This window comes from Macaca fascicularis, chromosome 15 (assembly GCF_037993035.2).
Source record: "Macaca fascicularis isolate 582-1 chromosome 15, T2T-MFA8v1.1".
Taxonomy (NCBI): Eukaryota; Metazoa; Chordata; class Mammalia; order Primates; family Cercopithecidae; genus Macaca; species Macaca fascicularis.
The window spans coordinates 24392797-24969512 of record NC_088389.1 but is presented as its reverse complement, the minus strand read 5'-3'; positions in this window follow the sequence as shown (position 1 = coordinate 24969512).

Here is a 576716-nt window from a genome sequence, read left to right as displayed (position 1 = left end):
GCTTCTTTATCTTTGTTATCGGAGGATATTTCCTTTGGCCCTATAGTCTTCAAAGGGATCCGAAATATCTGTTCTCAGATTCCACAGAAATAAGGCTAGCAAAGAGATCCACGAAATACAGACGTAACTCTGTGAGGTGAATTAACAGAACACTAAGCAGTTTCTCAGAAAGCTTCTTTCCAGATTTCATCTGAGGATATTTTGTTTTTTACCATAGCCCTCTATGGGCTTCCCAGTATCACTTTGCCAATTCCCCAAGAACTGTCTTAGCGAAATGCTTCTAGAGGGGAAAGCTGTAACTCTGTGAGATGATTTCACAGAACACAAAGAAGTTTCTCAGAAAGCTTCTTTCTCTTTGTTATCGGAGGATATTTCCTTTGGCCCTATAGTCTCCAAAGGGATCCGAAATATCTGTTCTCAGATTCCCCAGAAATAAGGCTAGCAAAGAGATCCACGAAATACAGATGTAACTCTGTGAGATGAATTAACAGAACACTAAGCAGTTTCTCAGAAAGTTTCTTTCCAGATTTCATCTGAGGATATTTCCTTTTTCACCATAGCTCTCTATGGGCTTCCAAATATCACTTTGCCAATTCCACAAGAACTGTCTTAGCGAAAGGCTTCTTGAGGGGAAAACTGTAACTCTGTGAGATGATTTCACAGAACACAAAGAAGTTTCTCAGAAAGCTTCTTTCTCTTTGTTATCAGAGGATATTTCCTTTGGCCCTATAGTCTTTAAAGGGATCCGAAATATCTGTTCTCAGATTCCACAGAAATAAGGCAAGCAAAGAGATCCACTAAATACAGATGTAACTCTGTGAGATGAATTAACAGAACACTAAGCAGTTTCTCAGAAAGCTTCTTTCCAGATTTCATCTCAGGATATTTCCTTTTTCACCATAGCACTCTATGGGCTTCCCAATATCACTTTGCCAATTCCACAAGAACTGTCTTAGTGAAAGGCTTCTTGAGGGAAAAGCTGTAATTCTGTGAGATGATTTCACAGAACACAAAGAAGTTTCTCAGAAAGCTTCTTTCTCTTTGTTATCGGAGGATATTTCCTTTGGCCCTATAGTCTTCAAAGGGATCCAAAATATCTGTTCTCAGATTCCACAGAAATAAGGCTAGCAAAGAGATCCACGAAATACAGATGTAACTCTGTGAGATGAATTAACAGAACACTAAGCAGTTTCTCAGAAAGCTTCTTTCCAGATTTCATCGGAGGATATTTGCTTTTTCACCATAGCCCTCTATGGGCTTCCAAATATCACTTTGCCAATTCCACAAGAACTGTCTTAGCGAAAGGCTTCTTCAGGGGAAAGCTGTAACTCTGTGAGATGATTTCACAGAACACAAAGAAGTTTCTCAGAAAGCTTCATTCTCTTTGTTATCGGAGGATATTTACTTTGGCCCTATAGTCTTCAAAGGGATCCGAAATATCTGTTCTCAGATTCCAAAGAAATAAGGCTAGCAAAGAGATCCACGAAATACACATGTAACTCTGTGAGGTGAATTTACAGAACAGTAAGCAGTTTCTCAGAAAGCTTCTTTCCAGATTTCATCTGAGGATATTTCCTTTTTCACCATAGCCCTCTTGGGGCTTCCAAATATCACTTTGCCAATTCCACAAGAACTGTCTTAGCGAAAGGCTTCATCTAGGGAAAGCTGTAACTCTGTGAGATGATTTCACAGAACACAAAGAAGTTTCTCAGAAAGCTTCTTACTCTTTGTTTTCGGAGGATATTTCCTTTGGCCCTATAGTCTTTAAAGGGATCCGAAATATATGTTCTCAGATTCCACAGAAATAAGGCTAGCAAATAGATCCACGAAATACAGATGTAACTCTGTGAGATGCATTAAGAGAACGCTAAGCAGTTTCTCAGAAAGCTTCTTTCCAGATTTCATCTGAAGATACTTCCTTTTTCACCATAGCCCTCTACGGGCTTCTCAATATCACTTTGCCAATTCCACAAGAACTGTCTTAGCGAAAGGCTTCTTCTACGGAAAGCTGTAACTCTGTGAGATGATTTCACAGAACACAAAGAATTTTCTGAGAAAGCTTCTTTATCTTTGTTATCGGAGGATATTTCCTTTGGCCCTATAGTCTTCAAAGGGATCCGAAATATCTGTTCTCAGATTCCACAGAAATAAGGCTAGCAAAGAGATCCACGAAATACAGATGTAACTCTGTGAGGTGAATTAACAGAACACTAAGCAGTTTCTCAGAAAGCTTCTTTCCAGATTTCATCTGAGGATATTTTGTTTTTTACCATAGCCCTCTATGGGCTTCCCAGTATCACTTTGCCAATTCCCCAAGAACTGTCTTAGCGAAATGCTTCTAGAGGGGAAAGCTGTAACTCTGTGAGATGATTTCACAGAACACAAAGAAGTTTCTCAGAAAGCTTCTTTCTCTTTGTTATCGGAGGATATTTCCTTTGGCCCTATAGTCTCCAAAGGGATCAGAAATATCTGTTCTCAGTTCCCCAGAAATAAGGCTAGCAAAGAGATCCACGAAATACAGATGTAACTCTGTGAGATGAATTAACAGAACACTAAGCAGTTTCTCAGAAAGCTTCTTTCCAGATTTCATCTGAGGATATTTCCTTTTTCACCATAGCTCTCTATGGGCTTCCAAATATCACTTTGCCAATTCCACAAGAACTGTCTTAGCGAAAGGCTTCTTGAGGGGAAAACTGTAACTCTGTGAGATGATTTCACAGAACACAAAGAAGTTTCTCAGAAAGCTTCTTTCTCTTTGTTATCGGAGGATATTTCCTTTGGCCCTATAGTCTTTAAAGGGATCCGAAATATCTGTTCTCAGATTCCACAGAAATAAGGCAAGCAAAGAGATCCACTAAATACAGATGTAACTCTGTGAGATGAATTAACAGAACACTAAGCAGTTTCTCAGAAAGCTTCTTTCCAGATTTCATCTCAGGATATTTCCTTTTTCACCATAGCACTCTATGGGCTTCCCAATATCACTTTGCCAATTCCACAAGAACTGTCTTAGCGAAAGGCTTCTTGAGGGGAAAGCTGTAACTCTGTGAGATGATTTCACAGAACACAAAGAAGTTTCTCAGAAAGCTTCTTTCTCTTTGTTATCGGAGGATATTTCCTTTGGCCCTATAGTCTTCAAAGGGATCCAAAATATCTGTTCTCAGATTCCACAGAAATAAGGCTAGCAAAGAGATCCACGAAATACAGATGTAACTCTGTGAGATGAATTAACAGAACACTAAGCAGTTTCTCAGAAAGCTTCTTTCCAGATTTCATCTGAGGATATTTCCTTTTTCACCTTAGCCCTCTATGGGCTACCAAATATCACTTTGCCAATTCCACAAGAACAGTCTTAGCGAAAGGCTTCTTCTAGTGAAAGCTGTAACTCTGTGAGATGATTTCACAGAACACTAAGAAGTTTCTCAGAAAGCTTCTTTCTCTTTGTTATCGGAGGATATTCCTTTGGCCCTATAGTCTTCAAAGGGATCCTAAATATCTGTTCTCAGATTCCACAGAAATAAGGCTAGCAAAGAGATCCACGAAATACAGATGTAACTCTGTGAGATGAATTAACAGAACACTAAGCAGTTTCTCAGAAAGCTTCTTTCCAGATTTCATCGGAGGATATTTCCTTTTTCACCATAGCCCTCTATGGGCTTCCTAATATCACTTTGCCAATTCCACAAGAACTGTCTTAGAGAAAGGCTTCTTCAGGGGAAAGCTGTAACTCTGTGAGATGATTTCGCAGAACACAAAGAGGTTTCTCAGAAAGCTTCTTTCTCTTTGTTATCGGAGGATATTTCCTTTGGCCCTATAGTCTTCAAAGGGATCCGAAATATCGGTTCTCACATTCCACAGAAATAAGGCTAGCAAAGACAAACACGAAATATAGATGTAACTCTGTGAGATGAATTAACAGAACACTAAGCAGTTTCTCAGAAAGCTTCTTTCCAGATTTCATTGGAGGATATTTCCTTTTTCACCATAGCCCTGAATGGGCTTCCAAATATCACTTTGCCAATTCCACAAGAACTGTCTTAGCGAAAGGCTCCTTCTAGGGAAAGCTGTAACTCTGTGAGATGATTTCACAGAACACAAAGAAGTTTCTCAGAAAGCTTCATTCTCTTTGTTATCGGAGGATATTTCCTTTGGCCCTATAGTCTTCAAAGGGATCCGAAATATCTGTTCTCAGATTCCACAGAAATAAGGCTAGCAAAGAGATCCACGAAATACACATGTAACTCTGTGAGGTGAATTTACAGAACACTAAGCAGTTTCTCAGAAAGCTTCTTTCCAGATTTCATCTGAGGATATTTCCTTTTTCACCATAGCCCTCTTGGGGCTTCCAAATATCACTTTGCCAATTCCACAAAAACTGTCTTAGCGAAAGGCTCCTTCTAGGGAAAGCTATAACTCTGTGAGATGATTTCACAGAACACAAAGAAGTTTCTCAGAAAGCTTCTTTCTGTTTGTTATCGGAGGATATTTCCTTTGGCCCTATAGTCTTCAAAGGGATCCGAAATATCTGTTCTCAGATGCCACAGAAATAAGGGTAGCAAAGAGATCCACGAAATACAGATGTAACTCTGTGAGATGAATTCACAGAACACTAAGCAGTTTCTCAGAAAGCTTCTTTCCAGATTTCATCTGAGGATATTTCCTTTTTCACCATACATCTCTAGGGGCTTCCAGATAGCACTTTGCCAATTCCACAAGAACTGTCTTAGCGAAAGGCTTCTTCTACGGAAAGCTGTAACTCTGTGAGATGATTTCACAGAACACAAAGAATTTTCTGAGAAAGCTTCTTTATCTTTGTTATCGGAGGATATTTCCTTTGGCCCTATAGTCTTCAAAGGGATCCGAAATATCTGTTCTCAGATTCCACAGAAATAAGGCTAGCAAAGAGATCCACGAAATACAGATGTAACTCTGTGAGGTGAATTAACAGAACACCAAGCAGTTTCTCAGAAAGCTTCTTTCCAGATTTCATCTGAGGATATTTTGTTTTTTACCATAGCCCTCTATGGGCTTCCCAGTATCACTTTGCCAATTCCCCAAGAACTGTCTTAGCGAAATGCTTCTAGAGGGGAAAGCTGTAACTCTGTGAGATGATTTCACAGAACACAAAGAAGTTTCTCAGAAAGCTTCTTTCTCTTTGTTATCGGAGGATATTTCCTTTGGCCCTATAGTCTCCAAAGGGATCCGAAATATCTGTTCTCAGATTCCCCAGAAATAAGGCTAGCAAAGAGATCCACGAAATACAGATGTAACTCTGTGAGATGAATTAACAGAACACTAAGCAGTTTCTCAGAAAGCTTCTTTCCAGATTTCATCTGAGGATATTTCCTTTTTCACCATAGCTCTCTATGGGCTTCCAAATATCACTTTGCCAATTCCACAAGAACTGTCTTATCGAAAGGCTTCTTGAGGGAAAACTGTAACTCTGTGAGATGATTTCACAGAACACAAAGAAGTTTCTCAGAAAGCTTCTTTCTCTTTGTTATCGGAGGATATTTCCTTTGGCCCTATAGTCTTTAAAGGGATCCGAAATATCTGTTCTCAGATTCCACAGAAATAAGGCAAGCAAAGAGATCCACTAAATACAGATGTAACTCTGTGAGATGAATTAACAGAACACTAAGCAGTTTCTCAGAAAGCTTCTTTCCAGATTTCATCTCAGGATATTTCCTTTTTCACCATAGCACTCTATGGGCTTCCCAATATCACTTTGCCAATTCCACAAGAACTGTCTTAGTGAAAGGCTTCTTGAGGGAAAAGCTGTAACTCTGTGAGATGATTTCACAGAACACAAAGAAGTTTCTCAGAAAGCTTCTTTCTCTTTGTTATCGGAGGATATTTCCTTTGGCCCTATAGTCTTCAAAGGGATCCAAAATATCTGTTCTCAGATTCCACAGAAATAAGGCTAGCAAAGAGATCCACGAAATACAGATGTAACTCTGTGAGATGAATTAACAGAACACTAAGCAGTTTCTCAGAAAGCTTCTTTCCAGATTTCATCTGAGGATATTTCCTTTTTCACCTTAGCCCTCTATGGGCTACCAAATATCACTTTGCCAATTCCACAAGAACAGTCTTAGCGAAAGGCTTCTTCTAGTGAAAGCTGTAACTCTGTGAGATGATTTCACAGAACACTAAGAAGTTTCTCAGAAAGCTTCTTTCTCTTTGTTATCGGAGGATATTCCTTTGGCCCTATAGTCTTCAAAGGGATCCTGAATATCTGTTCTCAGATTCCACAGAAATAAGGCTAGCAAAGAGATCCACGAAATACAGATGTAACTCTGTGAGATGAATTAACAGAACACTAAGCAGTTTCTCAGAAAGCTTCTTTCCAGATTTCATCGGAGGATATTTCCTTTTTCACCATAGCCCTCTATGGGCTTCCTAATATCACTTTGCCAATTCCACAAGAACTGTCTTAGAGAAAGGCTTCTTCAGGGGAAAGCTGTAACTCTGTGAGATGATTTCGCAGAACACAAAGAGGTTTCTCAGAAAGCTTCTTTCTCTTTGTTATCGGAGGATATTTCCTTTGGCCCTATAGTCTTCAAAGGGATCCGAAATATCGGTTCTCACATTCCACAGAAATAAGGCTAGCAAAGACAAACACGAAATACAGATGTAACTCTGTGAGATGAATTAACAGAACACTAAGCAGTTTCTCAGAAAGCTTCTTTCCAGATTTCATTGGAGGATATTTCCTTTTTCACCATAGCCCTGAATGGGCTTCCAAATATCACTTTGCTAATTCCACAAGAACTGTCTTAGCGAAAGGCTCCTTCTAGGGAAAGCTGTAACTCTGTGAGATGATTTCACAGAACACAAAGAAGTTTCTCAGAAAGCTTCATTCTCTTTGTTATCGGAGGATATTTCCTTTGGCCCTATAGTCTTCAAAGGGATCCGAAATATCTGTTCTCAGATTCCACAGAAATAAGGCTAGCAAAGAGATCCACGAAATACACATGTAACTCTGTGAGGTGAATTTACAGAACACTAAGCAGTTTCTCAGAAAGCTTCTTTCCAGATTTCATCTGAGGATATTTCCTTTTTCACCATAGCCCTCTTGGGGCTTCCAAATATCACTTTGCCAATTCCACAAAAACTGTCTTAGCGAAAGGCTCCTTCTAGGGAAAGCTATAACTCTGTGAGATGATTTCACAGAACACAAAGAAGTTTCTCAGAAAGCTTCTTTCTGTTTGTTATCGGAGGATATTTCCTTTGGCCCTATAGTCTTCAAAGGGATCCGAAATATCTGTTCTCAGATGCCACAGAAATAAGGGTAGCAAAGAGATCCACGAAATACAGATGTAACTCTGTGAGATGAATTCACAGAACACTAAGCAGTTTCTCAGAAAGCTTCTTTCCAGATTTCATCTGAGGATATTTCCTTTTTCACCATACATCTCTAGGGGCTTCCAGATAGCACTTTGCCAATTCCACAAGAACTGTCTTAGCGAAAGGCTTCTTCTACGGAAAGCTGTAACTCTGTGAGATGATTTCACAGAACACAAAGAATTTTCTGAGAAAGCTTCTTTATCTTTGTTATCGGAGGATATTTCCTTTGGCCCTATAGTCTTCAAAGGGATCCGAAATATCTGTTCTCAGATTCCACAGAAATAAGGCTAGCAAAGAGATCCACGAAATACAGATGTAACTCTGTGAGGTGAATTAACAGAACACTAAGCAGTTTCTCAGAAAGCTTCTTTCCAGATTTCATCTGAGGATATTTTGTTTTTTACCATAGCCCTCTATGGGCTTCCCAGTATCACTTTGCCAATTCCCCAAGAACTGTCTTAGCGAAATGCTTCTAGAGGGGAAAGCTGTAACTCTGTGAGATGATTTCACAGAACACAAAGAAGTTTCTCAGAAAGCTTCTTTCTCTTTGTTATCGGAGGATATTTCCTTTGGCCCTATAGTCTCCAAAGGGATCCGAAATATCTGTTCTCAGATTCCCCAGAAATAAGGCTAGCAAAGAGATCCACGAAATACAGATGTAACTCTGTGAGATGAATTAACAGAACACTAAGCAGTTTCTCAGAAAGCTTCTTTCCAGATTTCATCTGAGGATATTTCCTTTTTCACCATAGCTCTCTATGGGCTTCCAAATATCACTTTGCCAATTCCACAAGAACTGTCTTATCGAAAGGCTTCTTGAGGGAAAACTGTAACTCTGTGAGATGATTTCACAGAACACAAAGAAGTTTCTCAGAAAGCTTCTTTCTCTTTGTTATCGGAGGATATTTCCTTTGGCCCTATAGTCTTTAAAGGGATCCGAAATATCTGTTCTCAGATTCCACAGAAATAAGGCAAGCAAAGAGATCCACTAAATACAGATGTAACTCTGTGAGATGAATTAACAGAACACTAAGCAGTTTCTCAGAAAGCTTCTTTCCAGATTTCATCTCAGGATATTTCCTTTTTCACCATAGCACTCTATGGGCTTCCCAATATCACTTTGCCAATTCCACAAGAACAGTCTTAGCGAAAGGCTTCTTCTAGTGAAAGCTGTAACTCTGTGAGATGATTTCACAGAACACTAAGAAGTTTCTCAGAAAGCTTCTTTCTCTTTGTTATCGGAGGATATTCCTTTGGCCCTATAGTCTTCAAAGGGATCCTAAATATCTGTTCTCAGATTCCACAGAAATAAGGCTAGCAAAGAGATCCACGAAATACAGATGTAACTCTGTGAGATGAATTAACAGAACACTAAGCAGTTTCTCAGAAAGCTTCTTTCCAGATTTCATCGGAGGATATTTCCTTTTTCACCATAGCCCTCTATGGGCTTCCTAATATCACTTTGCCAATTCCACAAGAACTGTCTTAGAGAAAGGCTTCTTCAGGGGAAAGCTGTAACTCTGTGAGATGATTTCGCAGAACACAAAGAGGTTTCTCAGAAAGCTTCTTTCTCTTTGTTATCGGAGGATATTTCCTTTGGCCCTATAGTCTTCAAAGGGATCCGAAATATCGGTTCTCACATTCCACAGAAATAAGGCTAGCAAAGACAAACACGAAATATAGATGTAACTCTGTGAGATGAATTAACAGAACACTAAGCAGTTTCTCAGAAAGCTTCTTTCCAGATTTCATTGGAGGATATTTCCTTTTTCACCATAGCCCTGAATGGGCTTCCAAATATCACTTTGCCAATTCCACAAGAACTGTCTTAGCGAAAGGCTCCTTCTAGGGAAAGCTGTAACTCTGTGAGATGATTTCACAGAACACAAAGAAGTTTCTCAGAAAGCTTCATTCTCTTTGTTATCGGAGGATATTTCCTTTGGCCCTATAGTCTTCAAAGGGATCCGAAATATCTGTTCTCAGATTCCACAGAAATAAGGCTAGCAAAGAGATCCACGAAATACACATGTAACTCTGTGAGGTGAATTTACAGAACACTAAGCAGTTTCTCAGAAAGCTTCTTTCCAGATTTCATCTGAGGATATTTCCTTTTTCACCATAGCCCTCTTGGGGCTTCCAAATATCACTTTGCCAATTCCACAAAAACTGTCTTAGCGAAAGGCTCCTTCTAGGGAAAGCTATAACTCTGTGAGATGATTTCACAGAACACAAAGAAGTTTCTCAGAAAGCTTCTTTCTGTTTGTTATCGGAGGATATTTCCTTTGGCCCTATAGTCTTCAAAGGGATCCGAAATATCTGTTCTCAGATGCCACAGAAATAAGGGTAGCAAAGAGATCCACGAAATACAGATGTAACTCTGTGAGATGAATTCACAGAACACTAAGCAGTTTCTCAGAAAGCTTCTTTCCAGATTTCATCTGAGGATATTTCCTTTTTCACCATACATCTCTAGGGGCTTCCAGATAGCACTTTGCCAATTCCACAAGAACTGTCTTAGCGAAAGGCTTCTTCTACGGAAAGCTGTAACTCTGTGAGATGATTTCACAGAACACAAAGAATTTTCTGAGAAAGCTTCTTTATCTTTGTTATCGGAGGATATTTCCTTTGGCCCTATAGTCTTCAAAGGGATCCGAAATATCTGTTCTCAGATTCCACAGAAATAAGGCTAGCAAAGAGATCCACGAAATACAGATGTAACTCTGTGAGGTGAATTAACAGAACACTAAGCAGTTTCTCAGAAAGCTTCTTTCCAGATTTCATCTGAGGATATTTTGTTTTTTACCATAGCCCTCTATGGGCTTCCCAGTATCACTTTGCCAATTCCCCAAGAACTGTCTTAGCGAAATGCTTCTAGAGGGGAAAGCTGTAACTCTGTGAGATGATTTCACAGAACACAAAGAAGTTTCTCAGAAAGCTTCTTTCTCTTTGTTATCGGAGGATATTTCCTTTGGCCCTATAGTCTCCAAAGGGATCCGAAATATCTGTTCTCAGATTCCCCAGAAATAAGGCTAGCAAAGAGATCCACGAAATACAGATGTAACTCTGTGAGATGAATTAACAGAACACTAAGCAGTTTCTCAGAAAGCTTCTTTCCAGATTTCATCTGAGGATATTTCCTTTTTCACCATAGCTCTCTATGGGCTTCCAAATATCACTTTGCCAATTCCACAAGAACTGTCTTATCGAAAGGCTTCTTGAGGGAAAACTGTAACTCTGTGAGATGATTTCACAGAACACAAAGAAGTTTCTCAGAAAGCTTCTTTCTCTTTGTTATCGGAGGATATTTCCTTTGGCCCTATAGTCTTTAAAGGGATCCGAAATATCTGTTCTCAGATTCCACAGAAATAAGGCAAGCAAAGAGATCCACTAAATACAGATGTAACTCTGTGAGATGAATTAACAGAACACTAAGCAGTTTCTCAGAAAGCTTCTTTCCAGATTTCATCTCAGGATATTTCCTTTTTCACCATAGCACTCTATGGGCTTCCCAATATCACTTTGCCAATTCCACAAGAACAGTCTTAGCGAAAGGCTTCTTCTAGTGAAAGCTGTAACTCTGTGAGATGATTTCACAGAACACTAAGAAGTTTCTCAGAAAGCTTCTTTCTCTTTGTTATCGGAGGATATTCCTTTGGCCCTATAGTCTTCAAAGGGATCCTAAATATCTGTTCTCAGATTCCACAGAAATAAGGCTAGCAAAGAGATCCACGAAATACAGATGTAACTCTGTGAGATGAATTAACAGAACACTAAGCAGTTTCTCAGAAAGCTTCTTTCCAGATTTCATCGGAGGATATTTCCTTTTTCACCATAGCCCTCTATGGGCTTCCTAATATCACTTTGCCAATTCCACAAGAACTGTCTTAGAGAAAGGCTTCTTCAGGGGAAAGCTGTAACTCTGTGAGATGATTTCGCAGAACACAAAGAGGTTTCTCAGAAAGCTTCTTTCTCTTTGTTATCGGAGGATATTTCCTTTGGCCCTATAGTCTTCAAAGGGATCCGAAATATCGGTTCTCACATTCCACAGAAATAAGGCTAGCAAAGACAAACACGAAATATAGATGTAACTCTGTGAGATGAATTAACAGAACACTAAGCAGTTTCTCAGAAAGCTTCTTTCCAGATTTCATTGGAGGATATTTCCTTTTTCACCATAGCCCTGAATGGGCTTCCAAATATCACTTTGCCAATTCCACAAGAACTGTCTTAGCGAAAGGCTCCTTCTAGGGAAAGCTGTAACTCTGTGAGATGATTTCACAGAACACAAAGAAGTTTCTCAGAAAGCTTCATTCTCTTTGTTATCGGAGGATATTTCCTTTGGCCCTATAGTCTTCAAAGGGATCCGAAATATCTGTTCTCAGATTCCACAGAAATAAGGCTAGCAAAGAGATCCACGAAATACACATGTAACTCTGTGAGGTGAATTTACAGAACACTAAGCAGTTTCTCAGAAAGCTTCTTTCCAGATTTCATCTGAGGATATTTCCTTTTTCACCATAGCCCTCTTGGGGCTTCCAAATATCACTTTGCCAATTCCACAAAAACTGTCTTAGCGAAAGGCTCCTTCTAGGGAAAGCTATAACTCTGTGAGATGATTTCACAGAACACAAAGAAGTTTCTCAGAAAGCTTCTTTCTGTTTGTTATCGGAGGATATTTCCTTTGGCCCTATAGTCTTCAAAGGGATCCGAAATATCTGTTCTCAGATGCCACAGAAATAAGGGTAGCAAAGAGATCCACGAAATACAGATGTAACTCTGTGAGATGAATTCACAGAACACTAAGCAGTTTCTCAGAAAGCTTCTTTCCAGATTTCATCTGAGGATATTTCCTTTTTCACCATACATCTCTAGGGGCTTCCAGATAGCACTTTGCCAATTCCACAAGAACTGTCTTAGCGAAAGGCTTCTTCTACGGAAAGCTGTAACTCTGTGAGATGATTTCACAGAACACAAAGAATTTTCTGAGAAAGCTTCTTTATCTTTGTTATCGGAGGATATTTCCTTTGGCCCTATAGTCTTCAAAGGGATCCGAAATATCTGTTCTCAGATTCCACAGAAATAAGGCTAGCAAAGAGATCCACGAAATACAGATGTAACTCTGTGAGGTGAATTAACAGAACACCAAGCAGTTTCTCAGAAAGCTTCTTTCCAGATTTCATCTGAGGATATTTTGTTTTTTACCATAGCCCTCTATGGGCTTCCCAGTATCACTTTGCCAATTCCCCAAGAACTGTCTTAGCGAAATGCTTCTAGAGGGGAAAGCTGTAACTCTGTGAGATGATTTCACAGAACACAAAGAAGTTTCTCAGAAAGCTTCTTTCTCTTTGTTATCGGAGGATATTTCCTTTGGCCCTATAGTCTCCAAAGGGATCCGAAATATCTGTTCTCAGATTCCCCAGAAATAAGGCTAGCAAAGAGATCCACGAAATACAGATGTAACTCTGTGAGATGAATTAACAGAACACTAAGCAGTTTCTCAGAAAGCTTCTTTCCAGATTTCATCTGAGGATATTTCCTTTTTCACCATAGCTCTCTATGGGCTTCCAAATATCACTTTGCCAATTCCACAAGAACTGTCTTATCGAAAGGCTTCTTGAGGGAAAACTGTAACTCTGTGAGATGATTTCACAGAACACAAAGAAGTTTCTCAGAAAGCTTCTTTCTCTTTGTTATCGGAGGATATTTCCTTTGGCCCTATAGTCTTTAAAGGGATCCGAAATATCTGTTCTCAGATTCCACAGAAATAAGGCAAGCAAAGAGATCCACTAAATACAGATGTAACTCTGTGAGATGAATTAACAGAACACTAAGCAGTTTCTCAGAAAGCTTCTTTCCAGATTTCATCTCAGGATATTTCCTTTTTCACCATAGCACTCTATGGGCTTCCCAATATCACTTTGCCAATTCCACAAGAACTGTCTTAGTGAAAGGCTTCTTGAGGGAAAAGCTGTAACTCTGTGAGATGATTTCACAGAACACAAAGAAGTTTCTCAGAAAGCTTCTTTCTCTTTGTTATCGGAGGATATTTCCTTTGGCCCTATAGTCTTCAAAGGGATCCAAAATATCTGTTCTCAGATTCCACAGAAATAAGGCTAGCAAAGAGATCCACGAAATACAGATGTAACTCTGTGAGATGAATTAACAGAACACTAAGCAGTTTCTCAGAAAGCTTCTTTCCAGATTTCATCTGAGGATATTTCCTTTTTCACCTTAGCCCTCTATGGGCTACCAAATATCACTTTGCCAATTCCACAAGAACAGTCTTAGCGAAAGGCTTCTTCTAGTGAAAGCTGTAACTCTGTGAGATGATTTCACAGAACACTAAGAAGTTTCTCAGAAAGCTTCTTTCTCTTTGTTATCGGAGGATATTCCTTTGGCCCTATAGTCTTCAAAGGGATCCTGAATATCTGTTCTCAGATTCCACAGAAATAAGGCTAGCAAAGAGATCCACGAAATACAGATGTAACTCTGTGAGATGAATTAACAGAACACTAAGCAGTTTCTCAGAAAGCTTCTTTCCAGATTTCATCGGAGGATATTTCCTTTTTCACCATAGCCCTCTATGGGCTTCCTAATATCACTTTGCCAATTCCACAAGAACTGTCTTAGAGAAAGGCTTCTTCAGGGGAAAGCTGTAACTCTGTGAGATGATTTCGCAGAACACAAAGAGGTTTCTCAGAAAGCTTCTTTCTCTTTGTTATCGGAGGATATTTCCTTTGGCCCTATAGTCTTCAAAGGGATCCGAAATATCGGTTCTCACATTCCACAGAAATAAGGCTAGCAAAGACAAACACGAAATACAGATGTAACTCTGTGAGATGAATTAACAGAACACTAAGCAGTTTCTCAGAAAGCTTCTTTCCAGATTTCATTGGAGGATATTTCCTTTTTCACCATAGCCCTGAATGGGCTTCCAAATATCACTTTGCCAATTCCACAAGAACTGTCTTAGCGAAAGGCTCCTTCTAGGGAAAGCTGTAACTCTGTGAGATGATTTCACAGAACACAAAGAAGTTTCTCAGAAAGCTTCATTCTCTTTGTTATCGGAGGATATTTCCTTTGGCCCTATAGTCTTCAAAGGGATCCGAAATATCTGTTCTCAGATTCCACAGAAATAAGGCTAGCAAAGAGATCCACGAAATACACATGTAACTCTGTGAGGTGAATTTACAGAACACTAAGCAGTTTCTCAGAAAGCTTCTTTCCAGATTTCATCTGAGGATATTTCCTTTTTCACCATAGCCCTCTTGGGGCTTCCAAATATCACTTTGCCAATTCCACAAAAACTGTCTTAGCGAAAGGCTCCTTCTAGGGAAAGCTATAACTCTGTGAGATGATTTCACAGAACACAAAGAAGTTTCTCAGAAAGCTTCTTTCTGTTTGTTATCGGAGGATATTTCCTTTGGCCCTATAGTCTTCAAAGGGATCCGAAATATCTGTTCTCAGATGCCACAGAAATAAGGGTAGCAAAGAGATCCACGAAATACAGATGTAACTCTGTGAGATGAATTCACAGAACACTAAGCAGTTTCTCAGAAAGCTTCTTTCCAGATTTCATCTGAGGATATTTCCTTTTTCACCATACATCTCTAGGGGCTTCCAGATAGCACTTTGCCAATTCCACAAGAACTGTCTTAGCGAAAGGCTTCTTCTACGGAAAGCTGTAACTCTGTGAGATGATTTCACAGAACACAAAGAATTTTCTGAGAAAGCTTCTTTATCTTTGTTATCGGAGGATATTTCCTTTGGCCCTATAGTCTTCAAAGGGATCCGAAATATCTGTTCTCAGATTCCACAGAAATAAGGCTAGCAAAGAGATCCACGAAATACAGATGTAACTCTGTGAGGTGAATTAACAGAACACTAAGCAGTTTCTCAGAAAGCTTCTTTCCAGATTTCATCTGAGGATATTTTGTTTTTTACCATAGCCCTCTATGGGCTTCCCAGTATCACTTTGCCAATTCCCCAAGAACTGTCTTAGCGAAATGCTTCTAGAGGGGAAAGCTGTAACTCTGTGAGATGATTTCACAGAACACAAAGAAGTTTCTCAGAAAGCTTCTTTCTCTTTGTTATCGGAGGATATTTCCTTTGGCCCTATAGTCTCCAAAGGGATCCGAAATATCTGTTCTCAGATTCCCCAGAAATAAGGCTAGCAAAGAGATCCACGAAATACAGATGTAACTCTGTGAGATGAATTAACAGAACACTAAGCAGTTTCTCAGAAAGCTTCTTTCCAGATTTCATCTGAGGATATTTCCTTTTTCACCATAGCTCTCTATGGGCTTCCAAATATCACTTTGCCAATTCCACAAGAACTGTCTTATCGAAAGGCTTCTTGAGGGAAAACTGTAACTCTGTGAGATGATTTCACAGAACACAAAGAAGTTTCTCAGAAAGCTTCTTTCTCTTTGTTATCGGAGGATATTTCCTTTGGCCCTATAGTCTTTAAAGGGATCCGAAATATCTGTTCTCAGATTCCACAGAAATAAGGCAAGCAAAGAGATCCACTAAATACAGATGTAACTCTGTGAGATGAATTAACAGAACACTAAGCAGTTTCTCAGAAAGCTTCTTTCCAGATTTCATCTCAGGATATTTCCTTTTTCACCATAGCACTCTATGGGCTTCCCAATATCACTTTGCCAATTCCACAAGAACAGTCTTAGTGAAAGGCTTCTTGAGGGAAAAGCTGTAACTCTGTGAGATGATTTCACAGAACACAAAGAAGTTTCTCAGAAAGCTTCTTTCTCTTTGTTATCGGAGGATATTTCCTTTGGCCCTATAGTCCTCAAAGGGATCCAAAATATCTGTTCTCAGATTCCACAGAAATAAGGCTAGCAAAGAGATCCACGAAATACAGATGTAACTCTGTGAGATGAATTAACAGAACACTAAGCAGTTTCTCAGAAAGCTTCTTTCCAGATTTCATCTGAGGATATTTCCTTTTTCACCTTAGCCCTCTATGGGCTACCAAATATCACTTTGCCAATTCCACAAGAACAGTCTTAGCGAAAGGCTTCTTCTAGTGAAAGCTGTAACTCTGTGAGATGATTTCACAGAACACTAAGAAGTTTCTCAGAAAGCTTCTTTCTCTTTGTTATCGGAGGATATTCCTTTGGCCCTATAGTCTTCAAAGGGATCCTAAATATCTGTTCTCAGATTCCACAGAAATAAGGCTAGCAAAGAGATCCCCGAAATACAGATGTAACTCTGTGAGATGAATTAACAGAACACTAAGCAGTTTCTCAGAAAGCTTCTTTCCAGATTTCATCGGAGGATATTTCCTTTTTCACCATAGCCCTCTATGGGCTTCCTAATATCACTTTGCCAATTCCACAAGAACTGTCTTAGAGAAAGGCTTCTTCAGGGGAAAGCTGTAACTCTGTGAGATGATTTCGCAGAACACAAAGAGGTTTCTAGAAAGCTTCTTTCTCTTTGTTATCTGAGGATATTTCCTTTGGCCCTATAGTCTTCAAAGGGATCCGAAATATCGGTTCTCACATTCCACAGAAATAAAGCTAGCAAAGACAAACACGAAATACAGATGTAACTCTGTGAGATGAATTAACAGAACACTAAGCAGTTTCTCAGAAAGCTTCTTTCCAGATTTCATTGGAGGATATTTCCTTTTTCACCATAGCCCTGAAAGGGCTTCCAAATATCACTTTGCCAATTCCACAAGAACTGTCTTAGCGAAAGGCTCCTTCTAGGGAAAGCTGTAACTCTGTGAGATGATTTCACAGAACACAAAGAAGTTTCTCAGAAAGCTTCATTCTCTTTGTTATCGGAGGATATTTCCTTTGGCCCTATAGTCTTCAAATGGATCCGAAATATCTGTTCTCAGATTCCACAGAAATAAGGCTAGCAAAGAGATCCACGAAATACACATGTAACTCTGTGAGGTGAATTTACAGAACACTAAGCAGTTTCTCAGAAAGCTTCTTTCCAGATTTCATCTGAGGATATTTCCTTTTTCACCATAGCCCTCTTGGGGCTTCCAAATATCACTTTGCCAATTCCACAAGAACTGTCTTAGCGAAAGGCTTCATCTAGGGAAAGCTGTAACTCTGTGAGATGATTTCACAGAACACAAAGAAGTTTCTCAGAAAGCTTCTTACTCTTTGTTTTCGGAGGATATTTCCTTTGGCCCTATAGTCTTTAAAGGGATCCGAAATATATGTTCTCAGATTCCACAGAAATAAGGCTAGCAAATAGATCCACGAAATACAGATGTAACTCTGTGAGATGCATTAAGAGAACGCTAAGCAGTTTCTCAGAAAGCTTCTTTCCAGATTTCATCTGAAGGTACTTCCTTTTTCACCATAGCCCTCTATGGGCTTCTCAATATCACTTTGCCAATTCCACAAGAACTGTCTTAGCGAAAGGCTTGTTCTACGGAAAGCTGTAACTCTGTGAGATGATTTCACCGAACACAAAGAATTTTCTGAGAAAGCTTCTTTCTCTTTGTTATCGGAGGATATTTCCTTTGGCCCTATAGTCTCCAAAGGGATCCGAAATATCTGTTCTCAGATTCCCCAGAAATAAGGCTAGCAAAGAGATCCACGAAATACAGATGTAACTCTGTGAGATGAATTAACAGAACACTAAGCAGTTTCTCAGAAAGTTTCTTTCCAGATTTCATCTGAGGATATTTCCTTTTTCACCATAGCTCTCTATGGGCTTCCAAATATCACTTTGCCAATTCCACAAGAACTGTCTTAGCGAAAGGCTTCTTGAGGGGAAAACTGTAACTCTGTGAGATGATTTCACAGAACACAAAGAAGTTTCTCAGAAAGCTTCTTTCTCTTTGTTATCGGAGGATATTTCCTTTGGCCCTATAGTCTTTAAAGGGATCCGAAATATCTGTTCTCAGATTCCACAGAAATAAGGCAAGCAAAGAGATCCACTAAATACAGATGTAACTCTGTGAGATGAATTAACAGAACACTAAGCAGTTTCTCAGAAAGCTTCTTTCCAGATTTCATCTCAGGATATTTCCTTTTTCACCATAGCACTCTATGGGCTTCCCAATATCACTTTGCCAATTCCACAAGAACTGTCTTAGTGAAAGGCTTCTTGAGGGAAAAGCTGTAATTCTGTGAGATGATTTCACAGAACACAAAGAAGTTTCTCAGAAAGCTTCTTTCTCTTTGTTATCGGAGGATATTTCCTTTGGCCCTATAGTCTTCAAAGGGATCCAAAATATCTGTTCTCAGATTCCACAGAAATAAGGCTAGCAAAGAGATCCACGAAATACAGATGTAACTCTGTGAGATGAATTAACAGAACACTAAGCAGTTTCTCAGAAAGCTTCTTTCCAGATTTCATCGGAGGATATTTGCTTTTTCACCATAGCCCTCTATGGGCTTCCAAATATCACTTTGCCAATTCCACAAGAACTGTCTTAGCGAAAGGCTTCTTCAGGGGAAAGCTGTAACTCTGTGAGATGATTTCACAGAACACAAAGAAGTTTCTCAGAAAGCTTCATTCTCTTTGTTATCGGAGGATATTTACTTTGGCCCTATAGTCTTCAAAGGGATCCGAAATATCTGTTCTCAGATTCCAAAGAAATAAGGCTAGCAAAGAGATCCACGAAATACACATGTAACTCTGTGAGGTGAATTTACAGAACAGTAAGCAGTTTCTCAGAAAGCTTCTTTCCAGATTTCATCTGAGAATATTTCCTTTTTCACCATAGCCCTCTTGGGGCTTCCAAATATCACTTTGCCAATTCCACAAGAACTGTCTTAGCGAAAGGCTTCATCTAGGGAAAGCTGTAACTCTGTGAGATGATTTCACAGAACACAAAGAAGTTTCTCAGAAAGCTTCTTACTCTTTGTTTTCGGAGGATATTTCCTTTGGCCCTATAGTCTTTAAAGGGATCCGAAATATATGTTCTCAGATTCCACAGAAATAAGGCTAGCAAATAGATCCACGAAATACAGATGTAACTCTGTGAGATGCATTAAGAGAACGCTAAGCAGTTTCTCAGAAAGCTTCTTTCCAGATTTCATCTGAAGATACTTCCTTTTTCACCATAGCCCTCTATGGGCTTCTCAATATCACTTTGCCAATTCCACAAGAACTGTCTTAGCGAAAGGCTTCTTCTACGGAAAGCTGTAACTCTGTGAGATGATTTCACAGAACACAAAGAATTTTCTGAGAAAGCTTCTTTATCTTTGTTATCGGAGGATATTTCCTTTGGCCCTATAGTCTTCAAAGGGATCCGAAATATCTGTTCTCAGATTCCACAGAAATAAGGCTAGCAAAGAGATCCACGAAATACAGATGTAACTCTGTGAGGTGAATTAACAGAACACTAAGCAGTTTCTCAGAAAGCTTCTTTCCAGATTTCATCTGAGGATATTTTGTTTTTTACCATAGCCCTCTATGGGCTTCCCAGTATCACTTTGCCAATTCCCCAAGAACTGTCTTAGCGAAATGCTTCTAGAGGGGAAAGCTGTAACTCTGTGAGATGATTTCACAGAACACAAAGAAGTTTCTCAGAAAGCTTCTTTCTCTTTGTTATCGGAGGATATTCCTTTGGCCCTATAGTCTCCAAAGGGATCCGAAATATCTGTTCTCAGTTCCCCAGAAATAAGGCTAGCAAAGAGATCCACGAAATACAGATGTAACTCTGTGAGATGAATTAACAGAACACTAAGCAGTTTCTCAGAAAGCTTCTTTCCAGATTTCATCTGAGGATATTTCCTTTTTCACCATAGCTCTCTATGGGCTTCCAAATATCACTTTGCCAATTCCACAAGAACTGTCTTAGCGAAAGGCTTCTTGAGGGGAAAACTGTAACTCTGTGAGATGATTTCACAGAACACAAAGAAGTTTCTCAGAAAGCTTCTTTCTCTTTGTTATCGGAGGATATTTCCTTTGGCCCTATAGTCTTTAAAGGGATCCGAAATATCTGTTCTCAGATTCCACAGAAATAAGGCAAGCAAAGAGATCCACTAAATACAGATGTAACTCTGTGAGATGAATTAACAGAACACTAAGCAGTTTCTCAGAAAGCTTCTTTCCAGATTTCATCTCAGGATATTTCCTTTTTCACCATAGCACTCTATGGGCTTCCCAATATCACTTTGCCAATTCCACAAGAACTGTCTTAGTGAAAGGCTTCTTGAGGGAAAAGCTGTAACTCTGTGAGATGATTTCACAGAACACAAAGAAGTTTCTCAGAAAGCTTCTTTCTCTTTGTTATCGGAGGATATTTCCTTTGGCCCTATAGTCCTCAAAGGGATCCAAAATATCTGTTCTCAGATTCCACAGAAATAAGGCTAGCAAAGAGATCCACGAAATACAGATGTAACTCTGTGAGATGAATTAACAGAACACTAAGCAGTTTCTCAGAAAGCTTCTTTCCAGATTTCATCTGAGGATATTTCCTTTTTCACCTTAGCCCTCTATGGGCTACCAAATATCACTTTGCCAATTCCACAAGAACAGTCTTAGCGAAAGGCTTCTTCTAGTGAAAGCTGTAACTCTGTGAGATGATTTCACAGAACACTAAGAAGTTTCTCAGAAAGCTTCTTTCTCTTTGTTATCGGAGGATATTCCTTTGGCCCTATAGTCTTCAAAGGGATCCTAAATATCTGTTCTCAGATTCCACAGAAATAAGGCTAGCAAAGAGATCCACGAAATACAGATGTAACTCTGTGAGATGAATTAACAGAACACTAAGCAGTTTCTCAGAAAGCTTCTTTCCAGATTTCATCGGAGGATATTTCCTTTTTCACCATAGCCCTCTATGGGCTTCCTAATATCACTTTGCCAATTCCACAAGAACTGTCTTAGAGAAAGGCTTCTTCAGGGGAAAGCTGTAACTCTGTGAGATGATTTCGCAGAACACAAAGAGGTTTCTCAGAAAGCTTCTTTCTCTTTGTTATCGGAGGATATTTCCTTTGGCCCTATAGTCTTCAAAGGGATCCGAAATATCGGTTCTCACATTCCACAGAAATGAGGCTAGCAAAGACAAACACGAAATACAGATGTAACTCTGTGAGATGAATTAACAGAACACTAAGCAGTTTCTCAGAAAGCTTCTTTCCAGATTTCATTGGAGGATATTTCCTTTTTCACCATAGCCCTGAATGGGCTTCCAAATATCACTTTGTCAATTCCACAAGAACTGTCTTAGCGAAAGGCTCCTTCTAGGGAAAGCTGTAACTCTGTGAGATGATTTCACAGAACACAAAGAAGTTTCTCAGAAAGCTTCATTCTCTTTGTTATCGGAGGATATTTCCTTTGGCCCTATTATCTTCAAAGGGATCCGAAATATCTGTTCTCAGATTCCACAGAAATAAGGCTAGCAAAGAGATCCACGAAATACACATGTAACTCTGTGAGGTGAATTTACAGAACACTAAGCAGTTTCTCAGAAAGCTTCTTTCCAGATTTCATCTGAGGATATTTCCTTTTTCACCATAGCCCTCTTGGGGCTTCCAAATATCACTTTGCCAATTCCACAAAAACTGTCTTAGCGAAAGGCTCCTTCTAGGGAAAGCTATAACTCTGTGAGATGATTTCACAGAACACAAAGAAGTTTCTCAGAAAGCTTCTTTCTGTTTGTTATCGGAGGATATTTCCTTTGGCCCTATAGTCTTCAAAGGGATCCGAAATATCTGTTCTCAGATGCCACAGAAATAAGGGTAGCAAAGAGATCCACGAAATACAGATGTAACTCTGTGAGATGAATTCACAGAACACTAAGCAGTTTCTCAGAAAGCTTCTTTCCAGATTTCATCTGAGGATATTTCCTTTTTCACCATACATCTCTAGGGGCTTCCAGATAGCACTTTGCCAATTCCACAAAACTGTCTTAGCGAAAGGCTTCTTCTACGGAAAGCTGTAACTCTGTGAGATGATTTCACAGAACACAAAGAATTTTCTGAGAAAGCTTCTTTATCTTTGTTATCGGAGGATATTTCCTTTGGCCCTATAGTCTTCAAAGGGATCCGAAATATCTGTTCTCAGATTCCACAGAAATAAGGCTAGCAAAGAGATCCACGAAATACAGATGTAACTCTGTGAGGTGAATTAACAGAACACTAAGCAGTTTCTCAGAAAGCTTCTTTCCAGATTTCATCTGAGGATATTTTGTTTTTTACCATAGCCCTCTATGGGCTTCCCAGTATCACTTTGCCAATTCCCCAAGAACTGTCTTAGCGAAATGCTTCTAGAGGGGAAAGCTGTAACTCTGTGAGATGATTTCACAGAACACAAAGAAGTTTCTCAGAAAGCTTCTTTCTCTTTGTTATCGGAGGATATTTCCTTTGGCCCTATAGTCTCCAAAGGGATCCGAAATATCTGTTCTCAGATTCCCCAGAAATAAGGCTAGCAAAGAGATCCACGAAATACAGATGTAACTCTGTGAGATGAATTAACAGAACACTAAGCAGTTTCTCAGAAAGCTTCTTTCCAGATTTCATCTGAGGATATTTCCTTTTTCACCATAGCTCTCTATGGGCTTCCAAATATCACTTTGCCAATTCCACAAGAACTGTCTTAGCGAAAGGCTTCTTGAGGGGAAAACTGTAACTCTGTGAGATGATTTCACAGAACACAAAGAAGTTTCTCAGAAAGCTTCTTTCTCTTTGTTATCGGAGGATATTTCCTTTGGCCCTATAGTCTTTAAAGGGATCCGAAATATCTGTTCTCAGATTCCACAGAAATAAGGCAAGCAAAGAGATCCACTAAATACAGATGTAACTCTGTGAGATGAATTAACAGAACACTAAGCAGTTTCTCAGAAAGCTTCTTTCCAGATTTCATCTCAGGATATTTCCTTTTTCACCATAGCACTCTATGGGCTTCCCAATATCACTTTGCCAATTCCACAAGAACTGTCTTAGTGAAAGGCTTCTTGAGGGAAAAGCTGTAACTCTGTGAGATGATTTCGCAGAACACAAAGAAGTTTCTCAGAAAGCTTCGTTCTCTTTGTTATCGGAGGATATTTCCTTTGGCCCTTTAGTCTTCAAAGGGATCCAAAATATCTGTTCTCAGATTCCACAGAAATAAGGCTAGCAAAGAGATCCACGAAATACAGATGTAACTCTGTGAGATGAATTAACAGAACACTAAGCAGTTTCTCAGAAAGCTTCTTTCCAGATTTCATCTGAGGATATTTCCTTTTTCACCTTAGCCCTCTATGGGCTACCAAATATCACTTTGCCAATTCCACAAGAACAGTCTTAGCGAAAGGCTTCTTCTAGTGAAAACTGTAACTCTGTGAGATGATTTCACAGAACCCTAAGAAGTTTCTCAGAAAGCTTTTTTCTCTTTGTTATCGGAGGATATTCCTTTGGCCCTATAGTCTTCAAAGGGATCCTAAATATCTGTTCTCAGATTCCACAGAAATAAGGCTAGCAAAGAGATCCACGAAATACAGATGTAACTCTGTGAGATGAATTAACAGAACACTAAGCAGTTTCTCAGAAAGCTTCTTTCCAGATTTCATCGGAGGATATTTCCTTTTTCACCATAGCCCTCTATGGGCTTCCTAATATCACTTTGCCAATTCCACAAGAACTGTCTTAGAGAAAGGCTTCTTCAGGGGAAAGCTGTAACTCTGTGAGATGATTTCGCAGAACACAAAGAGGTTTCTCAGAAAGCTTCTTTCTCTTTGTTATCGGAGGATATTTCCTTTGGCCCTATAGTCTTCAAAGGGATCCGAAATATCGGTTCTCACATTCCACAGAAATAAGGCTAGCAAAGACAAACACGAAATACAGATGTAACTCTGTGAGATGAATTAACAGAACACTAAGCAGTTTCTCAGAAAGCTTCTTTCCAGATTTCATTGGAGGATATTTCCTTTTTCACCATAGCCCTGAATGGGCTTCCAAATATCACTTTGCAAATTCCACAAGAACTGTCTTAGCGAAAGGCTCCTTCTAGGGAAAGCTGTAACTCTGTGAGATGATTTCACAGAACACAAAGAAGTTTCTCAGAAAGCTTCATTCTCTTTGTTATCGGAGGATATTTCCTTTGGCCCTATAGTCTTCAAAGGGATCCGAAATATCTGTTCTCAGATTCCACAGAAATAAGGCTAGCAAAGAGATCCACGAAATACACATGTAACTCTGTGAGGTGAATTTACAGAACACTAAGCAGTTTCTCAGAAAGCTTCTTTCCAGATTTCATCTGAGGATATTTCCTTTTTCACCATAGCCCTCTTGGGGCTTCCAAATATCACTTTGCCAATTCCACAAAAACTGTCTTAGCGAAAGGCTCCTTCTAGGGAAAGCTATAACTCTGTGAGATGATTTCACAGAACACAAAGAAGTTTCTCAGAAAGCTTCTTTCTGTTTGTTATCGGAGGATATTTCCTTTGGCCCTATAGTCTTCAAAGGGATCCGAAATATCTGTTCTCAGATGCCACAGAAATAAGGGTAGCAAAGAGATCCACGAAATACAGATGTAACTCTGTGAGATGAATTCACAGAACACTAAGCAGTTTCTCAGAAAGCTTCTTTCCAGATTTCATCTGAGGATATTTCCTTTTTCACCATACATCTCTAGGGGCTTCCAGATAGCACTTTGCCAATTCCACAAGAACTGTCTTAGCGAAAGGCTTCTTCTACGGAAAGCTGTAACTCTGTGAGATGATTTCACAGAACACAAAGAATTTTCTGAGAAAGCTTCTTTATCTTTGTTATCGGAGGATATTTCCTTTGGCCCTATAGTCTTCAAAGGGATCCGAAATATCTGTTCTCAGATTCCACAGAAATAAGGCTAGCAAAGAGATCCACGAAATACAGATGTAACTCTGTGAGGTGAATTAACAGAACACTAAGCAGTTTCTCAGAAAGCTTCTTTCCAGATTTCATCTGAGGATATTTTGTTTTTTACCATAGCCCTCTATGGGCTTCCCAGTATCACTTTGCCAATTCCCCAAGAACTGTCTTAGCGAAATGCTTCTAGAGGGGAAAGCTGTAACTCTGTGAGATGATTTCACAGAACACAAAGAAGTTTCTCAGAAAGCTTCTTTCTCTTTGTTATCGGAGGATATTTCCTTTGGCCCTATAGTCTCCAAAGGGATCCGAAATATCTCTTCTCAGAATCCCCAGAAATAAGGCTAGCAAAGAGATCCACGAAATACAGATGTAACTCTGGGAGATGAATTAACAGAACACTAAGCAGTTTCTCAGAAAGCTTCTTTCCAGATTTCATCTGAGGATATTTCCTTTTTCACCATAGCTCTCTATGGGCTTCCAAATATCACTTTGCCAATTCCACAAGAACTGTCTTATCGAAAGGCTTCTTGAGGGGAAAACTGTAACTCTGTGAGATGATTTCACAGAACACAAAGAAGTTTCTCAGAAAGCTTCTTTCTCTTTGTTATCGGAGGATATTTCCTTTGGCCCTATAGTCTTTAAAGGGATCCGAAATATCTGTTCTCAGATTCCACAGAAATAAGGCAAGCAAAGAGATCCACGAAATACAGATGTAACTCTGTGAGATGAATTAACAGAACACTAAGCAGTTTCTCAGAAAGCTTCTTTCCAGATTTCATCTGAGGATATTTCCTTTTTCACCTTAGCCCTCTATGGGCTACCAAATATCACTTTGCCAATTCCACAAGAACAGTCTTAGCGAAAGGCTTCTTCTAGTGAAAGCTGTAACTCTGTGAGATGATTTCACAGAACACTAAGAAGTTTCTCAGAAAGCTTCTTTCTCTTTGTTATCGGAGGATATTCCTTTGGCCCTATAGTCTTCAAAGGGATCCTAAATATCTGTTCTCAGATTCCACAGAAATAAGGCTAGCAAAGAGATCCACGAAATACAGATGTAACTCTGTGAGATGAATTAACAGAACACTAAGCAGTTTCTCAGAAAGCTTCTTTCCAGATTTCATCGGAGGATATTTGCTTTTTCACCATAGCCCTCTATGGGCTTCCTAATATCACTTTGCCAATTCCACAAGAACTGTCTTAGAGAAAGGCTTCTTCAGGGGAAAGCTGTAACTCTGTGAGATGATTTCGCAGAACACAAAGAGGTTTCTAGAAAGCTTCTTTCTCTTTGTTATCGGAGGATATTTCCTTTGGCCCTATAGTCTTCAAAGGGATCCGAAATATCGGTTCTCACATTCCACAGAAATAAAGCTAGCAAAGACAAACACGAAATACAGATGTAACTCTGTGAGATGAATTAACAGAACACTAAGCAGTTTCTCAGAAAGCTTCTTTCCAGATTTCATTGGAGGATATTTCCTTTTTCACCATAGCCCTGAATGGGCTTCCAAATATCACTTTGCCAATTCCACAAGAACTGTCTTAGCGAAAGGCTCCTTCTAGGGAAAGCTGTAACTCTGTGAGATGATTTCACAGAACACAAAGAAGTTTCTCAGAAAGCTTCATTCTCTTTGTTATCGGAGGATATTTCCTTTGGCCCTATAGTCTTCAAAGGGATCCGAAATATCTGTTCTCAGATTCCACAGAAATAAGGCTAGCAAAGAGATCCACGAAATACACATGTAACTCTGTGAGATGAATTAACAGAACACTAAGCAGTTTCTCAGAAAGCTTCTTTCCAGATTTCATCTGAGGATATTTCCTTTTTCACCATAGCCCTCTTGGGGCTTCCAAATATCACTTTGCCAATTCCACAAGAACTGTCTTAGCGAAAGGCTTCATCTAGGGAAAGCTGTAACTCTGTGAGATGATTTCACAGAACACAAAGAAGTTTCTCAGAAAGCTTCTTACTCTTTGTTTTCGGAGGATATTTCCTTTGGCCCTATAGTCTTTAAAGGGATCCGAAATATATGTTCTCAGATTCCACAGAAATAAGGCTAGCAAATAGATCCACGAAATACAGATGTAACTCTGTGAGATGCATTAAGAGAACGCTAAGCAGTTTCTCAGAAAGCTTCTTTCCAGATTTCATCTGAAGATACTTCCTTTTTCACCATAGCCCTCTATGGGCTTCTCAATATCACTTTGCCAATTCCACAAGAACTGTCTTAGCGAAAGGCTTCTTCTACGGAAAGCTGTAACTCTGTGAGATGATTTCACAGAACACAAAGAATTTTCTGAGAAAGCTTCTTTATCTTTGTTATCGGAGGATATTTCCTTTGGCCCTATAGTCTTCAAAGGGATCCGAAATATCTGTTCTCAGATTCCACAGAAATAAGGCTAGCAAAGAGATCCACGAAATACAGACGTAACTCTGTGAGGTGAATTAACAGAACACTAAGCAGTTTCTCAGAAAGCTTCTTTCCAGATATCATCTGAGGATATTTTGTTTTTTACCATAGCCCTCTATGGGCTTCCCAGTATCACTTTGCCAATTCCCCAAGAACTGTCTTAGCGAAATGCTTCTAGAGGGGAAAGCTGTAACTCTGTGAGATGATTTCACAGAACACAAAGAAGTTTCTCAGAAAGCTTCTTTCTCTTTGTTATCGGAGGATATTTCCTTTGGCCCTATAGTCTCCAAAGGGATCCGAAATATCTGTTCTCAGATTCCCCAGAAATAAGGCTAGCAAAGAGATCCACGAAATACAGATGTAACTCTGTGAGATGAATTAACAGAACACTAAGCAGTTTCTCAGAAAGCTTCTTTCCAGATTTCATCTGAGGATATTTCCTTTTTCACCATAGCTCTCTATGGGCTTCCAAATATCACTTTGCCAATTCCACAAGAACTGTCTTAGCGAAAGGCTTCTTGAGGGAAAAGCTGTAACTCTGTGAGATGATTTCACAGAACACAAAGAAGTTTCTCAGAAAGCTTCTTTCTCTTTGTTATCGGAGGATATTTCCTTTGGCCCTATAGTCTTCAAAGGGATCCAAAATATCTGTTCTCAGATTCCACAGAAATAAGGCTAGCAAAGAGATCCACGAAATACAGATGTAACTCTGTGAGATAAATTAACAGAACACTAAGCAGTTTCTCAGAAAGCTTCTTTCCAGATTTCATCTGAGGATATTTCCTTTTTCACCTTAGCCCTCTATGGGCATCCATATATCTCTTTCCCAATTCCACAAGAACTGTCTTAGCGAAAGGCTTCTTGAGGGGAAAGCTGTAACTCTGTGAGATGATTTCACAGAACACAAAGAAGTTTCTCAGAAAGCTTCTTTCTCTTTGTTATCGGAGGATATTTCCTTTGGCCCTATAGTCTTCAAAGGGATCCGAAATATCTGTTCTCAGATTCCACAGAAATAAGGCTAGCAAAGACAACCACGAAATACAGATGTAACTCTGTGAGATGAATTAACACAACACTAAGCAGTTTCTCAGAAAGCTTCTTTCCAGATTTCATCGGAGGATATTACCTTTTTCACCATAGCCCTCTATGGGCTTCCATATATCACTTTGCCAATTCCACAAGAATTGTCTTAGCGAAAGACTTCTTGAGGGGAAAGCTGTAACTCTGTGAGATGATTTCCCAGAACACAAAGAAGTTTCTCAGAAAGCTTCTTTCTCTTTGTTATCGGAGGATCTTTCCTTTGGCCCTATAGTCTTCAAAGGGATCCTAAATACCTGTTCTCAGATACCACAGAAATAAGGCTAGCAAAGAGATCCACGAAATACAGATATAACTCTGTGAGATGAATTAAGAGAACACTTAGCAGTTTCTCAGAAAGCTTCTTTCCAGATTTCATCTGAGGATATTTCCTTTTTCACCATAGCCCTCTATGGGCTTTCCAGTATCACTTTGCCAATTCCACAAGAACTGTCTTAGCGAAAGGCTTCTAAAGGGGAAAGCTGTAACTCTGTGAGATGATTTCACAGAACACAAAGAAGTTTCTCAGAAAGCTTCTTTCTCTTTGTTATCGGAGGATATTTCCTTTGGCCCTATAGTCTTCAAAGGTATCCGAAATATCTGTTCGCAGATTCCACAGAAATAAGGCTAGCAAAGCGATCCACGAAATACAGATGTAACTCTGTGAGATGAATTAACAGAACACTAAGCAGTTTCTCCGAAACCTTCTTTCCAGATTTCTTCTGAGGATATTTCCTTTTTCACCATAGCCCTCTTGGCTTCCAAATATCACTTTGCCAATTCCACAAAAACTGTCTTAGCGAAAGTCTTCTTGAGGTGAAAGCTGGAACTCTGTGAGATGATTTCACAGAACACAAAGAAGTTTCTCAGAAAGCTTCTTTCTCTTTGTTATCGGAGGATATTTCCTTTGGCCCTATAGTCTTCAAAGGGATCCGAAATATCTGTTCTCAGATGCCACAGAAATAAGGGTAGCAAAGAGATCCACGAAATACAGATGTAACTCTGTGTGATGAATTCACAGAACACTAAGCAGTTTCTCAGAAAGCTTCTTTCCAGATTTCATCTGAGGATATTTCCTTTTTCACAATAGCCCTCTATGGGCTTCCCAATATCACTTTGCCAATTCCACAAGAACTGTCTTAGCGAAAGGCTTCTTGAGGGGAAAGCTGTAACTCTGTGAGATGATTTCGCAGAACACAAAGAAGTTTCTCAGAAAGCTTCTTTCTCTTTGTTATCGGAGGATATTTCCTTTGGCCCTATAGTCTTCAAAGGGATCCGAAATATCTGTTCTCAGATTCCACAGAAATAAGGCTAGCAAAGAGATCCACGAAATACAGATGTAACTCTGTGAGTTGAATTAACAGAACACTAAGCAATGTCTCAGAAAGCTTCTTTCTAGATTTCATCTGAGGATATTTCCTTTTTCACCATAGCCCTCTATGGGCTTCCAAATATCACTTTGCCAGTTCCACAAGAACTGTCTTAGCGAAAGTCTTCTAGAGGGAAAAGCTGTAACTCTGTGAGATGATTTCACAGAACACAAAGAAGTTTCTCAGAAAGCTTCTTTCTCTTTGTTATCAGAGGATATTTCCTTTGGCCCTATAGTCTTCAAAGGGATCCGAAATATCGGTTCTCACATTCCACAGAAATAAGGCTAGCAAAGACAAACACGAAATAGAGATGTAACTCTGTGAGATGAATTAACAGAACACTAAGCAGTTTCTCAGAAAGCTTCTTTCCAGATTTCATCGGAGGATATTTCCTTTTTCACCATAGCCCTGAATGGGCTTCCAAATATCACTTTGCCAATTCCACAAGAACTGTCTTAGCGAAAGGCTCCTTCAAGGGAAAGCTGTAACTCTGTGAGATGATTTCACAGAACACAAAGAAGTTTCTCAGAAAGCTTCATTCTCTTTGTTATCGGAGGATATTTCCTTTGGCCCTATAGTCTTCAAAGGGATCCGAAATATCTGTTCTCAGATTCCACAGAAATAAGGCAAGCAAAGAGATCCACGAAATACAGATGTAACTCTGTGAGGTGAATTAACAGAACACTAAGCAGGTTCTCAGAAAGCTTCTTTCCAGATTTCATCTGAGGATATTTCCTTTTACACTTAGCCCTCTACGGGCTTCCAAATATCACTTTGCCAATTCCACAAGAACTGTCTTAGCGAAAGGCTCCTTCTAGGGAAAGCTGTAACTCTGTGAGATGATTTCACAGAACACAAAGAAGTTTCTCAGAAAGCTTCTTTCTCTTTGTTATCGGAGGATATTTCCTTTGGCCCTATCGTCTTCAAAGGGATCCGAAATATCTGTTCTCAGATTCCACAGAAATAAGGCAAGCAAAGAGATGCACGAAATACAGATGTAACTCTATGAGGTGAATTAACAGAACACTAAGCAGTTTCTCAGAAAGCTTCTTTCCAGATTTCATCTGAGGATATTTCCTTTTTCACCATAGGCCTCCGAGCTTCCCAATATGACTTTGCCAATTCCACAAGAACTGCCTTTGCGAAAGGCTTCTTGAGGGGAAAGCTGTAACTCTGTGAGAAGATTTCACAGAACACAAACAAGTTTCTCAGAAAGCTTCTTTCTCTTTGTTATCGTAGGATGTTCCCTTTGGCCCTGTAGTCTTCAAAGGGATCCGAAATATCTGTTCTCAGATTCCACAGAAATAAGGCTAGCAAAGAGATCCACGAAATACAGATGTAAGTCTGTGAGATGAATTAACAGAACACTTAGTAGTTTCTCAGAAAGCTTCTTTCCAGATTTCATCTGAGGATATTTCCTTTTTCAACATAGCCCTCCATGGGATTCCAAATATCACTTTGCCAATTCCACAAGAACTGTCTTAGCGAAAGGCTTCTTGAGGGGAAAGCTGTAACTCTGTGAGATGATTTCACAGAACACAAAGAAGTTTCTCAGAAAGCTTCTTTCTCTTTGTTATCGGAGGATACTTCTTTTCGCCCAATAGTCTTCAAAGGGATCCGAAATATCTGTTCTCAGTTTTCACAGAAATAAGGCTAGCAAAGAGATCCACGAAATACAGATGTAACTCGGTGAGATGAATTAACAGAACACTAAGCAGTTTCTCACAAAGCTTCTTTCCAGATTTCTTCTGAGGATATTTTCTTTTTCACCATAGCCCTCTATGGGCTTCCCTATATCACTTTGCCAATTCCACAAGAACTGTCTTAGCGAAAGGCTTCTTGACGGGAAAGCTGTAACTCTGTGAGATGATTTCACAGAACACAAAGAAGTTTCTAAGAAAGCTTCTTTCTCTTTGTTATCGGAGGATATTTCCTTTGGCCCTATAGTCTTCAAAGGGATCCGAAATATCTGTTCTCAGATTCCACAGAAATAAGGCTAGCAAAGAGATCCACGAAATACACATGTAACTCTGTGAGATGAATTAACAGAACACTAAGCAGTTTCTCAGAAAGCTTCTTTCCAGATTTCATCTGAGGATATTTCCTTTTTCAACCTAGCCCTCTATGGGCTTCCAAATATCACTTTGCCAATTCCACAAGAACTGTCTTAGCGAAAGGCTTCTTGAGGGGAAAGCTGTAACTCTGTGAGATGATTTCACAGAACACAAAGAAGTTTCTCAGAAAGCTTCTTTATCTTTGTTATCGGAGGATATTTCCTTTGGCCCTATAGTCTTCAAAGGGATCCGAAATACCTGTTCTCACATTCCACAGAAATAAGGCTCTCAAAAACAAGCACGAAATACAGATGAAACTTTGTGAGATGAATTAACAGAAAACTAAGCAGTTTCTCAGAAAGCTTCTTTCCAGATTTCTTCGGAAGATATTTCCTTTTTCACCATAGCCCTGTATGGGCTTCCAAATATCACTTTGCCAATTCCACACGGAGTATCTTAGCGAAAGGCTTCTTGAGGGGAAAGCTGTAACTCTGTGAGATGATTTCACAGAACACAAAGAAGTTTCTCTTAAAGCTTCTTTCTCTTTGTTATCGGAGGATATTTCCTTTGGCCATATAGTCTTCAAAGGGATCCGAAATATCTGTTCTCAGATTCCACAGAAATAAGGCTAGCAAAGAGATCCACGAAATACAGATGTAACTCTGTGAGATGAATTAACAGAACACTAAGCAGTTTCTCAGAAAGCTTCTTTCCAGATTTCATCTGAGGATATTTCCTTTTTCACGATAGCCCTCTAGGGGCTTCCAGATAGCACTTTGCCAATTCCACAAGAACTGTCTTAGCGAAAGGCTTCTTGAGGGGAAAGCTGTAACTCTGTGAGATGATTTCACAGAACACAAAGAAGTTTCTCAGAAAGCTTCTTTCTCTTTGTTATCGGAGGATACTTCTTTTGGCCCAATAGTCTTCAAAGGGATCCCAAATATCTGTTCTCAGTTTCCACAGAAATAAGGCTAGCAAAGAGATCCACGAAATACAGATGTAACTCTGTGAGATTAATTAACAGAACACTAAGCAGTTTCTCAGAAAGCTTCTTTCCAGATTTCATCTGAGGATATTTCCTTTTTCACCTTAGCCCTCTATGGGCATCCATATATCTCTTAGCCAATTCCACAAGAACTGTCTTAGCGAAAGGCTTCTTGAGGGGAAAGCTGTAACTCTGTGAGATGATTTCACAGAACACAAAGAAGTTTCTCAGAAAGCTTCTTTCTCTTTGTTATCGGAGGATATTTCCTTTGGCCCTATAGTCTTCAAAGGGATCCGAAATATCTGTTATCAGATTCCACAGAAATAAGGCTAGCAAAGAGATCCACGAAATACAGATGTAACTCTGTGAGATGAATTCACAGAACACTAAGCAGTTTCTCAGAAAGCTTCTTTCCAGATTTCATCTGAGGATATTTTCTTTTTCACAATAGCCCTCTATGGGCTTCCAAATATCACTTTGCCAATTCCACAAGAACTGTCTTACCGAAAGGCTTCTTGACGGGAAAGCTGTAACTCTGTGAGATGATTTCACAGAACACAAAGAAGTTTCTAAGAAAGCTTCTTTCTCTTTGTTATCGGAGGATATTTCCTTTGGCCCTATAGTCTTCAAAGGGATCCGAAAAATCTGTTCTCAGATTCCACAGAAATAAGGCTAGCAAAGAGATCCACGGAATACAGATGTAACTCTGTGAGATGAATTTACAGAACACTAAGCAGATTCTCAGAAAGCTTCTTCCAAGATTTCATCTGAGGATATTTCCCTTTTCACCATAACCCTCTTTGGGCATCCATATATCTCTTTGCCAATTCCACAAGAACTGTCTTAGCGGAAGGCTTCTTGACGGGAAAGCTGTAACTCTGTGAGATGATTTCACAGAACACAAAGAAGTTTCTCTTAAAGCTTCTTTCTCTTTGTTATCGGAGGATATTTCCTTTGGCCGTATAGTCTTCAAAGGGATCCGAAATATCTGTTCTCAGATTCCACAGAAATAAGGCTAGCAAAGAGATCCACGAAATACAGATTTAACTCTGTGAGATGAATTAACAGAACACTAAGCAGTTTCTCAGAAAGCTTCTTTCCAGATTTCATCTGAGGATATTTCCTTTTTCACCATAGCCCTCAATGGGCTTCCAGATAGCACTTTGGCAATTCCACAAGAACTGTCTTAGCGAAAGGCTTCTTGAGGGGAAAGCTGTAACTCTGTGAGATGATTTCACAGAACACAAAGAAGTTTCTCAGAAAGCTTCTTTCTCTTTGTTATCGGAGGTTAGTTCTTTTCGCCCAATAGTCTTCAAAGGGATCCGAAATATCTGTTCTCAGATTCCACAGAAATAAGGCAAACAAAGAGATCCACGAAATACAGATGTAACTCTGTGAGGTGAATTAACAGAACACTAAGCAGTTTCTCAGAAAGCTTCTTTCCAGATTTCATCTGAGGATATTTCCTTTTACACTTAGCCCTCTACGGGCTTCCAAATATCACTTTGCCAATTCCACAAGAACTGTCTTAGCGAAAGGCTCCTTCTAGGGAAAGCTGTAACTCTGTGAGATGATTTCACAGAACACAAAGAAGTTTCTCAGAAAGCTTCTTTCTCTTTGTTATCGGAGGATATTTCCTTTGGCCCTATCGTCTTCAAAGGGATCCGAAATATCTGTTCTCAGATTCCACAGAAATAAGGCAAGCAAAGAGATGCACGAAATACAGATGTAACTCTATGAGGTGAATTAACAGAACACTAAGCAGTTTCTCAGAAAGCTTCTTTCCAGATTTCATCTGAGGATATTTCCTTTTTCACCATAGGCCTCCGAGCTTCCCAATATGACTTTGCCAATTCCACAAGAACTGCCTTTGCGAAAGGCTTCTTGAGGGGAAAGCTGTAACTCTGTGAGATGATTTCACAGAACACAAACAAGTTTCTCAGAAAGCTTCTTTCTCTTTGTTATCGGAGGATACTTCTTTTCGCCCAATAGTCTTCAAAGGGATCCGAAATATCTGTTCTCAGTTTTCACAGAAATAAGGCTAGCAAAGAGATCCACGAAATACAGATGTAACTCGGTGAGATGAATTAACAGAACACTAAGCAGTTTTTCACAAAGCTTCTTTCCAGATTTGTTCTGAGGATATTTTCTTTTTCACCATAGCCCTCTATGGGCTTCCCAATATCACTTTGCCAATTCCACAAGAAGTGTCTTAGCGAAAGGCTTCTTGACGGGAAAGCTGTAACTCTGTGAGATGATTTCACAGAACACAAAGAAGTTTCTAAGAAAGCTTCTTTCTCTTTGTTATCGGAGGATATTTCCTTTGGCCCTATAGTCTTCAAAGGGATCCGAAATATCTGTTCTCAGATTCCACAGAAATAAGGCTAGCAAAGAGATCCACGAAATACACATGTAACTCTGTGAGATGAATTAACAGAACACTAAGCAGTTTCTCAGAAAGCTTCTTTCCAGATTTCATCTGAGGATATTTCCTTTTTCACCATAGCGCTCTATGGGCTTCCAAATATCACTTTGCCAATTCTACAAGAACTGTCTTAGCGAAAGGATTCTTGAGGGGAAAGCTGTAACTCTGTGAGATGATTTCACAGAACACAAAGAAGTTTCTCAGAAAGCTTCTTTCTCTTTGTTATCGGAGGATATTTCCTTTGGCCCTATAGTCTTCAGAGGGATCCGAAATATCTGTTCTCAGTTTCCACAGAAATAAGGCTAGCAAAGAGATCCACGAAATACAGATGTAACTCTGTGAGATGAATTAACAGAACACTAAGCAGTTTCTCAGAAAGCTTCTTCCAAGATTTCATCTGAGGATATTTCCTATTTCACCATAGCCCTCTTTGGGCATCCATATATCTCTTGGCCAATTCCACAAGAACTGTCTTAGCGAAAGGCTTCTTGACGGGAAAACTGTAACTCTGTGAGATGATTTCACAGAACACAAAGAAGTTTCTCTTAAAGCTTCTTTCTCTTTGTTATCGGAGGATATTTCCTTTGGCCGTATAGTCTTCAAAGGGATCCGAAATATCTGTTCTCAGATTCCACAGAAATAAGGCAAGCAAAGAGATCCACGAAATACAGATGTAACTCTGTGAGATGAATTAACAGAACACTAAGCAGTTTCTCAGAAAGCTTCTTTCCAGATTTCATCTGAGGATATTTCCTTTTTCACCATAGCCCTCTAGGGGCTTCCAGGTAGCACTTTGCCAATTCCACAAGAACTGTCTTAGCGAAAGGCTTCTTGAGGGGAAAGCTGTAACTCTGTGAGATGATTTCACAGAACACAAAGAAGTTTCTCAGAAAGCTTCTTTCTCTTTGTTATCGGAGGATACTTCTTTTGGCCCAATAGTCTTCAAAGGGATCCGAAATATCTGTTCTCAGTTTCCACAGAAATAAGGCTAGCAAAGATATCCACGAAATACAGATGTAACTCTGTGAGATGAATTAACAGAACACTAAGCAGTTTCTCAGAAAGCTTCTTCCAAGATTTCATCTGAGGATATTTTCTTTTTCACAATAGCCCTCTATGGGCTTCCAAATATCACTTTGCCAATTCCACAAGAACTGTATTATCGAAAGGCTTCTTGACGGGAAAGCTGTAACTCTGTGAGATGATTTCACAGAACACAAAGAAGTTTCTAAGAAAGCTTCTTTCTCTTTGTTATCGGAGGATATTTCCTTTGGCCCTATAGTCTTCAAAGGGATCCGAAAAATCTGTTCTCAGATTCCACAGAAATAAGGCTAGCAAAGAGATGCACGAAATACACATGTAACTCTGTGAGATGAATTAACAGAACACTAAGCAGTTTCTCAGAAAGCTTCTTTCCAGATTTCATCTGAGGATATTTCCTTTTTCAACCTAGCCCTCTATGGGCTTCCAAATATCACTTTGCCAATTCCACAAGAACTGTCTTAGCGAAAGGCTTCTTGAGGGGAAAGCTGTAACTCTGTGAGATGATTTCAAAGAACACAAAGAAGTTTCTCAGAAAGCTTCTTTCTCTTTGTTATCGGAGGATATTTCCTTTGGCATTATAGTCTTCAAAGGGATCCGAAATATCTGTTCTCAGATTCCACAGAAATAAGACTAGCAAAGAGATTCACGAAATACAGATGTAACTCTGTGAGATGAATTCACGGAACACTAAGCAGTTTCTCAGAAAGCTTCTTTCCATATTTCATCTGAGGATATTTCCTTTTTCACCATAGCCCTCCATGGGCTTCCAAATATCACTTTGCCAATTCCACAAGAACTGTCTTAGCGAAAGGCTTCTTGACGGGAAAGCTGTAACTCTGTGAGATGATTTCACAGAACACAAAGAAGTTTCTCAGAAAGGTTCTTTCTCTTTGTTATCGGAGGATATTTCCTTTGGCCCTATAGTCTTCAAAGGGATCCGAAATATCTGTTCTCAGTTTCCACAGAAATAAGGCTAGCAAAGAGATCCACGAAATACAGATGTAACTCTGTGAGATGAATTAACAGGACACTAAGCAGTTTCTCAGAAAGCTTCTTCCAAGATTTCATCTGAGGATATTTCCCTTTTCACCATAACCCTCTTTGGGCATCCATATATCTCTTTGCCAATTCCACAAGAACTGTCTTAGCGGATGGCTTCTTGACGGGAAAGCTGTAACTCTGTGAGATGATTTAACAGAACACAAAGAAGTTTCTCTTAAAGCTTCTTTCTCTTTGTTATCGGAGGATATTTCCTTTGGCCGTATAGTCTTCAAAGGGATCCGAAATATCTGTTCTCAGATTCCACAGAAATAAGGCTAGCAAAGAGATCCACGAAACACAGATGTAACTCTGTGAAATGAATTAACAGAACACTAAGCAGTTTCTCAGAAAGCTTCTTTCCAGATTTCATCTGAGGATATTTCCTTTTTCACCATAGCCCTCTAGGGGCTTCCAGATAGCACTTTGCCAATTCCACAAGAACTGTCTTAGCGAAAGGCTTCTTGAGGGGAAAGCTGTAACTCTGTGAGATGATTTCACAGAACACAAAGAAGTTTCTCAGAAAGCTTCTTTCTCTTTGTCATCGGAGGATAGTTCTTTTCGCCCAATAGTCTTCAAAGGGATCCGAAATATCTGTTCTCAGATTCCACAGAAATAAGGCAAGCAAAGAGATCCACGAAATACAGATGTAACTCGGTGAGATGAATTAACAGAACACTAAGCAGTTTCTCACAAAGCTTCTTTCCACATTTCTTCTGAGGATATTTTCTTTTTCACCATAGCCCTCTATGGGCTTCCCAATATCACTTTGCCAATTCCACAAGAACTGTCTTAGCGAAAGGCTTCTTGACGGGAAAGCTGTAACTCTGTGAGATGATTTCACAGAACACAAAGAAGTTTCTAAGAAAGCTTCTTTCTCTTTGTTATCGGAGGATATTTCCTTTGGCCCTTTAGTCTTCAAAGGGATCCGAAATATCTGTTCTCAGATTCCACAGAAATAAGGCTAGCAAAGAGATCCACGAAATACACATGTAACTCTGTGAGATGAATTAACAGAACACTAAGCAGTTTCTCAGAAAGCTTCTTTCCAGATTTCATCTTAGGATATTTCCTTTTTCAACCTAGCCCTCTATGGGCTTCCAAATATCACTTTGCCAATTCCACAAGAACTGTCTTAGCGAAAGGCTTCTTGAGGGGAAAGCTGTAACTCTGTGAGATGATTTCACAGAACACAAAGAAGTTTCTCAGAAAGCTTCTTTATCTTTGTTATCGGAGGATATTTCCTTTGGCCCTATAGTCTTCAAAGGGATCCGAAATACCTGTTCTCACATTCCACAGAAATAAGGCTGGCAAAGACAAGCACGAAATACAGATGTAACTTTGTGAGATGAATTAACAGAACACTAAGCAGTTTCTCAGAAAGCTTCTTTCCAGATTTCTTCGGAGGATATTTCCTTTTTCACCATAGCCCTGTATGGGCTTCCAAATATCACTTTGCCAATTCCACACGGAGTGTCTTAGCGAAAGGCTTCTTGAGGGGAAAGCTGTACTCTGTGAGATGATTTCACAGAACACAAAGAAGTTTCTCAGAAAGCTTCTTTCTCTTTGTTATCGGAGGATACTTCTTTTGGCCCAATAGTCTTCAAAGGGATTCCAAATATCTGTTCTCAGTTTCCACAGAAATAAGGCTAACAAAGAGATCCACGAAATACAGATGTAACTCTGTGAGATTAATTAACAGAACACTAAGCAGTTTCTCATAAAGCTTCTTCCAAGATTTCATCTGAGGATATTTCCTTTTTCACCATAGCCCTCTTTTGGCATCCATATATCTCTTTGCCAATTCCACAATAACTGTCTTAGCGAAAGGCTTCTTGACGGGAAAGATGTAACTCTCTGAGATGATTTCACAGAACACAAAGAAGTTTCTCTTAAAGCTTCTTTCTCTTTGTTATCGGAGGATATTTCCTTTGGCCATATAGTCTTCAAAGGGATCCGAAATATCTGTTCTCAGATTCCACAGAAATAAGGCTAGCAAAGAGATCCACGAAATACAGATGTAACTCTGTGAGATGAATTAACAGAACACTAAGCAGTTTCTCAGAAAGCTTCTTTCCAGATTTCATCTGAGGATATTTCCTTTTTCACCATAGCCCTCTAGGGGCTTCCAGATAGCACTTTGCCAATTCCACAAGAACTGTCTTAGCGAAAGGCTTCTTGAGGGGAAAGCTGTAACTCTGTGAGATGATTTCACAGAACACAAAGAAGTTTCTCAGAAAGCTTCTTTCTCTTTGTTATCGGAGGATACTTCTTTTGGCCCAATAGTCTTCAAAGGGATCCCAAATATCTGTTCTCAGTTCCCACAGAAATAAGGCTAGCAAAGAGATCCACGAAATACAGATGTAACTCTGTGAGATTAATTAACAGAACACTAAGCAGTTTTTCAGAAAGCTTCTTTCCAGATTTCATCTGAGGATATTTCCTTTTTCACCTTAGCCCTCTATGGGCATCCATATATCTCTTTGCCAATACGACAAGAACTGTCTTAGCGAAAGGCTTCTTGAGGGGAAAGCTGTAACTCTGTGAGATGATTTCACAGAACACAAAGAAGTTTCTCAGAAAGCTTCTTTCTCTTTGTTATCGGAGGATATTTCCTTTGGCCCTATAGTCTTCAAAGGGATCCGAAATATCTGTTCTCAGATTCCACAGAAATAAGGCTAGCAAAGAGATCCATGAAATACAGATATAACTCTGTGAGATGAATTAACAGAACACTAACCAGTTTCTCAGAAAGCTTCTTTCCATATTTTATCTAGGGATAATTCCTTTTTCACCATAGCCCTCTAGGGGCTTCCCAATATCACTTTGCCAATTCCACAAGAACTGTCTTAGCGAAAGGCTTCTTGAGGGGAAAGCTGTAACTCTGTGAGATGATTTCACAGAACACAAAGAAGTTTCTCAGAAAGCTTCTTTCTCTTTGTTATCGGAGGATATTTCCTTTGGCCCTATAGTCTTCAAAGGGATCCGAAATATCTGTTCTCAGATTCCACAGAAATAATGCTAGCAAAGAGATCCACGAAACACAGATGTAACTCTGTGAAATGAATTAACAGAACACTAAGCAGTTTCTCAGAAAGCTTCTTTCCAGATTTCATCTGAGGATATTTCCTTTTTCACCATAGCCCTCTAGGGGCTTCCAGATAGCACTTTGCCAATTCCACAAGAACTGTCTTAGCGAAAGGCTTCTTGAGGGGAAAGCTGTAACTCTGTGAGATGATTTCACAGAACACAAAGAAGTTTCTCAGAAAGCTTCTTTCTCTTTGTTATCGGAGGATAGTTCTTTTCGCCCAATAGTCTTCAAAGGGATCCGAAATATCTGTTTTCAGATTCCACAGAAATAAGGCTAGCAAAGAGATCCACGAAATACAGATGTAACTCGGTGAGATGAATTAACAGAACACTAAGCAGTTTCTCACAAAGCTTCTTTCCACATTTCTTCTGAGGATATTTTCTTTTTCACCATAGCCCTCTATGGGCTTCCCAATATCACTTTGCCAATTCCACAAGAACTGTCTTAGCGAAAGGCTTCTTGACGGGAAAGCTGTAACTCTGTGAGATGATTTCACAGAACACAAAGAAGTTTCTAAGAAAGCTTCTTTCTGTTTGTTATCGGAGGATATTTCCTTTGGCCCTTTAGTCTTCAAAGGGATCCGAAATATCTGTTCTCAGATTCCACAGAAATAAGACTAGCAAAGAGATCCACGAAATACACATGTAACTCTGTGAGATGAATTAACAGAACACTAAGCAGTTTCTCAGAAAGCTTCTTTCCAGATTTCATCTGAGGATATTTCCTTTTTCAACCTAGCCCTCTATGGGCTTCCAAATATCACTTTGCCAATTCTACAAGAACTGTCTTAGCGAAAGGCTTCTTGAGGGGAAAGCTGTAACTCTGTGAGATGATTTCACAGAACACAAAGAAGTTTCTCAGAAAGCTTCTTTCTCTTTGTTATCGGAGGATATTTCCTTTGGCCCTGTAGTCTTCAAAGGGATCCGAAATACCTGTTCTCACATTCCACAGAAATAAGGCTCGCAAAGACAAGCACGAAATACAGATGTAACTTTGTGAGATGAATTAACAGAACACTAAGCAGTTTCTCAGAAAGCTTCTTTCCAGATTTCTTCGGAGGATATTTCCTTTTTCACCATAGCCCTGTATGGGCTTCCAAATTTCACTTTGCCAATTCCACGCGGAGTGTCTTAGCGAAAGGCTTCTTGAGGGGAAAGCTGTAACTCTGTGAGATGATTTCACAGAACACAAAGAAGTTTCTCAGAAAGCTTCTTTCTCTTTGTTATCGGAGGATACTTCTTTTGGCCCAATAGTCTTCAAAGGGATCCCAAATATCTGTTCTCAGTTTCCACCGAAATAAGGCTAACAAAGAGATCCACGAAATACAGATGTAACTCTGTGAGATTAATTAACAGAACACTAAGCAGTTTCTCATAAAGCTTCTTCCAAGATTTCATCTGAGGATATTTCCTTTTTCACCATAGCCCTCTTTTGGCATCCATATATCTCTTTGCCAATTCCACAAGAACTGTCTTAGCGAAAGGCTTCTTGACGGGAAAGCTGTAACTCTCTGAGATGATTTCACAGAACACAAAGAAGTTTCTCTTAAAGCTTCTTTCTCTTTGTTATCGGAGGATATTTCCTTTGGCCATATAGTCTTCAAAGGGATCCGAAATATCTGTTCTCAGATTCCACAGAAATAAGGCTAGCAAAGAGATCCACGAAATACAGATGTAACTCTGTGAGATGAATTAACAGAACACTAAGCAGTTTCTCAGAAAGCTTCTTTCCAGATTTCATCTGAGGATATTTCCTTTTTCACCATAGCCCTCTAGGGGCTTCCAGATAGCACTTTGCCAATTCCACAAGAACTGTCTTAGCGAAAGGCTTCTTGAGGGGAAAGCTGTAACTCTGTGAGATGATTTCACAGAACACAAAGAAGTTTCTCAGAAAGCTTCTTTCTCTTTGTTATCGGAGGATACTTCTTTTGGCCCAATAGTCTTCAAAGGGATCCCAAATATCTGTTCTCAGTTCCCACAGAAATAAGGCTAGCAAAGAGATCCACGAAATACAGATGTAACTCTGTGAGATTATTTAACAGAACACTAAGCAGTTTTTCAGAAAGCTTCTTTCCAGATTTCATCTGAGGATATTTCCTTTTTCACCTTAGCCCTCTATGGGCATCCATATATCTCTTTGCCAATTCGACAAGAACTGTCTTAGCGAAAGGCTTCTTGAGGGGAAAGCTGTAACTCTGTGAGATGATTTCACAGAACACAAAGAAGTTTCTCAGAAAGCTTCTTTCTCTTTGTTATCGGAGGATATTTCCTTTGGCCCTATAGTCTTCAAAGGGATCCGAAATATCTGTTCTCAGATTCCACAGAAATAAGGCTAGCAAAGAGATCCATGAAATACAGATATAACTCTGTGAGATGAATTAACAGAACACTAACCAGTTTCTCAGAAAGCTTCTTTCCATATTTTATCTAGGGATAATTCCTTTTTCACCATAGCCCTCTAGGGGCTTCCCAATATCACTTTGCCAATTCCACAAGAACTGTCTTAGCGAAAGGCTTCTTGAGGGGAAAGCTGTAACTCTGTGAGATGATTTCACAGAACACAAAGAAGTTTCTCAGAAAGCTTCTTTCTCTTTGTTATCGGAGGATATTTCCTTTGGCCCTATAGTCTTCAAAGGGATCCGAAATATCTGTTCTCAGATTCCACAGAAATAATGCTAGTAAAGAGATCCACGAAATACAGATGTAACTCTGTGAGATGAATTAACAGAACACTAAGCAGTTTCTCAGAAAGCTTCTTTCCAGATTTCATTTGAGGATATTTCCTTTTTCACCATAGCCCTCTAGGGGCTTCCAGATAGCACTTTGCCAATTCCACAAGAACTTTCTTAGCGAAAGGCTTCTTGAGGGGAAAGCTGTAACTCTGTGAGATGATTTCACCGAACACAAAGAAGTTTCTCAGAAAGCTTCTTTCTCTTTGCTATCGGAGGATACTTCTTTTGGCCCAATAGTCTTCAAAGGGATAAGAAATATCTGTTCTCAGTTTCCACAGAAATAAGGTTAGCAAAGAGATCCACGAAATACAGATGTAACTCTGTGAGATGAATTAACAGAACACTAAGTAGTTTCTCAGAAAGCTTCTTTCCAGATTTCATCTGAGGATATTTCCTTTTTCACCTTAGCCCTCTATGGGCATCCATATATCTCTTTGCCAATTCCACAAGAACTGTCTTAGCGAAAGGCTTCTTGAGGGGAAAGCTGTAACTCTGTGAGATGATTTCACAGAACACAAAGAAGTTTCTCAGAAAGCTTCTTTCTCTTTGTTATCGGAGGATATTTCCTTTGGCCCTATAGTCTTCAAAGGGATCCGAAATATCTGTTCTCAGATTCCACAGAAATAAGGCTAGCAAAGAGATCCACGAAATACAGATGTAACTCTGTGAGATGAATTCACAGAACACTAAGCAGTTTCTCAGAAAGCTTCTTTCCAGATTTCATCTGAGGATATTTTCTTTTTCACAATAGCCCTCTATGGGCTTCCAAATATCACTTTGCCAATTCCACAAGAACTGTCTTAGCGAAAGGCTTCTTGACGGGAAAGCTGTAACTCTGTGAGATGATTTCACAGAACACAAAGAAGTTTCTAAGAAAGCTTCTTTCTCTTTGTTATCGGAGGATATTTCCTTTGGCCCTATAGTCTTCAAAGGGATCCGAAAAATCTGTTCTCAGATTCCACAGAAATAAGGCTAGCAAAGAGATCCACGGAATACACATGTAACTCTGTGAGATGAATTAACAGAACACTAAGCAGTTTCTCAGAAAGCTTCTTCCAAGATTTCATCTGAGGATATTTCCCTTTTCACCATAACCCTCTTTGGGCATCCATATATCTCTTTGCCAATTCCACAAGAACTGTCTTAGCGGAAGGCTTCTTGACGGGAAAGCTGTAACTCTGTGAGATGATTTGACAAAACACAAAGAAGTTTCTCTTAAAGCTTCTTTCTCTTTGTTATCGGAGGATATTTCCTTTTGCCGTATAGTCTTCAAAGGGATCCGAAATATCTGTTCTCAGATTCCACAGAAATAAGGCTAGCAAAGAGATCCACGAAATACAGATTTAACTCTGTGAGATGAATTAACAGAACACTAAGCAGTTTCTCAGAAAGCTTCTTTCCAGATTTCATCTGAGGATATTTCCTTTTTCACCATAGCCCTCAATGGGCTTCCAGATAGCACTTTGCCAATTCCACAAGAACTGTCTTAGCGAAAGGCTTCTTGAGGGGAAAGCTGTAACTCTGTGAGATGATTTCACAGAACACAAAGAAGTTTCTCAGAAAGCTTCTTTCTCTTTGTTATCGGAGGATACTTCTTTTCGCCCAATAGTCTTCAAAGGGATCCGAAATATCTGTTCTCAGTTTCCACAGAAATAAGGCTAGCAAAGAGATCCACGAAATACAGATATAAGTCTGTGAGATGAATTAACAGAACACTAACCAGTTTCTCAGAAAGCTTCTTTCCATATTTTATCTAGGGAAAATTCCTTTTTCACCATAGCCCTCTAGGGGCTTCCAAATATCACTTTGCCAATTCCACAAGAACTGTTTTAGCGAAAGGCTTCTTGAGGGGAAAGCTGTAACTCTCTGAGATGATTTCACAGAACACAAAGAAGTTTCTCAGAAAGCTTCTTTCTCTTTGTTATCGGAGGATATTTCCTTTGGCCCTATAGTCTTCAATGGGATCCGAAATATTTGTTCTCAGATTCCACAGAAATAATGCTAGCAAAGAGATCCACGAAATACAGATGTAACTCTGTGAGATGAATTAACAGAACACTAAGCAGTTTCTCAGAAAGCTTTTTTCCAGATTTCATTTGAGGATATTTCCTTTTTCACCATAGCCCTCTAGGGGCTTCCAGATAGCACTTTGCCAATTCCACAAGAACTGTCTTAGCGAAAGGCTTCTTGAGGGGAAAGCTGTAACTCTGTGAGATGATTTCACAGAACACAAAGAAGTTTCTCAGAAAGCTTCTTTCTCTTTGTTATCGGAGGATATTTCCTTTGGCCCTATAGTCTTCAAATGGATCCGAAATATCTGTTCTCAGATTCCACAGAAATAAGGCTAGCAAAGAGATCCACGACATACACATGTAACTCTGTGAGATGAATTCACAGAACACTAAGCAGTTTCTCAGAAATCTTCTTTCCAGATTTCATCTGAGGATATTTTCTTTTTCACAACAGCCCTCTATGGGTTTCCAAATATCACTTTGCCAATTCCACAAGAACTGTCTTAGCGAACGGCTTCTTGAGGGGAAAGCTGTAACTCTGTGAGTTGATTTCACAGAACACAAAGAAGTTTCTCAGAAAGCTTCTTTCTCTTTGTTATCGGAGGATACTTCTTTTAGCCCAATAGTCTTCAAAGGGATCCGAAATATCTGTTCTCAGTTTCCACAGAAAGAAGGCTAGAAAAGAGATCCACGAAATACAGATGTAACACTGTGAGATGAATTAACAGAACACTAAGCAGTTTCTCAGAGAGCTTCTTTCCAGATTTCATCTGAGGATATTTCCTTTTTTACCTTAGCCCTCTATGGGCATCCATATATCTCTTTGCCAATTCCACAAGAACTGTCTTAGCGAAAGGCTTCTTGAGGGGAAAGCTGTAATTCTGTGAGATGATTTCACAGAACACAAAGAAGTTTCTCAGAAAGCTTCTTTCTCTTTGTTATCGGAGGATATTTCCTTTGGCATTATAGTCTTCAAAGGGATCCGAAATATCTGTTCTCAGATTCCACAGAAATAAGGCTAGCAAAGAGATTCACGAAATACAGATGTAACTCTGTGAGATGAATTCACAGAACACTAAGCAGTTTCTCGGAAAGCTTCTTTCCAGATTTCATCTGAGGATGTTTCCTTTTTCACCATAGCTCTCTATGGGCTTCCAAATATCACTTTGCCAATTCCACAAGAACTGTCTTAGCGAAAGGCTTCTTGAGGGGAAAGCTGTAACTCTGTGAGATGATTTCACAGAACACAAAGAAGTTTCTCAGAAAGGTTCTTTCTCTTTGTTATCGGAGGATATTTCCTTTGGCCCTATAGTCTTTAAAAGGATCCGAAATATCTGTTCTCAGTTTCCACAGAAATAAGGCTAGCAAAGAGATCCACGAAATACAGATGTAACTCTGTGAGATGAATTAACAGAACACTAAGCAGTTTCTCAGAAAGCTTCTTTCAAGATTTCATCTGAGGATATTTCCCTTTTCACCATAACCCTCTTTGGGCATCCATATATCTCTTTGCCAATTCCACAAGAACTGTCTTAGCGGAAGGCTTCTTGACGGGAAAGCTGTAACTCTGTGAGATGATTTCACAGAACACAAAGAAGTTTCTCTTAAAGCTTCTTTCTCTTTGTTATCGGAGGATACTTCTTTTCGCCCAATAGTCTTCAAAGGGATCCGAAGTATCTGTTCTCAGTTTCCACAGAAATAAGGCTAGCAAAGAGATCCACGAAATACAGATGTAACTCTGTGAGATGCATTAAGAGAACACTAAGCAGTTTCTCAGAAAGCTTCTTTCCAGATTTCATCTGAAGATACTTCCTTTTTCACCATAGCCCTCTATGGGCTTCTCAATATCACTTTGCCAATTCCACAAGAACTGTCTTAGCGAAAGGCTCCTTCTACGGAAAGCTGTAACTCTGTGAGATGATTTCACAGAACACAAAGAAGTTTCTCAGAAAGCTTCTTTATCTTTGTTATCGGAGGATATTTCCTTTGGCCCTATAGTCTTCAAAGGGATCCGAAATATCTGTTCTCAGATTCCACAGAAATAAGGCTAGCAAAGAGATCCACGAAATACAGATGTAACTCTGTGAGGTGAATTAACAGAACACTAAGCAGTTTCTCAGAAAGCTTCTTTCCAGATTTTATCTAGGGATATTTCCTTTTCACCATAGCCCTCTTGGGGCTTCCATATATCACTTTGCCAATTCCACAAGAACTGTCTTAGTGAAAGGCTTCTTGACGGGAAAGCTGTAACTCTGTGAGATGATTTCACAGAACACAAAGAAGTTTCTCAGAAAGCTTCTTTCTCTTTGTTATCGGAGGATATTTCCTTTGGCCCTATAGTCTTCAAAGGGATCCGAAATATCTGTTCTCAGATTCCACAGAAATAAGGCTAGCAAAGAGATCCACGAAATACAGATGTAACTATGTGAGATAAATTAACAGAACACTAAGCAGTTTCTTAGAAAGCTTCTTTCCAGATTTCATCTGAGGATATTTCGTTTTTCACCATAGCCCTCTAGGGGCTTCGAAATATCACTTTGCCAATTCCACAAGAACTGTCTTAGCGAAGGGCTTCTTGAGGGTAAGCTGTAACTCTGTGAGATGATTTCACAGAACACAAAGAAGTTTCTCAGAAAGCTTGTTTCTCTTTGTTTTCGGAGGATATTTCCTTTGGCCCTATAGTCTTCAAAGGGATCCGAAATATCTGTTCTCAGATTCCACAGAAATAAGGCTAGCTAGAGATCCACGAAATACAGATATAACTCTGTGAGATGAATTAACAGAACACTAATCAGTTCTTCAGAAATCTTCTTTCCAGATTTCATCTCAGGATATTTCCTTTTTCAACATAGCGCTCCATGGGCTTCCAAATATCACTCTGCCAATTCCACAAGAACTGTCTTAGCGAAAGGCTTCTTGAGGGGAAAGCTGTAACTCCTTGAGATGATTTCACAGAACACAAAGAAGTTTCTCAGAAAGCTTCTTTCTCTTTGTTATCGGATGAGATTTCCTATGGCCCTATACTCTTCAAAGGGATCCGAAATATCTGTTCTGAGATTCCACAGAAATAAGGCTAGCAAAGAGATCCACGAAATACAGATGTAACTCTGTGAGATGAATTAACAGAACACTAAGCAGTTCTTCAGAAAGCTTCTTTCCAGATTTCATCTGAGGATATTTCCTTTTTCACCCTAGCCCTCTAAGGGCTTCCCAATATCACTTTGCCAATTTCAAAAGAACTGTCTTAGCGAAAGGCTTCTTCTAGAGAAAGCTGTATCTCTGTGAGATGATTTCACAGAACACAAAGAAGTTTCTCAGAAAGCTTCTTTCTCTTTGTTATCGGAGGATATTTCCTTTGGCCCTATATTCTTCAAAGGGTTCTGAAATATCTGCTCTCAGATTCCACAGAAATAAGGCTAGCAAAGAGATCCACGAAATACAGATGTAACTCTGTGAGATGAATTAACAGAACACTAAGCAGTTTCTCAGAAAGCTTCTTTCCAGATTTCATCTGAGGATATTTCCTTTTCACCATAGCCCTCTATGGGCTTTCAAATATCACTTTGCCAATTCCACAAGAACTGTCTAAGCGAAGGGCTTCTTGAGGGTAAGCTGTAACTCTGTGAGATGATTTCACAGAACACAAAGGAGTTTCTCAGAAAGCTTGTTTCTCTTTTTTCTCGGAGGATATTTCCTTTGGCCCTATAGTCTTCAAAGGGATCCGAAATATCTGTTCTCAGATTCCACAGAAATAAGGCTAGCAAAGAGATCCACGAAATACAGATGTAACTCTGTGAGATGAATTAACAGAACACTAAGCTGTTCTTCAGAAATCTTCTTTCCAGATTTCATCTGAGGATATTTCCTTTTTCAACATAGCGCTCCATGGGCTTCCAAATATCACTCTGCCAATTCCACAAGAACTGTCTTAGCAAAAGGCTTCTTCTAGAGAAAGCTGTAACTCTGTGAGATGATTTCACAGAACACAAAGAAGTTTCTGAGAAAGCTTCTTTCTCTTTGTTATCGGAGGATATTTCATTTGGCCCTATAGTCTTCAAAGGGATCCGAAATATCTGTTCTCAGATTCCACAGAAATAAGGCTAGCAAAGAGATCCACGAAATACAGATGTAACTCTGTGAGATGAATTAACAGAACACTAAGCAGTTTCTCAGAAAGCTTCTTTCCAGATTTCATCTGAGGATATTTCCTTTTTCACCATAGCCCTCTATGGGCCTCCAAATATCACTTTGCCAATTACACAAGAACTGTCTTAACGAAAGGCTTCTTGAGGGGAAAGCTGTAACTCCTTGAGATGATTTCACAGAACACAAAGAAGTTTCTCAGAAAGCTTCTTTCTCTTTGTTATCAGAGGATATTTCCTATGGCCCTATAGTCTTCAAAGGGATCCGAAATATCTGTTCTCAGATTCCACAGAAATAAGGCTAGCAAAGAGATCCACAAAATACCGATGTAACTCTGTGAGATGAATTAACAGAACACTAAGCAGTTTCTCAGAAAGCTTCTTTCCAGATTTCATCTGAAGATATTACCTTTTTCACCATAGCCCTATATGGGCTTCCGAATATCACTTTGCCAATTCCACAAGAACTGTCTTAGCGAAAGGCTTCTTGAGGGGAAAGCTGTAACTCTGTGAGTGGATTTCACAGAACACAAAGAAGTTTCTCAAAAGCTTCTTTCTCTTTGTTATCGGAGGATATTTCCTTTGGCCCTATAGTCTTCAAAGGGATCCGAAATATCTGTTCTCAGATTCCACAGAAATAAGGCTAGCAAAGAGATCCACGAAATACAGATGTAACTATGTGAGATGAATTAACAGAACTCTAAGCAGTTTCTCAGAAAGATTCTTTCCAGATTTCATCAGAGGATATTTCCTTTTTCACCATAGCCCTCTATGGGCTTCCAAATATCACTCTGCCAATTCCTAAAGAACTGTCTTAGCGAAAGGCTTCTTGAGGGGAAAGCTGTAACTCTGTGAGATGATTTCACAGAACACAAAGAAGTTTCTCAGAAAGCTTCTTTCTCTTTGTTATCGGAGGATATTTCCTTTTGCCCTATATTCTTCAAAGGGATCCGAAATATCTGATCTCAGATTCCACAGAAATAAGGCTAGCAAAGAGATCCACGAAATACAGATGTAACTCTGTGAGATGAATTAACAGAACACTAAGCAGTTTCTCAGAAAGCTTCTTTCCAGATTTCAACTGAGGATATTTCCTTGTTCACCATAGCCCTCTATGGGCTTCCAAATATCACTTTGCCAATTGCACAAGAACTGTCTTAGCGAAAGGCTTCTTGAGGGGAAAGCTGTAACTCTGTGAGATGATTTCACAGAACACAGAGAGGTTTCTCAGAAAGCTTCTTTCTGTTTGTTATCGGAGGATATTTCCTTTGGCAATATAGTCTTCAAAGGGATCCGAAATATCTGTTCTCAGATTCCACAGAAATAAGGCTAGCAAAGAGATCCACGAAATACAGATGTAACTCTGTGAGATGAATTAACAGAACACTAAGCAGTTTCTCAGAAAGCTTCTTTCCAGATTTCATCTGAGGATATTTCCTTTTTCACCATAGAACTCTATGGTCTTCCAATTATCACTTTGCCAATTCCAAAAGAACTGTCTTAGCGAAAGTCTTCTTGAGGGGAAAGCTGTAACTCTGTGAGATGATTTCACAGAACACAAAGAAGTTTCTCAGAAAGCTTCTTTCTCTTTGTTATTGGAGGATATTTCCTTTGGCCCTATAGTCTTCAAAGGGATCCGAAATATCTGTTCTCAGATTCCACAGAAATAAGGCTAGCAAAGAGATCCACGAAATACAGATGTAACACTGTTAGATGAATTAACAGAACACTAAGCAGTTTTTCAGAAAGCTTCTTTCCAGATTTTATCTAGGGATATTTCCTTTTTCACCATAGCCCTCTAGGGGCTTCCATATATCACTTTGCCAATTCCACAAGAACTGTCTTAGGGAAAGGCTTCTTGAGGGGAAAGCTGTAACTCTGTGAGATGATTTCACAGAACACAAAGAAGTTTCTCAGAAAGCTTCTTTCTCTTTGTTATCGGAGGATATTTCCTTTGGCCCTATAGTCTTCAAAGGGATCCGAAATATCTGTTCTCAGATTCCACAGAAATAAGGCTAGCAAAGAGATCGACGAAATACAGATGTAACTCTGTGAGATGAATTAACAGAACACTAAGCAGTCTCTCAGAAAGCTTCTTTCCAGATTTCATCTGAGGATATTTCCTTTTTCACCATAGCCCTCTAGGGGCTTCCAAATATCACTTTGCCAATTCCACAAGAACTGTCTTAACGAAGGGCTTCTTGAGCGAAAGCTGTAATTCTGTGAGATGACTTCACAGAACACAAAGAAGTTTCTCAGAAAGTTTCTTTCTCTGTTATCGGAGGATAATTCCTTTGCCCCTATAGTCTTCAAAGTGATCCGAAATATCTGTTCTCAGATTCCACAGAAATAAGGCTAGCAAAGAGATCCACGAAATACAGATGTAACTCTGTGAGATGAATTAACAGAACACTAAGCAGTTCTTCAGAAATCTTCTTTCCAGATTTCATCTGAGGATATTTCCTTTTTCACCGTATCCCTCTATGGGCTTCCCAATATCACTTTGCCAATTCCACAAGAACTGTCTTAGCGAAAGGCTTCTTCTAGGGAAAGCTGTAACTCTGTGAGATGATTTCACAGAACACAAAGAAGTTTCTGAGAAAGCTTCTTTCTCTTTGTTATCGGAGGATATTTCCTTTCGGCCCTATAGTCTTCAAAAGGATCCGAAATATCTGTTCTGAGATTCCACAGAAATAAGGCTAGCAAAGAGATCCAAGAAATACAGATGTAACTCTGTGAGATGAATTCACAGATCACTAAGCAGTTCTTCAGAAATCTTCTTTCCAGATTTCATCTGAGGATATTTCCTACTTCAACATAGCGCTCCATGGGCTTCCAAATATCACTCTGCCAATTCCACAAGAACTGTCTTAGCGAAAGGCTTCTTCTAGAGAAAGCTGTAACTCTGTGAGATGATTTCACAGAACACAAAGAAGTTTCTCAGAAAGCTTCTTTCTCTTTGTTATTGGAGGATATTTCCTTTGTCCCTATAGTCTTCAAAGGGATCCGAAATATCTGTTCTGAGATTCCACAGAAATAAGGCTCGCAAAGAGATCCACGAAATACAGATATAACTATGTGAGATGAATTAACAGAACACTAAGCAGTTTCTCAGAAAGCTTCTTTCCGGATTTCATCAGAGGATATTTCCTTTTTCACCATAGCCCTCTATGGGCTTCCAAATCACTCTGCCAATTCCTAAAGAACTGTCTTAGCGAAAGGCTTCTTGAGGGGAAAGCTGTAACTCTGTGAGATGATTTCACAGAACACAAAGAAGTTTCTCAGAAAGCTTCTTTCTCTTTGTTATCGGAGGATATTTCCTTTGGCCCTATATTCTTCAAAGGGATCCGAAATATCTGTTCTCAGATTCCACAGAAATAAGGCTAGCAAAGAGATCCACGAAAGACACATGTAACTCTGTGAGATGAATTAACAGAACACTATGCAGTTTCTCAGAAAGCTTCTTTCCAGATTTCATCGGAGGATATTTCCTTTTTCACCAAAGCCCTCTATGGGCTTCCAAATATCACTCTGCCTATTCCACAAGAACTGTCTTAGCGAAAGGCTTCTTGAGGGGAAAGCTGTAACTCCTTGAGATGATTTCACAGAACGCAAAGAAGTTTCTCAGAAAGCTTCTTTCTCTTTGTTATCGGAGGATATTTCCTTTGGCCCTATAGTCTTCAAAGGGATCCGAAATATCTGTTCTCAGATTCCACAGAAATAAGGCTAGCAAAGAGATCCACGAAATACAGATGTAACTCTGTGAGATGAATTAACAGAACACTAAGCAGTTTCTCAGAAAGCTTCTTTCCAGATTTCATCTGAGGATATTTCCTTTTTCACCATAGCCCTCTATGGGCTTCCAAATATCACTCTGCCAATTCCACAAGAACTGTCTTAGCGAAAGGCTTCTTGAGGGGAAAGCTGTAACTGCTTGAGATGATTTCACAGAACACAAAGAAGTTTCTCAGAAAGCTTCTTTCTCTTTGTTATCGGAGGATATTTCCTATGGCCCTATAGTCTTCAAAGGGATCCGAAATATCTGTTCTCAGATTCCACAGAAATAAGGCTAGCAAAGAGATCCACAAAATACAGATGTAACTCTGTGAGATGAATTAACAGAACACTAAGCAGTTTCACAGAAAGCTTCTTTCCAGATTTCATCTGAAGATATTACCTTTTTCACCATAGCCCTATATGGGCTTCCCAATATCACTTTGCAAATTCCACAAGAACTATCTTAGCGAAAGGCTTCTTGAGGGGAAAGCTGTAACTCTGTGAGATGATTTCACAGAACACAAAGAAGTTTCTCAGAAAGCTTCTTGCTCTTTGTTATTGGAGGATATTTCCTTTGGCCCTATAGTCTTCAAAGGGATCCGAAATATCTGTTCTCAGATTCCACAGAAATAAGGCTAGCAAAGAGATCCAAGAAATACAGATGCAACTCTGTGAGATAAATTAACAGAACACTAAGCAGTTTCTCAGAAAGCTTCTTTCCAGATTTCATCTGAGGATATTTCCCTTTTCAACGTAGCCCTCTATGGGCTTCCAAATATCACTTTGCTAATTCCACAAGAAATGTCTTAGCGAAAGGCTTCTTGAGGTAAGCTGTAACTCTGTGAGATGATTTCACTGAACACAAAGAAGTTTCTCAGAAAGCTTCTTTCTCTTTGTTATCGGAGGATATTTCCTTTGGCCCTATAGTCTTCAAAGGGATCCGAAATATCTGTTCTCAGATTCCACAGAAATAAGGCTAGCATAGAGATCCACGAAGTAGAGATGTAACTCTGTGAGATGAATTAACAGAACACTAAGCAGTTCTTCAGAAATCTTCTTTCCAGATTTCATCTGAAGATATTACCTTTTTCACCATAGCGCTATATGGGCTTCCGAATATCACTTTGCCAATTCCACAAGAACTGTCTTAGCGAAAGGCTTCTTGAGGGGAAAGCTGTAACTCTGTGAGTGGATTTCACAGAACACAAAGAAGTTTCTCAAAAGCTTCTTTCTCTTTGTTATCGGAGGATATTTCCTTTGGCCCTATAGTCTTCAAAGGGATCCGAAATATCTGTTCTCAGATTCCACAGAAATAAGGCTAGCAAAGAGATCCACGAAATACAGATGTAACTATGTGAGATGAATTAACAGAACTCTAAGCAGTTTCTCAGAAAGCTTCTTTCGAGATTTAATCAGAGGATATTTCCTTTTTCACCATAGCCCTCTATGGGCTTCCAAATATCACTCTGCCAATTCCTAAAGAACTGTCTTAGCGAAAGGCTTCTTGAGGGGAAAGCTGTAACTCTGTGAGATGATTTCACAGAACACAGAGAGGTTTCTCAGAAAGCTTCTTTCTGTTTGTTATCGGAGGATATTTCCTTTGGCAATATAGTCTTCAAAGGGATCCGAAATATCTGTTCTCAGATTCCTCAGAAATAAGGCTAGCAAAGAGATCCACGAAATACAGATGTAACTCTGTGAGATGAATTAACAGAACACTAAGCAGTTTCTCAGAAAGCTTCTTTCCAGATTTCATCTGAGGATATTTCCTTTTTCACCATAGAACTCTATGGTCTTCCAATTATCACTTTGCCAATTCCAAAAGAACTGTCTTAGCGAAAGTCTTCTTGAGGGGAAAGTTGTAACTCTGTGAGATGATTTCACAGAACACAAAGAAGTTTCTCAGAAAGCTTCTTTCTCTTTGTTATTGGAGGATATTTCCTTTGGCCCTGTAGTCTTCAAAGGGATCCGAAATAACTGTTCTCAGATTCCACAGAAATAAGGCTAGCAAAGAGATCCACGAAATACAGATGTAACACTGTTAGATGAATTAACAGAACACTAAGCAGTTTTTCAGAAAGCTTCTTTCCAGATTTTATCTAGGGATATTTCCTTTTTCACCATAGCCCTCTATGGGCTTTCAAATATCACTTTGCCAATTCCACAAGAACTGTCTTAGCGAAAGTCTTCTTGAGGGGAAAGCTGTAACTCTGTGAGATGATTTCACAGAATACAAAGAAGTTTCTAAGAAAGCTTCCTTCTCTTTGTTATCGGAGGATATTTCCTTTGGCCCTATAGTCTTCAAAGGGATCCGAAATTTCTGTTCTCAGATTCCACAGAAATAAGGCTAGCAAAGAGATCCAAGAAATACAGATGTAACTCTGTGAGATGAATTAACAGAACACTAAGCAGTTTCTCAGAAAGCTTCTTTCCAGATTTCATCTGAGGATATTTCCTTTTTCACCATAGCCCTCTAAGGGCTTCCATATACCACTTTGCCTATTCCACAAGAACTGTCTTAGCGAAAGGCTTCTTGAGGGGAAAGCTGTAACTCTGTGAGATGATTTCACAGAGCACAAAGAAGTTTCTCAGAAGGCTTCTTTCTATTTGTTATCGGAGGATATTTCCTTTGGCCCTATAGTCTTCAAAGGGATCCGAAATATCTGTTCTCAGATTCCACAGAAATAAGGCTAGCAAAGAGATCCACGAAATAAAGATGTAACTCTGTGAGATGAATTAACAGAACACTAAGCAGTTTCTCAGAAAGTTTCCTTCCAGATTTCATCTGAGGATATTTCCTTTTTCACCACAGCCCTCTATGGGCTTCCAAATATCACTTTGCCAATTCCACAAGAACTGTCTTAGCGAAAGGCTTCTTGAGGGGAAAGCTGTAACTCTGTGAGATGATTTCACAGAACACAAAGAAGTTTCTCAGAAAGCTTCTTTCTCTTTGTTATCGGAGGATATTTCCTTTGGCCCTATAGTGTTCAAAGGGATCCAAAATATCTCTTCTCAGATTCCATAGAAATAAGGCTAGCAAAGAGATCCACGACATACAGATGTAACTCAGTGAGATGAATTAACAGAACACGAAGCAGTTTCTCAGAAAGCTTCTTTCCAGATTTCATCTAAGGATATTTTCTTTTTCACCGTTGCCCTCTATGGGCTTCCCAATATCACTTTGCCAATTCCACAAGAACTTCCTTATCGAAAAGCTTCTTGAGGGGAAAGCTGTAACTCTGTGAGATGATTTCACAGAACACAAAGAAGTTTCTCAGAAAGATTCTTTCTCTTTGTTATCGGAGGATATTTCCTTTGGCATTATAGTCTTCAAAGGGATCCGAAATATCTGTTCTCAGATTCCACAGAAATAAGGCTAGCAAAGAGATCCACGAAATACAGATGTAACTCTGTGAGATGAATTAACAGAACACTAAGCAGTTTCTCAGAAAGCTTCTTTCCAGACTTCATGTGAGGATATTTCCTTTTTCACCATAGCCCTCCAAGGGCTTCCAAATATCACTTTGCCAATTCCACAAGAACTGTCTTAGAGAAAGGCTTCTTGAGCGGAAACCTGTAACTCTGTGAGTTGATTTCACAGAACACAAAGAAGTTTCTCAGAAAGCTTCTTTCTCTTTATTATCGGAGGATATTTCCTTTGGCCCTATAGTCTTCAAGGAGATCCGAAATATCTGTTCTCAGATTCCACAGAAATAAGACTAGCAAAGAGATCCACGAAATACAGATGTAACTCTGTGAGATGAACTAACAGAACACTAAGCAGTTTCTCAGAAAGCTTCTTTCCAGATTTCATCTGAGGATATTTCCTTTTTCACCATAGCCCTCTGTGGGCTTCCAAATATCACTTTGCCAATTCCACAAGAATTGTCTTAGCGAAACTCTTCTTGACGGGAAAGCTGTAACTCTGTGAGAAGATTTCACAGAACACAAAGAAGTTTCTCAGAAAGCTTCTTTCTCTTTGTTATCGGAGAATATTTCCTTTGGCCCTATAGTCTTCAAAGGGATCCGAAATATCTGTTCTCAGATTCCACAGAAATAAGGCTAGCAAAGAGATCCACGAAATACAGATGTAACTCTGTGAGATGAATTAACAGAACACTAAGCAGTTTCTCAGAAAGCTTCTTTCCAGATTTCATCGGAGGATATTTCCTTTTTCACCATAGCCCTCTATGGGCTTACAAATATCACTCTGCCAATTCCTAAAGAACTGTCTTAGCGAACGGCTTCTTGAGGGGAAAGCTGTAACTCTGTGAGATGATTTCACAGAACACAAAGAAGTTTATCAGAAAGCTTCTTTCTCTTTGTTATCGGAGGATATTTCCTTTGGCCCTATAGTCTTCAAAGGGATCCGAAATGTCTGTTCCCAGATTCCACAGAAATAAGGCTATCAAAGAGATCTACAAAATACAGATGTAACTCTGTGAGATGAATTAACAGAACACTAAGCAGTTTCTCAGAAAGCTTCTTTCCAGATTTCATCTGAGGATATTTCCTTTTTCACCATAGCCCTATATGGGCTTCCAAATATCACTCTGCCAATTCCTAAAGAACTGTCTTAGCAAACGGTTTCTTGACGGGAAAGCTGTAACTCTGTGAGATGATTTCACAGAACACAAAGAAGTTTCTCAGAAAGCTTCTTTCTCTTTGTTATCGGAGGGTATTTCCTTTGACCCTGTAGTCTTCAAAGGGATCCGAAATATCTGTTCTCAGATTCCACAGAAATAAGGCTAGCAAAGAGATCCACGAAATACAGATGTAACACTGTGAGATGGATTAACAGAACACTAAGCAGTTTCTCAGAAAGCTTCTTTCCAGATTTTATCTGAGGATATTTCCTTTTTCACCATAGCCCTCTATGGACTTCCCAATATCACTTTGCCAATTCCACAAGAACGGTCTTAGCGAAAGGCTTATTGACGGGAAAGCTGTAACTCTGTGAGATGATTTCACAGAACACGAAGAAGTTTCTCACAAAGCTTCTTTCTCTTTATTATCGGAGGATATTTAATTTGGCCCTATAGTCTTCAAAGGGATCTGAAATATCTGTTCTCAGATTCCACTGAAATAAGGCTAGCAAAGAGATCCACGAAATACAGATGTAACTCTGCGTGATGAATTAACAAAACACTAAGCAGTTTCTCAGAAAGCTTCTTTCCAGATTTCATCTGAGGATATTTCCTTTTTCATCATTGTCCTCTATGGGCTTCCAAATATCACTTTGCTAATTCCACAAGAACTGTCTTAGCGAAAGGCTTCTTCTAGGAAAAGCTGAAACTCTGTGAGTGGATTTCACAGAACACAAAGAAGTTTCTCAAAAGCTTCTTTCTCTTTGTTATCGGAGGATATTTCCTTTGGCCCTATAGTCTTCAAAGGGATCCGAAATATCTGTTCTCAGATTCCACAGAAATAAGGCTAGCAAAGAGATCCACGAAATACAGATGTAACTATGTGAGATGAATTAACAGAACTCTAAGCAGTTTCTCAGAAAGCTTCTTTCGAGATTTCATCAGAGGATATTTCCTTTTTCACCATAGCCCTCTATGGGCTTCCAAATATCACTCTGCCAATTCCTAAAGAACTGTCTTAGCGAAAGGCTTCTTGAGGGGAAAGCTGTAACTCTGTGAGATGATTTCACAGAACACAGAGAGGTTTCTCAGAAAGCTTCTTTCTGTTTGTTATCGGAGGATATTTCCTTTGGCAATATAGTCTTCAAAGGGATCCGAAATATCTGTTCTCAGATTCCACAGAAATAAGGCTAGCAAAGAGATCCACGAAATACAGATGTAACTCTGTGAGATGAATTAACAGAACACTAAGCAGTTTCTCAGAAAGCTTCTTTCCAGATTTCATCTGAGGATATTTCCTTTTTCACCATAGAACTCTATGGTCTTCCAATTATCACTTTGCCAGTTTCAAAAGAACTGTCTTAGCGAAAGTCTTCTTGAGGGGAAAGCTGTAACTCTGTGAGATGATTTCACAGAACACAAAGAAGTTTCTCAGAAAGCTTCTTTCTCTTTGTTATTGGAGGATATTTCCTTTGGCCCTGTAGTCTTCAAAGGGATCCGAAATAACTGTTCTCAGATTCCACAGAAATAAGGCTAGCAAAGAGATCCACGAAATACAGATGTAACACTGTTAGATGAATGAACAGAACACTAAGCAGTTTTTCAGAAAGCTTCTTTCCAGATTTTATCTAGGGATATTTCCTTTTTCACCATAGCCCTCTAGGGACTTCCATATATCACTTTGCCAATTCCACAAGAACTGTCTTAGGGAAAGGCTTCTTGAGGGGAAAGCTGTAACTCTGTGAGATGATTTCACAGAACACAAAGAAGTTTCTCAGAAAGCTTCTTTCTCTTTGTTATCGGAGGATATTTCCTTTGGCCCTATAGTCTTCAAAGGGATCCGAAATATCTGTTCTCAGATTCCACAGAAATCAGGCTAGCAAAGAGATCGACGAAATACAGATGTAACTCTGTGAGATGAATTAACAGAACACTAAGCAGTCTCTCAGAAAGCTTCATTCAAGATTTCATCTGAGGATATTTCCTTTTTCACCATAGCCCTCTAGAGGCTTCCAAATATCACTTTGCCAATTCCACAAGAACTGTCTTAACGAAGGGCTTCTTGAGCGAAAGCTGTAATTCTGTGAGATGATTTCACAGAACACAAAGAAGTTTCTCAGAAAGTTTCTTTCTCTGTTATCGGAGGATATTTCCTTTGGCCCTATAGTCTTCAAAGTGATCCGAAATATCTGTTCTCAGATTCCACAGAAATAAGGCTAGCAAAGAGATCCACGAAATACAGATGTAACTCTGTGAGATGAATTAACAGAACACTAAGCAGTTCTTCAGAAATCTTCTTTCCAGATTTCATCTGAGGATATTTACTTTTTCACCATTGCCCTCTATAGGCTTCCCAATATCACTTTGCCAATTCCACAAGAACTGTCTTAGCGAAAGGCTTCTTGAGGGGAAAGCTGTAACTCTGTGAGATGATTTCAGAGAACACAAAGAAGTTTCTGAGAAAGCTTCTTTCTCTTTGTTATCGGAGGATATTTCCTTTGGCCCTATAGTCTTCAAAGGGATCCGAAATATCTGTTCTCAGATTCCACAGAAATAAGGCTAGCAAAGAGATCCACGAAATACAGATGTAACTCTGTGAGATGAATTCACAGAACACTAAGCAGTTCTTCAGAAATCTTCTTTCCAGATTTCATCTGAGGATATTTCCTACTTCAACATAGCGCTCCATGGGCTTCCAAATATCACTCTGCCAATTCCACAAGAACTGTCTTAGCGAAAGGCTTCTTCTAGAGAAAGCTGTAACTCTGTGAGATGATTTCACAGAACACAAAGAAGTTTCTCAGAAAGCTTCTTTCTCTTTGTTATTGGAGGATATTTCCTTTGTCCCTATAGTCTTCAAAGGGATCCGAAATATCTGTTCTCAGATTCCACAGAAATAAGGCTAGCAAAGAGATCCACGAAATACAGATGTAACTATGTGAGATGAATTAACAGAACACTAAGCAGTTTCTCAGAAAGCTTCTTTCCGGATTTCATCATAGGATATTTCCTTTTTCACCATAGCCCTCTATGGGCTTCCAAATCACTCTGCCAATTCCTAAAGAACTGTCTTAGCGAAAGGCTTCTTGAGGGGAAAGCTGTAACTCTGTGAGATGATTTCACAGAACACAAAGAAGTTTCTCAGAAAGCTTCTTTCTCTTTGTTATCGGAGGATATTTCCTTTGGCCCTATATTCTTCAAATGGATCCGAAATATCTGTTCTCAGATTCCACAGAAATAAGGCTAGCAAAGAGATCCACGAAAGACACATGTAACTCTGTGAGATGAATTAGCAGAACACTATGCAGTTTCTCAGAAAGCTTCTTTCCAGATTTCATCAGAGGATATTTCCTTTTTCACCAAAGCCCTCTATGGGCTTCCAAATATCACTCTGCCTATTCCACAAGAACTGTCTTAGCGAAAGGCTTCTTGAGGGGAAAGCTGTAACTCCTTGAGATGATTTCACAGAACGCAAATAAGTTTCTCAGAAAGCTTCTTTCTCTTTGTTATCAGAGGATATTTCCTTTGTCCCTATAGTCTTCAAAGGGATCCGAAATATCTGTTCTGAGATTCCACAGAAATAAGGCTAGCAAAGAGATCCACGAAATACAGATGTAACTATGTGAGATGAATTAACAGAACACTAAGCAGTTTCTCAGAAAGCTTCTTTCCGGATTTCATCAGAGGATATTTCCTTTTTCACCATATCCCTCTATGGGCTTCCAAATCACTCTGCCAATTCCTAAAGAACTGTCTTAGCGAAAGGCTTCTTGAGGGGAAAGCTGTAACTCTGTGAGATGATTTCACAGAACACAAAGAAGTTTCTCAGAAAGCTTCCTTCTCTTTGTTATCGGGGATATTTCCTTTGGCCCTATATTCTTCAAAGGGATCCGAAATATCTGTTCTCAGATTCCACAGAAATAAGGCTAGCAAAGAGATCCACGAAAGACACATGTAACTCTGTGAGATGAATTAACAGAACACTATGCAGTTTCTCAGAAAGCTTCTTTCCAGATTTCATCTGAGGATATTTCCTTTTTCACCAAAGCCCTCTATGGGCTTCCAAATATCACTCTGCCTATTCCACAAGAACTGTCTTAGCGAAAGGCTTCTTGAGGGGAAAGCTGTAACTCCTTGAGATGATTTCACAGAACGCAAATAAGTTTCTCAGAAAGCTTCTTTCTCTTTGTTATCAGAGGATATTTCCTTTGTCCCTATAGTCTTCAAAGGGATCCGAAATATCTCTTCTCAGATTCCACAGAAATAAGGCTAGCAAAGATCCACGAAATACAGATGTAACTCTGTGAGATGAATTAACAGAACACTAAGCAGTTTCTCAGAAAGCTTCTTTCCAGATTTCATCTGAGGATATTTCCTTTTTCACCATAGCCCTCTATGGGCTTTCAAATATCACTTTGCCAATTCCACAAGAACTGTCTTAGCGAAAGGCTTCTTGAGGAGAAAGCTGTAACTCTGTGAGATGATTTCACAGAATACAAAGAAGTTTCTAAGAAAGCTTCCTTCTCTTTGTTATCGGAGGATATTTCCTTTGGCCCTATAGTCTTCAAAGGGACCCGAAATTTCTGTTCTCAGATTCCACAGAAATAAGGCTAGCAAAGAGATCCACGAAATACAGATGTAACTCTGTGAGATGAATTAACAGAACACTAAGCAGTTTCTCAGAAAGCTTCTTTCCAGATTTCATCTGAGGATATTTCCTTTTTCACCATAGCCCTCTAAGGGTTCCATATACCACTTTGCCTATTCCACAAGAACTGTCTTAGCGAAAGGCTTCTTGAGGGGAAAGCTGTAACTCTGTGAGATGATTTCACAGAACACAAAGAAGTTTCTCAGAAGGCTTCTTTCTCTTTGTTATCGGACTATATTTCCTTTGGCCCTATAGTCTTCAAAGGGATCCGAAATATCTGTTCTCAAATTCCACAGAAATAAGGCTAGCAAAGAGATCCACGAAATAAAGATGTAACTCTGTGAGATGAATTAACAGAACACTAAGCAGTTTCTCAGAAAGTTTCCTTCCAGATTTCATCTGAGGATATTTCCTTTTTCACCACAGCCCTCTATGGGCTTCCAAATATCACTTTGCCAATTCCACAAGAACTGTCTTAGCGAAAGGCTTCTTGAGGGGAAAGCTGTAACTCTGTGAGATGATTTCACAGAACACAAAGAAGTTTCTCAGAAAGCTTCTTTCTCTTTGTTATCGGAGGATATTTCCTTTGGCCCTATAGTGTTCAAAGGGATCCGAAATATCTGTTCTCAGATTCCATAGAAATAAGGCTAGCAAAGAGATCCACGACATACAGATGTAACTCAGTGAGATGAATTAACAGAACACGAAGCAGTTTCTCAGAAAGCTTCTTTCCAGATTTCATCTAAGGATATTTTCTTTTTCACCGTTGCCCTCTATGGGCTTCCCAATATCACTTTGCCAATTCCACAAGAACTGTCTTAGAGAAAGGCTTCTTGAGCGGAAAGCTGTAAATCTGTGAGTTGATTTCACAGAACACAAACAAGTTTCTCAGAAAGCTTCTTTCTCTTTATTATCGGAGGATATTTCCTTTGGCCCTATAGTCTTCAAGGGGATCCGAAATATCTGTTCTCAGATTCCACAGAAATAAGGCTAGCAAAGAGATCCACGAAATACAGATGTAACTCTGTGAGATGAACTAACAGAACACTAAGCAGTTTCTCAGAAAGCTTCTTTCCAGATTTCATCTGAGGATATTTCCTTTTTCACCGTAGCCCTCTGTGGGCTTCCAAATATCACTTTGCCAATTCCACAAGAATTGTCTTAGCGAAACTCTTCTTGACGGGAAAGCTGTAACTCTGTGAGAAGATTTCACAGAACACAAAGAAGTTTCTCAGAAAGCTTCTTTCTCTTTGTTATCGGAGAATATTTCCTTTGGCCCTAGAGTCTTCAAAGGGATCCGAAATATCTGTTCTCAGATTCCACAGAAATAAGGCTAGCAAAGAGATCCACGAAATACAGATGTAACTCTGTGAGATGAATTAACAGAACACTAAGCAGTTTCTCAGAAAGCTTCTTTCCAGATTTCATCGGAGGATATTTCCTTTTTCACCATAGCCCTCTATGGGCTTACAAATATCACTCTGCCAATTCCTAAAGAACTGTCTTAGCGAACGGCTTCTTGAGGGGAAAGCTGTAACTCTGTGAGATGATTTCACAGAACACAAAGAAGTTTCTCAGAAAGCTTCTTTCTCTTTGTTATCGGAGGATATTTCCTTTGGCATTATAGTCTTCAAAGGGATCCGAAATGTCTGTTCTCAGATTCCACAGAAATAAGGCTAGCAAAGATTTCTACAAAATACAGATGTAACTCTGTGAGATGAATTAACAGAACACTAAGCAGTTTCTCAGAAAGCTTCTTTCCAGATTTCCTCTGAGGATATTTCCTTTTTCACCATAGCCCTATATGGGCTTCCAAATATCACTCTGCCAATTCCTAAAGAACTGTCTTAGCGAAAGGCTTCTTGACGGGAAAGCTGTAACTCTGTGAGATGATTTCACAGAACACAGAGAGGTTTCTCAGAAAGCTTCTTTCTGTTTGTTATCGGAGGATATTTCCTTTGGCAATATAGTCTTCAAAGGGATCCGAAATATCTGTTCTCAGATTCCACAGAAATAAGGCTAGCAAAGCGATCCACGAAATACAGATGTAACTCTGTGAGATGAATTAACAGAACACTAAGCAGTTTCTCAGAAAGCTTCTTTCCAGATTTCATCTGAGGATATTTCCTTTTTCACCATAGAACTCTATGGTCTTCCAATTATCACTTTGCCAGTTCCAAAAGAACTGTCTTAGCGAAAGTCTTCTTGAGGGGAAAGCTGTAACTCTGTGAGATGATTTCACAGAACACAAAGAAGTTTCTCAGAAAGCTTCTTTCTCTTTGTTATTGGAGGATATTTCCTTTGGCCCTGTAGTCTTCAAAGGGATCCGAAATAACTGTTCTCAGATTCCACAGAAATAAGGCTAGCAAAGAGATCCACGAAATACAGATGTAACACTGTTAGATGAATTAACAGAACACTAAGCAGTTTTTCAGAAAGCTTCTTTCCAGATTTTATCTAGCGATATTTCCTTTTTCACCATAGCCCTCTAGGGACTTCCATATATCACTTTGCCAATTCCACAAGAACTGTCTTAGGGAAAGGCTTCTTGAGGGGAAAGCTGTAACTCTGTGAGATGATTTCACAGAACACAAAGAAGTTTCTCAGAAAGCTTCTTTCTCTTTGTTATCGGAGGATATTTCCTTTGGCCCTATAGTCTTCAAAGGGATCCGAAATATCTGTTCTCAGATTCCACAGAAATCAGGCTAGCAAAGAGATCGACGAAATACAGATGTAACTCTGTGAGGTGAATTAACAGAACACTAAGCAGTCTCTCAGAAAGCTTCTTTCAAGATTTCATCTGAGGATATTTCCTTTTTCACCATAGCCCTCTAGGGGCTTCCAAATATCACTTTGCCAATTCCACAAGAACTGTCTTAACAAAGGGCTTCTTGAGCGAAAGCTGTAATTCTGTGAGATGATTTCACAGAACACAAAGAAGTTTCTCAGAAAGTTTCTTTCTCTGTTATCAGAGGATATTTCCTTTGGCCCTATAGTCTTCAAAGTGATCCGAAATATCTGTTCTCAGATTCCACAGAAATAAGGCTAGCAAAGAGATCCACGAAATACAGATGTAACTCTGTGAGATGAATTAACAGAACACTAAGCAGTTCTTCAGAAATCTTCTTTCCAGATTTCATCTGAGGATATTTACTTTTTCACCATTGCCCTCTATAGGCTTCCCAATATCACTTTGCCAATTCCACAAGAACTGTCTTAGCGAAAGGCTTCTTGAGGGGAAAGCTGTAACTCTGTGAGATGATTTCAGAGAACACAAAGAAGTTTCTGAGAAAGCTTCTTTCTCTTTGTTATCGGAGGATATTTCCTTTGTCCCTATAGTCTTCAAAGGGATCCGAAATATCTGTTCTGAGATTCCACAGAAATAAGGCTAGCAAAGAGATCCACGAAATACAGATGTAACTATGTGAGATGAATTAACAGAACACTAAGCAGTTTCTCAGAAAGCTTCTTTCCGGATTTCATCAGAGGATATTTCCTTTTTCACCATAGCCCTCTATGGGCTTCCAAATCACTCTGCCAATTCCTAAAGAACTGTCTTAGCGAAAGGCTTCTTGAGGGGAAAGCTGTAACTCTGTGAGATGATTTCACAGAACACAAAGAAGTTTCTCAGAAAGCTTCCTTCTCTTTGTTATCGGGGATATTTCCTTTGGCCCTATATTCTTCAAAGGGATCCGAAATATCTGTTCTCAGATTCCACAGAAATAAGGCTAGCAAAGAGATCCACGAAAGACACATGTAACTCTGTGAGATGAATTAACAGAACACTATGCAGTTTCTCAGAAAGCTTCTTTCCAGATTTCATCTGAGGATATTTCCTTTTTCACCAAAGCCCTCTATGGGCTTCCAAATATCACTCTGCCTATTCCACAAGAACTGTCTTAGCGAAAGGCTTCTTGAGGGGAAAGCTGTAACTCTGTGAGATGATTTCACAGAACACGAAGAAGTTTCTCACAAAGCTTCTTTCTCTTTGTTATCGGAGGATATTTATTTTGGCCCTATAGTCTTCAAAGGGATCCGAAATATCTGTTCTCAGATTCCACTGAAATAAGGCTAGCAAAGAGATCCACGAAATACAGATGTAACTCTGCGTGATGAATTAACAAAACACTAAGCAGTTTCTCAGAAAGCTTCTTTCCAGATTTCATCTGAGGATATTTCCTTTTTCATCATTGTCCTCTATGGGCTTCCAAATATCACTTTGCTAATTCCACAAGAACTGTCTTAGCGAAAGGCTTCTTCTAGGAAAACCTGAAACTCTGTGAGATGATTTCACAGAACACAATGAAGTCTCAGAAAGCTTTTTTCTCTTTGTTATCGGAGGATATTTCCTTTGGCCCTATAGTCTTCAAAGGGATCCGAAATATCTGTTCTCAGATTCCACAGAAATAAGGCTAGCAAAGAGATCCACGAAATACAGATGTAACTCTGTGAGATGAATTAACAGAACACTAAGCAGTTTCTCAGAAAGCTTCTTTCCAGATTTCATCTGAGGATATTTCCTTTTTCACCATAGTCCTATATGGGCTTCCAAATATCACTCTGCCAATTCCACAAGAACTGTCTTAGCGAAAGGCTTCTTGAGGGGAAAGCTGTAACTCTGTGAGATGATTTCACAGAACACAAAGAAGTTTCTCAGAAAGATTCTTTCTCTTTGTTATCGGAGGATATTTCCTTTGGCCCTATAGTCTTCAAAGGGATCCGAAATATCTGTTCTCAGATTCCACAGAAATAAGGCTAGCAAAGAGATTCAGGACATACAGATGTATCTCTGTGAGATGAAGTAACAGAACACGAAGCAGTTTCTCAGAAAGCTTCTTTCCAGATTTCATCTAAGGATATTTTCTTTTTCACCGTAGCCCTCTATGGGCTTCCCAATATCACTTTGCCAATTCCACAAGAACTGTCTTAGCAAAAGGCTTCTTGAGAGGAATGCTGTAATTCTGTGAGATGATTTCACAGAACACAAAGAAGTTTCTCAGAAAGCTTCTTTCTCTTTGTTATCGGAGGATATTTCCTTTGGCCCTATAGTCTTCAAGGGGATCCGAAATATCTGTTCTCAGATTCCACAGAAATAAGGCTAGCAAAGAGATCCACGAAATACAGATGTAACTCTGTGAGATGAACTAACAGAACACTAAGCAGTTTCTCAGAAAGCTTCTTTCCAGATTTCATCGGAGGATATTTCCTTTTTCACCATAGCCCTCTATGGGCTTCCAAATATCACTCTGCCAATTCCTAAAGAACTGTCTTAGCGAAAGGCTTCTTGAGGGGAAAGCTGTAACTCTGTGAGATGATTTCACAGAACACAAAGAAGTTTGTCAGAAAGCTTCTTTCTCTTTGTTATCGGAGGATGTTTACTTTGGTCTGTAGTCTTCAAAGGGATCCGAAATATCTGTTCTCAGATTCCACAGAAATAAGGCTAGCAAAGAGATCCACGAAATACAGATGTAACTCTGTGAGATGGATTAACAGAACACTAAGCAGTTTTTCAGAAAGCTTCTTTCCAGATTTCATCTGAGGATATTTCCTTTTTCATCATAGCCCTCTATGGGCTTCCATATATCACTTTGCCTATTCCACAAGAACTGTCTTAGCGAAAGGCTTCTTGATGGGAAAGCTGTAACTCTGTGAGATGATTTCACAGAACACAAAGAAGTTTCTCAGAAAACTTCTTTCTCTTTGTTATCGGAGGATATGTCCTTTGGCCCTATAGTGTTCAAAGGGATCCGAAATATCTCTTCTCAGATTCCACAGAAATAAGGCTAGCAAAGAGATCCACGACATACAGATGTATCTCTGTGAGATGAATTAACAGAACACGAAGCAGTTTCTCAGAAAGCTTCTTTCCAGATTTCATCTAAGGATATTTTCTTTTTCACCGTAGCCCTCTATCGGCTTCCCAATATCACTTTGCCAATTCCACAAGAACTGCCTTATCGAAAAGCTTCTTGAGGGGAAAGCTGTAACTCTGTGAGATGATTTCACAGAACACAAAGAAGTTTCTCAGAAAGATTCTTTCTCTTTGTTATCGGAGGATATTTCCTTTGGCATTTTAGTCTTCAAAGGGATCCGAAATATCTGTTCTCAGATTCCACAGAAATAAGGCTAGCAAAGAGATCCACGAAATACAGATGTAACTCTGTGAGATGAATTAACAGAACACTAAGCAGTTTCTCAGAAAGCTTCTTTCCAGACTTCATGTGAGGATATTTCCTTTTTCACCATAGCCCTCCAAGGGCTTCCAAATATCACTTTGCCAATTCCACAAGAACTGTCTTAGCGAAAGGCTTCTTGAGAGGAAAGCTGTAATTCTGTGAGATGATTTCACAGAACACAAAGAAGTTTCTCAGAAAGCTTCTTTCTCTTTGTTATCGGAGGATATTTCCTTTGGCCCTATAGTCTTCAAGGGGATCCGAAATATCTGTTCTCAGATTCCACAGAAATAAGGCTAGCAAAGAGATCCACGAAATACAGATGTAACTCTGTGAGATGAACTAACAGAACACTAAGCAGTTTCTCAGAAACCTTCTTTCCAGATTTCATCGGAGGATATTTCCTTTTTCATCATAGCCCTCTATGGGCTTCCAAATATCACTCTGCCAATTCCTAAAGAACTGTCTTAGCGAAAGGCTTCTTGAGGGGAAAGCTGTAACTCTGTGAGATGATTTCACAGAACACAAAGAAGTTTCTCAGAAAGCTTCTTTCTCTTTGTTATCGGAGGATGTTTACATTGGTCTGCATTCTTCAAAGGGATCCGAAATATCTGTTCTCAGATTCCACAGAAATAAGGCTAGCAAAGAGATCCACGAAATACAGATGTAACTCTGTGAGATGGATTAACAGAACACTAAGCAGTTTTTCAGAAAGCTTCTTTCCAGATTTCATCTGAGGATATTTCCTTTTTCATCATAGCCCTCTATGGGCTTCCAAATATTACTCTGATAATTCCACAAGAACTGTCTTAGCGAAAGGCTTCTTGAGGGGAAAGCTGTAACTCTGTGAGATGATTTCACAGAACACAAAGAAGTTTGTCAGAAAGCTTCCTTCTCTTTGTTATCGGAGGAGATTTCCTTTGACCCTGTAGTCTTCAAAGGGATCCGAAATATCTGTTCTCAGATTCCGCAGAAGTAAGGCTAGCAAAGAGATCCACGAAATACAGATGTAACTCTGTGAGATGGATTAACAGAACACTAAGCAGTTTCTCAGAAAGCTTCTTTCCAGATTTTATCTGAGGATATTTCCTTTTTCACCACAGCCCTCTATGGACTTCCCAATATCATTTTGCCAATTCCACAAGAACGGTCTTAGCGAAAGGCTTCTTGACGGGACAGCTGTAACTCTGTGAGATGATTTCACAGAACACGAAGAAGTTTCTCTGAAAGCTTCTTTCTCTTTGTTATCGGAGGATATTTCCTTTGGCCCTATAGTCTTCAAAGGGATCCGAAATATCTGTTCTCAGATTCCACAGAAATAAGGCTAGAAAACAGATCCACGAAAAAAAGATGTAACTCTGTGAGATGAATTAACAGAACACTAAGCAGTTTCTCAGAAAGCTTCTTTCCAGACTTCATGTGAGAATATTTCCTTTTTCACCATAGCCCTCCAAGGGCTTCCAAATATCACTTTGCCAATTCCACAAGAACTGTCTTAGCGAAAGGCTTCTTGAGGGGAAAACTGTAACTCTGTGAGATGATTTCACAGAACACAAAGAAGTTTCTCAGAAAGATTCTTTCTCTTTGTTATCGGAGGATATTTCCTTTGGCCCTATTGTCTTCAAGGGGATCCGCAGTATCTGTTCTCAGATTCCACAGAAATAAGGCTAGCAAAGACATCCACGAAATACAGATGTAACTCTGTGAGATGAATTAACAGAACACTAAGCAGTTTCTCAGAAAGCTTCTTTCCAGATTTCATCGGAGGATATTTCCTTTTTCACCATAGCCCTCTATGGGCTTCCAAATATCACTCTGCCAATTCCTAAAGAACTATCTTAGCGAACGGCTTCTTGAGGGGAAAGCTGTAACTCTCTGAGATGATTTCACAGAACACGAAGAAGTTTCTCAGAAAGCTTCTTTCTCTTTGTTATCGGAGGATATTTAATTTGGCCCTATAGTCTTCAAAGGGATCCGAAATATCTGTTCTCAGATTCCACTGAAATAAGGCTAGCAAAGAGATCCACGAAAAACAGATGTAACTGTGAGATGGATTAACAGAACACTAAGCAGTTTCTCAGAAAGCTTCTTTCCAGATTTCATCTGAGGATATTTCCTTTTTCACCATAGCCCTCTATGGACTTCCCAATATCACTTTGCCAATTCCACAAGAATTGTCTTAGCGAAAGACTTCTTGAGGGGAAAGCTGTAACTCTGTGAGATGATTTCCCAGAACACAAAGAAGTTTCTCAGAAAGCTTCTTTCTCTTTGTTATCGGAGGATATTTCCTTTGGCCCTATAGTCTTCAAAGGGATCCGAAATATCTGTTCTCAGATTCCACAGAAATAAGGCTAGCAAAGAGATCCACGACATACAGATGTATCTCTGTGAGATGAATTAACAGAACACGAAGCAGTTTCTCAGAAAGCTTCTTTCCAGATTTCATCTAAGGATATTATCTTTTTCACCGTAGCCCTCTATGGGCCTCCCAATATCACTTTGCCAATTCCACAAGAACTGCCTTATCGAAAAGCTTCTTGAGGGGAAAGCTGTAACTCGGTGAGATGATTTCACAGAACACAAAGAAGTTTCTCAGAAAGATTCTTTCTCTTTGTTATCGGAGGATATTTCCTTTGGTATTATAGTCTTCAAAGGGATCCGAAATATCTGTTCTCAGATTCCACAGAAATAAGGCTAGCAAAGAGATCCACGAAATACAGATGTAACTCTGTGAGATGAATTAACAGAACACTAAGCAGTTTCTCAGAAACTTCTTTCCAGATTTCATCTGAGGATATTTCCTTTTTCACCATAGCCCTCTATGGGCTTCCATATATCACTTTGCCTATTCCACAAGAACTGTCTTAGCGAAAGGCTTCTTGAGGGGAAAGCTGTAACTCTGTGAGATGATTTCACAGAAATCAAAGAGGTTTCTCAGAAAACTTCTTTCCCTTTGTTATTGGAGGATATTTCCTTTGGCCCTATAGTGTTCAAAGGGATCCGAAATATCTCTTCTCAGATTCCACAGAAATAAGGCTAGCAAAGAGATCCACGACATACAGATGTATCTCTGTGAGATGAATTAACAGAACACGAAGCAGTTTCTCAGAAAGCTTCTTTCCAGATTTCATCTAAGGATATTTTCTTTTTCACCGTAGCCCTCTATGGGCTTCCCAATATCACTTTGCCAATTCCACAAGAACTGCCTTATCGAAAACTTCTTGAGGGGAAAGCTGGAACTCTGTGAGATGATTTCACAGAACACAAAGAAGTTTCTCAGAAAGATTATTTCTCTTTGTTATCGGAGGATATTTCCTTTGGCATTATAGCCTTCAAAGGGATCCGAAATATCTGTTCTCAGATTCCACAGAAATAAGGCTAGCAAAGAGATCCACGAAATACAGATGTAACTCTGTGAGATGAATTAACAGAACACTAAGCAGTTTCTCAGAAAGCTTCTTTCCAGATTTCATCTGAGGATATTTCCTTTTTCACCATTGCCCTCTATGGGCTTCCATATATCACTTTGCCTATTCCACAAGAACTGTCTTAGCGAAAGGCTTCTTGAGAGGAAAGCTGTAACTCTGTGAGATGATTTCACAGAACACAAAGAAGTTTCTCAGAAAGCTTCTTTCTCTTTGTTATCGGAGGATATTTCCTTTGGCCCTATAGTCTTCAAAGGGATCCGAAATATCTGTTCTCAGATTCCACAGAAATAAGGCTAGCAAGGAGATCCACGAAATAAAGATGTAACTCTGTGAGATGAATTAACAGAACACTAAGCAGTTTCTCAGAAAGCTTCCTTCCAGATTTCATCGGAGGATATTTCCTTTTTCACCATAGCCCTCTATGGGCTTCCAAATATCACTCTGCCAATTCCTAAAGAACTGTCTTAGTGAAAGGCTTCTTGAGGGGAAAGCTGTAACTCTGTGAGATTATTTCACAGAACACAAAGAAGTTTGTCAGAAAGCTTCTTTCTCTTTGTAATCGGAGGATATTTATTTGGTCTGTAGTTTTCAAACGGATCCGAAATATCTGTTCTCAGATTCCACAGAAATAAGGCTAGCAAAGAGATCCACGAAATACAGATGTAACTCTGTGAGATGAATTAACAGAACACTAAGCAGTTTCTCAGAACGCTTCTTTCCAGATTTCATCGGAGGATATTTCCTTTTTCACCATAGCCCTCTATGGGCTTCCAAATATCACTCTGCCAATACCTAAAGAACTGTCTTAGCGAACGGCTTCTTGCGGGGAAAGCTGTAACTCTGTGAGATGATTTCACAGAACACAAAGAAGTTTCTCAGAAAGCTTCTTTCTTTTTGTTATCGGAGGATATTTCCTTTGGCCCTGTAGTCTTCAAAGGGATCCGAAATATCTGTTCTCAGATTCCACAGAAATAAGGCTAGCAAAGAGATCCACGAAATACAGATGTAACTCTGTGAGATGGATTAACAGAACACTAAGCAGTTCTTCAGAAAGCTTCTTTCCAGATTTCATCTGAGGATATTTCCCTTTTCATCCTAGCCCTCTATGGGCTTCCAAATATTACTCTGCCAATTCCACAAGAACTGTCTTAGCGAAAGGCTTCTTGAGGGGAAAGCTGTAACTCTGTGAGATGATTTCACAGAACACAAAAAAGTTTGTCAGAAAACTTCTTTCTCTTTGTTATCGGAGGATATTTTCTTTGACCCTGTAGTCTTCAAAGGGATCCGAAATATCTGTTCTCAGATTCCACAGAAATAAGGCTAGCAAAGAGATCCACGAAATACAGATGTAACTCTGTGAGATGAATTAACAGAACACTAAGCAGTTTCTCAGAAAGCTTCTTTCCAGATTTTATCTGAGGATATTTCCTTTTTCACCATAGCCCTCTATGGACTTCCCAATATCACTTTGCCAATTCCACAAGAACGGTCTTAGCGAAAGGCTTCTTGACGGGAAAGCTGTAATTCTGTGAGATGATTTCACAGAACACAAAGAAGTTTCTCAGAAAGCTTCTTTCTCTTTGTTATCGGAGGATATTTCCTTTGGCCCTATAGTCTTCAAAGGGATCCGAAATATCTGTTCTCAGATTCCACAGAAATAAGGCTAGAAAAGACAACCACGAAATACATATGTAACTCTGTGAGATGAATTAACAGAACACTAAGCAGTTTCTCAGAAAGCTTCTTTCCAGATTTCATCGGAGAATATTTCCTTTTTCACCATAGCCCTGTATGGGCTTCAAAATATCACTTTGCCAATTCCACAAGAACTGTCTTAGCGAAAGGCTCCTTCTAGGGAAAGCTGTAACTCTGTGAGATGATTTCACAGAACACAAAGAAGTTTCTCAAAAAGCTTCTTTCTCTTTGTTATCGGAGGATATTTCCTTTGGCCCTATAGTCTTGAAAGGGATCCGAAATATCTGTTCTCAGATTCCACAGAAATAAGGCTAGCAAAGAGATCCACGAAATACAGATGTAACTCTGTGAGATGAATTAACAGAACACTAAGCAGTTTCTCAGAAAGCTTCTTTCCAGATTTCTTCTGAGGATATTTCCTTTTTCACCATAGCCCTCTATAGGCTTCCAAATATCACTTTGCCAATTGAACAAGAACTGTCCTAGCGAAAGGCTTCTTGAGAGGAAAGCTGTAACTCTGTGAGATGATTTCACAGAACACAAAGAAGTTTCTCAGAAAGCTTCTTTCTCTTTGTTATCGGAGGATATTTCCTTTGGCCCTATAGTCTTCAAAGGGATCCGAAATATCTGTTCTCAGATTCTACAGAAAAAAGGCTAGCAACGAGATCCACGAAATACAGATGTAACTCTGTGAGATGAATTCACAGACCACTACGCAGTTTCTCAGAAAGCTTCTTTCCAGATTTCATCTGAGGATATTTCCTTTTTCACCATAGCCCTCTATGGGCTTCCCAATATCAATTTGCCATTTCCGCAAGAAGTGTCTTAGCGAAAAGTTTCTAGAGGGGAAAGCTGTAATTCTGTGAGATGATTTCACAGAACACAAAGAAGTTCCTCAGAAAGCTTCTTTCTCTTTGTTATCGGAGGATATTTCCTTTGGCCCTGTAGTGTTCAAAGGGATCCGAAATATCTGTTCTCAGATTCCACAGAAAAAAGGCTAGCAAAGAGATCCACGAAATACAGATGTAACTCTGTGAGATGAATTAACAGAACACTAAGCAGTTTCTCAGAAAGCTTCTTTCCAGATTTAATCTGAGGATATTTCCTTTTTCACCATAGCCCTCTAGGGTCTTCCAAATATCACTTTGCCAATTCCACAAGAACTGTCTTAGCGAAAGGCTTCTTGAGGCGAAAGCTGTAACTCTGTGAGATGATTTCACAGAACACAAAGAAGTTTTTCAGCAAGCTTCTTTCTCTTTGTTATCGGAGGATATTTCCTTTGGCCCTATGGTCTTCAAAGGGATCCGAAATATCTGTTCTCAGATTCCACAGAAATAAGGCAAGCAAAGAGATCCACGAAATACAGATGTAACTCTCTGAGATGAATTAACAGAACACTAAGCAGTTTCTCAGAAAGCTTCTTTCCAGATTTCATCTGAGGATATTTCCTTTTTCACCATATCCCTCTATGGGCTTCCAAATATCACTGTGCCAATTCCACGAGAACTGTCTTAGCGAAAGGCTTCTTCTAGGGAAAGCTGTAACTGTGTGAGATGATTTCACAGAACACAGAGAAGTTTCTCAGAAAGCTTCTTTCTCTTTGTTATCGGAGGATATTTACTTTGGCCCTATAGTCTTCAAAGGGATCCGAAATATCTGTTCTCAGATTCCACAGAAATAAGGCTAGCAAAGAGATCCAGGAAATACAGATGTAACTCTGTGAGATGAATTAACAGAACAGTAAGCAGTTTCTCAGAAAGCTTCTTTCCAGTTTTCATCTGAGGATATTTCCTTTTTCACCATAGCCCTCTATGGGCTTCCAAATATCACTTTGCCAATTCCACAAGAACTGTCTTAGCAAAAGGCTTCTTGAGGGGAAAGCTGCAAATCAGTGAGATGATTTCAGAGAACACAAAGAAGTTTCTCAGAAAGCTTCTTTCTCTTTGTTATCGGAGGATATTTCCTTTGGCCCTATAGTCTTCAAAGGGATCCGAAATATCGGTTCTCAGATTCCACAGAAATAAGGCTAGCAAAGAGATCCACGAAATACAGATGTAACTCTGTGAGATGAATTAACAGAACACTAAGCAGTTTTTAAGAAAGCTTCTTTCCAGATTTCATCTGAGGTTATTTCCTTTTTCACCATAGCCCTCTATGGGCTTCCCAATATCACTTTGCCAATTCCACAAGAACTGTCTTAGCGAAAGGCTTCTTGAGGGGAAAGCTGTCACTCTGTGAGATGATTTCACAGAACACAAAGAAGTTTCTCAGAAAGCTTCTTTCTTTTTGTTATCGGAGGATATTTCCTTTGCCCCTATAGTCTTCAAAGGGATCCGAAATATCTGTTCTTAGATTCCACAGAAATAAGGCTAGCAAAGAGATCCACGAAATACAGATGTAGCTCTGTGAGACGAATTAACAGAACACTAAACAGTTTCTCAGAAAGCTTCTTTCCAGATTTCATCTGAGGATATTTCCTTTTTCACCATAGGCCTCCGAGCTTCCCAATATCACTTTGCCAATTCCACAAGAACTGCCTTTGCGAAAGGCTTCTTGAGGGGAAAGCTGTAACTCTGTGAGATGATTTCACAGAACACAAACAAGTTTCTCAGAAAGCTTCTTTCTCTTTGTAATCGGAGGATATTTCCTTTGGCCCTGTAGTCTTCAAAGGGATCCGAAATATCTGTTCTCAGATTCCACAGAAATAAGTCTAGTAAAGAGATCCACGAAATACAGATGTAACTCTGTGAGATGAATTAACAGAACACCTAGTAGTTTCTCAGAAAGCTTCTTTCCAGATTTCATCTGAGGATATTTCCTTTTTCACCATAGCCCTATATGGGATTCCAAATATCACTTTGCCAATTCCACAAGAACTGTCTTAGCGAAAGGCTTCTTGAGAGGAAAGCTGTAATTCTGTGAGATGATTTCACAGAACACAAAGAAGTTTCTCAGAAAGCTTCTTTCTCTTTGTTATCGGAGTATATTTCCTTTGGCCCTATAGTCTTCAAGGGGATCCGAAATATCTGTTCTCAGATTCCACAGAAATAAGGCTAGCAAAGAGATCCACGAAATACAGATGTAACTCTGTGAGATGAACTAACAGAACACTAAGCAGTTTCTCAGAAACCTTCTTTCCAGATTTCATCGGAGGATATTTCCTTTTTCATCATAGCCCTCTATGGGCTTCCAAATATCACTCTGCCAATTCCTAAAGAACTGTCTTAGCGAAAGGCTTCTTGAGGGGAAAGCTGTAACTCTGTGAGATGATTTCACAGAACACAAAGAAGTTTCTCAGAAAGCTTCTTTCTCTTTGTTATCGGAGGATGTTTACATTGGTCTGCATTCTTCAAAGGGATCCGAAATATCTGTTCTCAGATTCCACAGAAATAAGGCTAGCAAAGAGATCCACGAAATACAGATGTAACTCTGTGAGATGGATTAACAGAACACTAAGCAGTTTTTCAGAAAGCTTCTTTCCAGATTTCATCTGAGGATATTTCCTTTTTCATCATAGCCCTCTATGGGCTTCCAAATATTACTCTGCCAATTCCACAAGAACTGTCTTAGCGAAAGGCTTCTTGAGGGGAAAGCTGTAACTCTGTGAGATGATTTTACAGAACACAAAGAAGTTTGTCAGAAAGCTTCCTTCTCTTTGTTATCGGAGGAGATTTCCTTTGACCCTGTAGTCTTCAAAGGGATCCGAAATATCTGTTCTCAGATTCCGCAGAAATAAGGCTAGCAAAGAGATCCACGAAATACAGATGTAACTCTGTGAGATGGATTAACAGAACACTAAGCAGTTTCTCAGAAAGCTTCTTTCCAGATTTTATCTGAGGATATTTCCTTTTTCACCATAGCCCTCTATGGACTTCCCAATATCATTTTGCCAATTCCACAAGAACGGTCTTAGCGAAAGGCTTCTTGACGGGACAGCTGTAACTCTGTGAGATGATTTCACAGAACACGAAGAAGTTTCTCAGAAAGCTTCTTTCTCTTTGTTATCGGAGGATATTTCCTTTGGCCCTATAGTCTTCAAAGGGATCCGAAATATCTGTTCTCAGATTCCACAGAAATAAGGCTAGAAAAGAGATCCACGAAAAAAAGATGTAACTCTGTGAGATGAATTAACAGAACACTAAGCAGTTTCTCAAAAAGCTTCTTTCCAGACTTCATGTGAGAATATTTCCTTTTTCACCATAGCCCTCCAAGGGCTTCCAAATATCACTTTGCCAATTCCACAAGAACTGTCTTAGCGAAAGGCTTCTTGAGGGGAAAGCTGTAACTCTGTGAGATGATTTCACAGAACACAAAGAAGTTTCTCAGAAAGATTCTTTCTCTTTGTTATCGGAGGATATTTCCTTTGGCCCTATTGTCTTCAAGGGGATCCGAAGTATCTGTTCTCAGATTCCACAGAAATAAGGCTAGCAAAGACATCCACGAAATACAGATGTAACTCTGTGAGATGAATTAACAGAACACTAAGCAGTTTCTCAGAAAGCTTCTTTCCAGATTTCATCGGAGGATATTTCCTTTTTCACCATAGCCCTCTATGGGCTTCCAAATATCACTCTGCCAATTCCTAAAGAACTATCTTAGCGAACGGCTTCTTGAGGGGAAAGCTGTAACTCTGTGAGATGATTTCACAGAACACGAAGAAGTTTCTCAGAAAGCTTCTTTCTCTTTGTTATCGGAGGATATTTAATTTGGCCCTATAGTCTTCAAAGGGATCCGAAATATCTGTTCTCAGATTCCACAGAAATAAGGCTAGCAAAGAGATCCACGAAAAACAGATGTAACTGTGAGATGGATTAACAGAACACTAAGCAGTTTCTCAGAAAGCTTCTTTCCAGATTTCATCTGAGGATATTTCCTTTTCACCATAGCCCTCTATGGACTTCCCAATATCACTTTGCCAATTCCACAAGAATTGTCTTAGCGAAAGACTTCTTGAGGGGAAAGCTGTAACTCTGTGAGATGATTTCCCAGAACACAAAGAAGTTTCTCAGAAAGCTTCTTTCTCTTTGTTATCGGAGGATATTTCCTTTGGCCCTATAGTCTTCAAAGGGATCCGAAATATCTGTTCTCAGATTCCACAGAAATAAGGCTAGCAAAGAGATCCACGACATACAGATGTATCTCTGTGAGATGAATTAACAGAACACGAAGCAGTTTCTCAGAAAGCTTCTTTCCAGATTTCATCTAAGGATATTATCTTTTTCACCGTAGCCCTCTATGGGCCTCCCAATATCACTTTGCCAATTCCACAAGAACTGCCTTATCGAAAAGCTTCTTGAGGGGAAAGCTGTAACTCGGTGAGATGATTTCACAGAACACAAAGAAGTTTCTCAGAAAGATTCTTTCTCTTTGTTATCGGAGGATATTTCCTTTGGTATTATAGTCTTCAAAGGGATCCGAAATATCTGTTCTCAGATTCCACAGAAATAAGGCTAGCAAAGAGATCCACGAAATACAGATGTAACTCTGTGAGATGAATTAACAGAACACTAAGCAGTTTCTCAGAAAGCTTCTTTCCAGATTTCATCTGAGGATATTTCCTTTTTCACCATAGCCCTCTATGGGCTTCCATATATCACTTTGCCTATTCCACAAGAACTGTCTTAGCGAAAGGCTTCTTGAGGGGAAAGCTGTAACTCTGTGAGATGATTTCACAGAAATCAAAGAGGTTTCTCAGAAAACTTCTTTCCCTTTGTTATTGGAGGATATTTCCTTTGGCCCTATAGTGTTCAAAGGGATCCGAAATATCTCTTCTCAGATTCCACAGAAATAAGGCTAGCAAAGAGATCCACGACATACAGATGTATCTCTGTGAGATGAATTAACAGAAGACGAAGCAGTTTCTCAGAAAGCTTCTTTCCAGATTTCATCTAAGGATATTTTCTTTTTCACCGTAGCCCTCTATGGGCTTCCCAATATCACTTTGCCAATTCCACAAGAACTGCCTTATCGAAAACTTCTTGAGGGGAAAGCTGGAACTCTGTGAGATGATTTCACAGAACACAAAGAAGTTTCTCAGAAAGCTTCTTTCTCTTTCTTATCAGAGGATATTTCCTTTGGCCCTGTAGTCTTCAAAGGGATCCGAAATATCTGTTCTCAGATTCCACAGAAATAAGGCTAGCAAAGAGATCCACGAAATACAGATGTAACTCTGTGAGATGGATTAACAGAACACTAAGCAGTACTTCAGAAAGCTTCTTTCCAGATTTCATCTGAGGATATTTCCCTTTTCATCCTAGCCCTCTATGGGCTTCCAAATATTACTCTGCCAATTCCACAAGAACTGTCTTAGCGAAAGGCTTCTTGAGGGGAAAGCTGTAACTCTGTGAGATGATTTCACAGAACACAAAAAAGTTTGTCAGAAAGCTTCTTTCTCTTTGTTATCGGAGGATATTTTCTTTGACCCTGCAGTCTTCAAAGGGATCCGAATTATCTGCTCTCAGATTCCACAGAAATAAGGCTAGCAAAGAGATCCACGAAATACAGATGTAACTCTGTGAGATGAATTAACAGAACACTAAGCAGTTTCTCAGAAAGCTTCTTTCCAGATTTTATCTGAGGATATTTCCTTTTTCACCATAGCCCTCTATGGACTTCCCAATATCACTTTGCCAATTCCACAAGAACGGTCTTAGCGAAAGGCTTCTTGACGGGAAAGCTGTAATTCTGCGAGATGATTTCACAGAACACAAAGAAGTTTCTCAGAAAGCTTCTTTCTCTTTGTTATCGGAGGATATTTCCTTTGGCCCTATAGTCTTCAAAGGGATCCGAAATATCTGTTCTCAGATTCCACAGAAATAAGGCTAGAAAAGACAACCACGAAATACATATGTAACTCTGTGAGATGAATTAACAGAACACTAAGCAGTTTCTCAGAAAGCTTCTTTCCAGATTTCATCGGAGGATATTTCCTTTTTCACCATAGCCCTGTATGGGCTTCAAAATATCACTTTGCCAATTCCACAAGAACTGTCTTAGCGAAAGGCTCCTTCTAGGGAAAGCTGTAACTCTGTGAGATGATTTCACAGAACACAAAGAAGTTTCTCAGAGAGGTTCTTTCTCTTTGTTATCGGAGGATATTTCCTTTGGCCCTATAGTCTTCAAAGGGATCCGAAATATCTGTTCTCAGATTCCACAGAAATAAGGCTAGCAAGGAGATCCACGAAATAAAGATGTAACTCTGTGAGATGAATTAACAGAACACTAAGCAGTTTCTCAGAAAGCTTCCTTCCAGATTTCATCGGAGGATATTTCCTTTTTCACCGTAGCCCTCTATGGGCTTCCAAATATCACTCTGCCAATTCCTAAAGAACTGTCTTAGTGAAAGGCTTCTTGAGGGGAAAGCTGTAACTCTGTGAGATGATTTCACAGAACACAAAGAAGTTTGTCAGAAAGCTTCTTTCTCTTTGTTATCGGAGGATATTTACTTTGGTCTGTAGTTTTCAAAGGGATCCGAAATATCTGTTCTCAGATTCCACAGAAATAAGGCTAGCAAAGAGATCCACGAAATACAGATGTAACTCTGTGAGATGAATTAACAGAACACTAAGCCGTTTCTCAGAACGCTTCTTTCCAGATTTCATCGGAGGATATTTCCTTTTTCACCATAGCCCTCTATGGGCTTCCAAATATCACTCTGCCAATTCCTAAAGAACTGTCTTAGCGAACGGCTTCTTGAGGGGAAAGCTGTAACTCTGTGAGATGATTTCACAGAACACAAAGAAGTTTCTCAGAAAGCTTCTTTCTCTTTGTTATCGGAGGATATTTCCTTTGGCCCTGTAGTCTTCAAAGGGATCCGAAATATCTGTTCTCAGATTCCACAGAAATAAGGCTAGCAAAGAGATCCACGAAATACAGATGTAACTCTGTGAGATGGATTAACAGAACACTAAGCAGTACTTCAGAAAGCTTCTTTCCAGATTTCATCAGAGGATATTTCCCTTTTCATCCTAGCCCTCTATGGGCTTCCAAATATTACTCTGCCAATTCCACAAGAACTGTCTTAGCGAAAGGCTTCTTGAGGGGAAAGCTGTAACTCTGTGAGATGATTTCACAGAACACAAAAAAGTTTGTCAGAAAGCTTCTTTCTCTTTGTTATCGGAGGATATTTTCTTTGACCCTGCAGTCTTCAAAGGGATCCGAATTATCTGTTCTCAGATTCCACAGAAATAAGGCTAGCAAAGAGATCCACGAAATACAGATGTAACTCTGTGAGATGAATTAACAGAACACTAAGCAGTTTCTCAGAAAGCTTCTTTCCAGATTTTATCTGAGGATATTTCCTTTTTCACCATAGCCCTCTATGGACTTCCCAATATCACTTTGCCAATTCCACAAGAACGGTCTTAGCGAAAGGCTTCTTGACGGGAAAGCTGTAATTCTGTGAGATGATTTCACAGAACACAAAGAAGTTTCTCAGAAAGCTTCTTTCTCTTTGTTATCGGAGGATATTTCCTTTGGCCCTATAGTCTTCAAAGGGATCCGAAATATCTGTTCTCAGATTCCACAGAAATAAGGCTAGAAAAGACAACCACGAAATACATATGTAACTCTGTGAGATGAATTAACAGAACACTAAGCAGTTTCTCAGAAAGCTTCTTTCCAGATTTCATCTGAGGATATTTCCTTTTTCACCATAGCCCTGTATGGGCTTCAAAATATCACTTTGCCAATTCCACAAGAACTGTCTTAGCGAAAGGCTCCTTCTAGGGAAAGCTGTAACTCTGTGAGATGATTTCACAGAACACAAAGAAGTTTCTCAAAAAGCTTCTTTCTCTTTGTTATCGGAGGATATTTCCTTTGGCCCTATAGTCTTCAAAGGGATCCGAAATATCTGTTCTCAGATTCCACAGAAATAAGGCTAGCAAAGAGATCCACGAAATACAGATGTAACTCTGTGAGATGAATTAACAGAACACTAAGAAGTTTCTCAGAAAGCTTCTTTCCAGATTTCTTCTGAGGATATTTCCTTTTTCACCATAGCCCTCTATGGGCTTCCAAATATCACTTTGCCAATTGAACAAGAACTGTCCTAGCGAAAGGCTTCTTGAGAGGAAAGCTGTAACTCTGTGAGATGATTTCACAGAACACAAAGAAGTTTCTCAGAAAGCTTCTTTCTCTTTGTTATCGGAGGATATTTCCTTTGGCCCTTTAGTGTTCAAAGGGATCCGAAATATCTGTTCTCAGATTCCACAGAAAAAAGGCTAGCAAAGAGATCCACGAAATACAGATGTAACTCTGTGAGATGAATTAGCAGAACACTAAGCAGTTTCTCAGAAAGCTTCTTTCCAGATTTAATCTGAGGATATTTCCTTTTTCACCATAGCCCTCTAGGGTCTTCCAAATATCACTTTGCCAATTATCACAAGAACTGTCTTAGCGAAAGGCTTCTTGAGGCGAAAGCTGTAACTCTGTGAGATGATTTCACAGAACACAAAGAAGTTTCTCAGAAAGCTTCTTTCTCTTTGTTATCGGAGGATATTTCCTTTGGCATTATAGTCTTCAAAGGGATCCGAAATATCTGTTCTCAGATTCCACAGAAATAAGGCTAGCAAAGAGATTCACGAAATACAGATGTAACTCTGTGAGATGAATTCACAGAACACTAAGCAGTTTCTCGGAAAGCTTCTTTCCAGATTTCATCTGAGGATGTTTCCTTTTTCACCATAGCTCTCTATGGGCTTCCAAATATCACTTTGCCAATTCCACAAGAACTGTCTTAGCGAAAGGCTTCTTGAGGGGAAAGCTGTAACTCTGTGAGATGATTTCACAGAACACAAAGAAGTTTCTCAGAAAGGTTCTTTCTCTTTGTTATCGGAGGATATTTCCTTTGGCCCTATAGTCTTTAAAAGGATCCGAAATATCTGTTCTCAGTTTCCACAGAAATAAGGCTAGCAAAGAGATCCACGAAATACAGATGTAACTCTGTGAGATGAATTAACAGAACACTAAGCAGTTTCTCAGAAAGCTTCTTTCAAGATTTCATCTGAGGATATTTCCCTTTTCACCATAACCCTCTTTGGGCATCCATATATCTCTTTGCCAATTCCACAAGAACTGTCTTAGCGGAAGGCTTCTTGACGGGAAAGCTGTAACTCTGTGAGATGATTTCACAGAACACAAAGAAGTTTCTCTTAAAGCTTCTTTCTCTTTGTTATCGGAGGATACTTCTTTTCGCCCAATAGTCTTCAAAGGGATCCGAAGTATCTGTTCTCAGTTTCCACAGAAATAAGGCTAGCAAAGAGATCCACGAAATACAGATGTAACTCTGTGAGATGCATTAAGAGAACACTAAGCAGTTTCTCAGAAAGCTTCTTTCCAGATTTCATCTGAAGATACTTCCTTTTTCACCATAGCCCTCTATGGGCTTCTCAATATCACTTTGCCAATTCCACAAGAACTGTCTTAGCGAAAGGCTCCTTCTACGGAAAGCTGTAACTCTGTGAGATGATTTCACAGAACACAAAGAAGTTTCTCAGAAAGCTTCTTTATCTTTGTTATCGGAGGATATTTCCTTTGGCCCTATAGTCTTCAAAGGGATCCGAAATATCTGTTCTCAGATTCCACAGAAATAAGGCTAGCAAAGAGATCCACGAAATACAGATGTAACTCTGTGAGGTGAATTAACAGAACACTAAGCAGTTTCTCAGAAAGCTTCTTTCCAGATTTTATCTAGGGATATTTCCTTTTCACCATAGCCCTCTTGGGGCTTCCATATATCACTTTGCCAATTCCACAAGAACTGTCTTAGTGAAAGGCTTCTTGACGGGAAAGCTGTAACTCTGTGAGATGATTTCACAGAACACAAAGAAGTTTCTCAGAAAGCTTCTTTCTCTTTGTTATCGGAGGATATTTCCTTTGGCCCTATAGTCTTCAAAGGGATCCGAAATATCTGTTCTCAGATTCCACAGAAATAAGGCTAGCAAAGAGATCCACGAAATACAGATGTAACTATGTGAGATAAATTAACAGAACACTAAGCAGTTTCTTAGAAAGCTTCTTTCCAGATTTCATCTGAGGATATTTCGTTTTTCACCATAGCCCTCTAGGGGCTTCGAAATATCACTTTGCCAATTCCACAAGAACTGTCTTAGCGAAGGGCTTCTTGAGGGTAAGCTGTAACTCTGTGAGATGATTTCACAGAACACAAAGAAGTTTCTCAGAAAGCTTGTTTCTCTTTGTTTTCGGAGGATATTTCCTTTGGCCCTATAGTCTTCAAAGGGATCCGAAATATCTGTTCTCAGATTCCACAGAAATAAGGCTAGCTAGAGATCCACGAAATACAGATATAACTCTGTGAGATGAATTAACAGAACACTAATCAGTTCTTCAGAATCTTCTTTCCAGATTTCATCTCAGGATATTTCCTTTTTCAACATAGCGCTCCATGGGCTTCCAAATATCACTCTGCCAATTCCACAAGAACTGTCTTAGCGAAAGGCTTCTTGAGGGGAAAGCTGTAACTCCTTGAGATGATTTCACAGAACACAAAGAAGTTTCTCAGAAAGCTTCTTTCTCTTTGTTATCGGATGAGATTTCCTATGGCCCTATACTCTTCAAAGGGATCCGAAATATCTGTTCTGAGATTCCACAGAAATAAGGCTAGCAAAGAGATCCACGAAATACAGATGTAACTCTGTGAGATGAATTAACAGAACACTAAGCAGTTCTTCAGAAAGCTTCTTTCCAGATTTCATCTGAGGATATTTCCTTTTTCACCCTAGCCCTCTAAGGGCTTCCCAATATCACTTTGCCAATTCCAAAAGAACTGTCTTAGCGAAAGGCTTCTTCTAGAGAAAGCTGTATCTCTGTGAGATGATTTCACAGAACACAAAGAAGTTTCTCAGAAAGCTTCTTTCTCTTTGTTATCGGAGGATATTTCCTTTGGCCCTATATTCTTCAAAGGGTTCTGAAATATCTGCTCTCAGATTCCACAGAAATAAGGCTAGCAAAGAGATCCACTAAATACAGATGTAACTCTGTGAGATGAATTAACAGAACACTAAGCAGTTTCTCAGAAAGCTTCTTTCCAGATTTCATCTGAGGATATTTCCTTTTCACCATAGCCCTCTATGGGCTTTCAAATATCACTTTGCCAATTCCACAAGAACTGTCTAAGCGAAGGGCTTCTTGAGGGTAAGCTGTAACTCTGTGAGATGATTTCACAGAACACAAAGGAGTTTCTCAGAAAGCTTGTTTCTCTTTTTTCTCGGAGGATATTTCCTTTGGCCCTATAGTCTTCAAAGGGATCCGAAATATCTGTTCTCAGATTCCACAGAAATAAGGCTAGCAAAGAGATCCACGAAATACAGATGTAACTCTGTGAGATGAATTAACAGAACACTAAGCTGTTCTTCAGAAATCTTCTTTCCAGATTTCATCTGAGGATATTTCCTTTTTCAACATAGCGCTCCATGGGCTTCCAAATATCACTCTGCCAATTCCACAAGAACTGTCTTAGCAAAAGGCTTCTTCTAGAGAAAGCTGTAACTCTGTGAGATGATTTCACAGAACACAAAGAAGTTTCTGAGAAAGCTTCTTTCTCTTTGTTATCGGAGGATATTTCATTTGGCCCTATAGTCTTCAAAGGGATCCGAAATATCTGTTCTCAGATTCCACAGAAATAAGGCTAGCAAAGAGATCCACGAAATACAGATGTAACTCTGTGAGATGAATTAACAGAACACTAAGCAGTTTCTCAGAAAGCTTCTTTCCAGATTTCATCTGAGGATATTTCCTTTTTCACCATAGCCCTCTATGGGCCTCCAAATATCACTTTGCCAATTACACAAGAACTGTCTTAACGAAAGGCTTCTTGAGGGGAAAGCTGTAACTCCTTGAGATGATTTCACAGAACACAAAGAAGTTTCTCAGAAAGCTTCTTTCTCTTTGTTATCAGAGGATATTTCCTATGGCCCTATAGTCTTCAAAGGGATCCGAAATATCTGTTCTCAGATTCCACAGAAATAAGGCTAGCAAAGAGATCCACAAAATACCGATGTAACTCTGTGAGATGAATTAACAGAACACTAAGCAGTTTCTCAGAAAGCTTCTTTCCAGATTTCATCTGAAGATATTACCTTTTTCACCATAGCCCTATATGGGCTTCCGAATATCACTTTGCCAATTCCACAAGAACTGTCTTAGCGAAAGGCTTCTTGAGGGGAAAGCTGTAACTCTGTGAGTGGATTTCACAGAACACAAAGAAGTTTCTCAAAAGCTTCTTTCTCTTTGTTATCGGAGGATATTTCCTTTGGCCCTATAGTCTTCAAAGGGATCCGAAATATCTGTTCTCAGATTCCACAGAAATAAGGCTAGCAAAGAGATCCACGAAATACAGATGTAACTATGTGAGATGAATTAACAGAACTCTAAGCAGTTTCTCAGAAAGCTTCTTTCCAGATTTCATCAGAGGATATTTCCTTTTTCACCATAGCCCTCTATGGGCTTCCAAATATCACTCTGCCAATTCCTAAAGAACTGTCTTAGCGAAAGGCTTCTTGAGGGGAAAGCTGTAACTCTGTGAGATGATTTCACAGAACACAAAGAAGTTTCTCAGAAAGCTTCTTTCTCTTTGTTATCGGAGGATATTTCCTTTTGCCCTATATTCTTCAAAGGGATCCGAAATATCTGATCTCAGATTCCACAGAAATAAGGCTAGCAAAGAGATCCACGAAATACAGATGTAACTCTGTGAGATGAATTAACAGAACACTAAGCAGTTTCTCAGAAAGCTTCTTTCCAGATTTCAACTGAGGATATTTCCTTGTTCACCATAGCCCTCTATGGGCTTCCAAATATCACTTTGCCAATTGCACAAGAACTGTCTTAGCGAAAGGCTTCTTGAGGGGAAAGCTGTAACTCTGTGAGATGATTTCACAGAACACAGAGAGGTTTCTCAGAAAGCTTCTTTCTGTTTGTTATCGGAGGATATTTCCTTTGGCAATATAGTCTTCAAAGGGATCCGAAATATCTGTTCTCAGATTCCACAGAAATAAGGCTAGCAAAGAGATCCACGAAATACAGATGTAACTCTGTGAGATGAATTAACAGAACACTAAGCAGTTTCTCAGAAAGCTTCTTTCCAGATTTCATCTGAGGATATTTCCTTTTTCACCATAGAACTCTATGGTCTTCCAATTATCACTTTGCCAATTCCAAAAGAACTGTCTTAGCGAAAGTCTTCTTGAGGGGAAAGCTGTAACTCTGTGAGATGATTTCACAGAACACAAAGAAGTTTCTCAGAAAGCTTCTTTCTCTTTGTTATTGGAGGATATTTCCTTTGGCCCTATAGTCTTCAAAGGGATCCGAAATATCTGTTCTCAGATTCCACAGAAATAAGGCTAGCAAAGAGATCCACGAAATACAGATGTAACACTGTTAGATGAATTAACAGAACACTAAGCAGTTTTTCAGAAAGCTTCTTTCCAGATTTTATCTAGGGATATTTCCTTTTTCACCATAGCCCTCTAGGGGCTTCCATATATCACTTTGCCAATTCCACAAGAACTGTCTTAGGGAAAGGCTTCTTGAGGGGAAAGCTGTAACTCTGTGAGATGATTTCACAGAACACAAAGAAGTTTCTCAGAAAGCTTCTTTCTCTTTGTTATCGGAGGATATTTCCTTTGGCCCTATAGTCTTCAAAGGGATCCGAAATATCTGTTCTCAGATTCCACAGAAATAAGGCTAGCAAAGAGATCGACGAAATACAGATGTAACTCTGTGAGATGAATTAACAGAACACTAAGCAGTCTCTCAGAAAGCTTCTTTCCAGATTTCATCTGAGGATATTTCCTTTTTCACCATAGCCCTCTAGGGGCTTCCAAATATCACTTTGCCAATTCCACAAGAACTGTCTTAACGAAGGGCTTCTTGAGCGAAAGCTGTAATTCTGTGAGATGACTTCACAGAACACAAAGAAGTTTCTCAGAAAGTTTCTTTCTCTGTTATCGGAGGATAATTCCTTTGGCCCTATAGTCTTCAAAGTGATCCGAAATATCTGTTCTCAGATTCCACAGAAATAAGGCTAGCAAAGAGATCCACGAAATACAGATGTAACTCTGTGAGATGAATTAACAGAACACTAAGCAGTTCTTCAGAAATCTTCTTTCCAGATTTCATCTGAGGATATTTCCTTTTTCACCGTATCCCTCTATGGGCTTCCCAATATCACTTTGCCAATTCCACAAGAACTGTCTTAGCGAAAGGCTTCTTCTAGGGAAAGCTGTAACTCTGTGAGATGATTTCACAGAACACAAAGAAGTTTCTAAGAAAGCTTCTTTCTCTTTGTTATCGGAGGATATTTCCTTTCGGCCCTATAGTCTTCAAAAGGATCCGAAATATCTGTTCTGAGATTCCACAGAAATAAGGCTAGCAAAGAGATCCAAGAAATACAGATGTAACTCTGTGAGATGAATTCACAGATCACTAAGCAGTTCTTCAGAAATCTTCTTTCCAGATTTCATCTGAGGATATTTCCTACTTCAACATAGCGCTCCATGGGCTTCCAAATATCACTCTGCCAATTCCACAAGAACTGTCTTAGCGAAAGGCTTCTTCTAGAGAAAGCTGTAACTCTGTGAGATGATTTCACAGAACACAAAGAAGTTTCTCAGAAAGCTTCTTTCTCTTTGTTATTGGAGGATATTTCCTTTGTCCCTATAGTCTTCAAAGGGATCCGAAATATCTGTTCTGAGATTCCACAGAAATAAGGCTCGCAAAGAGATCCACGAAATACAGATATAACTATGTGAGATGAATTAACAGAACACTAAGCAGTTTCCCAGAAAGCTTCTTTCCGGATTTCATCAGAGGATATTTCCTTTTTCACCATAGCCCTCTATGGGCTTCCAAATCACTCTGCCAATTCCTAAAGAACTGTCTTAGCGAAAGGCTTCTTGAGGGGAAAGCTGTAACTCTGTGAGATGATTTCACAGAACACAAAGAAGTTTCTCAGAAAGCTTCTTTCTCTTTGTTATCGGAGGATATTTCCTTTGGCCCTATATTCTTCAAAGGGATCCGAAATATCTGTTCTCAGATTCCACAGAAATAAGGCTAGCAAAGAGATCCACGAAAGACACATGTAACTCTGTGAGATGAATTAACAGAACACTATGCAGTTTCTCAGAAAGCTTCTTTCCAGATTTCATCGGAGGATATTTCCTTTTTCACCAAAGCCCTCTATGGGCTTCCAAATATCACTCTGCCTATTCCACAAGAACTGTCTTAGCGAAAGGCTTCTTGAGGGGAAAGCTGTAACTCCTTGAGATGATTTCACAGAACGCAAAGAAGTTTCTCAGAAAGCTTCTTTCTCTTTGTTATCGGAGGATATTTCCTTTGGCCCTATAGTCTTCAAAGGGATCCGAAATATCTGTTCTCAGATTCCACAGAAATAAGGCTAGCAAAGAGATCCACGAAATACAGATGTAACTCTGTGAGATGAATTAACAGAACACTAAGCAGTTTCTCAGAAAGCTTCTTTCCAGATTTCATCTGAGGATATTTCCTTTTTCACCATAGCCCTCTATGGGCTTCCAAATATCACTCTGCCAATTCCACAAGAACTGTCTTAGCGAAAGGCTTCTTGAGGGGAAAGCTGTAACTCCTTGAGATGATTTCACAGAACACAAAGAAGTTTCTCAGAAAGCTTCTTTCTCTTTGTTATCGGAGGATATTTCCTATGGCCCTATAGTCTTCAAAGGGATCCGAAATATCTGTTCTCAGATTCCACAGAAATAAGGCTAGCAAAGAGATCCACAAAATACAGATGTAACTCTGTGAGATGAATTAACAGAACACTAAGCAGTTTCACAGAAAGCTTCTTTCCAGATTTCATCTGAAGATATTACCTTTTTCACCATAGCCCTATATGGGCTTCCCAATATCACTTTGCAAATTCCACAAGAACTATCTTAGCGAAAGGCTTCTTGAGGGGAAAGCTGTAACTCTGTGAGATGATTTCACAGAACACAAAGAAGTTTCTCAGAAAGCTTCTTGCTCTTTGTTATTGGAGGATATTTCCTTTGGCCCTATAGTCTTCAAAGGGATCCGAAATATCTGTTCTCAGATTCCACAGAAATAAGGCTAGCAAAGAGATCCAAGAAATACAGATGCAACTCTGTGAGATAAATTAACAGAACACTAAGCAGTTTCTCAGAAAGCTTCTTTCCAGATTTCATCTGAGGATATTTCCCTTTTCAACGTAGCCCTCTATGGGCTTCCAAATATCACTTTGCTAATTCCACAAGAAATGTCTTAGCGAAAGGCTTCTTGAGGTAAGCTGTAACTCTGTGAGATGATTTCACTGAACACAAAGAAGTTTCTCAGAAAGCTTCTTTCTCTTTGTTATCGGAGGATATTTCCTTTGGCCCTATAGTCTTCAAAGGGATCCGAAATATCTGTTCTCAGATTCCACAGAAATAAGGCTAGCATAGAGATCCACGAAGTAGAGATGTAACTCTGTGAGATGAATTAACAGAACACTAAGCAGTTCTTCAGAAATCTTCTTTCCAGATTTCATCTGAAGATATTACCTTTTTCACCATAGCGCTATATGGGCTTCCGAATATCACTTTGCCAATTCCACAAGAACTGTCTTAGCGAAAGGCTTCTTGAGGGGAAAGCTGTAACTCTGTGAGTGGATTTCACAGAACACAAAGAAGTTTCTCAAAAGCTTCTTTCTCTTTGTTATCGGAGGATATTTCCTTTGGCCCTATAGTCTTCAAAGGGATCCGAAATATCTGTTCTCAGATTCCACAGAAATAAGGCTAGCAAAGAGATCCACGAAATACAGATGTAACTCTGTGAGATGAATTAACAGAACACTAAGCAGTTTCTCAGAAAGCTTCTTTCCAGATTTCATCTGAGGATATTTCCTTTTTCACCATAGAACTCTATGGTCTTCCAATTATCACTTTGCCAATTCCAAAAGAACTGTCTTAGCGAAAGTCTTCTTGAGGGGAAAGTTGTAACTCTGTGAGATGATTTCACAGAACACAAAGAAGTTTCTCAGAAAGCTTCTTTCTCTTTGTTATTGGAGGATATTTCCTTTGGCCCTGTAGTCTTCAAAGGGATCCGAAATAACTGTTCTCAGATTCCACAGAAATAAGGCTAGCAAAGAGATCCACGAAATACAGATGTAACACTGTTAGATGAATTAACAGAACACTAAGCAGTTTTTCAGAAAGCTTCTTTCCAGATTTTATCTAGGGATATTTCCTTTTTCACCATAGCCCTCTATGGGCTTTCAAATATCACTTTGCCAATTCCACAAGAACTGTCTTAGCGAAAGTCTTCTTGAGGGGAAAGCTGTAACTCTGTGAGATGATTTCACAGAATACAAAGAAGTTTCTAAGAAAGCTTCCTTCTCTTTGTTATCGGAGGATATTTCCTTTGGCCCTATAGTCTTCAAAGGGATCCGAAATTTCTGTTCTCAGATTCCACAGAAATAAGGCTAGCAAAGAGATCCACGAAATACAGATGTAACTCTGTGAGATGAATTAACAGAACACTAAGCAGTTTCTCAGAAAGCTTCTTTCCAGATTTCATCTGAGGATATTTCCTTTTTCACCATAGCCCTCTAAGGGCTTCCATATACCACTTTGCCTATTCCACAACAACTGTCTTAGCGAAAGGCTTCTTGAGGGGAAAGCTGTAACTCTGTGAGATGATTTCACAGAGCACAAAGAAGTTTCTCAGAAGGCTTCTTTCTATTTGTTATCGGAGGATATTTCCTTTGGCCCTATAGTCTTCAAAGGGATCCGAAATATCTGTTCTCAGATTCCACAGAAATAAGGCTAGCAAAGAGATCCACGAAATAAAGATGTAACTCTGTGAGATGAATTAACAGAACACTAAGCAGTTTCTCAGAAAGTTTCCTTCCAGATTTCATCTGAGGATATTTCCTTTTTCACCACAGCCCTCTATGGGCTTCCAAATATCACTTTGCCAATTCCACAAGAACTGTCTTAGCGAAAGGCTTCTTGAGGGGAAAGCTGTAACTCTGTGAGATGATTTCACAGAACACAAAGAAGTTTCTCAGAAAGCTTCTTTCTCTTTGTTATCGGAGGATATTTCCTTTGGCCCTATAGTGTTCAAAGGGATCCAAAATATCTCTTCTCAGATTCCATAGAAATAAGGCTAGCAAAGAGATCCACGACATACAGATGTAACTCAGTGAGATGAATTAACAGAACACGAAGCAGTTTCTCAGAAAGCTTCTTTCCAGATTTCATCTAAGGATATTTTCTTTTTCACCGTTGCCCTCTATGGGCTTCCCAATATCACTTTGCCAATTCCACAAGAACTTCCTTATCGAAAAGCTTCTTGAGGGGAAAGCTGTAACTCTGTGAGATGATTTCACAGAACACAAAGAAGTTTCTCAGAAAGATTCTTTCTCTTTGTTATCGGAGGATATTTCCTTTGGCATTATAGTCTTCAAAGGGATCCGAAATATCTGTTCTCAGATTCCACAGAAATAAGGCTAGCAAAGAGATCCACGAAATACAGATGTAACTCTGTGAGATGAATTAACAGAACACTAAGCAGTTTCTCAGAAAGCTTCTTTCCAGACTTCATGTGAGGATATTTCCTTTTTCACCATAGCCCTCCAAGGGCTTCCAAATATCACTTTGCCAATTCCACAAGAACTGTCTTAGAGAAAGGCTTCTTGAGCGGAAAGCTGTAACTCTGTGAGTTGATTTCACAGAACACAAAGAAGTTTCTCAGAAAGCTTCTTTCTCTTTATTATCGGAGGATATTTCCTTTGGCCCTATAGTCTTCAAGGAGATCCGAAATATCTGTTCTCAGATTCCACAGAAATAAGACTAGCAAAGAGATCCACGAAATACAGATGTAACTCTGTGAGATGAACTAACAGAACACTAAGCAGTTTCTCAGAAAGCTTCTTTCCAGATTTCATCTGAGGATATTTCCTTTTTCACCATAGCCCTCTGTGGGCTTCCAAATATCACTTTGCCAATTCCACAAGAATTGTCTTAGCGAAACTCTTCTTGACGGGAAAGCTGTAACTCTGTGAGAAGATTTCACAGAACACAAAGAAGTTTCTCAGAAAGCTTCTTTCTCTTTGTTATCGGAGAATATTTCCTTTGGCCCTATAGTCTTCAAAGGGATCCGAAATATCTGTTCTCAGATTCCACAGAAATAAGGCTAGCAAAGAGATCCACGAAATACAGATGTAACTCTGTGAGATGAATTAACAGAACACTAAGCAGTTTCTCAGAAAGCTTCTTTCCAGATTTCATCGGAGGATATTTCCTTTTTCACCATAGCCCTCTATGGGCTTACAAATATCACTCTGCCAATTCCTAAAGAACTGTCTTAGCGAACGGCTTCTTGAGGGGAAAGCTGTAACTCTGTGAGATGATTTCACAGAACACAAAGAAGTTTATCAGAAAGCTTCTTTCTCTTTGTTATCGGAGGATATTTCCTTTGGCCCTATAGTCTTCAAAGGGATCCGAAATGTCTGTTCCCAGATTCCACAGAAATAAGGCTATCAAAGAGATCTACAAAATACAGATGTAACTCTGTGAGATGAATTAACAGAACACTAAGCAGTTTCTCAGAAAGCTTCTTTCCAGATTTCATCTGAGGATATTTCCTTTTTCACCATAGCCCTATATGGGCTTCCAAATATCACTCTGCCAATTCCTAAAGAACTGTCTTAGCAAACGGTTTCTTGACGGGAAAGCTGTAACTCTGTGAGATGATTTCACAGAACACAAAGAAGTTTCTCAGAAAGCTTCTTTCTCTTTGTTATCGGAGGGTATTTCCTTTGACCCTGTAGTCTTCAAAGGGATCCGAAATATCTGTTCTCAGATTCCACAGAAATAAGGCTAGCAAAGAGATCCACGAAATACAGATGTAACACTGTGAGATGGATTAACAGAACACTAAGCAGTTTCTCAGAAAGCTTCTTTCCAGATTTTATCTGAGGATATTTCCTTTTTCACCATAGCCCTCTATGGACTTCCCAATATCACTTTGCCAATTCCACAAGAACGGTCTTAGCGAAAGGCTTATTGACGGGAAAGCTGTAACTCTGTGAGATGATTTCACAGAACACGAAGAAGTTTCTCACAAAGCTTCTTTCTCTTTATTATCGGAGGATATTTAATTTGGCCCTATAGTCTTCAAAGGGATCTGAAATATCTGTTCTCAGATTCCACTGAAATAAGGCTAGCAAAGAGATCCACGAAATACAGATGTAACTCTGCGTGATGAATTAACAAAACACTAAGCAGTTTCTCAGAAAGCTTCTTTCCAGATTTCATCTGAGGATATTTCCTTTTTCATCATTGTCCTCTATGGGCTTCCAAATATCACTTTGCTAATTCCACAAGAACTGTCTTAGCGAAAGGCTTCTTCTAGGAAAAGCTGAAACTCTGTGAGTGGATTTCACAGAACACAAAGAAGTTTCTCAAAAGCTTCTTTCTCTTTGTTATCGGAGGATATTTCCTTTGGCCCTATAGTCTTCAAAGGGATCCGAAATATCTGTTCTCAGATTCCACAGAAATAAGGCTAGCAAAGAGATCCACGAAATACAGATGTAACTATGTGAGATGAATTAACAGAACTCTAAGCAGTTTCTCAGAAAGCTTCTTTCGAGATTTCATCAGAGGATATTTCCTTTTTCACCATAGCCCTCTATGGGCTTCCAAATATCACTCTGCCAATTCCTAAAGAACTGTCTTAGCGAAAGGCTTCTTGAGGGGAAAGCTGTAACTCTGTGAGATGATTTCACAGAACACAGAGAGGTTTCTCAGAAAGCTTCTTTCTGTTTGTTATCGGAGGATATTTCCTTTGGCAATATAGTCTTCAAAGGGATCCGAAATATCTGTTCTCAGATTCCACAGAAATAAGGCTAGCAAAGAGATCCACGAAATACAGATGTAACTCTGTGAGATGAATTAACAGAACACTAAGCAGTTTCTCAGAAAGCTTCTTTCCAGATTTCATCTGAGGATATTTCCTTTTTCACCATAGAACTCTATGGTCTTCCAATTATCACTTTGCCAGTTCCAAAAGAACTGTCTTAGCGAAAGTCTTCTTGAGGGGAAAGCTGTAACTCTGTGAGATGATTTCACAGAACACAAAGAAGTTTCTCAGAAAGCTTCTTTCTCTTTGTTATTGGAGGATATTTCCTTTGGCCCTGTAGTCTTCAAAGGGATCCGAAATAACTGTTCTCAGATTCCACAGAAATAAGGCTAGCAAAGAGATCCACGAAATACAGATGTAACACTGTTAGATGAATGAACAGAACACTAAGCAGTTTTTCAGAAAGCTTCTTTCCAGATTTTATCTAGGGATATTTCCTTTTTCACCATAGCCCTCTAGGGACTTCCATATATCACTTTGCCAATTCCACAAGAACTGTCTTAGGGAAAGGCTTCTTGAGGGGAAAGCTGTAACTCTGTGAGATGATTTCACAGAACACAAAGAAGTTTCTCAGAAAGCTTCTTTCTCTTTGTTATCGGAGGATATTTCCTTTGGCCCTATAGTCTTCAAAGGGATCCGAAATATCTGTTCTCAGATTCCACAGAAATCAGGCTAGCAAAGAGATCGACGAAATACAGATGTAACTCTGTGAGATGAATTAACAGAACACTAAGCAGTCTCTCAGAAAGCTTCATTCAAGATTTCATCTGAGGATATTTCCTTTTTCACCATAGCCCTCTAGAGGCTTCCAAATATCACTTTGCCAATTCCACAAGAACTGTCTTAACGAAGGGCTTCTTGAGCGAAAGCTGTAATTCTGTGAGATGATTTCACAGAACACAAAGAAGTTTCTCAGAAAGTTTCTTTCTCTGTTATCGGAGGATATTTCCTTTGGCCCTATAGTCTTCAAAGTGATCCGAAATATCTGTTCTCAGATTCCACAGAAATAAGGCTAGCAAAGAGATCCACGAAATACAGATGTAACTCTGTGAGATGAATTAACAGAACACTAAGCAGTTCTTCAGAAATCTTCTTTCCAGATTTCATCTGAGGATATTTACTTTTTCACCATTGCCCTCTATAGGCTTCCCAATATCACTTTGCCAATTCCACAAGAACTGTCTTAGCGAAAGGCTTCTTGAGGGGAAAGCTGTAACTCTGTGAGATGATTTCAGAGAACACAAAGAAGTTTCTGAGAAAGCTTCTTTCTCTTTGTTATCGGAGGATATTTCCTTTGGCCCTATAGTCTTCAAAGGGATCCGAAATATCTGTTCTCAGATTCCACAGAAATAAGGCTAGCAAAGAGATCCACGAAATACAGATGTAACTCTGTGAGATGAATTCACAGAACACTAAGCAGTTCTTCAGAAATCTTCTTTCCAGATTTCATCTGAGGATATTTCCTACTTCAACATAGCGCTCCATGGGCTTCCAAATATCACTCTGCCAATTCCACAAGAACTGTCTTAGCGAAAGGCTTCTTCTAGAGAAAGCTGTAACTCTGTGAGATGATTTCACAGAACACAAAGAAGTTTCTCAGAAAGCTTCTTTCTCTTTGTTATTGGAGGATATTTCCTTTGTCCCTATAGTCTTCAAAGGGATCCGAAATATCTGTTCTCAGATTCCACAGAAATAAGGCTAGCAAAGAGATCCACGAAATACAGATGTAACTATGTGAGATGAATTAACAGAACACTAAGCAGTTTCTCAGAAAGCTTCTTTCCGGATTTCATCATAGGATATTTCCTTTTTCACCATAGCCCTCTATGGGCTTCCAAATCACTCTGCCAATTCCTAAAGAACTGTCTTAGCGAAAGGCTTCTTGAGGGGAAAGCTGTAACTCTGTGAGATGATTTCACAGAACACAAAGAAGTTTCTCAGAAAGCTTCTTTCTCTTTGTTATCGGAGGATATTTCCTTTGGCCCTATATTCTTCAAATGGATCCGAAATATCTGTTCTCAGATTCCACAGAAATAAGGCTAGCAAAGAGATCCACGAAAGACACATGTAACTCTGTGAGATGAATTAGCAGAACACTATGCAGTTTCTCAGAAAGCTTCTTTCCAGATTTCATCAGAGGATATTTCCTTTTTCACCAAAGCCCTCTATGGGCTTCCAAATATCACTCTGCCTATTCCACAAGAACTGTCTTAGCGAAAGGCTTCTTGAGGGGAAAGCTGTAACTCCTTGAGATGATTTCACAGAACGCAAATAAGTTTCTCAGAAAGCTTCTTTCTCTTTGTTATCAGAGGATATTTCCTTTGTCCCTATAGTCTTCAAAGGGATCCGAAATATCTGTTCTGAGATTCCACAGAAATAAGGCTAGCAAAGAGATCCACGAAATACAGATGTAACTATGTGAGATGAATTAACAGAACACTAAGCAGTTTCTCAGAAAGCTTCTTTCCGGATTTCATCAGAGGATATTTCCTTTTTCACCATATCCCTCTATGGGCTTCCAAATCACTCTGCCAATTCCTAAAGAACTGTCTTAGCGAAAGGCTTCTTGAGGGGAAAGCTGTAACTCTGTGAGATGATTTCACAGAACACAAAGAAGTTTCTCAGAAAGCTTCCTTCTCTTTGTTATCGGGGATATTTCCTTTGGCCCTATATTCTTCAAAGGGATCCGAAATATCTGTTCTCAGATTCCACAGAAATAAGGCTAGCAAAGAGATCCACGAAAGACACATGTAACTCTGTGAGATGAATTAACAGAACACTATGCAGTTTCTCAGAAAGCTTCTTTCCAGATTTCATCTGAGGATATTTCCTTTTTCACCAAAGCCCTCTATGGGCTTCCAAATATCACTCTGCCTATTCCACAAGAACTGTCTTAGCGAAAGGCTTCTTGAGGGGAAAGCTGTAACTCCTTGAGATGATTTCACAGAACGCAAATAAGTTTCTCAGAAAGCTTCTTTCTCTTTGTTATCAGAGGATATTTCCTTTGTCCCTATAGTCTTCAAAGGGATCCGAAATATCTCTTCTCAGATTCCACAGAAATAAGGCTAGCAAAGATCCACGAAATACAGATGTAACTCTGTGAGATGAATTAACAGAACACTAAGCAGTTTCTCAGAAAGCTTCTTTCCAGATTTCATCTGAGGATATTTCCTTTTTCACCATAGCCCTCTATGGGCTTTCAAATATCACTTTGCCAATTCCACAAGAACTGTCTTAGCGAAAGGCTTCTTGAGGAGAAAGCTGTAACTCTGTGAGATGATTTCACAGAATACAAAGAAGTTTCTAAGAAAGCTTCCTTCTCTTTGTTATCGGAGGATATTTCCTTTGGCCCTATAGTCTTCAAAGGGACCCGAAATTTCTGTTCTCAGATTCCACAGAAATAAGGCTAGCAAAGAGATCCACGAAATACAGATGTAACTCTGTGAGATGAATTAACAGAACACTAAGCAGTTTCTCAGAAAGCTTCTTTCCAGATTTCATCTGAGGATATTTCCTTTTTCACCATAGCCCTCTAAGGGCTTCCATATACCACTTTGCCTATTCCACAAGAACTGTCTTAGCGAAAGGCTTCTTGAGGGGAAAGCTGTAACTCTGTGAGATGATTTCACAGAACACAAAGAAGTTTCTCAGAAGGCTTCTTTCTCTTTGTTATCGGACTATATTTCCTTTGGCCCTATAGTCTTCAAAGGGATCCGAAATATCTGTTCTCAAATTCCACAGAAATAAGGCTAGCAAAGAGATCCACGAAATAAAGATGTAACTCTGTGAGATGAATTAACAGAACACTAAGCAGTTTCTCAGAAAGTTTCCTTCCAGATTTCATCTGAGGATATTTCCTTTTTCACCACAGCCCTCTATGGGCTTCCAAATATCACTTTGCCAATTCCACAAGAACTGTCTTAGCGAAAGGCTTCTTGAGGGGAAAGCTGTAACTCTGTGAGATGATTTCACAGAACACAAAGAAGTTTCTCAGAAAGCTTCTTTCTCTTTGTTATCGGAGGATATTTCCTTTGGCCCTATAGTGTTCAAAGGGATCCGAAATATCTGTTCTCAGATTCCATAGAAATAAGGCTAGCAAAGAGATCCACGACATACAGATGTAACTCAGTGAGATGAATTAACAGAACACGAAGCAGTTTCTCAGAAAGCTTCTTTCCAGATTTCATCTAAGGATATTTTCTTTTTCACCGTTGCCCTCTATGGGCTTCCCAATATCACTTTGCCAATTCCACAAGAACTGTCTTAGAGAAAGGCTTCTTGAGCGGAAAGCTGTAAATCTGTGAGTTGATTTCACAGAACACAAACAAGTTTCTCAGAAAGCTTCTTTCTCTTTATTATCGGAGGATATTTCCTTTGGCCCTATAGTCTTCAAGGGGATCCGAAATATCTGTTCTCAGATTCCACAGAAATAAGGCTAGCAAAGAGATCCACGAAATACAGATGTAACTCTGTGAGATGAACTAACAGAACACTAAGCAGTTTCTCAGAAAGCTTCTTTCCAGATTTCATCTGAGGATATTTCCTTTTTCACCGTAGCCCTCTGTGGGCTTCCAAATATCACTTTGCCAATTCCACAAGAATTGTCTTAGCGAAACTCTTCTTGACGGGAAAGCTGTAACTCTGTGAGAAGATTTCACAGAACACAAAGAAGTTTCTCAGAAAGCTTCTTTCTCTTTGTTATCGGAGAATATTTCCTTTGGCCCTAGAGTCTTCAAAGGGATCCGAAATATCTGTTCTCAGATTCCACAGAAATAAGGCTAGCAAAGAGATCCACGAAATACAGATGTAACTCTGTGAGATGAATTAACAGAACACTAAGCAGTTTCTCAGAAAGCTTCTTTCCAGATTTCATCGGAGGATATTTCCTTTTTCACCATAGCCCTCTATGGGCTTACAAATATCACTCTGCCAATTCCTAAAGAACTGTCTTAGCGAACGGCTTCTTGAGGGGAAAGCTGTAACTCTGTGAGATGATTTCACAGAACACAAAGAAGTTTCTCAGAAAGCTTCTTTCTCTTTGTTATCGGAGGATATTTCCTTTGGCATTATAGTCTTCAAAGGGATCCGAAATGTCTGTTCTCAGATTCCACAGAAATAAGGCTAGCAAAGATTTCTACAAAATACAGATGTAACTCTGTGAGATGAATTAACAGAACACTAAGCAGTTTCTCAGAAAGCTTCTTTCCAGATTTCCTCTGAGGATATTTCCTTTTTCACCATAGCCCTATATGGGCTTCCAAATATCACTCTGCCAATTCCTAAAGAACTGTCTTAGCGAAAGGCTTCTTGACGGGAAAGCTGTAACTCTGTGAGATGATTTCACAGAACACAGAGAGGTTTCTCAGAAAGCTTCTTTCTGTTTGTTATCGGAGGATATTTCCTTTGGCAATATAGTCTTCAAAGGGATCCGAAATATCTGTTCTCAGATTCCACAGAAATAAGGCTAGCAAAGCGATCCACGAAATACAGATGTAACTCTGTGAGATGAATTAACAGAACACTAAGCAGTTTCTCAGAAAGCTTCTTTCCAGATTTCATCTGAGGATATTTCCTTTTTCACCATAGAACTCTATGGTCTTCCAATTATCACTTTGCCAGTTCCAAAAGAACTGTCTTAGCGAAAGTCTTCTTGAGGGGAAAGCTGTAACTCTGTGAGATGATTTCACAGAACACAAAGAAGTTTCTCAGAAAGCTTCTTTCTCTTTGTTATTGGAGGATATTTCCTTTGGCCCTGTAGTCTTCAAAGGGATCCGAAATAACTGTTCTCAGATTCCACAGAAATAAGGCTAGCAAAGAGATCCACGAAATACAGATGTAACACTGTTAGATGAATTAACAGAACACTAAGCAGTTTTTCAGAAAGCTTCTTTCCAGATTTTATCTAGCGATATTTCCTTTTTCACCATAGCCCTCTAGGGACTTCCATATATCACTTTGCCAATTCCACAAGAACTGTCTTAGGGAAAGGCTTCTTGAGGGGAAAGCTGTAACTCTGTGAGATGATTTCACAGAACACAAAGAAGTTTCTCAGAAAGCTTCTTTCTCTTTGTTATCGGAGGATATTTCCTTTGGCCCTATAGTCTTCAAAGGGATCCGAAATATCTGTTCTCAGATTCCACAGAAATCAGGCTAGCAAAGAGATCGACGAAATACAGATGTAACTCTGTGAGATGAATTAACAGAACACTAAGCAGTCTCTCAGAAAGCTTCTTTCAAGATTTCATCTGAGGATATTTCCTTTTTCACCATAGCCCTCTAGGGGCTTCCAAATATCACTTTGCCAATTCCACAAGAACTGTCTTAACAAAGGGCTTCTTGAGCGAAAGCTGTAATTCTGTGAGATGATTTCACAGAACACAAAGAAGTTTCTCAGAAAGTTTCTTTCTCTGTTATCAGAGGATATTTCCTTTGGCCCTATAGTCTTCAAAGTGATCCGAAATATCTGTTCTCAGATTCCACAGAAATAAGGCTAGCAAAGAGATCCACGAAATACAGATGTAACTCTGTGAGATGAATTAACAGAACACTAAGCAGTTCTTCAGAAATCTTCTTTCCAGATTTCATCTGAGGATATTTACTTTTTCACCATTGCCCTCTATAGGCTTCCCAATATCACTTTGCCAATTCCACAAGAACTGTCTTAGCGAAAGGCTTCTTGAGGGGAAAGCTGTAACTCTGTGAGATGATTTCAGAGAACACAAAGAAGTTTCTGAGAAAGCTTCTTTCTCTTTGTTATCGGAGGATATTTCCTTTGTCCCTATAGTCTTCAAAGGGATCCGAAATATCTGTTCTGAGATTCCACAGAAATAAGGCTAGCAAAGAGATCCACGAAATACAGATGTAACTATGTGAGATGAATTAACAGAACACTAAGCAGTTTCTCAGAAAGCTTCTTTCCGGATTTCATCAGAGGATATTTCCTTTTTCACCATAGCCCTCTATGGGCTTCCAAATCACTCTGCCAATTCCTAAAGAACTGTCTTAGCGAAAGGCTTCTTGAGGGGAAAGCTGTAACTCTGTGAGATGATTTCACAGAACACAAAGAAGTTTCTCAGAAAGCTTCCTTCTCTTTGTTATCGGGGATATTTCCTTTGGCCCTATATTCTTCAAAGGGATCCGAAATATCTGTTCTCAGATTCCACAGAAATAAGGCTAGCAAAGAGATCCACGAAAGACACATGTAACTCTGTGAGATGAATTAACAGAACACTATGCAGTTTCTCAGAAAGCTTCTTTCCAGATTTCATCTGAGGATATTTCCTTTTTCACCAAAGCCCTCTATGGGCTTCCAAATATCACTCTGCCTATTCCACAAGAACTGTCTTAGCGAAAGGCTTCTTGAGGGGAAAGCTGTAACTCCTTGAGATGATTTCACAGAACGCAAATAAGTTTCTCAGAAAGCTTCTTTCTCTTTGTTATCAGAGGATATTTCCTTTGTCCCTATAGTCTTCAAAGGGATCCGAAATATCTCTTCTCAGATTCCACAGAAATAAGGCTAGCAAAGATCCACGAAATACAGATGTAACTCTGTGAGATGAATTAACAGAACACTAAGCAGTTTCTCAGAAAGCTTCTTTCCAGATTTCATCTGAGGATATTTCCTTTTTCACCATAGCCCTCTATGGGCTTTCAAATATCACTTTGCCAATTCCACAAGAACTGTCTTAGCGAAAGGCTTCTTGAGGAGAAAGCTGTAACTCTGTGAGATGATTTCACAGAATACAAAGAAGTTTCTAAGAAAGCTTCCTTCTCTTTGTTATCGGAGGATATTTCCTTTGGCCCTATAGTCTTCAAAGGGACCCGAAATTTCTGTTCTCAGATTCCACAGAAATAAGGCTAGCAAAGAGATCCACGAAATACAGATGTAACTCTGTGAGATGAATTAACAGAACACTAAGCAGTTTCTCAGAAAGCTTCTTTCCAGATTTCATCTGAGGATATTTCCTTTTTCACCATAGCCCTCTAAGGGCTTCCATATACCACTTTGCCTATTCCACAAGAACTGTCTTAGCGAAAGGCTTCTTGAGGGGAAAGCTGTAACTCTGTGAGATGATTTCACAGAACACAAAGAAGTTTCTCAGAAGGCTTCTTTCTCTTTGTTATCGGACTATATTTCCTTTGGCCCTACAGTCTTCAAAGGGATCCGAAATATCTGTTCTCAGATTCCACAGAAATAAGGCTAGCAAAGAGATCCACGAAATAAAGATGTAACTCTGTGAGATGAATTAACAGAACACTAAGCAGTTTCTCAGAAAGTTTCCTTCCAGATTTCATCTGAGGATATTTCCTTTTTCACCACAGCCCTCTATGGGCTTCCAAATATCACTTTGCCAATTCCACAAGAACTGTCTTAGCGAAAGGCTTCTTGAGGGGAAAGCTGTAACTCTGTGAGATGATTTCACAGAACACAAAGAAGTTTCTCAGAAAGCTTCTTTCTCTTTGTTATCGGAGGATATTTCCTTTGGCCCTATAGTGTTCAAAGGGATCCGAAATATCTGTTCTCAGATTCCATAGAAATAAGGCTAGCAAAGAGATCCACGACATACAGATGTAACTCAGTGAGATGAATTAACAGAACACGAAGCAGTTTCTCAGAAAGCTTCTTTCCAGATTTCATCTAAGGATATTTTCTTTTTCACCGTTGCCCTCTATGGGCTTCCCAATATCACTTTGCCAATTCCACAAGAACTTCCTTATCGAAAAGCTTCTTGAGGGGAAAGCTGTAACTCTGTCGATGATTTCAGAGAACACAAAGAAGTTTCTCAGAAAGATTCTTTCTCTTTGTTATCGGAGGATATTTCCTTTGGCATTATAGTCTTCAAAGGGATCCGAAATATCTGTTCTCAGATTCCACAGAAATAAGGCTAGCAAAGAGATCCACGAAATACAGATGTAACTCTGTGAGATGAATTAACAGAACACTAAGCAGTTTCTCAGAAAGCTTCTTTCCAGACTTCATGTGAGGATATTTCCTTTTTCACCATAGCCCTCCAAGGGCTTCCAAATATCACTTTGCCAATTCCACAAGAACTGTCTTAGAGAAAGGCTTCTTGAGCGGAAAGCTGTAACTCTGTGAGTTGATTTCACAGAACACAAAGAAGTTTCTCAGAAAGCTTCTTTCTCTTTGTTATCGGAGGATATTTCCTTTGGCATTATAGTCTTCAAAGGGATCCGAAATGTCTGTTCTCAGATTCCACAGAAATAAGGCTAGCAAAGAGATCTACAAAATACAGATGTAACTCTGTGAGATGAATTAACAGAACACTAAGCAGTTTCTCAGAAAGCTTCTTTCCATATTTCATCTGAGGATATTTCCTTTTTCACCATAGCCCTATATGGGCTTCCAAATATCACTCTGCCAATTCCTAAAGAACTGTCTTAGCAAACGGCTTCTTGACGGGAAAGCTGTAACTCTGTGAGATGATTTCACAGAACACAAAGAAGTTTCTCAGAAAGCTTCTTTCTCTTTGTTATCGGAGGGTATTTCCTTTGACCCTTTAGTCTTCAAAGGGATCCGAAATATCTGTTCTCAGATTCCACAGAAATAAGGCTAGCAAAGAGATCCACGAAATACAGATGTAACACTGTGAGATGGATTAACAGAACACTAAGCAGTTTCTCAGAAAGCTTCTTTCCAGATTTTATCTGAGGATATTTCCTTTTTCACCATAGCCCTCTATGGACTTCCCAATATCACTTTGCCAATTCCACAAGAACGGTCTTAGCGAAAGGCTTATTGACGGGAAAGCTGTAACTCTGTGAGATGATTTCACAGAACACGAAGAAGTTTCTCACAAAGCTTCTTTCTCTTTGTTATCGGAGGATATTTATTTTGGCCCTATAGTCTTCAAAGGGATCCGAAATATCTGTTCTCAGATTCCACTGAAATAAGGCTAGCAAAGAGATCCACGAAATACAGATGTAACTCTGCGTGATGAATTAACAAAACACTAAGCAGTTTCTCAGAAAGCTTCTTTCCAGATTTCATCTGAGGATATTTCCTTTTTCATCATTGTCCTCTATGGGCTTCCAAATATCACTTTGCTAATTCCACAAGAACTGTCTTAGCGAAAGGCTTCTTCTAGGAAAACCTGAAACTCTGTGAGATGATTTCACAGAACACAATGAAGTCTCAGAAAGCTTTTTTCTCTTTGTTATCGGAGGATATTTCCTTTGGCCCTATAGTCTTCAAAGGGATCCGAAATATCTGTTCTCAGATTCCACAGAAATAAGGCTAGCAAAGAGATCCACGAAATACAGATGTAACTCTGTGAGATGAATTAACAGAACACTAAGCAGTTTCTCAGAAAGCTTCTTTCCAGATTTCATCTGAGGATATTTCCTTTTTCACCATAGTCCTATATGGGCTTCCAAATATCACTCTGCCAATTCCACAAGAACTGTCTTAGCGAAAGGCTTCTTGAGGGGAAAGCTGTAACTCTGTGAGATGATTTCACAGAACACAAAGAAGTTTCTCAGAAAGATTCTTTCTCTTTGTTATCGGAGGATATTTCCTTTGGCCCTATAGTCTTCAAAGGGATCCGAAATATCTGTTCTCAGATTCCACAGAAATAAGGCTAGCAAAGAGATTCAGGACATACAGATGTATCTCTGTGAGATGAAGTAACAGAACACGAAGCAGTTTCTCAGAAAGCTTCTTTCCAGATTTCATCTAAGGATATTTTCTTTTTCACCGTAGCCCTCTATGGGCTTCCCAATATCACTTTGCCAATTCCACAAGAACTGCCTTATCGAAAAGCTTCTTGAGGGGAAAGCTGTAACTCTGTGAGATGATTTCACAGAACACAAAGAAGTTTCTCAGAAAGATTCTTTCTCTTTGTTATCGGAGGATATTTCCTTTGGTATTATAGTCTTCAAAGGGATCCGAAATATCTGTTCTCAGATTCCACAGAAATAAGGCTAGCAAAGAGATCCACGAAATACAGATGTAACTCTGTGAGATGAATTAACAGAACACTAAGCAGTTTCTCAGAAAGCTTCTTTCCAGATTTCATCTGAGGATATTTCCTTTTTCACCATAGCCCTCTATGGGCTTCCATATATCACTTTGCCTATTCCACAAGAACTGTCTTAGCGAAAGGCTTCTTGATGGGAAAGCTGTAACTCTGTGAGATGATTTCACCGAACACAAAGACGTTTCTCAGAAAACTTCTTTCTCTTTGTTATCGGAGGATATTTCCTTTGGCCCTATAGTGTTCAAAGGGATCCGAAATATCTCTTCTCAGATTCCACAGAAATAAGGCTAGCAAAGAGATCCACGACATACAGATGTATCTCTGTGAGATGAATTAACAGAACACGAAGCAGTTTCTCAGAAAGGTTCTTTCCAGATTTCATCTAAGGATATTTTCTTTTTCACCGTAGCCCTCTATGGGCTTCCCAATATCACTTTGCCAATTCCACAAGAACGGCCTTATCGAAAACTTCTTGAGGTGAAAGCTGGAACTCTGTGAGATGATTTCACAGAACACAAAGAAGTTTCTCAGAAAGATTCTTTCTCTTTGTTATCGGAGGATATTTCCTTTGGCATTATAGTCTTCAAAGGGATCCGAAATATCTGTTCTCAGATTCCACAGAAATAAGGCTAGCAAAGAGATCCACGAAATACAGATGTAACTCTGTGAGATGAATTAACAGAACACTAAGCAGTTTCTCAGAAAGCTTCTTTCCAGATTTCATCTAAGGATATTTTCTTTTTCACCGTAGCCCTCTATGGGCTTCCCAATATCACTTTGCCAATTCCACAAGAACTGCCTTATCGAAAAAGCTTCTTGAAGGGAAAGCTGTAACTCTGTGAGATGATTTCACAGAACACAAAGAAGTTTCTCAGAAAGATTCTTTCTCTTTGTTATCGGAGGATATTTCCTTTGGTATTATAGTCTTCAAAGGGATCCGAAATATCTGTTCTCAGATTCCACAGAAATAAGGCTAGCAAAGAGATCCACGAAATACAGATGTAACTCTGTGAGATGAATTAACAGAACACTAAGCAGTTTCTCAGAAAGCTTCTTTCCAGATTTCATCTGAGGATATTTCCTTTTTCACCATAGCCCTCTATGGGCTTCCATATATCACTTTGCCTATTCCACAAGAACTGTCTTAGCGAAAGGCTTCTTGATGGGAAAGCTGTAACTCTGTGTGATGATTTCATAGAACACAAAGAAGTTTCTCAGAAAACTTCTTTCTCTTTGTTATCAGAGGATATTTCCTTTGGCCCTATAGTGTTCAAAGGGATCCGAAATATCTCTTCTCAGATTCCACAGAAATAAGGCTAGCAAAGAGATCCACGAAATACAGATGTATCTCTGTGAGATGAATTAACAGAACACGAAGCAGTTTCTCAGAAAGCTTCTTTCCAGATTTCATCTGAGGATATTTCCTTTTTCACCATAGCCCTCAATGGGCTTCCATATATCACTTTGCCTATTCCACAAGAACTGTCTTAGCGAAAGGCTTCTTGAGGGGAAAGCTGTAACTCAGTGAGATGATATCACAGAACACAAAGAAGTTTCTCAGAAAGCTTCTTTATCTTTTTTATCGGAGGATATTTCCTTTGGCCCTATAGTCTTCAAAGGGATCCTAAATATCTGTTCTCAGATTCCACAGAAATAAGGCTAGCAAAGAGATCCACGAAATAAAGATATAACTCTGTGAAATGAATTAACAGAACACTAAGCAGTTTTTTCAGAAAGCTTCCTTCCAGATTTCATCTGAGGATATTTCCTTTTTCACCACAGCCCTCTATGGGCTTCCCAATATCACTTTGCCAATTCCACAAGAACTGCCTTATCGAAAAGCTTCTTGAGGTGAAAGCTGTAACTCTGTGAGATGATTTCACAGAACACAAAGAAGTTTCTCAGAAAGATTCTTTCTCTTTGTTATCGGAGGATATTTCCTTTGGCATTATAGTCTTCAAAGGGATCCGAAATATCTGTTCTCAGATTCCACAGAAATAAGGCTAGCAAAGAGATCCACGAAATACAGATTTAACTCTGTGAGATGAATTAACAGAACACTAAGCAGTTTCTCAGAAAGCTTCTTTCCAGACTTCATGTGAGGATATTTCCTTTTTCACCATAGCCCTCCAAGGGCTTCCAAATATCACTTTGCCAATTCCACAGGAACTGTCTTAGCGAAAGGCTTCTTGAGAGGAAAGCTGTAATTCTGTGAGATGATTTCACAGAACACAAAGAAGTTTCTCAGAAAGCTTCTTTCTCTTTGTTATCGGAGGATATTTCCTTTGGCCCTATAGTCTTCAAGGGGATCCGAAATATCTGTTCTCAGATTCCACAGAAATAAGGCTAGCAAAGAGATCCACGAAATACAGATGTAACTCTGTGAGATGAACTAAAAGAACACTAAGCAGTTTCTCAGAAAGCTTCTTTCCAGATTTCATCGGAGGATATTTCCTTTTTCACCATAGCCCTCTATGGGCTTCCAAATATCACTCTGCCAATTCCTAAAGAACTGTCTTAGCGAAAGGCTTCTTGAGGGGAAAGCTGTAACTCTGTGAGATGATTTCACAGAACACAAAGAAGTTTGTCAGAAAGCTTCTTTCTCATTGTTATCGGTGGATGTTTACTTTGGTCTGTAGTCTTCAAAGGGATCCGAAATATCTGTTCTCAGATTCCACAGAAATAAGGCTAGCAAAGAGATCCACGAAATACAGATGTAACTCTGTGAGATGGATTAACAGAACACTAAGCGGTTTTTCAGAAAGCTTCTTTCCAGATTTCATCTGAGGATATTTCCTTTTTCATCATAGCCCTCTATGGGCTTCCAAATATTACTCTGCCAATTCCACAAGAACTGTCTTAGCGAAAGGTTTCTTGAGGGGAAAGCTGTAACTCTGTGAGATGATTTCACAGAACACAAAGAAGTTTGTCAGAAAGCTTCCTTCTCTTTGTTATCGGAGGATATTTCCTTTGACCCTGTAGTCTTCAAAGGGATCCGAAATATCTGTTCTCAGATTCCACAGAAATAAGGCTAGCAAAGAGATCCACGAAATACAGATGTAACTCTGTGAGATGGATTAACAGAACACTAAGCAGTTTCTCAGAAAGCTTCTTTCCAGATTTTATCTGAGGATATTTCCTTTTTCACCATAGCCCTCTATGGACTTCCCAATATCATTTTGCCAATTCCACAAGAACGGTCTTAGCGAAAGGCTTCTTGACGGGACAGCTGTAACTCTGTGAGATGATTTCACAGAACACGAAGAAGTTTCTCAGAAAGCTTCTTTCTCTTTGTTATCGGAGGATATTTCCTTTGGCCCTATTGTCTTCAAAGGGATCCGAAATATCTGTTCTCAGATTCCACAGAAATAAGGCTAGAAAAGAGATCCACGAAAAAAAGATGTAACTCTGTGAGATGAATTAACAGAACACTAAGCAGTTTCTCAGAAAGCTTCTTTCCAGACTTCATGTGAGAATATTTCCTTTTTCACCATAGCCCTCCAAGGGCTTCCAAATATCACTTTGCCAATTCCACAAGAACTGTCTTAGCGAAAGGCTTCTTGAGGGGAAAGCTGTAACTCTGTGAGATGATTTCACAGAACACAAAGAAGTTTCTCAGAAAGATTCTTTCTCTTTGTTATCGGAGGATATTTCCTTTGGCCCTGTTGTCTTCAAGGGGATCCGAAATATCTGTTCTCAGATTCCACAGAAATAAGGCTAGCAAAGACATCCACGAAATACAGATGTAACTCTCTGAGATGAATTAACAGAACACTAAGCAGTTTCTCAGAAAGCTTCTTTCCAGATTTCATCGGAGGATATTTCCTTTTTCACCATAGCCCTCTATGGGCTTCCAAATATCACTCTGCCAATTCCTAAAGAACTGCCTTAGCGAACGGCTTCTTGAGGGGAAAGCTGTAACTCTGTGACATGATTTCACAGAACACGAAGAAGTTTCTCAGAAAGCTTCTTTCTCTTTGTTATCGGAGGATATTTAATTTGGCCCTATAGTCTTCAAAGGGATCCGAAATATCTGTTCTCAGATTCCACTGAAATAAGGCTAGCAAAGAGATCCACGAAATACAGATGTAACTCTGCGTGATGAATTAACAGAACACTAAGCAGTTTCTCAGAAAGCTTCTTTCCAGATTTCATCTGAGGATATTTCCTTTTTCATCATAGTCCTCTATGGGCTTCCAAATATCACTTTGCTAATTCCACAAGAACTGTCTTAGCGAAAGGCTTCTTCTAGGAAAAGCTGAAACTCTGTGAGATGATTTCACAGAACACAATGAAGTCTCAGAAAGCTTTTTTCTCTTTGTTATCGGAGGATATTTCCTTTGGCCCTATAGTCTTCAAAGGGATCCGAAATATCTGTTCTCAGATTCCACAGAAATAAGGCTAGCAAAGAGATCCACGAAATACAGATGTAACTCTGTGAGATGAATTAACAGAACACTAAGCAGTTTCTCAGAAAGCTTCTTTCCAGATTTCATCTGAGGATATTTCCTTTTTCACCATAGTCCTATATGGGCTTCCAAATATCACTCTGCCAATTCCACAAGAACTGTCTTAGCGAAAGGCTTCTTGAGGGGAAAGCTGTAACTCTGTGAGATGATTTCACAGAACACAAAGAAGTTTCTCAGAAAGATTCTTTCTCTTTGTTATCGGAGGATATTTCCTTTGGCCCTATAGTCTTCAAAGGGATCCGAAATATCTGTTCTCAGATTCCACAGAAATAAGGCTAGCAAAGAGATCCACGAAATACAGATGTAACTCTGTGAGATGAATTAACAGAACACGAAGCAGTTTCTCAGAAAGCTTCTTTCCAGATTTCATCTGAGGATATTTCCTTTTTCACCATAGCCCTCTATGGGCTTCCATATATCACTTTGCCTATTCCACAAGAACTGTCTTAGCGAAAGACTTCTTGAGGGGAAAGCTGTAACTCTGTGAGATGATTTCACAGAACACAAAGAAGTGTCTCAGAAAGCTTCTTTCTCTTTGTTATCGGAGGATATTTCCTTTGGCCCTATAGTCTTCAAAGGGATCCGAAATATCTGTTCTCAGATTCCACAGAAATAAGGCTAGCAAAGAGATACAGGAAATAAAGATGTAACTCTGTGAGATGAATTAACAGAACACTAAGCAGTTTCTCAGAAAGCTTCCTTCCAGATTTCATCTGACGATATTTCCTTTTTCACCACAGCCCTCTATGGGCTTCCAAATATCACTTTGCCAATTCCACAAGAACTGTCTTAGCGAAAGGCTTCTTGAGGGGCAAGCTGTAACTCTGTGAGATGATTTCACAGAACACAAAGAAGTTTCTCAGAAAACTTCTTTCTCTTTGTTATCGGAGGATATTTCCTTTGGCCCTATAGTGTTCAAGGGGATCCGAAATATCTCTTCTCAGATTCCACAGAAATAAGGCTAGCAAAGAGATCCAGGACATACAGATGTATCTCTGTGAGATGAAGTAACAGAACACGAAGCAGTTTCTCAGAAAGCTTCTTTCCAGATTTCATCTAAGGATATTTTCTTTTTCACCGTAGCCCTCTATGGGCTTCCCAATATCACTTTGCCAATTCCACAAGAACTGCCTTATCGAAAAGCTTCTTGAGGGGAAAGCTGTAACTCTGTGAGATGATTTCACAGAACACAAAGAAGTTTCTCAGAAAGATTCTTTCTCTTTGTTATCGGAGGATATTTCCTTTGGTATTATAGTCTTCAAAGGGATCCGAAATATCTGTTCTCAGATTCCACAGAAATAAGGCTAGCAAAGAGATCCACGAAATACAGATGTAACTCTGTGAGATGGATTAACAGAACACTAAGCAGTTTCTCAGAAAGCTTCTTTCCAGATTTCATCTGAGGATATTTCCTTTTTCACCATAGCCCTCTATGGGCTTCCATATATCACTTTGCCTATTCCACAAGAACTGTCTTAGCGAAAGGCTTCTTGATGGGAAAGCTGTAACTCTGTGAGATGATTTCACCGAACACAAAGAAGTTTCTCAGAAAACTTCTTTCTCTTTGTTATCGGAGGATATTTCCTTTGGCCCTATAGTGTTCAAAGGGATCCGAAATATCTCTTCTCAGATTCCACAGAAATAAGGCTAGCAAATAGATCCACGACATACAGATGTATCTCTGTGAGATGAATTAACAGAACACGAAGCAGTTTCTCAGAAAGGTTCTTTCCAGATTTCATCTAAGGATATTTTCTTTTTCACCGTAGCCCTCTATGGGCTTCCCAATATCACTTTGCCAATTACACAAGAACGGCCTTTCGAAAACTTCTTGAGGTGAAAGCTGGAACTCTGTGAGATGATTTCACAGAACACAAAGAAGTTTCTCAGAAAGATTCTTTCTCTTTGTTATCGGAGGATATTTCCTTTGGCATTATAGTCTTCAAAGGGATCCGAAATATCTGTTCTCAGATTCCAAGGAAATAAGGCTAGCAAAGAGATCCACGAAATACAGATGTAACTCTGTGAGATGAATTAACAGAACACTAAGCAGTTTCTCAGAAAGCTTCTTTCCAGATTTCATCTAAGGATATTTTCTTTTTCACCGTAGCCCTCTATGGGCTTCCCAATATCACTTTGCCAATTCCACAAGAACTGCCTTATCGAAAAAGCTTCTTGAAGGGAAAGCTGTAACTCTGTGAGATGATTTCACAGAACACAAAGAAGTTTCTCAGAAAGATTCTTTCTCTTTGTTATCGGAGGATATTTCCTTTGGTATTATAGTCTTCAAAGGGATCCGAAATATCTGTTCTGAGATTCCACAGAAATAAGGCTAGCAAAGAGATCCACGAAATACAGATGTAACTCTGTGAGATGAATTAACAGAACACTAAGCAGTTTCTCAGAAAGCTTCTTTCCAGATTTCATCTGAGGATATTTCCTTTTTCACCATAGCCCTCTATGGGCATCCATATATCACTTTGCCTATTCCACAAGAACTGTCTTAGCGAAAGGCTTCTTGATGGGAAAGCTGTAACTCTGTGTGATGATTTCATAGAACACAAAGAAGTTTCTCAGAAAACTTCTTTCTCTTTGTTATCAGAGGATATTTCCTTTGGCCCTATAGTGTTCAAAGGGATCCGAAATATCTCTTCTCAGATTCCACAGAAATAAGGCTACCAAAGAGATCCACGATATACAGATGTATCTCTGTGAGATGAATTAACAGAACACGAAGCAGTTTCTCAGAAAGCTTCTTTCCAGATTTCATCTGAGGATATTTCCTTTTTCACCATAGCCCTCAATGGGCTTCCATATATCACTTTGCCTATTCCACAAGAACTGTCTTAGCGAAAGGCTTCTTGAGGGGAAAGCTGTAACTCAGTGAGATGATTTCACAGAACACAAAGAAGTTTCTCAGAAAGCTTCTTTCTCTTTGTTATCGGAGGATATTTCCTTTGGCCCTATAGTCTTCAAAGGGATCGGAAATATCTGTTCTCAGATTCCACAGAAATAAGGCTAGCAAAGAGATCCACGACATACAGATGTAACTCTGTGAGATGAATTAACAGAACACGAAGCAGTTTCTCAGAAAGCTTCTTTCCAGATTTCATCTAAGGATATTTTATTTTTCACCGTAGCCCTCTATGGGCTTCCCAATATCACTTTGCCAATTCCACAAGAACTGCCTTATCGAAAACCTTCTTGAGGGGAAAGCTGTAACTCTGTGAGATGATTTCACAGAACACAAAGAAGTTTCTCAGAAAGATTCTTTCTCTTTGTTATCGGAGGATATTTCCTTTGGCATTATAGTCTTCAAAGGGATCCGAAATATCTGTTCTCAGATTCCACAGAAATAAGGCTAGCAAAGAGATCCACGAAATACATATGTAACTCTGTGACATGAATTAACAGAACACTAAGCAGTTTCTCAGAAAGCTTCTTTCCAGACTTCATGTGAGGATATTTCCTTTTTCACCATAGCCCTCCAAGGGCTTCCAAATATCACTTTGCCAATTCCACAAGAACTGTCTTAGCGAAAGGCTTCTTGAGAGGAAAGCTGTAATTCTGTGAGATGATTTCACAGAACACAAAGAAGTTTCTCAGAAAGCTTCTTTCTCTTTGTTATCGGAGGATGTTTACATTGGTCTGCATTCTTCAAAGGGATCCGAAATATCTGTTCTCAGATTCCACAGAAATAAGGCAAGCAAAGAGATCCACGAAATACAGATGTAACTCTGTGAGATGAATTAACAGAACACTAAGCAGTTTCTCAGAAAGCTTCTTTCCAGATTTCATCGGAGGATATTTCCTTTTTCACCATAGCCCTCTATGGGCTTCCATATATCACTTTGCCTATTCCACAAGAACTGTCTTAGCGAAAGGCTTCTTGATGGAAAAGCTGTAACTCTGTGAGATGATTTCACAGAACACAAAGAAGTTTCTCAGAAAACTTCTTTCTCTTTGTTATCGGAGGATATGTCCTTTGGCCCTATAGTGTTCAAAGGGATCCGAAATATCTCTTCTCAGATTCCACAGAAATAAGGCTAGCAAAGAGATCCACGACATACAGATGTATCTCTGTGAGATGAATTAACAGAACACGAAGCAGTTTCTCATAAAGCTTCTTTCCAGATTTCATCTAAGGATATTTTCTTTTTCACCGTAGCCCTCTATGGGCTTCCCAATATCACTTTGCCAATTCCACAAGAACTGCCTTATCGAAAAGCTTCTTGAGGGGAAAGCTGTAACTCTGTGAGATGATTTCACAGAACACAAAGAAGTTTCTCAGAAAGATTCTTTCTCTTTGTTATCGGAGGATATTTCCTTTGGCATTTTAGTCTTCAAAGGGATCCGAAATATCTGTTCTCAGATTCCACAGAAATAAGGCTAGCAAAGAGATCCACGAAATACAGATGTAACTCTGTGAGATGAATTAACAGAACACTAAGCAGTTTCTCAGAAAGCTTCTTTCCAGACTTCATGTGAGGATATTTCCTTTTTCACCATAGCCCTCCAAGGGCTTCCAAATATCACTTTGCCAATTCCACAAGAACTGTCTTAGCGAAAGGCTTCTTGAGAGGAAAGCTGTAATTCTGTGAGATGATTTCACAGAACACAAAGAAGTTTCTCAGAAAGCTTCTTTCTCTTTGTTATCGGAGGATATTTCCTTTGGCCCTATAGTCTTCAAGGGGATCCGAAATATCTGTTCTCAGATTCCACAGAAATAAGGCTAGCAAAGAGATCCACGAAATACAGATGTAACTCTGTGAGATGAACTAACAGAACACTAAGCAGTTTCTCAGAAACCTTCTTTCCAGATTTCATCGGAGGATATTTCCTTTATCATCATAGCCCTCTATGGGCTTCCAAATATCACTCTGCCAATTCCTAAAGAACTGTCTTAGCGAAAGGCTTCTTGAGGGGAAAGCTGTAACTCTGTGAGATGATTTCACAGAACACAAAGAAGTTTCTCAGAAAGCTTCTTTCTCTTTGTTATCGGAGGATGTTTACATTGGTCTGCATTCTTCAAAGGGATCCGAAATATCTGTTCTCAGATTCCACAGAAATAAGGCTAGCAAAGAGATCCACGAAATACAGATGTAACTCTGTGAGATGGATTAACAGAACACTAAGCAGTTTTTCAGAAAGCTTCTTTCCAGATTTCATCTGAGGATATTTCCTTTTTCATCATAGCCCTCTATGGGCTTCCAAATATTACTCTGCCAATTCCACAAGAACACTCTTAGCGAAAGGCTTCTTGAGGGGAAAGCTGTAACTCTGTGAGATGATTTCACAGAACACAAAGAAGTTTGTCAGAAAGCTTCCTTCTCTTTGTTATCGGAGGAGATTTCCTTTGACCCTGTAGTCTTCAAAGGGATCCGAAATATCTGTTCTCAGATTCCGCAGAAATAAGGCTAGCAAAGAGATCCACGAAATACAGATGTAACTCTGTGAGATGGATTAACAGAACACTAAGCAGTTTCTCAGAAAGCTTCTTTCCAGATTTTATCTGAGGATATTTCCTTTTTCACCATAGCCCTCTAAGGACTTCCCAATATCATTTTGCCAATTCCACAAGAACGGTCTTAGCGAAAGGCTTCTTGACGGGACAGCTGTAACTCTGTGAGATGATTTCACAGAACACGAAGAAGTTTCTCAGAAAGCTTCTTTCTCTTTGTTATCGGAGGATATTTCCTTTGGCCCTATAGTCTTCAAAGGGATCCGAAATATCTGTTCTCAGATTCCACAGAAATAAGGCTAGCAAAGAGATCCACGAAAAAAAGATGTAACTCTGTGAGATGAATTAACAGAACACTAAGCAGTTTCTCAGAAAGCTTCTTTCCAGACTTCATGTGAGAATATTTCCTTTTTCACCATAGCCCTCCAAGGGCTTCCAAATATCACTTTGCCAATTCCACAAGAACTGTCTTAGCGAAAGGCTTCTTGAGGGGAAAGCTGTAACTCTGTGAGATGATTTCACAGAACACAAAGAAGTTTCTCAGAAAGATTCTTTCTCTTTGTTATCGGAGGATATTTCCTTTGGCCCTATTGTCTTCAAGGGGATCCGAAGTATCTGTTCTCAGATTCCACAGAAATAAGGCTAGCAAAGACATCCACGAAATACAGATGTAACTCTGTGAGATGAATTAACAGAACACTAAGCAGTTTCTCAGAAAGCTTCTTTCCAGATTTCATCGGAGGATATTTCCTTTTTCACCATAGCCCTCTATGGGCTTCCAAATATCACTCTGCCAATTCCTAAAGAACTATCTTAGCGAACGGCTTCTTGAGGGGAAAGCTGTAACTCTGTGAGATGATTTCACAGAACACGAAGAAGTTTCACAGAAAGATTCTTTCTCTTTGTTATCATAGGATATTTACTTTGCCCCTATAGTCTTCAAAGGGATCCGAAATATCTGTTCTCAGATTCCACAGAAATAAGGCTAGCAAAGAGATCCACGAAATACAGATGTAACTCTGTGAGACGAATTAACAGAACACTAAACAGTTTCTCAGAAAGCTTCTTTCCAGATTTCATCTGAGGATATTTCCTTTTTCACCATAGGCCTCCGAGCTTCCCAATATCACTTTGCCAATTCCACAAGAACTGCCTTTGCGAAAGGCTTCTTGAGGGGAAAGCTGTAACTCTGTGAGATGATTTCACAGAACACAAACAAGTTTCTCAGAAAGCTTCCTTCTCTTTGTTATCGGAGGATATTTCCTTTGGCCCTGTAGTCTTCAAAAGGATCAGAAATATCTGTTCTCAGATTCCACAGATAAAAGGCTAGCAAAGAGATCCACGAAATACAGATGTAACTCTGTGAGATGAATTAACAGAACACCTAGTAGTTTCTCAGAAAGCTTCTTTCCAGATTTCATCTGAGGATATTTCCTTTTTCACCATAGCCCTCCATGGGATTCCAAATATCACTTTGCCAATTCCACAAGAACTGCCTTATCGAAAGGCTTCTTGAGGGGAAAGCTGTAACTCTGTGAGATGATTTCACCGAACACAAAGAAGTTTCTCAGAAAGCTTCTTTCTCTTTGTTATCGGAGGATATTTCCTTTGGTATTATAGTCTTCAAAGGGATCCGAAATATCTGTTCTCATATTCCACAGAAATAAGGCTAGCAAAGAGATCCACGAAATACAGATGTAACTCTGTGAGATGAATTAACAGAACACGAAGCAGTTTCTCATAAAGCTTCTTTCCAGATTTCATCTAAGGATATTTTCTTTTTCACCGTAGCCCTCTATGGGCTTCCCAATATCACTTTGCCAATTCCACAAGAACTGCCTTATCGAAAAGCTTCTTGAGGGGAAAGCTGTAACTCTGTGAGATGATTTCACAGAACACAAAGAAGTTTCTCAGAAAGATTCTTTCTCTTTGTTATCGGAGGATATTTCCTTTGGCATTTTAGTCTTCAAAGGGATCCGAAATATCTGTTCTCAGATTCCACAGAAATAAGGCTAGCAAAGAGATCCACGAAATACAGATGTAACTCTGTGAGATGAATTAACAGAACACTAAGCAGTTTCTCAGAAAGCTTCTTTCCAGACTTCATGTGAGGATATTTCCTTTTTCACCATAGCCCTCCAAGGGCTTCCAAATATCACTTTGCCAATTCCACAAGAACTGTCTTAGCGAAAGGCTTCTTGAGAGGAAAGCTGTAATTCTGTGAGATGATTTCACAGAACACAAAGAAGTTTCTCAGAAAGCTTCTTTCTCTTTGTTATCGGAGGATATTTCCTTTGGCCCTATAGTCTTCAAGGGGATCCGAAATATCTGTTCTCAGATTCCACAGAAATAAGGCTAGCAAAGAGATCCACGAAATACAGATGTAACTCTGTGAGATGAACTAACAGAACACTAAGCAGTTTCTCAGAAACCTTCTTTCCAGATTTCATCGGAGGATATTTCCTTTATCATCATAGCCCTCTATGGGCTTCCAAATATCACTCTGCCAATTCCTAAAGAACTGTCTTAGCGAAAGGCTTCTTGAGGGGAAAGCTGTAACTCTGTGAGATGATTTCACAGAACACAAAGAAGTTTCTCAGAAAGCTTCTTTCTCTTTGTTATCGGAGGATGTTTACATTGGTCTGCATTCTTCAAAGGGATCCGAAATATCTGTTCTCAGATTCCACAGAAATAAGGCTAGCAAAGAGATCCACGAAATACAGATGTAACTCTGTGAGATGGATTAACAGAACACTAAGCAGTTTTTCAGAAAGCTTCTTTCCAGATTTCATCTGAGGATATTTCCTTTTTCATCATAGCCCTCTATGGGCTTCCAAATATTACTCTGCCAATTCCACAAGAACACTCTTAGCGAAAGGCTTCTTGAGGGGAAAGCTGTAACTCTGTGAGATGATTTCACAGAACACAAAGAAGTTTGTCAGAAAGCTTCCTTCTCTTTGTTATCGGAGGAGATTTCCTTTGACCCTGTAGTCTTCAAAGGGATCCGAAATATCTGTTCTCAGATTCCGCAGAAATAAGGCTAGCAAAGAGATCCACGAAATACAGATGTAACTCTGTGAGATGGATTAACAGAACACTAAGCAGTTTCTCAGAAAGCTTCTTTCCAGATTTTATCTGAGGATATTTCCTTTTTCACCATAGCCCTCTAAGGACTTCCCAATATCATTTTGCCAATTCCACAAGAACGGTCTTAGCGAAAGGCTTCTTGACGGGACAGCTGTAACTCTGTGAGATGATTTCACAGAACACGAAGAAGTTTCTCAGAAAGCTTCTTTCTCTTTGTTATCGGAGGATATTTCATTTGGCCCTATAGTCTTCAAAGGGATCCGAAATATCTGTTCTCAGATTCCACAGAAATAAGGCTAGAAAAGAGATCCACGAAAAAAAGATGTAACTCTGTGAGATGAATTAACAGAACACTAAGCAGTTTCTCAGAAAGCTTCTTTCCAGACTTCATGTGAGAATATTTCCTTTTTCACCATAGCCCTCCAAGGGCTTCCAAATATCACTTTGCCAATTCCACAAGAACTGTCTTAGCGAAAGGCTTCTTGAGGGGAAAGCTGTAACTCTGTGAGATGATTTCACAGAACACAAAGAAGTTTCTCAGAAAGATTCTTTCTCTTTGTTATCGGAGGATATTTCCTTTGGCCCTATTGTCTTCAAGGGGATCCGAAGTATCTGTTCTCAGATTCCACAGAAATAAGGCTAGCAAAGACATCCACGAAATACAGATGTAACTCTGTGAGATGAATTAACAGAACACTAAGCAGTTTCTCAGAAAGCTTCTTTCCAGATTTCATCGGAGGATATTTCCTTTTTCACCATAGCCCTCTATGGGCTTCCAAATATCACTCTGCCAATTCCTAAAGAACTATCTTAGCGAACGGCTTCTTGAGGGGAAAGCTGTAACTCTGTGAGATGATTTCACAGAACACGAAGAAGTTTCTCAGAAAGATTCTTTCTCTTTGTTATCATAGGATATTTACTTTGCCCCTATAGTCTTCAAAGGGATCCGAAATATCTGTTCTCAGATTCCACAGAAATAAGGCTAGCAAAGAGATCCACGAAATACAGATGTAACTCTGTGAGACGAATTAACAGAACACTAAACAGTTTCTCAGAAAGCTTCTTTCCAGATTTCATCTGAGGATATTTCCTTTTTCACCATAGGCCTCCGAGCTTCCCAATATCACTTTGCCAATTCCACAAGAACTGCCTTTGCGAAAGGCTTCTTGAGGGGAAAGCTGTAACTCTGTGAGATGATTTCACAGAACACAAACAAGTTTCTCAGAAAGCTTCCTTCTCTTTGTTATCGGAGGATATTTCCTTTGGCCCTGTAGTCTTCAAAAGGATCAGAAATATCTGTTCTCAGATTCCACAGATAAAAGGCTAGCAAAGAGATCCACGAAATACAGATGTAACTCTGTGAGATGAATTAACAGAACACCTAGTAGTTTCTCAGAAAGCTTCTTTCCAGATTTCATCTGAGGATATTTCCTTTTTCACCATAGCCCTCCATGGGATTCCAAATATCACTTTGCCAATTCCACAAGAACTGCCTTATCGAAAGGCTTCTTGAGGGGAAAGCTGTAACTCTGTGAGATGATTTCACCGAACACAAAGAAGTTTCTCAGAAAGCTTCTTTCTCTTTGTTATCGGAGGATATTTCCTTTGGTATTATAGTCTCCAAAGGGATCCGAAATATCTGTTCTCATATTCCACAGAAATAAGGCTAGCAAAGAGATCCACGAAATACAGATGGAACTCTGTGAGATGAATTAACAGAACACGAAGCAGTTTCTCAGAAAGCTTCTTTCCAGATTTCATCTAAGGATATTTTATTTTTCACCGTAGCCCTCTATGGGCTTCCCAATATCACTTTGCCAATTCCACAAGAACTGCCTTATCGAAAAGCTTCTTGAGGGGAAAGCTGTAACTCTGTGAGATGATTTCACAGAACACAAAGAAGTTTCTCAGAAAGATTCTTTCTCTTTGTTATCGGAGGATATTTCCTTTGGCATTATAGTCTTCAAAGGGATCCGAAATATCTGTTCTCAGATTCCACAGAAATAAGGCTAGCAAAGAGATCCACGAAATACAGATGTAACTCTGTGAGATGAATTAACAGAACACTAAGCAGTTTCTCAGAAAGCTTCTTTCCAGACTTCATGTGAGGATATTTCCTTTTTCACCATAGCCCTCCAAGGGCTTCCAAATATCACTTTGCCAATTCCACAAGAACTGTCTTAGCGAAAGGCTTCTTGAGAGGAATGCTGTAATTCTGTGAGATGATTTCACAGAACACAAAGAAGTTTCTCAGAAAGCTTCTTTCTCTTTGTTATCGGAGGATATTTCCTTTGGCCCTATAGTCTTCAAGGGGATCCGAAATATCTGTTCTCAGATTCCACAGAAATAAGGCTAGCAAAGAGATCCACGAAATACAGATGTAACTCTGTGAGATGAACTAACAGAACACTAAGCAGTTTCTCAGAAAGCTTCTTTCCAGATTTCATCGGAGGATATTTCCTTTTTCACCATAGCCCTCTATGGGCTTCCAAATATCACTCTGCCAATTCCTAAAGAACTGTCTTAGCGAAAGGCTTCTTGAGGGGAAAGCTGTAACTCTGTGAGATGATTTCACAGAACACAAAGAAGTTTGTCAGAAAGCTTCTTTCTCTTTGTTATCGGAGGATGTTTACTTTGGTCTGTAGTCTTCAAAGGGATCCGAAATATCTGTTCTCAGATTCCACAGAAATAAGGCTAGCAAAGAGATCCACGAAATACAGATGTAACTCTGTGAGATGGATTAACAGAACACTAAGCAGTTTTTCAGAAAGCTTCTTTCCAGATTTCATCTGAGGATATTTCCTTTTTCATCATAGCCCTCTATGGGCTTCCATATATCACTTTGCCTATTCCACAAGAACTGTCTTAGCGAAAGGCTTCTTGATGGGAAAGCTGTAACTCTGTGAGATGATTTCACAGAACACAAAGAAGTTTCTCAGAAAACTTCTTTCTCTTTGTTATCGGAGGATATGTCCTTTGGCCCTATAGTGTTCAAAGGGATCCGAAATATCTCTTCTCAGATTCCACAGAAATAAGGCTAGCAAAGAGATCCACGACATACAGATGTATCTCTGTGAGATGAATTAACAGAACACGAAGCAGTTTCTCAGAAAGCTTCTTTCCAGATTTCATCTAAGGATATTTTCTTTTTCACCGTAGCCCTCTATCGGCTTCCCAATATCACTTTGCCAATTCCACAAGAACTGCCTTATCGAAAAGCTTCTTGAGGGGAAAGCTGTAACTCTGTGAGATGATTTCACAGAACACAAAGAAGTTTCTCAGAAAGATTCTTTCTCTTTGTTATCGGAGGATATTTCCTTTGGCATTTTAGTCTTCAAAGGGATCCGAAATATCTGTTCTCAGATTCCACAGAAATAAGGCTAGCAAAGAGATCCACGAAATACAGATGTAACTCTGTGAGATGAATTAACAGAACACTAAGCAGTTTCTCAGAAAGCTTCTTTCCAGACTTCATGTGAGGATATTTCCTTTTTCACCATAGCCCTCCAAGGGCTTCCAAATATCACTTTGCCAATTCCACAAGAACTGTCTTAGCGAAAGGCTTCTTGAGAGGAAAGCTGTAATTCTGTGAGATGATTTCACAGAACACAAAGAAGTTTCTCAGAAAGCTTCTTTCTCTTTGTTATCGGAGGATATTTCCTTTGGCCCTATAGTCTTCAAGGGGATCCGAAATATCTGTTCTCAGATTCCACAGAAATAAGGCTAGCAAAGAGATCCACGAAATACAGATGTAACTCTGTGAGATGAACTAACAGAACACTAAGCAGTTTCTCAGAAACCTTCTTTCCAGATTTCATCGGAGGATATTTCCTTTTTCATCATAGCCCTCTATGGGCTTCCAAATATCACTCTGCCAATTCCTAAAGAACTGTCTTAGCGAAAGGCTTCTTGAGGGGAAAGCTGTAACTCTGTGAGATGATTTCACAGAACACAAAGAAGTTTCTCAGAAAGCTTCTTTCTCTTTGTTATCGGAGGATGTTTACATTGGTCTGCATTCTTCAAAGGGATCCGAAATATCTGTTCTCAGATTCCACAGAAATAAGGCTAGCAAAGAGATCCACGAAATACAGATGTAACTCTGTGAGATGGATTAACAGAACACTAAGCAGTTTTTCAGAAAGCTTCTTTCCAGATTTCATCTGAGGATATTTCCTTTTTCATCATAGCCCTCTATGGGCTTCCAAATATTACTCTGATAATTCCACAAGAACTGTCTTAGCGAAAGGCTTCTTGAGGGGAAAGCTGTAACTCTGTGAGATGATTTCACAGAACACAAAGAAGTTTGTCAGAAAGCTTCCTTCTCTTTGTTATCGGAGGAGATTTCCTTTGACCCTGTAGTCTTCAAAGGGATCCGAAATATCTGTTCTCAGATTCCGCAGAAGTAAGGCTAGCAAAGAGATCCACGAAATACAGATGTAACTCTGTGAGATGGATTAACAGAACACTAAGCAGTTTCTCAGAAAGCTTCTTTCCAGATTTTATCTGAGGATATTTCCTTTTTCACCACAGCCCTCTATGGACTTCCCAATATCATTTTGCCAATTCCACAAGAACGGTCTTAGCGAAAGGCTTCTTGACGGGACAGCTGTAACTCTGTGAGATGATTTCACAGAACACGAAGAAGTTTCTCTGAAAGCTTCTTTCTCTTTGTTATCGGAGGATATTTCCTTTGGCCCTATAGTCTTCAAAGGGATCCGAAATATCTGTTCTCAGATTCCACAGAAATAAGGCTAGAAAACAGATCCACGAAAAAAAGATGTAACTCTGTGAGATGAATTAACAGAACACTAAGCAGTTTCTCAGAAAGCTTCTTTCCAGACTTCATGTGAGAATATTTCCTTTTTCACCATAGCCCTCCAAGGGCTTCCAAATATCACTTTGCCAATTCCACAAGAACTGTCTTAGCGAAAGGCTTCTTGAGGGGAAAACTGTAACTCTGTGAGATGATTTCACAGAACACAAAGAAGTTTCTCAGAAAGATTCTTTCTCTTTGTTATCGGAGGATATTTCCTTTGGCCCTATTGTCTTCAAGGGGATCCGCAGTATCTGTTCTCAGATTCCACAGAAATAAGGCTAGCAAAGACATCCACGAAATACAGATGTAACTCTGTGAGATGAATTAACAGAACACTAAGCAGTTTCTCAGAAAGCTTCTTTCCAGATTTCATCGGAGGATATTTCCTTTTTCACCATAGCCCTCTATGGGCTTCCAAATATCACTCTGCCAATTCCTAAAGAACTATCTTAGCGAACGGCTTCTTGAGGGGAAAGCTGTAACTCTCTGAGATGATTTCACAGAACACGAAGAAGTTTCTCAGAAAGCTTCTTTCTCTTTGTTATCGGAGGATATTTAATTTGGCCCTATAGTCTTCAAAGGGATCCGAAATATCTGTTCTCAGATTCCACTGAAATAAGGCTAGCAAAGAGATCCACGAAAAACAGATGTAACTGTGAGATGGATTAACAGAACACTAAGCAGTTTCTCAGAAAGCTTCTTTCCAGATTTCATCTGAGGATATTTCCTTTTTCACCATAGCCCTCTATGGACTTCCCAATATCACTTTGCCAATTCCACAAGAATTGTCTTAGCGAAAGACTTCTTGAGGGGAAAGCTGTAACTCTGTGAGATGATTTCCCAGAACACAAAGAAGTTTCTCAGAAAGCTTCTTTCTCTTTGTTATCGGAGGATATTTCCTTTGGCCCTATAGTCTTCAAAGGGATCCGAAATATCTGTTCTCAGATTCCACAGAAATAAGGCTAGCAAAGAGATCCACGACATACAGATGTATCTCTGTGAGATGAATTAACAGAACACGAAGCAGTTTCTCAGAAAGCTTCTTTCCAGATTTCATCTAAGGATATTATCTTTTTCACCGTAGCCCTCTATGGGCCTCCCAATATCACTTTGCCAATTCCACAAGAACTGCCTTATCGAAAAGCTTCTTGAGGGGAAAGCTGTAACTCGGTGAGATGATTTCACAGAACACAAAGAAGTTTCTCAGAAAGATTCTTTCTCTTTGTTATCGGAGGATATTTCCTTTGGTATTATAGTCTTCAAAGGGATCCGAAATATCTGTTCTCAGATTCCACAGAAATAAGGCTAGCAAAGAGATCCACGAAATACAGATGTAACTCTGTGAGATGAATTAACAGAACACTAAGCAGTTTCTCAGAAACTTCTTTCCAGATTTCATCTGAGGATATTTCCTTTTTCACCATAGCCCTCTATGGGCTTCCATATATCACTTTGCCTATTCCACAAGAACTGTCTTAGCGAAAGGCTTCTTGAGGGGAAAGCTGTAACTCTGTGAGATGATTTCACAGAAATCAAAGAGGTTTCTCAGAAAACTTCTTTCCCTTTGTTATTGGAGGATATTTCCTTTGGCCCTATAGTGTTCAAAGGGATCCGAAATATCTCTTCTCAGATTCCACAGAAATAAGGCTAGCAAAGAGATCCACGACATACAGATGTATCTCTGTGAGATGAATTAACAGAACACGAAGCAGTTTCTCAGAAAGCTTCTTTCCAGATTTCATCTAAGGATATTTTCTTTTTCACCGTAGCCCTCTATGGGCTTCCCAATATCACTTTGCCAATTCCACAAGAACTGCCTTATCGAAAACTTCTTGAGGGGAAAGCTGGAACTCTGTGAGATGATTTCACAGAACACAAAGAAGTTTCTCAGAAAGATTATTTCTCTTTGTTATCGGAGGATATTTCCTTTGGCATTATAGTCTTCAAAGGGATCCGAAATATCTGTTCTCAGATTCCACAGAAATAAGGCTAGCAAAGAGATCCACGAAATACAGATGTAACTCTGTGAGATGAATTAACAGAACACTAAGCAGTTTCTCAGAAAGCTTCTTTCCAGATTTCATCTGAGGATATTTCCTTTTTCACCATTGCCCTCTATGGGCTTCCATATATCACTTTGCCTATTCCACAAGAACTGTCTTAGCGAAAGGCTTCTTGAGAGGAAAGCTGTAACTCTGTGAGATGATTTCACAGAACACAAAGAAGTTTCTCAGAAAGCTTCTTTCTCTTTGTTATCGGAGGATATTTCCTTTGGCCCTATAGTCTTCAAAGGGATCCGAAATATCTGTTCTCAGATTCCACAGAAATAAGGCTAGCAAGGAGATCCACGAAATAAAGATGTAACTCTGTGAGATGAATTAACAGAACACTAAGCAGTTTCTCAGAAAGCTTCCTTCCAGATTTCATCGGAGGATATTTCCTTTTTCACCATAGCCCTCTATGGGCTTCCAAATATCACTCTGCCAATTCCTAAAGAACTGTCTTAGTGAAAGGCTTCTTGAGGGGAAAGCTGTAACTCTGTGAGATTATTTCACAGAACACAAAGAAGTTTGTCAGAAAGCTTCTTTCTCTTTGTAATCGGAGGATATTTATTTGGTCTGTAGTTTTCAAACGGATCCGAAATATCTGTTCTCAGATTCCACAGAAATAAGGCTAGCAAAGAGATCCACGAAATACAGATGTAACTCTGTGAGATGAATTAACAGAACACTAAGCAGTTTCTCAGAACGCTTCTTTCCAGATTTCATCGGAGGATATTTCCTTTTTCACCATAGCCCTCTATGGGCTTCCAAATATCACTCTGCCAATACCTAAAGAACTGTCTTAGCGAACGGCTTCTTGCGGGGAAAGCTGTAACTCTGTGAGATGATTTCACAGAACACAAAGAAGTTTCTCAGAAAGCTTCTTTCTTTTTGTTATCGGAGGATATTTCCTTTGGCCCTGTAGTCTTCAAAGGGATCCGAAATATCTGTTCTCAGATTCCACAGAAATAAGGCTAGCAAAGAGATCCACGAAATACAGATGTAACTCTGTGAGATGGATTAACAGAACACTAAGCAGTTCTTCAGAAAGCTTCTTTCCAGATTTCATCTGAGGATATTTCCCTTTTCATCCTAGCCCTCTATGGGCTTCCAAATATTACTCTGCCAATTCCACAAGAACTGTCTTAGCGAAAGGCTTCTTGAGGGGAAAGCTGTAACTCTGTGAGATGATTTCACAGAACACAAAAAAGTTTGTCAGAAAACTTCTTTCTCTTTGTTATCGGAGGATATTTTCTTTGACCCTGTAGTCTTCAAAGGGATCCGAAATATCTGTTCTCAGATTCCACAGAAATAAGGCTAGCAAAGAGATCCACGAAATACAGATGTAACTCTGTGAGATGAATTAACAGAACACTAAGCAGTTTCTCAGAAAGCTTCTTTCCAGATTTTATCTGAGGATATTTCCTTTTTCACCATAGCCCTCTATGGACTTCCCAATATCACTTTGCCAATTCCACAAGAACGGTCTTAGCGAAAGGCTTCTTGACGGGAAAGCTGTAATTCTGTGAGATGATTTCACAGAACACAAAGAAGTTTCTCAGAAAGCTTCTTTCTCTTTGTTATCGGAGGATATTTCCTTTGGCCCTATAGTCTTCAAAGGGATCCGAAATATCTGTTCTCAGATTCCACAGAAATAAGGCTAGAAAAGACAACCACGAAATACATATGTAACTCTGTGAGATGAATTAACAGAACACTAAGCAGTTTCTCAGAAAGCTTCTTTCCAGATTTCATCGGAGAATATTTCCTTTTTCACCATAGCCCTGTATGGGCTTCAAAATATCACTTTGCCAATTCCACAAGAACTGTCTTAGCGAAAGGCTCCTTCTAGGGAAAGCTGTAACTCTGTGAGATGATTTCACAGAACACAAAGAAGTTTCTCAAAAAGCTTCTTTCTCTTTGTTATCGGAGGATATTTCCTTTGGCCCTATAGTCTTGAAAGGGATCCGAAATATCTGTTCTCAGATTCCACAGAAATAAGGCTAGCAAAGAGATCCACGAAATACAGATGTAACTCTGTGAGATGAATTAACAGAACACTAAGCAGTTTCTCAGAAAGCTTCTTTCCAGATTTCTTCTGAGGATATTTCCTTTTTCACCATAGCCCTCTATAGGCTTCCAAATATCACTTTGCCAATTGAACAAGAACTGTCCTAGCGAAAGGCTTCTTGAGAGGAAAGCTGTAACTCTGTGAGATGATTTCACAGAACACAAAGAAGTTTCTCAGAAAGCTTCTTTCTCTTTGTTATCGGAGGATATTTCCTTTGGCCCTATAGTCTTCAAAGGGATCCGAAATATCTGTTCTCAGATTCTACAGAAAAAAGGCTAGCAACGAGATCCACGAAATACAGATGTAACTCTGTGAGATGAATTCACAGACCACTACGCAGTTTCTCAGAAAGCTTCTTTCCAGATTTCATCTGAGGATATTTCCTTTTTCACCATAGCCCTCTATGGGCTTCCCAATATCAATTTGCCATTTCCGCAAGAAGTGTCTTAGCGAAAAGTTTCTAGAGGGGAAAGCTGTAATTCTGTGAGATGATTTCACAGAACACAAAGAAGTTCCTCAGAAAGCTTCTTTCTCTTTGTTATCGGAGGATATTTCCTTTGGCCCTGTAGTGTTCAAAGGGATCCGAAATATCTGTTCTCAGATTCCACAGAAAAAAGGCTAGCAAAGAGATCCACGAAATACAGATGTAACTCTGTGAGATGAATTAACAGAACACTAAGCAGTTTCTCAGAAAGCTTCTTTCCAGATTTAATCTGAGGATATTTCCTTTTTCACCATAGCCCTCTAGGGTCTTCCAAATATCACTTTGCCAATTCCACAAGAACTGTCTTAGCGAAAGGCTTCTTGAGGCGAAAGCTGTAACTCTGTGAGATGATTTCACAGAACACAAAGAAGTTTTTCAGCAAGCTTCTTTCTCTTTGTTATCGGAGGATATTTCCTTTGGCCCTATGGTCTTCAAAGGGATCCGAAATATCTGTTCTCAGATTCCACAGAAATAAGGCAAGCAAAGAGATCCACGAAATACAGATGTAACTCTCTGAGATGAATTAACAGAACACTAAGCAGTTTCTCAGAAAGCTTCTTTCCAGATTTCATCTGAGGATATTTCCTTTTTCACCATATCCCTCTATGGGCTTCCAAATATCACTGTGCCAATTCCACGAGAACTGTCTTAGCGAAAGGCTTCTTCTAGGGAAAGCTGTAACTGTGTGAGATGATTTCACAGAACACAGAGAAGTTTCTCAGAAAGCTTCTTTCTCTTTGTTATCGGAGGATATTTACTTTGGCCCTATAGTCTTCAAAGGGATCCGAAATATCTGTTCTCAGATTCCACAGAAATAAGGCTAGCAAAGAGATCCAGGAAATACAGATGTAACTCTGTGAGATGAATTAACAGAACAGTAAGCAGTTTCTCAGAAAGCTTCTTTCCAGTTTTCATCTGAGGATATTTCCTTTTTCACCATAGCCCTCTATGGGCTTCCAAATATCACTTTGCCAATTCCACAAGAACTGTCTTAGCAAAAGGCTTGTTGAGGGGAAAGCTGCAAATCAGTGAGATGATTTCAGAGAACACAAAGAAGTTTCTCAGAAAGCTTCTTTCTCTTTGTTATCGGAGGATATTTCCTTTGGCCCTATAGTCTTCAAAGGGATCCGAAATATCGGTTCTCAGATTCCACAGAAATAAGGCTAGCAAAGAGATCCACGAAATACAGATGTAACTCTGTGAGATGAATTAACAGAACACTAAGCAGTTTTTAAGAAAGCTTCTTTCCAGATTTCATCTGAGGTTATTTCCTTTTTCACCATAGCCCTCTATGGGCTTCCCAATATCACTTTGCCAATTCCACAAGAACTGTCTTAGCGAAAGGCTTCTTGAGGGGAAAGCTGTCACTCTGTGAGATGATTTCACAGAACACAAAGAAGTTTCTCAGAAAGCTTCTTTCTTTTTGTTATCGGAGGATATTTCCTTTGCCCCTATAGTCTTCAAAGGGATCCGAAATATCTGTTCTTAGATTCCACAGAAATAAGGCTAGCAAAGAGATCCACGAAATACAGATGTAGCTCTGTGAGACGAATTAACAGAACACTAAACAGTTTCTCAGAAAGCTTCTTTCCAGATTTCATCTGAGGATATTTCCTTTTTCACCATAGGCCTCCGAGCTTCCCAATATCACTTTGCCAATTCCACAAGAACTGCCTTTGCGAAAGGCTTCTTGAGGGGAAAGCTGTAACTCTGTGAGATGATTTCAGAGAACACAAACAAGTTTCTCAGAAAGCTTCTTTCTCTTTGTAATCGGAGGATATTTCCTTTGGCCCTGTAGTCTTCAAAGGGATCCGAAATATCTGTTCTCAGATTCCACAGAAATAAGTCTAGTAAAGAGATCCACGAAATACAGATGTAACTCTGTGAGATGAATTAACAGAACACCTAGTAGTTTCTCAGAAAGCTTCTTTCCAGATTTCATCTGAGGATATTTCCTTTTTCACCATAGCCCTATATGGGATTCCAAATATCACTTTGCCAATTCCACAAGAACTGTCTTAGCGAAAGGCTTCTTGAGAGGAAAGCTGTAATTCTGTGAGATGATTTCACAGAACACAAAGAAGTTTCTCAGAAAGCTTCTTTCTCTTTGTTATCGGAGTATATTTCCTTTGGCCCTATAGTCTTCAAGGGGATCCGAAATATCTGTTCTCAGATTCCACAGAAATAAGGCTAGCAAAGAGATCCACGAAATACAGATGTAACTCTGTGAGATGAACTAACAGAACACTAAGCAGTTTCTCAGAAACCTTCTTTCCAGATTTCATCGGAGGATATTTCCTTTTTCATCATAGCCCTCTATGGGCTTCCAAATATCACTCTGCCAATTCCTAAAGAACTGTCTTAGCGAAAGGCTTCTTGAGGGGAAAGCTGTAACTCTGTGAGATGATTTCACAGAACACAAAGAAGTTTCTCAGAAAGCTTCTTTCTCTTTGTTATCGGAGGATGTTTACATTGGTCTGCATTCTTCAAAGGGATCCGAAATATCTGTTCTCAGATTCCACAGAAATAAGGCTAGCAAAGAGATCCACGAAATACAGATGTAACTCTGTGAGATGGATTAACAGAACACTAAGCAGTTTTTCAGAAAGCTTCTTTCCAGATTTCATCTGAGGATATTTCCTTTTTCATCATAGCCCTCTATGGGCTTCCAAATATTACTCTGCCAATTCCACAAGAACTGTCTTAGCGAAAGGCTTCTTGAGGGGAAAGCTGTAACTCTGTGAGATGATTTTACAGAACACAAAGAAGTTTGTCAGAAAGCTTCCTTCTCTTTGTTATCGGAGGAGATTTCCTTTGACCCTGTAGTCTTCAAAGGGATCCGAAATATCTGTTCTCAGATTCCGCAGAAATAAGGCTAGCAAAGAGATCCACGAAATACAGATGTAACTCTGTGAGATGGATTAACAGAACACTAAGCAGTTTCTCAGAAAGCTTCTTTCCAGATTTTATCTGAGGATATTTCCTTTTTCACCATAGCCCTCTATGGACTTCCCAATATCATTTTGCCAATTCCACAAGAACGGTCTTAGCGAAAGGCTTCTTGACGGGACAGCTGTAACTCTGTGAGATGATTTCACAGAACACGAAGAAGTTTCTCAGAAAGCTTCTTTCTCTTTGTTATCGGAGGATATTTCCTTTGGCCCTATAGTCTTCAAAGGGATCCGAAATATGTGTTCTCAGATTCCACAGAAATAAGGCTAGAAAAGAGATCCACGAAAAAAAGATGTAACTCTGTGAGATGAATTAACAGAACACTAAGCAGTTTCTCAAAAAGCTTCTTTCCAGACTTCATGTGAGAATATTTCCTTTTTCACCATAGCCCTCCAAGGGCTTCCAAATATCACTTTGCCAATTCCACAAGAACTGTCTTAGCGAAAGGCTTCTTGAGGGGAAAGCTGTAACTCTGTGAGATGATTTCACAGAACACAAAGAAGTTTCTCAGAAAGATTCTTTCTCTTTGTTATCGGAGGATATTTCCTTTGGCCCTATTGTCTTCAAGGGGATCCGAAGTATCTGTTCTCAGATTCCACAGAAATAAGGCTAGCAAAGACATCCACGAAATACAGATGTAACTCTGTGAGATGAATTAACAGAACACTAAGCAGTTTCTCAGAAAGCTTCTTTCCAGATTTCATCGGAGGATATTTCCTTTTTCACCATAGCCCTCTATGGGCTTCCAAATATCACTCTGCCAATTCCTAAAGAACTATCTTAGCGAACGGCTTCTTGAGGGGAAAGCTGTAACTCTGTGAGATGATTTCACAGAACACGAAGAAGTTTCTCAGAAAGCTTCTTTCTCTTTGTTATCGGAGGATATTTAATTTGGCCCTATAGTCTTCAAAGGGATCCGAAATATCTGTTCTCAGATTCCACAGAAATAAGGCTAGCAAAGAGATCCACGAAAAACAGATGTAACTGTGAGATGGATTAACAGAACACTAAGCAGTTTCTCAGAAAGCTTCTTTCCAGATTTCATCTGAGGATATTTCCTTTTTCACCATAGCCCTCTATGGACTTCCCAATATCACTTTGCCAATTCCACAAGAATTGTCTTAGCGAAAGACTTCTTGAGGGGAAAGCTGTAACTCTGTGAGATGATTTCCCAGAACACAAAGAAGTTTCTCAGAAAGCTTCTTTCTCTTTGTTATCGGAGGATATTTCCTTTGGCCCTATAGTCTTCAAAGGGATCCGAAATATCTGTTCTCAGATTCCACAGAAATAAGGCTAGCAAAGAGATCCACGACATACAGATGTATCTCTGTGAGATGAATTAACAGAACACGAAGCAGTTTCTCAGAAAGCTTCTTTCCAGATTTCATCTAAGGATATTATCGTTTTCACCGTAGCCCTCTATGGGCCTCCCAATATCACTTTGCCAATTCCACAAGAACTGCCTTATCGAAAAGCTTCTTGAGGGGAAAGCTGTAACTCGGTGAGATGATTTCACAGAACACAAAGAAGTTTCTCAGAAAGATTCTTTCTCTTTGTTATCGGAGGATATTTCCTTTGGTATTATAGTCTTCAAAGGGATCCGAAATATCTGTTCTCAGATTCCACAGAAATAAGGCTAGCAAAGAGATCCACGAAATACAGATGTAACTCTGTGAGATGAATTAACAGAACACTAAGCAGTTTCTCAGAAAGCTTCTTTCCAGATTTCATCTGAGGATATTTCCTTTTTCACCATAGCCCTCTATGGGCTTCCATATATCACTTTGCCTATTCCACAAGAACTGTCTTAGCGAAAGGCTTCTTGAGGGGAAAGCTGTAACTCTGTGAGATGATTTCACAGAAATCAAAGAGGTTTCTCAGAAAACTTCTTTCCCTTTGTTATTGGAGGATATTTCCTTTGGCCCTATAGTGTTCAAAGGGATCCGAAATATCTCTTCTCAGATTCCACAGAAATAAGGCTAGCAAAGAGATCCACGACATACAGATGTATCTCTGTGAGATGAATTAACAGAAGACGAAGCAGTTTCTCAGAAAGCTTCTTTCCAGATTTCATCTAAGGATATTTTCTTTTTCACCGTAGCCCTCTATGGGCTTCCCAATATCACTTTGCCAATTCCACAAGAACTGCCTTATCGAAAACTTCTTGAGGGGAAAGCTGGAACTCTGTGAGATGATTTCACAGAACACAAAGAAGTTTCTCAGAAAGCTTCTTTCTCTTTCTTATCAGAGGATATTTCCTTTGGCCCTGTAGTCTTCAAAGGGATCCGAAATATCTGTTCTCAGATTCCACAGAAATAAGGCTAGCAAAGAGATCCACGAAATACAGATGTAACTCTGTGAGATGGATTAACAGAACACTAAGCAGTACTTCAGAAAGCTTCTTTCCAGATTTCATCTGAGGATATTTCCCTTTTCATCCTAGCCCTCTATGGGCTTCCAAATATTACTCTGCCAATTCCACAAGAACTGTCTTAGCGAAAGGCTTCTTGAGGGGAAAGCTGTAACTCTGTGAGATGATTTCACAGAACACAAAAAAGTTTGTCAGAAAGCTTCTTTCTCTTTGTTATCGGAGGATATTTTCTTTGACCCTGCAGTCTTCAAAGGGATCCGAATTATCTGCTCTCAGATTCCACAGAAATAAGGCTAGCAAAGAGATCCACGAAATACAGATGTAACTCTGTGAGATGAATTAACAGAACACTAAGCAGTTTCTCAGAAAGCTTCTTTCCAGATTTTATCTGAGGATATTTCCTTTTTCACCATAGCCCTCTATGGACTTCCCAATATCACTTTGCCAATTCCACAAGAACGGTCTTAGCGAAAGGCTTCTTGACGGGAAAGCTGTAATTCTGCGAGATGATTTCACAGAACACAAAGAAGTTTCTCAGAAAGCTTCTTTCTCTTTGTTATCGGAGGATATTTCCTTTGGCCCTATAGTCTTCAAAGGGATCCGAAATATCTGTTCTCAGATTCCACAGAAATAAGGCTAGAAAAGACAACCACGAAATACATATGTAACTCTGTGAGATGAATTAACAGAACACTAAGCAGTTTCTCAGAAAGCTTCTTTCCAGATTTCATCGGAGGATATTTCCTTTTTCACCATAGCCCTGTATGGGCTTCAAAATATCACTTTGCCAATTCCACAAGAACTGTCTTAGCGAAAGGCTCCTTCTAGGGAAAGCTGTAACTCTGTGAGATGATTTCACAGAACACAAAGAAGTTTCTCAGAGAGGTTCTTTCTCTTTGTTATCGGAGGATATTTCCTTTGGCCCTATAGTCTTCAAAGGGATCCGAAATATCTGTTCTCAGATTCCACAGAAATAAGGCTAGCAAGGAGATCCACGAAATAAAGATGTAACTCTGTGAGATGAATTAACAGAACACTAAGCAGTTTCTCAGAAAGCTTCCTTCCAGATTTCATCGGAGGATATTTCCTTTTTCACCATAGCCCTCTATGGGCTTCCAAATATCACTCTGCCAATTCCTAAAGAACTGTCTTAGTGAAAGGCTTCTTGAGGGGAAAGCTGTAACTCTGTGAGATGATTTCACAGAACACAAAGAAGTTTGTCAGAAAGCTTCTTTCTCTTTGTTATCGGAGGATATTTACTTTGGTCTGTAGTTTTCAAAGGGATCCGAAATATCTGTTCTCAGATTCCACAGAAATAAGGCTAGCAAAGAGATCCACGAAATACAGATGTAACTCTGTGAGATGAATTAACAGAACACTAAGCCGTTTCTCAGAACGCTTCTTTCCAGATTTCATCGGAGGATATTTCCTTTTTCACCATAGCCCTCTATGGGCTTCCAAATATCACTCTGCCAATTCCTAAAGAACTGTCTTAGCGAACGGCTTCTTGAGGGGAAAGCTGTAACTCTGTGAGATGATTTCACAGAACACAAAGAAGTTTCTCAGAAAGCTTCTTTCTCTTTGTTATCGGAGGATATTTCCTTTGGCCCTGTAGTCTTCAAAGGGATCCGAAATATCTGTTCTCAGATTCCACAGAAATAAGGCTAGCAAAGAGATCCACGAAATACAGATGTAACTCTGTGAGATGGATTAACAGAACACTAAGCAGTACTTCAGAAAGCTTCTTTCCAGATTTCATCAGAGGATATTTCCCTTTTCATCCTAGCCCTCTATGGGCTTCCAAATATTACTCTGCCAATTCCACAAGAACTGTCTTAGCGAAAGGCTTCTTGAGGGGAAAGCTGTAACTCTGTGAGATGATTTCACAGAACACAAAAAAGTTTGTCAGAAACCTTCTTTCTCTTTGTTATCGGAGGATATTTTCTTTGACCCTGCAGTCTTCAAAGGGATCCGAATTATCTGTTCTCAGATTCCACAGAAATAAGGCTAGCAAAGAGATCCACGAAATACAGATGTAACTCTGTGAGATGAATTAACAGAACACTAAGCAGTTTCTCAGAAAGCTTCTTTCCAGATTTTATCTGAGGATATTTCCTTTTTCACCATAGCCCTCTATGGACTTCCCAATATCACTTTGCCAATTCCACAAGAACGGTCTTAGCGAAAGGCTTCTTGACGGGAAAGCTGTAATTCTGTGAGATGATTTCACAGAACACAAAGAAGTTTCTCAGAAAGCTTCTTTCTCTTTGTTATCGGAGGATATTTCCTTTGGCCCTATAGTCTTCAAAGGGATCCGAAATATCTGTTCTCAGATTCCACAGAAATAAGGCTAGAAAAGACAACCACGAAATACATATGTAACTCTGTGAGATGAATTAACAGAACACTAAGCAGTTTCTCAGAAAGCTTCTTTCCAGATTTCATCTGAGGATATTTCCTTTTTCACCATAGCCCTGTATGGGCTTCAAAATATCACTTTGCCAATTCCACAAGAACTGTCTTAGCGAAAGGCTCCTTCTAGGGAAAGCTGTAACTCTGTGAGATGATTTCACAGAACACAAAGAAGTTTCTCAAAAAGCTTCTTTCTCTTTGTTATCGGAGGATATTTCCTTTGGCCCTATAGTCTTGAAAGGGATCCGAAATATCTGTTCTCAGATTCCACAGAAATAAGGCTAGCAAAGAGATCCACGAAATACAGATGTAACTCTGTGAGATGAATTAACAGAACACTAAGAAGTTTCTCAGAAAGCTTCTTTCCAGATTTCTTCTGAGGATATTTCCTTTTTCACCATAGCCCTCTATGGGCTTCCAAATATCACTTTGCCAATTGAACAAGAACTGTCCTAGCGAAAGGCTTCTTGAGAGGAAAGCTGTAACTCTGTGAGATGATTTCACAGAACACAAAGAAGTTTCTCAGAAAGCTTCTTTCTCTTTGTTATCGGAGGATATTTCCTTTGGCCCTTTAGTGTTCAAAGGGATCCGAAATATCTGTTCTCAGATTCCACAGAAAAAAGGCTAGCAAAGAGATCCACGAAATACAGATGTAACTCTGTGAGATGAATTAGCAGAACACTAAGCAGTTTCTCAGAAAGCTTCTTTCCAGATTTAATCTGAGGATATTTCCTTTTTCACCATAGCCCTCTAGGGTCTTCCAAATATCACTTTGCCAATTATCACAAGAACTGTCTTAGCGAAAGGCTTCTTGAGGCGAAAGCTGTAACTCTGTGAGATGATTTCACAGAACACAAAGAAGTTTCTCAGCAAGCTTCTTTCTCTTTGTTATCGGAGGATATTTCCTTTGGCCCTGTGGTCTTCAAAGGGATCCGAAATATCTGTTCTCAGATTCCACAGAAATAAGGCAAGCAAAGAGATGCACGAAATACAGATGTAACTCTGTGAGATGAATTAACAGAACACTAAGCAGTTTCTCAGAAAGCTTCTTTCCAGATTTCATCTGAGGATATTTCCTTTTTCACCATATCCCTCTATGGGCTTCCAAATATCACTGTGCCAATTCCACGAGAACTGTCTTAGCGAAAGGCTTCTTCTAGGGAAAGCTGTAACTGTGTGAGATGATTTCACAGAACACAGAGAAGTTTCTCAGAAAGCTTCTTTCTCTTTGTTATCGGAGGATATTTACTTTGGCCCTATAGTCTTCAAAGGGATCCGAAATATCTGTTCTCAGATTCCACAGAAATAAGGCTAGCAAAGAGATCCAGGAAATACAGATGTAACTCTGTGAGATGAATTAACCGAACAGTAAGCAGTTTCTCAGAAAGCTTCTTTCCAGTTTTCATCTGAGGATATTTCCTTTTTCACCATAGCCCTCTATGGGCTTCCAAATATCACTTTGCCAATTCCACAAGAACTGTCTTAGCAAAAGGCTTCTTGAGGGGAAAGCTGCAAATCAGTGAGATGATTTCAGAGAACACAAAGAAGTTTCTCAGAAAGCTTCTTTCTCTTTGTTATCGGAGGATATTTCCTTTGGCCCTATAGTCTTCAAAGGGATCCGAAATATCGGTTCTCAGATTCCACAGAAATAAGGCTAGCAAAGAGATCCACGAAATACAGATGTAACTCTGTGAGATGAATTAACAGAACACTAAGCAGTTTTTAAGAAAGCTTCTTTCCAGATTTCATCTCAGGTTATTTCCTTTTTCACCATAGCCCTCTATGGGCTTCCCAATATCACTTTGCCAATTCCACAAGAACTGTCTTAGCGAAAGGCTTCTTGAGGGGAAAGCTGTCACTCTGTGAGATGATTTCACAGAACACAAAGAAGTTTCTCAGAAAGCTTCTTTCTTTTTGTTATCGGAGGATATTTCCTTTGCCCCTATAGTCTTCAAAGGGATCCGAAATATCTGTTCTTAGATTCCACAGAAATAAGGCTAGCAAAGAGATCCACGAAATACAGATGTAGCTCTGTGAGACGAATTAACAGAACACTAAACAGTTTCTCAGAAAGCTTCTTTCCAGATTTCATCTGAGGATATTTCCTTTTTCACCATAGGCCTCCGAGCTTCCCAATATCACTTTGCCAATTCCACAAGAACTGCCTTTGCGAAAGGCTTCTTGAGGGGAAAGCTGTAACTCTGTGAGATGATTTCACAGAACACAAACAAGTTTCTCAGAAAGCTTCTTTCTCTTTGTTATCGGAGGATATTTCCTTTGGCCCTGTAGTCTTCAAAGGGATCCGAAATATCTGTTCTCAGATTCCACAGAAATAAGGCTAGTAAAGAGATCCACGAAATACAGATGTAACTCTGTGAGATGAATTAACAGAACACCTAGTAGTTTCTCAGAAAGCTTCTTTCCAGATTTCATCTGAGGATATTTCCTTTTTCACCATAGCCCTCCATGGGATTCCAAATATCACTTTGCCAATTCCACAAGAACTGTCTTACCGAAAGGCTTCTTGAGGGGAAAGCTGTAACTCTGTGAGATGATTTCACAGAACACAAAGAAGTTTCTCAGAAAGCTTCTTTCTCTTTGTTATCGGAGGATATTTCCTTAGGTATTATAGTCTTCAAAGGGATCCGAAATATCTGTTCTCAGATTCCACAGAAATAAGGCTAGCAAAGAGATCCACGAAATACAGATGTAACTCTGTGAGATGAATTAAAAGAACACGAAGCAGTTTCTCAGAAAGCTTCTTTCCAGATTTCATCTAAGGATATTTTATTTTTCACCGTAGCCCTCTATGGGCTTCCAAATATCACTTTGCCAATTCCACAAGAACTGCCTTATCGAAAAGCTTCTTGAGGGGAAAGCTGTACCTCTGTGAGATGATTTCACAGAACACAAAGAAGTTTCTCAGAAAGATTCTTTCTCTTTATTATCGGAGGATATTTCCTTTGGCATTATAGTCTTCAAAGGGATCCGAAATATCTGTTCTCAGATTCCACAGAAATAAGGCTAGCAAAGAGATCCACGAAATACAGATGTAACTCTGTGAGATGAATTAACAGAACACTAAGCAGTTTCTCAGAAAGCTTCTTTCCAGACTTCATGTGAGGATATTTCCTTTTTCACCATAGCCCTCCAAGGGCTTCCAAATATCACTTTACCAATTCCACAAGAACTGTCTTAGCGAAAGGCTTCTTGAGAGGAAAGCTGTAATTCTGTGAGATGATTTCACAGAACACAAAGAAGTTTCTCAGAAAGCTTCTTTCTCTTTGTTATCGGAGGATATTTCCTTTGGCCCTATAGTCTTCAAGTGGATCCGAAATATCTGTTCTCAGATTCCACAGAAATAAGGCTAGCAAAGAGATCCACGAAATACAGATGTAACTCTGTGAGATGAACTAACAGAACACTAAGCAGTTTCTCAGAAAGCTTCTTTCCAGATTTCATCGGAGGATATTTCCTTTTTCACCATAGCCCTCTATGGTTTTCCAAATATCACTCTGCCAATTAATAAAGAACTGTCTTAGCGAAAGGCTTCTTGACGGGAAAGCTGTAACTCTGTGAGATGATTTCACAGAACACAAAGAAGTTTGTCAGAAAGCTTCTTTCTCTTTGTTATCGGAGGATGTTTACTTTGGTCTGTAGTTTTCAAAGGGATCCTAAATATCTGTTCTCAGATTCCACAGAAATAAGGCTAGCAAAGAGATCCACGAAATACAGATGTAACTCTGTGAGATGGATTAACAGAACACTAAGCAGTTTTTCATAAAGCTTCTTTCCAGATTTCATCTGAGGATATTTCCTTTTTCATCATAGCCCTCTATGGGCTTCCAAATATTACTCTGCCAATTCCACAAGGACTGTCTTAGCGAAAGGCTTCTTGAGGGGAAAGCTGTAACTCTGTGAGATGATTTCACAGAACACAAAGAAGTTTGTCAGAAAGCTTCCTTCTCTTTGTTATCGGAGGATATTTCCTTTGACCCTGTAGTCTTCAAAGGGATCCGAAATATCTGTTCTCAGATTCCACAGAAATAAGGCTAGCAAAGAGATCCACGAAATACAGATGTAACACTGTGAGATGGATTAACAGAACACTAAGCAGTTTCTCAGAAAGCTTCTTTCCAGATTTTATCTGAGGATATTTCCTTTTTCACCATAGCCCTCTATGGACTTCCCAATATCATTTTGCCAATTCCACAAGAACGGTCTTAGCGAAGGGCTTCTTAACGGGACAGCTGTAACTCTGTGAGATGATTTCACAGAACACGAAGAAGTTTCTCAGAAAGCTTCTTTCTCTTTGTTATCGGAGGATATTTAATTTGGCGCTATAGTCTTCAAAGGGATCCGAAATATCTGTTCTCAGATTCCACTGAAATAAGGCTAGCAAAGAGATCCACGAAATACAGATGTAACTCTGTGAGATGGATTAACAGAACACTAAGCAGTTTCTCAGAAAGCTTCTTTCCAGATTTCATCTGAAGATATTTCCTTTTTCATCATAGTCCTCTATGGGCTTCCAAATATGACTTTGCTAATTCCACAAGAACTGTCTTAGCGAAAGGCTTCTTCTAGGAAAAGCTGTAACTCTGTGAGATGATTTCACAGAACACAAAGAAGTTTCTCAGAAAGCTTTTTTCTCTTTGTTATCGGAGGATATTTCCTTTGGCCCTATAGTCTTCAAAGGGATCCGAAATATCTGTTCTCAGATTCCACAGAAATAAGGCTAGCAAAGAGATCCACGAAATACAGATGTAACTCTGTGAGATGAATTAACAGAACACTAAGCAGTTTCTCAGAAAGCTTCTTTCCAGATTTCATCTGAGGATATTTCCTTTTTCACCATAGTCCTATATGGGCTTCCAAATATCACTCTGCCAATTCCACAAGAACTGTCTTAGCGAACGGCTTCTTGAGGGGAAAGCTGTAACTCTGTGAGATGATTTCACAGAACACGAAGAAGTTTCTCAGAAAGATTCTTTCTCTTTGTTATCGGAGGATATTTCCTTTGGCCCTATAGTCTTCAAAGGGATCCGAAATATCTGTTCTCAGATTCCACAGAAATAAGGCTAGAAAAGAGATCCACGAAATACAGATGTAACTCTGTGAGATGAATTAACAGAACACGCAGCAGTTTCTCAGAAAGCTTCTTTCCAGATTTCATCTGAGGATATTTCCTTTTTCACCATAGCCCTCTATGGGCTTCCATATATCACTTTGTCTATTCCACAAGAACTGTCTTAGCGAAAGACTTCTTGAGGGGAAAGCTGTAACTCTGTGAGATGATTTCACAGAACACAAAGAAGTTTCTCAGAAAGCTTCTTTCTCTTTGTTATCGGAGGATATTTCCTTTGGCCCTATAGTCTTCAAAGGGATCCGAAATATCTGTTCTCAGATTCCACAGAAATAAGGCTAGCAAAGAGATACACGAAATAAAGATGTAACTCTGTGAGATGAATTAACAGAACACTAAGCGGTTTCTCAGAAAGCTTCCTTCCAGATTTCTTCTGAGGATATTTCCTTTTTCACCGCAGCCCTCTATGGGCTTCCAAATATCACTTTGCCAATTCCACAAGAACTGTCTTAGCGAAAGGCTTCTTGAGGGGCAAGCTGTAACTCTGTGAGATGATTTCACAGAACACAAAGAAGTTTCTCAGAAAACTTCTTTCTCTTTGTTATCGGAGGATATTTCCTTTGGCCCTATAGTGTTCAAAGGGATCCGAAATATCTCTTCTCAGATTCCACAGAAATAAGGCTAGCAAAGAGATCCAGGACATACAGATGTATCTCTGTGAGATGAATTAACAGAACACGAAGCAGTTTCTCAGAAAGCTTCTTTCCAGATTTCATCTAAGGATATTTTCTTTTTCACCGTAGCCCTCTATGGGCTTCCCAATATCACTTTGCCAATTCCACAAGAACTGCCTTATCGAAAAGCTTCTTGAGGGGAAAGCTGTAACTCTGTGAGATGATTTCACAGAAAACAAAGAAGTTTCTCAGAAAGATTCTTTCTCTTTGTTATCGGAGGATATTTCCTTTGGCATTATAGTCTTCAAAGGGATCCGAAATATCTGTTCTCAGATTCCACAGAAATAAGGCTAGCAAAGAGATCCGCGAAATACAGATGTAACTCTGTGAGATGAATTAACAGAACACTAAGCAGTTTGTCAGAAAGCTTCTTTCCAGACTTCATGTGAGGATATTTCCTTTTTCACCATAGCCCTCCAAGGGCTTCCAAATATCACTTTGCCAATTCCTCAAGAACTGTCTTAGCGAAAGGCTTCTTGAGAGGAAAGCTGTAACTCTGTGAGATGATTTCACAGAACACAAAGAAGTTTGACAGAAAGCTTCTTTCTCTTTGTTATCAGAGGATGTTTACTTTGGTCTGTAGTCTTCAAAGGGATCCGAAATATCTGTTCTCAGATTCCACAGAAATAAGGCTAGCAAAGAGATCCACGAAATACAGATGTAACTCTGTGAGATGAATTAACAGAACACTAAGCAGTTTCTCAGAAAGCTTCTTTCCAGATTTCATCTGAGGATATTTCCTTTTTCACCATAGCCCTCTAAGGGCTTCCATATATCACTTTGCCTATTCCACAAGAACTGTCTTAGCGAAAGGCTTCTTGAGGGGAAAGCTGTAACTCTGTGAGATGATTTCACAGAAATCAAAGAGGTTTCTCAGAAAACTTCTTTCCCTTTGTTATTGGAGGATATTTCCTTTGGCCCTATAGTGTTCAAAGGGATCCGAAATATCTCCTCTCAGATTCCACAGAAATAAGGCTAGCAAAGAGATCCACGACATACAGATGTATCTCTGTGAGATGAATTAACAGAACACGAAGCAGTTTCTCAGAAAGCTTCTTTCCAGATTTCATCTAAGGATATTTTCTTTTTCACCGTAGCCCTCTATGGGCTTCCCAATATCACTTTGCCAATTCCACAAGAACTGCCTTATCGAAAACTTCTTGAGGGGAAAGCTGGAACTCTGTGAGATGATTTCACAGAACACAAAGAAGTTTCTCAGAAAGATTCTTTCTCTTTCTTATCGGAGGATATTTCCTTTGGCATTATAGTCTTCAAAGGGATCCGAAATATCTGTTCTCAGATTCCACAGAAATAAGGCTAGCAAAGAGATCCACGAAATACAGATGTAACTCTGTGAGATGAATTAACAGAACACTAAGCAGTTTCTCAGAAAGCTTCTTTCCAGATTTCATCTGAGGATATTTCCTTTTTCACCATAGCCCTCTATGGGCTTCCATATATCACTTTGCCTATTCCACAAGAACTGTCTTAGCGAAAGGCTTCTTGAGGGGAAAGCTGTAACTCTTTGAGATGATTTCACAGAACATAAAGAAGTTTCTCAGAAAGCTTCTTTCTCTTTGTTATCGGAGGATATTTCCTTTGGCCCTATAGTCTTCAAAGGGATCCGAAATATCTGTTCTCAGATTCCACAGAAATAAGGCTAGCAAGGAGATCCACGAAATAAAGATGTAACTCTGTGAGATGAATTAACAGAACACTTAGCAGTTTCTCAGAAAGCTTCCTTCCAGATTTCATCGGAGGATATTTCCTTTTTCACCGTAGGCCTCTATGGGCTTCCAAATATCACTCTGCCAATTCCTAAAGAACTGTCTTAGTGAAAGGCTTCTTGAGGGGAAAGCTGTAACTCTGTGAGATGATTTCACAGAACACAAAGAAGTTTGTCAGAAAGCTTCTTTCTCTTTGTTATCGGAGGATATTTACTTTGGTCTGTAGTCTTCAAAGGGATCCGAAATATCTGTTCTCAGATTCCACAGAAATAAGGCTAGCAAAGAGATCCACGAAATACAGATGTAACTCTGTGAGATGAATTAAGAGAACACTAAGCAGTTTATCAGAACGCTTCTTTCCAGATTTCATCGGAGGATATTTCCTTTTTCACCATAGCCCTCTATGGGCTTCCAAGTATCACTCTGCCAATTCCTAAAGAACTGTCTTAGCGAACGGCTTCTTGAGGGGAAAGCTGTAACTCTGTGAGATGATTTCACAGAACACAAAGAAGTTTCTCAGAAAGCTTCTTTCTCTTTGTTATCGGAGGATATTTCCTTTGGCCCTGTAGTCTTCAAAGGGATCCGAAATATCTGTTCTCAGATTCCACAGAAATAAGGCTAGCAAAGAGATCCACGAAATACAGATGTAACTCTGTGAGATGGATTAACAGAACACTAAGCAGTTCTTCAGAAAGCTTCTTTCCAGATTTCATCTGAGGATATTTCCCTTTTCATCCTAGCCCTCTATGGGCTTCCAAATATTACTCTGCCAATTCCACAAGAACTGTCTTAGCGAAAGGCTTCTTGAGGGGAAAGCTGTAACTCTGTGAGATGATTTCACAGAACAGAAAAAAGTTTGTCAGAAAGCTTCTTTCTCTTTGTTATCGGAGGATATTTTCTTTGACCCTGTAGTCTTCAAAGGTATCCGAAATATCTGTTCTCAGATTCCACAGAAATAAGGCTAGCAAAGAGATCCACGAAATACAGATGTAACTCTGTGAGATGGATTAACAGAACACTAAGCAGTTTCTCAGAAAGCTTCTTTCCAGATTTTATCTGAGGATATTTCCTTTTTCACCATAGCCCTCTATGGACTTCCCAATATCACTTTGCCAATTCCACAAGAACGGTCTTAGCGAAAGGCTTTTTGACGGGAAAGCTGTAGTTCTGTGAGATGATTTCACAGAACACAAACAAGTTTCTCAGAAAGCTTCTTTCTCTTTGTTATCGGAGGATATTTCCTTTGGCCCTATAGTCTTCAAAGGGATCCGAAATATCTGTTCTCAGATTCCACAGAAATAAGGCTAGAAAAGACAACCACGAAATACATATGTAACTCTGTGAGATGAATTAACAGAACACTAAGCAGTTTCTCAGAAAGCTTCTTTCCAGATTTCATCGGAGGATATTTCCTTTTTCACCATAGCCCTGTATGGGCTTCCAAATATCACTTTGCCAATTCCACAAGAACTCTCTTAGCGAAAGGCTCCTTCTAGGGAAAGCTGTAACTCTGTGAGATGATTTCACAGAACACAAAGAAGTTTCTCAAAAAGCTTCTTTCTCTTTGTTATCGGAGGATATTTCCTTTGGCCCTATAGTCTTGAAAGGGATCCGAAATATCTGTTCTCATATTCCACAGAAATAAGGCTAGCAAAGAGATCCACGAAATACAGATGTAACTCTGTGAGATGAATTAACAGAACACTAAGCAGTTTCTCAGAAAGCTTCTTTCCAGATTTCTTCTGAGGATATTTCCTTTTTCACCATAGCCCTCTAGGGGCTTCCATATATCACTTTGCCAATTCCACAAGAATTGTCTTAGCGAAAGGCTTCTTCAGGGGAAAGCTGTAACTCTGTGAGATGATTTCACAGAACACAAAGAAGTTTCTCAAAAAGCTTCTTTCTCTTTGTTATCGGAGGATATTTCCATTGGCCCTATAATCTTCAAAGGGATCCGAAATATCTGTTCTCAGATTCCACAGAAATAAGGCTACCAAAGAGATACACGAAATACAGATGTAACTCTGTGAGATGAATTAACAGAACACTAAGCAGTTTCTCAGAAAGCTTCTTTCCAGATTTCATCTGAGGGTATTTCCTTTTTCACCATAGCCCTCTATGGGCTTCCAAATATCACTTTGCCAATTGAACAAGAACTGTCCTAGCGAAAGGCTTCTTGAAAGGAAAGCTGTAACTCTGTGAGATGATTTCACAGAACACAAAGAAGTTTCTCAGAAAGCTTCTTTCTCTTTGTTATCGGAGGATATTTCCTTTGGCCCTATAGTCTTCAAAGGGATCCGAAATATCTGTTCTCAGATTCTACAGAAAAAAGGCTAGCAAAGAGACCCACGAAATACAGATGTAACTCTGTGAGATGAATTCACAGAACACTACGCAGTTTCTCAGAAAGCTTCTTTCCAGATTTCATCTGAGGATATTTCCTTTTTCACCATAGCCCTCTATGGGCTTCCAAATATCACTTTGCCAATTCCACAGGAACTGTCTTACCGAAAGGCTTCTTGAGGGGAAAGCTGTAACTCTGTGAGATGATTTGACAGGACACAAAGAAGTTTCTCAGAAAGCTTCTTTCTCTTTGTTATCTGAGAATATTTCCTTTGGCCCTATAGTCTTCAAAAGGATCCGAAATATCTGTTCTCACATTTAACAGAAATAAGGCTAGCAAAGACATCCATGAAATACAGATGTAACTCTGTGAGATGAATTAACAGAACACTAAGCAGTTTCTCAGAAAGCTTCTTTCCAGATTTCATCTGAGGATATTTCCTTTTTCACCATAGCCCTCCAAGGGCTTCCAAATATCACTTTGCCAATTCCTCAAGAACTGTCTTAGCGAAAGGCTTCTTGAGAGGAAAGCTGTAACTCTGTGAGATGATTTCACAGAACACAAAGAAGTTTGACAGAAAGCTTCTTTCTCTTTGTTATCAGAGGATGTTTACTTTGGTCTGTAGTCTTCAAAGGGATCCGAAATATCTGTTCTCAGATTCCACAGAAATAAGGCTAGCAAAGAGATCCACGAAATACAGATGTAACTCTGTGAGATGAATTAACAGAACACTAAGCAGTTTCTCAGAAAGCTTCTTTCCAGATTTCATCTGAGGATATTTCCTTTTTCACCATAGCCCTCTAAGGGCTTCCATATATCACTTTGCCTATTCCACAAGAACTGTCTTAGCGAAAGGCTTCTTGAGGGGAAAGCTGTAACTCTGTGAGATGATTTCACAGAAATCAAAGAGGTTTCTCAGAAAACTTCTTTCCCTTTGTTATTTGAGGATATTTCCTTTGGCCCTATAGTGTTCAAAGGGATCCGAAATATCTCCTCTCAGATTCCACAGAAATAAGGCTAGCAAAGAGATCCACGACATACAGATGTATCTCTGTGAGATGAATTAACAGAACACTAAGCAGTTTCTCAGAAAGCTTCTTTCCAGATTTCATCTAAGGATATTTTCTTTTTCACCGTAGCCCTCTATGGGCTTCCCAATATCACTTTGCCAATTCCACAAGAACTGCCTTATCGAAAACTTCTTGAGGGGAAAGCTGGAACTCTGTGAGATGATTTCACAGAACACAAAGAAGTTTCTCAGAAAGATTCTTTCTCTTTCTTATCGGAGGATATTTCCTTTGGCATTATAGTCTTCAAAGGGATCCGAAATATCTGTTCTCAGATTCCACAGAAATAAGGCTAGCAAAGAGATCCACGAAATACAGATGTAACTCTGTGAGATGAATTAACAGAACACTAAGCAGTTTCTCAGAAAGCTTCTTTCCAGATTTCATCTGAGGATATTTCCTTTTTCACCATAGCCCTCTATGGGCTTCCATATATCACTTTGCCTATTCCACAAGAACTGTCTTAGCGAAAGGCTTCTTGAGGGGAAAGCTGTAACTCTGTGAGATGATTTCACAGAACATAAAGAAGTTTCTCAGAAAGCTTCTTTCTCTTTGTTATCGGAGGATATTTCCTTTGGCCCTATAGTCTTCAAAGGGATCCGAAATATCTGTTCTCAGATTCCACAGAAATAAGGCTAGCAAGGAGATCCACGAAATAAAGATGTAACTCTGTGAGATGAATTAACAGAACACTTAGCAGTTTCTCAGAAAGCTTCCTTCCAGATTTCATCGGAGGATATTTCCTTTTTCACCATAGGCCTCTATGGGCTTCCAAATATCACTCTGCCAATTCCTAAAGAACTGTCTTAGTGAAAGGCTTCTTGAGGGGAAAGCTGTAACTCTGTGAGATGATTTCACAGAACACAAAGAAGTTTGTCAGAAAGCTTCTTTCTCTTTGTTATCGGAGAATATTTACTTTGGTCTGTAGTCTTCAAAGGGATCCGAAATATCTGTTCTCAGATTCCACAGAAATAAGGCTAGCAAAGAGATCCACGAAATACAGATGTAACTCTGTGAGATGAATTAAGAGAACACTAAGCAGTTTATCAGAACGCTTCTTTCCAGATTTCATCGGAGGATATTTCCTTTTTCACCATAGCCCTCTATGGGCTTCCAAGTATCACTCTGCCAATTCCTAAAGAACTGTCTTAGCGAACGGCTTCTTGAGGGGAAAGCTGTAACTCTGTGAGATGATTTCACAGAACACAAAGAAGTTTCTCAGAAAGCTTCTTTCTCTTTGTTATCGGAGGATATTTCCTTTGGCCCTGTAGTCTTCAAAGGGATCCGAAATATCTGTTCTCAGATTCCACAGAAATAAGGCTAGCAAAGAGATCCACGAAATACAGATGTAACTCTGTGAGATGGATTAACAGAACACTAAGCAGTTCTTCAGAAAGCTTCTTTCCAGATTTCATCTGAGGATATTTCCCTTTTCATCCTAGCCCTCTATGGGCTTCCAAATATTACTCTGCCAATTCCACAAGAACTGTCTTAGCGAAAGGCTTCTTGAGGGGAAAGCTGTAACTCTGTGAGATGATTTCACAGAACAGAAAAAAGTTTGTCAGAAAGCTTCTTTCTCTTTGTTATCGGAGGATATTTTCTTTGACCCTGTAGTCTTCAAAGGTATCCGAAATATCTGTTCTCAGATTCCACAGAAATAAGGCTAGCAAAGAGATCCACGAAATACAGATGTAACTCTGTGAGATGGATTAACAGAACACTAAGCAGTTTCTCAGAAAGCTTCTTTCCAGATTTTATCTGAGGATATTTCCTTTTTCACCATAGCCCTCTATGGACTTCCCAATATCACTTTGCCAATTCCACAATAACGGTCTTAGCGAAAGGCTTTTTGACGGGAAAGCTGTAGTTCTGTGAGATGATTTCACAGAACACAAAGAAGTTTCTCAGAAAGCTTCTTTCTCTTTGTTATCGGAGGATATTTCCTTTGGCCCTATAGTCTTCAAAGGGATCCTAAATATCTGTTCTCAGATTCCACAGAAATAAGGCTAGAAAAGACAACCACGAAATACATATGTAACTCTGTGAGATGAATTAACAGAACACTCAGCAGTTTCTCAGAAAGCTTCTTTCCAGATTTCATCGGAGGATATTTCCTTTTTCACCATAGCCCTGTATGGGCTTCCAAATATCACTTTGCCAATTCCACAAGAACTCTCTTAGCGAAAGGCTCCTTCTAGGGAAAGCTGTAACTCTGTGAGATGATTTCACAGAACACAAAGAAGTTTCTCAAAAAGCTTCTTTCTCTTTGTTATCGGAGGATATTTCCTTTGGCCCTATAGTCTTGAAAGGGATCCGAAATATCTGTTCTCATATTCCACAGAAATAAGGCTAGCAAAGAGATCCACGAAATACAGATGTAACTCTGTGAGATGAATTAACAGAACACTAAGCAGTTTCTCAGAAAGCTTCTTTCCAGATTTCTTCTGAGGATATTTCCTTTTTCACCATAGCCCTCTAGGGGCTTCCATATATCACTTTGCCAATTCCACAAGAATTGTCTTAGCGAAAGGCTTCTTGAGGGGAAAGCTGTAACTCTGTGAGATGATTTCACAGAACACAAAGAAGTTTCTCAAAAAGCTTCTTTCTCTTTGTTATCAGAGGATATTTCCATTGGCCCTATAATCTTCAAAGGGATCCGAAATATCTGTTCTCAGATTCCACAGAAATAAGGCTACCAAAGAGATACACGAAATACAGATGTAACTCTGTGAGATGAATTAACAGAACACTAAGCAGTTTCTCAGAAAGCTTCTTTCCAGATTTCATCTGAGGGTATTTCCTTTTTCACCATAGCTCTCTATGGGCTTCCAAATATCACTTTGCCAATTGAACAAGAACTGTCCTAGCGAAAGGCTTCTTGAAAGGAAAGCTGTAACTCTGTGAGATGATTTCACAGAACACAAAGAAGTTTCTCAGAAAGATTCTTTCTCTTTGTTATCGGAGGATATTTCCTTTGGCCCTATAGTCTTCAAAGGGATCCGAAATATCTGTTCTCAGATTCTACAGAAAAAAGGCTAGCAAAGAGACCCACGAAATACAGATGTAACTCTGTGAGATGAATTCACAGAACACTACGGAGTTTCTCAGAAAGCTTCTTTCCAGATTTCATCTGAGGATATTTCCTTTTTCACCATAGCCCTCTATGGGCTTCCAAATATCACTTTGCCAATTCCACAGGAACTGTCTTACCGAAAGGCTTCTTGAGGGGAAAGATGTAACTCTGTGAGATGATTTCACAGGACACAAAGAAGTTTCTCAGAAAGCTTCTTTCTCTTTGTTATCTGAGAATATTTCCTTTGGCCCTATAGTCTTCAAAAGGATCCGAAATATCTGTTCTCACATTTAACAGAAATAAGGCTAGCAAAGACATCCATGAAATACAGATGTAACTCTGTGAGATGAATTAACAGAACACTAAGCAGTTTCTCAGAAAGCTTCTTTCCAGATTTCATCTGAGGATATTTCCTTTTTCACCATAGCCCTCTATGGGCTTCCCAATATCAATTTGCCATTTCCGCAAGAAGAGTCTTAGCGAAAAGTTTCTAGAGGGGAAAGCTGTAATTCTGTGAGATGATTTCACAGAACACAAAGAAGTTCCTCAGAAAGCTTCTTTCTCTTTGTTATCGGAGGATATTTCCTTTGGCCCTGTAGTGTTCAAAGGGATCCGAAATATCTGTTCTCAGATTCCACAGAAAAAAGGCTAGGAAAGAGATCCACGAAATACAGATGTAACTCTGTGAGATGAATTAAGAGAACACTAAGCAGTTTCTCAGAAAGCTTCTTTCCAGATTTAATCTGAGGATATTTCCTTTTTCACCATAGCCCTCTAGGGTCTTCCAAATATCACTGTGCCAATTCCACGAGAACTGTCTTAGCGAAAGGCTTCTTCTAGGGAAAGCTGTAACTGTGTGAGATGATTTCACAGAACACAGAGAAGTTTCTCAGAAAGCTTCTTTCTGTTTGTTATCGGAGGATATTTCCTTTGGCCCTATAGTCTTCAAAGGGATCCGAAATATCTGTTCTCAGATGCCACAGAAATAAGGGTAGCAAAGAGATCCACGAAATACAGATGTAACTCTGTGAGATGAATTCACAGAACACTAAGCAGTTTCTCAGAAAGCTTCTTTCCAGATTTCATCTGAAGATACTTCCTTTTTCACCATAGCCCTCTATGGGCTTCTCAATATCACTTTGGCAATTCCACAAGAACTGTCTTAGCGAAAGGCTTCTTCTACGGAAAGCTGTAACTCTGTGAGATGATGTCACAGAACACAAAGAATTTTCTGAGAAAGCTTCTTTATCTTTGTTTTCGGAGGATATTTCCTTTGGCCCTATAGTCTTCAAAGGGATCCGAAATATCTGTTCTCAGATTCCACAGAAATAAGGCTAGCAAAGAGATCCACGAAATACAGATGTAACTCTGTGAGGTGAATTAACAGAACACTAAGCAGTTTCTCAGAAAGCTTCTTTCCAGATTTCATCTGAGGATATTTTGTTTTTTACCATAGCCCTCTATGGGCTTCCCAGTATCACTTTGCCAATTCCACAAGAACTGTCTTAGTGAAAGGCTTCTTGAGGGAAAAGCTGTAACTCTGTGAGATGATTTCACAGAACACAAAGAAGTTTCTCAGAAAGCTTCTTTCTCTTTGTTATCGGAGGATATTTCCTTTGGCCCTATAGTCTTCAAAGGGATCCAAAATATCTGTTCTCAGATTCCACAGAAATAAGGCTAGCAAAGAGATCCACGAAATACAGATGTAAGTCTGTGAGATGAATTAACATAACACTAAGCAGTTTCTCAGAAAGCTTCTTTCCAGATTTCATCTGAGGATATTTCCTTTTTCACCGTGCCCTGTATGGGCTTCCCAATATCACTTTTCCAATTCCACAAGAACTGTCTTAGCGAAAGGCTTCTTGACGGGAAAGCTGTAACTCTGTGAGATGATTTCACAGAACACAAAGAAGTTTCTCAGAAAGCTTCATTCTCTTTGTTATCGGAGGATATTTCCTTTGGCCCTATAGTCTTCAAAGGGATCCGAAATATCTCTTCTCAGATTCCACAGAAATAAGGCTAGCAAAGAGATCCACGAAATACAGATGTAACTCTGTGAGGTGAATTAACAGAACACTAAGCAGTTTCTCAGAAAGCTTCTTTCCAGATTTCATCTGAGGATATTTCCTTTTACACTTAGCCCTCTACGGGCTTCCAAATATCACTTTGCCAATTCCACAAGAACTGTCTTAGCGAAAGGCTCCTTCTAGGGAAAGCTGTAACTCTGTGAGATGATTTCACAGAACACAAAGAAGTTTCTCAGAAAGCTTCTTTCTCTTTGTTATCGGAGGATATTTCCTTTGGCCCTATCGTCTTCAAAGGGATCCGAAATATCTGTTCTCAGATTCCACAGAAATAAGGCAAGCAAAGAGATGCACGAAATACAGATGTAACTCTGTGACGTGAATTAACAGAACACTAAGAAGTTTCTCAGAAAGCTTCTTTCCAGATTTCATCTGAGGATATTTCCTTTTTCACCATAGGCCTCCGAGCTTCCCAATATGACTTTGCCAATTCCACAAGAACTGCCTTTGCGAAAGGCTTCTTGAGGGGAAAGCTGTAACTCTGTGAGATGATTTCACAGAACACAAACAAGTTTCTCAGAAAGCTTCTTTCTCTTTGTTATCGTAGGATGTTCCCTTTGGCCCTGTAGTCTTCAAAGGGATCCGAAATATCTGTTCTCAGATTCCACAGAAATAAGGCTAGCAAAGAGATCCACGAAATACAGATGTAACTCTGTGAGATGAATTAACAGAACACTAAGCAGTTTCTCAGAAAGCTTCTTTCCAGATTTCATCTCAGGATATTTCCTTTTTCACCATAGCACTCTATGGGCTTCCCAATATCACTTTGCCAATTCCACAAGAACTGTCTTAGTGAAAGGCTTCTTGAGGGAAAAGCTGTAACTCTGTGAGATGATTTCACAGAATACAAAGAAGTTTCTCAGAAAGCTTCTTTCTCTTTGTTATCAGAGGATATTTCCTATCGCCCTATAGTCTTCAAAGGGATCCAAAATATCTGTTCTCAGATTCCACAGAAATAAGGCTAGCAAAGAGATCCATGAAATACAGATGTAACTCTGTGAGATGAATTAACAGAACACTAAGCAGTTTCTCAGAAAGCTTCTTTCCAGATTTCATCTGAGGATATTTCCTTTTTCACCTTAGCCCTCTATGGGCTACCAAATATCACTTTGCCAATTCCACAAGAACAGTCTTAGCGAAAGGCTTCTTCTAGTGAAAGCTGTAACTCTGTGAGATGATTTCACAGAACACTAAGAAGTTTCTCAGAAAGCTTCTTTCTCTTTGTTATCGGAGGATATTCCTTTGGCCCTATAGTCTTCAAAGGGATCCTAAATATCTGTTCTCAGATTCCACAGAAATAAGGCTAGCAAAGAGATCCACGAAATACAGATGTAAGTCTGTGAGATGAATTAACAGAACACTAAGCAGTTTCTCAGAAAGCTTCTTTCCAGATTTCATCTGAGGATATTTCCTTTTTCACCGTGCCCTGTATGGGCTTCCCAATATCACTTTTCCAATTCCACAAGAACTGTCTTAGCGAAAGGCTTCTTGACGGGAAAGCTGTAACTCTGTGAGATGATTTCACAGAACACAAAGAAGTTTCTCAGAAAGCTTCATTCTCTTTGTTATCGGAGGATATTTCCTTTGGCCCTATAGTCTTCAAAGGGATCCGAAATATCTGTTCTCAGATTCCACAGAAATAAGGCTAGCAAAGAGATCCACGAAATACAGATGTAACTCTGTGAGGTGAATTAACAGAACACTAAGCAGTTTCTCAGAAAGCTTCTTTCCAGATTTCATCTGAGGATATTTCCTTTTTCACCATAGGCCTCCGAGCTTCCCAATATGACTTTGCCAATTCCACAAGAACTGCCTTTGCGAAAGGCTTCTTGAGGGGAAAGCTGTAACTCTGTGAGATGATTTCACAGAACACAAACAAGTTTCTCAGAAAGCTTCTTTCTCTTTGTTATCGTAGGATGTTCCCTTTGGCCCTGTAGTCTTCAAAGGGATCCGAAATATCTGTTCTCAGATTCCACAGAAATAAGGCTAGCAAAGAGATCCACGAAATACAGATGTAACTCTGTGAGATGAATTAACAGAACACTTAGTAGTTTCTCAGAAAGCTTCTTACCAGATTTCATCTGAGGATATTTCCTTTTTCAACATAGCCCTCCATGGGATTCCAAATATCACTTTGCCAATTCCACAAGAACTGTCTTAGCGAAAGGCTTCTTGAGGGGAAAGCTGTAACTCTGTGAGATGATTTCACAGAACACAAAGAAGTTTCTCAGAAAGCTTCTTTCTCTTTGTTATCAGAGGATATTTCCTTTGGCCCTATAGTCTTCCAATGGATCCAAAATATCTGTTCTCAGATTCCACAGAAATAAGGCTAGCAAAGAGATCCACGAAATACTCATGTAACTCTGTGAGATGAATTAACAGAACACGAAGCAGTTGCTCTGAAAGCTTCTTTCCAGATTTCATCTGAGGATATTTCCTTTTTCACCATAGCGCTCTATGGGCTTCCCAATATCACTTTGCCAATTCCACAAGAACTGTCTTAGCGAAAGGCTTCTTGAGGGGAAAGCTGTAACTCTGTGAGATGATTTCACAGAACACAAAGAAATTTCTCGGAAAGCTTCTTTCTCTTTGTTATCGGAGGATATTTCCTTTGGCCCTATAGTCTTCAAAGGGATCCGAAATATCTGTTCTCAGATTCCACAGAAATAAGGCTAGCAAAGAGATCCACGAAATACAGATGTAACTCTGTGAGATGAATTAACAGAACACTAAGCAGTTTCTCAGAAAGCTTCTTCCAAGATTTCATCTGTGGATATTTCCTTTTTCACCATAGCCCTCTTTGGGCATCCATATATCTCTTTGCCAATTCCACAAGAACTGTCTTAGCGAAAGGCTTCTTGAGGGGAAAGCTGTAACTCTGTGAGATGATTTCACAGAACACAAAAAGTTTCTCTTAAAGCTTCTTTCTCTTTGTTATCGGAGGATATTTCCTTTGGCCGTATAGTCTTCAAAGGGATCCGAAATATCTGTTCTCAGATTCCACAGAAATAAGGCTAGCAAAGAGATCCACGAAATACAGATGTAACTCTGTGAGATGAATTAACAGAACACTAAGCAGTTTCTCACAAAGCTTCTTTCCAGATTTCATTTGAGGATATTTCCTTTTTCACCATAGCCCTTTAGGGGCTTCCAGATAGCACTTTGCCAATTCCACAACAACTGTCTTAGCGAAAGGCTTCTTGAGGGGAAAGCTGTAACTCTGTGAGATGATTTCACCGAACACAAAGAAGTTTCTCAGAAAGCTTCTTTCTCTTTGTTATCGGAGGATACCTCTTTTGGCCCAGTAGTCTTCAAAGGGATAAGAAATATCTGTTCTCAGTTTCCACAGAAATAAGGTTAGCAAAGAGATCCACGTAATACAGATGTAACTCTGTGAGATGAATTAACAGAACACTAAGCAGTTTCTCAGAAAGCTTCTTTCCAGATTTCATCTGAGGATATTACCTTTTTCACCTTAGCCCTCTATGGGCATCCACATATCTCTTTGCCAATTCCACAAGAACTGTCTTAGCGAAAGGCTTCTTGAGGGGAAAGCTGTAACTCTGTGAGATGATTTCACAGAACACAAAGAAGTTTCTCAGAAAGCTTCTTTCTCTTTGTTATCGGAGGATATTTCCTTTGGCCCTATAGTCTTCAAAGGGATCCGAAATATCTGTTCTCAGATTCCACAGAAATAAGGCTAGCAAGGAGATCCACGAAATAAAGATGTAACTCTGTGAGATGAATTAACAGAACACTTAGCAGTTTCTCAGAAAGCTTCCTTCCAGATTTCATTGGAGGATATTTCCTTTTTCACCTTAGGCCTCTATGGGCTTCCAAATATCACTCTGCCAATTCCTAAAGAACTGTCTTAGTGAAAGGCTTCTTGAGGGGAAAGCTGTAACTCTGTGAGATGATTTCACAGAACACAAAGAAGTTTGTCAGAAAGCTTCTTTCTCTTTGTTATCGGAGGATATTTACTTTGGTCTGTAGTCTTCAAAGGGATCCGAAATATCTGTTCTCAGATTCCACAGAAATAAGGCTAGCTAAGATATCCACGAAATACAGATGTAACTCTGTGAGATGAATTAAGAGAACACTAAGCAGTTTATCAGAACGCTTCTTTCCAGATTTCATCGTCGGATATTTCCTTTTTCACCATAGCCCTCTATGGGCTTCCAAATATCACTCTGCCAATTCCTTAAGAACTGTCTTAGCGAACGGCTTCTTGAGGGGAAAGCTGTAACTCTGTGAGATGATTTCACAGAACACAAAGAAGTTTCTCAGAAAGCTTCTTTCTCTTTGTTATCGGAGGATATTTCCTTTGGCCCTGTAGTCTTCAAAGGGATCCGAAATATCTGTTCTCAGATTCCACAGAAATAAGGCTAGCAAAGAGATCCACGAAATACAGATGTAACTCTGTGAGATGGATAAACAGAACACTAAGCAGTTCTTCAGAAAGCTTCTTTCCAGATTTCATCTGAGGATATTTCCCTTTCCATCCTAGCCCTCTATGGGCTTCCAAATATTACTCTGCCAATTCCACAAGAACTGTCTTAGCGAAAGGCTTCTTGAGGGGAAAGCTGTAACTCTGTGAGATGATTTCACAGAACACAAAAAAGTTTGTCAGAAAGCTTCTTTCTCTTTGTTATCGGAGGATATTTTCTTTGACCCTGTAGTCTTCAAAGGGATCCGAAATATCTGTTCTCAGATTCCACAGAAATAAGGCAAGCAAAGAGATGCACGAAATACAGATGTAACTCTGTGAGGTGAATTAACAGAACACTAAGCAGTTTCTCAGAAAGCTTCTTTCCAGATTTCATCTGAGGATATTTCCTTTTTCACCATAGGCCTCCGAGCTTCCCAATATGACTTTGCCAATTCCACAAGAACTGCCTTTGCGAAAGGCTTCTTGAGGGGAAAGCTGTAACTCTGTGAGATGATTTCACAGAACACAAACAAGTTTCTCAGAAAGCTTCTTTCTCTTTGTTATCGTAGGATGTTCCCTTTGGCCCTGTAGTCTTCAAAGGGATCCGAAATATCTGTTCTCAGATTCCACAGAAATAAGGCTAGCAAAGAGATCCACGAAATACAGATGTAACTCTGTGAGATGAATTAACAGAACACTTAGTAGTTTCTCAGAAAGCTTCTTACCAGATTTCATCTGAGGATATTTCCTTTTTCAACATAGCCCTCCATGGGATTCCAAATATCACTTTGCCAATTCCACAAGAACTGTCTTAGCGAAAGGCTTCTTGAGGGGAAAGCTGTAACTCTGTGAGATGATTTCACAGAACACAAAGAAGTTTCTCAGAAAGCTTCTTTCTCTTTGTTATCAGAGGATATTTCCTTTGGCCCTATAGTCTTCCAATGGATCCAAAATATCTGTTCTCAGATTCCACAGAAATAAGGCTAGCAAAGAGATCCACGAAATACAGATGTAACTCTGTGAGATGAATTAACAGAACACTAAGCAGTTTCTCAGAAAGCTTCTTTCCAGATTTCATGTGAGGGTATTTCCTTTTTCACCATAGCCCTCTATGGGCTTCCAAATATCACTTTGCCAATTGAACAAGAACTGTCCTAGCGAAAGGCTTCTTGAAAGGAGAGCTGTAACTCTGTGAGATGATTTCACAGAACACAAAGAAATTTCTCAGAAAGCTTCTTTCTCTTTGTTATCGGAGGATATTTCCTTTGGCCCTATAGTCTTCAAAGGGATCCGAAATATCTGTTCTCAGATTCTACAGAAAAAAGGCTAGCAAAGAGACCCACGAAATACAGATGTAACTCTGTGAGATGAATTCACAGAACACTACGCAGTTTCTCAGAAAGCTTCTTTCCAGATTTCATCTGAGGATATTTCCTTTTTCACCATAGCCCTCTATGGGCTTCCAAATATCACTTTGCCAATTCCACAGGAACTGTCTTAGCGAAAGGCTTCTTGAGGGGAAAGCTGTAACTCTGTGAGATGATTTCACAGGACACAAAGAAGTTTCTCAGAAAGCTTCTTTCTCTTTGTTATCTGAGAATATTTCCTTTGGCCCTATAGTCTTCAAAAGGATCCGAAATATCTGTTCTCACATTTAACAGAAATAAGGCTAGCAAAGACCTCCATGAAATACAGATGTAACTCTGTGAGATGAATTAACAGAACACTAAGCAGTTTCTCAGAAAGCTTCTTTCCAGATTTCATCTGAGGATATTTCCTTTTTCACCATAGCCCTCTATGGGCTTCCCAATATCAATTTGCCATTTCCGCAGGAAGTGTCTTAGCGAAAAGTTTCTAGAGGGGAAAGCTGTAATTCTGTGAGATGATTTCACAGAACACAAAGAAGTTCCTCAGAAAGCTTCTTTCTCTTTGTTATCGGAGGATATTTCCTTTGGCCCTGTAGTGTTCAAAGGGATCCGAAATATCTGTTCTCAGATTCCACAGAAAAAAGGCTAGGAAAGAGATCCACGAAATACAGATGTAACTCTGTGAGATGAATTAACAGAACACTAAGCAGTTTCTCAGAAAGCTTCTTTCCAGATTTAATCTGAGGATATTTCCTTTTTCACCATAGCACTCTAGGGTCTTCCAAATATCACTTTGCCAATTCCACAAGAACTGTCTTAGCGAAAGGCTTCTTGAGGCGAAAGCTGTAACTCTGTAAGATGATTTCACAGAACACAAAGAAGTTTCTCAGCAAGCTTCTTTCTCTTTGTTATCGGAGGATATTTCCTTTGGCCCTATGGTCTTCAAAGGGATCCGAAATATCTGTTCTCAGATTCCACAGAAATAAGGCAAGCAAAGAGATCCACGAAATACAGATGTAACTCTGTGAGATGAATTAACAGAACACTAAGCAGTTTCTCAGAAAGCTTCTTTCCAGATTTCATCTGAGGATATTTCCTTTTTCACCATATCCCTCTATGGGCTTCCAAATATCACTGTGCCAATTCCACGAGAACTGTCTTAGCGAAAGGCTTCTTCTAGGGAAAGCTGTAACTGTGTGAGATGATTTCACAGAACACAGAGAAGTTTCTCAGAAAGCTTCTTTCTGTTTGTTATCGGAGGATATTTTCTTTGGCCCTATAGTCTTCAAAGGGATCCGAAATATCTGTTCTCAGATTCCACAGAAATAAGGCTAGCAAAGAGATCCACGAAATACAGATGTAACTCTGTGAGATGAATTAACAGAACAGTAAGCAGTTTCTCAGAAAGCTTCTTTCCAGTTTTCATCTGAGGATATTTCCTTTTTCACCATAGCCCTCTATGGGCTTCCAAATATCACTTTGCCAATTCCACAAGGACTGTCTTAGCAAAAGGCTTCTTGAGGGGAAAGCTGCAAATCAGTGAGATGATTTCAGAGAACACAAAGAAGTTTCTCAGAAAGCTTCTTTCTCTTTGTTATCGGAGGATATTTCCTTTGGCCCTATAGTCTTCAAAGGGATCCGAAATATCGGTTCTCAGATTCCACAGAAATAAGGCTAGCAAAGAGATCCACGAAATACAGATGTAACTCTGTGAGATGAATTAACAGAACACTAAGCAGTTTTTAAGAAAGCTTCTTTCCAGATTTCATCTGTGGTTATTTCCTTTTTCACCATAGCCCTCCATGGGCTTCCCAATATCACTTTGCCAATTCCACAAGAACTGTCTTAGCGAAAGGCTTCTTGAGGGGAAAGCTGTCACTCTGTGAGATGATTTCACAGAACACAAAGAAGTTTCTCAGAAAGCTTCTTTCTCTTTGTTATCGGAGGATATTTCCTTTGGCCCTATAGTCTTCAAAGGGATCCGAAATATCTGTTCTCAGATTCCACAGAAATAAGGCTAGCAAAGAGATCCACGAAATACACATGTAACTCTGTGAGATGAATTAACAGAACACTAAGCAGTTTCTCAGAAAGCTTCCTTCCAGATTTCATCTGAGGATATTTCCTTTTTCACCATAGCCCTCTATGGGGTTCCAAATATCACTTTGCCAGTTCCACAAGAACTGTCTTAGCGAAAGTCTTCTAGAGGGGAAAGCTGTGACTCTGTGAGATGATTTCACAGAACACAAAGAAGTTTCTCAGAAAGCTTCATTCTCTTTGTTATCGGAGGATATTTCCTTTGGCCCTATAGTCTTCAAAGGGATCCGAAATATCGGTTCTCACATTCCACAGAAATAAGGCTAGCAAAGACAAACACGAAATACAGATGTAACTCTGTGAGATGAACTAACAGAACACTAAGCAGTTTCTCAGAAAGCTTCTTTCCAGATTTCATCTGAGGATATTTCCTTTTTCACCATAGCCCTCCATGGGCTTCCAAATATCACTTTACCAATTGAACAAGAACTGTCCTAGCGAAAGGCTTCTTGAAAGGAAAGCTGTAACTCTGTGAGATGATTTCACAGAACACAAAGAAGTTTCTCAGAAAGCTTCTTTCTCTTTGTTATCGGAGGATATTTCCTTTGGCCCTATAGTCTTCAAAGGGATCCGAAATATCTGTTCTCAGATTCTACAGAAAAAAGGCTAGCAAAGAGACCCACGAAATACAGATGTAACTCTGTGAGATGAATTCACAGAACACTACGCAGTTTCTCAGAAAGCTTCTTTCCAGATTTCATCTGAGGATATTTCCTTTTTCACCATAGCCCTCTATGGGCTTCCAAATATCACTTTGCCAATTCCACAGGAACTGTCTTAGCGAAAGGCTTCTTGAGGGGAAAGCTGTAACTCTGTGAGATGATTTCACAGGACACAAAGAAGTTTCTCAGAAAGCTTCTTTCTCTTTGTTATCTGAGAATATTTCCTTTGGCCCTATAGTCTTCAAAAGGATCCGAAATATCTGTTCTCACATTTAACAGAAATAAGGCTAGCAAAGACATCCATGAAATACAGATGTAACTCTGTGAGATGAATTAACAGAACACTAAGCAGTTTCTCAGAAAGCTTCTTTCCAGATTTCATCTGAGGATATTTCCTTTTTCACCATAGCCCTCTATGGGCTTCCCAATATCAATTTGCCATTTCCGCAGGAAGTGTCTTAGCGAAAAGTTTCTAGAGGGGAAAGCTGTAATTCTGTGAGATGATTTCACAGAACACAAAGAAGTTCCTCAGAAAGCTTCTTTCTCTTTGTTATCGGAGGATATTTCCTTTGGCCCTGTAGTATTCAAAGGGATCCGAAATATCTGTTCTCAGATTCCACAGAAAAAAGGCTAGGAAAGAGATCCACGAAATACAGATGTAACTCTGTGAGATGAATTAACAGAACACTAAGCAGTTTCTCAGAAAGCTTCTTTCCAGATTTAATCTGAGGATATTTCCTTTTTCACCATAGCCCTCTAGGGTCTTCCAAATATCACTTTGCCAATTCCACAAGAACTGTCTTAGCGAAAGGCTTCTTGAGGCGAAAGCTGTAACTCTGTAAGATGATTTCACAGAACACAAAGAAGTTTCTCAACAAGCATCTTTCTCTTTGTTATCGGAGGATATTTCCTTTGGCCCTATGGTCTTCAAAGGGATCCGAAATATCTGTTCTCAGATTCCACAGAAATAAGGCAAGCAAAGAGATCCACGAAACACAGATGTAACTCTGTGAGATGAATTAACAGAACACTAAGCAGTTTCTCAGAAAGCTTCTTTCCAGATTTCATCTGAGGATATTTCCTTTTTCACCATATCCCTCTATGGGCTTCCAAATATCACTGTGCCAATTCCACGAGAACTGTCTTAGCGAAAGGCTTCTTCTAGGGAAAGCTGTAACTGTGTGAGATGATTTCACAGAACACAGAGAAGTTTCTCAGAAAGCTTCTTTCTCTTTGTTATCGGAGGATATTTTCTTTGGCCCTATAGTCTTCAAAGGGATCCGAAATATCTGTTCTCAGATTCCACAGAAATAAGGCTAGCAAAGAGATCCACGAAATACAGATGTAACTCTGTGAGATGAATTAACAGAACAGTAAGCAGTTTCTCAGAAAGCTTCTTTCCAGTTTTCATCTGAGGATATTTCCTTTTTCACCATAGCCCTCTATGGGCTTCCAAATATCACTTTGCCAATTCCACAAGAACTGTCTTAGCAAAAGGCTTCTTGAGGGGAAAGCTGCAAATCAGTGAGATGATTTCAGAGAACACAAAGAAGTTTCTCAGAAAGCTTCTTTCTCTTTGTTATCGGAGGATATTTCCTTTGGCCCTATAGTCTTCAAAGGGATCCGAAATATCGGTTCTCAGATTCCACAGAAATAAGGCTAGCAAAGAGATCCACGAAATACAGATGTAACTCTGTGAGATGAATTAACAGAACACTAAGCAGTTTTTAAGAAAGCTTCTTTCCAGATTTCATCTGAGGTTATTTCCTTTTTCACCATAGCCCTCTATGGGCTTCCCAATATCACTTTGCCAATTCCACAAGAACTGTCTTAGCGAAAGGCTTCTTGAGGGGAAAGCTGTCACTCTGTGAGATGATTTCACAGAACACAAAGAAGTTTCTCAGAAAGCTTCTTTCTCTTTGTTATCGGAGGAAATTTCCTTTGGCCCTATAGTCTTCAAAGGGATCCGAAATATCTGTTCTCAGATTCCACAGAAATAAGGCTAGCAAAGAGATCCACGAAATACACATGTAACTCTGTGAGATGAATTCACAGAACACTAAGCAGTTTCTCCGAAAGCTTCCTTCCAGATTTCATCTGAGGATATTTCCTTTTTCACCATAGCCCTCTATGGGGTTCCAAATATAACTTTGCCAGTTCCACAAGAACTGTCTTAGCGAAAGTCTTCTAGAGGGGAAAGCTGTGACTCTGTGAGATGATTTCACAGAACACAAAGAAGTTTCGCAGAAAGCTTCTTTCTCTTTGTTATCGGAGGATATTTCCTTTGGCCCTATAGTCTTAAAAGGGATCTGAAATATCGGTTCTCACATTCCACAGAAATAAGGCTAGCAAAGAGATCCACGAAATACAGATGTAACTCTGTGAGATGAATTAACAGAACACTAAGCAGTTTCTCAGAAAGCTTCTTCCAAGATTTCATCTGAGGATATTTCCTTTTTCACCATAGCCCTCTTTGGGCATCCATATATCTCTTTGCCAATTCCACAAGAACTGTCTTAGCGAAAGGCTTCTTGACGGGAAAGCTGTAACTCTGTGAGATGATTTCACAGAACACAAAGAAGTTTCTCAGTAAGCTTCTTTCCCTTTGTTATCGGAGGATATTTCCTTTGGCCCTATAGTCTTCAAAGGGATCCGAAATACCTGTTCTCAGATTCCACAGAAATAAGGCTAGCAAAGAGATCCACGAAATACAGATGTAACTCTGTGAGATGAATTAACAGAACACTAAGCAGTTTCTCAGAAAGCTTCTTTCCAGATTTCATCTGAGGATATTTCCTTTTTCACCATAGCCCTCTATGGGCTTTCCAGTATCACTTTGCCAATTCCAAAAAAACTGTCTTAGCGAAAGGCTTCTAAAGGGGAAAGCTGTAACTCTGTGAGGTGATTTCACAGAACACAAAGAAGTTTCTCAGAAAGCTTCTTTCTCTTTGTTATCGGAGGATATTTCCTTTGGCCCTATAGTCTTCAAAGGGATCCGAAATATCTGTTCTCAGATTCCACAGAAATAAGGCTAGCAAAGAGATCCACGAAATACAGATGTAACTCTGTGAGATGAATTAACAGAACACTAAGCAGTTTCTCAGAAAGCTTCTTTCCAGATTTCATTTGAGGATATTTCCTATTTCACCATAGCCCTCTAGGGGCTTCCAGGTAGCACTTTGCCAATTCCACAAGAACTGTCTTAGCGAAAGGCTTCTTGAGGGGAAAGCTGTAACTCTGTGCGATGATTTCACAGAACACAAAGAAGTTTCTAAGAAAGCTTCTTTCTCTTTGTTATCGGAGGATACTTCTTTTGGCCCAGTAGTCTTCAAAGGGATCCGAAATATCTGTTCTCAGTTTCCACAGAAATAAGGCTAGCAAAGAGATCCACGAAATACAGATGTAACTCTGTGACATGAATTAACAGAACACTAAGCAGTTTCTCAGAAAGCTTCTTTCCAGATTTCATCTGAGGATATTTCCTTTTTCACCTTAGCCCTCTATGGGCATCCATATATCTCTTTGCCAATTCCACAAGAACTGTCTTAGCGAAAGGCTTCTTGAGGGGAAAGCTGTAACTCTTTGAGATGATTTCACAGAACACAAAGAAGTTTCTCAGAAAGCTTCTTTCTCTTTGTTATCGGAGGATATTTCCTTTGGCCCTATAGTCTTCAAAGGGATCCGAAATATCTGTTCTCAGATTCCACAGAAATAAGGCTAGCAAAGAGATCCACGAAATACAGATGTAACTCTGTGAGATGAATTAACAGAACACTAAGCAGTTTCTCAGAAAGCTTCTTTCCAGATTTCATCTGAGGATATTTTCTTTTTCACAATAGCCCTCTATGGGGTTCCAAATATCACTCTGCCAATTCCACAAGAACTGTCTTAGCGAAAGGCTTCTTGAGGGGAAAGCTGTAACTCTGTGAGATGATTTCACAGAACACAAAGAAGTTTCTCAGAAAGGTTCTTTCTCTTTGTTATCGGAGGATATTTCCTTTGGCCCTATAGTCTTCAAAGGGATCCGAAATATCTGTTTTCAGATTCCACAGAAATAAGGCTAGCAAAGAGATCCACGAAATACAGATGTAACTCTGTGAGATGAATTAACAGAACACTAAGCAGTTTCTCAGAAAGCTTCTTTCCAGATTTCATCTGAGGATATTTTCTTTTTCACAGTAGCCCTCTTTGGGTTTCAAAATATCACTTTGCCAATTCCACAAGAACTGTCTTAGCGAAAGGCTTCTTGACGGGAAAGCTGTAACTCTGTGAGATGATTTCACAGAACACAAAGAATTTTCTAAGAAAGCTTCTTTCTCTTTGTTATCGGAGGATACTTCTTTTGGCCCAGTAGTCTTCAAATGGATCCGAAATATCTGTTCTCAGTTTCTACAGAAATAAGGCTAGCAAAGAGATCCACGAAATACAGATGTAACTCTGAGACATGAATTAACAGAACACTAAGCAGTTTCTCAGAAAGCTTCTTTCCAGATTTCATCTGAGGATATTTCCTTTTTCACCATAGCCCTCTATGGGCATCCATATATCTCTTTGCCAATTCCACAAGAACTGTCTTAGCGAAAGGCTTCTTGAGGGGAAAGCTGTAACTCTGTGAGATGATTTCACAGAACACAAAGAAGTTTCTCAGAAAGCTTCTTTATCTTTGTTATCGGGGGATATTTCCTTTGGCCCTATAGTCTTCAAAGGGATCCGAAATATCTGTTCTCAGATTCCACAGAAATAAGGCTAGCAAAGAGATCCACGAAATACACATGTAACTCTGTGAGATGAATTAACAGAACACTAAGCAGTTGCTTAGAAAGCTTCTTTCCAGATTTCATCTGAGGATATTTCCTTTTTCACCATACCGCTCTATGGGCTTCCAAATATCACTTTGCCAGTTCCACAAGAACTGTCTTAGCGAAAGGCTTCTTGAGGGGAAAGCTGTAACTCTGTGAGATGATTTCACAGAACACAAAGAAGTTTCTCATAAAGGTTCTTTCTCTTTGTTATCGGAGGATATTTCCTTTGGCCCTATAGTCTTCAGAGGGATCCGAAATATCTGTTCTCAGTTTCCACAGAAATAAGGCTAGCAAAGAGGTCCACGAAATACAGATGTAACTCTGTGAGATGAATTAACAGAACACTAAGCAGTTTCTCAGAAAGCTTCTTCCAAGATTTCATCTGAGGATATTTCCTTTTTCACCATAGCCCTCTAGGGGCTTCCAGATAGCACTTTGCCAATTCCACAAGAACTGTCTTAGCGAAAGGCTTCTTGAGGGGAAAGCTGTAACTCTGTGAGATGATTTCACCGAACAGAAAGAAGTTTCTCAGAAAGCTTCTTTCTCTTTGTTATCGGAGGATACTTCTTTTGGCCCAATAGTCTTCAAAGCGATAAGAAATATCTGTTCTCAGTTTCCACAGAAATAAGGTTAGCAAAGAGATCCACGAAATACAGATGTAACTCTGTGAGATGAATTAACAGAACACTAAGCAGTTTCTCAGAAAGCTTCTTTCCAGATTTCATCTGAGGATATTTCCTTTTTCACAATAGCCCTCTATGGGCTTCCAAATATCACTTTGCCAATTCCACAAGAACTGTCTTACCGAAAGGCTTCTTGACGGGAAAGCTGTAACTCTGTGAGATGATTTCACAGAACACAAAGAAGTTTCTAAGAAAGCTTCTTTCTCTTTGTTATCGGAGGATATTTCCTTTGGCCCTATAGTCTTCAAAGGGATCCGAAAAATCTGTTCCCAGATTCCACAGAAATAAGACTAGCAAAGAGATCCACGGAATACACATGTAACTCTGTGAGATGAATTAACAGAACACTAAGCAGTTTCTCAGAAAGCTTCTTCCAAGATTTCATCTGAGGATATTTCCCTTTTCACCATAACCCTCTTTGGGCATCCATATATCTCTTTGCCCATTCCACAAGAACTGTCTTAGCGGAAGGCTTCTTGACGGGAAAGCTGTAACTCTGTGAGATGATTTCACAGAACACAAAGAAGTTTCTCTTAAAGCTCCTTTCTCTTTGTTATCGGAGGATATTTCCTTTGGCCGTATAGTGTTCTAAGGGATCCGAAATATCTGTTCTCAGATTCCACAGAAATAAGGCTAGCAAAGAGATCCATGAAATACAGATGTAACTCGGTGAGATGAATTAACAGAACACTAAGCAGTTTCTCAGAAAGCTTCTTTCCAGATTTCATCTGAGGATATTTCCTTTTTCACCATAGCCCTCAAGGGGCTTCCAGATAGCACTTTGCCAATTCCACAAGAACTGTCTTAGCGAAAGGCTTCTTGAGGGGAAAGCTGTAACTCTGTGAGATGATTTCACAGAACACAAAGAAGTTTCTCAGAAAGCTTCTTTCTCTTTGTAATCGGAGGATATTTCCTTTGGCCCTGTAGTCTTCAAAGGGATCCGAAATATCTGTTCTCAGTTTCCACAGAAATAAGGCTAGCAAAGAGATCCACGAAATACAGATATAACTCTGTGAGATGAATTAACAGAACACTAACCAGTTTCTCAGAAACCTTCTTTCCATATTTTATCTATCGATAATTCCTTTTTCACCATAGCCCTCTAGGGGCTTCCCAATATCACTTTGCCAATTCCACAAGAACTGTCTTAGCGAAAGGCTTCTTGAGGGGAAAGCTGTAACTCTGTGAGATGATTTCACAGAACACAAAGAAGTTTCTCAGAAAGCTTCTTTCTCTTTGTTATCGGAGGATATTTCCTTTGGCCCTATAGTCTTCAAAGGGATCCGAAATATCTGTTCTCAGATTCCACAGAAATAATGCTAGCAAAGAGATCCACGAAATACAGATGTAACTCTGTGAGATGAATTAACAGAACACTAAGCAGTTTCTCAGAAAGCTTCTTTCCAGATTTCATTTGAGGATATTTCCTTTTTCACCATAGCCCTCTAGGGGCTTCCAGATAGCACTTTGCCAATTCCACAAGAACTGTCTTAGCGAAAGGCTTCTTGAGGGGAAAGCTGTAACTCTGTGAGATGATTTCACAGAACACAAAGAAGTTTCTCAGAAAGCTTCTTTCTCTTTGTTATCGGAGGATACTTCTTTTGGCCCAATAGTCTTCAAAGGGATAAGAAATATCTGTTCTCAGTTTCCACAGAAATAAGGTTAGCAAAGAGATCCACGAAATACAGATGTAACTCTGTGAGATGAATTAACAGAACACTAAGCAGTTTCTCAGAAAGCTTCTTTCCAGATTTCATCTGAGGATATTTCCTTTTTCACCTTAGCCCTCTATGGGCATCCATATATCTCTTTGCCAATTCCACAAGAACTGTCTTAGCGAAAGGCTTCTTGAGGGGAAAGCTGTAACTCTGTGAGATGATTTCACAGAACACAAAGAATTTTCTCAGAAAGCTTCTTTCTCTTTGTTATCGGAGGATATTTCCTTTGGCCCTATAGTCTTCAAAGGGATCCGAAATATCTGTTCTCAGATTCCACAGAAATAAGGCTAGCAAAGAGATCCACGAAATACAGATGTAACTCTGTGAGATGAATTAACAGAACACTAAGCAGTTTCTCAGAAAGCTTCTTTCCAGATTTCATCTGAGGATATTTTCTTTTTCACAATAGCCCTCTATGGGCTTCCAAATATCACTTTGCCAATTCCACAAGAACTGTCTTAGCGAAAGGCTTCTTGAGGGGAAAGCTGTAACTCTGTGAGATGATTTCACAGAACACAAAGAAGTTTCTAAGAAAGCTTCTTTCTCTTTGTTATCGGAGGATATTTCCTTTGGCCCTATAGTCTTCAAAGGGATCCGAAAAATCTGTTCTCAGATTCCACAGAAATAAGGCTAGGAAAGAGATCCACGGAATACACATGTAACTCTGTGAGATGAATTAACAGAACACTAAGCAGTTGCTCAGAAAGCTTCTTTCCAGATTTCATCTGAGGATATTTCCTTTTTCACCATAGCGCTCTATGGGCTTCCAAATATCACATTGCCAATTCCACAAGAACTGTCTTAGCGAAAGGCTTCTTGAGGGGAAAGCTGTAACTCTGTGAGATGATTTCACAGAACACAAAGAAGTTTCTCAGAAAGGTTCTTTCTCTTTGTTATCGGAGGATATTTCCTTTGGCCCTATAGTCTTCAAAGGGATCCGAAATATCTGTTCTCAGTTTCCACAGAAATAAGGCTAGCAAAGAGATCCACGAAATACCGATGTAACACTGTGAGATGAATTAACAGAACACTAAGCAGTTTCTCAGAAAGCTTCTTCCAAGATTTCATCTGAGGATATTTCCTTTTTCACCATAGCCCTCTTTGAGCATCCATATATCTCTTTGCCAATTCCACAAGAACTGTCTTAGCGAAAGGCTTCTTGAGGGGAAAGCTGTAACTCTGTGAGATGATTTCACAGAACACAAAGAAGTTTCTCAGAAAGCTTCTTTCTCTTTGTTATCGGAGGATATTTCCTTTGGCCCTATAGTCTTCAAAGGGATCCGAAATATCGGTTCTCAGATTCCACAGAAATAAGGCTAGCAAAGAGATCCACGAAATACAGATGTAACTCTGTGAGATGAATTAACAGAACACTAAGCAGTTTTTAAGAAAGCTTCTTTCCAGATTTCATCTGAGGTTATTTCCTTTTTCACCATAGCCCTGAATGGGCTTCCAAATATCACTTTGCCAATTCCACAAGAACTGTCTTAGCGAAAGGCTCCTTCTAGGGAAAGCTGTAACTCTGTGAGATGATTTCACAGAACACAAAGAAGTTTCTCAGAAAGCTTCATTCTCTTTGTTATCGGAGGATATTTCCTTTGGCCCTATAGTCTTCAAAGTGATCCGAAATATCTGTTCTCAGATTCCACAGAAATAAGGCTAGCAAAGAGATCCACGAAATACAGATGTAACTCTGTGAGATGAATTAACAGAACACTAAGCAGTTCTTCAGAAATCTTCTTTCCAGATTTCATCTGAGGATATTTACTTTTTCACCATTGCCCTCTATAGGCTTCCCAATATCACTTTGCCAATTCCACAAGAACTGTCTTAGCGAAAGGATTCTTCTAGGGAAAGTTGTAACTCTGTGAGATGATTTCACAGAACACAAAGAAGTTTCTGAGAAAGCTTCTTTCTCTTTGTTATCGGAGGATATTTCCTTTGGCCCTATAGCCTTCAAAGGGATCCGAAATATCTGTTCTGAGATTCCACAGAAATTAGGCTAGCAAAGAGATCCACGAAATACAGATGTAACTCTGTGAGATGAATTCACAGAACACTAAGCAGTTCTTCAGAAATCTTCTTTCCAGATTTCATCTGAGGATATTTCCTACTTCAACATAGCGCTCCATGGGCTTCCAAATATCACTCTGCCAATTCCACAAGAACTGTCTTAGCGAAAGGCTTCTTCTAGAGAAAGCTGTAACTCTGTGAGATGATTTCACAGAACACAAAGAAGTTTCTCAGAAAGCTTCTTTCTCTTTGTTATTGGAGGATATTTCCTTTGTCCCTATATTCTTCAAAGGTATCCGAAATATCTGTTCTGAGATTCCACAGAAATAAGGCTAGCAAATAGATCCACGAAATACATATGTAACTATGTGAGATGAATTAACAGAACACTAAGCAGTTTCTCAGAAAGCTTCTTTCCAGATTTCATCAGAGGATATTTCCTTTTTCACCATAGCCCTCTATGGGCTTCCAAATCACTCTGCCAATTCCTAAAGAACTGTCTTAGCGAAAGGCTTCTTGAGGGGAAAGCTGTAACTCTGTGAGATGATTTCACAGAACACAAAGAAGTTTCTCAGAAAGCTTCTTTCTCTTTGTTATCGGAGGATATTTCCTTTGGCCCTATATTCTTCAAAGGGATCCGAAATATCTGTTCTCAGATTCCACAGAAATAAGGCTAGCAAAGAGATCCACGAAAGACAAATGTAACTCTGTGAGATGAATTAACAGAACACTATGCAGTTTCTCAGAAATCTTCTTTCCAGATTTCATCTGAGGATATTTCCTTTTTCACCAAAGCCCTCTATGGGCTTCCAAATATCACTCTGCCTATTCCACAAGAACTGTCTTAGCGAAAGGCTTCTTGAGGGGAAAACTGTAACTCCTTGAGATGATTTCACAGAACGCAAAGAAGTTTCTCAGAAAGCTTCTTTCTCTTTGTTATCAGAGGATATTTCCTTTGTCCCTATAGTCTTCAAAGGGATCCGAAATATCTGTTCTCAGATTCCACAGAAATAAGGCTAACAAAGATCCACGAAATACAGATGTGACTCTGTGAGATGAATTAACAGAACACTAAGCAGTTTCTCAGAAAGCTTCTTTCCAGATTTCATCTGAGGATATTTCCTTTTTCACCATAGCCCTCTAAGGGCTTTCAAATATCACTTTGCAAATTCCACAAGAACTGTCTTAGCGAAAGTCTTCTTGAGAGGAAAGCTGTAACTCTGTGAGATGATTTCACAGAATACAAAGAAGTTTCTAAGAAAGCTTCCTTCTCTTTGTTATCGGAGGATATTTCCTTTGGCCCTATAGTCTTCAGAGGGATCCGAAATTTCTGTTCTCAGATTCCACAGAAATAAGGCTAGCAAAGAGATCCACGAAATACAGATGTAACTCTGTGTGATGAATTAACAGAACACTAGGCAGTTTCTCAGAAAGCTTCTTTCGAAATTTCATCTGAGGATATTTCCTTTTTCACCATAGTCCTATATGGGCTTCCAAATATCACTCTGCCAATTCCACAAGAACTGTACTAGCGAAAGGCTTCTGGAGGGGAAAGCTGTAACTCTGTGAGATGATTTCACAGAACACAAAGAAGTTTCTCAGAAAGCTTCTTTCTCTTTGTTATCGGAGGATATTTCCTTTGGCCCTATAGTCTTCAAAGGGATCCGAAATATCTGTTCTCAGATTCCACAGAAATAAGGCTAGCAAAGAGATCCACGAAATACAGATGTAACTCTTTGAGATGAATTAACAGAACACTAAGCAGTTTCTCAGAAAGCTTCTTTCCAGATTTCATCTGAGGATATTTCCTTTTTCACCATAGTCCTATATGGGCTTCCAAATATCACTCTGCCAATTCCACAAGAACTGTCTTAGCGAAAGGCTTCTTGAGGGGAAAGCTGTAACTCTGTGAGATGATTTCACAGAACACAAAGAAGTTTCTCAGAAAGATTCTTTCTCTTTGTTATCGGAGGATATTTCCTTTGGCCCTATAGTCTTCAAAGGGATCCGAAATATCTGTTCTCAGATTCCACAGAAATAAGGCTAGCAAAGAGATACACGAAATAAAGATGTAACTCTGTGAGATGAATTAACAGAACACTAAGCAGTTTCTCAGAAAGCTTCCTTCCAGATTTCATCTGAGGATATTTCCTTTTTCACCACAGCCCTCTATGGGCTTCCAAATATCACTTTGCCAATTCCACAAGAACTGCCTTATCGAAAAGCTTCTTGAGGGGAAAGCTGTAACTCTGTGAGATGATTTCACAGAACACAAAGAAGTTTCTCAGAAAGATTCTTTCTCTTTGTTATCGGAGGATATTTCCTTTGGTATTATAGTCTTCAAAGGGATCCGAAATATCTGTTCTCAGATTCCACAGAAATAAGGCTAGCAAAGAGATCCACGAAATACAGATGTAACTCTGTGAGATGAATTAACAGAACACTAAGCAGTTTCTCAGAAAGCTTCTTTCCAGATTTCATCTGAGGATATTTCCTTTTTCACCATAGCCCTCTATGGGCTTCCATATATCACTTTGCCTATTCCACAAGAACTGTCTTAGCGAAAGGCTTCTTGAGGGGAAAGCTGTAACTCCGTGAGATGATTTCACAGAACACAAAGAAGTTTCTCAGAAAACTTCTTTCTCTTTGTTATTGGAGGATATGTCCTTTGGCCCTATAGTGTTCAAAGGGATCCGAAATATCTCTTCTCAGATTCCACAGAAATAAGGCTAGCAAAGAGATCCATGACATACAGATGTATCTCTGTGAGATGAATTAACAGAACACGAAGCAGTTTCTCAGAAAGCTTCTTTCCAGATTTCATCTAAGGATATTTTCTTTTTCACCGTAGCCCTCTATGGGCTTCCCAATATCACTTTGCCAATTCCACAAGAACGGCCTTATCGAAAACTTCTTGAGGTGAAAGCTGGAACTCTGTGAGATGATTTCACAGAATCCAAAGAAGTTTCTCAGAAAGATTCTTTCTCTTTGTTATCGGAGGATATTTCCTTTGGCATTATAGTCTTCAAAGGGATCCGAAATATCTGTTCTCAGATTCCACAGAAATAAGGCTAGCAAAGAGATCCACGAAATACAGATGTAACTGTGTGAGATGAATTAACAGAACACTAAGCAGTTTCTCAGAAAGCTTCTTTCCAGATTTCATCTAAGGATATTTTCTTTTTCACCGTAGCCCTCTATGGGCTTCCCAATATCACTTTGCCAATTCCACAAGAACTGCCTTATCGAAAAAGCTTCTTGAAGGGAAAGCTGTAACTCTGTGAGATGATTTCACAGAACACAAAGAAGTTTCTCAGAAAGATTCTTTCTCTTTGTTATCGGAGGATATTTCCTTTGGTATTATAGTCTTCAAAGGGATCCGAAATATCTGTTCTCATATTCCACAGAAATAAGGCTAGCAAAGAGATCCAAGAAATACAGATGTAACTCTGTGAGATGAATTAACAGAACACTAAGCAGTTTCTCAGAAAGCTTCTTTCCAGATTTCATCTGAGGATATTTCCTTTTTCACCATAGCCCTCTATGGGCTTCCATATATCACTTTGCCTATTCCACAAGAGCTGTCTTAGCGAAAGGCTTCTTGATGGGAAAGCTGTAACTCTGTGAGATGATTTCATAGAACACAAAGAAGTTTCTCAGAAAACTTCTTTCTCTTTGTTATCGGAGGATATTTCCTTTGGCCCTATAGTGTTCAAAGGGATCCGAAATATCTCTTCTCAGATTCCACAGAAATAAGGCTAGCAAAGATATCCACGACATACAGATGTATCTCTGTGAGATGAATTAACAGAACATGAAGCAGTTTCTCAGAAAACTTCTTTCCAGATTTCATCTAAGGATATTTTCTTTTTCACCGTAGCCCTCTATGGGCTTCCAAATATCACTCTGCCAATTCCGCAAGAACGGCCTTATCGAAAACTTCTTGCGGGGAAAGCTGGAACTCTGTGAGATGATTTCACAGAACACAAAGAAGTTTCTCAGAAAGATTCTTTCTCTTTGTTATCGGAGGATATTTCCTTTGGCATTATAGTCTTCAAAGGGATCCGAAATATCTGTTCTCAGATTCCACAGAAATAAGGCTAGCAAAGTGATCCACGAAATACAGATGTAACTCTGTGAGATGAATTAACAGAACACTAAGCAGTTTCTCAGAAAGCTTCTTTCCAGATTTCATCTGAGGATATTTCCTTTTTCACCATAGCCCTCTAAGGGCTTCCATATATCACTTTGCCTATTCCACAAGAACTGTCTTAGCGAAAGGCTTCTTGAGGGGAAAGCTGTAACTCAGTGAGATGATTTCACAGAACACAAAGAAGTTTCTCAGAAAGCTTCTTTCTCTTTGTTATCGGAGGATATTTCCTTTGGCCCTATAGTCTTCAAAGGGATCCTAAATATCTGTTCTCAGATTCCACAGAAATAAGGCTAGCAAAGAGATCCACGACATACAGATGTAACTCTGTGAGATGAATTAACAGAACACTAAGCAGTTTCTCAGAAAGCTTCTTTCCAGATTTCATCTAAGGATATTTTATTTTTCACCGTAGCCGTCTATGGGCTTCCCAATATCACTTTGCCAATTCCACAAGAACTGCCTTATCGAAAAGCTTCTTGAGGGGAAAGCTGTAACTCTGTGAGATCATTTCACAGAACACAAAGAAGTTTCTCAGAAAGATTCTTTCTCTTTGTTATCGGAGGATATTTCCTTTGGCATTATAGTCTTCAAAGGGATCCGAAATATCTGTTCTCAGATTCCACAGAAATAAGGCTAGCAAAGAGATCCACGAAATACAGATGTAACTCTGTGAGATGAATTAACAGAACACTAAGCAGTTTCTCAGAAAGCTTCTTTCCAGACTTCATGTGAGGATATTTCCTTTTTCACCATAGCCCTCCAAGGGCTTCCAAATATCACTTTGCCAATTCCACAAGAACTGTCTTAGCGAAAGGCTTCTTGAGAGGAAAGCTGTAATTCTGTGAGATGATTTCACAGAACACAAAGAAGTTTCTCAGAAAGATTCTTTCTCTTTGTTATCGGAGGATATTTCCTTTGGCCCTATAGGCTTCAAGGGGATCCGAAATATCTGTTCTCAGATTCCACAGAAATAAGGCTAGCAAAGAGATCCACGAAATACAGATGTAACTCTGTGGGATGAACTAACAGAACACTAAGCAGTTTCTCAGAAAGCTTCTTTCCAGATTTCATCGGAGGATATTTCCTTTTTCTCCATAGCCCTCTATGGGCTTCCAAATATCACTCTGCCAATTCCTAAAGAACTGTCTTAGCGAAAGGCTTCTTGAGGGGAAAGCTGTAACTCTGTGAGATGATTTCACAGAACACAAAGAAGTTTGTCAGAAAGCTTCTTTCTCTTTGTTATCGGAGGATGTTTACTTTGGTCTGTAGTCTTCAAAGGGATCCGAAATATCTGTTCTCAGATTCCACAGAAATAAGGCTAGCAAAGAGATCCACGAAATACAGATGTAACTCTGTGAGATGGATTAACAGAACACTAAGCAGTTTTTCAGAAAGCTTCTTTCCAGATTTCATCTGAGGATATTTCCTTTTTCATCATAGCCCTCTATGGGCTTCCAAATATTACTCTGCCAATTCCACAAGAACTGTCTTAGCGAAAGGCTTCTTGAGGGGAAAGCTGTAACTCTGTGAGATGATTTCACAGAACACAAAGAAGTTTGTCAGAAAGCTTCCTTCTCTTTGTTATCGGAGGATATTTCCTTTGACCCTGTAGTCTTCAAAGGGATCCGAAATATCTGTTCTCAGATTCCACAGAAATAAGGCTAGCAAAGAGATCCACGAAATACAGATGTAACTCTGTGAGATGGATTAACAGAACACTAAGCAGTTTCTCAGAAAGCTTCTTTCCAGATTTTATCTGAGGATATTTCCTTTTTCACCATAGCCCTCTATGGACTTCCCAATATCATTTTGCCAATTCCAGAAGAACGGTCTTAGCGAAAGGCTTCTTGACGGGACAGCTGTAACTCTGTGAGATGATTTCACAGAACACGAAGAAGTTTCTCAGAAAGCTTCTTTCTCTTTGTTATCGGAGGATATTTAATTTGGCGCTATAGTCTTCAAAGGGATCCGAAATATCTGTTCTCAGATTCCACTGAAATAAGGCTAGCAAAGAGATCCACGTAATACAGATGTAACTCTGTGAGATGGATTAACAGAACACTAAGCAGTTTCTCAGAAAGCTTCTTTCCAGATTTCATCTGAGGATATTTTATTTTTCACCAAAGCCATCTATGGACTTCCCAATATCACTTTGCCAATTCCACAAGAACGGTCTCAGCGAAAGGCTTCTTCTAGGGAAAGCTGTAACTCTGTGAGATGATTTCTCAGAACACAAAGAAATTTCTCAGAAAGCTTCTTTCTCTTTGTTATCGGAGGATATTTCCTTTGGTCCTATAGTCTTCAAAGGGATCCGAAATATCTGTTCTCAGATTCCACAGAAATAAGGCTAGAAAAGAGATCCATGAAATACCGATGTAACTCTGTGAGATGAATTAACAGAACACGAAGCAGTTTCTCAGAAAGCTTCTTTCCAGATTTCATCTGAGGATATTTCCTTTTTCACCATAGCCCTCTATGGGCTTCCATATATCACTTTGCCTATTCCACAAGAACTGTCTTAGCAAAAGACTTCTTGAGGGGAAAGCTGTAACTCTGTGAGATGATTTCACAGAACACAAAGAAGTTTCTCAGAAAGCTTCTTTCTCTTTGTTATCGGAGGATATTTCCTTTGGCCCTATAGTGTTCAAAGGGATCCGAAATATCTGTTCTCAGATTCCACAGAAATAAGGCTAGAAAAGAGATCCACGAAAAAAAGATGTAACTCTGTGAGATGAATTAACAGAACACTAAGCAGTTTCTCAGAAAGCTTCTTTCCAGACTTCATGTGAGGATATTTCCTTTTTCACCATAGCCCTCCAAGGGCTTCCAAATATCACTTTGCCAATTCCACAAGAACTGTCTTAGCGAAAGGCTTCTTGAGGGGAAAGCTGTAACTCTGTGAGATGATTTCACAGAACACAAAGAAGTTTCTCAGAAAGATTCTTTCTCTTTGTTATCGGAGGATATTTCCTTTGGCCCTATAGTCTTCAAAGGGATCCGAAATATCTGTTCTCAGATTCCACAGAAATAAGGCTAGCAAAGAGATCCACGACATACAGATGTATCTCTGTGAGATGAATTAACAGAACACGAAGCAGTTTCTCAGAAAGCTTCTTTCCAGATTTCATCTAAGGATATTATCTTTTTCACCATAGACCTCTATGGGCCTCCCAATATCACTTTGCCAATTCCACAAGAACTGCCTTATCGAAAAGCTTCTTGAGGGGAAAGCTGTAACTCTGTGAGATGATTTCACAGAACACAAAGAAGTTTCTCAGAAAGATTCTTTCTCTTTGTTATCGGAGGATATTTCCTTTGGTATTATAGTCTTCAAAGGGATCCGAAATATCTGTTCTCAGATTCCACAGAAATAAGGCTAGCAAAGAGATCCACGAAATACAGATGTAACTCTGTGAGATGAATTAACAGAACACTAAGCAGTTTCTCAGAAAGCTTCTTTCCAGATTTCATCTGAGGATATTTCCTTTTTCACCATAGCCCTCTATGGGCTTCCATATATCACTTTGCCTATTCCACAAGAACTGTCTTAGCGAAAGGCTTCTTGAGGGGAAAGCTGTAACTCTGTGACATGATTTCACAGAAATCAAAGAGGTTTCTCAGAAAACTTCTTTCCCTTTGTTATTGGAGGATATTTCCTTTGGCCCTATAGTGTTCAAAGGGATCCGAAATATCTCTTCTCAGATTCCACAGAAATAAGGCTAGCAAAGAGATCCACGACATACAGATGTATCTCTGTGAGATGAATTAACAGAACACGAAGCAGTTTCTCAGAAAGCTTCTTTCCAGATTTCATCTAAGGATATTTTCTTTTTCACCGTAGCCCTCTATGGGCTTCCAAATATCACTTTGCCAATTCCACAAGAACTGCCTTATCGAAAACTTCTTGAGGGGAAAGCTGGAACTCTGTGAGATGATTTCACAGAACACAAAGAAGTTTCTCAGAAAGATTCTTTCTCTTTGTTATCGGAGGATATTTCCTTTGGCATTATAGTCTTCAAAGGGATCCGAAATATCTGTTCTCAGATTCCACAGAAATAAGGCTAGCAAAGAGATCCACGAAATACAGATGTAACTCTGTGAGATGAATTAACAGAACACTAAGCAGTTTCTCAGAAAGCTTCTTTCCAGATTTCATCTGAGGATATTTCCTTTTTCACCATAGCCCTCTATGGGCTTCCATATATCACTTTGCCTATTCCACAAGAACTGTCTTAGCGAAAGGCTTCTTGAGGGGAAAGCTGTAACTCTGTGAGATGATTTCACAGAACATAAAGAAGTTTCTCAGAAAGCTTCTTTCTCTTTGTTATCGGAGGATATTTCCTTTGGCCCTATAGTCTTCAAAGGGATCCGAAATATCTGTTCTCAGATTCCACAGAAATAAGGCTAGCAAGGAGATCCACGAAATAAAGATGTAACTCTGTGAGACGAATTAACAGAACACTAAGCAGTTTCTCAGAAAGCTTCCTTCCAGATTTCATCGGAGGATATTTCCTTTTTCACCATAGCCCTCTATGGGCTTCCAAATATCACTCTGCCAATTCCTAAAGAACTGTCTTAGTGAAAGGCTTCTTGAGGGGAAAGCTGTAACTCTGTGAGATGATTTCACAGAACACAAAGAAGTTTGTCAGAAAGCTTCTTTCTCTTTGTTATCGGAGGATATTTACTTTGGTCTGTAGTCTTCAAAGGGATCCGAAATATCTGTTCTCAGATTCCACAGAAATAAGGCTAGCAAAGAGATCCACGAAATACAGATGTAACTCTGTGAGATGAATTAACAGAACACTAAGCAGTTTATCAGAACGCTTCTTTCCAGATTTCATCGGAGGATATTTCCTTTTTCACCATAGCCCTCTATGGGCTTCCAAATATCACTCTGCCAATTCCTAAAGAACTGTCTTAGCGAACGGCTTCTTGAGGGGAAAGCTGTAACTCTGTGAGATGATTTCACAGAACACAAAGAAGTTTCTCAGAAAGCTTCTTTCTCTTTGTTATCGGAGGATATTTCCTTTGGCCCTGTAGTCTTCAAAGGGATCCGAAATATCTGTTCTCAGATTCCACAGAAATAAGGCTAGCAAAGAGATCCACGAAATACAGATGTAACTCTGTGAGATGGATTAACAGAACACTAAGCAGTTCTTCAGAATGCTTCTTTCCAGATTTCATCTGAGGATATTTCCCTTTTCATCCTAGCCCTCTATGGGCTTCCAAATATTACTCTGCCAATTCCACAAGAACTGTCTTAGCGAAAGTCTTCTTGAGGGGAAAGCTGTAACTCTGTGAGATGATTTCACAGAACACAAAAAAGTTTGTCAGAAAGCTTCTGTCTCTTTGTTATCGGAGGATATTTTCTTTGACCCTGTAATCTTCAAAGGGATCCGAAATATCTGTTCTCAGATTCCACAGAAATAAGGCTAGCAAAGAGATCCACGAAATACAGATGTAACTCTGTGAGATGGATTAACAGAACACTAAGCAGTTTCTCAGAAAGCTTCTTTCCAGATTTTATCTGAGGATATTTCCTTTTTCACCATAGCCGTCTATGGACTTCCCAATATCACTTTGCCAATTCCACAAGAACGGTCTTAGCGAAAGGCTTCTTGACGGGAAAGCTGTAATTCTGTGAGATGATTTCACAGAACACAAAGAAGTTTCTCAGAAAGCTTCTTTCTCTTTGTTATCGGAGGATCTTTCCTTTGGCCCTATAGTTTCCAAAGGGATCCGAAATATCTGTTCTCAGATTCCACAGAAATAAGGCTAGCAAAGAGATACACGAAATAAAGATGTAACTCTGTGAGATGAATTAACAGAAAACTAAACAGTTTCTCAGAAAGCTTCCTTCCAGATTTCATCTGAGGATATTTCCTTTTTCACCACAGCCCTCTATGGGCTTCCAAATATCACTTTGCCAATTCCACAAGAACGGCCTTATCGAAAACTTCTTGGGGGGAAAGCTGGAACTCTGTGAGATGATTTCACAGAACACAAAGAAGTTTCTCAGAAAGATTCTTTCTCTTTGTTATCGGAGGATATTTCCTTTGGCATTATAGTCTTCAAAGGAATCCGAAATATCTTTTCTCAGATTCCACAGAAATAAGGCTAGCAAAGAGATCCACGAAATACAGATGTAACTCTGTGAGATGAATTAACAGAACACTAAGCAGTTTCTCAGAAAGCTTCTTTCCAGATTTCATCTGAGGATATTTCCTTTTTCACCATAGCCCTCTATGGGCTTCCATATATCACTTTGCCTATTCCACAAGAACTGTCTTAGCGAAAGAGTTCTTGAGGGGAAAGCTGTAACTCTGTGAGATGATTTCACAGAACACAAAGACGTTTCTCAGAAAGATTCTTTCTCTTTGTTATCGGAGGATATTTCCTTTGGCCCTATAGTCTTCAAAGGGATCCGAAATATCTGTTCTCAGATTCCACAGAAATAAGGCTAGCAAAGAGATCCACGAAATAAAGATGTAACTCTGTGAGATGAATTAACAGAACACTAAGCAGTTTCTCAGAAAGCTTCCTTCCAGATTTCATCGGAGGATATTTCCTTTTTCACCATAGCCCTCTATGGGCTTCCAAATATCACTCTGCCAATTCCACAAGAACTGTCTTAGCGAAAGGCTTCTTGAGGGGAAAGCTGTAACTCTGTGAGATGATTTCACAGAACACAAAGAAGTTTGTCAGAAAGCTTCTTTCTCTTTGTTATCGGAGGATATTTACTTTGGTCTGTAGTCTTCAAAGGGAACCGAAATATCTGTTCTCAGATTCCACAGAAATAAGGCTAGCAAAGAGATCCACGAAATACAGATGTAACTCTGTGAGATGAATTAACAGAACACTAAGCAGTTTATCAGAACGCTTCTTTCCAGATTTCATCGGAGGATATTTCCTTTTTCATCATAGCCCTCTCTGGGCTTCCAAATATCACTCTGCCAATTCCACAAGAACTGTCTTTGCGAAAGGCTTCTTGAGGGGAAAGCTGTAACTCTGTGAGATGATTTCACAGAACACAAAGAAGTTTGTCAGAAAGCTTCTTTCTCTTTGTTATCGGAGGATATTTTCTTTGACCCTGTAGTCTTCAACGGGATCCGAAATATCTGTTCTCAGATTCCACAGAAATAAGGCTAGCAAAGAGATCCACGAAATACAGATGTAACTCTGTGAGATGAATTAACAGAACACTAAGCAGTTTATCAGAACGCTTCTTTCCAGATTTCATCGGAGGATATTTCCTTTTTCACCATAGCCCTCTATGGGCTTCCAAATATCACTCTGCCAATTCCTAAAGAACTGTCTTAGCGAACGGCTTCTTCAGGGGAAAGCTGTAACTCTGTGAGATGATTTCACAGAACACAAAGAAGTTTCTCAGAAAGCTTCTTTCTCTTTGTTATCGGAGGATATTTCCTTTGGCCCTGTAGTCTTCAAAGGGATCCGAAATATCTGTTCTCAGATTCCACAGAAATAAGGCTAGCAAAGAGATCCACGAAATACAGATGTAACTCTGTGAGATGGATTAACAGAACACTAAGCAGTTCTTCAGAAAGCTTCTTTCCAGATTTCATCTGAGGATGTTTCCCTTTTCATCCTAGCCCTCTATGGGCTTCCAAATATTACTCTGCCAATTCCACAAGAACTGTCTTAGCGAAAGGCTTCTTGAGGGGAAAGCTGTAACTCTGTGAGATGATTTCACAGAACACAAAAAAGTTTGTCAGAAAGCTTCTTTCTCTTTGTTATCGGAGGATATTTTCTTTGACCCTGTAGTCTTCAAAGGGATCCGAAATATCTGTTCTCAGATTCGACAGAAATAAGGCTAGCAAAGAGATCCACGAAATACAGATGTAACTCTGTGAGATGGATTAACAGAACACTAAGCAGTTTCTCAGAAAGCTTCTTTCCAGATTTTATCTGAGGATATTTCCTTTTTCACCATAGCCGTCTATGGACTTCCCTATATCACTTTGCCAATTCCACAAGAACGGTCTTAGCGAAAGGCTTCTTGACGGGAAAGCTGTAATTCTGTGAGATGATTTCACAGAACACAAAGAAGTTTCTCAGAAAGCTTCTTTCTCTTTGTTATCGGAGGATATTTCCTTTGGCCCTATAGTCTTCAGAGGGATCCGAAATATCTGTTCTCAGATTCCACAGAAATAAGGCTAGCAAAGAGATCCACGAAATACAGATGTAACTCTGTGAGATGAATTAACAGAACACTAAGCAGTTTCTCAGAAAGCTTCTTTCCAGATTTCATCTGAGGATATTTCCTTTTTCACCATAGCCCTCTATGGGATTCCATATATCACTTTGCCTATTCCACAAGAACTGTCTTAGCGAAAGACTTCTTGAGGGGAAAGCTGTAACTCTGTGAGATGATTTCACAGAACAAAAAGAAGTTTCTCAGAAAGCTCCTTTCTCTTTGTTATCGGAGGATATATCCTTTGGCCCTATAGTCTTCAAAGGGATCCTAAATATCTGTTCTCAGATTCCACAGAAATAAGGCTAGCAAAGAGATCCACGAAATAAAGATATAACTCTGTGAAAAGAATTAACAGAACACTAAGCAGTCTCTTCAGAAAGCTTCCTTCCAGATTTCATCTGAGGATATTTCCTTTTTCACCACAGCCCTTTATAGGCTTCCCAATATCACTTTGCCAATTCCAAAAGAACGGTCTTAGCGAAAGGCTTCTTCTAGGGAAAGCTGTAACTCTGTGAGATGATTTCTCAGAACACAAAGAAGTTTCTCAGAAAGCTTCTTTCTCTTTGTTATCGGAGGATATTTCCTTTGGTCCTATAGTCTTCAAGGGATCCGAAATATCTGTTCTCAGATTCCACAGAAATAAGGCTAGCAAAGAGATCCATGAAATACAGATGTAACTCTGTGAGATGAATTAACAGAACACTAAGCAGTTTCGCAGAAAGCTTCTTTCCAGATTTCATCTGAGGATATTTCCTTTTTCACCATAGCCCTCTATGGGCTTCCATATATCACTTTGCCTATTCCACAAGAACTCTCTTAGCGAAAGAGTTCTTGAGGGGAAAGCTGTAACTCTGTGAGATGATTTCACAGAACACAAAAAAGTTTGTCAGAAAGCTTCTTTCTCTTTGTTATCGGAGGATATTTTCTTTGACCCTGTAGTCTTCAAAGGGATCCGAAATATCTGTTCTCAGATTCGACAGAAATAAGGCTAGCAAAGAGATCCACGAAATACAGATGTAACTCTGTGAGATGGATTAACAGAACACTAAGCAGTTTCTCAGAAAGCTTCTTTCCAGATTTTATCTGAGGATATTTCCTTTTTCACCATAGCCGTCTATGGACTTCCCAATATCACTTTGCCAATTCCACAAGAACGGTCTTAGCGAAAGGCTTCTTGACGGGAAAGCTGTAATTCTGTGAGATGATTTCACAGAACACAAAGAAGTTTCTCAGAAAGCTTCTTTCTCTTTGTTATCGGAGGATATTTCCTTTGGCCCTATAGTCTTCAGAGGGATCCGAAATATCTGTTCTCAGATTCCACAGAAATAAGGCTAGCAAAGAGATCCACGAAATACAGATGTAACTCTGTGAGATGAATTAACAGAACACTAAGCAGTTTCTCAGAAAGCTTCTTTCCAGATTTCATCTGAGGATATTTCCTTTTTCACCATAGCCCTCTATGGGATTCCATATATCACTTTGCCTATTCCACAAGAACTGTCTTAGCGAAAGACTTCTTGAGGGGAAAGCTGTAACTCTGTGAGATGATTTCACAGAACAAAAAGAAGTTTCTCAGAAAGCTCCTTTCTCTTTGTTATCGGAGGATATATCCTTTGGCCCTATAGTCTTCAAAGGGATCCTAAATATCTGTTCTCAGATTCCACAGAAATAAGGCTAGCAAAGAGATCCACGAAATAAAGATATAACTCTGTGAAAAGAATTAACAGAACACTAAGCAGTCTCTTCAGAAAGCTTCCTTCCAGATTTCATCTGAGGATATTTCCTTTTTCACCACAGCCCTTTATAGGCTTCCCAATATCACTTTGCCAATTCCAAAAGAACGGTCTTAGCGAAAGGCTTCTTCTAGGGAAAGCTGTAACTCTGTGAGATGATTTCTCAGAACACAAAGAAGTTTCTCAGAAAGCTTCTTTCTCTTTGTTATCGGAGGATATTTCCTTTGGTCCTATAGTCTTCAAGGGATCCGAAATATCTGTTCTCAGATTCCACAGAAATAAGGCTAGAAAAGAGATCCACGAAATACAGATGTAACTCTGTGAGATGAATTAACAGAACACTAAGCAGTTTCTCAGAAAGCTTCTTTCCAGATTTCATCTGAGGATATTTCCTTTTTCACCATAGCCCTCTATGGGCTTCCATATATCACTTTGCCTATTCCACAAGAACTGTCTTAGCGAAAGACTTCTTGAGGGGAAAGCTGTAACTCTGTGAGATGATTTCACAGAACACAAAGAAGTTTCTCAGAAAGCTTCTTTGTCTTTGTTATCGGAGGATATTTCCTTTGGCCCTATAGTCTTCAAAGGGATCCGAAATATCTGTTCTCAGATTCCACAGAAATAAGGCTAGAAAAGAGATCCACGATAAACAGATGTAACTGTGAGATGGATTAACAGAACACTAAGCAGTTTCTCAGAAAGCTTCTTTCCAGATTTCATCTGAGGATATTTCCTTTTTCACCATAGCCCTCTAAGGACTTCCCAATATCACTTTGCCAATTCCACAAGAACGATCTTAGCGAAAGGCTTCTTCTAGGGAAAGCTGTAACTTTGTGAGACGATTTCACAGAACACAAAGATGTTTCTCAGAAAGCTTCTTTCTCTTTGTTATCGGAGGATATTTCCTTTGGCCCTATAGTCTTCAGAGTGATCCGAAATATCTGTTCTCAGATTCCACAGAAATAAGGCTAGAAAAGAGATCCACGAAATACAGATTCAACTCTGTGAGATGAATTAACAGAACACGAAGAAGTTTCTCAGAAAGCTTATTTCCAGATTTCATCGGAGGATATTTCCTTTTTCACCAAAGCCCTCTAGGGGCTTGCATATATCACTTTGCCTATTCCACAAGAACTGTCTTAGCGAAAGACTTCTTGAGGGGAAAGCTGTAACTCTGTGAGATGATTTCACAGAACACAAAGAAGTTTCTCAGAAAGCTTCTTTCTCTTTGTTATCGGAGGATCTTTCCCTTGGCACTATAGTCTTCAAGGGGATCCGAAATATCTGTTCTCAGATTCCACAGAAATAAGGTTAGCAAAGAGATCTACGAAATGAAGATGTAACTCTGTGAGATGAATTAACAGAACACTAAACAGTTTCTCAGAATGCTTCCTTACAGATTTCATCTGAGGATATTTCCTTTTTCACCACAGCCCTCTATGGGCTTCCAAATATCACTTTGCCAATTCCACAAGAACGGCCTTATCTTAAACTTCTTGGGGGGAAAGCTGGAACTCTGTGAGATGATTTCACAGAACACAAAGAAGTTTCTCAGAAAGATTCTTTCTCTTTGTTATCGGAGGATATTTCCTTTGGCATTATAGTCTTCAAAGGGATCCGAAATATCTGTTCTCAGATTCCACAGAAATAAGGCTAGCAAAGAGATCCATGAAATACAGATGTAACTCTGTGAGATGAATTAACAGAACACTAAGCAGTTTCGCAGAAAGCTTCTTTCCAGATTTCATCTGAGGATATTTCCTTTTTCACCATAGCCCTCTATGGGCTTCCATATATCACTTTGCCTATTCCACAAGAACTCTCTTAGCGAAAGAGTTCTTGAGGGGAAAGCTGTAACTCTGTGAGATGATTTCACAGAACATGAAGAAGTTTCTCAGAAAGCTTCTTTCTCTTTGTTATCGGAGGATATTTAATTTGGCGCTATAGTCTTCAAAGGGATCTGAAATATCTGTTCTCAGATTCCACTGAAATAAGGCTAGCAAAGAGATCCACGAAATACAGATGTAACTCTGTGAGATGGATTAACAGAACACTAAGCAGTTTCTCAGAAAGCTTCTTTCCAGATTTCATCGGAGGATATTTCCTTTTTCACCATAGCCCTCTATGGGCTTAAAAATATCACTCTGCCAATTCCACAAGAACTGTCCTAGCGAAAGGCTTCTTGAGGGGAAAGCTGTAACTCTGTGAGATGATTTCACAGAACACAAAGAAGTTTGTCAGAAAGCTTCTTTCTCTTTGTTATCGGAGGATATTTACTTTGGTCTGTAGTCTTCAAAGGGATCCGAAATATCTGTTCTCAGATTCCACAGAAATAAGGCTAGCAAAGAGATCCACGAAATACAGATATAACTCTGTGAAATGAATTAACAGAACACTAAGCAGTTTCTCATAAAGCTTCTTTCCAGATTTTATCTGAGGATATTTCCTTTTTCACCATAGCCCTCTATGGACTACCCAGTATCATTTTGCCAATTCCACAAGAACGGTCTTAGCGAAAGGCTTCTTGACGGGAAAGCTGTAACTCTGTGAGATGATTTCACAGAACATGAAGAAGTTTCTCAGAAAGCTTCTTTCTCTTTGTTATCGGAGGATATTTAATTTGGCGCTATAGTCTTCAAAGGGATCTGAAATATCTGTTCTCAGATTCCACTGAAATAAGGCTAGCAAAGAGATCCACGAAATACAGATGTAACTCTGTGAGATGGATTAACAGAACACTAAGCAGTTTCTCAGAAAGCTTCTTTCCAGATTTCATCTGAGGATATTTTATTTTTCACCATAGCCCTCTATGGACTTCCCAATATCACTTTGCCAATTCCACAAGAACGGTCTTAGCGAATGGCTTCTTCTAGGGAAAGCTGTAACTCTGTGAGACAATTTCTCAGAACACAAAGAAGTTTCTCAGAAAGCTTCTTTCTCTTTGTTATCGGAGGATATTTCCTTTGGCCCTAGACTCTTCAAAGGGATCCGAAATATCTGTTCTCAGATTCCACAGAAATAAGGCTAGCAAAGAGATCCACGAAATACAGATGTAACTCTGTGAGATGAATTATCAGAACACTAAGCAGTTCTTCACAAAGCTTCTTTCCAGATTTCATCTGAGGATATTTCCTTTTTCACCATAGCCCTCTAGGGGCTTCCAAATATCACTCTGCCAATTCCACAAGAACTCTCTTAGTGAAAGGCTTCTTGAGGGGAAAGCTGTAACTCCTTGAGATGATTTCACAGAACACAAAGAAGTTTCTCAGAAAGCTTCTTTCTCTTTCTTATCGGAGGATATTTCCTTTGGCCCTATAGTCTTCAAACGGATCCGAAATATCTGTTCTCAGATTCCACAGAAATAAGGCTAGCAAAGTGATCCACGTAATACAGATGTAGCTCTGTGAGATGAATTAAAAGAACACTAGGCAGTTTCTCAGAAAGCATCTTTCCAGATTTCATCTGAGGATATTTCCTTTTTCACCTTAGCCCTCTACCGGCTTCCAAATATCACTCTGCCAATTCCACAAGAACTGTCTTAGCGAAAGGCTTCTTGAGGGGAAAGCTGTAACTCTCTGAGATGATTTCACGGAACACAAAGAAGTTTCTCAGAAAGCTTCTTTCTCTTTGTTATCGGAGGATATTTCCTTTGACCCTGTAGTCTTCAAAGGGATCCGAAATATCTGTTCTCAGATTCCACAGAAATAAGGCTAGCAAAGAGATCCACGAAATACAGATGTAACTCTGTGAGATGGATTAACAGAACACTAAGCAGTTTCTCAGAAAGCTTCTTTCCAGATTTCATCTGAGGATATTTCCTTTTTCACCATAGCCCTCTAGGGACTTCCCAATATCACTTTGCCAATTCCACAAGAACGGTATTAGCGAAAGGCTTCTTGACGGGAAAGCTGTAACTCTGTGAGATGATTTCACAGAACACGAAGAAGTTTCTCAGAAAGCTTCTTTCTCTTTATTATCAGAGGATATTTAATTTGGCCCTATAGTCTTCAACGGGATCCGAAATATCTGTTCTCAGATTCCACTGAAATAAGGCTAGCAAAGAGTACCACGAAATACAGATGTAACTCTGTGAGATGAATTAACAGAACACAAAGCAGTTTCTCAGAAAGCTTCTTTCCAGATGTCATCTGAGGATATTTCCTTTTTCACCATAGCCCTATATGGGCTTCCCAATATCACTTTGCCAATTCCACCAGAACTGTCTTAGCGAAAGGCTTCTTGAGGGGAAAGCTGGAACTCTGTGAGATGATTTCACAGAACACAAAGAAGTTTGACAGAAAGCTTCTTTCTCTTTCTTATCGGAGGATATTTCCTTTGACCCTGTAGTCTTCAAAGGGATCCGAAATATCTGTTCTCAGATTCCACAGAAATAAGGCTAGCAAAGTGATCCACGAAATACAGATGTAACTCAGTGCGATGGATTAACAGAACACTAAGCAGTTTCTCAGAAAGCTTCTTTCCAGATTTCATCTGAGGATATTTCCTTTTTCACCATAGCCCTCTATGGACTTCCCAATATCACTTTGCCAATTCCACAAGAACGGTCTTAGCGAAAGGCTTCTTGACGGGAAAGCTGTAACTCTGTGAGATGATTTCACAGAACACAAAGAAGTTTCTCAGAAAGCTTTTTTCTCTTTGTTATCGGAGGATATTTCCTTTGGCCATATAGTCTTCAAAGGGATCCGAAATATCCGCTCTCAGATTCCACAGAAATAAAGCTAGCAAAGAGATCCACGACATACAGAGGTAACTCTGTGACATGAATTCACAGAACACTAAGCAGTTTCTCAGAAAGCTTCTTTCCAGATTTCATCTGAGGATATTTCCTTTTTCACCATAGCCCTATATGGGCTTCCCAATATCACTTTGCCAATTCCACAAGAACTGTCTTAGCGAAAGGATTCTTCTAGGGAAAGCTGTAACTCTGTGAGATGATTTCACAGAACACAAAGAAGTTTCTCAGAGAGCTTCTTTCTCTTTGTTATCGGAGGATATTTCCTTTGGCCCAATAGTCTTCAAAGGGATCCTAAATATCTGTTCTCAGATTCCACAGAAATAAGGCTAGCAAAGAGATCCACGAAATACAGATGTAACTCTGTGAGATGAATTAACAGAACACTAAGCAGTTTCTCAGAAAGCTTCTTTCCAGATTTCATCTGAGGATATTTCCTTTTTCACCATAGCCCTCTATGGGCTTCCATATATCACTTTGCCTATTCCACAAGAACTGTCTTAGCGAAAGAGTTCTTGAGGGGAAAGCTGTAACTCTGTGAGATGATTTCACAGAACACAAAGACGTTTCTCAGAAAGATTCTTTCTCTTTGTTATCGGAGGATATTTCCTTTGGCCCTATAGTCTTCAAAGGGATCCGAAATATCTGTTCTCAGATTCCACAGAAATAAGGCTAGCAAAGAGATCCATGAAATAAAGATGTAACTCTGTGAGATGAATTAACAGAACACTAAGCAGTTTCTCAGAAAGCTTCCTTCCAGATTTCATCGGAGGATATTTCCTTTTTCACCATAGCCCTCTATGGGCTTCCAAATATCACTCTGCCAATTCCACAAGAACTGTCTTAGCGAAAGACTTCTTGAGGGGAAAGCTGTAACTCTGTGAGATGATTTCACAGAACACAAAGAAGTTTGTCAGAAAGCTTCTTTCTCTTTGTTATCGGAGGATATTTACTTTGGTCTGTAGTCTTCAAAGGGAACCGAAATATCTGTTCTCAGATTCCACAGAAATAAGGCTAGCAAAGAGATCCACGAAATACAGATGTAACTCTGTGAGATGAATTAACAGAACACTAAGCAGTTTATCAGAACGCTTCTTTCCAGATTTCATCGGAGGATATTTCCTTTTTCATCATAGCCCTCTCTGGGCTTCCAAATATCACTCTGCCAATTCCACAAGAACTGTCTTTGCGAAAGGCTTCTTGAGGGGAAAGCTGTAACTCTGTGAGATGATTTCACAGAACACAAAGAAGTTTGTCAGAAAGCTTCTTTCTCTTTGTTATCGGAGGATATTTTCTTTGACCCTGTAGTCTTCAACGGGATCCGAAATATCTGTTCTCAGATTCCACAGAAATAAGGCTAGCAAAGAGATCCACGAAATACAGATGTAACTCTGTGAGATGAATTAACAGAACACTAAGCAGTTTATCAGAACGCTTCTTTCCAGATTTCATCGGAGGATATTTCCTTTTTCACCATAGCCCTCTATGGGCTTCCAAATATCACTCTGCCAATTCCTAAAGAACTGTCTTAGCGAACGGCTTCTTGAGGGGAAAGCTGTAACTCTGTGAGATGATTTCACAGAACACAAAGAAGTTTCTCAGAAAGCTTCTTTCTCTTTGTTATCGGAGGATATTTCCTTTGGCCCTGTAGTCTTCAAAGGGATCCGAAATATCTGTTCTCAGATTCCACAGAAATAAGGCTAGCAAAGAGATCCACGAAATACAGATGTAACTCTTTGAGATGGATTAACAGAACACTAAGCAGTTCTTCAGAAAGCTTCTTTCCAGATTTCATCTGAGGATGTTTCCCTTTTCATCCTAGCCCTCTATGGGCTTCCAAATATTACTCTGCCAATTCCACAAGAACTGTCTTAGCGAAAGGCTTCTTGAGGGGAAAGCTGTAACTCTGTGAGATGATTTCACAGAACACAAAAAAGTTTGTCAGAAAGCTTCTTTCTCTTTGTTATCGGAGGATATTTTCTTTGACCCTGTAGTCTTCAAAGGGATCCGAAATATCTGTTCTCAGATTCGACAGAAATAAGGCTAGCAAAGAGATCCACGAAATACAGATGTAACTCTGTGAGATGGATTAACAGAACACTAAGCAGTTTCTCAGAAAGCTTCTTTCCAGATTTTATCTGAGGATATTTCCTTTTTCACCATAGCCGTCTATGGACTTCCCAATATCACTTTGCCAATTCCACAAGAACGGTCTTAGCGAAAGGCTTCTTGACGGGAAAGCTGTAATTCTGTGAGATGATTTCACAGAACACAAAGAAGTTTCTCAGAAAGCTTCTTTCTCTTTGTTATCGGAGGATATTTCCTTTGGCCCTATAGTCTTCAGAGGGATCCGAAATATCTGTTCTCAGATTCCACAGAAATAAGGCTAGCAAAGAGATCCACGAAATACAGATGTAACTCTGTGAGATGAATTAACAGAACACTAAGCAGTTTCTCAGAAAGCTTCTTTCCAGATTTCATCTGAGGATATTTCCTTTTTCACCATAGCCCTCTATGGGATTCCATATATCACTTTGCCTATTCCACAAGAACTGTCTTAGCGAAAGACTTCTTGAGGGGAAAGCTGTAACTCTGTGAGATGATTTCACAGAACAAAAAGAAGTTTCTCAGAAAGCTCCTTTCTCTTTGTTATCGGAGGATATATCCTTTGGCCCTATAGTCTTCAAAGGGATCCTAAATATCGGTTCTCAGATTCCACAGAAATAAGGCTAGCAAAGAGATCCACGAAATAAAGATATAACTCTGTGAATAGAATTAACAGAACACTAAGCAGTCTCTTCAGAAAGCTTCCTTCCCGATTTCATCTGAGGATATTTCCTTTTTCACCACAGCCCTTTATAGGCTTCCCAATATCACTTTGCCAATTCCAAAAGAACGGTCTTAGCGAAAGGCTTCTTCTAGGGAAAGCTGTAACTCTGTGAGATGATTTCTCAGAACACAAAGAAGTTTCTCAGAAAGCTTCTTTCTCTTTGTTATCGGAGGATATTTCCTTTGGTCCTATAGTCTTCAAGGGATCCGAAATATCTGTTCTCAGATTCCACAGAAATAAGGCTAGAAAAGAGATCCACGAAATACAGATGTAACTCTGTGAGATGAATTAACAGAACACTAAGCAGTTTCTCAGAAAGCTTCTTTCCAGATTTCATCTGAGGATATTTCCTTTTTCACCATAGCCCTCTATGGGCTTCCATATATCACTTTGCCTATTCCACAAGAACTGTCTTAGCGAAAGACTTCTTGAGGGGAAAGCTGTAACTCTGTGAGATGTTTTCACAGAACACAAAGAAGTTTTTCAGAAAGCTTCTTTCTCTTTGTTATCGGAGGATATTTCCTTTGGCCCTATAGTCTTCAAAGGGATCCGAAATATCTGTTCTCAGATTCCACAGAAATAAGGCTAGAAAAGAGATCCACGAAAAACAGATGTAACTGTGAGATGGATTAACAGAACACTAAGCAGTTTCTCAGAAAGCTTCTTTCCAGATTTCATCTGAGGATATTTCCTTTTTCACCATAGCCCTCTATGGACTTCCCAATATCACTTTGCCAATTCCACAAGAACGATCTTAGCGAAAGGCTTCTTCTAGGGAAAGCTGTAACTTTGTGAGACGATTTCACAGAACACAAAGATGTTTCTCAGAAAGCTTCTTTCTCTTTGTTATCGGAGGATATTTCCTTTGGCCCTATAGTCTTCAGAGTGATCCGAAATATCTGTTCTCAGATTCCACAGAAATAAGGCTAGAAAAGAGATCCACGAAATACAGATTCAACTCTGTGAGATGAATTAACAGAACACGAAGAAGTTTCTCAGAAAGCTTATTTCCAGATTTCATCGGAGGATATTTCCTTTTTCACCAAAGCCCTCTAGGGGCTTGCATATATCACTTTGCCTATTCCACAAGAACTGTCTTAGCGAAAGACTTCTTGAGGGGAAAGCTGTAACTCTGTGAGATGATTTCACAGAACACAAAGAAGTTTCTCAGAAAGCTTCTTTCTCTTTGTTATCGGAGGATCTTTCCCTTGGCACTATAGTCTTCAAAGGGATCCGAAATATCTGTTCTCAGATTCCACAGAAATAAGGTTAGCAAAGAGATCTACGAAATGAAGATGTAACTCTGTGAGATGAATTAACAGAACACTAAACAGTTTCTCAGAATGCTTCCTTCCAGATTTCATCTGAGGATATTTCCTTTTTCACCACAGCCCTCTATGGGCTTCCAAATATCACTTTGCCAATTCCACAAGAACGGCCTTATCTTAAACTTCTTGGGGGGAAAGCTGGAACTCTGTGAGATGATTTCACAGAACACAAAGAAGTTTCTCAGAAAGATTCTTTCTCTTTGTTATCGGAGGATATTTCCTTTGGCATTATAGTCTTCAAAGGGATCCGAAATATCTGTTCTCAGATTCCACAGAAATAAGGCTAGCAAAGAGATCCATGAAATACAGATGTAACTCTGTGAGATGAATTAACAGAACACTAAGCAGTTTCTCAGAAAGCTTCTTTCCAGATTTCATCTGAGGATATTTCCTTTTTCACCATAGCCCTCTATGGGCTTCCATATATCACTTTGCCTATTCCACAAGAACTCTCTTAGCGAAAGAGTTCTTGAGGGGAAAGCTGTAACTCTGTGAGATGATTTCACAGAACAAAAAGAAGTTTCTCAGAAAGATTCTTTCTCTTTGTTATCGGAGGATATTTCCTTTGGCCCTATAGTCTTCAAAGGGATCCGAAATATCTGTTCTCAGATTCCACAGAAATAAGGCTAGCAAAGAGATCCACGAAATAAAGATGTAACTCTGTGAGATGAATTAACAGAACACTAAGCAGTTTCTCAGAATGCTTCCTTCCAGATTTCATCGGAGGATATTTCCTTTTTCACCATAGCCCTCTATGGGCTTAAAAATATCACTCTGCCAATTCCACAAGAACTGTCCTAGCGAAAGGCTTCTTGAGGGGAAAGCTGTAACTCTGTGAGATGATTTCACAGAACACAAAGAAGTTTGTCAGAAAGCTTCTTTCTCTTTGTTATCGGAGGATATTTACTTTGGTCTGTAGTCTTCAAAGGGATCCGAAATATCTGTTCTCAGATTCCACAGAAATAAGGCTAGCAAAGAGATCCACGAAATACAGATATAACTCTGTGAAATGAATTAACAGAACACTAAGCAGTTTCTCATAAAGCTTCTTTCCAGATTTTATCTGAGGATATTTCCTTTTTCACCATAGCCCTCTATGGACTACCCAGTATCATTTTGCCAATTCCACAAGAACGGTCTTAGCGAAAGGCTTCTTGATGGGAAAGCTGTAACTCTGTGAGATGATTTCACAGAACATGAAGAAGTTTCTCAGAAAGCTTCTTTCTCTTTGTTATCGGAGGATATTTAATTTGGCGCTATAGTCTTCAAAGGGATCTGAAATATCTGTTCTCAGATTCCACTGAAATAAGGCTAGCAAAGAGATCCACGAAATACAGATGTAACTCTGTGAGATGGATTAACAGAACACTAAGCAGTTTCTCAGAAAGCTTCTTTCCAGATTTCATCTGAGGATATTTTATTTTTCACCATAGCCCTCTATGGACTTCCCAATATCACTTTGCCAATTCCACAAGAACGGTCTTAGCGAATGGCTTCTTCTAGGGAAAGCTGTAACTCTGTGAGACAATTTCTCAGAACACAAAGAAGTTTCTCAGAAAGCTTCTTTCTCTTTGTTATCGGAGGATATTTCCTTTGGCCCTAGACTCTTCAAAGGGATCCGAAATATCTGTTCTCAGATTCCACAGAAATAAGGCTAGCAAAGAGATCCACGAAATACAGATGTAACTCTGTGAGATGAATTATCAGAACACTAAGCAGTTCTTCACAAAGCTTCTTTCCAGATTTCATCTGAGGATATTTCCTTTTTCACCATAGCCCTCTATGGGCTTCCAAATATCACTCTGCCAATTCCTCAAGAACTCTCTTAGTGAAAGGCTTCTTGAGGGGAAAGCTGTAACTCCTTGAGATGATTTCACAGAACACAAAGAAGTTTCTCAGAAAGCTTCTTTCTCTTTCTTATCGGAGGATATTTCCTTTGGCCCTATAGTCTTCAAACGGATCCGAAATATCTGTTCTCAGATTCCACAGAAATAAGGCTAGCAAAGTGATCCACGTAATACAGATGTAGCTCTGTGAGATGAATTAAAAGAACACTAGGCAGTTTCTCAGAAAGCATCTTTCCAGTTTTCATCTGAGGATATTTCCTTTTTCACCTTAGCCCTCTACCGGCTTCCAAATATCACTCTGCCAATTCCACAAGAACTGTCTTAGCGAAAGGCTTCTTGAGGGGAAAGCTGTAACTCTCTGAGATGATTTCACGGAACACAAAGAAGTTTCTCAGAAAGCTTCTTTCTCTTTGTTATCGGAGGATATTTCCTTTGACCCTGTAGTCTTCAAAGGGATCCGAAATATCTGTTCTCAGATTCCACAGAAATAAGGCTAGCAAAGAGATCCACGAAATACAGATGTAACTCTGTGAGATGGATTAACAGAACACTAAGCAGTTTCTCAGAAAGCTTCTTTCCAGATTTCATCTGAGGATATTTCCTTTTTCACCATAGCCCTCTAGGGACTTCCAAATATCACTTAGCCAATTCCACAAGAACGGTATTAGCGAAAGGCTTCTTGACGGGAAAGCTGTAACTCTGTGAGATGATTTCACAGAACACGAAGAAGTTTCTCAGAAAGCTTCTTTCTCTTTATTATCAGAGGATATTTAATTTGGCCCTATAGTCTTCAACGGGATCCGAAATATCTGTTCTCAGATTCCACTGAAATAAGGCTAGCAAAGAGTACCACGAAATACAGATGTAACTCTGTGAGATGAATTAACAGAACACAAAGCAGTTTCTCAGAAAGCTTCTTTCCAGATGTCATCTGAGGATATTTCCTTTTTCACCATAGCCCTATATGTGCTTCCCAATATCACTTTGCCAATTCCACCAGAACTGTCTTAGCGAAAGGCTTCTTGAGGGGAAAGCTGGAACTCTGTGAGATGATTTCACAGAACACAAAGAAGTTTGACAGAAAGCTTCTTTCTCTTTCTTATCGGAGGATATTTCCTTTGACCCTGTAGTCTTCAAAGGGATCCGAAATATCTGTTCTCAGATTCCACAGAAATAAGGCTAGCAAAGTGATCCACGAAATACAGGTGTAACTCAGTGCGATGGATTAACAGAACACTAAGCAGTTTCTCAGAAAGCTTCTTTCCAGATTTCATCTGAGGATATTTCCTTTTTCACCATAGCCCTCTATGGACTTCCCAATATCCCTTTGCCAATTCCACAAGAACGGTCTTAGCGAAAGGCTTCTTGACGGGAAAGCTGTAACTCTGTGAGATGATTTCACAGAACACAAAGAAGTTTCTCAGAAAGCTTTTTTCTCTTTGTTATCGGAGGATATTTCCTTTGGCCATATAGTCTTCAAAGGGATCCGAAATATCCGCTCTCAGATTCCACAGAAATAAAGCTAGCAAAGAGATCCACGACATACAGATGTAACTCTGTGACATGAATTAACAGAACACTAAGCAGTTTCTCAGAAAGCTTCTTTCCAGATTTCATCTGAGGATATTTCCTTTTTCACCATAGCCCTATATGGGCTTCCCAATATCACTTTGCCAATTCCACAAGAACTGTCTTAGCGAAAGGATTCTTCTAGGGAAAGCTGTAACTCTGTGAGATGATTTCACAGAACACAAAGAAGTTTCTCAGAGAGCTTCTTTCTCTTTGTTATCGGAGGATATTTCCTTTGGCCCAATAGTCTTCAAAGGGATCCTAAATATCTGTTCTCAGATTCCACAGAAATAAGGCTAGCAAAGAGATCCACGAAATGCAGATGTAACTCTGTGAGATGAATTAACGGAACACTAAGCAGTTTCTCAGAAAGCTTCTTTCCAGATTTCATCTGAAGATATTTCCTTTTTCACCATAGAATTCTATGGGCTTCCAAATAATACTTTGCCAATTCCACTAGAACTGTCTTAGCGAAAGGCTTCTTGAGGGGAAAGCTGTAACTCTGTGAGATGATTTCACAGAACACAAAGAAGCTTCTCAGACAGCTTCTTTCTCTTTGTTATCGGAGTATGTTTGCTTTGGCCCTATAGTCTTCAAAGGGATCCGAAATATCTGTTCTCAGATTCCACAGAAATAAGGCTAGCAAAGAGATCCACGAAATACAGATGTAACTCTGTGAGATGAATTATCAGAACACTAAGCAGTTCTTCACAAAGCTTCTTTCAAGATTTCATCTGAGGATATTTCCTTTTTCACCATAGCCCTCTATGGGCTTCCAAATATCACTCTGCCAATTCCACAAGAACTCTCTTAGTGAAAGGCTTCTTGAGGGGAAAGCTGTAACTCCTTGAGATGATTTCACAGAACACAAAGAAGTTTCTCAGAAAGCTTCTTTCTCTTTCTTATCGGAGGATATTTCCTTTGGCCCTATAGTCTTCAAAGGGATCCGAAATATCTGTTCTCAGATTCCACAGAAATAAGGCTAGCAAAGTGATCCACGAAATACAGATGTAGCTCTGTGAGATGAATTAACAGAACACTAGGCAGTTTCTCAGAAAGCTTCTTTCCAGATTTCATCTGAGGATATTTCCTTTTTCACCTTAGCCCTCTACAGGCTTCCAAATATCACTCTGCCAATTCCACAAGAACTGTCTTGGCGAAAGGCTTCTTGAGGGGAAAGCTGTAACTCTCTGAGATGATTTCATGGAACACAAAGAAGTTTCTCAGAAAGCTTCTTTCTCTTTGTTATCGGAGGATATTTCCTTTGACCCTGTAGTCTTCCAAGGGATCTGAAATATCTGTTCTCAGATTCCACAGAAATAAGGCTAGCAAAGAGATCCACGAAATACAGATGTAACTCTGTGAGATGGATTAACAGAACACTAAGCAGTTTCTCAGAAAGCTTCTTTCCAGATTTCATCTGTGGATATTTCCTTTTTCACCTTAGCCCTCTAGGGACTTCCCAATATCACTTTGCCAATTCCACAAGAACGGTCTTAGCGAAAGACTTCTTGACGGGAAAGCTGTAAATCTGTGAGATGATTTCACAGAACACGAAGAAGTTTCTCAGAAAGCTTCTTTCTCTTTATTATCAGAGGATATTTAATTTGGCCCTATAGTCTTCAACGGGATCCGAAATATCTGTTCTCAGATTCCATTGAAATAAGGCTAGCAAAGAGTACCACGAAATACAGATGTAACTCTGTGAGATGAATTAACAGAACACAAAGCAGTTTCTCAGAAAGCTTCTTTCCAGATGTCATCTGAGGATATTTCCTTTTTCACCATAGCCCTATATGGGCTTCCAAATATCACTTTGCCAATTCCACCAGAACTGTCTTAGCGAAAGGCTTCTTGAGGGGAAAGCTGTAACTCTGTGAGATGATTTCACAGAACACAAAGAAGTTTGACAGAAAGCTTCTTTCTCTTTCTTATCGGAGGATATTTCCTTTAACCCTGTAGTCTTCAAAGGGATCCGAAATATCTGTTCTCAGATTCCACAGAAATAAGGCTAGCAAAGTGATCCACGAAATACAGATGTAACTCAGTGCGATGGATTAACAGAACACTAAGCAGTTTCTCAGAAAGCTTCTTTCCAGATTTTACCTAGGGATATATCCTTTTTCTCCATAGCCCTCTAGGAGCTTCTATATATCACTTTGCGAATTCCACAAGAACTGTCTTAGCGAAAGGCTTCTTGAGGGGAAAGCTGTAACTCTGTGAGATGATTTCACAGAACACAAAGAAGTTTGACAGAAAGCTTCTTTCTCTTTCTTATCGGAGGATATTTCCTTTGACCCTGTAGTCTTCAAAGGGATCCGAAATATCTGTTCTCAGATTCCACAGAAATAAGGCTAGCAAAGTGATCCACGAAATACAGATGTAACTCAGTGCGATGGATTAACAAAACACTAAGCAGTTTCTCAGAAAGCTTCTTTCCAGATTTCATCTGAGGATATTTCCTTTTTCACCATAGCCCTCTATGGACTTCCCAATATCACTTTGCCAATTCCACAAGAACGGTCTTAGCGAAAGGCTTCTTGACGGGAAAGCTGTAACTCTGTGAGATGATTTCACAGAACACAAAGAAGTTTCTCAGAAAGCTTTTTTCTCTTTGTTATCGGAGGATATTTCCTTTGGCCATATAGTCTTCAAAGGGATCCGAAATATCCGCTCTCAGATTCCACAGAAATAAAGCTAGCAAAGAGATCCACGAAATACAGATGTAACTCTGTGACATGAATTAACAGAACACTAAGCAGTTTCTCAGAAAGCTTCTTTCCAGATTTCATCTGAGGATATTTCCTTTTTCACCATAGCCCTATATGGGCTTCCCAATATCACTTTGCCAATTCCACAAGAACTGTCTTAGCGAAAGGATTCTTCTAGGGAAAGCTGTAACTCTGTGAGATGATTTCACAGAACACAAAGAAGTTTCTCAGAGAGCTTCTTTCTCTTTGTTATCGGAGGATATTTCCTTTGGCCCAATAGTCTTCAAAGGGATCCTAAATATCTGTTCTCAGATTCCACAGAAATAAGGCTAGCAAAGAGATCCACGAAATGCAGATGTAACTCTGTGAGATGAATTAACGGAACACTAAGCAGTTTCTCAGAAAACTTCTTTCCAGATTTCATCTGAAGATATTTCCTTTTTCACCATAGAATTCTATGGGATTCCAAATAATACTTTGCCAATTCCACTAGAACTGTCTTAGCGAAAGGCTTGTTGAGGGGAAAGCTGTAACTCTGTGAGATGATTTCACAGAACACAAAGAAGCTTCTCAGAAAGCTTCTTTCTCTTTGTTATCGGAGTATGTTTGCTTTGGCCCTATAGTCTTCAAAGGGATCCGAAATATCTGTTCTCAGATTCCACAGAAATAAGGCTAGCAAAGAGATCCACGAAATACAGATGTAACTCTGTGAGATGAATTATCAGAACACTAAGCAGTTCTTCACAAAGCTTCTTTCCAGATTTCATCTGAGGATATTTCCTTTTTCACCATAGCCCTCTATGGGCTTCCAAATATCACTCTGCCAATTCCACAAGAACTCTCTTAGTGAAAGGCTTCTTGAGGGGAAAGCTGTAACTCCTTGAGATGATTTCACAGAACACAAAGAAGTTTCTCAGAAACCTTCTTTCTCTTTCTTATCGGAGGATATTTCCTTTGGCCCTATAGTCTTCAAAGGGATCCGAAATATCTGTTCTCAGATTCCACAGAAATAAGGCTGGCAAAGTGATCCACGAAATACAGATGTAGCTCTGTGAGATGAATTAACAGAACACTAGGCAGTTTCTCAGAAAGCTTCTTTCCAGATTTCATCAGAGGATATTTCCTTTTTCACCTTAGCCCTCTACGGGCTTCCAAATATCACTCTGCCAATTCCACAAGAACTGTCTTAGCGAAAGGCTTCTTGAGGGGAAAGCTGTAACTCTCTGAGATGATTTCATGGAACACAAAGAAGTTTCTCAGAAAGCTTCTTTCTCTTTGTTATCGGAGGATATTTCCTTTGACCCTGTAGTCTTCAAAGGGATCTGAAATATCTGTTCTCAGATTCCACAGAAATAAGGCTAGCAAAGAGATCCACGAAATACAGATGTAACTCTGTGAGATGGATTAACAGAACACTAAGCAGTTTCTCAGAAAGCTTCTTTCCAGATTTCATCTGAGGATATTTCCTTTTTCACCATAGCCCTCTAGGGACTTCCCAATATCACTTTGCCAATTCCACAAGAACGGTCTTAGCGAAAGGCTTCTTGACGGGAAAGCTGTAAATCTGTGAGATGATTTCACAGAACACGAAGAAGTTTCTCAGAAAGCTTCTTTCTCTTTATTATCAGAGGATATTTAATTTGGCCCTATAGTCTTCAACGGGATCCGAAATATCTGTTCTCAGATTCCACTGAAATAAGGCTAGCAAAGAGTACCACGAAATACAGATGTAACTCTGTGAGATGAATTAACAGAACACAAAGCAGTTTCTCAGAAAGCTTCTTTCCAGATGTCATCTGAGGATATTTCCTTTTTCACCATAGCCCTATATGGGCTTCCAAATATCACTTTGCCAATTCCACCAGAACTGTCTTAGCGAAAGACTTCTTGAGGGGAAAGCTGTAACTCTGTGAGATGATTTCACAGAACACAAAGGAGTTTGACAGAATGCTTCTTTCTCTTTCTTATCGGAGGATATTTCCTTTGACCCTGTAGTCTTCAAAGGGATCCGAAATATCTGTTCTCAGATTCCACAGAAATAAGGCTAGCAAAGTGATCCACGAAATACAGATGTAACTCAGTGCGATGGATTAACAGAACACTAAGTAGTTTCTCAGAAAGCTTCTTTCCAGATTTCATCTGAGGATATTTCCTTTTTCACCATAGCCCTCTATGGACTTCCCAATATCACTTTGCCAATTCCACAAGAACGGTCTTAGCGAAAGGCTTCTTGACGGGAAAGCTGTAACTCTGTGAGATGATTTCACAGAACACAAAGAAGTTTCTCAGAAAGCTTTTTTCTCTTTGTTATCGGAGGATATTTCCTTTGGCCATATAGTCTTCAAAGGGATCCGAAATATCCGCTCTCAGATTCCACAGAAATAAAGCTAGCAAAGAGATCCACGAAATACAGATATAACTCTGTGAGATGAATTAACAGAACACTAAGCAGTTTCTCAGAAAGCTTCTTTCCAGATTTCATCTGAGGATATTTCCTTTTTCACCATAGCCCTCTATGGGCTTCCAAATATCACTTTGCCAATTCCACAAGAACTGTCTTAGCGAAAGGCTTCTAGAGGGGAAAGCTGAAACTCCTTGAGATGATTTCACAGAACACAAAGAAGTTTCTCAGAAAGCTTCTTTCTCTTTGTTATCGGAGGATATTTCCTTTGGCCCTATAGTCTTCAAAGGGATCCGAAATATCTGTTCTGAGATTCCACAGAAATAAGGCTAGCAAAGAGATCCACGAAATACAGATATAACTCTGTGAGATGAATTAACGGAACACTAAGCAGTTTCTCAGAAAGCTTCTTTCCAGATTTCATCTGAAGATATTTCCTTTTTAACCATAGAATTCTATGGGTTTTCAAATAATACTTTGCCAATTCCACAAGAACTGTCTTAGCGAAAGGCTTCTTGAGGGGAAAGCTGTAACTCCTTGAGATGATTTCACAGAACACAAAGAAGTTTCTCACAAAGCTTCTTTCTCTTTGTTATCGGAGGATATTTCCTTTGGCCCTATAGTCTTTAAAGGGATCCGAAATATCTGTTCTCAGATTCCACAGAAATAAGGCTAGCAAACAGATCCACGAAATACAGATGTAACTCTGTGAGATGAATTAACAGAACACTAAGCAGTTTCTCAGAAAGCTTCTTTCCAGATTTCATCTGAGGATATTTCCTTTTTCACCATAGAACTCTATGGACTTCCAAATATCACTTTGCCAATTCCACAAGAACTGTCTTAGCGAAAGGATTCTTCTAGGCAAAGCTGTAACTCTGTGAGATGATTTCACAGAACACAAAGAAGTTTCTCAGAGAGCTTCTTTCTCTTTGTTATCGGAGGATATTTCCTTTGGCCCTATAGTCTTCAAAGGGATCCGAAATATCTGTTCTCAGATTCCACAGAAATAAGGCTAGCAAAGAGATCCACGAAATACAGATGTAACTCTGTGAGATGAATTATCAGAACACTAAGCAGTTTCTCAGAAAGCTTCTTTCCAGATTTCATCTGAGGATATTTCCTTTTTCACCATAGAACTCTATGGGCTTCGAAATATCACTTTGCCAATTCCACAAGAACTGTCTTAGGGAAAGGCTTCTTGAGGGGAAAGCTGTAACTCTGTGAGATGATTTCACAGAACACAAAGAAGTTTCTCAGAAAGCTTCTTTCTCTTTCTTATGGAGGATATTTAATATGGCCCTATAGTCTTCAAAGGGATCCGAAATATCTGTTCTCAGATTCCACAGAAATAAGGCTAGCAAAGATATCCACGAAATACAGATGTAACTCTGTGAGATGAATTAACAGAACACTAAGCAGTTTCTCAGAAAGCTTCTTTCCAGATTTCATCTGAAGATATTTCCTTTTTCACCATTGAATTCTATGGGCTTCCAAATAATACTTTGCCAATTCCACAAGAACTGTCTTTGCGAAAGGCTTGTTGAACGAAAAGCTGTAACTCGGTGAGATGATTTCACAGAACACAAAGAAGTTTCTCAGAAAGCTTCTTTCTCTTTGTTATCGGAGTATGCTTGCTTTGGCCCTATAGTCTTCAAAGGGATCCGAAATATCTGTTCTCAGATTCCACAGAAATAAGGCTATCAAAGAGATCCACGAAATACAGATGTAACTCTGTGAGATGAATTAACAGAACACTAAGCAGTTTCTCAGAAAGCTTCTTTCCAGATTTCATCTGAGGATATCTCCTTTTTCACCATAGCCCTGTGTGGGCTTCCAAATATCACTTTGACAATTCCACAAGAACTGTCTTAGCGAAAGGCTTCTTGAGGGGAAAGCTGTAACTCTGTGAGATGATATCACAGAACACAAAGAAGTTTAACAGAAAGCTTCTTTCTCTTTGTTATCGGAGGATATTTCCTTTGGCCCTATAGTCTTCAAAGGGATCCGAAATATCTGTTCTCAGATTCCACAGAAATAAGGCTAGCAAAGAGATCCACGAAATACAGATGTAACTCTGTGAGATGAATTAACAGAACACTAAGTAGTTTCTCAGAAAGCTTCTTTCCAGATTTCATCTGAGGATATTTCCTTTTTCACCATAGCCCTCTATGGGCTTCCAAATATCACTTTTCCAATTCCACAAGAACTGTCTTGGCGAAAGGCTTCTTGAGGGGAAAGCTGTAACTCTGTGAGATGATTTCACAAAACACAAAGAAGTTTCTCAGAAAGCTTCTTTCTCTTTGTTATCGGAGGATCTTTCCTTTGGCCCTATAGTCTTCAAAGGGATCCGAAATATCTGTTCTCAGATTCCACAGAAATAAGGCTAGCAAAGAGATCCACGAAATACAGATGTAACTCGATGAGATGAATTAACAGAACACTAAGCAGTTTCTCAGAAAGCTTCTCTCCAGATTTCATCTGAGGATATTTTCTTTTTCACCTTAGCCCTCTATGGGCTTCCCAATATCACTTTGCCAATTCCACAAGAACTGTCTTAGCAAAAGGCTTCTTGTGGGGAAAGCTGTAACTCTGTGAGATGATTTCACAGAACACAAAGAAGTTTCTGAGAAAGCTTTTTTCTCTTTGTTATCGGAGGATATTTCCTTTGGCCTTATACTCTTCAAAGGGATCCGAAATATCTGCTCTCAGATCCCACAGAAATTAAGCTAGCAAACAGATCCACGAAATACAGATGTAACTCTGTGAGATGAATTAACAGAACACTAAGCAGTTTCTCAGAAAGCTTATTTCCAGATTTCATCTGAGGATATTTCCTTTTTCACCATAGCCCTCTAGGCGATTCCAAATATCACTTTGCCAATTCCACAAGAACTGTCGTAGCGAAAGGCTTCTTCTAGGGAAAGCTGTATCTCTGTGAGATGATTTCACAGAACACTAAGAAGTTTCTCAGAAAGCTTCTTTCTCTTTGTTATCGGAGGATATTTCCTTTGGCCCTGTAGTCTTCAAAGGTATCCGAAATATCTGTTCTCAGATTCCACAGAAATAAGGCTAGCAAAGAGATCCACGAAATACAGATGTAACTCGGTGAGATGAATTAACAGAACACTAAGCAGTTTCTCAGAAAGCTTCTTTCCAGATTTCATCTGAGGATATTTCCTTTTTCACCATAGCCCTCTAGGGGCTTCCCAATATCACTTTGCCAATTCCACAAGAACTGTCTTAGCGAAAGGCTTCTTAATGGGAAAGCTGTAAGTCTGTGAGATGATTTCACAGAACACAAAGAAGTTTCTCAGAAAACTTCTTTCTCTTTGTTATCGGAGGATATTTCCTTTGGCCCTATAGTCTTCAAAGGGATCCGAAATATCTGTTCTCAGATTCCACAGAAATAAGACTAGCAAACAGATCCACGAAATACAGATGTAACTGTGTGAGATGAATTAACAGAACACTAAGCAGTTTCTCAGAAAGCTTCTTTCCAGATTTCATCGGAGGATATTTCCTTTTTCACCATAGCCCTCTATGGGCTTCCAAATATCACTTTGCCAATTCCACAAGAACTGTCTTAGCGAAAGGCTTCTTGAGCGGAAATCTGTAACTCTGTGAGATGATTTCACAGAACACAAAGAAGTTTCTCAGAAAGCTTCTTTCTCTTTGTTATCGGAGGATATTTCCTTTGGCCCTATAGTCTTCAAAGGGATCCGAAATATCTGCTCTCAGATTCCACAGAAATAAGGCTAGCAAAGAGATCCACGAAATACAGATGTAACTCTGTGAGATGAATTAACAGAACACTAAGCAGTTTCTCAGAAAGCTTCTTTCCCGATTTCATCTGACGATATTTCCTTTTTCACCATAGCCCTCTATGGGATTCCCAATATCACTTTGCCAATTCCACAAGAACTGCCTTATCGAAAGGGTTCTTCTAGGAAAAGCTGTAACTCTGTGAGATGATTTCACAGAACACAAAGAAGTTTCTAAGAAAGCTTCTTTCTCTTTGTTATCGGAGGATATTTCCTTTGGCCCTATAGTCTTCAAAGGGATCCGAAATATCTGTTCTCAGATTCCACAGAAATAAGGCTAGCAAAGAGATCCACGAAATACAGATGTAACTCTGTGAGATGAATTAACAGAACACTAAACAGTTCTTCAGAAAGCTTCTTTCCAGATTTCATCTGAGAATATTTCCTTTTTCACCGTAGCCCTCTGTGGACTTCCCAATATAACTTTGCCAATTCCACAAGAACTGTCTTGGCTAAAGGCTTCTTGACGGGGAAGCTGCAACTCTGTTAGATGATTTCACAGAACACAAAGAAGTTTCTCAGAAAGCTTCTTTCTCTTTGTTATCGGAGGATATTTCCTTTGGCCCTATAGTCTTCAAAGGGATCCGAAGTATCTGTTCTCAGATTCCACAGAAATAAGGCTAGCAAAGAGATCCACGAAATACAGATGTAACTCTGTGAGATGAATTAACAGAACACTAAGCAGTTTCTCAGAAAGCTTCTTTCCAGATTTCATCTGAGGATATTTCTTTTTTCACCGTAGCCCTCTATTGGCTTCCAAATATCACTTTGCCAATTCCAGAAGAACTGTCTTAGCGAAATTCTTCTTGACGGGAAAGCTGTAACTCTGTGAGATGATTTCACAGAACCCAAAGAAGTTTCTCAGAAAGCTTCTTTCTCTTTGTTATCGGAGGATATTTCCTTTGGCCCTATAGTCTTCAAAGGGATCCGAAATATCCGTTCTCAGATTCCACAGAAATAAGGCTAGCAAAGAGATCCACGAAATACAGATGTAACTCTGTGAGATGAATTAACAGAACACTAAGCAGTTGCTCAGAAAGCTTCTTTCCAGATTTCATCTGAGGATATTTCCTTTTTCACCATAGCCCTCTATGGTCTACCAAATATCACTTTGCCAATTCCACAAGAACTGTCGTAGCGAAAGGCTTCTTCTAGGGAAAGCTGTAACTCTGTGAGATGATTTCACAGAACACAAAGAAGTTTCTCAGAAAGCTTCTTTCTCTTTGTTATCGGAGGATATTTCCTTTGGCCCTGTAGTCTTCAAAGGTATCCGAAATATCTGTTCTCAGATTCCACAGAAATAAGGCTAGCAAAGAGATCCACGAAATACAGATGTAACTCGGTGAGATGAATTAACAGAACACTAAGCAGTTTCTCAGAAAGCTTCTTTAAAGATTTCATCTGAGGATATTTCCTTTTTCACCATAGCCCTCTAGGGGCTTCCCAATATCACTTTGCCAATTCCACAAGAACTGTCTTAGCGAAAGGCTTCTTAATGGGAAAGCTGTAAGTCTGTGAGATGATTTCACAGAACACAAAGAAGTTTCTCAGAAAACTTCTTTCTCTTTGTTATCGGAGGATATTTCCTTTGGCCCTATAGTCTTCAAAGGGATCCGAAATATCTGTTCTCAGATTCCACAGAAATAAGACTAGCAAACAGATCCACGAAATACAGATGTAACTGTGTGAGATGAATTAACAGAACACTAAGCAGTTTCTCAGAAAGCTTCTTTCCAGATTTCATCGGAGGATATTTCCTTTTTCACCATAGCCCTCTATGGGCTTCCAAATATCACTTTGCCAATTCCACAAGAACTGTCTTAGCGAAAGGCTTCTTGAGCGGAAATCTGTAACTCTGTGAGATGATTTCACAGAACACAAAGAAGTTTCTCAGAAAGCTTCTTTCTCTTTGTTATCGGAGGATATTTCCTTTGGCCCTATAGTCTTCAAAGGGATCCGAAATATCTGCTCTCAGATTCCACAGAAATAAGGCTAGCAAAGAGATCCACGAAATACAGATGTAACTCTGTGAGATGAATTAACAGAACACTAAGCAGTTTCTCAGAAAGCTTCTTTCCCGATTTCATCTGACGATATTTCCTTTTTCACCATAGCCCTCTATGGGATTCCCAATATCACTTTGCCAATTCCACAAGAACTGCCTTATCGAAAGGGTTCTTCTAGGAAAAGCTGTAACTCTGTGAGATGATTTCACAGAACACAAAGAAGTTTCTAAGAAAGCTTCTTTCTCTTTGTTATCGGAGGATATTTCCTTTGGCCCTATAGTCTTCAAAGGGATCCGAAATTACTGTTCTCAGATTCCACAGAAATAAGGCTAGCAAAGAGATCCACGAAATACAGATGTAACTCTGTGAGATGAATTAACAGAACACTAAACAGTTCTTCAGAAAGCTTCTTTCCAGATTTCATCTGAGAATATTTCCTTTTTCACCATAGCCCTCTGTGGACTTCCCAATATAACTTTGCCAATTCCACAAGAACTGTCTTGGCTAAAGGCTTCTTGACGGGGAAGCTGTATCTCTGTGAGATGATTTCACAGAACACAAAGAAGTTTCTCAGAAAGCTTCTTTCTCTTTGTTATCGGAGGATATTTCCTTTGGCCCTATAGTCTTCAAAGGGATCCGAAGTATCTGTTCTCAGATTCCACAGAAATAAGGCTAGCAAAGAGATCCACGAAATACAGATGTAACTCTGTGAGATGAATTAACAGAAGACTAAGCAGTTTCTCAAAAAGCTTCTTTCCAGATTTCATCTGAGGATATTTCTTTTTTCACCGTAGCCCTCTATTGGCTTCCAAATATCACTTTGCCAATTCCAGAAGAACTGTCTTAGCGAAATTCTTCTTGACGGGAAAGCTGTAACTCTGTGAGATGATTTCACAGAACACAAAGAAGTTTCTCAGAAAGCTTCTTTCTCTTTGTTATCGGAGGATATTTCCTTTGGCCCTATAGTCTTCAAAGGGATCCGAAATATCCGTTCTCAGATTCCACAGAAATAAGGCTAGCAAAGAGATCCACGAAATACAGATGTAACTCTGTGAGATGAATTAACAGAACACTAAGCAGTTGCTCAGAAAGCTTCTTTCCAGATTTCATCTGAGGATATTTCCTTTTTCACCATAGCCCTCTATGGGCTACCAAATATCACTTTGCCAATTCCACAAGAACTGTCGTAGCGAAAGGCTTCTTCTAGGGAAAGCTGTAACTCTGTGAGATGATTTCACAGAACACAAAGAAGTTTCTCAGAAAGCTTCTTTCTCTTTGTTATCGGAGGATATTTCCTTTGGCCCTGTAGTCTTCAAAGGTATCCGAAATAACTGTTCTCAGATTCCACAGAAATAAGGCTAGCAAAGAGATTCACGAAATACAGATGTAACTCGGTGAGATGAATTAACAGAACACTAAGCAGTTTCTCAGAAAGCTTCTTTCCAGATTTCATCTGAGGATATTTCCTTTTTCACCATAGCCCTCTAGGGGCTTCCCAATATCACTTTGCCAATTCCACAAGAACTGTCTTAGCGAAAGGCTTCTTAATGGGAAAGCTGTAAGTCTGAGAGATGATTTCACAGAACACAAAGAAGTTTCTCAGAAAACTTCTTTCTCTTTGTTATCGGAGGATATTTCCTTTGGCCCTATAGTCTTCAAAGGGATCCGAAATATCTGTTCTCAGATTCCACAGAAATAAGACTAGCAAACAGATCCACGAAATACAGATGTAACTGTGTGAGATGAATTAACAGAACACTAAGCAGTTTCTCAGAAAGCTTCTTTCCAGATTTCATCGGAGGATATTTCCTTTTTCACCATAGCCCTCCATGGGCTTCCAAATATCACTTTGCCAATTCCACAAGAACTGTCTTAGCGAAAGGCTTCTTGAGCGGAAATCTGTAACTCTGTGAGATGATTTCACAGAACACAAAGAAGTTTCTCAGAAAGCTTCTTTCTCTTTGTTATCGGAGGATATTTCCTTTGGCCCTATAGTCTTCAAAGGGATCCGAAATATCTGTTCTCAGATTCCACAGAAATAAGGCTAGCAAAGAGATCCACGAAATACAGATATAACTCTGTGAGATGAATTAACAGAACACTAAGCAGTTTCTCAGAAAGCTTCTTTCCAGATTTCATCTGAGGATATTTCCTTTTTCACCATAGCCCTCTATGGGCTACCAAATATCACTTTGCCAATTCCACAAGAACTGTCTTATCGAAAGGCTTCTTGAGGGGAAAGCTGTAACTCTGTGAGATGATTTCACAGAACACAAAGAAGTTTCTCAGAAAGCTTCTTTCTCTTTGTTATCGGAGGATATTTCCTTTGGCCCTATAGTCTTCAAAGGGATCCGAAATATCTGTTCTCAGTTTCCACAGAAATAAGGCTAGCAAAGAGATCCAAGAAATACAGATGTAACTCTGTGAGATAAATTAACAGAACACTAAGCAGTTTCTCAGAAAGCTTCTTTCCAGATTTCATCTGAGGATATTTCCTTTTGCACTATATCCCTCTATGGGCTTCCAAATATCACTTTTCCAATTCCACAAGAACTGTATTATCGAAAGGCTTCTTGACGGGATAGCTGTAACTCTGTGAGATGATTTCACAGAACACAAAGAAGTTTCTCAGAAAGCTTCTTTCTCTTTGTTATCGGTGGATATTTCCTTTGGCCCTATAGTCTTCAAAGGGATCCGAAATATCTGTTCTCAGATTCCAGAGAAATAAGGTTAGCAAAGAGATCCACGAAATACAGATGTAACTCTGTGAGATGAATTAACAGAACACTAAGCAGTTTCTCAGAAAGCTTCTTTCCAGATTTCATCTGAGGATATTTCCTTTTTCACCATAGCCCTCTATGGGCTTCCCAATATCACTTTGCCAATTCCGCAAGAACTGCCTTATCGAAACTTTTCTTGAGGGGAAAGCTGTAACTCTGTGAGATGATTTCACAGAACACAAAGAAGTTTCTCAGAAAGCTTCTTTCTCTTTGTTATCAGAGGATATTTCCTTTGGCCCTATAGTTTTCAAAGGGATCCGAAATGTCTGTTCTCAGATTCCACAGAAATAAGGCTAGCAAAGAGATCCACGAAATACAGATATAACTCTGTGAGATGAATTAACAGAACACTAAGCAGTTTCTCAGAAAGCTTCTTTCCAGATTTCATCTGAGGATATTTCCTTTTTCACCATAGCCCTCTATGGGCTACCAAATATCACTTTGCCAATTCCACAAGAACTGTCTTATCGAAAGGCTTCTTGAGGGGAAAGCTGTAACTCTGTGAGATGATTTCACAGAACACAAAGAAGTTTCTCAGAAAGCTTCTTTCTCTTTGTTATCGGAGGATATTTCCTTTGGCCCTATAGTCTTCAAAGGGAAATGAAATATCTGTTCTCAGTTTCCACAGAAATAAGGCTAGCAAAGAGATCCAAGAAATACAGATGTCACTCTGTGAGATAAATTAACAGAACACTAAGAAGTTTCTCAGAAAGCTTCTTTCCAGATTTCATCTGAGGATATTTCCTTTTGCACTATATCCCTCTATGGGCTTCCAAATATCACTTTTCCAATTCCACAAGAACTGTATTATCGAAAGGCTTCTTGACGGGATAGCTGTAACTCTGTGAGATGATTTCACAGAACACAAAGAAGTTTCTCAGAAAGCTTCTTTCTCTTTGTTATCGGTGGATATTTCCTTTGGCCCTATAGTCTTCAAAGGGATCCGAAATATCTGTTCTCAGATTCCAGAGAAATAAGGTTAGCAAAGAGATCCACGAAATACAGATGTAACTCTGTGAGATGAATTAACAGAACACTAAGCAGTTTCTCAGAAAGCTTCTTTCCAGATTTCATCTGAGGATATTTCCTTTTTCACCATAGCCCTCTATGGGCTTCCCAATATCACTTTGCCAATTCCGCAAGAACTGCCTTATCGAAACTTTTCTTGAGGGGAAAGCTGTAACTCTGTGAGATGATTTCACAGAACACAAAGAAGTTTCTCAGAAAGCTTCTTTCTCTTTGTTATCAGAGGATATTTCCTTTGGCCCTATAGTTTTCAAAGGGATCCGAAATGTCTGTTCTCAGATTCCACAGTAATAAGGCTAGCAAAGAGATCCACGAAATACAGATGTAACTCTGTGAGGTGAATTAACAGAACACCATGCAGTTTCTCAGAAAGCTTCTTTCCAGATTTCATCTGAGGATATTTCCTTTTTCACCGTAGCCCTCTATTGGCTTTCAAATATCACTTTGCCAATTCCAGAAGAACTGTCTTAGCGAAAGGCTTCTTGAGGGGAAAGCTGTAACTCTCTGAGATGATTTCACGGAACACAAAGAAGTTTCTCAGAAAGCTTCTTTCTCTTTGTTATCGGAGGATATTTCCTTTGACCCTGTATTCTTCAAAGGGATCCGAAATATCTGTTCTCAGATTCCACAGAAATAAGGCTAGCAAAGAGATCCACGAAATACAGATGTAACTCTGTGAGATGGATTAACAGAACACTAAGCAGTTTCTCAGAAAACTTCTTTCCAGATTTCATCTGAGGATATTTCCTTTTTCACCATAGTCCTCTAGGGACTTCCCAATATCACTTTGCCAATTCCACAAGAACGGTCTTAGCGAAAGGCTTCTTGACGGGAAAGCTGTAACTCTGTGAGATGATTTCACAGAACACGAAGAAGTTTCTCAGAAAGCTTCTTTCTCTTTATTATCGGAGGATATTTAATTTGGCCCTATAGTCTTCAACGGGATCCGAAATATCTGTTCTCAGATTCCACTGAAATAAGGCTAGCAAAGAGTACCACGAAATACAGATGTAACTCTGTGAGATGAATTAACAGAACACAAAGCAGTTTCTCAGAAAGCTTCTTTCCAGATGTCATCTGAGGATATTTCCTTTTTCACCATAGCCCTATATGGGCTTCCCAATATCACTTACCAATTCCACCAGACCTGTCTTAGCGAAAGGCTTCTTGAGGGGAAAGCTGTAACTCTGTGAGATGATTTCACAGAACACAAAGAAGTTTGACAGAAAGCTTCTTTCTCTTTCTTATCGGAGGATATTTCCTTTGACCCTGTAGTCTTCAAAGGGATCCGAAATATCTGTTCTCAGATTCCACAGAAATAAGGCTAGCAAAGTGATCCACGAAATACAGATGTAACTCAGTGCGATGGATTAACAGAACACTAAGCAGTTTCTCAGAAAGCTACTTTCCAGATTTCATCTGAGGATATTTCCTTTTTCACCATAGCCCTCTATGGACTTCCCAATATCACTTTGACAATTCCACAAGAACGGTCTTAGCGAAAGGCTTCTTGACGGGAAAGCTGTAACTCTGTGAGATGATTTCACAGAACACAAAGAAGATTCTCAGAAAGCTTTTTTCTCTTTGTTATCGGAGGATATTTCCTTTGGCCACGTAGTCTTCAAAGGGATCCGAAATATCCGCTCTCAGATTCCACAGAAATAAAGCTAGCAAAGAGATCCACGAAATACAGATGTAACTCTGTGACATGAATTAACAGAACACTAAGCAGTTTCTCAGAAAGCTTCTTTCCAGATTTCATCTGAGGATATTTCCTTTTTCACCATAGCCCTCTATGGGCTTCCAAATATCACTTTGCCAATTCCACAAGAACTGTCTTAGCGAAAGGCTTCTAGAGGGGAAAGCTGAAACTCCTTGAGATGATTTCAAAGAACACAAAGAAGTTTCTCAGAAAGCTTCTTTCTCTTTGTTATCGGAGGATATTTCCTTTGGCCCTATAGTCTTCAAAGGGATCCGAAATATCTGTTCTCAGATTTCACAGAAATAAGGCTATAAAAGAGATCCACGAAATACAGATGTAACTCTGTGAGATGAATTAACAGAACACAAAGCAGTTTCTCAGAAAGCTTCTTTCCAGATGTCATCTGAGGATATTTCCTTTTTATCCATAGCCCTATATGGGCTTCCCAATATCACTTTGCCAATTCCACAAGAACTGTCTTAGCGAAAGGATTCTTCTAGGGAAAGCTGTAACTCTGTGAGATGATTTCACAGAACACGAAGAAGTTTCTCAGAGAGCTTCTTTCTCTTTGTTATCGGAGGATATTTCCTTTGGCCCTATAGTCTTCAAAGGGATCCGAAATATCTGTTCTCAGATTCCACAGAAATAAGGCTAGCAAAGAGATCCACGAAATACAGATGTTACTCTGTGAGATGAATTAACAGAACACTAAGCAGTTTCTCAGAAAGCTTCTTTCCAGATTTTATCTAGGGATATATCCTTTTTCTCCATAGCCCTCTAGGGGCTTCTATATATCACTTTGCGAATTCCACAAGAACTGTCTTAGCGAAAGGCTTCTTGAGGGGAAAGCTGTAACTCTGTGAGATGATTTCACAGAACACAAAGAAGTTTCTCAGAAAGCTTCTTTCTCTTTGTTATCGGAGGATATTTCCTTTGGCCCTATAGTCTTCAAAGGGATCCGAAATATCTGTTCTGAGATTCCACAGAAATAAGGCTAGCAAAGAGATCCACGAAATACAGATGTAACTCTGTGAGATGAATTAACAGAACACTAAGCAGTTTCTCAGAAAGCTTCTTTCCAGATTTCATCTGAAGATATTTCCTTTTTAACCATAGAATTCTATGGGTTTCCAAATAATACTTTGCCAATTCCACAAGAACTGTCTTAGCGAAAGGCTTCTTGAGGGGGAAGCTGTAACTCCTTGAGATGATTTCACAGAACACAAAGAAGTTTCTCAGAAAGCTTCTTTCTCTTTGTTATCGGAGGATATTTCCTTTGGCCCTATAGTCTTCAAAGGGATCCGAAATATCTGTTCTCAGATTCCACAGAAATAAGGCTAGCAAACAGATCCACGAAATACGGATGTAACTCTGTGAGATGAATTAACAGAACACTAAGCAGTTTCTCAGAAAGCTTCTTTCCAGATTTCATCTGAGGATATTTCCTTGTTCACCATAGAACTCTATGGACTTCCAAATATCACTTCGCCAATTCCACAAGAACTGTCTTAGCATAAGGATTCTTCTAGGCAAAGCTGTAACTCTGTGAGATGATTTCACAGAACACAAAGAAGTTTCTCAGAGAGCTTCTTTCTCTTTGTTATCGGAGGATATTTCCTATGGCCCTATAGTCTTCAAAGGGATCCGAAATATCTGTTCTCAGATTCCACAGAAATAAGGCTAGCAAAGAGATCCACGAAATACAGATGTAACTCTGTGAGATGAATTAACAGAACACTAAGCAGTTTCTCAGAAAGCTTCTTTCCAGATTTCATCTGAGGATATTTCCTTTTTCACCATAGAACTCTATGGGCTTCCAAATATCACTTTGCCAATTCCACAAGAACTGTCTTAGCGAAAGGCTTGTTGAGGGGAAAGCTGTAACTCTGTGAGATGATTTTACAGAACACAAAGAAGTTTCTCAGAAAGCTTCTTTCTCTTTGTTATGGAGGATACTTCCTTTGGCCCTATAGTCTTCAAAGGGATCCGAAATATCTGTTCTCAGATTCCACAGAAATAAGGCTAGCAAAGATATCCACGAAATACAGATGTAACTCTGTGAGATGAATTAACAGAACACTAAGCAGTTTCTCAGAAAGCTTCTTTTCAGATTTCATCTGAAGATATTTCCTTTTTCACCATAGAATTCTATGGGCTTCCAAATAATACTTTGCCAATTCCACAAGAACTGTCTTTGCGAAAGGCTTGTTGAACGGAAAGCTGTAACTCGGTGAGATGATTTCACAGAACACAAAGAAGTTTCTCAGAAAGCTTCTTTCTCTTTGTTATCGGAGTATGTTTGCTTTGGCCCTATAGTCTTCAAAGGGATCCGAAATATCTGTTCTCAGATTCCACAGAAATAAGGCTATCAAAGAGATCCACGAAATACAGATGTAACTCTGTGAGATGAATTAACAGAACACTAAGCAGTTTCTCAGAAAGCTTCTTTCCAGATTTCATCTGAGGATATCTCCTTTTTCACCATAGCCCTGTGTCGGCTTCCAAATATCACTTTGCCAATTCCACAAGAACTGTCTTAGCCAAAGGCTTCTTGAGGGGAAAGCTGTAACTCTGTGAGATGATTTCACAGAACACAAAGAAGTTTCCCAGAAAGCTTCTTTCTCTTTGTTATCGGAGGATATTTCCTTTGGCCCTATAGTCTTCAAAGGGATCCGAAATATCTGTTCTCAGATTCCACAGAAATAAGGCTAGCAAAGAGATCCACGAAATACCGATGTAACTCTGTGAGATGAATTAACCGAACACTAAGTAGTTTCTCAGAAAGCTTCTTTCCAGATTTCATCTGAGGATATTTCCTTTTTCACCTTAGCCCTCTATGGGCTTCCAAATATCACTTTTCCAATTCCACAAGAACTGTCTTGGCGAAAGGCTTCTTGAGGGGAAAGCTGTAACTCTGTGAGATGATTTCACAGAACACAAAGAAGTTTCTCAGAAAGCTTCTTTCTCTTTGTTATCGGAGGATCTTTCCTTTGGCCCTATAGTCTTCAAAGGGATCCGAAATATCTGTTCTCAGATTCCACAGAAATAAGGCTAGCAAAGTGATCCACGAAATACAGATGTAACTCGATGAGATGAATTAACAGAACACTAAGCAGTTTCTCAGAAAGCTTCTCTCCAGATTTCATCTGAGGATATTTTCTTTTTCACCTTAGGCCTCTATGGGCTTCCCAATATCACTTTGCCAATTCCACAAGAACTCTCTTAGCAAAAGGCTTCTTGAGGGGAAAGCTGTAACTCTGTGAGATGATTTCACAGAACACAAAGAAGTTTCTGAGAAAGCTTTTTTCTCTTTGTTATCGGAGGATATTTCCTTTGGCCTTATAGTCTTCAAAGGGATCCGAAATATCTGCTCTCAGATCCCACAGAAATTAAGCTAGCAAAGAGATCCACGAAATACAGATGTAACTCGGTGAGATGAATTAACAGAACACTAAGCAGTTTCTCAGAAAGCTTATTTCCAGATTTCATCTGAGGATATTTCCTTTTTCACCATAGCCCTCTAGGGGCTTCCCAATATCACTTTGCCAATTCCACAAGAACTGTCTTAGCGAAAGGCTTCTTAATGGGAAAGCTGTAAGTCTGTGAGATGATTTCACAGAACACAAAGAAGTTTCTCAGAAAACTTCTTTCTCTTTGTTATCGGAGGATATTTCCTTTGGCCCTATAGTCTTCAAAGGGATCCGAAATATCTGTTCTCAGATTCCACAGAAATAAGACTAGCAAACAGATCCACGAAATACAGATGTAACTGTGTGAGATGAATTAACAGAACACTAAGCAGTTTCTCAGAAAGCTTCTTTCCAGATTTCATCGGAGGATATTTCCTTTTTCACCATAGCCCTCTATGGGCTTCCAAATATCACTTTGCCAATTCCACAAGAACTGTCTTAGCGAAAGGCTTCTTGAGCGGAAATCTGTAACTCTGTGAGATGATTTCACAGAACACAAAGAAGTTTCTCAGAAAGCTTCTTTCTCTTTGTTATCGGAGGATATTTCCTTTGGCCCTATAGTCTTCAAAGGGATCCGAAATATCTGTTCTCAGATTCCACAGAAATAAGGCTAGCAAAGAGATCCACGAAATACAGATATAACTCTGTGAGATGAATTAACAGAACACTAAGCAGTTTCTCAGAAAGCTTCTTTCCAGATTTCATCTGAGGATATTTCCTTTTTCACCATAGCCCTCTATGGGCTACCAAATATCACTTTGCCAATTCCACAAGAACTGTCTTATCGAAAGGCTTCTTGAGGGGAAAGCTGTAACTCTGTGAGATGATTTCACAGAACACAAAGAAGTTTCTCAGAAAGCTTCTTTCTCTTTGTTATCGGAGGATATTTCCTTTGGCCCTATAGTCTTCAAAGGGATCCGAAATATCTGTTCTCAGTTTCCACAGAAATAAGGCTAGCAAAGAGATCCAAGAAATACAGATGTAACTCTGTGAGATAAATTAACAGAACACTAAGCAGTTTCTCAGAAAGCTTCTTTCCAGATTTCATCTGAGGATATTTCCTTTTGCACTATATCCCTCTATGGGCTTCCAAATATCACTTTTCCAATTCCACAAGAACTGTATTATCGAAAGGCTTCTTGACGGGATAGCTGTAACTCTGTGAGATGATTTCACAGAACACAAAGAAGTTTCTCAGAAAGCTTCTTTCTCTTTGTTATCGGTGGATATTTCCTTTGGCCCTATAGTCTTCAAAGGGATCCGAAATATCTGTTCTCAGATTCCAGAGAAATAAGGTTAGCAAAGAGATCCACGAAATACAGATGTAACTCTGTGAGATGAATTAACAGAACACTAAGCAGTTTCTCAGAAAGCTTCTTTCCAGATTTCATCTGAGGATATTTCCTTTTTCACCATAGCCCTCTATGGGCTTCCCAATATCACTTTGCCAATTCCGCAAGAACTGCCTTATCGAAACTTTTCTTGAGGGGAAAGCTGTAACTCTGTGAGATGATTTCACAGAACACAAAGAAGTTTCTCAGAAAGCTTCTTTCTCTTTGTTATCAGAGGATATTTCCTTTGGCCCTATAGTTTTCAAAGGGATCCGAAATGTCTGTTCTCAGATTCCACAGAAATAAGGCTAGCAAAGAGATCCACGAAATACAGATATAACTCTGTGAGATGAATTAACAGAACACTAAGCAGTTTCTCAGAAAGCTTCTTTCCAGATTTCATCTGAGGATATTTCCTTTTTCACCATAGCCCTCTATGGGCTACCAAATATCACTTTGCCAATTCCACAAGAACAGTCTTATCGAAAGGCTTCTTGAGGGGAAAGCTGTAACTCTGTGAGATGATTTCACAGAACACAAAGAAGTTTCTCAGAAAGCTTCTTTCTCTTTGTTATCGGAGGATATTTCCTTTGGCCCTATAGTCTTCAAAGGGATCCGAAATATCTGTTCTCAGTTTCCACAGAAATAAGGCTAGCAAAGAGATCCAAGAAATACAGATGTAACTCTGTGAGATAAATTAACAGAACACTAAGAAGTTTCTCAGAAAGCTTCTTTCCAGATTTCATCTGAGGATATTTCCTTTTGCACTATATCCCTCTATGGGCTTCCAAATATCACTTTTCCAATTCCACAAGAACTGTATTATCGAAAGGCTTCTTGACGGGATAGCTGTAACTCTGTGAGATGATTTCACAGAACACAAAGAAGTTTCTCAGAAAGCTTCTTTCTCTTTGTTATCGGTGGATATTTCCTTTGGCCCTATAGTCTTCAAAGGGATCCGAAATATCTGTTCTCAGATTCCAGAGAAATAAGGTTAGCAAAGAGATCCACGAAATACAGATGTAACTCTGTGAGATGAATTAACAGAACACTAAGCAGTTTCTCAGAAAGCTTCTTTCCAGATTTCATCTGAGGATATTTCCTTTTTCACCATAGCCCTCTATGGGCTTCCCAATATCACTTTGCCAATTCCGCAAGAACTGCCTTATCGAAACTTTTCTTGAGGGGAAAGCTGTAACTCTGTGAGATGATTTCACAGAACACAAAGAAGTTTCTCAGAAAGCTTCTTTCTCTTTGTTATCAGAGGATATTTCCTTTGGCCCTATAGTTTTCAAAGGGATCCGAAATGTCTGTTCTCAGATTCCACAGTAATAAGGCTAGCAAAGAGATCCAAGAAATACAGATGTAACTCTGTGAGATAAATTAACAGAACACTAAGAAGTTTCTCAGAAAGCTTCTTTCCAGATTTCATCTGAGGATATTTCCTTTTGCACTATATCCCTCTATGGGCTTCCAAATATCACTTTTCCAATTCCACAAGAACTGTATTATCGAAAGGCTTCTTGACGGGATAGCTGTAACTCTGTGAGATGATTTCACAGAACACAAAGAAGTTTCTCAGAAAGCTTCTTTCTCTTTGTTATCGGTGGATATTTCCTTTGGCCCTATAGTCTTCAAAGGGATCCGAAATATCTGTTCTCAGATTCCAGAGAAATAAGGTTAGCAAAGAGATCCACGAAATACAGATGTAACTCTGTGAGATGAATTAACAGAACACTAAGCAGTTTCTCAGAAAGCTTCTTTCCAGATTTCATCTGAGGATATTTCCTTTTTCACCATAGCCCTCTATGGGCTTCCCAATATCACTTTGCCAATTCCGCAAGAACTGCCTTATCGAAACTTTTCTTGAGGGGAAAGCTGTAACTCTGTGAGATGATTTCACAGAACACAAAGAAGTTTCTCAGAAAGCTTCTTTCTCTTTGTTATCAGAGGATATTTCCTTTGGCCCTATAGTTTTCAAAGGGATCCGAAATGTCTGTTCTCAGATTCCACAGTAATAAGGCTAGCAAAGAGATCCACGAAATACAGATGTAACTCTGTGAGGTGAATTAACAGAACACCATGCAGTTTCTCAGAAAGCTTCTTTCCAGATTTCATCTGAGGATATTTCCTTTTTCAACGTAGCCCTCTATTGGCTTTCAAATATCACTTTGCCAATTCCAGAAGAACTGTCTTAGCGAAAGGCTTCTTGAGGGGAAAGCTGTAACTCTCTGAGATGATTTCACGGAACACAAAGAAGTTTCTCAGAAAGCTTCTTTCTCTTTGTTATCGGAGGATATTTCCTTTGACCCTGTATTCTTCAAAGGGATCCGAAATATCTGTTCTCAGATTCCACAGAAATAAGGCTAGCAAAGAGATGCACGAAATACAGATGTAACTCTGTGAGATGGATTAACAGAACACTAAGCAGTTTCTCAGAAAGCTTCTTTCCAGATTTCATCTGAGGATATTTCCTTTTTCACCATAGTCCTCTAGGGACTTCCCAATATCACTTTGCCAATTCCACAAGAACGGTCTTAGCGAAAGGCTTCTTGACGGGAAAGCTGTAACTCTGTGAGATGATTTCACAGAACACGAAGAAGTTTCTCAGAAAGCTTCTTTCTCTTTATTATCGGAGGATATTTAATTTGGCCCTATAGTCTTCAACGGGATCCGAAATATCTGTTCTCAGATTCCACTGAAATAAGGCTAGCAAAGAGTACCACGAAATACAGATGTAACTCTGTGAGATGAATTAACAGAACACAAAGCAGTTTCTCAGAAAGCTTCTTTCCAGATGTCATCTGAGGATATTTCCTTTTTCACCATAGCCCTATATGGGCTTCCCAATATCACTTACCAATTCCACCAGACCTGTCTTAGCGAAAGGCTTCTTGAGGGGAAAGCTGTAACTCTGTGAGATGATTTCACAGAACACAAAGAAGTTTGACAGAAAGCTTCTTTCTCTTTCTTATCGGAGGATATTTCCTTTGACCCTGTAGTCTTCAAAGGGATCCGAAATATCTGTTCTCAGATTCCACAGAAATAAGGCTAGCAAAGTGATCCACGAAATACAGATGTAACTCAGTGCGATGGATTAACAGAACACTAAGCAGTTTCTCAGAAAGCTTCTTTCCAGATTTCATCTGAGGATATTTCCTTTTTCACCATAGCCCTCTATGGACTTCCCAATATCACTTTGACAATTCCACAAGAACGGTCTTAGCGAAAGGCTTCTTGACGGGAAAGCTGTAACTCTGTGAGATGATTTCACAGAACACAAAGAAGATTCTCAGAAAGCTTTTTTCTCTTTGTTATCGGAGGATATTTCCTTTGGCCATGTAGTCTTCAAAGGGATACGAAATATCCGCTCTCAGATTCCACAGAAATAAAGCTAGCAAAGAGATCCACGAAATACAGATGTAACTCTGTGACATGAATTAACAGAACACTAAGCAGTTTCTCAGAAAGCTTCTTTCCAGATTTCATCTGAGGATATTTCCTTTTTCACCATAGCCCTCTATGGGCTTCCAAATATCACTTTGCCAATTCCACAAGAACTGTCTTAGCGAAAGGCTTCTAGAGGGGAAAGCTGAAACTCCTTGAGATGATTTCAAAGAACACAAAGAAGTTTCTCAGAAAGCTTCTTTCTCTTTGTTATCGGAGGATATTTCCTTTGGCCCTATAGTCTTCAAAGGGATCCGAAATATCTGTTCTCAGATTTCACAGAAATAAGGCTATAAAAGAGATCCACGAAATACAGATGTAACTCTGTGAGATGAATTAACAGAACACAAAGCAGTTTCTCAGAAAGCTTCTTTCCAGATGTCATCTGAGGATATTTCCTTTTTAACCATAGCCCTATATGGGCTTCCCAATATCACTTTGCCAATTCCACAAGAACTGTCTTAGCGAAAGGATTCTTCTAGGGAAAGCTGTAACTCTGTGAGATGATTTCACAGAACACGAAGAAGTTTCTCAGAGAGCTTCTTTCTCTTTGTTATCGGAGGATATTTCCTTTGGCCCTATAGTCTTCAAAGGGATCCGAAATATCTGTTCTCAGATTCCACAGAAATAAGGCTAGCAAAGAGATCCACGAAATACAGATGTTACACTGTGAGATGAATTAACAGAACACTAAGCAGTTTCTCAGAAAGCTTCTTTCCAGATTTTATCTAGGGATATATCCTTTTTCTCCATAGCCCTCTAGGGGCTTCTATATATCACTTTGCGAATTCCACAAGAACTGTCTTAGCGAAAGGCTTCTTGAGGGGAAAGCTGTAACTCTGTGAGATGATTTCACAGAACACAAAGAAGTTTCTCAGAAAGCTTCTTTCTCTTTGTTATCGGAGGATATTTCCTTTGGACCTATAGTCTTCAAAGGGATCCGAAATATCTGTTCTGAGATTCCACAGAAATAAGGCTAGCAAAGAGATCCACGAAATACAGATGTAACTCTGTGAGATGAATTAACAGAACACTAAGCAGTTTCTCAGAAAGCTTCTTTCCAGATTTCATCTGAAGATATTTCCTTTTTAACCATAGAATTCTATGGGTTTCCAAATAATACTTTGCCAATTCCACAAGAACTGTCTTAGCGAAAGGCTTCTTGAGGGGGAAGCTGTAACTCCTTGAGATGATTTCACAGAACACAAAGAAGTTTCTCAGAAAGCTTCTTTCTCTTTGTTATCGGAGGATATTTCCTTTGGCCCTATAGTCTTCAAAGGGATCCGAAATATCTGTTCTCAGATTCCACAGAAATAAGGCTAGCAAACAGATCCACGAAATACAGATGTAACTCTGTGAGATGAATTAACAGAACACTAAGCAGTTTCTCAGAAAGCTTCTTTCCAGATTTCATCTGAGGATATTTCCTTTTTCACCATAGAACTCTATGGACTTCCAAATATCACTTTGCCAATTCCACAAGAACTGTCTTAGCATAAGGATTCTTCTAGGCAAAGCTGTAACTCTGTGAGATGATTTCACAGAACACAAAGAAGTTTCTCAGAGAGCTTCTTTCTCTTTGTTATCGGAGGATATTTCCTTTGGCCCTATAGTCTTCAAAGGGATCCGAAATATCTGTTCTCAGATTCCACAGAAATAAGGCTAGCAAAGAGATCCACGAAATACAGATGTAACTCTGTGAGATGAATTAACAGAACACTAAGCAGTTTCTCAGAAAGCTTCTTTCCAGATTTCATCTGAGGATATTTCCTTTTTCACCATAGAACTCTATGGGCTTCCAAATATCACTTTGCCAATTCCACAAGAACTGTCTTAGCGAAAGGCTTGTTGAGGGGAAAGCTGTAACTCTGTGAGATGATTTCACAGAACACAAAGAAGTTTCTCAGAAAGCTTCTTTCTCTTTGTTATGGAGGATACTTCCTTTGGCCCTATAGTCTTCAAAGGGATCCGAAATATCTGTTCTCAGATTCCACAGAAATAAGGCTAGCAAAGATATCCACGAAATACAGATGTAACTCTGTGAGATGAATTAACAGAACACTAAGCAGTTTCTCAGAAAGCTTCTTTTCAGATTTCATCTGAAGATATTTCCTTTTTCACCATAGAATTCTATGGGCTTCCAAATAATACTTTGCCAATTCCACAAGAACTGTCTTTGCGAAAGGCTTGTTGAACGGAAAGCTGTAACTCGGTGAGATGATTTCACAGAACACAAAGAAGTTTCTCAGAAAGCTTCTTTCTCTTTGTTATCGGAGTATGTTTGCTTTGGCCCTATAGTCTTCAAAGGGATCCGAAATATCTGTTCTCAGATTCCACAGAAATAAGGCTATCAAAGAGATCCACGAAATACAGATGTAACTCTGTGAGATGAATTAACAGAACACTAAGCAGTTTCTCAGAAAGCTTCTTTCCAGATTTCATCTGAGGATATCTCCTTTTTCACCATAGCCCTGTGTCGGCTTCCAAATATCACTTTGCCAATTCCACAAGAACTGTCTTAGCCAAAGGCTTCTTGAGGGGAAAGCTGTAACTCTGTGAGATGATTTCACAGAACACAAAGAAGTTTCCCAGAAAGCTTCTTTCTCTTTGTTATCGGAGGATATTTCCTTTGGCCCTATAGTCTTCAAAGGGATCCGAAATATCTGTTCTCAGATTCCACAGAAATAAGGCTAGCAAAGAGATCCACGAAATACCGATGTAACTCTGTGAGATGAATTAACCGAACACTAAGTAGTTTCTCAGAAAGCTTCTTTCCAGATTTCATCTGAGGATATTTCCTTTTTCACCTTAGCCCTCTATGGGCTTCCAAATATCACTTTTCCAATTCCACAAGAACTGTCTTGGCGAAAGGCTTCTTGAGGGGAAAGCTGTAACTCTGTGAGATGATTTCACAGAACACAAAGAAGTTTCTCAGAAAGCTTCTTTCTCTTTGTTATCGGAGGATCTTTCCTTTGGCCCTATAGTCTTCAAAGGGATCCGAAATATCTGTTCTCAGATTCCACAGAAATAAGGCTAGCAAAGTGATCCACGAAATACAGATGTAACTCGATGAGATGAATTAACAGAACACTAAGCAGTTTCTCAGAAAGCTTCTCTCCAGATTTCATCTGAGGATATTTTCTTTTTCACCTTAGCCCTCTATGGGCTTCCCAATATCACTTTGCCAATTCCACAAGAACTCTCTTAGCGAAAGGCTTCTTGAGGGGAAAGCTGTAACTCTGTGAGATGATTTCACAGAACACAAAGAAGTTTCTGAGAAAGCTTTTTTCTCTTTGTTATCGGAGGATATTTCCTTTGGCCTTATAGTCTTCAAAGGGATCCGAAATATCTGCTCTCAGATCCCACAGAAATTAAGCTAGCAAACAGATCCACGAAATACAGATGTAACTCTGTGAGATGAATTAACAGAACACTAAGCAGTTTCTCAGAAAGCTTATTTCCAGATTTCATCTGAGGATATTTCCTTTTTCACCATAGCCCTCTAGGCGATTCCAAATATTACTTTGCCAATTCCACAAGAACTGTCTTAGTGAAAGGCTTCTTGAGAGGAAAGCTGTACGTCTGTGAGATGATTTCACAGAACACGAAGAAGTTTCTCAGAAACCTTCTTTCTCTTTGTTATCGTAGGATATTTACTATGGCCCTATAGTGTTCAAAGGTATCCGAAATATCTGTTCTCAGATTCCACAGTAATAAGGCTAGCAAAGAGACCCACGAAATACAGATGTAACTCTGTGAGATGAATTAACAGAACACCATGCAGTTTCTCAGAAAGCTTCTTTCCAGATTTCATCTGAGGATATTTCCTTTTTAACCATAGCCCTCTATGGGCTACCAAATATCACTTTGCCAATTCCACAAGAACTGTCTTAGGGAAATTCTTCTTGACGGGAAAGCTGTAACTCTGTGAGATGATTTCACAGAACACAAAGAAGTTTCTCAGAAAGCTTCTTTCTCTTTTTTATCGGAGGATATTTCCTTTGGCCCTATAGTCTTCAAGGGATCCGAAATATCTGTTCTCAGATTCCACAGAAATAAGGCTAGCAAAGAGATCCACGAAATACAGATGTAACTCTGTGAGATGAATTTACAGAACACTAAGCAGTTTCTCAGAAAGCTTCTTTCCAGATTTCATCGGCGGATATTTCCTTTTTCACCATAGCCCTCTATGGGCTTCCAAATATCACTTTGCCAATTCCACAAGAGCTGTCTTAGCGAAAGGCTTCTTGAGGGGAAAGCTGTAACTCTGTGAGATGATTTCACAGAACACAAAGAAGTTTCTCAGAAAGCTTCTTTCTCTTTGTTATCGGAGGATATTTCCTTTGGCCCTATAGTCTTCAAAGCGCTCCGAAATATCTGTTCTCAGATTCCACAGAAATAACGCTAGCAAAAAGATCCAGGAAATACAGATGTAACTCTGTGAGATGAATTAAGAGAACACTAAGCAGTTTCTCAGAAAGCTTCTTTCCAGATTTCATCTGAGGATATTTCCTTTTCACCATAGCCCTCTATGGGCCTCCAAATATCACTTTGCCAATTCCACAAGAACTGTCTTTGTGAAAGGCTTGTTGAGGAGAAAGCTGTAACTCTGTGAGATGATTTCACAGAACACAAAGAGGTTTCTCAGAAAGCTTCTTTCTCTTTGTTATCGGAGGATATTTCCTTTGGCCCTATAGTCTTCAAAGGGATCCGAAATATCTGTTCTGATTCCACAGAAATAAGGCTAGCAAAGAGATCCACGAAATACAGATGTAACTCTGTGAGATGAATTAACAGAACACTAAGCAGTTTCTCAGAAAGCTTCTTTCCGGATTTCATCTGAGGATATTTCCTTTTTCACCATAGCCCTCTAGGGGCTCCCAAATATCACTTTGCCAATTTCACAAGAACTGTCTTAGCGAAAGGCTTCTTGAGGGGAAAGCTGTAACTCTGTGAGATGATTTCACAGAACACAAAGAAGTTTCTCAGAAATCTTCTTTCTCTTTGTTATCGGAGGATATTTCCTTTGGCCCTATAGTCTTCAAAGGGATCCGAAATATCTGTTCTCAGATTCCACAGAAATAAGGCTAGCAAAAATATCCACGAAATACAGATGTAACTCAGGTGAGATGAATTAAGAGAACACTAAGCAGTTTCTCAGAAAGCTTCTTTCCAGATTTCATCTGAGGATAATTCCTTTTTCACCATAGCCCTCTAGGGGCTTCCCAATATCACTTTGCCAATTCCACCAGAACTGTCTTAGCGAAAGGCTTCTTGAGGGGTAAGCTGTAACTCTGTAATATGATTTCACAGAACACAAAGAAGTTTCTCAAAGAGCTTCTTTCTCTTTGTTATCGGAGGATCTTTCCTTTGGCCCTATAGTCTTCAAAGGGATCCGAAATATCTGTTCTCAGATTCCACAGAAACAAGGCTAGCAAAGAGATCCACGAAATACAGATATAACTGTGTGAGATGGATTAACAGAACACTAAGCAGTTTCTCAGAAAGCTTCTTTCCAGATTTCATCTGAGGATATTTCCTTTTTCACCATAGCCCTCTAGGGGCTTCCAAATATCACTTTGCCAATTCCACAAGAACTGTCTTAGCGAAAGGCTTCTTCAGTGGAAAGCTGTAACTCTGTGAGATGATTTCACAGAACACAAAGAAGTTTCTTAGAAAGCTTCTTTCTCTTTGTTATCGGAGGATATTTCCTTTGGCCGTATAGTCTTCAAAGGGATCTGAAATATCTGTTCTCAGATTCCACAGAAATAAGGCTAGCAAAGAGATCCACGAAATACGAACGTAACTCTGTGATATGAATTAACAGAACACTAAGCAGTTTCTCAGAAAGCTTCTTTCCAGATTTCATCTGAGGATATTTCCTTTTTCACCATAGCCCTCCATGGGCTTCCAAATATTACTTTGCCAATTCCACAAGAACTGTCTTAGCGAAGGGCTTCTTGAGGGAAAGCTGTAACTCTGTGAGATGATTTCACAAAACACAAAGAAGTTTCTCAGAAAGCTTCTTTCTCTTTGTTATCGGAGGATATTTCCGTTGGCCCTACAGTCTTCAAAGGGATCCGAAATATCTGTTCTCAGATTCCACAGAAATAAGGCTAGCAAAGAGATCCACGAAATACCGATGTAACTGTGTGAGATGAATTAACAGAACACTAAGCAGTTTCTCAGAAAGCTTCTTTCCAGATTTCATCTGAGGATATTTCCTTTTTCATCATAGCCCTCTATGGGCTTCCCAATATCACTTTGCCAATTCCGCAAGAAGTGCCTTATCGAAAGGCTTCTTGAGGGGAAAGCTGTAACTCTGTGAGATGATTTCCCAGAACAGAAAGAAGTTTCTCAGAAAGCTTCTTTCTCTTTGTTATCGGAGGATATTTCCTTTGGCCCTAGAGTCTTCAAAGGGATCCGAAATATATGTTCTGATTCCACAGAAATAAGGCTAGCAAAGAGATCCACGAAATAGAGATGTAACTCTGTGAGATGAATTAACAGAACACTAAGCAGTTTCTCAAAAAGCTTCTTTCCAGATTTCATCTGAGGATATTTCCTTTTTCACCATAGCCCTCTAGGGTCTTCCAAATATCACTTTGCCAATTCCACAAGAACTGTCTTAGCGAAAGGCTTCTTGAAGGGAAAGGTGTAACTCTGTGAGATGATTTCACACAACACAAAGAAGTTTCTCAGAAAGCTTCTTTCTCTTTGTTATCGGAGGATATTTCCTTGGCCCTATATTCTTCAAAGGGATCCGAAATATCTGTTCTCACATTCCACAGAAATAAGGCTAGCAAAGAGATCCACGAAATACGAACGTAACACTGTGAGAAGAATTAACAGAACACTAAGCAGTTTCTCAGATAGTTTCTTTCCAGATTTCATCGGAGGATATTTCCTTTTTCACCATAGCCCTCCATGGGCTTCCAAATATCACTTTGCCAATTCCACAAGAACTGTCTTAGCGAAGGGCTTTTTGAGGGAAAGCTGTAACTCTGTGAGATGATTTCACAGAACACAAAGAAGTTTCTCAGAAAGCTTCTTTCTCTTTGTTATCGGAGGATATTTCCTTTCGCCGTGCAGTCTTCAAAGGGATCCGAAATATCTGTTCTCAGATTCCACAAAAATAAGGCTAGCAAAGAGATCCACGAAATACAGATGTAACTCTGTGAGATGAATTAACAGAACACTAAGCAGTTTCTCTGAAAGCTTCTTTCCAGATTTCATCGGAGGATACTTCCCTTTTCACCATAGCCCTCTAAGGGCTTCCAAATATCACTTTGCCAATTCTACAAGAGCTGTCTTAGCGAAAGGATTCTTGAGGGGAAAGCTGTAACTCTGTGAGATGATTTCACAGAACCCAAAGAATTTTCTCAGAAAGCTTCTTTCTCTTTTTTATCGGAGGATATTTCCTTTGGCCCTGTAGTCTTCAAAGGGATCCGAAATATCTGTTCTCAGATTCCACAGAAATAAGGCTAGCAAAGAGATCCACGAAATACAGATGTAACTCTGTGAGATGAATTAACAGAACACTAAGAAGTCTCTCAGAAAGCTTCTTTCCAGATTTCGTCTGAGGATATTTCCTTTTTCACCATAGCCCTCTACGGGCTTCCAATATCACGTTGCCAATTCCGCAAGAACTCCCTTATCGAAAGGCTTCTTGAGGGGAAAGCTGTAACTCTGTGAGACGATTTCACAGAACAGAAAGAAGTTTCTCAGAAAACTTCTTTCTCTTTGTATCGGAGGATATTTCCTTTGGCCTAAAGTCTTCAAAGGGATCGGAAATATCTGTTCTCAGATTCCACAGTAATAAGTCTAGCAAAGAGATCCACGAAATACAGATGTAAATCTGTGAGATGAATTAACAGAACATCATGCAGTTTCTCAGAAAGCTTCTTTCCAGAATTCATCTGAGGATATTTCCTTTTTAACCATAGCCCTCTATGGGCTTCCAAATATCACTTTGCCAATTCCACAAGAACTGTCTTAGGGAAATTCTTCTTGAGGAGAAAGCTGTAACTCTGTGAGATGATTTCACAGAACACAAAGAAGTTTTTCAGAAAGCTTCTTTCTCTTTTTTATCGGAGGATATTTCCTTTGGCCCTATAGTCTTCAAAGGGATCCGAAATATCTGTTCTCAGATTCCACAGAAATAAGGCTAGCAAAGAGATCCACGAAATACGGATGTAACTGTGTGAGATGAATTAACAGAACACTAAGCAGTTTCTCAGAAAGCTTCTTTCCAGATTTCATCGGAGGATATTTCCTTTTTCACCATAGCCCTCCATGGGCTTCCAAATATCACTTTGCCAATTCCACAAGAACTGTCTTAGCGAAGGGCTTTTTGAGGGAAAGCTGTAACTCTGTGAGATGATTTCACAGAACACAAAGAAGTTTCTCAGAAAGCTTCTTTCTCTTTGTTATCGGAGGATATTTCCTTTCGCCGTGCAGTCTTCAAAGGGATCCGAAATATCTGTTCTCAGATTCCACAAAAATAAGGCTAGCAAAGAGATCCACGAAATACAGATGTAACTCTGTGAGATGAATTAACAGAACACTAAGCAGTTTCTCTGAAAGCTTCTTTCCAGATTTCATCGGAGGATACTTCCCTTTTCACCATAGCCCTCTAAGGGCTTCCAAATATCACTTTGCCAATTCTACAAGAGCTGTCTTAGCGAAAGGATTCTTGAGGGGAAAGCTGTAACTCTGTGAGATGATTTCACAGAACCCAAAGAATTTTCTCAGAAAGCTTCTTTCTCTTTTTTATCGGAGGATATTTCCTTTGGCCCTGTAGTCTTCAAAGGGATCCGAAATATCTGTTCTCAGATTCCACAGAAATAAGGCTAGCAAAGAGATCCACGAAATACAGATGTAACTCTGTGAGATGAATTAACAGAACACTAAGAAGTCTCTCAGAAAGCTTCTTTCCAGATTTCGTCTGAGGATATTTCCTTTTTCACCATAGCCCTCTACGGGCTTCCAATATCACGTTGCCAATTCCGCAAGAACTCCCTTATCGAAAGGCTTCTTGAGGGGAAAGCTGTAACTCTGTGAGACGATTTCACAGAACAGAAAGAAGTTTCTCAGAAAACTTCTTTCTCTTTGTTATCGGAGGATATTTCCTTTGGCCTAAAGTCTTCAAAGGGATCCGAAATATCTGTTCTCAGATTCCACAGTAATAAGGCTAGCAAAGAGATCCACGAAATACAGATGTAAATCTGTGAGATGAATTAACAGAACATCATGCAGTTTCTCAGAAAGCTTCTTTCCAGATTTCATCTGAGGATATTTCCTTTTTAACCATAGCCCTCTATGGGCTTCCAAATATCACTTTGCCAATTCCACAAGAACTGTCTTAGGGAAATTCTTCTTGAGGAGAAAGCTGTAACTCTGTGAGATGATTTCACAGAACACAAAGAAGTTTTTCAGAAAGCTTCTTTCTCTTTTTTATCGGAGGATATTTCCTTTGGCCCTATAGTCTTCAAAGGGATCCGAAATATCTGTTCTCAGATTCCACAGAAATAAGGCTAGCAAAGAGATCCACGAAATACGGATGTAACTGTGTGAGATGAATTAACAGAACACTAAGCAGTTTCTCAGAAAGCTTCTTTCCAGATTTCATCTGAGGATATTTCCTTTTTCAACATAGCCCTCTATGGGCTTCCAAATATCACTTTGCCAATTCCAACAGAACTGCCTTAGCGAAAGGCTTCTTCTAGGGAAAGCTGTAACTCTGTGAGATGATTTCACAGAACACAAAGAAGTATCTCAGAAAGCTTCTTTCTCTTTGTTATCGGAGGATATTTCCTTTGACCCTGTAGTCTTCAAAGGGATCCGAAATATCTGTTCTCAGATTCAACAGAAATAAGGCTAGCAAAGAGATCCACGAAATACAGATGTAACTCAGGTGAGATGAATTAAGAGAACACTAAGCAGTTTCTCAGAAAGCTTCTTTCCAGATTTCATCTGAGGATAATTCCTTTTTCACCATAGCCCTCTAGGAGCTTCCCAATATCACTTTGCCAATTCCACAAGAACTGTCTTAGCGAAAGGCTTCTTGAGGGGAAAGCTGTAACTCTGTAAGATGATTTCACAGAACAGAAAGCAGTTTCTCAAAAAGCTTCTTTCTCTTTGTTATCGGAGGATATTTCCGTTGGCCATACAGTCTTTAAAGGGATCCGAAATATCTGTTCTCAGATTCCACAGAAATAAGGCTAGCTAAGAGATTCACGAAATACAGATGTAACTCTGTGAGATGAATTCACAGAACACTAAGCAGTGTCTCAGAAAGCTTCTTTCCAGATTTCATCGGAGGATATTTCCCTTTTCACCATAGCCCTCTAAGGGCTTCCAAATATCACTTTGCCAATTCCACAAGAGCTGTCTTAGCGAAGGGCTCCTTGAGGGGAAAGCTGTAACTCAGTGAGATGATTTCACAGAACAGAAAGAAGTTTCTGAGAAAGCTTCTTTCTCTTTCTTATCGGAGGATATTTCCTTTGGCTTAAAGTCTTCAGAGAGATCCGAAATATCTGTTCTCAGATTCCACGGTAATAAGGCTAGCAAAGAGATCCACGAAATACAGATGTAACTCTGTGAGATGAATTACCAGAACACTAAGCAGTTTCTCAGAAAGCTTCTTTCCAGATTTCATCTGAGGATATTTCCTTTTTCATCATAGCCCTCTATGAGCTTCCCAATATCACTTTGCCAATTCCACAAGAACTGTCTTATTGAAAGGCTTCATCTAGGGAAAGCTGTAACTCTGTGAGATGATTTCACATAACACAAAGAAGTATCTCAGAAAGCTTCTTTCTCTTTGTTATCGGAGGATATTTCCTTTGGCCCTGTAGTCTTCAAAGGGTTCCGAAATATCTGTTCTCAGATTCAACAGAAATAAGGCTAGCAAAGAGATCCACGAAATACAGATGTAACTCAGGTGAGATGAATTAAGAGAACACTAAGCAGTTTCTCAGAAAGCTTCTTTCCAGATTTCATCTGAGGAAAATTCCTTTTTCACCATAGCCCTCTAGGGGCTTCCCAATATCACTTTGCCAATTCCACCAGAACTGTCTTAGCGAAAGGCTTCTTGAGGGGAAAGCTGTAACACTGTGAGATGATTTCACAGAACAGAAAGAAGTTTGTCAGAAAGCTTCTTTCTCTTTGTTATCGGAGGATATTTCCATTGGCCTATAGTCTTCAAAGGGATCCGAAATATCTGTTCTCAGATTCCACAGTAATAAGGCTAGCAAAGAGATCCACGAAATACAGATGTAACTCTGTGAGATGAATTAACAGAACACCATGCAGTTTCTCAGAAAGCTTCTTTCCAGATTTCATCTGAGGATATTTCCTTTTTCACCATAGCCCTCTATGGGCTTCCAAATATCACTTTGCCAATTCCACAAGAAGTGTCTTAGGGAAATTCTTCTTCACGAGAAAGCTGTAACTCTGTGAGATGATTTCCCAGAACACAAAGAAGTTTCTCAGAAAGCTTCTTTCTCTTTGTTATCGGAGGATATTTCCTTTGGCCCTATAATCTTCAAAGCGATCCGAAGTATCTGTTCTCAGATTCCACAGAAATAAGGCTAGCAAAGAGATCCACGAAATACAGATGTAACTCTGTTAGATGAATTAACAGAACACTAAGCAGTTTCTCAGAAAGCTTCTTTCCAGATTTCATCTGAGGATATTTCCTTTTTCACCATAGCCCTCAATGGGCTTCCAAATATCACTTTGCCAATTCCACCAGAACTGTCTTAGCGAAAGGCTTCTTTAGGGGAAAGCTGTAACTCTGTGAGATGATTTCACAGAACACAAAGAAGTTTCTCAGAAAGCTTCTTTCTCTTTGTTATCGGAGGATCTTTCCTTTGGCCCTATAGTCTTCAAAGGGATCCGAAATATCTGTTCTCAGATTCCACAGAAATAAGGCTAGCAAAGAGATCCACGAAATACAGATGTAACTCTGTGAGATGAATTATCAGAACACTAAGCAGTTCTCAGAAAGCTTCTTTCCAGATTTCATCGGAGGATATTTCCTTTTTCACCATAGCCCTCTATGGGCTTCCAAATATCACTCTGCCAATTCCTAAAGAACTGTCTTAGCGAAAGGCTTCTTGAGGGGAAAGCTGTAACTCTGTGAGATGTTTTCACAGAACACAAAGAAGTTTCTCAGAAAGCTTCTTTCTCTTTGTTATCGGAGGATATTTCCTTTGGCCCTGTAGTCTTCAAAGGGATCCGAAATATCTGTTCTCAGATTCCACAGAAATAAGGCTAGCAAAGAGATCCACGAAATACAGATGTAACTCTGTGAGATGAATTAACCGAACACTAAGCAGTTTCTCAGAAAGCTTCTTTCCAGATTTCATCTGAGGATATTTCCTTTTTCACCATAGCCCTCTATGGGCTTCCAAATATCACTTTTCCAATTCCACAAGAACTGTCTTGGCGAAAGGCTTCTTGAGGGGAAAGCTGTAACTCTGTGAGATGATTTCACAGAACACAAAGAAGTTTCTCAGAAAGCTTCTTTCTCTTTGTTATCGGAGGATCTTTCCTTTGGCCCTATAGTCTTCAAAGGGATCCGAAATATCTGTTCTCAGATTCCACAGAAATAAGGCTAGCAAAGAGATCCACGAAATACAGATGTAACTCTGTGAGATGAATTAACAGAACACTAAGCAGTTTCTCAGAAAGCTTCTTTCCAGATTTCATCTGAGGATATTTTCTTTTTCACCATAGCCCTCTATGGGCTTCCCAATATCACTTTGCCAATTCCACAAGAACTGCCTTATCGAAAGGTTTCTTCAGGGGTCAGCTGTAACTCTGTGAGATGATTTCACAGAACACAAAGAAGTTTCTCAGAAAGCTTCTTTCTCTTTGTTATCGGAGGATATTTCCTTTGGCCCTATAGTCTTCAAAGGGATCCGAAATATCTGTTCTCAGATTCCACAGAAATAAGGCTAGCAAAGAGATCCAGGAAATACAGATGTAACTCTGTGAGATGAATTCACAGAACACTTAGCAGTTTCTCAGAAAGCTTCTTTCCAGTTTTCATCTGAGGATATTTCCTTTTCCACCATAGCACTCTATGGGATTCCCAATATCACTTTGCCAATTCCACAAGAACTGTCTTAGCGAAAGGCTTCTTGAGGAGAAATCTGTAACTCTGTGAGGTGATTTCACAGAACACAAAGAAGTTTCTCAGAAAGCTTCTTTCTCTTTGCTATCGGAGGATATTTCCTTTGGCCCTATAGTCTTCAAAGTGATCCGAAATATCTGTTCTCAGATTCCACAGAAATAAGGCTAGCAAAGAGATCCACGAAATACAGATGTAACTCTGTGAGATGAATTAACAGAACACTAAGCAGTTTCTCAGAAAGCTTTTTTGCAGATTTTATATGAGGATATTTCCTTTTTCACCATAGCCCTCTATGGGCTTCCAAATATCACTTTGCCAATTCCACAAGAACTGTCTTAGCGAAAGGCTTCTTGAGGGGAAAGCTGTAACTCTGTGAGTTGATTTCACAGGACACAAAGAAGTTTCTCAGAAAGCTTCTTTTTCTTTGTTATCGGAGGATATTTCCTTTGGCCCTATAGTCTTCAAAGGGATCCGAAATACCGAAATATCTGTTCTCAGATTCCACAGAAATAAGGCTAGCAAAGAGATCCACGAAATACAAATGTAACTCTGTGAGATGAATTAACAGAACACTAAGCAGTTTCTCAGAAAGCTTCTTTACATATTTCATCGGAGGATATTTCCCTTTTCACCATAGCCCTCTAACGGCTTCCAAATATCACTTTGCCAATTCTACAAGAGCTGTCTTAGCGAAAGGCTTCTTGAGGGGAAAGCTGTAACTCTGTGAGATGATTTCACAGAACCCAAAGAAGTTTCTCAGAAAGCTTCTTTCTCTTTTTTATCGGAGGATATTTCCTTTGGCCCTATAGTCTTCAAAGGGATCCGAAATATCTGTTATCAGATTCCACAGAAATAAGGCTAGCAAAGAGATCCACGAAATACAGATGTAACTCTGTGAGATGAATTAACAGAACACTAAGAAGTCTCTCAGAAAGCTTCTTTTCAAATTTGATCTGAGGATGTTTCCTTTTTCACCATAGCCCTCTATGGGCTACCAAATATCACTTTGCCAATTCCACAAGAACTGTCGTAGCGAAGGACTTCTTGAGGGGAAAGCTGTAAGTCTGTGAGATGATTTCCCAGAACACAAAGAAGTTTCTCAGAAAGCTTCTTTCTCTTTGTTATCGGAGGATATTTCCTTTGGCCCTGTAGTCTTCAAAGGGATCGGAAATATCTGTTCTCAGATTCCACAGAAATAAGGCTAGCAAAGAGATCCACGAAATACAGATGTAACTGTGTGAGATGAATTAACAGAATAGTAAGCAGTTTCTCAGAAAGCTTCTTTCCAGATTTCGTCTGAGGATATTTCCTTTTTCACCATAGCCCTCTACGGGCTTCCAATATCACGTTGCCAATTCCGCAAGAACTGCCTTATAGAAAGGCTTCTTGAGGGGAAAGCTGTAACTCTGTGAGACGATTTCACAGAACAGAAAGAAGTTTCTCAGAAAGCTTCTTTCTCTTTGTTATCGGAGAATATTTCCTTTGGCCTAAAGTCTTCAAAGGGATCCGAAATATCTGTTCTCAGATTCCACAGTAATAAGGCTAGCAAAGAGACCCACAAAATACAGATGTAACTCTGTGAGATGAATTAACAGAACATCATGCAGTTTCTCAGAAAGCTTCTTTCCAGATTTCATCTGAGGATATTTCCTTTTTAACCATAGCCCTCTATGGGCTTCCAAATATCACTTTGCCAATTCCACAAGAACTGTCTTAGGGAAATTCTTCTTGATGGGAAAGCTGTAACTCTGTGAGATGATTTCACAGAACACAAAGAAGTTTCTCAGAAAGCTTCTTTCTCTTTTTTATCGGAGGATATTTCCTTTGGCCCTATAGTCTTCAAAGGGATCCGAAATATCTGTTCTCAGATTCCACAGAAATAAGGCTATCAAAGATATCCACGTAACAAAGATGTAACTCTGTGAGATGAATTAACAGAACACTAAGCAGTTTCTCAGAAAGCTTCTTTCCAGATTTCATCTGAGGATATTTCCTTTTTCACCATAGCCCTCTATGGGCTTCCTAATATCACTTTGCCAATTCCACAAGAACTGCCTTAGCGAAAGGCTTCTTCTAGGGAAAACTGTAACTCTGTGAGATGATTTCACAGAACACAAAGAAGTATCTCAGAAAGCTTCTTTCTCTTTGTTATCGGAGGATATTTCCTTTGGCCCTGTAGTCTTCAAAGGGATCCGAAATATCTGTTCTCAGATTCAACAGAAATAAGGCTAGCAAAGAGATCCACGAAATACAGATGTAACTCTGTGAGATGAATTAACAGAACACTAAGCAGTTTCTCAGAAAGCTTCTTTCCAGATTTCATCTGAGGAAAATTCCTTTTTCACCATAGCCCTCTAGGGACTTACCAATATCACTTTGCCAATTCCACCAGAACTGTCTTAGCGAAAGGCTTCTTGAGGGGTAAGCTGTAACTCTGTAAGATGATTTCACAGAACACAAAGAAGTTTCTCAAAAAGCTTCTTTCTCTTTGTTATCGGAGGATCTTTCCTTTGGCCCTATAGTCTTCAAAGGGATCCGAAATATCTGTTCTCAGATTCCACAGAAACAAGGCTAGCAAAGAGATCCACGAAATACAGATGTAACTGTGTGAGATGAATTAACAGAACACTAAGCAGTTTCTCAGAAAGCTTCTTTCCAGATTTCATCTGAGGATATTTCCTTTTTCACCATAGCCCTCTAGGGGCTTCCAAATATCACTTTGCCAATTCCACAAGAACTGTCTTAGCGAAAGGCTTCTTGAGGGGAAAGCTGTAACTCTGTGAGTTGATTTCACAGAACACAAAGAAGTTTCTCAGAAAGATTCTTTCTCTTTGTTATCGGAGGATATTTCCTTTGGCCCTATAGTCTTCAAAGGGATCCGAACTATCTGTTCTCAGATTCCACGGAAACAAGGCTTGCAAAGAGATCCACGAAATACAGATATAACTGTGTGAGATGAATTAAGAGAACACTAAGCAGTTTCTCAGAAAGCTTCTTTCCAGATTTCATCTGAGGATATTTCCTTTTTCACCATAGCCCTCTAGGGGCTTCCAAATATCACTTTGCCAATTCCACAAGAACTGTCTTAGCGAAAGGCTTCTTCACGGGAAAGCTGTAACTCTGTAAGATGATTTCACAGAACACAAAGAATTTTCTTAGAAAGCTTCTTTCTCTTTGTTATCGGAGGATAGTTCCTTTGGCCGTATAGTCTTCAAAGGGATCTGAAACATCTGTTCTCAGATTCCACAGAAATAAGGCTAGCAAAGAGATCCACGAAATACGAACGTAACTCTGTGATATGAATTAACAGAACACTAAGCAGTTTCTCAGAAAGCTTCTTTCCAGATTTCATCTGAGGATATTTCCTTTTTCACCATAGCCCTCCATGGGCTTCCAAATATCACTTTGCCAATTCCACAAGAACTGTCTTAGCGAAGGGCTTCTTGAGGGAAAGCTGTAACTCTGTGAGATGATTTCACAGAACACAAAGAAGTTTCTCAGAAAGCTTCTTTCTCTTTGTTATCGGAGGATATTTCCGTTGGCCCTACAGTCTTCAAAGGGATCCGAAATATCTGTTCTCAGATTCCACAGAAATAAGGCTAGCAAAGAGATCCACGAAATACCGATGTAACTCTGTGAGATGAATTAACAGAACACTAAGCAGTTTCTCAGAAAGCTTCTTTCCAAATTTGATCTGAGGATATTTCCTTTTGCACCATAGCCCTCTAGGGGCTTCCAAATATCACTTTGCCAATTCCACAAGAACTGTCTTAGCGAAAGGCTTCCTGACGGGAAAGCTCTAACTTTCTGAGATAATTTCACAGAACACAAAGAAGTTTCTCAGAAAGCTTCTTTCTCTTTGTTATCAGAGGATATTTCCTTTGGCGCTATAGTCTTCAAAGGGATCCGAAATATCTGTTCTCAGATTCCACAGAAATAAGGGTAGCAAAGAGATCCACGAAAGACAGATGTAACTGTGTGAGATGAATTAACAGAACACTAAGCAGTTTCTCAGAAAGCTTCTTTCCAGATTTCATCTGAGGATATTTCCTTTTTCACCTTAGCCCTCTAGGGTCTTCCAAATATCACTTTGCCAATTCCACAAGAACTGTCGTAGCGAAAGGCTTCTTGAGGGGAAATCTGTAACTCTGTGAGATGATTTCACAGAACACAAAGAAGTTTCTCAGAAAGCTTCTTTATCTTTGTTATCGGAGGATATTTCCTTTGGCCCTATAGTCTTCAAAGGGATCCGAAATATCTGTTCTCACATTCCACAGAAATAAGGCTAGCAATGAGATCCACGAAATACGAACGTAACACTGTGAGAAGAATTAACAGAACACTAAGCAGTTTCTCAGAAAGCTTCTATCCAGATTTCATCGGAGGATATTTCCTTTTTCACCATAGCCCTCTAAGGGCTTCCAAATATCACTTTGCCAATTCCACAAGAACTGTCTTAGCGAAGGGCTTTTTGAGGGAAAGCTGTAACTCTGAGAGATGATTTCACAGAACACAAAGAAGTTTCTCAGAAAGCTTCTTTCTCTTTTTTATTGGAGGATATTTCCTTTGGCCGTACAGTCTTCAAAGGGACCCGAAATATCTGTTCTCAGATTCCACAGAAATAAGACTAGCAAAGAGATCCACGAAATACAGATGTAACTCTTTGAGATGAATTAACAGAAAACTAAGCAGTTTCTCAGAAAGCTTCTTTCCAGATTTCATCGGAGGATATTTCCCTTTTCACCATAGCCCTCTAAGGGCTTCCAAATATCACTTTGCCAATTCTACAAGAGCTGTCTTAGCGAAAGGCTTCTTGAGGGGAAAGCTGTAACTCTGTGAGATGATTTCACAGAACCCAAAGAAGTTTCTCAGAAAGCTTCTTTCTCTTTTTTATCGGAGGATATTTCCTTTGGCCCTATAGTCTTCAAAGGGATCCGAAATATCTGTTATCAGATTCCACAGAAATAAGGCTAGCAAAGAGATCCACGAAATACAGATGTAACTCTGTGAGATGAATTAACAGAACACTAAGAAGTCTCTCAGAAAGCTTCTTTCCAAATTTGATCTGAGGATGTTTCCTTTTTCACCATAGCCCTCTATGGGCTACCAAATATCACTTTGCCAATTCCACAAGAACTGTCGTAGCGAAGGACTTCTTGAGGGGAAAGCTGTAAGTCTGTGAGATGATTTCCCAGAACACAAAGAAGTTTCTCAGAAAGCTTCTTTCTCTTTGTTATCGGAGGATATTTCCTTTGGCCCTGTAGTCTTCAAAGGGATCCGAAATATCTGTTCTCAGATTCCACAGAAATAAGGCTAGCAAAGAGATCCACGAAATACAGATGTAACTGTGTGAGATGAATTAACAGAATAGTAAGCAGTTTCTCAGAAAGCTTCTTTCCAGATTTCGTCTGAGGATATTTCCTTTTTCACCATAGCCCTCTACGGGCTTCCAATATCACGTTGCCAATTCCGCAAGAACTGCCTTATAGAAAGGCTTCTTGAGGGGAAAGCTGTAACTCTGTGAGACGATTTCACAGAACAGAAAGAGGTTTCTCAGAAAGCTTCTTTCTCTTTGTTATCGGAGGATATTTCCTTTGGCCTAAAGTCTTCAAAGGGATCCGAAATATCTGTTCTCAGATTCCACAGTAATAAGGCTAGCAAAGAGACCCACGAAATACAGATGTAACTCTCTGAGATGAATTAACAGAACACTAAGCAGTTTCTCAGAAAGCTTCTTTCCAGATTTCATCTGAGGATATTTCCTTTTTCAACATAGCCCTCTATGGGCTTCCAAATATCACTTTGCCAATTCCACCAGAACTGCCTTAGCGAAAGGCTTCTTCTAGGGAAAGCTGTAACTCTGTGAGATGATTTCACAGAACACAAAGAAGTATCTCAGAAAGCTTCTTTCTCTTTGTTATCGGAGGATATTTCTTTTAGCCCTATAATCTTCATAAGGATCCGAAATATCTGTTCTCAGATTCAACAGAAATAAGGCTAGCAAAGAGATCCACGAAATACAGATGTAACTCAGGTGAGATGAATTAAGAGAACACTAAGCAGTTTCTCAGAAAGCTTCTTTCCAGATTTCATCTGAGGATAATTCCTTTTTCACCATAGCCCTCTAGGAGCTTCCAAATATCACTTTGCCAATTCCACCAGAACTGTCTTAGCGAAAGGCTTCTTGAGGGGAAATCTGTAACTCTGTAAGATGATTTCACAGAACACAAAGAAGTTTCTCAAAAAGCTTCTTTCTCTTTGTTATCGGAGGATATTTCCTTTGGCCCTATAGTCTTCAAAGCGATCCGAAATATCTGTTCTCAGATTCCACAGAAATAAGGCTAGCAAAGAGATCCACGAAATACAGATGTAACTCTGTTAGATGAATTAATCGAACACTAAGCAGTTTCTCAGAAAGCTTCTTTCCAGATTTCATCTGAGGATATTTCCTTTTTCACCATAGCCCTCAATGGGCTTCCAAATATCACTTTGCCAATTCCACAAGAACTGTCTTAGCGAAAGTCTTCTTGAGGGGAAAGCTGTAACTCTGTGAGATGATTTCCCAGAACATAAAGAAGTTTCTCAGAAAGCTTCTTTCTCTTTGTTATCGGAGGATATTTCCTTTGGCCCAATAGTCTTCGAAGGGATCCGAAATATCTGTTCTCAGTTTCCACAGAAATAAGGCTGGCAAAGAGAACCACGACATACAGATGTAACTCTGCAAGATGAATTAACAGAACACTAAGCAGTTTCTCAGAAAGCTTCTTTCCAGATTTCATCGGCGGATATTTCCTTTTTCACCATAGCCCTCTATGGACTTCCAAATATCACTTTGCCAATTCCACAAGAGCTGTCTTAGCGAAAGGCTTCTTGAGGGGAAAGCTGTAACTCTGTGAGATGATTTCACAGAACACAAAGAAGTTTCTCAGAAAGCTTCTTTCTCTTTGTTATCGGAGGATATTTCCTTTGGCCCTATAGTCTTCAAAGCGATCCGAAATATCTGTTCTCAGATTCCACAGAAATAACGCTAGCAAAAAGATCCAGGAAATACAGATGTAACTCTGTGAGAGGAATTAAGAGAACACTAAGCAGTTTCTCAGAAAGCTTCTTTCCAGATTTCATCTGAGGATATTTCCTTTTCACCATAGCCCTCTATGGGCCTCTAAATATCACTTTGCCAATTCCACAAGAACTGTCTTTGTGAAAGGCTTGTTGAGGAGAAAGCTGTAACTCTGTGAGATGATTTTACAGAACACAAATAGGTTTCTCAGAAAGATTCTTTCTCTTTGTTATCGGAGGATATTTCCTTTGGCCCTATAGTCTTCAAAGGGATCTGAAATATCTGTTCTGATTCCACAGAAATAAGGCTAGCAAAGAGATCCACGAAATACAGATGTAACTCTGTGAGATGAATTAACAGAACACTAAGCAGTTTCTCAGAAAGCTTCTTTCCGGATTTCATCTGAGGATAATTCCTTTTTCACCATAGCCCTCTAGGGGCTCCCAAATATCACTTTGCCAATTCCACAAGAACTGTCTTAGCGAAAGGCTTCTTGAGGGGAAAGCTGTAACTCTGTGAGATGATTTCACAGAACACAAAGAAGTTTCTCAGAAATCTTCTTTCTCTTTGTTATCGGAGGATATTTCCTTTGGCCCTGTAGTCTTCAAAGGGATTCGAAATATCTGTTCTCAGATTCCACAGAAATAAGGCTAGCAAAGAGATCCACGAAATACAGATGTAACTCTGTGAGATGAATTAACAGAACACTAAGCAGTTTCTCAGAATGCTTCTTTCCAGTTTTCATCTGAGGATATTTCCTTTTTCACCATAGCCCGCTATGGGCTTCCAAATATCACTTTGCAAATTCCGCAAGAACTGCCTTATCGAAAGGCTTCTTGAGGGGAAAGCTGTAACTCTGTGAGATGATTTCACAGAACAGAAAGAAGTTTCTCAGAAAGCTTCTTTCTCTTTGTTATCGGAGGATATTGCCTTTGGCCTAAAGTCTTCAAAGGGATCCGAAATATCTGTTCTCAGATTCCACAGTAATAAGGCTAGCAAAGAGACCCACGAAATACAGATGTAACTCTGTGAGATGAATTAACAGAACACTAAGCTGTTTCTCAGAAAGCTTCTTTCCAGATTTCATCTGAGGATATTTCCTTTTTCAACATAGCCCTCTATGGGCTTCCCAATATCACTTTGCCAATTCCACAAGAACTGTCTTAGCGAAAGGATTCTTCTAGGGAAAGCTGTAACTCTGTGAGATGATTTCACAGAACACAAAGAAGTATCTCAGAAAGCTTCTTTCTCTTTGTTATCGGAGGATATTTCCTTTGGCCCTGTAGTCTTCAAAGGGATCCGAAATATCTGTTCTCAGATTCAACAGAAATAAGGATAGCAAAGAGATCCACGAAATACAGATGTAACTCAGGTGAGATGAATTAAGAGAACACTAAGCAGTTTCTCAGAAAGCTTCTTTCCAGATTTCATCTGAGGATAATTCCTTTTTCACCACAGCCCTCTAGGGGCTTCCCAATATCCCTTTGCTAATTCCACCAGAACTGTCTTAGCGAAAGGCTTCTTGAGGGGAAAGCTGTAACTCTGTGAGATGATTTCACAGAACACAAAGAAGTTTCTCAGAAAGCTTCTTTCTCTTTGTTATCGGAGGATATTTCCTTTGGCCCTATAGTCTTCAAAGGGATCCGAAATATCTGTTCTCACATTCCACAGAAATAAGGCTAGCAAAGAGATCCACGAAATACAGATGTAACTCTGTGAGATGAATTAACAGAACACTAAGCAGTTTTTCAGAAAGCTTCTTTCCAGATTTCATCTGAGGATATTTCCTTTTTCACCATAGCCCTCTATGAGTTTCCCAATATCACTTTGCCAATTCCACAAGAACTGTCTTATTGAAAGGCTTCATCTAGGGAAAGCTGTAACTCTGTGAGATGATTTCACAGAACACAAAGAAGTTTCTCAGAAAGCTTCTTTCTCTTTGATATCGGAAGATATTTCCTTTGGCCCTGTAGTCTTCAAAGGGATCCGAAATATCTGTTCTCAGATTCAACAGAAATAAGGCTAGCAAAGAGATCCACGAAATACAGATGTAACTCAGGTGAGATGAATTAAGAGAACACTAAGAAGTTTCTCAGAAAGCTTCTTTACAGATTTCATCTGAGGAAAATTCCTTTTTCACCATAGCCCTCTAGGGGCTTCCCAATATCACTTTGCCAATTCCACAAGAACTGTCTTAGCGAAAGGCTTCTTGAGGGGAAAGCTGTAACTCTGTGAGATGATTTCACAGAACAGAAAGAAGTTTGTCAGAAAGCTTCTTTCTCTTTGTTATCGGAGGATATTTCCTTTGGCCTATAGTCTTCAAAGGGATCCGAAATATCTGTTCTCAGATTCCACAGTAATAAGGCTAGCAAAGAGATCCAGGAAATACAGATGTAACTCTGTGAGATGAATTAACAGAACACCATGCAGTTTCTCAGAAAGCTTCTTTCCAGATTTCATCGGAGGATATTTGCTTTTTCACCATAGCCCTCTATGGGCTTCCAATTATCACTTTGCCAATTCCACAAGAACTGTCTTAGGGAAATTCTTCTTCACGAGAAAGCTGTAACTCTGTGAGATGATTTCACAGAACACAAAGAAGTTTCTCAGAAAGCTTCTTTCTCTTTGTTATCGGAGGATATTTCCTTTGGCCCTATAGTCTTCAAAGCGATCCGAAATATCTGTTCTCAGATTCCACAGAAATAACGCTAGCAAAAAGATCCAGGAAATACAGATGTAACTCTGTGAGATGAATTAAGAGAACACTAAGCAGTTTCTCAGAAAGCTTCTTTCCAGATTTCATCTGAGGATATTTCCTTTTCACCATAGCCCTCTATGGGCCTCCAAATATCACTTTGCCAATTCCACAAGAACTGTCTTTGTGAAAGGCTTGTTGAGGAGAAAGCTGTAACTCTGTGAGATGATTTTACAGAACACAAATAGGTTTCTCAGAAAGCTTCTTTCTCTTTGTTATCGGAGGATATTTCCTTTGGCCCTATAGTCTTCAAAGGGATCCGAAATATCTGTTCTGATTCCACAGAAATAAGGCTAGCAAAGAGATCCACGAAATACAGATGTAACTCTGTGAGATGAATTAACAGAACACTAAGCAGTTTCTCAGAAAGCTTCTTTCCGGATTTCATCTGAGGATAATTCCTTTTTCACCATAGCCCTCTAGGGGCTCCCAAATATCACTTTGCCAATTCCACAAGAACTGTCTTAGCGAAAGGCTTCTTGAGGGGAAAGCTGTAACTCTGTGAGATGATTTCACAGAACACAAAGAAGTTTCTCAGAAATCTTCTTTCTCTTTGTTATCGGAGGATATTTCCTTTGGCCTGTAGTCTTCAAAGGGATTCGAAATATCTGTTCTCAGATTCCACAGAAATAAGGCTAGCAAAGAGATCCACGAAATACAGATGTAACTCTGTGAGATGAATTAACAGAACACTAAGCAGTTTCTCAGAATGCTTCTTTCCAGTTTTCATCTGAGGATATTTCCTTTTTCACCATAGCCCGCTATGGTCTTCCAAATATCACTTTGCAAATTCCGCAAGAACTGCCTTATCGAAAGGCTTCTTGAGGGGAAAGCTGTAACTCTGTGAGATGATTTCACAGAACAGAAAGAAGTTTCTCAGAAAGCTTCTTTCTCTTTGTTATCGGAGGATATTGCCTTTGGCCTAAAGTCTTCAAAGGGATCCGAAATATCTGTTCTCAGATTCCACAGTAATAAGGCTAGCAAAGAGACCCACGAAATACAGATGTAACTCTGTGAGATGAATTAACAGAACACTAAGCTGTTTCTCAGAAAGCTTCTTTCCAGATTTCATCTGAGGATATTTCCTTTTTCAACATAGCCCTCTATGGGCTTCCCAATATCACTTTGCCAATTCCACAAGAACTGTCTTAGCGAAAGGCTTCTTCTAGGGAAAGCTGTAACTCTGTGAGATGATTTCACAGAACACAAAGAAGTATCTCAGAAAGCTTCTTTCTCTTTGTTATCGGAGGATATTTCCTTTGGCCCTGTAGTCTTCAAAGGGATCCGAAATATCTGTTCTCAGATTCAACAGAAATAAGGCTAGCAAAGAGATCCACGAAATACAGATGTAACTCAGGTGAGATGAATTAAGAGAACACTAAGCAGTTTCTCAGAAAGCTTCTTTCCAGATTTCATCTGAGGATAATTCCTTTTCCACCATAGCCCTCTAGGGGCTTCCCAATATCACTTTGCTAATTCCACCAGAACTGTCTTAGCGAAAGGCTTCTTGAGGGGAAAGCTGTAACTCTGTGAGATGATTTCACAGAACACAAAGAAGTTTCTCAGAAAGCTTCTTTCTCTTTGTTATCGGAGGATATTTCCTTTGGCCCTATAGTCTTCAAAGGGATCCGAAATATCTGTTCTCACATTCCACAGAAATAAGGCTAGCAAAGAGATCCACGAAATACAGATGTAACTCTGTGAGATGAATTAACAGAACACTAAGCAGTTTTTCAGAAAGCTTCTTTCCAGATTTCATCTGAGGATATTTCCTTTTTCACCATAGCCCTCTATGAGTTTCCCAATATCACTTTGCCAATTCCACAAGAACTGTCTTATTGAAAGGCTTCATCTAGGGAAAGCTGTAACTCTGTGAGATGATTTCACATAACACAAAGAAGTATCTCAGAAAGCTTCTTTCTCTTTGATATCGGAAGATATTTCCTTTGGCCCTGTAGTCTTCAAAGGGATCCGAAATATCTGTTCTCAGATTCAACAGAAATAAGGCTAGCAAAGAGATCCACGAAATACAGATGTAACTCAGGTGAGATGAATTAAGAGAACACTAAGCAGTTTCTCAGAAAGCTTCTTTACAGATTTCATCTGAGGAAAATTCCTTTTTCACCATAGCCCTCTAGGGGCTTCCCAATATCACTTTGCCAATTCCACAAGAACTGTCTTAGCGAAAGGCTTCTTGAGGGGAAAGCTGTAACTCTGTGAGATGATTTCACAGAACAGAAAGAAGTTTGTCAGAAAGCTTCTTTCTCTTTGTTATCGGAGGATATTTCCTTTGGCCTATAGTCTTCAAAGGGATCCGAAATATCTGTTCTCAGATTCCACAGTAATAAGGCTAGCAAAGAGATCCAGGAAATACAGATGTAACTCTGTGAGATGAATTAACAGAACACCATGCAGTTTCTCAGAAAGCTTCTTTCCAGATTTCATCGGAGGATATTTCCTTTTTCACCATAGCCCTCTATGGGCTTCCAATTATCACTTTGCCAATTCCACAAGAACTGTCTTAGGGAAATTCTTCTTCACGAGAAAGCTGTAACTCTGTGAGATGATTTCACAGAACATAAAGAAGTTTCTCAGAAAGCTTCTTTCTCTTTGTTATCGGAGGATATTTCCTTTGGCCCAATAGTCTTCGAAGGGATCCGAAATATCTGTTCTCAGTTTCCACAGAAATAAGGCTGGCAAAGAGAACCACGACATACAGATGTAACTCTGCAAGATGAATTAACAGAACACTAAGGAGTTTCTCAGAAAGCTTCTTTCCAGATTTCATCGGCGGATATTTCCTTTTTCACCATAGCCCTCTATGGACTTCCAAATATCACTTTGCCAATTCCACAAGAGCTGTCTTAGCGAAAGGCTTCTTGAGGGGAAAGCTGTAACTCTGTGAGATGATTTCACAGAACACAAAGAAGTTTCTCAGAAAGCTTCTTTCTCTTTGTTATCGGAGGATATTTCCTTTGGCCCTATAGTCTTCAAAGCGATCCGAAATATCTGTTCTCAGATTCCACCGAAATAACGCTAGCAAAAAGATCCAGGAAATACAGATGTAACTCTGTGAGATGAATTAAGAGAACACTAAGCAGTTTCTCAGAAAGCTTCTTTCCAGATTTCATCTGAGGATATTTCCTTTTCACCATAGCCCTCTATGGGCCTCCAAATATCACTTTGCCAATTCCACAAGAACTGTCTTTGTGAAAGGCTTGTTGAGGAGAAAGCTGTAACTCTGTGAGATGATTTTACAGAACACAAATAGGTTTCTCAGAAAGCTTCTTTCTCTTTGTTATCGGAGGATATTTCCTTTGGCCCTATAGTCTTCAAAGGGATCCGAAATATCTGTTCTGATTCCACAGAAATAAGGCTAGCAAAGATATCCACGAAATACAGATGTAACTCTGTGAGATGAATTAACAGAACACTAAGCAGTTTCTCAGAAAGCTTCTTTCCGGATTTCATTTGAGGATAATTCCTTTTTCACCATAGCCCTCTAGGGGCTCCCAAATATCACTTTGCCAATTCCACAAGAACTGTCTTAGCGAAAGGCTTCTTGAGGGGAAAGCTGTAACTCTGTGAGATGATTTCACAGAACACAAAGAAGTTTCTCAGAAATCTTCTTTCTCTTTGTTATCGGAGGATATTTCCTTTGGCCCTGTAGTCTTCAAAGGGATCCGAAATATCTGTTCTCAGATTCCACAGAAATAAGGCTAGCAAAGAGATCCACGAAATACAGATGTAACTCTGTGAGATGAATTAACAGAACACTAAGCAGTTTCTCAGAAAGCTTCTTTCCAGATTTCATCTGAGGATATTTTCTTTTTCACCATAGCCCTCTATGGGCTTCCCAATATCACTTTGCCAATTCCACAAGAACTGCCTTATCGAAAGGTTTCTTCAGGGGTCAGCTGTAACTCTGTGAGATGATTTCACAGAACACAAAGAAGTTTCTCAGAAAGCTTCTTTCTCTTTGTTATCGGAGGATATTTCCTTTGGCCCTATAGTCTTCAAAGGGATCCGAAATATCTGTTCTCAGATTCCACAGAAATAAGGCTAGCAAAGAGATCCAGGAAATACAGATGTAACTCTGTGAGATGAATTCACAGAACACTTAGCAGTTTCTCAGAAAGCTTCTTTCCAGTTTTCATCTGAGGATATTTCCTTTTCCACCATAGCACTCTATGGGATTCCCAATATCACTTTGCCAATTCCACAAGAACTGTCTTAGCGAAAGGCTTCTTGAGGAGAAATCTGTAACTCTGTGAGGTGATTTCACAGAACACAAAGAAGTTTCTCAGAAAGCTTCTTTCTCTTTGCTATCGGAGGATATTTCCTTTGGCCCTATAGTCTTCAAAGTGATCCGAAATATCTGTTCTCAGATTCCACAGAAATAAGGCTAGCAAAGAGATCCACGAAATACAGATGTAACTCTGTGAGATGAATTAACAGAACACTAAGCAGTTTCTCAGAAAGCTTTTTTCCAGATTTTATATGAGGATATTTCCTTTTTCACCATAGCCCTCTATGGGCTTCCAAATATCACTTTGCCAATTCCACAAGAACTGTCTTAGCGAAAGGCTTCTTGAGGGGAAAGCTGTAACTCTGTGAGTTGATTTCACAGGACACAAAGAAGTTTCTCAGAAAGCTTCTTTTTCTTTGTTATCGGAGGATATTTCCTTTGGCCCTATAGTCTTCAAAGGGATCCGAAATACCGAAATATCTGTTCTCAGATTCCACAGAAATAAGGCTAGCAAAGAGATCCACGAAATACAGATGTAACTCTGTGAGATGAATTAACAGAACACTAAGCAGTTTCTCAGAAAGCTTCTTTACATATTTCATCGGAGGATATTTCCCTTTTCACCATAGCCCTCTAACGGCTTCCAAATATCACTTTGCCAATTCTACAAGAGCTGTCTTAGCGAAAGGCTTCTTGAGGGGAAAGCTGTAACTCTGTGAGATGATTTCACAGAACCCAAAGAAGTTTCTCAGAAAGCTTCTTTCTCTTTTTTATCGGAGGATATTTCCTTTGGCCCTATAGTCTTCAAAGGGATCCGAAATATCTGTTATCAGATTCCACAGAAATAAGGCTAGCAAAGAGATCCACGAAATACAGATGTAACTCTGTGAGATGAATTAACAGAACACTAAGAAGTCTCTCAGAAAGCTTCTTTTCAAATTTGATCTGAGGATGTTTCCTTTTTCACCATAGCCCTCTATGGGCTACCAAATATCACTTTGCCAATTCCACAAGAACTGTCGTAGCGAAGGACTTCTTGAGGGGAAAGCTGTAAGTCTGTGAGATGATTTCCCAGAACACAAAGAAGTTTCTCAGAAAGCTTCTTTCTCTTTGTTATCGGAGGATATTTCCTTTGGCCCTGTAGTCTTCAAAGGGATCGGAAATATCTGTTCTCAGATTCCACAGAAATAAGGCTAGCAAAGAGATCCACGAAATACAGATGTAACTGTGTGAGATGAATTAACAGAATAGTAAGCAGTTTCTCAGAAAGCTTCTTTCCAGATTTCGTCTGAGGATATTTCCTTTTTCACCATAGCCCTCTACGGGCTTCCAATATCACGTTGCCAATTCCGCAAGAACTGCCTTATAGAAAGGCTTCTTGAGGGGAAAGCTGTAACTCTGTGAGACGATTTCACAGAACAGAAAGAAGTTTCTCAGAAAGCTTCTTTCTCTTTGTTATCGGAGAATATTTCCTTTGGCCTAAAGTCTTCAAAGGGATCCGAAATATCTGTTCTCAGATTCCACAGTAATAAGGCTAGCAAAGAGACCCACAAAATACAGATGTAACTCTGTGAGATGAATTAACAGAACATCATGCAGTTTCTCAGAAAGCTTCTTTCCAGATTTCATCTGAGGATATTTCCTTTTTAACCATAGCCCTCTATGGGCTTCCAAATATCACTTTGCCAATTCCACAAGAACTGTCTTAGGGAAATTCTTCTTGATGGGAAAGCTGTAACTCTGTGAGATGATTTCACAGAACACAAAGAAGTTTCTCAGAAAGCTTCTTTCTCTTTTTTATCGGAGGATATTTCCTTTGGCCCTATAGTCTTCAAAGGGATCCGAAATATCTGTTCTCAGATTCCACAGAAATAAGGCTATCAAAGATATCCACGTAACAAAGATGTAACTCTGTGAGATGAATTAACAGAACACTAAGCAGTTTCTCAGAAAGCTTCTTTCCAGATTTCATCTGAGGATATTTCCTTTTTCACCATAGCCCTCTATGGGCTTCCTAATATCACTTTGCCAATTCCACAAGAACTGCCTTAGCGAAAGGCTTCTTCTAGGGAAAACTGTAACTCTGTGAGATGATTTCACAGAACACAAAGAAGTATCTCAGAAAGCTTCTTTCTCTTTGTTATCGGAGGATATTTCCTTTGGCCCTGTAGTCTTCAAAGGGATCCGAAATATCTGTTCTCAGATTCAACAGAAATAAGGCTAGCAAAGAGATCCACGAAATACAGATGTAACTCTGTGAGATGAATTAACAGAACACTAAGCAGTTTCTCAGAAAGCTTCTTTCCAGATTTCATCTGAGGAAAATTCCTTTTTCACCATAGCCCTCTAGGGACTTACCAATATCACTTTGCCAATTCCACCAGAACTGTCTTAGCGAAAGGCTTCTTGAGGGGTAAGCTGTAACTCTGTAAGATGATTTCACAGAACACAAAGAAGTTTCTCAAAAAGCTTCTTTCTCTTTGTTATCGGAGGATCTTTCCTTTGGCCCTATAGTCTTCAAAGGGATCCGAAATATCTGTTCTCAGATTCCACAGAAACAAGGCTAGCAAAGAGATCCACGAAATACAGATGTAACTGTGTGAGATGAATTAACAGAACACTAAGCAGTTTCTCAGAAAGCTTCTTTCCAGATTTCATCTGAGGATATTTCCTTTTTCACCATAGCCCTCTAGGGGCTTCCAAATATCACTTTGCCAATTCCACAAGAACTGTCTTAGCGAAAGGCTTCTTGAGGGGAAAGCTGTAACTCTGTGAGTTGATTTCACAGAACACAAAGAAGTTTCTCAGAAAGATTCTTTCTCTTTGTTATCGGAGGATATTTCCTTTGGCCCTATAGTCTTCAAAGGGATCCGAACTATCTGTTCTCAGATTCCACGGAAACAAGGCTTGCAAAGAGATCCACGAAATACAGATATAACTGTGTGAGGTGAATTAAGAGAACACTAAGCAGTTTCTCAGAAAGCTTCTTTCCAGATTTCATCTGAGGATATTTCCTTTTTCACCATAGCCCTCTAGGGGCTTCCAAATATCACTTTGCCAATTCCACAAGAACTGTCTTAGCGAAAGGCTTCTTCACGGGAAAGCTGTAACTCTGTAAGATGATTTCACAGAACACAAAGAATTTTCTTAGAAAGCTTCTTTCTCTTTGTTATCGGAGGATAGTTCCTTTGGCCGTATAGTCTTCAAAGGGATCTGAAACATCTGTTCTCAGATTCCACAGAAATAAGGCTAGCAAAGAGATCCACGAAATACGAACGTAACTCTGTGATATGAATTAACAGAACACTAAGCAGTTTCTCAGAAAGCTTCTTTCCAGATTTCATCTGAGGATATTTCCTTTTTCACCATAGCCCTCCATGGGCTTCCAAATATCACTTTGCCAATTCCACAAGAACTGTCTTAGCGAAGGGCTTCTTGAGGGAAAGCTGTAACTCTGTGAGATGATTTCACAGAACACAAAGAAGTTTCTCAGAAAGCTTCTTTCTCTTTGTTATCGGAGGATATTTCCGTTGGCCCTACAGTCTTCAAAGGGATCCGAAATATCTGTTCTCAGATTCCACAGAAATAAGGCTAGCAAAGAGATCCACGAAATACCGATGTAACTCTGTGAGATGAATTAACAGAACACTAAGCAGTTTCTCAGAAAGCTTCTTTCCAAATTTGATCTGAGGATATTTCCTTTTGCACCATAGCCCTCTAGGGGCTTCCAAATATCACTTTGCCAATTCCACAAGAACTGTCTTAGCGAAAGGCTTCCTGACGGGAAAGCTCTAACTTTCTGAGATAATTTCACAGAACACAAAGAAGTTTCTCAGAAAGCTTCTTTCTCTTTGTTATCAGAGGATATTTCCTTTGGCGCTATAGTCTTCAAAGGGATCCGAAATATCTGTTCTCAGATTCCACAGAAATAAGGGTAGCAAAGAGATCCACGAAAGACAGATGTAACTGTGTGAGATGAATTAACAGAACACTAAGCAGTTTCTCAGAAAGCTTCTTTCCAGATTTCATCTGAGGATATTTCCTTTTTCACCTTAGCCCTCTAGGGTCTTCCAAATATCACTTTGCCAATTCCACAAGAACTGTCGTAGCGAAAGGCTTCTTGAGGGGAAATCTGTAACTCTGTGAGATGATTTCACAGAACACAAAGAAGTTTCTCAGAAAGCTTCTTTATCTTTGTTATCGGAGGATATTTCCTTTGGCCCTATAGTCTTCAAAGGGATCCGAAATATCTGTTCTCACATTCCACAGAAATAAGGCTAGCAATGAGATCCACGAAATACGAACGTAACACTGTGAGAAGAATTAACAGAACACTAAGCAGTTTCTCAGAAAGCTTCTATCCAGATTTCATCGGAGGATATTTCCTTTTTCACCATAGCCCTCTAAGGGCTTCCAAATATCACTTTGCCAATTCCACAAGAACTGTCTTAGCGAAGGGCTTTTTGAGGGAAAGCTGTAACTCTGAGAGATGATTTCACAGAACACAAAGAAGTTTCTCAGAAAGCTTCTTTCTCTTTTTTATTGGAGGATATTTCCTTTGGCCGTACAGTCTTCAAAGGGACCCGAAATATCTGTTCTCAGATTCCACAGAAATAAGACTAGCAAAGAGATCCACGAAATACAGATGTAACTCTTTGAGATGAATTAACAGAAAACTAAGCAGTTTCTCAGAAAGCTTCTTTCCAGATTTCATCGGAGGATATTTCCCTTTTCACCATAGCCCTCTAAGGGCTTCCAAATATCACTTTGCCAATTCTACAAGAGCTGTCTTAGCGAAAGGCTTCTTGAGGGGAAAGCTGTAACTCTGTGAGATGATTTCACAGAACCCAAAGAAGTTTCTCAGAAAGCTTCTTTCTCTTTTTTATCGGAGGATATTTCCTTTGGCCCTATAGTCTTCAAAGGGATCCGAAATATCTGTTATCAGATTCCACAGAAATAAGGCTAGCAAAGAGATCCACGAAATACAGATGTAACTCTGTGAGATGAATTAACAGAACACTAAGAAGTCTCTCAGAAAGCTTCTTTCCAAATTTGATCTGAGGATGTTTCCTTTTTCACCATAGCCCTCTATGGGCTACCAAATATCACTTTGCCAATTCCACAAGAACTGTCGTAGCGAAGGACTTCTTGAGGGGAAAGCTGTAAGTCTGTGAGATGATTTCCCAGAACACAAAGAAGTTTCTCAGAAAGCTTCTTTCTCTTTGTTATCGGAGGATATTTCCTTTGGCCCTGTAGTCTTCAAAGGGATCCGAAATATCTGTTCTCAGATTCCACAGAAATAAGGCTAGCAAAGAGATCCACGAAATACAGATGTAACTGTGTGAGATGAATTAACAGAATAGTAAGCAGTTTCTCAGAAAGCTTCTTTCCAGATTTCGTCTGAGGATATTTCCTTTTTCACCATAGCCCTCTACGGGCTTCCAATATCACGTTGCCAATTCCGCAAGAACTGCCTTATAGAAAGGCTTCTTGAGGGGAAAGCTGTAACTCTGTGAGACGATTTCACAGAACAGAAAGAGGTTTCTCAGAAAGCTTCTTTCTCTTTGTTATCGGAGGATATTTCCTTTGGCCTAAAGTCTTCAAAGGGATCCGAAATATCTGTTCTCAGATTCCACAGTAATAAGGCTAGCAAAGAGACCCACGAAATACAGATGTAACTCTCTGAGATGAATTAACAGAACACTAAGCAGTTTCTCAGAAAGCTTCTTTCCAGATTTCATCTGAGGATATTTCCTTTTTCAACATAGCCCTCTATGGGCTTCCAAATATCACTTTGCCAATTCCACCAGAACTGCCTTAGCGAAAGGCTTCTTCTAGGGAAAGCTGTAACTCTGTGAGATGATTTCACAGAACACAAAGAAGTATCTCAGAAAGCTTCTTTCTCTTTGTTATCGGAGGATATTTCCTTTAGCCCTATAATCTTCATAAGGATCCGAAATATCTGTTCTCAGATTCAACAGAAATAAGGCTAGCAAAGAGATCCACGAAATACAGATGTAACTCAGGTGAGATGAATTAAGAGAACACTAAGCAGTTTCTCAGAAAGCTTCTTTCCAGATTTCATCTGAGGATAATTCCTTTTTCACCATAGCCCTCTAGGAGCTTCCAAATATCACTTTGCCAATTCCACCAGAACTGTCTTAGCGAAAGGCTTCTTGAGGGGAAATCTGTAACTCTGTAAGATGATTTCACAGAACACAAAGAAGTTTCTCAAAAAGCTTCTTTCTCTTTGTTATCGGAGGATATTTCCTTTGGCCCTATAGTCTTCAAAGCGATCCGAAATATCTGTTCTCAGATTCCACAGAAATAAGGCTAGCAAAGAGATCCACGAAATACAGATGTAACTCTGTTAGATGAATTAATCGAACACTAAGCAGTTTCTCAGAAAGCTTCTTTCCAGATTTCATCTGAGGATATTTCCTTTTTCACCATAGCCCTCAATGGGCTTCCAAATATCACTTTGCCAATTCCACAAGAACTGTCTTAGCGAAAGTCTTCTTGAGGGGAAAGCTGTAACTCTGTGAGATGATTTCCCAGAACATAAAGAAGTTTCTCAGAAAGCTTCTTTCTCTTTGTTATCGGAGGATATTTCCTTTGGCCCAATAGTCTTCGAAGGGATCCGAAATATCTGTTCTCAGTTTCCACAGAAATAAGGCTGGCAAAGAGAACCACGACATACAGATGTAACTCTGCAAGATGAATTAACAGAACACTAAGCAGTTTCTCAGAAAGCTTCTTTCCAGATTTCATCGGCGGATATTTCCTTTTTCACCATAGCCCTCTATGGACTTCCAAATATCACTTTGCCAATTCCACAAGAGCTGTCTTAGCGAAAGGCTTCTTGAGGGGAAAGCTGTAACTCTGTGAGATGATTTCACAGAACACAAAGAAGTTTCTCAGAAAGCTTCTTTCTCTTTGTTATCGGAGGATATTTCCTTTGGCCCTATAGTCTTCAAAGCGATCCGAAATATCTGTTCTCAGATTCCACAGAAATAACGCTAGCAAAAAGATCCAGGAAATACAGATGTAACTCTGTGAGAGGAATTAAGAGAACACTAAGCAGTTTCTCAGAAAGCTTCTTTCCAGATTTCATCTGAGGATATTTCCTTTTCACCATAGCCCTCTATGGGCCTCTAAATATCACTTTGCCAATTCCACAAGAACTGTCTTTGTGAAAGGCTTGTTGAGGAGAAAGCTGTAACTCTGTGAGATGATTTTACAGAACACAAATAGGTTTCTCAGAAAGATTCTTTCTCTTTGTTATCGGAGGATATTTCCTTTGGCCCAATAGTCTTCAAAGGGATCTGAAATATCTGTTCTGATTCCACAGAAATAAGGCTAGCAAAGAGATCCACGAAATACAGATGTAACTCTGTGAGATGAATTAACAGAACACTAAGCAGTTTCTCAGAAAGCTTCTTTCCGGATTTCATCTGAGGATAATTCCTTTTTCACCATAGCCCTCTAGGGGCTCCCAAATATCACTTTGCCAATTCCACAAGAACTGTCTTAGCGAAAGGCTTCTTGAGGGGAAAGCTGTAACTCTGTGAGATGATTTCACAGAACACAAAGAAGTTTCTCAGAAATCTTCTTTCTCTTTGTTATCGGAGGATATTTCCTTTGGCCCTGTAGTCTTCAAAGGGATTCGAAATATCTGTTCTCAGATTCCACAGAAATAAGGCTAGCAAAGAGATCCACGAAATACAGATGTAACTCTGTGAGATGAATTAACAGAACACTAAGCAGTTTCTCAGAATGCTTCTTTCCAGTTTTCATCTGAGGATATTTCCTTTTTCACCATAGCCCGCTATGGGCTTCCAAATATCACTTTGCAAATTCCGCAAGAACTGCCTTATCGAAAGGCTTCTTGAGGGGAAAGCTGTAACTCTGTGAGATGATTTCACAGAACAGAAAGAAGTTTCTCAGAAAGCTTCTTTCTCTTTGTTATCGGAGGATATTGCCTTTGGCCTAAAGTCTTCAAAGGGATCCGAAATATCTGTTCTCAGATTCCACAGTAATAAGGCTAGCAAAGAGACCCACGAAATACAGATGTAACTCTGTGAGATGAATTAACAGAACACTAAGCTGTTTCTCAGAAAGCTTCTTTCCAGATTTCATCTGAGGATATTTCCTTTTTCAACATAGCCCTCTATGGGCTTCCCAATATCACTTTGCCAATTCCACAAGAACTGTCTTAGCGAAAGGATTCTTCTAGGGAAAGCTGTAACTCTGTGAGATGATTTCACAGAACACAAAGAAGTATCTCAGAGGGCTTCTTTCTCTTTGTTATCGGAGGATATTTCCTTTGGCCCTGTAGTCTTCAAAGGGATCCGAAATATCTGTTCTCAGATTCAACAGAAATAAGGATAGCAAAGAGATCCACGAAATACAGATGTAACTCAGGTGAGATGAATTAAGAGAACACTAAGCAGTTTCTCAGAAAGCTTCTTTCCAGATTTCATCTGAGGATAATTCCTTTTTCACCACAGCCCTCTAGGGGCTTCCCAATATCCCTTTGCTAATTCCACCAGAACTGTCTTAGCGAAAGGCTTCTTGAGGGGAAAGCTGTAACTCTGTGAGATGATTTCACAGAACACAAAGAAGTTTCTCAGAAAGCTTCTTTCTCTTTGTTATCGGAGGATATTTCCTTTGGCCCTATAGTCTTCAAAGGGATCCGAAATATCTGTTCTCACATTCCACAGAAATAAGGCTAGCAAAGAGATCCACGAAATACAGATGTAACTCTGTGAGATGAATTAACAGAACACTAAGCAGTTTTTCAGAAAGCTTCTTTCCAGATTTCATCTGAGGATATTTCCTTTTTCACCATAGCCCTCTATGAGTTTCCCAATATCACTTTGCCAATTCCACAAGAACTGTCTTATTGAAAGGCTTCATCTAGGGAAAGCTGTAACTCTGTGAGATGATTTCACAGAACACAAAGAAGTTTCTCAGAAAGCTTCTTTCTCTTTGATATCGGAAGATATTTCCTTTGGCCCTGTAGTCTTCAAAGGGATCCGAAATATCTGTTCTCAGATTCAACAGAAATAAGGCTAGCAAAGAGATCCACGAAATACAGATGTAACTCAGGTGAGATGAATTAAGAGAACACTAAGAAGTTTCTCAGAAAGCTTCTTTACAGATTTCATCTGAGGAAAATTCCTTTTTCACCATAGCCCTCTAGGGGCTTCCCAATATCACTTTGCCAATTCCACAAGAACTGTCTTAGCGAAAGGCTTCTTGAGGGGAAAGCTGTAACTCTGTGAGATGATTTCACAGAACAGAAAGAAGTTTGTCAGAAAGCTTCTTTCTCTTTGTTATCGGAGGATATTTCCTTTGGCCTATAGTCTTCAAAGGGATCCGAAATATCTGTTCTCAGATTCCACAGTAATAAGGCTAGCAAAGAGATCCAGGAAATACAGATGTAACTCTGTGAGATGAATTAACAGAACACCATGCAGTTTCTCAGAAAGCTTCTTTCCAGATTTCATCGGAGGATATTTGCTTTTTCACCATAGCCCTCTATGGGCTTCCAATTATCACTTTGCCAATTCCACAAGAACTGTCTTAGGGAAATTCTTCTTCACGAGAAAGCTGTAACTCTGTGAGATGATTTCACAGAACACAAAGAAGTTTCTCAGAAAGCTTCTTTCTCTTTGTTATCGGAGGATATTTCCTTTGGCCCTATAGTCTTCAAAGCGATCCGAAATATCTGTTCTCAGATTCCACAGAAATAACGCTAGCAAAAAGATCCAGGAAATACAGATGTAACTCTGTGAGATGAATTAAGAGAACACTAAGCAGTTTCTCAGAAAGCTTCTTTCCAGATTTCATCTGAGGATATTTCCTTTTCACCATAGCCCTCTATGGGCCTCCAAATATCACTTTGCCAATTCCACAAGAACTGTCTTTGTGAAAGGCTTGTTGAGGAGAAAGCTGTAACTCTGTGAGATGATTTTACAGAACACAAATAGGTTTCTCAGAAAGCTTCTTTCTCTTTGTTATCGGAGGATATTTCCTTTGGCCCTATAGTCTTCAAAGGGATCCGAAATATCTGTTCTGATTCCACAGAAATAAGGCTAGCAAAGAGATCCACGAAATACAGATGTAACTCTGTGAGATGAATTAACAGAACACTAAGCAGTTTCTCAGAAAGCTTCTTTCCGGATTTCATCTGAGGATAATTCCTTTTTCACCATAGCCCTCTAGGGGCTCCCAAATATCACTTTGCCAATTCCACAAGAACTGTCTTAGCGAAAGGCTTCTTGAGGGGAAAGCTGTAACTCTGTGAGATGATTTCACAGAACACAAAGAAGTTTCTCAGAAATCTTCTTTCTCTTTGTTATCGGAGGATATTTCCTTTGGCCTGTAGTCTTCAAAGGGATTCGAAATATCTGTTCTCAGATTCCACAGAAATAAGGCTAGCAAAGAGATCCACGAAATACAGATGTAACTCTGTGAGATGAATTAACAGAACACTAAGCAGTTTCTCAGAATGCTTCTTTCCAGTTTTCATCTGAGGATATTTCCTTTTTCACCATAGCCCGCTATGGTCTTCCAAATATCACTTTGCAAATTCCGCAAGAACTGCCTTATCGAAAGGCTTCTTGAGGGGAAAGCTGTAACTCTGTGAGATGATTTCACAGAACAGAAAGAAGTTTCTCAGAAAGCTTCTTTCTCTTTGTTATCGGAGGATATTGCCTTTGGCCTAAAGTCTTCAAAGGGATCCGAAATATCTGTTCTCAGATTCCACAGTAATAAGGCTAGCAAAGAGACCCACGAAATACAGATGTAACTCTGTGAGATGAATTAACAGAACACTAAGCTGTTTCTCAGAAAGCTTCTTTCCAGATTTCATCTGAGGATATTTCCTTTTTCAACATAGCCCTCTATGGGCTTCCCAATATCACTTTGCCAATTCCACAAGAACTGTCTTAGCGAAAGGCTTCTTCTAGGGAAAGCTGTAACTCTGTGAGATGATTTCACAGAACACAAAGAAGTATCTCAGAAAGCTTCTTTCTCTTTGTTATCGGAGGATATTTCCTTTGGCCCTGTAGTCTTCAAAGGGATCCGAAATATCTGTTCTCAGATTCAACAGAAATAAGGCTAGCAAAGAGATCCACGAAATACAGATGTAACTCAGGTGAGATGAATTAAGAGAACACTAAGCAGTTTCTCAGAAAGCTTCTTTCCAGATTTCATCTGAGGATAATTCCTTTTCCACCATAGCCCTCTAGGGGCTTCCCAATATCACTTTGCTAATTCCACCAGAACTGTCTTAGCGAAAGGCTTCTTGAGGGGAAAGCTGTAACTCTGTGAGATGATTTCACAGAACACAAAGAAGTTTCTCAGAAAGCTTCTTTCTCTTTGTTATCGGAGGATATTTCCTTTGGCCCTATAGTCTTCAAAGGGATCCGAAATATCTGTTCTCACATTCCACAGAAATAAGGCTAGCAAAGAGATCCACGAAATACAGATGTAACTCTGTGAGATGAATTAACAGAACACTAAGCAGTTTTTCAGAAAGCTTCTTTCCAGATTTCATCTGAGGATATTTCCTTTTTCACCATAGCCCTCTATGAGTTTCCCAATATCACTTTGCCAATTCCACAAGAACTGTCTTATTGAAAGGCTTCATCTAGGGAAAGCTGTAACTCTGTGAGATGATTTCACATAACACAAAGAAGTATCTCAGAAAGCTTCTTTCTCTTTGATATCGGAAGATATTTCCTTTGGCCCTGTAGTCTTCAAAGGGATCCGAAATATCTGTTCTCAGATTCAACAGAAATAAGGCTAGCAAAGAGATCCACGAAATACAGATGTAACTCAGGTGAGATGAATTAAGAGAACACTAAGCAGTTTCTCAGAAAGCTTCTTTACAGATTTCATCTGAGGAAAATTCCTTTTTCACCATAGCCCTCTAGGGGCTTCCCAATATCACTTTGCCAATTCCACAAGAACTGTCTTAGCGAAAGGCTTCTTGAGGGGAAAGCTGTAACTCTGTGAGATGATTTCACAGAACAGAAAGAAGTTTGTCAGAAAGCTTCTTTCTCTTTGTTATCGGAGGATATTTCCTTTGGCCTATAGTCTTCAAAGGGATCCGAAATATCTGTTCTCAGATTCCACAGTAATAAGGCTAGCAAAGAGATCCAGGAAATACAGATGTAACTCTGTGAGATGAATTAACAGAACACCATGCAGTTTCTCAGAAAGCTTCTTTCCAGATTTCATCGGAGGATATTTCCTTTTTCACCGTAGCCCTCTATGGGCTTCCCAATATCACTTTGCCAATTCCACAAGAACTGCCTTATCGAAAAAGCTTCTTGAAGGGAAAGCTGTAACTCTGTGAGATGATTTCACAGAACACAAAGAAGTTTCTCAGAAAGATTCTTTCTCTTTGTTATCGGAGGATATTTCCTTTGGTATTATAGTCTTCAAAGGGATCCGAAATATCTGTTCTGAGATTCCACAGAAATAAGGCTAGCAAAGAGATCCACGAAATACAGATGTAACTCTGTGAGATGAATTAACAGAACACTAAGCAGTTTCTCAGAAAGCTTCTTTCCAGATTTCATCTGAGGATATTTCCTTTTTCACCATAGCCCTCTATGGGCATCCATATATCACTTTGCCTATTCCACAAGAACTGTCTTAGCGAAAGGCTTCTTGATGGGAAAGCTGTAACTCTGTGTGATGATTTCATAGAACACAAAGAAGTTTCTCAGAAAACTTCTTTCTCTTTGTTATCAGAGGATATTTCCTTTGGCCCTATAGTGTTCAAAGGGATCCGAAATATCTCTTCTCAGATTCCACAGAAATAAGGCTACCAAAGAGATCCACGATATACAGATGTATCTCTGTGAGATGAATTAACAGAACACGAAGCAGTTTCTCAGAAAGCTTCTTTCCAGATTTCATCTGAGGATATTTCCTTTTTCACCATAGCCCTCAATGGGCTTCCATATATCACTTTGCCTATTCCACAAGAACTGTCTTAGCGAAAGGCTTCTTGAGGGGAAAGCTGTAACTCAGTGAGATGATATCACAGAACACAAAGAAGTTTCTCAGAAAGCTTCTTTATCTTTGTTATCGGAGGATATTTCCTTTGGCCCTATAGTCTTCAAAGGGATCCTAAATATCTGTTCTCAGATTCCACAGAAATAAGGCTAGCAAAGAGATCCACGAAATAAAGATATAACTCTGTGAAATGAATTAACAGAACACTAAGCAGTTTCTTCAGAAAGCTTCCTTCCAGATTTCATCTGAGGATATTTCCTTTTTCACCACAGCCCTCTATGGGCTTCCCAATATCACTTTGCCAATTCCACAAGAACTGCCTTATCGAAAAGCTTCTTGAGGGGAAAGCTGTAACTCTGTGAGATGATTTCACAGAACACAAAGAAGTTTCTCAGAAAGATTCTTTCTCTTTGTTATCGGAGGATATTTCCTTTGGCATTATAGTCTTCAAAGGGATCCGAAATATCTGTTCTCAGATTCCACAGAAATAAGGCTAGCAAAGAGATCCACGAAATACAGATGTAACTCTGTGAGATGAATTAACAGAACACTAAGCAGTTTCTCAGAAAGCTTCTTTCCAGACTTCATGTGAGGATATTTCCTTTTTCACCATAGCCCTCCAAGGGCTTCCAAATATCACTTTGCCAATTCCACCAGAACTGTCTTAGCGAAAGGCTTCTTGAGAGGAAAGCTGTAATTCTGTGAGATGATTTCACAGAACACAAAGAAGTTTCTCAGAAAGCTTCTTTCTCTTTGTTATCGGAGGATATTTCCTTTGGCCCTATAGTCTTCAAGGGGATCCGAAATATCTGTTCTCAGATTCCACAGAAAAAAGGCTAGCAAAGAGATCCACGAAATACAGATGTAACTCTGTGAGATGAACTAAAAGAACACTAAGCAGTTTCTCAGAAAGCTTCTTTCCAGATTTCATCGGAGGATATTTCCTTTTTCACCATAGCCCTCTATGGGCTTCCAAATATCACTCTGCCAATTCCTAAAGAACTGTCTTAGCGAAAGGCTTCTTGAGGGGAAAGCTGTAACTCTGTGAGATGATTTCACAGAACACAAAGAAGTTTGTCAGAAAGCTTCTTTCTCATTGTTATCGGAGGATGTTTACTTTGGTCTGTAGTCTTCAAAGGGATCCGAAATATCTGTTCTCAGATTCCACAGAAATAAGGCTAGCAAAGAGATCCACGAAATACAGATGTAACTCTGTGAGATGGATTAACAGAACACTAAGCAGTTTTTCAGAAAGCTTCTTTCCAGATTTCATCTGAGGATATTTCCTTTTTCATCATAGCCCTCTATGGGCTTCCAAATATTACTCTGCCAATTCCACAAGAACTGTCTTAGCGAAAGGCTTCTTGAGGGGAAAGCTGTAACTCTGTGAGATGATTTCACAGAACACAAAGAAGTTTGTCAGAAAGCTTCCTTCTCTTTGTTATCGGAGGATATTTCCTTTGACCCTGTAGTCTTCAAAGGGATCCGAAATATCTGTTCTCAGATTCCACAGAAATAAGGCTAGCAAAGAGATCCACGAAATACAGATGTAACTCTGTGAGATGGATTAACAGAACACTAAGCAGTTTCTCAGAAAGCTTCTTTCCAGATTTTATCTGAGGATATTTCCTTTTTCACCATAGCCCTCTATGGACTTCCCAATATCATTTTGCCAATTCCACAAGAACGGTCTTAGCGAAAGGCTTCTTGACGGGACAGCTGTAACTCTGTGAGATGATTTCACAGAACACGAAGAAGTTTCTCAGAAAGCTTCTTTCTCTTTGTTATCGGAGGATATTTCCTTTGGCCCTATTGTCTTCAAAGGGATCCGAAATATCTGTTCTCAGATTCCACAGAAATAAGGCTAGAAAAGAGATCCACGAAAAAAAGATGTAACTCTGTGAGATGAATTAACAGAACACTAAGCAGTTTCTCAGAAAGCTTCTTTCCAGACTTCATGTGAGAATATTTCCTTTTTCACCATAGCCCTCCAAGGGCTTCCAAATATCACTTTGCCAATTCCACAAGAACTGTCTTAGCGAAAGGCTTCTTGAGGGGAAAGCTGTAACTCTGTGAGATGATTTCACAGAACACAAAGAAGTTTCTCAGAAAGATTCTTTCTCTTTGTTATCGGAGGATATTTCCTTTGGCCCTGTTGTCTTCAAGGGGATCCGAAATATCTGTTCTCAGATTCCACAGAAATAAGGCTAGCAAAGACATCCACGAAATACAGATGTAACTCTCTGAGATGAATTAACAGAACACTAAGCAGTTTCTCAGAAAGCTTCTTTCCAGATTTCATCGGAGGATATTTCCTTTTTCACCATAGCCCTCTATGGGCTTCCAAATATCACTCTGCCAATTCCTAAAGAACTGCCTTAGCGAACGGCTTCTTGAGGGGAAAGCTGTAACTCTGTGACATGATTTCACAGAACACGAAGAAGTTTCTCAGAAAGCTTCTTTCTCTTTGTTATCGGAGGATATTTAATTTGGCCCTATAGTCTTCAAAGGGATCCGAAATATCTGTTCTCAGATTCCACTGAAATAAGGCTAGCAAAGAGATCCACGAAATACAGATGTAACTCTGCGTGATGAATTAACAGAACACTAAGCAGTTTCTCAGAAAGCTTCTTTCCAGATTTCATCTGAGGATATTTCCTTTTTCATCATAGTCCTCTATGGGCTTCCAAATATCACTTTGCTAATTCCACAAGAACTGTCTTAGCGAAAGGCTTCTTCTAGGAAAAGCTGTAACTCTGTGAGATGATTTCACAGAACACAAAGAAGTTTCTCAGAAAGCTTTTTTCTCTTTGTTATCGGAGGATATTTCCTTTGGCCCTATAGTCTTCAAAGGGATCCGAAATATCTGTTCTCAGATTCCACAGAAATAAGGCTAGCAAAGAGATCCACGAAATACAGATGTAACTCTGTGAGATGAATTAACGGAACACTAAGCAGTTTCTCAGAAAGCTTCTTTCCAGATTTCATCTGAGGATATTTCCTTTTTCAACATAGTCCTATATGGGCTTCCAAATATCACTCTGCCAATTCCACAAGAACTGTCTTAGCGAAAGGCTTCTTGAGGGGAAAGCTGTAACTCTGTGAGATGATTTCACAGAACACAAAGAAGTTTCTCAGAAAGATTCTTTCTCTTTGTTATCGGAGGATATTTCCTTTGGCCCTATAGTCTTCAAAGGGATCCGAAATGTCTGTTCTCAGATTCCACAGAAATAAGGCTAGAAAAGAGATCCACGAAATACAGATGTAACTCTGTGAGATGAATTAACAGAACACTAACCAGTTTCTCAGAAAGCTTCTTTCCAGATTTCATCTGAGGATATTTCCTTTTTCACCATAGCCCTCTATGGGCTTCCATATATCACTTTGCCTATTCCACAAGAACTGTCTTAGCGAAAGGCTTCTTGATGGGAAAGCTGTAACTCTGTGAGATGATTTCATAGAACACAAAGAAGTATCTCAGAAAGCTTCTTTCTCTTTGTTATCAGAGGATATTTCCTTTGGCCCTATAGTGTTCAAAGGGATCCGAAATATCTCTTCTCAGATTCCACAGAAATAAGGCTAGCAAAGAGATCCACGACATACAGATGTATCTCTGTGAGATGAATTAACAGAACACGAAGCAGTTTCTCAGAAAGCTTCTTTCCAGATTTCATCTAAGGATATTTTCTTTTTCACCGTAGCCCTCTATGGGCTTCCAAATATCACTTTGCCAATTCCGCAAGAACGGCCTTATCGAAAACTTCTTGAGGGGAAAGCTGGAACTCTGTGAGATGATTTCACAGAACACAAAGAAGTTTCTCAGAAAGATTCTTTCTCTTTGTTATCGGAGGATATTTCCTTTGGCATTATAGTCTTCAAAGGGATCCGAAATATCTGTTCTCAGATTCCACAGAAATAAGGCTAGCAAAGAGATCCACGAAATACAGATGTAACTCTGTGAGATGAATTAACAGAACACTAAGCAGTTTCTCAGAAAGCTTCTTTCCAGATTTCATCTGAGGATATTTCCTTTTTCACCATAGCCCTCAATGGGCTTCCATATATCACTTTGCCTATTCCACAAGAACTGTCTTAGCGAAAGGCTTCTTGAGGGGAAAGCTGTAACTCTGTGAGATGATTTCACAGAACACAAAGAAGTTTCTCAGAAAGATTCTTTCTCTTTGTTATCGGAGGATATTTCCTTTGGCATTATAGTCTTCAAAGGGATCCGAAATATCTGTTCTCAGATTCCACAGAAATAAGGCTAGCAAAGAGATCCACGAAATACAGATGTAACTCTGTGAGAAGAATTAACAGAACACTAAGCAGTTTCTCAGAAAGCTTCTTTCCAGACTTCATGTGAGGATATTTCCTTTTTCACCATAGCCCTCCAAGGGCTTCCAAATATCACTTTGCCAATTCCACAAGAACTGTCTTAGCGAAAGGCTTCTTGAGAGGAAAGCTGTATTTCTGTGAGATGATTTCACAGAACACAAAGAAGTTTCTCAGAAAGCTTCTTTCTCTTTGTTATCGGAGGATATTTCCTTTGGCCCTATAGTCTTCAAGGGGATCCGAAATATCTGTTCTCAGATTCCACAGAAATAAGGCTAGCAAAGAGATCCACGAAATACTGATGTAACTCTGTGAGATGAACTAACAAAACACTAAGCAGTTTCTCAGAAAGCTTCTTTACAGATTTCATCGGAGGATATTTCCTTTTTCACCGTAGCCCTCTATGGGCTTCCATATATCACTTTGCCTATTCCACAAGAACTGTCTTAGCGAAAGGCTTCTTGATGGGAAAGCTGTAACTCTGTGAGATGATTTCATAGAACACAAAGAAGTTTCTCAGAAAACTTCTTTCTCTTTGTTATCAGAGGATATTTCCTTTGGCCCTATAGTGTTCAAAGGGATCCGAAATATCTCTTCTCAGATTCCACAGAAATAAGGCTAGCAAAGAGATCCACGACATACAGATGTATCTCTGTGAGATGAATTAACAGAACACTAAGCAGTTTCTCAGAAAGCTTCTTTCCAGATTTCATCTAAGGATATTTTCTTTTTCACCGTAGCCCTCTATGGGCTTCCAAATATCACTTTGCCAATTCCGCAAGAACGGCCTTATCGAAAACTTCTTGAGGGGAAAGCTGGAAATCGGTGAGATGATTTCACAGAACACAAAGAAGTTTCTCAGAAAGCTTCTTTCTCTTTGTTATCGGAGGATATTTCCTTTGGCATTATAGTCTTCAACGGGATCCGAAATATCTGTTCTCAGATTCCACAGAAATAAGGCTAGCAAAGAGATCCACGAAATACAGATGTAACTCTGTGAGATGAATTAACAGAACACTAAGCAGTTTCTCAGAAAGCTTCTTTCCAGATTTCATCTGAGGATATTTCCTTTTTCACCATAGCCCTCAATGGGCTTCCATATATCACTTTGCCTATTCCACAAGAACTGTCTTAGCGAAAGGCTTCTTGAGGGGAAAGCTGTAACTCAGTGAGATGATTTCACAGAACACAAAGAAGTTTCTCAGAAAGCTTCTTTCTTTTTGTTATCGGAGGATATTTCCTTTGGCCCTATAGTCTTCAAAGGGATCCTAAATATCTGTTCTCAGATTCCACAGAAATAAGGCTAGCAAAGAGATCCACGAAATAAAGATATAACTCTGTGAAATGAATTAACAGAACACTAAGCAGTTTCTTCAGAAAGCTTCCTTCCAGATTTCATCTGAGGATATTTCCTTTTTCACCACAGCCATCTATGGGCTTCCAAATATCACTTTGCCAATTCCACAAGAACTGTCTTAGCGAAAGGCTTCTTGAGGGGAAAGCTGTAACTCTGTGAGATGATTTCACAGAACACAAAGAAGTTTCTCAGAAAGCTTCTTTCTCTTTGTTATCGGAGGATATTTCCTTTGGCCCTATAGTCTTCAAAGGGATCGGAAATATCTGTTCTCAGATTCCACAGAAATAAGGCTAGCAAAGAGATCCACGACATACAGATGTAACTCTGTGAGATGAATTAACAGAACACGAAGCAGTTTCTCAGAAAGCTTCTTTCCAGATTTCATCTAAGGATATTTTATTTTTCACCGTAGCCCTCTATGGGCTTCCCAATATCACTTTGCCAATTCCACAAGAACTGCCTTATCGAAAACCTTCTTGAGGGGAAAGCTGTAACTCTGTGAGATGATTTCACAGAACACAAAGAAGTTTCTCAGAAAGATTCTTTCTCTTTGTTATCGGAGGATATTTCCTTTGGCATTATAGTCTTCAAAGGGATCCGAAATATCTGTTCTCAGATTCCACAGAAATAAGGCTAGCAAAGAGATCCACGAAATACATATGTAACTCTGTGACATGAATTAACAGAACACTAAGCAGTTTCTCAGAAAGCTTCTTTCCAGACTTCATGTGAGGATATTTCCTTTTTCACCATAGCCCTCCAAGGGCTTCCAAATATCACTTTGCCAATTCCACAAGAACTGTCTTAGCGAAAGGCTTCTTGAGAGGAAAGCTGTAATTCTGTGAGATGATTTCACAGAACACAAAGAAGTTTCTCAGAAAGCTTCTTTCTCTTTGTTATCGGAGGATGTTTACATTGGTCTGCATTCTTCAAAGGGATCCGAAATATCTGTTCTCAGATTCCACAGAAATAAGGCAAGCAAAGAGATCCACGAAATACAGATGTAACTCTGTGAGATGAATTAACAGAACACTAAGCAGTTTCTCAGAAAGCTTCTTTCCAGATTTCATCGGAGGATATTTCCTTTTTCACCATAGCCCTCTATGGGCTTCCATATATCACTTTGCCTATTCCACAAGAACTGTCTTAGCGAAAGGCTTCTTGATGGAAAAGCTGTAACTCTGTGAGATGATTTCACAGAACACAAAGAAGTTTCTCAGAAAACTTCTTTCTCTTTGTTATCGGAGGATATGTCCTTTGGCCCTATAGTGTTCAAAGGGATCCGAAATATCTCTTCTCAGATTCCACAGAAATAAGGCTAGCAAAGAGATCCACGACATACAGATGTATCTCTGTGAGATGAATTAACAGAACACGAAGCAGTTTCTCATAAAGCTTCTTTCCAGATTTCATCTAAGGATATTTTCTTTTTCACCGTAGCCCTCTATGGGCTTCCCAATATCACTTTGCAAATTCCACAAGAACTGCCTTATCGAAAAGCTTCTTGAGGGGAAAGCTGTAACTCTGTGAGATGATTTCACAGAACACAAAGAAGTTTCTCAGAAAGATTCTTTCTCTTTGTTATCGGAGGATATTTCCTTTGGCATTTTAGTCTTCAAAGGGATCCGAAATATCTGTTCTCAGATTCCACAGAAATAAGGCTAGCAAAGAGATCCACGAAATACAGATGTAACTCTGTGAGATGAATTAACAGAACACTAAGCAGTTTCTCAGAAAGCTTCTTTCCAGACTTCATGTGAGGATATTTCCTTTTTCACCATAGCCCTCCAAGGGCTTCCAAATATCACTTTGCCAATTCCACAAGAACTGTCTTAGCGAAAGGCTTCTTGAGAGGAAAGCTGTAATTCTGTGAGATGATTTCACAGAACACAAAGAAGTTTCTCAGAAAGCTTCTTTCTCTTTGTTATCGGAGGATATTTCCTTTGGCCCTATAGTCTTCAAGGGGATCCGAAATATCTGTTCTCAGATTCCACAGAAATAAGGCTAGCAAAGAGATCCACGAAATACAGATGTAACTCTGTGAGATGAACTAACAGAACACTAAGCAGTTTCTCAGAAACCTTCTTTCCAGATTTCATCGGAGGATATTTCCTTTATCATCATAGCCCTCTATGGGCTTCCAAATATCACTCTGCCAATTCCTAAAGAACTGTCTTAGCGAAAGGCTTCTTGAGGGGAAAGCTGTAACTCTGTGAGATGATTTCACAGAACACAAAGAAGTTTCTCAGAAAGCTTCTTTCTCTTTGTTATCGGAGGATGTTTACATTGGTCTGCATTCTTCAAAGGGATCCGAAATATCTGTTCTCAGATTCCACAGAAATAAGGCTAGCAAAGAGATCCACGAAATACAGATGTAACTCTGTGAGATGGATTAACAGAACACTAAGCAGTTTTTCAGAAAGCTTCTTTCCAGATTTCATCTGAGGATATTTCCTTTTTCATCATAGCCCTCTATGGGCTTCCAAATATTACTCTGCCAATTCCACAAGAACACTCTTAGCGAAAGGCTTCTTGAGGGGAAAGCTGTAACTCTGTGAGATGATTTCACAGAACACAAAGAAGTTTGTCAGAAAGCTTCCTTCTCTTTGTTATCGGAGGAGATTTCCTTTGACCCTGTAGTCTTCAAAGGGATCCGAAATATCTGTTCTCAGATTCCGCAGAAATAAGGCTAGCAAAGAGATCCACGAAATACAGATGTAACTCTGTGAGATGGATTAACAGAACACTAAGCAGTTTCTCAGAAAGCTTCTTTCCAGATTTTATCTGAGGATATTTCCTTTTTCACCATAGCCCTCTAAGGACTTCCCAATATCATTTTGCCAATTCCACAAGAACGGTCTTAGCGAAAGGCTTCTTGACGGGACAGCTGTAACTCTGTGAGATGATTTCACAGAACACGAAGAAGTTTCTCAGAAAGCTTCTTTCTCTTTGTTATCGGAGGATATTTCCTTTGGCCCTATAGTCTTCAAAGGGATCCGAAATATCTGTTCTCAGATTCCACAGAAATAAGGCTAGCAAAGAGATCCACGAAAAAAAGATGTAACTCTGTGAGATGAATTAACAGAACACTAAGCAGTTTCTCAGAAAGCTTCTTTCCAGACTTCATGTGAGAATATTTCCTTTTTCACCATAGCCCTCCAAGGGCTTCCAAATATCACTTTGCCAATTCCACAAGAACTGTCTTAGCGAAAGGCTTCTTGAGGGGAAAGCTGTAACTCTGTGAGATGATTTCACAGAACACAAAGAAGTTTCTCAGAAAGATTCTTTCTCTTTGTTATCGGAGGATATTTCCTTTGGCCCTATTGTCTTCAAGGGGATCCGAAGTATCTGTTCTCAGATTCCACAGAAATAAGGCTAGCAAAGACATCCACGAAATACAGATGTAACTCTGTGAGATGAATTAACAGAACACTAAGCAGTTTCTCAGAAAGCTTCTTTCCAGATTTCATCGGAGGATATTTCCTTTTTCACCATAGCCCTCTATGGGCTTCCAAATATCACTCTGCCAATTCCTAAAGAACTATCTTAGCGAACGGCTTCTTGAGGGGAAAGCTGTAACTCTGTGAGATGATTTCACAGAACACGAAGAAGTTTCTCAGAAAGATTCTTTCTCTTTGTTATCATAGGATATTTACTTTGCCCCTATAGTCTTCAAAGGGATCCGAAATATCTGTTCTCAGATTCCACAGAAATAAGGCTAGCAAAGAGATCCACGAAATACAGATGTAACTCTGTGAGACGAATTAACAGAACACTAAACAGTTTCTCAGAAAGCTTCTTTCCAGATTTCATCTGAGGATATTTCCTTTTTCACCATAGGCCTCCGAGCTTCCCAATATCACTTTGCCAATTCCACAAGAACTGCCTTTGCGAAAGGCTTCTTGAGGGGAAAGCTGTAACTCTGTGAGATGATTTCACAGAACACAAACAAGTTTCTCAGAAAGCTTCCTTCTCTTTGTTATCGGAGGATATTTCCTTTGGCCCTGTAGTCTTCAAAAGGATCAGAAATATCTGTTCTCAGATTCCACAGATAAAAGGCTAGCAAAGAGATCCACGAAATACAGATGTAACTCTGTGAGATGAATTAACAGAACACCTAGTAGTTTCTCAGAAAGCTTCTTTCCAGATTTCATCTGAGGATATTTCCTTTTTCACCATAGCCCTCCATGGGATTCCAAATATCACTTTGCCAATTCCACAAGAACTGCCTTATCGAAAGGCTTCTTGAGGGGAAAGCTGTAACTCTGTGAGATGATTTCACCGAACACAAAGAAGTTTCTCAGAAAGCTTCTTTCTCTTTGTTATCGGAGGATATTTCCTTTGGTATTATAGTCTTCAAAGGGATCCGAAATATCTGTTCTCATATTCCACAGAAATAAGGCTAGCAAAGAGATCCACGAAATACAGATGTAACTCTTTGAGATGAATTAACAGAACACGAAGCAGTTTCTCATAAAGCTTCTTTCCAGATTTCATCTAAGGATATTTTCTTTTTCACCGTAGCCCTCTATGGGCTTCCCAATATCACTTTGCCAATTCCACAAGAACTGCCTTATCGAAAAGCTTCTTGAGGGGAAAGCTGTAACTCTGTGAGATGATTTCACAGAACACAAAGAAGTTTCTCAGAAAGATTCTTTCTCTTTGTTATCGGAGGATATTTCCTTTGGCATTTTAGTCTTCAAAGGGATCCAAAATATCTGTTCTCAGATTCCACAGAAATAAGGCTAGCAAAGAGATCCACGAAATACAGATGTAACTCTGTGAGATGAATTAACAGAACACTAAGCAGTTTCTCAGAAAGCTTCTTTCCAGACTTCATGTGAGGATATTTCCTTTTTCACCATAGCCCTCCAAGGGCTTCCAAATATCACTTTGCCAATTCCACAAGAACTGTCTTAGCGAAAGGCTTCTTGAGAGGAAAGCTGTAATTCTGTGAGATGATTTCACAGAACACAAAGAAGTTTCTCAGAAAGCTTCTTTCTCTTTGTTATCGGAGGATATTTCCTTTGGCCCTATAGTCTTCAAGGGGATCCGAAATATCTGTTCTCAGATTCCACAGAAATAAGGCTAGCAAAGAGATCCACGAAATACAGATGTAACTCTGTGAGATGAACTAACAGAACACTAAGCAGTTTCTCAGAAACCTTCTTTCCAGATTTCATCGGAGGATATTTCCTTTATCATCATAGCCCTCTATGGGCTTCCAAATATCACTCTGCCAATTCCTAAAGAACTGTCTTAGCGAAAGGCTTCTTGAGGGGAAAGCTGTAACTCTGTGAGATGATTTCACAGAACACAAAGAAGTTTCTCAGAAAGCTTCTTTCTCTTTGTTATCGGAGGATGTTTACATTGGTCTGCATTCTTCAAAGGGATCCGAAATATCTGTTCTCAGATTCCACAGAAATAAGGCTAGCAAAGAGATCCACGAAATACAGATGTAACTCTGTGAGATGGATTAACAGAACACTAAGCAGTTTTTCAGAAAGCTTCTTTCCAGATTTCATCTGAGGATATTTCCTTTTTCATCATAGCCCTCTATGGGCTTCCAAATATTACTCTGCCAATTCCACAAGAACACTCTTAGCGAAAGGCTTCTTGAGGGGAAAGCTGTAACTCTGTGAGATGATTTCACAGAACACAAAGAAGTTTGTCAGAAAGCTTCCTTCTCTTTGTTATCGGAGGAGATTTCCTTTGACCCTGTAGTCTTCAAAGGGATCCGAAATATCTGTTCTCAGATTCCGCAGAAATAAGGCTAGCAAAGAGATCCACGAAATACAGATGTAACTCTGTGAGATGGATTAACAGAACACTAAGCAGTTTCTCAGAAAGCTTCTTTCCAGATTTTATCTGAGGATATTTCCTTTTTCACCATAGCCCTCTAAGGACTTCCCAATATCATTTTGCCAATTCCACAAGAACGGTCTTAGCGAAAGGCTTCTTGACGGGACAGCTGTAACTCTGTGAGATGATTTCACAGAACACGAAGAAGTTTCTCAGAAAGCTTCTTTCTCTTTGTTATCGGAGGATATTTCATTTGGCCCTATAGTCTTCAAAGGGATCCGAAATATCTGTTCTCAGATTCCACAGAAATAAGGCTAGAAAAGAGATCCACGAAAAAAAGATGTAACTCTGTGAGATGAATTAACAGAACACTAAGCAGTTTCTCAGAAAGCTTCTTTCCAGACTTCATGTGAGAATATTTCCTTTTTCACCATAGCCCTCCAAGGGCTTCCAAATATCACTTTGCCAATTCCACAAGAACTGTCTTAGCGAAAGGCTTCTTGAGGGGAAAGCTGTAACTCTGTGAGATGATTTCACAGAACACAAAGAAGTTTCTCAGAAAGATTCTTTCTCTTTGTTATCGGAGGATATTTCCTTTGGCCCTATTGTCTTCAAGGGGATCCGAAGTATCTGTTCTCAGATTCCACAGAAATAAGGCTAGCAAAGACATCCACGAAATACAGATGTAACTCTGTGAGATGAATTAACAGAACACTAAGCAGTTTCTCAGAAAGCTTCTTTCCAGATTTCATCGGAGGATATTTCCTTTTTCACCATAGCCCTCTATGGGCTTCCAAATATCACTCTGCCAATTCCTAAAGAACTATCTTAGCGAACGGCTTCTTGAGGGGAAAGCTGTAACTCTGTGAGATGATTTCACAGAACACGAAGAAGTTTCTCAGAAAGATTCTTTCTCTTTGTTATCATAGGATATTTACTTTGCCCCTATAGTCTTCAAAGGGATCCGAAATATCTGTTCTCAGATTCCACAGAAATAAGGCTAGCAAAGAGATCCACGAAATACAGATGTAACTCTGTGAGACGAATTAACAGAACACAAAACAGTTTCTCAGAAAGCTTCTTTCCAGATTTCATCTGAGGATATTTCCTTTTTCACCATAGGCCTCCGAGCTTCCCAATATCACTTTGCCAATTCCACAAGAACTGCCTTTGCGAAAGGCTTCTTGAGGGGAAAGCTGTAACTCTGTGAGATGATTTCACAGAACACAAACAAGTTTCTCAGAAAGCTTCCTTCTCTTTGTTATCGGAGGATATTTCCTTTGGCCCTGTAGTCTTCAAAAGGATCAGAAATATCTGTTCTCAGATTCCACAGATAAAAGGCTAGCAAAGAGATCCACGAAATACAGATGTAACTCTGTGAGATGAATTAACAGAACACCTAGTAGTTTCTCAGAAAGCTTCTTTCCAGATTTCATCTGAGGATATTTCCTTTTTCACCATAGCCCTCCATGGGATTCCAAATATCACTTTGCCAATTCCACAAGAACTGCCTTATCGAAAGGCTTCTTGAGGGGAAAGCTGTAACTCTGTGAGATGATTTCACCGAACACAAAGAAGTTTCTCAGAAAGCTTCTTTCTCTTTGTTATCGGAGGATATTTCCTTTGGTATTATAGTCTTCAAAGGGATCCGAAATATCTGTTCTCATATTCCACAGAAATAAGGCTAGCAAAGAGATCCACGAAATACAGATGTAACTCTGTGAGATGAATTAACAGAACACGAAGCAGTTTCTCAGAAAGCTTCTTTCCAGATTTCATCTAAGGATATTTTATTTTTCACCGTAGCCCTCTATGGGCTTCCCAATATCACTTTGCCAATTCCACAAGAACTGCCTTATCGAAAAGCTTCTTGAGGGGAAAGCTGTAACTCTGTGAGATGATTTCACAGAACACAAAGAAGTTTCTCAGAAAGATTCTTTCTCTTTGTTATCGGAGGATATTTCCTTTGGCATTATAGTCTTCAAAGGGATCCGAAATATCTGTTCTCAGATTCCACAGAAATAAGGCTAGCAAAGAGATCCACGAAATACAGATGTAACTCTGTGAGATGAATTAACAGAACACTAAGCAGTTTCTCAGAAAGCTTCTTTCCAGACTTCATGTGAGGATATTTCCTTTTTCACCATAGCCCTCCAAGGGCTTCCAAATATCACTTTGCCAATTCCACAAGAACTGTCTTAGCGAAAGGCTTCTTGAGAGGAATGCTGTAATTCTGTGAGATGATTTCACAGAACACAAAGAAGTTTCTCAGAAAGCTTCTTTCTCTTTGTTATCGGAGGATATTTCCTTTGGCCCTATAGTCTTCAAGGGGATCCGAAATATCTGTTCTCAGATTCCACAGAAATAAGGCTAGCAAAGAGATCCACGAAATACAGATGTAACTCTGTGAGATGAACTAACAGAACACTAAGCAGTTTCTCAGAAAGCTTCTTTCCAGATTTCATCGGAGGATATTTCCTTTTTCACCATAGCCCTCTATGGGCTTCCAAATATCACTCTGCCAATTCCTAAAGAACTGTCTTAGCGAAAGGCTTCTTGAGGGGAAAGCTGTAACTCTGTGAGATGATTTCACAGAACACAAAGAAGTTTGTCAGAAAGCTTCTTTCTCTTTGTTATCGGAGGATGTTTACTTTGGTCTGTAGTCTTCAAAGGGATCCGAAATATCTGTTCTCAGATTCCACAGAAATAAGGCTAGCAAAGAGATCCACGAAATACAGATGTAACTCTGTGAGATGGATTAACAGAACACTAAGCAGTTTTTCAGAAAGCTTCTTTCCAGATTTCATCTGAGGATATTTCCTTTTTCATCATAGCCCTCTATGGGCTTCCATATATCACTTTGCCTATTCCACAAGAACTGTCTTAGCGAAAGGCTTCTTGATGGGAAAGCTGTAACTCTGTGAGATGATTTCACAGAACACAAAGAAGTTTCTCAGAAAACTTCTTTCTCTTTGTTATCGGAGGATATGTCCTTTGGCCCTATAGTGTTCAAAGGGATCCGAAATATCTCTTCTCAGATTCCACAGAAATAAGGCTAGCAAAGAGATCCACGACATACAGATGTATCTCTGTGAGATGAATTAACAGAACACGAAGCAGTTTCTCAGAAAGCTTCTTTCCAGATTTCATCTAAGGATATTTTCTTTTTCACCGTAGCCCTCTATCGGCTTCCCAATATCACTTTGCCAATTCCACAAGAACTGCCTTATCGAAAAGCTTCTTGAGGGGAAAGCTGTAACTCTGTGAGATGATTTCACAGAACACAAAGAAGTTTCTCAGAAAGATTCTTTCTCTTTGTTATCGGAGGATATTTCCTTTGGCATTTTAGTCTTCAAAGGGATCCGAAATATCTGTTCTCAGATTCCACAGAAATAAGGCTAGCAAAGAGATCCACGAAATACAGATGTAACTCTGTGAGATGAATTAACAGAACACTAAGCAGTTTCTCAGAAAGCTTCTTTCCAGACTTCATGTGAGGATATTTCCTTTTTCACCATAGCCCTCCAAGGGCTTCCAAATATCACTTTGCCAATTCCACAAGAACTGTCTTAGCGAAAGGCTTCTTGAGAGGAAAGCTGTAATTCTGTGAGATGATTTCACAGAACACAAAGAAGTTTCTCAGAAAGCTTCTTTCTCTTTGTTATCGGAGGATATTTCCTTTGGCCCTATAGTCTTCAAGGGGATCCGAAATATCTGTTCTCAGATTCCACAGAAATAAGGCTAGCAAAGAGATCCACGAAATACAGATGTAACTCTGTGAGATGAACTAACAGAACACTAAGCAGTTTCTCAGAAACCTTCTTTCCAGATTTCATCGGAGGATATTTCCTTTTTCATCATAGCCCTCTATGGGCTTCCAAATATCACTCTGCCAATTCCTAAAGAACTGTCTTAGCGAAAGGCTTCTTGAGGGGAAAGCTGTAACTCTGTGAGATGATTTCACAGAACACAAAGAAGTTTCTCAGAAAGCTTCTTTCTCTTTGTTATCGGAGGATGTTTACATTGGTCTGCATTCTTCAAAGGGATCCGAAATATCTGTTCTCAGATTCCACAGAAATAAGGCTAGCAAAGAGATCCACGAAATACAGATGTAACTCTGTGAGATGGATTAACAGAACACTAAGCAGTTTTTCAGAAAGCTTCTTTCCAGATTTCATCTGAGGATATTTCCTTTTTCATCATAGCCCTCTATGGGCTTCCAAATATTACTCTGATAATTCCACAAGAACTGTCTTAGCGAAAGGCTTCTTGAGGGGAAAGCTGTAACTCTGTGAGATGATTTCACAGAACACAAAGAAGTTTGTCAGAAAGCTTCCTTCTCTTTGTTATCGGAGGAGATTTCCTTTGACCCTGTAGTCTTCAAAGGGATCCGAAATATCTGTTCTCAGATTCCGCAGAAGTAAGGCTAGCAAAGAGATCCACGAAATACAGATGTAACTCTGTGAGATGGATTAACAGAACACTAAGCAGTTTCTCAGAAAGCTTCTTTCCAGATTTTATCTGAGGATATTTCCTTTTTCACCACAGCCCTCTATGGACTTCCCAATATCATTTTGCCAATTCCACAAGAACGGTCTTAGCGAAAGGCTTCTTGACGGGACAGCTGTAACTCTGTGAGATGATTTCACAGAACACGAAGAAGTTTCTCTGAAAGCTTCTTTCTCTTTGTTATCGGAGGATATTTCCTTTGGCCCTATAGTCTTCAAAGGGATCCGAAATATCTGTTCTCAGATTCCACAGAAATAAGGCTAGAAAACAGATCCACGAAAAAAAGATGTAACTCTGTGAGATGAATTAACAGAACACTAAGCAGTTTCTCAGAAAGCTTCTTTCCAGACTTCATGTGAGAATATTTCCTTTTTCACCATAGCCCTCCAAGGGCTTCCAAATATCACTTTGCCAATTCCACAAGAACTGTCTTAGCGAAAGGCTTCTTGAGGGGAAAACTGTAACTCTGTGAGATGATTTCACAGAACACAAAGAAGTTTCTCAGAAAGATTCTTTCTCTTTGTTATCGGAGGATATTTCCTTTGGCCCTATTGTCTTCAAGGGGATCCGCAGTATCTGTTCTCAGATTCCACAGAAATAAGGCAAGCAAAGACATCCACGAAATACAGATGTAACTCTGTGAGATGAATTAACAGAACACTAAGCAGTTTCTCAGAAAGCTTCTTTCCAGATTTCATCGGAGGATATTTCCTTTTTCACCATAGCCCTCTATGGGCTTCCAAATATCACTCTGCCAATTCCTAAAGAACTATCTTAGCGAACGGCTTCTTGAGGGGAAAGCTGTAACTCTCTGAGATGATTTCACAGAACACGAAGAAGTTTCTCAGAAAGCTTCTTTCTCTTTGTTATCGGAGGATATTTAATTTGGCCCTATAGTCTTCAAAGGGATCCGAAATATCTGTTCTCAGATTCCACTGAAATAAGGCTAGCAAAGAGATCCACGAAAAACAGATGTAACTGTGAGATGGATTAACAGAACACTAAGCAGTTTCTCAGAAAGCTTCTTTCCAGATTTCATCTGAGGATATTTCCTTTTTCACCATAGCCCTCTATGGACTTCCCAATATCACTTTGCCAATTCCACAAGAATTGTCTTAGCGAAAGACTTCTTGAGGGGAAAGCTGTAACTCTGTGAGATGATTTCCCAGAACACAAAGAAGTTTCTCAGAAAGCTTCTTTCTCTTTGTTATCGGAGGATATTTCCTTTGGCCCTATAGTCTTCAAAGGGATCCGAAATATCTGTTCTCAGATTCCACAGAAATAAGGCTAGCAAAGAGATCCACGACATACAGATGTATCTCTGTGAGATGAATTAACAGAACACGAAGCAGTTTCTCAGAAAGCTTCTTTCCAGATTTCATCTAAGGATATTATCTTTTTCACCGTAGCCCTCTATGGGCCTCCCAATATCACTTTGCCAATTCCACAAGAACTGCCTTATCGAAAAGCTTCTTGAGGGGAAAGCTGTAACTCGGTGAGATGATTTCACAGAACACAAAGAAGTTTCTCAGAAAGATTCTTTCTCTTTGTTATCGGAGGATATTTCCTTTGGTATTATAGTCTTCAAAGGGATCCGAAATATCTGTTCTCAGATTCCACAGAAATAAGGCTAGCAAAGAGATCCACGAAATACAGATGTAACTCTGTGAGATGAATTAACAGAACACTAAGCAGTTTCTCAGAAACTTCTTTCCAGATTTCATCTGAGGATATTTCCTTTTTCACCATAGCCCTCTATGGGCTTCCATATATCACTTTGCCTATTCCACAAGAACTGTCTTAGCGAAAGGCTTCTTGAGGGGAAAGCTGTAACTCTGTGAGATGATTTCACAGAAATCAAAGAGGTTTCTCAGAAAACTTCTTTCCCTTTGTTATTGGAGGATATTTCCTTTGGCCCTATAGTGTTCAAAGGGATCCGAAATATCTCTTCTCAGATTCCACAGAAATAAGGCTAGCAAAGAGATCCACGACATACAGATGTATCTCTGTGAGATGAATTAACAGAACACGAAGCAGTTTCTCAGAAAGCTTCTTTCCAGATTTCATCTAAGGATATTTTCTTTTTCACCGTAGCCCTCTATGGGCTTCCCAATATCACTTTGCCAATTCCACAAGAACTGCCTTATCGAAAACTTCTTGAGGGGAAAGCTGGAACTCTGTGAGATGATTTCACAGAACACAAAGAAGTTTCTCAGAAAGATTATTTCTCTTTGTTATCGGAGGATATTTCCTTTGGCATTATAGTCTTCAAAGGGATCCGAAATATCTGTTCTCAGATTCCACAGAAATAAGGCTAGCAAAGAGATCCACGAAATACAGATGTAACTCTGTGAGATGAATTAACAGAACACTAAGCAGTTTCTCAGAAAGCTTCTTTCCAGATTTCATCTGAGGATATTTCCTTTTTCACCATTGCCCTCTATGGGCTTCCATATATCACTTTGCCTATTCCACAAGAACTGTCTTAGCGAAAGGCTTCTTGAGAGGAAAGCTGTAACTCTGTGAGATGATTTCACAGAACACAAAGAAGTTTCTCAGAAAGCTTCTTTCTCTTTGTTATCGGAGGATATTTCCTTTGGCCCTATAGTCTTCAAAGGGATCCGAAATATCTGTTCTCAGATTCCACAGAAATAAGGCTAGCAAGGAGATCCACGAAATAAAGATGTAACTCTGTGAGATGAATTAACAGAACACTAAGCAGTTTCTCAGAAAGCTTCCTTCCAGATTTCATCGGAGGATATTTCCTTTTTCACCATAGCCCTCTATGGGCTTCCAAATATCACTCTGCCAATTCCTAAAGAACTGTCTTAGTGAAAGGCTTCTTGAGGGGAAAGCTGTAACTCTGTGAGATTATTTCACAGAACACAAAGAAGTTTGTCAGAAAGCTTCTTTCTCTTTGTAATCGGAGGATATTTATTTGGTCTGTAGTTTTCAAACGGATCCGAAATATCTGTTCTCAGATTCCACAGAAATAAGGCTAGCAAAGAGATCCACGAAATACAGATGTAACTCTGTGAGATGAATTAACAGAACACTAAGCAGTTTCTCAGAACGCTTCTTTCCAGATTTCATCGGAGGATATTTCCTTTTTCACTATAGCCCTCTATGGGCTTCCAAATATCACTCTGCCAATTCCTAAAGAACTGTCTTAGCGAACGGCTTCTTGCGGGGAAAGCTGTAACTCTGTGAGATGATTTCACAGAACACAAAGAAGTTTCTCAGAAAGCTTCTTTCTTTTTGTTATCGGAGGATATTTCCTTTGGCCCTGTAGTCTTCAAAGGGATCCGAAATATCTGTTCTCAGATTCCACAGAAATAAGGCTAGCAAAGAGATCCACGAAATACAGATGTAACTCTGTGAGATGGATTAACAGAACACTAAGCAGTTCTTCAGAAAGCTTCTTTCCAGATTTCATCTGAGGATATTTCCCTTTTCATCGTAGCCCTCTATGGGCTTCCAAATATTACTCTGCCAATTCCACAAGAACTGTCTTAGCGAAAGGCTTCTTGAGGGGAAAGCTGTAACTCTGTGAGATGATTTCACAGAACACAAAGAAGTTTGTCAGAAAACTTCTTTCTCTTTGTTATCGGAGGATATTTTCTTTGACCCTGTAGTCTTCAAAGGGATCCGAAATATCTGTTCTCAGATTCCACAGAAATAAGGCTAGCAAAGAGATCCACGAAATACAGATGTAACTCTGTGAGATGAATTAACAGAACACTAAGCAGTTTCTCAGAAAGCTTCTTTCCAGATTTTATCTGAGGATATTTCCTTTTTCACCATAGCCCTCTATGGACTTCCCAATATCACTTTGCCAATTCCACAAGAACGGTCTTAGCGAAAGGCTTCTTGACGGGAAAGCTGTAATTCTGTGAGATGATTTCACAGAACACAAAGAAGTTTCTCAGAAAGCTTCTTTCTCTTTGTTATCGGAGGATATTTCCTTTGGCCCTATAGTCTTCAAAGGGATCCGAAATATCTGTTCTCAGATTCCACAGAAATAAGGCTAGAAAAGACAACCACGAAATACATATGTAACTCTGTGAGATGAATTAACAGAACACTAAGCAGTTTCTCAGAAAGCTTCTTTCCAGATTTCATCGGAGAATATTTCCTTTTTCACCATAGCCCTGTATGGGCTTCAAAATATCACTTTGCCAATTCCACAAGAACTGTCTTAGCGAAAGGCTCCTTCTAGGGAAAGCTGTAACTCTGTGAGATGATTTCACAGAACACAAAGAAGTTTCTCAAAAAGCTTCTTTCTCTTTGTTATCGGAGGATATTTCCTTTGGCCCTATAGTCTTGAAAGGGATCCGAAATATCTGTTCTCAGATTCCACAGAAATAAGGCTAGCAAAGAGATCCACGAAATACAGATGTAACTCTGTGAGATGAATTAACAGAACACTAAGCAGTTTCTCAGAAAGCTTCTTTCCAGATTTCTTCTGAGGATATTTCCTTTTTCACCATAGCCCTCTATAGGCTTCCAAATATCACTTTGCCAATTGAACAAGAACTGTCCTAGCGAAAGGCTTCTTGAGAGGAAAGCTGTAACTCTGTGAGATGATTTCACAGAACACAAAGAAGTTTCTCAGAAAGCTTCTTTCTCTTTGTTATCGGAGGATATTTCCTTTGGCCCTATAGTCTTCAAAGGGATCCGAAATATCTGTTCTCAGATTCTACAGAAAAAAGGCTAGCAACGAGATCCACGAAATACAGATGTAACTCTGTGAGATGAATTCACAGACCACTACGCAGTTTCTCAGAAAGCTTCTTTCCAGATTTCATCTGAGGATATTTCCTTTTTCACCATAGCCCTCTATGGGCTTCCCAATATCAATTTGCCATTTCCGCAAGAAGTGTCTTAGCGAAAAGTTTCTAGAGGGGAAAGCTGTAATTCTGTGAGATGATTTCACAGAACACAAAGAAGTTCCTCAGAAAGCTTCTTTCTCTTTGTTATCGGAGGATATTTCCTTTGGCCCTATAGTCTTCAAAGGGATCCGAAATATCTGTTCTCAGATTCCACAGAAATAAGGCTAGCAAGGAGATCCACGAAATAAAGATGTAACTCTGTGAGATGAATTAACAGAACACTAAGCAGTTTCTCAGAAAGCTTCCTTCCAGATTTCATCGGAGGATATTTCCTTTTTCACCATAGCCCTCTATGGGCTTCCAAATATCACTCTGCCAATTCCTAAAGAACTGTCTTAGTGAAAGGCTTCTTGAGGGGAAAGCTGTAACTCTGTGAGATTATTTCACAGAACACAAAGAAGTTTGTCAGAAAGCTTCTTTCTCTTTGTAATCGGAGGATATTTATTTGGTCTGTAGTTTTCAAACGGATCCGAAATATCTGTTCTCAGATTCCACAGAAATAAGGCTAGCAAAGAGATCCACGAAATACAGATGTAACTCTGTGAGATGAATTAACAGAACACTAAGCAGTTTCTCAGAACGCTTCTTTCCAGATTTCATCGGAGGATATTTCCTTTTTCACCATAGCCCTCTATGGGCTTCCAAATATCACTCTGCCAATTCCTAAAGAACTGTCTTAGCGAACGGCTTCTTGCGGGGAAAGCTGTAACTCTGTGAGATGATTTCACAGAACACAAAGAAGTTTCTCAGAAAGCTTCTTTCTTTTTGTTATCGGAGGATATTTCCTTTGGCCCTGTAGTCTTCAAAGGGATCCGAAATATCTGTTCTCAGATTCCACAGAAATAAGGCTAGCAAAGAGATCCACGAAATACAGATGTAACTCTGTGAGATGGATTAACAGAACACTAAGCAGTTCTTCAGAAAGCTTCTTTCCAGATTTCATCTGAGGATATTTCCCTTTTCATCGTAGCCCTCTATGGGCTTCCAAATATTACTCTGCCAATTCCACAAGAACTGTCTTAGCGAAAGGCTTCTTGAGGGGAAAGCTGTAACTCTGTGAGATGATTTCACAGAACACAAAAAAGTTTGTCAGAAAACTTCTTTCTCTTTGTTATCGGAGGATATTTTCTTTGACCCTGTAGTCTTCAAAGGGATCCGAAATATCTGTTCTCAGATTCCACAGAAATAAGGCTAGCAAAGAGATCCACGAAATACAGATGTAACTCTGTGAGATGAATTAACAGAACACTAAGCAGTTTCTCAGAAAGCTTCTTTCCAGATTTTATCTGAGGATATTTCCTTTTTCACCATAGCCCTCTATGGACTTCCCAATATCACTTTGCCAATTCCACAAGAACGGTCTTAGCGAAAGGCTTCTTGACGGGAAAGCTGTAATTCTGTGAGATGATTTCACAGAACACAAAGAAGTTTCTCAGAAAGCTTCTTTCTCTTTGTTATCGGAGGATATTTCCTTTGGCCCTATAGTCTTCAAAGGGATCCGAAATATCTGTTCTCAGATTCCACAGAAATAAGGCTAGAAAAGACAACCACGAAATACATATGTAACTCTGTGAGATGAATTAACAGAACACTAAGCAGTTTCTCAGAAAGCTTCTTTCCAGATTTCATCGGAGAATATTTCCTTTTTCACCATAGCCCTGTATGGGCTTCAAAATATCACTTTGCCAATTCCACAAGAACTGTCTTAGCGAAAGGCTCCTTCTAGGGAAAGCTGTAACTCTGTGAGATGATTTCACAGAACACAAAGAAGTTTCTCAAAAAGCTTCTTTCTCTTTGTTATCGGAGGATATTTCCTTTGGCCCTATAGTCTTGAAAGGGATCCGAAATATCTGTTCTCAGATTCCACAGAAATAAGGCTAGCAAAGAGATCCACGAAATACAGATGTAACTCTGTGAGATGAATTAACAGAACACTAAGCAGTTTCTCAGAAAGCTTCTTTCCAGATTTCTTCTGAGGATATTTCCTTTTTCACCATAGCCCTCTATAGGCTTCCAAATATCACTTTGCCAATTGAACAAGAACTGTCCTAGCGAAAGGCTTCTTGAGAGGAAAGCTGTAACTCTGTGAGATGATTTCACAGAACACAAAGAAGTTTCTCAGAAAGCTTCTTTCTCTTTGTTATCGGAGGATATTTCCTTTGGCCCTATAGTCTTCAAAGGGATCCGAAATATCTGTTCTCAGATTCTACAGAAAAAAGGCTAGCAACGAGATCCACGAAATACAGATGTAACTCTGTGAGATGAATTCACAGACCACTACGCAGTTTCTCAGAAAGCTTCTTTCCAGATTTCATCTGAGGATATTTCCTTTTTCACCATAGCCCTCTATGGGCTTCCCAATATCAATTTGCCATTTCCGCAAGAAGTGTCTTAGCGAAAAGTTTCTAGAGGGGAAAGCTGTAATTCTGTGAGATGATTTCACAGAACACAAAGAAGTTCCTCAGAAAGCTTCTTTCTCTTTGTTATCGGAGGATATTTCCTTTGGCCCTGTAGTGTTCAAAGGGATCCGAAATATCTGTTCTCAGATTCCACAGAAAAAAGGCTAGCAAAGAGATCCACGAAATACAGATGTAACTCTGTGAGATGAATTAACAGAACACTAAGCAGTTTCTCAGAAAGCTTCTTTCCAGATTTAATCTGAGGATATTTCCTTTTTCACCATAGCCCTCTAGGGTCTTCCAAATATCACTTTGCCAATTCCACAAGAACTGTCTTAGCGAAAGGCTTCTTGAGGCGAAAGCTGTAACTCTGTGAGATGATTTCACAGAACACAAAGAAGTTTCTCAGCAAGCTTCTTTCTCTTTGTTATCGGAGGATATTTCCTTTGGCCCTATGGTCTTCAAAGGGATCCGAAATATCTGTTCTCAGATTCCACAGAAATAAGGCAAGCAAAGAGATCCACGAAATACAGATGTAACTCTGTGAGATGAATTAACAGAACACTAAGCAGTTTCTCAGAAAGCTTCTTTCCAGATTTCATCTGAGGATATTTCCTTTTTCACCATATCCCTCTATGGGCTTCCAAATATCACTGTGCCAATTCCACGAGAACTGTCTTAGCGAAAGGCTTCTTCTAGGGAAAGCTGTAACTGTGTGAGATGATTTCACAGAACACAGAGAAGTTTCTCAGAAAGCTTCTTTCTCTTTGTTATCGGAGGATATTTACTTTGGCCCTATAGTCTTCAAAGGGATCCGAAATATCTGTTCTCAGATTCCACAGAAATAAGGCTAGCAAAGAGATCCAGGAAATACAGATGTAACTCTGTGAGATGAATTAACAGAACAGTAAGCAGTTTCTCAGAAAGCTTCTTTCCAGTTTTCATCTGAGGATATTTCCTTTTTCACCATAGCCCTCTATGGGCTTCCAAATATCACTTTGCCAATTCCACAAGAACTGTCTTAGCAAAAGGCTTCTTGAGGGGAAAGCTGCAAATCAGTGAGATGATTTCAGAGAACACAAAGAAGTTTCTCAGAAAGCTTCTTTCTCTTTGTTATCGGAGGATATTTCCTTTGGCCCTATAGTCTTCAAAGGGATCCGAAATATCGGTTCTCAGATTCCACAGAAATAAGGCTAGCAAAGAGATCCACGAAATACAGATGTAACTCTGTGAGATGAATTAACAGAACACTAAGCAGTTTTTAAGAAAGCTTCTTTCCAGATTTCATCTGAGGTTATTTCCTTTTTCACCATAGCCCTCTATGGGCTTCCCAATATCACTTTGCCAATTCCACAAGAACTGTCTTAGCGAAAGGCTTCTTGAGGGGAAAGCTGTCACTCTGTGAGATGATTTCACAGAACACAAAGAAGTTTCTCAGAAAGCTTCTTTCTTTTTGTTATCGGAGGATATTTCCTTTGCCCCTATAGTCTTCAAAGGGATCCGAAATATCTGTTCTTAGATTCCACAGAAATAAGGCTAGCAAAGAGATCCACGAAATACAGATGTAGCTCTGTGAGACGAATTAACAGAACACTAAACAGTTTCTCAGAAAGCTTCTTTCCAGATTTCATCTGAGGATATTTCCTTTTTCACCATAGGCCTCCGAGCTTCCCAATATCACTTTGCCAATTCCACAAGAACTGCCTTTGCGAAAGGCTTCTTGAGGGGAAAGCTGTAACTCTGTGAGATGATTTCACAGAACACAAACAAGTTTCTCAGAAAGCTTCTTTCTCTTTGTAATCGGAGGATATTTCCTTTGGCCCTGTAGTCTTCAAAGGGATCCGAAATATCTGTTCTCAGATTCCACAGAAATAAGTCTAGTAAAGAGATCCACGAAATACAGATGTAACTCTGTGAGATGAATTAACAGAACACCTAGTAGTTTCTCAGAAAGCTTCTTTCCAGATTTCATCTGAGGATATTTCCTTTTTCACCATAGCCCTATATGGGATTCCAAATATCACTTTGCCAATTCCACAAGAACTGTCTTAGCGAAAGGCTTCTTGAGAGGAAAGCTGTAATTCTGTGAGATGATTTCACAGAACACAAAGAAGTTTCTCAGAAAGCTTCTTTCTCTTTGTTATCGGAGTATATTTCCTTTGGCCCTATAGTCTTCAAGGGGATCCGAAATATCTGTTCTCAGATTCCACAGAAATAAGGCTAGCAAAGAGATCCACGAAATACAGATGTAACTCTGTGAGATGAACTAACAGAACACTAAGCAGTTTCTCAGAAACCTTCTTTCCAGATTTCATCGGAGGATATTTCCTTTTTCATCATAGCCCTCTATGGGCTTCCAAATATCACTCTGCCAATTCCTAAAGAACTGTCTTAGCGAAAGGCTTCTTGAGGGGAAAGCTGTAACTCTGTGAGATGATTTCACAGAACACAAAGAAGTTTCTCAGAAAGCTTCTTTCTCTTTGTTATCGGAGGATGTTTACATTGGTCTGCATTCTTCAAAGGGATCCGAAATATCTGTTCTCAGATTCCACAGAAATAAGGCTAGCAAAGAGATCCACGAAATACAGATGTAACTCTGTGAGATGGATTAACAGAACACTAAGCAGTTTTTCAGAAAGCTTCTTTCCAGATTTCATCTGAGGATATTTCCTTTTTCATCATAGCCCTCTATGGGCTTCCAAATATTACTCTGCCAATTCCACAAGAACTGTCTTAGCGAAAGGCTTCTTGAGGGGAAAGCTGTAACTCTGTGAGATGATTTTACAGAACACAAAGAAGTTTGTCAGAAAGCTTCCTTCTCTTTGTTATCGGAGGAGATTTCCTTTGACCCTGTAGTCTTCAAAGGGATCCGAAATATCTGTTCTCAGATTCCGCAGAAATAAGGCTAGCAAAGAGATCCACGAAATACAGATGTAACTCTGTGAGATGGATTAACAGAACACTAAGCAGTTTCTCAGAAAGCTTCTTTCCAGATTTTATCTGAGGATATTTCCTTTTTCACCATAGCCCTCTATGGACTTCCCAATATCATTTTGCCAATTCCACAAGAACGGTCTTAGCGAAAGGCTTCTTGACGGGACAGCTGTAACTCTGTGAGATGATTTCACAGAACACGAAGAAGTTTCTCAGAAAGCTTCTTTCTCTTTGTTATCGGAGGATATTTCCTTTGGCCCTATAGTCTTCAAAGGGATCCGAAATATCTGTTCTCAGATTCCACAGAAATAAGGCTAGAAAGGAGATCCAAGAAAAAAAGATGTAACTCTGTGAGATGAATTAACAGAACACTAAGCAGTTTCTCAGAAAGCTTCTTTCCAGACTTCATGTGAGAATATTTCCTTTTTCACCATAGCCCTCCAAGGGCTTCCAAATATCACTTTGCCAATTCCACAAGAACTGTCTTAGCGAAAGGCTTCTTGAGGGGAAAGCTGTAACTCTGTGAGATGATTTCACAGAACACAAAGAAGTTTCTCAGAAAGATTCTTTCTCTTTGTTATCGGAGGATATTTCCTTTGGCCCTATTGTCTTCAAGGGGATCCGAAGTATCTGTTCTCAGATTCCACAGAAATAAGGCTAGCAAAGACATCCACGAAATACAGATGTAACTCTGTGAGATGAATTAACAGAACACTAAGCAGTTTCTCAGAAAGCTTCTTTCCAGATTTCATCGGAGGATATTTCCTTTTTCACCATAGCCCTCTATGGGCTTCCAAATATCACTCTGCCAATTCCTAAAGAACTATCTTAGCGAACGGCTTCTTGAGGGGAAAGCTGTAACTCTGTGAGATGATTTCACAGAACACGAAGAAGTTTCTCAGAAAGCTTCTTTCTCTTTGTTATCGGAGGATATTTAATTTGGCCCTATAGTCTTCAAAGGGATCCGAAATATCTGTTCTCAGATTCCACAGAAATAAGGCTAGCAAAGAGATCCACGAAAAACAGATGTAACTGTGAGATGGATTAACAGAACACTAAGCAGTTTCTCAGAAAGCTTCTTTCCAGATTTCATCTGAGGATATTTCCTTTTTCACCATAGCCCTCTATGGACTTCCCAATATCACTTTGCCAATTCCACAAGAATTGTCTTAGCGAAAGACTTCTTGAGGGGAAAGCTGTAACTCTGTGAGATGATTTCCCAGAACACAAAGAAGTTTCTCAGAAAGCTTCTTTCTCTTTGTTATCGGAGGATATTTCCTTTGGCCCTATAGTCTTCAAAGGGATCCGAAATATCTGTTCTCAGATTCCACAGAAATAAGGCTAGCAAAGAGATCCACGACATACAGATGTATCTCTGTGAGATGAATTAACAGAACACGAAGCAGTTTCTCAGAAAGCTTCTTTCCAGATTTCATCTAAGGATATTATCTTTTTCACCGTAGCCCTCTATGGGCCTCCCAATATCACTTTGCCAATTCCACAAGAACTGCCTTATCGAAAAGCTTCTTGAGGGGAAAGCTGTAACTCGGTGAGATGATTTCACAGAACACAAAGAAGTTTCTCAGAAAGATTCTTTCTCTTTGTTATCGGAGGATATTTCCTTTGGTATTATAGTCTTCAAAGGGATCCGAAATATCTGTTCTCAGATTCCACAGAAATAAGGCTAGCAAAGAGATCCACGAAATACAGATGTAACTCTGTGAGATGAATTAACAGAACACTAAGCAGTTTCTCAGAAAGCTTCTTTCCAGATTTCATCTGAGGATATTTCCTTTTTCACCATAGCCCTCTATGGGCTTCCATATATCACTTTGCCTATTCCACAAGAACTGTCTTAGCGAAAGGCTTCTTGAGGGGAAAGCTGTAACTCTGTGAGATGATTTCACAGAAATCAAAGAGGTTTCTCAGAAAACTTCTTTCCCTTTGTTATTGGAGGATATTTCCTTTGGCCCTATAGTGTTCAAAGGGATCCGAAATATCTCTTCTCAGATTCCACAGAAATAAGGCTAGCAAAGAGATCCACGACATACAGATGTATCTCTGTGAGATGAATTAACAGAAGACGAAGCAGTTTCTCAGAAAGCTTCTTTCCAGATTTCATCTAAGGATATTTTCTTTTTCACCGTAGCCCTCTATGGGCTTCCCAATATCACTTTGCCAATTCCACAAGAACTGCCTTATCGAAAACTTCTTGAGGGGAAAGCTGGAACTCTGTGAGATGATTTCACAGAACACAAAGAAGTTTCTCAGAAAGCTTCTTTCTCTTTCTTATCAGAGGATATTTCCTTTGGCCCTGTAGTCTTCAAAGGGATCCGAAATATCTGTTCTCAGATTCCACAGAAATAAGGCTAGCAAAGAGATCCACGAAATACAGATGTAACTCTGTGAGATGGATTAACAGAACACTAAGCAGTACTTCAGAAAGCTTCTTTCCAGATTTCATCTGAGGATATTTCCCTTTTCATCCTAGCCCTCTATGGGCTTCCAAATATTACTCTGCCAATTCCACAAGAACTGTCTTAGCGAAAGGCTTCTTGAGGGGAAAGCTGTAACTCTGTGAGATGATTTCACAGAACACAAAAAAGTTTGTCAGAAAGCTTCTTTCTCTTTGTTATCGGAGGATATTTTCTTTGACCCTGCAGTCTTCAAAGGGATCCGAATTATCTGCTCTCAGATTCCACAGAAATAAGGCTAGCAAAGAGATCCACGAAATACAGATGTAACTCTGTGAGATGAATTAACAGAACACTAAGCAGTTTCTCAGAAAGCTTCTTTCCAGATTTTATCTGAGGATATTTCCTTTTTCACCATAGCCCTCTATGGACTTCCCAATATCACTTTGCCAATTCCACAAGAACGGTCTTAGCGAAAGGCTTCTTGACGGGAAAGCTGTAATTCTGCGAGATGATTTCACAGAACACAAAGAAGTTTCTCAGAAAGCTTCTTTCTCTTTGTTATCGGAGGATATTTCCTTTGGCCCTATAGTCTTCAAAGGGATCCGAAATATCTGTTCTCAGATTCCACAGAAATAAGGCTAGAAAAGACAACCACGAAATACATATGTAACTCTGTGAGATGAATTAACAGAACACTAAGCAGTTTCTCAGAAAGCTTCTTTCCAGATTTCATCGGAGGATATTTCCTTTTTCACCATAGCCCTGTATGGGCTTCAAAATATCACTTTGCCAATTCCACAAGAACTGTCTTAGCGAAAGGCTCCTTCTAGGGAAAGCTGTAACTCTGTGAGATGATTTCACAGAACACAAAGAAGTTTCTCAGAGAGGTTCTTTCTCTTTGTTATCGGAGGATATTTCCTTTGGCCCTATAGTCTTCAAAGGGATCCGAAATATCTGTTCTCAGATTCCACAGAAATAAGGCTAGCAAGGAGATCCACGAAATAAAGATGTAACTCTGTGAGATGAATTAACAGAACACTAAGCAGTTTCTCAGAAAGCTTCCTTCCAGATTTCATCGGAGGATATTTCCTTTTTCACCATAGCCCTCTATGGGCTTCCAAATATCACTCTGCCAATTCCTAAAGAACTGTCTTAGTGAAAGGCTTCTTGAGGGGAAAGCTGTAACTCTGTGAGATGATTTCACAGAACACAAAGAAGTTTGTCAGAAAGCTTCTTTCTCTTTGTTATCGGAGGATATTTACTTTGGTCTGTAGTTTTCAAAGGGATCCGAAATATCTGTTCTCAGATTCCACAGAAATAAGGCTAGCAAAGAGATCCACGAAATACAGATGTAACTCTGTGAGATGAATTAACAGAACACTAAGCCGTTTCTCAGAACGCTTCTTTCCAGATTTCATCGGAGGATATTTCCTTTTTCACCATAGCCCTCTATGGGCTTCCAAATATCACTCTGCCAATTCCTAAAGAACTGTCTTAGCGAACGGCTTCTTGAGGGGAAAGCTGTAACTCTGTGAGATGATTTCACAGAACACAAAGAAGTTTCTCAGAAAGCTTCTTTCTCTTTGTTATCGGAGGATATTTCCTTTGGCCCTGTAGTCTTCAAAGGGATCCGAAATATCTGTTCTCAGATTCCACAGAAATAAGGCTAGCAAAGAGATCCACGAAATACAGATGTAACTCTGTGAGATGGATTAACAGAACACTAAGCAGTACTTCAGAAAGCTTCTTTCCAGATTTCATCAGAGGATATTTCCCTTTTCATCCTAGCCCTCTATGGGCTTCCAAATATTACTCTGCCAATTCCACAAGAACTGTCTTAGCGAAAGGCTTCTTGAGGGGAAAGCTGTAACTCTGTGAGATGATTTCACAGAACACAAAAAAGTTTGTCAGAAAGCTTCTTTCTCTTTGTTATCGGAGGATATTTTCTTTGACCCTGCAGTCTTCAAAGGGATCCGAATTATCTGTTCTCAGATTCCACAGAAATAAGGCTAGCAAAGAGATCCACGAAATACAGATGTAACTCTGTGAGATGAATTAACAGAACACTAAGCAGTTTCTCAGAAAGCTTCTTTCCAGATTTTATCTGAGGATATTTCCTTTTTCACCATAGCCCTCTATGGACTTCCCAATATCACTTTGCCAATTCCACAAGAACGGTCTTAGCGAAAGGCTTCTTGACGGGAAAGCTGTAATTCTGTGAGATGATTTCACAGAACACAAAGAAGTTTCTCAGAAAGCTTCTTTCTCTTTGTTATCGGAGGATATTTCCTTTGGCCCTATAGTCTTCAAAGGGATCCGAAATATCTGTTCTCAGATTCCACAGAAATAAGGCTAGAAAAGACAACCACGAAATACATATGTAACTCTGTGAGATGAATTAACAGAACACTAAGCAGTTTCTCAGAAAGCTTCTTTCCAGATTTCATCTGAGGATATTTCCTTTTTCACCATAGCCCTGTATGGGCTTCAAAATATCACTTTGCCAATTCCACAAGAACTGTCTTAGCGAAAGGCTCCTTCTAGGGAAAGCTGTAACTCTGTGAGATGATTTCACAGAACACAAAGAAGTTTCTCAAAAAGCTTCTTTCTCTTTGTTATCGGAGGATATTTCCTTTGGCCCTATAGTCTTGAAAGGGATCCGAAATATCTGTTCTCAGATTCCACAGAAATAAGGCTAGCAAAGAGATCCACGAAATACAGATGTAACTCTGTGAGATGAATTAACAGAACACTAAGAAGTTTCTCAGAAAGCTTCTTTCCAGATTTCTTCTGAGGATATTTCCTTTTTCACCATAGCCCTCTATGGGCTTCCAAATATCACTTTGCCAATTGAACAAGAACTGTCCTAGCGAAAGGCTTCTTGAGAGGAAAGCTGTAACTCTGTGAGATGATTTCACAGAACACAAAGAAGTTTCTCAGAAAGCTTCTTTCTCTTTGTTATCGGAGGATATTTCCTTTGGCCCTTTAGTGTTCAAAGGGATCCGAAATATCTGTTCTCAGATTCCACAGAAAAAAGGCTAGCAAAGAGATCCACGAAATACAGATGTAACTCTGTGAGATGAATTAGCAGAACACTAAGCAGTTTCTCAGAAAGCTTCTTTCCAGATTTAATCTGAGGATATTTCCTTTTTCACCATAGCCCTCTAGGGTCTTCCAAATATCACTTTGCCAATTATCACAAGAACTGTCTTAGCGAAAGGCTTCTTGAGGCGAAAGCTGTAACTCTGTGAGATGATTTCACAGAACACAAAGAAGTTTCTCAGCAAGCTTCTTTCTCTTTGTTATCGGAGGATATTTCCTTTGGCCCTGTGGTCTTCAAAGGGATCCGAAATATCTGTTCTCAGATTCCACAGAAATAAGGCAAGCAAAGAGATGCACGAAATACAGATGTAACTCTGTGAGATGAATTAACAGAACACTAAGCAGTTTCTCAGAAAGCTTCTTTCCAGATTTCATCTGAGGATATTTCCTTTTTCACCATATCCCTCTATGGGCTTCCAAATATCACTGTGCCAATTCCACGAGAACTGTCTTAGCGAAAGGCTTCTTCTAGGGAAAGCTGTAACTGTGTGAGATGATTTCACAGAACACAGAGAAGTTTCTCAGAAAGCTTCTTTCTCTTTGTTATCGGAGGATATTTACTTTGGCCCTATAGTCTTCAAAGGGATCCGAAATATCTGTTCTCAGATTCCACAGAAATAAGGCTAGCAAAGAGATCCAGGAAATACAGATGTAACTCTGTGAGATGAATTAACCGAACAGTAAGCAGTTTCTCAGAAAGCTTCTTTCCAGTTTTCATCTGAGGATATTTCCTTTTTCACCATAGCCCTCTATGGGCTTCCAAATATCACTTTGCCAATTCCACAAGAACTGTCTTAGCAAAAGGCTTCTTGAGGGGAAAGCTGCAAATCAGTGAGATGATTTCAGAGAACACAAAGAAGTTTCTCAGAAAGCTTCTTTCTCTTTGTTATCGGAGGATATTTCCTTTGGCCCTATAGTCTTCAAAGGGATCCGAAATATCGGTTCTCAGATTCCACAGAAATAAGGCTAGCAAAGAGATCCACGAAATACAGATGTAACTCTGTGAGATGAATTAACAGAACACTAAGCAGTTTTTAAGAAAGCTTCTTTCCAGATTTCATCTCAGGTTATTTCCTTTTTCACCATAGCCCTCTATGGGCTTCCCAATATCACTTTGCCAATTCCACAAGAACTGTCTTAGCGAAAGGCTTCTTGAGGGGAAAGCTGTCACTCTGTGAGATGATTTCACAGAACACAAAGAAGTTTCTCAGAAAGCTTCTTTCTTTTTGTTATCGGAGGATATTTCCTTTGCCCCTATAGTCTTCAAAGGGATCCGAAATATCTGTTCTTAGATTCCACAGAAATAAGGCTAGCAAAGAGATCCACGAAATACAGATGTAGCTCTGTGAGACGAATTAACAGAACACTAAACAGTTTCTCAGAAAGCTTCTTTCCAGATTTCATCTGAGGATATTTCCTTTTTCACCATAGGCCTCCGAGCTTCCCAATATCACTTTGCCAATTCCACAAGAACTGCCTTTGCGAAAGGCTTCTTGAGGGGAAAGCTGTAACTCTGTGAGATGATTTCACAGAACACAAACAAGTTTCTCAGAAAGCTTCTTTCTCTTTGTTATCGGAGGATATTTCCTTTGGCCCTGTAGTCTTCAAAGGGATCCGAAATATCTGTTCTCAGATTCCACAGAAATAAGGCTAGTAAAGAGATCCACGAAATACAGATGTAACTCTGTGAGATGAATTAACAGAACACCTAGTAGTTTCTCAGAAAGCTTCTTTCCAGATTTCATCTGAGGATATTTCCTTTTTCACCATAGCCCTCCATGGGATTCCAAATATCACTTTGCCAATTCCACAAGAACTGTCTTACCGAAAGGCTTCTTGAGGGGAAAGCTGTAACTCTGTGAGATGATTTCACAGAACACAAAGAAGTTTCTCAGAAAGCTTCTTTCTCTTTGTTATCGGAGGATATTTCCTTAGGTATTATAGTCTTCAAAGGGATCCGAAATATCTGTTCTCAGATTCCACAGAAATAAGGCTAGCAAAGAGATCCACGAAATACAGATGTAACTCTGTGAGATGAATTAAAAGAACACGAAGCAGTTTCTCAGAAAGCTTCTTTCCAGATTTCATCTAAGGATATTTTATTTTTCACCGTAGCCCTCTATGGGCTTCCAAATATCACTTTGCCAATTCCACAAGAACTGCCTTATCGAAAAGCTTCTTGAGGGGAAAGCTGTACCTCTGTGAGATGATTTCACAGAACACAAAGAAGTTTCTCAGAAAGATTCTTTCTCTTTATTATCGGAGGATATTTCCTTTGGCATTATAGTCTTCAAAGGGATCCGAAATATCTGTTCTCAGATTCCACAGAAATAAGGCTAGCAAAGAGATCCACGAAATACAGATGTAACTCTGTGAGATGAATTAACAGAACACTAAGCAGTTTCTCAGAAAGCTTCTTTCCAGACTTCATGTGAGGATATTTCCTTTTTCACCATAGCCCTCCAAGGGCTTCCAAATATCACTTTACCAATTCCACAAGAACTGTCTTAGCGAAAGGCTTCTTGAGAGGAAAGCTGTAATTCTGTGAGATGATTTCACAGAACACAAAGAAGTTTCTCAGAAAGCTTCTTTCTCTTTGTTATCGGAGGATATTTCCTTTGGCCCTATAGTCTTCAAGTGGATCCGAAATATCTGTTCTCAGATTCCACAGAAATAAGTCTAGCAAAGAGATCCACGAAATACAGATGTAACTCTGTGAGATGAACTAACAGAACACTAAGCAGTTTCTCAGAAAGCTTCTTTCCAGATTTCATCGGAGGATATTTCCTTTTTCACCATAGCCCTCTATGGTTTTCCAAATATCACTCTGCCAATTAATAAAGAACTGTCTTAGCGAAAGGCTTCTTGACGGGAAAGCTGTAACTCTGTGAGATGATTTCACAGAACACAAAGAAGTTTGTCAGAAAGCTTCTTTCTCTTTGTTATCGGAGGATGTTTACTTTGGTCTGTAGTTTTCAAAGGGATCCTAAATATCTGTTCTCAGATTCCACAGAAATAAGGCTAGCAAAGAGATCCACGAAATACAGATGTAACTCTGTGAGATGGATTAACAGAACACTAAGCAGTTTTTCATAAAGCTTCTTTCCAGATTTCATCTGAGGATATTTCCTTTTTCATCATAGCCCTCTATGGGCTTCCAAATATTACTCTGCCAATTCCACAAGGACTGTCTTAGCGAAAGGCTTCTTGAGGGGAAAGCTGTAACTCTGTGAGATGATTTCACAGAACACAAAGAAGTTTGTCAGAAAGCTTCCTTCTCTTTGTTATCGGAGGATATTTCCTTTGACCCTGTAGTCTTCAAAGGGATCCGAAATATCTGTTCTCAGATTCCACAGAAATAAGGCTAGCAAAGAGATCCACGAAATACAGATGTAACACTGTGAGATGGATTAACAGAACACTAAGCAGTTTCTCAGAAAGCTTCTTTCCAGATTTTATCTGAGGATATTTCCTTTTTCACCATAGCCCTCTATGGACTTCCCAATATCATTTTGCCAATTCCACAAGAACGGTCTTAGCGAAGGGCTTCTTAACGGGACAGCTGTAACTCTGTGAGATGATTTCACAGAACACGAAGAAGTTTCTCAGAAAGCTTCTTTCTCTTTGTTATCGGAGGATATTTAATTTGGCGCTATAGTCTTCAAAGGGATCCGAAATATCTGTTCTCAGATTCCACTGAAATAAGGCTAGCAAAGAGATCCACGAAATACAGATGTAACTCTGTGAGATGGATTAACAGAACACTAAGCAGTTTCTCAGAAAGCTTCTTTCCAGATTTCATCTGAGGATATTTCCTTTTTCACCATAGTCCTATATGGGCTTCCAAATATCACTCTGCCAATTCCACAAGAACTGTCTTAGCGAACGGCTTCTTGAGGGGAAAGCTGTAACTCTGTGAGATGATTTCACAGAACACGAAGAAGTTTCTCAGAAAGATTCTTTCTCTTTGTTATCGGAGGATATTTCCTTTGGCCCTATAGTCTTCAAAGGGATCCGAAATATCTGTTCTCAGATTCCACAGAAATAAGGCTAGAAAAGAGATCCACGAAATACAGATGTAACTCTGTGAGATGAATTAACAGAACACGCAGCAGTTTCTCAGAAAGCTTCTTTCCAGATTTCATCTGAGGATATTTCCTTTTTCACCATAGCCCTCTATGGGCTTCCATATATCACTTTGTCTATTCCACAAGAACTGTCTTAGCGAAAGACTTCTTGAGGGGAAAGCTGTAACTCTGTGAGATGATTTCACAGAACACAAAGAAGTTTCTCAGAAAGCTTCTTTCTCTTTGTTATCGGAGGATATTTCCTTTGGCCCTATAGTCTTCAAAGGGATCCGAAATATCTGTTCTCAGATTCCACAGAAATAAGGCTAGCAAAGAGATACACGAAATAAAGATGTAACTCTGTGAGATGAATTAACAGAACACTAAGCGGTTTCTCAGAAAGCTTCCTTCCAGATTTCTTCTGAGGATATTTCCTTTTTCACCGCAGCCCTCTATGGGCTTCCAAATATCACTTTGCCAATTCCACAAGAACTGTCTTAGCGAAAGGCTTCTTGAGGGGCAAGCTGTAACTCTGTGAGATGATTTCACAGAACACAAAGAAGTTTCTCAGAAAACTTCTTTCTCTTTGTTATCGGAGGATATTTCCTTTGGCCCTATAGTGTTCAAAGGGATCCGAAATATCTCTTCTCAGATTCCACAGAAATAAGGCTAGCAAAGAGATCCAGGACATACAGATGTATCTCTGTGAGATGAATTAACAGAACACGAAGCAGTTTCTCAGAAAGCTTCTTTCCAGATTTCATCTAAGGATATTTTCTTTTTCACCGTAGCCCTCTATGGGCTTCCCAATATCACTTTGCCAATTCCACAAGAACTGCCTTATCGAAAAGCTTCTTGAGGGGAAAGCTGTAACTCTGTGAGATGATTTCACAGAAAACAAAGAAGTTTCTCAGAAAGATTCTTTCTCTTTGTTATCGGAGGATATTTCCTTTGGCATTATAGTCTTCAAAGGGATCCGAAATATCTGTTCTCAGATTCCACAGAAATAAGGCTAGCAAAGAGATCCGCGAAATACAGATGTAACTCTGTGAGATGAATTAACAGAACACTAAGCAGTTTGTCAGAAAGCTTCTTTCCAGACTTCATGTGAGGATATTTCCTTTTTCACCATAGCCCTCCAAGGGCTTCCAAATATCACTTTGCCAATTCCTCAAGAACTGTCTTAGCGAAAGGCTTCTTGAGAGGAAAGCTGTAACTCTGTGAGATGATTTCACAGAACACAAAGAAGTTTGACAGAAAGCTTCTTTCTCTTTGTTATCAGAGGATGTTTACTTTGGTCTGTAGTCTTCAAAGGGATCCGAAATATCTGTTCTCAGATTCCACAGAAATAAGGCTAGCAAAGAGATCCACGAAATACAGATGTAACTCTGTGAGATGAATTAACAGAACACTAAGCAGTTTCTCAGAAAGCTTCTTTCCAGATTTCATCTGAGGATATTTCCTTTTTCACCATAGCCCTCTAAGGGCTTCCATATATCACTTTGCCTATTCCACAAGAACTGTCTTAGCGAAAGGCTTCTTGAGGGGAAAGCTGTAACTCTGTGAGATGATTTCACAGAAATCAAAGAGGTTTCTCAGAAAACTTCTTTCCCTTTGTTATTGGAGGATATTTCCTTTGGCCCTATAGTGTTCAAAGGGATCCGAAATATCTCCTCTCAGATTCCACAGAAATAAGGCTAGCAAAGAGATCCACGACATACAGATGTATCTCTGTGAGATGAATTAACAGAACACGAAGCAGTTTCTCAGAAAGCTTCTTTCCAGATTTCATCTAAGGATATTTTCTTTTTCACCGTAGCCCTCTATGGGCTTCCCAATATCACTTTGCCAATTCCACAAGAACTGCCTTATCGAAAACTTCTTGAGGGGAAAGCTGGAACTCTGTGAGATGATTTCACAGAACACAAAGAAGTTTCTCAGAAAGATTCTTTCTCTTTCTTATCGGAGGATATTTCCTTTGGCATTATAGTCTTCAAAGGGATCCGAAATATCTGTTCTCAGATTCCACAGAAATAAGGCTAGCAAAGAGATCCACGAAATACAGATGTAACTCTGTGAGATGAATTAACAGAACACTAAGCAGTTTCTCAGAAAGCTTCTTTCCAGATTTCATCTGAGGATATTTCCTTTTTCACCATAGCCCTCTATGGGCTTCCATATATCACTTTGCCTATTCCACAAGAACTGTCTTAGCGAAAGGCTTCTTGAGGGGAAAGCTGTAACTCTTTGAGATGATTTCACAGAACATAAAGAAGTTTCTCAGAAAGCTTCTTTCTCTTTGTTATCGGAGGATATTTCCTTTGGCCCTATAGTCTTCAAAGGGATCCGAAATATCTGTTCTCAGATTCCACAGAAATAAGGCTAGCAAGGAGATCCACGAAATAAAGATGTAACTCTGTGAGATGAATTAACAGAACACTTAGCAGTTTCTCAGAAAGCTTCCTTCCAGATTTCATCGGAGGATATTTCCTTTTTCACCGTAGGCCTCTATGGGCTTCCAAATATCACTCTGCCAATTCCTAAAGAACTGTCTTAGTGAAAGGCTTCTTGAGGGGAAAGCTGTAACTCTGTGAGATGATTTCACAGAACACAAAGAAGTTTGTCAGAAAGCTTCTTTCTCTTTGTTATCGGAGGATATTTACTTTGGTCTGTAGTCTTCAAAGGGATCCGAAATATCTGTTCTCAGATTCCACAGAAATAAGGCTAGCAAAGAGATCCACGAAATACAGATGTAACTCTGTGAGATGAATTAAGAGAACACTAAGCAGTTTATCAGAACGCTTCTTTCCAGATTTCATCGGAGGATATTTCCTTTTTCACCATAGCCCTCTATGGGCTTCCAAGTATCACTCTGCCAATTCCTAAAGAACTGTCTTAGCGAACGGCTTCTTGAGGGGAAAGCTGTAACTCTGTGAGATGATTTCACAGAACACAAAGAAGTTTCTCAGAAAGCTTCTTTCTCTTTGTTATCGGAGGATATTTCCTTTGGCCCTGTAGTCTTCAAAGGGATCCGAAATATCTGTTCTCAGATTCCACAGAAATAAGGCTAGCAAAGAGATCCACGAAATACAGATGTAACTCTGTGAGATGGATTAACAGAACACTAAGCAGTTCTTCAGAAAGCTTCTTTCCAGATTTCATCTGAGGATATTTCCCTTTTCATCCTAGCCCTCTATGGGCTTCCAAATATTACTCTGCCAATTCCACAAGAACTGTCTTAGCGAAAGGCTTCTTGAGGGGAAAGCTGTAACTCTGTGAGATGATTTCACAGAACAGAAAAAAGTTTGTCAGAAAGCTTCTTTCTCTTTGTTATCGGAGGATATTTTCTTTGACCCTGTAGTCTTCAAAGGTATCCGAAATATCTGTTCTCAGATTCCACAGAAATAAGGCTAGCAAAGAGATCCACGAAATACAGATGTAACTCTGTGAGATGGATTAACAGAACACTAAGCAGTTTCTCAGAAAGCTTCTTTCCAGATTTTATCTGAGGATATTTCCTTTTTCACCATAGCCCTCTATGGACTTCCCAATATCACTTTGCCAATTCCACAAGAACGGTCTTAGCGAAAGGCTTTTTGACGGGAAAGCTGTAGTTCTGTGAGATGATTTCACAGAACACAAACAAGTTTCTCAGAAAGCTTCTTTCTCTTTGTTATCGGAGGATATTTCCTTTGGCCCTATAGTCTTCAAAGGGATCCGAAATATCTGTTCTCAGATTCCACAGAAATAAGGCTAGAAAAGACAACCACGAAATACATATGTAACTCTGTGAGATGAATTAACAGAACACTAAGCAGTTTCTCAGAAAGCTTCTTTCCAGATTTCATCGGAGGATATTTCCTTTTTCACCATAGCCCTGTATGGGCTTCCAAATATCACTTTGCCAATTCCACAAGAACTCTCTTAGCGAAAGGCTCCTTCTAGGGAAAGCTGTAACTCTGTGAGATGATTTCACAGAACACAAAGAAGTTTCTCAAAAAGCTTCTTTCTCTTTGTTATCGGAGGATATTTCCTTTGGCCCTATAGTCTTGAAAGGGATCCGAAATATCTGTTCTCATATTCCACAGAAATAAGGCTAGCAAAGAGATCCACGAAATACAGATGTAACTCTGTGAGATGAATTAACAGAACACTAAGCAGTTTCTCAGAAAGCTTCTTTCCAGATTTCTTCTGAGGATATTTCCTTTTTCACCATAGCCCTCTAGGGGCTTCCATATATCACTTTGCCAATTCCACAAGAATTGTCTTAGCGAAAGGCTTCTTCAGGGGAAAGCTGTAACTCTGTGAGATGATTTCACAGAACACAAAGAAGTTTCTCAAAAAGCTTCTTTCTCTTTGTTATCGGAGGATATTTCCATTGGCCCTATAATCTTCAAAGGGATCCGAAATATCTGTTCTCAGATTCCACAGAAATAAGGCTACCAAAGAGATACACGAAATACAGATGTAACTCTGTGAGATGAATTAACAGAACACTAAGCAGTTTCTCAGAAAGCTTCTTTCCAGATTTCATCTGAGGGTATTTCCTTTTTCACCATAGCCCTCTATGGGCTTCCAAATATCACTTTGCCAATTGAACAAGAACTGTCCTAGCGAAAGGCTTCTTGAAAGGAAAGCTGTAACTCTGTGAGATGATTTCACAGAACACAAAGAAGTTTCTCAGAAAGCTTCTTTCTCTTTGTTATCGGAGGATATTTCCTTTGGCCCTATAGTCTTCAAAGGGATCCGAAATATCTGTTCTCAGATTCTACAGAAAAAAGGCTAGCAAAGAGACCCACGAAATACAGATGTAACTCTGTGAGATGAATTCACAGAACACTACGCAGTTTCTCAGAAAGCTTCTTTCCAGATTTCATCTGAGGATATTTCCTTTTTCACCATAGCCCTCTATGGGCTTCCAAATATCACTTTGCCAATTCCACAGGAACTGTCTTACCGAAAGGCTTCTTGAGGGGAAAGCTGTAACTCTGTGAGATGATTTGACAGGACACAAAGAAGTTTCTCAGAAAGCTTCTTTCTCTTTGTTATCTGAGAATATTTCCTTTGGCCCTATAGTCTTCAAAAGGATCCGAAATATCTGTTCTCACATTTAACAGAAATAAGGCTAGCAAAGACATCCATGAAATACAGATGTAACTCTGTGAGATGAATTAACAGAACACTAAGCAGTTTCTCAGAAAGCTTCTTTCCAGATTTCATCTGAGGATATTTCCTTTTTCACCATAGCCCTCCAAGGGCTTCCAAATATCACTTTGCCAATTCCTCAAGAACTGTCTTAGCGAAAGGCTTCTTGAGAGGAAAGCTGTAACTCTGTGAGATGATTTCACAGAACACAAAGAAGTTTGACAGAAAGCTTCTTTCTCTTTGTTATCAGAGGATGTTTACTTTGGTCTGTAGTCTTCAAAGGGATCCGAAATATCTGTTCTCAGATTCCACAGAAATAAGGCTAGCAAAGAGATCCACGAAATACAGATGTAACTCTGTGAGATGAATTAACAGAACACTAAGCAGTTTCTCAGAAAGCTTCTTTCCAGATTTCATCTGAGGATATTTCCTTTTTCACCATAGCCCTCTAAGGGCTTCCATATATCACTTTGCCTATTCCACAAGAACTGTCTTAGCGAAAGGCTTCTTGAGGGGAAAGCTGTAACTCTGTGAGATGATTTCACAGAAATCAAAGAGGTTTCTCAGAAAACTTCTTTCCCTTTGTTATTGGAGGATATTTCCTTTGGCCCTATAGTGTTCAAAGGGATCCGAAATATCTCCTCTCAGATTCCACAGAAATAAGGCTAGCAAAGAGATCCACGACATACAGATGTATCTCTGTGAGATGAATTAACAGAACACGAAGCAGTTTCTCAGAAAGCTTCTTTCCAGATTTCATCTAAGGATATTTTCTTTTTCACCGTAGCCCTCTATGGGCTTCCCAATATCACTTTGCCAATTCCACAAGAACTGCCTTATCGAAAACTTCTTGAGGGGAAAGCTGGAACTCTGTGAGATGATTTCACAGAACACAAAGAAGTTTCTCAGAAAGATTCTTTCTCTTTGTTATCGGAGGATATTTCCTTTGGCATTATAGTCTTCAAAGGGATCCGAAATATCTGTTCTCAGATTCCACAGAAATAAGGCTAGCAAAGAGATCCACGAAATACAGATGTAACTCTGTGAGATGAATTAACAGAACACTAAGCAGTTTCTCAGAAAGCTTCTTTCCAGATTTCATCTGAGGATATTTCCTTTTTCACCATAGCCCTCTATGGGCTTCCATATATCACTTTGCCTATTCCACAAGAACTGTCTTAGCGAAAGGCTTCTTGAGGGGAAAGCTGTAACTCTGTGAGATGATTTCACAGAACATAAAGAAGTTTCTCAGAAAGCTTCTTTCTCTTTGTTATCGGAGGATATTTCCTTTGGCCCTATAGTCTTCAAAGGGATCCGAAATATCTGTTCTCAGATTCCACAGAAATAAGGCTAGCAAGGAGATCCACGAAATAAAGATGTAACTCTGTGAGATGAATTAACAGAACACTTAGCAGTTTCTCAGAAAGCTTCCTTCCAGATTTCATCGGAGGATATTTCCTTTTTCACCATAGGCCTCTATGGGCTTCCAAATATCACTCTGCCAATTCCTAAAGAACTGTCTTAGTGAAAGGCTTCTTGAGGGGAAAGCTGTAACTCTGTGAGATGATTTCACAGAACACAAAGAAGTTTGTCAGAAAGCTTCTTTCTCTTTGTTATCGGAGAATATTTACTTTGGTCTGTAGTCTTCAAAGGGATCCGAAATATCTGTTCTCAGATTCCACAGAAATAAGGCTAGCAAAGAGATCCACGAAATACAGATGTAACTCTGTGAGATGAATTAAGAGAACACTAAGCAGTTTATCAGAACGCTTCTTTCCAGATTTCATCGGAGGATATTTCCTTTTTCACCATAGCCCTCTATGGGCTTCCAAGTATCACTCTGCCAATTCCTAAAGAACTGTCTTAGCGAACGGCTTCTTGAGGGGAAAGCTGTAACTCTGTGAGATGATTTCACAGAACACAAAGAAGTTTCTCAGAAAGCTTCTTTCTCTTTGTTATCGGAGGATATTTCCTTTGGCCCTGTAGTCTTCAAAGGGATCCGAAATATCTGTTCTCAGATTCCACAGAAATAAGGCTAGCAAAGAGATCCACGAAATACAGATGTAACTCTGTGAGATGGATTAACAGAACACTAAGCAGTTCTTCAGAAAGCTTCTTTCCAGATTTCATCTGAGGATATTTCCCTTTTCATCCTAGCCCTCTATGGGCTTCCAAATATTACTCTGCCAATTCCACAAGAACTGTCTTAGCGAAAGGCTTCTTGAGGGGAAAGCTGTAACTCTGTGAGATGATTTCACAGAACAGAAAAAAGTTTGTCAGAAAGCTTCTTTCTCTTTGTTATCGGAGGATATTTTCTTTGACCCTGTAGTCTTCAAAGGTATCCGAAATATCTGTTCTCAGATTCCACAGAAATAAGGCTAGCAAAGAGATCCACGAAATACAGATGTAACTCTGTGAGATGGATTAACAGAACACTAAGCAGTTTCTCAGAAAGCTTCTTTCCAGATTTTATCTGAGGATATTTCCTTTTTCACCATAGCCCTCTATGGACTTCCCAATATCACTTTGCCAATTCCACAATAACGGTCTTAGCGAAAGGCTTTTTGACGGGAAAGCTGTAGTTCTGTGAGATGATTTCACAGAACACAAAGAAGTTTCTCAGAAAGCTTCTTTCTCTTTGTTATCGGAGGATATTTCCTTTGGCCCTATAGTCTTCAAAGGGATCCTAAATATCTGTTCTCAGATTCCACAGAAATAAGGCTAGAAAAGACAACCACGAAATACATATGTAACTCTGTGAGATGAATTAACAGAACACTCAGCAGTTTCTCAGAAAGCTTCTTTCCAGATTTCATCGGAGGATATTTCCTTTTTCACCATAGCCCTGTATGGGCTTCCAAATATCACTTTGCCAATTCCACAAGAACTCTCTTAGCGAAAGGCTCCTTCTAGGCAAAGCTGTAACTCTGTGAGATGATTTCACAGAACACAAAGAAGTTTCTCAAAAAGCTTCTTTCTCTTTGTTATCGGAGGATATTTCCTTTGGCCCTATAGTCTTGAAAGGGATCCGAAATATCTGTTCTCATATTCCACAGAAATAAGGCTAGCAAAGAGATCCACGAAATACAGATGTAACTCTGTGAGATGAATTAACAGAACACTAAGCAGTTTCTCAGAAAGCTTCTTTCCAGATTTCTTCTGAGGATATTTCCTTTTTCACCATAGCCCTCTAGGGGCTTCCATATATCACTTTGCCAATTCCACAAGAATTGTCTTAGCGAAAGGCTTCTTGAGGGGAAAGCTGTAACTCTGTGAGATGATTTCACAGAACACAAAGAAGTTTCTCAAAAAGCTTCTTTCTCTTTGTTATCAGAGGATATTTCCATTGGCCCTATAATCTTCAAAGGGATCCGAAATATCTGTTCTCAGATTCCACAGAAATAAGGCTACCAAAGAGATACACGAAATACAGATGTAACTCTGTGAGATGAATTAACAGAACACTAAGCAGTTTCTCAGAAAGCTTCTTTCCAGATTTCATCTGAGGGTATTTCCTTTTTTACCATAGCCCTCTATGGGCTTCCAAATATCACTTTGCCAATTGAACAAGAACTGTCCTAGCGAAAGGCTTCTTGAAAGGAAAGCTGTAACTCTGTGAGATGATTTCACAGAACACAAAGAAGTTTCTCAGAAAGATTCTTTCTCTTTGTTATCGGAGGATATTTCCTTTGGCCCTATAGTCTTCAAAGGGATCCGAAATATCTGTTCTCAGATTCTACAGAAAAAAGGCTAGCAAAGAGACCCACGAAATACAGATGTAACTCTGTGAGATGAATTCACAGAACACTACGGAGTTTCTCAGAAAGCTTCTTTCCAGATTTCATCTGAGGATATTTCCTTTTTCACCATAGCCCTCTATGGGCTTCCAAATATCACTTTGCCAATTCCACAGGAACTGTCTTACCGAAAGGCTTCTTGAGGGGAAAGATGTAACTCTGTGAGATGATTTCACAGGACACAAAGAAGTTTCTCAGAAAGCTTCTTTCTCTTTGTTATCTGAGAATATTTCCTTTGGCCCTATAGTCTTCAAAAGGATCCGAAATATCTGTTCTCACATTTAACAGAAATAAGGCTAGCAAAGACATCCATGAAATACAGATGTAACTCTGTGAGATGAATTAACAGAACACTAAGCAGTTTCTCAGAAAGCTTCTTTCCAGATTTCATCTGAGGATATTTCCTTTTTCACCATAGCCCTCTATGGGCTTCCCAATATCAATTTGCCATTTCCGCAAGAAGAGTCTTAGCGAAAAGTTTCTAGAGGGGAAAGCTGTAATTCTGTGAGATGATTTCACAGAACACAAAGAAGTTCCTCAGAAAGCTTCTTTCTCTTTGTTATCGGAGGATATTTCCTTTGGCCCTGTAGTGTTCAAAGGGATCCGAAATATCTGTTCTCAGATTCCACAGAAAAAAGGCTAGGAAAGAGATCCACGAAATACAGATGTAACTCTGTGAGATGAATTAAGAGAACACTAAGCAGTTTCTCAGAAAGCTTCTTTCCAGATTTAATCTGAGGATATTTCCTTTTTCACCATAGCCCTCTAGGGTCTTCCAAATATCACTTTGCCAATTCCACAAGAACTGTCTTAGCGAAAGGCTTCTTGAGGCGAAAGCTGTAACTCTGTGAGATGATTTCACAGAACACAAAGAAGTTTCTCAGCAAGCTTCTTTCTCTTTGTTATCGGAGGATATTTCCTTTGGCCCTATGGTCTTCAAAGGGATCCGAAATATCTGTTCTCAGATTCCACAGAAATAAGGCAAGCAAAGAGATCCACGAAATACAGATGTAACTCTGTGAGATGAATTAACAGAACACTAAGCAGTTTCTCAGAAAGCTTCTTTCCAGATTTCATCTGAGGATATTTCCTTTTTCACCATTTCCCTCTATGGGCTTCCAAATATCACTGTGCCAATTCCACGAGAACTGTCTTAGCGAAAGGCTTCTTCTAGGGAAAGCTGTAACTGTGTGAGATGATTTCACAGAACACAGAGAAGTTTCTCAGAAAGCTTCTTTCTGTTTGTTATCGGAGGATATTTCCTTTGGCCCTATAGTCTTCAAAGGGATCCGAAATATCTGTTCTCAGATGCCACAGAAATAAGGGTAGCAAAGAGATCCACGAAATACAGATGTAACTCTGTGAGATGAATTCACAGAACACTAAGCAGTTTCTCAGAAAGCTTCTTTCCAGATTTCATCTGAAGATACTTCCTTTTTCACCATAGCCCTCTATGGGCTTCTCAATATCACTTTGGCAATTCCACAAGAACTGTCTTAGCGAAAGGCTTCTTCTACGGAAAGCTGTAACTCTGTGAGATGATGTCACAGAACACAAAGAATTTTCTGAGAAAGCTTCTTTATCTTTGTTTTCGGAGGATATTTCCTTTGGCCCTATAGTCTTCAAAGGGATCCGAAATATCTGTTCTCAGATTCCACAGAAATAAGGCTAGCAAAGAGATCCACGAAATACAGATGTAACTCTGTGAGGTGAATTAACAGAACACTAAGCAGTTTCTCAGAAAGCTTCTTTCCAGATTTCATCTGAGGATATTTTGTTTTTTACCATAGCCCTCTATGGGCTTCCCAGTATCACTTTGCCAATTCCACAAGAACTGTCTTAGTGAAAGGCTTCTTGAGGGAAAAGCTGTAACTCTGTGAGATGATTTCACAGAACACAAAGAAGTTTCTCAAAAAGCTTCTTTCTCTTTGTTATCGGAGGATATTTCCTTTGGCCCTATAGTCTTCAAAGGGATCCAAAATATCTGTTCTCAGATTCCACAGAAATAAGGCTAGCAAAGAGATCCACGAAATACAGATGTAAGTCTGTGAGATGAATTAACATAACACTAAGCAGTTTCTCAGAAAGCTTCTTTCCAGATTTCATCTGAGGATATTTCCTTTTTCACCGTGCCCTGTATGGGCTTCCCAATATCACTTTTCCAATTCCACAAGAACTGTCTTAGCGAAAGGCTTCTTGACGGGAAAGCTGTAACTCTGTGAGATGATTTCACAGAACACAAAGAAGTTTCTCAGAAAGCTTCATTCTCTTTGTTATCGGAGGATATTTCCTTTGGCCCTATAGTCTTCAAAGGGATCCGAAATATCTCTTCTCAGATTCCACAGAAATAAGGCTAGCAAAGAGATCCACGAAATACAGATGTAACTCTGTGAGGTGAATTAACAGAACACTAAGCAGTTTCTCAGAAAGCTTCTTTCCAGATTTCATCTGAGGATATTTCCTTTTACACTTAGCCCTCTACGGGCTTCCAAATATCACTTTGCCAATTCCACAAGAACTGTCTTAGCGAAAGGCTCCTTCTAGGGAAAGCTGTAACTCTGTGAGATGATTTCACAGAACACAAAGAAGTTTCTCAGAAAGCTTCTTTCTCTTTGTTATCGGAGGATATTTCCTTTGGCCCTATCGTCTTCAAAGGGATCCGAAATATCTGTTCTCAGATTCCACAGAAATAAGGCAAGCAAAGAGATGCACGAAATACAGATGTAACTCTGTGACGTGAATTAACAGAACACTAAGAAGTTTCTCAGAAAGCTTCTTTCCAGATTTCATCTGAGGATATTTCCTTTTTCACCATAGGCCTCCGAGCTTCCCAATATGACTTTGCCAATTCCACAAGAACTGCCTTTGCGAAAGGCTTCTTGAGGGGAAAGCTGTAACTCTGTGAGATGATTTCACAGAACACAAACAAGTTTCTCAGAAAGCTTCTTTCTCTTTGTTATCGTAGGATGTTCCCTTTGGCCCTGTAGTCTTCAAAGGGATCCGAAATATCTGTTCTCAGATTCCACAGAAATAAGGCTAGCAAAGAGATCCACGAAATACAGATGTAACTCTGTGAGATGAATTAACAGAACACTAAGCAGTTTCTCAGAAAGCTTCTTTCCAGATTTCATCTCAGGATATTTCCTTTTTCACCATAGCACTCTATGGGCTTCCCAATATCACTTTGCCAATTCCACAAGAACTGTCTTAGTGAAAGGCTTCTTGAGGGAAAAGCTGTAACTCTGTGAGATGATTTCACAGAACACAAAGAAGTTTCTCAGAAAGCTTCTTTCTCTTTGTTATCAGAGGATATTTCCTATCGCCCTATAGTCTTCAAAGGGATCCAAAATATCTGTTCTCAGATTCCACAGAAATAAGGCTAGCAAAGAGATCCATGAAATACAGATGTAACTCTGTGAGATGAATTAACAGAACACTAAGCAGTTTCTCAGAAAGCTTCTTTCCAGATTTCATCTGAGGATATTTCCTTTTTCACCTTAGCCCTCTATGGGCTACCAAATATCACTTTGCCAATTCCACAAGAACAGTCTTAGCGAAAGGCTTCTTCTAGTGAAAGCTGTAACTCTGTGAGATGATTTCACAGAACACTAAGAAGTTTCTCAGAAAGCTTCTTTCTCTTTGTTATCGGAGGATATTCCTTTGGCCCTATAGTCTTCAAAGGGATCCTAAATATCTGTTCTCAGATTCCACAGAAATAAGGCTAGCAAAGAGATCCACGAAATACAGATGTAAGTCTGTGAGATGAATTAACAGAACACTAAGCAGTTTCTCAGAAAGCTTCTTTCCAGATTTCATCTGAGGATATTTCCTTTTTCACCGTGCCCTGTATGGGCTTCCCAATATCACTTTTCCAATTCCACAAGAACTGTCTTAGCGAAAGGCTTCTTGACGGGAAAGCTGTAACTCTGTGAGATGATTTCACAGAACACAAAGAAGTTTCTCAGAAAGCTTCATTCTCTTTGTTATCGGAGGATATTTCCTTTGGCCCTATAGTCTTCAAAGGGATCCGAAATATCTGTTCTCAGATTCCACAGAAATAAGGCTAGCAAAGAGATCCACGAAATACAGATGTAACTCTGTGAGGTGAATTAACAGAACACTAAGCAGTTTCTCAGAAAGCTTCTTTCCAGATTTCATCTGAGGATATTTCCTTTTTCACCATAGGCCTCCGAGCTTCCCAATATGACTTTGCCAATTCCACAAGAACTGCCTTTGCGAAAGGCTTCTTGAGGGGAAAGCTGTAACTCTGTGAGATGATTTCACAGAACACAAACAAGTTTCTCAGAAAGCTTCTTTCTCTTTGTTATCGTAGGATGTTCCCTTTGGCCCTGTAGTCTTCAAAGGGATCCGAAATATCTGTTCTCAGATTCCACAGAAATAAGGCTAGCAAAGAGATCCACGAAATACAGATGTAACTCTGTGAGATGATTAACAGAACACTTAGTAGTTTCTCAGAAAGCTTCTTTCCAGATTTCATCTGAGGATATTTCCTTTTTCAACATAGCCCTCCATGGGATTCCAAATATCACTTTGCCAATTCCACAAGAACTGTCTTAGCGAAAGGCTTCTTGAGGGGAAAGCTGTAACTCTGTGAGATGATTTCACAGAACACAAAGAAGTTTCTCAGAAAGCTTCTTTCTCTTTGTTATCAGAGGATATTTCCTTTGGCCCTATAGTCTTCCAATGGATCCAAAATATCTGTTCTCAGATTCCACAGAAATAAGGCTAGCAAAGAGATCCACGAAATACTCATGTAACTCTGTGAGATGAATTAACAGAACACTAAGCAGTTGCTCAGAAAGCTTCTTTCCAGATTTCATCTGAGGATATTTCCTTTTTCACCATAGCGCTCTATGGGCTTCCCAATATCACTTTTCCAATTCCACAAGAACTGTCTTAGCGAAAGGCTTCTTGAGCGGAAAGCTGTAACTCTGTGAGATGATTTCACAGAACACAAAGAAATTTCTCGGAAAGCTTCTTTCTCTTTGTTATCGGAGGATATTTCCTTTGGCCCTATAGTCTTCAAAGGGATCCGAAATATCTGTTCTCAGATTCCACAGAAATAAGGATAGCAAATAGATCCACGAAATACAGATGTAACTCTGTGAGATGAATTAACAGAACACTAAGCAGTTTCTCAGAAAGCTTCTTCCAAGATTTCATCTGTGGATATTTCCTTTTTCACCATAGCCCTCTTTGGGCATCCATATATCTCTTTGCCAATTCCACAAGAACTGTCTTAGCGAAAGGCTTCTTGAGGGGAAAGCTGTAACTCTGTGAGATGATTTCACAGAACACAAAAAGTTTCTCTTAAAGCTTCTTTCTCTTTGTTATCGGAGGATATTTCCTTTGGCCGTATAGTCTTCAAAGGGATCCCAAATATCTGTTCTCAGATTCCACAGAAATAAGGCTAGCAAAGAGATCCACGAAATACAGATGTAACTCTGTGAGATGAATTAACAGAACACTAAGCAGTTTTACAGAAAGCTTCTTTCCAGATTTCATTTGAGGATATTTCCTTTTTCACCATAGCCCTCTAGGGGCTTCCAGATAGCACTTTGCCAATTCCACAACAACTGTCTTAGCGAAAGGCTTCTTGAGGGTAAAGCTGTAACTCTGTGAGATGATTTCACCGAACACAAAGAAGTTTCTCAGAAAGCTTCTTTCTCTTTGTTATCGGAGGATACTTCTTTTGGCCCAATAGTCTTCAAAGGGATAAGAAATATCTGTTCTCAGTTTCCACAGAAATAAGGTTAGCAAAGAGATCCACGAAATACAGATGTAACTCTGTGAGATGAATTAACAGAACACTAAGCAGTTTCTCAGAAAGCTTCCTTCCAGATTTCATCTGAGGATATTTCCTTTTTCACCTTAGCCCTCTAGGGGCATCCATATATCTCTTTGCCAATTCCACAAGAACTGTCTTAGCGAAAGGCTTCTTGAGGGGAAAGCTGTAACTCTGTGAGATGATTTCACAGAACACAAAAAGTTTCTCTTAAAACTTCTTTCTCTTTGTTATCGGAGGATATTTCCTTTGGCCGTATAGTCTTCAAAGGGGTCCGAAATATCTGTTCTCAGATTCCACAGAAATAAGGCTAGCAAAGAGATCCACGAAATACAGATGTAACTCTGTGAGATGAATTAACAGAACACTAAGCAGTTTCTCAGAAAGCTTCTTTCCAGATTTCATTTGAGGATATTTCCTTTTTCACCATAGCCCTCTAGGGGCTTCCCAATATCAGTTTGCCAGTTCCACAAGAACTGCCTTATCGAAAACTTCTTGAGGGGAAAGCTGGAACTCTGTGAGATGATTTCACAGAACACAAAGAAGTTTCTCAGAAAGATTCTTTCTCTTTGTTATCGGAGGATATTTCCTTTGGCATTATAGTCTTCAAAGGGATCCGAAATATCTGTTCTCAGATTCCACAGAAATAAGGCTAGCAAAGAGATCCACGAAATACAGATGTAACTCTGTGAGATGAATTAACAGAACACTAAGCAGTTTCTCAGAAAGCTTCTTTCCAGATTTCATCTGAGGATATTTCCTTTTTCACCATAGCCCTCTATGGGCTTCCATATATCACTTTGCCTATTCCACAAGAACTGTCTTAGCGAAAGGCTTCTTGAGGGGAAAGCTGTAACTCTGTGAGATGATTTCACAGAACACAAAGAAGTTTCTCAGAAAGCTTCTTTCTCTTTGTTATCGGAGGATATTTCCTTTGGCCCTATAGTCTTCAAAGGGATCCGAAATATCTGTTCTCAGATTCCACAGAAATAAGGCTAGCAAGGAGATCCACGAAATAAAGATGTAACTCTGTGAGATGAATTAACAGAACACTTAGCAGTTTCTCAGAAAGCTTCCTTCCAGATTTCATCGGAGGATATTTCCTTTTTCACCATAGGCCTCTATGGGCTTCCAAATATCACTCTGCCAATTCCTAAAGAACTGTCTTAGTGAAAGGCTTCTTGAGGGGAAAGCTGTAACTCTGTGAGATGATTTCACAGAACACAAAGAAGTTTGTCAGAAAGCTTCTTTCTCTTTGTTATCGGAGGATATTTACTTTGGTCTGTAGTCTTCAAAGGGATCCGAAATATCTGTTCTCAGATTCCACAGAAATAAGGCTAGCTACGAGATCCACGAAATACAGATGTAACTCTGTGAGATGAATTAAGAGAACACTAAGCAGTTTATCAGAACGCTTCTTTCCAGATTTCATCGGAGGATATTTCCTTCTTCACCATAGCCCTCTATGGGCTTCCAAATATCACTCTGCTAATTCCTAAAGAACTGTCTTAGCGAACGGCTTCTTGAGGGGAAAGCTGTAACTCTGTGAGATGATTTCACAGAACACAAAGAAGTTTCTCAGAAAGCTTCTTTCTCTTTGTTATCGGAGGATATTTCCTTTGGCCCTGTAGTCTTCATAGGGATCCGAAATATCTGTTCTCAGATTCCACAGAAATAAGGCTAGCAAAGAGATCCACGAAATACAGATATAACTCTGTGAGATGGATTAACAGAACACTAAGCAGTTCTTCAGAAAGCTTCTTTCCAGATTTCATCTGAGGATATTTCCCTTTTCATCCTAGCCCTCTATGGGCTTCCAAATATTACTCTGCCAATTCCACAAGAACTGCCTTAGCGAAAGGCTTCTTGAGGGGAAAGCTGTAACTCTGTGAGATGATTTCACAGAACACAAAAAAGATTGTCAGAAAGCTTCTTTCTCTTTGTTATCGGAGGATATTTTCTTTGACCCTGTAGTCTTCAAAGGGATCCGAAATATCTGTTCTCAGATTCCACAGAAATAAGGCTAGCAAAGAGATCCACGAAATACAGATGTAACTCTGTGAGATGGATTAACAGAACACTAAGCAGTTTCTCAGAAAGCTTCTTTCCAGATTTTATCTGAGGATATTTCCTTTTTCACCATAGCCCTCTATGGACTTCCCAATATCACTTTGCCAATTCCACAAGAACGGTCTTAGCGAAAGACTTCTTCTAAGGAAAGCTGTAACTCTGTGAGATGATGTCACAGAACACAAAGAATTTTCTGAGAAAGCTTCTTTATCTTTGTTATCGGAGGATATTTCCTTTGGCCCTATAGTCTTCAAAGGGATCCGAAATATCTGTTCTCAGATTCCACAGAAATAAGGCTAGCAAAGAGATCCACGGAATACAGATGTAACTCTGTGAGGTGAGTTAACAGAACACTAAGCAGTTTCTCAGAAAGCTTCTTTCCAGATTTCATCTGAGGATATTTTGTTTTTTACCATAGCCCTCTATGGGCTTCCCAGTATCACTTTGCCAATTCCCCAAGAACTGTCTTAGCGAAATGCTTCTAGAGGGGAAAGCTGTAACTCTGTGAGATGATTTCACAGAACACAAAGAAGTTTCTCAGAAAGCTTCTTTCTCTTTGTTATCTTAGGATATTTCCTTTGGCCCTATAGTCTCCAAAGGGATCCGAAATATCTATTCTCAGATTCCCCAGAAATAAGGCTAGCAAAGAGATCCACGAAATACAGATGTAACTCTGTGAGATGAATTAACAGAACACTAAGCAGTTTCTCAGAAAGCTTCTTTCCAGATTTCATCTGAGGATATTTCCTTTTTCACCATAGCCCTCTATGGGCTTCCAAATATCACTTTGCCAATTCCACAAGAACTGTCTTAGCGAAAGGCTTCTTGAGGAGAAAACTGTAACTCTGTGAGATGATTTCACAGAACACAAAGAAGTTTCTCAGAAAGCTTCTTTCTCTTTGTTATCGGAGGATAATTCCTTTGGCCCTATAATCTTTAAAGGGATCCGAAATATCTGTTCTCAGATTCCACAGAAATAAGGCAAGCAAAGAGATCCACTAAATACAGATGTAACTCTGTGAGATGAATTAACAGAACACTAAGCAGTTTCTCAGAAAGCTTCTTTCCAGATTTCATCTGAGGATATTTCCTTTTTCACCATAGCACTCTATGGGCTTCCCAATATCACTATGCCAATTCCACAAGAACTGTCTTAGTGAAAGGCTTCTTGAGGAAAAAGCTGTAACTCTGTGAGATGATTTCACAGAACACAAAGAAGTTTCTCAGAAAGCTTCTTTCTCTTTGTTATCGGAGGATATTTCCTTTGGCCCAATAGTCTTCAAAGGGATCCAAAATATCTGTTCTCAGATTCCACAGAAATAAGGCTAGCAAAGAGATCCACGAAATACAGATGTAACTCTGTGAGATGAATTAACAGAACACTAAGCAGTTTCTCAGAAAGCTTCTTTCCAGATTTCATCTGAGGATATTTCCTTTTTCACCTTAGCCCTCTATGGGCTACCAAATATCACTTTGCCAATTCCACAAGAACAGTCTTAGCGAAAGGCTTCTTCTAGTGAAAGCTGTAACTCTGTGAGATGATTTCAAAGAACACCAAGAAGTTTCTCAGAAAGCTTCTTTCTCTTTGTTATCGGAGGATATTCCTTTGGCCCTATAGTCTTCAAAGGGATCCTAAATATCTGTTCTCAGATTCCACAGAAATAAGGCTAGCAAAGAGATCCACGAAATACAGATGTAAGTCTGTGAGATGAATTAACAGAACACTAAGCAGTTTCTCAGAAAGCTTCTTTCCAGATTTCATCTGAGGATATTTCGTTTTTCACCATAGGCCTCCGAGCTTCCCAATATGACTTTGCCAATTCCACAAGAACTGCCTTTGCGAAAGGCTTCTTGAGGGGAAAGCTGTAACTCTGTGAGATGATTTCACAGAACACAAACAAGTTTCTCAGAAAGCTTCTTTCTCTTTGTTATCGTAGGATGTTCCCTTTGGCCCTGTAGTCTTCAAAGGGATCCGAAATATCTGTTCTCAGATTCCACAGAAATAAGGCTAGCAAAGAGATCCACGAAATACAGATGTAACTCTGTGAGATGAATTAACAGAACACTTAGTAGTTTCTCAGAAAGCTTCTTACCAGATTTCATCTGAGGATATTTCCTTTTTCAACATAGCCCTCCATGGGATTCCAAATATCACTTTGCCAATTCCACAAGAACTGTCTTAGCGAAAGGCTTCTTGAGGGGAAAGCTGTAACTCTGTGAGATGATTTCACAGAACACAAAGAAGTTTCTCAGAAAGCTTCTTTCTCTTTGTTATCAGAGGATATTTCCTTTGGCCCTATAGTCTTCCAATGGATCCAAAATATCTGTTCTCAGATTCCACAGAAATAAGGCTAGCAAAGAGATCCACGAAATACTCATGTAACTCTGTGAGATGAATTAACAGAACACGAAGCAGTTGCTCTGAAAGCTTCTTTCCAGATTTCATCTGAGGATATTTCCTTTTTCACCATAGCGCTCTATGGGCTTCCCAATATCACTTTGCCAATTCCACAAGAACTGTCTTAGCGAAAGGCTTCTTGAGGGGAAAGCTGTAACTCTGTGAGATGATTTCACAGAACACAAAGAAATTTCTCAGAAAGCTTCTTTCTCTTTGTTATCGGAGGATATTTCCTTTGGCCCTATAGTCTTCAAAGGGATCCGAAATATCTGTTCTCAGATTCCACAGAAATAAGGCTAGCAAAGAGATCCACGAAATACAGATGTAACTCTGTGAGATGAATTAACAGAACACTAAGCAGTTTCTCAGAAAGCTTCTTCCAAGATTTCATCTGTGGATATTTCCTTTTTCACCATAGCCCTCTTTGGGCATCCATATATCTCTTTGCCAATTCCACAAGAACTGTCTTAGCGAAAGGCTTCTTGAGGGGAAAGCTGTAACTCTGTGAGATGATTTCACAGAACACAAAAAGTTTCTCTTAAAGCTTCTTTCTCTTTGTTATCGGAGGATATTTCCTTTGGCCGTATAGTCTTCAAAGGGATCCGAAATATCTGTTCTCAGATTCCACAGAAATAAGGCTAGCAAAGAGATCCACGAAATACAGATGTAACTCTGTGAGATGAATTAACAGAACACTAAGCAGTTTCTCAGAAAGCTTCTTTCCAGATTTCATTTGAGGATATTTCCTTTTTCACCATAGCCCTTTAGGGGCTTCCAGATAGCACTTTGCCAATTCCACAACAACTGTCTTAGCGAAAGGCTTCTTGAGGGGAAAGCTGTAACTCTGTGAGATGATTTCACCGAACACAAAGAAGTTTCTCAGAAAGCTTCTTTCTCTTTGTTATCGGAGGATACTTCTTTTGGCCCAGTAGTCTTCAAAGGGATAAGAAATATCTGTTCTCAGTTTCCACAGAAATAAGGTTAGCAAAGAGATCCACGTAATACAGATGTAACTCTGTGAGATGAATTAACAGAACACTAAGCAGTTTCTCAGAAAGCTTCTTTCCAGATTTCATCTGAGGATATTACCTTTTTCACCTTAGCCCTCTATGGGCATCCACATATCTCTTTGCCAATTCCACAAGAACTGTCTTAGCGAAAGGCTTCTTGAGGGGAAAGCTGTAACTCTGTGAGATGATTTCACAGAACACAAAGAAGTTTCTCAGAAAGCTTCTTTCTCTTTGTTATCGGAGGATATTTCCTTTGGCCCTATAGTCTTCAAAGGGATCCGAAATATCTGTTCTCAGATTCCACAGAAATAAGGCTAGCAAGGAGATCCACGAAATAAAGATGTAACTCTGTGAGATGAATTAACAGAACACTTAGCAGTTTCTCAGAAAGCTTCCTTCCAGATTTCATTGGAGGATATTTCCTTTTTCACCTTAGGCCTCTATGGGCTTCCAAATATCACTCTGCCAATTCCTAAAGAACTGTCTTAGCGAAAGGCTTCTTGAGGGGAAAGCTGTAACTCTGTGAGATGATTTCACAGAACACAAAGAAGTTTGTCAGAAAGCTTCTTTCTCTTTGTTATCGGAGGATATTTACTTTGGTCTGTAGTCTTCAAAGGGATCCGAAATATCTGTTCTCAGATTCCACAGAAATAAGGCTAGCTAAGATATCCACGAAATACAGATGTAACTCTGTGAGATGAATTAAGAGAACACTAAGCAGTTTATCAGAACGCTTCTTTCCAGATTTCATCGTCGGATATTTCCTTTTTCACCATAGCCCTCTATGGGCTTCCAAATATCACTCTGCCAATTCCTTAAGAACTGTCTTAGCGAACGGCTTCTTGAGGGGAAAGCTGTAACTCTGTGAGATGATTTCACAGAACACAAAGAAGTTTCTCAGAAAGCTTCTTTCTCTTTGTTATCGGAGGATATTTCCTTTGGCCCTGTAGTCTTCAAAGGGATCCGAAATATCTGTTCTCAGATTCCACAGAAATAAGGCTAGCAAAGAGATCCACGAAATACAGATGTAACTCTGTGAGATGGATTAACAGAACACTAAGCAGTTCTTCAGAAAGCTTCTTTCCAGATTTCATCTGAGGATATTTCCCTTTCCATCCTAGCCCTCTATGGGCTTCCAAATATTACTCTGCCAATTCCACAAGAACTGTCTTAGCGAAAGGCTTCTTGAGGGGAAAGCTGTAACTCTGTGAGATGATTTCACAGAACACAAAAAAGTTTGTCAGAAAGCTTCTTTCTCTTTGTTATCGGAGGATATTTTCTTTGACCCTGTAGTCTTCAAAGGGATCCGAAATATCTGTTCTCAGATTCCACAGAAATAAGGCAAGCAAAGAGATGCACGAAATACAGATGTAACTCTGTGAGGTGAATTAACAGAACACTAAGCAGTTTCTCAGAAAGCTTCTTTCCAGATTTCATCTGAGGATATATCCTTTTTCACCATAGGCCTCCGAGCTTCCCAATATGACTTTGCCAATTCCACAAGAACTGCCTTTGCGAAAGGCTTCTTGAGGGGAAAGCTGTAACTCTGTGAGATGATTTCACAGAACACAAACAAGTTTCTCAGAAAGCTTCTTTCTCTTTGTTATCGTAGGATGTTCCCTTTGGCCCTGTAGTCTTCAAAGGGATCCGAAATATCTGTTCTCAGATTCCACAGAAATAAGGCTAGCAAAGAGATCCACGAAATACTGATGTAACTCTGTGAGATGAATTAACAGAACACTTAGTAGTTTCTCAGAAAGCTTCTTACCAGATTTCATCTGAGGATATTTCCTTTTTCAACATAGCCCTCCATGGGATTCCAAATATCACTTTGCCAATTCCACAAGAACTGTCTTAGCGAAAGGCTTCTTGAGGGGAAAGCTGTAACTCTGTGAGATGATTTCACAGAACACAAAGAAGTTTCTCAGAAAGCTTCTTTCTCTTTGTTATCAGAGGATATTTCCTTTGGCCCTATAGTCTTCCAATGGATCCAAAATATCTGTTCTCAGATTCCACAGAAATAAGGCTAGCAAAGAGATCCACGAAATACAGATGTAACTCTGTGAGATGAATTAACAGAACACTAAGCAGTTTCTCAGAAAGCTTCTTTCCAGATTTCATGTGAGGGTATTTCCTTTTTCACCATAGCCCTCTATGGGCTTCCAAATATCACTTTGCCAATTGAACAAGAACTGTCCTAGCGAAAGGCTTCTTGAAAGGAGAGCTGTAACTCTGTGAGATGATTTCACAGAACACAAAGAAATTTCTCAGAAAGCTTCTTTCTCTTTGTTATCGGAGGATATTTCCTTTGGCCCTATAGTCTTCAAAGGGATCCGAAATATCTGTTCTCAGATTCTACAGAAAAAAGGCTAGCAAAGAGACCCACGAAATACAGATGTAACTCTGTGAGATGAATTCACAGAACACTACGCAGTTTCTCAGAAAGCTTCTTTCCAGATTTCATCTGAGGATATTTCCTTTTTCACCATAGCCCTCTATGGGCTTCCAAATATCACTTTGCCAATTCCACAGGAACTGTCTTAGCGAAAGGCTTCTTGAGGGGAAAGCTGTAACTCTGTGAGATGATTTCACAGGACACAAAGAAGTTTCTCAGAAAGCTTCTTTCTCTTTGTTATCTGAGAATATTTCCTTTGGCCCTATAGTCTTCAAAAGGATCCGAAATATCTGTTCTCACATTTAACAGAAATAAGGCTAGCAAAGACATCCATGAAATACAGATGTAACTCTGTGAGATGAATTAACAGAACACTAAGCAGTTTCTCAGAAAGCTTCTTTCCAGATTTCATCTGAGGATATTTCCTTTTTCACCATAGCCCTCTATGGGCTTCCCAATATCAATTTGCCATTTCCGCAGGAAGTGTCTTAGCGAAAAGTTTCTAGAGGGGAAAGCTGTAATTCTGTGAGATGATTTCACAGAACACAAAGAAGTTCCTCAGAAAGCTTCTTTCTCTTTGTTATCGGAGGATATTTCCTTTGGCCCTGTAGTGTTCAAAGGGATCCGAAATATCTGTTCTCAGATTCCACAGAAAAAAGGCTAGGAAAGAGATCCACGAAATACAGATGTAACTCTGTGAGATGAATTAACAGAACACTAAGCAGTTTCTCAGAAAGCTTCTTTCCAGATTTAATCTGAGGATATTTCCTTTTTCACCATAGCACTCTAGGGTCTTCCAAATATCACTTTGCCAATTCCACAAGAACTGTCTTAGCGAAAGGCTTCTTGAGGCGAAAGCTGTAACTCTGTAAGATGATTTCACAGAACACAAAGAAGTTTCTCAGCAAGCTTCTTTCTCTTTGTTATCGGAGGATATTTCCTTTGGCCCTATGGTCTTCAAAGGGATCCGAAATATCTGTTCTCAGATTCCACAGAAATAAGGCAAGCAAAGAGATCCACGAAATACAGATGTAACTCTGTGAGATGAATTAACAGAACACTAAGCAGTTTCTCAGAAAGCTTCTTTCCAGATTTCATCTGAGGATATTTCCTTTTTCACCATATCCCTCTATGGGCTTCCAAATATCACTGTGCCAATTCCACGAGAACTGTCTTAGCGAAAGGCTTCTTCTAGGGAAAGCTGTAACTGTGTGAGATGATTTCACAGAACACAGAGAAGTTTCTCAGAAAGCTTCTTTCTGTTTGTTATCGGAGGATATTTTCTTTGGCCCTATAGTCTTCAAAGGGATCCGAAATATCTGTTCTCAGATTCCACAGAAATAAGGCTAGCAAAGAGATCCACGAAATACAGATGTAACTCTGTGAGATGAATTAACAGAACAGTAAGCAGTTTCTCAGAAAGCTTCTTTCCAGTTTTCATCTGAGGATATTTCCTTTTTCACCATAGCCCTCTATGGGCTTCCAAATATCACTTTGCCAATTCCACAAGAACTGTCTTAGCAAAAGGCTTCTTGAGGGGAAAGCTGCAAATCAGTGAGATGATTTCAGAGAACACAAAGAAGTTTCTCAGAAAGCTTCTTTCTCTTTGTTATCGGAGGATATTTCCTTTGGCCCTATAGTCTTCAAAGGGATCCGAAATATCGGTTCTCAGATTCCACAGAAATAAGGCTAGCAAAGAGATCCACGAAATACAGATGTAACTCTGTGAGATGAATTAACAGAACACTAAGCAGTTTTTAAGAAAGCTTCTTTCCAGATTTCATCTGTGGTTATTTCCTTTTTCACCATAGCCCTCCATGGGCTTCCCAATATCACTTTGCCAATTCCACAAGAACTGTCTTAGCGAAAGGCTTCTTGAGGGGAAAGCTGTCACTCTGTGAGATGATTTCACAGAACACAAAGAAGTTTCTCAGAAAGCTTCTTTCTCTTTGTTATCGGAGGATATTTCCTTTGGCCCTATAGTCTTCAAAGGGATCCGAAATATCTGTTCTCAGATTCCACAGAAATAAGGCTAGCAAAGAGATCCACGAAATACACATGTAACTCTGTGAGATGAATTAACAGAACACTAAGCAGTTTCTCAGAAAGCTTCCTTCCAGATTTCATCTGAGGATATTTCCTTTTTCACCATAGCCCTCTATGGGGTTCCAAATATCACTTTGCCAGTTCCACAAGAACTGTCTTAGCGAAAGTCTTCTAGAGGGGAAAGCTGTGACTCTGTGAGATGATTTCACAGAACACAAAGAAGTTTCTCAGAAAGCTTCATTCTCTTTGTTATCGGAGGATATTTCCTTTGGCCCTATAGTCTTCAAAGGGATCCGAAATATCGGTTCTCACATTCCACAGAAATAAGGCTAGCAAAGACAAACACGAAATACAGATGTAACTCTGTGAGATGAACTAACAGAACACTAAGCAGTTTCTCAGAAAGCTTCTTTCCAGATTTCATCTGAGGATATTTCCTTTTTCACCATAGCCCTCCATGGGCTTCCAAATATCACTTTACCAATTGAACAAGAACTGTCCTAGCGAAAGGCTTCTTGAAAGGAAAGCTGTAACTCTGTGAGATGATTTCACAGAACACAAAGAAGTTTCTCAGAAAGCTTCTTTCTCTTTGTTATCGGAGGATATTTCCTTTGGCCCTATAGTCTTCAAAGGGATCCGAAATATCTGTTCTCAGATTCTACAGAAAAAAGGCTAGCAAAGAGACCCACGAAATACAGATGTAACTCTGTGAGATGAATTCACAGAACACTACGCAGTTTCTCAGAAAGCTTCTTTCCAGATTTCATCTGAGGATATTTCCTTTTTCACCATAGCCCTCTATGGGCTTCCAAATATCACTTTGCCAATTCCACAGGAACTGTCTTAGCGAAAGGCTTCTTGAGGGGAAAGCTGTAACTCTGTGAGATGATTTCACAGGACACAAAGAAGTTTCTCAGAAAGCTTCTTTCTCTTTGTTATCTGAGAATATTTCCTTTGGCCCTATAGTCTTCAAAAGGATCCGAAATATCTGTTCTCACATTTAACAGAAATAAGGCTAGCAAAGACATCCATGAAATACAGATGTAACTCTGTGAGATGAATTAACAGAACACTAAGCAGTTTCTCAGAAAGCTTCTTTCCAGATTTCATCTGAGGATATTTCCTTTTTCACCATAGCCCTCTATGGGCTTCCCAATATCAATTTGCCATTTCCGCAGGAAGTGTCTTAGCGAAAAGTTTCTAGAGGGGAAAGCTGTAATTCTGTGAGATGATTTCACAGAACACAAAGAAGTTCCTCAGAAAGCTTCTTTCTCTTTGTTATCGGAGGATATTTCCTTTGGCCCTGTAGTATTCAAAGGGATCCGAAATATCTGTTCTCAGATTCCACAGAAAAAAGGCTAGGAAAGAGATCCACGAAATACAGATGTAACTCTGTGAGATGAATTAACAGAACACTAAGCAGTTTCTCAGAAAGCTTCTTTCCAGATTTAATCTGAGGATATTTCCTTTTTCACCATAGCCCTCTAGGGTCTTCCAAATATCACTTTGCCAATTCCACAAGAACTGTCTTAGCGAAAGGCTTCTTGAGGCGAAAGCTGTAACTCTGTAAGATGATTTCACAGAACACAAAGAAGTTTCTCAACAAGCATCTTTCTCTTTGTTATCGGAGGATATTTCCTTTGGCCCTATGGTCTTCAAAGGGATCCGAAATATCTGTTCTCAGATTCCACAGAAATAAGGCAAGCAAAGAGATCCACGAAACACAGATGTAACTCTGTGAGATGAATTAACAGAACACTAAGCAGTTTCTCAGAAAGCTTCTTTCCAGATTTCATCTGAGGATATTTCCTTTTTCACCATATCCCTCTATGGGCTTCCAAATATCACTGTGCCAATTCCACGAGAACTGTCTTAGCGAAAGGCTTCTTCTAGGGAAAGCTGTAACTGTGTGAGATGATTTCACAGAACACAGAGAAGTTTCTCAGAAAGCTTCTTTCTCTTTGTTATCGGAGGATATTTTCTTTGGCCCTATAGTCTTCAAAGGGATCCGAAATATCTGTTCTCAGATTCCACAGAAATAAGGCTAGCAAAGAGATCCACGAAATACAGATGTAACTCTGTGAGATGAATTAACAGAACAGTAAGCAGTTTCTCAGAAAGCTTCTTTCCAGTTTTCATCTGAGGATATTTCCTTTTTCACCATAGCCCTCTATGGGCTTCCAAATATCACTTTGCCAATTCCACAAGAACTGTCTTAGCAAAAGGCTTCTTGAGGGGAAAGCTGCAAATCAGTGAGATGATTTCAGAGAACACAAAGAAGTTTCTCAGAAAGCTTCTTTCTCTTTGTTATCGGAGGATATTTCCTTTGGCCCTATAGTCTTCAAAGGGATCCGAAATATCGGTTCTCAGATTCCACAGAAATAAGGCTAGCAAAGAGATCCACGAAATACAGATGTAACTCTGTGAGATGAATTAACAGAACACTAAGCAGTTTTTAAGAAAGCTTCTTTCCAGATTTCATCTGAGGTTATTTCCTTTTTCACCATAGCCCTCTATGGGCTTCCCAATATCACTTTGCCAATTCCACAAGAACTGTCTTAGCGAAAGGCTTCTTGAGGGGAAAGCTGTCACTCTGTGAGATGATTTCACAGAACACAAAGAAGTTTCTCAGAAAGCTTCTTTCTCTTTGTTATCGGAGGAAATTTCCTTTGGCCCTATAGTCTTCAAAGGGATCCGAAATATCTGTTCTCAGATTCCACAGAAATAAGGCTAGCAAAGAGATCCACGAAATACACATGTAACTCTGTGAGATGAATTCACAGAACACTAAGCAGTTTCTCCGAAAGCTTCCTTCCAGATTTCATCTGAGGATATTTCCTTTTTCACCATAGCCCTCTATGGGGTTCCAAATATAACTTTGCCAGTTCCACAAGAACTGTCTTAGCGAAAGTCTTCTAGAGGGGAAAGCTGTGACTCTGTGAGATGATTTCACAGAACACAAAGAAGTTTCGCAGAAAGCTTCTTTCTCTTTGTTATCGGAGGATATTTCCTTTGGCCCTATAGTCTTCAAAGGGATCTGAAATATCGGTTCTCACATTCCACAGAAATAAGGCTAGCAAAGAGATCCACGAAATACAGATGTAACTCTGTGAGATGAATTAACAGAACACTAAGCAGTTTCTCAGAAAGCTTCTTCCAAGATTTCATCTGAGGATATTTCCTTTTTCACCATAGCCCTCTTTGGGCATCCATATATCTCTTTGCCAATTCCACAAGAACTGTCTTAGCGAAAGGCTTCTTGACGGGAAAGCTGTAACTCTGTGAGATGATTTCACAGAACACAAAGAAGTTTCTCAGTAAGCTTCTTTCCCTTTGTTATCGGAGGATATTTCCTTTGGCCCTATAGTCTTCAAAGGGATCCGAAATACCTGTTCTCAGATTCCACAGAAATAAGGCTAGCAAAGAGATCCACGAAATACAGATGTAACTCTGTGAGATGAATTAACAGAACACTAAGCAGTTTCTCAGAAAGCTTCTTTCCAGATTTCATCTGAGGATATTTCCTTTTTCACCATAGCCCTCTATGGGCTTTCCAGTATCACTTTGCCAATTCCAAAAAAACTGTCTTAGCGAAAGGCTTCTAAAGGGGAAAGCTGTAACTCTGTGAGGTGATTTCACAGAACACAAAGAAGTTTCTCAGAAAGCTTCTTTCTCTTTGTTATCGGAGGATATTTCCTTTGGCCCTATAGTCTTCAAAGGGATCCGAAATATCTGTTCTCAGATTCCACAGAAATAAGGCTAGCAAAGAGATCCACGAAATACAGATGTAACTCTGTGAGATGAATTAACAGAACACTAAGCAGTTTCTCAGAAAGCTTCTTTCCAGATTTCATTTGAGGATATTTCCTATTTCACCATAGCCCTCTAGGGGCTTCCAGGTAGCACTTTGCCAATTCCACAAGAACTGTCTTAGCGAAAGGCTTCTTGAGGGGAAAGCTGTAACTCTGTGAGATGATTTCACCGAACACAAAGAAGTTTCTCAGAAAGCTTCTTTCTCTTTGTTATCGGAGGATACTTCTTTTGGCCCAATAGTCTTCAAAGGGATAAGAAATATCTGTTCTCAGTTTCCACAGAAATAAGGTTAGCCAAGAGATCCACGAAATACAGATGTAACTCTGTGAGATGAATTAACAGAACACTAAGCAGTTTCTCAGAAAGCTTCTTTCCAGATTTCATCTGAGAATATTTCCTTTTTCACCTTAGCCCTCTATGGGCATCCATATATCTCTTTGCCAATTCCACAAGAACTGTCTTAGCGAAAGTCTTCTTGACGGGAAAACTGTAACTCTGTGAGATGATTTCACAGAACACAAAGAAGTTTCTCTTAAAGCTTCTTTCTCTTTGTTATCGGAGGATATTTCCTTTGGCCGTATAGTCTTCAAAGGGATCCGAAATATCTGTTCTCAGATTCCACAGAAATAAGGCAAGCAAAGAGATCCACGAAATACAGATGTAACTCTGTGAGATGAATTTACAGAACACTAAGCAGTTTCTCAGAAAGCTTCTTTCCAGATTTCATCTGAGGATATTTCCTTTTTCACCATAGCCCTCTAGGGGCTTCCAGGTAGCACTTTGCCAATTCCACAAGAACTGTCTTAGCGAAAGGCTTCTTGAGGGGAAAGCTGTAACTCTGTGAGATGATTTCACAGAACACAAAGAAGTTTCTCAGAAAGCTTCTTTCTCTTTGTTATCGGAGGATACTTCTTTTGGCCCAATAGTCTTCAAAGGGATCCGAAATATCTGTTCTCAGTTTCCACAGAAATAAGGCTAGCAAAGAGATCCACGAAATACAGATGTAACTCTGTGAGATGAATTAACAGAACACGAAGCAGTTTCTCAGAAAGCTTCTTTCCAGATTTCATCTGAGGATATTTCCTTTTTCACCTTAGCCCTCTATGGGCATCCATATATCTCTTTGCCAATTCCACAAGAACTGTCTTAGCGAAAGGCTTCTTGAGGGGAAAGCTGTATTTCTGTGAGCTGATTTCACAGAACACAAAGAAGTTTCTCAGAAAGCTTCTTTCTCTTTGTTATCGGAGGATATTTCCTTTGGCCCTATAGTCTTCAAAGGGATCCGAAATATCTGTTCTCAGATCCCACAGAAATAAGGCTAGCAAAGAGATCCACGAAATACAGATGTAACTCTGTGAGATGAATTAACAAAACACTAAGCAGTTTCTCAGAAAGCTTCTTTCCAGATTTTATCTGAGGATATTTTCTTTTTCACAATAGCCCTCTATGGGCTTCCAAATATCACTTTGCCAATTCCACAAGAACTGTCTTAGCGAAAGGCTTCTTGACGGGAAAGCTGTAACTCTGTGAGATGATTTCACAGAACACAAAAAGTTTCTCTTAAAGCTTCTTTCTCTTTGTTATCGGAGGATATTTCCTTTGGCCGTATAGTCTTCAAAGGGATCCGAAATATCTGTTCTCAGAATCCACAGAAATAAGGCTAGCAAAGAGATCCACGAAATACAGATGTAACTCTGTGAGATGAATTAACAGAACACTAAGCAGTTTCTCAGAAAGCTTCTTTCCAGATTTCATTTGAGGATATTTCCTATTTCACCATAGCCCTCTAGGGGCTTCCAGGTAGCACTTTGCCAATTCCACAAGAACTGTCTTAGCGAAAGGCTTCTTGAGGGGAAAGCTGTAACTCTGTGCGATGATTTCACAGAACACAAAGAAGTTTCTAAGAAAGCTTCTTTCTCTTTGTTATCGGAGGATACTTCTTTTGGCCCAGTAGTCTTCAAAGGGATCCGAAATATCTGTTCTCAGTTTCCACAGAAATAAGGCTAGCAAAGAGATCCACGAAATACAGATGTAACTCTGTGACATGAATTAACAGAACACTAAGCAGTTTCTCAGAAAGCTTCTTTCCAGATTTCATCTGAGGATATTTCCTTTTTCACCTTAGCCCTCTATGGGCATCCATATATCTCTTTGCCAATTCCACAAGAACTGTCTTAGCGAAAGGCTTCTTGAGGGGAAAGCTGTAACTCTTTGAGATGATTTCACAGAAAACAAAGAAGTTTCTCAGAAAGCTTCTTTCTCTTTGTTATCGGAGGATATTTCCTTTGGCCCTATAGTCTTCAAAGGGATCCGAAATATCTGTTCTCAGATTCCACAGAAATAAGGCTAGCAAAGAGATTCACGAAATACAGATGTAACTCTGTGAGATGAATTAACAGAACACTAAGCAGTTTCTCAGAAAGCTTCTTTCCAGATTTCATCTGAGGATATTTTCTTTTTCACAATAGCCCTCTATGGGGTTCCAAATATCACTCTGCCAATTCCACAAGAACTGTCTTAGCGAAAGGCTTCTTGAGGGGAAAGCTGTAACTCTGTGAGATGATTTCACAGAACACAAAGAAGTTTCTCAGAAAGGTTCTTTCTCTTTGTTATCGGAGGATATTTCCTTTGGCCCTATAGTCTTCAAAGGGATCCGAAATATCTGTTTTCAGATTCCACAGAAATAAGGCTAGCAAAGAGATCCACGAAATACAGATGTAACTCTGTGAGATGAATTAACAGAACACTAAGCAGTTTCTCAGAAAGCTTCTTTCCAGATTTCATCTGAGGATATTTTCTTTTTCACAATAGCCCTCTATGGGCTTCCAAATATCACTTTGCCAATTCCACAAGAACTGTCTTAGCGAAAGGCTTCTTGAGGGGAAAGCTGTAACTCTGTGAGATGATTTCACAGAACACAAAGAAGTTTCTAAGAAAGCTTCTTTCTCTTTGTTATCGGAGGATATTTCCTTTGGCCCTATAGTCTTCAAAGGGATCCGAAAAATCTGTTCTCAGATTCCACAGAAATAAGGCTAGGAAAGAGATCCACGGAATACACATGTAACTCTGTGAGATGAATTAACAGAACACTAAGCAGTTGCTCAGAAAGCTTCTTTCCAGATTTCATCTGAGGATATTTCCTTTTTCACCATAGCGCTCTATGGGCTTCCAAATATCACATTGCCAATTCCACAAGAACTGTCTTAGCGAAAGGCTTCTTGAGGGGAAAGCTGTAACTCTGTGAGATGATTTCACAGAACACAAAGAAGTTTCTCAGAAAGGTTCTTTCTCTTTGTTATCGGAGGATATTTCCTTTGGCCCTATAGTCTTCAAAGGGATCCGAAATATCTGTTCTCAGTTTCCACAGAAATAAGGCTAGCAAAGAGATCCACGAAATACCGATGTAACACTGTGAGATGAATTAACAGAACACTAAGCAGTTTCTCAGAAAGCTTCTTCCAAGATTTCATCTGAGGATATTTCCTTTTTCACCATAGCCCTCTTTGGGCATCCATATATCTCTTTGCCAATTCCACAAGAACTGTCTTAGCGAAAGGCTTCTTGAGGGGAAAGCTGTAACTCTGTGAGATGATTTCACAGAACACAAAGAAGTTTCTCAGAAAGCTTCTTTCTCTTTGTTATTGGAGGATATTTCCTTTGGCCCTATAGTCTTCAAAGGGATCCGAAATATCTGTTCCCAGATTCCACAGAAATAAGGCTAGCAAAGAGATCCACGAAATACAGATATAACTCTGTGAGATGAATTAACAGAACACTAACCAGTTTCTCAGAAAGCTTCTTTCCATATTTTATCTAGGGATATTTCCTTTTTCACCATAGCCCTCTAGGGGCTTCCCAATATCACTTTGCCAATTCCACAAGAACTGTCTTAGCGAAAGGCTTCTTGAGGGGAAAGCTGTAACTCTGTGAGATGATTTCACAGAACACAAAGAAGTTTCTCAGAAAGCTTCTTTCTCTTTGTTATCGGAGGATATTTCCTTTGGCCCTATAGTCTTCAAAGGGATCCGAGATATCTGTTCTCAGATTCCACAGAAATAATGCTAGCAAAGAGATCCACGAAATACAGATGTAACTCTGTGAGATGAATTCACAGAACACTAAGCAGCTTCTCAGAAAGCTTCTTTCCAGATTTCATCTGAGGATATTTCCTTTTTCCCCATAGCCCTCTATGGGCTTCCAAATATCACTTTGCCAATTTCACAAGAACTGCCTTATCGAAAGGCTTCTTGAGGGGAAAGCTGTAACTCTGTGAGATGATTTCACAGAATACAAAGAAGTTTCTCAGAAAGCTTCTTTCTCTTTGTTTTCGGAGGATATTTCCTTTGGCCCTATAGTCTTTAAAGGGATCCGAAATATATGTTCTCAGATTCCACAGAAATAAGACTAGCAAAGAGACCCACGAAATACAGATGTAACTCTGTGAGATGCATTAAGAGAACACTAAGCAGTTTCTCAGAAAGCTTCTTTCCAGATTTCATCTGAAGATACTTCCTTTTTCACCAGAGCCCTCTATGGGCTTCTCAATGTCACTTTGCCAATTCCACAAGAACTGTCTTAGCGAAAGGCTCCTTCTACGGAAAGCTGTAACTCTGTGAGATGATTTCACAGAACACAAAGAAGTTTCTCAGAAAGCTTCTTTCTCTTTGTTATCGGAGGATATTTCCTTTGGCCCTATAGTCTTCAAAGGGATCCGAAATATCTGTTCTCAGATTCCACAGAAATAAGGCTAGCAAAGAGATCCACGAAATACAGATGTAACTCTGTGAGGTGAATTAACAGAACACTAAGCAGTTTCTCAGAAAGCTTCTTTCCAGATTTTATCTAGGGATATTTACTTTTCACCATAGCCCTCTTGGGGCTTCCATATATCACTTTGCCAATTCCATAAGAACTGTCTTAGTGAAAGGCTTCTTGACGGGAAAGCTGTAACTCTGTGAGATGATTTCACAGAACACAAAGAAGTTTCTCAGAACGCTTCTTTCTCTTTGTTATCGGAGGATATTTCCTTTGGCCCTATAGTCTTCAAAGCGATCCGAAATATCTGTTCTCAGATTCCACAGAAATAAGGCTAGCAAAGAGATCCACGAAATACAGATGTAACTCTGTGAGATGAATTAACAGAACACTAAGCAGTTTCTCAGAAAGCTTCTTTCCAGATTTCATCTGAGGATATTTCCTTTTTCACCATAGAACTCTATGGGCTTCCAAATATCACTTTGCCAATTCCACAAGAACTGTCTTAGCAAAAGGCTTCTTGAGGGGAAAGCTGTAACTCTGTGAGATGATTTCACAGAACAAAAAGAAGTTTCTCAAAAAGCTTCTTTCTCTTTGTTATCGGAGGATATTTCCTTTGGCCCTATAGTCTTCAAAGGGATCCGAAATATCTGTTCTCAGATTCCACAGAAGTCAGGCTAGCAAAGAGATCGACGAAATACAGATGTAACTATGTGAGATGAATTAACAGAACACTAAGCAGTCTCTCAGAAAGCTTCTTTCCAGATTTCATCTGAGGATATTTCCTTTTTCATCATAGCCCTCTAGGGGCTTCCAAATATCACTTTGCCAATTCCACAAGAACTGTCTTAACGAAGGGCTTCTTGAGCAAAAGCTGTAATTCAGTGAGATGATTTCACAGAAGACAAAGAAGTTTCTCAGAAAGTTTCTTTCTCTGTTATCGGAGGATATTTCCTTTGGCCCTATAGTCTTCAAAGTGATCCGAAATATCTGTTCTCAGATTCCACAGAAATAAGGCTAGCAAAGAGATCCACGAAATACAGATGTAACTCTGTGAGATGAATTAACAGAACACTAAGCAGTTCTTCAGAAATCTTCTTTCCAGATTTCATCTGAGGATATTTACTTTTTCACCATTGCCCTCTATAGGCTTCCCAATATCACTTTGCCAATTCCACAAGAACTGTCTTAGCGAAAGGATTCTTCTAGGGAAAGTTGTAACTCTGTGAGATGATTTCACAGAACACAAAGAAGTTTCTGAGAAAGCTTCTTTCTCTTTGTTATCGGAGGATATTTCCTTTGGCCCTATAGCCTTCAAAGGGATCCGAAATATCTGTTCTGAGATTCCACAGAAATTAGGCTAGCAAAGAGATCCACGAAATACAGATGTAACTCTGTGAGATGAATTCACAGAACACTAAGCAGTTCTTCAGAAATCTTCTTTCCAGATTTCATCTGAGGATATTTCCTACTTCAACATAGCGCTCCATGGGCTTCCAAATATCACTCTGCCAATTCCACAAGAACTGTCTTAGCGAAAGGCTTCTTCTAGAGAAAGCTGTAACTCTGTGAGATGATTTCACAGAACACAAAGAAGTTTCTCAGAAAGCTTCTTTCTCTTTGTTATTGGAGGATATTTCCTTTGTCCCTATAGTCTTCAAAGGTATCCGAAATATCTGTTCTGAGATTCCACAGAAATAAGGCTAGCAAATAGATCCACGAAATACATATGTAACTATGTGAGATGAATTAACAGAACACTAAGCAGTTTCTCAGAAAGCTTCTTTCCAGATTTCATCAGAGGATATTTCCTTTTTCACCATAGCCCTCTATGGGCTTCCAAATCACTCTGCCAATTCCTAAAGAACTGTCTTAGCGAAAGGCTTCTTGAGGGGAAAGCTGTAACTCTGTGAGATGATTTCACAGAACACAAAGAAGTTTCTCAGAAAGCTTCTTTCTCTTTGTTATCGGAGGATATTTCCTTTGGCCCTATATTCTTCAAAGGGATCCGAAATATCTGTTCTCAGATTCCACAGAAATAAGGCTAGCAAAGAGATCCACGAAAGACAAATGTAACTCTGTGAGATGAATTAACAGAACACTATGCAGTTTCTCAGAAATCTTCTTTCCAGATTTCATCTGAGGATATTTCCTTTTTCACCAAAGCCCTCTATGGGCTTCCAAATATCACTCTGCCTATTCCACAAGAACTGTCTTAGCGAAAGGCTTCTTGAGGGGAAAACTGTAACTCCTTGAGATGATTTCACAGAACGCAAAGAAGTTTCTCAGAAAGCTTCTTTCTCTTTGTTATCAGAGGATATTTCCTTTGTCCCTATAGTCTTCAAAGGGATCCGAAATATCTGTTCTCAGATACCACAGAAATAAGGCTAACAAAGATCCACGAAATACAGATGTGACTCTGTGAGATGAATTAACAGAACACTAAGCAGTTTCTCAGAAAGCTTCTTTCCAGATTTCATCTGAGGATATTTCCTTTTTCACCATAGCCCTCTAAGGGCTTTCAAATATCACTTTGCAAATTCCACAAGAACTGTCTTAGCGAAAGTCTTCTTGAGAGGAAAGCTGTAACTCTGTGAGATGATTTCACAGAATACAAAGAAGTTTCTAAGAAAGCTTCCTTCTCTTTGTTATCGGAGGATATTTCCTTTGGCCCTATAGTCTTCAGAGGGATCCGAAATTTCTGTTCTCAGATTCCACAGAAATAAGGCTAGCAAAGAGATCCACGAAATACAGATGTAACTCTGTGTGATGAATTAACAGAACACTAAGCAGTTTCTCAGAAAGCTTCTTTCGAAATTTCATCTGAGGATATTTCCTTTTTCACCATAGTCCTATATGGGCTTCCAAATATCACTCTGCCAATTCCACAAGAACTGTACTAGCGAAAGGCTTCTGGAGGGGAAAGCTGTAACTCTGTGAGATGATTTCACAGAACACAAAGAAGTTTCTCAGAAAGCTTCTTTCTCTTTGTTATCGGAGGATATTTCCTTTGGCCCTATAGTCTTCAAAGGGATCCGAAATATCTGTTCTCAGATTCCACAGAAATAAGGCTAGCAAAGAGATCCACGAAATACAGATGTAACTCTTTGAGATGAATTAACAGAACACTAAGCAGTTTCTCAGAAAGCTTCTTTCCAGATTTCATCTGAGGATATTTCCTTTTTCACCATAGTCCTATATGGGCTTCCAAATATCACTCTGCCAATTCCACAAGAACTGTCTTAGCGAAAGGCTTCTTGAGGGGAAAGCTGTAACTCTGTGAGATGATTTCACAGAACACAAAGAAGTTTCTCAGAAAGATTCTTTCTCTTTGTTATCGGAGGATATTTCCTTTGGCCCTATAGTCTTCAAAGGGATCCGAAATATCTGTTCTCAGATTCCACAGAAATAAGGCTAGCAAAGAGATACACGAAATAAAGATGTAACTCTGTGAGATGAATTAACAGAACACTAAGCAGTTTCTCAGAAAGCTTCCTTCCAGATTTCATCTGAGGATATTTCCTTTTTCACCACAGCCCTCTATGGGCTTCCAAATATCACTTTGCCAATTCCACAAGAACTGCCTTATCGAAAAGCTTCTTGAGGGGAAAGCTGTAACTCTGTGAGATGATTTCACAGAACACAAAGAAGTTTCTCAGAAAGATTCTTTCTCTTTGTTATCGGAGGATATTTCCTTTGGTATTATAGTCTTCAAAGGGATCCGAAATATCTGTTCTCAGATTCCACAGAAATAAGGCTAGCAAAGAGATCCACGAAATACAGATGTAACTCTGTGAGATGAATTAACAGAACACTAAGCAGTTTCTCAGAAAGCTTCTTTCCAGATTTCATCTGAGGATATTTCCTTTTTCACCATAGCCCTCTATGGGCTTCCATATATCACTTTGCCTATTCCACAAGAACTGTCTTAGCGAAAGGCTTCTTGAGGGGAAAGCTGTAACTCCGTGAGATGATTTCACAGAACACAAAGAAGTTTCTCAGAAAACTTCTTTCTCTTTGTTATTGGAGGATATGTCCTTTGGCCCTATAGTGTTCAAAGGGATCCGAAATATCTCTTCTCAGATTCCACAGAAATAAGGCTAGCAAAGAGATCCATGACATACAGATGTATCTCTGTGAGATGAATTAACAGAACACGAAGCAGTTTCTCAGAAAGCTTCTTTCCAGATTTCATCTAAGGATATTTTCTTTTTCACCGTAGCCCTCTATGGGCTTCCCAATATCACTTTGCCAATTCCACAAGAACGGCCTTATCGAAAACTTCTTGAGGTGAAAGCTGGAACTCTGTGAGATGATTTCACAGAATCCAAAGAAGTTTCTCAGAAAGATTCTTTCTCTTTGTTATCGGAGGATATTTCCTTTGGCATTATAGTCTTCAAAGGGATCCGAAATATCTGTTCTCAGATTCCACAGAAATAAGGCTAGCAAAGAGATCCACGAAATACAGATGTAACTGTGTGAGATGAATTAACAGAACACTAAGCAGTTTCTCAGAAAGCTTCTTTCCAGATTTCATCTAAGGATATTTTCTTTTTCACCGTAGCCCTCTATGGGCTTCCCAATATCACTTTGCCAATTCCACAAGAACTGCCTTATCGAAAAAGCTTCTTGAAGGGAAAGCAGTAACTCTGTGAGATGATTTCACAGAACACAAAGAAGTTTCTCAGAAAGATTCTTTCTCTTTGTTATCGGAGGATATTTCCTTTGGTATTATAGTCTTCAAAGGGATCCGAAATATCTGTTCTCATATTCCACAGAAATAAGGCTAGCAAAGAGATCCAAGAAATACAGATGTAACTCTGTGAGATGAATTAACAGAACACTAAGCAGTTTCTCAGAAAGCTTCTTTCCAGATTTCATCTGAGGATATTTCCTTTTTCACCATAGCCCTCTATGGGCTTCCATATATCACTTTGCCTATTCCACAAGAGCTGTCTTAGCGAAAGGCTTCTTGATGGGAAAGCTGTAACTCTGTGAGATGATTTCATAGAACACAAAGAAGTTTCTCAGAAAACTTCTTTCTCTTTGTTATCGGAGGATATTTCCTTTGGCCCTATAGTGTTCAAAGGGATCCGAAATATCTCTTCTCAGATTCCACAGAAATAAGGCTAGCAAAGATATCCACGACATACAGATGTATCTCTGTGAGATGAATTAACAGAACATGAAGCAGTTTCTCAGAAAACTTCTTTCCAGATTTCATCTAAGGATATTTTCTTTTTCACCGTAGCCCTCTATGGGCTTCCAAATATCACTCTGCCAATTCCGCAAGAACGGCCTTATCGAAAACTTCTTGCGGGGAAAGCTGGAACTCTGTGAGATGATTTCACAGAACACAAAGAAGTTTCTCAGAAAGATTCTTTCTCTTTGTTATCGGAGGATATTTCCTTTGGCATTATAGTCTTCAAAGGGATCCGAAATATCTGTTCTCAGATTCCACAGAAATAAGGCTAGCAAAGTGATCCACGAAATACAGATGTAACTCTGTGAGATGAATTAACAGAACACTAAGCAGTTTCTCAGAAAGCTTCTTTCCAGATTTCATCTGAGGATATTTCCTTTTTCACCATAGCCCTCTAAGGGCTTCCATATATCACTTTGCCTATTCCACAAGAACTGTCTTAGCGAAAGGCTTCTTGAGGGGAAAGCTGTAACTCAGTGAGATGATTTCACAGAACACAAAGAAGTTTCTCAGAAAGCTTCTTTCTCTTTGTTATCGGAGGATATTTCCTTTGGCCCTATAGTCTTCAAAGGGATCCTAAATATCTGTTCTCAGATTCCACAGAAATAAGGCTAGCAAAGAGATCCACGACATACAGATGTAACTCTGTGAGATGAATTAACAGAACACGAAGCAGTTTCTCAGAAAGCTTCTTTCCAGATTTCATCTAAGGATATTTTCTTTTTCACCGTAGCCCTCTATGGGCTTCCCAATATCACTTTGCCAATTCCACAAGAACGGCCTTATCGAAAACTTCTTGAGGTGAAAGCTGGAACTCTGTGAGATGATTTCACAGAATCCAAAGAAGTTTCTCAGAAAGATTCTTTCTCTTTGTTATCGGAGGATATTTCCTTTGGCATTATAGTCTTCAAAGGGATCCGAAATATCTGTTCTCAGATTCCACAGAAATAAGGCTAGCAAAGAGATCCACGAAATACAGATGTAACTGTGTGAGATGAATTAACAGAACACTAAGCAGTTTCTCAGAAAGCTTCTTTCCAGATTTCATCTAAGGATATTTTCTTTTTCACCGTAGCCCTCTATGGGCTTCCCAATATCACTTTGCCAATTCCACAAGAACTGCCTTATCGAAAAAGCTTCTTGAAGGGAAAGCTGTAACTCTGTGAGATGATTTCACAGAACACAAAGAAGTTTCTCAGAAAGATTCTTTCTCTTTGTTATCGGAGGATATTTCCTTTGGTATTATAGTCTTCAAAGGGATCCGAAATATCTGTTCTCATATTCCACAGAAATAAGGCTAGCAAAGAGATCCAAGAAATACAGATGTAACTCTGTGAGATGAATTAACAGAACACTAAGCAGTTTCTCAGAAAGCTTCTTTCCAGATTTCATCTGAGGATATTTCCTTTTTCACCATAGCCCTCTATGGGCTTCCATATATCACTTTGCCTATTCCACAAGAGCTGTCTTAGCGAAAGGCTTCTTGATGGGAAAGCTGTAACTCTGTGAGATGATTTCATAGAACACAAAGAAGTTTCTCAGAAAACTTCTTTCTCTTTGTTATCGGAGGATATTTCCTTTGGCCCTATAGTGTTCAAAGGGATCCGAAATATCTCTTCTCAGATTCCACAGAAATAAGGCTAGCAAAGATATCCACGACATACAGATGTATCTCTGTGAGATGAATTAACAGAACATGAAGCAGTTTCTCAGAAAACTTCTTTCCAGATTTCATCTAAGGATATTTTCTTTTTCACCGTAGCCCTCTATGGGCTTCCAAATATCACTCTGCCAATTCCGCAAGAACGGCCTTATCGAAAACTTCTTGCGGGGAAAGCTGGAACTCTGTGAGATGATTTCACAGAACACAAAGAAGTTTCTCAGAAAGATTCTTTCTCTTTGTTATCGGAGGATATTTCCTTTGGCATTATAGTCTTCAAAGGGATCCGAAATATCTGTTCTCAGATTCCACAGAAATAAGGCTAGCAAAGTGATCCACGAAATACAGATGTAACTCTGTGAGATGAATTAACAGAACACTAAGCAGTTTCTCAGAAAGCTTCTTTCCAGATTTCATCTGAGGATATTTCCTTTTTCACCATAGCCCTCTAAGGGCTTCCATATATCACTTTGCCTATTCCACAAGAACTGTCTTAGCGAAAGGCTTCTTGAGGGGAAAGCTGTAACTCAGTGAGATGATTTCACAGAACACAAAGAAGTTTCTCAGAAAGCTTCTTTCTCTTTGTTATCGGAGGATATTTCCTTTGGCCCTATAGTCTTCAAAGGGATCCTAAATATCTGTTCTCAGATTCCACAGAAATAAGGCTAGCAAAGAGATCCACGACATACAGATGTAACTCTGTGAGATGAATTAACAGAACACTAAGCAGTTTCTCAGAAAGCTTCTTTCCAGATTTCATCTAAGGATATTTTATTTTTCACCGTAGCCGTCTATGGGCTTCCCAATATCACTTTGCCAATTCCACAAGAACTGCCTTATCGAAAAGCTTCTTGAGGGGAAAGCTGTAACTCTGTGAGATCATTTCACAGAACACAAAGAAGTTTCTCAGAAAGATTCTTTCTCTTTGTTATCGGAGGATATTTCCTTTGGCATTATAGTCTTCAAAGGGATCCGAAATATCTGTTCTCAGATTCCACAGAAATAACGCTAGCAAAGATATCCACGAAATACAGATGTAACTCTGTGAGATGAATTAACAGAACACTAAGCAGTTTCTCAGAAAGCTTCTTTCCAGACTTCATGTGAGGATATTTCCTTTTTCACCATAGCCCTCCAAGGGCTTCCAAATATCACTTTGCCAATTCCACAAGAACTGTCTTAGCGAAAGGCTTCTTGAGAGGAAAGCTGTAATTCTGTGAGATGATTTCACAGAACACAAAGAAGTTTCTCAGAAAGCTTCTTTCTCTTTGTTATCGGAGGATATTTCCTTTGGCCCTATAGGCTTCAAGGGGATCCGAAATATCTGTTCTCAGATTCCACAGAAATAAGGCTAGCAAAGAGATCCACGAAATACAGATGTAACTCTGTGGGATGAACTAACAGAACACTAAGCAGTTTCTCAGAAAGCTTCTTTCCAGATTTCATCGGAGGATATTTCCTTTTTCTCCATAGCCCTCTATGGGCTTCCAAATATCACTCTGCCAATTCCTAAAGAACTGTCTTAGCGAAAGGCTTCTTGAGGGGAAAGCTGTAACTCTGTGAGATGATTTCACAGAACACAAAGAAGTTTGTCAGAAAGCTTCTTTCTCTTTGTTATCGGAGGATGTTTACTTTGGTCTGTAGTCTTCAAAGGGATCCGAAATATCTGTTCTCAGATTCCACAGAAATAAGGCTAGCAAAGAGATCCACGAAATACAGATGTAACTCTGTGAGATGGATTAACAGAACACTAAGCAGTTTTTCAGAAAGCTTCTTTCCAGATTTCATCTGAGGATATTTCCTTTTTCATCATAGCCCTCTATGGGCTTCCAAATATTACTCTGCCAATTCCACAAGAACTGTCTTAGCGAAAGGCTTCTTGAGGGGAAAGCTGTAACTCTGTGAGATGATTTCACAGAACACAAAGAAGTTTGTCAGAAAGCTTCCTTCTCTTTGTTATCGGAGGATATTTCCTTTGACCCTGTAGTCTTCAAAGGGATCCGAAATATCTGTTCTCAGATTCCACAGAAATAAGGCTAGCAAAGAGATCCACGAAATACAGATGTAACTCTGTGAGATGGATTAACAGAACACTAAGCAGTTTCTCAGAAAGCTTCTTTCCAGATTTTATCTGAGGATATTTCCTTTTTCACCATAGCCCTCTATGGACTTCCCAATATCATTTTGCCAATTCCAGAAGAACGGTCTTAGCGAAAGGCTTCTTGACGGGACAGCTGTAACTCTGTGAGATGATTTCACAGAACACGAAGAAGTTTCTCAGAAAGCTTCTTTCTCTTTGTTATCGGAGGATATTTAATTTGGCGCTATAGTCTTCAAAGGGATCCGAAATATCTGTTCTCAGATTCCACTGAAATAAGGCTAGCAAAGAGATCCACGTAATACAGATGTAACTCTGTGAGATGGATTAACAGAACACTAAGCAGTTTCTCAGAAAGCTTCTTTCCAGATTTCATCTGAGGATATTTTATTTTTCACCAAAGCCATCTATGGACTTCCCAATATCACTTTGCCAATTCCACAAGAACGGTCTTAGCGAAAGGCTTCTTCTAGGGAAAGCTGTAACTCTGTGAGATGATTTCTCAGAACACAAAGAAATTTCTCAGAAAGCTTCTTTCTCTTTGTTATCGGAGGATATTTCCTTTGGTCCTATAGTCTTCAAAGGGATCCGAAATATCTGTTCTCAGATTCCACAGAAATAAGGCTAGAAAAGAGATCCATGAAATACAGATGTAACTCTGTGAGATGAATTAACAGAACACGAAGCAGTTTCTCAGAAAGCTTCTTTCCAGATTTCATCTGAGGATATTTCCTTTTTCACCATAGCCCTCTATGGGCTTCCATATATCACTTTGCCTATTCCACAAGAACTGTCTTAGCAAAAGACTTCTTGAGGGGAAAGCTGTAACTCTGTGAGATGATTTCACAGAACACAAAGAAGTTTCTCAGAAAGCTTCTTTCTCTTTGTTATCGGAGGATATTTCCTTTGGCCCTATAGTCTTCAAAGGGATCCGAAATATCTGTTCTCAGATTCCACAGAAATAAGGCTAGCAAAGAGATCCACGACATACAGATGTATCTCTGTGAGATGAATTAACAGAACACGAAGCAGTTTCTCAGAAAGCTTCTTTCCAGATTTCATCTAAGGATATTATCTTTTTCACCATAGACCTCTATGGGCCTCCCAATATCACTTTGCCAATTCCACAAGAACTGCCTTATCGAAAAGCTTCTTGAGGGGAAAGCTGTAACTCTGTGAGATGATTTCACAGAACACAAAGAAGTTTCTCAGAAAGATTCTTTCTCTTTGTTATCGGAGGATATTTCCTTTGGTATTATAGTCTTCAAAGGGATCCGAAATATCTGTTCTCAGATTCCACAGAAATAAGGCTAGCAAAGAGATCCACGAAATACAGATGTAACTCTGTGAGATGAATTAACAGAACACTAAGCAGTTTCTCAGAAAGCTTCTTTCCAGATTTCATCTGAGGATATTTCCTTTTTCACCATAGCCCTCTATGGGCTTCCATATATCACTTTGCCTATTCCACAAGAACTGTCTTAGCGAAAGGCTTCTTGAGGGGAAAGCTGTAACTCTGTGACATGATTTCACAGAAATCAAAGAGGTTTCTCAGAAAACTTCTTTCCCTTTGTTATTGGAGGATATTTCCTTTGGCCCTATAGTGTTCAAAGGGATCCGAAATATCTCTTCTCAGATTCCACAGAAATAAGGCTAGCAAAGAGATCCACGACATACAGATGTATCTCTGTGAGATGAATTAACAGAACACGAAGCAGTTTCTCAGAAAGCTTCTTTCCAGATTTCATCTAAGGATATTTTCTTTTTCACCGTAGCCCTCTATGGGCTTCCAAATATCACTTTGCCAATTCCACAAGAACTGCCTTATCGAAAACTTCTTGAGGGGAAAGCTGGAACTCTGTGAGATGATTTCACAGAACACAAAGAAGTTTCTCAGAAAGATTCTTTCTCTTTGTTATCGGAGGATATTTCCTTTGGCATTATAGTCTTCAAAGGGATCCGAAATATCTGTTCTCAGATTCCACAGAAATAAGGCTAGCAAAGAGATCCACGAAATACAGATGTAACTCTGTGAGATGAATTAACAGAACACTAAGCAGTTTCTCAGAAAGCTTCTTTCCAGATTTCATCTGAGGATATTTCCTTTTTCACCATAGCCCTCTATGGGCTTCCATATATCACTTTGCCTATTCCACAAGAACTGTCTTAGCGAAAGGCTTCTTGAGGGGAAAGCTGTAACTCTGTGAGATGATTTCACAGAACATAAAGAAGTTTCTCAGAAAGCTTCTTTCTCTTTGTTATCGGAGGATATTTCCTTTGGCCCTATAGTCTTCAAAGGGATCCGAAATATCTGTTCTCAGATTCCACAGAAATAAGGCTAGCAAGGAGATCCACGAAATAAAGATGTAACTCTGTGAGATGAATTAACAGAACACTAAGCAGTTTCTCAGAAAGCTTCCTTCCAGATTTCATCGGAGGATATTTCCTTTTTCACCATAGCCCTCTATGGGATTCCAAATATCACTCTGCCAATTCCTAAAGAACTGTCTTAGTGAAAGGCTTCTTGAGGGGAAAGCTGTAACTCTGTGAGATGATTTCACAGAACACAAAGAAGTTTGTCAGAAAGCTTCTTTCTCTTTGTTATCGGAGGATATTTACTTTGGTCTGTAGTCTTCAAAGGGATCCGAAATATCTGTTCTCAGATTCCACAGAAATAAGGCTAGCAAAGAGATCCACGAAATACAGATGTAACTCTGTGAGATGAATTAACAGAACACTAAGCAGTTTATCAGAACGCTTCTTTCCAGATTTCATCGGAGGATATTTCCTTTTTCACCATAGCCCTCTATGGGCTTCCAAATATCACTCTGCCAATTCCTAAAGAACTGTCTTAGCGAACGGCTTCTTGAGGGGAAAGCTGTAACTCTGTGAGATGATTTCACAGAACACAAAGAAGTTTCTCAGAAAGCTTCTTTCTCTTTGTTATCGGAGGATATTTCCTTTGGCCCTGTAGTCTTCAAAGGGATCCGAAATATCTGTTCTCAGATTCCACAGAAATAAGGCTAGCAAAGAGATCCACGAAATACAGATGTAACTCTGTGAGATGGATTAACAGAACACTAAGCAGTTCTTCAGAATGCTTCTTTCCAGATTTCATCTGAGGATATTTCCCTTTTCATCCTAGCCCTCTATGGGCTTCCAAATATTACTCTGCCAATTCCACAAGAACTGTCTTAGCGAAAGTCTTCTTGAGGGGAAAGCTGTAACTCTGTGAGATGATTTCACAGAACACAAAAAAGTTTGTCAGAAAGCTTCTGTCTCTTTGTTATCGGAGGATATTTTCTTTGACCCTGTAATCTTCAAAGGGATCCGAAATATCTGTTCTCAGATTCCACAGAAATAAGGCTAGCAAAGAGATCCACGAAATACAGATGTAACTCTGTGAGATGGATTAACAGAACACTAAGCAGTTTCTCAGAAAGCTTCTTTCCAGATTTTATCTGAGGATATTTCCTTTTTCACCATAGCCGTCTATGGACTTCCCAATATCACTTTGCCAATTCCACAAGAACGGTCTTAGCGAAAGGCTTCTTGACGGGAAAGCTGTAATTCTGTGAGATGATTTCACAGAACACAAAGAAGTTTCTCAGAAAGCTTCTTTCTCTTTGTTATCGGAGGATCTTTCCTTTGGCCCTATAGTTTTCAAAGGGATCCGAAATATCTGTTCTCAGATTCCACAGAAATAAGGCTAGCAAAGAGATACACGAAATAAAGATGTAACTCTGTGAGATGAATTAACAGAACACTAAACAGTTTCTCAGAAAGCTTCCTTCCAGATTTCATCTGAGGATATTTCCTTTTTCACCACAGCCCTCTATGGGCTTCCAAATATCACTTTGCCAATTCCACAAGAACGGCCTTATCGAAAACTTCTTGGGGGGAAAGCTGGAACTCTGTGAGATGATTTCACAGAACACAAAGAAGTTTCTCAGAAAGATTCTTTCTCTTTGTTATCGGAGGATATTTCCTTTGGCATTATAGTCTTCAAAGGAATCCGAAATATCTGTTCTCAGATTCCACAGAAATAAGGCTAGCAAAGAGATCCACGAAATACAGATGTAACTCTGTGAGATGAATTAACAGAACACTAAGCAGTTTCTCAGAAAGCTTCTTTCCAGATTTCATCTGAGGATATTTCCTTTTTCACCATAGCCCTCTATGGGCTTCCATATATCACTTTGCCTATTCCACAAGAACTGTCTTAGCGAAAGGCTTCTTGACGGGAAAGCTGTAATTCTGTGAGATGATTTCACAGAACACAAAGAAGTTTCTCAGAAAGCTTCTTTCTCTTTGTTATCGGAGGATATTTCCTTTGGCCCTATAGTCTTCAGAGGGATCCGAAATATCTGTTCTCAGATTCCACAGAAATAAGGCTAGCAAAGAGATCCACGAAATACAGATGTAACTCTGTGAGATGAATTAACAGAACACTAAGCAGTTTCTCAGAAAGCTTCTTTCCAGATTTCATCTGAGGATATTTCCTTTTTCACCATAGCCCTCTATGGGATTCCATATATCACTTTGCCTATTCCACAAGAACTGTCTTAGCGAAAGACTTCTTGAGGGGAAAGCTGTAACTCTGTGAGATGATTTCACAGAACAAAAAGAAGTTTCTCAGAAAGCTCCTTTCTCTTTGTTATCGGAGGATATATCCTTTGGCCCTATAGTCTTCAAAGGGATCCTAAATATCTGTTCTCAGATTCCACAGAAATAAGGCTAGCAAAGAGATCCACGAAATAAAGATATAACTCTGTGAAAAGAATTAACAGAACACTAAGCAGTCTCTTCAGAAAGCTTCCTTCCAGATTTCATCTGAGGATATTTCCTTTTTCACCACAGCCCTTTATAGGCTTCCCAATATCACTTTGCCAATTCCAAAAGAACGGTCTTAGCGAAAGGCTTCTTCTAGGGAAAGCTGTAACTCTGTGAGATGATTTCTCAGAACACAAAGAAGTTTCTCAGAAAGCTTCTTTCTCTTTGTTATCGGAGGATATTTCCTTTGGTCCTATAGTCTTCAAGGGATCCGAAATATCTGTTCTCAGATTCCACAGAAATAAGGCTAGAAAAGAGATCCACGAAATACAGATGTAACTCTGTGAGATGAATTAACAGAACACTAAGCAGTTTCTCAGAAAGCTTCTTTCCAGATTTCATCTGAGGATATTTCCTTTTTCACCATAGCCCTCTATGGGCTTCCATATATCACTTTGCCTATTCCACAAGAACTGTCTTAGCGAAAGACTTCTTGAGGGGAAAGCTGTAACTCTGTGAGATGATTTCACAGAACACAAAGAAGTTTCTCAGAAAGCTTCTTTGTCTTTGTTATCGGAGGATATTTCCTTTGGCCCTATAGTCTTCAAAGGGATCCGAAATATCTGTTCTCAGATTCCACAGAAATAAGGCTAGAAAAGAGATCCACGATAAACAGATGTAACTGTGAGATGGATTAACAGAACACTAAGCAGTTTCTCAGAAAGCTTCTTTCCAGATTTCATCTGAGGATATTTCCTTTTTCACCATAGCCCTCTATGGACTTCCCAATATCACTTTGCCAATTCCACAAGAACGATCTTAGCGAAAGGCTTCTTCTAGGGAAAGCTGTAACTTTGTGAGACGATTTCACAGAACACAAAGATGTTTCTCAGAAAGCTTCTTTCTCTTTGTTATCGGAGGATATTTCCTTTGGCCCTATAGTCTTCAGAGTGATCCGAAATATCTGTTCTCAGATTCCACAGAAATAAGGCTAGAAAAGAGATCCACGAAATACAGATTCAACTCTGTGAGATGAATTAACAGAACACGAAGAAGTTTCTCAGAAAGCTTATTTCCAGATTTCATCGGAGGATATTTCCTTTTTCACCAAAGCCCTCTAGGGGCTTGCATATATCACTTTGCCTATTCCACAAGAACTGTCTTAGCGAAAGACTTCTTGAGGGGAAAGCTGTAACTCTGTGAGATGATTTCACAGAACACAAAGAAGTTTCTCAGAAAGCTTCTTTCTCTTTGTTATCGGAGGATCTTTCCCTTGGCACTATAGTCTTCAAGGGGATCCGAAATATCTGTTCTCAGATTCCACAGAAATAAGGTTAGCAAAGAGATCTACGAAATGAAGATGTAACTCTGTGAGATGAATTAACAGAACACTAAACAGTTTCTCAGAATGCTTCCTTACAGATTTCATCTGAGGATATTTCCTTTTTCACCACAGCCCTCTATGGGCTTCCAAATATCACTTTGCCAATTCCACAAGAACGGCCTTATCTTAAACTTCTTGGGGGGAAAGCTGGAACTCTGTGAGATGATTTCACAGAACACAAAGAAGTTTCTCAGAAAGATTCTTTCTCTTTGTTATCGGAGGATATTTCCTTTGGCATTATAGTCTTCAAAGGGATCCGAAATATCTGTTCTCAGATTCCACAGAAATAAGGCTAGCAAAGAGATCCATGAAATACAGATGTAACTCTGTGAGATGAATTAACAGAACACTAAGCAGTTTCGCAGAAAGCTTCTTTCCAGATTTCATCTGAGGATATTTCCTTTTTCACCATAGCCCTCTATGGGCTTCCATATATCACTTTGCCTATTCCACAAGAACTCTCTTAGCGAAAGAGTTCTTGAGGGGAAAGCTGTAACTCTGTGAGATGATTTCACAGAACAAAAAGAAGTTTCTCAGAAAGATTCTTTCTCTTTGTTATCGGAGGATATTTCCTTTGGCCCTATAGTCTTCAAAGGGATCCGAAATATCTGTTCTCAGATTCCACAGAAATAAGGCTAGCAAAGAGATCCACGAAATAAAGATGTAACTCTGTGAGATGAATTAACAGAACACTAAGCAGTTTCTCAGAATGCTTCCTTCCAGATTTCATCGGAGGATATTTCCTTTTTCACCATAGCCCTCTATGGGCTTAAAAATATCACTCTGCCAATTCCACAAGAACTGTCCTAGCGAAAGGCTTCTTGAGGGGAAAGCTGTAACTCTGTGAGATGATTTCACAGAACACAAAGAAGTTTGTCAGAAAGCTTCTTTCTCTTTGTTATCGGAGGATATTTACTTTGGTCTGTAGTCTTCAAAGGGATCCGAAATATCTGTTCTCAGATTCCACAGAAATAAGGCTAGCAAAGAGATCCACGAAATACAGATATAACTCTGTGAAATGAATTAACAGAACACTAAGCAGTTTCTCATAAAGCTTCTTTCCAGATTTTATCTGAGGATATTTCCTTTTTCACCATAGCCCTCTATGGACTACCCAGTATCATTTTGCCAATTCCACAAGAACGGTCTTAGCGAAAGGCTTCTTGACGGGAAAGCTGTAACTCTGTGAGATGATTTCACAGAACATGAAGAAGTTTCTCAGAAAGCTTCTTTCTCTTTGTTATCGGAGGATATTTAATTTGGCGCTATAGTCTTCAAAGGGATCTGAAATATCTGTTCTCAGATTCCACTGAAATAAGGCTAGCAAAGAGATCCACGAAATACAGATGTAACTCTGTGAGATGGATTAACAGAACACTAAGCAGTTTCTCAGAAAGCTTCTTTCCAGATTTCATCTGAGGATATTTTATTTTTCACCATAGCCCTCTATGGACTTCCCAATATCACTTTGCCAATTCCACAAGAACGGTCTTAGCGAATGGCTTCTTCTAGGGAAAGCTGTAACTCTGTGAGACAATTTCTCAGAACACAAAGAAGTTTCTCAGAAAGCTTCTTTCTCTTTGTTATCGGAGGATATTTCCTTTGGCCCTAGACTCTTCAAAGGGATCCGAAATATCTGTTCTCAGATTCCACAGAAATAAGGCTAGCAAAGAGATCCACGAAATACAGATGTAACTCTGTGAGATGAATTATCAGAACACTAAGCAGTTCTTCACAAAGCTTCTTTCCAGATTTCATCTGAGGATATTTCCTTTTTCACCATAGCCCTCTAGGGGCTTCCAAATATCACTCTGCCAATTCCACAAGAACTCTCTTAGTGAAAGGCTTCTTGAGGGGAAAGCTGTAACTCCTTGAGATGATTTCACAGAACACAAAGAAGTTTCTCAGAAAGCTTCTTTCTCTTTCTTATCGGAGGATATTTCCTTTGGCCCTATAGTCTTCAAACGGATCCGAAATATCTGTTCTCAGATTCCACAGAAATAAGGCTAGCAAAGTGATCCACGTAATACAGATGTAGCTCTGTGAGATGAATTAAAAGAACACTAGGCAGTTTCTCAGAAAGCATCTTTCCAGATTTCATCTGAGGATATTTCCTTTTTCACCTTAGCCCTCTACCGGCTTCCAAATATCACTCTGCCAATTCCACAAGAACTGTCTTAGCGAAAGGCTTCTTGAGGGGAAAGCTGTAACTCTCTGAGATGATTTCACGGAACACAAAGAAGTTTCTCAGAAAGCTTCTTTCTCTTTGTTATCGGAGGATATTTCCTTTGACCCTGTAGTCTTCAAAGGGATCCGAAATATCTGTTCTCAGATTCCACAGAAATAAGGCTAGCAAAGAGATCCACGAAATACAGATGTAACTCTGTGAGATGGATTAACAGAACACTAAGCAGTTTCTCAGAAAGCTTCTTTCCAGATTTCATCTGAGGATATTTCCTTTTTCACCATAGCCCTCTAGGGACTTCCCAATATCACTTTGCCAATTCCACAAGAACGGTATTAGCGAAAGGCTTCTTGACGGGAAAGCTGTAACTCTGTGAGATGATTTCACAGAACACGAAGAAGTTTCTCAGAAAGCTTCTTTCTCTTTATTATCAGAGGATATTTAATTTGGCCCTATAGTCTTCAACGGGATCCGAAATATCTGTTCTCAGATTCCACTGAAATAAGGCTAGCAAAGAGTACCACGAAATACAGATGTAACTCTGTGAGATGAATTAACAGAACACAAAGCAGTTTCTCAGAAAGCTTCTTTCCAGATGTCATCTGAGGATATTTCCTTTTTCACCATAGCCCTATATGGGCTTCCCAATATCACTTTGCCAATTCCACCAGAACTGTCTTAGCGAAAGGCTTCTTGAGGGGAAAGCTGGAACTCTGTGAGATGATTTCACAGAACACAAAGAAGTTTGACAGAAAGCTTCTTTCTCTTTCTTATCGGAGGATATTTCCTTTGACCCTGTAGTCTTCAAAGGGATCCGAAATATCTGTTCTCAGATTCCACAGAAATAAGGCTAGCAAATTGATCCACGAAATACAGATGTAACTCAGTGCGATGGATTAACAGAACACTAAGCAGTTTCTCAGAAAGCTTCTTTCCAGATTTCATCTGAGGATATTTCCTTTTTCACCATAGCCCTCTATGGACTTCCCAATATCACTTTGCCAATTCCACAAGAACGGTCTTAGCGAAAGGCTTCTTGACGGGAAAGCTGTAACTCTGTGAGATGATTTCACAGAACACAAAGAAGTTTCTCAGAAAGCTTTTTTCTCTTTGTTATCGGAGGATATTTCCTTTGGCCATATAGTCTTCAAAGGGATCCGAAATATCCGCTCTCAGATTCCACAGAAATAAAGCTAGCAAAGAGATCCACGACATACAGAGGTAACTCTGTGACATGAATTAACAGAACACTAAGCAGTTTCTCAGAAAGCTTCTTTCCAGATTTCATCTGAGGATATTTCCTTTTTCACCATAGCCCTATATGGGCTTCCCAATATCACTTTGCCAATTCCACAAGAACTGTCTTAGCGAAAGGATTCTTCTAGGGAAAGCTGTAACTCTGTGAGATGATTTCACAGAACACAAAGAAGTTTCTCAGAGAGCTTCTTTCTCTTTGTTATCGGAGGATATTTCCTTTGGCCCAATAGTCTTCAAAGGGATCCTAAATATCTGTTCTCAGATTCCACAGAAATAAGGCTAGCAAAGAGATCCACGAAATACAGATGTAACTCTGTGAGATGAATTAACAGAACACTAAGCAGTTTCTCAGAAAGCTTCTTTCCAGATTTCATCTGAGGATATTTCCTTTTTCACCATAGCCCTCTATGGGCTTCCATATATCACTTTGCCTATTCCACAAGAACTGTCTTAGCGAAAGAGTTCTTGAGGGGAAAGCTGTAACTCTGTGAGATGATTTCACAGAACACAAAGACGTTTCTCAGAAAGATTCTTTCTCTTTGTTATCGGAGGATATTTCCTTTGGCCCTATAGTCTTCAAAGGGATCCGAAATATCTGTTCTCAGATTCCACAGAAATAAGGCTAGCAAAGAGATCCATGAAATAAAGATGTAACTCTGTGAGATGAATTAACAGAACACTAAGCAGTTTCTCAGAAAGCTTCCTTCCAGATTTCATCGGAGGATATTTCCTTTTTCACCATAGCCCTCTATGGGCTTCCAAATATCACTCTGCCAATTCCACAAGAACTGTCTTAGCGAAAGACTTCTTGAGGGGAAAGCTGTAACTCTGTGAGATGATTTCACAGAACACAAAGAAGTTTGTCAGAAAGCTTCTTTCTCTTTGTTATCGGAGGATATTTACTTTGGTCTGTAGTCTTCAAAGGGAACCGAAATATCTGTTCTCAGATTCCACAGAAATAAGGCTAGCAAAGAGATCCACGAAATACAGATGTAACTCTGTGAGATGAATTAACAGAACACTAAGCAGTTTATCAGAACGCTTCTTTCCAGATTTCATCGGAGGATATTTCCTTTTTCATCATAGCCCTCTCTGGGCTTCCAAATATCACTCTGCCAATTCCACAAGAACTGTCTTTGCGAAAGGCTTCTTGAGGGGAAAGCTGTAACTCTGTGAGATGATTTCACAGAACACAAAGAAGTTTGTCAGAAAGCTTCTTTCTCTTTGTTATCGGAGGATATTTTCTTTGACCCTGTAGTCTTCAACGGGATCCGAAATATCTGTTCTCAGATTCCACAGAAATAAGGCTAGCAAAGAGATCCACGAAATACAGATGTAACTCTGTGAGATGAATTAACAGAACACTAAGCAGTTTATCAGAACGCTTCTTTCCAGATTTCATCGGAGGATATTTCCTTTTTCACCATAGCCCTCTATGGGCTTCCAAATATCACTCTGCCAATTCCTAAAGAACTGTCTTAGCGAACGGCTTCTTGAGGGGAAAGCTGTAACTCTGTGAGATGATTTCACAGAACACAAAGAAGTTTCTCAGAAAGCTTCTTTCTCTTTGTTATCGGAGGATATTTCCTTTGGCCCTGTAGTCTTCAAAGGGATCCGAAATATCTGTTCTCAGATTCCACAGAAATAAGGCTAGCAAAGAGATCCACGAAATACAGATGTAACTCTTTGAGATGGATTAACAGAACACTAAGCAGTTCTTCAGAAAGCTTCTTTCCAGATTTCATCTGAGGATGTTTCCCTTTTCATCCTAGCCCTCTATGGGCTTCCAAATATTACTCTGCCAATTCCACAAGAACTGTCTTAGCGAAAGGTTTCTTGAGGGGAAAGCTGTAACTCTGTGAGATGATTTCACAGAACACAAAAAAGTTTGTCAGAAAGCTTCTTTCTCTTTGTTATCGGAGGATATTTTCTTTGACCCTGTAGTCTTCAAAGGGATCCGAAATATCTGTTCTCAGATTCGACAGAAATAAGGCTAGCAAAGAGATCCACGAAATACAGATGTAACTCTGTGAGATGGATTAACAGAACACTAAGCAGTTTCTCAGAAAGCTTCTTTCCAGATTTTATCTGAGGATATTTCCTTTTTCACCATAGCCGTCTATGGACTTCCCAATATCACTTTGCCAATTCCACAAGAACGGTCTTAGCGAAAGGCTTCTTGACGGGAAAGCTGTAATTCTGTGAGATGATTTCACAGAACACAAAGAAGTTTCTCAGAAAGCTTCTTTCTCTTTGTTATCGGAGGATATTTCCTTTGGCCCTATAGTCTTCAGAGGGATCCGAAATATCTGTTCTCAGATTCCACAGAAATAAGGCTAGCAAAGAGATCCACGAAATACAGATGTAACTCTGTGAGATGAATTAACAGAACACTAAGCAGTTTCTCAGAAAGCTTCTTTCCAGATTTCATCTGAGGATATTTCCTTTTTCACCATAGCCCTCTATGGGATTCCATATATCACTTTGCCTATTCCACAAGAACTGTCTTAGCGAAAGACTTCTTGAGGGGAAAGCTGTAACTCTGTGAGATGATTTCACAGAACAAAAAGAAGTTTCTCAGAAAGCTCCTTTCTCTTTGTTATCGGAGGATATATCCTTTGGCCCTATAGTCTTCAAAGGGATCCTAAATATCGGTTCTCAGATTCCACAGAAATAAGGCTAGCAAAGAGATCCACGAAATAAAGATATAACTCTGTGAATAGAATTAACAGAACACTAAGCAGTCTCTTCAGAAAGCTTCCTTCCCGATTTCATCTGAGGATATTTCCTTTTTCACCACAGCCCTTTATAGGCTTCCCAATATCACTTTGCCAATTCCAAAAGAACGGTCTTAGCGAAAGGCTTCTTCTAGGGAAAGCTGTAACTCTGTGAGATGATTTCTCAGAACACAAAGAAGTTTCTCAGAAAGCTTCTTTCTCTTTGTTATCGGAGGATATTTCCTTTGGTCCTATAGTCTTCAAGGGATCCGAAATATCTGTTCTCAGATTCCACAGAAATAAGGCTAGAAAAGAGATCCACGAAATACAGATGTAACTCTGTGAGATGAATTAACAGAACACTAAGCAGTTTCTCAGAAAGCTTCTTTCCAGATTTCATCTGAGGATATTTCCTTTTTCACCATAGCCCTCTATGGGCTTCCATATATCACTTTGCCTATTCCACAAGAACTGTCTTAGCGAAAGACTTCTTGAGGGGAAAGCTGTAACTCTGTGAGATGATTTCACAGAACACAAAGAAGTTTTTCAGAAAGCTTCTTTCTCTTTGTTATCGGAGGATATTTCCTTTGGCCCTATAGTCTTCAAAGGGATCCGAAATATCTGTTCTCAGATTCCACAGAAATAAGGCTAGAAAAGAGATCCACGAAAAACAGATGTAACTGTGAGATGGATTAACAGAACACTAAGCAGTTTCTCAGAAAGCTTCTTTCCAGATTTCATCTGAGGATATTTCCTTTTTCACCATAGCCCTCTATGGACTTCCCAATATCACTTTGCCAATTCCACAAGAACGATCTTAGCGAAAGGCTTCTTCTAGGGAAAGCTGTAACTTTGTGAGACGATTTCACAGAACACAAAGATGTTTCTCAGAAAGCTTCTTTCTCTTTGTTATCGGAGGATATTTCCTTTGGCCCTATAGTCTTCAGAGTGATCCGAAATATCTGTTCTCAGATTCCACAGAAATAAGGCTAGAAAAGAGATCCACGAAATACAGATTCAACTCTGTGAGATGAATTAACAGAACACGAAGAAGTTTCTCAGAAAGCTTATTTCCAGATTTCATCGGAGGATATTTCCTTTTTCACCAAAGCCCTCTAGGGGCTTGCATATATCACTTTGCCTATTCCACAAGAACTGTCTTAGCGAAAGACTTCTTGAGGGGAAAGCTGTAACTCTGTGAGATGATTTCACAGAACACAAAGAAGTTTCTCAGAAAGCTTCTTTCTCTTTGTTATCGGAGGATCTTTCCCTTGGCACTATAGTCTTCAAAGGGATCCGAAATATCTGTTCTCAGATTCCACAGAAATAAGGTTAGCAAAGAGATCTACGAAATGAAGATGTAACTCTGTGAGATGAATTAACAGAACACTAAACAGTTTCTCAGAATGCTTCCTTCCAGATTTCATCTGAGGATATTTCCTTTTTCACCACAGCCCTCTATGGGCTTCCAAATATCACTTTGCCAATTCCACAAGAACGGCCTTATCTTAAACTTCTTGGGGGGAAAGCTGGAACTCTGTGAGATGATTTCACAGAACACAAAGAAGTTTCTCAGAAAGATTCTTTCTCTTTGTTATCGGAGGATATTTCCTTTGGCATTATAGTCTTCAAAGGGATCCGAAATATCTGTTCTCAGATTCCACAGAAATAAGGCTAGCAAAGAGATCCATGAAATACAGATGTAACTCTGTGAGATGAATTAACAGAACACTAAGCAGTTTCTCAGAAAGCTTCTTTCCAGATTTCATCTGAGGATATTTCCTTTTTCACCATAGCCCTCTATGGGCTTCCATATATCACTTTGCCTATTCCACAAGAACTCTCTTAGCGAAAGAGTTCTTGAGGGGAAAGCTGTAACTCTGTGAGATGATTTCACAGAACAAAAAGAAGTTTCTCAGAAAGATTCTTTCTCTTTGTTATCGGAGGATATTTCCTTTGGCCCTATAGTCTTCAAAGGGATCCGAAATATCTGTTCTCAGATTCCACAGAAATAAGGCTAGCAAAGAGATCCACGAAATAAAGATGTAACTCTGTGAGATGAATTAACAGAACACTAAGCAGTTTCTCAGAATGCTTCCTTCCAGATTTCATCGGAGGATATTTCCTTTTTCACCATAGCCCTCTATGGGCTTAAAAATATCACTCTGCCAATTCCACAAGAACTGTCCTAGCGAAAGGCTTCTTGAGGGGAAAGCTGTAACTCTGTGAGATGATTTCACAGAACACAAAGAAGTTTGTCAGAAAGCTTCTTTCTCTTTGTTATCGGAGGATATTTACTTTGGTCTGTAGTCTTCAAAGGGATCCGAAATATCTGTTCTCAGATTCCACAGAAATAAGGCTAGCAAAGAGATCCACGAAATACAGATATAACTCTGTGAAATGAATTAAAGGAACACTAAGCAGTTTCTCATAAAGCTTCTTTCCAGATTTTATCTGAGGATATTTCCTTTTTCACCATAGCCCTCTATGGACTACCCAGTATCATTTTGCCAATTCCACAAGAACGGTCTTAGCGAAAGGCTTCTTGATGGGAAAGCTGTAACTCTGTGAGATGATTTCACAGAACATGAAGAAGTTTCTCAGAAAGCTTCTTTCTCTTTGTTATCGGAGGATATTTAATTTGGCGCTATAGTCTTCAAAGGGATCTGAAATATCTGTTCTCAGATTCCACTGAAATAAGGCTAGCAAAGAGATCCACGAAATACAGATGTAACTCTGTGAGATGGATTAACAGAACACTAAGCAGTTTCTCAGAAAGCTTCTTTCCAGATTTCATCTGAGGATATTTTATTTTTCACCATAGCCCTCTATGGACTTCCCAATATCACTTTGCCAATTCCACAAGAACGGTCTTAGCGAATGGCTTCTTCTAGGGAAAGCTGTAACTCTGTGAGACAATTTCTCAGAACACAAAGAAGTTTCTCAGAAAGCTTCTTTCTCTTTGTTATCGGAGGATATTTCCTTTGGCCCTAGACTCTTCAAAGGGATCCGAAATATCTGTTCTCAGATTCCACAGAAATAAGGCTAGCAAAGAGATCCACGAAATACAGATGTAACTCTGTGAGATGAATTATCAGAACACTAAGCAGTTCTTCACAAAGCTTCTTTCCAGATTTCATCTGAGGATATTTCCTTTTTCACCATAGCCCTCTATGGGCTTCCAAATATCACTCTGCCAATTCCACAAGAACTCTCTTAGTGAAAGGCTTCTTGAGGGGAAAGCTGTAACTCCTTGAGATGATTTCACAGAACACAAAGAAGTTTCTCAGAAAGCTTCTTTCTCTTTCTTATCGGAGGATATTTCCTTTGGCCCTATAGTCTTCAAACGGATCCGAAATATCTGTTCTCAGATTCCACAGAAATAAGGCTAGCAAAGTGATCCACGTAATACAGATGTAGCTCTGTGAGATGAATTAAAAGAACACTAGGCAGTTTCTCAGAAAGCATCTTTCCAGTTTTCATCTGAGGATATTTCCTTTTTCACCTTAGCCCTCTACCGGCTTCCAAATATCACTCTGCCAATTCCACAAGAACTGTCTTAGCGAAAGGCTTCTTGAGGGGAAAGCTGTAACTCTCTGAGATGATTTCACGGAACACAAAGAAGTTTCTCAGAAAGCTTCTTTCTCTTTGTTATCGGAGGATATTTCCTTTGACCCTGTAGTCTTCAAAGGGATCCGAAATATCTGTTCTCAGATTCCACAGAAATAAGGCTAGCAAAGAGATCCACGAAATACAGATGTAACTCTGTGAGATGGATTAACAGAACACTAAGCAGTTTCTCAGAAAGCTTCTTTCCAGATTTCATCTGAGGATATTTCCTTTTTCACCATAGCCCTCTAGGGACTTCCAAATATCACTTAGCCAATTCCACAAGAACGGTATTAGCGAAAGGCTTCTTGACGGGAAAGCTGTAACTCTGTGAGATGATTTCACAGAACACGAAGAAGTTTCTCAGAAAGCTTCTTTCTCTTTATTATCAGAGGATATTTAATTTGGCCCTATAGTCTTCAACGGGATCCGAAATATCTGTTCTCAGATTCCACTGAAATAAGGCTAGCAAAGAGTACCACGAAATACAGATGTAACTCTGTGAGATGAATTAACAGAACACAAAGCAGTTTCTCAGAAAGCTTCTTTCCAGATGTCATCTGAGGATATTTCCTTTTTCACCATAGCCCTATATGGGCTTCCCAATATCACTTTGCCAATTCCACCAGAACTGTCTTAGCGAAAGGCTTCTTGAGGGGAAAGCTGGAACTCTGTGAGATGATTTCACAGAACACAAAGAAGTTTGACAGAAAGCTTCTTTCTCTTTCTTATCGGAGGATATTTCCTTTGACCCTGTAGTCTTCAAAGGGATCCGAAATATCTGTTCTCAGATTCCACAGAAATAAGGCTAGCAAAGTGATCCACGAAATACAGGTGTAACTCAGTGCGATGGATTAACAGAACACTAAGCAGTTTCTCAGAAAGCTTCTTTCCAGATTTCATCTGAGGATATTTCCTTTTTCACCATAGCCCTCTATGGACTTCCCAATATCACTTTGCCAATTCCACAAGAACGGTCTTAGCGAAAGGCTTCTTGACGGGAAAGCTGTAACTCTGTGAGATGATTTCACAGAACACAAAGAAGTTTCTCAGAAAGCTTTTTTCTCTTTGTTATCGGAGGATATTTCCTTTGGCCATATAGTCTTCAAAGGGATCCGAAATATCCGCTCTCAGATTCCACAGAAATAAAGCTAGCAAAGAGATCCACGACATACAGATGTAACTCTGTGACATGAATTAACAGAACACTAAGCAGTTTCTCAGAAAGCTTCTTTCCAGATTTCATCTGAGGATATTTCCTTTTTCACCATAGCCCTATATGGGCTTCCCAATATCACTTTGCCAATTCCACAAGAACTGTCTTAGCGAAAGGATTCTTCTAGGGAAAGCTGTAACTCTGTGAGATGATTTCACAGAACACAAAGAAGTTTCTCAGAGAGCTTCTTTCTCTTTGTTATCGGAGGATATTTCCTTTGGCCCAATAGTCTTCAAAGGGATCCTAAATATCTGTTCTCAGATTCCACAGAAATAAGGCTAGCAAAGAGATCCACGAAATGCAGATGTAACTCTGTGAGATGAATTAACGGAACACTAAGCAGTTTCTCAGAAAGCTTCTTTCCAGATTTCATCTGAAGATATTTCCTTTTTCACCATAGAATTCTATGGGCTTCCAAATAATACTTTGCCAATTCCACTAGAACTGTCTTAGCGAAAGGCTTCTTGAGGGGAAAGCTGTAACTCTGTGAGATGATTTCACAGAACACAAAGAAGCTTCTCAGAAAGCTTCTTTCTCTTTGTTATCGGAGTATGTTTGCTTTGGCCCTATAGTCTTCAAAGGGATCCGAAATATCTGTTCTCAGATTCCACAGAAATAAGGCTAGCAAAGAGATCCACGAAATACAGATGTAACTCTGTGAGATGAATTATCAGAACACTAAGCAGTTCTTCACAAAGCTTCTTTCAAGATTTCATCTGAGGATATTTCCTTTTTCACCATAGCCCTCTATGGGCTTCCAAATATCACTCTGCCAATTCCACAAGAACTCTCTTAGTGAAAGGCTTCTTGAGGGGAAAGCTGTAACTCCTTGAGATGATTTCACAGAACACAAAGAAGTTTCTCAGAAAGCTTCTTTCTCTTTCTTATCGGAGGATATTTCCTTTGGCCCTATAGTCTTCAAAGGGATCCGAAATATCTGTTCTCAGATTCCACAGAAATAAGGCTAGCAAAGTGATCCACGAAATACAGATGTAGCTCTGTGAGATGAATTAACAGAACACTAGGCAGTTTCTCAGAAAGCTTCTTTCCAGATTTCATCTGAGGATATTTCCTTTTTCACCTTAGCCCTCTACAGGCTTCCAAATATCACTCTGCCAATTCCACAAGAACTGTCTTGGCGAAAGGCTTCTTGAGGGGAAAGCTGTAACTCTCTGAGATGATTTCATGGAACACAAAGAAGTTTCTCAGAAAGCTTCTTTCTCTTTGTTATCGGAGGATATTTCCTTTGACCCTGTAGTCTTCCAAGGGATCTGAAATATCTGTTCTCAGATTCCACAGAAATAAGGCTAGCAAAGAGATCCACGAAATACAGATGTAACTCTGTGAGATGGATTAACAGAACACTAAGCAGTTTCTCAGAAAGCTTCTTTCCAGATTTCATCTGTGGATATTTCCTTTTTCACCTTAGCCCTCTAGGGACTTCCCAATATCACTTTGCCAATTCCACAAGAACGGTCTTAGCGAAAGACTTCTTGACGGGAAAGCTGTAAATCTGTGAGATGATTTCACAGAACACGAAGAAGTTTCTCAGAAAGCTTCTTTCTCTTTATTATCAGAGGATATTTAATTTGGCCCTATAGTCTTCAACGGGATCCGAAATATCTGTTCTCAGATTCCATTGAAATAAGGCTAGCAAAGAGTACCACGAAATACAGATGTAACTCTGTGAGATGAATTAACAGAACACAAAGCAGTTTCTCAGAAAGCTTCTTTCCAGATGTCATCTGAGGATATTTCCTTTTTCACCATAGCCCTATATGGGCTTCCAAATATCACTTTGCCAATTCCACCAGAACTGTCTTAGCGAAAGGCTTCTTGAGGGGAAAGCTGTAACTCTGTGAGATGATTTCACAGAACACAAAGAAGTTTGACAGAAAGCTTCTTTCTCTTTCTTATCGGAGGATATTTCCTTTAACCCTGTAGTCTTCAAAGGGATCCGAAATATCTGTTCTCAGATTCCACAGAAATAAGGCTAGCAAAGTGATCCACGAAATACAGATGTAACTCAGTGCGATGGATTAACAGAACACTAAGCAGTTTCTCAGAAAGCTTCTTTCCAGATTTTACCTAGGGATATATCCTTTTTCTCCATAGCCCTCTAGGGGCTTCTATATATCACTTTGCGAATTCCACAAGAACTGTCTTAGCGAAAGGCTTCTTGAGGGGAAAGCTGTAACTCTGTGAGATGATTTCACAGAACACAAAGAAGTTTGACAGAAAGCTTCTTTCTCTTTCTTATCGGAGGATATTTCCTTTGACCCTGTAGTCTTCAAAGGGATCCGAAATATCTGTTCTCAGATTCCACAGAAATAAGGCTAGCAAAGTGATCCACGAAATACAGATGTAACTCAGTGCGATGGATTAACAAAACACTAAGCAGTTTCTCAGAAAGCTTCTTTCCAGATTTCATCTGAGGATATTTCCTTTTTCACCATAGCCCTCTATGGACTTCCCAATATCACTTTGCCAATTCCACAAGAACGGTCTTAGCGAAAGGCTTCTTGACGGGAAAGCTGTAACTCTGTGAGATGATTTCACAGAACACAAAGAAGTTTCTCAGAAAGCTTTTTTCTCTTTGTTATCGGAGGATATTTCCTTTGGCCATATAGTCTTCAAAGGGATCCGAAATATCCGCTCTCAGATTCCACAGAAATAAAGCTAGCAAAGAGATCCACGAAATACAGATGTAACTCTGTGACATGAATTAACAGAACACTAAGCAGTTTCTCAGAAAGCTTCTTTCCAGATTTCATCTGAGGATATTTCCTTTTTCACCATAGCCCTATATGGGCTTCCCAATATCACTTTGCCAATTCCACAAGAACTGTCTTAGCGAAAGGATTCTTCTAGGGAAAGCTGTAACTCTGTGAGATGATTTCACAGAACACAAAGAAGTTTCTCAGAGAGCTTCTTTCTCTTTGTTATCGGAGGATATTTCCTTTGGCCCAATAGTCTTCAAAGGGATCCTAAATATCTGTTCTCAGATTCCACAGAAATAAGGCTAGCAAAGAGATCCACGAAATGCAGATGTAACTCTGTGAGATGAATTAACGGAACACTAAGCAGTTTCTCAGAAAACTTCTTTCCAGATTTCATCTGAAGATATTTCCTTTTTCACCATAGAATTCTATGGGATTCCAAATAATACTTTGCCAATTCCACTAGAACTGTCTTAGCGAAAGGCTTGTTGAGGGGAAAGCTGTAACTCTGTGAGATGATTTCACAGAACACAAAGAAGCTTCTCAGAAAGCTTCTTTCTCTTTGTTATCGGAGTATGTTTGCTTTGGCCCTATAGTCTTCAAAGGGATCCGAAATATCTGTTCTCAGATTCCACAGAAATAAGGCTAGCAAAGAGATCCACGAAATACAGATGTAACTCTGTGAGATGAATTATCAGAACACTAAGCAGTTCTTCACAAAGCTTCTTTCCAGATTTCATCTGAGGATATTTCCTTTTTCACCATAGCCCTCTATGGGCTTCCAAATATCACTCTGCCAATTCCACAAGAACTCTCTTAGTGAAAGGCTTCTTGAGGGGAAAGCTGTAACTCCTTGAGATGATTTCACAGAACACAAAGAAGTTTCTCAGAAACCTTCTTTCTCTTTCTTATCGGAGGATATTTCCTTTGGCCCTATAGTCTTCAAAGGGATCCGAAATATCTGTTCTCAGATTCCACAGAAATAAGGCTGGCAAAGTGATCCACGAAATACAGATGTAGCTCTGTGAGATGAATTAACAGAACACTAGGCAGTTTCTCAGAAAGCTTCTTTCCAGATTTCATCAGAGGATATTTCCTTTTTCACCTTAGCCCTCTACGGGCTTCCAAATATCACTCTGCCAATTCCACAAGAACTGTCTTAGCGAAAGGCTTCTTGAGGGGAAAGCTGTAACTCTCTGAGATGATTTCATGGAACACAAAGAAGTTTCTCAGAAAGCTTCTTTCTCTTTGTTATCGGAGGATATTTCCTTTGACCCTGTAGTCTTCAAAGGGATCTGAAATATCTGTTCTCAGATTCCACAGAAATAAGGCTAGCAAAGAGATCCACGAAATACAGATGTAACTCTGTGAGATGGATTAACAGAACACTAAGCAGTTTCTCAGAAAGCTTCTTTCCAGATTTCATCTGAGGATATTTCCTTTTTCACCATAGCCCTCTAGGGACTTCCCAATATCACTTTGCCAATTCCACAAGAACGGTCTTAGCGAAAGGCTTCTTGACGGGAAAGCTGTAAATCTGTGAGATGATTTCACAGAACACGAAGAAGTTTCTCAGAAAGCTTCTTTCTCTTTATTATCAGAGGATATTTAATTTGGCCCTATAGTCTTCAACGGGATCCGAAATATCTGTTCTCAGATTCCACTGAAATAAGGCTAGCAAAGAGTACCACGAAATACAGATGTAACTCTGTGAGATGAATTAACAGAACACAAAGCAGTTTCTCAGAAAGCTTCTTTCCAGATGTCATCTGAGGATATTTCCTTTTTCACCATAGCCCTATATGGGCTTCCAAATATCACTTTGCCAATTCCACCAGAACTGTCTTAGCGAAAGACTTCTTGAGGGGAAAGCTGTAACTCTGTGAGATGATTTCACAGAACACAAAGGAGTTTGACAGAATGCTTCTTTCTCTTTCTTATCGGAGGATATTTCCTTTGACCCTGTAGTCTTCAAAGGGATCCGAAATATCTGTTCTCAGATTCCACAGAAATAAGGCTAGCAAAGTGATCCACGAAATACAGATGTAACTCAGTGCGATGGATTAACAGAACACTAAGTAGTTTCTCAGAAAGCTTCTTTCCAGATTTCATCTGAGGATATTTCCTTTTTCACCATAGCCCTCTATGGACTTCCCAATATCACTTTGCCAATTCCACAAGAACGGTCTTAGCGAAAGGCTTCTTGACGGGAAAGCTGTAACTCTGTGAGATGATTTCACAGAACACAAAGAAGTTTCTCAGAAAGCTTTTTTCTCTTTGTTATCGGAGGATATTTCCTTTGGCCATATAGTCTTCAAAGGGATCCGAAATATCCGCTCTCAGATTCCACAGAAATAAAGCTAGCAAAGAGATCCACGAAATACAGATATAACTCTGTGAGATGAATTAACAGAACACTAAGCAGTTTCTCAGAAAGCTTCTTTCCAGATTTCATCTGAGGATATTTCCTTTTTCACCATAGCCCTCTATGGGCTTCCAAATATCACTTTGCCAATTCCACAAGAACTGTCTTAGCGAAAGGCTTCTAGAGGGGAAAGCTGAAACTCCTTGAGATGATTTCACAGAACACAAAGAAGTTTCTCAGAAAGCTTCTTTCTCTTTGTTATCGGAGGATATTTCCTTTGGCCCTATAGTCTTCAAAGGGATCCGAAATATCTGTTCTGAGATTCCACAGAAATAAGGCTAGCAAAGAGATCCACGAAATACAGATATAACTCTGTGAGATGAATTAACGGAACACTAAGCAGTTTCTCAGAAAGCTTCTTTCCAGATTTCATCTGAAGATATTTCCTTTTTAACCATAGAATTCTATGGGTTTTCAAATAATACTTTGCCAATTCCACAAGAACTGTCTTAGCGAAAGGCTTCTTGAGGGGAAAGCTGTAACTCCTTGAGATGATTTCACAGAACACAAAGAAGTTTCTCACAAAGCTTCTTTCTCTTTGTTATCGGAGGATATTTCCTTTGGCCCTATAGTCTTTAAAGGGATCCGAAATATCTGTTCTCAGATTCCACAGAAATAAGGCTAGCAAACAGATCCACGAAATACAGATGTAACTCTGTGAGATGAATTAACAGAACACTAAGCAGTTTCTCAGAAAGCTTCTTTCCAGATTTCATCTGAGGATATTTCCTTTTTCACCATAGAACTCTATGGACTTCCAAATATCACTTTGCCAATTCCACAAGAACTGTCTTAGCGAAAGGATTCTTCTAGGCAAAGCTGTAACTCTGTGAGATGATTTCACAGAACACAAAGAAGTTTCTCAGAGAGCTTCTTTCTCTTTGTTATCGGAGGATATTTCCTTTGGCCCTATAGTCTTCAAAGGGATCCGAAATATCTGTTCTCAGATTCCACAGAAATAAGGCTAGCAAAGAGATCCACGAAATACAGATGTAACTCTGTGAGATGAATTATCAGAACACTAAGCAGTTTCTCAGAAAGCTTCTTTCCAGATTTCATCTGAGGATATTTCCTTTTTCACCATAGAACTCTATGGGCTTCGAAATATCACTTTGCCAATTCCACAAGAACTGTCTTAGGGAAAGGCTTCTTGAGGGGAAAGCTGTAACTCTGTGAGATGATTTCACAGAACACAAAGAAGTTTCTCAGAAAGCTTCTTTCTCTTTCTTATGGAGGATATTTAATATGGCCCTATAGTCTTCAAAGGGATCCGAAATATCTGTTCTCAGATTCCACAGAAATAAGGCTAGCAAAGATATCCACGAAATACAGATGTAACTCTGTGAGATGAATTAACAGAACACTAAGCAGTTTCTCAGAAAGCTTCTTTCCAGATTTCATCTGAAGATATTTCCTTTTTCACCATTGAATTCTATGGGCTTCCAAATAATACTTTGCCAATTCCACAAGAACTGTCTTTGCGAAAGGCTTGTTGAACGAAAAGCTGTAACTCGGTGAGATGATTTCACAGAACACAAAGAAGTTTCTCAGAAAGCTTCTTTCTCTTTGTTATCGGAGTATGTTTGCTTTGGCCCTATAGTCTTCAAAGGGATCCGAAATATCTGTTCTCAGATTCCACAGAAATAAGGCTATCAAAGAGATCCACGAAATACAGATGTAACTCTGTGAGATGAATTAACAGAACACTAAGCAGTTTCTCAGAAAGCTTCTTTCCAGATTTCATCTGAGGATATCTCCTTTTTCACCATAGCCCTGTGTGGGCTTCCAAATATCACTTTGACAATTCCACAAGAACTGTCTTAGCGAAAGGCTTCTTGAGGGGAAAGCTGTAACTCTGTGAGATGATATCACAGAACACAAAGAAGTTTAACAGAAAGCTTCTTTCTCTTTGTTATCGGAGGATATTTCCTTTGGCCCTATAGTCTTCAAAGGGATCCGAAATATCTGTTCTCAGATTCCACAGAAATAAGGCTAGCAAAGAGATCCACGAAATACAGATGTAACTCTGTGAGATGAATTAACAGAACACTAAGTAGTTTCTCAGAAAGCTTCTTTCCAGATTTCATCTGAGGATATTTCCTTTTTCACCATAGCCCTCTATGGGCTTCCAAATATCACTTTTCCAATTCCACAAGAACTGTCTTGGCGAAAGGCTTCTTGAGGGGAAAGCTGTAACTCTGTGAGATGATTTCACAAAACACAAAGAAGTTTCTCAGAAAGCTTCTTTCTCTTTGTTATCGGAGGATCTTTCCTTTGGCCCTATAGTCTTCAAAGGGATCCGAAATATCTGTTCTCAGATTCCACAGAAATAAGGCTAGCAAAGAGATCCACGAAATACAGATGTAACTCGATGAGATGAATTAACAGAACACTAAGCAGTTTCTCAGAAAGCTTCTCTCCAGATTTCATCTGAGGATATTTTCTTTTTCACCTTAGCCCTCTATGGGCTTCCCAATATCACTTTGCCAATTCCACAAGAACTGTCTTAGCAAAAGGCTTCTTGTGGGGAAAGCTGTAACTCTGTGAGATGATTTCACAGAACACAAAGAAGTTTCTGAGAAAGCTTTTTTCTCTTTGTTATCGGAGGATATTTCCTTTGGCCTTATACTCTTCAAAGGGATCCGAAATATCTGCTCTCAGATCCCACAGAAATTAAGCTAGCAAACAGATCCACGAAATACAGATGTAACTCTGTGAGATGAATTAACAGAACACTAAGCAGTTTCTCAGAAAGCTTATTTCCAGATTTCATCTGAGGATATTTCCTTTTTCACCATAGCCCTCTAGGCGATTCCAAATATCACTTTGCCAATTCCACAAGAACTGTCGTAGCGAAAGGCTTCTTCTAGGGAAAGCTGTATCTCTGTGAGATGATTTCACAGAACACTAAGAAGTTTCTCAGAAAGCTTCTTTCTCTTTGTTATCGGAGGATATTTCCTTTGGCCCTGTAGTCTTCAAAGGTATCCGAAATATCTGTTCTCAGATTCCACAGAAATAAGGCTAGCAAAGAGATCCACGAAATACAGATGTAACTCGGTGAGATGAATTAACAGAACACTAAGCAGTTTCTCAGAAAGCTTCTTTCCAGATTTCATCTGAGGATATTTCCTTTTTCACCATAGCCCTCTAGGGGCTTCCCAATATCACTTTGCCAATTCCACAAGAACTGTCTTAGCGAAAGGCTTCTTAATGGGAAAGCTGTAAGTCTGTGAGATGATTTCACAGAACACAAAGAAGTTTCTCAGAAAACTTCTTTCTCTTTGTTATCGGAGGATATTTCCTTTGGCCCTATAGTCTTCAAAGGGATCCGAAATATCTGTTCTCAGATTCCACAGAAATAAGACTAGCAAACAGATCCACGAAATACAGATGTAACTGTGTGAGATGAATTAACAGAACACTAAGCAGTTTCTCAGAAAGCTTCTTTCCAGATTTCATCGGAGGATATTTCCTTTTTCACCATAGCCCTCTATGGGCTTCCAAATATCACTTTGCCAATTCCACAAGAACTGTCTTAGCGAAAGGCTTCTTGAGCGGAAATCTGTAACTCTGTGAGATGATTTCACAGAACACAAAGAAGTTTCTCAGAAAGCTTCTTTCTCTTTGTTATCGGAGGATATTTCCTTTGGCCCTATAGTCTTCAAAGGGATCCGAAATATCTGCTCTCAGATTCCACAGAAATAAGGCTAGCAAAGAGATCCACGAAATACAGATGTAACTCTGTGAGATGAATTAACAGAACACTAAGCAGTTTCTCAGAAAGCTTCTTTCCCGATTTCATCTGACGATATTTCCTTTTTCACCATAGCCCTCTATGGGATTCCCAATATCACTTTGCCAATTCCACAAGAACTGCCTTATCGAAAGGGTTCTTCTAGGAAAAGCTGTAACTCTGTGAGATGATTTCACAGAACACAAAGAAGTTTCTAAGAAAGCTTCTTTCTCTTTGTTATCGGAGGATATTTCCTTTGGCCCTATAGTCTTCAAAGGGATCCGAAATATCTGTTCTCAGATTCCACAGAAATAAGGCTAGCAAAGAGATCCACGAAATACAGATGTAACTCTGTGAGATGAATTAACAGAACACTAAACAGTTCTTCAGAAAGCTTCTTTCCAGATTTCATCTGAGAATATTTCCTTTTTCACCGTAGCCCTCTGTGGACTTCCCAATATAACTTTGCCAATTCCACAAGAACTGTCTTGGCTAAAGGCTTCTTGACGGGGAAGCTGCAACTCTGTTAGATGATTTCACAGAACACAAAGAAGTTTCTCAGAAAGCTTCTTTCTCTTTGTTATCGGAGGATATTTCCTTTGGCCCTATAGTCTTCAAAGGGATCCGAAGTATCTGTTCTCAGATTCCACAGAAATAAGGCTAGCAAAGAGATCCACGAAATACAGATGTAACTCTGTGAGATGAATTAACAGAACACTAAGCAGTTTCTCAGAAAGCTTCTTTCCAGATTTCATCTGAGGATATTTCTTTTTTCACCGTAGCCCTCTATTGGCTTCCAAATATCACTTTGCCAATTCCAGAAGAACTGTCTTAGCGAAATTCTTCTTGACGGGAAAGCTGTAACTCTGTGAGATGATTTCACAGAACCCAAAGAAGTTTCTCAGAAAGCTTCTTTCTCTTTGTTATCGGAGGATATTTCCTTTGGCCCTATAGTCTTCAAAGGGATCCGAAATATCCGTTCTCAGATTCCACAGAAATAAGGCTAGCAAAGAGATCCACGAAATACAGATGTAACTCTGTGAGATGAATTAACAGAACACTAAGCAGTTGCTCAGAAAGCTTCTTTCCAGATTTCATCTGAGGATATTTCCTTTTTCACCATAGCCCTCTATGGTCTACCAAATATCACTTTGCCAATTCCACAAGAACTGTCGTAGCGAAAGGCTTCTTCTAGGGAAAGCTGTAACTCTGTGAGATGATTTCACAGAACACAAAGAAGTTTCTCAGAAAGCTTCTTTCTCTTTGTTATCGGAGGATATTTCCTTTGGCCCTGTAGTCTTCAAAGGTATCCGAAATATCTGTTCTCAGATTCCACAGAAATAAGGCTAGCAAAGAGATCCACGAAATACAGATGTAACTCGGTGAGATGAATTAACAGAACACTAAGCAGTTTCTCAGAAAGCTTCTTTAAAGATTTCATCTGAGGATATTTCCTTTTTCACCATAGCCCTCTAGGGGCTTCCCAATATCACTTTGCCAATTCCACAAGAACTGTCTTAGCGAAAGGCTTCTTAATGGGAAAGCTGTAAGTCTGTGAGATGATTTCACAGAACACAAAGAAGTTTCTCAGAAAACTTCTTTCTCTTTGTTATCGGAGGATATTTCCTTTGGCCCTATAGTCTTCAAAGGGATCCGAAATATCTGTTCTCAGATTCCACAGAAATAAGACTAGCAAACAGATCCACGAAATACAGATGTAACTGTGTGAGATGAATTAACAGAACACTAAGCAGTTTCTCAGAAAGCTTCTTTCCAGATTTCATCGGAGGATATTTCCTTTTTCACCATAGTCCTCTATGGGCTTCCAAATATCACTTTGCCAATTCCACAAGAACTGTCTTAGCGAAAGGCTTCTTGAGCGGAAATCTGTAACTCTGTGAGATGATTTCACAGAACACAAAGAAGTTTCTCAGAAAGCTTCTTTCTCTTTGTTATCGGAGGATATTTCCTTTGGCCCTATAGTCTTCAAAGGGATCCGAAATATCTGCTCTCAGATTCCACAGAAATAAGGCTAGCAAAGAGATCCACGAAACACAGATGTAACTCTGTGAGATGAATTAACAGAACACTAAGCAGTTTCTCAGAAAGCTTCTTTCCCGATTTCATCTGACGATATTTCCTTTTTCACCATAGCCCTCTATGGGATTCCCAATATCACTTTGCCAATTCCACAAGAACTGCCTTATCGAAAGGGTTCTTCTAGGAAAAGCTGTAACTCTGTGAGATGATTTCACAGAACACAAAGAAGTTTCTAAGAAAGCTTCTTTCTCTTTGTTATCGGAGGATATTTCCTTTGGCCCTATAGTCTTCAAAGGGATCCGAAATTACTGTTCTCAGATTCCACAGAAATAAGGCTAGCAAAGAGATCCACGACATACAGATGTAACTCTGTGAGATGAATTAACAGAACACTAAACAGTTCTTCAGAAAGCTTCTTTCCAGATTTCATCTGAGAATATTTCCTTTTTCACCATAGCCCTCTGTGGACTTCCCAATATAACTTTGCCAATTCCACAAGAACTGTCTTGGCTAAAGGCTTCTTGACGGGGAAGCTGTATCTCTGTGAGATGATTTCACAGAACACAAAGAAGTTTCTCAGAAAGCTTCTTTCTCTTTGTTATCGGAGGATATTTCCTTTGGCCCTATAGTCTTCAAAGGGATCCGAAGTATCTGTTCTCAGATTCCACAGAAATAAGGCTAGCAAAGAGATCCACGAAATACAGATGTAACTCTGTGAGATGAATTAACAGAAGACTAAGCAGTTTCTCAGAAAGCTTCTTTCCAGATTTCATCTGAGGATATTTCTTTTTTCACCGTAGCCCTCTATTGGCTTCCAAATATCACTTTGCCAATTCCAGAAGAACTGTCTTAGCGAAATTCTTCTTGACGGGAAAGCTGTAACTCTGTGAGATGATTTCACAGAACACAAAGAAGTTTCTCAGAAAGCTTCTTTCTCTTTGTTATCGGAGGATATTTCCTTTGGCCCTATAGTCTTCAAAGGGATCCGAAATATCCGTTCTCAGATTCCACAGAAATAAGGCTAGCAAAGAGATCCACGAAATACAGATGTAACTCTGTGAGATGAATTAACAGAACACTAAGCAGTTGCTCAGAAAGCTTCTTTCCAGATTTCATCTGAGGATATTTCCTTTTTCACCATAGCCCTCTATGGGCTACCAAATATCACTTTGCCAATTCCACAAGAACTGTCGTAGCGAAAGGCTTCTTCTAGGGAAAGCTGTAACTCTGTGAGATGATTTCACAGAACACAAAGAAGTTTCTCAGAAAGCTTCTTTCTCTTTGTTATCGGAGGATATTTCCTTTGGCCCTGTAGTCTTCAAAGGTATCCGAAATAACTGTTCTCAGATTCCACAGAAATAAGGCTAGCAAAGAGATTCACGAAATACAGATGTAACTCGGTGAGATGAATTAACAGAACACTAAGCAGTTTCTCAGAAAGCTTCTTTCCAGATTTCATCTGAGGATATTTCCTTTTTCACCATAGCCCTCTAGGGGCTTCCCAATATCACTTTGCCAATTCCACAAGAACTGTCTTAGCGAAAGGCTTCTTAATGGGAAAGCTGTAAGTCTGTGAGATGATTTCACAGAACACAAAGAAGTTTCTCAGAAAACTTCTTTCTCTTTGTTATCGGAGGATATTTCCTTTGGCCCTATAGTCTTCAAAGGGATCCGAAATATCTGTTCTCAGATTCCACAGAAATAAGACTAGCAAACAGATCCACGAAATACAGATGTAACTGTGTGAGATGAATTAACAGAACACTAAGCAGTTTCTCAGAAAGCTTCTTTCCAGATTTCATCGGAGGATATTTCCTTTTTCACCATAGCCCTCCATGGGCTTCCAAATATCACTTTGCCAATTCCACAAGAACTGTCTTAGCGAAAGGCTTCTTGAGCGGAAATCTGTAACTCTGTGAGATGATTTCACAGAACACAAAGAAGTTTCTCAGAAAGCTTCTTTCTCTTTGTTATCGGAGGATATTTCCTTTGGCCCTATAGTCTTCAAAGGGATCCGAAATATCTGTTCTCAGATTCCACAGAAATAAGGCTAGCAAAGAGATCCACGAAATACAGATATAACTCTGTGAGATGAATTAACAGAACACTAAGCAGTTTCTCAGAAAGCTTCTTTCCAGATTTCATCTGAGGATATTTCCTTTTTCACCATAGCCCTCTATGGGCTACCAAATATCACTTTGCCAATTCCACAAGAACTGTCTTATCGAAAGGCTTCTTGAGGGGAAAGCTGTAACTCTGTGAGATGATTTCACAGAACACAAAGAAGTTTCTCAGAAAGCTTCTTTCTCTTTGTTATCGGAGGATATTTCCTTTGGCCCTATAGTCTTCAAAGGGATCCGAAATATCTGTTCTCAGTTTCCACAGAAATAAGGCTAGCAAAGAGATCCAAGAAATACAGATGTAACTCTGTGAGATAAATTAACAGAACACTAAGCAGTTTCTCAGAAAGCTTCTTTCCAGATTTCATCTGAGGATATTTCCTTTTGCACTATATCCCTCTATGGGCTTCCAAATATCACTTTTCCAATTCCACAAGAACTGTATTATCGAAAGGCTTCTTGACGGGATAGCTGTAACTCTGTGAGATGATTTCACAGAACACAAAGAAGTTTCTCAGAAAGCTTCTTTCTCTTTGTTATCGGTGGATATTTCCTTTGGCCCTATAGTCTTCAAAGGGATCCGAAATATCTGTTCTCAGATTCCAGAGAAATAAGGTTAGCAAAGAGATCCACGAAATACAGATGTAACTCTGTGAGATGAATTAACAGAACACTAAGCAGTTTCTCAGAAAGCTTCTTTCCAGATTTCATCTGAGGATATTTCCTTTTTCACCATAGCCCTCTATGGGCTTCCCAATATCACTTTGCCAATTCCGCAAGAACTGCCTTATCGAAACTTTTCTTGAGGGGAAAGCTGTAACTCTGTGAGATGATTTCACAGAACACAAAGAAGTTTCTCAGAAAGCTTCTTTCTCTTTGTTATCAGAGGATATTTCCTTTGGCCCTATAGTTTTCAAAGGGATCCGAAATGTCTGTTCTCAGATTCCACAGAAATAAGGCTAGCAAAGAGATCCACGAAATACAGATATAACTCTGTGAGATGAATTAACAGAACACTAAGCAGTTTCTCAGAAAGCTTCTTTCCAGATTTCATCTGAGGATATTTCCTTTTTCACCATAGCCCTCTATGGGCTACCAAATATCACTTTGCCAATTCCACAAGAACTGTCTTATCGAAAGGCTTCTTGAGGGGAAAGCTGTAACTCTGTGAGATGATTTCACAAAACACAAAGAAGTTTCTCAGAAAGCTTCTTTCTCTTTGTTATCGGAGGATATTTCCTTTGGCCCTATAGTCTTCAAAGGGAAATGAAATATCTGTTCTCAGTTTCCACAGAAATAAGGCTAGCAAAGAGATCCAAGAAATACAGATGTCACTCTGTGAGATAAATTAACAGAACACTAAGAAGTTTCTCAGAAAGCTTCTTTCCAGATTTCATCTGAGGATATTTCCTTTTGCACTATATCCCTCTATGGGCTTCCAAATATCACTTTTCCAATTCCACAAGAACTGTATTATCGAAAGGCTTCTTGACGGGATAGCTGTAACTCTGTGAGATGATTTCACAGAACACAAAGAAGTTTCTCAGAAAGCTTCTTTCTCTTTGTTATCGGTGGATATTTCCTTTGGCCCTATAGTCTTCAAAGGGATCCGAAATATCTGTTCTCAGATTCCAGAGAAATAAGGTTAGCAAAGAGATCCACGAAATACAGATGTAACTCTGTGAGATGAATTAACAGAACACTAAGCAGTTTCTCAGAAAGCTTCTTTCCAGATTTCATCTGAGGATATTTCCTTTTTCACCATAGCCCTCTATGGGCTTCCCAATATCACTTTGCCAATTCCGCAAGAACTGCCTTATCGAAACTTTTCTTGAGGGGAAAGCTGTAACTCTGTGAGATGATTTCACAGAACACAAAGAAGTTTCTCAGAAAGCTTCTTTCTCTTTGTTATCAGAGGATATTTCCTTTGGCCCTATAGTTTTCAAAGGGATCCGAAATGTCTGTTCTCAGATTCCACAGTAATAAGGCTAGCAAAGAGATCCACGAAATACAGATGTAACTCTGTGAGGTGAATTAACAGAACACCATGCAGTTTCTCAGAAAGCTTCTTTCCAGATTTCATCTGAGGATATTTCCTTTTTCACCGTAGCCCTCTATTGGCTTTCAAATATCACTTTGCCAATTCCAGAAGAACTGTCTTAGCGAAAGGCTTCTTGAGGGGAAAGCTGTAACTCTCTGAGATGATTTCACGGAACACAAAGAAGTTTCTCAGAAAGCTTCTTTCTCTTTGTTATCGGAGGATATTTCCTTTGACCCTGTATTCTTCAAAGGGATCCGAAATATCTGTTCTCAGATTCCACAGAAATAAGGCTAGCAAAGAGATCCACGAAATACAGATGTAACTCTGTGAGATGGATTAACAGAACACTAAGCTGTTTCTCAGAAAACTTCTTTCCAGATTTCATCTGAGGATATTTCCTTTTTCACCATAGTCCTCTAGGGACTTCCCAATATCACTTTGCCAATTCCACAAGAACGGTCTTAGCGAAAGGCTTCTTGACGGGAAAGCTGTAACTCTGTGAGATGATTTCACAGAACACGAAGAAGTTTCTCAGAAAGCTTCTTTCTCTTTATTATCGGAGGATATTTAATTTGGCCCTATAGTCTTCAACGGGATCCGAAATATCTGTTCTCAGATTCCACTGAAATAAGGCTAGCAAAGAGTACCACGAAATACAGATGTAACTCTGTGAGATGAATTAACAGAACACAAAGCAGTTTCTCAGAAAGCTTCTTTCCAGATGTCATCTGAGGATATTTCCTTTTTCACCATAGCCCTATATGGGCTTCCCAATATCACTTACCAATTCCACCAGACCTGTCTTAGCGAAAGGCTTCTTGAGGGGAAAGCTGTAACTCTGTGAGATGATTTCACAGAACACAAAGAAGTTTGACAGAAAGCTTCTTTCTCTTTCTTATCGGAGGATATTTCCTTTGACCCTGTAGTCTTCAAAGGGATCCGAAATATCTGTTCTCAGATTCCACAGAAATAAGGCTAGCAAAGTGATCCACGAAATACAGATGTAACTCAGTGCGATGGATTAACAGAACACTAAGCAGTTTCTCAGAAAGCTACTTTCCAGATTTCATCTGAGGATATTTCCTTTTTCACCATAGCCCTCTATGGACTTCCCAATATCACTTTGACAATTCCACAAGAACGGTCTTAGCGAAAGGCTTCTTGACGGGAAAGCTGTAACTCTGTGAGATGATTTCACAGAACACAAAGAAGATTCTCAGAAAGCTTTTTTCTCTTTGTTATCGGAGGATATTTCCTTTGGCCATGTAGTCTTCAAAGGGATCCGAAATATCCGCTCTCAGATTCCACAGAAATAAAGCTAGCAAAGAGATCCACGAAATACAGATGTAACTCTGTGACATGAATTAACAGAACACTAAGCAGTTTCTCAGAAAGCTTCTTTCCAGATTTCATCTGAGGATATTTCCTTTTTCACCATAGCCCTCTATGGGCTTCCAAATATCACTTTGCCAATTCCACAAGAACTGTCTTAGCGAAAGGCTTCTAGAGGGGAAAGCTGAAACTCCTTGAGATGATTTCAAAGAACACAAAGAAGTTTCTCAGAAAGCTTCTTTCTCTTTGTTATCGGAGGATATTTCCTTTGGCCCTACAGTCTTCAAAGGGATCCGAAATATCTGTTCTCAGATTTCACAGAAATAAGGCTATAAAAGAGATCCACGAAATACAGATGTAACTCTGTGAGATGAATTAACAGAACACAAAGCAGTTTCTCAGAAAGCTTCTTTCCAGATGTCATCTGAGGATATTTCCTTTTTAACCATAGCCCTATATGGGCTTCCCAATATCACTTTGCCAATTCCACAAGAACTGTCTTAGCGAAAGGATTCTTCTAGGGAAAGCTGTAACTCTGTGAGATGATTTCACAGAACACGAAGAAGTTTCTCAGAGAGCTTCTTTCTCTTTGTTATCGGAGGATATTTCCTTTGGCCCTATAGTCTTCAAAGGGATCCGAAATATCTGTTCTCAGATTCCACAGAAATAAGGCTAGCAAAGAGATCCACGAAATACAGATGTTACTCTGTGAGATGAATTAACAGAACACTAAGCAGTTTCTCAGAAAGCTTCTTTCCAGATTTTATCTAGGGATATATCCTTTTTCTCCATAGCCCTCTAGGGGCTTCTATATATCACTTTGCGAATTCCACAAGAACTGTCTTAGCGAAAGGCTTCTTGAGGGGAAAGCTGTAACTCTGTGAGATGATTTCACAGAACACAAAGAAGTTTCTCAGAAAGCTTCTTTCTCTTTGTTATCGGAGGATATTTCCTTTGGCCCTATAGTCTTCAAAGGGATCCGAAATATCTGTTCTGAGATTCCACAGAAATAAGGCTAGCAAAGAGATCCACGAAATACAGATGTAACTCTGTGAGATGAATTAACAGAACACTAAGCAGTTTCTCAGAAAGCTTCTTTCCAGATTTCATCTGAAGATATTTCCTTTTTAACCATAGAATTCTATGGGTTTCCAAATAATACTTTGCCAATTCCACAAGAACTGTCTTAGCGAAAGGCTTCTTGAGGGGGAAGCTGTAACTCCTTGAGATGATTTCACAGAACACAAAGAAGTTTCTCAGAAAGCTTCTTTCTCTTTGTTATCGGAGGATATTTCCTTTGGCCCTATAGTCTTCAAAGGGATCCGAAATATCTGTTCTCAGATTCCACAGAAATAAGGCTAGCAAACAGATCCACGAAATACGGATGTAACTCTGTGAGATGAATTAACAGAACACTAAGCAGTTTCTCAGAAAGCTTCTTTCCAGATTTCATCTGAGGATATTTCCTTGTTCACCATAGAACTCTATGGACTTCCAAATATCACTTCGCCAATTCCACAAGAACTGTCTTAGCATAAGGATTCTTCTAGGCAAAGCTGTAACTCTGTGAGATGATTTCACAGAACACAAAGAAGTTTCTCAGAGAGCTTCTTTCTCTTTGTTATCGGAGGATATTTCCTATGGCCCTATAGTCTTCAAAGGGATCCGAAATATCTGTTCTCAGATTCCACAGAAATAAGGCTAGCAAAGAGATCCACGAAATACAGATGTAACTCTGTGAGATGAATTAACAGAACACTAAGCAGTTTCTCAGAAAGCTTCTTTCCAGATTTCATCTGAGGATATTTCCTTTTTCACCATAGAACTCTATGGGCTTCCAAATATCACTTTGCCAATTCCACAAGAACTGTCTTAGCGAAAGGCTTGTTGAGGGGAAAGCTGTAACTCTGTGAGATGATTTCACAGAACACAAAGAAGTTTCTCAGAAAGCTTCTTTCTCTTTGTTATGGAGGATACTTCCTTTGGCCCTATAGTCTTCAAAGGGATCCGAAATATCTGTTCTCAGATTCCACAGAAATAAGGCTAGCAAAGATATCCACGAAATACAGATGTAACTCTGTGAGATGAATTAACAGAACACTAAGCAGTTTCTCAGAAAGCTTCTTTTCAGATTTCATCTGAAGATATTTCCTTTTTCACCATAGAATTCTATGGGCTTCCAAATAATACTTTGCCAATTCCACAAGAACTGTCTTTGCGAAAGGCTTGTTGAACGGAAAGCTGTAACTCGGTGAGATGATTTCACAGAACACAAAGAAGTTTCTCAGAAAGCTTCTTTCTCTTTGTTATCGGAGTATGTTTGCTTTGGCCCTATAGTCTTCAAAGGGATCCGAAATATCTGTTCTCAGATTCCACAGAAATAAGGCTATCAAAGAGATCCACGAAATACAGATGTAACTCTGTGAGATGAATTAACAGAACACTAAGCAGTTTCTCAGAAAGCTTCTTTCCAGATTTCATCTGAGGATATCTCCTTTTTCACCATAGCCCTGTGTCGGCTTCCAAATATCACTTTGCCAATTCCACAAGAACTGTCTTAGCCAAAGGCTTCTTGAGGGGAAAGCTGTAACTCTGTGAGATGATTTCACAGAACACAAAGAAGTTTCCCAGAAAGCTTCTTTCTCTTTGTTATCGGAGGATATTTCCTTTGGCCCTATAGTCTTCAAAGGGATCCGAAATATCTGTTCTCAGATTCCACAGAAATAAGGCTAGCAAAGAGATCCACGAAATACCGATGTAACTCTGTGAGATGAATTAACCGAACACTAAGTAGTTTCTCAGAAAGCTTCTTTCCAGATTTCATCTGAGGATATTTCCTTTTTCACCTTAGCCCTCTATGGGCTTCCAAATATCACTTTTCCAATTCCACAAGAACTGTCTTGGCGAAAGGCTTCTTGAGGGGAAAGCTGTAACTCTGTGAGATGATTTCACAGAACACAAAGAAGTTTCTCAGAAAGCTTCTTTCTCTTTGTTATCGGAGGATCTTTCCTTTGGCCCTATAGTCTTCAAAGGGATCCGAAATATCTGTTCTCAGATTCCACAGAAATAAGGCTAGCAAAGTGATCCACGAAATACAGATGTAACTCGATGAGATGAATTAACAGAACACTAAGCAGTTTCTCAGAAAGCTTCTCTCCAGATTTCATCTGAGGATATTTTCTTTTTCACCTTAGGCCTCTATGGGCTTCCCAATATCACTTTGCCAATTCCACAAGAACTCTCTTAGCAAAAGGCTTCTTGAGGGGAAAGCTGTAACTCTGTGAGATGATTTCACAGAACACAAAGAAGTTTCTGAGAAAGCTTTTTTCTCTTTGTTATCGGAGGATATTTCCTTTGGCCTTATAGTCTTCAAAGGGATCCGAAATATCTGCTCTCAGATCCCACAGAAATTAAGCTAGCAAAGAGATCCACGAAATACAGATGTAACTCGGTGAGATGAATTAACAGAACACTAAGCAGTTTCTCAGAAAGCTTCTTTCCAGATTTCATCTGAGGATATTTCCTTTTTCACCATAGCCCTCTAGGGGCTTCCCAATATCACTTTGCCAATTCCACAAGAACTGTCTTAGCGAAAGGCTTCTTAATGGGAAAGCTGTAAGTCTGTGAGATGATTTCACAGAACACAAAGAAGTTTCTCAGAAAACTTCTTTCTCTTTGTTATCGGAGGATATTTCCTTTGGCCCTATAGTCTTCAAAGGGATCCGAAATATCTGTTCTCAGATTCCACAGAAATAAGACTAGCAAACAGATCCACGAAATACAGATGTAACTGTGTGAGATGAATTAACAGAACACTAAGCAGTTTCTCAGAAAGCTTCTTTCCAGATTTCATCGGAGGATATTTCCTTTTTCACCATAGCCCTCTATGGGCTTCCAAATATCACTTTGCCAATTCCACAAGAACTGTCTTAGCGAAAGGCTTCTTGAGCGGAAATCTGTAACTCTGTGAGATGATTTCACAGAACACAAAGAAGTTTCTCAGAAAGCTTCTTTCTCTTTGTTATCGGAGGATATTTCCTTTGGCCCTATAGTCTTCAAAGGGATCCGAAATATCTGTTCTCAGATTCCACAGAAATAAGGCTAGCAAAGAGATCCACGAAATACAGATATAACTCTGTGAGATGAATTAACAGAACACTAAGCAGTTTCTCAGAAAGCTTCTTTCCAGATTTCATCTGAGGATATTTCCTTTTTCACCATAGCCCTCTATGGGCTACCAAATATCACTTTGCCAATTCCACAAGAACTGTCTTATCGAAAGGCTTCTTGAGGGGAAAGCTGTAACTCTGTGAGATGATTTCACAGAACACAAAGAAGTTTCTCAGAAAGCTTCTTTCTCTTTGTTATCGGAGGATATTTCCTTTGGCCCTATAGTCTTCAAAGGGATCCGAAATATCTGTTCTCAGTTTCCACAGAAATAAGGCTAGCAAAGAGATCCAAGAAATACAAATGTAACTCTGTGAGATAAATTAACAGAACACTAAGCAGTTTCTCAGAAAGCTTCTTTCCAGATTTCATCTGAGGATATTTCCTTTTGCACTATATCCCTCTATGGGCTTCCAAATATCACTTTTCCAATTCCACAAGAACTGTATTATCGAAAGGCTTCTTGACGGGATAGCTGTAACTCTGTGAGATGATTTCACAGAACACAAAGAAGTTTCTCAGAAAGCTTCTTTCTCTTTGTTATCGGTGGATATTTCCTTTGGCCCTATAGTCTTCAAAGGGATCCGAAATATCTGTTCTCAGATTCCAGAGAAATAAGGTTAGCAAAGAGATCCACGAAATACAGATGTAACTCTGTGAGATGAATTAACAGAACACTAAGCAGTTTCTCAGAAAGCTTCTTTCCAGATTTCATCTGAGGATATTTCCTTTTTCACCATAGCCCTCTATGGGCTTCCCAATATCACTTTGCCAATTCCGCAAGAACTGCCTTATCGAAACTTTTCTTGAGGGGAAAGCTGTAACTCTGTGAGATGATTTCACAGAACACAAAGAAGTTTCTCAGAAAGCTTCTTTCTCTTTGTTATCAGAGGATATTTCCTTTGGCCCTATAGTTTTCAAAGGGATCCGAAATGTCTGTTCTCAGATTCCACAGAAATAAGGCTAGCAAAGAGATCCACGAAATACAGATATAACTCTGTGAGATGAATTAACAGAACACTAAGCAGTTTCTCAGAAAGCTTCTTTCCAGATTTCATCTGAGGATATTTCCTTTTTCACCATAGCCCTCTATGGGCTACCAAATATCCCTTTGCCAATTCCACAAGAACAGTCTTATCGAAAGGCTTCTTGAGGGGAAAGCTGTAACTCTGTGAGATGATTTCACAGAACACAAAGAAGTTTCTCAGAAAGCTTCTTTCTCTTTGTTATCGGAGGATATTTCCTTTGGCCCTATAGTCTTCAAAGGGATCCGAAATATCTGTTCTCAGTTTCCACAGAAATAAGGCTAGCAAAGAGATCCAAGAAATACAGATGTAACTCTGTGAGATAAATTAACAGAACACTAAGAAGTTTCTCAGAAAGCTTCTTTCCAGATTTCATCTGAGGATATTTCCTTTTGCACTATATCCCTCTATGGGCTTCCAAATATCACTTTTCCAATTCCACAAGAACTGTATTATCGAAAGGCTTCTTGACGGGATAGCTGTAACTCTGTGAGATGATTTCACAGAACACAAAGAAGTTTCTCAGAAAGCTTCTTTCTCTTTGTTATCGGTGGATATTTCCTTTGGCCCTATAGTCTTCAAAGGGATCCGAAATATCTGTTCTCAGATTCCAGAGAAATAAGGTTAGCAAAGAGATCCACGAAATACAGATGTAACTCTGTGAGATGAATTAACAGAACACTAAGCAGTTTCTCAGAAAGCTTCTTTCCAGATTTCATCTGAGGATATTTCCTTTTTCACCATAGCCCTCTATGGGCTTCCCAATATCACTTTGCCAATTCCGCAAGAACTGCCTTATCGAAACTTTTCTTGAGGGGAAAGCTGTAACTCTGTGAGATGATTTCACAGAACACAAAGAAGTTTCTCAGAAAGCTTCTTTCTCTTTGTTATCAGAGGATATTTCCTTTGGCCCTATAGTTTTCAAAGGGATCCGAAATGTCTGTTCTCAGATTCCACAGTAATAAGGCTAGCAAAGAGATCCACGAAATACAGATGTAACTCTGTGAGGTGAATTAACAGAACACCATGCAGTTTCTCAGAAAGCTTCTTTCCAGATTTCATCTGAGGATATTTCCTTTTTCAACGTAGCCCTCTATTGGCTTTCAAATATCACTTTGCCAATTCCAGAAGAACTGTCTTAGCGAAAGGCTTCTTGAGGGGAAAGCTGTAACTCTCTGAGATGATTTCACGGAACACAAAGAAGTTTCTCAGAAAGCTTCTTTCTCTTTGTTATCGGAGGATATTTCCTTTGACCCTGTATTCTTCAAAGGGATCCGAAATATCTGTTCTCAGATTCCACAGAAATAAGGCTAGCAAAGAGATGCACGAAATACAGATGTAACTCTGTGAGATGGATTAACAGAACACTAAGCAGTTTCTCAGAAAGCTTCTTTCCAGATTTCATCTGAGGATATTTCCTTTTTCACCATAGTCCTCTAGGGACTTCCCAATATCACTTTGCCAATTCCACAAGAACGGTCTTAGCGAAAGGCTTCTTGACGGGAAAGCTGTAACTCTGTGAGATGATTTCACAGAACACGAAGAAGTTTCTCAGAAAGCTTCTTTCTCTTTATTATCGGAGGATATTTAATTTGGCCCTATAGTCTTCAACGGGATCCGAAATATCTGTTCTCAGATTCCACTGAAATAAGGCTAGCAAAGAGTACCACGAAATACAGATGTAACTCTGTGAGATGAATTAACAGAACACAAAGCAGTTTCTCAGAAAGCTTCTTTCCAGATGTCATCTGAGGATATTTCCTTTTTCACCATAGCCCTATATGGGCTTCCCAATATCACTTACCAATTCCACCAGACCTGTCTTAGCGAAAGGCTTCTTGAGGGGAAAGCTGTAACTCTGTGAGATGATTTCACAGAACACAAAGAAGTTTGACAGAAAGCTTCTTTCTCTTTCTTATCGGAGGATATTTCCTTTGACCCTGTAGTCTTCAAAGGGATCCGAAATATCTGTTCTCAGATTCCACAGAAATAAGGCTAGCAAAGTGATCCACGAAATACAGATGTAACTCAGTGCGATGGATTAACAGAACACTAAGCAGTTTCTCAGAAAGCTTCTTTCCAGATTTCATCTGAGGATATTTCCTTTTTCACCATAGCCCTCTATGGACTTCCCAATATCACTTTGACAATTCCACAAGAACGGTCTTAGCGAAAGGCTTCTTGACGGGAAAGCTGTAACTCTGTGAGATGATTTCACAGAACACAAAGAAGATTCTCAGAAAGCTTTTTTCTCTTTGTTATCGGAGGATATTTCCTTTGGCCATGTAGTCTTCAAAGGGATACGAAATATCCGCTCTCAGATTCCACAGAAATAAAGCTAGCAAAGAGATCCACGAAATACAGATGTAACTCTGTGACATGAATTAACAGAACACTAAGCAGTTTCTCAGAAAGCTTCTTTCCAGATTTCATCTGAGGATATTTCCTTTTTCACCATAGCCCTCTATGGGCTTCCAAATATCACTTTGCCAATTCCACAAGAACTGTCTTAGCGAAAGGCTTCTAGAGGGGAAAGCTGAAACTCCTTGAGATGATTTCAAAGAACACAAAGAAGTTTCTCAGAAAGCTTCTTTCTCTTTGTTATCGGAGGATATTTCCTTTGGCCCTATAGTCTTCAAAGGGATCCGAAATATCTGTTCTCAGATTTCACAGAAATAAGGCTATAAAAGAGATCCACGAAATACAGATGTAACTCTGTGAGATGAATTAACAGAACACAAAGCAGTTTCTCAGAAAGCTTCTTTCCAGATGTCATCTGAGGATATTTCCTTTTTAACCATAGCCCTATATGGGCTTCCCAATATCACTTTGCCAATTCCACAAGAACTGTCTTAGCGAAAGGATTCTTCTAGGGAAAGCTGTAACTCTGTGAGATGATTTCACAGAACACGAAGAAGTTTCTCAGAGAGCTTCTTTCTCTTTGTTATCGGAGGATATTTCCTTTGGCCCTATAGTCTTCAAAGGGATCCGAAATATCTGTTCTCAGATTCCACAGAAATAAGGCTAGCAAAGAGATCCACGAAATACAGATGTTACTCTGTGAGATGAATTAACAGAACACTAAGCAGTTTCTCAGAAAGCTTCTTTCCAGATTTTATCTAGGGATATATCCTTTTTCTCCATAGCCCTCTAGGGGCTTCTATATATCACTTTGCGAATTCCACAAGAACTGTCTTAGCGAAAGGCTTCTTGAGGGGAAAGCTGTAACTCTGTGAGATGATTTCACAGAACACAAAGAAGTTTCTCAGAAAGCTTCTTTCTCTTTGTTATCGGAGGATATTTCCTTTGGACCTATAGTCTTCAAAGGGATCCGAAATATCTGTTCTGAGATTCCACAGAAATAAGGCTAGCAAAGAGATCCACGAAATACAGATGTAACTCTGTGAGATGAATTAACAGAACACTAAGCAGTTTCTCAGAAAGCTTCTTTCCAGATTTCATCTGAAGATATTTCCTTTTTAACCATAGAATTCTATGGGTTTCCAAATAATACTTTGCCAATTCCACAAGAACTGTCTTAGCGAAAGGCTTCTTGAGGGGGAAGCTGTAACTCCTTGAGATGATTTCACAGAACACAAAGAAGTTTCTCAGAAAGCTTCTTTCTCTTTGTTATCGGAGGATATTTCCTTTGGCCCTATAGTCTTCAAAGGGATCCGAAATATCTGTTCTCAGATTCCACAGAAATAAGGCTAGCAAACAGATCCACGAAATACAGATGTAACTCTGTGAGATGAATTAACAGAACACTAAGCAGTTTCTCAGAAAGCTTCTTTCCAGATTTCATCTGAGGATATTTCCTTTTTCACCATAGAACTCTATGGACTTCCAAATATCACTTTGCCAATTCCACAAGAACTGTCTTAGCATAAGGATTCTTCTAGGCAAAGCTGTAACTCTGTGAGATGATTTCACAGAACACAAAGAAGTTTCTCAGAGAGCTTCTTTCTCTTTGTTATCGGAGGATATTTCCTTTGGCCCTATAGTCTTCAAAGGGATCCGAAATATCTGTTCTCAGATTCCACAGAAATAAGGCTAGCAAAGAGATCCACGAAATACAGATGTAACTCTGTGAGATGAATTAACAGAACACTAAGCAGTTTCTCAGAAAGCTTCTTTCCAGATTTCATCTGAGGATATTTCCTTTTTCACCATAGAACTCTATGGGCTTCCAAATATCACTTTGCCAATTCCACAAGAACTGTCTTAGCGAAAGGCTTGTTGAGGGGAAAGCTGTAACTCTGTGAGATGATTTCACAGAACACAAAGAAGTTTCTCAGAAAGCTTCTTTCTCTTTGTTATGGAGGATACTTCCTTTGGCCCTATAGTCTTCAAAGGGATCCGAAATATCTGTTCTCAGATTCCACAGAAATAAGGCTAGCAAAGATATCCACGAAATACAGATGTAACTCTGTGAGATGAATTAACAGAACACTAAGCAGTTTCTCAGAAAGCTTCTTTTCAGATTTCATCTGAAGATATTTCCTTTTTCACCATAGAATTCTATGGGCTTCCAAATAATACTTTGCCAATTCCACAAGAACTGTCTTTGCGAAAGGCTTGTTGAACGGAAAGCTGTAACTCGGTGAGATGATTTCACAGAACACAAAGAAGTTTCTCAGAAAGCTTCTTTCTCTTTGTTATCGGAGTATGTTTGCTTTGGCCCTATAGTCTTCAAAGGGATCCGAAATATCTGTTCTCAGATTCCACAGAAATAAGGCTATCAAAGAGATCCACGAAATACAGATGTAACTCTGTGAGATGAATTAACAGAACACTAAGCAGTTTCTCAGAAAGCTTCTTTCCAGATTTCATCTGAGGATATCTCCTTTTTCACCATAGCCCTGTGTCGGCTTCCAAATATCACTTTGCCAATTCCACAAGAACTGTCTTAGCCAAAGGCTTCTTGAGGGGAAAGCTGTAACTCTGTGAGATGATTTCACAGAACACAAAGAAGTTTCCCAGAAAGCTTCTTTCTCTTTGTTATCGGAGGATATTTCCTTTGGCCCTATAGTCTTCAAAGGGATCCGAAATATCTGTTCTCAGATTCCACAGAAATAAGGCTAGCAAAGAGATCCACGAAATACCGATGTAACTCTGTGAGATGAATTAACCGAACACTAAGTAGTTTCTCAGAAAGCTTCTTTCCAGATTTCATCTGAGGATATTTCCTTTTTCACCTTAGCCCTCTATGGGCTTCCAAATATCACTTTTCCAATTCCACAAGAACTGTCTTGGCGAAAGGCTTCTTGAGGGGAAAGCTGTAACTCTGTGAGATGATTTCACAGAACACAAAGAAGTTTCTCAGAAAGCTTCTTTCTCTTTGTTATCGGAGGATCTTTCCTTTGGCCCTATAGTCTTCAAAGGGATCCGAAATATCTGTTCTCAGATTCCACAGAAATAAGGCTAGCAAAGTGATCCACGAAATACAGATGTAACTCGATGAGATGAATTAACAGAACACTAAGCAGTTTCTCAGAAAGCTTCTCTCCAGATTTCATCTGAGGATATTTTCTTTTTCACCTTAGCCCTCTATGGGCTTCCCAATATCACTTTGCCAATTCCACAAGAACTCTCTTAGCGAAAGGCTTCTTGAGGGGAAAGCTGTAACTCTGTGAGATGATTTCACAGAACACAAAGAAGTTTCTGAGAAAGCTTTTTTCTCTTTGTTATCGGAGGATATTTCCTTTGGCCTTATAGTCTTCAAAGGGATCCGAAATATCTGCTCTCAGATCCCACAGAAATTAAGCTAGCAAACAGATCCACGAAATACAGATGTAACTCTGTGAGATGAATTAACAGAACACTAAGCAGTTTCTCAGAAAGCTTATTTCCAGATTTCATCTGAGGATATTTCCTTTTTCACCATAGCCCTCTAGGCGATTCCAAATATTACTTTGCCAATTCCACAAGAACTGTCTTAGTGAAAGGCTTCTTGAGAGGAAAGCTGTACGTCTGTGAGATGATTTCACAGAACACGAAGAAGTTTCTCAGAAACCTTCTTTCTCTTTGTTATCGTAGGATATTTACTATGGCCCTATAGTGTTCAAAGGTATCCGAAATATCTGTTCTCAGATTCCACAGTAATAAGGCTAGCAAAGAGACCCACGAAATACAGATGTAACTCTGTGAGATGAATTAACAGAACACCATGCAGTTTCTCAGAAAGCTTCTTTCCAGATTTCATCTGAGGATATTTCCTTTTTAACCATAGCCCTCTATGGGCTACCAAATATCACTTTGCCAATTCCACAAGAACTGTCTTAGGGAAATTCTTCTTGACGGGAAAGCTGTAACTCTGTGAGATGATTTCACAGAACACAAAGAAGTTTCTCAGAAAGCTTCTTTCTCTTTTTTATCGGAGGATATTTCCTTTGGCCCTATAGTCTTCAAGGGATCCGAAATATCTGTTCTCAGATTCCACAGAAATAAGGCTAGCAAAGAGATCCACGAAATACAGATGTAACTCTGTGAGATGAATTTACAGAACACTAAGCAGTTTCTCAGAAAGCTTCTTTCCAGATTTCATCGGCGGATATTTCCTTTTTCACCATAGCCCTCTATGGGCTTCCAAATATCACTTTGCCAATTCCACAAGAGCTGTCTTAGCGAAAGGCTTCTTGAGGGGAAAGCTGTAACTCTGTGAGATGATTTCACAGAACACAAAGAAGTTTCTCAGAAAGCTTCTTTCTCTTTGTTATCGGAGGATATTTCCTTTGGCCCTATAGTCTTCAAAGCGCTCCGAAATATCTGTTCTCAGATTCCACAGAAATAACGCTAGCAAAAAGATCCAGGAAATACAGATGTAACTCTGTGAGATGAATTAAGAGAACACTAAGCAGTTTCTCAGAAAGCTTCTTTCCAGATTTCATCTGAGGATATTTCCTTTTCACCATAGCCCTCTATGGGCCTCCAAATATCACTTTGCCAATTCCACAAGAACTGTCTTTGTGAAAGGCTTGTTGAGGAGAAAGCTGTAACTCTGTGAGATGATTTCACAGAACACAAAGAGGTTTCTCAGAAAGCTTCTTTCTCTTTGTTATCGGAGGATATTTCCTTTGGCCCTATAGTCTTCAAAGGGATCCGAAATATCTGTTCTGATTCCACAGAAATAAGGCTAGCAAAGAGATCCACGAAATACAGATGTAACTCTGTGAGATGAATTAACAGAACACTAAGCAGTTTCTCAGAAAGCTTCTTTCCGGATTTCATCTGAGGATATTTCCTTTTTCACCATAGCCCTCTAGGGGCTCCCAAATATCACTTTGCCAATTTCACAAGAACTGTCTTAGCGAAAGGCTTCTTGAGGGGAAAGCTGTAACTCTGTGAGATGATTTCACAGAACACAAAGAAGTTTCTCAGAAATCTTCTTTCTCTTTGTTATCGGAGGATATTTCCTTTGGCCCTATAGTCTTCAAAGGGATCCGAAATATCTGTTCTCAGATTCCACAGAAATAAGGCTAGCAAAAATATCCACGAAATACAGATGTAACTCAGGTGAGATGAATTAAGAGAACACTAAGCAGTTTCTCAGAAAGCTTCTTTCCAGATTTCATCTGAGGATAATTCCTTTTTCACCATAGCCCTCTAGGGGCTTCCCAATATCACTTTGCCAATTCCACCAGAACTGTCTTAGCGAAAGGCTTCTTGAGGGGTAAGCTATAACTCTGTAAGATGATTTCACAGAACACAAAGAAGTTTCTCAAAGAGCTTCTTTCTCTTTGTTATCGGAGGATCTTTCCTTTGGCCCTATAGTCTTCAAAGGGATCCGAAATATCTGTTCTCAGATTCCACAGAAACAAGGCTAGCAAAGAGATCCACGAAATACAGATATAACTGTGTGAGATGAATTAACAGAACACTAAGCAGTTTCTCAGAAAGCTTCTTTCCAGATTTCATCTGAGGATATTTCCTTTTTCACCATAGCCCTCTAGGGGCTTCCAAATATCACTTTGCCAATTCCACAAGAACTGTCTTAGCGAAAGGCTTCTTCAGTGGAAAGCTGTAACTCTGTGAGATGATTTCACAGAACACAAAGAAGTTTCTTAGAAAGCTTCTTTCTCTTTGTTATCGGAGGATATTTCCTTTGGCCGTATAGTCTTCAAAGGGATCTGAAATATCTGTTCTCAGATTCCACAGAAATAAGGCTAGCAAAGAGATCCACGAAATACGAACGTAACTCTGTGATATGAATTAACAGAACACTAAGCAGTTTCTCAGAAAGCTTCTTTCCAGATTTCATCTGAGGATATTTCCTTTTTCACCATAGCCCTCCATGGGCTTCCAAATATTACTTTGCCAATTCCACAAGAACTGTCTTAGCGAAGGGCTTCTTGAGGGAAAGCTGTAACTCTGTGAGATGATTTCACAAAACACAAAGAAGTTTCTCAGAAAGCTTCTTTCTCTTTGTTATCGGAGGATATTTCCGTTGGCCCTACAGTCTTCAAAGGGATCCGAAATATCTGTTCTCAGATTCCACAGAAATAAGGCTAGCAAAGAGATCCACGAAATACCGATGTAACTGTGTGAGATGAATTAACAGAACACTAAGCAGTTTCTCAGAAAGCTTCTTTCCAGATTTCATCTGAGGATATTTCCTTTTTCATCATAGCCCTCTATGGGCTTCCCAATATCACTTTGCCAATTCCGCAAGAAGTGCCTTATCGAAAGGCTTCTTGAGGGGAAAGCTGTAACTCTGTGAGATGATTTCCCAGAACAGAAAGAAGTTTCTCAGAAAGCTTCTTTCTCTTTGTTATCGGAGGATATTTCCTTTGGCCCTAGAGTCTTCAAAGGGATCCGAAATATATGTTCTGATTCCACAGAAATAAGGCTAGCAAAGAGATCCACGAAATAGAGATGTAACTCTGTGAGATGAATTAACAGAACACTAAGCAGTTTCTCAAAAAGCTTCTTTCCAGATTTCATCTGAGGATATTTCCTTTTTCACCATAGCCCTCTAGGGTCTTCCAAATATCACTTTGCCAATTCCACAAGAACTGTCTTAGCGAAAGGCTTCTTGAAGGGAAAGGTGTAACTCTGTGAGATGATTTCACACAACACAAAGAAGTTTCTCAGAAAGCTTCTTTCTCTTTGTTATCGGAGGATATTTCCTTGGCCCTATATTCTTCAAAGGGATCCGAAATATCTGTTCTCACATTCCACAGAAATAAGGCTAGCAAAGAGATCCACGAAATACGAACGTAACACTGTGAGAAGAATTAACAGAACACTAAGCAGTTTCTCAGATAGTTTCTTTCCAGATTTCATCGGAGGATATTTCCTTTTTCACCATAGCCCTCCATGGGCTTCCAAATATCACTTTGCCAATTCCACAAGAACTGTCTTAGCGAAGGGCTTTTTGAGGGAAAGCTGTAACTCTGTGAGATGATTTCACAGAACACAAAGAAGTTTCTCAGAAAGCTTCTTTCTCTTTGTTATCGGAGGATATTTCCTTTCGCCGTGCAGTCTTCAAAGGGATCCGAAATATCTGTTCTCAGATTCCACAAAAATAAGGCTAGCAAAGAGATCCACGAAATACAGATGTAACTCTGTGAGATGAATTAACAGAACACTAAGCAGTTTCTCTGAAAGCTTCTTTCCAGATTTCATCGGAGGATACTTCCCTTTTCACCATAGCCCTCTAAGGGCTTCCAAATATCACTTTGCCAATTCTACAAGAGCTGTCTTAGCGAAAGGATTCTTGAGGGGAAAGCTGTAACTCTGTGAGATGATTTCACAGAACCCAAAGAATTTTCTCAGAAAGCTTCTTTCTCTTTTTTATCGGAGGATATTTCCTTTGGCCCTGTAGTCTTCAAAGGGATCCGAAATATCTGTTCTCAGATTCCACAGAAATAAGGCTAGCAAAGAGATCCACGAAATACAGATGTAACTCTGTGAGATGAATTAACAGAACACTAAGAAGTCTCTCAGAAAGCTTCTTTCCAGATTTCGTCTGAGGATATTTCCTTTTTCACCATAGCCCTCTACGGGCTTCCAATATCACGTTGCCAATTCCGCAAGAACTCCCTTATCGAAAGGCTTCTTGAGGGGAAAGCTGTAACTCTGTGAGACGATTTCACAGAACAGAAAGAAGTTTCTCAGAAAACTTCTTTCTCTTTGTTATCGGAGGATATTTCCTTTGGCCTAAAGTCTTCAAAGGGATCCGAAATATCTGTTCTCAGATTCCACAGTAATAAGTCTAGCAAAGAGATCCACGAAATACAGATGTAAATCTGTGAGATGAATTAACAGAACATCATGCAGTTTCTCAGAAAGCTTCTTTCCAGATTTCATCTGAGGATATTTCCTTTTTAACCATAGCCCTCTATGGGCTTCCAAATATCACTTTGCCAATTCCACAAGAACTGTCTTAGGGAAATTCTTCTTGAGGAGAAAGCTGTAACTCTGTGAGATGATTTCACAGAACACAAAGAAGTTTTTCAGAAAGCTTCTTTCTCTTTTTTATCGGAGGATATTTCCTTTGGCCCTATAGTCTTCAAAGGGATCCGAAATATCTGTTCTCAGATTCCACAGAAATAAGGCTAGCAAAGAGATCCACGAAATACGGATGTAACTGTGTGAGATGAATTAACAGAACACTAAGCAGTTTCTCAGAAAGCTTCTTTCCAGATTTCATCGGAGGATATTTCCTTTTTCACCATAGCCCTCCATGGGCTTCCAAATATCACTTTGCCAATTCCACAAGAACTGTCTTAGCGAAGGGCTTTTTGAGGGAAAGCTGTAACTCTGTGAGATGATTTCACAGAACACAAAGAAGTTTCTCAGAAAGCTTCTTTCTCTTTGTTATCGGAGGATATTTCCTTTCGCCGTGCAGTCTTCAAAGGGATCCGAAATATCTGTTCTCAGATTCCACAAAAATAAGGCTAGCAAAGAGATCCACGAAATACAGATGTAACTCTGTGAGATGAATTAACAGAACACTAAGCAGTTTCTCTGAAAGCTTCTTTCCAGATTTCATCGGAGGATACTTCCCTTTTCACCATAGCCCTCTAAGGGCTTCCAAATATCACTTTGCCAATTCTACAAGAGCTGTCTTAGCGAAAGGATTCTTGAGGGGAAAGCTGTAACTCTGTGAGATGATTTCACAGAACCCAAAGAATTTTCTCAGAAAGCTTCTTTCTCTTTTTTATCGGAGGATATTTCCTTTGGCCCTGTAGTCTTCAAAGGGATCCGAAATATCTGTTCTCAGATTCCACAGAAATAAGGCTAGCAAAGAGATCCACGAAATACAGATGTAACTCTGTGAGATGAATTAACAGAACACTAAGAAGTCTCTCAGAAAGCTTCTTTCCAGATTTCGTCTGAGGATATTTCCTTTTTCACCATAGCCCTCTACGGGCTTCCAATATCACGTTGCCAATTCCGCAAGAACTCCCTTATCGAAAGGCTTCTTGAGGGGAAAGCTGTAACTCTGTGAGACGATTTCACAGAACAGAAAGAAGTTTCTCAGAAAACTTCTTTCTCTTTGTTATCGGAGGATATTTCCTTTGGCCTAAAGTCTTCAAAGGGATCCGAAATATCTGTTCTCAGATTCCACAGTAATAAGGCTAGCAAAGAGATCCACGAAATACAGATGTAAATCTGTGAGATGAATTAACAGAACATCATGCAGTTTCTCAGAAAGCTTCTTTCCAGATTTCATCTGAGGATATTTCCTTTTTAACCATAGCCCTCTATGGGCTTCCAAATATCACTTTGCCAATTCCACAAGAACTGTCTTAGGGAAATTCTTCTTGAGGAGAAAGCTGTAACTCTGTGAGATGATTTCACAGAACACAAAGAAGTTTTTCAGAAAGCTTCTTTCTCTTTTTTATCGGAGGATATTTCCTTTGGCCCTATAGTCTTCAAAGGGATCCGAAATATCTGTTCTCAGATTCCACAGAAATAAGGCTAGCAAAGAGATCCACGAAATACGGATGTAACTGTGTGAGATGAATTAACAGAACACTAAGCAGTTTCTCAGAAAGCTTCTTTCCAGATTTCATCTGAGGATATTTCCTTTTTCAACATAGCCCTCTATGGGCTTCCAAATATCACTTTGCCAATTCCAACAGAACTGCCTTAGCGAAAGGCTTCTTCTAGGGAAAGCTGTAACTCTGTGAGATGATTTCACAGAACACAAAGAAGTATCTCAGAAAGCTTCTTTCTCTTTGTTATCGGAGGATATTTCCTTTGACCCTGTAGTCTTCAAAGGGATCCGAAATATCTGTTCTCAGATTCAACAGAAATAAGGCTAGCAAAGAGATCCACGAAATACAGATGTAACTCAGGTGAGATGAATTAAGAGAACACTAAGCAGTTTCTCAGAAAGCTTCTTTCCAGATTTCATCTGAGGATAATTCCTTTTTCACCATAGCCCTCTAGGAGCTTCCCAATATCACTTTGCCAATTCCACAAGAACTGTCTTAGCGAAAGGCTTCTTGAGGGGAAAGCTGTAACTCTGTAAGATGATTTCACAGAACAGAAAGCAGTTTCTCAAAAAGCTTCTTTCTCTTTGTTATCGGAGGATATTTCCGTTGGCCATACAGTCTTTAAAGGGATCCGAAATATCTGTTCTCAGATTCCACAGAAATAAGGCTAGCTAAGAGATTCACGAAATACAGATGTAACTCTGTGAGATGAATTCACAGAACACTAAGCAGTGTCTCAGAAAGCTTCTTTCCAGATTTCATCGGAGGATATTTCCCTTTTCACCATAGCCCTCTAAGGGCTTCCAAATATCACTTTGCCAATTCCACAAGAGCTGTCTTAGCGAAGGGCTCCTTGAGGGGAAAGCTGTAACTCAGTGAGATGATTTCACAGAACAGAAAGAAGTTTCTGAGAAAGCTTCTTTCTCTTTCTTATCGGAGGATATTTCCTTTGGCTTAAAGTCTTCAGAGAGATCCGAAATATCTGTTCTCAGATTCCACGGTAATAAGGCTAGCAAAGAGATCCACGAAATACAGATGTAACTCTGTGAGATGAATTACCAGAACACTAAGCAGTTTCTCAGAAAGCTTCTTTCCAGATTTCATCTGAGGATATTTCCTTTTTCATCATAGCCCTCTATGAGCTTCCCAATATCACTTTGCCAATTCCACAAGAACTGTCTTATTGAAAGGCTTCATCTAGGGAAAGCTGTAACTCTGTGAGATGATTTCACATAACACAAAGAAGTATCTCAGAAAGCTTCTTTCTCTTTGTTATCGGAGGATATTTCCTTTGGCCCTGTAGTCTTCAAAGGGTTCCGAAATATCTGTTCTCAGATTCAACAGAAATAAGGCTAGCAAAGAGATCCACGAAATACAGATGTAACTCAGGTGAGATGAATTAAGAGAACACTAAGCAGTTTCTCAGAAAGCTTCTTTCCAGATTTCATCTGAGGAAAATTCCTTTTTCACCATAGCCCTCTAGGGGCTTCCCAATATCACTTTGCCAATTCCACCAGAACTGTCTTAGCGAAAGGCTTCTTGAGGGGAAAGCTGTAACACTGTGAGATGATTTCACAGAACAGAAAGAAGTTTGTCAGAAAGCTTCTTTCTCTTTGTTATCGGAGGATATTTCCATTGGCCTATAGTCTTCAAAGGGATCCGAAATATCTGTTCTCAGATTCCACAGTAATAAGGCTAGCAAAGAGATCCACGAAATACAGATGTAACTCTGTGAGATGAATTAACAGAACACCATGCAGTTTCTCAGAAAGCTTCTTTCCAGATTTCATCTGAGGATATTTCCTTTTTCACCATAGCCCTCTATGGGCTTCCAAATATCACTTTGCCAATTCCACAAGAAGTGTCTTAGGGAAATTCTTCTTCACGAGAAAGCTGTTACTCTGTGAGATGATTTCCCAGAACACAAAGAAGTTTCTCAGAAAGCTTCTTTCTCTTTGTTATCGGAGGATATTTCCTTTGGCCCTATAATCTTCAAAGCGATCCGAAGTATCTGTTCTCAGATTCCACAGAAATAAGGCTAGCAAAGAGATCCACGAAATACAGATGTAACTCTGTTAGATGAATTAACAGAACACTAAGCAGTTTCTCAGAAAGCTTCTTTCCAGATTTCATCTGAGGATATTTCCTTTTTCACCATAGCCCTCAATGGGCTTCCAAATATCACTTTGCCAATTCCACCAGAACTGTCTTAGCGAAAGGCTTCTTTAGGGGAAAGCTGTAACTCTGTGAGATGATTTCACAGAACACAAAGAAGTTTCTCAGAAAGCTTCTTTCTCTTTGTTATCGGAGGATCTTTCCTTTGGCCCTATAGTCTTCAAAGGGATCCGAAATATCTGTTCTCAGATTCCACAGAAATAAGGCTAGCAAAGAGATCCACGAAATACAGATGTAACTCTGTGAGATGAATTATCAGAACACTAAGCAGTTCTCCGAAAGCTTCTTTCCAGATTTCATCGGAGGATATTTCCTTTTTCACCATAGCCCTCTATGGGCTTCCAAATATCACTCTGCCAATTCCTAAAGAACTGTCTTAGCGAAAGGCTTCTTGAGGGGAAAGCTGTAACTCTGTGAGATGTTTTCACAGAACACAAAGAAGTTTCTCAGAAAGCTTCTTTCTCTTTGTTATCGGAGGATATTTCCTTTGGCCCTGTAGTCTTCAAAGGGATCCGAAATATCTGTTCTCAGATTCCACAGAAATAAGGCTAGCAAAGAGATCCACGAAATACAGATGTAACTCTGTGAGATGAATTAACCGAACACTAAGCAGTTTCTCAGAAAGCTTCTTTCCAGATTTCATCTGAGGATATTTCCTTTTTCACCATAGCCCTCTATGGGCTTCCAAATATCACTTTTCCAATTCCACAAGAACTGTCTTGGCGAAAGGCTTCTTGAGGGGAAAGCTGTAACTCTGTGAGATGATTTCACAGAACACAAAGAAGTTTCTCAGAAAGCTTCTTTCTCTTTGTTATCGGAGGATCTTTCCTTTGGCCCTATAGTCTTCAAAGGGATCCGAAATATCTGTTCTCAGATTCCACAGAAATAAGGCTAGCAAAGAGATCCACGAAATACAGATGTAACTCTGTGAGATGAATTAACAGAACACTAAGCAGTTTCTCAGAAAGCTTCTTTCCAGATTTCATCTGAGGATATTTTCTTTTTCACCATAGCCCTCTATGGGCTTCCCAATATCACTTTGCCAATTCCACAAGAACTGCCTTATCGAAAGGTTTCTTCAGGGGTCAGCTGTAACTCTGTGAGATGATTTCACAGAACACAAAGAAGTTTCTCAGAAAGCTTCTTTCTCTTTGTTATCGGAGGATATTTCCTTTGGCCCTATAGTCTTCAAAGGGATCCGAAATATCTGTTCTCAGATTCCACAGAAATAAGGCTAGCAAAGAGATCCAGGAAATACAGATGTAACTCTGTGAGATGAATTCACAGAACACTTAGCAGTTTCTCAGAAAGCTTCTTTCCAGTTTTCATCTGAGGATATTTCCTTTTCCACCATAGCACTCTATGGGATTCCCAATATCACTTTGCCAATTCCACAAGAACTGTCTTAGCGAAAGGCTTCTTGAGGAGAAATCTGTAACTCTGTGAGGTGATTTCACAGAACACAAAGAAGTTTCTCAGAAAGCTTCTTTCTCTTTGCTATCGGAGGATATTTCCTTTGGCCCTATAGTCTTCAAAGTGATCCGAAATATCTGTTCTCAGATTCCACAGAAATAAGGCTAGCAAAGAGATCCACGAAATACAGATGTAACTCTGTGAGATGAATTAACAGAACACTAAGCAGTTTCTCAGAAAGCTTTTTTCCAGATTTTATATGAGGATATTTCCTTTTTCACCATAGCCCTCTATGGGCTTCCAAATATCACTTTGCCAATTCCACAAGAACTGTCTTAGCGAAAGGCTTCTTGAGGGGAAAGCTGTAACTCTGTGAGTTGATTTCACAGGACACAAAGAAGTTTCTCAGAAAGCTTCTTTTTCTTTGTTATCGGAGGATATTTCCTTTGGCCCTATAGTCTTCAAAGGGATCCGAAATACCGAAATATCTGTTCTCAGATTCCACAGAAATAAGGCTAGCAAAGAGATCCACGAAATACAGATGTAACTCTGTGAGATGAATTAACAGAACACTAAGCAGTTTCTCAGAAAGCTTCTTTACATATTTCATCGGAGGATATTTCCCTTTTCACCATAGCCCTCTAACGGCTTCCAAATATCACTTTGCCAATTCTACAAGAGCTGTCTTAGCGAAAGGCTTCTTGAGGGGAAAGCTGTAACTCTGTGAGATGATTTCACAGAACCCAAAGAAGTTTCTCAGAAAGCTTCTTTCTCTTTTTTATCGGAGGATATTTCCTTTGGCCCTATAGTCTTCAAAGGGATCCGAAATATCTGTTATCAGATTCCACAGAAATAAGGCTAGCAAAGAGATCCACGAAATACAGATGTAACTCTGTGAGATGAATTAACAGAACACTAAGAAGTCTCTCAGAAAGCTTCTTTTCAAATTTGATCTGAGGATGTTTCCTTTTTCACCATAGCCCTCTATGGGCTACCAAATATCACTTTGCCAATTCCACAAGAACTGTCGTAGCGAAGGACTTCTTGAGGGGAAAGCTGTAAGTCTGTGAGATGATTTCCCAGAACACAAAGAAGTTTCTCAGAAAGCTTCTTTCTCTTTGTTATCGGAGGATATTTCCTTTGGCCCTGTAGTCTTCAAAGGGATCGGAAATATCTGTTCTCAGATTCCACAGAAATAAGGCTAGCAAAGAGATCCACGAAATACAGATGTAACTGTGTGAGATGAATTAACAGAATAGTAAGCAGTTTCTCAGAAAGCTTCTTTCCAGATTTCGTCTGAGGATATTTCCTTTTTCACCATAGCCCTCTACGGGCTTCCAATATCACGTTGCCAATTCCGCAAGAACTGCCTTATAGAAAGGCTTCTTGAGGGGAAAGCTGTAACTCTGTGAGACGATTTCACAGAACAGAAAGAAGTTTCTCAGAAAGCTTCTTTCTCTTTGTTATCGGAGAATATTTCCTTTGGCCTAAAGTCTTCAAAGGGATCCGAAATATCTGTTCTCAGATTCCACAGTAATAAGGCTAGCAAAGAGACCCACAAAATACAGATGTAACTCTGTGAGATGAATTAACAGAACATCATGCAGTTTCTCAGAAAGCTTCTTTCCAGATTTCATCTGAGGATATTTCCTTTTTAACCATAGCCCTCTATGGGCTTCCAAATATCACTTTGCCAATTCCACAAGAACTGTCTTAGGGAAATTCTTCTTGATGGGAAAGCTGTAACTCTGTGAGATGATTTCACAGAACACAAAGAAGTTTCTCAGAAAGCTTCTTTCTCTTTTTTATCGGAGGATATTTCCTTTGGCCCTATAGTCTTCAAAGGGATCCGAAATATCTGTTCTCAGATTCCACAGAAATAAGGCTATCAAAGATATCCACGTAACAAAGATGTAACTCTGTGAGATGAATTAACAGAACACTAAGCAGTTTCTCAGAAAGCTTCTTTCCAGATTTCATCTGAGGATATTTCCTTTTTCACCATAGCCCTCTATGGGCTTCCTAATATCACTTTGCCAATTCCACAAGAACTGCCTTAGCGAAAGGCTTCTTCTAGGGAAAACTGTAACTCTGTGAGATGATTTCACAGAACACAAAGAAGTATCTCAGAAAGCTTCTTTCTCTTTGTTATCGGAGGATATTTCCTTTGGCCCTGTAGTCTTCAAAGGGATCCGAAATATCTGTTCTCAGATTCAACAGAAATAAGGCTAGCAAAGAGATCCACGAAATACAGATGTAACTCTGTGAGATGAATTAACAGAACACTAAGCAGTTTCTCAGAAAGCTTCTTTCCAGATTTCATCTGAGGAAAATTCCTTTTTCACCATAGCCCTCTAGGGACTTACCAATATCACTTTGCCAATTCCACCAGAACTGTCTTAGCGAAAGGCTTCTTGAGGGGTAAGCTGTAACTCTGTAAGATGATTTCACAGAACACAAAGAAGTTTCTCAAAAAGCTTCTTTCTCTTTGTTATCGGAGGATCTTTCCTTTGGCCCTATAGTCTTCAAAGGGATCCGAAATATCTGTTCTCAGATTCCACAGAAACAAGGCTAGCAAAGAGATCCACGAAATACAGATGTAACTGTGTGAGATGAATTAACAGAACACTAAGCAGTTTCTCAGAAAGCTTCTTTCCAGATTTCATCTGAGGATATTTCCTTTTTCACCATAGCCCTCTAGGGGCTTCCAAATATCACTTTGCCAATTCCACAAGAACTGTCTTAGCGAAAGGCTTCTTGAGGGGAAAGCTGTAACTCTGTGAGTTGATTTCACAGAACACAAAGAAGTTTCTCAGAAAGATTCTTTCTCTTTGTTATCGGAGGATATTTCCTTTGGCCCTATAGTCTTCAAAGGGATCCGAACTATCTGTTCTCAGATTCCACGGAAACAAGGCTTGCAAAGAGATCCACGAAATACAGATATAACTGTGTGAGATGAATTAAGAGAACACTAAGCAGTTTCTCAGAAAGCTTCTTTCCAGATTTCATCTGAGGATATTTCCTTTTTCACCATAGCCCTATAGGGGCTTCCAAATATCACTTTGCCAATTCCACAAGAACTGTCTTAGCGAAAGGCTTCTTCACGGGAAAGCTGTAACTCTGTAAGATGATTTCACAGAACACAAAGAATTTTCTTAGAAAGCTTCTTTCTCTTTGTTATCGGAGGATAGTTCCTTTGGCCGTATAGTCTTCAAAGGGATCTGAAACATCTGTTCTCAGATTCCACAGAAATAAGGCTAGCAAAGAGATCCACGAAATACGAACGTAACTCTGTGATATGAATTAACAGAACACTAAGCAGTTTCTCAGAAAGCTTCTTTCCAGATTTCATCTGAGGATATTTCCTTTTTCACCATAGCCCTCCATGGGCTTCCAAATATCACTTTGCCAATTCCACAAGAACTGTCTTAGCGAAGGGCTTCTTGAGGGAAAGCTGTAACTCTGTGAGATGATTTCACAGAACACAAAGAAGTTTCTCAGAAAGCTTCTTTCTCTTTGTTATCGGAGGATATTTCCGTTGGCCCTACAGTCTTCAAAGGGATCCGAAATATCTGTTCTCAGATTCCACAGAAATAAGGCTAGCAAAGAGATCCACGAAATACCGATGTAACTCTGTGAGATGAATTAACAGAACACTAAGCAGTTTCTCAGAAAGCTTCTTTCCAAATTTGATCTGAGGATATTTCCTTTTGCACCATAGCCCTCTAGGGGCTTCCAAATATCACTTTGCCAATTCCACAAGAACTGTCTTAGCGAAAGGCTTCCTGACGGGAAAGCTCTAACTTTCTGAGATAATTTCACAGAACACAAAGAAGTTTCTCAGAAAGCTTCTTTCTCTTTGTTATCAGAGGATATTTCCTTTGGCGCTATAGTCTTCAAAGGGATCCGAAATATCTGTTCTCAGATTCCACAGAAATAAGGGTAGCAAAGAGATCCACGAAAGACAGATGTAACTGTGTGAGATGAATTAACAGAACACTAAGCAGTTTCTCAGAAAGCTTCTTTCCAGATTTCATCTGAGGATATTTCCTTTTTCACCTTAGCCCTCTAGGGTCTTCCAAATATCACTTTGCCAATTCCACAAGAACTGTCGTAGCGAAAGGCTTCTTGAGGGGAAATCTGTAACTCTGTGAGATGATTTCACAGAACACAAAGAAGTTTCTCAGAAAGCTTCTTTATCTTTGTTATCGGAGGATATTTCCTTTGGCCCTATAGTCTTCAAAGGGATCCGAAATATCTGTTCTCACATTCCACAGAAATAAGGCTAGCAATGAGATCCACGAAATACGAACGTAACACTGTGAGAAGAATTAACAGAACACTAAGCAGTTTCTCAGAAAGCTTCTATCCAGATTTCATCGGAGGATATTTCCTTTTTCACCATAGCCCTCTAAGGGCTTCCAAATATCACTTTGCCAATTCCACAAGAACTGTCTTAGCGAAGGGCTTTTTGAGGGAAAGCTGTAACTCTGAGAGATGATTTCACAGAACACAAAGAAGTTTCTCAGAAAGCTTCTTTCTCTTTTTTATTGGAGGATATTTCCTTTGGCCGTACAGTCTTCAAAGGGACCCGAAATATCTGTTCTCAGATTCCACAGAAATAAGACTAGCAAAGAGATCCACGAAATACAGATGTAACTCTTTGAGATGAATTAACAGAAAACTAAGCAGTTTCTCAGAAAGCTTCTTTCCAGATTTCATCGGAGGATATTTCCCTTTTCACCATAGCCCTCTAAGGGCTTCCAAATATCACTTTGCCAATTCTACAAGAGCTGTCTTAGCGAAAGGCTTCTTGAGGGGAAAGCTGTAACTCTGTGAGATGATTTCACAGAACCCAAAGAAGTTTCTCAGAAAGCTTCTTTCTCTTTTTTATCGGAGGATATTTCCTTTGGCCCTATAGTCTTCAAAGGGATCCGAAATATCTGTTATCAGATTCCACAGAAATAAGGCTAGCAAAGAGATCCACGAAATACAGATGTAACTCTGTGAGATGAATTAACAGAACACTAAGAAGTCTCTCAGAAAGCTTCTTTCCAAATTTGATCTGAGGATGTTTCCTTTTTCACCATAGCCCTCTATGGGCTACCAAATATCACTTTGCCAATTCCACAAGAACTGTCGTAGCGAAGGACTTCTTGAGGGGAAAGCTGTAAGTCTGTGAGATGATTTCCCAGAACACAAAGAAGTTTCCCAGAAAGCTTCTTTCTCTTTGTTATCGGAGGATATTTCCTTTGGCCCTGTAGTCTTCAAAGGGATCCGAAATATCTGTTCTCAGATTCCACAGAAATAAGGCTAGCAAAGAGATCCACGAAATACAGATGTAACTGTGTGAGATGAATTAACAGAATAGTAAGCAGTTTCTCAGAAAGCTTCTTTCCAGATTTCGTCTGAGGATATTTCCTTTTTCACCATAGCCCTCTACGGGCTTCCAATATCACGTTGCCAATTCCGCAAGAACTGCCTTATAGAAAGGCTTCTTGAGGGGAAAGCTGTAACTCTGTGAGACGATTTCACAGAACAGAAAGAGGTTTCTCAGAAAGCTTCTTTCTCTTTGTTATCGGAGGATATTTCCTTTGGCCTAAAGTCTTCAAAGGGATCCGAAATATCTGTTCTCAGATTCCACAGTAATAAGGCTAGCAAAGAGACCCACGAAATACAGATGTAACTCTCTGAGATGAATTAACAGAACACTAAGCAGTTTCTCAGAAAGCTTCTTTCCAGATTTCATCTGAGGATATTTCCTTTTTCAACATAGCCCTCTATGGGCTTCCAAATATCACTTTGCCAATTCCACCAGAACTGCCTTAGCGAAAGGCTTCTTCTAGGGAAAGCTGTAACTCTGTGAGATGATTTCACAGAACACAAAGAAGTATCTCAGAAAGCTTCTTTCTCTTTGTTATCGGAGGATATTTCCTTTAGCCCTATAATCTTCATAAGGATCCGAAATATCTGTTCTCAGATTCAACAGAAATAAGGCTAGCAAAGAGATCCACGAAATACAGATGTAACTCAGGTGAGATGAATTAAGAGAACACTAAGCAGTTTCTCAGAAAGCTTCTTTCCAGATTTCATCTGAGGATAATTCCTTTTTCACCATAGCCCTCTAGGAGCTTCCAAATATCACTTTGCCAATTCCACCAGAACTGTCTTAGCGAAAGGCTTCTTGAGGGGAAATCTGTAACTCTGTAAGATGATTTCACAGAACACAAAGAAGTTTCTCAAAAAGCTTCTTTCTCTTTGTTATCGGAGGATATTTCCTTTGGCCCTATAGTCTTCAAAGCGATCCGAAATATCTGTTCTCAGATTCCACAGAAATAAGGCTAGCAAAGAGATCCACGAAATACAGATGTAACTCTGTTAGATGAATTAATCGAACACTAAGCAGTTTCTCAGAAAGCTTCTTTCCAGATTTCATCTGAGGATATTTCCTTTTTCACCATAGCCCTCAATGGGCTTCCAAATATCACTTTGCCAATTCCACAAGAACTGTCTTAGCGAAAGTCTTCTTGAGGGGAAAGCTGTAACTCTGTGAGATGATTTCCCAGAACATAAAGAAGTTTCTCAGAAAGCTTCTTTCTCTTTGTTATCGGAGGATATTTCCTTTGGCCCAATAGTCTTCGAAGGGATCCGAAATATCTGTTCTCAGTTTCCACAGAAATAAGGCTGGCAAAGAGAACCACGACATACAGATGTAACTCTGCAAGATGAATTAACAGAACACTAAGCAGTTTCTCAGAAAGCTTCTTTCCAGATTTCATCGGCGGATATTTCCTTTTTCACCATAGCCCTCTATGGACTTCCAAATATCACTTTGCCAATTCCACAAGAGCTGTCTTAGCGAAAGGCTTCTTGAGGGGAAAGCTGTAACTCTGTGAGATGATTTCACAGAACACAAAGAAGTTTCTCAGAAAGCTTCTTTCTCTTTGTTATCGGAGGATATTTCCTTTGGCCCTATAGTCTTCAAAGCTATCCGAAATATCTGTTCTCAGATTCCACAGAAATAACGCTAGCAAAAAGATCCAGGAAATACAGATGTAACTCTGTGAGAGGAATTAAGAGAACACTAAGCAGTTTCTCAGAAAGCTTCTTTCCAGATTTCATCTGAGGATATTTCCTTTTCACCATAGCCCTCTATGGGCCTCTAAATATCACTTTGCCAATTCCACAAGAACTGTCTTTGTGAAAGGCTTGTTGAGGAGAAAGCTGTAACTCTGTGAGATGATTTTACAGAACACAAATAGGTTTCTCAGAAAGATTCTTTCTCTTTGTTATCGGAGGATATTTCCTTTGGCCCTATAGTCTTCAAAGGGATCTGAAATATCTGTTCTGATTCCACAGAAATAAGGCTAGCAAAGAGATCCACGAAATACAGATGTAACTCTGTGAGATGAATTAACAGAACACTAAGCAGTTTCTCAGAAAGCTTCTTTCCGGATTTCATCTGAGGATAATTCCTTTTTCACCATAGCCCTCTAGGGGCTCCCAAATATCACTTTGCCAATTCCACAAGAACTGTCTTAGCGAAAGGCTTCTTGAGGGGAAAGCTGTAACTCTGTGAGATGATTTCACAGAACACAAAGAAGTTTCTCAGAAATCTTCTTTCTCTTTGTTATCGGAGGATATTTCCTTTGGCCCTGTAGTCTTCAAAGGGATTCGAAATATCTGTTCTCAGATTCCACAGAAATAAGGCTAGCAAAGAGATCCACGAAATACAGATGTAACTCTGTGAGATGAATTAACAGAACACTAAGCAGTTTCTCAGAATGCTTCTTTCCAGTTTTCATCTGAGGATATTTCCTTTTTCACCATAGCCCGCTATGGGCTTCCAAATATCACTTTGCAAATTCCGCAAGAACTGCCTTATCGAAAGGCTTCTTGAGGGGAAAGCTGTAACTCTGTGAGATGATTTCACAGAACAGAAAGAAGTTTCTCAGAAAGCTTCTTTCTCTTTGTTATCGGAGGATATTGCCTTTGGCCTAAAGTCTTCAAAGGGATCCGAAATATCTGTTCTCAGATTCCACAGTAATAAGGCTAGCAAAGAGACCCACGAAATACAGATGTAACTCTGTGAGATGAATTAACAGAACACTAAGCTGTTTCTCAGAAAGCTTCTTTCCAGATTTCATCTGAGGATATTTCCTTTTTCAACATAGCCCTCTATGGGCTTCCCAATATCACTTTGCCAATTCCACAAGAACTGTCTTAGCGAAAGGATTCTTCTAGGGAAAGCTGTAACTCTGTGAGATGATTTCACAGAACACAAAGAAGTATCTCAGAAAGCTTCTTTCTCTTTGTTATCGGAGGATATTTCCTTTGGCCCTGTAGTCTTCAAAGGGATCCGAAATATCTGTTCTCAGATTCAACAGAAATAAGGATAGCAAAGAGATCCACGAAATACAGATGTAACTCAGGTGAGATGAATTAAGAGAACACTAAGCAGTTTCTCAGAAAGCTTCTTTCCAGATTTCATCTGAGGATAATTCCTTTTTCACCACAGCCCTCTAGGGGCTTCCCAATATCCCTTTGCTAATTCCACCAGAACTGTCTTAGCGAAAGGCTTCTTGAGGGGAAAGCTGTAACTCTGTGAGATGATTTCACAGAACACAAAGAAGTTTCTCAGAAAGCTTCTTTCTCTTTGTTATCGGAGGATATTTCCTTTGGCCCTATAGTCTTCAAAGGGATCCGAAATATCTGTTCTCACATTCCACAGAAATAAGGCTAGCAAAGAGATCCACGAAATACAGATGTAACTCTGTGAGATGAATTAACAGAACACTAAGCAGTTTTTCAGAAAGCTTCTTTCCAGATTTCATCTGAGGATATTTCCTTTTTCACCATAGCCCTCTATGAGTTTCCCAATATCACTTTGCCAATTCCACAAGAACTGTCTTATTGAAAGGCTTCATCTAGGGAAAGCTGTAACTCTGTGAGATGATTTCACAGAACACAAAGAAGTTTCTCAGAAAGCTTCTTTCTCTTTGATATCGGAAGATATTTCCTTTGGCCCTGTAGTCTTCAAAGGGATCCGAAATATCTGTTCTCAGATTCAACAGAAATAAGGCTAGCAAAGAGATCCACGAAATACAGATGTAACTCAGGTGAGATGAATTAAGAGAACACTAAGAAGTTTCTCAGAAAGCTTCTTTACAGATTTCATCTGAGGAAAATTCCTTTTTCACCATAGCCCTCTAGGGGCTTCCCAATATCACTTTGCCAATTCCACAAGAACTGTCTTAGCGAAAGGCTTCTTGAGGGGAAAGCTGTAACTCTGTGAGATGATTTCACAGAACAGAAAGAAGTTTGTCAGAAAGCTTCTTTCTCTTTGTTATCGGAGGATATTTCCTTTGGCCTATAGTCTTCAAAGGGATCCGAAATATCTGTTCTCAGATTCCACAGTAATAAGGCTAGCAAAGAGATCCAGGAAATACAGATGTAACTCTGTGAGATGAATTAACAGAACACCATGCAGTTTCTCAGAAAGCTTCTTTCCAGATTTCATCGGAGGATATTTGCTTTTTCACCATAGCCCTCTATGGGCTTCCAATTATCACTTTGCCAATTCCACAAGAACTGTCTTAGGGAAATTCTTCTTCACGAGAAAGCTGTAACTCTGTGAGATGATTTCACAGAACACAAAGAAGTTTCTCAGAAAGCTTCTTTCTCTTTGTTATCGGAGGATATTTCCTTTGGCCCTATAGTCTTCAAAGCGATCCGAAATATCTGTTCTCAGATTCCACAGAAATAACGCTAGCAAAAAGATCCAGGAAATACAGATGTAACTCTGTGAGATGAATTAAGAGAACACTAAGCAGTTTCTCAGAAAGCTTCTTTCCAGATTTCATCTGAGGATATTTCCTTTTCACCATAGCCCTCTATGGGCCTCCAAATATCACTTTGCCAATTCCACAAGAACTGTCTTTGTGAAAGGCTTGTTGAGGAGAAAGCTGTAACTCTGTGAGATGATTTTACAGAACACAAATAGGTTTCTCAGAAAGCTTCTTTCTCTTTGTTATCGGAGGATATTTCCTTTGGCCCTATAGTCTTCAAAGGGATCCGAAATATCTGTTCTGATTCCACAGAAATAAGGCTAGCAAAGAGATCCACGAAATACAGATGTAACTCTGTGAGATGAATTAACAGAACACTAAGCAGTTTCTCAGAAAGCTTCTTTCCGGATTTCATCTGAGGATAATTCCTTTTTCACCATAGCCCTCTAGGGGCTCCCAAATATCACTTTGCCAATTCCACAAGAACTGTCTTAGCGAAAGGCTTCTTGAGGGGAAAGCTGTAACTCTGTGAGATGATTTCACAGAACACAAAGAAGTTTCTCAGAAATCTTCTTTCTCTTTGTTATCGGAGGATATTTCCTTTGGCCTGTAGTCTTCAAAGGGATTCGAAATATCTGTTCTCAGATTCCACAGAAATAAGGCTAGCAAAGAGATCCACGAAATACAGATGTAACTCTGTGAGATGAATTAACAGAACACTAAGCAGTTTCTCAGAATGCTTCTTTCCAGTTTTCATCTGAGGATATTTCCTTTTTCACCATAGCCCGCTATGGTCTTCCAAATATCACTTTGCAAATTCCGCAAGAACTGCCTTATCGAAAGGCTTCTTGAGGGGAAAGCTGTAACTCTGTGAGATGATTTCACAGAACAGAAAGAAGTTTCTCAGAAAGCTTCTTTCTCTTTGTTATCGGAGGATATTGCCTTTGGCCTAAAGTCTTCAAAGGGATCCGAAATATCTGTTCTCAGATTCCACAGTAATAAGGCTAGCAAAGAGACCCACGAAATACAGATGTAACTCTGTGAGATGAATTAACAGAACACTAAGCTGTTTCTCAGAAAGCTTCTTTCCAGATTTCATCTGAGGATATTTCCTTTTTCAACATAGCCCTCTATGGGCTTCCCAATATCACTTTGCCAATTCCACAAGAACTGTCTTAGCGAAAGGCTTCTTCTAGGGAAAGCTGTAACTCTGTGAGATGATTTCACAGAACACAAAGAAGTATCTCAGAAAGCTTCTTTCTCTTTGTTATCGGAGGATATTTCCTTTGGCCCTGTAGTCTTCAAAGGGATCCGAAATATCTGTTCTCAGATTCAACAGAAATAAGGCTAGCAAAGAGATCCACGAAATACAGATGTAACTCAGGTGAGATGAATTAAGAGAACACTAAGCAGTTTCTCAGAAAGCTTCTTTCCAGATTTCATCTGAGGATAATTCCTTTTCCACCATAGCCCTCTAGGGGCTTCCCAATATCACTTTGCTAATTCCACCAGAACTGTCTTAGCGAAAGGCTTCTTGAGGGGAAAGCTGTAACTCTGTGAGATGATTTCACAGAACACAAAGAAGTTTCTCAGAAAGCTTCTTTCTCTTTGTTATCGGAGGATATTTCCTTTGGCCCTATAGTCTTCAAAGGGATCCGAAATATCTGTTCTCACATTCCACAGAAATAAGGCTAGCAAAGAGATCCACGAAATACAGATGTAACTCTGTGAGATGAATTAACAGAACACTAAGCAGTTTTTCAGAAAGCTTCTTTCCAGATTTCATCTGAGGATATTTCCTTTTTCACCATAGCCCTCTATGAGTTTCCCAATATCACTTTGCCAATTCCACAAGAACTGTCTTATTGAAAGGCTTCATCTAGGGAAAGCTGTAACTCTGTGAGATGATTTCACATAACACAAAGAAGTATCTCAGAAAGCTTCTTTCTCTTTGATATCGGAAGATATTTCCTTTGGCCCTGTAGTCTTCAAAGGGATCCGAAATATCTGTTCTCAGATTCAACAGAAATAAGGCTAGCAAAGAGATCCACGAAATACAGATGTAACTCAGGTGAGATGAATTAAGAGAACACTAAGCAGTTTCTCAGAAAGCTTCTTTACAGATTTCATCTGAGGAAAATTCCTTTTTCACCATAGCCCTCTAGGGGCTTCCCAATATCACTTTGCCAATTCCACAAGAACTGTCTTAGCGAAAGGCTTCTTGAGGGGAAAGCTGTAACTCTGTGAGATGATTTCACAGAACAGAAAGAAGTTTGTCAGAAAGCTTCTTTCTCTTTGTTATCGGAGGATATTTCCTTTGGCCTATAGTCTTCAAAGGGATCCGAAATATCTGTTCTCAGATTCCACAGTAATAAGGCTAGCAAAGAGATCCAGGAAATACAGATGTAACTCTGTGAGATGAATTAACAGAACACCATGCAGTTTCTCAGAAAGCTTCTTTCCAGATTTCATCGGAGGATATTTCCTTTTTCACCATAGCCCTCTATGGGCTTCCAATTATCACTTTGCCAATTCCACAAGAACTGTCTTAGGGAAATTCTTCTTCACGAGAAAGCTGTAACTCTGTGAGATGATTTCACAGAACACAAAGAAGTTTCTCAGAAAGCTTCTTTCTCTTTGTTATCGGAGGATATTTCCTTTGGCCCTATAGTCTTCAAAGCGATCCGAAATATCTGTTCTCAGATTCCACAGAAATAAGGCTAGCAAAGAGATCCACGAAATACAGATGTAACTCTGTTAGATGAATTAACAGAACACTAAGCAGTTTCTCAGAAAGCTTCTTTCCAGATTTCATCTGAGGATATTTCCTTTTTCACCATAGCCCTCAATGGGCTTCCAAATATCACTTTGCCAATTCCACAAGAACTGTCTTAGCGAAAGTCTTCTTGAGGGGAAAGCTGTAACTCTGTGAGATGATTTCCCAGAACATAAAGAAGTTTCTCAGAAAGCTTCTTTCTCTTTGTTATCGGAGGATATTTCCTTTGGCCCAATAGTCTTCGAAGGGATCCGAAATATCTGTTCTCAGTTTCCACAGAAATAAGGCTGGCAAAGAGAACCACGACATACAGATGTAACTCTGCAAGATGAATTAACAGAACACTAAGCAGTTTCTCAGAAAGCTTCTTTCCAGATTTCATCGGCGGATATTTCCTTTTTCACCATAGCCCTCTATGGACTTCCAAATATCACTTTGCCAATTCCACAAGAGCTGTCTTAGCGAAAGGCTTCTTGAGGGGAAAGCTGTAACTCTGTGAGATGATTTCACAGAACACAAAGAAGTTTCTCAGAAAGCTTCTTTCTCTTTGTTATCGGAGGATATTTCCTTTGGCCCTATAGTCTTCAAAGCGATCCGAAATATCTGTTCTCAGATTCCACCGAAATAACGCTAGCAAAAAGATCCAGGAAATACAGATGTAACTCTGTGAGATGAATTAAGAGAACACTAAGCAGTTTCTCAGAAAGCTTCTTTCCAGATTTCATCTGAGGATATTTCCTTTTCACCATAGCCCTCTATGGGCCTCCAAATATCACTTTGCCAATTCCACAAGAACTGTCTTTGTGAAAGGCTTGTTGAGGAGAAAGCTGTAACTCTGTGAGATGATTTTACAGAACACAAATAGGTTTCTCAGAAAGCTTCTTTCTCTTTGTTATCGGAGGATATTTCCTTTGGCCCTATAGTCTTCAAAGGGATCCGAAATATCTGTTCTGATTCCACAGAAATAAGGCTAGCAAAGATATCCACGAAATACAGATGTAACTCTGTGAGATGAATTAACAGAACACTAAGCAGTTTCTCAGAAAGCTTCTTTCCGGATTTCATTTGAGGATAATTCCTTTTTAACCATAGCCCTCTAGGGGCTCCCAAATATCACTTTGCCAATTCCACAAGAACTGTCTTAGCGAAAGGCTTCTTGAGGGGAAAGCTGTAACTCTGTGAGATGATTTCACAGAACACAAAGAAGTTTCTCAGAAATCTTCTTTCTCTTTGTTATCGGAGGATATTTCCTTTGGCCCTGTAGTCTTCAAAGGGATCCGAAATATCTGTTCTCAGATTCCACAGAAATAAGGCTAGCAAAGAGATCCACGAAATACAGATGTAACTCTGTGAGATGAATTAACAGAACACTAAGCAGTTTCTCAGAAAGCTTCTTTCCAGATTTCATCTGAGGATATTTTCTTTTTCACCATAGCCCTCTATGGGCTTCCCAATATCACTTTGCCAATTCCACAAGAACTGCCTTATCGAAAGGTTTCTTCAGGGGTCAGCTGTAACTCTGTGAGATGATTTCACAGAACACAAAGAAGTTTCTCAGAAAGCTTCTTTCTCTTTGTTATCGGAGGATATTTCCTTTGGCCCTATAGTCTTCAAAGGGATCCGAAATATCTGTTCTCAGATTCCACAGAAATAAGGCTAGCAAAGAGATCCAGGAAATACAGATGTAACTCTGTGAGATGAATTCACAGAACACTTAGCAGTTTCTCAGAAAGCTTCTTTCCAGTTTTCATCTGAGGATATTTCCTTTTCCACCATAGCACTCTATGGGATTCCCAATATCACTTTGCCAATTCCACAAGAACTGTCTTAGCGAAAGGCTTCTTGAGGAGAAATCTGTAACTCTGTGAGGTGATTTCACAGAACACAAAGAAGTTTCTCAGAAAGCTTCTTTCTCTTTGCTATCGGAGGATATTTCCTTTGGCCCTATAGTCTTCAAAGTGATCCGAAATATCTGTTCTCAGATTCCACAGAAATAAGGCTAGCAAAGAGATCCACGAAATACAGATGTAACTCTGTGAGATGAATTAACAGAACACTAAGCAGTTTCTCAGAAAGCTTTTTTCCAGATTTTATATGAGGATATTTCCTTTTTCACCATAGCCCTCTATGGGCTTCCAAATATCACTTTGCCAATTCCACAAGAACTGTCTTAGCGAAAGGCTTCTTGAGGGGAAAGCTGTAACTCTGTGAGTTGATTTCACAGGACACAAAGAAGTTTCTCAGAAAGCTTCTTTTTCTTTGTTATCGGAGGATATTTCCTTTGGCCCTATAGTCTTCAAAGGGATCCGAAATACCGAAATATCTGTTCTCAGATTCCACAGAAATAAGGCTAGCAAAGAGATCCACGAAATACAGATGTAACTCTGTGAGATGAATTAACAGAACACTAAGCAGTTTCTCAGAAAGCTTCTTTACATATTTCATCGGAGGATATTTCCCTTTTCACCATAGCCCTCTAACGGCTTCCAAATATCACTTTGCCAATTCTACAAGAGCTGTCTTAGCGAAAGGCTTCTTGAGGGGAAAGCTGTAACTCTGTGAGATGATTTCACAGAACCCAAAGAAGTTTCTCAGAAAGCTTCTTTCTCTTTTTTATCGGAGGATATTTCCTTTGGCCCTATAGTCTTCAAAGGGATCCGAAATATCTGTTATCAGATTCCACAGAAATAAGGCTAGCAAAGAGATCCACGAAATACAGATGTAACTCTGTGAGATGAATTAACAGAACACTAAGAAGTCTCTCAGAAAGCTTCTTTTCAAATTTGATCTGAGGATGTTTCCTTTTTCACCATAGCCCTCTATGGGCTACCAAATATCACTTTGCCAATTCCACAAGAACTGTCGTAGCGAAGGACTTCTTGAGGGGAAAGCTGTAAGTCTGTGAGATGATTTCCCAGAACACAAAGAAGTTTCTCAGAAAGCTTCTTTCTCTTTGTTATCGGAGGATATTTCCTTTGGCCCTGTAGTCTTCAAAGGGATCGGAAATATCTGTTCTCAGATTCCACAGAAATAAGGCTAGCAAAGAGATCCACGAAATACAGATGTAACTGTGTGAGATGAATTAACAGAATAGTAAGCAGTTTCTCAGAAAGCTTCTTTCCAGATTTCGTCTGAGGATATTTCCTTTTTCACCATAGCCCTCTACGGGCTTCCAATATCACGTTGCCAATTCCGCAAGAACTGCCTTATAGAAAGGCTTCTTGAGGGGAAAGCTGTAACTCTGTGAGACGATTTCACAGAACAGAAAGAAGTTTCTCAGAAAGCTTCTTTCTCTTTGTTATCGGAGAATATTTCCTTTGGCCTAAAGTCTTCAAAGGGATCCGAAATATCTGTTCTCAGATTCCACAGTAATAAGGCTAGCAAAGAGACCCACAAAATACAGATGTAACTCTGTGAGATGAATTAACAGAACATCATGCAGTTTCTCAGAAAGCTTCTTTCCAGATTTCATCTGAGGATATTTCCTTTTTAACCATAGCCCTCTATGGGCTTCCAAATATCACTTTGCCAATTCCACAAGAACTGTCTTAGGGAAATTCTTCTTGATGGGAAAGCTGTAACTCTGTGAGATGATTTCACAGAACACAAAGAAGTTTCTCAGAAAGCTTCTTTCTCTTTTTTATCGGAGGATATTTCCTTTGGCCCTATAGTCTTCAAAGGGATCCGAAATATCTGTTCTCAGATTCCACAGAAATAAGGCTATCAAAGATATCCACGTAACAAAGATGTAACTCTGTGAGATGAATTAACAGAACACTAAGCAGTTTCTCAGAAAGCTTCTTTCCAGATTTCATCTGAGGATATTTCCTTTTTCACCATAGCCCTCTATGGGCTTCCTAATATCACTTTGCCAATTCCACAAGAACTGCCTTAGCGAAAGGCTTCTTCTAGGGAAAACTGTAACTCTGTGAGATGATTTCACAGAACACAAAGAAGTATCTCAGAAAGCTTCTTTCTCTTTGTTATCGGAGGATATTTCCTTTGGCCCTGTAGTCTTCAAAGGGATCCGAAATATCTGTTCTCAGATTCAACAGAAATAAGGCTAGCAAAGAGATCCACGAAATACAGATGTAACTCTGTGAGATGAATTAACAGAACACTAAGCAGTTTCTCAGAAAGCTTCTTTCCAGATTTCATCTGAGGAAAATTCCTTTTTCACCATAGCCCTCTAGGGACTTACCAATATCACTTTGCCAATTCCACCAGAACTGTCTTAGCGAAAGGCTTCTTGAGGGGTAAGCTGTAACTCTGTAAGATGATTTCACAGAACACAAAGAAGTTTCTCAAAAAGCTTCTTTCTCTTTGTTATCGGAGGATCTTTCCTTTGGCCCTATAGTCTTCAAAGGGATCCGAAATATCTGTTCTCAGATTCCACAGAAACAAGGCTAGCAAAGAGATCCACGAAATACAGATGTAACTGTGTGAGATGAATTAACAGAACACTAAGCAGTTTCTCAGAAAGCTTCTTTCCAGATTTCATCTGAGGATATTTCCTTTTTCACCATAGTCCTCTAGGGGCTTCCAAATATCACTTTGCCAATTCCACAAGAACTGTCTTAGCGAAAGGCTTCTTGAGGGGAAAGCTGTAACTCTGTGAGTTGATTTCACAGAACACAAAGAAGTTTCTCAGAAAGATTCTTTCTCTTTGTTATCGGAGGATATTTCCTTTGGCCCTATAGTCTTCAAAGGGATCCGAACTATCTGTTCTCAGATTCCACGGAAACAAGGCTTGCAAAGAGATCCACGAAATACAGATATAACTGTGTGAGATGAATTAAGAGAACACTAAGCAGTTTCTCAGAAAGCTTCTTTCCAGATTTCATCTGAGGATATTTCCTTTTTCACCATAGCCCTCTAGGGGCTTCCAAATATCACTTTGCCAATTCCACAAGAACTGTCTTAGCGAAAGGCTTCTTCACGGGAAAGCTGTAACTCTGTAAGATGATTTCACAGAACACAAAGAATTTTCTTAGAAAGCTTCTTTCTCTTTGTTATCGGAGGATAGTTCCTTTGGCCGTATAGTCTTCAAAGGGATCTGAAACATCTGTTCTCAGATTCCACAGAAATAAGGCTAGCAAAGAGATCCACGAAATACGAACGTAACTCTGTGATATGAATTAACAGAACACTAAGCAGTTTCTCAGAAAGCTTCTTTCCAGATTTCATCTGAGGATATTTCCTTTTTCACCATAGCCCTCCATGGGCTTCCAAATATCACTTTGCCAATTCCACAAGAACTGTCTTAGCGAAGGGCTTCTTGAGGGAAAGCTGTAACTCTGTGAGATGATTTCACAGAACACAAAGAAGTTTCTCAGAAAGCTTCTTTCTCTTTGTTATCGGAGGATATTTCCGTTGGCCCTACAGTCTTCAAAGGGATCCGAAATATCTGTTCTCAGATTCCACAGAAATAAGGCTAGCAAAGAGATCCACGAAATACCGATGTAACTCTGTGAGATGAATTAACAGAACACTAAGCAGTTTCTCAGAAAGCTTCTTTCCAAATTTGATCTGAGGATATTTCCTTTTGCACCATAGCCCTCTAGGGGCTTCCAAATATCACTTTGCCAATTCCACAAGAACTGTCTTAGCGAAAGGCTTCCTGACGGGAAAGCTCTAACTTTCTGAGATAATTTCACAGAACACAAAGAAGTTTCTCAGAAAGCTTCTTTCTCTTTGTTATCAGAGGATATTTCCTTTGGCGCTATAGTCTTCAAAGGGATCCGAAATATCTGTTCTCAGATTCCACAGAAATAAGGGTAGCAAAGAGATCCACGAAAGACAGATGTAACTGTGTGAGATGAATTAACAGAACACTAAGCAGTTTCTCAGAAAGCTTCTTTCCAGATTTCATCTGAGGATATTTCCTTTTTCACCTTAGCCCTCTAGGGTCTTCCAAATATCACTTTGCCAATTCCACAAGAACTGTCGTAGCGAAAGGCTTCTTGAGGGGAAATCTGTAACTCTGTGAGATGATTTCACAGAACACAAAGAAGTTTCTCAGAAAGCTTCTTTATCTTTGTTATCGGAGGATATTTCCTTTGGCCCTATAGTCTTCAAAGGGATCCGAAATATCTGTTCTCACATTCCACAGAAATAAGGCTAGCAATGAGATCCACGAAATACGAACGTAACACTGTGAGAAGAATTAACAGAACACTAAGCAGTTTCTCAGAAAGCTTCTATCCAGATTTCATCGGAGGATATTTCCTTTTTCACCATAGCCCTCTAAGGGCTTCCAAATATCACTTTGCCAATTCCACAAGAACTGTCTTAGCGAAGGGCTTTTTGAGGGAAAGCTGTAACTCTGAGAGATGATTTCACAGAACACAAAGAAGTTTCTCAGAAAGCTTCTTTCTCTTTTTTATTGGAGGATATTTCCTTTGGCCGTACAGTCTTCAAAGGGACCCGAAATATCTGTTCTCAGATTCCACAGAAATAAGACTAGCAAAGAGATCCACGAAATACAGATGTAACTCTTTGAGATGAATTAACAGAAAACTAAGCAGTTTCTCAGAAAGCTTCTTTCCAGATTTCATCGGAGGATATTTCCCTTTTCACCATAGCCCTCTAAGGGCTTCCAAATATCACTTTGCCAATTCTACAAGAGCTGTCTTAGCGAAAGGCTTCTTGAGGGGAAAGCTGTAACTCTGTGAGATGATTTCACAGAACCCAAAGAAGTTTCTCAGAAAGCTTCTTTCTCTTTTTTATCGGAGGATATTTCCTTTGGCCCTATAGTCTTCAAAGGGATCCGAAATATCTGTTATCAGATTCCACAGAAATAAGGCTAGCAAAGAGATCCACGAAATACAGATGTAACTCTGTGAGATGAATTAACAGAACACTAAGAAGTCTCTCAGAAAGCTTCTTTCCAAATTTGATCTGAGGATGTTTCCTTTTTCACCATAGCCCTCTATGGGCTACCAAATATCACTTTGCCAATTCCACAAGAACTGTCGTAGCGAAGGACTTCTTGAGGGGAAAGCTGTAAGTCTGTGAGATGATTTCCCAGAACACAAAGAAGTTTCTCAGAAAGCTTCTTTCTCTTTGTTATCGGAGGATATTTCCTTTGGCCCTGTAGTCTTCAAAGGGATCCGAAATATCTGTTCTCAGATTCCACAGAAATAAGGCTAGCAAAGAGATCCACGAAATACAGATGTAACTGTGTGAGATGAATTAACAGAATAGTAAGCAGTTTCTCAGAAAGCTTCTTTCCAGATTTCGTCTGAGGATATTTCCTTTTTCACCATAGCCCTCTACGGGCTTCCAATATCACGTTGCCAATTCCGCAAGAACTGCCTTATAGAAAGGCTTCTTGAGGGGAAAGCTGTAACTCTGTGAGACGATTTCACAGAACAGAAAGAGGTTTCTCAGAAAGCTTCTTTCTCTTTGTTATCGGAGGATATTTCCTTTGGCCTAAAGTCTTCAAAGGGATCCGAAATATCTGTTCTCAGATTCCACAGTAATAAGGCTAGCAAAGAGACCCACGAAATACAGATGTAACTCTCTGAGATGAATTAACAGAACACTAAGCAGTTTCTCAGAAAGCTTCTTTCCAGATTTCATCTGAGGATATTTCCTTTTTCAACATAGCCCTCTATGGGCTTCCAAATATCACTTTGCCAATTCCACCAGAACTGCCTTAGCGAAAGGCTTCTTCTAGGGAAAGCTGTAACTCTGTGAGATGATTTCACAGAACACAAAGAAGTATCTCAGAAAGCTTCTTTCTCTTTGTTATCGGAGGATATTTCCTTTAGCCCTATAATCTTCATAAGGATCCGAAATATCTGTTCTCAGATTCAACAGAAATAAGGCTAGCAAAGAGATCCACGAAATACAGATGTAAATCAGGTGAGATGAATTAAGAGAACACTAAGCAGTTTCTCAGAAAGCTTCTTTCCAGATTTCATCTGAGGATAATTCCTTTTTCACCATAGCCCTCTAGGAGCTTCCAAATATCACTTTGCCAATTCCACCAGAACTGTCTTAGCGAAAGGCTTCTTGAGGGGAAATCTGTAACTCTGTAAGATGATTTCACAGAACACAAAGAAGTTTCTCAAAAAGCTTCTTTCTCTTTGTTATCGGAGGATATTTCCTTTGGCCCTATAGTCTTCAAAGCGATCCGAAATATCTGTTCTCAGATTCCACAGAAATAAGGCTAGCAAAGAGATCCACGAAATACAGATGTAACTCTGTTAGATGAATTAATCGAACACTAAGCAGTTTCTCAGAAAGCTTCTTTCCAGATTTCATCTGAGGATATTTCCTTTTTCACCATAGCCCTCAATGGGCTTCCAAATATCACTTTGCCAATTCCACAAGAACTGTCTTAGCGAAAGTCTTCTTGAGGGGAAAGCTGTAACTCTGTGAGATGATTTCCCAGAACATAAAGAAGTTTCTCAGAAAGCTTCTTTCTCTTTGTTATCGGAGGATATTTCCTTTGGCCCAATAGTCTTCGAAGGGATCCGAAATATCTGTTCTCAGTTTCCACAGAAATAAGGCTGGCAAAGAGAACCACGACATACAGATGTAACTCTGCAAGATGAATTAACAGAACACTAAGCAGTTTCTCAGAAAGCTTCTTTCCAGATTTCATCGGCGGATATTTCCTTTTTCACCATAGCCCTCTATGGACTTCCAAATATCACTTTGCCAATTCCACAAGAGCTGTCTTAGCGAAAGGCTTCTTGAGGGGAAAGCTGTAACTCTGTGAGATGATTTCACAGAACACAAAGAAGTTTCTCAGAAAGCTTCTTTCTCTTTGTTATCGGAGGATATTTCCTTTGGCCCTATAGTCTTCAAAGCGATCCGAAATATCTGTTCTCAGATTCCACAGAAATAACGCTAGCAAAAAGATCCAGGAAATACAGATGTAACTCTGTGAGAGGAATTAAGAGAACACTAAGCAGTTTCTCAGAAAGCTTCTTTCCAGATTTCATCTGAGGATATTTCCTTTTCACCATAGCCCTCTATGGGCCTCTAAATATCACTTTGCCAATTCCACAAGAACTGTCTTTGTGAAAGGCTTGTTGAGGAGAAAGCTGTAACTCTGTGAGATGATTTTACAGAACACAAATAGGTTTCTCAGAAAGATTCTTTCTCTTTGTTATCGGAGGATATTTCCTTTGGCCCTATAGTCTTCAAAGGGATCTGAAATATCTGTTCTGATTCCACAGAAATAAGGCTAGCAAAGAGATCCACGAAATACAGATGTAACTCTGTGAGATGAATTAACAGAACACTAAGCAGTTTCTCAGAAAGCTTCTTTCCGGATTTCATCTGAGGATAATTCCTTTTTCACCATAGCCCTCTAGGGGCTCCCAAATATCACTTTGCCAATTCCACAAGAACTGTCTTAGCGAAAGGCTTCTTGAGGGGAAAGCTGTAACTCTGTGAGATGATTTCACAGAACACAAAGAAGTTTCTCAGAAATCTTCTTTCTCTTTGTTATCGGAGGATATTTCCTTTGGCCCTGTAGTCTTCAAAGGGATTCGAAATATCTGTTCTCAGATTCCACAGAAATAAGGCTAGCAAAGAGATCCACGAAATACAGATGTAACTCTGTGAGATGAATTAACAGAACACTAAGCAGTTTCTCAGAATGCTTCTTTCCAGTTTTCATCTGAGGATATTTCCTTTTTCACCATAGCCCGCTATGGGCTTCCAAATATCACTTTGCAAATTCCGCAAGAACTGCCTTATCGAAAGGCTTCTTGAGGGGAAAGCTGTAACTCTGTGAGATGATTTCACAGAACAGAAAGAAGTTTCTCAGAAAGCTTCTTTCTCTTTGTTATCGGAGGATATTGCCTTTGGCCTAAAGTCTTCAAAGGGATCCGAAATATCTGTTCTCAGATTCCACAGTAATAAGGCTAGCAAAGAGACCCACGAAATACAGATGTAACTCTGTGAGATGAATTAACAGAACACTAAGCTGTTTCTCAGAAAGCTTCTTTCCAGATTTCATCTGAGGATATTTCCTTTTTCAACATAGCCCTCTATGGGCTTCCCAATATCACTTTGCCAATTCCACAAGAACTGTCTTAGCGAAAGGATTCTTCTAGGGAAAGCTGTAACTCTGTGAGATGATTTCACAGAACACAAAGAAGTATCTCAGAAAGCTTCTTTCTCTTTGTTATCGGAGGATATTTCCTTTGGCCCTGTAGTCTTCAAAGGGATCCGAAATATCTGTTCTCAGATTCAACAGAAATAAGGATAGCAAAGAGATCCACGAAATACAGATGTAACTCAGGTGAGATGAATTAAGAGAACACTAAGCAGTTTCTCAGAAAGCTTCTTTCCAGATTTCATCTGAGGATAATTCCTTTTTCACCACAGCCCTCTAGGGGCTTCCCAATATCCCTTTGCTAATTCCACCAGAACTGTCTTAGCGAAAGGCTTCTTGAGGGGAAAGCTGTAACTCTGTGAGATGATTTCACAGAACACAAAGAAGTTTCTCAGAAAGCTTCTTTCTCTTTGTTATCGGAGGATATTTCCTTTGGCCCTATAGTCTTCAAAGGGATCCGAAATATCTGTTCTCACATTCCACAGAAATAAGGCTAGCAAAGAGATCCACGAAATACAGATGTAACTCTGTGAGATGAATTAACAGAACACTAAGCAGTTTTTCAGAAAGCTTCTTTCCAGATTTCATCTGAGGATATTTCCTTTTTCACCATAGCCCTCTATGAGTTTCCCAATATCACTTTGCCAATTCCACAAGAACTGTCTTATTGAAAGGCTTCATCTAGGGAAAGCTGTAACTCTGTGAGATGATTTCACAGAACACAAAGAAGTTTCTCAGAAAGCTTCTTTCTCTTTGATATCGGAAGATATTTCCTTTGGCCCTGTAGTCTTCAAAGGGATCCGAAATATCTGTTCTCAGATTCAACAGAAATAAGGCTAGCAAAGAGATCCACGAAATACAGATGTAACTCAGGTGAGATGAATTAAGAGAACACTAAGAAGTTTCTCAGAAAGCTTCTTTACAGATTTCATCTGAGGAAAATTCCTTTTTCACCATAGCCCTCTAGGGGCTTCCCAATATCACTTTGCCAATTCCACAAGAACTGTCTTAGCGAAAGGCTTCTTGAGGGGAAAGCTGTAACTCTGTGAGATGATTTCACAGAACAGAAAGAAGTTTGTCAGAAAGCTTCTTTCTCTTTGTTATCGGAGGATATTTCCTTTGGCCTATAGTCTTCAAAGGGATCCGAAATATCTGTTCTCAGATTCCACAGAAATAAGGCTAGCAAAGAGATCCACGAAATACAGATGTAACTCTGTTAGATGAATTAACAGAACACTAAGCAGTTTCTCAGAAAGCTTCTTTCCAGATTTCATCTGAGGATATTTCCTTTTTCACCATAGCCCTCAATGGGCTTCCAAATATCACTTTGCCAATTCCACAAGAACTGTCTTAGCGAAAGTCTTCTTGAGGGGAAAGCTGTAACTCTGTGAGATGATTTCCCAGAACATAAAGAAGTTTCTCAGAAAGCTTCTTTCTCTTTGTTATCGGAGGATATTTCCTTTGGCCCAATAGTCTTCGAAGGGATCCGAAATATCTGTTCTCAGTTTCCACAGAAATAAGGCTGGCAAAGAGAACCACGACATACAGATGTAACTCTGCAAGATGAATTAACAGAACACTAAGCAGTTTCTCAGAAAGCTTCTTTCCAGATTTCATCGGCGGATATTTCCTTTTTCACCATAGCCCTCTATGGACTTCCAAATATCACTTTGCCAATTCCACAAGAGCTGTCTTAGCGAAAGGCTTCTTGAGGGGAAAGCTGTAACTCTGTGAGATGATTTCACAGAACACAAAGAAGTTTCTCAGAAAGCTTCTTTCTCTTTGTTATCGGAGGATATTTCCTTTGGCCCTATAGTCTTCAAAGCGATCCGAAATATCTGTTCTCAGATTCCACCGAAATAACGCTAGCAAAAAGATCCAGGAAATACAGATGTAACTCTGTGAGATGAATTAAGAGAACACTAAGCAGTTTCTCAGAAAGCTTCTTTCCAGATTTCATCTGAGGATATTTCCTTTTCACCATAGCCCTCTATGGGCCTCCAAATATCACTTTGCCAATTCCACAAGAACTGTCTTTGTGAAAGGCTTGTTGAGGAGAAAGCTGTAACTCTGTGAGATGATTTTACAGAACACAAATAGGTTTCTCAGAAAGCTTCTTTCTCTTTGTTATCGGAGGATATTTCCTTTGGCCCTATAGTCTTCAAAGGGATCCGAAATATCTGTTCTGATTCCACAGAAATAAGGCTAGCAAAGATATCCACGAAATACAGATGTAACTCTGTGAGATGAATTAACAGAACACTAAGCAGTTTCTCAGAAAGCTTCTTTCCGGATTTCATTTGAGGATAATTCCTTTTTCACCATAGCCCTCTAGGGGCTCCCAAATATCACTTTGCCAATTCCACAAGAACTGTCTTAGCGAAAGGCTTCTTGAGGGGAAAGCTGTAACTCTGTGAGATGATTTCACAGAACACAAAGAAGTTTCTCAGAAATCTTCTTTCTCTTTGTTATCGGAGGATATTTCCTTTGGCCCTGTAGTCTTCAAAGGGATCCGAAATATCTGTTCTCAGATTCCACAGAAATAAGGCTAGCAAAGAGATCCACGAAATACAGATGTAACTCTGTGAGATGAATTAACAGAACACTAAGCAGTTTCTCAGAAAGCTTCTTTCCAGATTTCATCTGAGGATATTTTCTTTTTCACCATAGCCCTCTATGGGCTTCCCAATATCACTTTGCCAATTCCACAAGAACTGCCTTATCGAAAGGTTTCTTCAGGGGTCAGCTGTAACTCTGTGAGATGATTTCACAGAACACAAAGAAGTTTCTCAGAAAGCTTCTTTCTCTTTGTTATCGGAGGATATTTCCTTTGGCCCTATAGTCTTCAAAGGGATCCGAAATATCTGTTCTCAGATTCCACAGAAATAAGGCTAGCAAAGAGATCCAGGAAATACAGATGTAACTCTGTGAGATGAATTCACAGAACACTTAGCAGTTTCTCAGAAAGCTTCTTTCCAGTTTTCATCTGAGGATATTTCCTTTTCCACCATAGCACTCTATGGGATTCCCAATATCACTTTGCCAATTCCACAAGAACTGTCTTAGCGAAAGGCTTCTTGAGGAGAAATCTGTAACTCTGTGAGGTGATTTCACAGAACACAAAGAAGTTTCTCAGAAAGCTTCTTTCTCTTTGCTATCGGAGGATATTTCCTTTGGCCCTATAGTCTTCAAAGTGATCCGAAATATCTGTTCTCAGATTCCACAGAAATAAGGCTAGCAAAGAGATCCACGAAATACAGATGTAACTCTGTGAGATGAATTAACAGAACACTAAGCAGTTTCTCAGAAAGCTTTTTTCCAGATTTTATATGAGGATATTTCCTTTTTCACCATAGCCCTCTATGGGCTTCCAAATATCACTTTGCCAATTCCACAAGAACTGTCTTAGCGAAAGGCTTCTTGAGGGGAAAGCTGTAACTCTGTGAGTTGATTTCACAGGACACAAAGAAGTTTCTCAGAAAGCTTCTTTTTCTTTGTTATCGGAGGATATTTCCTTTGGCCCTATAGTCTTCAAAGGGATCCGAAATACCGAAATATCTGTTCTCAGATTCCACAGAAATAAGGCTAGCAAAGAGATCCAAGAAATACAGATGTAACTCTGTGAGATGAATTAACAGAACACTAAGCAGTTTCTCAGAAAGCTTCTTTACATATTTCATCGGAGGATATTTCCCTTTTCACCATAGCCCTCTAACGGCTTCCAAATATCACTTTGCCAATTCTACAAGAGCTGTCTTAGCGAAAGGCTTCTTGAGGGGAAAGCTGTAACTCTGTGAGATGATTTCACAGAACCCAAAGAAGTTTCTCAGAAAGCTTCTTTCTCTTTTTTATCGGAGGATATTTCCTTTGGCCCTATAGTCTTCAAAGGGATCCGAAATATCTGTTATCAGATTCCACAGAAATAAGGCTAGCAAAGAGATCCACGAAATACAGATGTAACTCTGTGAGATGAATTAACAGAACACTAAGAAGTCTCTCAGAAAGCTTCTTTTCAAATTTGATCTGAGGATGTTTCCTTTTTCACCATAGCCCTCTATGGGCTACCAAATATCACTTTGCCAATTCCACAAGAACTGTCGTAGCGAAGGACTTCTTGAGGGGAAAGCTGTAAGTCTGTGAGATGATTTCCCAGAACACAAAGAAGTTTCTCAGAAAGCTTCTTTCTCTTTGTTATCGGAGGATATTTCCTTTGGCCCTGTAGTCTTCAAAGGGATCGGAAATATCTGTTCTCAGATTCCACAGAAATAAGGCTAGCAAAGAGATCCACGAAATACAGATGTAACTGTGTGAGATGAATTAACAGAATAGTAAGCAGTTTCTCAGAAAGCTTCTTTCCAGATTTCGTCTGAGGATATTTCCTTTTTCACCATAGCCCTCTACGGGCTTCCAATATCACGTTGCCAATTCCGCAAGAACTGCCTTATAGAAAGGCTTCTTGAGGGGAAAGCTGTAACTCTGTGAGACGATTTCACAGAACAGAAAGAAGTTTCTCAGAAAGCTTCTTTCTCTTTGTTATCGGAGAATATTTCCTTTGGCCTAAAGTCTTCAAAGGGATCCGAAATATCTGTTCTCAGATTCCACAGTAATAAGGCTAGCAAAGAGACCCACAAAATACAGATGTAACTCTGTGAGATGAATTAACAGAACATCATGCAGTTTCTCAGAAAGCTTCTTTCCAGATTTCATCTGAGGATATTTCCTTTTTAACCATAGCCCTCTATGGGCTTCCAAATATCACTTTGCCAATTCCACAAGAACTGTCTTAGGGAAATTCTTCTTGATGGGAAAGCTGTAACTCTGTGAGATGATTTCACAGAACACAAAGAAGTTTCTCAGAAAGCTTCTTTCTCTTTTTTATCGGAGGATATTTCCTTTGGCCCTATAGTCTTCAAAGGGATCCGAAATATCTGTTCTCAGATTCCACAGAAATAAGGCTATCAAAGATATCCACGTAACAAAGATGTAACTCTGTGAGATGAATTAACAGAACACTAAGCAGTTTCTCAGAAAGCTTCTTTCCAGATTTCATCTGAGGATATTTCCTTTTTCACCATAGCCCTCTATGGGCTTCCTAATATCACTTTGCCAATTCCACAAGAACTGCCTTAGCGAAAGGCTTCTTCTAGGGAAAACTGTAACTCTGTGAGATGATTTCACAGAACACAAAGAAGTATCTCAGAAAGCTTCTTTCTCTTTGTTATCGGAGGATATTTCCTTTGGCCCTGTAGTCTTCAAAGGGATCCGAAATATCTGTTCTCAGATTCAACAGAAATAAGGCTAGCAAAGAGATCCACGAAATACAGATGTAACTCTGTGAGATGAATTAACAGAACACTAAGCAGTTTCTCAGAAAGCTTCTTTCCAGATTTCATCTGAGGAAAATTCCTTTTTCACCATAGCCCTCTAGGGACTTACCAATATCACTTTGCCAATTCCACCAGAACTGTCTTAGCGAAAGGCTTCTTGAGGGGTAAGCTGTAACTCTGTAAGATGATTTCACAGAACACAAAGAAGTTTCTCAAAAAGCTTCTTTCTCTTTGTTATCGGAGGATCTTTCCTTTGGCCCTATAGTCTTCAAAGGGATCCGAAATATCTGTTCTCAGATTCCACAGAAACAAGGCTAGCAAAGAGATCCACGAAATACAGATGTAACTGTGTGAGATGAATTAACAGAACACTAAGCAGTTTCTCAGAAAGCTTCTTTCCAGATTTCATCTGAGGATATTTCCTTTTTCACCATAGCCCTCTAGGGGCTTCCAAATATCACTTTGCCAATTCCACAAGAACTGTCTTAGCGAAAGGCTTCTTGAGGGGAAAGCTGTAACTCTGTGAGTTGATTTCACAGAACACAAAGAAGTTTCTCAGAAAGATTCTTTCTCTTTGTTATCGGAGGATATTTCCTTTGGCCCTATAGTCTTCAAAGGGATCCGAACTATCTGTTCTCAGATTCCACGGAAACAAGGCTTGCAAAGAGATCCACGAAATACAGATATAACTGTGTGAGATGAATTAAGAGAACACTAAGCAGTTTCTCAGAAAGCTTCTTTCCAGATTTCATCTGAGGATATTTCCTTTTTCACCATAGCCCTCTAGGGGCTTCCAAATATCACTTTGCCAATTCCACAAGAACTGTCTTAGCGAAAGGCTTCTTCACGGGAAAGCTGTAACTCTGTAAGATGATTTCACAGAACACAAAGAATTTTCTTAGAAAGCTTCTTTCTCTTTGTTATCGGAGGATAGTTCCTTTGGCCGTATAGTCTTCAAAGGGATCTGAAACATCTGTTCTCAGATTCCACAGAAATAAGGCTAGCAAAGAGATCCACGAAATACGAACGTAACTCTGTGATATGAATTAACAGAACTCTAAGCAGTTTCTCAGAAAGCTTCTTTCCAGATTTCATCTGAGGATATTTCCTTTTTCACCATAGCCCTCCATGGGCTTCCAAATATCACTTTGCCAATTCCACAAGAACTGTCTTAGCGAAGGGCTTCTTGAGGGAAAGCTGTAACTCTGTGAGATGATTTCACAGAACACAAAGAAGTTTCTCAGAAAGCTTCTTTCTCTTTGTTATCGGAGGATATTTCCGTTGGCCCTACAGTCTTCAAAGGGATCCGAAATATCTGTTCTCAGATTCCACAGAAATAAGGCTAGCAAAGAGATCCACGAAATACCGATGTAACTCTGTGAGATGAATTAACAGAACACTAAGCAGTTTCTCAGAAAGCTTCTTTCCAAATTTGATCTGAGGATATTTCCTTTTGCACCATAGCCCTCTAGGGGCTTCCAAATATCACTTTGCCAATTCCACAAGAACTGTCTTAGCGAAAGGCTTCCTGACGGGAAAGCTCTAACTTTCTGAGATAATTTCACAGAACACAAAGAAGTTTCTCAGAAAGCTTCTTTCTCTTTGTTATCAGAGGATATTTCCTTTGGCGCTATAGTCTTCAAAGGGATCCGAAATATCTGTTCTCAGATTCCACAGAAATAAGGGTAGCAAAGAGATCCACGAAAGACAGATGTAACTGTGTGAGATGAATTAACAGAACACTAAGCAGTTTCTCAGAAAGCTTCTTTCCAGATTTCATCTGAGGATATTTCCTTTTTCACCTTAGCCCTCTAGGGTCTTCCAAATATCACTTTGCCAATTCCACAAGAACTGTCGTAGCGAAAGGCTTCTTGAGGGGAAATCTGTAACTCTGTGAGATGATTTCACAGAACACAAAGAAGTTTCTCAGAAAGCTTCTTTATCTTTGTTATCGGAGGATATTTCCTTTGGCCCTATAGTCTTCAAAGGGATCCGAAATATCTGTTCTCACATTCCACAGAAATAAGGCTAGCAATGAGATCCACGAAATACGAACGTAACACTGTGAGAAGAATTAACAGAACACTAAGCAGTTTCTCAGAAAGCTTCTATCCAGATTTCATCGGAGGATATTTCCTTTTTCACCATAGCCCTCTAAGGGCTTCCAAATATCACTTTGCCAATTCCACAAGAACTGTCTTAGCGAAGGGCTTTTTGAGGGAAAGCTGTAACTCTGAGAGATGATTTCACAGAACACAAAGAAGTTTCTCAGAAAGCTTCTTTCTCTTTTTTATTGGAGGATATTTCCTTTGGCCGTACAGTCTTCAAAGGGACCCGAAATATCTGTTCTCAGATTCCACAGAAATAAGACTAGCAAAGAGATCCACGAAATACAGATGTAACTCTTTGAGATGAATTAACAGAAAACTAAGCAGTTTCTCAGAAAGCTTCTTTCCAGATTTCATCGGAGGATATTTCCCTTTTCACCATAGCCCTCTAAGGGCTTCCAAATATCACTTTGCCAATTCTACAAGAGCTGTCTTAGCGAAAGGCTTCTTGAGGGGAAAGCTGTAACTCTGTGAGATGATTTCACAGAACCCAAAGAAGTTTCTCAGAAAGCTTCTTTCTCTTTTTTATCGGAGGATATTTCCTTTGGCCCTATAGTCTTCAAAGGGATCCGAAATATCTGTTATCAGATTCCACAGAAATAAGGCTAGCAAAGAGATCCACGAAATACAGATGTAACTCTGTGAGATGAATTAACAGAACACTAAGAAGTCTCTCAGAAAGCTTCTTTCCAAATTTGATCTGAGGATGTTTCCTTTTTCACCATAGCCCTCTATGGGCTACCAAATATCACTTTGCCAATTCCACAAGAACTGTCGTAGCGAAGGACTTCTTGAGGGGAAAGCTGTAAGTCTGTGAGATGATTTCCCAGAACACAAAGAAGTTTCTCAGAAAGCTTCTTTCTCTTTGTTATCGGAGGATATTTCCTTTGGCCCTGTAGTCTTCAAAGGGATCCGAAATATCTGTTCTCAGATTCCACAGAAATAAGGCTAGCAAAGAGATCCACGAAATACAGATGTAACTGTGTGAGATGAATTAACAGAATAGTAAGCAGTTTCTCAGAAAGCTTCTTTCCAGATTTCGTCTGAGGATATTTCCTTTTTCACCATAGCCCTCTACGGGCTTCCAATATCACGTTGCCAATTCCGCAAGAACTGCCTTATAGAAAGGCTTCTTGAGGGGAAAGCTGTAACTCTGTGAGACGATTTCACAGAACAGAAAGAGGTTTCTCAGAAAGCTTCTTTCTCTTTGTTATCGGAGGATATTTCCTTTGGCCTAAAGTCTTCAAAGGGATCCGAAATATCTGTTCTCAGATTCCACAGTAATAAGGCTAGCAAAGAGACCCACGAAATACAGATGTAACTCTCTGAGATGAATTAACAGAACACTAAGCAGTTTCTCAGAAAGCTTCTTTCCAGATTTCATCTGAGGATATTTCCTTTTTCAACATAGCCCTCTATGGGCTTCCAAATATCACTTTGCCAATTCCACCAGAACTGCCTTAGCGAAAGGCTTCTTCTAGGGAAAGCTGTAACTCTGTGAGATGATTTCACAGAACACAAAGAAGTATCTCAGAAAGCTTCTTTCTCTTTGTTATCGGAGGATATTTCCTTTAGCCCTATAATCTTCATAAGGATCCGAAATATCTGTTCTCAGATTCAACAGAAATAAGGCTAGCAAAGAGATCCACGAAATACAGATGTAACTCAGGTGAGATGAATTAAGAGAACACTAAGCAGTTTCTCAGAAAGCTTCTTTCCAGATTTCATCTGAGGATAATTCCTTTTTCACCATAGCCCTCTAGGAGCTTCCAAATATCACTTTGCCAATTCCACCAGAACTGTCTTAGCGAAAGGCTTCTTGAGGGGAAATCTGTAACTCTGTAAGATGATTTCACAGAACACAAAGAAGTTTCTCAAAAAGCTTCTTTCTCTTTGTTATCGGAGGATATTTCCTTTGGCCCTATAGTCTTCAAAGCGATCCGAAATATCTGTTCTCAGATTCCACAGAAATAAGGCTAGCAAAGAGATCCACGAAATACAGATGTAACTCTGTTAGATGAATTAATCGAACACTAAGCAGTTTCTCAGAAAGCTTCTTTCCAGATTTCATCTGAGGATATTTCCTTTTTCACCATAGCCCTCAATGGGCTTCCAAATATCACTTTGCCAATTCCACAAGAACTGTCTTAGCGAAAGTCTTCTTGAGGGGAAAGCTGTAACTCTGTGAGATGATTTCCCAGAACATAAAGAAGTTTCTCAGAAAGCTTCTTTCTCTTTGTTATCGGAGGATATTTCCTTTGGCCCAATAGTCTTCGAAGGGATCCGAAATATCTGTTCTCAGTTTCCACAGAAATAAGGCTGGCAAAGAGAACCACGACATACAGATGTAACTCTGCAAGATGAATTAACAGAACACTAAGCAGTTTCTCAGAAAGCTTCTTTCCAGATTTCATCGGCGGATATTTCCTTTTTCACCATAGCCCTCTATGGACTTCCAAATATCACTTTGCCAATTCCACAAGAGCTGTCTTAGCGAAAGGCTTCTTGAGGGGAAAGCTGTAACTCTGTGAGATGATTTCACAGAACACAAAGAAGTTTCTCAGAAAGCTTCTTTCTCTTTGTTATCGGAGGATATTTCCTTTGGCCCTATAGTCTTCAAAGCGATCCGAAATATCTGTTCTCAGATTCCACAGAAATAACGCTAGCAAAAAGATCCAGGAAATACAGATGTAACTCTGTGAGAGGAATTAAGAGAACACTAAGCAGTTTCTCAGAAAGCTTCTTTCCAGATTTCATCTGAGGATATTTCCTTTTCACCATAGCCCTCTATGGGCCTCTAAATATCACTTTGCCAATTCCACAAGAACTGTCTTTGTGAAAGGCTTGTTGAGGAGAAAGCTGTAACTCTGTGAGATGATTTTACAGAACACAAATAGGTTTCTCAGAAAGATTCTTTCTCTTTGTTATCGGAGGATATTTCCTTTGGCCCTATAGTCTTCAAAGGGATCTGAAATATCTGTTCTGATTCCACAGAAATAAGGCTAGCAAAGAGATCCACGAAATACAGATGTAACTCTGTGAGATGAATTAACAGAACACTAAGCAGTTTCTCAGAAAGCTTCTTTCCGGATTTCATCTGAGGATAATTCCTTTTTCACCATAGCCCTCTAGGGGCTCCCAAATATCACTTTGCCAATTCCACAAGAACTGTCTTAGCGAAAGGCTTCTTGAGGGGAAAGCTGTAACTCTGTGAGATGATTTCACAGAACACAAAGAAGTTTCTCAGAAATCTTCTTTCTCTTTGTTATCGGAGGATATTTCCTTTGGCCCTGTAGTCTTCAAAGGGATTCGAAATATCTGTTCTCAGATTCCACAGAAATAAGGCTAGCAAAGAGATCCACGAAATACAGATGTAACTCTGTGAGATGAATTAACAGAACACTAAGCAGTTTCTCAGAATGCTTCTTTCCAGTTTTCATCTGAGGATATTTCCTTTTTCACCATAGCCCGCTATGGGCTTCCAAATATCACTTTGCAAATTCCGCAAGAACTGCCTTATCGAAAGGCTTCTTGAGGGGAAAGCTGTAACTCTGTGAGATGATTTCACAGAACAGAAAGAAGTTTCTCAGAAAGCTTCTTTCTCTTTGTTATCGGAGGATATTGCCTTTGGCCTAAAGTCTTCAAAGGGATCCGAAATATCTGTTCTCAGATTCCACAGTAATAAGGCTAGCAAAGAGACCCACGAAATACAGATGTAACTCTGTGAGATGAATTAACAGAACACTAAGCTGTTTCTCAGAAAGCTTCTTTCCAGATTTCATCTGAGGATATTTCCTTTTTCAACATAGCCCTCTATGGGCTTCCCAATATCACTTTGCCAATTCCACAAGAACTGTCTTAGCGAAAGGATTCTTCTAGGGAAAGCTGTAACTCTGTGAGATGATTTCACAGAACACAAAGAAGTATCTCAGAAAGCTTCTTTCTCTTTGTTATCGGAGGATATTTCCTTTGGCCCTGTAGTCTTCAAAGGGATCCGAAATATCTGTTCTCAGATTCAACAGAAATAAGGATAGCAAAGAGATCCACGAAATACAGATGTAACTCAGGTGAGATGAATTAAGAGAACACTAAGCAGTTTCTCAGAAAGCTTCTTTCCAGATTTCATCTGAGGATAATTCCTTTTTCACCACAGCCCTCTAGGGGCTTCCCAATATCCCTTTGCTAATTCCACCAGAACTGTCTTAGCGAAAGGCTTCTTGAGGGGAAAGCTGTAACTCTGTGAGATGATTTCACAGAACACAAAGAAGTTTCTCAGAAAGCTTCTTTCTCTTTGTTATCGGAGGATATTTCCTTTGGCCCTATAGTCTTCAAAGGGATCCGAAATATCTGTTCTCACATTCCACAGAAATAAGGCTAGCAAAGAGATCCACGAAATACAGATGTAACTCTGTGAGATGAATTAACAGAACACTAAGCAGTTTTTCAGAAAGCTTCTTTCCAGATTTCATCTGAGGATATTTCCTTTTTCACCATAGCCCTCTATGAGTTTCCCAATATCACTTTGCCAATTCCACAAGAACTGTCTTATTGAAAGGCTTCATCTAGGGAAAGCTGTAACTCTGTGAGATGATTTCACAGAACACAAAGAAGTTTCTCAGAAAGCTTCTTTCTCTTTGATATCGGAAGATATTTCCTTTGGCCCTGTAGTCTTCAAAGGGATCCGAAATATCTGTTCTCAGATTCAACAGAAATAAGGCTAGCAAAGAGATCCACGAAATACAGATGTAACTCAGGTGAGATGAATTAAGAGAACACTAAGAAGTTTCTCAGAAAGCTTCTTTACAGATTTCATCTGAGGAAAATTCCTTTTTCACCATAGCCCTCTAGGGGCTTCCCAATATCACTTTGCCAATTCCACAAGAACTGTCTTAGCGAAAGGCTTCTTGAGGGGAAAGCTGTAACTCTGTGAGATGATTTCACAGAACAGAAAGAAGTTTGTCAGAAAGCTTCTTTCTCTTTGTTATCGGAGGATATTTCCTTTGGCCTATAGTCTTCAAAGGGATCCGAAATATCTGTTCTCAGATTCCACAGTAATAAGGCTAGCAAAGAGATCCAGGAAATACAGATGTAACTCTGTGAGATGAATTAACAGAACACCATGCAGTTTCTCAGAAAGCTTCTTTCCAGATTTCATCGGAGGATATTTGCTTTTTCACCATAGCCCTCTATGGGCTTCCAATTATCACTTTGCCAATTCCACAAGAACTGTCTTAGGGAAATTCTTCTTCACGAGAAAGCTGTAACTCTGTGAGATGATTTCACAGAACACAAAGAAGTTTCTCAGAAAGCTTCTTTCTCTTTGTTATCGGAGGATATTTCCTTTGGCCCTATAGTCTTCAAAGCGATCCGAAATATCTGTTCTCAGATTCCACAGAAATAACGCTAGCAAAAAGATCCAGGAAATACAGATGTAACTCTGTGAGATGAATTAAGAGAACACTAAGCAGTTTCTCAGAAAGCTTCTTTCCAGATTTCATCTGAGGATATTTCCTTTTCACCATAGCCCTCTATGGGCCTCCAAATATCACTTTGCCAATTCCACAAGAACTGTCTTTGTGAAAGGCTTGTTGAGGAGAAAGCTGTAACTCTGTGAGATGATTTTACAGAACACAAATAGGTTTCTCAGAAAGCTTCTTTCTCTTTGTTATCGGAGGATATTTCCTTTGGCCCTATAGTCTTCAAAGGGATCCGAAATATCTGTTCTGATTCCACAGAAATAAGGCTAGCAAAGAGATCCACGAAATACAGATGTAACTCTGTGAGATGAATTAACAGAACACTAAGCAGTTTCTCAGAAAGCTTCTTTCCGGATTTCATCTGAGGATAATTCCTTTTTCACCATAGCCCTCTAGGGGCTCCCAAATATCACTTTGCCAATTCCACAAGAACTGTCTTAGCGAAAGGCTTCTTGAGGGGAAAGCTGTAACTCTGTGAGATGATTTCACAGAACACAAAGAAGTTTCTCAGAAATCTTCTTTCTCTTTGTTATCGGAGGATATTTCCTTTGGCCTGTAGTCTTCAAAGGGATTCGAAATATCTGTTCTCAGATTCCACAGAAATAAGGCTAGCAAAGAGATCCACGAAATACAGATGTAACTCTGTGAGATGAATTAACAGAACACTAAGCAGTTTCTCAGAATGCTTCTTTCCAGTTTTCATCTGAGGATATTTCCTTTTTCACCATAGCCCGCTATGGTCTTCCAAATATCACTTTGCAAATTCCACAAGAACTGTCTTAGCGAAAGGCTTCTTCTAGGGAAAGCTGTAACTCTGTGAGATGATTTCACAGAACACAAAGAAGTATCTCAGAAAGCTTCTTTCTCTTTGTTATCGGAGGATATTTCCTTTGGCCCTGTAGTCTTCAAAGGGATCCGAAATATCTGTTCTCAGATTCAACAGAAATAAGGCTAGCAAAGAGATCCACGAAATACAGATGTAACTCAGGTGAGATGAATTAAGAGAACACTAAGCAGTTTCTCAGAAAGCTTCTTTCCAGATTTCATCTGAGGATAATTCCTTTTCCACCATAGCCCTCTAGGGGCTTCCCAATATCACTTTGCTAATTCCACCAGAACTGTCTTAGCGAAAGGCTTCTTGAGGGGAAAGCTGTAACTCTGTGAGATGATTTCACAGAACACAAAGAAGTTTCTCAGAAAGCTTCTTTCTCTTTGTTATCGGAGGATATTTCCTTTGGCCCTATAGTCTTCAAAGGGATCCGAAATATCTGTTCTCACATTCCACAGAAATAAGGCTAGCAAAGAGATCCACGAAATACAGATGTAACTCTGTGAGATGAATTAACAGAACACTAAGCAGTTTTTCAGAAAGCTTCTTTCCAGATTTCATCTGAGGATATTTCCTTTTTCACCATAGCCCTCTATGAGTTTCCCAATATCACTTTGCCAATTCCACAAGAACTGTCTTATTGAAAGGCTTCATCTAGGGAAAGCTGTAACTCTGTGAGATGATTTCACATAACACAAAGAAGTATCTCAGAAAGCTTCTTTCTCTTTGATATCGGAAGATATTTCCTTTGGCCCTGTAGTCTTCAAAGGGATCCGAAATATCTGTTCTCAGATTCAACAGAAATAAGGCTAGCAAAGAGATCCACGAAATACAGATGTAACTCAGGTGAGATGAATTAAGAGAACACTAAGCAGTTTCTCAGAAAGCTTCTTTACAGATTTCATCTGAGGAAAATTCCTTTTTCACCATAGCCCTCTAGGGGCTTCCCAATATCACTTTGCCAATTCCACAAGAACTGTCTTAGCGAAAGGCTTCTTGAGGGGAAAGCTGTAACTCTGTGAGATGATTTCACAGAACAGAAAGAAGTTTGTCAGAAAGCTTCTTTCTCTTTGTTATCGGAGGATATTTCCTTTGGCCTATAGTCTTCAAAGGGATCCGAAATATCTGTTCTCAGATTCCACAGTAATAAGGCTAGCAAAGAGATCCAGGAAATACAGATGTAACTCTGTGAGATGAATTAACAGAACACCATGCAGTTTCTCAGAAAGCTTCTTTCCAGATTTCATCGGAGGATATTTCCTTTTTCACCATAGCCCTCTATGGGCTTCCAATTATCACTTTGCCAATTCCACAAGAACTGTCTTAGGGAAATTCTTCTTCACGAGAAAGCTGTAACTCTGTGAGATGATTTCACAGAACACAAAGAAGTTTCTCAGAAAGCTTCTTTCTCTTTGTTATCGGAGGATATTTCCTTTGGCCCTATAGTCTTCAAAGCGATCCGAAATATCTGTTCTCAGATTCCACAGAAATAAGGCTAGCAAAGAGATCCACGAAATACAGATGTAACTCTGTTAGATGAATTAACAGAACACTAAGCAGTTTCTCAGAAAGCTTCTTTCCAGATTTCATCTGAGGATATTTCCTTTTTCACCATAGCCCTCAATGGGCTTCCAAATATCACTTTGCCAATTCCACAAGAACTGTCTTAGCGAAAGTCTTCTTGAGGGGAAAGCTGTAACTCTGTGAGATGATTTCCCAGAACATAAAGAAGTTTCTCAGAAAGCTTCTTTCTCTTTGTTATCGGAGGATATTTCCTTTGGCCCAATAGTCTTCGAAGGGATCCGAAATATCTGTTCTCAGTTTCCACAGAAATAAGGCTGGCAAAGAGAACCACGACATACAGATGTAACTCTGCAAGATGAATTAACAGAACACTAAGCAGTTTCTCAGAAAGCTTCTTTCCAGATTTCATCGGCGGATATTTCCTTTTTCACCATAGCCCTCTATGGACTTCCAAATATCACTTTGCCAATTCCACAAGAGCTGTCTTAGCGAAAGGCTTCTTGAGGGGAAAGCTGTAACTCTGTGAGATGATTTCACAGAACACAAAGAAGTTTCTCAGAAAGCTTCTTTCTCTTTGTTATCGGAGGATATTTCCTTTGGCCCTATAGTCTTCAAAGCGATCCGAAATATCTGTTCTCAGATTCCACCGAAATAACGCTAGCAAAAAGATCCAGGAAATACAGATGTAACTCTGTGAGATGAATTAAGAGAACACTAAGCAGTTTCTCAGAAAGCTTCTTTCCAGATTTCATCTGAGGATATTTCCTTTTCACCATAGCCCTCTATGGGCCTCCAAATATCACTTTGCCAATTCCACAAGAACTGTCTTTGTGAAAGGCTTGTTGAGGAGAAAGCTGTAACTCTGTGAGATGATTTTACAGAACACAAATAGGTTTCTCAGAAAGCTTCTTTCTCTTTGTTATCGGAGGATATTTCCTTTGGCCCTATAGTCTTCAAAGGGATCCGAAATATCTGTTCTGATTCCACAGAAATAAGGCTAGCAAAGAGATCCACGAAATACAGATGTAACTCTGTGAGATGAATTAACAGAACACTAAGCAGTTTCTCAGAAAGCTTCTTTCCGGATTTCATTTGAGGATAATTCCTTTTTCACCATAGCCCTCTAGGGGCTCCCAAATATCACTTTGCCAATTCCACAAGAACTGTCTTAGCGAAAGGCTTCTTGAGGGGAAAGCTGTAACTCTGTGAGATGATTTCACAGAACACAAAGAAGTTTCTCAGAAATCTTCTTTCTCTTTGTTATCGGAGGATATTTCCTTTGGCCCTGTAGTATTCAAAGGGATTCGAAATATCTGTTCTCAGATTCCACAGAAATAAGGCTAGCAAAGAGATCCACGAAATACAGATGTAACTCTGTGAGATGAATTAACAGAACACTAAGCAGTTTCTCAGAATGCTTCTTTCCAGTTTTCATCTGAGGATATTTCCTTTTTCACCGTAGCCCGCTATGGGCTTCCAAATATCACTTTGCAAATTCCGCAAGAACTGCCTTATCGAAAGGCTTCTTGAGGGGAAAGCTGTAACTCTGTGAGATGATTTCACAGAACAGAAAGAAGTTTCTCAGAAAGCTTCTTTCTCTTTGTTATCGGAGGATATTGCCTTTGGCCTAAAGTCTTCAAAGGGATCCGAAATATCTGTTCTCAGATTCCACAGTAATAAGGCTAGCAAAGAGACCCACGAAATACAGATGTAACTCTGTGAGATGAATTAACAGAACACTAAGCTGTTTCTCAGAAAGCTTCTTTCCAGATTTCATCTGAGGATATTTCCTTTTTCACCATAGCCCTCTATGGGCTTCCCAATATCACTTTGCCAATTCCACAAGAACTGTCTTAGCGAAAGGCTTCCTCTAGGGAAAGCTGTAACTCTGTGAGATGATTTCACAGAACACAAAGAAGTATCTCAGAAAGCTTCTTTCTCTTTGTTATCGGAGGATATTTCCTTTGGCCCTGTAGTCTTCAAAGGGATCCGAAATATCTGTTCTCAGATTCAACAGAAATAAGGATAGCAAAGAGATCCACGAAATACAGATGTAACTCTGTGAGATGAATTAACAGAACACTAAGCAGTTTCTCAGAAAGCTTCTTTCCAGATTTCATCTGAGGATATTTCCTTTTTCACCATAGCCCTCTATGAGTTTCCCAATATCACTTTGCCAATTCCACAAGAACTGTCTTATTGAAAGGCTTCATCTAGGGAAAGCTGTAACTCTGTGAGATGATTTCACATAACACAAAGAAGTATCTCAGAAAGCTTCTTTCTCTTTGATATCGGAAGATATTTCCTTTGGCCCTGTAGTCTTCAAAGGGATCCGAAATATCTGTTCTCAGATTCAACAGAAATAAGGCTAGCAAAGAGATCCACGAAATACAGATGTAACTCAGGTGAGATGAATTAAGAGAACACTAAGCAGTTTCTCAGAAAGCTTCTTTACAGATTTCATCTGAGGAAAATTCCTTTTTCACCATAGCCCTCTAGGGGCTTCCCAATATCACTTTGCCAATTCCACAAGAACTGTCTTAGCGAAAGGCTTCTTGAGGGGAAAGCTGTAACTCTGTGAGATGATTTCACAGAACAGAAAGAAGTTTGTCAGAAAGCTTCTTTCTCTTTGTTATCGGAGGATATTTCCTTTGGCCTATAGTCTTCAAAGGGATCCGAAATATCTGTTCTCAGATTCCACAGTAATAAGGCTAGCAAAGAGATCCAGGAAATACAGATGTAACTCTGTGAGATGAATTAACAGAACACCATGCAGTTTCTCAGAAAGCTTCTTTCCAGATTTCATCGGAGGATATTTCCTTTTTCACCATAGCCCTCTATGGGCTTCCAATTATCACTTTGCCAATTCCACAAGAACTGTCTTAGGGAAATTCTTCTTCACGAGAAAGCTGTAACTCTGTGAGATGATTTCACAGAACACAAAGAAGTTTCTCAGAAAGCTTCTTTCTCTTTGTTATCGGAGGATATTTCCTTTGGCCCTATAGTCTTCAAAGCGATCCGAAATATCTGTTCTCAGATTCCACAGAAATAAGGCTAGCAAAGAGATCCACGAAATACAGATGTAACTCTGTTAGATGAATTAACAGAACACTAAGCAGTTTCTCAGAAAGCTTCTTTCCAGATTTCATCTGAGGATATTTCCTTTTTCACCATAGCCCTCAATGGGCTTCCAAATATCACTTTGCCAATTCCACAAGAACTGTCTTAGCGAAAGTCTTCTTGAGGGGAAAGCTGTAACTCTGTGAGATGATTTCCCAGAACATAAAGAAGTTTCTCAGAAAGCTTCTTTCTCTTTGTTATCGGAGGATATTTCCTTTGGCCCTATAGTCTTCAAAGGGATCCGAAATATCTGTTCTCACATTCCACAGAAATAAGGCTAGCAAAGAGATCCACGAAATACGAACGTAACACTGTGAGAAGAATTAACAGAACACTAAGCAGTTTCTCAGAAAGCTTCTATCCAGATTTCATCGGAGGATATTTCCTTTTTCACCATAGCCCTCTAAGGGCTTCCAAATATCACTTTGCCAATTCCACAAGAACTGTCTTAGCGAAGGGCTTTTTGAGGGAAAGCTGTAACTCTGAGAGATGATTTCACAGAACACAAAGAAGTTTCTCAGAAAGCTTCTTTCTCTTTTTTATTGGAGGATATTTCCTTTGGCCGTACAGTCTTCAAAGGGACCCGAAATATCTGTTCTCAGATTCCACAGAAATAAGACTAGCAAAGAGATCCACGAAATACAGATGTAACTCTTTGAGATGAATTAACAGAAAACTAAGCAGTTTCACAGAAAGCTTCTTTCCAGATTTCATCGGAGGATATTTCCCTTTTCACCATAGCCCTCTAAGGGCTTCCAAATATCACTTTGCCAATTCTACAAGAGCTGTCTTAGCGAAAGGCTTCTTGAGGGGAAAGCTGTAACTCTGTGAGATGATTTCACAGAACCCAAAGAAGTTTCTCAGAAAGCTTCTTTCTCTTTTTTATCGGAGGATATTTCCTTTGGCCCTATAGTCTTCAAAGGGATCCGAAATATCTGTTATCAGATTCCACAGAAATAAGGCTAGCAAAGAGATCCACGAAATACAGATGTAACTCTGTGAGATGAATTAACAGAACACTAAGAAGTCTCTCAGAAAGCTTCTTTCCAAATTTGATCTGAGGATGTTTCCTTTTTCACCATAGCCCTCTATGGGCTACCAAATATCACTTTGCCAATTCCACAAGAACTGTCGTAGCGAAGGACTTCTTGAGGGGAAAGCTGTAAGTCTGTGAGATGATTTCCCAGAACACAAAGAAGTTTCTCAGAAAGCTTCTTTCTCTTTGTTATCGGAGGATATTTCCTTTGGCCCTGTAGTCTTCAAAGGGATCCGAAATATCTGTTCTCAGATTCCACAGAAATAAGGCTAGCAAAGAGATCCAAGAAATACAGATGTAACTGTGTGAGATGAATTAACAGAATAGTAAGCAGTTTCTCAGAAAGCTTCTTTCCAAATTTCGTCTGAGGATATTTCCTTTTTCACCATAGCCCTCTACGGGCTTCCAATATCACGTTGCCAATTCCGCAAGAACTGCCTTATAGAAAGGTTTCTTGAGGGGAAAGCTGTAACTCTGTGAGACGATTTCACAGAACAGAAAGAGGTTTCTCAGAAAGCTTCTTTCTCTTTGTTATCGGAGGATATTTCCTTTGGCCTAAAGTCTTCAAAGGGATCCGAAATATCTGTTCTCAGATTCCACAGTAATAAGGCTAGCAAAGAGACCCACGAAATACAGATGTAACTCTGTGAGATGAATTAACAGAACACTAAGCAGTTTCTCAGAAAGCTTCTTTCCAGATTTCATCTGAGGATATTTCCTTTTTCAACATAGCCCTCTATGGGCTTCCAAATATCACTTTGCCAATTCCACCAGAACTGCCTTAGCGAAAGACTTCTTCTAGGGAAAGCTGTAACTCTGTGAGATGATTTCACAGAACACAAAGAAGTATCTCAGAAAGCTTCTTTCTCTTTGTTATCGGAGGATATTTCCTTTAGCCCTATAATCTTCATAAGGATCCGAAATATCTGTTCTCAGATTCAACAGAAATAAGGCTAGCAAAGAGATCCATGAAATACAGATGTAACTCAGGTGAGATGAATTAAGAGAACACTAAGCAGTTTCTCAGAAAGCTTCTTTCCAGATTTCATCTGAGGATAATTCCTTTTTCACCATAGCCCTCTAGGAGCTTCCAAATATCACTTTGCCAATTCCACCAGAACTGTCTTAGCGAAAGGCTTCTTGAGGGGAAATCTGTAACTCTGTAAGATGATTTCAGAGAACACAAAGAAGTTTCTCAAAAAGCTTCTTTCTCTTTGTTATCGGAGGATATTTCCTTTGGCCCTATAGTCTTCAAAGCGATCCGAAATATCTGTTCTCAGATTCCACAGAAATAAGGCTAGCAAAGAGATCCACGAAATACAGATGTAACTCTGTGAGATGAATTAATCGAACACTAAGCAGCTTCTCAGAAAGCTTCTTTCCAGATTTCATCTGAGGATATTTCCTTTTTCACCATAGCCCTCAATGGGCTTCCAAATATCACTTTGCCAATTCCACAAGAACTGTCTTAGCGAAAGTCTTCTTGAGGGGAAAGCTGTAACTCTGTGAGATGATTTCCCAGAACATAAAGAAGTTTCTCAGAAAGCTTCTTTCTCTTTGTTATCGGAGGATATTTCCTTTGGCCCAATAGTCTTCGAAGGGATCCGAAATATCTGTTCTCAGTTTCCACAGAAATAAGGCTGGCAAAGAGAACCACGACATACAGATGTAACTCTGCAAGATGAATTAACAGAACACTAAGCAGTTTCTCAGAAAGCTTCTTTCCAGATTTCATCGGCGGATATTTCCTTTTTCACCATAGCCCTCTATGGACTTCCAAATATCACTTTGCCAATTCCACAAGAGCTGTCTTAGCGAAAGGCTTCTTGAGGGGAAAGCTGTAACTCTGTGAGATGATTTCACAGAACACAAAGAAGTTTCTCAGAAAGCTTCTTTCTCTTTGTTATCGGAGGATATTTCCTTTGGCCCTATAGTCTTCAAAGCGATCCGAAATATCTGTTCTCAGATTCCACAGAAATAAGGCTAGCAAAGAGATCCACGAAATACAGATGTAACTCTGTGAGATGAATTAACAGAACACTAAGCAGTTTCTCAGAATGCTTCTTTCCAATTTTCATCTGAGGATATTTCCTTTTTCACCATAGCCCGCTATGGGCTTCCAAATATCACTTTGCAAATTCCGCAAGAACTGCCTTATCGAAAGGCTTCTTGAGGGGAAAGCTGTAACTCTGTGAGATGATTTCACAGAACAGAAAGAAGTTTCTCAGAAAGCTTCTTTCTCTTTGTTATCGGAGGATATTGCCTTTGGCCTAAAGTCTTCAAAGGGATCCGAAATATCTGTTCTCAGATTCCACAGTAATAAGGCTAGCAAAGAGACCCACGAAATACAGATGTAACTCTGTGAGATGAATTAACAGAACACTAAGCTGTTTCTCAGAAAGCTTCTTTCCAGATTTCATCTGAGGATATTTCCTTTTTCAACATAGCCCTCTATGGGCTTCCCAATATCACTTTGCCAATTCCACAAGAACTGTCTTAGCGAAAGGCTTCTTCTAGGGAAAGCTGTAACTCTGTGAGATGATTTCACAGAACACAAAGAAGTATCTCAGAAAGCTTCTTTCTCTTTGTTATCGGAGGATATTTCCTTTGGCCCTGTAGTCTTCAAAGGGATCCGAAATATCTGTTCTCAGATTCAACAGAAATAAGGATAGCAAAGAGATCCACGAAATACAGATGTAACTCAGGTGAGATGAATTAAGAGAACACTAAGCAGTTTCTCAGAAAGCTTCTTTCCAGATTTCATCTGAGGATAATTCCTTTTCCACCATAGCCCTCTAAAGGCTTCCCAATATCACTTTGCTAATTCCACCAGAACTGTCTTAGCGAAAGGCTTCTTGAGGGGAAAGCTGTAACTCTGTGAGATGATTTCACAGAACACAAAGAAGTTTCTCAGAAAGCTTCTTTCTCTTTGTTATCGGAGGATATTTCCTTTGGCCCTATAGTCTTCAAAGGGATCCGAAATATCTGTTCTCAGATTCCACAGAAATAAGGCTAGCAAAGAGATCCACGAAATACAGATGTAACTCTGTGAGATGAATTAACAGAACACTAAGCAGTTTTTCAGAAAGCTTCTTTCCAGATTTCATCTGAGGATATTTCCTTTTTCACCATAGCCCTCTATGAGTTTCCCAATATCACTTTGCCAATTCCACAAGAACTGTCTTATTGAAAGGCTTCATCTAGGGAAAGCTGTAACTCTGTGAGATGATTTCACATAACACAAAGAAGTATCTCAGAAAGCTTCTTTCTCTTTGATATCGGAAGATATTTCCTTTGGCCCTGTAGTCTTCAAAGGGATCCGAAATATCTGTTCTCAGATTCAACAGAAATAAGGCTAGCAAAGAGATCCACGAAATACAGATGTAACTCAGGTGAGATGAATTAAGAGAACACTAAGCAGTTTCTCAGAAAGCTTCTTTACAGATTTCATTAGAGGAAAATTCCTTTTTCACCATAGCCCTCTAGGGGCTTCCCAATATCACTTTGCCAATTCCACAAGAACTGTCTTAGCGAAAGGCTTCTTGAGGGGAAAGCTGTAACTCTGTGAGATGATTTCACAGAACAGAAAGAAGTTTGTCAGAAAGCTTCTTTCTCTTTGTTATCGGAGGATATTTCCTTTGGCCTATAGTCTTCAAAGGGATCCGAAATATCTGTTCTCAGATTCTACAGTAATAAGGCTAGCAAAGAGATCCAGGAAATACAGATGTAACTCTGTGAGATGAATTAACAGAACACCATGCAGTTTCTCAGAAAGCTTCTTTCCAGATTTCATCGGAGGATATTTCCTTTTTCACCATAGCCCTCTATGGGCTTCCAATTATCACTTTGCCAATTCCACAAGAACTGTCTTAGGGAAATTCTTCTTCACGAGAAAGCTGTAACTCTGTGAGATGATTTCACAGAACACAAAGAAGTTTCTCAGAAAGCTTCTTTCTCTTTGTTATCGGAGGATATTTCCTTTGGCCCTATAGTCTTCAAAGCGATCCGAAATATCTGTTCTCAGATTCCACAGAAATAAGGCTAGCAAAGAGATCCACGAAATACAGATGTAACTCTGTTAGATGAATTAACAGAACACTAAGCAGTTTCTCAGAAAGCTTCTTTCCAGATTTCATCTGAGGATATTTCCTTTTTCACCATAGCCCTCAATGGGCTTCCAAATATCACTTTGCCAATTCCACAAGAACTGTCTTAGCGAAAGTCTTCTTGAGGGGAAAGCTGTAACTCTGTGAGATGATTTCCCAGAACATAAAGAAGTTTCTCAGAAAGCTTCTTTCTCTTTGTTATCGGAGGATATTTCCTTTGGCCCAATAGTCTTCGAAGGGATCCGAAATATCTGTTCTCAGTTTCCACAGAAATAAGGCTGGCAAAGAGAACCACGACATACAGATGTAACTCTGCAAGATGAACTAACAGAACACTAAGCAGTTTCTCAGAAAGCTTCTTTCCAGATTTCATCGGCGGATATTTCCTTTTTCACCATAGCCCTCTATGGACTTCCAAATATCACTTTGCCAATTCCACAAGAGCTGTCTTAGCGAAAGGCTTCTTGAGGGGAAAGCTGTAACTCTGTGAGATGATTTCACAGAACACAAAGAAGTTTCTCAGAAAGCTTCTTTCTCTTTGTTAACGGAGGATATTTCCTTTGGCCCTATAGTCTTCAAAGCGATCCGAAATATCTGTTCTCAGATTCCACCGAAATAACGCTAGCAAAAAGATCCAGGAAATACAGATGTAACTCTGTGAGATGAATTAAGAGAACACTAAGCAGTTTCTCAGAAAGCTTCTTTCCAGATTTCATCTGAGGATATTTCCTTTTCACCATAGCCCTCTATGGGCCTCCAAATATCACTTTGCCAATTCCACAAGAACTGTCTTTGTGAAAGGCTTGTTGAGGAGAAAGCTGTAACTCTGTGAGATGATTTTACAGAACACAAATAGGTTTCTCAGAAAGCTTCTTTCTCTTGGTTATCGGAGGATATTTCCTTTGGCCCTATAGTCGTCAAAGGGATCCGAAATATCTGTTCTGATTCCACAGAAATAAGGCTAGCAAAGAGATCCACGAAATACAGATGTAACTCTGTGAGATGAATTAACAGAACACTAAGCAGTTTCTCAGAAAGCTTCTTTCCGGATTTCATCTGAGGATAATTCCTTTTTCACCATAGCCCTCTAGGGGCTCCCAAATATCACTTTGCCAATTCCACAAGAACTGTCTTAGCGAAAGGCTTCTTGAGGGGAAAGCTGTAACTCTGTGAGATGATTTCACAGAACACAAAGAAGTTTCTCAGAAATCTTCTTTCTCTTTGTTATCGGAGGATATTTCCTTTGGCCCTGTAGTATTCAAAGGGATTCGAAATATCTGTTCTCAGATTCCACAGAAATAAGGCTAGCAAAGGGATCCACGAAATACAGATGTAACTCTGTGAGATGAATTAACAGAACACTAAGCAGTTTCTCAGAATGCTTCTTTCCAGTTTTCATCTGAGGATATTTCCTTTTTCACCGTAGCCCGCTATGGGCTTAAAAATATCACTTTGCAAATTCCGCAAGAACTGCCTTATCGAAAGGCTTCTTGAGGGGAAAGCTGTAACTCTGTGAGATGATTTCACAGAACAGAAAGAAGTTTCTCAGAAAGCTTCTTTCTCTTTGTTATCGGAGGATATTGCCTTTGGCCTAAAGTCTTCAAAGGGATCCGAAATATCTGTTCTCAGATTCCACAGTAATAAGGCTAGCAAAGAGACCCACGAAATACAGATGTAACTCTGTGAGATGAATTAACAGAACACTAAGCAGTTTTTCAGAAAGCTTCTTTCCAGATTTCATCTGAGGATATTTCCTTTTTCACCATAGCCCTCTATGATTTTCCCAATATCACTTTGCCAATTCCACAAGAACTGTCTTATTGAAAGGCTTCATCTAGGGAAAGCTGTAACTCTGTGAGATGATTTCACATAACACAAAGAAGTTTCTCAGAAAGCTTCTTTCTCTTTGTTATCGGAGGATCTTTCCTTTGGCCCTATAGTCTTCAAAGGGATCCGAAATATCTGTTCTCAGATTCCACAGAAATAAGGCTAGCAAAGAGATCCACGAAATACAGATGTAACTCTGTGAGATGAATTAACAGAACACTAAGCAGTTTCTCAGAAAGCTTCTTTCCAGATTTCATCGGAGGATATTTCCTTTTTCACCATAGCCCTCTATGGGCTTCCCAATATCACTTTGCCAATTCCACAAGAACTGCCTTATCGAAAGGTTTCTTGAGGGGTCAGCTGTAACTCTGTGAGATGATTTCACAGAACACAAAGAAGTTTCTCAGAAAGCTTCTTTCTCTTTGTTATCGGAGGATATTTCCTTTGGCCCTGTAGTCTTCAAAGGGATCCGAAATATCTGTTCTCAGATTCCACAGAAATAAGGCTAGCAAAGAGATCCACGAAATACAGATGCAACTATCTGAGATGAATTATCAGACCACTAAGCAGTATCTCAAAAAGCTTCTTACCAGTTTTCATCTTAGGATATTTCCTTTTTCATCATAGCCCTCTATGGGATTCCCAATATCACTTTGCCAATTCCACAAGAACTGCCTTATCGAAAGGCTTCTTGAGGGGAAAGCTGTAACTCTGTGAGATGATTTCACAGAACACAAAGAAGTTTCTCAGAAAGCTTCTTTCTCTTTGTTATCGGAGAATATTTCCTTTGGCCCTATAGTCTTCAAAGGGATCCGAAATATCTGTTCTCAGATTCCACAGAAATAAGGCTAGCAAAGAGATCCACGAAATACAGATGTAACTCTGTGAGATGAATTAACAGACACTAAGCAGTTTCTCAGAAAGCTTCTTTCCAAATTTGATCTGAGGATATTTCCTTTTTCACCATAGCCCTCTATGGGCTACCAAATATCACTTTGCCAATTCCACAAGAACTGTCTAAGCGAAAGACTTCTTAAGGGGAAAGCTGTAACTCTGTGAGATGATTTCCCAGAACACAAAGAAGTTTCTCAGAAAGCTTCTTTCTCTTTGTTATCGGAGGATATTTCCTTTGGCAATGTAGTCTTCAAAGGGATCCGAAATATCTGTTCTCAGATTCCACAGAAATAAGGCTAACAAAGAGATCCACGACATACAGATGTAACTGTGTGAGATGAATTAACAGAATACTAAGCAGTTTCTCAGAAAGCTTCTTTCCAGATTTCGTCTGAGGATATTTCCTTTTTCACCATAGCACTCTACGGGCTTCCAATATCACTCTGCCAATTCCGCAAGAACTGCGTTATCGAAAGGCTTCTTGACGGGAAAGCTGTAACTCTGTGAGATGATTTCACAGAACAGAAAGAAGTTTCTCAGAAAGCTTCTTTCTCTTTGTTATCGGAGGATATTTCCTTTGGCCTAAAGTCTTCAGAGAGATCCGAAATATCTATTCTCAGATTCCACGGTAATAAGGCTAGCAAAGAGACCAATGAAATACAGATGTAACTCGGTGAGATGAATTAACAGAACACCATGCAGTTTCTCAGAAAGCTTCTTTCCAGATTTCATCTGAGGATATTTCCTTTTTAACCATAGCCCTCTTTAGGCTTCCAAATGTCACTTTGCCAATTCCACAAGAACTGTCTTAGGGAAATTCTTCTTGACGGGAAAGCTGTAACTCTGTGAGATGTTTTCACAGAACACAAAGAAGTTTCTCAGAAAGCTTCTTTCTCTTTTTTATCGGAGGATATTTCCGTTGGCCCTACAGTCTTCAAAGGGATCCGAAATATCTGTTCTCAGATTCCACAGAAATAAGGCTAGCTAAGAGATCCACGAAATACAGATGTAACTCTGTGAGATGAATTAACAGAACACTAAGCAGTTTCTCAGAAAGCTTCTTTCCAGATTTCATCGGAGGATATTTCCCTTTTCAACTTAGCCCTCTAAGGGCTTCCAAATATCACTTTGCCAATTCCACAAGAGCTGTCTTAGCGAAAGGCTCCTTGAGGGGAAAGCTGTAACTCTGTGAGATGATTTCACAGAACACAAAGAAGTTTCTCAGAAAGCTTCTTTCTCTTTGTTATCGGAGAATATTTCCTTTGGCCCTATAGTCTTCAAAGGGATCCGAAATATCTGTTCTGAGATTCCACAGAAATAAGGCTAGCAAAGAGATCCACGAAATACAGATGTAACTCTGTGAGATGAATTAACAGAACACTAAGCAGTTTCTCAGAAAGCTTCTTTCCAAATTTGATCTGAGGATATTTCCTTTTTCACCATAGCCCTCTATGGGCTACCAAATATCACTTTGCCAATTCCACAAGAACTGTCTAAGCGAAAGACTTCTTGAGGGGAAAGCTGTAACTCTGTGAGATGATTTCCCAGAACACAAAGAAGATTCTCAGAAAGCTTCTTTCTCTTTGTTATCGGAGGATATTTCCTTTGGCCCTGTAGTCTTCAAAGGGATCCGAAATATCTGTTCTCAGATTCCACAGAAATAAGGCTAGCAAAGAGATCCACGAAATACAGATGCAACTATCTGAGATGAATTATCAGACCACTAAGCAGTATCTCAAAAAGCTTCTTACCAGTTTTCATCTTAGGATATTTCCTTTTTCATCATAGCCCTCTATGGGATTCCCAATATCACTTTGCCAATTCCACAAGAACTGCCTTATCGAAAGGCTTCTTGAGGGGAAAGCTGTAACTCTGTGAGATGATTTCACAGAACACAAAGAAGTTTCTCAGAAAGCTTCTTTCTCTTTGTTATCGGAGAATATTTCCTTTGGCCCTATAGTCTTCAAAGGGATCCGAAATATCTGTTCTCAGATTCCACAGAAATAAGGCTAGCAAAGAGATCCACGAAATACAGATGTAACTCTGTGAGATGAATTAACAGACACTAAGCAGTTTCTCAGAAAGCTTCTTTCCAAATTTGATCTGAGGATATTTCCTTTTTCACCATAGCCCTCTATGGGCTACCAAATATCACTTTGCCAATTCCACAAGAACTGTCTAAGCGAAAGACTTCTTAAGGGGAAAGCTGTAACTCTGTGAGATGATTTCCCAGAACACAAAGAAGTTTCTCAGAAAGCTTCTTTCTCTTTGTTATCGGAGGATATTTCCTTTGGCAATGTAGTCTTCAAAGGGATCCGAAATATCTGTTCTCAGATTCCACAGAAATAAGGCTAACAAAGAGATCCACGACATACAGATGTAACTGTGTGAGATGAATTAACAGAATACTAAGCAGTTTCTCAGAAAGCTTCTTTCCAGATTTCGTCTGAGGATATTTCCTTTTTCACCATAGCACTCTACGGGCTTCCAATATCACTCTGCCAATTCCGCAAGAACTGCGTTATCGAAAGGCTTCTTGACGGGAAAGCTGTAACTCTGTGAGATGATTTCACAGAACAGAAAGAAGTTTCTCAGAAAGCTTCTTTCTCTTTGTTATCGGAGGATATTTCCTTTGGCCTAAAGTCTTCAGAGAGATCCGAAATATCTATTCTCAGATTCCACGGTAATAAGGCTAGCAAAGAGACCAATGAAATACAGATGTAACTCGGTGAGATGAATTAACAGAACACCATGCAGTTTCTCAGAAAGCTTCTTTCCAGATTTCATCTGAGGATATTTCCTTTTTAACCATAGCCCTCTTTAGGCTTCCAAATGTCACTTTGCCAATTCCACAAGAACTGTCTTAGGGAAATTCTTCTTGACGGGAAAGCTGTAACTCTGTGAGATGTTTTCACAGAACACAAAGAAGTTTCTCAGAAAGCTTCTTTCTCTTTTTTATCGGAGGATATTTCCGTTGGCCCTACAGTCTTCAAAGGGATCCGAAATATCTGTTCTCAGATTCCACAGAAATAAGGCTAGCTAAGAGATCCACGAAATACAGATGTAACTCTGTGAGATGAATTAACAGAACACTAAGCAGTTTCTCAGAAAGCTTCTTTCCAGATTTCATCGGAGGATATTTCCCTTTTCAACTTAGCCCTCTAAGGGCTTCCAAATATCACTTTGCCAATTCCACAAGAGCTGTCTTAGCGAAAGGCTCCTTGAGGGGAAAGCTGTAACTCTGTGAGATGATTTCACAGAACACAAAGAAGTTTCTCAGAAAGCTTCTTTCTCTTTGTTATCGGAGAATATTTCCTTTGGCCCTATAGTCTTCAAAGGGATCCGAAATATCTGTTCTGAGATTCCACAGAAATAAGGCTAGCAAAGAGATCCACGAAATACAGATGTAACTCTGTGAGATGAATTAACAGAACACTAAGCAGTTTCTCAGAAAGCTTCTTTCCAAATTTGATCTGAGGATATTTCCTTTTTCACCATAGCCCTCTATGGGCTACCAAATATCACTTTGCCAATTCCACAAGAACTGTCTAAGCGAAAGACTTCTTGAGGGGAAAGCTGTAACTCTGTGAGATGATTTCCCAGAACACAAAGAAGATTCTCAGAAAGCTTCTTTCTCTTTGTTATCGGAGGATATTTCCTTTGGCCCTGTAGTCTTCAAAGGGATCCGAAATATCTGTTCTCAGATTCCACAGAAATAAGGCTAACAAAGAGATCCACGAAATACAGATGTAACTGTGTGAGATGAATTAACAGAATACTAAGCAGTTTCTCAGAAAGCTTCTTTCCAGATGTCGTCTGAGGATATTTCCTTTTTCACCATAGCCCTCTACGGGCTTCCAATATCACTTTGCCAATTCCGCAAGAACTGCGTTATCGAAAGGCTTCTTGAGGGGAAATCTGTAACTCTGTGAGATGATTTCACAGAACAGAAAGAAGTTTCTCAGAAAGCTTCTTTCTCTTTGTTAGCGGAGGATATTTTCTTTGGCCCTGTAGTCTTCAAAGGGATCCGAAATATCTGTTCTCAGATTCAACAGAAATAAGGCTAGCAAAGAGATCCACGAAATACAGATGTAACTCAGGTGAGATGAATTAAGAGAACACTAAGCAGCTTCCCAGAAAGCTTCTTTCCAGATTTCATCTGAGGATATTTCCTTTTTCACCATAGCCCTCTAGGGGCTTCCAAATATCACTTTGCCAATTCCACAAGAACTGTCTTAGCGAAAGGCTTCTTGAGGGGAAAGCTGTAACTCTGTGAGTTGATTTCACAGAACACAAAGAAGTTTCTCAGAAAGATTCTTTCTCTTTGTTATCGGAGGATATTTCCTTTGGCCCTATAGTCTTCAAAGGGATCCGAAATATCTGTTCTCATATTCCACAGAAATAAGGCTAGCAAAGAGATCCAAGAAATACAGATGTAACTCTGTGAGATGAATTATCAGAACACTAAGCAGTTCTCAGAAAGCTTCTTTCCAGATTTCATGGGAGGATATTTCCTTTTTCACCATAGCCCTCTATGGGCTTCAAAATATCACTCTGCCAATTCCTAAAGAACTGTCTTAGCGAAAGGCTTCTTCAGGGGAAAGCTGTAACTCTGTGAGATGTTTTCACAGAACACAAAGAAGTTTCTCAGAAAGCTTCTTTCTCTTTGTTATCGGAGGATATTTCCTTTGGCCCTGTAGTCTTCAAAGGGATCCGTAATATCTGTTCTCAGATTCCACAGAAATAAGGCTAGCAAAGAGATCCACGAAATACAGATGTAACTCTGGTAGATGAATTAACCGAACACTAAGCAGTTTCTCAGAAAGCTTCTTTCCAGATTTCATCTGAGGATATTTCCTTTTTCACCATAGCCCTCTATGGGCTTCCAAATATCACTTTTCCAATTCCACAAGAACTGTCTTGGCGAAAGGCTTCTTGAGGGGAAAGCTGTAAGTCTGTGAGATGATTCACAGAACACAAAGAAGTTTCTCAGAAAGCTTCTTTCTCTTTGTTATCGGAGGATCTTTCCTTTGGCCCTATAGTCTTCAAAGGGATCCGAAATATCTGTTCTCAGATTCCACAGAAATAAGGCTAGCAAAGAGATCCACGAAATACAGATGTATCTCTGTGAGATAAATTAACAGAACACTAAGCAGTTTCTCAGAAAGCTTCTTTCCAGATTTCATCTGAGGATATTTTCTTTTTCACCATAGCCCTCTATGGGCTTCCAAATATCACTTTGCCAATTCCACAAGAACTGTCTTAGCGAAAGGCTTCTTGAGGGGAAAGCTGTAACTCTGTGAGTTGATTTCACAGAACACAAAGAAGTTTCTCAGAAAGCTTCTTTCTCTTTGTTATCGGAGGATATTCCCTTTGGCCCTATACTCTTCAAAGGGATCCGAAATATCTGTTCTCAGATTCCACAGAAATAAGGCTAGCAAAGAGATCCACGGAATACAGATGTAACTATCTGAGATGAATTATCAGACCACTAAGCAGTTTCTCAAAAAGCTTCTTACCAGTTTTCATCTTAGGATATTTCCTTTTTCATCATAGCCCTCTATGGGATTCCCAATATCACTTTGCCAATTCCACAAGAACTGCCTTATCGAAAGGCTTCTTGAGAGGAAAGCTGTAACTCTGTGAGATGATTTCACAGAACCCAAAGAAGTTTCTCAGAAAGCTTCTTTCTCTTTGTTATCGGAGGATATTTCCTTTGGCCCTATAGTCTTCAAAGGGATCCGAAATATCTGTTCTCAGATTCCACAGAAATAAGGCTAGCAAAGAGATCCACGAAATACAGATGTAACTCTGTGAGATGAATTAACAGAACACTAAGCAGTTTCTCAGAAAGCTTCTTTGCCGATTTCATCTAGGGATATATCCTTTTTCACCAAAGCCCTGTAGGGGCTTCTATATATCACTTTGCGAATTCCACAAGAACTGTTTTAGCGAAAGGCTTCTTGAGGGGAAAGCTGTAACTCTGTGAGATGATTTCACAGAACACAAAGAAGTTTCTCAGAAAGCTTCTTTCTCTTTGTTATCGGAGGATATTTCCTTTGGCCCTATAGTCTTCAAAGGGATCCGAAATATCTGTTCTCAGATTCCACAGAAATAAGGCTAGCAAAGAGATCCACGAAATACAGATGTAACTCTGTGAGATGAATTAACAGAACACTAAACAGTTCTTCAGAAAGCTTCTTTGCAGATTTCATCTGAGGATATTTCCTTTTTCACCATAGCCCTCTAGGGGCTTCCAAATATTACTTTGCCAATTCCACAAGAACTGTCTTAGTGAAAGGCTTCTTGAGAGGAAAGCTGTAACTCTGTGAGATGATTTCACAGAACACAAAGAAGTTTCTCAGAAAGCTTCTTTCTCTTTGTTATCGGAGGATATTTACTATGGCCCTATAGTGTTCAAAGGTATCCGAAATATCTGTTCTCAGATTCCACAGTAGTAAGGCTAGCAAAGAGATCCACGAAATACAGATGTAACTCTGTGAGATGAATTCACAGAACACTAAGCAGTTTCTCAGAAAGCTTCTTTCCAGATTTTATCTGAGGATATTTCCTTTTTCTAAATAGCCCTCGATGGGCTTGCAAATATCACTTTGCCATTTCCACAAGAACTGTCTTAGCGAAATTCTTCTTGACGGGAAAGCTGTAACTCTGTGAGATGATTTCACAGAACACAAAGAAGTTTCTCAGAAAGCTTCTTTCTGTTTGTTATCGGAGGATCTTTCCTTTGGCCCTATAGTCTTCAAAGGGATCCGAAACATCTGTTCTCAGATTCCACAGAAATAAGGCTAGCAAAGAGATCCACGAAATACAGATGTAACTATCTGAGATGAATTCACAGAACACTAAGCAGTTTCTCAGAAAGCTTCCTTCCAGTTTTCATCTGAGGATATTTCCTTTTTCACCATAGCCCTCTATGGGATTCCCAATATCACTTTGCCAATTCCACAAGAACTGCCTTATCGAAAGGCTTCTTGAGAGGAAAGCTGTAACTCTGTGAGATGATTTCACAGAACACAAAGAAGTTTCTCAGAAAGCTTCTTTCTCTTTGTTATCGGAGAATATTTCCTTTGGCCCTATAGCCTTCAAAGGGATCCGAAATATCTGTTCTCAGATTCCACAGAAATAAGGCTAGCAAAGAGATCCACGAAATACAGATGTAACTCTGTGAGATGAATTAACAGAACACTAAGCAGTTTCTCAGAAAGCTTCTTTCCAAATTTGATCTGAGGATATTTCCTTTTTCACCATAGCCCTCTATGGGCTACCAAATATCACTTTGCCAATTCCACAAGAACTGTCTAAGCGAAAGACTTCTTAAGGGGAAAGCTGTAACTCTGTGAGATGATTTCCCAGAACACAAAGAAGTTTCTCAGAAAGCTTCTTTCTCTTTGTTATCGGAGGATATTTCCTTTGGCAATGTAGTCTTCAAAGGGATCCGAAATATCTGTTCTCAGATTCCACAGAAATAAGGCTAACAAAGAGATCCACGAAATACAGATGTAACTGTGTGAGATGAATTAACAGAATACTAAGCAGTTTCTCAGAAAGCTTCTTTCCAGATTTCGTCTGAGGATATTTCCTTTTTCACCATAGCACTCTACGGGCTTCCAATATCACTCTGCCAATTCCGCAAGAACTGCGTTATCGAAAGGCTTCTTGAGGGGAAAGCTGTAACTCTGTGAGATGATTTCACAGATCAGAAAGAAGTTTCTCAGAAAGCTTCTTTCTCTTTGTTATCGGAGGATATTTCCTTTGGCCTAAAGTCTTCAGAGAGATCCGAAATATCTATTCTCAGATTCCACGGTAAAAAGGCTAGCAAAGAGACCAATGAAATACAGATGTAACTCGGTGAGATGAATTAACAGAACACCATGCAGTTTCTCAGAAAGCTTCTTTCCAGATTTCATCTGAGGATATTTCCTTTTTAACCATAGCCATCTTTAGGCTTCCAAATGTCACTTTGCCAATTCCACAAGAACTGTCTTAGGGAAATTCTTCTTGACGGGAAAGCTGTAACTCTGTGAGATGTTTTCACAGAACACAAAGAAGTTTCTCAGAAAGCTTCTTTCTCTTTTTTATCGGAGCATATTTCCTTTGGCCCTATAGTCTTCAAAGGGATCCGAAATATCTGTTCTCAGATTCCACAGAAATAAGGCTAGCAAAGAGATCCACGAAATACAGATGTAACTCTGTGAGATGAATTAACAGATCACTAAACAGTTCTTCAGAAAGCTTCTTTCCAGATTTCATCTGAGGATATTTCCTTTTTCATCATAGCCCTCTATGGGCTTCCAAATATCACTTTGCCAATTCCACAAGAACTGTCTTAGCGAAGGGCTTCTTGAGGGAAAGCTGTAACTCTGTGAGACGATTTCACAGAACACAAAGAAGTTTCTCAGAAAGCTTCTTTCTCTTTGTTATCGGAGGATATTTCCGTTGGCCCTACAGTCTTCAAAGGGATCCGAAATATCTGTTCTCAGATTCCATAGAAATAAGGCTAGCTAAGAGATCCACGAAATACAGATGTAACTCTGTGAGATGAATTAACAGAACACTAAGCAGTTTCTCAGAAAGCTTCTTTCCAGATTTCATCGGAGGATATTTCCCTTTTCAACTTAGCCCTCTAAGGGCTTCCAAATATCACTTTGCCAATTCCACAAGAGCTGTCTTAGCGAAAGGCTCCTTGAGGGGAAAGCTGTAACTCTGTGAGATGATTTCACAGAACACAAAGACGTTTCTCAGAAAGCTTCTTTCTCTTTGTTATCGGAGAATATTTCCTTTGGCCCTATAGTCTTCAAAGGGATCCGAAATATCTGTTCTCAGATTCCACAGAAATAAGGCTAGCAAAGAGATCCACGAAATACAGATGTAACTCTGTGAGATGAATTAACAGAACACTAAGCAGTTTCTCAGAAAGCTTCTTTCCAAATTTGATCTGAGGTTATTTCCTTTTTCACCATAGCCCTCTATGGGCTACCAAATATCACTTTGCCAATTCCACAAGAACTGTCTAAGCGAAAGACTTCTTGATTGGAAAGCTGTAACTCTGTGAGATGATTTCCCAGAACACAAAGAAGATTCTCAGAAAGCTTCTTTCTCTTTGTTATCGGAGGATATTTCCTTTGGCCCTGTAGTCTTCAAAGGGATCCGAAATATCTGTTCTCAGATTCCACAGAAATAAGGCTAACAAAGAGATCCACGAAATACAGATGTAACTGTGTGAGATGAATTAACAGAACACTAAGCAGTTTCTCAGAAAGCTTCTTTCCAGATTTTGTCTGAGGATATTTCCTTTTTCACCATAGCCCTCTACGGGCTTCCAATATCACTTTGCCAATTCCGCAAGAACTGCGTTATCGAAAGGCTTCTTGAGGGGAAATCTGTAACTCTGTGAGATGATTTCACAGAACAGAAAGAAGTTTCTCAGAAAGCTTCTTTCTCTTTGTTAGCGGAGGATATTTCCTTTGGCCCTGTAGTCTTCAAAGGGATCCGAAATATCTGTTCTCAGATTCAACAGAAATAAGGCTAGCAAAGAGATCCACGAAATACAGATGTAACTCAGGTGAGATGAATTAAGAGAACACTAAGCAGTTTCTCAGAAAGCTTCTTTCCAGATTTCATCTGAGGATAATTCCTTTTTCAACATAGCCCTCTAGGGGCTTCCCAATATCACTTTGCCAATTCCACCAGAACTGTCTTAGCGAAAGGCTTCTTTAGGGGAAAGCTGTAACTCTGTGAGATGATTTCACAGAACACAAAGCAGTTGCTCAAAAAGCTTCTTTCTCTTTGTTATGGGAGGATCTTTCCTTTGGCCCTATAGTCTTCAAAGGGATCCGAAATATCTGTTCTCAGATTCCACAGAAATAAGGCTAGCAAAGAGATCCACGAAATACAGATGTAACTCTGGTAGATGAATTAACCGAACACTAAGCAGTTTCTCAGAAAGCTTCTTTCCAGATTTCATCTGAGGATATTTCCTTTTTCACCATAGCCCTCTATGGGCTTCCAAATATCACTTTTCCAATTCCACAAGAACTGTCTTGGCGAAAGGCTTCTTGAGGGGAAAGCTGTAAGTCTGTGAGATGATTTCACAGAACACAAAGAAGTTTCTCAGAAAGCTTCTTTCTCTTTGTTATCGGAGGATCTTTCCTTTGGCCCTATAGTCTTCAAAGGGATCCGAAATATCTGTTCTCAGATTCCACAGAAATAAGGCTAGCAAAGAGATCCACGAAATACAGATGTAACTCTGTGAGATGGATTAACAGAACACTAAGCAGTTTTTCAGAAAGCTTCTTTGCAGATTTCATCTCAGGATATTTCCTTTTTCACCACAGCCCTCTATGGACTTCCAAATATCACTTTGCCAATTCCACAAGAAATGTCTTAGCGAAGGGCTTCTTGAGGGAAAGCTGTAACTCTGTGAGATGATTTCACAGAACACAAAGAAGTTTCTCAGAAAGCTTCTTTCTCTTTGTTATCGGAGGATATTTAATTTGGCCGTACAGTCTTCAAAGGGATCCGAAATATCTGTTCTCAGATTCCACAGAAATAAGGCTAGCAAAGAGATCCAAGAAATACAGATGTAACTATCTGAGATGAATTCACAGAACACTAAGCAGTTTCTCAGAAAGCTTCTTTCCAGTTTTCATCTGAGGATATTTCCTTTTTCACCATAGCCCTCTATGGGATTCCCAATATCACTTTGCCAATTCCACAAGAACTGCCTTATCGAAAGGCTTCTTGAGAGGAAAGCTGTAACTCTGTGAGATGATTTCACAGAACACAAAGAAGTTTCTCAGAAAGCTTCTTTCTCTTTGTTATCGGAGGATATTTCCTTTGGCCCTATAGTCTTCAAAGGGATCCGAAATATCTCTTCTCAGATTCCACAGAAATAAGGCTAGCAAAGAGATCCACGAAATACAGATGTAATTCTGTGAGATGAATTAACAGAACACTAAGCAGGTTCTCAGAAAGCTTCTTTCCAGATTTCATCTGAGGATATTTCCTTTTTCACCATAGCCCTCTATGGGCTTCCAAATATCACTTTGCCAATTCCACAAGAACTGTCTTAGCGAAAGGCTTCTTGAGGAGAAATCTGTAACTCTGTGAGTTGATTTCACAGAAAACAAAGAAGTTTCTCAGATAGCTTCTTTCTCTTTGTTATCGGAGGATATTTCCTTTGGCCCTATAGTCTTCAAAGGGATCCGAAATATCTGTTCTCAGATTCCACAGAAATAAGGCTAGCAAAGAGATGCATGAAATACAGATGTAACTCTGTGAGATGAATTAACAGAACACTAAGCAGTTTCTCAGAAAGCTTCTTTCCAGATATTATCTGAGGATATTTCCTTTTTCACCATAGACCTCTAGGGGCTTCCATTTATCACTTTGCCAATTCCACAAAAACTGTCTTAGCGAAAGGCTTCTTGAGGGGAAAGCTGTAACTCTGTGAGATGATTTCACAGAACACGAAGAAGTTTCTCAGAAAGCTTCTTTCTCTTTGTTATCGGAGGATATTTAATTTGGCCCTATAGTCTTCAAAGGGATCCGAAATATCTGTTCTCAGATTCCACAGAAATAAGGCTAGCAAAGAGATCCACGAAATACCGATGTAACTCTGTGAGATGAATTAACAGAACACTAAGCAGTTTCTCAGAAAGCTTCTTTCCCGATTTCATCTGAGGATATTTCCTTTTTCACCATAGCCCTCTAAGGGATTCCAATATCACTTTGCCAATTCCACAAGAACTGACTTAGCGAAAGGGTTCTTCTAGGAAAAGCTGTAACTCTGTGAGATGATTTCACAGAACACAAAGAAGTTTCTCAGAAAGCTTCTTTCTCTTTGCTATCGGAGGATATTTCCTTTGGCCCTATAGTCTTCAAAGGGATCCGAAATATCTGTTCTCAGATTCCACAGAAATAAGGCTAGCAAAGAGATCCACGAAATACAGATGTAACTCTGTGAGATGAATTCACAGAACACTAAGCAGTTTTTCAGAAAGCTTCTTTCCAGATTTCATCGGAGGATATTTCCCTTTTCACCATAGCCCTCTAAGGGCTTCCAAATATCACTTTGCCAATTCTACAAGAGCTGTCTTAGCGAAAGGCTTCTTGAGGGGAAAGCTGTAACTCTGTGAGATGATTTCACAGAACCCAAAGAAGTTTCTCAGAAAGCTTCTTTCTCTTTGTTATCGGAGAATATTTCCTTTGGCCCTATAATCTTCAAAGGGATCCGAAATATCTGTTCTCAGATTCCTCAGAAATAAGGCTAGCAAAGAGATACACGAAATACAGATGTAACTCTGTGAGATGAATTAACAGAACACTAAGCAGTTTCTCAGAAAGCTTCTTTCCAAATTTGATCTGAGGATATTTCCTTTTTCACCATAGCCCTCTATGGGCTACCAAATTTAACTTTGCCAATTCCACAAGAACTGTCTAAGCGAAAGACTTCTTGAGGGGAAAGCTGTAAGTCTGTGAGATGATTTCCCAGAACACAAAGAAGTTTCTCAGAAAGCTTCTTTCTCTTTGTTATCGGAGGATATTTCCTTTGGCCCTGTAGTCTTCAAAGGGATCCGAAATATCTGTTCTCAGATTCCACAGAAATAAGGCTAGCAAAGAGATCCACGAAATACAGATGTAACTGTGTGAGATGAATTTACAGAATAGTAAGCAGTTTCTCAGAAAGCTTCTTTCCAGATTTCGTCTGAGGATATTTCCTTTTTCACCATAGCCCTCTATGGGCTTCCAATATCACGTTGCCAATTCCTCAAGAACTGCCTTATCGAAAGGCTTCTTGAGGGGAAAGCTGTAACTCTGTGAGACGATTTCACAGAACAGAAAGAAGTTTCTCAGAAAGCTTCTTTCTCTTTGTTATCGGAGGATATTTCCTTTGGCCTAAAGTCTTCAATGGGATCCGAAATATCTGTTCTCAGATTCCACAGTAATAAGGCTAGCAAAGAGACCCACGAAATACAGATGTAACTCTGTGAGATGAATTAACAGAACACCATGCAGTTTCTCAGAAAGCTTCTTTCCAGATTTCATCTGAGGATATTTCCTTTTTAACCATACCCCTCTATGGGCTTCCAAATATCACTTTGCCAATTCCACAAGAACTGTCTTGGGGAAATTCTTCTTGACGGGAAAGCTGTAACTCTGTGAGATGATTTCACAGAAGACAAAGAAGTTTCTCAGAAAGCTTCTTTCTCTTTTTTATCGGAGGATATTTCCTTTGGCCCTATAGTCTTCAAAGGGATCCGAAATATCTGTTCTCAGATTCCACAGAAATAAGGCTAGCAAAGAGATCCACGAAATACAGATGTAACTCTGTGAGATGAATTAACAGAACACTAACCAGTTTCTCACAAAGCTTCTTTCCAGATTTCATCTGAGGATATTTCCTTTTTCCCCATAGCCCTCTATGGGCTTCCAAATATCACTTTGCCAATTCCACAAGAACTGCCTTAGCGAAAGGCTTCTTCCAGGGAAAGCTGTAACTCTGTGAGATGATTTCACAGAACACAAAGAAGTATCTCAGAAAGCTTCTTTCTCTTTGTTATCGGAGGATATTTCCTTTGGCCCTGTAGTCTTCAAAGGGATCCGAAATATCTGTTCTCAGATTCCACAGAAATAAGGCTAGCAAACAGATCCACGAAATACGAACGTAACTCTGTGAGATGAATTAACAGAACACTAAGCAGTTTCTCAGAAAGCTTCTTTCCAGATTTCATCTGAGGATATTTCCTTTTTCACCATAGCCCTCCATGGGCTTCCAAATATCACTTTGCCAATTCCACAAGAACTGTCTTAGCGAAGGGCTTCTTGAGGGAAAGCTGTAACTCTGTGAGAAGATTTCACAGAACACAAAGAAGTTTCTCAGAAAGCTTCTTTCTCTTTGTTATCGGAGGATATTTCCGTTGGCCCTACAGTCTTCAAAGGGATCCGAATTATCTGTTCTCAGATTCCACAGAAATAAGGCTAGCTAAGAGATCCACGAAATACAGATGTAACTCTGTGAGATGAATTAACAGAACACTAAGCAGTTTCTCAGAAAGCTTCTTTCCAGATTTCATCGGAGGATATTTCCCTTTTTAACTTAGCCCTCTAAGGGCTTCCAAATATCACTTTGCCAATTCCACAAGAGCTGTCTTAGCGAAAGGCTCCTTGAGGGGAAAGCTGTAACTCTGTGAGATGATTTCACAGAACACAAAGAAGTTTCTCAGAAAGCTTCTTTCTCTTTGTTATCAGAGAATATTTCCTTTGGCCCTATAGTCTTCAAAGGGATCCGAAATATCTGTTCTCAGATTCCACAGAAATAAGGCTAGCTAAGAGATCCACGAAATACAGATGTAACTCTGTGAGATGAATTAACAGAACACTAAGCAGTTTCTCAGAAAGCTTCTTTCCAAATTTGATCTGAGGATATTTCCTTTTTCACCATAGCCCTCTAGGGGCTACCAAATATCACTTTGCCAATTCCACAAGAACTGTCTAAGCCAAAGACTTCTTGAGGGGAAAGCTGTAACTCTGTGAGATGATTTCCCAGAACACAAAGAAGATTCTCAGAAAGCTTCTTTCTCTTTGTTATCGGAGGATATTTCCTTTGGCCCTGTAGTCTTCAAAGGGATCCGAAATATCTGTTCTCAGATTCCACAGAAATAAGGCTAACAAAGGGATCCACGAAATACAGATGTAACTGTGTGAGATGAATTAGCAGAATACTAAGCAGTTTCTCAGAAAGCTTCTTTCCAGATTTCGTCTGAGGATATTTCCTTTTTCACCATAGCCCTCTACGGGCTTCCAATATCACTTTGCCAATTCCGCAAGAACTGCGTTATCGAAAGGCTTCTTGAGGGGAAAGCTGTAACTCTGTGAGATGATTTCACAGAACAGAAAGAAGTTTCTCAGAAAGCTTCTTTCTCTTTGTTATCGGAGGATATTTCCTTTGGCCTAAAGTCTTCAGAGAGATCCGAAATATCTGTTCTCAGATTCCACGGTAATAAGGCTAGCAAAGAGACCCACGAAATACAGATGTAACTCGGTGAGATGAATTAACAGAACACCATGCAGTTTCTCAGAAAGCTTCTTTCCAGATTTCATCTGAGGATATTTCCTTTTTAACCATAGCTCTCTTTAGGCTTCCAAATGTCACTTTGCCAATTCCACAAGAACTGTCTTAGGGAAATTCTTCTTGACGGGAAAGCTGTAACTCTGTGAGATGTTTTCACAGAACACAAAGAAGTTTCTCAGAAAGCTTCTTTCTCTTTTTTTATCGGAGGATATTTCCTTTGGCCCTATAGTCTTCAAAGGGATCCGAAATATCTGTTCTCAGATTCCACAGAAATAACGCTAGCAAAGAGATCCACGAAATACAGATGTAACTCTGTGAGATGAATTAACAGAACACTAAACAGTTCTTCAGAAAGCTTCTTTCCAGATTTCATCTGAGGATATTTCCTTTTTCATCATAGCCCTCTATGGTCTTCCAAATATCACTCTGCCAATTCCACAAGAACTGTCTTAGCGAAAGGCTTCTTGAGGGGAAAGCTGTAACTCTGTGAGATGATTTCACAGAACACAAAGAAGTTTGTCAGAAAGCTTCTTTCTCTTTGTTATCGGAGGATATTTCCTTTGGCCCTGTAGTCTTCAAAGGGATCCGAAATATCTGTTCTCAGAATCCACAGAAATAAGGCTAGCAAAGAGATCCACGAAATACAGATGTAACACTGTGAGATGGATTAACAGAACACTAAGCAGTTTCTCAGAAAGCTTCTTTCCAGATTTCCTCTGAGGATATTTCCTTTTTCACCATAGCCCTCTATGGACTTCCAAATATCACTTTGCCAACTCCACAAAAGCGGTCTTAGCGAAAGGCCTCTTGACGGGGAAGCTGTAACTCTGTGAGATGATTTCACAGAACACGAAGAAGTTTCTCAGAAAGCTTCTTTCTCTTTTTTATCGGAGGATATTTAATTTGGCCCTATAGTCTTCTAAGGGATCCGAAATATCTGTTCTCAGATTACACAGAAATAAGGCTAGCAAAGAGATCCACGAAATACAGATGTAACTCTGTGAGATGAATTAACGGAACACTAAGCAGTTTCTCAGAAAGCTTCTTTCCAAATTTGATCTGAGGATATTTCCTTTTTCACCATAGCCCTCTATGGGCTACCAAATATCACTTTGCCAATTCTACAAGAACTGTCTAAGCGAAAGACTTCTTGAGGGGAAAGCTGTAACTCTGTGAGATGATTTCCCAGAACACAAAGAAGTTTCTCAGAAAGCTTCTTTCTCTTTGTTATCGGAGGATATTTCCTTTGGCCCTGTAGTCTTCAAAGGGATCCGAAATATCTGTTCTCAGATTCCACAGAAAGAAGGCTAGCAAAGAGATCCACGAAATACAGATGTAACAGTGTGAGATGAATTAACAGAATACTAAGCAGTTTCTCAGAAAGCTTCTTTCCAGATTTCGTCTGAGGATATTTCCTTTTTCACCATAGCCCTCTACGGGCTTCCAATATCACTTTGCCAATTCCGCAAGAACTGCGTTATCGAAAGGCTTCTTGAGGGGAAAGCTGTAACTCTGTGAGATGATTTCAAAGAACATGAAGAAGTTTCACAGAAAGCTTCTTTCTCTTTCTTATCGGAGGATATTTTCTTTGGCCTAAAGGCTTCAGAGATATCCGAAATATCTGTTCTCAGATTCCACAGTAATAAGGCTATCAAAGAGACCCACGAAATACAGATGTAACTCGGTCAGATGAATTAACAGAACACCATGCAGTTTCTCAGAAAGCTTCTTTCCAGATTTCATCTGAGGATATTTCCTTTTTAACCATAGCCCTCTTTGGGCTTCCAAATGTCACTTTCCCAATTCCACAAGAACTGTCTTAGGGAAATTCTTCTTGACGGGAAAGCTGTAACTCTGTGAGATGTTTTCACAGAACACAAAGAAGTTTCTCAGAAAGCTTCTTTCTCTTTTTTATCGGAGGATATTTCCTTTGGCCCTATAGTCTTCAAAGGGATCCGAAATATCTGTTCTCAGATTCCACAGAAATAAGGGTAGCAAAGAGATCCACGAAATACAGATGTAACTCTGTGAGACGAATTAACAGAACACTAAACAGTTCATCAGAAAGCTTCTTTCCAGATTTCATCTGAGGATATTTCCTTTTTCATCATAGCCCTCTATGGACTTTCAAATATCACTTTGCCAACTCCACAAAAACGGTCTTAGCGAAAGGCTTCTTGACGGGGAAGCTGTAACTCTGTGAGATGATTTCAAAGAACACGAAGAAGTTTCTCAGAAAGCTTCTTTCTCTTTTTTATCGGAGGATATTTAATTTGGCCCTATAGTCTTCAAAGGGATCCGAAATATCTGTTCTCAGATTCCACAGAAATAAGGCTAGCAAAGAGATCCACGAAATACAGATGTAACTCTGTGAGATGAATTAACAGAACACTAAGCAGTTTCTCTGAAAGCTTCTTTCCCGATTTCATCTGAGGATATTTCCTTTTTCACCATAGTCCTCTATGGGCTTCCAAATATCACTTTGCCAATTCCACAAGAACTGTCTTAGCGAAAGGCTTCTTGAGGGGAAAGCTGTAACTCTGTGAGATGATTTCACAGAGCACAAAATGTTTCTGAGAAAGCTTTTTTCTCTTTGTTGTGGGAGGATATTTCCTTTGGCCCTATAGTCTTCAAAGGGATCCGAAATATCTGCTCTCAGATCCCACAGAAATTAAGCTAGCAAACAGATCCATGAAATACAGATGTAACTCTGTGAGATGAATTAACAGAACACTAAGCAGTTTCTCAGAAAGCTTATTTCCAGATTTCATCTGAGGATATTTCCTTTTTCACCATAGCCCTCTAGGGGCTTCCAAATATTACTTTGCCAATTCCACAAGAACTGTCTTAGTGAAAGGCTTCTTGAGAGGAAAGCTGTAACTCTGTGAGATGATTTCACAGAACAAAAAGAAGTTTCTCAGAAAGCTTCTTTCTGTTTGTTATCGGAGGATATTTACTATGGCCCTACAGTGTTCAAAGGTATCCGAAATATCTGTTCTCAGATTCCACAGTAATAAGGCTAGCAAAGAGATCCACGAAATACGGATGTAACTCTGTGAGATGAATTCACAGAACACTAAGCAGTTTCTCAGAAAGCTTCTTTCCAGATTTTATCTGAGGATATTTCCTTTTTCTCCATAGCCCTCTATGGGCTTGCAAATATCACTTTGCCATTTCCCCAAGAACTGTCTTAGCGAAATTCTTCTCGACGGGAAAGCAGTAACTGTGTGAGATGATTTCCCAGAACACAAAGAAGTTTCTCAGAAAGCTTCTTTCTTTTTGTTAGCGGAGGATATTTCCTTTGGCCGTACAGTCTTAAAAGGGATCCGAAATATCTGTTCTCAGATTCCACAGAAATAAGGCTAGCAAAGAGATCCACGAAATACAGATGTAACTATCTGAGATGAATTCACAGAACACTAAGCAGTTTCTCAGAAAGCTTCTTTCCAGTTTTCATCTGAGGATATTTCCTTTTTCACCATAGCCCTCTATGGGATTCCCATTATCACTATGCCAATTCCACAAGAACTGCCTTATCGAAAGGCTTCTTGAGAGGAAAGCTGTAACTCTGTGAGATGATTTCATAGAACACAAAGAAGTTTCTCAGAAAGCTTCTTTCTCTTTGTTATCAGAGGATATTTCCTTTGGCCCTATAGTCTTCAAAGGGATCCGAAATATCTCTTCTCAGATTCCACAGAAATAAGGCTAGCAAAGAGATCCACGAAATACAGATGTAACTCTGTGAGATGAATTCACAGAACACTAAGCAGGTTCTCAGAAAGCTTCTTTCCAGATTTCATCTGAGGATATTTCCTTTTTCACCATAGCCCTCTATGGGCTTCCAAATATCACTTTGCCAATTCCACAAGAACTGTCTTAGCGAAAGGCTTCTTGAGGAGAAATCTGTAACTCTGTGAGTTGATTTCACAGAAAACAAAGAAGTTTCTCAGATAGCTTCTTTCTCTTTGTTATCGGAGGATATTTCCTTTGGCCCTATAGTCTTAAAAGGGATATGAAATATCTGTTCTCAGATTCCACAGAAATAAGGCTAGCAAAGAGATCCATGAAATACAGATGTAACTCTGTGAGATGAATTAACAGAACACTAAGCAGTTTCTCAGAAAGCTTCTTTCCAGATTTTATCTGAGGATATTTCCTTTTTCACCATAGACCTCTAGGGGCTTCCATTTATCACTTTGCCAATTCCACAAAAACTGTCTTAGCGAAAGGCTTCTTGAGGGGAAAGCTGTAACTCTGTGAGATGATTTCACAGAACACGAAGAAGTTTCTCAGAAAGCTTCTTTCTCTTTGTTATCGGAGGATATTTAATTTTGCCCTATAGTCTTCAAAGGGATCCGAAATATCTGTTCTCAGATTCCACAGAAATAAGGCTAGCAAAGAGATCCACGAAATACCGATGTAACTCTGTGAGATGAATTAACAGAACACTAAGCAGTTTCTCAGAAAGCTTCTTTCCCGATTTCATCTGAGGATATTTCCTTTTTCACCATAGCCCTCTAAGGGCTTCCAATATCACTTTGCCAATTCCACAAGAACTGTCTTAGCGAAAGGGTTCTTCTAGGAAATGCTGTAACTTTGTGAGATGATTTCACAGAACACAAAGAAGTTTCTCAGAGAGCTTCTTTCTCTTTGCTATCGGAGGATATTTCCTTTGGCCCTACAGTCTTCAAAGGGATCCGAAATATCTGTTCTCAGATTCTACAGAAATAAGGGTAGCAAAGAGATCCACGAAATACAGATGTAACTCTGTGAGATGAATTCACAGAACACTAAGCAGTTTCTCAGAAAGCTTCTTTCCAGATTTCATATGAGGATATTTCCTTTTTCACCATAGCCCTCTATGGGCTTCCAAATATCACTTTGCCAATTCCACAAGAACTGTCTTAGCGAAAGGCTTTTTGAGGGGAAAGCTGTAACTCTGTGAGTTGATTTCACAGGACACAAAGAAGTTTCTCAGAAAGCTTCTTTCTCTTTGTTATCGGAGGATATTTCCTTTGGCCCTATAGTCTTCAAAGGGATCCGAAATATCTGTTCTCAGATTCCACAGAAACAAGGCTAGCAAAGAGATCCACGAAATACAGATGTAACTCTGTGAGATGAATTAACAGAACACTAAGCAGTTTCTCAGAAAGCATCTTTCCAGATTTCATCGGAGGATATTTCCTTTTTCACCATAGCCCTCTATGGGCTTCCAAATATCACTTTGCAAATTCCACAAGAACTGTCTTAACGAAAGGCTTCCTGAGGGGAAAGCTGTAACTCTGTGAGATGATTTCACAGAACACAATGAAGTTTGTCAGGAAGCTTCTTTCTCTTTGATATCGGAGGATATTTCCTTTGGCCCTATAGTCTTCAAAGGGATCCGAAAAATCTGTTCTCAGATTCCACAGAAATAAGGCTAGCAGAGACATCCACGAAATACAGATGTAACTCTGTGAGATGGATTAACAGAACACTAAGCAGTTTTTCAGAAAGCTTCTTTGCAGATTTCATCTCAGGATATTTCCTTTTTCACCATAGCCCTCTATGGACTTCCAAATATCACTTTGCCAATTCCACAAGAACTGTCTTAGCGAAGGGCTTCTTGAGGGAAAGCTGTAACTCTGTGAGATGATTTCACAGAACACAAAGAAGTTTCTCAGAAAGCTTCTTCCTCTTTGTTATCGGAGGATATTTCCTTTGGCCGTACAGTCTTCAAAGGGATCTGAAATATCTGTTCTCAGATTCCACAGAAATAAGGCTAGCAAAGATATCCACGAAATACAGATGTAACTCTGTGAGATGAATTAACAGAACACTAAGCAGTTTCTCAGAAAGCTTCTTTCCAGATTTCATCGGAGGATATTTCCCTTTTCACCATAGCCCTCTAAGGGCTTCCAAATATCACTTTGCCAATTCTACAAGAGCTGTCTTAGCGAAAGGCTTCTTGAGTTGAAAGCTGTAACTCTGTGAGATGATTTCACAGAACCCAAAGAAGTTTCTCAGAAAGTTTCTTTCTCTTTGTTATCGGAGAATATTTCCTTTGGCCCTATAGCCTTCAAAGGGATCCGAAATATCTGTTCTCAGATTCACAGAAATAAGGCTAGCAAAGAGATCCACGAAATACAGATGTAACTCTGTGAGATGAATTAACAGAACACTAAGCAGTTTCTCAGAAAGCTTCTTTCCAAATTTGATCTGAGGATATTTCCTTTTTCACCATAGCCCTCTATGGGCTACCAAATATAACTTTGCCAATTCCACAAGAACTGTCTTAGCGAAAGACTTCTTGAGGGGAAAGCTGTAAGTCTGTGAGATGATTTCCCAGAACACAAAGAAGTTTCTCAGAAAGCTTCTTTCTCTTTCTTATCGGAGGATATTTCCTTTGGCCCTGTAGTCTTCAAAGGGATCCGAAATATCTGTTCTCAGATTCCACAGAAATAAGGCTAGCAAAGAGATCCACGAAATACAGATGTAACTGTGTGAGATGAATTTACAGAATAGTAAGCAGTTTCTCAGAAAGCTTCTTTCCAGATTTCGTCTGAGGATATTTCCTTTTTCACCATAGCCCTCTACGGGCTTCCAATATCACGTTGCCAATACCGCAAGAACTGCCTTATCGAAAGGCTTCTTGAGGGAAAAGCTGTAACTCTGTGAGACGATTTCACAGAACAGAAAGAAGTTTCTCAGAAAGCTTCTTTCTCTTTGTTATCGGAGGATATTTCCTTTGGCCTAAAGTCTTCAAAGGGATCCGAAATATCTGTTCTCAGATTCCACAGTAATAAGGCTAGCAAAGAGACCCACGAAATACAGATGTAACTCTGTGAGATGAATTAACAGAACACCATGTAGTTTCTCAGAAAGCTTCTTTCCAGATTTCATCTGAGGATATTTCCTTTTTCACCATAGCCCTCTAGGGGCTTCCAAATATCACTTTGCCAATTCCACAAAACTGTCTTAGCGAAAGTCTTCTTGAGGGGAAAGCTGTAACTCTGTGAGATGATTTCACAGAACACAAAGAAGTTTCTCAGAAAGCTTCTTTCTCTTTGTTATCAGAGGATATTTCCTTTGGCCCTATAGTCTTCAAAGGGATCCGAAATATCTGTTCTCAGATTCCACAGAAAGAAGGCTAACAAAGAGATCCAGGATATACAGATGTAACTCTGTGAGATGAATTAACAGAACACTAAGCAGTTTCTCAGAAAGCTTCTTTCCAGATTTCATCGGAGGATATTTCCTTTTTCACCATAGCCCTCTATGGGCTTCCAAATATCACTTTGCAAATTCCACAAGAACTGTCTTAACGAAAGGCTTCTTGAGGGGAAAGCTGTAACTCTGTGAGATGATTTCACAGAACACAATGAAGTTTGTCAGGAAGCTTCTTTCTCTTTGATATCGGAGGATATTTCCTTTGGCCCTATAGTCTTCAAAGGGATCCGAAAAATCTGTTCTCAGATTCCACAGAAATAAGGCTAGCAGAGACATCCACGAAATACAGATGTAACTCTGTGAGATGGATTAACAGAACACTAAGCAGTTTTTCAGAAAGCTTCTTTGCAGATTTCATCTCAGGATATTTCCTTTTTCACCATAGCCCTCTATGGACTTCCAAATATCACTTTGCCAATTCCACAAGAACTGTCTTAGCGAAGGGCTTCTTGAGGGAAAGCTGTAACTCTGTGAGATGATTTCACAGAACACAAAGAAGTTTCTCAGAAAGCTTCTTCCTCTTTGTTATCGGAGGATATTTCCTTTGGCCGTACAGTCTTCAAAGGGATCTGAAATATCTGTTCTCAGATTCCACAGAAATAAGGCTAGCAAAGATATCCACGAAATACAGATGTAACTCTGTGAGATGAATTAACAGAACACTAAGCAGTTTCTCAGAAAGCTTCTTTCCAGATTTCATCGGAGGATATTTCCCTTTTCACCATAGCCCTCTAAGGGCTTCCAAATATCACTTTGCCAATTCTACAAGAGCTGTCTTAGCGAAAGGCTTCTTGAGTTGAAAGCTGTAACTCTGTGAGATGATTTCACAGAACCCAAAGAAGTTTCTCAGAAAGTTTCTTTCTCTTTGTTATCGGAGAATATTTCCTTTGGCCCTATAGCCTTCAAAGGGATCCGAAATATCTGTTCTCAGATTCACAGAAATAAGGCTAGCAAAGAGATCCACGAAATACAGATGTAACTCTGTGAGATGAATTAACAGAACACTAAGCAGTTTCTCAGAAAGCTTCTTTCCAAATTTGATCTGAGGATATTTCCTTTTTCACCATAGCCCTCTATGGGCTACCAAATATAACTTTGCCAATTCCACAAGAACTGTCTTAGCGAAAGACTTCTTGAGGGGAAAGCTGTAAGTCTGTGAGATGATTTCCCAGAACACAAAGAAGTTTCTCAGAAAGCTTCTTTCTCTTTCTTATCGGAGGATATTTCCTTTGGCCCTGTAGTCTTCAAAGGGATCCGAAATATCTGTTCTCAGATTCCACAGAAATAAGGCTAGCAAAGAGATCCACGAAATACAGATGTAACTGTGTGAGATGAATTTACAGAATAGTAAGCAGTTTCTCAGAAAGCTTCTTTCCAGATTTCGTCTGAGGATATTTCCTTTTTCACCATAGCCCTCTACGGGCTTCCAATATCACGTTGCCAATACCGCAAGAACTGCCTTATCGAAAGGCTTCTTGAGGGAAAAGCTGTAACTCTGTGAGACGATTTCACAGAACAGAAAGAAGTTTCTCAGAAAGCTTCTTTCTCTTTGTTATCAGAGGATATTTCCTTTGGCCTAAAGTCTTCAAAGGGATCCGAAATATCTGTTCTCAGATTCCACAGTAATAAGGCTAGCAAAGAGACCCACGAAATACAGATGTAACTCTGTGAGATGAATTAACAGAACACCATGTAGTTTCTCAGAAAGCTTCTTTCCAGATTTCATCTGAGGATATTTCCTTTTTCACCATAGCCCTCTAGGGGCTTCCAAATATCACTTTGCCAATTCCACAAAACTGTCTTAGCGAAAGTCTTCTTGAGGGGAAAGCTGTAACTCTGTGAGATGATTTCACAGAACACAAAGAAGTTTCTCAGAAAGCTTCTTTCTCTTTGTTATCAGAGGATATTTCCTTTGGCCCTATAGTCTTCAAAGGGATCCGAAATATCTGTTCTCAGATTCCACAGAAAGAAGGCTAACAAAGAGATCCAGGATATACAGATGTAACTCTGTGAGATGAATTAACAGAACACTAAGCAGTTTCTCAGAAAGCTTCTTTCCAGATTTCATCTGAGGATATTTCCTTTTTCACCATAGCCCTCTATGGGCTACCAAATATCACTTTGCCAATTCCACAAGAACTGTCTTATCGAAAGGCTTCCTCTAGGGAAAGCTGTAACTCTGTGAGATGATTTCACAGAACACAAAGAAGTTTCTCAGAAAGCTTCTTTCTCTTTGTTATCGGAGGATATTTCCTTTGGCCCTGTAGTCTTCAAAGCGATCTGAAATATCTGTTCTCAGATTCCACAGAAATAAGGCTAGCAAAGAGATCCACGAAATACAGATGTAACTCTCTGAGATGAATTAACAGAACACTAAGCAGTTTCTCAGAAAGCTTCTTTCCAGATTTCATCTGAGGATATTTCCTTTTTCACCATAGCCCTCTATGGGCTTCCCAATAGCACTTTGCCAATTCCACAAGACCTGCCTTATCGAAAGGCTCCTTGAGGGGAAAGCTGTAACTCTGTGAGATGATTTCAGAGAACACAAAGAAGTTTCTCAGAAAACTTCTTTCTCTTTGTTATCACAGGATATTTCCTTTGGCCCTATAGTCTTCAAAGGGATCAGAAATATCTCTTCTCAGTTTCCACAGAAATAAGGCTAGCAAAGAGATCCACGAAATACAGATGTAACTCTGTTAGATGAATTAACAGAACACTAAGCAGTTTCTCAGAAAACTTCTTTCTAGATTTCATCTGAGGATATTTCCTTTTTCACCACAGCCCTCTTTGGGTACCAAATATCACTTTGCCAATTCCACAAGAACTGTCTTAGCGAAAGGCTTCTTTTAGGGAAAGCTGTAACTCTGTGAGATGATTTCACAGAACACAAAGAAGTTTCTCAGAAAGCTTCTTTCTCTTTGTTATCGGAGGATATTTCCTTTGGCCCTATAGTCTTCAAAGGGATCTGAAATATCTGTTTCAGATTCAACAGAAATAAGGCTAGCAAAGAGATCCACGAAATACAGATGTAACTCTGTGAGATGAATTAACAGAACACTAAGCAGTTTCTCAGAAAGCTTCTTTCCAGATGTCATCTGAGGATATTTCCTTTTTCACCATAGCCCTCTTGGGGCTTCCCAATATCACTTTGCCAAATCCGCAAGAACTGCCTTATCGAAAGGCTTCTTGAGGGGAAAGCTGTAACTCTGTGAGATGATTTCACAGAACAGAAAGAAGTTTCTCAGAAAGCTTCTTTCTCTTTGTTATCGGAGGATATTTCCTTTGGCCTATAGTCTTCAAAGGGATCCGAAATATCTGTTCTCAGATTCCACAGAAATAAGGCTAGCAAAGAGATCCACGAAATACAGATGTAACTCTGTGAGATGAATTAACAGAACACCAAGCAGTTTCTCAGAAAGCTTCTTTCCAGATTTCATCTGAGGATATTTCCTTTTTCACCATAGCCCTCTATGGGCTTCCAAATATCACTTTGCCAATTCCACAAGAACTGTCTTAGGGAAATTCTTCTTCACGAGAAAGCTGTAACTCTGTGAGATGATTTCACAGAACACAAAGAAGTTTCTCAGAAAGCTTCTTTCTCTTTGTTATCCGAGGATATTTCCTTTGGCCTTATAGTCTTCAAAGCGATCCGAAATATCTGTTCTGATTCCACAGAAATAAGGCTAGCAAAGAGATCCACGAAATACAGATGTAACTCTGTGAGATGAATTAACAGAACACTAAGCAGTTTCTCAGAAAGCTTCTTTCCAGTTTTCATCTGAGGATATTTCCTTTTTCACCATTGCCCTTAACGGGCTTCCAAATATCACTTTGCCAATTCCACAAAAACTGTCTTAGCGAAAGGCTTCTTGAGGGGAAAGCTGTAACTCTGTGAGATGATTTCCCTGAACACAAAGAAGTTTCTCAGAAAGCTTCTTTCTCTTTGTTATCGGAGGATATTTCCTTTGGCCCTATAGTCTTCAAAGGGATCCAAAATATCTGTTCCCAGTTTCCACAGAAATAAGGCTGGCAAAGAGATCCACGACATACAGATGTAACTCTGCAAGATGAATTAACAGAACACTAAGTAGTTTCTCAGAAAGCTTCTTTCTAGATTTCATCGGCGGATATTTCCTTTTTCACCATAGCCCTCTATGGACTTCCAAATATCACTTTGCCAATTCCACAAGAGCTGTCTTAGCGAAAGGCTTCTTGAGGGGAAAGCTGTAACTCTGTGAGATGATTTCACAGAACACAAAGAAGTTTCTCAGAAAGCTTCTTTCTCTTTGTTATCGGAGGATATTTCCTTTGGCCCTAAAGTATTCAAAGGGATCCGAAATATCTGTTCTCAGATTCCACAGAAAGAAGGCTAACAAAGAGATCCAGGATATACAGATGTAACTCTGTGAGATGAATTAACAGAACACTAAGCAGTTTCTCAGAAAGCTTCTTTCCAGATTTCATCTGAGGATATTTCCTTTTTCACCATAGCCCTCTATGGGCTACCAAATATCACTTTGCCAATTCCACAAGAACTGTCTTATCGAAAGGCTTCCTCTAGGGAAAGCTGTAACTCTGTGAGATGATTTCACAGAACACAAAGAAGTTTCTCAGAAAGCTTCTTTCTCTTTGTTATCGGAGGATATTTCCTTTGGCCCTGTAGTCTTCAAAGCGATCTGAAATATCTGTTCTCAGATTCCACAGAAATAAGGCTAGCAAAGAGATCCACGAAATACAGATGTAACTCTCTGAGATGAATTAACAGAACACTAAGCAGTTTCTCAGAAAGCTTCTTTCCAGATTTCATCTGAGGATATTTCCTTTTTCACCATAGCCCTCTATGGGCTTCCCAATAGCACTTTGCCAATTCCACAAGACCTGCCTTATCGAAAGGCTCCTTGAGGGGAAAGCTGTAACTCTGTGAGATGATTTCAGAGAACACAAAGAAGTTTCTCAGAAAACTTCTTTCTCTTTGTTATCACAGGATATTTCCTTTGGCCCTATAGTCTTCAAAGGGATCCGAAATATCTCTTCTCAGTTTCCACAGAAATAAGGCTAGCAAAGAGATCCACGAAATACAGATGTAACTCTGTTAGATGAATTAACAGAACACTAAGCAGTTTCTCAGAAAACTTCTTTCTAGATTTCATCTGAGGATATTTCCTTTTTCACCATAGCCCTCTTTGGGTACCAAATATCACTTTGCCAATTCCACAAGAACTGTCTTAGCGAAAGGCTTCTTTTAGGGAAAGCTGTAACTCTGTGAGATGATTTCACAGAACACAAAGAAGTTTCTCAGAAAGCTTCTTTCTCTTTGTTATCGGAGGATATTTCCTTTGGCCCTATAGTCTTCAAAGGGATCTGAAATATCTGTTCTCAGATTCAACAGAAATAAGGCTAGCAAAGAGATCCACGAAATACAGATGTAACTCTGTGAGATGAATTAACAGAACACTAAGCAGTTTCTCAGAAAGCTTCTTTCCAGATGTCATCTGAGGATATTTCCTTTTTCACCATAGCCCTCTTGGGGCTTCCCAATATCACTTTGCCAAATCCGCAAGAACTGCCTTATCGAAAGGCTTCTTGAGGGGAAAGCTGTAACTCTGTGAGATGATTTCACAGAACAGAAAGAAGTTTCTCAGAAAGCTTCTTTCTCTTTGTTATCGGAGGATATTTCCTTTGGCCTATAGTCTTCAAAGGGATCCGAAATATCTGTTCTCAGATTCCACAGTAATAAGGCTAGCAAAGAGATCCACGAAATACAGATGTAACTCTGTGAGATGAATTAACAGAACACCAAGCAGTTTCTCAGAAAGCTTCTTTCCAGATTTCATCTGAGGATATTTCCTTTTTCACCATAGCCCTCTATGGGCTTCCAAATATCACTTTGCCAATTCCACAAGAACTGTCTTAGGGAAATTCTTCTTCACGAGAAAGCTGTAACTCTGTGAGATGATTTCACAGAACACAAAGAAGTTTCTCAGAAAGCTTCTTTCTCTTTGTTATCCGAGGATATTTCCTTTGGCCTTATAGTCTTCAAAGCGATCCGAAATATCTGTTCTGATTCCACAGAAATAAGGCTAGCAAAGAGATCCACGAAATACAGATGTAACTCTGTGAGATGAATTAACAGAACACTAAGCAGTTTCTCAGAAAGCTTCTTTCCAGTTTTCATCTGAGGATATTTCCTTTTTCACCATTGCCCTTAACGGGCTTCCAAATATCACTTTGCCAATTCCACAAAAACTGTCTTAGCGAAAGGCTTCTTGAGGGGAAAGCTGTAACTCTGTGAGATGATTTCCCTGAACACAAAGAAGTTTCTCAGAAAGCTTCTTTCTCTTTGTTATCGGAGGATATTTCCTTTGGCCCTATAGTCTTCAAAGGGATCCAAAATATCTGTTCCCAGTTTCCACAGAAATAAGGCTGGCAAAGAGATCCACGACATAGAGATGTAACTCTGCAAGATGAATTAACAGAACACTAAGTAGTTTCTCAGAAAGCTTCTTTCTAGATTTCATCGGCGGATATTTCCTTTTTCACCATAGCCCTCTATGGACTTCCAAATATCACTTTGCCAATTCCACAAGAGCTGTCTTAGCGAAAGGCTTCTTGAGGGGAAAGCTGTAACTCTGTGAGATGATTTCACAGAACACAAAGAAGTTTCTCAGAAAGCTTCTTTCTCTTTGTTATCGGAGGATATTTCCTTTGGCCCTATAGTCTTCAAAGGGATCCGAAATATCTGTTCTGATTCCACAGAAATAAGGCTAGCAAAGAGATCCACGAAATACAGATGTAACTCTGTGAGATGAATTAACAGAACACTAAGCAGTTTCTCAGAAAGCTTCTTTCCAGATTTCATCTGAGGATACATCCTTTTTCACCATAGCCCTCTACGGGCTTCCAAATATCACTTTGCCAATTCCATAAGATCTGTCTTAGCGAAAGGCTTCTTGTGGGGAAAGCTGTAACTCTGTGAGATGATTTCACAGAACACAAAGAAGTTTCTCAGAAATCTTCTTTCTCTTTGTTATCGGAGGATATTTCCTTTGGCCCTATAGTCTTCAAAGGGATCCGAAATATCTGTTCTCAGATTCCACAGAAATAACGCTAGCAAAGAGATCCACGAAATACAGATGTAACTCTGTGAGATGAATTAACAGAACACTAAGCAGTTTCTCAGAATGCTTCTTTCCAGTTTTCATCTGAGGATATTTCCTTTTTCACCATAGCCCGCTATGGGCTTCCAAATATCACTTTGCCAATTCCACAAGAACTGTCTTAGCGAAAGGCTTCTTGAGGGGAAAGCTGTAACTCTGTGAAATGATTTCACAGAACACAAAGAAGTTTCTCAGAAAGCTTCTTTCTCTTTGTTATCGGAGGATATTTCCTTTGGCCCTAAAGTATTCAAAGGGATCCGAAATATCTGTTCTCAGATTCCACAGAAAGAAGGCTAACAAAGAGATCCAGGATATACAGATGTAACTCTGTGAGATGAATTAACAGAACACTAAGCAGTTTCTCAGAAAGCTTCTTTCCAGATTTCATCTGAGGATATTTCCTTTTTCACCATAGCCCTCTATGGGCTACCAAATATCACTTTGCCAATTCCACAAGAACTGTCTTATCGAAAGGCTTCCTCTAGGGAAAGCTGTAACTCTGTGAGATGATTTCACAGAACACAAAGAAGTTTCTCAGAAAGCTTCTTTCTCTTTGTTATCGGAGGATATTTCCTTTGGCCCTGTAGTCTTCAAAGCGATCTGAAATATCTGTTCTCAGATTCCACAGAAATAAGGCTAGCAAAGAGATCCACGAAATACAGATGTAACTCTCTGAGATGAATTAACAGAACACTAAGCAGTTTCTCAGAAAGCTTCTTTCCAGATTTCATCTGAGGATATTTCCTTTTTCACCATAGCCCTCTATGGGCTTCCCAATAGCACTTTGCCAATTCCACAAGACCTGCCTTATCGAAAGGCTCCTTGAGGGGAAAGCTGTAACTCTGTGAGATGATTTCAGAGAACACAAAGAAGTTTCTCAGAAAACTTCTTTCTCTTTGTTATCACAGGATATTTCCTTTGGCCCTATAGTCTTCAAAGGGATCCGAAATATCTCTTCTCAGTTTCCACAGAAATAAGGCTAGCAAAGAGATCCACGAAATACAGATGTAACTCTGTTAGATGAATTAACAGAACACTAAGCAGTTTCTCAGAAAACTTCTTTCTAGATTTCATCTGAGGATATTTCCTTTTTCACCATAGCCCTCTTTGGGTACCAAATATCACTTTGCCTATTCCACAAGAACTGTCTTAGCGAAAGGCTTCTTTTAGGGAAAGCTGTAACTCTGTGAGATGATTTCACAGAACACAAAGAAGTTTCTCAGAAAGCTTCTTTCTCTTTGTTATCGGAGGATATTTCCTTTGGCCCTATAGTCTTCAAAGGGATCTGAAATATCTGTTCTCAGATTCAACAGAAATAAGGCTAGCAAAGAGATCCACGAAATACAGATGTAACTCTGTGAGATGAATTAACAGAACACTAAGCAGTTTCTCAGAAAGCTTCTTTCCAGATGTCATCTGAGGATATTTCCTTTTTCACCATAGCCCTCTTGGGGCTTCCCAATATCACTTTGCCAAATCCGCAAGAACTGCCTTATCGAAAGGCTTCTTGAGGGGAAAGCTGTAACTCTGTGAGATGATTTCACAGAACAGAAAGAAGTTTCTCAGAAGGCTTCTTTCTCTTTGTTATCGGAGGATATTTCCTTTGGCCTATAGTCTTCAAAGGGATCCGAAATATCTGTTCTCAGATTCCACAGGAATAAGGCTAGCAAAGAGATCCACGAAATACAGATGTAACTCTGTGAGATGAATTAACAGAACACCAAGCAGTTTCTCAGAAAGCTTCTTTCCAGATTTCATCTGAGGATATTTCCTTTTTCACCATAGCCCTCTATGGGCTTCCAAATATCACTTTGCCAATTCCACAAGAACTGTCTTAGGGAAATTCTTCTTCACGAGAAAGCTGTAACTCTGTGAGATGATTTCACAGAACACAAAGAAGTTTCTCAGAAAGCTTCTTTCTCTTTGTTATCCGAGGATATTTCCTTTGGCCTTATAGTCTTCAAAGCGATCCGAAATATCTGTTCTGATTCCACAGAAATAAGGCTAGCAAAGAGATCCACGAAATACAGATGTAACTCTGTGAGATGAATTCACAGAACACTAAGCAGTTTCTCAGAAAGCTTCTTTCCAGTTTTCATCTGAGGATATTTCCTTTTTCACCATTGCCCTTAACGGGCTTCCAAATATCACTTTGCCAATTCCACAAAAACTGTCTTAGCGAAAGGCTTCTTGAGGGGAAAGCTGTAACTCTGTGAGATGATTTCCCTGAACACAAAGAAGTTTCTCAGAAAGCTTCTTTCTCTTTGTTATCGGAGGATATTTCCTTTGGCCCTATAGTCTTCAAAGGGATCCAAAATATCTGTTCCCAGTTTCCACAGAAATAAGGCTGGCAAAGAGATCCACGACATACAGATGTAACTCTGCAAGATGAATTAACAGAACACTAAGCAGTTTCTCAGAAAGCTTCTTTCCAGATTTCATCGGCGGATATTTCCTTTTTCACCATAGCCCTCTATGGACTTCCAAATATCACTTTGCCAATTCCACAAGAGCTGTCTTAGCGAAAGGCTTCTTGAGGGGAAAGCTGTAACTCTGTGAGATGATTTCACAGAACACAAAGAAGTTTCTCAGAAAGCTTCTTTCTCTTTGTTATCGGAGGATATTTCCTTTGGCCCTATAGTCTTCAAAGGGATCCGAAATATCTGTTCTGATTCCACAGAAATAAGGCTAGCAAAGAGATCCACGAAATACAGATGTAACTCTGTGAGATGAATTAACAGAACACTAAGCAGTTTCTCAGAAAGCTTCTTTCCAGATTTCATCTGAGGATACTTCCTTTTTCACCATAGCCCTCTACGGGCTTCCAAATATCACTTTGCCAATTCCATAAGATCTGTCTTAGCAAAAGGCTTCTTGTGGGGAAAGCTGTAACTCTGTGAGATGATTTCACAGAACACAAAGAAGTTTCTCAGAAATCTTCTTTCTCTTTGTTATCGGAGGATATTTCCTTTGGCCCTATAGTCTTCAAAGGGATCCGAAATATCTGTTCTCAGATTCCACAGAAATAAGGCTGGCAAAGAGATCCACGAAATACAGATGTAACTCTGTGAGATGAATTAACAGAACACTAAGCAGTTTCTCAGAATGCTTCTTTCCAGTTTTCATCTGAGGATATTTCCTTTTTCACCATAGCCCGCTATGGGCTTCCAAATATCACTTTGCCAATTCCACAAGAACTGTCTTAGCGAAAGGCTTCTTGAGGGGAAAGCTGTAACTCTGTGAAATGATTTCACAGAACACAAAGAAGTTTCTCAGAAAGCTTCTTTCTCTTTGTTATCGGAGGATATTTCCTTTGGCCCTAAAGTATTCAAAGGGATCCGAAATATCTGTTCTCAGATTCCACAGAAAGAAGGCTAACAAAGAGATCCAGGATATACAGATGTAACTCTGTGAGATGAATTAACAGAACACTAAGCAGTTTCTCAGAAAGCTTCTTTCCAGATTTCATCTGAGGATATTTCCTTTTTCACCATAGCCCTCTATGGGCTACCAAATATCACTTTGCCAATTCCACAAGAACTGTCTTATCGAAAGGCTTCCTCTAGGGAAAGCTGTAACTCTGTGAGATGATTTCACAGAACACAAAGAAGTTTCTCAGAAAGCTTCTTTCTCTTTGTTATCGGAGGATATTTCCTTTGGCCCTGTAGTCTTCAAAGCGATCTGAAATATCTGTTCTCAGATTCCACAGAAATAAGGCTAGCAAAGAGATCCACGAAATACAGATGTAACTCTCTGAGATGAATTAACAGAACACTAAGCAGTTTCTCAGAAAGCTTCTTTCCAGATTTCATCTGAGGATATTTCCTTTTTCACCATAGCCCTCTATGGGCTTCCCAATAGCACTTTGCCAATTCCACAAGACCTGCCTTATCGAAAGGCTCCTTGAGGGGAAAGCTGTAACTCTGTGAGATGATTTCAGAGAACACAAAGAAGTTTCTCAGAAAACTTCTTTCTCTTTGTTATCACAGGATATTTCCTTTGGCCCTATAGTCTTCAAAGGGATCCGAAATATCTCTTCTCAGTTTCCACAGAAATAAGGCTAGCAAAGAGATCCACGAAATACAGATGTAACTCTGTTAGATGAATTAACAGAACACTAAGCAGTTTCTCAGAAAACTTCTTTCTAGATTTCATCTGAGGATATTTCCTTTTTCACCATAGCCCTCTTTGGGTACCAAATATCACTTTGCCAATTCCACAAGAACTGTCTTAGCGAAAGGCTTCTTTTAGGGAAAGCTGTAACTCTGTGAGATGATTTCACAGAACACAAAGAAGTTTCTCAGAAAGCTTCTTTCTCTTTGTTATCGGAGGATATTTCCTTTGGCCCTATAGTCTTCAAAGGGATCTGAAATATCTGTTCTCAGATTCAACAGAAATAAGGCTAGCAAAGAGATCCACGAAATACAGATGTAACTCTGTGAGATGAATTAACAGAACACTAAGCAGTTTCTCAGAAAGCTTCTTTCCAGATGTCATCTGAGGATATTTCCTTTTTCACCATAGCCCTCTTGGGGCTTCCCAATATCACTTTGCCAAATCCGCAAGAACTGCCTTATCGAAAGGCTTCTTGAGGGGAAAGCTGTAACTCTGTGAGATGATTTCACAGAACAGAAAGAAGTTTCTCAGAAAGCTTCTTTCTCTTTGTTATCGGAGGATATTTCCTTTGGCCTATAGTCTTCAAAGGGATCCGAAATATCTGTTCTCAGATTCCACAGTAATAAGGCTAGCAAAGAGATCCACGAAATACAGATGTAACTCTGTGAGATGAATTAACAGAACACCAAGCAGTTTCTCAGAAAGCTTCTTTCCAGATTTCATCTGAGGATATTTCCTTTTTCACCATAGCCCTCTATGGGCTTCCAAATATCACTTTGCCAATTCCACAAGAACTGTCTTAGGGAAATTCTTCTTCACGAGAAAGCTGTAACTCTGTGAGATGATTTCACAGAACACAAAGAAGTTTCTCAGAAAGCTTCTTTCTCTTTGTTATCCGAGGATATTTCCTTTGGCCTTATAGTCTTCAAAGCGATCCGAAATATCTGTTCTGATTCCACAGAAATAAGGCTAGCAAAGAGATCCACGAAATACAGATGTAACTCTGTGAGATGAATTCACAGAACACTAAGCAGTTTCTCAGAAAGCTTCTTTCCAGTTTTCATCTGAGGATATTTCCTTTTTCACCATTGCCCTTAACGGGCTTCCAAATATCACTTTGCCAATTCCACAAAAACTGTCTTAGCGAAAGGCTTCTTGAGGGGAAAGCTGTAACTCTGTGAGATGATTTCCCTGAACACAAAGAAGTTTCTCAGAAAGCTTCTTTCTCTTTGTTATCGGAGGATATTTCCTTTGGCCCTATAGTCTTCAAAGGGATCCAAAATATCTGTTCCCAGTTTCCACAGAAATAAGGCTGGCAAAGAGATCCACGACATACAGATGTAACTCTGCAAGATGAATTAACAGAACACTAAGCAGTTTCTCAGAAAGCTTCTTTCCAGATTTCATCGGCGGATATTTCCTTTTTCACCATAGCCCTCTTTGGACTTCCAAATATCACTTTGCCAATTCCACAAGAGCTGTCTTAGCGAAAGGCTTCTTGAGGGGAAAGCTGTAACTCTGTGAGATGATTTCACAGAACACAAAGAAGTTTCTCAGAAAGCTTCTTTCTCTTTGTTATCGGAAGATATTTCCTTTGGCCCTATAGTCTTCAAAGGGATCCGAAATATCTGTTCTGATTCCACAGAAATAAGGCTAGCAAAGAGATCCACGAAATACAGATGTAACTCTGTGAGATGAATTAACAGAACACTAAGCAGTTTCTCAGAAAGCTTCTTTCCAGATTTCATCTGAGGATACTTCCTTTTTCACCATAGCCCTCTTGGGGCTTCCCAATATCACTTTGCCAAATCCGCAAGAACTGCCTTATCGAAAGGCTTCTTGAGGGGAAAGCTGTAACTCTGTGAGATGATTTCACAGAACAGAAAGAAGTTTCTCAGAAAGCTTCTTTCTCTTTGTTATCGGAGGATATTTCCTTTGGCCTATAGTCTTCAAAGGGATCCGAAATATCTGTTCTCAGATTCCACAGTAATAAGGCTAGCAAAGAGATCCACGAAATACAGATGTAACTCTGTGAGATGAATTAACAGAACACCAAGCAGTTTCTCAGAAAGCTTCTTTCCAGATTTCATCTGAGGATATTTCCTTTTTCACCATAGCCCTCTATGGGCTTCCAAATATCACTTTGCCAATTCCACAAGAACTGTCTTAGGGAAATTCTTCTTCACGAGAAAGCTGTAACTCTGTGAGATGATTTCACAGAACACAAAGAAGTTTCTCAGAAAGCTTCTTTCTCTTTGTTATCCGAGGATATTTCCTTGGGCCTTATAGTCTTCAAAGCGATCCGAAATATCTGTTCTGATTCCACAGAAATAAGGCTAGCAAAGAGATCCACGAAATACAGATGTAACTCTGTGAGATGAATTCACAGAACACTAAGCAGTTTCTCAGAAAGCTTCTTTCCAGTTTTCATCTGAGGATATTTCCTTTTTCACCATTGCCCTTAACGGGCTTCCAAATATCACTTTGCCAATTCCACAAAAACTGTCTTAGCGAAAGGCTTCTTGAGGGGAAAGCTGTAACTCTGTGAGATGATTTCCCTGAACACAAAGAAGTTTCTCAGAAAGCTTCTTTCTCTTTGTTATCGGAGGATATTTCCTTTGGCCCTATAGTCTTCAAAGGGATCCAAAATATCTGTTCCCAGTTTCCACAGAAATAAGGCTGGCAAAGAGATCCACGACATACAGATGTAACTCTGCAAGATGAATTAACAGAACACTAAGCAGTTTCTCAGAAAGCTTCTTTCCAGATTTCATCGGCGGATATTTCCTTTTTCACCATAGCCCTCTTTGGACTTCCAAATATCACTTTGCCAATTCCACAAGAGCTGTCTTAGCGAAAGGCTTCTTGAGGGGAAAGCTGTAACTCTGTGAGATGATTTCACAGAACACAAAGAAGTTTCTCAGAAAGCTTCTTTCTCTTTGTTATCGGAGGATATTTCCTTTGGCCCTATAGTCTTCAAAGGGATCCGAAATATCTGTTCTGATTCCACAGAAATAAGGCTAGCAAAGAGATCCACGAAATACAGATGTAACTCTGTGAGATGAATTAACAGAACACTAAGCAGTTTCTCAGAAAGCTTCTTTCCAGATTTCATCTGAGGATACTTCCTTTTTCACCATAGCCCTCTACGGGCTTCCAAATATCACTTTGCCAATTCCATAAGATCTGTCTTAGCGAAAGGCTTCTTGTGGGGAAAGCTGTAACTCTGTGAGATGATTTCACAGAACACAAAGAAGTTTCTCAGAAATCTTCTTTCTCTTTGTTATCGGAGGATATTTCCTTTGGCCCTATAGTCTTCAAAGGGATCCGAAATATCTGTTCTCAGATTCCACAGAAATAAGGCTGGCAAAGAGATCCACGAAATACAGATGTAACTCTGTGAGATGAATTAACAGAACACTAAGCAGTTTCTCAGAATGCTTCTTTCCAGTTTTCATCTGAGGATATTTCCTTTTTCACCATAGCCCGCTATGGGCTTCCAAATATCACTTTGCCAATTCCACAAGAACTGTCTTAGCGAAAGGCTTCTTGAAGGGAAAGCTGTAACTCTGTGAAATGATTTCACAGAACACAAAGAAGTTTCTCAGAAAGCTTCTTTCTCTTTGTTATCGGAGGATATTTCCTTTGGCCCTATAGTCTTCAAAGGGATCCGAAATATCTGTTCTCAGATTCCACAGAAATAAGGCTAGCAAAGAGATCCACGAAATACAGATGTAACTCTGTGAGATGAATTAACAGAACACTAAGCAGTTTCTCAGAATGCTTCTTTCCAGTTTTCATCTGAGGATATTTCCTTTTTCACCATAGCCCGCTATGGGCTTCCAAATATCACTTTGCCAATTCCACAAGAACTGTCTTAGCGAAAGGCTTCTTGAAGGGAAAGCTGTAACTCTGTGAAATGATTTCACAGAACACAAAGAAGTTTCTCAGAAAGCTTCTTTCTCTTTGTTATCGGAGGATATTTCCTTTGGCCCTAAAGTATTCAAAGGGATCCGAAATATCTGTTCTCAGATTCCACAGAAATAAGGCTAGCAAAGAGATCCACGAAATACAGATGAAACTCTGTGAGATGAATTAACAGAACACTAAGCAGTTTCTCCGAAAGCTTCTTTCCAGATTTCATCGGGGGATATTTTCTTTTTCACCATAGCCCTCTAGGGTCTTCCAAATATCACTTTGCCAATTCCACAAGAACTGTCTTAGCGAAAGGCTTCTTGTGGGGAAAGCTGTAACTCTGTGAGATGATTTCACAGAACACAAAGAAGTTTCTCAGAAAGCTTCTTTCTCTTTGTTATCAGAGGATATTTCCTTTGGCCCTATAGTCTTCAAAGGGATCCGAAATATCTGTTCTCACATTCCACAGAAATAAGGCTAGCAAAGAGATCCACGAAATACGAACGTAACTCTGTGAGATGAATTAACAGAACACTAAGCAGTTTCTCAGAAAGCTTCTTTCCAGATTTCATCGGAGGATATTTCCTTTTTCACCATAGCCCTCCATGGGCTTCCAAATATCACTTTGCCAATTCCACAAGAGCTGTCTTAGCGAAAGGCTTCTTGAGGTGAAAGCTGTAACTCTGTGAGATGATTTCACAGAACACAAAGAATTTTCTCAGAAAGCTTCTTTCTCTTTGTTATCGGAGAATATTTCCTTTGGCCCTATAGTCTTCAAAGGGATCCGAAATATCTGTTCTAAGATTCCACAGAAATAAGGCTAGCAAAGAGATACACGAAATACAGATGTAAGTGTGTGAGATGAATTAACAGAACACTAAGCAGTTTCTCAGAAAGCTTCTTTCCAGACTTCGTCTGAGGATATTTCCTTTTTCACCATAGATCTCTACGGGCTTCCAATATCACTTTGCCAATTCCGCAAGAACTGCCTTATCGAAAGGCTTCTTGAGGGGAAAGCTGTAACTCTGAGAGATGATTTCACAGAACAGAAAGAAGTTTCTCAGAAAGCTTCTTTCTCTTTGTTATCGGAGGATCTTTCCTTTGGCCCTATAGTCTTCAAAGGGATCCGAAATATCTGTTCTCAGATTCCACAGAAATAAGGCTAGCAAAGAGATCCACGAAATACAGATATAACTGTGTGAGATGAATTAACAGAACACTAAGCAGTTTCTCAGAAAGCTTCTTTCCAGATTTTATCTGAGGATATTTCCTTTTTCACCATAGTCCTCTAGGGGCGTCCAAATATCACTTTTCCAATTCCACAAGAACTGTCTTAGCGAAAGGCTTCTTCAGTGGCAAGCTGTAACTCTGTGAGATGATTTCACAGAACACAAAGAAGTTTCTCAGAAAGCTTCTTTCTCTTTGTTATCGGAGGATATTTCTTTGGCCCTATAGTCTTCAATGGGATCTGAAATATCTGTTCTCAGATTCCACAGAAATAAGACTAGCAAAGAGATCCACGAAATACGAACGTAACTCTGTGAAATGAATTAACAGAACACTAAGCAGTTTTCAGAAAGCTTCTTTCCAGATTTCATCTGAGGATATTTCCTTTTCACCATAGCCCTCCATGGGCTTCCAAATATCCCTTTGCCAATTCCACAAGAACTCTCTTAGCGAAGGGCTTCTTGAGGGAAAGCTGTAACTCTGTGAGATGATTTCACAGAACACAAAGAAGTTTCTCAGAAAGCTTCTTTCTCTTTGTTATCGGAGGATCTTTCCTTTGGCCCTATAGTCTTCAAAGGGATCCGAAATATCTGTTCTCAGATTCCACAGAAATAAGGCTAGCAAAGAGATCCACGAAATACAGATATAACTGTGTGAGATGAATTAACAGAACACTAAGCAGTTTCTCAGAAAGCTTCTTTCCAGATTTCATCTGAGGATATTTCCTTTTTCACCAAAGCCCTCTATGGGCTTCCAAATATCACTTTGCCAATTCCACAAGAACTGTCTTAGCGAAAGGCTTCTTGACGGGAAAGCTGTAACTCTGTGAGATGATTTCCCAGAACACAAAGAAGTTTCTCAGAAAGCTTCTTTCTCTTTGTTATCGGAGGATATTTCCTTTGGCCCTATAGTCTTCAAAGGGATCCGAAATATCTGTTCCCAGATTCCACAGAAATAAGGTTGGCAAAGGGATCCACGACATACACATGTAACTCTGCGAGATGAATTAACAGAACACTAAGCAGTTTCTCAGAAAACTTCTTTCCAGATTTCATCGGCGGATATTTCCTTTTTCAACATAGCCCTCTATGGGCTTCCAAATATCACTTTGCCAATTCCACAAGAGCCGTCTTAGCGAAAGGCTTCTTGAGGGGAAAGCTGTAACTCTGTGAGATGATTTCACAGAACACAAAGAAGTTTCTCAGAAAGCTTCTTTCTCTTTGTTATCGGAGCATATTTCCTTTGGCCCTATAGTCTTCAAAGGGATCCGAAATATCTGTTCTCAGATTCCACAGAAATAAGGCTAGCAAAGAGATCCACGAAATACAGATGTAATTGTGTGAGATGAATTAACAGAACACTAAGCAGTTTCTCAGAAAGCTTCTTTCCAGATTTCATCTGAGGATATTTCCTTTTTCACCATAGCCCGCTATGGTCTTCCCAATATCACTTTGCCAATTCCGCAAGAACTGCCTTACCGAAAGGTTTCTTGAGGGGAAAGCTGTAACTCTGTGAGATGATTTCACAGAACACAAAGGAGTTTCTCAGAAAGCTTCTTTCTCTTTGTTATCGGAGGATATTTCTCTTGGCCCTATAGTCTTCAAAGGGATCCGAAATGTCTGTTCTCAGATTCCACAGAAATAAGACTAGCAAAGAGATCCACGAAATACAGATGTAATTCTGTGAGATGAATTAACAGAACACTAAGCAGTTTCTCAGAAAGGTTCTTTCCAGATTTCATCTGAGGATATTTCCTTTTTCACCATAGCCCTCTATGGGATTCCCAATATCACTTTGCCAATTCCACAAGACCTGCCTTATCGAAAGGCTTATTGAGGGGAAAGCTGTAACTCTGTGAGATGATTTCACCCAACACAAAGTAGTTTCTCAGAAAGCTTCTTTCTCTTTGTTATCGGAGGATCTTTCCTTTGGCCCTATAGTCTTCAAAGGGATCCGAAATATCTGTTCTCAGATTCCACAGAAAGAAGGCTAGCAAAGATATCCACGAAATACAGATGTAACTCTGTGAGATAAATTAACAGAACACTAAGCATTTTCTCAGAAAGCTTCTTTCCAGATTTCATCGGAGGATATTTCCTTTTGCACCATATCCCTCTATGGGCTTCCAAATATCACTTTGCCAATTCCACAAGAACTGTATTAGCGAAAGGCTTCTTGACGGGAAAGCTGTAACTCTGTGAGATGATTTCACAGAACACAAAGAAGTTTCTCAGAAAGCTTCTTTCTCTTTGTTATCGGAGCATATTTCCTTTGGCCCTATAGTCTTCAAAGGGATCCGAAATATCTGTTCTCAGATTCCACAGAAATAAGGCTAGCAAAGAAATCCACGAAATACAGATGTAATTGTGTGAGATGAATTAACAGAACACTAAGCAGTTTCTCAGAAAGCTTCTTTCCAGATTTCATCTGAGGATATTTCCTTTTTCACCATACCCCAGTATGGGCTTCCAAATATCACTTTGCCAATTCCACAAGAACTGTCTTAGCGAAAGGCTTCTTGAGGGGAAACCTGTAACTCCGTGAGATGATTTCACAGAACACAAAGAAGTTTCTCAGAAAGCTTCTTTCTCTTTGTTATCGGGGGATATTTCCTTTGGCCCTATTGTCTTCAAAGGGATCCGAAATATCCGTTCTCAGATTCCACAGAAATAAGGCTAGCAAAGAGATCGACGAAATACAGATGTAACTCTGTGAGATGAATTAAAAGAACACTAAGCAGTTTCTCAGAAAGCTTCTTTCCAGATTTCATCTGAGGACATTTCCTTTTTCACCCTAGCCCTCTATGGGCTACCAAATATCACTTTGCAAATTCCACAAGAACTGTCTTATCGAAAGACTTCTTCTAGGGAAAGCTGTAACTCTGTGAGATGCTTTCAGAGAACACAAAGAAGTTTCTCAGAAAGCTTCTTTCACTTTGTTATCGGAGGATATTTCCTTTGGCCCTGTAGTCTTCAAAGCAATCCGAAATATCTGTTCTCAGATACCACAGAAATAAGGCTAGCAAAGAGAATCACGAAATACACATGTAACTCGGTGAGATGAATTAACAGAACACTAAGTAGTTTCTCAGAAAGCTTCTTTCCAGATTTCATCTGAGGATATTTGCTTTTTCACCATAGCCCTCTATGGGATTCCAAATATCACTTTGCCAATTCCACAAGAACTGTCTTAGCGAAAGTATTCTTGAGCGGAAATCTGTAACTCTGTGAGATGATTTCACAGAACACAAAGAAGTTTCTCAGAAAGCTTCTTTCTCTTTGTTGTCGGAGGATATTTCCTTTGGCCCTATAGTCTTCAAAGGGATCCGAAATATCTGTTCTCAGATTCCACAGAAATAAGGGTAGCAAAGAGATCCACGAAAGACAGATGTAACATTGTGAGATGAATTAACAGAACACTAAGCAGTTACTCAGAAAGCTTCTTTCCAGATTTCATCTGAGGATATTTCCTTTTTCACCATAGCCCTCTTGGGGCTTCCCAATATCACTTTGCCAAATCCGCAAGAACTGCCTTATCGAAAGGCTTCTTGAGGGGAAAGCTGTAACTCTGTGAGATGATTTCACAGAACAGAAAGAAGTTTCTCAGAAAGCTTCTTTCTCTTTGTTATCGGAGGATATTTCCTTTGGCCTATAGTCTTCAAAGGGATCCGAAATATCTGTTCTCAGATTCCACAGTAATAAGGCTAGCAAAGAGATCCACGAAATACAGATGTAACTCTGTGAGATGAATTAAGAGAACACCAAGCAGTTTCTCAGAAAGCTTCTTTCCAGATTTCATCTGAGGATATTTCCTTTTTCACCATAGCCCTCTATGGGCTTCCAAATATCACTTTGCCAATTCCACAAGAACTGTCTTAGGGAAATTCTTCTTCACGAGAAAGCTGTAACTCTGTGAGATGATTTCACAGAACACAAAGAAGTTTCTCAGAAAGCTTCTTTCTCTTTGTTATCCGAGGATATTTCCTTTGGCCTTATAGTCTTCAAAGCGATCCGAAATATCTGTTCTGATTCCACAGAAATAAGGCTAGCAAAGAGATCCACGAAATACAGATGTAACACTGTGAGATGAATTCACAGAACACTAAGCAGTTTCTCAGAAAGCTTCTTTCCAGTTTTCATCTGAGGATATTTCCTTTTTCACCATTGCCCTTAACGTGCTTCCAAATATCACTTTGCCAATTCCACAAAAACTGTCTTAGCGAAAGGCTTCTTGAGGGGAAAGCTGTAACTCTGTGAGATGATTTCCCTGAACACAAAGAAGTTTCTCAGAAAGCTTCTTTCTCTTTGTTATCGGAGGATATTTCCTTTGGCCCTATAGTCTTCAAAGGGATCCAAAATATCTGTTCCCAGTTTCCACAGAAATAAGGCTGGCAAAGAGATCCACGACATACAGATGTAACTCTGCAAGATGAATTAACAGAACACTAAGCAGTTTCTCAGAAAGCTTCTTTCCAGATTTCATCGGCGGATATTTCCTTTTTCACCATAGCCCTCTATGGACTTCCAAATATCACTTTGCCAATTCCACAAGAGCTGTCTTAGCGAAAGGCTTCTTGAGGGGAAAGCTGTAACTCTGTGAGATGATTTCACAGAACACAAAGAAGTTTCTCAGAAAGCTTCTTTCTCTTTGTTATCGGAGGATATTTCCTTTGGCCCTATAGTCTTCAAAGGGATCCGAAATATCTGTTCTGATTCCACAGAAATAAGGCTAGCAAAGAGATCCACGAAATACAGATGTAACTCTGTGAGATGAATTAACAGAACACTAAGCAGTTTCTCAGAAAGCTTCTTTCCAGATTTCATCTGAGGATACTTCCTTTTTCACCATAGCCCTCTACGGGCTTCCAAATATCACTTTGCCAATTCCATAAGATCTGTCTTAGCGAAAGGCTTCTTGTGGGGAAAGCTGTAACTCTGTGAGATGATTTCACAGAACACAAAGAAGTTTCTCAGAAATCTTCTTTCTCTTTGTTATCGGAGGATATTTCCTTTGGCCCTATAGTCTTCAAAGGGATCCGAAATATCTGTTCTCAGATACCACAGAAATAACGCTAGCAAAGAGATCCACGAAATACAGATGTAACTCTGTGAGATGAATTAACAGAACACTAAGCAGTTTCTCAGAATGCTTCTGTCCAGTTTTCATCTGAGGATATTTCCTTTTTCACCATAGCCCGCTATGGGCTTCCAAATATCACTTTGCCAATTCCACAAGAACTGTCTTAGCGAAAGGCTTCTTGAGGGGAAAGCTGTAGCTCTGTGAAATGATTTCACAGAACACAAAGAAGTTTCTCAGAAAGCTTCTTTCTCTTTGTTATCGGAGGATATTTCCTTTGGCCCTAAAGTATTCAAAGGGATCCGAAATATCTGTTCTCAGATTCCACAGAAATAAGGCTAGCAAAGAGATCCACGAAATACAGATGAAACTCTGTGAGATGAATTAACAGAACACTAAGCAGTTTCTCCGAAAGCTTCTTTCCAGATTTCATCGGGGGATATTTCCTTTTTCACCATAGCCCTCTAGGGTCTTCCAAATATCACTTTGCCAATTCCACAAGAACTGTCTTAGCGAAAGGCTTCTTGTGGGGAAAGCTGTAACTCTGTGAGATGATTTCACAGAACACAAAGAAGTTTCTCAGAAAGCTTCTTTCTCTTTGTTATCAGAGGATATTTCCTTTGGCCCTATAGTCTTCAAAGGGATCCGAAATATCTGTTCTCACATTCCACAGAAATAAGGCTAGCAAAGAGATCCACGAAATACGAACGTAACTCTGTGAGATGAATTAACAGAACACTAAGCAGTTTCTCAGAAAGCTTCTTTCCAGATTTCATCGGAGGATATTTCCTTTTTCACCATAGCCCTCCATGGGCTTCCAAATATCACTTTGCCAATTCCACAAGAGCTGTCTTAGCGAAAGGCTTCTTGAGGGGAAAGCTGTAACTCTGTGAGATGATTTCACAGAACACAAAGAAGTTTCTCAGAAAGCTTCTTTCTCTTTGTTATCGGAGAATATTTCCTTTGGCCCTATAGTCTTCAAAGGGATCCGAAATATCTGTTGTAAGATTCCACAGAAATAAGGCTAGCAAAGAGATCCACGAAATACAGATGTTACTCTGTGAGATGAATTAACAGAACACTAAGCAGTTTCTCAGAAAGCTTCTTTCCAAATTTGATCTGAGGATATTTCCTTTTTCACCATAGCCCTCTATGGGCTACCAAATATCACTTTTCCAATTCCACAAGAACTGTCTTAGCGAAAGACTTCTTGAGGGGAAAGCTGTAACTCTGTGAGATGATTTCCCAGAACACAAAGAAGTTTCTCAGAAAGCTTCTTTCTCTTTGTTATCGGAGGATATTTCCTTTGGCCCTGTAGTCTTCAAAGGGATCCGAAATATCTGTTCTCAGATTCCACAGAAATAAGGCTAGCAAAGAGATACACGAAATACAGATGTAAGTGTGTGAGATGAATTAACAGAACACTAAGCAGTTTCTCAGAAAGCTTCTTTCCAGACCTCGTCTGAGGATATTTCCTTTTTCACCATAGATCTCTACGGGCTTCCAATATCACTTTGCCAATTCCGCAAGAACTGCCTTATCGAAAGGCTTCTTGAGGGGAAAGCTGTAACTCTGAGAGATGATTTCACAGAACAGAAAGAAGTTTCTCAGAAAGCTTCTTTCTCTTTGTTATCGGAGGATCTTTCCTTTGGCCCTATAGTCTTCAAAGGGATCCGAAATATCTGTTCTCAGATTCCACAGAAATAAGGCTAGCAAAGAGATCCACGAAATACAGATATAACTGTGTGAGATGAATTAACAGAACACTAAGCAGTTTCTCAGAAAGCTTCTTTCCAGATTTTATCTGAGGATATTTCCTTTTTCACCATAGCCCTCTAGGGGCGTCCAAATATCACTTTGCCAATTCCACAAGAACTGTCTTAGCGAAAGGCTTCTTCAGTGGCAAGCTGTAACTCTGTGAGATGATTTCACAGAACACAAAGAAGTTTCTCAGAAAGCTTCTTTCTCTTTGTTATCGGAGGATATTTCTTTGGCCCTATAGTCTTCAAAGGGATCTGAAATATCTGTTCTCAGATTCCACAGAAATAAGACTAGCAAAGAGATCCACGAAATACGAACGTAACTCTGTGAGATGAATTAACAGAACACTAAGCAGTTTCTCAGAAAGCTTCTTTCCAGATTTCATCTGAGGATATTTCCTTTTCACCATAGCCCTCCATGGGCTTCCAAATATCCCTTTGCCAATTCCACAAGAACTCTCTTAGCGAAGGGCTTCTTGAGGGAAAGCTGTAACTCTGTGAGATGATTTCACAGAACACAAAGAAGTTTCTCAGAAAGCTTCTTTCTCTTTGTTATCGGAGGATCTTTCCTTTGGCCCTATAGTCTTCAAAGGGATCCGAAATATCTGTTCTCAGATTCCACAGAAATAAGGCTAGCAAAGAGATCCACGAAATACAGATATAACTGTGTGAGATGAATTAACAGAACACTAAGCAGTTTCTCAGAAAGCTTCTTTCCAGATTTCATCTGAGGATATTTCCTTTTTCACCAAAGCCCTCTATGGGCTTCCAAATATCACTTTGCCAATTCCACAAGAACTGTCTTAGCGAAAGGCTTCTTGACGGGAAAGCTGTAACTCTGTGAGATGATTTCCCAGAACACAAAGAAGTTTATCAGAGAGCTTCTTTCTCTTTGTTATCGGAGGATATTTCCTTTGGCCCTATAGTCTTCAAAGGGATCCGAAATATCTGTTCCCAGATTCCACAGAAATAAGGTTGGCAAAGAGATCCACGACACACACATGTAACTCTGCGAGATGAATTAACAGAACACTAAGCAGTTTCTCAGAAAACTTCTTTCCAGATTTCATCGGCGGATATTTCCTTTTTCAACATAGCCCTCTATGGGCTTCCAAATATCACTTTGCCAATTCCACAAGAGCCGTCGTAGCGAAAGGCTTCTTGAGCGGAAATCTGTAACTCTGTGAGATGATTTCACAGAACACAAAGAAGTTTCTCAGAAAGCTTCTTTCTCTTTGTTGTCGGAGGATATTTCCTTTGGCCCTATAGTCTTCAAAGGGATCCGAAATATCTGTTCTCAGATTCCACAGAAATAAGGGTAGCAAAGAGATCCACGAAAGACAGATGTAACTGTGTGAGATGAATTAACAGAACACTAAGCAGTTTCTCAGAAAGCTTCTTTCCAGATTTCATCTGAGGATATTTCCTTTTTCACCATAGCCCTCTTGGGGCTTCCCAATATCACTTTGCCAAATCCGCAAGAACTGCCTTATCGAAAGGCTTCTTGAGGGGAAAGCTGTAACTCTGTGAGATGATTTCACAGAACAGAAAGAAGTTTCTCAGAAAGCTTCTTTCTCTTTGTTATCGGAGGATATTTCCTTTGGCCTATAGTCTTCAAAGGGATCCGAAATATCTGTTCTCAGATTCCACAGTAATAAGGCTAGCAAAGAGATCCACGAAATACAGATGTAACTCTGTGAGATGAATTAACAGAACACCAAGCAGTTTCTCAGAATGCTTCTTTCCAGATTTCATCTGAGGATATTTCCTTTTTCACCATAGCCCTCTATGGGCTTCCAAATATCAATTTGCCAATTCCACAAGAACTGTCTTAGGGAAATTCTTCTTCACGAGAAAGCTGTAACTCTGTGAGATGATTTCACAGAACACAAAGAAGTTTCTCAGAAAGCTTCTTTCTCTTTGTTATCCGAGGATATTTCCTTTTGCCTTATAGTCTCCAAAGCGATCCGAAATATCTGTTCTGATTCCACAGAAATAAGACTAGCAAAGAGATCCACGAAATACAGATGTAACTCTGTGAGATGAATTCACAGAACACTAAGCAGTTTCTCAGAAAGCTTCTTTCCAGTTTTCATCTGAGGATATTTCCTTTTTCACCATTGCCTTTAACGGGCTTCCAAATATCACTTTGCCAATTCCACAAAAACTGTCTTAGCGAAAGGCTTCTTGAGGGGAAAGCTGTAACTCTGTGAGATGATTTCCCTGAACACAAAGAAGTTTCTCAGAAAGCTTCTTTCTCTTTGTTATCGGAGGATATTTCCTTTGGCCCTATAGTCTTCAAAGGGATCCAAAATATCTGTTCCCAGTTTCCACAGAAATAAGGCTGGCAAAGAGATCCACGACATACAGATGTAACTCTGCAAGATGAATTAACAGAACACTAAGCAGTTTCTCAGAAAGCTTCTTTCCAGATTTCATCGGCGGATATTTCCTTTTTCACCATAGCCCTCTATGGACTTACAAATATCACTTTGCCAATTCCACAAGAGCTGTCTTAGCGAAAGGCTTCTTGAGGGGAAAGCTGTAACTCTGTGAGATGATTTCACAGAATACAAAGAAGTTTCTCAGAAAGCTTCTTTCTCTTTGTTATCGGAGGATATTTCCTTTGGCCCTATAGTCTTCAAAGGGATCCGAAATATCTGTTCTGATTCCACAGAAATGAGGCTAGCAAAGAGATCCACGAAATACAGATGTAACTCTGTGAGATGAATTAACAGAACACTAAGCAGTTTCTCAGAAAGCTTCTTTCCAGATTTCATCTGAGGATACTTCCTTTTTCACCATAGCCCTCTAGGGGCTTCCAAATATCACTTTTCCAATTCCATAAGATCTGTCTTAGCGAAAGGCTTCTTGTGGGGAAAGCTGTAACTCTGTGAGATGATTTCACAGAACACAAAGAAGTTTCTCAGAAATCTTCTTTCTCTTTGTTATCGGAGGATATTTCCTTTGGCCCTATAGTCTTCAAAGGGATCCGAAATATCTGTTCTCAGATTCCACAGAAATAACGCTAGCAAAGAGATCCACGAAATACAGATGTAACTCTGTGAGATGAAATAACAGAACACTAAGCAGTTTCTCAGAATGCTTCTTTCCAGTTTTCATCTGAGGATATTTCCTTTTTCACCATAGCCCGCTATGGGCTTCCAAATATCACTTTGCCAATTCCACAAGAACTGTCTTAGCGAAAGGCTTCTTGAGGGGAAAGCTGTAACTCTGTGAAATGATTTCACAGAACACAAAGTAGTTTCTCAGAAAGCTTCTTTCTCTTTGTTATCGGAGGATCTTTCCTTTGGCCCTATAGTCTTCAAAGGGATCCGAAATATCTGTTCTCAGATTCCACAGAAAGAAGGCTAGCAAAGATATCCACGAAATACAGATGTAACTCTGTGAGATAAATTAACAGAACACTAAGCATTTTCTCAGAAAGCTTCTTTCCAGATTTCATCGGAGGATATTTCCTTTTGCACCATATCCCTCTATGGGCTTCCAAATATCACTTTGCCAATTCCACAAGAACTGTATTAGCGAAAGGCTTCTTGACGGGAAAGCTGTAACTCTGTGAGATGATTTCACAGAACACAAAGAAGTTTCTCAGAAAGCTTCTTTCTCTTTGTTATCGGAGCATATTTCCTTTGGCCCTATAGTCTTCAAAGGGATCCGAAATATCTGTTCTCAGATTCCACAGAAATAAGGCTAGCAAAGAAATCCACGAAATACAGATGTAATTGTGTGAGATGAATTAACAGAACACTAAGCAGTTTCTCAGAAAGCTTCTTTCCAGATTTCATCTGAGGATATTTCCTTTTTCACCATACCCCAGTATGGGCTTCCAAATATCACTTTGCCAATTCCACAAGAACTGTCTTAGCGAAAGGCTTCTTGAGGGGAAACCTGTAACTCCGTGAGATGATTTCACAGAACACAAAGAAGTTTCTCAGAAAGCTTCTTTCTCTTTGTTATCGGGGGATATTTCCTTTGGCCCTATTGTCTTCAAAGGGATCCGAAATATCCGTTCTCAGATTCCACAGAAATAAGGCTAGCAAAGAGATCGACGAAATACAGATGTAACTCTGTGAGATGAATTAAAAGAACACTAAGCAGTTTCTCAGAAAGCTTCTTTCCAGATTTCATCTGAGGATATTTCCTTTTTCACCATAGCCCTCTATGGGCTACCAAATATCACTTTGCAAATTCCACAAGAACTGTCTTATCGAAAGACTTCTTCTAGGGAAAGCTGTAACTCTGTGAGATGCTTTCAGAGAACACAAAGAAGTTTCTCAGAAAGCTTCTTTCTCTTTGTTATCGGAGGATATTTCCTTTGGCCCTGTAGTCTTCAAAGCAATCCGAAATATCTGTTCTCAGATTCCACAGAAATAAGGCTAGCAAAGAGATCCACGAAATACAGATGAAACTCTGTGAGATGAATTAACAGAACACTAAGCAGTTTCTCCGAAAGCTTCTTTCCAGATTTCATCGGGGGATATTTCCTTTTTCACCATAGCCCTCTAGGGTCTTCCAAATATCACTTTGCCAATTCCACAAGAACTGTCTTAGCGAAAGGCTTCTTGTGGGGAAAGCTGTAACTCTGTGAGATGATTTCACAGAACACAAAGAAGTTTCTCAGAAAGCTTCTTTCTCTTTGTTATCAGAGGATATTTCCTTTGGCCCTATAGTCTTCAAAGGGATCCGAAATATCTGTTCTCACATTCCACAGAAATAAGGCTAGCAAAGAGATCCACGAAATACGAACATAACTCTGTGAGATGAATTAACACAACACTAAGCAGTTTCTCAGAAAGCTTCTTTCCAGATTTCATCGGAGGATATTTCCTTTTTCACCATAGCCCTCCATGGGCTTCCAAATATCACTTTGCCAATTCCACAAGAGCTGTGTTAGCGAAAGGCTTCTTGAGGGGAAAGCTGTAAATCTGTGAGATGATTTCACAGAACACAAAGAAGTTTCTCAGAAAGCTTCTTTCTCTTTGTTATCGGAGAATATTTCCTTTGGCCCTATAGTCTTCAAAGGGATCCGAAATATCTGTTCTAAGATTCCACAGAAATAAGGCTAGCAAAGAGATCCACGAAATACAGATGTTACTCTGTGAGATGAATTAACAGAACACTAAGCAGTTTCTCAGAAAGCTTCTTTCCAAATTTGATCTGAGGATATTTCCTTTTTCACCATAGCCCTCTATGGGCTACCAAATATCACTTTGCCAATTCCACAAGAACTGTCTTAGCGAAAGACTTCTTGAGGGGAAAGCTGTAACTCTGTGAGTTGATTTCCCAGAACACAAAGAAGTTTCTCAGAAAGCTTCTTTCTCTTTGTTATCGGAGGATATTTCCTTTGGCCCTGTAGTCTTCAAAGGGATCCGAAATATCTGTTCTCAGATTCCACAGAAATAAGGCTGGCAAAGAGATACACGAAATACAGATGTAAGTGTGTGAGATGAATTAACAGAACACTAAGCAGTTTCTCAGAAAGCTTCTTTCCAGACTTCGTCTGAGGATATTTCCTTTTTCACCATAGATCTCTACGGGCTTCCAATATCACTTTGCCAATTCCGCAAGAACTGCCTTATCGAAAGGCTTCTTGAGGGGAAAGCTGTAACTCTGAGAGATGATTTCACAGAACAGAAAGAAGTTTCTCAGAAAGCTTCTTTCTCTTTGTTATCGGAGGATCTTTCCTTTGGCCATATAGTCTTCAAAGGGATCCGAAATATCTGTTCTCAGATTCCACAGAAATAAGGCTAGCAAAGAGATCCACGAAATACAGATATAACTGTGTGAGATGAATTAACAGAACACTAAGCAGTTTCTCAGAAAGCTTCTTTCCAGATTTTATCTGAGGATATTTCCTTTTTCACCATAGCCCTCTAGGGGCGTCCAAATATCACTTTGCCAATTCCACAAGAACTGTCTTAGCGAAAGGCTTCTTCAGTGGCAAGCTGTAACTCTGTGAGATGATTTCACAGAACACAAAGAAGTTTCTCAGAAAGCTTCTTTCTCTTTGTTATCGGAGGATATTTCTTTGGCCCTATAGTCTTCAAAGGGATCTGAAATATCTGTTCTCAGATTCCACAGAAATAAGACTAGCAAAGAGATCCACGAAATACGAACGTAACTCTGTGAGATGAATTAACAGAACACTAAGCAGTTTCTCAGAAAGCTTCTCTCCAGATTTCATCTGAGGATATTTCCTTTTCACCATAGCCCTCCATGGGCTTCCAAATATCCCTTTGCCAATTCTAAAAGAACTCTCTTAGCGAAGGGCTTCTTGAGGGAAAGCTGTAACTCTGTGAGATGATTTCACAGAACACAAAGAAGTTTCTCAGAAAGCTTCTTTCTCTTTGTTGTCGGAGGATCTTTCCTTTGGCCCTAAAGTCTTCAAAGGGATCCGAAATATCTGTTCTCAGATTCCACAGAAATAAGGCTAGCAAAGAGATCCACGAAATACAGATATAACTGTGTGAGATGAATTAACAGAACACTAAGCAGTTTCTCAGAAAGCTTCTTTCCAGATTTCATCTGAGGATATTTCCTTTTTCACCAAAGATCTCTATGGGCTTCCAAATATCACTTTGCCAATTCCACAAGAACTGTCTTAGCGAAAGGCTTCTTGACGGGAAAGCTGTAACTCTGTGAGATGATTTCCCAGAACACAAAGAAGTTTCTCAGAAAGCTTCTTTCTCTTTGTTATCGGAGGATATTTCCTTTGGCCCTATAGTCTTCAAAGGGATCCGAAATATCTGTTCCCAGATTCCACAGAAATAAGGTTGGCAAAGAGATCCACGACATACACATGTAACTCTGCGAGATGAATTAACAGAACACTAAGCAGTTTCTCAGAAAACTTCTTTCCAGATTTCATCGGCGGATATTTCCTTTTTCAACATAGCCCTCTATGGGCTTCCAAATATCACTTTGCCAATTCCACAAGAGCCGTCTTAGCGAAAGGCTTCTTGAGGGGAAACCTGTAATTCTGTGAGATGATTTCACAGAACACAAAGAAGTTTCTCAGAAAGCTTCTTTCTCTTTGTTATGGGAGCATATTTCCTTTGGCCCTATAGTCTTCAAAGGGATCCGAAATATCTGTTCTCAGATTCCACAGAAATAAGGCTAGCAAAGAGATCCACGAAATACAGATGTAATTGTGTGAGATGAATTAACAGAACACTAAGCAGTTTCTCAGAAAGCTTCTTTCCAGATTTCATCGGAGGATATTTCCTTTTTCACCATAGCCCGCTATGGTCTTCCCAATATCACTTTGCCAATTCCGCAAGAACTGCCTTACCGAAAGGTTTCTTGAGGGGAAAGCTGTAACTCTGTGAGATGATTTCACAGAACACAAAGAAGTTTCTCAGAAAGCTTCTTTCTCTTTGTTATCGGAGGATATTTCTCTTGGCCCTATAGTCTTCAAAGGGATCCGAAATGTCTGTTCTCAGATTCCACAGAAATAAGACTAGCAAAGAGATCCACGAAATACAGATGTAATTCTGTGAGATGAATTAACAGAACACTAAGCAGTTTCTCAGAAAGCTTCTTTCCAGATTTCATCTGTGGATATTTCCTTTTTCACCATAGCCCTCTATGGGCTTCCCAATATCACTTTGCCAATTCCACAAGACCTGCCTTATCGAAAGGCTTATTGAGGGGAAAGCTGTAACTCTGTGAGATGATTTCACCCAACACAAAGTAGTTTCTCAGAAAGCTTCTTTCTCTTTGTTATCGGAGGATCTTTCCTTTGGCCCTATAGTCTTCAAAGGGATCCGAAATATCTGTTCTCAGATTCCACAGAAAGAAGGCTAGCAAAGATATCCACGAAATACAGATGTAACTCTGTGAGATAAATTAACAGAACACTAAGCATTTTCTCAGAAAGCTTCTTTCCAGATTTCATCGGAGGATATTTCCTTTTGCACCATATCCCTCTATGGGCTTCCAAATATCACTTTGCCAATTCCACAAGAACTGTATTAGCGAAAGGCTTCTTGACGGGAAAGCTGTAACTCTGTGAGATGATTTCACAGAACACAAAGAAGTTTCTCAGAAAGCTTCTTTCTCTTTGTTATCGGAGCATATTTCCTTTGGCCCTATAGTCTTCAAAGGGATCCGAAATATCTGTTCTCAGATTCCACAGAAATAAGGCTAGCAAAGAAATCCACGAAATACAGATGTAATTGTGTGAGATGAATTAACAGAACACTAAGCAGTTTCTCAGAAAGCTTCTTTCCAGATTTCATCTGAGGATATTTCCTTTTTCACCATACCCCAGTATGGGCTTCCAAATATCACTTTGCCAATTCCACAAGAACTGTCTTAGCGAAAGGCTTCTTGAGGGGAAACCTGTAACTCCGTGAGATGATTTCACAGAACACAAAGAAGTTTCTCAGAAAGCTTCTTTCTCTTTGTTATCGGGGGATATTTCCTTTGGCCCTATTGTCTTCAAAGGGATCCGAAATATCCGTTCTCAGATTGCACAGAAATAAGGCTAGCAAAGAGATCGACGAAATACAGATGTAACTCTGTGAGATGAATTAAAAGAACACTAAGCAGTTTCTCAGAAAGCTTTTTTCCAGATTTCATCTGAGGATATTTCCTTTTTCACCATAGCCCTCTATGGGCTACCAAATATCACTTTGCAAATTCCACAAGAACTGTCTTATCGAAAGACTTCTTCTAGGGAAAGATGTAACTCTGTGAGATGCTTTCAGAGAACACAAAGAAGTTTCTCAGAAAGCTTCTTTCTCTTTGTTATCGGAGGATATTTCCTTTGGCCCTGTAGTCTTCAAAGGGATCCGAAATATCTGTTCTCAGATACCACAGAAATAAGGCTAGCAAAGAGATTCACGAAATACACATGTAACTCGGTGAGATGAATTAACAGAACACTAACCAGTTTCTCAGAAAGCTTCTTTCCAGATTTCATCTGAGGATATTTGCTTTTTCACCATAGCCCTCTATGGGATTCCAAATATCACTTTGCCAATTCCACAAGAACTGTCTTAGCGAAAGTATTCTTGAGCGGAAATCTGTAACTCTGTGAGATGATTTCACAGAACACAAAGAAGTTTCTCAGAAAGCTTCTTTCTCTTTGTTGTCGGAGGATATTTCCTTTGGCCCTATAGTCTTCAAAGGGATCCGAAATATCTGTTCTCAGATTACACAGAAATAAGGGTAGCAAAGAGATCCACGAAAGACAGATGTAACTGTGTGAGATGAATTAACAGAACACTAAGCAGTTTCTCAGAAAGCTTCTTTCCAGATTCCATCTGAGGATATTTCCTTTTTCACCATAGCCCTCTTGGGGCTTCCCAATATCACTTTGCCAAATCCGCAAGAACTGCCTTATCGAAAGGCTTCTTGAGGGGAAAGCTGTAACTCTGTGAGATGATTTCCCAGAACAGAAAGAAGTTTCTCAGAAAGCTTCTTTCTCTTTGTTATCGGAGGATATTTCCTTTGGCCTATAGTCTTCAAAGGGATCCGAAATATCTGTTCTCAGATTCCACAGTAATAAGGCTAGCAAAGAGATCCACGAAATACAGATGTAACTCTGTGAGATGAATTAAAAGAACACCAAGCAGTTTCTCAGAAAGCTTCTTTCCAGATTTCATCTGAGGATATTTCCTTTTTCACCATAGCCCTCTATGGGCTTCCAAATATCACTTTGCCAATTCCACAAGAACTGTCTTAGGGAAATTCTTCTTCACGAGAAAGCTGTAACTCTGTGAGATGATTTCACAGAACACAAAGAAGTTTCTCAGAAAGCTTCTTTCTCTTTGTTATCCGAGGATATTTCCTTTGGCCTTATAGTCTTCAAAGCGATCCGAAATATCTGTTCTGATTCCACAGAAATAAGGCTAGCAAAGAGATCCACGAAATACAGATGTAACTCTGTGAGATGAATTCACAGAACACTAAGCAGTTTCTCAGAAAGCTTCTTTCCAGTTTTCATCTGAGGATATTTCCTTTTTCACCATTGCCCTTAACGGGCTTCCAAATATCACTTTGCCAATTCCACAAAAACTGTCTTAGCGAAAGGCTTCTTGAGGGGAAAGCTGTAACTCTGTGAGATGATTTCCCTGAACACAAAGAAGTTTCTCAGAAAGCTTCTTTCTCTTTGTTATCGGAGGATATTTCCTTTGGCCCTATAGTCTTCAAAGGGATCCAAAATATCTGTTCCCAGTTTCCACAGAAATAAGGCTGGCAAAGAGATCCACGACATACAGATGTAACTCTGCAAGATGAATTAACAGAACACTAAGCAGTTTCTCAGAAAGCTTCTTTCCAGATTTCATCGGCGGATATTTCCTTTTTCACCATAGCCCTCTATGGACTTCCAAATATCACTTTGCCAATTCCACAAGAGCTGTCTTAGCGAAAGGCTTCTTGAGGGGAAAGCTGTAACTCTGTGAGATGATTTCACAGAACACAAAGAAGTTTCTCAGAAAGCTTCTTTCTCTTTGTTATCGGAGGATATTTCCTTTGGCCCTATAGTCTTCAAAGGGATCCGAAATATCTGTTCTGATTCCACAGAAATAAGGCTAGCAAAGAGATCCACGAAATACAGATGTAACTCTGTGAGATGAATTAACAGAACACTAAGCAGTTTCTCAGAAAGCTTCTTTCCAGATTTCATCTGAGGATACTTCCTTTTTCACCATAGCCCTCTAGGGGCTTCCAAATATCACTTTGCCAATTCCATAAGATCTGTCTTAGCGAAAGGCTTCTTGTGGGGAAAGCTATAACTCTGTGAGATGATTTCACAGAACACAAAGAAGTTTCTGAGAAATCTTCTTTCTCTTTGTTATCGGAGGATATTTCCTTTGGCCCTATAGTCTTCAAAGGGATCCGAAATATCTGTTCTGATTCCACAGAAATAAGGCTAGCAAAGAGATCCACGAAATACAGATGTAACTCTGTGAGATGAATTAACAGAACACTAAGCAGTTTCTCAGAAAGCTTCTTTCCAGATTTCATCTGAGGATACTTCCTTTTTCACCATAGCCCTCTAGGGGCTTCCAAATATCACTTTGCCAATTCCATAAGATCTGTCTTAGCGAAAGGCTTCTTGTGGGGAAAGCTGTAACTCTGTGAGATGATTTCACAGAACACAAAGAAGTTTCTCAGAAATCTTCTTTCTCTTTGTTATCGGAGGATATTTCCTTTGGCCCTATAGCCTTCAAAGGGATCCGAAATATCTGTTCTCAGATTCCACAGAAATAACGCTAGCAAAGAGATCCACGAAATACAGATGTAACTCTGTGAGATGAATTAACAGAACACTAAGCAGTTTCTCAGAATGCTTCTTTCCAGTTTTCATCTGAGGATATTTCCTTTTTCACCATAGCCCGCTATGGGCTTCCAAATATCACTTTGCCAATTCCACAAGAACTGTCTTAGCGAAAGGCTTCTTGAGGGGAAAGCTGTAACTCTGTGAAATGATTTCACAGAACACAAAGAAGTTTCTCAGAAAGCTTCTTTCTCTTTGTTATCGGAGGATATTTCCTTTGGCCCTAAAGTATTCAAAGGGATCCGAAATATCTGTTCTCAGATTCCACAGAAATAAGGCTAGCAAAGAGATCCACGAAATACAGATGAAACTCTGTGAGATGAATTAACAGAACACTAAGCAGTTTCTCCGAAAGCTTCTTTCCAGATTTCATCGGAGGATATTTCCTTTTTCACCATAGCCCTCTAGGGTCTTCCAAATATCACTTTGCCAATTCCACAAGAACTGTCTTAGCGAAAGGCTTCTTGTGGGGAAAGCTGTAACTCTGTGAGATGATTTCACAGAACACAAAGAAGTTTCTCAGAAAGCTTCTTTCTCTTTGTTATCAGAGGATATTTCCTTTGGCCCTATAGTCTTCAAAGGGATCCGAAATATCTGTTCTCACATTCCACAGAAATAAGGCTAGCAAAGAGATCCACGAAATACGAACGTAACTCTGTGAGATGAATTAACAGAACACTAAGCAGTTTCTCAGAAAGCTTCTTTCCAGATTTCATCGGAGGATATTTCCTTTTTCACCATAGCCCTCCATGGGCTTCCAAATATCACTTTGCCAATTCCACAAGAGCTGTCTTAGCGAAAGGCTTCTTGAGGGGAAAGCTGTAACTCTGTGAGATGATTTCACAGAACACAAAGAAGTTTCTCAGAAAGCTTCTTTCTCTTTGTTATCGGAGAATATTTCCTTTGGCCCTATAGTCTTCAAAGGGATCCGAAATATCTGTTCTAAGATTCCACAGAAATAAGGCTAGCAAAGAGATCCACGAAATACAGATGTTACTCTGTGAGATGAATTAACAGAACACTAAGCAGTTTCTCAGAAAGCTTCTTTCCAAATTTGATCTGAGGATATTTCCTTTTTCACCATAGCCCTCTATGGGCTACCAAATATCACTTTGCCAATTCCACAAGAACTGTCTTAGCGAAAGACTTCTTGAGGGGAAAGCTGTAACTTTGTGAGTTGATTTCCCAGAACACAAAGAAGTTTCTCAGAAAGCTTCTTTCTCTTTGTTATCGGAGGATATTTCCTTTGGCCCTGTAGTCTTCAAAGGGATCCGAAATATCTGTTCTCAGATTCCACAGAAATAAGGCTAGCAAAGAGATACACGAAATACAGATGTAAGTGTGTGAGATGAATTAACAGAACACTAAGCAGTTTCTCAGAAAGCTTCTTTCCAGACTTCGTCTGAGGATATTTCCTTTTTCACCATAGATCTCTACGGGCTTCCAATATCACTTTGCCAATTCCGCAAGAACTGCCTTATCGAAAGGCTTCTTGAGGGGAAAGCTGTAACTCTGAGAGATGATTTCACAGAACAGAAAGAAGTTTCTCAGAAAGCTTCTTTCTCTTTGTTATCGGAGGATCTTTCCTTTGGCCTTATAGTCTTCAAAGGGATCCGAAATATCTGTTCTCAGATTCCACAGAAATAAGGGTAGCAAAGAGATCCACGAAAGACAGATGTAACTCTGTGAGATGAATTAACAGAACACTAAGCAGTTTCTCAGAAAGCTTCTTTCCAGATTTCATCTGAGGATATTTCCTTTTTCACCATAGCCCTCTTGGGGCTTCCCAATATCACTTTGCCAAATCCGCAAGAACTGCCTTATCGAAAGGCTTCTTGAGGGGAAAGCTGTAACTCTGTGAGATGATTTCACAGAACAGAAAGAAGTTTCTCAGAAAGCTTCTTTCTCTTTGTTATCCGAGGATATTTCCTTTGGCCTATAGTCTTCAAAGGGATCCGAAATATCTGTTCTCAGATTCCACAGTAATAAGGCTAGCAAAGAGATCCACGAAATACAGATGTAACTCTGTGAGATGAATTAACAGAACACCATGCAGTTTCTCAGAAAGCTTCTTTCCAGATTTCATCTGAGGATATTTCCTTTTTCACCATAGCCCTCTATGGGCTTCCAAATATCACTTTGCCAAATCCACAAGAACTGTCTTAGGGAAATTCTTCTTCACGAGAAAGCTGTAACTCTGTGAGATGATTTCACATAACACAAAGAAGTTTCTCAGAAAGCTTCTTTCTCTTTGTTATCCGAGGATATTTCCTTTGGCCTTATAGTCTTCAAAGCGATCCGAAATATCTGTTCTGATTCCACAGAAATAAGGCTAGCAAAGAGATCCACGAAATACAGATGTAACTCTGTGAGATGAATTCACAGAACACTAAGCAGTTTCTCAGAAAGCTTCTTTCCAGTATTCATCTGAGGATATTTCCTTTTTCACCATTGCCCTTAACGGGCTTCCAAATATCACTTTGCCAATTCCACAAAAACTGTCTTAGCGAAAGGCTTCTGGAGGGGAAAGCTGTAACTCTGTGAGATGATTTCCCTGAACACAAAGAAGTTTCTCAGAAAGCTTCTTTCTCTTTGTTATCGGAGGATATTTCCTTTGGCCCTATAGTCTTCAAAGGGATCGAAAATATCTGTTCCCAGTTTCCACAGAAATAAGGCTGGCAAAGAGATCCACGACATACAGATGTAACTCTGCAAGATGAATTAACAGAACACTAAGCAGTTTCTCAGAAAGCTTCTTTCCACATTTCATCGGCGGATATTTCCTTTTTCACCATAGCCCTCTATGGACTTCCAAATATCACTTTGCCAATTCCACAAGAGCTGTCTTAGCGAAAGGCTTCTTGAGGGGAAAGCTGTAACTCTGTGAGATGATTTCACAGAACACAAAGAAGTTTCTCAGAAAGCTTCTTTCTCTTTGTTATCGGAGGATATTTCCTTTGGCCCAATAGTCTTCAAAGGGATCCGAAATATCTGTTCTGTTTCCACAGAAATAAGGCTAGCAAAGAGATCCACGAAATACAGATGTAACTCTGTGAGATGAATTAACACAACACTAAGCAGTTTCTCAGAAAGCTTCTTTCCAGATTTCATCTGAGGATACTTCCTTTTTCACCATAGCCCTCTAGGGGCTTCCAAATATCACTTTGCCAATTCCATAAGATCTGTCTTAGCGAAAGGCTTCTTGTGGGGAAAGCTGTAACTCTGTGAGATGATTTCACAGAACACAAAGAAGTTTCTCAGAAATCTTCTTTCTCTTTGTTATCGGAGGATATTTCCTTTGGCCCTATAGTCTTCAAAGGGATCCGAAATATCTGTTCTCAGATTCCACAGAAATAAGGCTAGCAAAGAGATCCACGAAATACAGATGTAACTCTGTGAGATGAATTAACAGAACACTAAGCAGTTTCTCAGAATGCTTCTTTCCAGTTTTCATCTGAGGATATTTCCTTTTTCACCATAGCCCGCTATGGGCTTCCAAATATCACTTTGCCAATTCCACAAGAACTGTCTTAGCGAAAGGCTTCTTGAGGGGAAAGCTGTAACTCTGTGAAATGATTTCACAGAACACAAAGAAGTTTCTCAGAAAGCTTCTTTCTCTTTGTTATCGGAGGATATTTCCTTTGGCCCTGAAGTATTCAAAGTGATCCGAAATATCTGTTCTCAGATTCCACAGAAAGAAGGCCAGCAAAGAGATCCACGAAATACAGATGAAACTCTGTGAGATGAATTAACAGAACACTAAGCAGTTTCTCAGAAAGCTTCTTTCCAGATTTCATCGGACGATATTTCCTTTTTCACCATAGCCCTCTAGGGTCTTCCAAATATCACTTTGCCAATTCCACAAGAACTGTCTTAGCGAAAGGCTTCTTGTGGGGAAAGCTGTAACTCTGTGAGATGATTTCACAGAACACAAAGAAGTTTCTCAGAAAGCTTCTTTCTCTTTGTTATCAGAGGATATTTCCTTTGGCCCTATAGTCTTCAAAGGGATCCGAAATATCTGTTCTCAGATTCCACAGAAATAAGGCTAGCAAAGAGATCCACGAAATACGAACGTAACTCTGTGAGATGAATTAACAGAACACTAAGCAGTTTCTCAGAAAGCTTCTTTCCAGATTTCATCGGAGGATATTTCCTTTTTCACCATAGCCCTCCATGGGCTTCCAAATATCACTTTGCCAATTCCACAAGAGCTGTCTTAGCGAAAGGCTTCTTGAGGGGAAAGCTGTAACTCTGTGAGTTGATTTCCCAGAACACAAAGAAGTTTCTCAGAAAGCTTCTTTCTCTTTGTTATCGGAGGATATTTACTTTGGCCCTGTAGTCTTCAAAGGGATCCGAAATATCTGTTCTCAGATTCCACAGAAATAAGGCTAGCAAAGAGATACACGAAATACAGATGTAAGTGTGTGAGATGAATTAACAGAACACTAAGCAGTTTCTCAGAAAGCTTCTTTCCAGACTTCGTCTGAGGTTATTTCCTTTTTCACCATAGCTCTCTACGGGCTTCCAATATCACTTTGCCAATTCCGCAAGAATTGCCTTATCGAAAGGCTTCTTGAGGGGAAAGCTGTAACTCTGTGAGATGATTTCACAGAACAGAAAGTAGTTTCTCAGAAAGCTTCTTTCTCTTTGTTATCGGAGGATCTTTCCTTTGGCCCTGTAGTCTTCAAAGGGATCCGAAATATCTGTTCTCAGATTCCGCAGAAATAAGCCTAGCAAAGAGATCCACAAAATACAGATATAACTGTGTGAGACGAATTAACGGAACACTAAGCAGTTTCTCAGAAAGCTTCTTTCCAGATTTCATCTGAGGATATTTCCTTTTTCACCATAGCCCTCAATGGGCTTCCCAATATCACTTTGCCAATTCCACAAGAACTGTCTTAGCGAAACGCTTCTTCTAGGGAAAGCTGTAACTCTGTGAGATGATTTCACAGAACACAAAGAAGTATCTCAGAAAGCTTCTTTCTCTGTGTTATCGGAGGATATTTCCTTTGGCCCTGTAGTCTTCAAAGGGATCCGAAATATCTGTGCTCAGATTCAACAGAAATAAGGCTAGCAAAGAGATCCACGAAATACAGATGTAACTCAGGTGAGATGAATTAAGAGAACACTAAGCAGTTTCTCAGAAAGCTTCTTTCCAGATTTCATCTGAGGATAATTCCTTTTTCACCATAGCCCTCTAGGGGCTTCCCAATATCACTTTGCCAATTCCACAAGAACTGTATTAGCGAAAGGCTTCTTGACGGGAAAGCTGTAACTCTGTGAGATGATTTCACAGAACAGAAAGAAGTTTCTGAAAAAGCTTCTTTCTCTTTGTTATCGGAGGATCTTTCCTTTGGCCCTATAGTCTTCAAAGGGATCCGAAATATCTGTTCTCAGATTCCACAGAAATAAGGCTAGCAAAGAGATCCACGAAATACAGATGAAATTGTGTGAGATGTATTAACAGAACACTAAGCAGTTTCTCAGAAAGCTTCTTTCCAGATTTCATCTGAGGATATTTCCTTTTTCACCATACCCCTGTATGGGCTTCCAAATATCACTTTGCCAATTCCACAAGAACTGTCTTAGCGAAAGGCTTCTTGAGGGGAAACCTGTAACTCCGTGAGCTGATTTCACAGAACACAAAGAAGTTTCTCAGAAAGCTTCTTTCTCTTTGTTATCGGGGGATATTTCCTTTGGCCCTATAGTCTTTAACGGGATCCGAAATATCTGTTCTCAGATTCCACAGAAATAAGGCTAGCAAAGAGATCCACGAAATACAGATGTAACTCTGTGAGATGAATTAACAGAACACTAAGCAGTTTCTCAGAATGCTTCTTTCCAGTTTTCATCTGAGGATATTTCCTTTTTCACCATAGCCCGCTATGGGCTTCCAAATATCACTTTGCCAATTCCACAAGAACTGTCTTAGCGAAAGGTTTCTTGAGGGGAAAGGTGTAACTCTGTGAGATGATTTCACAGTACACAAAGAAGATTCTCAGAAAGCTTCTTTCTCTTTGTTATCGTAGGATATTTCCTTTGGCCCTATAGTCTTCAAAGGGATCCGAAATATCTCTTCTCAGATTCCACAGAAATAAGGCTAGCAAAGAGATCCACGAAATACAGATGAAACTCTGTGAGATGAATTAACAGAACACAAAGCAGTTTCTCTGAAAGCTTCTTTCCAGATTTCATCTGAGGATTTTTCCTTTTTCACCATAGCCCTCTGGGGGCTTCCAAATATCACTTTGCCAATTCCAGAAGAACTGTCTTAGCGAAAGACTTCTTGAGGGGAAAGCTGTAACTCTGTGAGATGATTTCACAGAACACAAAGAGGTTTCTCAGAAAGCTTCTTTCTCTTTGTTATCGGAGGATATTTCCTTTGGCCCTATAGTCTTCAAAGGGATCCGAAATATCAGTTCTCAGATTCCACAGAAAGAAGGCTAGCAAAGAGATCCACGAAATACAGATGTAACTCTGTGAGATAAATTAACAGAACACTAAGCAGTTTCTCAGAAAGCTTTTTTCCAGATTTCATCGGAGGATATTTCCTTTTGCACCATATCCCTCTATGGGCTTCCAAATAACACTTTGCCTATTCCACAAGAACTGTATTAGCGAAAGGCTTCTTGACGGGAAAGCTGTAAATCTGTGAGATGATTTCAAAGAACACAAAGAAGTTTCTCAGAAAGCTTCTTTCTCTTTGTTATCGGAGGATATTTCCTTTGGCCCTATAGTCTTCAAAGGGATCCGAAATATCTGTTCTCAGATTCCACAGAAATAAGGCTAGCAAAGAGATCCACGAAGTACAGATGTAACTCTGTGCGATGAATTAACAGAACACTAAGCAGGTTCTCAGAAAGCTTCTTTCGAGATTTCATCTAAGGATATTTCCTTTTTCACCATAGCCCTCTAGGGGCTTCCATATATCACTTTGCCAATTCTACAAGAACTGTCTTACCGAAAGGCTTCTTGACGGGAAAGCTGTAACTCTGTGAGATGATTTCACAGAACACAAAGAAGTTTCTCAGAAAGCTTCTTTCTCTTTGTTATCGGAGGATATTTCCTTTGGCCCTACAGTCTTCAAAGGGATCCGAAATATCTGTTTTCAGATTCCACAGAAATAAGGCTAGTAAAGAGATCCACGAAATACAGATGTAAGTGTGTGAGATGAATTAACAGAACACTAAGCAGTTTCTCAGAAAGCTTCTTTCCAGTTTTCATCTGAGGATATTTCCTTTTTCACCATTGCCCTTAACGGGCTTCCAAATATCACTTTGCCAATTCCACAAAAACTGTCTTAGCGAAAGGCTTCTTGAGGGGAAAGCTGTAACTCTGTGAGATGATTTCACAGAACACAAAGAAGTTTCTCAGAAAGCTTCTTTCTCTTTGTTGTCGGAGGATATTTCCTTTGGCCCTATAGTCTTCAAAGGGATCCGAAATATCTGTTCTCAGATTCCACAGAAATAAGGCTAGCAAAAAGATCCAGGAAATACCGATGTAACTCTGTGAGATGAATTAACAGAACACTAAGCAGTTTCTCAGAAAGCCTCTTTCCAGATTTCATCTGAAGGTATTTCCTTTTCACCATAGCCCTCTATGGGCTACCAAATATCACTTTGCCAATTCCACAAGAAATGTCTTAGTGAAAGGCTTGTTGAGGGGAAAGCTGTAACACTGTGAGATGATTTCACAGAATACAAAGAGGTTTCTCAGAAAGCTTCTTTCTCTTTGTTATCGGAGGATATTTCCTTTGGCCCTATAGTCTTCAATGGGATCCGAAATATCTGTTCTCAGATTCCACAGAAATAAGGCTAGCAAAGAGATCCACGAAATACAGATGTAACTCTGTGAGATGAATTAACAGAACACTAAGCAGTTTCTCAGAATGCTTCTTTCCAGTTTTCTTCTGAGGATATTTTCTTTATCACCGTAGCCCTCTATGGGCTTCCAAATATCACTTTGCCAATTCCACAAGAACTGTCTTAGCGAAAGGCTTCTTGAGGGGAAAGCTGTAACTCTGTGAGATGATTTCACAGTACACATAGAAGTTTCTCAGAAAGCTTCTTTCTCTTTGTTATCGGAGGATATTTCCTTTGGCCCTATAGTCTTCAAAGGGATCCGAAATATCTGTTCTCAGATTCCGCAGAAATAAGGCTAGCAAAGAGATCCACGAAATACAGATGAAATTGTGTGAGATGAATTAACAGAACACTAAGCAGTTTCTCAGAAAGCTTCTTTCCAGATTTCATCTGAGTATATTTCCTTTTTCACCATACCCCTGTATGGGCTTCCAAATATCACTTTGCCAATTCCACAAGAACTGTCTTAGCGAAAGGCTTCTTGAGGGGAAACCTGTAACTCTGTGAGCTGATTTCACAGAACACAAAGAAGTTTCTCAGAAAGCTTCTTTCTCTTTGTTATCGGGGGATATTTCCTTTGGCCCTATAGTCTTTAACGGGATCCGAAATATCTGTTCTCAGATTCCACAGAAATAAGGCTAGCAAAGAGATCCACGAAATACAGATGTAACTCTGTGAGATGAATTAACAGAACACTAAGCAGTTTCTCAGAATGCTTCTTTCCAGTTTTCATCTGAGGATATTTCCTTTTTCACCATAGCCCGCTATGGGCTTCCAAATATCACTTTGCCAATTCCACAAGAACTGTCTTAGCGAAAGGTTTCTTGAGGGGAAAGGTGTAACTCTGTGAGATGATTTCACAGTACACAAAGAAGATTCTCAGAAAGCTTCTTTCTCTTTGTTATCGTAGGATATTTCCTTTGGCCCTATAGTCTTCAAAGGGATCCGAAATATCTCTTCTCAGATTCCACAGAAATAAGGCTAGCAAAGAGATCCACGAAATACAGATGAAACTCTGTGAGATGAATTAACAGAACACTAAGCAGTTTCTCCGAAAGCTTCTTTCCAGATTTCATCTGAGGATATTTCCTTTTTCACCATAGCCCTCTGGGGGCTTCCAAATATCACTTTGCCAATTCCACAAGAACTGTCTTAGCGAAAGACTTCTTGAGGGGAAAGCTGTAACTCTGTGAGATGATTTCACAGAACACAAAGAGGTTTCTCAGAAAGCTTCTTTCTCTTTGTTATGGAGGATATTTCCTTTGGCCCTATAGTCTTCAAAGGGATCCGAAATATCAGTTCTCAGATTCCACAGAAAGAAGGCTAGCAAAGAGATCCACGAAATACAGATGTAACCCTGTGAGATAAATTAACAGAACACTAAGCAGTTTCTCAGAAAGCTTTTTTCCAGATTTCATCGGAGGATATTTCCTTTTGCACCATATCCCTCTATGGGCTTCCAAATATCACTTTGCCAATTCCACAAGAACTGTATTAGCGAAAGGCTTCTTGACGGGAAAGCTGTAAATCTGTGAGATGATTTCACAGAACACAAAGAAGTTTCTCAGAAAGCTTCTTTCTCTTTGTTATCGGAGGATATTTCCTTTGGCCCTGTAGTCTTCAAAGGGATCCGAAATATCTGTTCTCAGATTCCAGAGAAATAAGGTTAGCAAAGATATCCACGAAATACAGATGTAACTCTGTGAGATGAATTAACAGAACACTAAGCAGTTTCTCAGAAAGCTTCTTTCCAGATTTCATCTGAGGATATTTCCTTTTTCACCATAGCCGTCTATTGGCTTCCAAATATCACCTTGCCAATTCCAGAAGAACAGTCTTAACGAAATTCTTCTTGACGGGAAAGCTGTAACTCTGTGAGATGATTTCACAGAACACAAAGAAGTTTCTCAGAAAGCTTCTTTCTCTTTGTTATCGGAGGATATTTCCTTTGGCCCTATTGTCTTCAAAGGGATCCGAAATATCCGTTCTCAGATTCCACAGAAATAAGGCTAGCAAAGAGATCGACGAAATACAGATGTAACTCTGTGAGATGAATTAAAAGAACACTTAGCAGTTTCTCAGAAAGCTTCTTTCCAGATTTCATCTGAGGATATTTCCTTTTTCACCATAGCCCTCTATGGGCTACCAAATATCACTTTGCAAATTCCACAAGAACTGTCTTAGCGAAAGACTTCTTCTAGGGAAAGCTGTAACTCTGTGAGATGCTTTCAGAGAACACAAAGAAGTTTCTCAGAAAGCTTCTTTCTCTTTGTTATCGGAGGATATTTCCTTTGGCCCTGTAGTCTTCAAAGGGATCCGAAATATCTGTTCTAAGATTCCACAGAAATAAGGCTAGCAAAGAGATCCACGAAATACAGATGTAACTCTGTGAGATGAATTAACAGAACACTAAGCAGTTTCTCAGAAAGCTTCTTTCCAAATTTGATCTGAGGATATTTCCTTTTTCACCATAGCCCTCTATGGGCTACCAAATATCACTTTGCCAATTCCACAAGAACTGTCTTAGCGAAAGAGTTCTTAAAGGGAAAGCTGTAACTCTGTGAGTTGATTTCGCAGAACACAAAGAAGTTTCTCAGAAAGCTTCTTTCTCTTTGTTATCGGAGGATATTTACTTTGGCCCTGTAGTCTTCAAAGGGATCCGAAATATCTGTTCTCAGATTCCACAGAAATAAGGCTAGCAAAGAGATACACGAAATACAAATGTAAGTGTGTGAGATGAATTAACAGAACACTAAGCAGTTTCTCAGAAAGCTTCTTTCCAGACTTCGTCTGAGGATATTTCCTTTTTCACCATAGCTCTCTACGGGCTTCCAATATCACTTTGCCAATTCCGCAAGAACTGCCTTATCGAAAGGCTTCTTGAGGGGAAAGCTGTAACTCTGTGAGATGATTTCACAGAACAGAAAGAAGTTTCTCAGAAAGCTTCTTTCTCTTTGTTATCGGAGGATCTTTCCTTTGGCCCTATAGTCTTCAAAGGGATCCGAAATATCTGTTCTCAGATTCCGCAGAAATAAGCCTAGCAAAGAGATCCACAAAATGCAGATATAAGTGTGTGAGACGAATTAACGGAACACTAAGCAGTTTCTCAGAAAGCTTCTTTCCAGATTTCATCTGAGGATATTTCCTTTTTCACCATAGCCCTCAAAGGGCTTCCCAATATCACTTTGCCAATTCCACAAGAACTGTCTTAGCGAAATTCTTCTTGACGGGAGAGCTGTAACTCTGTGAGATGACTTCACAGAACACAAAGAAATTTCTCAGAAAGCTTCTTTCTCTTTGTTATCGGAGGATATTTCCTTTGGCCCTATTGTCTTCAAAGGGATCCGAAATATCCGTTCTCAGATTCCACAGAAATAAGGCTAGCAAAGAGATCGACGAAATACAGATGTAACTCTGTGAGATGAATTAACAGAACACTAAGCAGTTTCTCAGACAGCTGCTTTCCAGATTTCATCGGAGGATATTTCCTTTTTCACCATAGCCCTCTATGGGCTACCAAATATCACTTTGCAAATTCCTCAAGAACTGTCTTAGCGAAAGACTTCTTCTAGGGAAAGCTGTAACTCTGTGAGATGCTTTCAGAGAACACAAAGAAGTTTCTCAGAAAGCTTCTTTCTCTTTGTTATCGGAGGATATTTCCTTTGGCCCTGTAGTCTTCAAAGGGATCCGAAATATCTGTTCTCAGATACCACAGAAATAAGGCTAGCAAAGAGATTCACGAAATACAGATGTAACTCGGTGAGATGAATTAACAGAACACTAAGCAGTTTCTCAGAAAGCTTCTTTCCAGATTTCATCTGAGGATATTTGCTTTTTCACCATAGCCCTCTAGGGGCTTCCAAATATCACTTTGCCAAATCCGCAAGAACTGCCTTATCGAAAGGCTTCTTGAGGGGAAAGCTATAACTCTGTGAGATGATTTCACAGAACAGAAAGAAGTTTCTCAGACAGCTTCTTTCTCTTTGTTATCGGAGGATATTTCCTTTGGCCTATAGTCTTCAAAGGGATCCGAAATATCTGTTCTCAGATTCCACAGTAATAAGGCTAGCAAAGAGATCCACGAAATACAGATGTAACTCTGTGAGATGAATTAACAGAACACCATGCAGTTTCTCAGAAAGCTTCTTTCCAGATTTCATCTGAGGATATTTCCTTTTTCACCATAGCCCTCTAAGGGCTTCCAAATATAACTTTGCCGATTCCACAAGAACTGTCTTAGGGAAATTCTTCTTCACGAGAAAGCTGTAACTCTGTGAGATGATTTCACAGAACACAAAGAAGTTTCTCAGAAAGCTTCTTTCTCTTTGTATCCGAGGATATTTCCTTTGGCCTTATAGTCTTCAAAGGGATCCGAAATATCTGTTCTGATTCCACAGAAATAAGGCTAGCAAAGAGATCCACGAAATACAGATGTAACTCTGCGAGATGAATTAACAGAACACTAAGCAGTTTCTCAGAACGCTTCTTTCCAGATTTCATCGGAGGATATGTCTTTTTCACCATAGCCCTCTATGGGCTACCATATATCACTTTGCCAATTCCACAAGAACTGTCTTAGCAAAAGGCTTCTTCTAGGGAAATCTGTAACTCTGTGAGATGATTTCACAGAACACAAAGTAGTTTCTCAGAAAGCTTCTTTCTCTTTGTTATCGGAGGATATTTCCTTTGGCCCTATAGTCTTCAAAGGGATCCGAAATATCTGTTCTCAGATTCCCCAGAAAGAAGGCTAGCAAAGAGATCCACGAAATACAGATGTAACTCTGTGCGATGAATGAACAGAACACTAAGCAGGTTCTCAGAAAGCTTCTTTCCAGATTTCATCTAAGGATATTTCCTTTTTCACCATAGCCCTCTAGGGGCTTCCATATATCACTTTGCCAATTCTACAAGAACTGTCTTACCGAAAGGCTTCTTGACGGGAAAGCTGTAACTCTGTGAGATGATTTCACAGAACACAAAGAAGTTTCTCAGAAAGCTTCTTTCTCTTTGTTATCGGAGGATATTTCCTTTGGCCCTACAGTCTTCAAAGGGCTCCGAAATATCTGTTTTCAGATTCCACAGAAATAAGGCTAGTAAAGAGATCCAGGAAATACAGATGTAACTCTGTGAGATGAATTCACAGAACACTAAGCAGTTTCTCAGAAAGCTTCTTTCCAGTTTTCATCTGAGGATATTTCCTTTTTCACCATTGCCCTTAACGGGCTTCCAAATATCACTTTGCCAATTCCACAAAAACTGTCTTAGCGAAAGGCTTCTTGAGGGGAAAGCTGTAACTCTGTGAGATGATTTCACAGAACACAAAGAAGTTTCTCAGAAAGCTTCTTCCTCTTTGTTGTCGGAGGATATTTCCTTTGGCCCTATAGTCTTCAAAGGGATCCGAAATATCTGTTCTCTGATTCCACAGAAATAAGGCTAGCAAAGATATCCACGAATTACAGATGTAACTCTGTGAGATGAATTAACAGGACACTAAGCAGTTGCTAAGAAATCTTCTTTCCAGATTTCATCTGAGGATATTTCCTTTTTCACCATAGCCCTCTTGGGGCTTCCAAATATCACTTTGCCAATTCCACAAGAACGGTCTTAGCGAAAGGCTTCTTGAGGGGAAAGCTGTAACTCTGTGAGATGATTTCACAGAACACGAAGAAGTTTCTCAGAAAGCTTCTTTCTCTTTGTTATCGGAGGATATTTCCTTTGGCCCTATAGTATTCAAAGGGATCCGAAATATCTGTTCTCACATACCACAGAAATAAGGCTAGCAAAGAGATCCACGAAATACAGATGTAACTCTGTGAGATGAATTAACAGAACACTAAGCAGTTTCTCAGAAAGCTTCTTTCCAGATTTCATCTGAGAATATTTCCTTTTTCACCATAGCCCTCTAGGGGCTTCCAAATATCACTTTGCCAATTTCACAAGAACTGTCTTAACGAAGGGCTTCTTGAGGGAAAGCTGTAACTTTGTGAGATGATTTCACAGAACACAAAGAAGTTTCTCAGAAAGCTTCTTTCTCTTTGTTATCGGAGGATATTCCCTATGGCCCTATAGTCTTCAAAGGGATCCGAAATATCTGTTCTCAGATTCCACAGAAAGAAGGCTAGCAAAGAGATCCACGAAATACAGATGTAACTCTGTGAGATGAATTAACAGAACACTAAGCAGTTTCTCAGAAAGCTTCTTTCCAGATTTCATCGGAGGATATTTCCTTTTTCACCACAGCCCTCTAAGGGCTTCCAAATATCACTTTGCCAATTCCACAAGAGCTGTCTTAGCGAAAGGCTTCTTGAGGGTAAAGCTGTAACTCTGTGAGATGATTTCACAGAACACAAAGAAGTTTCTCAGAAAGCTTCTTTCTCTTTGTTATCGGAGGATATTTCCTTTGGCCCTATAGTCTTCAAAGGGATCCGAAATATCTGTTCTCAGATTCCACAGAAATAAGGGTAGCAAAGAGATCCACGAAAGACAGATGTAACTGTGTGAGATGAATTACCAGAACACTAAGCAGTTTCTCAGAAAGCTTCTTTCCAGTTTTCATCTGAGGATATTTCCTTTTTCACCATAGCCCTCTAGGGACTTCCCAATATCACTTTGCCAAATCCGCAAGAACTGCCTTATCGAAAGGCTTCTTGAGGGGAAAGCTGTAACTCTGTGAGATGATTTCACAGAACAGAAAGAAGTTTCTCAGAAAGCTTCTTTCTCTTTGTTATCGGAGGATATTTCCTTTGGCCTATAGTCTTCAAAGGGATCCGAAATATCTGTTCTCAGATTCCACAGAAATAAGGCTAGCAAAGAGATCCACGAAATACAGATGTAATCTGTGCGATGAATTAACAGAACACTAAGCAGGTTCTCAGAAAGCTTCTTTCGAGATTTCATCTAAGGATATTTCCTTTTTCACCATAGCCCTCTAGGGGCTTCCATATATCACTTTGCCAATTCTACAAGAACTGTCTTACCGAAAGGCTTCTTGACGGGAAAGCTGTAACTCTGTGAGATGATTTCACAGAACACAAAGAAGTTTCTCAGAAAGCTTCTTTCTCTTTGTTATCGGAGGATATTTCCTTTGGCCCTACAGTCTTCAAAGGGATCCGAAATATCTGTTTTCAGATTCCACAGAAATAAGGCTAGTAAAGAGATCCACGAAATACAGATGTAAGTGTGTGAGATGAATTAACAGAACACTAAGCAGTTTCTCAGAAAGCTTCTTTCCAGTTTTCATCTGAGGATATTTCCTTTTTCACCATTGCCCTTAACGGGCTTCCAAATATCACTTTGCCAATTCCACAAAAACTGTCTTAGCGAAAGGCTTCTTGAGGGGAAAGCTGTAACTCTGTGAGATGATTTCACAGAACACAAAGAAGTTTCTCAGAAAGCTTCTTTCTCTTTGTTGTCGGAGGATATTTCCTTTGGCCCTATAGTCTTCAAAGGGATCCGAAATATCTGTTCTCAGATTCCACAGAAATAAGGCTAGCAAAAAGATCCAGGAAATACCGATGTAACTCTGTGAGATGAATTAACAGAACACTAAGCAGTTTCTCAGAAAGCCTCTTTCCAGATTTCATCTGAAGGTATTTCCTTTTCACCATAGCCCTCTATGGGCTACCAAATATCACTTTGCCAATTCCACAAGAAATGTCTTAGTGAAAGGCTTGTTGAGGGGAAAGCTGTAACACTGTGAGATGATTTCACAGAATACAAAGAGGTTTCTCAGAAAGCTTCTTTCTCTTTGTTATCGGAGGATATTTCCTTTGGCCCTATAGTCTTCAATGGGATCCGAAATATCTGTTCTCAGATTCCACAGAAATAAGGCTAGCAAAGAGATCCACGAAATACAGATGTAACTCTGTGAGATGAATTAACAGAACACTAAGCAGTTTCTCAGAAAGCTTCTTTCCAGTTTTCTTCTGAGGATATTTTCTTTATCACCGTAGCCCTCTATGGGCTTCCAAATATCACTTTGCCAATTCCACAAGAACTGTCTTAGCGAAAGGCTTCTTGAGGGGAAAGCTGTAACTCTGTGAGATGATTTCACAGTACACATAGAAGTTTCTCAGAAAGCTTCTTTCTCTTTGTTATCGGAGGATATTTCCTTTGGCCCTATAGTCTTCAAAGGGATCCGAAATATCTGTTCTCAGATTCCGCAGAAATAAGGCTAGCAAAGAGATCCACGAAATACAGATGAAATTGTGTGAGATGAATTAACAGAACACTAAGCAGTTTCTCAGAAAGCTTCTTTCCAGATTTCATCTGAGTATATTTCCTTTTTCACCATACCCCTGTATGGGCTTCCAAATATCACTTTGCCAATTCCACAAGAACTGTCTTAGCGAAAGGCTTCTTGAGGGGAAACCTGTAACTCTGTGAGCTGATTTCACAGAACACAAAGAAGTTTCTCAGAAAGCTTCTTTCTCTTTGTTATCGGGGGATATTTCCTTTGGCCCTATAGTCTTTAACGGGATCCGAAATATCTGTTCTCAGATTCCACAGAAATAAGGCTAGCAAAGAGATCCACGAAATACAGATGTAACTCTGTGAGATGAATTAACAGAACACTAAGCAGTTTCTCAGAATGCTTCTTTCCAGTTTTCATCTGAGGATATTTCCTTTTTCACCATAGCCCGCTATGGGCTTCCAAATATCACTTTGCCAATTCCACAAGAACTGTCTTAGCGAAAGGTTTCTTGAGGGGAAAGGTGTAACTCTGTGAGATGATTTCACAGTACACAAAGAAGATTCTCAGAAAGCTTCTTTCTCTTTGTTATCGTAGGATATTTCCTTTGGCCCTATAGTCTTCAAAGGGATCCGAAATATCTCTTCTCAGATTCCACAGAAATAAGGCTAGCAAAGAGATCCACGAAATACAGATGAAACTCTGTGAGATGAATTAACAGAACACTAAGCAGTTTCTCCGAAAGCTTCTTTCCAGATTTCATCTGAGGATATTTCCTTTTTCACCATAGCCCTCTGGGGGCTTCCAAATATCACTTTGCCAATTCCACAAGAACTGTCTTAGCGAAAGACTTCTTGAGGGGAAAGCTGTAACTCTGTGAGATGATTTCACAGAACACAAAGAGGTTTCTCAGAAAGCTTCTTTCTCTTTGTTATCGGAGGATATTTGCTTTGGCCCTATAGTCTTCAAAGGGATCCGAAATATCAGTTCTCAGATTCCACAGAAAGAAGGCTAGCAAAGAGATCCACGAAATACAGATGTAACCCTGTGAGATAAATTAACAGAACACTAAGCAGTTTCTCAGAAAGCTTTTTTCCAGATTTCATCGGAGGATATTTCCTTTTGCACCATATCCCTCTATGGGCTTCCAAATATCACTTTGCCAATTCCACAAGAACTGTATTAGCGAAAGGCTTCTTGACGGGAAAGCTGTAAATCTGTGAGATGATTTCACAGAACACAAAGAAGTTTCTCAGAAAGCTTCTTTCTCTTTGTTATCGGAGGATATTTCCTTTGGCCCTGTAGTCTTCAAAGGGATCCGAAATATCTGTTCTCAGATTCCAGAGAAATAAGGTTAGCAAAGATATCCACGAAATACAGATGTAACTCTGTGAGATGAATTAACAGAACACTAAGCAGTTTCTCAGAAAGCTTCTTTCCAGATTTCATCTGAGGATATTTCCTTTTTCACCATAGCCGTCTATTGGCTTCCAAATATCACCTTGCCAATTCCAGAAGAACTGTCTTAACGAAATTCTTCTTGACGGGAAAGCTGTAACTCTGTGAGATGATTTCACAGAACACAAAGAAGTTTCTCAGAAAGCTTCTTTCTCTTTGTTATCGGAGGATATTTCCTTTGGCCCTATTGTCTTCAAAGGGATCCGAAATATCCGTTCTCAGATTCCACAGAAATAAGGCTAGCAAAGAGATCGACGAAATACAGATGTAACTCTGTGAGATGAATTAAAAGAACACTTAGCAGTTTCTCAGAAAGCTTCTTTCCAGATTTCATCTGAGGATATTTCCTTTTTCACCATAGCCCTCTATGGGCTACCAAATATCACTTTGCAAATTCCACAAGAACTGTCTTAGCGAAAGACTTCTTCTAGGGAAAGCTGTAACTCTGTGAGATGTTTTCAGAGAACACAAAGAAGTTTCTCAGAAAGCTTCTTTCTCTTTGTTATCGGAGGATATTTCCTTTGGCCCTGTAGTCTTCAAAGGGATCCGAAATATCTGTTCTAAGATTCCACAGAAATAAGGCTAGCAAAGAGATCCACGAAATACAGATGTAACTCTGTGAGATGAATTAACAGAACACTAAGCAGTTTCTCAGAAAGCTTCTTTCCAAATTTGATCTGAGGATATTTCCTTTTTCACCATAGCCCTCTATGGGCTACCAAATATCACTTTGCCAATTCCACAAGAACTGTCTTAGCGAAAGAGTTCTTGAAGGGAAAGCTGTAACTCTGTGAGTTGATTTCGCAGAACACAAAGAAGTTTCTCAGAAAGCTTCTTTCTCTTTGTTATCGGAGGATATTTACTTTGGCCCTGTAGTCTTCAAAGGGATCCGAAATATCTGTTCTCAGATTCCACAGAAATAAGGCTAGCAAAGAGATACACGAAATACAAATGTAAGTGTGTGAGATGAATTAACAGAACACTAAGCAGTTTCTCAGAAAGCTTCTTTCCAGACTTCGTCTGAGGATATTTCCTTTTTCACCATAGCTCTCTACGGGCTTCCAATATCACTTTGCCAATTCCGCAAGAACTGCCTTACCGAAAGGCTTCTTGAGGGGAAAGCTGTAACTCTGTGAGATGATTTCACAGAACAGAAAGAAGTTTCTCAGAAAGCTTCTTTCTCTTTGTTATCGGAGGATCTTTCCTTTGGCCCTATAGTCTTCAAAGGGATCCGAAATATCTGTTCTCAGATTCCGCAGAAATAAGCCTAGCAAAGAGATCCACAAAATGCAGATATAAGTGTGTGAGACGAATTAACGGAACACTAAGCAGTTTCTCAGAAAGCTTCTTTCCAGATTTCATCTGAGGATATTTCCTTTTTCACCATAGCCCTCAATGGGCTTCCCAATATCACTTTGCCAATTCCACAAGAACTGTCTTAGCGAAATTCTTCTTGACGGGAGAGCTGTAACTCTGTGAGATGACTTCACAGAACACAAAGAAATTTCTCAGAAAGCTTCTTTCTCTTTGTTATCGGAGGATATTTCCTTTGGCCCTATTGTCTTCAAAGGGATCCGAAATATCCGTTCTCAGATTCCACAGAAATAAGGCTAGCAAAGAGATCGACGAAATACAGATGTAACTCTGTGAGATGAATTAACAGAACACTAAGCAGTTTCTCAGAAAGCTTCTTTCCAGATTTCATCGGAGGATATTTCCTTTTTCACCATAGCCCTCTATGGGCTACCAAATATCACTTTGCAAATTCCTCAAGAACTGTCTTAGCGAAAGACTTCTTCTAGGGAAAGCTGTAACTCTGTGAGATGCTTTCAGAGAACACAAAGAAGTTTCTCAGAAAGCTTCTTTCTCTTTGTTATCGGAGGATATTTCCTTTGGCCCTGTAGTCTTCAAAGGGATCCGAAATATCTGTTCTCAGATACCACAGAAATAAGGCTAGCAAAGAGATTCACGAAATACAGATGTAACTCGGTGAGATGAATTAACAGAACACTAAGCAGTTTCTCAGAAAGCTTCTTTCCAGATTTCATCTGAGGATATTTGCTTTTTCACCATAGCCCTCTAGGGGCTTGCAAATATCACTTTGCCAAATCTGCAAGAACTGCCTTATCGAAAGGCTTCTTGAGGGGAAAGCTATAACTCTGTGAGATGATTTCACAGAACAGAAAGAAGTTTCTCAGACAGCTTCTTTCTCTTTGTTATCGGAGGATATTTCCTTTGGCCTATAGTCTTCAAAGGGATCCGAAATATCTGTTCTCAGATTCCACAGTAATAAGGCTAGCAAAGAGATCCACGAAATACAGATGTAACTCTGTGAGATGAATTAACAGAACACCATGCAGTTTCTCAGAAAGCTTCTTTCCAGATTTCATCTGAGGATATTTCCTTTTTCACCATAGCCCTCTAAGGGCTTCCAAATATAACTTTGCCGATTCCACAAGAACTGTCTTAGGGAAATTCTTCTTCACGAGAAAGCTGTAACTCTGTGAGATGATTTCACAGAACACAAAGAAGTTTCTCAGAAAGCTTCTTTCTCTTTGTATCCGAGGATATTTCCTTTGGCCTTATAGTCTTCAAAGGGATCCGAAATATCTGTTCTGATTCCACAGAAATAAGGCTAGCAAAGAGATCCACGAAATACAGATGTAACTCTGCGAGATGAATTAACAGAACACTAAGCAGTTTCTCAGAACGCTTCTTTCCAGATTTCATCGGAGGATATGTCCTTTTTCACCATAGCCCTCTATGGGCTACCATATATCACTTTGCCAATTCCACAAGAACTGTCTTAGCAAAAGGCTTCTTCTAGGGAAATCTGTAACTCTGTGAGATGATTTCACAGAACACAAAGTAGTTTCTCAGAAAGCTTCTTTCTCTTTGTTATCGGAGGATATTTCCTTTGGCCCTATAGTTTTCAAAGGGATCCGAAATATCTGTTCTCAGATTCCCCAGAAAGAAGGCTAGCAAAGAGATCCACGAAATACAGATGTAACTCTGTGCGATGAATGAACAGAACACTAAGCAGGTTCTCAGAAAGCTTCTTTCCAGATTTCATCTAAGGATATTTCCTTTTTCACCATAGCCCTCTAGGGGCTTCCATATATCACTTTGCCAATTCTACAAGAACTGTCTTACCGAAAGGCTTCTTGACGGGAAAGCTGTAACTCTGTGAGATGATTTCACAGAACACAAAGAAGTTTCTCAGAAAGCTTCTTTCTCTTTGTTATCGGAGGATATTTCCTTTGGCCCTACAGTCTTCAAAGGGCTCCGAAATATCTGTTTTCAGATTCCACAGAAATAAGGCTAGTAAAGAGATCCAGGAAATACAGATGTAACTCTGTGAGATGAATTCACAGAACACTAAGCAGTTTCTCAGAAAGCTTCTTTCCAGTTTTCATCTGAGGATATTTCCTTTTTCACCATTGCCCTTAACGGGCTTCCAAATATCACTTTGCCAATTCCACAAAAACTGTCTTAGCGAAAGGCTTCTTGAGGGGAAAGCTGTAACTCTGTGAGATGATTTCACAGAACACAAAGAAGTTTCTCAGAAAGCTTCTTCCTCTTTGTTGTCGGAGGATATTTCCTTTGGCCCTATAGTCTTCAAAGGGATCCGAAATATCTGTTCTCTGATTCCACAGAAATAAGGCTAGCAAAGATATCCACGAATTACAGATGTAACTCTGTGAGATGAATTAACAGGACACTAAGCAGTTGCTAAGAAATCTTCTTTCCAGATTTCATCTGAGGATATTTCCTTTTTCACCATAGCCCTCTTGGGGCTTCCAAATATCACTTTGCCAATTCCACAAGAACGGTCTTAGCGAAAGGCTTCTTGAGGGGAAAGCTGTAACTCTGTGAGATGATTTCACAGAACACGAAGAAGTTTCTCAGAAAGCTTCTTTCTCTTTGTTATCGGAGGATATTTCCTTTGGCCCTATAGTATTCAAAGGGATCCGAAATATCTGTTCTCACATACCACAGAAATAAGGCTAGCAAAGAGATCCACGAAATACAGATGTAACTGTGTGAGATGAATTACCAGAACACTAAGCAGTTTCTCAGAAAGCTTCTTTCCAGATTTCATCTGAGGATATTTCCTTTTTCACCATAGCCCTCTAGGGACTTCCCAATATCACTTTGCCAAATCCGCAAGAACTGCCTTATCGAAAGGCTTCTTGAGGGGAAAGCTGTAACTCTGTGAGATGATTTCACAGAACAGAAAGAAGTTTCTCAGAAAGCTTCTTTCTCTTTGTTATCGGAGGATATTTCCTTTGGCCTATAGTCTTCAAAGGGATCCGAAATATCTGTTCTCAGATTCCACAGAAATAAGGCTAGCAAAGAGATCCACGAAATACAGATGTAACTCTGTGCGATGAATTAACAGAACACTAAGCAGGTTCTCAGAAAGCTTCTTTCGAGATTTCATCTAAGGATATTTCCTTTTTCACCATAGCCCTCTAGGGGCTTCCATATATCACTTTGCCAATTCTACAAGAACTGTCTTACCGAAAGGCTTCTTGACGGGAAAGCTGTAACTCTGTGAGATGATTTCACAGAACACAAAGAAGTTTCTCAGAAAGCTTCTTTCTCTTTGTTATCGGAGGATATTTCCTTTGGCCCTACAGTCTTCAAAGGGATCCGAAATATCTGTTTTCAGATTCCACAGAAATAAGGCTAGTAAAGAGATCCACGAAATACAGATGTAAGTGTGTGAGATGAATTAACAGAACACTAAGCAGTTTCTCAGAAAGCTTCTTTCCAGTTTTCATCTGAGGATATTTCCTTTTTCACCATTGCCCTTAACGGGCTTCCAAATATCACTTTGCCAATTCCACAAAAACTGTCTTAGCGAAAGGCTTCTTGAGGGGAAAGCTGTAACTCTGTGAGATGATTTCACAGAACACAAAGAAGTTTCTCAGAAAGCTGCTTTCTCTTTGTTGTCGGAGGATATTTCCTTTGGCCCTATAGTCTTCAAAGGGATCCGAAATATCTGTTCTCAGATTCCACAGAAATAAGGCTAGCAAAAAGATCCAGGAAATACCGATGTAACTCTGTGAGATGAATTAACAGAACACTAAGCAGTTTCTCAGAAAGCCTCTTTCCAGATTTCATCTGAAGGTATTTCCTTTTCACCATAGCCCTCTATGGGCTACCAAATATCACTTTGCCAATTCCACAAGAAATGTCTAAGAGAAAGGCTTGTTGAGGGGAAAGCTGTAACACTGTGAGATGATTTCACAGAATACAAAGAGGTTTCTCAGAAAGCTTCTTTCTCTTTGTTATCGGAGGATATTTCCTTTGGCCCTATAGTCTTCAATGGGATCCGAAATATCTGTTCTCAGATTCCACAGAAATAAGGCTAGCAAAGAGATCCACGAAATACAGATGTAACTCTGTGAGATGAATTAACAGAACACTAAGCAGTTTCTCAGAAAGCTTCTTTCCAGTTTTCTTCTGAGGATATTTTCTTTATCACCGTAGCCCTCTATGGGCTTCCAAATATCACTTTGCCAATTCCACAAGAACTGTCTTAGCGAAAGGCTTCTTGAGGGGAAAGCTGTAACTCTGTGAGATGATTTCACAGTACACATAGAAGTTTCTCAGAAAGCTTCTTTCTCTTTGTTATCGGAGGATATTTCCTTTGGCCCTATAGTCTTCAAAGGGATCCGAAATATCTGTTCTCAGATTCCGCAGAAATAAGGCTAGCAATGAGATCCACGAAATACAGATGAAATTGTGTGAGATGAATTAACAGAACACTAAGCAGTTTCTCAGAAAGCTTCTTTCCAGATTTCATCTGAGTATATTTCCTTTTTCACCATACCCCTGTATGGGCTTCCAAATATCACTTTGCCAATTCCACAAGAACTGTCTTAGCGAAAGGCTTCTTGAGGGGAAACCTGTAACTCTGTGAGCTGATTTCACAGAACACAAAGAAGTTTCTCAGAAAGCTTCTTTCTCTTTGTTATCGGGGGATATTTCCTTTGGCCCTATAGTCTTTAACGGGATCCGAAATATCTGTTCTCAGATTCCACAGAAATAAGGCTAGCAAAGAGATCCACGAAATACAGATGTAACTCTGTGAGATGAATTAACAGAACACTAAGCAGTTTCTCAGAATGCTTCTTTCCAGTTTTCATCTGAGGATATTTCCTTTTTCACCATAGCCCGCTATGGGCTTCCAAATATCACTTTGCCAATTCCACAAGAACTGTCTTAGCGAAAGGTTTCTTGAGGGGAAAGGTGTAACTCTGTGAGATGATTTCACAGTACACAAAGAAGATTCTCAGAAAGCTTCTTTCTCTTTGTTATCGTAGGATATTTCCTTTGGCCCTATAGTCTTCAAAGGGATCCGAAATATCTCTTCTCAGATTCCACAGAAATAAGGCTAGCAAAGAGATCCACGAAATACAGATGAAACTCTGTGAGATGAATTAACAGAACACTAAGCAGTTTCTCCGAAAGCTTCTTTCCAGATTTCATCTGAGGATATTTCCTTTTTCACCATAGCCCTCTGGGGGCTTCCAAATATCACTTTGCCAATTCCACAAGAACTGTCTTAGCGAAAGACTTCTTGAGGGGAAAGCTGTAACTCTGTGAGATGATTTCACAGAACACAAAGAGGTTTCTCAGAAAGCTTCTTTCTCTTTGTTATCGGAGGATATTTCCTTTGGCCCTATAGTCTTCAAAGGGATCCGAAATATCAGTTCTCAGATTCCACAGAAAGAAGGCTAGCAAAGAGATCCACGAAATACAGATGTAACCCTGTGAGATAAATTAACAGAACACTAAGCAGTTTCTCAGAAAGCTTTTTTCCAGATTTCATCGGAGGATATTTCCTTTTGCACCATATCCCTCTATGGGCTTCCAAATATCACTTTGCCAATTCCACAAGAACTGTATTAGCGAAAGGCTTCTTGACGGGAAAGCTGTAAATCTGTGAGATGATTTCACAGAACACAAAGAAGTTTCTCAGAAAGCTTCTTTCTCTTTGTTATCGGAGGATATTTCCTTTGGCCCTGTAGTCTTCAAAGGGATCCGAAATATCTGTTCTCAGATTCCAGAGAAATAAGGTTAGCAAAGATATCCACGAAATACAGATGTAACTCTGTGAGATGAATTAACAGAACACTAAGCAGTTTCTCAGAAAGCTTCTTTCCAGATTTCATCTGAGGATATTTCCTTTTTCACCATAGCCGTCTATTGGCTTCCAAATATCACCTTGCCAATTCCAGAAGAACTGTCTTAACGAAATTCTTCTTGACGGGAAAGCTGTAACTCTGTGAGATGATTTCACAGAACACAAAGAAGTTTCTCAGAAAGCTTCTTTCTCTTTGTTATCGGAGGATATTTCCTTTGGCCCTATTGTCTTCAAAGGGATCCGAAATATCCGTTCTCAGATTCCACAGAAATAAGGCTAGCAAAGAGATCGACGAAATACAGATGTAACTCTGTGAGATGAATTAAAAGAACACTTAGCAGTTTCTCAGAAAGCTTCTTTCCAGATTTCATCTGAGGATATTTCCTTTTTCACCATAGCCCTCTATGGGCTACCAAATATCACTTTGCAAATTCCACAAGAACTGTCTTAGCGAAAGACTTCTTCTAGGGAAAGCTGTAACTCTGTGAGATGCTTTCAGAGAACACAAAGAAGTTTCTCAGAAAGCTTCTTTCTCTTTGTTATCGGAGGATATTTCCTTTGGCCCTGTAGTCTTCAAAGGGATCCGAAATATCTGTTCTAAGATTCCACAGAAATAAGGCTAGCAAAGAGATCCACGAAATACAGATGTAACTCTGTGAGATGAATTAACAGAACACTAAGCAGTTTCTCAGAAAGCTTCTTTCCAAATTTGATCTGAGGATATTTCCTTTTTCACCATAGCCCTATAAGGGCTACCAAATATCACTTTGCCAATTCCACAAGAACTGTCTTAGCGAAAGAGTTCTTGAAGGGAAAGCTGTAACTCTGTGAGTTGATTTCGCAGAACACAAAGAAGTTTCTCAGAAAGCTTCTTTCTCTTTGTTATCGGAGGATATTTACTTTGGCCCTGTAGTCTTCAAAGGGATCCGAAATATCTGTTCTCAGATTCCACAGAAATAAGGCTAGCAAAGAGATACACGAAATACAAATGTAAGTGTGTGAGATGAATTAACAGAACACTAAGCAGTTTCTCAGAAAGCTTCTTTCCAGACTTCGTCTGAGGATATTTCCTTTTTCACCATAGCTCTCTACGGGCTTCCAATATCACTTTGCCAATTCCGCAAGAACTGCCTTATCGAAAGGCTTCTTGAGGGGAAAGCTGTAACTCTGTGAGATGATTTCACAGAACAGAAAGAAGTTTCTCAGAAAGCTTCTTTCTCTTTGTTATCGGAGGATCTTTCCTTTGGCCCTATAGTCTTCAAAGGGATCCGAAATATCTGTTCTCAGATTCCGCAGAAATAAGCCTAGCAAAGAGATCCACAAAATGCAGATATAAGTGTGTGAGACGAATTAACGGAACACTAAGCAGTTTCTCAGAAAGCTTCTTTCCAGATTTCATCTGAGGATATTTCCTTTTTCACCATAGCCCTCAATGGGCTTCCCAATATCACTTTGCCAATTCCACAAGAACTGTCTTAGCGAAATTCTTCTTGACGGGAGAGCTGTAACTCTGTGAGATGACTTCACAGAACACAAAGAAATTTCTCAGAAAGCTTCTTTCTCTTTGTTATCGGAGGATATTTCCTTTGGCCCTATTGTCTTCAAAGGGATCCGAAATATCCGTTCTCAGATTCCACAGAAATAAGGCTAGCAAAGAGATCGACGAAATACAGATGTAACTCTGTGAGATGAATTAACAGAACACTAAGCAGTTTCTCAGAAAGCTTCTTTCCAGATTTCATCGGAGGATATTTCCTTTTTCACCATAGCCCTCTATGGGCTACCAAATATCACTTTGCAAATTCCTCAAGAACTGTCTTAGCGAAAGACTTCTTCTAGGGAAAGCTGTAACTCTGTGAGATGCTTTCAGAGAACACAAAGAAGTTTCTCAGAAAGCTTCTTTCTCTTTGTTATCGGAGGATATTTCCTTTGGCCCTGTAGTCTTCAAAGGGATCCGAAATATCTGTTCTCAGATACCACAGAAATAAGGCTAGCAAAGAGATTCACGAAATACAGATGTAACTCGGTGAGATGAATTAACAGAACACTAAGCAGTTTCTCAGAAAGCTTCTTTCCAGATTTCATCTGAGGATATTTGCTTTTTCACCATAGCCCTCTAGGGGCTTGCAAATATCACTTTGCCAAATCCGCAAGAACTGCCTTATCGAAAGGCTTCTTGAGGGGAAAGCTATAACTCTGTGAGATGATTTCACAGAACAGAAAGAAGTTTCTCAGACAGCTTCTTTCTCTTTGTTATCGGAGGATATTTCCTTTGGCCTATAGTCTTCAAAGGGATCCGAAATATCTGTTCTCAGATTCCACAGTAATAAGGCTAGCAAAGAGATCCACGAAATACAGATGTAACTCTGTGAGATGAATTAACAGAACACCATGCAGTTTCTCAGAAAGCTTCTTTCCAGATTTCATCTGAGGATATTTCCTTTTTCACCATAGCCCTCTAAGGGCTTCCAAATATAACTTTGCCGATTCCACAAGAACTGTCTTAGGGAAATTCTTCTTCACGAGAAAGCTGTAACTCTGTGAGATGATTTCACAGAACACAAAGAAGTTTCTCAGAAAGCTTCTTTCTCTTTGTATCCGAGGATATTTCCTTTGGCCTTATAGTCTTCAAAGGGATCCGAAATATCTGTTCTGATTCCACAGAAATAAGGCTAGCAAAGAGATCCACGAAATACAGATGTAACTCTGCGAGATGAATTAACAGAACACTAAGCAGTTTCTCAGAAAGCTTCTTTCCAGATTTCATCGGAGGATATGTCCTTTTTCACCATAGCCCTCTATGGGCTACCAAATATCACTTTGCCAATTCCACAAGAACTGTCTTAGCAAAAGGCTTCTTCTAGGGAAATCTGTAACTCTGTGAGATGATTTCACAGAACACAAAGTAGTTTCTCAGAAAGCTTCTTTCTCTTTGTTATCGGAGGATATTTCCTTTGGCCCTATAGTCTTCAAAGGGATCCGAAATATCTGTTCTCAGATTCCCCAGAAAGAAGGCTAGCAAAGAGATCCACGAAATACAGATGTAACTCTGTGCGATGAATGAACAGAACACTAAGCAGGTTCTCAGAAAGCTTCTTTCCAGATTTCATCTAAGGATATTTCCTTTTTCACCATAGCCCTCTAGGGGCTTCCATATATCACTTTGCCAATTCTACAAGAACTGTCTTACCGAAAGGCTTCTTGACGGGAAAGCTGTAACTCTGTGAGATGATTTCACAGAACACAAAGAAGTTTCTCAGAAAGCTTCTTTCTCTTTGTTATCGGAGGATATTTCCTTTGGCCCTACAGTCTTCAAAGGGCTCCGAAATATCTGTTTTCAGATTCCACAGAAATAAGGCTAGTAAAGAGATCCAGGAAATACAGATGTAACTCTGTGAGATGAATTCACAGAACACTAAGCAGTTTCTCAGAAAGCTTCTTTCCAGTTTTCATCTGAGGATATTTCCTTTTTCACCATTGCCCTTAACGGGCTTCCAAATATCACTTTGCCAATTCCACAAAAACTGTCTTAGCGAAAGGCTTCTTGAGGGGAAAGCTGTAACTCTGTGAGATGATTTCACAGAACACAAAGAAGTTTCTCAGAAAGCTTCTTCCTCTTTGTTGTCGGAGGATATTTCCTTTGGCCCTATAGTCTTCAAAGGGATCCGAAATATCTGTTCTCTGATTCCACAGAAATAAGGCTAGCAAAGATATCCACGAATTACAGATGTAACTCTGTGAGATGAATTAACAGGACCCTAAGCAGTTGCTAAGAAATCTTCTTTCCAGATTTCATCTGAGGATATTTCCTTTTTCACCATAGCCCTCTTGGGGCTTCCAAATATCACTTTGCCAATTCCACAAGAACGGTCTTAGCGAAAGGCTTCTTGAGGGGAAAGCTGTAACTCAGTGAGATGATTTCACAGAACACGAAGAAGTTTCTCAGAAAGCTTCTTTCTCTTTGTTATCGGAGGATATTTCCTTTGGCCCTATAGTATTCAAAGGGATCCGAAATATCTGTTCTCACATACCACAGAAATAAGGCTAGCAAAGAGATCCACGAAATACAGATGTAACTCTGTGAGATGAATTAACAGAACACTAAGCAGTTTCTCAGAAAGCTTCTTTCCAGATTTCATCTGAGAATATTTCCTTTTTCACCATAGCCCTCTAGGGGCTTCCAAATATCACTTTGCCAATTTCACAAGAACTGTCTTAACGAAGGGCTTCTTGAGGGAAAGCTGTAACTTTGTGAGATGATTTCACAGAACACAAAGAAGTTTCTCAGAAAGCTTCTTTCTCTTTGTTATCGGAGGATATTCCCTATGGCCCTATAGTCTTCAAAGGGATCCGAAATATCTGTTCTCAGATTCCACAGAAAGAAGGCTAGCAAAGAGATCCACGAAATACAGATGTAACTCTGTGAGATGAATTAACAGAACACTAAGCAGTTTCTCAGAAAGCTTCTTTCCAGATTTCATCGGAGGATATTTCCTTTTTCACCACAGCCCTCTAAGGGCTTCCAAATATCACTTTGCCAATTCCACAAGAGCTGTCTTAGCGAAAGGCTTCTTGAGGGTAAAGCTGTAACTCTGTGAGATGATTTCAGAAAACACAAAGAAGTTTCTCAGAAAGCTTCTTTCTCTTTGTTATCGGAGGATATTTCCTTTGGCCCTATAGTCTTCAAAGGGATCCGAAATATCTGTTCTCAGATTCCACAGAAATAAGGGTAGCAAAGAGATCCACGAAAGACAGATGTAACTGTGTGAGATGAATTACCAGAACACTAAGCAGTTTCTCAGAAAGCTTCTTTCCAGATTTCATCTGAGGATATTTCCTTTTTCACCATAGCCCTCTAGGGACTTCCCAATATCACTTTGCCAAATCCGCAAGAACTGCCTTATCGAAAGGCTTCTTGAGGGGAAAGCTGTAACTCTGTGAGATGATTTCTCAGAACAGAAAGAAGTTTCTCAGAAAGCTTCTTTCTCTTTGTTATCGGAGGATATTTCCTTTGGCCTATAGTCTTCAAAGGGATCCGAAATATCTGTTCTCAGATTCCACAGTAATAAGGCTAGCAAAGAGATCCACGAAATACAGATGTAACTCTGTGAGATGAATTAACAGAACACCATACAGTTTCTCAGAAAGCTTCTTTCCAGATTTCATCTGAGGATATTTCCTTTTTCACCATAGCCCTCTATGGGCTTCCAAATATCACTTTGCCAATTCCACAAGAACTGTCTTAGGGAAATTCTTCTTCACGAGAAAGCTGTAACTCTGTGAGATGATTTCACAGAACACAAAGAAGTTTCTCAGAAAGCTTCTTTCTCTTTGTTATCGGAGGATATTTCCTTTGGCCCTAAAGTATTCAAAGGGATCCGAAATATCTGTTCTCAGATTCCACAGAAATAAGGCTAGTAAAGAGATCCACGAAATACAGATGAAACTCTGTGAGATGAATTAACAGAACACTAAGCAGTTTCTCAGAAAGCTTCTTTCCAGATTTCATCGGAGGATATTTCCTTTATCAGCATAGCCGTCTAGGGTCTTCCAAATATCACTTTGCCAATTCCACAAGAACTGTCTTAGCGAAAGGCTTCTTGAGGGGAAAGCTGTAACTCTGTGAGATGATTTCACAGAACACAAAGAAGTTTCTCAGAAAGCTTCTTTCTCTTTGTTATCGGAGAATATTTCCTTTGGCCCTATAGTCTTCAAAGGGATCCGAAATATCTGTTCTAAGATTCCACAGAAATAAGGCTAGCAAAGAGATCCACGAAATACAGATGTAACTCTGTGAGATGAATTAACAGAACACTAAGCAGTTTCTCAGAAAGCTTCTTTCCAGACTTCGTCTGAGGATATTTCCTTTTTCACCATAGCTCTCTACGGGCTTCAAATATCACTTTGCCAATTCCGCAAGAACTGCCTTATCGAAAGGCTTCTTGAGGGGAAAGCTGTAACTCTGTGAGATGATTTCACAGAACACAAAGAAGTTTCTCAGAAAGCTTCTTTCTCTTTGTAATCGGAGGATCTTTCCTTTGGCCCTATAGTCTTCAAAGGGATCCGAAATATCTGTTCTGATTCCACAGAAATAAGGTTAGCAAAGAGATCCACGAAATACAGATGTAACTCTGTGAGATGAATTAACAGAACACTAAGCAGTTTCTCAGAAAGCTTCTTTCCAGATTTCATCTGAGGATACTTCCTTTTTCACCGTAGCCCTCTAGGGGCTTCCAAATATCACTTTGCCAATTCCATAAGATCTGTCTTAGCGAAAGGCTTCTTGTGGGGAAAGCTGTAACTCTGTGAGATGATTTCACAGAACACAAAGAAGTTTCTCAGAAATCTTCTTTCTCTTTGTTATCGGAGGATATTTCCTTTGGCCCTATAGTCTTCAAAGGGATACGAAATATCTGTTCTCAGATTCCACAGAAATAAGGCTAGCAAAGAGATCCACGAAATACGAACGTAACTCTGTGAGATGAATTAACAGAACACTAAGCAGTTTCTCAGAAAGCTTCTTTCCAGATTTCATCGGAGGATATTTCCTTTTTCACCATAGCCCTCCATGGGCTTCCAAATATCACTTTGCCAATTACACAACAGCTGTCTTAGCGAAAGGCTTCTTGAGGGGAAAGCTGTAACTCTGTGAGATGATTTCACAGAACACAAAGAAGTTTCTCAGAAAACTTCTTTCTCTTTGTTATCGGAGAATATTTCCTTTGGCCCTATAGTCTTCAAAGGGATCCGAAATATCTGTTCTAAGATTCCACAGAAATAAGGCTACCAAAGAGATCCACGAAATACAGATGTAACTCTGTGAGATGAATTAACAGAACACTAAGCAGTTTCTCAGAAAGCTTCTTTCCAGATTTCATCTGAGGATACTTCCTTTTTCACCATAGCCCTCTAGGGGCTTCCAAATATCACTTTGCCAATTCCACAAGAACTGTCTTAGCGAAAGACTTCTTGAGGGGAAAGCTGTAACTCTGTGAGTTGATTTCCCAGAACACAAAGAAGTTTCTCAGAAAGCTTCTTTCTCTTTGTTATCGGAGGATATTTCCTTTGGCCCTGTAGTCTTCAAAGGGATCCGAAATATCTGTTCTCAGATTCCACAGAAATAAGGCTAGTAAAGGGATCCACGAAATACTGATGTAACTCTGTGAGATGAATTAACAGAACACTAAGCAGTTTCTCAGAAAGCTTCTTTCCAGATTTCATCTGAGGATATTTCCTTTTTCACCATAGCCCTCTGGGGGCTTCCAAATATCACTTTGCCAATTCCACAAGAACTGTCTTAGCGAAACGCTTCTTCTAGGGAAAGCTGTAACTCTGTGAGATGATTTCACAGAACACAAAGAAGTATCTCAGAAAGCTTCTTTCTCTTTGTTATCGGAGGATATTTCCTTTGGCCCTATAGTCTTCAAAGGGATCTGAAATATCTGTTCTCAGATTCCACAGAAATAAGACTAGTAAAGTGATCCACGAAATACAGATGTAACTCTGTGAGATGAATTAACAGAACACTAAGCAGTTTCTCAGAAAGCTTCTTTCCAGATTTCATCTGAGAATATTTCCTTTTCCACCATAGCCCTCTAGGGGCTTCCAAATATCACTTTGCCAATTTCACAAGAACTGTCTTAACGAAGGGCTTCTTGAGGGAAAGCTGTAACTTTGTGAGATGATTTCACAGAACACAAAGAAGTTTCTCAGAAAGCTTCTTTCTCTTTGTTATCGGAGGATATTCCCTATGGCCCTATAGTCTTCAAAGGGATCCGAAATATCTGTTCTCAGATTCCACAGAAAGAAGGCTAGCAAAGAGATCCACGAAATACAGATGTAACTCTGTGAGATGAATTAACAGAACACTAAGCAGTTTCTCAGAAAGCTTCTTTCCAGATTTCATCGGAGGATATTTCCTTTTTCACCACAGCCCTCTAAGGGCTTCCAAATATCACTTTGCCAATTCCACAAGAACTGTCTTAGGGAAATTCTTCTTCACGAGAAAGCTGTAACTCTTTGAGATGATTTCACAGAACACAAAGAAGTTTCTCAGAAAGTTTCTTTCTCTTTGTTATCGGAGGATATTTCCTTTGGCCTTATAGTCTTCAAAGCTATCCGAAATATCTGTTCTGATTCCACAGAAATAAGGCTAGCAAAGAGATTCACGAAATACAGATGTAACTCTGTGAGATGAATTCAGAGAACACTAAGCAGTTTCTCAGAAAGCTTCTTTCCAGTTTTCATCTGAGGATATTTCCTTTTTCACCATTGCCCTTAACGGGCTTCCAAATATCACTTTGCCAATTCCACAAAAACTGTCTTAGCGAAAGGCTTCTTGAGGGGAAAGCTGTAACTCTGTGAGACGATTTCACAGAACACAAAGAAGTTTCTCAGAAAGCTTCTTTCTCTTTGTTATCGGAGGATATTTCCTTTGGCCCTATAGTCTTCAAAGGGATCCGAAATATCTGTTCCCAGTTTCCACAGAAATAAGGCTGGCAAAGATATCCACGACATACAGATGTAACTCTGCAAGATGAATTAACAGAACACTAAGCAGTTTCTCAGAAAGCTTCTTTCCAGATTTCATTGGCGGATATTTCCTTTTTCACCATATCCCTCTATGGACTTCCACATATCACTTTGCCAATTCCACAAGAGCTGTCTTAGCGAAAGGCTTCTTGAGGGGAAAGCTGTAACTCTGTGGGATGATTTCACAGAACACAAAGGAGTTTCTCAGAAAGCTTCTTTCTCTTTGTTATCGGAGCATATTTCCTTTGGCCCTATAGTCTTCAAAGGGATCCGAAATATCTGTTCTGATTCCACAGAAATAAGGCTAGCAAAGAGATCCATGAAATACAGATGTAACTCTGTGAGATGAATTAACAGAACACTAAGCAGTTTCTCAGAAAGCTTCTTTCCAGATTTCATCTGAGGATACTTCCTTTTTCACCATAGCCCTCTAGGGGTTTCCAAATATCACTTTGCCAATTCCATAAGATCTGTCTTAGCGAAAGGCTTCTTGTGGGGAAAGCTGTAACTCTGTGAGATGATTTCACAGAACACAAAGAAGTTTCTCAGAAATCTTCTTTCTCTTTGTTATCGGAGGATATTTCCTTTGGCCCTATAGTCTTCAAAGGGATCCGAAATATCTGTTCTCAGATTCCACAGAAATAAGGCTAGCAAAGAGATCCACGAAATACAGATGTAACTCTGTGAGATGAATTAACAGAACACTAAGCAGTTTCTCAGAATGCTTCTTTCCAGTTTTCATCTGAGGATATTTCCTTTTTCACCATAGCCCGCTATGGGCTTCCAAATATCACTTTGCCAATTCCACAAGAACTGTCTTAGCGAAAGGCTTCTTCAGGGGAAAGCTGTAACTCTGTGAGATGATTTCACTGAACACAAAGAAGTTTCTCAGAAAGCTTCTTTCTCTTTGTTATCGGAGGATATTTCCTTTGGCCCTATAGTCTTCAAAGGGATCCGAAATATCTGTTCTCAGATTCCACAGAAATAAGGCTAGCAAAGAGATCCACGAAATGCAGATGAAACTCTGTGAGTTGAATTAACAGAACACTAAGCAGATTCTCAGAAAGCTTCTTTCCAGATTTCATCGGAGGATATTTCCTTTTTCACCATAGCCCTCTAGGGTCTTCCAAATATCACTTTGCCAATTCCACAAGAACTGTCTTAGCGAAAGGCTTCTTGTGGGGAAAGCTGTAACTCTGTGAGATGATTTCACAGAACACAAAGAAGTTTCTCAGAAAGCTTCTTTCTCTTTGTTATCAGAGGATATTTCCTTTGGCCCTATAGTCTTCAAAGGGATCCGAAATATCTGTTCTCACATTCCACAGAAATAAGGCTAGCAAAGAGATCCACGAAATACGAACGTAACTCTGTGAGATGAATTAACAGAACACTAAGCAGTTTCTCAGAAAGCTTCGTTCCAGATTTCATCGGAGGATATTTCCTTTTTCACCATAGCCCTCCATGGGCTTCCAAATATCACTTTGCCAATTCCACAAGAGCTGTCTTATCGAAAGGCTTCTTGAGGGGAAAGCTGTAACTCTGTGAGATGATTTCACAGAACACAAAGAAGTTTCTCAGAAAGCTTCTTTCTCTTTGTTATCGGAGAATATTTCCTTTGGCCCTATAGTCTTCAAAGGGATCCGAAATATCTGTTCTAAGATTCCACAGAAATAAGGCTACCAAAGAGATCCACGAAATACAGATGTAACTCTGTGAGATGAATTAACAGAACACTAAGCAGTTTCTCAGAAAGCTTCTTTCCAGATTTCATCTGAGGATACTTCCTTTTTCACCATAGCCCTCTAGGGGCTTCCAAATATCACTTTGCCAATTCCATAAGATCTGTCTTAGCGAAAGGCTTCTTGTGGGAAAGCTGTAACTCTGTGAGATGATTTCACAGAACACAAAGAAGTTTCTCAGAAATCTTCTTTCTCTTTGTTATCGGAGCATATTTCCTTTGGCCCTATAGTCTTCAAAGGGATCCGAAATATCTGTTCTCAGATTCCACAGAAATAAGGCTAGCAAAGAGATCCACGAAATACAGATGTAACTCTGTGAGATGAATTAACAGAACACTAAGCAGTTTCTCAGAATGCTTCTTTCCAGTTTTCATCTGAGGATATTTCATTTTTCACCATAGCCCGCTATGGGCTTCCAAATATCACTTTGCCAATTCCACAAGAACTGACTTAGCGAAAGGCTTCTTGAGGGGAAAGCTGTAACTCTGTGAGATGATTTCAGAGAACACAAAGAAGTTTCTCAGAAATCTTCTTTCTCTTTGTTATCGGAGCATATTTCCTTTGGCCCTATAGTCTTCAAAGGGATCCGAAATATCTGTTCTCAGATTCCACAGAAATAAGGCTAGTAAAGGGATCCACGAAATACTGATGTAACTCTGTGAGATGAATTAACAGAACACTAAGCAGTTTCTCAGAAAGCTTCTTTCCAGATTTCATCTGAGGATATTTCCTTTTTCACCATAGCCCTCTGGGGGCTTCCAAATATCACTTTGCCAATTCCACAAGAACTGTCTTAGCGAAACGCTTCTTCTAGGGAAAGCTGTAACTCTGTGAGATGATTTCACAGAACACAAAGAAGTATCTCAGAAAGCTTCTTTCTCTTTGTTATCGGAGGATATTTCCTTTGGCCCTATAGTCTTCAAAGGGATCTGAAATATCTGTTCTCAGATTCCACAGAAATAAGACTAGTAAAGTGATCCACGAAATACAGATGTAACTCTGTGAGATGAATTAACAGAACACTAAGCAGTTTCTCAGAAAGCTTCTTTCCAGATTTCATCTGAGAATATTTCCTTTTTCACCATAGCCCTCTAGGGGCTTCCAAATATCACTTTGCCAATTTCACAAGAACTGTCTTAACGAAGGGCTTCTTGAGGGAAAGCTGTAACTTTGTGAGATGATTTCACAGAACACAAAGAAGTTTCTCAGAAAGCTTCTTTCTCTTTGTTATCGGAGGATATTCCCTATGGCCCTATAGTCTTCAAAGGGATCCGAAATATCTGTTCTCAGATTCCACAGAAAGAAGGCTAGCAAAGAGATCCACGAAATACAGATGTAACTCTGTGAGATGAATTAACAGAACACTAAGCAGTTTCTCAGAAAGCTTCTTTCCAGATTTCATCGGAGGATATTTCCTTTTTCACCACAGCCCTCTAAGGGCTTCCAAATATCACTTTGCCAATTCCACAAGAACTGTCTTAGGGAAATTCTTCTTCACGAGAAAGCTGTAACTCTTTGAGATGATTTCACAGAACACAAAGAAGTTTCTCAGAAAGTTTCTTTCTCTTTGTTATCGGAGGATATTTCCTTTGGCCTTATAGTCTTCAAAGCTATCCGAAATATCTGTTCTGATTCCACAGAAATAAGGCTAGCAAAGAGATTCACGAAATACAGATGTAACTCTGTGAGATGAATTCAGAGAACACTAAGCAGTTTCTCAGAAAGCTTCTTTCCAGTTTTCATCTGAGGATATTTCCTTTTTCACCATTGCCCTTAACGGGCTTCCAAATATCACTTTGCCAATTCCACAAAAACTGTCTTAGCGAAAGGCTTCTTGAGGGGAAAGCTGTAACTCTGTGAGACGATTTCACAGAACACAAAGAAGTTTCTCAGAAAGCTTCTTTCTCTTTGTTATCGGAGGATATTTCCTTTGGCCCTATAGTCTTCAAAGGGATCCGAAATATCTGTTCCCAGTTTCCACAGAAATAAGGCTGGCAAAGATATCCACGACATACAGATGTAACTCTGCAAGATGAATTAACAGAACACTAAGCAGTTTCTCAGAAAGCTTCTTTCCAGATTTCATCGGCGGATATTTCCTTTTTCACCATAGCCCTCTATGGACTTCCACATATCACTTTGCCAATTCCACAAGAGCTGTCTTAGGGAAAGGCTTCTTGAGGGGAAAGCTGTAACTCTGTGGGATGATTTCACAGAACACAAAGGAGTTTCTCAGAAAGCTTCTTTCTCTTTGTTATCGGAGGATATTTCCTTTGGCCCTATAGTCTTCAAAGGGATCCGAAATATCTGTTCTGATTCCACAGAAATAAGGCTAGCAAAGAGATCCACGAAATACAGATGTAACTCTGTGAGATGAATTAACAGAACACTAAGCAGTTTCTCAGAAAGCTTCTTTCCAGATTTCATCTGAGGATACTTCCTTTTTCACCATAGCCCTCTAGGGGTTTCCAAATATCACTTTGCCAATTCCATAAGATCTGTCTTAGCGAAAGGCTTCTTGTGGGGAAAGCTGTAACTCTGTGAGATGATTTCACAGAACACAAAGAAGTTTCTCAGAAATCTTCTTTCTCTTTGTTATCGGAGGATATTTCCTTTGGCCCTATAGTCTTCAAAGGGATCCGAAATATCTGTTCTCAGATTCCACAGAAATAAGGCTAGCAAAGAGATCCACGAAATACAGATGTAACTCTGTGAGATGAATTAACAGAACACTAAGCAGTTTCTCAGAATGCTTCTTTCCAGTTTTCATCTGAGGATATTTCCTTTTTCACCATAGCCCGCTATGGGCTTCCAAATATCACTTTGCCAATTCCACAAGAACTGTCTTAGCGAAAGGCTTCTTGAGGGGAAAGCTGTAACTCTGTGAGATGATTTCACTGAACACAAAGAAGTTTCTCAGAAAGCTTCTTTCTCTTTGTTATCGGAGGATATTTCCTTTGGCCCTAAAGTATTCAAAGGGATCCGAAATATCTGTTCTCAGATTCCACAGAAATAAGGCTAGCAAAGAGATCCACGAAATGCAGATGAAACTCTGTGAGTTGAATTAACAGAACACTAAGCAGATTCTCAGAAAGCTTCTTTCCAGATTTCATCGGAGGATATTTCCTTTTTCACCATAGCCCTCTAGGGTCTTCCAAATATCACTTTGCCAATTCCACAAGAACTGTCTTAGCGAAAGGCTTCTTGTGGGGAAAGCTGTAACTCTGTGAGATGATTTCACAGAACACAAAGAAGTTTCTCAGAAAGCTTCTTTCTCTTTGTTATCAGAGGATATTTCCTTTGGCCCTATAGTCTTCAAAGGGATCCGAAATATCTGCTCTCACATTCCACAGAAATAAGGCTAGCAAAGAGATCCACGAAATACGAACGTAACTCTGTGAGATGAATTAACAGAACACTAAGCAGTTTCTCAGAAAGCTTCGTTCCAGATTTCATCGGAGGATATTTCCTTTTTCACCATAGCCCTCCATGGGCTTCCAAATATCACTTTGCCAATTCCACAAGAGCTGTCTTATCGAAAGGCTTCTTGAGGGGAAAGCTGTAACTCTGTGAGATGATTTCACAGAACACAAAGAAGTTTCTCAGAAAGCTTCTTTCTCTTTGTTATCGGAGAATATTTCCTTTGGCCCTATAGTCTTCAAAGGGATCCGAAATATCTGTTCTAAGATTCCACAGAAATAAGGCTACCAAAGAGATCCACGAAATACAGATGTAACTCTGTGAGATGAATTAACAGAACACTAAGCAGTTTCTCAGAAAGCTTCTTTCCAGATTTCATCTGAGGATACTTCCTTTTTCACCATAGCCCTCTAGGGGCTTCCAAATATCACTTTGCCAATTCCATAAGATCTGTCTTAGCGAAAGGCTTCTTGTGGGAAAGCTGTAACTCTGTGAGATGATTTCACAGAACACAAAGAAGTTTCTCAGAAATCTTCTTTCTCTTTGTTATCGGAGCATATTTCCTTTGGCCCTATAGTCTTCAAAGGGATCCGAAATATCTGTTCTCAGATTCCACAGAAATAAGGCTAGCAAAGAGATCCACGAAATACAGATGTAACTCTGTGAGATGAATTAACAGAACACTAAGCAGTTTCTCAGAATGCTTCTTTCCAGTTTTCATCTGAGGATATTTCCTTTTTCACCATAGCCCGCTATGGGCTTCCAAATATCACTTTGCCAATTCCACAAGAACTGACTTAGCGAAAGGCTTCTTGAGGGGAAAGCTGTAACTCTGTGAGATGATTTCAGAGAACACAAAGAAGTTTCTCAGAAAGCTTCTTTCTCTTTGTTATCGGAGGATATTTCCTTTGGCCCTAAAGTATTCAAAGGGATCCGAAATATCTGTTCTCAGATTCCACAGAAATAAGGCTAGTAAAGAGATCCACGAAATACAGATGAAACTCTGTGAGATGAATTAACAGAACACTAAGCAGTTTCTCAGAAAGCTCTTTCCAGATTTCATCGGAGGATATTTCCTTTATCAGCATAGCCCTCTAGGGTCTTCCAAATATCACTTTGCCAATTCCACAAGAACTGTCTTAGCGAAAGGCTTCTTGTGGGGAAAGCTGTAACTCTGTGAGATGATTTCACAGAACACAAAGAAGTTTCTCAGAAAGCTTCTTTCTCTTTGTTATCAGAGGATATTTCCTTTGGCCCTATAGTCTTCAAAGGGATCCGAAATATCTGTTCTCACATTCCACAGAAATAAGGCTAGCAAAGAGATCCACGAAATACGAACGTAACTCTGTGAGATGAATTAACAGAACACTAAGCAGTTTCTCAGAAAGCTTCTTCCCAGATTTCATCGGAGGATATTTCCTTTTTCACCATAGCCCTCCATGGGCTTCCAAATATCACTTTGCCAATTCCACAAGAGCTGTCTTAGCGAAAGGCTTCTTGAGGGGAAAGCTGTAACTCTGTGAGATGATTCCACAGAACACAAAGAAGTTTCTCAGAAAGCTTCTTTCTCTTTGTTATCGGAGAATATTTCCTTTGGCCCTATAGTCTTCAAAGGGATCCGAAATATCTGTTCTAAGATTCCACAGAAATAAGGCTAGCAAAGAGATCCACGAAATACAGATGTAACTCTGTGAGATGAATTCACAGAACACTAAGCAGTTTCTCAGAAAGCTTCTTTCCAAATTTGATCTGAGGATATTTCCTTTTTCACCATAGCCCTCTATGGGCTACCAAATATCACTTTGCCAATTCCACAAGAACTGTCTTAGCGAAAGACTTCTTGAGGGGAAAGCTGTAACTCTGTGAGTTGATTTCCCAGAACACAAAGAAGTTTCTCAGAAAGCTTCTTTCTCTTTGTTATCGGAGGATATTTCCTTTAGCCCTGTAGTCTTCAAAGGGATCCGAAATATCTGTTCTCAGATTCCACAGAAATAAGGCTACCAAAGAGATCCACGAAATACAGATGTAACTCTGTGAGATGAATTAACAGAACACTAAGCAGTTTCTCAGAAAGCTTCTTTCCAGACTTCGTCTGAGGATATTTCCTTTTTCACCATAGTTCTCTACGGGCTTCAAATATCACTTTGCCAATTCCGCAAGAACTGCCTTATCGAAAGGCTTCTTGAGGGGAAAGCTGTAACTCTGTGAGATGATTTCACAGAACACAAAGAAGTTTCTCAGAAAGCTTCTTTCTCTTTGTTATCGGAGGCTATTTCCTTTGGCCCTATAGTCTTCAAAGGGATCCGAAATATCTGTTCTGATTCCACAGAAATAAGGCTAGCAAAGAGATCCACGAAATACAGATGTAACTCTGTGAGATGAATTAACAGAACACTAAGCAGTTTCTCAGAAAGCTTCTTTCCAGATTTCATCTGAGGATACTTCCTTTTTCACCATAGCCCTCTAGGGGCTTCCAAATATCACTTTGCCAATTCCATAAGATCTGTCTTAGCGAAAGGCTTCTTGTGGGGAAAGCTGTAACTCTGTGAGATGATTTCACAGAACACAAAGAAGTTTCTCAGAAATATTCTTTCTCTTTGTTATCGGAGGATATTTCCTTTGGCCCTATAGTCTTCAAAGGGATCCGAAATATCTGTTCTCAGATTCCACAGAAATAAGGCTAGCAAACAGATCCACGAAATACGGATGTAACTCTGTGAGATGAATTAACAGAACACTAAGCAGTTTCTCAGAAAGCTTCTTTCCAGATTTCATCTGAGGATACTTCCTTTTTCACCATAGCCCTCTAGCGGCTTCCAAATATCACTTTGCCAATTCCACAAGAACTGTCTTAGCGAAAGACTTCTTGAGGGGAAAGCTGTAACTCTGTGAGTTGATTTCCCAGAACACAAAGAAGTTTCTCAGAAAGCTTCTTTCTCTTTGTTATCGGAGGATATTTCCTTTGGCCCTGTAGTCATCAAAGGGATCCGAAATATCTGTTCTCAGATTCCACAGAAATAAGGCTAGTAAAGGGATCCACGAAATACTGATGTAACTCTGTGAGATGAATTAACAGAACACTAAGCAGTTTCTCAGAAAGCTTCTTTCCAGATTTCATCTGAGGATATTTCCTTTTTCACCATAGCCCTCTAGGGGCTTCCAAATATCACTTTGCCAATTCCACAAGAACTGTCTTAGCGAAAGGCTTCTTGAGGGGAAAGCTGTAACTCTGTGAGATGATTTCACAGAACACAAAGAAGTTTCTCAGAAAGCTTCTTTCTCTTTGTTATCGGAGCATATTTCCTTTGGCCCTATAGTCTTCAAAGGGATCTGAAATATCTGTTCTCAGATTCCACAGAAATAAGGCTAGTAAAGAGATCCACGAAATACAGATGTAACTCTGTGAGATGAATTCACAGAACACTAAGCAGTTTCTCAGAAAGCTTCTTTCCAGATTTCATCTGAGGATATTTCCTTTTTCACCAAAGCCCTCTATGGGCTTCCAAATATCACTTTGCCAATTCCACAAGAACTGTCTTAGCGAAAGGCTTCTTGACGGGAAAGCTGTAACTCTGTGAGATGATTTCCCAGAACACGAAGAAGTTTCTCAGAAAGCTTCTTTCTCTTTGTTATCGGAGGATATTTCCTTTGGCCCTATAGTCTTCAAAGGGATCCGAAATATCTGTTCCCAGATTCCACAGAAATAAGGTTGGCAAAGAGATCCACGACATACAGATGTAACTCTTTGAGATGAATTAACAGAACACTAAGCAGTTTCCCAGAAAGCTTCTTTCCAGATTTCATCGGCGGATATTTCCTTTTTCACCATAGCCCTCTATGGGCTTCCAAATATCACTTTGCCAATTCCACAAGAGCTGTCTTAGCGAAAGGCTTCTTGAGGGGAAAGCTGTAACTCCGTGAGATGATTTCACAGAACACAAAGAAGTTTCTCAGAAAGCTTCTTTCTCTTTGTTATCGGAGGATATTTCCTTTGGCCCTATAGTCTTCAAAGGGATCCGAAATATCTGTTCTCAGATTCCACAGAAATAAGGCTAGCAAACAGATCCACGAAATACAGATGTAATTGTGTGAGATGAATTAACAGAACACTAAGCAGTTTCTCAGAAAGCTTCTTTCCAGATTTCATCTGAGGATATTTCCTTTTTCACCATACCCCTGTATGGGCTTCCAAATATCACTTTGCCAATTCCACAAGAACTGTCTTAGCGAAAGGCTTCTTGAGGGGAAACCTGTAACTCCGTGAGCAGATTTCACAGAACACAAAGAAGTTTCTCAGAAAGCTTCTTTCTCTTTGTTATCGGGGGATATTTCCTTTGGCCCCATAGTCTTTAATGGGATCCGAAATATCTGTTCTCAGATTCCACAGAAATAAGGCTAGCAAAGAGATCCACGAAATACAGATGTAACTCTGTGAGATGAATTAACAGAACACTAAGCAGTTTCTCAGAATGCTTCTTTCCAGTTTTCATCTGAGGATATTTCCTTTTTCACCATAGCCCGCTATGGGCTTCCAAATATCACTTTGCCAATTCCACAAGAACTGTCTTAGCGAAAGGTTTCTTGAGGGGAAAGGTGTAACTCTGTGAGATGATTTCACAGAACACAAAGAAGTTTCTCAGAAAGCTTCTTTCTCTTTGTTATCAGAGGATATTTCCTTTGGCCCTATAGTCTTCAAAGGGATCCGAAATATCTGTTCTCACATTCCACAGAAATAAGGCTAGCAAAGAGATCCACGAAATACGAACGTAACTCTGTGAGATGAATTAACAGAACACTAAGCAGTTTCTCAGAAAGCTTCTTTCCAGATTTCATCGGAGGATATTTCCTTTTTCACCATAGCCCTCCATGGGCTTCCAAATATCACTTTGCCAATTCCACAAGAGCTGTCTTAGCGAAAGGCTTCTTGAGGGGAAAGCTGTAACTCTGTGAGATGATTTCACAGAACACAAAGAAGTTTCTCAGAAAGCTTCTTTCTCTTTGTTATCGGAGAATATTTCCTTTGGCCCTATAGTCTTCAAAGGGATCCGAAATATCTGTTCTAAGATTCCACAGAAATAAGGCTAGCAAAGAGATCCACGAAATACAGATGTAACTCTGTGAGATGAATTCACAGAACACTAAGCAGTTTCTCAGAAAGCTTCTTTCCAAATTTGATCTGAGGATATTTCCTTTTTCACCATAGCCCTCTATGGGCTACCAAATATCACTTTGCCAATTCCACAAGAACTGTCTTAGCGAAAGACTTCTTGAGGGGAAAGCTGTAACTCTGTGAGTTGATTTCCCAGAACACAAAGAAGTTTCTCAGAAAGCTTCTTTCTCTTTGTTATCGGAGGATATTTCCTTTAGCCCTGTAGTCTTCAAAGGGATCCGAAATATCTGTTCTCAGATTCCACAGAAATAAGGCTAGCAAAGAGATACACGAAATACAGATGTAAGTGTGTGAGATGAATTAACAGAACACTAAGCAGTTTCTCAGAAAGCTTCTTTCCAGACTTCGTCTGAGGATATTTCCTTTTTCACCATAGCTCTCTACGGGCTTCAAATATCACTTTGCCAATTCCGCAAGAACTGCCTTATCGAAAGGCTTCTTGAGGGGAAAGCTGTAACTCTGTGAGATGATTTCACAGAACACAAAGAAGTTTCTCAGAAAGCTTCTTTCTCTTTGTTATCGGAGGATATTTCCTTTGGCCCTATAGTCTTCAAAGGGATCCGAAATATCTGTTCTGATTCCACAGAAATAAGACTAGCAAAGAGATCCACGAAATACAGATGTAACTCTGTGAGATGAATTAACAGAACACTAAGCAGTTTCTCAGAAAGCTTCTTTCCAGATTTCATCTGAGGATACTTCCTTTTTCACCATAGCCCTCTAGGGGCTTCCAAATATCACTTTGCCAATTCCATAAGATCTGTCTTAGCGAAAGGCTTCTTGTGGGGAAAGCTGTAACTCTGTGAGATGATTTCACAGAACACAAAGAAGTTTCTCAGAAATATTCTTTCTCTTTGTTATCGGAGGATATTTCCTTTGGCCCTATAGTCTTCAAAGGGATCCGAAATATCTGTTCTCAGATTCCACAGAAATAAGGCTAGCAAAGAGATCCACGAAATACGAACGTAACTCTGTGAGATGAATTAACAGAACACTAAGCAGTTTCTCAGAAAGCTTCTTTCCAGATTTCATCGGAGGATATTTCCTTTTTCACCATAGCCCTCCATGGGCTTCCAAATATCACTTTGCCAATTCCACAAGAGCTGTCCTAGCGAAAGGCTTCTTGAGGGGAAAGCTGTAACTCTGTGAGATGATTTCACAGAACACAAAGAAGTTTCTCAGAAAGCTTCTTTCTCTTTGTTATCGGAGAATATTTCCTTTGGCCCTATAGTCTTCAAAGGGATCCGAAATATCTGTTCTAAGATTCCACAGAAATAAGGCTACCAAAGAGATCCACGAAATACAGATGTAACTCTGTGAGATGAATTAACAGAACACTAAGCAGTTTCTCAGAAAGCTTCTTTCCAGATTTCATCTGAGGATACTTCCTTTTTCACCATAGCCCTCTAGGGGCTTCCAAATATCACTTTGCCAATTCCACAAGAACTGTCTTAGCGAAAGACTTCTTGAGGGGAAAGCTGTAACTCTGTGAGTTGATTTCCCAGAACACAAAGAAGTTTCTCAGAAAGCTTCTTTCTCTTTGTTATCGGAGGATATTTCCTTTGGCCCTGTAGTCTTCAAAGGGATCCGAAATATCTGTTCTCAGATTCCACAGAAATAAGGCTAGTAAAGGGATCCACGAAATACTGATGTAACTCTGTGAGATGAATTAACAGAACACTAAGCAGTTTCTCAGAAAGCTTCTTTCCAGATTTCATCTGAGGATATTTCCTTTTTCACCATAGCCCTCTAGGGGCTTCCAAATATCACTTTGCCAATTCCACAAGAACTGTCTTAGCGAAAGGCTTCTTGAGGGGAAAGCTGTAACTCTGTGAGATGATTTCACAGAACACAAAGAAGTTTCTCAGAAAGCTTCTTTCTCTTTGTTATCGGAGCATATTTCCTTTGGCCCTATAGTCTTCAAAGGGATCTGAAATATCTGTTCTCAGATTCCACAGAAATAAGGCTAGTAAAGAGATCCACGAAATACAGATGTAACTCTGTGAGATGAATTCACAGAACACTAAGCAGTTTCTCAGAAAGCTTCTTTCCAGATTTCATCTGAGGATATTTCCTTTTTCACCAAAGCCCTCTATGGGCTTCCAAATATCACTTTGCCAATTCCACAAGAACTGTCTTAGCGAAAGGCTTCTTGACGGGAAAGCTGTAACTCTGTGAGATGATTTCCCAGAACACGAAGAAGTTTCTCAGAAAGCTTCTTTCTCTTTGTTTTCGGAGGATATTTCCTTTGGCCCTATAGTCTTCAAAGGGATCCGAAATATCTGTTCCCAGATTCCACAGAAATAAGGTTGGCAAAGAGATCCACGACATACAGATGTAACTCTTTGAGATGAATTAACAGAACACTAAGCAGTTTCTCAGAAAGCTTCTTTCCAGATTTCATCGGCGGATATTTCCTTTTTCACCATAGCCCTCTATGGGCTTCCAAATATCACTTTGCCAATTCCACAAGAGCTGTCTTAGCGAAAGGCTTCTTGAGGGGAAAGCTGTAACTCCGTGAGATGATTTCACAGAACACAAAGAAGTTTCTCAGAAAGCTTCTTTCTCTTTGTTATCGGAGGATATTTCGTTTGGCCCTATAGTCTTCAAAGGGATCCGAAATATCTGTTCTCAGATTCCACAGAAATAAGGCTAGTAAAGGGATCCACGAAATACTGATGTAACTCTGTGAGATGAATTAACAGAACACTAAGCAGTTTCTCAGAAAGCTTCTTTCCAGATTTCATCTGAGGATATTTCCTTTTTCACCATAGCCCTCTAGGGGCTTCCAAATATCACTTTGCCAATTCCACAAGAACTGTCTTAGCGAAAGGCTTCTTGAGGGGAAAGCTGTAACTCTGTGAGATGATTTCACAGAACACAAAGAAGTTTCTCAGAAAGCTTCTTTCTCTTTGTTATCGGAGCATATTTCCTTTGGCCCTATAGTCTTCAAAGGGATCTGAAATATCTGTTCTCAGATTCCACAGAAATAAGGCTAGTAAAGAGATCCACGAAATACAGATGTAACTCTGTGAGATGAATTCACAGAACACTAAGCAGTTTCTCAGAAAGCTTCTTTCCAGATTTCATCTGAGGATATTTCCTTTTTCACCAAAGCCCTCTATGGGCTTCCAAATATCACTTTGCCAATTCCACAAGAACTGTCTTAGCGAAAGGCTTCTTGACGGGAAAGCTGTAACTCTGTGAGATGATTTCCCAGAACACGAAGAAGTTTCTCAGAAAGCTTCTTTCTCTTTGTTATCGGAGGATATTTCCTTTGGCCCTATAGTCTTCAAAGGGATCCGAAATATCTGTTCCCAGATTCCACAGAAATAAGGTTGGCAAAGAGATCCACGACATACAGATGTAACTCTTTGAGATGAATTAACAGAACACTAAGCAGTTTCCCAGAAAGCTTCTTTCCAGATTTCATCGGCGGATATTTCCTTTTTCACCATAGCCCTCTATGGGCTTCCAAATATCACTTTGCCAATTCCACAAGAGCTGTCTTAGCGAAAGGCTTCTTGAGGGGAAAGCTGTAACTCCGTGAGATGATTTCACAGAACACAAAGAAGTTTCTCAGAAAGCTTCTTTCTCTTTGTTATCGGAGGATATTTCCTTTGGCCCTATAGTCTTCAAAGGGATCCGAAATATCTGTTCTCAGATTCCACAGAAATAAGGCTAGCAAACAGATCCACGAAATACAGATGTAATTGTGTGAGATGAATTAACAGAACACTAAGCAGTTTCTCAGAAAGCTTCTTTCCAGATTTCATCTGAGGATATTTCCTTTTTCACCATACCCCTGTATGGGCTTCCAAATATCACTTTGCCAATTCCACAAGAACTGTCTTAGCGAAAGGCTTCTTGAGGGGAAACCTGTAACTCCGTGAGCAGATTTCACAGAACACAAAGAAGTTTCTCAGAAAGCTTCTTTCTCTTTGTTATCGGGGGATATTTCCTTTGGCCCCATAGTCTTTAATGGGATCCGAAATATCTGTTCTCAGATTCCACAGAAATAAGGCTAGCAAAGAGATCCACGAAATACAGATGTAACTCTGTGAGATGAATTAACAGAACACTAAGCAGTTTCTCAGAATGCTTCTTTCCAGTTTTCATCTGAGGATATTTCCTTTTTCACCATAGCCCGCTATGGGCTTCCAAATATCACTTTGCCAATTCCACAAGAACTGTCTTAGCGAAAGGTTTCTTGAGGGGAAAGGTGTAACTCTGTGAGATGATTTCACAGAACACAAAGAAGTTTCTCAGAAAGCTTCTTTCTCTTTGTTATCAGAGGATATTTCCTTTGGCCCTATAGTCTTCAAAGGGATCCGAAATATCTGTTCTCACATTCCACAGAAATAAGGCTAGCAAAGAGATCCACGAAATACGAACGTAACTCTGTGAGATGAATTAACAGAACACTAAGCAGTTTCTCAGAAAGCTTCTTTCCAGATTTCATCGGAGGATATTTCCTTTTTCACCATAGCCCTCCATGGGCTTCCAAATATCACTTTGCCAATTCCACAAGAGCTGTCTTAGCGAAAGGCTTCTTGAGGGGAAAGCTGTAACTCTGTGAGATGATTTCACAGAACACAAAGAAGTTTCTCAGAAAGCTTCTTTCTCTTTGTTATCGGAGAATATTTCCTTTGGCCCTATAGTCTTCAAAGGGATCCGAAATATCTGTTCTAAGATTCCACAGAAATAAGGCTAGCAAAGAGATCCACGAAATACAGATGTAACTCTGTGAGATGAATTCACAGAACACTAAGCAGTTTCTCAGAAAGCTTCTTTCCAAATTTGATCTGAGGATATTTCCTTTTTCACCATAGCCCTCTATGGGCTACCAAATATCACTTTGCCAATTCCACAAGAACTGTCTTAGCGAAAGACTTCTTGAGGGGAAAGCTGTAACTCTGTGAGTTGATTTCCCAGAACACAAAGAAGTTTCTCAGAAAGCTTCTTTCTCTTTGTTATCGGAGGATATTTCCTTTAGCCCTGTAGTCTTCAAAGGGATCCGAAATATCTGTTCTCAGATTCCACAGAAATAAGGCTAGCAAAGAGATACACGAAATACAGATGTAAGTGTGTGAGATGAATTAACAGAACACTAAGCAGTTTCTCAGAAAGCTTCTTTCCAGACTTCGTCTGAGGATATTTCCTTTTTCACCATAGCTCTCTACGGGCTTCAAATATCACTTTGCCAATTCCGCAAGAACTGCCTTATCGAAAGGCTTCTTGAGGGGAAAGCTGTAACTCTGTGAGATGATTTCACAGAACACAAAGAAGTTTCTCAGAAAGCTTCTTTCTCTTTGTTATCGGAGGATATTTCCTTTGGCCCTATAGTCTTCAAAGGGATCCGAAATATCTGTTCTGATTCCACAGAAATAAGGCTAGCAAAGAGATCCACGAAATACAGATGTAACTCTGTGAGATGAATTAACAGAACACTAAGCAGTTTCTCAGAAAGCTTCTTTCCAGATTTCATCTGAGGATACTTCCTTTTTCACCATAGCCCTCTAGGGGCTTCCAAATATCACTTTGCCAATTCCATAAGATCTGTCTTAGCGAAAGGCTTCTTGTGGGGAAAGCTGTAACTCTGTGAGATGATTTCACAGAACACAAAGAAGTTTCTCAGAAATATTCTTTCTCTTTGTTATCGGAGGATATTTCCTTTGGCCCTATAGTCTTCAAAGGGATCCGAAATATCTGTTCTCAGATTCCACAGAAATAAGGCTAGCAAAGAGATCCACGAAATACGAACGTAACTCTGTGAGATGAATTAACAGAACACTAAGCAGTTTCTCAGAAAGCTTCTTTCCAGATTTCATCGGAGGATATTTCCTTTTTCACCATAGCCCTCCATGGGCTTCCAAATATCACTTTGCCAATTCCACAAGAGCTGTCCTAGCGAAAGGCTTCTTGAGGGGAAAGCTGTAACTCTGTGAGATGATTTCACAGAACACAAAGAAGTTTCTCAGAAAGCTTCTTTCTCTTTGTTATCGGAGAATATTTCCTTTGGCCCTATAGTCTTCAAAGGGATCCGAAATATCTGTTCTAAGATTCCACAGAAATAAGGCTACCAAAGAGATCCACGAAATACAGATGTAACTCTGTGAGATGAATTAACAGAACACTAAGCAGTTTCTCAGAAAGCTTCTTTCCAGATTTCATCTGAGGATACTTCCTTTTTCACCATAGCCCTCTAGGGGCTTCCAAATATCACTTTGCCAATTCCACAAGAACTGTCTTAGCGAAAGACTTCTTGAGGGGAAAGCTGTAACTCTGTGAGTTGATTTCCCAGAACACAAAGAAGTTTCTCAGAAAGCTTCTTTCTCTTTGTTATCGGAGGATATTTCCTTTGGCCCTGTAGTCTTCAAAGGGATCCGAAATATCTGTTCTCAGATTCCACAGAAATAAGGCTAGTAAAGGGATCCACGAAATACTGATGTAACTCTGTGAGATGAATTAACAGAACACTAAGCAGTTTCTCAGAAAGCTTCTTTCCAGATTTCATCTGAGGATATTTCCTTTTTCACCATAGCCCTCTAGGGGCTTCCAAATATCACTTTGCCAATTCCACAAGAACTGTCTTAGCGAAAGGCTTCTTGAGGGGAAAGCTGTAACTCTGTGAGATGATTTCACAGAACACAAAGAAGTTTCTCAGAAAGCTTCTTTCTCTTTGTTATCGGAGCATATTTCCTTTGGCCCTATAGTCTTCAAAGGGATCTGAAATATCTGTTCTCAGATTCCACAGAAATAAGGCTAGTAAAGAGATCCACGAAATACAGATGTAACTCTGTGAGATGAATTCACAGAACACTAAGCAGTTTCTCAGAAAGCTTCTTTCCAGATTTCATCTGAGGATATTTCCTTTTTCACCAAAGCCCTCTATGGGCTTCCAAATATCACTTTGCCAATTCCACAAGAACTGTCTTAGCGAAAGGCTTCTTGACGGGAAAGCTGTAACTCTGTGAGATGATTTCCCAGAACACGAAGAAGTTTCTCAGAAAGCTTCTTTCTCTTTGTTTTCGGAGGATATTTCCTTTGGCCCTATAGTCTTCAAAGGGATCCGAAATATCTGTTCCCAGATTCCACAGAAATAAGGTTGGCAAAGAGATCCACGACATACAGATGTAACTCTTTGAGATGAATTAACAGAACACTAAGCAGTTTCTCAGAAAGCTTCTTTCCAGATTTCATCGGCGGATATTTCCTTTTTCACCATAGCCCTCTATGGGCTTCCAAATATCACTTTGCCAATTCCACAAGAGCTGTCTTAGCGAAAGGCTTCTTGAGGGGAAAGCTGTAACTCCGTGAGATGATTTCACAGAACACAAAGAAGTTTCTCAGAAAGCTTCTTTCTCTTTGTTATCGGAGGATATTTCGTTTGGCCCTATAGTCTTCAAAGGGATCCGAAATATCTGTTCTCAGATTCCACAGAAATAAGGCTAGCAAACAGATCCACGAAATACAGATGTAATTGTGTGAGATGAATTAACAGAACACTAAGCAGTTTCTCAGAAAGCTTCTTTCCAGATTTCATCTGAGGATATTTCCTTTTTCACCATACCCCTGTATGGGCTTCCAAATATCACTTTGCCAATTCCACAAGAACTGTCTTAGCGAAAGGCTTCTTGAGGGGAAACCTGTAACTCCGTGAGCTGATTTCACAGAACACAAAGAAGTTTCTCAGAAAGCTTCTTTCTCTTTGTTATCAGAGGATATTTCCTTTGGCCCTATAGTCTTCAAAGGGATCCGAAATATCTGTTCTCACATTCCACAGAAATAAGGCTAGCAAAGAGATCCACGAAATATGAACGTAACTCTGTGAGATGAATTAACAGAACACTAAGCAGTTTCTCAGAAAGCTTCTTTCCAGATTTCATCGGAGGATATTTCCTTTTTCACCATAGCCCTCCATGGGCTTCCAAATATCACTTTGCCAATTCCACAAGAGCTGTCTTAGCGAAAGGCTTCTTGAGGGGAAAGCTGTAACTCTGTGAGATGATTTCACAGAACACAAAGAAGTTTCTCAGAAAGCTTCTTTCTCTTTGTTGTCGGAGAATATTTCCTTTGGCCCTAGAGTCTTCAAAGGGATCCGAAATATCTGTTCTCAGACTCCACAGAAATAAGGCTAGCAAAGAGATCCACGAAATACAGATGTAACTCTGTGTGATGAATTAACAGAACACTAAGTAGGTTCTCAGAAAGCTTCTCTCCAGATTTCATCTAAGGATATTTCCTTTTTCACCATAGCCCTCTAGGGGCTTCCATATATCACTTTGCCAATTCTGCAAGAACTGTCTTACCGAAAGGCTTCTTGACGGGAAAGCTGTAACTCTGTGAGATGATTTCACAGAACACAAAGAAGTTTCTCAGAAAGCTTCTTTCTCTTTGTTATCGGAGGATATTTCCTTTGGCCCTACAGTCTTCAAAGGGATCCGTAATATCTGTTTTCAGATTCCACAGAAATAAGGCTAGTAAAGAGATCCACGAAATACAGATGTAACTCTGTGAGATGAATTCACAGAACACTAAGCAGTTTCTCAGAAAGCTTCTTTCCAGTTTTCATCTGAGGATATTTCCTGTTTCACCATAGCCCTCTATGGGCTTCCTAATATCACTTTGCCAATTCCACAGGACCTGCCTTATCGAAAGGCTTCTTGAGGGGAAAGCTGTCACTCTGTGAGATGATTTCACACAACACAAAGAAGTTTCTCAGAAAACTTCTTTCTCATTGATATCGGAGGATATTTCCCTTGGCCCTATAGTCTTCAAAGGGATCTGAAATATCTGTTCTCAGATTCCACAGAAATAAGGCTAGCAAAGAGATCCACGAAATACAGATGTAACTCTGTGAGATGAATTAACAGAACACTAAGCAGTTTCTCAGAAAGCTTCTTTCCAGATTTCATGAGATTATTTCCTTTGTAACTATAGCCCTCTATGGGCTTCCAAATATCACTTTGCCAATTCCACAAGAACTGTCTTAGCGAAAGGCTTCTTGAGGGGAAAGCTGTAACTCTGTGAGATGATTTCACAGAACACAAAGAAGTTTCTCAGAAAGCTTCTTTCTCTTTGTTATCGGAGGATATTTCCTTTGGCCCTCTAGTCTTCAAAGGGATCCGAAATATCTGTTCTCAGATTCCACAGAAATAAAGCTAGCAAAGAGATCCACGAAATACAGATGTAACTCTGTGAGATGAATTAACAGAACACTAAGCAGGTTCTCAGAAAGCTTCTTTCCAGATTTCATCTGAGGATATTTCCTTTTTCACCATAGTCCTGTATGGGCTACCAAATATCACTTTGCGAATTCCACAAGAACTGTCTTAGCGAAAGGCTTCTTCTAGGAAAAGCTGTAACTCTGTGAGATGATTTCACAGAACACAAAGAAGTTTCTGAGAAAGCTTCTTTGTCTTTGTTATCGGAGGATATTTCCTTGGCCCTATAGTCTTCAAAGGGATCCGAAATATCTGTTCTCAGATTCCACAGAAATAAGGCTAGCAAAGAGATCCACGAAATACAGATGTAACTCTGTGAGATGAATTAACAGAACACTCAGCAGTTTCTCAGAAAGCTTCTTTCCAGATTTCATCTGAGGATATTTCCTTTTTCACCATAGCCCTCTAGGTGCTTCCATATATCACTTTGCCAATTCCACAAGAACTGTCTTAGCGAAAGGCTTCTTGAGGGGAAAGCTGTAACTCTGTGAGATGATTTCACAGAACACAAAGAAGTTTCTCAGAAAGCTTCTTTCTCTTTGTTATCGGAGGATATTTCCTTTGGCCCTATAGTCTTCAAAGGGATCCGAAATATCTGTTCTCAGATTCCACAGAAATAAGGCTAGCAAAAAGATCCAGGAAATACAGATGTAACTCTGTGAGATGAATTAAGAGAACACTAAGCAGTTTCTCAGAAAGCTTCTTTCCAGATTTCATCTGAGGGTATTTCCTTTTCACCATAGCCCTCTATGGGCTTCCAAATATCACTTTGCCAATTCCACAAGAAATATCTTAGTGAAAGGCTTCTTGAGGGGAAAGCTGTAACTCTGTGAGATGATTTCCCAGAACACGAAGAAGTTTCTCAGAAAGCTTCTTTCTCTTTGTTATCGGAGGATATTTCCTTTGGCCCTATAGTCTTCAAAGGGATCCGAAATATCTGTTCCCAGATTCCACAGAAATAAGGTTGGCAAAGAGATCCACGACATACAGATGTAACTCTTTGAGATGAATTAACAGAACACTAAGCAGTTTCCCAGAAAGCTTCTTTCCAGATTTCATCGGCGGATATTTCCTTTTTCACCATAGCCCTCTACGGGCTTCCAAATATCACTTTGCCAATTCCACAAGAGCTGTCTTAGCGAAAGGCTTCTTGAGGGGAAAGCTGTAACTCCGTGAGATGATTTCACAGAACACAAAGAAGTTTCTCAGAAAGCTTCTTTCTCTTTGTTATCGGAGGATATTTCCTTTGGCCCTATAGTCTTCAAAGGGATCCGAAATATCTGTTCTCAGATTCCACAGAAATAAGGCTAGCAAACAGATCCACGAAATACAGATGTAATTGTGTGAGATGAATTAACAGAACACTAAGCAGTTTCTCAGAAAGCTTCTTTCCAGATTTCATCTGAGGATATTTCCTTTTTCACCATACCCCTGTATGGGCTTCCAAATATCACTTTGCCAATTCCACAAGAACTGTCTTAGCGAAAGGCTTCTTGAGGGGAAACCTGTAACTCCGTGAGCAGATTTCACAGAACACAAAGAAGTTTCTCAGAAAGCTTCTTTCTCTTTGTTATCGGGGGATATTTCCTTTGGCCCCATAGTCTTTAATGGGATCCGAAATATCTGTTCTCAGATTCCACAGAAATAAGGCTAGCAAAGAGATCCACGAAATACAGATGTAACTCTGTGAGATGAATTAACAGAACACTAAGCAGTTTCTCAGAATGCTTCTTTCCAGTTTTCATCTGAGGATAATTCCTTTTTCACCATAGCCCGCTATGGGCTTCCAAATATCACTTTGCCAATTCCACAAGAACTGTCTTAGCGAAAGGTTTCTTGAGGGGAAAGGTGTAACTCTGTGAGATGATTTCACAGAACACAAAGAAGTTTCTCAGAAAGCTTCTTTCTCTTTGTTATCAGAGGATATTTCCTTTGGCCCTATAGTCTTCAAAGGGATCCGAAATATCTGTTCTCACATTCCACAGAAATAAGGCTAGCAAAGAGATCCACGAAATACGAACGTAACTCTGTGAGATGAATTAACAGAACACTAAGCAGTTTCTCAGAAAGCTTCTTTCCAGATTTCAACGGAGGATATTTCCTTTTTCACCATAGCCCTCCATGGGCTTCCAAATATCACTTTGCCAATTCCACAAGAGCTGTCTTAGCGAAAGGCTTCTTGAGGAGAAAGCTGTAACTCTGTGAGATGATTTCACAGAACACAAAGAAGTTTCTCAGAAAGCTTCTTTCTCTTTGTTATCGGAGAATATTTCCTTTGGCCCTATAGTCTTCAAAGGGATCCGAAATATCTGTTCTAAGATTCCACAGAAATAAGGCTAGCAAAGAGATCCACGAAATACAGATGTAACTCTGTGAGATGAATTCACAGAACACTAAGCAGTTTCTCAGAAAGCTTCTTTCCAAATTTGATCTGAGGATATTTCCTTTTTCACCATAGCCCTCTATGGGCTACCAAATATCACTTTGCCAATTCCACAAGAACTGTCTTAGCGAAAGACTTCTTGAGGGGAAAGCTGTAACTCTGTGAGTTGATTTCCCAGAACACAAAGAAGTTTCTCAGAAAGCTTCTTTCTCTTTGTTATCGGAGGATATTTCCTTTAGCCCTGTAGTCTTCAAAGGGATCCGAAATATCTGTTCTCAGATTCCACAGAAATAAGGCTAGCAAAGAGATACACGAAATACAGATGTAAGTGTGTGAGATGAATTAACAGAACACTAAGCAGTTTCTCAGAAAGCTTCTTTCCAGACTTCGTCTGAGGATATTTCCTTTTTCACCATAGCTCTCTACGGGCTTCAAATATCACTTTGCCAATTCCGCAAGAACTGCCTTATCGAAAGGCTTCTTGAGGGGAAAGCTGTAACTCTGTGAGATGATTTCACAGAACACAAAGAAGTTTCTCAGAAAGCTTCTTTCTCTTTGTTATCGGAGGATATTTCCTTTGGCCCTATAGTCTTCAAAGGGATCCGAAATATCTGTTCTGATTCCACAGAAATAAGGCTAGCAAAGAGATCCACGAAATACAGATGTAACTCTGTGAGATGAATTAACAGAACACTAAGCAGTTTCTCAGAAAGCTTCTTTCCAGATTTCATCTGAGGATACTTCCTTTTTCACCATAGCCCTCTAGGGGCTTCCAAATATCACTTTGCCAATTCCATAAGATCTGTCTTAGCGAAAGGCTTCTTGTGGGGAAAGCTGTAACTCTGTGAGATGATTTCACAGAACACAAAGAAGTTTCTCAGAAATATTCTTTCTCTTTGTTATCGGAGGATATTTCCTTTGGCCCTATAGTCTTCAAAGGGATCCGAAATATCTGTTCTCAGATTCCACAGAAATAAGGCTAGCAAAGAGATCCACGAAATACGAACGTAACTCTCTGAGAAGAATTAACAGAACACTAAGCAGTTTCTCAGAAAGCTTCTTTCCAGATTTCATCGGAGGATATTTCCTTTTTCACCATAGCCCTCCATGGGCTTCCAAATATCACTTTGCCAATTCCACAAGAGCTGTCTTAGCGAAAGGCTTCTTGAGGGGAAAGCTGTAACTCTGTGAGATGATTTCACAGAACACAAAGAAGTTTCTCAGAAAGCTTCTTTCTCTTTGTTATCGGAGAATATTTCCTTTGGCCCTATAGTCTTCAAAGGGATCCGAAATATCTGTTCTAAGATTCCACAGAAATAAGGCTACCAAAGAGATCCACGAAATACAGATGTAACTCTGTGAGATGAATTAACAGAACACTAAGCAGTTTCTCAGAAAGCTTCTTTCCAGATTTCATCTGAGGATACTTCCTTTTTCACCATAGCCCTCTAGGGGCTTCCAAATATCACTTTGCCAATTCCACAAGAACTGTCTTAGCGAAAGACTTCTTGAGGGGAAAGCTGTAACTCTGTGAGTTGATTTCCCAGAACACAAAGAAGTTTCTCAGAAAGCTTCTTTCTCTTTGTTATCGGAGGATATTTCCTTTGGCCCTGTAGTCTTCAAAGGGATCCGAAATATCTGTTCTCAGATTCCACAGAAATAAGGCTAGTAAAGGGATCCACGAAATACTGATGTAACTCTGTGAGATGAATTAACAGAACACTAAGCAGTTTCTCAGAAAGCTTCTTTCCAGATTTCATCTGAGGATATTTCCTTTTTCACCATAGCCCTCTAGGGGCTTCCAAATATCACTTTGCCAATTCCACAAGAACTGTCTTAGCGAAAGGCTTCTTGAGGGGAAAGCTGTAACTCTGTGAGATGATTTCACAGAACACAAAGAAGTTTCTCAGAAAGCTTCTTTCTCTTTGTTATCGGAGCATATTTCCTTTGGCCCTATAGTCTTCAAAGGGATCTGAAATATCTGTTCTCAGATTCCACAGAAATAAGGCTAGTAAAGAGATCCACGAAATACAGATGTAACTCTGTGAGATGAATTCACAGAACACTAAGCAGTTTCTCAGAAATCTTCTTTCCAGATTTCATCTGAGGATATTTCCTTTTTCACCAAAGCCCTCTATGGGCTTCCAAATATCACTTTGCCAATTCCACAAGAACTGTCTTAGCGAAAGGCTTCTTGACGGGAAAGCTGTAACTCTGTGAGATGATTTCCCAGAACACGAAGAAGTTTCTCAGAAAGCTTCTTTCTCTTTGTTTTCGGAGGATATTTCCTTTGGCCCTATAGTCTTCAAAGGGATCCGAAATATCTGTTCCCAGATTCCACAGAAATAAGGTTGGCAAAGAGATCCACGACATACAGATGTAACTCTTTGAGATGAATTAACAGAACACTAAGCAGTTTCTCAGAAAGCTTCTTTCCAGATTTCATCGGCGGATATTTCCTTTTTCACCATAGCCCTCTATGGGCTTCCAAATATCACTTTGCCAATTCCACAAGAGCTGTCTTAGCGAAAGGCTTCTTGAGGGGAAAGCTGTAACTCCGTGAGATGATTTCACAGAACACAAAGAAGTTTCTCAGAAAGCTTCTTTCTCTTTGTTATCGGAGGATATTTCCTTTGGCCCTATAGTCTTCAAAGGGATCCGAAATATCTGTTCTCAGATTCCACAGAAATAAGGCTAGCAAACAGATCCACGAAATACAGATGTAATTGTGTGAGATGAATTAACAGAACACTAAGCAGTTTCTCAGAAAGCTTCTTTCCAGATTTCATCGGAGGATATTTCCTTTTTCACCATAGCCCTCCATGGGCTTCCAAATATCACTTTGCCAATTCCACAAGAGCTGTCTTAGCGAAAGGCTTCTTGAGGGGAAAGCTGTAACTCTGTGAGATGATTTCACAGAACACAAAGAAGTTTCTCAGAAAGCTTCTTTCTCTTTGTTGTCGGAGAATATTTCCTTTGGCCCTAGAGTCTTCAAAGGGATCCGAAATATCTGTTCTCAGACTCCACAGAAATAAGGCTAGCAAAGAGATCCACGAAATACAGATGTAACTCTGTGTGATGAATTAACAGAACACTAAGTAGGTTCTCAGAAAGCTTCTCTCCAGATTTCATCTAAGGATATTTCCTTTTTCACCATAGCCCTCTAGGGGCTTCCATATATCACTTTGCCAATTCTGCAAGAACTGTCTTACCGAAAGGCTTCTTGACGGGAAAGCTGTAACTCTGTGAGATGATTTCACAGAACACAAAGAAGTTTCTCAGAAAGCTTCTTTCTCTTTGTTATCGGAGGATATTTCCTTTGGCCCTACAGTCTTCAAAGGGATCCGTAATATCTGTTTTCAGATTCCACAGAAATAAGGCTAGTAAAGAGATCCACGAAATACAGATGTAACTCTGTGAGATGAATTCACAGAACACTAAGCAGTTTCTCAGAAAGCTTCTTTCCAGTTTTCATCTGAGGATATTTCCTGTTTCACCATAGCCCTCTATGGGCTTCCTAATATCACTTTGCCAATTCCACAGGACCTGCCTTATCGAAAGGCTTCTTGAGGGGAAAGCTGTCACTCTGTGAGATGATTTCACACAACACAAAGAAGTTTCTCAGAAAACTTCTTTCTCATTGATATCGGAGGATATTTCCCTTGGCCCTATAGTCTTCAAAGGGATCTGAAATATCTGTTCTCAGAATCCACAGAAATAAGGCTAGCAAAGAGATCCACGAAATACAGATGTAACTCTGTGAGATGAATTAACAGAACACTAAGCAGTTTCTCAGAAAGCTTCTTTCCAGATTTCATGAGATTATTTCCTTTGTAACTATAGCCCTCTATGGGCTTCCAAATATCACTTTGCCAATTCCACAAGAACTGTCTTAGCGAAAGGCTTCTTGAGGGGAAAGCTGTAACTCTGTGAGATGATTTCACAGAACACAAAGAAGTTTCTCAGAAAGCTTCTTTCTCTTTGTTATCGGAGGATATTTCCTTTGGCCCTCTAGTCTTCAAAGGGATCCGAAATATCTGTTCTCAGATTCCACAGAAATAAAGCTAGCAAAGAGATCCACGAAATACAGATGTAACTCTGTGAGATGAATTAACAGAACACTAAGCAGGTTCTCAGAAAGCTTCTTTCCAGATTTCATCTGAGGATATTTCCTTTTTCACCATAGTCCTGTATGGGCTACCAAATATCACTTTGCGAATTCCACAAGAACTGTCTTAGCGAAAGGCTTCTTCTAGGAAAAGCTGTAACTCTGTGAGATGATTTCACAGAACACAAAGAAGTTTCTGAGAAAGCTTCTTTGTCTTTGTTATCGGAGGATATTTCCTTGGCCCTATAGTCTTCAAAGGGATCCGAAATATCTGTTCTCAGATTCCACAGAAATAAGGCTAGCAAAGAGATCCACGAAATACAGATGTAACTCTGTGAGATGAATTAACAGAACACTCAGCAGTTTCTCAGAAAGCTTCTTTCCAGATTTCATCTGAGGATATTTCCTTTTTCACCATAGCCCTCTAGGTGCTTCCATATATCACTTTGCCAATTCCACAAGAACTGTCTTAGCGAAAGGCTTCTTGAGGGGAAAGCTGTAACTCTGTGAGATGATTTCACAGAACACAAAGAAGTTTCTCAGAAAGCTTCTTTCTCTTTGTTATCGGAGGATATTTCCTTTGGCGCTATAGTCTTCAAAGGGATCCGAAATATCTGTTCTCAGATTCCACAGAAATAAGGCTAGCAAAAAGATCCAGGAAATACAGATGTAACTCTGTGAGATGAATTAAGAGAACACTAAGCAGTTTCTCAGAAAGCTTCTTTCCAGATTTCATCTGAGGGTATTTCCTTTTCACCATAGCCCTCTATGGGCTTCCAAATATCACTTTGCCAATTCCACAAGAAATATCTTAGTGAAAGGCTTCTTGAGGGGAAAGCTGTAAGTCTGTGAGATGATTTCACAGAACACAAAGAGGTTTCTCAGAAAGCTTCTTTCTCTTTGTTATCGGAGGATATTTCCTTTGGCCCTATAGTCTTCAAAGGGATCCGAAATATCGGTTCTGATTCCACAGAAATAAGGCTAGCAAAGATATCCACGAATTAAAGATGTAACTGTGTGAGATGAATTAACAGGACACTAAGCAGTTTCTCAGAAAGCTTCTTTCCAGATTTCATCTGAGGATATTTCCTTTTTCACCATAGCCCTCTAGGGGCTTCCAAATATCACTTTGCCAATTCCACAAGAACGGTCTTAGCGAAAGGCTTCTTGAGGGGAAAGCTGTAACTCTGTGAGGTGATTTCACAGAACACGAAGAAGTTTCTCAGAAAGCTTATTTCTCTTTGTTATCGGAGGATATTTCCTTTGGCCCTATAGTCTTAAAAGGGATCCGAAATATCTGTTCTCACATTCCACAGAAATAAGGCTAGCAAAGAGATCCACGAAATACAGATGTAACTCTGTGAGATGAATTAACAGAACACTAAGCAGATTCTCAGAAGGCTTCTTTCCAGATTTCATCTGAGAATATTTCCTTTTTCAACATAGCCCTCTAGGGGCTTCCAAATATCACTTTGCCAATTTCACAAGAACTGTCTTAACGAAGGGCTTCTTGAGGGAAAGCTGTAACTTTGTGAGAAGATTTCACAGAACACAAAGAAGTTTCTCAGAAAGCTTCTTTCTCTTTGTTATCGGAGGATATTTCCTTTGGCCCTATAGTCTTCAAAGGGATCCGAAATATCTGTTCTCAGATTCCACAGAAAGAAGGCTAGCAAAGAGATCCACGAAATACAGATGTAACTCTGTGAGATGAATTAACAGAACACTAAGCAGTTTCTCAGAAAGCTTCTTTCCAGATTTCATCGGAGGATATTTCCTTTTTCACCACAGCCCTCTAAGGGCTTCCAAATATCACTTTGCCAATTCCACAAGAGCTGTCTTAGCGAAAGGCTTCTTGAGGGTAAAGCTGTAACTCTGTGAGATGATTTCACAGAACACAAAGAAGTTTCTCAGAAAGCTTCTTTCTCTTTGTTATCGGAGGATATTTCCTTTGGCCCTATAGTCTTCAAAGGGATCCGAAATATCTGTTCTTAGATTCCACAGAAATAAGGCTAGCAAAGAGATCCACGAAATACAGATGTAACTCTGTGAGATGAATTAACAGAACACTAAGCAGTTTCTTAGAAAGCTTCTTTCCAGATTTCATCGGAGGAGATTTCCTTTTTCACCATTGCCCTCTACGGGCTTCCAAATATCTCTTTGCCAATTCCACAAGAACTGTCTTAGCGAAAGGCTTCTTGAGGGGAAAGCTGTAACTCTGTGAGATGATTTCACAGAACACAAAGAAGTTTCTCAGAAAACTTCTTTCTCTTTGTTATCGGAGGATATTTCCTTTGGCCCTATAGTCTTCAAAGGGATCCGAAATATCTGTTCTCAGATTCCACAGAAATAAGGCTAGCAAAGAGATCCAAGAAATACAGATGTAACTCTGTGAGATGAATTAAGAGAACACTAAGCAGTTTCTCAGAAAGCTTCTTTCCAGATTTCATCTGAGGATATTTCCTTTTTCACCATAGCCCACTACGGGCTTTCCAATATCACTCTGCCAATTCCACAAGACCTGCCTTATCGAAAGGCTTCTTGAGAGGAAAGCTGTAACTCTCTGAGGTGATTTCACAGAACACAAAGAAGTTTCTCAGAAAGCTTCTTTCTCATTGTTATCGGAGGATATTTCTCTTGGCCCTATAGTCTTCAAAGAGATCCGAAATATCTGTTCTCAGATTCTACAGAAATAAGACTAGCAAAGAGATCCATGAAATACAGATGTAACTCTGTGCGATGAATTAACAGAACACTAAGCAGTTTCTCAGAAAGCTTCTTTCCAGATTTCATCTGAGGATATTTCCTTTTTCACCATACCCCTCTATGGGCTTCCTAATATCACTTTGCCAATTCCACAAGACCTGCCTTATCGAAAGGCTTCTCGAGGGGAAAGCTGTCACTCTGTGAGATGATTTCACACAACACAAAGAAGTTTCTCAGAAAACTTCTTTCTCATTGATATCGGAGGATATTTCCCTTGGCCCTATAGCCTTCAAAGGGATCCGAAATATCTGTTCTCAGATTCCACAGAAATAAGGCTAGCAAAGAGATCCACGAAATACAGATGTAACTCTGTGAGATGAATTAACAGAACACTAAGCAGTTTCTCAGAAAGCTTCTTTCCAGATTTCATCTGAGGATATTTCCTTTTTCACCATAGCCCTCTAGGTGCTTCCATATATCACTTTGCCAATTCCACAAGAACTGTCTTAGCGAAAGGCTTCTTGAGGGGAAAGCTGTAACTCTGTGAGATGATTTCAGAGAACACAAAGAAGTTTCTCAGAAAGCTTCTTTCTCTTTGTTGTCGGAGGATATTTCCTTTGGCCCTATAGTCTTCAAAGGGATCCGAAATATCTGTTCTCAGATTCCACAGAAATAAGGCTAGCAAAAAGATCCAGGAAATACAGATGTAACTCTGTGAGATGAATTAACAGAACACTAAGCAGTTTCTCAGAAAGCTTCTTTCCAGATTTCATCTGAGGGTATTTCCTTTTCACCATAGCCCTCTATGGGCTTCCAAATATCTCTTTGCCAATTCCACAGGAAATGTCTTAGCGAAAGGCTTGTTGAGAGGAAAGCTGTAACTCTGTGAGATGATTTCACAGAACACAAAGAGGTTTCTCAGAAAGCTTCTTTCTCTTTGTTATCGGAGGATATTTCCTATGGCCCTATAGTCTTCAAAGGGATCCGAAATATCTGTTCTGATTCCACAGAAATAAGGCCAGCAAAGATAGCCACGAATTACAGATGTAACTCTGTGAGATGAATTAACAGGACACTAAGCAGTTGCTCAGAAAGCTTCTTTCCAGATTTCATCTGAGGATATTTCCTTTTTCACCATAGCCCTCTAGGGGCTTCCAAATATCACTTTGCCAATTCCACAAGAACGATCTTAGCGAAAGGCTTCTTGAGAGGAAAGCTGTAACTCTGTGACATGATTTCACAGAACACAAAGAAGTTTCTCAGAAAGCTTATTTCTCTTTGTTATCGGAGGATATTTCCTTTGGCCCTATAGTCTTCAAAGGGATCCGAAATATCTGTTCTCAGATTCCACAGAAATACGTTAGCAAAGAGATCCACGAAATACAGATGTAACTCTGTGAGATGAATTAACAGAACACTAAGCAGTTTCTCAGAAAGCTTCTTTCCAGATTTCATCTGAGGATATTTCCTTTTTCACCATAGCCCTCTAGGGGCTTGCAAATATCACTTTGCCAATTCCACAAGAACTGTCTTAGCGAAAGGCTTCTTGAGGGGAAAGCTGTAACTCTGTGAGATGATTTCACAGAACACAAAGCAGTTTCTCAGAAAGCTTCTTTCCAGATTTCATCTGAGGATATTTCCTTTTTCACCATAGCCCTCTATGGGCTTTCCAATATCACTCTGCGAATTCCACAAGACCTGCCTTATCGAAAGGCTTCTTGAGGGGAAAGCTGTAACTCTGTGAGATGATTTCACAGAACACAAAGAAGGTTCTCAGAAAGCTTCTTTCTCATTGTTATCGGAGGATATTTCTCTTGGCCCTATAGTCTTCAATGGGATCCGAAATATCTGTTCTCAGATTCCACAGAAATAAGACTAGCAAAGAGATCCACGAAATACAGATGTAACTCTGTGAGATGAATTAACAGAACACTAAGCAGTTTCTCAGAATGCTTCTTTCCAGTTTTGATCTGAGGATATTTCCTTTATCACCATAGCCCTCTATGGGCTTCCACATATCACTTTGCCATTTCCACAAGAACAGTCTTAGCGAAAGGCTTCTTGAGGAGAAAGCTGTAACTCTGTGAGATGATTTCACAGTACACAAAGAAGTTTCTCAGAAAGCTTCTTTCTCTTTGTTATCGGAGGATATTTCCTTTGGCCCTATAGTCTTCAAAGGGATCCGAAATATCTCTTCTCAGATTCCACAGAAATAAGCCTAGCAAAGAGATCCACGAAATACAGATGAAACTCTGTGAGATGAATTAACAGAACACTAAGCAGTTTCTCAGAAAGCTTCTTTCCAGATTCATCTGAGGATATTTCCTTTTTCACCATAGCCCTGTAGGGGCTTCCAAATATCACTTTGCCAATTCCACAAGAACTGTCTTAGCGAAAGACTTCTTGAGGGGAAAACTGTAACTCTGTGAGATGATTTCACAGAACACAAAGAGGTTTCTCAGAAAGCTTCTTTCTCTTTGTTATCGGAGGATATTTCCTATGGCCCTATAGTCTTCAAAGGGATCCGAAATATCTGTTCTGATTCCACAGAAATAAGGCCAGCAAAGATATCCACGAATTACAGATGTAACTCTGTGAGATGAATTAACAGGACACTAAGCAGTTGCTCAGAAAGCTTCTTTCCAGATTTCATCTGAGGATATTTCCTTTTTCACCATAGCCCTCTAGGGGCTTCCAAATATCACTTTGCCAATTCCACAAGAACGACCTTAGCGAAAGGCTTCTTGAGAGGAAAGCTGTAACTCTGTGACATGATTTCACAGAACACAAAGAAGTTTCTCAGAAAGCTTCTTTCTCTTTGTTATCGGAGGATATTTCCTTTGGCCCTATAGTCTTCAAAGGGATCCGAAATATCTGTTCTCAGATTCCACAAAAATAAGGCAGCAAGGAGATCCACGAAATACTGATGTAACTCTGTGAGATGAATTAACAGAACACTAAGTAGTTCTTCAGAAAGCTTCTTTCCAGATTTCATCTGAGGGTATTTCCTTTTTCACCATAGCCCTCTATGGGCTTCCAAATATCACCTTGCCAATTCCACAAGAACTGTCTTAGCGAAAGTCTTCTTGAGGGGAAAGCTGTAACTCTGTGAGATGATTTCACTGAACACAAAGAAGTTCCTCAGAAAGCATCTTTCTCTTTGTTATCGGAGGATATTTCCTTTTGCACTATAGTCTTCAAAGGGATCCGAAATATCTGTTCTCAGATTCTACAGAAATAAGGCTAGCAAAGAGATTCACCAAATACAGATGTAACTCTGTGAGATGAATTAACAGAACCCTAAGCAGTTTCTCAGAAAGCTTCTTTCCAGATTTCATCTGAGGATATTTCCTTTTTCTCCATAGCCCTATGTGGGCTTCCCAATGTCACTTTTCCAATTCCACAAGAACTGTCTTAGCAAAAGGCTTCTGCTAGGGAAAGCTGTAACTCTGTGAGATTACTTCACAGAACACAAAGAAGTTTCTCAGAAAGCTTCTTTCTCTTTGTTATCGGAGGATATTTCCTTTGGCCCTATAGTCTTCAAAGGGATCCGAAATATCTGTTCTCAGATTCCACGGAAATAAGGCTAGCAAAGAGATCCATGAAATACAGATGTAACTCTGTGAGATGAATTAACAAAACACTAAGCAGTTTCTCAGAAAGCTTCTTTCCAGATTTCATCTGAGGATATTTCCTTTTTCATCATAGCCCTATAAGGGCTTCCCAATATCACTTTGCCAATTCCACAAGAACTGTCTTAGCGAAAGGCTTCTTGAGGGGAAAGCTGTAACTCTGTGACATGATTTCACAGAACAGAAAGAAGTTTCTCAGAAAACTTCTTTCTCTTTGTTATCGGAGGATATTTCCTTTGGAACTATAGTCTTCAAAGGGATCCGAAATATCTGTTCTCAGATTCCACGGAAATAAGGCTAGCAAAGAGATCCACGAAATACAGATGTAACTCTGTGAGATGAATTAACAGAACACTAAGCAGTTTCTCAGAAAGCTTCTTTCTAGATTTCATCTGAGGATATTTCCTTTTTCATCATAGCCCTATAAGGGCTTCCCAATATCACTTTGCCAATTCCACAAGAACTGTGTTAGCGAAAGGCTTCTTGAGGGGAAAGCTGTAACTCTGTGACATGATTTCTCAGAACACAAAGAAGTTTCTCAGAAAGCTTCTTTCTCTTGATTATCAGAGGATATTTCCTTTGGCCCTATAGTGTTCAAAGGGATCCGAAATATCTGTTCTCAGATTCCACAGAAAGAAGGCTAGCAAAGAGATCCACGAAATACAGATGTAACTCTGTGAGATGAATTAACAGAACACTAAGCAGTTTCTCAGAAAGCTTCTTTCCAGATTTCATCGGAGGATATTTCCTTTTTAACCATAGCCCTCTAAGGGCTTCCAAATATCACTCTGCCAATTCCACAAGAACTGTCTCAGTGAAAGGCTTCTTGAGGGGAAAGCTGTAACTCTGTGAGATGATTTCACAGAACACAAACAGGTTTCTCTGAAAGCTTCTTTCTCTTTGTTATCGGAGGATATTTCCTTTGGCTCTATAGTCTTCAAAGGGATCCGAAATATCTGTTCTGATCCCACAGAAATAAGGCTAGCAAAGAGATCCACGAAATACAGATGTAACTCAGTGAGATGAATTAGCAGAACACTAAGCAGTTTCTCAGAAAGCTTCTTTCCAGATTTCATCTGAGGATATTTCCTTTTTCACCATAGCCCTCTAGGGGCTTGCAAATATCACTTTGCCTATTCCACAAGAACTGTCTTAGCGAAAGGCTTCTTGAGGGGAAAGCTGTAACTCTGTGAGATTATTTCACAGAACACAAGGAAGTTTCTCTGAAAGCTTCTTTCTCTTTGTTATCGGAGGATATTTCCTTTGGCCCTATAGTCTTCAAAGGGATCCGAAATATCTGTTCTCAGATTCCACGGAAATAAGGCTAGCAAAGAGATCCACGAAATACAGATGTAACTCTGTGAGATGAATTAACAGAACACTAAGCAGTTTCTCAGAAAGCTTCTTTCCAGATTTCATCTGTGGATATTTCCTTTTTCACCATAGCCCTATAAGGGCTTCCCAATATCACTTTGCCAATTCCACAAGAACTGTCTTAGCGAAAGGCTTCTTGAGTGGAAAGCTGTAACTCTGTGACATGATTTCACAGAACACAAAGAAGTTTCTCAGAAACCTTCTTTCTCTTTATTAACGGAGGATATTTCTTTTGGCCCTGTAGTCTTCAAAGGGATAAGAAATATCTGTTCTCAGATTCCACAGAAATAAGGCTAGCAAAGAGATCCACGAAATACAGATGTAACTCTGTGAGATGAATTACCAGAATACTAAGCAGTTTCTCAGAAAGCTGCTTTCGAGATTTCATCTGAGGATATTTCCTTTTTCACCATAGCCCTCTACGGGCTTCCAAATATCACTTTGCCAATTCCACAAGAACTGTCTTAGCGAAAGGCTTCTTGAGGGGAAAGCTGTAACTCTGTGAGATGATTTCACAGAACACAAAGAAGTTTCTCAGAAAGCTTCTTTCTCTTTGTTATCGGAGGATATTTCCTTTGGCCCTATAGTCTTCAAAGGGATCCGAAATATCTATTCTCAGATTCCACAGAAATAAGGCTAGAAAAGATATCCACGAATTACAGATGTAACTCTGTGAGATGAATTAACAGTACACTAAGCAGTTGCTCAGAAAGCTTCTTTCCATATTTCATCTGAATATTTCCTTTTCCACCATAGCCCTCTAGGGGCTTCCAAATATCACTTTGCCAATCCCACAAGAACGGTCTTAGCGAATGGCTTCTTGAGGGGAAAGCTGTAACTCTGTGAGATGATTTCACAGAACACAAAGAAGTTTCTCAGAAAGCTTCTTTTTCTCTGTTATCGGAGGATATTTCCTTTGGCCCTATAGTCTTCAAAAGGATCCGAAATATCTGTTCTCAGATTCCACAGAAATAAGGCTAGCAAAGAGATCCAGGAAATACAGATGTAACTCTGTGAGATGAATTAACAGAACACTAAGCAGTTTCTCAGATTGCTTCTTCCCAGATTTCATCTGAGGATATTTCCTTTTCAACCATAGCCCTCTATGGGCTTCCAAAAATCACTTTGCCAATTCCTCAAGATCTGTCTTAGCGAAAGGCTTCTTAAGGGGAAAGCTGTAACTCTGTGAGATGATTTCACAGAACACAAAGAAGTTTCTCAGAAAGCTTCTTTCTCTTGCTTATCAGAGGATATTTCCTTTGGCCCTATAGTGTTCAAAGGGATCCCAAATATCTGTTCTCAGATTCCACAGAAATAAGGCTAGCAAAGAGATCCACGAAATACAGATGTAACTCTGTGAGATGAATTAACAGAACACTAAGCAGTTTCTCAGAAAGCTTCTTTCCAGATTTCATCTGAGGATATTTCCTTTTTCATCATAGCCCTATAAGGGCTTCCCAATATCACTTTGCCAATTCCACAAGAACTGTGTTACCGAAAGGCTTCTTGAGGGGAAAGCTGTAACTCTGTGACATGATTTCTCAGAACACAAAGAAGTTTCTCAGAAAGCTTCTTTCTCTTGATTATCAGAGGATATTTCCTTTGGCCCTATAGTGTTCAAAGGGATCCGAAATATCTGTTCTCAGATTCCACAGAAATCAGGCTAGCAAAGAGATCCACGAAATACAGATGTAACTCTGTGAGATGAATTAACAGAACACTAAGCAGTTTCTCAGAAAGCTTCTTTCCAGATTTCATCGGAGGATAGTTCCTTTTTCACCATAGCCCTCTATGAGCTTCCAAATATCACTTTGCCAATTCCACAAGAACTGTCTTAGCGAAAGTCTTCTTGAGGGGAAAGCTGTAACTCTGTGAGATGATTTCACCAAACACAAAGAAGTTACTCAGAAAGCTTCTTTCTCTTTGTTATCGGAGGATATTTCCTTTTGCACTATAGTCTTCAAAGGGATCCGAAATATCTGTTCTCAGATTCCACACAAATAAGGCTAGCAAAGAGATTCACCAAATACAGATGTAACTCTGTGAGATGAATTAACAGAACACTAAGCAGTTTCTCAGAAAGCTTCTTTCCAGATTTCATGTGAGGATATTTCCTTTTTCTCCATAGCCCTATGTGGGCTTCCCAATGTCACTTTGCCAATTCCACAAGAACTGCCTTAGCAAAAGGCTTCTGCTAGGGAAAGCTGTAACTCTGTGCGATGACTTCACAGAACACAAAGAAGTTTCTCACAAAGCTTCTTTCTCTTTGTTATCGGAGGATATTTCCTTTGGCCCTATAGTCTTCAAAGGGATCCGAAATATCTGTTCTCAGATTCCACGGAAATAAGGCTAGCAAAGAGATCCACGAAATACAGATGTAACTCTGTGAGATGAATTAACAGAACACTAAGCAGTTTCTCAGAAAGCTTCTTTCCAGATTTCATCTGTGGATATTTCCTTTTTCATCATAGCCCTATAAGGGCTTCCCAATATCACTTTGCCAATTCCACAAGAACTGTGTTAGCGAAAGGCTTCTTGAGTGGAAAGCTGTAACTCTGTGACATGATTTCACAGAACACAAAGAAGTTTCTCAGAAAGCTTCTTTCTCTTTATTATCGGAGGATATTTCTTTTGGCCCTGTAGTCTTCAAAGGGATAAGAAATATCTGTTCTCAGATTCCACAGAAATAAGGCTAGCAAAGAGATCCACGAAATACAGATGTAACTCTGTGAAATGAATTACCAGAATACTAAGCAGTTTCTCAGAAAGCTGCTTTCGAGATTTCATCTGAGGATATTTCCTTTTTCACCATAGCCCTCTACGGGCTTCCAAATATCACTTTGCCAATTCCACAAGAACTGTCTTAGCGAAAGGCTTCTTGAGGGGAAAGCTGTAACTCTGTGAGATGATTTCACAGAACACAAAGAAGTTTCTCAGAAAGCTTCTTTCTCTTTGTTATCGGAGGATATTTCCTTTGGCCCTATAGGCTTCAAAGGGATCCGAAATATCTATTCTCAGATTCCACAGAAATAGGGCTAGCAAAGAGATCCACGAAATACAGATGTAACTCTGTGAGATGAATTAACAGAACACTAAGCAGTTTCTCAGAATACTTCTTTCCAGATTTCATCTGAGGATATTTCCTTTTCCACCATAGCCCTCTATGGGCTTCCAAATATCACTTTGCCAATTCCTCAAGATCTATCTTAGCGAAAGGCTTCTTGAGGGGAAAGCTGTAACTCTGTGAGATGATTTCACAGAACACAAAGAAGTTTCTCAGAAAGCTTCTTTCTCTTGCTTATCAGAGGATATTTCCTTTGGCCCTATAGTGTTCAAAGGGATCCGAAATATCTGTTCTCAGTTTCCGCAGAAATAAGGCTAGCAAAGAGATCCACGAAATACAGATGTAACTCTGTGAGATGAATTAACAGAACACTAAGCAGTTTCTCAGAAAGCTTCTTTCCAGATTTCATCGGAGGATATTTCCTTTTTCACCACAGCCCTCTAAGGGCTTCCAAATATCACTCTGCCAATTCCACAAGTACTGTCTCAGTGAAAGGCTTCTTGAGGGGAAAGCTGTAACTCTGTGAGATGATTTCACAGAACACAAAGAGGTTTCTCTGAAAGCTTCTTTCTCTTTGTTATCGGAGGATATTTCCTTTGGCTCTATAGTCTTCAAAGGGATCCGAAGTATCTGTTCTGATCCCACAGAAATAAGGCTAGCAAAGAGATCCACGAAATACAGATGTAACTCTGTGAGATGAATTAACAGAACACTAAGCAGTTTCTCAGAAAGCTTCTTTCCAGATTTCATCTGTGGATATTTCCTTTTTCATCATAGCCCTATAAGGGCTTCCCAATATCACTTTGCCAATTCCACAAGAACTGTGTTAGCGAAAGGCTTCTTGAGGGGAAAGCTGTAACTCTGTGACATGATTTCACAGAACACAAAGAACTTTCTCAGAAAGCTTCTTTCTCTTTATTATCGGAGGATATTTCTTTTGGCCCTATAGTCTTCAAAGGGATCCGAAATATCTGTTCTCAGATTCCACAGAAATAAGGCTAGCAAAGAGATCCACGAAATACAGATGTAACTCTGTGAGATGAATTACCAGAATACTAAGCAGTTTCTCAGAAAGCTGCTTTCGAGATTTCATCTGAGGATATTTCCTTTTTCACCATAGCCCTCTACGGGCTTCCAAATATCACTTTGCCAATTCCACAAGAACTGTCTTAACGAAAGGCTTCTTGAGGGGAAAGCTGTAACTCTGTGAGATGATTTCACAGAACACAAAGAAGTTTCTCAGAAAGCTTCTTTCTCTTTGTTATCGGAGGATATTTCCTTTGGCCCTATAGTCTTCAAAGGGATCCGAGATATCTGTTCTCAGATTCCACAGAAATAGGGCTAGCAAAGAGATCCACGAAATACAGATGTAACTCTGTGAGATGAATTAACAGAACACTAAGCAGTTTCTCAGAAAGCTTCTTTCCAGATTTCATCTGAGGATATTTCCATTTTCACCACAGCCCTCTTGGGGCTTCCAAATATCACTTTGCCAATTCCACAAGAAATGTCTTAGAGAAAGGCTTGTTGAGGGGAAAGCTGTAACTCTGTGAGATGATTTCACAGAACACAAAGAAGTTTCTCAGAAAGCTTCTTTCTCTTTGTTATCGGAGGATATTTCCTTTGGCCCTATAGTCTTCAAAGGGATCCGAAATATCTCTTCTCACATTCCACAGAAATAAGGCTAGCAAAGAGAACCACGAAATACAGATGTAACTCTGTGAGATGAATTAACAGAACACTAAGCAGTTTCTCAGAAAGCTTCTTTCCAGATTTCATCTGAGGATATTTCCTTTTTCACCATAGCCCTCTAAGGGCTTCCAAATATCACTTTGCCAACTCCTCAAGAACTGTCTTAGCGAAAGGCTTCTAGAGGGGAAAGCTGTAACTCTGTGAGATGATTTCACAGAAAACAAAGAGGTTTCTCTGAAAGCTTCTTTCTCTTTGTTATCGGAGGATATTTCCTTTGGCTCTATAGTCTTCAAAGGGATCAGAAATATCTGTTCTGATCCCACAGAAATAAGGCTAACAAAGAGATCCACGAAATACAGATGTAACTCTCTGAGATGAATTAACAGAACACTAAGCAGTTTCTCAGAAAGCTTCTTTACAGATTTCATAGAAGGATATTTCCTTTTTCACCATAGCCCTCTATGGGCTTCCCAATACCACTTTACCAATTCCACAATACCTGCCTCATCGAAAGACTTCTTGAGGGGAAAGCTGTAACTCTGTGAGATGATTTCAGAGAACACAAAGAAGTTTCTCAGAAAGCTTCTTTCTTTGTTATCGGAGGATATTTCCTTAGGCCCTATAGTCTTCAAAGGGATCCGAAATATCTGTTCTCAGATTCCACGGAAATAAGGCTAGCAAAGAGATCCACGAAATACAGATGTAACTCTGTGAGATGAATTAACAGAACACTAAGGAGTTTCTCAGAAAGCTTCTTTCCAGATTTCATCTGAGGATATTTCCATTTTCATCATAGCCCTCTTGGGGCTTCCAAATATCACTTTGCCAATTCCACAAGAACTGTCTTAGCGAAAGGCTTGTTGAGGGGAAAGCTGTAACTCTGTGAGATGATTTCACAGAACACAAAGAAGTTTCTCAGAAAGCTTCTTTCTCTTTGTTATCGGAGGATATTTCCTTTGGCCCTACAGTCTTCAAAGGGATCCGAAATATCTCTTCTCACATTCCACAGAAATAAGGTTAGCAAAGAGAACCACGAAATACAGATGTAACTCTGTAAGATGAATTAACAGAACACTAAGCAGTTTCTCAGAAAGCTTCTTTCCAGATTTCATCGGAGGATATTTCCTTTTTCACCATAGCCCTCTATGGGCTTCCCAATATCACTTTGCCAATTCCTCAAGAACTGTCTTAGCGAAAGGCTTCTTGAGGGGAAAGCTGTAACTCTGTGAGATGATTTCACAGAACACAAAGAAGTTTCTCAGAAAGCTTCTTTCTCTTTATTATCGGAGGATATTTAATTTGGCCCTGTAGTCTTCAAAGGGATCCGAAATATCTGTTCTCAGATTCCACAGAAATAAGGCTAGCAAAGAGATCCACGAAATACAGATGTAACTCTGTGAGATGAATTAACAGAACACTAAGCAGTTTCTCACAAAGCTTCTTTCCAGATTTCATCGGAGGATATTTCCTTTTTCACCATAGCCCTCTATGGGCTTCCAAATATCACCTTGCCAATTCCACAAGAACTGTCTTAGCAAAAGGCTTCTTGAGGGGAAAGCTGTAACTCTGTGAGATGATTTCACAGAACACAAAGAAGTTTCTCAGAATGCTTCTTTCTCTTTGTTATCGCAGGATATTTCCTTTGGCCCTATAGTCTTCAAAGGGATCCGAAATATCTATCCTCTGATTCCACAGAAATAAGACTAGCAGAGAGAACCACGAAATACAGATGTAACTCTGTGAGACGAATTAACAGAACACTAAGCAGTTTCTCAGAAATCTTCTTTCCAGATTTCATCTGAGGATATTTCCTTTTTCACCATAGCCCTCTAGGGGCTTGCAAATATCACTTTGCCAATTCCACAAGAACTGTCTTGGCGGAAGGCTTCTTGAGGGGAAAGCTGTAACTCTGTGAGATGATTTCAGAGAACACAAGGAAGTTTCTCTGAAAGCATCTTTCTCTTTGTTATCGGAGGATATTTCCTTTGGCCCTATAGTCTTCAAAGGGATCCGAAATATCTGTTCTCAGATTCCACGGAAATAAGGCTAGCAAAGAGATCCAGGAAATACAGATGTAACTCTGTGAGATGAATTAACAGAACACTAAGCAGTTTCTCAGAAAACTTCTTTCCAGATTTTATCGGAGGATATTTCCTTTTTCACCATAGCCCTCTAGGGGCTTCCAAATATCACTTTGCCAATTCCACAAGAACTGTCTTAGCGAAAGACTTCTTCAGGGGAAAGCTGTAACTCTTTGAGATCATTTCACAGAACACAAAGAGGTTTCTCAGAAAGCTTCTTTCTCTTTGTTATCGGAGGATATTTCCTTTGGCCCTATAGTCTTCAAAGGGATCCGAAATATCTGTTCTGATTCCAAAGAAATAAGGCTAGCCAAGATATACACGAATTACAGATGTAACTCTGTGAGATGAATTAACAGAACGCTAAGCAGTTTCTCAGAAAGCTTCTTTCCAGATTTCATCTGAGGATATTTCCTTTTTCACCATAGCCCTCTAGGGGCTTCCAAATATCACTTTGCCAATTCCACAAGAACGGTCTTAGCGAAAGGCTTCTTGAGGGGAAAGCTGTAACTCTGTGAGATGATTTCACAGAACACGAGGAAGTTTCTCAGAAAGCTTCTTTCTCTTTGTTATCGGAGGATTTTTCCTTTGGCCCTATAGTCTTCAAAGGGATCCGAAATATCTCTTCTCAGATTCCACAGAAATAAAGCTAGCAAAGAGATCCACGAAATACAGATGTAACTCTGTGAGATGAATTAACAGAACACTAAGCAGTTTCTCAGAAAGCTTCTTTCCAGATTTCATCTGAGGATATTTCCTTTTTCACCATAGCCCTGTATGGGCTACCAAATATCACTTTGCCAATTCCAGAAGAACTGTCTTATCGAAAGGCTTCTTCTAGGAAAAGCTGTAACTCTGTGAGATGATTTCACAGAACACAAAGAAGTTTCTCAGGAAGCTTCTTTCTCTTTGTTATCGGAGGATATTTCCTTGGCCCTGTAGTCTTCAAAGGGATACGAAATATCTGTTCTCAGATTCAACAGAAATAAGGCTAGCTAAGAGATCCACGAAATACCGTTGTAACTCTGTGAGATGAATTAACAGAACACTAAGCGGTTTCTAGAAAGCTTCTTTCCAGATTTCATCTGAGGATATTTCCTTTTTCACCATAGCCCTCTAGGTGCTTCCATATATCACTTTGCCAATTCCATAAGAACTGTCTTAGCGAAAGGCTTCTTGAAGGGAAAGCTGTAACTGTGTGAGATGATTTCACAGAACACAAAGAAGTTTCTCAGAAAGCATCTTTCTCTTTGTTGTCGGAGGATATTTCCTTTGGCCCTATAGTCTTCAAAGGGATCCGAAATATCTGATCTCAGATTCCACAGAAATAAGGCTAGCAAAGAGATCCACGAAATACAGATGTAACTCTGTGAGATGAATTAACAGAACACTAAGCAGTTTCTCAGAAAGCTTCTTTCCAGATTTCATCTGAGGATATTTCCTTTTTCACCATAGCCCTCTATGGGCTTCCAAATATCACTTTGCCAGTTCCACAAGAACTCTCTTAGCAAAAGGATTCTTCTACGGAAAGCTGTAACTCTGTGAGATGATTTCACAGAACACAAAGAAGTTTCTCAGAAAGCTTCTTTCTCTTTGTTATCGGAGGATATTTGCTTTGGCCCTATAGTCTTCAAAGGGATCCGAAATATCTGTTCTCAGATTCCACAGAAATAAGGCTAACAAAGAGATCCACGAAATACAGATGTAACTCTGTGACATGAATTAACAGAACACTAAGCAGTTTCTCAGAAAGCTTCTTTCCAGATTTCATCGGAGGATATTTCCTTTTTCACCATAGCCCTCTCTGGGCTTCCAAATATCACTTTGCCAATTCCACAAGACGTGCCTTATCGAAAGGCTTCTTGAGGAGAAAGCTGTAACTCTGCGAGATGATTTCACAGAACACAAAGAAGTTTCTCAGAGACCTTCTTTCTCTTTATTATCGGAGGATATTTCCTTTGGCCCTATAGTCTTCAAAGGGATCCGAAATATCTGTTCTCAGATTCCACAGAAATAAGGCTAGCAAAGAGATCCACGACATACAGATGTAACCCTGTGAGATGAATTAGCAGAACACTAAGCAGTTTCTCAGAAAGCTTCTTTCCGGATTTCATCGGAGGATATTTCCTTTTTCACCGTAGCCTTTTAAGGGCTTCCAAATATCACTTTGCCAATTCCACAAGAGCTGTCTTAGCGAAAGGCTTCTTGAGGGGAAAGCTGTAACTCTGTGAGGTGATTTCACAGAACACAAAGAACTTTCTCAGAAAGCTTCTTTCTCTTTGTTATCGGAGGATATTTCCTTTGGCCCTATAGTCTTCAAAGCGATCCGAAATATCTCTTCTCAGATTCCACAGAAATAAGGCAGCAAAGAGATCCACGAAATACAGATGTAACTCTGTGAGATGAATTAACAGAACACTAAGTAGTTCTTCAGAAAGCTTCTTTCCAGATTTCATCTGAGGATATTTCCTTTTTCACCATAGCCCTCCATGGGCTTCCAAATATCACTTTGCCAATTCCACAAGAACTGCCTTAGCGAAAGGCTTCTTGAGGGGAAAGCTGTAACTCTGTGAGATGATTTCACCGAACACAAAGAAGTTACTCAGAAAGCTTCTTTCTCTTTGTTATCGGAGGATATTTCCTTTTGCACTATAGTCTTCAAAGGGATCCGAAATATCTGTTCTCAGATTCCACAGAAATAAGGCTAGCAAAGAGATTCACGAAATACAGATGTAA